The sequence below is a fragment of the Dermacentor albipictus genome, chromosome 1 (assembly GCF_038994185.2).
Source record: "Dermacentor albipictus isolate Rhodes 1998 colony chromosome 1, USDA_Dalb.pri_finalv2, whole genome shotgun sequence".
NCBI lineage: Eukaryota > Metazoa > Arthropoda > Arachnida > Ixodida > Ixodidae > Dermacentor > Dermacentor albipictus.
The window spans coordinates 86223749-86715511 of NC_091821.1; the positions used below are offsets into that span (position 1 = coordinate 86223749).

Below are 491763 nucleotides of genomic sequence, written 5' to 3' on the forward strand. Positions count from 1 at the left end.
GCGGAAGGTAATTCCTGGTGTCCTGTTCTACAAAACCCGCAGTGAAATAGAGGCTAGTAGAACAGAACACGTAATAATTCTAGAAATTATTTCGCATGGAGATCGCACGTCGGTTCGACTACTCTGCAGCTAAGTGGCGGAAGTGTATACGATGATTACTCAGACTTGAAAAGTTGTTGCTGCATGAGGTCAGGAAACGATGTGCATACATAGACTCGTTAACTTTTTCCTAACACGCCCAAATAATATGCTGTTCGAATTCCTTGCGCCATACCGCACTATTCAGACATAATAATGTAAATGACAAATCAATCTAACTGACAACGTATCCCTTTACAATTCCAATAACACTAGGTTTGCTTTGAATAACAACAGTATGCTACCAAAAGTGTGCAGTAACTATGAATGACACAAAGCCTAATTTGCAACAGTAGCATTATGGAATAACGGGCTAAACGATATAAAATATCGTGCATCCTTTGATGCAATAAAGAAAGAAAACTAATCCCGTTTCTAATAGATGGTCCTCACACTACCGTTTTCTGAATAAAGAAAAAATCAGACATCCACCCGTACGTAGCAATTGCTACAAAGGAAACCCATACGAGTTCCTCGAAAGAAACGCTTCATAGTTGAAGAAAATTCGCCCTGGTCAGGGACTCGAACCCGGGACCACCGCCTTTCCGGGGCAGCCGCTCTACCATCTGAGCTAACCAGGCGGCTAGCAGATGGCAGGGCGAAGTCGAATTTGTCGACAACACGAAGCAAAGGCAAGTGTTTGACGTAGTAGTTCAGCGGAAACCTGCAAGGTGGAGAGAAGTAATGAATAAAGGGAAAATCAGATATCCACCCGTACGTTGCAATTGCTACAAAGGAAACCCATACGAGTTGCTCGAAAGAAACGCTTCATAGTTGGAGAAGTATCCTGTTCATAGTTTTCTGTTTTTTTGAATTATGTTTAATAGTTGTTATAAAGTATAATCACTGTTGGTTGCTCACTTCTCTTTATGCATCTCGAAACAGGAGGTTCCCTTGCAGGCTTGAGTTATCGGACCTCCTTCTGTATGTTCTGCCCAACACCTTTGTAAGCAATAGACGTTCTTTGATTGACTGATTAAAACACCGCCCGGTCAACAGAATAAAGGTAGACGTTCTTAAAGGTTTCACGCAATCGAATACGAGTAAACTATGATTTCAGATGAATTTAGAGTCAGTCCGTTTAACTGGCACCTTTCAGAGAAAAATAGGACGGACTGCAGAGCGAGGCAGCCCTCAGTAGTGTGAATGTCCTTAACTAGCTTGATGTCGTCAGCGTAAAAAAGAAATAAAGGCTGCTGTGTTGTAGCGAAAACGCCATTGATGGTGTTCTTTATACCATCAATGGTGTAAACCATTAAACCGAGAGGCCATTACACAATTAAACAAGAGAAGTGGACTTAACGCGGAACCTTGGGGCAAACCAGTGGACACTGTACAGACAAAGGCAGGTAGTTCATTGACCATCACGCACAGCTGGGTAGTAGAGCTACAATAGCAACTAATAATAATAATAATAATAATAATAATAATAATAATAATAATAATAATAATAATAATAATAATAATAATAATAATAATGATAATAATAGCACAAAGAAACACGAAGTACAATAAACGGGCCCGTCAAAACCACCAGTGCCTTGAGGCGCTTGGCCCGGTAAAATCACCAATTCAACGTCCAGTATTTACGTTAGCATCGACATATAACAAGATAATGCAGGAGGACTAACATTTAGGAAGCTTAAAACGAACATGGAACAAATTGCGGACTAATAATAATATTAATAATAATAATAATAACAGCATAAGCTTCACTTCCCCTACCATATCAGGGCACCATTTAAGATTTGCTCCTTCAGAGCAAAATGCTAAAGCGCAAGAGGTACGAAAGCACAATAAAATTGTCCAAAATTGTCTACTTCAAACCATCGTTTATTCATCTGAATCTCATTGACCAAGTCAGTGAGAAGTGAAGAGAGAATAATAAAATAAACATTCAATCTACGCCACGCATATACCTTAGATTCCTAACACACTAAACTGCTGACGCGACAATAAAAGAATTTGCAGATTCCTGCGAAGAAAGCCGCAATAACAACGACAGCTATCTCATTATTACGCGCTTTATTACCCCCAAATTGGTTGCACACTATGAGTTGCTAAAGGCATCCGAAGTGACGCGCCAATCTAATAAAAGAACCCAATATTTTGTGTGTGTGTGTCTTTTTTTCTCAGTTTCTGATGTCTGTCTTGGCTTATGGCTTACGTATGTCTCACGCAAAGGTCTGACCCCACCGCGTCTCACCAGCACCGTCGATGTTGATGCTCCACATACGCATAGGGTCACGTCAGAGATTGCATATGCTCTTTTTTGTTCGTTAGTTTGTGCGCGTGTTCCTTTTCGTTTTTTTATCATTTGGTAATACAAAAATTTTATTACTCTTCAATAAACAAGCATACACTTAACAAATTTTACACGCACACCATGCAAAACACACAGTAAGCAGTTTGCGAAGCCATTTATTTTTCTTTACTTCACAGCCGAACACGCGCCATTCCACGATGAGAAAGAAGCGCTCTCGCATGTCCTCGTGAATATGATGCTCGTCCATCGAATCGCCATTTTCGAGCGTCAGCAATCGTTCGAGACGGTCAAGAAGTGCTTCCTGTTTCTCTGTGCTCGCACACCAACACATCGAGGGAAACCAAGATTGCCATGGCCAGAGGATCGCCAACGCCTGAACATCGCCGTATGACAAGACGCGCCGACGTTGCCGGAGCTTCTGCACAGATGTACCAGGAACGAGGATGTACGACGCACCTTCGTGTCAAGCTGGGACCACACGGAGCTTCTAGGCTGGGTCCTATCCCGCAACTACCTCTGCAGAAACACCAAAGGCTACCTAGGCGTTCACAGCTACGAATAACATCCGCGTTAGCGCATCAACATCGCGCTGATGCAGCGCAGTTAGCTACCGGAATCCCGTTCACCCATTTCATCGACGCCGCTGCACGTGAGGGTGACCGGCTACGGCAGCTGCGAATCCAGCTTCTCAAGCCGAAGGAGCGGCGGCTTCCTCGACAGCCAAAACGCTCACCGCATCACCACAGCACTGAGGCACCGAACATCGTCCTGGACACGCTGCAGCTTTGGGAACATGCTGAGCCATCCGGCGAATCGCCGCCCCACTTACAACAGGCTGTGTGCTCGGCTTGGTTCACTACGACTTGCATCAACCAGTTGCTTCTTGTAAGCTTCTCCGCTCCCGGATGCTGAAATCACGTGACTAGTTGCCGTTCGCTGTCCCCCATGCACGGTCGCCTTTCAAGCAGCGCGAACGCACATGGGTTCGTGCCGCTGCTGAGCTGCTCACCTGCGTTTAAGCCAAGACCGCCTGGCAGGTCAATGCCCACCAAGCCTCCAGCGCGACTGCTTTCCTGCCGCACATCTGCGCCTCCTGCTTTTCCTGCTGCCGACACCAAGTCCTCCGTCCATTCCGACAACACCTGCGCGGGCGTCGCGCTGGTCCGTGCTGCAGCAGTTGCGCGCCTCCAGGATGACGTAGAGGCTGCGCAGGCGAGGATTGGCGACGCTGTTTAGGCTCTCCCAGTGATTGCACTTCTGGCCCAGGAGATCAGCGAGCGTCGTGAACATCTGCTGCTGGCCCTGGGTCTGGATTTGCTCGACCATGGCTTTCAACTGGGATATCTTTCCGTCTACCGCCTCGGGACAACCATCTAGCCATAGAGGCATCCGCAAGAACTTCTTGGCCGCACACGAACTTGCGGCGCCGTTCACTATGGACAGCCTCGAGCGTTTCCTTTACAGTATCGCACAACATAGGGAGCAGGATGAAGGTAAAAGCTAAATGCAGTAACACAACTGTACGCCTCAGACCTCCACCAGGATAAATAGGACAGCCTGAACGTAGTCCCGCAGTCATTCAACGGCCAAGTTGAGGAAAATTACACGGCGGTGCGGGCTCCCACGAAACCAGAAGAGAGACACCGGCGCCCTATGTGGGGTCCGAAGTAGTTGCCCCGCTGTTCACTCGAGGACTCACGACAGTGGACAGCGCGGACAGTGCGTGGACCCCACGACAGCCGGGTCTTTCTCCGGAGGCTGGCGCAGCTGCTGGCATCGCCTGTGATTGGACGAGGCGACGTTAAGAGGACCTGAACATTTCCCATTAGCTGCCGATGTCTGAACGTGTAGAATAGTCTTCGTGATAGGCATTTCGTCTGGTTATAAGCAAGAGCCCGCGAGGGTCACTGGTGTATTAGTGTACTGGCCTCATAAAATATATAGCATATTATTGGATGTATTCGACGCACTAAAGAAACTATCGAATTGGACGCACCGGTCTCTGGGATGTCTCTTTATGCCGAGCGCTTAACGCCCAGTAACCATGATGCGCTAACCCGATATGCTGTGGCTTCCATATGGTGTTTCGCTGCTAAGCAAGAGGTCGCGAGATCGAATTCCGACCGAGGCGGCCGCATTTCGATGGGGGCGAAATGCAAAAACGCCGGTGTCCCGTGCATGGGGGGCACGTTATAGATCACCTGGTGGTAAAAATTAATACTGAATCGCCCACTACCGCGTGCCTCATAACGAAATCGTGGTTTTCGTACGTACAACCGTAGAATTCAATTCAACACCCAAACGTATGAATCAAACCATCATCGTTGTCTGCCTTCCGCACCACCCCCGCTCGATCACTTGCGCGCATTGAAGAGCACATATCCAAGCCATTGATCAATATGTCAAAACAAATAATAAATAAAAAACTCGATTTCTCCAAGTTTTACTTTGACCACTTCATTGTTTTCTGCAAATATCTGTGCGTGTTATCCCGCGATTCCTGACACATCCTTCACAGTGCGTACGTGCCATATTTTGAAGGTTCATCTTTATGAAAGTTTAATCACCATCATCATCAACGGGATGAATGGCTGTGCGCTTAACGAACACGCCTTAATATTGTGTACGATACCAATAGAAAACCGCCATACTAATAATATATCTAAGATTGTTGTCTCCTTATATGATTATGCCGACAATGATTATCGGCAACACTAAGAAGAAATGCACCAATTTCGCAGCGAAGCTCTTAGTGGGACTAAAAGCATTCGAAAACACTATATGGGTGTTCTCATCTTGTCATGAAAAAAAAACACACCTAGATCATTCCACCAGTTTATATCTAAGGGAAACGGGGATATATTAGGGGTGCATTGCAGCCTCAGGTTGAAGTGTGCTGATTAGCTGAATACGAAGTGAAAATCGCTAAACCCTCGTTTTCGGCATGCTGAGATACGTTATATGAAATGCTTACAATTTTTTCCCAGCGCCCTGCACGAACCAAAGGCGGATGCAGTGTTATACTTGGACAAAATCGGGGCCATGCTATGAGTAATCCGGAGGGAAAACTTGCACTGCGAAGTATATAAACAGGATTGCGACAAATCACTTACTCGAGCTTTGCAAAGCTCTACAAGGTTATTATACGAAATTTTTTATTTGCTTCCCTAATCGGCTGAAAAGCCTTAAGGTGCCTCATGGTTGACATGTTAATGTAAGAAGGAATCCTTATGAAGGATGTGTGGACGGAATTGCAAGAAAATCAGCTAATGATGAGTTTTGCAAAAAGTTCCTACACATCAAGTCCTCGGAAGTGTCTTGCAGCCGATATCCCCAATATTCTTTTAGTCCCAGGAGAACTGTACGTGAAACTGTGTTTATACCCGTTGGAAATAGAGGTGATGCTGGTGCCTATGTTTGGATAAAGGTTAATGTTTTTGGCATCACAACATTGTTGCAGATATTTGCAGAATACCAGTTTTGTGCCAAATTTTATCCGCTCTACGAGGTCAACAGAAGCTTTTCCCGGAGCCTTCGGTGAACTACTAAGACACGTTGTATATGTTTTCTGGAAATAAGAGGCAGGCACTGGGTGATTTGTAACCGAAGATGATATCTGTGGAATAAAAGCGTTCTTCGCAGTAAATGTATGTAATTAATCGCTGCAAATCATTATCAGTGCGTTCTCAACGGCGCAGAATTCCCCCTACTTTCCTAGAAGAACCGCACATAGCAGCCATCAACACAAAAGTTAAGAAAAAGAAAAAAATTGAGAGAAGGCAATGACTGAAGTGCATGTGCAGTTAGTTTTCTGTGTATAAAACAGAGCCTTTGTCCAGAAAATTCCTGCGCGAACTGTTCGAAAGCGTTATACGGCCGTTATCCGCTATGCTTCACAGCATCCCTAAAGAACACTACGTCAAATTAAATTTACATTTGGGGGAAAAATTATTCTGTGTTAAGTTTAATGCTGGGCGAAATGTTTCTCGTTTAATTGTGAGCTTTGCAAGTAATAAAAACACTCTGCTTACCTTTCTATTTTCGCCCATTATAAGAGGTTCGTAGCACGTTTCCGCTTTTCGGACGTGTCACCTTTTTTCACGTCGTTTAAGTATTGTGGAAATATAAGCAAGTTTAATGGGTGATTAATCAACACTGTTCATGGTGTGTGGGATAACTATGGCGTTTTCAGTAAATTACTCATGCACTGTTCCTGGTCGTTACAAGTGTGGTTAATGAACAGCGTATGATTTGCCTTAAGTCTACTATAAGTACAAGGACCGCCACCGATATAAGGTTTAGTTTAAAGGAAGGTAGGAGGGCAATACGGGCTCATTTTGATGAGAAGTTAAAAGTGTGTTGGTGATGTAGGGCCGTTGCTAAACATTTCTTTATTAAGTGTTCAAATGCGTTCTAAGCGAGACACGTTTCATATTAGGGAGTCAGATGCGAGGAACTTTTGAAATTTTCTGATTTATATTTGAGGCTACCGATAATCGTAATAAAGCCGCTCGAAACAAACAGCTTCGCTGCAAGTTGGGTAGTACTTCTACAAAGTCACAGAAGTGTGCCGAGGTCCTTTTTTTTTCTTTCAGAGCGATAACGCTACGCACCATCCATATACGCCCGAACACAGGTGCTGTGACCTTCTGGTGATAGGCGCATGTATCCATTATTTATCTTTGCTTCCGCATTTTGTTTTTTCAGATGACAAATGAAGTCGTAAACTCCCCCCCCCCCCCGCCGTGCGAGTGAAGCCGTAAATAAATCTAGTATTTTAACCGAAAGCGACTAAAAGGCATACATTTTGGGGACTAAGTGCGTTTTTCTGCGATGTACATAAGATCTCCGTAGGTTTGCACAGTACGAAGAGACACCATATTAGAACATCGATATCAAAGATTTAGGTGCTTAATTCACTCCACAATGTATGTTGAAGTCACATGGATACCTGCAGCGTTCCCTAAGCTACTGCTGCTAAAAATACTTCATGCAACCCTTGCGTCGTCTGTTGCAGGCGTCATCATCTTGCCTATAACCATCATGAATACTTGTAAAATAGTAAGAAATAGCTAGAAAACTCGGTGCTGGACCCCAGCGTGGATCGAATCTCAGGTCGGTGAAGTGTAATCCGTGAAGCTGCCATCGGTGTTATCATTGTCGTGCCTTCATCGACTTCCTTGGTTTTGACGTCGCGCTTATCGTTGTAGAAGTGGCTATGTCGTTGGGATGCCGCCGCTGTTGTACTGACGTCATTGGCCTCCCTTCATAACATGAATTCTGTTTCAGGTGCCAAATCCACAATTTTACTATAAGCCACGCCCTAGTGTCGGATTCCGCATTGATTTTGACCACTACGGGAATCTTTAACGTGCTACAATGCACAGGACACTGGCGTTTTTTGCATTTCGCCTCCTTCGAAATGCAGCCGCGGCGGCAGGTATTCGATCCCGCGATCTCGTGCTTAGCAGCTCAACACCATAGCCGCTTAGCCACTGCGGCGGGTGGCCTCCCTCCATCGCCGCCGTCGGTATTCGTCGTTGTAGCTTTTCTTGTCCTCTCTTTCCTTTTTCCTTTTTCTTTATTTTTTTAACACTATGACAATTTCTTTTCAAATTTTGTAATTGTTCGGTCGTTTTTTTTTTTTAACTCTGCAACGCTCACTGTAGTCGTCACAGTTAGGTATTTTTTGTAGTAAGTTATCGCTCGAAAATGCAGAACATGGCTGTGCCACCGGCTCTACTTTCTTGCTCAAGATCACGTGTTGCATAAGACGGAGCATTCGATGGCATATATTTTTAAGAATGGCACTTGTAGCCAAGCAAATTTAGGGTAGCTGAAATTAACCAAAATCCGATAACTCGCGCATTTGGCAGTGTTTGTTTCTGCATCATCGCTACGAAGTGACAATATCTTCGACGCGTAACAGAAGTCTTGGTTATTTACATAGTGCTATTGCTGAGTGCTATATTTTCACTTTTTACTATCGGAGTACCTGGATTTACACAACACTGTCTTTTGGAAGCGACCTAACTTTGCCTCATAAAAGAGCTTCTGGGCAAGTTGGCTTCGATGTTGAGGCTGGGTTTGGTTTCTTCAAATGGAAGCCCGACCTTCTGGTGTCTTCAACGCAACATCTCCTACAACTTTTAAAGGCAGAAGTACTAACGGACATCGCAAAGGTAGGGGAAGATTTCATCATAGCCGTTGAGTTGACATAAAAGGAGCCTTACATAGCAACAGTCAGAAAGGAATACTTGAAGGGCTGGAGGAAACAAACTGTGGACAGAAAATATTTCAATACGTCCAGAGTTTCCCTAATCAGAGAACTGCAATAATGAACGAGGGGGATTGCGAATCAGACACCGTTCGACCACCAAAGAAAGGAAAACCACATAGGGCGGAAATTTCACCCGCACGTTTCAACGTTGCCATGATAGGCCTTGAAAGATCGAAACGCAAAGAAATCGGCGGTCTAAAACAGACGATATATGCAGACGACATAACCGTATGGACAACTACACGCAGCCTAGCGGAGAAAGATGATGGACTGCAACAGGCAGCTAGTACCATAGAAGAGTACACGAGACTACGGGGACTCTAATGCTCAGCAGAAAAGTCGGAACTTATCCGCTTTACCAAGAGAAAAGCATAAAGGACGGACCCGAGTCTAAAGCTGGAAGTCAAGCTAGACGGAAAAATCATTTCAGAGAAAGATACCATAAGAATACTGGGTATGTGGCTGCAAGCTAATCAAAGATGCCTACACACTGAATAAAAAAAAAACAGCAGTATAACGGAAATCACGCATCATCGTCCGCATAACAAACAACCGCATACGGGAATGAGAGAAAAAGCCTCCTACAGATAAAAAGTCTCGTCATCAGTCACATCACATTTTCACTCCCCTATCATATTATCAACAAGGAAGAGAAAGAAAAGCAAACTAAATAAGAAGAATGACCTCTAAGATGACCCTAAGATTACTTCGGAATACTTCAAACGACAAGCTACTTGCGCTTGGTCTTCATAACAGGATTGAAGAAGTAACCGAAGCACATATACGAACACAAGAAAATCGCCTGCTCCAGACTCCAGGAGGCAAAGAAGCCTTAAGCAAGTTAGGGCCCGATGCACTAATACACAAACATCAAGAAACTATAGAGAGGCACCCAACGCACTTACAGAATGGTGCACAGTGTTACGGCTGCCACCAATTGTTACGAACTGGTACCTCCAGTTTTTACGGGGACGGAGTTTCGGCCACTTCCAACAGCGTCCGTTTAGAGCTCGAACCAGACTGACCATAGAAGAGGACTTGGCAGGGAAGATGAGGTGATGAAAAAACAATTAAAACTTCGCCTTATCACCAAAGGCTGTGGGTTCCAGTGCCTGAATGAACTCTACATTAATTATCTTTGCCTCTTTTTTTTGGCACGATGGACGGCATCAGACGACGACGAACGCGCGAGCTGTGGCACGAGCGCATGCCTGCGCGAGGCGAGCTCACAAGACTTTCGGTACTGCACGCCGCGTTTTCCAGACCATCGGGCGTTTGAACCACGTAAGGCTTTCAGACAACGATTTCCGTTTACAAAGTACCTCGCATCGGCACAGCGCCAGGCAAGCACATATTGACGCTCCAGTATAGGCACCATAGGGTCACGTCAGAGATGGCACATGGTCTTTTTCTTTGAAAGCTTGTTTGCACGTTGCTTTGCTCGGTTGTTTCTTTTCTTATCACGTGGTCACATAAAAACTTTATTAGTCTTCAAGAAACTAGTACAAAATTAACAAATGCTAATAGTTATGCAGAACTTCATAAAAATAACGAACTAACCAATTTGCGAAACCTTTTCGTTGTCATTACATCCACTTCCGAATACCCTTTAGAAATCAGCAGATCGCCAGTGAACGGGTCGAGTGTCCCTTGAAGAAATGAGTGAGTGAGTGAGTGAGTGAGTGAGTGAGTGAGTGAGTGAGTGAGTGAGTGAGTGAGTGAGTGAGTGAGTGAGTGAGTGAGTGAGTGAGTGAGTGAGTGAGTGAGTGAGTGAGTGAGTGAGTGAGTGAGTGAGTGAGTGAGTGAGTGAGTGAGTGAGTGAGTGAGTGAGTGAGTGAGTGAGTGAGTGAGTGAGTGAGTGAGTGAGTGAGTGAGTGAGTGAGTGAGTGAGTGAGTGAGTGAGTGAGTGAACTGTTATGATAAAACGCGGACCCGGCTAATCCCACGACGGGAATGCCAGGTCTAGCCTGCCGGACCTATCGCCGGCGCGTTGGTGTTCAAAGACGGGACTTCGCCGGAGCGCGTCCCACTCTTCCCTGGTGAACTTCATGAACCAAAAGTGCGGATGAAAATACTTGTAGACTAGTTCGCCAATCAACAGAATACCAATCCGCAGCCTGTACTCCCCATCATTCCCAGGATGGTTGAACGATCGCAGCGCCAGGGTTTCCTCTAGTTATAATAATATGAAACTCTATGGAGGGTACCGCTTGGGCCCCGCGGACTGACCGCGGTCTACGGCTCCGACGAGGCGATAAATTCAACGCGCGCGTGCGTACTACGAAGGTGGCTGAGCGACCACTGCTCCTTCGAGTGGAGCAGACGCTAGTAGAACTGAACACATAATAATTGCAGAAAATATGCTGCATGGACATCGGACGTCGGTTCGAATACGTAGGCAGCCAAGTCGGGGAAGAGTATAGGATGATTAATCAGACTTGAAAAGTTGGTGCAAGAGGTCAGAAAGCGATGTCTTTACGTACACTCATGAACTGCTTCCGGACAGGCTAAATAAATGTGCTATTCGAATTTCTTGTGCCATTCCACACCATTGAGGCATACTAATGTATATGGCAAATGAATGTAACTCACAACGTACTCCTTTACAATTCCCATAACACCAGGTTTGCCTTGAGTAACAACTGTTTGCTCCAAAAGTGTGCAGTAACTATGAACACACAGCCCACTTTGCAACCGTAGCATTTTGGAATAACCTGCTTAACGATATTAAAAAAACGTGTATCCTTTGTTACATTAAAGAAAAAAAAACTAATCCCGTTTCTAACAGAGGGTTTAGTAGATGGTCCTTACACTACCATTTTCTTTTTCTTAAAATTATATTTAATAGTTGTGCTCATTATTCGTTGATGATGTATAATCACTGTTGGTTACTCACTTCTCTTCATGCACGTCAAAACGAGAGGTTCCCTTGCAGCCTTGAGCTATGGGACCTCTTTCTGTATATTCTGCCCAATATGTACCACCTTTGTAAATAATAAACGTTCTTTGGTTGACTGATTGAAACACCACCCGGTGAACAGAATAAAGGTAGACGATTTTATAGGTTTCACGTGATCGAATACGACAAAATTCTCGTTCCAAATGATTTTAAAGTGAATCCGTTTAATTGGCACCTTTCAGAGAAAAATGAGTCGGACTGCAGAGCGAGGCAGCCCTCAGTAGTGTGAATATCTTTAATTAGTTTGATGTCGTCAGCGTAAAGAAGAAATAAATGCTGCTGGGTTGCTAAGGAAACGTCATTGATGAAAAATAACAAAAGAAATGGATCTAACGCGGAACCTTAGGGCACACCAATGAATACTGTATAGCAGGCACGTACGCAGAATTTTTTTTCGGGGGGGCCCAATCCAAGCTAACTTTTGTATGCAAATGAGGGGTAGGGTACTTTTACTAGCCCAAATGTGAATAATGCCCACCATTCGCCATAAGGACGCGTAAACCCGCAAAAGAGAATTGAAATAACGTGTATCTCACAGGTATACGCCTGTGAGATACACCTCTTCTTTACTTGGAAACAAAGAACCACATCAAATGGACTCACGCATAAAAGATGCGCAGGAAGAACCTTGCCAAGAACAAGTTAACCAGCAAAGTGCAAAATAAAGATTTCTAGTAGCGTTTTTCAATTTATCTCTGGAAGAATTATAGAGAAATGTATATTTGCGGAACAACCACAGTCCTTTTGGATCCCCCCTTTATACTGCTCTACCAAGTGCTAATAGCGACTCGTGTTTTTATTTGGGAAGTTGCGTAACTATGCGTGGTCACCAGTCCCGTACGATCGCGTAGAGTGCAGGACGCTGCGGTTCTAGACGTACTGCGCCCACCGCGGAAGGTTAAAAAAATACCCCTATTAGCACAGCTGGGAAATGGCTACGTCAGGCGGCTCGATTGATAACTGTGGATAGTCATTCAAAACACGCGGAATTATTCTCCACTTACGGCGGTGTTTTCTCTACTTCCTTCGTAAATAAAAAGACGTTGATCCAGAAATATTTTCACAAAGAATTTTCGCTTTTCCTCCCTGTTTGCCTGTTGCCTTGGCTTTCTCCCTCAGTAGGTCGCTTAATTTCTCATCTCCTTGCGACTCTTGTTTCCAGTTGCCAATTTTGCACGAAAAGTGCTGTACAATTAGTGAAGAACCAGACGAGTTAAAGGGTAACAATCATATCACTTAGGGGTTGAACGTGTATTGCAGGGTCTGGTGATGGACGCTGTTTTGCAATATTTTATTTTCCACCTTATATAACCCATATCGCAGATTTATGGTTCCGAGGATCTGCCAGCGTCGCGGCGAGCCACCACTTGAGGAAGTAATGAATCAAAAGGAAAAGTTAAAGGCAACTGGCGTTTTCTCCGGCCACAATTATTTCCGCGAGCATACAGACCAGTTGACTATAAACCGAGTCCCTTTCCTGGCCCCTGGATCAGTCTAAACAAAGAAGGTTGAACTAACGAAGCAACAGCGATGCGCGTGATCGTTGAAAATATGGTGACAAAAATTGTTGGGCATTATAAATAAAATAAAATATTGTAATTAAAACAATAAACTACGCCCTGCCTGCTGCAATAGACGGTGACAACAGAATCCATGCTGAGTTAATCGCACCGACACCGAATCGATGAGAAAACAGGCCTCCACACCCCAGGAGATGCCGATAACTACCGCCATCCCGAAGGAGGGAAAAACTTGACAACCATTCCACTCTGTAAACATGAATGGCAGTGAAAGCTGACGAGGGTCAAAGCGCTCAAAGGAAAAGCAAAGTGCTTCACCTCCGAAGCGCGTGGGCCTGAAGATAGTGCAATATCAGACCGACCAGCGGCGGAAGTGAAGCAGGCGTTAAGCACCCCCCATACGTGGGACGCTCACGAAAATAGTGCAACACTGGGCCCACACGCGCCGAAGGTGAAGCAAGCATTAAGCACTCCCCATACGTGGCTCCAACGCGAAGGTAGTGCAATGCCGGGCCGACCCGCGGAGGAGGTGAAGCAGGCGTTAAGCAGTATACCATACGTGGGCCCATCCCGAAGGTAGTGTAATGCCGGGCCGACCTCCGGCGGAGGTGAAGCAGCCCCTTACATGGGCCCATCCTGAAGATTCCGAAGGGCGCGTTATAGGTTCCCGAGTCCACAGGCGTATGTGCTATTGATCTTGGACCCTTTTTTCACAATCACCGGGATCGGCCCGCATGACGAGGTGGAAGACTAACTACGGAAGTTAGTCATACACTGCTTTCGCTGTAAAAGGCAGCAACATGTTGACCGCCGAGTAGATTGATTTATAGGCGCTTTAGGAATGGGTGTGAGGAGTGATGGCGTGGGTGGATGGGAGGGGTATGCCGCTTAAATTCCGGGGAGGAGGGGGGGGGAGGGCCGGGCCTCCCCGCCCCCCCCCCCCCCCCTCCGACAAAGACATAGGTAGGTAGTTCACTTATCATCACGCACAGCTGGATAGTGGAGCTACAATAACAGCTTCTAATAATAATAATAAGAAGAAGAAGAAGTAAAGAAGAAGAAGAAGTAGAAGAATTTTTGAAGAACAGCATCAGCTTGACTTCCTATGCCATATCAGCGCACCATATAAGATTTGCTCCTTCAAAGAAAAACGATAAAGCGGAAGGGGTACGAAAGCACTATAAAATTCTCCAAAGATATTCGACTTCAAATCATCGTTTACTCATGTGAACCTCGTTGACCAAGTAAGTGACAACTGAAGAGAGAATAATAAAACAAACATTCAATCTACGCTGCGCATATACCATAGACTCCTACCACACTAAACTGCTGACGCGACAATAAAAGAACTTGCAGACTCCCAAGAAGAGCGCAGCACTAACAGCGAGAGCTACCTCATTGCGACGCGCTTTATTACCACCAAATTGGTCGCACACTATCAGTTGCTAAAGGCGTTCCAAGTGACGCGGCAATCTAATAAATGAAGCCAATATTTTGTGTGTGTGTATATTTTCTGTTTCTGTTGTCCGTTTTGACATATGGCTTACGTCTATCTCACCAGCACCGTCGATGTTGACGCTGCACGTACGCATAAGGTCACGTAAGAGATTGCATAGGCTCTTTTTTGTTCATAAGTATGAATGCGTGTTTCTTTTCTTCTTTTTTTATCACGTGGTAAAACAAATCTTATTTTACTTTTCAATAAACAAGTACACACTTAAGAAATTTTACCAGGAAACCACGCAAAATACACAGTAGGCAGTGTGCGACGCCTCTTCTTTTTCTTTACTTCTTCAGAACCGAACATGCGGCGTTCCACAATGAGAAAGAAGTGCTTCCACGTGTCGTCGTGCAGCTCGTGCTCGTTCATCGAATCGCCATTTTCCAGCGGCAGCAATCGTTCGAGACGGACAAGTTGTTCTCCCAGATTCTCTGTGGTCGCATGCCAACGCATCGACGGAAACCAAGATTGCCATGGCCAGAGGATCCCCAACGCCTGAACAACGCCGAATGGTAAGACACGCCGACATTGGCGGAGCCTCTGCACAGATGCACCAGCATCGAGAACGCATGACGCGCCTTCATGTGAAGGTGGGAGAACCTGGAGCTTCTATTATTGGTCATATCCCGCATTTACCTGTGCAGAGCCACCGAAGGCCTCCTCGTCGTTCACGTCAACGAAAAACGTCCCCGTTAGCGCATCATCATCGCGCAGACGCAGCGCAATTAGCAACCGGAATCCAGTTCACCGCCTTCATCAAGGCCGCTGCACGTGAAGGTGACCGGCTACTGCAGCTGCGGATCCCGTTTCTCAAGCCGAATGAGCGGCGCCTTCCTCGACGGCCAGAACGCTCGCCGCATCACCAAAGCACTGAAGCACCGAACATCATCCTGGACACGCTGCAGCTTTGGGAACGTGCCGAGCCATCCGGTGAATTACCGCCCCACTTGGAACAGGCTGTGTGCTCGGCTTGGTTCACTACGACTTGTACCAACCCGCCGCTTGTTGTAAGCTTCCCTTCGTCCAGACGCCGAAATCACGTGACTAGTTGCTCTTCGCTGTCCCCGATGCACGGTCGCATTTCAAGCAGCGTGAACACACACTGCTCACCTCCGTTTAAGCCAAGACCGCCTGGGAGGTCAATGCCCACCAAGCCGCCAGCGCGACTGCTTTCCTTCCGAACACCTGCACCTGCTGCATTTCCTGCTGCCGACCCCAGGTCCTCTATCCATTCCGACGACAGCTGCGCGGGCGTCGCGCTGGTCCGTGCTGCAGCAGTTGCGCGCCTCAAGGATGACGTAGAGGCTGCGCAGGCGAGGAATGGCGACGCTGTTGAGGCTCTCCCAGTGGTTGCACTTCTCGCCCAGGAGATTGGCGAGCCTGGCAAACATCTGCTGCTGGCCCTGGGTCTGGATTTGCTCGACCATTGCCTTCGACAGGACTATCTTTGCAGCTACCTCCTCGGCGCAACCAACTAGCCATATAGGCCTCCGCAGGAGCGTGCTGGCCGCACACGAGCCTGCGCCACCGCTAAAAATGCCCAGCGCCCACCTTTTCCTTTACAGGATTTCACAATATACAGGCAGCAGGAATAAGGTAATAGGCTAAATGCAGTAACACAGCCGTACGCGGCAGACCTCAACCGTGATAAATAGGACAGCCTGAATGTAGTCACGCACTCATTCAACGGCAAAGTTGACGAAGATGACGCGGCGGACCCCTCCGTGCCCTCCCTCGCAACCGGAGGAAAGACACCGGCGCCACGTGCCGGGTCCGAAGTAGTTGCCCCGCCACTGAATGTGGAGTACCTCAGAACTCCGTGGTGCCATCTTTCGTATTGTGGCACTACCATGGTTGCGTTTCCTTCTGTGTAGGCTGGCGCAGTGGCTGGCACACCATGTCGGTGGACGAGCCGACTTCTAAAGAACATAAAGATTAGGCTTAAATTGACGTTGTTGGAATGTGTGAAGTAGTCTTTGTAGTAAACATTTCGACTGTTTGTTAACAAGAGCCCACTGAGATCATCGGTCTATAAGTGTACTGACCGCGTATATTCTTCCATATCGTACTTTACTGGACCTACTCGACGGAATAAAAAAAAAATAATAAAACTTGACGCGCCGGTCTCGGGGATGTCATTTTCTGCCTAAAGGGCAGCTCGGCGTAACTAGGACTCCCTAACTTATGGATGAGACCATCACCGTTGTCAGCCATGAGCACCACCGCCGCTCGATCACTTCCGCGTACTGAAGAGCACATATTCAACCAGTTGTGCAATATCGCCGAACAAATAATACCTCGATTGTTCGAAATTTTAGCTTTACCACGTCTTCATTATTTCCTGCAATTATCTGTACATACATTCACCGGGTTTCTGGCACGTCTCTCATAGTGGGTACGTGCCATATTCCGAAGGATCGTCCTTATCATAGCATAATCACCATCATCATCAACGGATGAATATGTATGTGCTTAACGAACACGCCTGAAGATTGTCTAGGCTACCGATAGAAAACCGCCGTAATAACAATATATCTAAAATAGTTGTCTGCTTATATAATTATGCATTCCATGATTCGTGGTGACACTACGAAGAAACGCGCCAGTTTCCCTGAAAGGTCTTATTGTGACCGGAAGTGCTCGAATACGTTATATGCGTGACTTCACGTTGACGTTAAAACCTAGATCATTCAGCCAGCTTATATCTGAGGGAAACGGGGATATATTAGGCGTGCATTGCAGTTACATATACAAATGTGTTGGTTAGTTAAGGTCTAAGTGATCATTGCTAAACCCTCGTTTTCCACATACAGAGAGGCGTTATATGAAATGCTTACAAATTTCCCCACTGCCCTGGAAGAACCAAGAGTGGAAGTTGTGTTATACTTGGGGAACGTCAACAGAACGTTATGTGTAATGTGCACGCAAAATATGAACTGCGTAGTTTAGAAATAGCCTTCGCGGCAAATTACTTACTCTAGTTTTTAAAGGTCCCACAAGCTTATTTTGCGAAATTCCTTCTGAGTTTCGCTAATCTCCTGAAAGAACTTAACTCGCCTTAATATTGACATGTTAAAGCAAGGAGGAATTCTTATCAAGGATGCGTGGGCGAAGAAGAGAGAGAGAAAGAAACGTTTATTATACGAAACAGTGTTCCGAGCGAGGCCCTGTATCACCCTACGGTGGGAAGACTCCTTAGTCCAGGAACCCTCTGGCTTCGAATGGCCTCTTGGCCCTGGCGACGAGTTTCCGTTGGTCTTCCATGTCCCCGAGGGTTGGCTTGGCCTCCCACGTTTCGAATAGGTGGTTTGTTTCTTGTGCTCGTTTTGCGTCCATTTCTAGTTGCATTTCGCTGCCTTCCTGCCACGGGCATTCCAGGAGCAAGTGTGCCAGAGTGTGGGGTACGTTGCAGAGTGGGCAGAGGTAGCTGTAGAGCGTCGGCTAGAGGCGATGCATTATCGCTCCGTGAGTGTACCTGTTACTTTGCAGGCGTCTAAGGAACATGGTTTCTTCTCTGCCGAATTTAGGGTGCGGTGGAAGGTAAACTCGACGATCGATCCTGTAGTGTTGTAATATGGCCGAATAGTTGGTGGGTACGGCCTCCGCCTCTTCTGTCACGGGTCGGAGAGCGCGTGGGGACACGGCAGCCCATCTGACGTGCTCTCGGGCAGCGGCGTGGGCCGCTTCGTTCCTCTCTAGTTTCTCGTGTCCGAGTACCCACGTTACGCAGGTGTACGGGAGCGGAGTGTTCCGTCTTTTTAGCATCTTGAGATCGTCTGCCGAGATGCGGCACCCTCGAGAAATTTCTACAGGAGGCCTGAGAATCGGTGAATATAACCGCCGCATCTCGCAAAAAAAATCTATGAAAGATAGGTTTTGCAAAAAGTTCCTAAATGAAGTCCCCGCAAGTGTTTTGCAGCCGATATCGGCAATATTTTTTTTATTGCCAGGAGAACTGTTCGTTGGAAATGGGGGTGACGCTGGTGCTGATGTGTGGATAAACTTGAACATTATCGGCATCACAAAATTGCAGCAAATATTTACAAGTACACCTGTTTTCTGCAAAATTTCATCCATTGTACGAGGTTGACAGCAGGTTTACGTGGAGTCTTCGGTAAACTAACAAGGCACGTGGTGTATACTTTCTTGAGATATGAAGCAAGCAGGCAATGGGCGACGTGTAGGCGAAGATCAAATCTGTGGAATAAATGCGGTATTCGCAGTAAATTTATGTAATCAAATGCTCCGGATCGTTATCAGTGTCTTCTCGATGGAGCAAAATTTGGCCCACTTTCCTAAAACCGCCGTATATACTTGTCACTAACACGAAATTTTAAAAAATAATAAATTGAGAGAACCCAATCACTCAACTGCATGCGCAGTTAGTTTTCTGTGTATACAAAATACAGCCTTTGTCAATACCATTCCTTCGCGAACTGTTTGCAAGCGTTACACCGCCCTTATCCGCTATGCCTCACAGCATCCCTAAAGAACGCTATGTCACATTAAATTTGCATTTGGTGAATTTGGGTTCCATCGTAAGTTTTATGCTCGGCGAAGCATTTCTCGTTTAATTGTGTGTTTTGCAAGTAATAACTGAATAATCTTATCTCCCTATTTTAACGCATTATAAGAGGTTCGTAGCAAGTTTCCGCTTGTCGGACAAGTCAGCCTGTTTAAATTTCGTGAAAATAGGGAGCAGGAATATTGGTTGATGCGTTACCACTGTTCAGAGTGTGTGGGTTAATTTAATCACGGCGTTTTCAGTAAATTGCATATGCACCTTTCCTGGGAGTTGCAAGGGTGTTTAGAGAACGGCGCTTATATACAGCAAACGGAGATAATTTTTGATATAAAATGGTGCGAGGGGGGGCAGTGCAGCTCACTTTTTTGAGATGTTAAAGGTGTGTTGTTCATGTAGGGCCGTTGCTATTCATTTGTTAATTCAGTGTTAGAACGCGTTGTTAGCTCGAAACGTTCCATGCGGGTGAACCAGATTCCAGTAACGCTTTAAAATTTGTTGTTTAATTACATGCTGCGAGCATATGTAATGCAAACGCTCGAAACAAACGGCTTCGATGCTAGTTGGGCTGTACCTCTACGAAGACATACAAGTGTGCCGTCGATTATTTTTTTTTTCTAGAGACACATGTCAAGACATGACAAGAACTTTATTTGAGTCCTGAGGGACTGAGATCATGGGGAGCCATCTAGAGACACAGCGCTTTTTTTTTACGAAGTATCCGTAGACGCCTGAAAAAGCTGATGTGACCTTCTGTGGATAGGCTCATGCACTTCGCTTAGCTCTTCTAGCGCATTCTTTTTTTCCGATGAGACATTAAGTCGTATACCTGTGAGTAAAGCCGTAAATAAATCGTGTGTCGTGATGAAATTGAGTGAAAGACATACATATTGGGCACTAAGTACAATCTACTGTTACGTAAAGGAGACGTCTGGAGGTTTTCACAGTGCGAAGTAACTCCATTGTAGCATTGGCATCAAAGCTTTAAGTGCTAATTTCACGTCAGATTGTATATTTGTATGCGTCACAGGGATATCTGCAGCTTTCTCAAAGGGACATCTGCTAAGAACACTTCATGCAATCTTCATGTCAAAAAACATCGCGAATTTTTGTTAAAAAAAGTAAGAAGTAGAAAGAAAACTCTGTACATGCCCCCAGAGTGGATCGGATCTCGGTCGGTGAAATGTAATCCGTCAAGCTGCCGTCTGTGCTATCATTGTAGTTGCTTGGAATACCTTATTCACTTCTATCTATCTATCTATCTATCTATCTATCTATCTATCTATCTATCTATCTATCTATCTATCTATCTATCTATCTATCTATCTATCTATCTATCTATCTATCTATCTATCTATCTATCTATCTATCTATCTATCTATCTATCTATCTATCTATCTATCTATCTATCTATCTATGTCCGTGCCTGTATCTAACAGTTTTCCCGCCCGGTGACCCAACTTGACTACTAGCGTGGACCACATACAATTCTCGGCATGCCGTCTTCGTAACATCGTCATCAGCCCAGAAACGTCATCCCATTTTCGTGGAGCCGTGGTCGACATACCGCCTTCGTCGTTCGCTCAACATCTTTCCTGTTTGGCATTACGTCTTTGTCATGCTGTGGTTATTGAAACATAATTATGCGCCTTTGTCATGTCATCGTCGTGATTGCATCGTCATCTACAGTCGTCATCATGCATTCGCTGTCATACTGTCGGAGTGATACCGTAGTATTTAGAGCTTAGCCATCCAATTCTCTGCATATCATCGTGGTCATGCAGTCGTCATACAGCCGTCGACATGCCATTGTCCCCATGCTATGCTCGTCTCGCTGTCGTCAATATACCGTAGTCAGCATTTCAGAATCGTCATCCCATTCTCTTCGTACCGCTGTGGTCATACTGTCTTCGTCATTCCATCGACGTCATTCCATCATCCTCATGGGGTCGTCGTCATGCATTCGTCGTAATGCCGTCGTGGTCATGGCCGACCCTTTGTCATGGCCAAGTTTGAGCGAGTGTTATTGCAAAGTGGGCCGACAGCTGATATAGTATATGCCCCCATACAGCGGAAAGGAATGCAAATGCCAGAATGACGAACCCCTACAGATTCTGACAAGATTCCAGCAGATCTCATCTCCTTGTGCCTGTCGACGTTTTTTTTATTAACGTTGAGTCACTGTAGCTATTCACCGTATTGCTGAAGACCCTTTTATTCAGAATCTGTACTGGTTGGTAATTCCGAGACTTCCATTGCTTCGCCTATATGCGACATACACTCTCGCCAGTATCGGCCAATTTGCTATGACACTTGTTTCTCAACGTCGGCCATGAGCATGATACCATCACGATGACTGTATGACGAGAGCGCAGTGACGACGATGGCGTACCGACGATGCTACGAAGATAACCGGATGACGAAGCTGTAATGATGACCACATGAACTGAATGAACTGAGGATGTGAGCTTCATGAGGACGATGTGGAACGACTACTACAGCATCTAGACCATGGTATGACAATGAATACATCAGAACACTGTGACGTTGACGGCGTGAAGACTACGGCACGATCAGAGTCGGATGACGAATATAGAATAACGGCCATGCAACGATCACGATGGCATCACGACCACGAGGCAATAACAAGTGGTCCAAGCTAGAAGACAACTTGGGTCACGCGGTCGGCATAAAAGGCTAGGTAGCTAGATAGATACGCTGAACGTGCCTAAAGTAGGCGTCTGTAGCTACATGGCTACAAAGGTTAGTAATATCTGTTGTCCTTTCAGTTTGTACATGACCACAAACAGTTTAAGGTGCAAAATAGCAATTACAAAAAAGTAGATACGGATATGCCTACGTTAATCCTTATCCGTTTCTAGATCAAAATCAAATGGCTTTAACACCCACAGCCATCGTGAGTTGGGTTCTGCCAAAATATTTTATCGTGCGGAGAACAAAAGAAATATTTTTTAGTCAGGAAGCAAAAGGTGCACCGTTGTTAAATTCCCGTAATTATCAGTACACCATACAACTTCGTAAACGAACAGCACGAAACGGACAACGAAAAGAGAATTTACTCAACTCAAACGCTGAATCACCATTTAATGTTAAATTACACTGACCATGTTATATACATATGCAAAATCACGTATTACGTGCTAGCTGCACGCCATAAAAGTAACAGACGAAGCATTTTACGAAAATTTGCGTTGTCTTTAATTCTTCAGAGCTGATCACGCTGTGTTCCAGGATGAAAAAGAAGTGCTCCTGCGTGTCCTCGTGCAGGAGATGCACGTTCATTGAATCGCCATCTTCAAGCAGCAGCAACCATTCCAGCCCGACCTGAAAGTCCTTCTGATTGCCTTGGATCGCACGCGGTCAAGTAGAAACCAACACCGCGACGGCCAGAGGATCCACAGCGCCTGAACATCGACCACTGGAAAGACGGGTGCGTGTCGGTGAAACAATTGCACAGATGCACGAGAAATGAGAACATTCAACGCGTCTTCGAGACAATCCCAAAGAAGCTGGAACTTCTGCGCAAGGATCTACAGTGCAACTACCTTTGCAGAGCGACTGTGGACGACCTTGGTGTTGTTGGCAGCGTAGGCACTCGCCGCCAGCGTATCGCCGACGAGCCGAGACAGTGCAACAAGCTACAGTAATACAATTGGTCGCATTCGTCGATGCCATTGCCAGTGACGGCGAGCAGCAGCTTCAGCTGTGCACGCTTCTTCTCAAGTCGGCTCAGCGGCACCTCCCGCAGCAACAAGCACGGCGACCAGCGTCAGCGTATCGCTGGCGTACTCAAGGACGCACTATCATGCTTCAGACTACGGAGTTTTCGACCCATCGAGTCCAGGGCCCAAGCTCTGGGGCCCTTACAAAACACTCTCTGCAAGGCTTCGCCCGCAGTGACATCCACCAACCAGCAGCTTGTGGTGAGCTCCACTGCGCCCGCATGCGGAAAAGGCATCACTGGTCGTCGTTCCCTTCCCTTCACGCACGGTCGCATTTCTATGGGCGCGAACCCCACAGGATTCGTGGCTTAGAGGCTGGACAAGTGAGCAATGGCGGCGTTGTTGCAGCCCTTACAACGGTTGCTGTTCTGGATCAGGAGATTCGCCATCTGGGTGCACGTATGCTGCAGAGTCTAGACCTCATGCTCCTTTACCAGCGGCTCCAAAGAAGCTACCTTTGCCTTCACAGCTTCCACGCAACCAGCCACGGAAGCTCGTGCAAGTTCCTGGCCGCACTCGTAGTTGTGCTGCCGCTCATTCTGCAAAGCATCGAGCTTTTTCTTGGCAGGATGGACGGATACAGGGTGCAGGATGAAAGCTTGAATGCAGTAACAAATCCGTATGCAGCAGACGTCAACCTGGATCAACAAGAAACATTTAACGCAGCAATACAGCCATATGAAGCAGACGTCAGCCAGGATGAACACGACAGGTTCAATGCAGTGACGCCACCCTTCAACGACGAAGCGGTGGAGTACGCGGAAGAAAACTGCGTGTATGCTCCCACGCGACCTGAGCAAACACACCGGTACCTCCTGTTGGGTGCGTCCGAGCTCAGCTTCGTCCTATGGGAGGAGTCCCAGCCGTGTTGCGACAACGATAGCGGCGACGGTGAAGACGACGACTTCTGCGTGCCGACAAAGAGGGATTTCCCTCCCCAGAAAGTTCACGCCTTGCTAAAGTACTGGAGAGAGAAGCGATCAGTGGCGGAAGAGAACAACAAAAGCCACAAGGCACCACCACTATCGCCAAAAAATTCAATAGACGAGACTGCACCGCGGGATATCTTTGAAACAAGCTTGGAGCCGCACGGAAGGCAATTCAGAAAAACACGGGCCTGCAAGCATCCTATCGTCGTCTCCAAATGTAGTAGGGCCAAATCTGGCTGATGATCTTTGCACGCACTCTGCACACATATATTCCGTGCTTCGTTGACATCATAGTCGGCCCTGCCATCGTGATCTGCAAACAAGGCTTATACGAAGAGGAACTGAAAACTCTCCATCTAACAGCAGCGGGTGGATCCTGCTTCTCAAGCCGGCGGTGTCGGAGCGCAACTGGCAGCCACTGCATTTTTTGCATGGCACATAGATTACTGCTGCGGAGGAAGGTGGGGCTGCCGCGACGACCAACTGGTGGACGAGACGGCGCAAAATGAGCTTGGTACGCTGCGCGTGCCTTGATGACGCCGTGAGATGTGCGAGCGGTCGCATAGATCCTAGACAATTTATCGATTTAATAGTATTAGCCCACAGGGACTATGGATACGTTTGTGAACTCGCCGCATTCAATAATCGCTTTTCTTTTCTATTGCCCTTATTCGATGCTAAAAAACAACTTTGAATTGACGCGCAGCGCTCGGGGATATCTTTTTACGCTGCCTGCGTAAATCGCAGAAACCATGACGCGATAACTTGTCGTTGATATCATCGTCGTCCGCCATAGGATCCACTGCTGCTCTATCACTTCCGCGCACTGAGGAACACGTTTTCATGCCATCTAAGAACATCTTCATGGCAACTACTACCAAACTATTATGCAGTGCAGATCGACTTTTAAAAATGTGTCATGGGGTTTTACTTTTCAAAACTGTGATCTCATTATGAGGCACGCCGTAGCAGGGAACTTCGGATTAATTTCGCCGTCCTGGCAATCTTTAATGTGCAACTAAATCTAAGTACACGGGTGTTTTTGCATTTCGCCCCTATCGAAATACGTATTCCGACGGATAAGTTGGAATTTTACCGAGGCGAAGTGTCCTTAAAGAGGTGAGCTGAATGCTATATAATATTATTTTAGGGAAGAGGTTAGGAGCTATACGTACCATGTACTTTAGGTCACATTGCTGTCCTACACGGGTGTTTTTGCATTTCTCCCCCATCGAAACGCGTGTTCTCACGGATAAGTTGGAATTTTAGCTAGGCGAAGGGCTCTTGTAGCGGTTAGATGAATGCCGTATATTATTATTTTAGAGAATACGTTAGGCCCTATACGTACCATGTACTTTAAGTCACATTGCTGACCCTTTTTCTCAATAGATGTAGAGAGAAAAATGAGAAAGAAATTCAGTTACAGAAAGGCAGAGAGGTCGCTAAGTAGATGCAGCTATTAAAATAAATATATCGTATCAATATTTTCAGCATTTGTTCTTTTTGTTGAAGTATATAGCTAACCTTATATCATTATGCTCGCTCTTTTCAACTTTTTTAATGTTTCTTTGCTCAGTTTTATGCATTGTTAAATTGTAAATCTGTTGTGAATGAATAATGCTTCAATAAACTACAATAATTATACTACAGTAGATTTCCTAGTTTGCGCACTAAATACTGAAAAAAATATCCTTTGCATTTGCGCTTGCTTAGATGATAGGAAAAATGTTGAACAAAATTTATGTTCCGAGACAATTGTTTTTAAAGGGAAAAGCATGTCTATTACACAACTAATATGGAAGAAATACGAATTTATGGACTCATTCAATAATCATCAGCAGGGCACTCGTCGAGATAAACACCTTTTTTCTTTTTCTCGTTTGTTTCCTTGCCTTTGGGGCCTCTTTTGTGTACTGCTGTGCAGCCCTTTCGGTGGGATAAGGTCAATGCTGGTCAATGCTATGTAACCCATCCACTGACTAGCGTCCTGGTGCAATTCTGAATGACTTCAGAACACTGCATCGGACAATGCTGTCATCATTAAATGTAACAGCGACAACCAGTGTAGCTGCATTCAGTATCTCAAGTGCAGGCGACACCTGAGCGCATTCTGATGTTTTCTAACGGCTGAACGTTCCCACCGCAGTTTTCGCACATAGTGCATAAAAGTTCGATGTCAAGCAATGCGTAGCCATGGTCACTAAAAGTCAGCATTTCCCAGTCCGCTCACGCTTCTAAATGCGTGAGTTTTGAAAACGACATGCACCTTGCGTTGGGGCCCCGCTGCCCGGCGTTTTGAGGCAAGAACAACATTTCTTACCATGACGGGCCAACGCATACCGATTTTCGCAGAGGCAGACGCTCTTACAAAACTCACTTTTGTTTGGTCATCTCTTCAGGTTTCAAAATGTAGGCGCCGAAGAAGAAACAAATCACTGTGTGCAAAGATATGACGCCGAACTAATCCACAAGTAAACAATGTGCTCCAGACATAATACTATAGCCAAAGTTTGGGACTCGACTTGCCTCTTGGAAAAGCTACTTGTTGTTGTTGTTTCAGATTTCGGAAAACCAAATCTACAAAAACAGCATTATTTCAGAAAAAAGAACACATTATAACACAGTTTGAAAAGAAACCTATAACGGTTCGACTGCTTGTTGATTATACAAATGTATCTGTTTCAGTTAACCAAAAGCTTTGAACAAAAAAGCTTAACCATTATGGCACACGGGGTCCCAAACAGGAACTAAGAAACTCTTGCCTATGCTATCGGCAACAAATCGTCGAAATATATAAACCAAGGTGTCAAGTTATGAAGGCAGTTTCCGGAGTTCGGCACAGGAGTATATTAGGTCATGTATTGTTTATTTTACATATATTTATGATTTGGTATACGTAATAATTGCAGTGCAAACCTTATTATACATGCCCATAACAACAGCAGTTTGATTACGGGTAATAACCTACATAACTTTTAATGCATATATAATGGAAATTGTAAAGTACAAGAATTAGGAGTATGATCGTTACTTAATGTCATAAAAATTAATCACATCAAAACAAATGCAATTATTTTGAGACCAAAGAACAAAGAAATCCTTTCACATGTAGATATTGTTTTAAATGGTCGTAGCATTTAACTTGTTTATCATTTTAAGTACCTAGGAGCGACCTTTTCTGCAAATATGTCGTAGGATAGTCATATAAGTCTGATCCAAAATATTGTTCGCAAAACAGGAATAGTTGGTCGCATCAAATACCTTCTCTCGGCGCCGGTGAAACTACTTATTCACAATTCCTTATGTGTACTGACTGGAGTATCACGACGTTGTCTAAGCTGGAAAAAATACGTGTAATGTCAGAACAGTTCATTCTGTATGCTTATAATGCCCCTTTTAGCACACCAGCTGCTGATCTAGTTATCAGTGCTTCCTGTCATTAGAATTCACCAGTGATAGCATTATATGCTAAGTATGCGACGGTCCGATTTCTCGGTATTCTTTGCGGTGTTCTTTGCATCTTAGCCCTGAAGCACCTCACCAGTGTTGCAAACATGCTGCCTCGAGTTCTTCTTGACCAGGCTGGAGCGGACGACGGTCTCTCCGTGCCAAATCTGGTTGTATTTGGTTGTATTTGGTTGTAAACTCTGTATCTCTTCTGTGCTGTTTCGACGTAGTGCTCCCTCCTACCGTGGTTGTTGGGTGTGGCCATCTCTGCACAAGGTGCCAGACCGGGAGCTGAGTACTCTGCATCCAACAGTGACCAGCAGCTAGAAAGTATGGATCCTGCTTCTCAAGACAGCGGGATCAGAGTGCAAAGCGTAGTCACGGTACTTTTTGTCTGTCGCATGACGTTCTGCTACGAAGGCTCGTGGAGCGTCCGAGACAGCCTGCGGTTAGACCAGTCGACGCTAGTGGTGGCCTCACACGTTGCGCATCCCTTCATCACGCCGTCTTATGCGCAAGGAGTCATGTTTGATCCTAAACTGTTTCTCTCTTTAACAGGACTCACCCACACCTCACATTCATATGTAAGTGCTGTCGTCGCATAGTATCTTCACAATAGTCATTCATAGCGCTTATTTGACACACTAAAGGAAGCTGGATTGGAAGCGCGAATCGCCGAGATACATTTTTAGGCTTTCCGCGTAACTCTCAGAAACCACGATGACATTAGCTTATCGCTGACGTCATTCTCATTATCATTATCGCTGACGTCATTATCGTTGACGCCACTCGATCACTTACGTGCCATAATGTATAGAGCATAACAAAATCTCAATAAAAAAAAGTGACGCACGTGGAATAGGAGCACGGTTAGAAAACATTGGAGGAGCGCCTATGGTAGCAATAGAAAATTGCCGTCGTTAATCATAATGTGTATTTGCCATCATACATGTTAGATGGGAGGGCGGAAAGAAGAAAGCTGTTCGCAGGCAGCTTGACGAGCCCACAACTCCTGGTCTGTTTATTTTGGCAAGCACACCAACACATCAAAAGTACGCAAACGAAACAAAGCAGCAGCCACTGCTGCTGCTGCTACTGAGTTAAATATAAGTATACAGGGTAATGATCGAACAGAAAAAGATTCTAATGACAATACAAACATTGGAATAACATGAATTCACTGCGAAAGGAAGTATCCAGAATCAAGCATTATACATAAGGCGAAGATTCTGGTAAGAACAAGAAATAAATCAAAGCCATCGAATTTGTAGGCGTTCAAAAGACAGGGTAACGTGTAGGATAAACGCTGTTGTCCGGTAGTAAGATGAGGAGTATTTACTGATCAACTTTCTGCATATCTAGTTGGGTAGTATGGTAATTTGTTTTGGAAATTAGCAAGAAGTCGTAAACTAGTGAGGTTATGTCTTATTTCTGTTTTGAACTTCACGCTCAGTCGGTACTTATATAAGTTGTGTATACTAATTCTTCTGAAATTGTGAGAAAGTTGAGCTGTGGGGGATGGGTACGGTGCATTATAAACATGACGAATGTATTTCTTCTGCAAAAGATGGATGCGTTGCAGGCTAGAGGGCGCTGAGGTTCCCCATACGAGTTGACAGTAGTTGAGGTGAGAAAGTGGCACCGTATCTGGAAGAGTCGTCTGATTAAGTGACGAGAAAAAAAATTCAGTAAAATTCTGTGGTCTTATGCGCCAAAAATAAGATCTGTTTATGAGACACGCCGTAGTTGGAGGTTCCGGATTTATTTGGCCAGTTGGGCTTTTTCACCGCACGCCTGAATCTAAGTACACGAGTGTCTCCTTTTTTTTTTCTTGCCCTTCGCCCCCTCAGATCGAACTACGGCCGCCGCGGCCGGGAACGAACGCACGGCCTAAAGCTTACCAGTGCAACACCATTAAACTAACGCGGTGGGAGGCAAAACAAAACAGAATACGGCAATTGTTACAGCGAAGGTCTACATGGCTAGCTTCTGGAAAAACTGAGTTCGTCTATCGAGCCGTGCAGATCGAGAATTTCTCTCCATACGTCGACCGATCGCGAAGACAGTGTATTACCGGGCCGACCCTCGGCGGGGGTGAAGCCGGCTTTAAGCACTCCGCCAACTTGCAAACATAAGTATGATATGTTATGTCCGAATATAACCTGTATCAGATATTAAGCTCATAGGAACAGATACTACACTTTGACGCGCGTCGGCTATGTCTACGTTGGTTTTCGAGTGACCTCACAACCACTACTGCACTGCGGGACGTCGACCAACGCACGATCGCCGAGACTACGGAGGAGAAGTGTGTGCCCTCGGAGAGCGGTGAGGTGCGTGTCTGTCCTAGGTGCCGGGATTCGTTAGCGAAAGTCGTCGTGCCGCGTTTTGCAAGAATACATGGGTATGTATACCCCCCGATGCCTGATTGTCTTCCGAGGCTCAACATTGTGGAGGAGGGACTAGTCGCACCTCGCCTTCCATTTGTGTGCATACCGCGTTTGAAGGCCGGCAATGGACAGTTCGCCATTAAAAATGCCCACATACACAGCTTCGCTGGTCATCCACCTTCACACAGTATAATGTTCAGCGGTGTATTATCAGTGTATTATACACAGTGTAATACCTCAGAGGCTGAGGTATTTTCTGCTGATGTTCTCACGCACCGTCTAAACACGAGAATGGCCGCGAAGCGGACGAATCACTGTAGAGCCATTTTCGCTGATCCTACAAACACTACAAGTGTGCCGGTGACCGGCTTTGTTCTATGCGAAATTGCGCAGAGAAATAAATATCCATAATTCAACAAATATCCCTCTTCAAGAGAATAATGATTTCAAATCAACGCTTTATTTTTCTAGCTCCTCGTGATTAGGCGTGTCGACGCCGTCTGCCTTCCCGAGTAGGGTCTGCTCGTTTGGAACCACTTCCCCCCGCGCTGCAGCCCGATTGGCATCGAACTCTTCTCTCTAATTGCCTAATATCACTTATTTCCGCTTCCCTCGAGCAATGAAGAGCTTACATACGCTTGGCGCATGAACAGTTTCCTACAGCAGCAATGGGGTCTAACGTCCCAAAACTACACAATGAGTTACGAGGGAAACCGTAGTGGTGAGAGCCGTAGCCTTTTAAATGCGTAAGCATTTCTATACCTACCCAGCGAGAAATTTGTCCGTAACGTAAGACAATGAATGGCTCATACCCCCGTAATAAAGCAAAAAATGCAATCGCTCATACCCCCTTAAGGCAGACGCTACAAGTGCTCAGCAAACTGAAGCGAACCGTGCATACATTATCTGATATTCCGTATAAAACACACAGAACACCGTACGTTTCAACAAAGAACAAGTTTAAAGCAAGCATCCGAACCATCTATAAATCATTACATAGCTCCCTCAGAAAATGTACAGCTGGTTTCGCAATAGCTTCGATAAATTCCCCTAAGTTCACCTTAATTACCACAAAAAGTAATAGCGTTGACTTGCACCAAAGGTAGCGCCTTGGACTGCGGTATTGAACTACATATTAAACCTGCGTTAACATGTTCGCTATGGAAAATGATAAGCGAACGATCGATGAGGGTTGATAAGGGGTTATACTAGTCGGATGAAGCTCTATAACATGACTAATGCACCGGGCTCCGTGGAAATACACAAGTGGCACAACGTTTACGTACACTCAGACAACAAAAGAAAACTTGAATTGAATTATGGGGTTTTACGTGCCAAAACCATTTTCTGATTATGAGGCACGCCGTAGTGGAGGACTCCGGAAATTTCGACCACCTGGGGCTCTTTAATGTGCACCAAAATCTAAGTACACGGCTGTTTTCGCCCCCATCGAAATGCGGCCGCCGTGGCCGGGATTCGATCCCGCGACCTCGTGCTCAGCAGCCCAACACCATAGCCACTGAGCAACCACGGCGGGTAAAAAAAGAAAACTTAAATTATGACTAAATTTCAATTTCACGTGGCAAAACCGCGATCTGATTATGAGGCACGTCGTAGTAGAGACCTTCGAAAATTTCCACCACCTGGGTTTCTTTAACGCGCACCTAAATCTAAGTACACGGGCGCTTTCGTATTTAGCCCCCTCGAAATGTGGCTGCCGTGGCCTGGATTCCATCCCGCGACCTCGTGCTTAGCAGCACATCATAGCCCCTGAGCATGTGTTGGTGGGCTAGTTGGTTAAGCATGATTACAAGGACGGCGCCGAATAAAACAACACACGAAGAAGGGGAACACGAGACAGCACGTAGGCGCACTAACAACTGAGTGTTTTATTTCTTGACATAGTAATATATAGCTGCTATCAAAGATCCAAACAATAAGAGGAAACAGGGCAGTAATTTGCATCGCACAAAGAAGCCAAAATACAGAATAACTTGTAAGTGTCGCTCTCAAGATACGCCAGTTCCTTTGTCGAAAGAGAAACTGAGGCTTCACTGATACAATCAACACCACGCTTTTTGATCTCAAGCGCTTCCAATATCTCCCTTCTCAGTTCATGATCAGCTCTGTTCAGAAGACTGGTTCTATCAATATCTGGGATGCACTTGTGAGCCTTACAATGCGCACTTATATGACCGGAGAGCTGGTTTTCCATCTTATATCTATGCTCGTGCAATCTGTCATTCAGACATCTGCCCGTTTGGCCTGCATATGATGAACCACACGACAAGGGAACCGAATAAACTACTTTCTTTACACATCCGACATGTTTCTGCCCATGTTTTTTTTTTGCGCACACCTGTTTGTTTGCCCGATTTCCTGCGTTCACTTTGGCACACATAAAACCAAGACGTTTCGGAGCGGAAAATATAACACGAACATCACTTATCAACGCACATCATAGCCACTAACCAACCACGGTGGGTCTAACACAAAAATTCCATGCGTGAATTTTCGTTTACTTCTTCACAGCCGAGCACGAGATGTGGCACGATGAGAAAGAAGTGGACCCGCGCATCCGCGTGCAGTTGATGCTCGCTCATCGAATCGCCATTTTCCAGAAGTAACTTAAGCTCCTGTCCAACAAGAAGGTCATCCTGATTCACTGTTGCCGCACGCGATCAATAGCGACAGAAGGCAGCATCGCGACGAACAGAGGATCCGCAGCGCCTGAACATCGCCGCATGTCAAGAGGTATCTGCGTTGCCGGAGCCGCTGCACAGATACAGGAGAAACGTAAAGTTCAACACCTCTTCGTGACAAGCCGCGAGACACCGGAGCTTTGGCGCTTGGTCCTGCTATGCATCTACCTCTCCCGAGCCACCGAGCACTACTTCAGCGTTCTCGGAAGAGAAAACGATCTCCTTCAGCGCGTTGTTATCGTGCTTGCGCAGCGCAACTTCCAATGGGAATACCGTTTACGACGTTCCTCGAAGTCATTGCCATTGACGGTGACGAGCAGCTGCATCGGTCAGTTCTGCTCCCGAAGTCGTCTGAGTTGCACATTCCTCGGCAACAAAAGCAACGTCCTTCAGCGCATCACCAACCCTCTGACACAGGTCATCTAGCTACAGGAATCCTGTACGCTTCTATCTTCGAGGCCGCTTCTAGTGACGGCAACCACCACCAGCAGCTGTGGATTCTGCTTCTCACGACGTCTCAGCGGTACCTTCCTTGGCAGCAACAACGATCTGCGTCTGTGCATCACCAATGTGCTGTCACACGGACAAGCATGCTTGACGCACCGAAGCTATCGGAAAGCACCAAGCCATGCGGCCAAGCGCTGCTGCGGCCCATACAACGGGCCGTGTGCACGACGTGGGCCGCCGCTAGTTACATCCACGCGCAGCTTGTTGTGAGCTTCTCGGCGCCCAGATGCCAAAATGACGTGACTGGTTGCCGTTGGCCACCCCCGACGCACGGTCGCCTCTCGCTGAGCGCGAAGACTCCAGCATTCACAGAACTGCTGTCCAGCTCACCTCCGCCTACGTCAAGACCACTTGTAAGATCATTCCACAGCAAGCCGCCGGAGCGGAATCTATCCTGCGGCGCGCCTCAACATTTTGCCTTTCCTGCTGCAGCCACCGACGCCTCTCGCCTTTTTGACAACAGTTGCGTGGATGTCACGCAAGTCCATGCCGCAGCAGCTGCGCGCCTCCAGGATGTCGTAGAGGCTGCGAAAATGCAGAATGGCGACACTTCTCAGGCCCTCGCAGTGGTTGCACTTCTGGCGCTCGAGGCAGGCGAGCTGAGCGAACGTCTGCTGCTGTCACTGGGTCTCGACCATTTCCACCATCGGTTTCAACGTAACTATCTCTGCATCCCCCGCCTCCACGAAGCCAGCCACAGATGCCTCTGCAAGAACTTCGTGGCCGCAATGGAGCTTTCGCCGCCGCTCATTAGGGAGAGCCTCGAGCTTTTCCTTGGCAAAATGGCAGAATACACGGAGCAAGGATACGATCAGAGGTTGAACGCAGTAACACAGCCATATGCAGCAGACGTCGACCAGGATAAGCACGACAGGCTGAATGGCGTCACACAGTCAATCAATGACGAAGCTGCCGAAGACAACGTGGTGGAAGACTTAGTGTGCGCTCCCACGCAGCCAGACGAAAGACACCGGCACCTCGCGTCGGATCCATCAGAGCTCAGCTTCGTGCTGTGGAAAGCGTTCCAGCCGTGTTACAACAACGATGCCGGTGACGGGTGCAGCTAGGAGTTGTGCGCGCCGACCCAGATGGACAATTCTCCACCCCCGAAAGCGCAATACTTGCTGAAATACAGTGGATAGAGAGGGGTTCTATGGCGGAAGAGGGCAAGATCGACGAGGAGACACCGCCACTGTCGCCAAAAACTACAACCAAGGAGACTCCGCCACCTTCCCCTGGCTTTGCTTCAGAGAGCGATTCTGAAGACGATGTTGACGACACGATCACGGTCACCGCCCGGCACTCGCCTTCACGTCTCGATACGACCGGTGTGAGTGTCTACGAAGACTATATAACACCTGGCGAGGCTATTCGTTCGCTCATCTTCGGAAGTGTCGGAAAGAGGTCAGAACCCAAATGAAATAGATCAGCTAACACACTGCTATATAACATATGCTCACGCACCGCAAATAGTTATGGAATCCCTTTTCGCGGTGTACGTCGAGGCCCCTGGCTGCACTGCCAATCAGCTGGGGAGATGTGGATTCTGCTTCTCAAGATGGCAGGCTTGCAGTGGAACGTACATCTATTGCATTCTTGTTCGTGACGTGGGTTCCTGCTGCGGGGGCTCGTGGAGCGATCTCGACGACTGTGGTTGCATGAGTGGACGCAATGTGCGCCTCGCACTTTGCACATGCCTTCATGACGGTGTGAAGTTTGCGAACAGTCTGGTTGATCATAACGATTTTGTCTCTTTAAAAGTATTATTGCACACGAACCGTTGTAATTATTAATGTACAACTGTCACGTAGCAGCTTTTATATGATCTTCATATGTCCTATCACGCAAAATAAAGGAAATTGAACTCGACGTGAAGCCTTCCGAGACATTTTTTTTTAGCTGTAGCCGTAAGTCGCAGTAAGCACTTATCATTAGCTTATCGTAGATAGGATCACTGCTGTCCGTCATGCACACCGTCGCAGGTCCATCACTTCACTTGTGTGCACTAAAGAGCATATTTTCGAGCCATTTAGCAATATCTCGATATCAATTGAAATGAATGAATGTCCATAAGAAAGTGACGCACAGGAAGAACAGTTGTACAGTTAGGAAATGCATGAGCAGCGTCCACGGCTGCAACAGAGAAGCGCCTAATGGCAAGGTATCTAAAAGGAGATCCTTTACCGCCGCAGTAAAAAAGAAACGCACCGATCTTAGAGACATAATTTTGTAAAGTATGCGCAAACGTCTGAACGAGACAGGGGCAATCTGTTTCGAATGTGCTGTAGTGTATTGCTCCGCTGTTGTCTATAGGCTTCATATTATCCTTCCCACAGGCCGTATCATACCGACTTTACGCAACATCTATGAAACCACCCGTCGTCTTCAGTAGTCTGCATATAACTGCGAAAAAAGAAGTTAGACATTCTGGCCACCTGAATAGGGCATGGTATATCAGAGACGATGGTGTCAAATAGCCTTGCGCACGCAGGTTTATCGTGCCACACGGAGCCCATTCGGAGTGAACGACTGTCAGAAGCGACGCATCAACAGTCGTGCTCATTTATCGCATCTAGCACGCCACCAACTACGATAGAAATTATACATTGCATGCACATGATTCCGAATGCATCGTCTTATGTGGCCCTTTGAACCAAGTGCCACCGCAGAGAAAAATTAAGCTGTCAGGTTTATCTCTCTGCCAGCGGAAATGCGGAAATGCCATGTGTATTTTTTTTCTTTAGTTCGAACAGACGTTTTGGAAATCGCGAGGAGCGTGTAAAGCAACTGGGCTTCTTCGAGTCTATTAGTATAAGGGGCGGATGCTATGAGCACGTTGCTTTGTGGGGCACGTTGCCTGGCTAGTTGGTTTAGATTCACGACAGACACGGAGCAGCGCAATACGACAAGGACCAAGAATAAGAAAGACTCGAACACAGCGCGTACACATACACCGAGATACAAGTTAGCTGTGTGTGTGGGTCTTTCTTATTCTGGTCCCTGTCGTATTGCCCTGCTCCGCGTCTATCAGGCATCGTGGAGTTATTTTGAGCACCTTAACGACTCAGAGAAGCGCTGCACTTTTGTATTTACCGATCGATCTTCCATAAATTATCGTGCGATGTTCCATGTGTTTTTCTTTAAATTGGCGCCATTAAATAAACATATTATAGTACTAGTACAATTACACAGGTGGCTATCAATATCGTCGTCAGAAAGAGAAATTTGCTTCTTGACTCGTAAGTAATATAGATAGGACGCGTCAAGTGTCTGTGCAGTGATGTGTATATCTGAACACCGGAAGTTTCCGAAAACGTCAGTTGCTAGAGCACTCCCGTATGTAATCTATGTACCATACTGTGTTGTTCTGTTCATAGCGCACCCCAGCACAACTAAAATCATAAAGTTACAAGATGAAAAGAAAAATGGAAGACCTGAAATAGCCGGATAGAGTGCCACATAATAAGCAACAATCCTGTAATAACCCATTACTGAGAGACAGAGCGCATCTACGGACGAAGGCAGAAACTATGAGAAGACAGAACAGGAGCACAGCTAGAAAGAAGACTGAAGAAAAAGTAGGAAGCTCGGAAGTAAAGGAAGACAACACGTTTTGAAAGATATCAATATGGAGAAAACGACAGTGCATTCTGTGGAGAGGTGAGTGCCTGCTGAAATAGGCAGCAACGCGGAAGGTAGTTCCTGGTGTCCTGTTCTACAAAACCCGCAGTGAAACAGTGGCTAGTAGAACAGAACACGTAATAATTCTAGAAATTATTTCGCATGGAGATTGCACGTCGGTTCGACTTCTCTGCAGCTAAGTGGCGGAAGTGTATACGATGATTACTCAGACTTGAAAAGTTGTTGCTCCATGAGGTCAGGAAACGATGTGCATACATAGACTCGTTAACTTTTTCCTAACACGCCCAAATAATATGCTGTTCGAATTCCTTGCGCCATACCGCACTATTCAGACATAATAATGTAAATGACAAATCAATCTAACTGACAACGTATCCCTTTATAATTCCAATAACACTAGGTTTGCTTTGAATAACAACAGTATGCTACCAAAAGTGTGCAGTAACTATGAATGACACAAAGCCTAATTTGCAACAGTAGCATTATGGAATAACGGGCTAAACGATATAAAATATCGTGCATCCTTTGAGGCAATAAAGAAAGAAAACTAATCCCGTTTCTAATAGAGGGTCCTCACACTACCGTTTTCTGAATAAAGAAAAAATCAGACATCCACCCGTACGTAGCAATTGCTACAAAGGAAACCCATACGAGTTCCTCGAAAGAAACGCTTCATAGTTGAAGAAAATTCGTCCTGGTCCGGGACTCGAACCCGGGACCACCGCCTTTCCGGGGCAGCCGCTCTACCATCTGAGCTAACCAGGCGGCTAGAAGATGGCAGGGCGAAGTCGAATTTGTCGACAACACGAAGCAAAGGCAAGTGTTTGACGTAGTAGTTCAGCGGAAACCTGCAAGGTGGAGAGAAGTAATGAATAAAGGAAAAATCAGACATCCACCCGTACGTTGCAATTGCTACAAAGGAAACCCATACGAGTTCCTCGAAAGAAACGCTTCATAGTTGAAGAAGTTTTCTGTTCATAGTTTTCTGTTTTTTTAATTATGTTTAATAGTTGTTATAAAGTATAATCACTGTTGGTTGCTCACTTCTCTTCATGCATCTCGAAACAGGAGGCTCCCTTGCAGGCTTGCGTTATCGGACCTCCTTCTGTATGTTCTGCCCAACACCTTTGTAAGCAATAGACGTTCTTTGATTGACTGATTAAAACACCGCCCGGTCAACAGAATAAAGGTAGACGATCTTAAAGGTTTCACGCGATCGAATACGAGTAAACTATGGTTTCAGATGAATTTAGAGTCAGTCCGTTTAACTGGCACCTTTCAGAGAAAAATAGGACGGACTGCAGAGCGAGGCAGCCCTCAGTAGTGTGAATGTCCTTAACTAGCTTGATGTCGTCAGCGTAAAAAAGAAATAAAGGGTGCTGTGTTGTAGCGAAAACGCCATTGATGGTGTTCTTTATACCATCAATGGTGTAAACCATTAAACCGAGAGGCCATTACACAATTAAACAAGAGAAGTGGACTTAACGCGGAACCTTGGGGCAAACCAGTGGACACTGTACAGACAAAGGCAGGTAGTTCATTGACCATCACGCACAGCTGGGTATTAGAGCTACAATAGCAACTTCTAATAATAATAATAATAATAATAATAATAATAATAATAATAATAATAATAGTATTTATTGTTGCCATCTTACAATAATCGTACATCAGAAGGCAGGCCCGTCAAAGCCAACGAAGTGGCTTGCGTGACTTGGCCCGGCATGTCGGCAAACAAAGTCAAAATGGCAACATGTACAGAAATGACAAGCTCGTGAAGTTCATCACACAAAATGAAACAGAAAATCAGCTGAAATCAGTGACAAAAGAAATACAAGAAAAGAGAAATGCAGTATTATACATATCTTACAGTGCCTTCAACATTTTTTTCAAGTTTCGTTTCGAAGTTGCAGTAAATATATGATCAGGAAGATCATTGAATATTCTTGGGACATAAGCATACCTACTAGCCTTACCAAATCTTGTGTTGCAGTGCGGTACTACAAAACGCAATGTTTTCCGCAGTGCACGGGGAGCAACATATTCTTGTTTGAAATCAGGGTTCCAAAAATGTCTCACCACAACCGTTTGAGTGAACAAAGTTTGAAATGACGGAAGACCCAGATGTATAAATAAGTTCACATTGTCGGCCGAGGAAGAGTTATAAACAATGGACTTCAACATATTTTTTAGAATACTGTCAATTCGACAAAGCCATCGAGATGAGCAAAACCCGAACAATGTAATGCCATAACGTAACACACTGTATGCTAAGGCGTGCATGATAGTGATTTTTACAGGCATCGGAACAATGGATTTAATATTAAAAAGCAGCGAGGAAACACTTCTGAGCCTGCCGCAAAGATACGTCATGTGATCATTCCATGAGAGGTCACTGTCAAAGAAAACACCAAGGTATTTAATGGAGTTAACATATTCTACAGGGGCACACTGACACGATTGGCAAGTACGACAGTGTAGAAACAAGGGTAAATTTGTAACCGTTGCTTTAAGTGGATTTCTAAAACATAATAATAATAATAATAATAATAATAATAATAATAATAATAATAATAATAATAATAATAATAATAATAATATAAAATAATAATAATAATAATAATAATAATAATAATAATAATAATAATAATAATAATAATAATAATAATAATAATAATAATAATAATAATAATAATAATAATAATAATAATAATAGCACAAAGAAACACGAAGTACAATAAACGGGCCTGTCAAAACCACCAGTGCCTTGAGGCGCTTGGCCCGGTAAAATCACCAATTCAGCGTCCAGTATTTACGTTAGCATCGACATATAACAAGATAATGCAGGAGGACTAACATTTAGGAAGCTTAAGACGAACATGGAACAAATTGCGGACTAATAATAATAATAATAATAATAATAATAATAATAATAACAGCATAAGCTTCACTTCCCCTACCATATCAGGGCACCATTTAAGATTTGCTCCTTCAGAGCAAAATGCTAAAGCGTAAGAGGTACGAAAGCACAATAAAATTGTCCAAAATTGTCTGCTTCAAACCATCGTTTATTCATCTGAATCTCATTGACCAAGTCAGTGAGAAGTGAAGAGAGAATAATAAAATAAACATTCAATCTACGCCACGCATATACCTTAGATTCCTAACACACTAAACTGCTGACGCGACAATAAAAGAATTTGCAGATTCCTGCGAAGAAAGCCGCAATAACAACGACAGCTATCTCATTATTACGCGCTTTATTACCCCCAAATTGGTTGCACACTATGAGTTGCTAAAGGCATCCGAAGTGACGCGCCAATCTAATAAAAGAACCCAATATTTTGTGTGTGTGTGTCTTCTTTTCTCAGTTTCTGATGTCTGTCTTGGCTTATGGCTTACGTATGTCTCACGCAAAGGTCTGACCCCACCGCGTCTCACCAGCACCGTCGATGTTGATGCTCCACATACGCATAGGGTCACGTCAGAGATTGGATATGCTCTTTTTTGTTCGTTAGTTTGTGCGCGTGTTCCTTTTCTTTTTTTTATCATTTGGTAATACAAAAATTTTATTACTCTTCAATAAACAAGCATGCACTTAACAAATTTTACACGCACACCATGCAAAACACACAGTAAACAGTTTGCGAAGCCACTTCTTTTTCTTTACTTCACAGCCGAACACGCGCCATTCCACGATGAGAAAGAAGCGCTCTCGCGTGTCCTCGTGAATATCATGCTCGTTCATTGAATGGCCATTTTCGAGCGTCAGCAATCGTTCGAGACGGTCAAGAAGTGCTTCCTGTTTCTCTGTGCTCGCACACCAACACATCGAGGGAAACCAAGATTGCCATGCCCAGAGGATCGCCAACGCCTGAACATCGCCGTATGACAAGACGCGCCGACGTTGCCGGAGTTTCTGCACAGATGTACCAGGAACGAGGATGTACGACGCACCTTCGTGTCAAGCTGGGACCACACGGAGCTTCTAGGCTGGGTCCTATCCCGCAACTACCTGTGCAGAAACACCAAAGGCTACCTAGGCTTTCACAGCTACGAATAACATCCGCGTTAGCGCATCAACATCGCGCTAATGCAGCGCAGTTAGCTACCGGAATCCCGTTCACCCATTTCATCGACGCCGCTGCACGTGAGGGTGACCGGCTACGGCAGCTGCGAATCCAGCTTCTCAAGGCGAATGAGCGGCGGCTTCCTCGACAGCCAAAACGCTCACCGCATCACCACAGCACTGAAGCACCGAACATCATCCTGGACACGCTGCAGGTTTGGGAACGTGCTGAGCCATCCCGCGAATCGCCGCCCCACTTACAACAGGCTGTGTGCTCGGCTTGGTTCACTGCGACTTGCATCAACCCGTCGCTTGTTGTAAGCTTCTCCGTTCCCGGATGCCGAAATCACGTGACTAGTTGCCGTTCGCTGTCCTCGATGCACGGTCGCCTTTCAAGCAGCGCGAACGCACATGGGTTCGTGGCGCTGCTGAGCTGCTCACCTCCGTTTAAGCCAAGACCGCCTGGGAGGTCAATGCCCACCAAGCCGCCAGCGCGACTGCTTTCCTGGCGCACACCTGGACCTCCTGCCTTTCCTGCTGCCGACACCAAGTCCTCCGTCCATTCCGACATGATCTGCGTGGGCGTCGCGCTGGTCCGTGCTGCAGCAGTTGCGCGCCTCCAGGATGACGTAGAGGCTGCGCAGGCGAGGATTGGCGACGCTGTTTAGGCTCTCCCAGTGGTTGGACTTCTGACCCAGGAGATCGGCGAGCGTCGTGAACATCTGCTGCTGGCCCTGGGTCTGGATTTGTTCGATCATCGCTTTCAAATAAACTATCTGTGCATCTACCGCCTCGGGACAACCAACTAGGCATAAAGGCATCCGCAAGAACGTCTTGGCCGCACACGAACTTGCGGTGCCGTTCACTATTGACAGCCTCGAGCGTTTCCTTTACAGTATCGCACAACATAGGGAGCAGGATGAAGGTAACAGCTAAATGCAGTAACGCAGCTGTACGCCTCAGACCTCCACAAGGATAAATGGGACAGCCAGAATGTAGTCCCGCAGTCATTCAACGGCAAAGTTGAGGAAAATTACACGGCGGTGTGGGCTCCCACGAAACCAGAAGAGAGACACCGGCGCCCTATGCGGGGTCCGAAGTAGTTGCCCCGCTGTTCACTCGAGGACTCACGACAGTGGACAGTGTGGATAGTGCGTGGACCCCACGACAGTCGTGTTTTTCTCCGGAGGCTGGTGCGGCTGCTGGCATCGCCTGTGATTGGACGAGGCGACGTTAAGAGGACCTGAACATTTCCCATTAGCTGACGATGTCTGAACGTGTCGAATAGTCTTCGTGCTAAGCATTTCGTCTGATTATAGGCAAGAGCCCGCGAGGGCCACTAGTGTATTAGTGTACTGGCCCCATAAAATATATAGCATATTATTGGACCTATTCGACGCAATAAAGAAACTATTGAATTGGACGCACTGGTCTCAGGGATGTTTCTTTATGCCGAACGCTTAACGCCCAGTAACCGTAACGCGCTAACCCGCTGCGGTAGCTTGCATATGGTGTTGCGCTGCTAAGCAAGAGGTCGCGAGATGAAATTCCGACCGCGGCGGCCGCATTTCGATGGGGGCGAAATGCAAAAATGCCGGTGTCCCGTGCATGGGGGGCACGTTATAGATCACCTGGTGGTAAAAATTAATACTGAATCGCCCACTACCGCGTGCCTCATAACGAAATCGTGGTTTTCGTACATACAACCGCAGAATTCAATTCAACACCCAAACGTATGAATCAAACCATCATCGTTGTCGGCCGTCAGCACCACCCCTGCTCGATCACTTGCGCGCACTGATGAGCACATTTTCAAGCCATCGAGCAATATGTCAAAACAAATAATAAATAAAAAGAACTCGATTTCTCCAAGTTTTATATTCACCACTTCATTATTTTCTGCTATTATCTGTGCGTCTTATCCCCCGATTCTTGACAAATCCCTCACAGTGCGTACGTGCCATATTTTATGCGAAGCATATTACGAGGGCTCAACCCAGCTCCTCAGGCGCGGCGGTGACCATGAAATCACGTGACACCGTGACGTCACGACAGAGGAGAAGTGGCTTTGGCTCAACTCTTGCAAGACGGGCTGGGTGGGAATCGAACCAGGGTCTCCGGAGTGTGGGACGGAGACGCTACCACTGAGCCACGAGTACAACGCTTCAAAGCGGTACAAAAGCGCCTCTAGTGAATGCGGTGTTGCCTTAGAAACGCGCTGTTTCTAAGGCGTGCGTCTCTTGCTCAGGCGCACATTTCGTTGCCGCGCCGAACGCTGCTTTGCTCGACGCTCACCGCGTCCAATGCGGGGCGCGTAGTCGCTGCCCTGTAGCCCATTGTCTTACACCCCTTGGCGGGTCGACGGGAACGCTGTCGCGTTCCACTCTTGAAGGCGAAGAAGTAATGCATGAGTTGTTTCTTCGTCTAGCCGAACCAAATATAGCCAAGCAACAGCAGTTCACCAGGCTAAACAGTGGTTCAACAACTAAAATAAAGGCTAGTATGCTTCGCATCCTGGGCTTAACCTTACCTAAGCCACAGCCATTTTTTTAAGGTTCACCTTTATGATAATATAATCACCATCATCATCAACGGGACGAATGGGTGTGCGCTTAACGAACAAGCCTTAATGTTGTTTACGATACCAATAGCAAACCGCCATACTAACAATATATCTAAGATTGTTGTCTCCTTATATAATTATGCCAACAATGATTATCGGCGACACTAAGAAGAAATGCACCAATTTCGCAGCCAAGCTCTTAGTGGGACTAAAAGCGCTCGAAAACACTATATGGGTGTTCTCATATAGTCATGAAACAAATAACATCTAGATCATTCAGCCAGTTTATATCTAAGGGAAACGGGGATATATTAGGGGTGCATTGCAGCCTCAGGTTGAAGTGTGCTGGTTAGCTGAATACGAAGTGAAAATCGCTAAACCCTCGTTTTCGGCATGCTGAGAGACGTTATATGAAATGCTTACAAATTTTTCCGAGCGCCCTGCACGAACCAAAGGCGGATGCAGTGTTATACATGGACAAAATCGGGGCCATGCTATGAGTAATCCGGAGGGAAAACTTGCACTGCTAAGTATATAAACAGGATTGCGACAAATCACTTACTCGAGCTTTGCAATGATCTACAAGGTTATTATACGAAATTCCTTATTTACTTCCCTAATCGGCTGAAAAGCCTTAAGGTGCCTCATGGTTGACATCTTAATATAAGAAGGAATCCTTATGAAGGGTGTGTGGACGGAACTGCAAGAAAATCAGCTAAAGATAGGTTTTGCAAAAAGTTTCTACATCAAGTCCTCGGAAGCGTCTTGCAGCCGATATCCCCAATATTCTTTTAGTCCCAGGAGAACTGTACGTGAAACTTTGTTTATATCCGTTGGAAATAGAGGTGATGCTGGTGCCTATGTTTGGATAAAGGTTAATGTTTTTGGCATCACAACATTGTTGCAGATATTTGCAGAATACCAGTTTTGTGCCAAATTTTATCCGCTCTACGATGTAAACAGAAGCTTTTCCCGGAGCCTTCGGTGAACTACTAAGACACGTTGTATATGTTCTCTGGAAATAAGAGGCGGGCACTGGGTGATTTGTAAGCGAAGATGATATCTGTGGAATAAATGCGTTCTTCGCAGTAAATGTATGTAATTAATCGCTCCGAATCATTATCAGTGCGTTCTCAATGGCACAGAATTTTTCCTACTTTCCCAGAAGAACTGCACATAGCAGCCATCAACACAAAATTTAAGAAAAAGAAAAAATACAGAGAAGGTAATGACTTAATTGCATGTGCAGTTAGTTTTCTGTGTATAAAATACAGCCTTTTCCAGAATATTCCTGCGCGAACTGTTCGAAAGCGTTATACGGCCGTTTTCCGCTATGCTTCACAGCATCCCTAAAGAACACTACGTCAAATTAAATTTACATTTGGGGGAAAAATTATTCTGTGTTAAGTTTAATGCTGGGCGAAATGTTTCTCGTTTAATTGTGAGCTTTGCAAGTAATAAAAACAATCTGCTTACATTCCTATTTTCGCGCATTATAAGAGGTTCGTAGCACATTTCCGCTTTTCGGACGTGTCACCTTTTTTCACGTTGTTTAAATATTGTGGAAATATGGGGCAGGTGTAATGGGTGATTAATCAACACTGTTCATGGTGTGTGGGATAACTATGGCGTTTTCAGTAAATTACTCATGCACTGTTCCTGGTCGTTACAAGTGTGGTTAATGAACAGCGTATGATTTGCCTTAAGTCTATTAAATACAAAGACAGCCATCGATATAAGGTTTGGTTTAAAGGAAGGTAGGAGGGCAATACGGGCTCATTTTGATGAGAAGTTAAAAGTGTGTTGGTGATGTAGGGCCGTTGCTAAACATTTCTTTGTTAAGTGTTCAAATGCGTTCTAAGCGAGACACGTTTCATATTAGGGAGTCAGATGCGAGGAACTTTTGAAATTTTCTTATTTATATTTGAGGCTACCGATAATCGCAATAAAGCCGCTCGAAACAAACAGCTTCGCTGCAAGTTGGGTAGTACTTCTACACAGTCACAGAAGTGTGCCGAGGTTCTTTTTTTGTTGTTGTTTTCTTTCAGAGCGATAACGCTACGCACCATCCATATACGCCCGAACACAAGTGCTGTGACCTTCTGGTGATAGGCTCATGTATCCATTATTTATCTTTGCTTGCGCATGTTTGTTCAGATGACTAATGAAGTCGTAAACTCCCCTCCCCCCCCCCCCCCCCCCCGTTCGAGTGAAGCCGTAAATAAATCTCGTATTCTAACCGAAAGCGACTAAAAGGCATACATTTTGGGGACTAAGTGCGTTTTTCTGTGATGTACATAAGATCTCCGTAGGTTTGCACAATACGAAGAGACACCATATTAGAACATCGATATCAAAGATTTAGGTGCTTAATTCACTCCACAATGTATGTTGACGTCACATGTATACCTGCAGCGTTCCCTAAGCTACTGCTGCTAAAAATACTTCATGCAAGCCTTGCGTCGTCTGTTGCAGGCGTCATCATCTTGCCTATAACCATCATGCATACTTGTAAAATAGTACGAAATAGCTAGAAAACTCGGTACTGGACCCCAGCGTGGATCGTATCTCAGGTCGGTGAAGTGTAATCCGTGAAGCTGCCATCGGTGTTATCATTGTCGTGCCTTCATCGACTTCCTTGGTTTTGACGTCGTGCTTATCGTTGTAGAAGTGGCTATGTCGTTGCGATGCCGCCTCTGTAGTACTGACGTCATTGACCACCCTCAATAAAATTAATTCTGTTTCAGGTGCCAAATCTACAACTTTTCTTTAAGGCACGCCCTAGTGTCGGATTCCGCATTGATTCTGACCACGACGGGAATCTTTAACGTACCCCAGGACACGGGCATTTTTGCACTTCGCCTCCACAGAACTGCGGCCGCGGCGGCAGGTATTCGATCCCGCGATCTCGTGCTTAGCAGCTCAACACCATAGCCGCTTAGCCACTGCGGCGGGTGGCCTCCCTCCATCGTCGCCGTCGGTATTCGTCGTTGTAGCTTTTCTTGTCCTCTCTTTCCTTTTTCCTTTTTCTTTATTTTTTTTAACACTATGACAATTTCTTTTCAAATTTTGTAATTGTTCCATCGTTTTTTTTTTTTTAACTCTGCAACGCTCACTGTAGTCGTCACAGTTAGGTATTTTTTGTAGTAAGTTATCGCTCGAAAATGCAGAACATGGCTGCGCCACCGGCTCTACTTTCTTGCTCAAGGTCACGTGTTGTATAAGCCGGAGCATTCGATGGCATATGTTTTTAAGAATGGTACTTGTAGCCAAACAAATTTAGGGTAGCTGCAATTAACCAAAATCCGATAACTCGCGTATTTGGCAGTGTTTGGTTCTGCATCGTCGCTACGAAGTGACAATATCTTCGACGCGTAACAGAAGTCTTGGTTATTTACATAGTGCTATTGCTGAGTGCTATATTTTCACTTTTTACTATCGGAGTACCTGAATTTACACAACACTGTGTTTCGGAAGCGACCTAACTTTGCCTCATAAAAGAGCTTCTGGGCAAGTTGGCTTCGATGTTGAGGCTGGGTTTGGTTTCTTCAAATGGAAGCCCGACCTTCTGGTGTCTTCAACGCAACATCTCCTACAACTTTTAAAGGCAGAAGTACTAACGGACATCGCAAAGGTAGGGGAAGATTTCATCATAGCCGTTGAGTTGACATAAAAGGAGCCTTACATAGCAACAGTCAGAAAGGAATACTTGAAGGGCTGGAGTAAACAAACTGTGGACAGAAAATATTTCAATACGTCCAGAGTTTCCCTAATCAGAGAACTGCAATAATGAACGAGGGGGATTGCGAATCAGACACCGTTCGACCACCAAAGAAAGGAAAACCACATAGGGCGGAAATTTCACCCGCACGTTTCAACGTTGCCACGATAGGCCTTGAAAGATCGAAACGCAAAGAAATCGCGGTCTAAAACAGACGATATATGCAGACGACATAACCGTATGGAGAACTACATGCAGCCTAGCGGAGAAAGATGATGGACTGCAACAGGCAGCTAGTACCATAGAAGAGTACACGAGACTACGGGGACTCTAATGCTCAGCGGAAAATTCCGAACTTATCCGCTTTACAAAGAGAAAAGCACAAACGACGGACCCGGGTCTAAAGCTGGAAGTCAAGCTAGAAGGAAAAATTATTACAGAGAAAGATACCATAAGAACACTAGGTATGTGGCTCCAAGCTAATCAGAGGTGCCTACGCACTAAATGCATTCAAAACAGCTGTATAACGGAATTCACGCATGATCATCGCTATAACAAACAACCGCATACGGGAATGAGAGAACAAGATACCCTCCTACAGGTAAAAACTCTCATCACCAGTAGCATCACATACTCACTCCCCTATCATATTATGAACAAGGAAGAGAAAGAAAAAGCAAACCAAATAAGAAGAATGACATCTCAGACGACCATAAGATTACCTCGGAATACTTCAAACAACAAGCTACTGGCGCTTGGTTTGCACAACAGGATTCAAGAAGTAACCGAAGCACAGCTACGGACACGAAAAAATCGCCTGCTCCAGACTCCAACAGGCAAAGAAGTCTTAAGCAAGTTAGGGCCCGATGCACGGTATCCCACTCTGATAGGGAGAGCGTCCGTACTGGAAAAGAATACTGTAGAGAACACAGAAAAATCTATCCACCTCCGCACGCCAAACTCAACGCGGCGCAGGCAACCGTGTTGCCAAGATTACAGACGAAAACCTGCATAAATCCGCGCACTCTACGCCTGATCTAGCCAACGGCATGTAGAGACATGTTCCCGTAGTGTGAAGCAACACTAACACCCTTGCACATCACGTGGGAGTGCGCAGAACACGGAGAAGAACGTGAAACAAACGGCACATAGGATGGATGGGGGGCTCTGCTGTCTAACCCGGCACTGGAACATCAGCTACGACTGATCCAACGAGCTGAGCGGATTTCCCGTGCCAGTGGGGCCTTGGAATGGGGGCATCGGCCTGCCGGACAAACTCCGTTTTTCAGCCCCCCCCCCCCTACCGCCCCTACCGCATCTGGGGGACTGGGGCAGGGGCCCTTCTGGTTTCTGTCTATAATAAAGTTTATGTACTACTACTACTACTACTACTACTACTACTGCTACTACTACTACTACTACTACTACTACTACTACTACTACTACTACTACTACTACTACTACTACTACTACTACTACTGCTGGTGCTGCTGCTGCTGCCGCTAGTACTGCTACTTCGTAAACTTGAATATTGAACCAAGTAGCCAAGCTACAGGTACTAATGAGTTCTATTTATTCAGTAGTAGGCCCTTTTATGTGTTCAATGTCCAGAGACTAGAGCCTGTCATGTCATTCACCCTCCACCCTTCGTCCATTTCCCCTATTTTTTAAGCTAGAATCATCTACAAGCTATCCCAGCAGCAAAAATAGTATTGCCAGTAAAGGTACAAAAAATCGGGTACTCTAATAAAGACTCACTTATCGGATACAAAGTGCATTCCACTATGAGGTAAACAATTCGCCCGAAGTTTTCCGCAGTACGAAGCGACATCAATAGAACATTGGCATCAATGTTTCAGGTACTAATTTCACTTCACATTGTATAGTGGGTGGCGTAACAAGCATCCGGGCAGGTTTCTTTACTATAAAAAAATGTAAGTAGAAATAAAACGCTGTATTTGTCTTCAGCGTGGATCGGATCTTGGGGCAGTGACATGTACTCCGTCAAGCTGCCTTTGCTGTTATCGCTGTTGTGCCGTCGTGGTCGTCCGTGTCGTAGTTGACGTGGCATTGTGGGGGTGCTGCCGCCGTCGTTGTGCTGGCGTCATTGGTATCCCTTCGCCGTTGCAGTGTTGTCCGTGCTTGTCTTTTTTTTGCTTTTTTTAATGCAACTTTCGTTTGATTGGCCCTACAAAATTACTTTGTGACACTGGTCGACCCCCCCCCCCCCCCCCTGCGTGCACGCCTGGAAGCACCCGAGGAGGAGGAGAAGGGACCAAGTTGGAGACAGACAGAGACAAAGCGTAACAGTGACTTTGCTTTTACGAGATTGCCTCACACCCAACCTCAATAACTGTAAAAAAAATATAACAAGAACAATAGGAACTGTCCCGACTACACTAAAGTGTTCGCTCGTCAGACCTGTGATGACCGAACATATCAGGTCTTATGATTGTGTCTTAAGCCATGCTGCCACAGTGAAGCTGTATATGGAAAGCCAATTCGTCCGCCCTTCCGTCCGTTCGTCCGTCGGTCACCTGTACGCCTAAAACCCCTCTGGTGTAACTCCATGCGCATGCGCAAAACAAAAAAAGAAACAGAGGCGCGCGATTAGCCAACACGACCTGGATAGCTCAAGGCCTGTTTATTGCGATCCATGACGTCACGCTACCTGGCCCGAAATTTCCATTGACATGAATGGCGTGATGAAAGCGGTGACGTCAGAATCACTGTTGCCTCCTCGGGAGCACCCCTATTAGAATCTATGGCAGTCGGGCCAGGTAACATGACATGATGAATCGGAGTGAAATGGCCTTGTGCTCTCTAGGTGGTGCGGCATTAGCTGCGCCACTAGTGACGTCATTGCTCTCCGTCGTAGGAGAGCGCCGCAGCAGATTCTCTCCGGCTCCGAAATGGGCAGGCCACGCGTCATACGTACTCCTAAGGAGAAGGCAGCTTTCGATAAGCAACGCCGACAGCAGAACCGGGAGCGAACTCGTCTACGCCGTGCGGACAGTGCAGCCTAGGCAGAAGAACAGCTTCGTGAAGCCGAGCACAAGCAGCAACTGCGTACTGAGGATCCAGCAACCTACCAAGCCGTCGTTTAATGAACCGTCTGGATAACCCAGTGATAAACACCGGGGTCGCAAGTTTAAGCTTCGCTGGTTAACCTTCGGTACGGAGTGCTTGTGCGGTGATTTTTCAAATATATTTTTTTCTCGTTGAACAGCTTCGCTGACGTTACCTGGCACGCATGGTTTAAACATATATGACCTTAAAGAATATTCTGCGGTATCTGTTGTGTACTTGGTGATCATACCTAGACTGCACCGAAGGACGGCTTGCAGAAGGAGACGGAAGCGCTCCCGTTGTAAGGCTGGACAAATCCATAATCAAAAAATGGGGAGAACGCAATAGCTAAATTCCATGTGCTTTTAGTTATCTCCGCACAAAACACAGACTTCGTCCACAATATTCCTTCGCGAACTGTTTGAAAGCGTTACACCGCCCTTATCCGTTGCGCCTCACAGCATCCCTAAAGAACACTAAGTCACATTAAATTTACATTTGATGAATTTGGGCTTCATGTTAAGTTTAATGCTGGGCTAAACGTTTCTCGTTCAATTGTGAATTTCGCAAGTAATGACTGAACAATCTCATCTCCCTATTTTAACTCATCATAAGAGGTTCGTAGCAGGTTTCCGCTTGTCGGGCGCGTCACCTTATTTAAATTTCGTGGCAATAGGGAGCAGGTTTTATGGTTCATGAGTAAACACTGGTCATGGTGTGTGGGTTAATTTAGTTACGGCGTTTCCGGTAAATTGCCTATGCAGCGTTTCTGTGCGTTGCAAGAGTGTTTAAGGAACGCCGTATAGTTAGTTACACCAAACGGAGATAAGGTTTGATGTAAAAGGGGGGGGGGGGGGGCAGTACGACTCACTTTTTTGAGATGTTAAAGGTGTGTTGGTGATGTAGGGCCATTGATCATCATTTGTTATTTCAGTGTTCGAATGCGTTGTTAGCGCGAAACTTTTCACGGGTGAACCAGATGTGAGTAACGTTTCAAAATGTGTTGTTTAATTACATGCTGCTAGCATTCGTAATGTAAACGCTCGAAAGAAACAGCTTCGCTGGTAGTTGGTCTGTGTTTCTACCAGGGCATACAAGTGTGCTGTCGTTTTGCTTTTTTTTTTTCTAGGGGCACAGCGATTTTTTCTTACGAAATATCCATATAAGCCTGAAGAAAGCTGATGTGACCTTCGGTGGATAGGCTCATGTACCTCGTTCAGCCTTTCTAGCGCACTCTTTTTTTCAGATGGGACATCAAATCGTACAACTGAGAGTAAAGCCGTAAATAAGTCGTGTATCGTCACGAAAATCGAGTAAAAGACATACATATTGGGGACTAAGTACAATCTACTGGTACGTAAAGGAGACGTCCGCAGGTTTAACAGTATACGAAGCACCATCATTGTAACATTGGCATCAAAGTTTTAAGTGCCTATTTGACGTCAGATTGTATAAGTGTATGCGTCACAAGGATACCTGCAGCTTTCTCCAAACGACATATGTTAAGACCACTCCATGCCATATTTGCGTCGTCTGTTGCTGGCATCATCATCTTGTTTAAAGGTAAGAAGTAGCCAAAAACCTCCGTACTTCTCCTCAGCGTGGATCGGATCTCGGTCGGTGACGTATAATCCGTCAAGCTGCCGTCGTGTTATCGTTGTCGTGCCTTAGAATACTTTATTCACTTCCCGATATCTATCTATCTATCTATCTATCTATCTATCTATCTATCTATCTATCTATCTATCTATCTATCTATCTATCTATCTATCTATCTATCTATCTATCTATCTATCTATCTATCTATCTATCTATCTATCTATCTATCTACGTCCGTGCTTGTATCTAACCGTTTTTCGTCTTCTCGATTTTCGTGGATCCGTGGCCAAGATACCGCCTTCGTCGTTCCCTCAACATCTTTCCTGCTTCGTCATTACGTCTTCATCATATTCTGACTATGGATGGAAACAACTTTATTCTGAATCCGGCAAATTTGACGACCCGGGCTCAGGTCTCCCATGAGGGGACTTCGAGGCCTTGCCTCGTCGCCGCCTCTCGGGCTTGCTGGACAGCCCACTCTTGTGTCTTGAGGTTGGAGCTGCGCAGAGCGGCGGCCCACTTCGACGCAAGAGCTTCCGGAGCTACTGCCATTGTAGCTGATGTAACCCGACACTCCCACAACATGTGTGACAGCGTCGCTCTAGTTGCCTGACATAATTTGCAAAGAGCAGTCGGGTATTGCGCGGGGAAAATGTGCTGCAATCGCACCGGACTGGGGAAGGTTTGTGTTTGCAATTGTCGCCAGATGACTGCCTGGCTACGTTTCAGCATGGGGTGAGGTGGGGGCAGCAACCGCCTGCCTAGCTGGTAGTGCTTGGTGATGTCATTGTACCTGACCAGGCGTTCTCGCGTGTTTTGAGCCAGCAGTTCTGAACTCGAAGAGGCGGTCTCCGATTCTGCGCGGCGGGTCAGTTCTCGCGCAGAGCGGTGTGCTACCTCATTCAAGTTAATGAGGCCCTCATCGGTGGGGGTGGCGACGTGCGCTGGAAACCATATGATGGCGGTGTTATCTAAGTGCTGTCGACCAGCTTTCCTTAGAATCTGGAGAGCTTCGGAGGAAATGCGCCCCCGCTCGTAGTTGCGAACTGCGGATTGTGAGTCGCTAAAAACTACCTCGCAGAGGGGGTCGGTAAGCGCAAGCGCAATTGCTACCTCTTCTGCTGTTTCGGGGTATTCTGTTGCGACACTACACGCGTGCGTAAGCCGGGAGCTAACGTCTACGACTACCGCCGTGAACCGGTGTTCTCGTGTGTATTCTGCGGCGTCTACAAAGCGCGTAGTCCTCTTTCCACCCAAGGAGCGCAGCAGTGCCTTGGCACGGGCCTGGCGTCGGCCCCGATTAAATTCGGGGTGCATGTTTCGAGGTATAGGGGCGACAATCAGCGTGTCGCTGAGGTCAGGTGGAATGACCTGTTTCTGACCGTGTTGGACGTGGTAGTTGAAGCCGAGTTTCTGCAGGATGTAGCGGCCCGTGGCTGTCAGAGACATGCGTTCGAGTTGAGAGGTTCTTTGCGCATCCACAATTTCCTCAAGCGTGTTGTATACCCCCAGCTGCAGCAGACGAGCAGTGCTTGTGGACTCCGGTAGGCCAAGGGCGATCTTGTAAGTCTTGCGTATAAGGGTGTTGATTTTTTCCCTTTCAGTGACATTCCAGTTGTGGAAGGCAGCCACATAAGTGATGTGACTGATTGCGAAAGAGTGTATGAGGCGCATGACACTGTCCTCCTTCATGCCCGTGTGCTTGTTTGTAATGCGTTTGATCAGGCGGGTAGCCGCTGTAACCTTGCCTTCGATTTTGCGAATAGCGTCTATGTTTGACCCGTTGGCTGTTATATGCATGCCTAGGATGCGTATCTTCGGGACTCGGGGAATGCAGGAGCCGTCTTGCGTATAGAGGATTATGTCGTCACATTGGCGCGATTCGGCTGTAGGCTTGGGCCGGCGGCGCGAGCGGTAGACGAGCAGCTCCGATTTCAGTGGAGATAGTCGGAGACCTGTGTCTTGGAGGTAGGTTTCGACTGCAGAGACCGCTGCTTGTAAGGTGCATTCTATCTGACCATCACAGCCCTTGTTGACCCACAGGGTGATGTCATCTGCGTACAAGGCGTGATGGAGGCCATCGATCTGGTCGAGGTAGGCCGGGAGACCCAGCATAACGATGTTGAAAAGGAGCGGGGATATGACCGATCCTTGAGGAGTGCCGGTGCTTCCTAGTGTATGTTCGTCGGATGTCATGCTGCCGACCGCGAGGGTGACTGTGCGGCGCGACAGGAAGTCTCTGACGTAGTTGTAGCTTCGCTCACCCAAGTTGAGCTTGTTTATGCGGCTCAGGATTGCTGCATGTGCTACATTGTCAAATGCCTTTTCCAAATCTAGACCGAGGATGGCCCGGTTGCCACTAGTTGGGTCATTGATAATCTGGTGGTGGAGCTGGAGCATGACGTCTTGAGTGGAGAGGTGTGACCGGAAGCCCACCATAGTGGGTGGGTAGGCTCCAGTGTCCTCGAGGTGGTGGTTGATGCGGGAGAGGAACGCGTGCTCCATCACCTTGCCAACGCAGGATGTGAGGGAAATGGGCCGCAAGTGATCGAGGCTGGACGGCTTGCCTGGCTTCGGTATCAGGACTGCTTTAGAGCGTTTCCACGCCTCTGGGATGCAACCTGCTCGCCAGCATTTGTTGATGTATGCCGTAAGAGCGGTTATCGAGGCATCATCGAGGTTTCTTAGAGTCTTGTTCGTAACCTTGTCGGGACCAGGTGCTGATTTGCCATTAAGGTCGTGGAGAGCTGCGCGGATCTCTGACTCGTGAAATTCTTCATCGAGTGTCACATTTGTCTCTCCAGTGTAATCTCCGTGTTGAACATCGGGCCGTTGAGGGAAGTACTTGGCTAGCAGGCGTGTCACGAGCTGGTGATCACTCGTGGTAGCCTGTTCCTTGTGCAAAAGGCGTTGCAGGTTTGCTTGCTGAGCAGACTTGCTCTGCGTTTCCCCCAAGAGGTGACGAAGGAGGCGCCACGTACTGCCATTGTGGAGCTGCCCATCGACCGCGTTGCAGATGTCATACCACTGTTGGCGGCTTAAGGTCCGGCAATGTTCTTCCAGCTGGCGATTGATATGTGCGATCTTCTTACGAAGCTTTCGGTTGTGCCTTTGCTTTTTCCATCTTGCGGTCAGTGACGTCTTGGCTTCCCAGAGGTGGGCTAGTCGGCTGTCGATCTTGTCAACCTGGACTTCGGGTGCGAGCGTCTGCGTCGCCTTGTTCATGTCGTCGTTGAGCGTCTCCATCCATGCCTCGATGTCATCGATGTTCTCCTCACCTCTCTGTTCAGCTCGCTGCTTTCGGAATTTGTCCCAGTCCGTCCATTTGAATAGCTTAGGAAAAGGGGGTGTACCCGCTTGAGGAATTCGTGTTTCTATGATCATGTGGTCACTACCGAGATCTTCAAAGGTATTGCGCCACATTGCTTGAGGTATGTTACGGACCGCCGTCAGGTCTGGTGTCGTGTCCCGTGCAGTAGAGGTGCCCGTGCGGGTCGGCGCCGTGGGATCGGTAATAAGAGTTAACTCGGCATCATGTAGGTCCTGCCACAGGCGTCGACCTTTGGCGGTAGTGTAGCCATAGCCCCAGGCCTCGTTCGGGGCGTTAAAATCTCCCCCGATCAGAAACGGGTTTGCGCCCGCCAAGGCAAGCGCCCCTCGGAACAGAGAGAGGAAACGAGCCCGTGAGTGAGCCGGATTACTATATACGTTGAGGAGAAATACACTATGGTTGCGTGTTCTATTGGGAAGGAGCTCTACAAGCATGTTTTCCGCATGTGTGCCGCTTACGCTGTGTTCTTGCGCTACTGTCCCTTTCCGAATTAAAATTGCAAGTCCGCGATCAACGGGAATCGGCGAGGCATGCGCAGTGTAACCTGGAAGCTTTGGTACGGTACCTACTGTTTCTTGTATCATTATGATGTCGGGTTTGGGTTGCGCGTGTCGGATGTATTGTTGCAGCAGTGGTTGCTTCTTATTGAAGCCCCGACAGTTCCACTGCCACACCACGAGCTCGTTAGTGGGGCTGGCCATCGTGGTGCTGTACTTGTGCGTTACCTGAAATAGGGCTAGGGTGAATGACTGTAGGGCCCATGGTGGGCATCATTTCCACGCCTGGGCGAAGGCCTATGTGAGTCTCGATCTTGTCTATATGGACTTCAACCCTGTCTGTTCGAGCAGTGAGGTTATTGACCGCAACGCCGATGTTGCGGATCCCGGTTTGAATTTCTGAAAGCAGCTTCCTCATTTCTTCTTGTTCTTTCCGCCAGTCATTTATCGTGACATGTGCTTTGCGCCAATCACTTACTGCTGATTCGAGGTTCTCGAGCTGTTGAGACTCGGAACTGGCCGCCGCGCGTTTCTTTGTGGGCGGCGCCGCACTGTCGTTACCGTTCGTGACGGGAGTCGGGACTAAAGGAGGTTTAGGTATAGATGGCTGCGCCATGGACTGTTTAATCTCTCGAATTTCTTGGGTTAATTGTAGCACGACCGTACGTAATTGTGCATTTTCGCGCTGCATTTCTTCTAATGCCACATCCCTGGGGTCCCTCTTATTATTGGGTTCTGAGGCAGTAGGCAGTATTGGAGTCGAGGCAGTAGCTCCCTGAGCCTTGCGTCTCAGCGAGCCCTTAACCGCATCTGCCCAGCTCACCTTGTCAGGTAGGTCCGAATCTTGCTGGCCGGCTTGCTTCGGACGCCGAGAGCTCGAACGGCTACGGCTCGCCCTGGGAGTTTTGCTGCGCGCCCGGCTCCGAGACCTGCTCTGCCGGCGGGATGGAGACCCCGCAACCGAGCGAGACCGGGCCCGGCCTCGAGAGCGGGAGCGGGAGGCAGGTGGGAAATGTTGGTCGTAGGTCTGTTGCTGTAGCTCGAGGGTGGCCTCCGCAGCTGCCCTCTGTCGGTCGCCGCGTCGTTTCCTAACAAGATAGGGGGTCTTGAATCGAGCCTTGCAGGCCTTGTCCGCAGTGGGATGCGCCCACAAAGGTGACACCTTGGCGTGCATGTGTGATTGGGGTCTGGGTTCGAGGCTCCGCAGCCTCTACACACACGGTCTTGGGGGTTCGGGCAGACGTCCATGCGATGGCCGACGCGTCCGCACTGGTGGCACATGTCAATCTGCTTTCTGTACAAGGTACACCTGAGCATAGCACCCCCGTAGTACACCCACGTTGGTACTCGGCCACCATCGAAGGCGATGATGACCGACGTGGTCTTGCTGAGTCTTTTGGCCGCTAAGGCACTCGGGTTCCTCTTGTTGACGATATTGAGGTGAATGTCTTTCGCGTCTTCTTCGAGAGGAATGCTTCGGACGACTCCCTTGACTGTATAGTCGGGCGCAGTTTCATATGCCCGTATCTCGAACTTGTGTCCGTCGACCTCAAAGCTGTCGAGTCGGCGGTACCGTTCTGCATTGGGAGAGTGAGGGGTACTCACAACGATGATATTTTGCTGAATATTTGGGCAGACAATGTCTTCCGTGGCGTCTTGTGGAGATACGTTTGCCGCCCTATATAGGGCCGAAGCGAGGCGGACGACCCCGACTTTTGCAACGTTCAAGCCGCCCCGTGGCCTCATAACTACTTTGTGGTGATCACGTGGAAGAGTGGGCATCTTCCCTGCCTTCAGAACTTGCTGCTTGTGAGCGCGCGGGCCTCGCTGCGCCTTGTTGGTGTCTCCAACGCCGGTTTGGGAGGCTGATGCAATGTTAGGGTTAGCGCGCTTGCCCCATGGAGAAAGTCGTTCACGCGGGCCAATGGTGCACCATCCTGCTTCTTCGGAAATCTCGGTGGGTGAGATGTCAGTTCCTGCAACTTGTAATTCCATGGCGGCTTGAAGAAAGTTGACGCGCAGCCGTAACTGCGGCTCACGTAGCGGCCGGAGCCCTAAGCTTAGCAGTAAGCTTAGCTCGGCGGTGCAGCGGCTCGGCAGAAATGGTCCAATAAAGCGGTGAAAATGCAGTTCCCACCTTGAAGACGAATATCGGTAGAGTCAGGATAACTTGCGGGAGATGATGGTGCAATATTACAGAGATATTTTGCATAAACACTGCGAAATCATTTACGAAAGACAGAGCCGGCGTGAAGTGCATCCGCTCCCTTCGGCTTCTTCTCTGACTATTCAAACGTGATTATGCGCCTTTGTCATGTCATCGTCGTGATTGCATAGTCATCTACAATCGTCATCACGCATTCGTTGTCACACTGTCGCCGTGATACCATCGCAATTTGAGCTTAGCCATCCGATTTGGAATGGAGGAAGCCTAAAAACAGTGAAGAAGAAACTAGGAATTGGCAAGAATCAGATGTATGCGTTAAGAGACAAAGCCGGCAATATCATTACGAATATGGATGAGATAGTTCAAGTGGCTGAGGAGTTCTATAGAGATTTATACAGTACCAGTGGCACCCACGACGATAATGGAAGAGAAAATAGTCTAGAGGAATTCGAAATCTCGAAGGTAACACCGGAAGAAGTAAAGAAAGCCTTAGGAGATATGCAAAGGGGGAAGGCAGCTGGGGAGGATCAGGTAACAGCACATTTGTTGAAGGATGGTGGACAGATTGTTCTAGAGAAACTGGCCACCCTGTATACGCAATGCCTCATGACCTCGAGCGTACCGGAATCATGGAAGAACGCTAACATAATCCTAATCCATAAGAAAGGGGACGCCAAAGACTTGAAAAATTATAGACCGATCAGCTTACTGTCCGTTGCCTACAAAGTATTTACTAAGGTAATTGCAAATAGAATCAGGAACACCTTAGACTTCTGTCAACCAAAGGACCAGGCAGGATTCCGTAAAGGCTACTCAACAATAGACCATATTCACACTATCAATCAAGTGATAGAGAATTGTGCAGAATATAACCAACCCTTATATATAGCTTTCATTGATTACGAGAAAGCGTTTGATTCAGTCGAAACCTCAGCAGTCATGGAGGCATTAAGGAATCAGGGTGCAGATGAGCCATATGTAAAAATACTGGAAGATATCTATAGCGGCTCCACAGCCACCGTAGTCCTCCATAAAGCAAGCAACAAAATCCCAATAAAGAAAGGCGTCAGGCAGGGAGATACGATATCTCCAATGCTATTCACAGCGTGTTTACATGAAGTATTCAGAGACCTGGATTGGGAAGAATTGGGGATAAAAGTTAATGGAGAATACCTTAGTAACTTGCGATTCGCTGATGATATTGCCTTGCTTAGTAACTCAGGGGACCAATTGCAATGCATGCTCACTGACCTGGAGAGGCAAAGCAGAAGAGTGGGTCTAAAAATTAATCTGCAGAAAACTAAAGTAATGCTTAACAGTCTCGGGAGAGAACAGCAATTTACAATAGGCAGCGAGGCACTGGAAGTCGTAAGGGAATACATCTACTTAGGGCAGGTAGTGACGGCGGATCCGGATCATGAGACGGAAATAATCAGAAGAATAAGAATGGGCTGGGGTGCGTTTGGCAGGCATTCCCAAATCATGAACAGCAGGTTGCCATTATCCCTCAAGAGAAAAGTATATAATAGCTGTGTCTTACCAGTACTCACCTACGGGGCAGAAACCTGGAGGCTTACGAAAAGGGTTCTACTCAAATTGAGGACGACACAACGAGCTATGGAAAGAAGAATGATAGGTGTAACGTTAAGGGATAAGAAAAGAGCAGATTGGGTGAGGGAACAAACGCGAGTTAATGACATCTTAGTTGAAATCAAGAAAAAGAAATGGGCATGGGCAGGACATGTAATGAGGAGGGAAGATAACCGATGGTCATTAAGGGTTACGGACTGGATCCCAAGGGAAGGGAAGCGTAGCAGGGGGCGGCAGAAAGTTAGGTGGGCGGATGAGATTAAGAAGTTTGCAGGCACGGCATGGCCACAATTAGTACATGACCGGGGTTGTTGGAGAAGCATGGGAGAGGCCTTTGCCCTGCAGTGGGCGCAACCAGGCTGATGATGATGATGATCCGATTCTCTTCATATCATCGTCGTCACGCCTTCGTCGTCATGCATTGGTCATACAGTCGTCGACATGCCATTGTCCCCTTGCCATGCTCGTCCCGCTATCGTCATTATAACCATAGTCAATTTCAGAATCGTCATCCCATTGTCTTCATAACGTCATCGTCTACTATCTTCCTCTTTCCATAGACGTCATTGCATCATCGTCATGGCGTCGTCGTCATACAGCCGTCGTAATGTCGTCGTGGTCATGGCCGACCCTTTGTCATGGCCAACTTTGAGCGAGTGTTATTGCAAAGTGGGCCGACAGCTGATGTAGTGTATGTCCCATACAGCGGAAAGAATGCAACCGCCAGAATGACAAACCACTACTGATTCTGACAAGGAGTGAACGACGACGAAGTTTCCCTGCTAAGGTGGCTGCTCACCGCTCCTGTGAAAAATCTCGCCTTCCGCGTAAATACGTTCCATACATCAAGAGATTGGACCCCAAGACATCTGAGGACGCCCCGGACGCTCATGCGCAGTCCGGTTTTTTGACATTCAGCGAATGTCACTCCATCGGCCCTGCAGCTGAGTTGTACACTGGGACTAGGCCTCCGGTGACGCGCTGACGGCGGTAGATTCGCCGGCGCCGCTCGTCACGACGGCGTTACCGGCCGCACAATTGACCCCTGAGCCTGGATCCCAGCTCCTGGTTCCTGCTGCAATTCCTTCGGCTACAGCCCACCCATCGCCTTCCCAAAATGCACATCAGACCGTGAGTTATCTGCCCTCAGTGCGGAGCCCGGTGATGGCTTCCCAGACACCGATCGGGAATGGGACTCCAGTTGTTGTGCATGCCGAAACGACTACTCCTATGGACATGTCTTCTGCGCTACCATCTGTGCCGTCGGCCCCCCGTGGTTCTCAGAAGCGTCCTTCGGAGCAATCTGCACCAGATTCGTGTTCGGCCAACAGCGGCTCCCAAGGCAAGCGTTCCTGTCTAACGACTGACCACCCAGTTGTGTCGACACCGGGCTCGGTTTGCTATAAAGCAACCATTAAAGCTCTGGCCCCCACAAGCCTCACGGAGATTCCGAACAGGATTATTCAGGCGAACCTAGACGCTTGTCTTGGCACCACAGGCTTCCGTGGCTTCACGGCCCGGAAGAAGTCAAATACCATCGCTGTGTGACTCCCGACATTGGCTGCTGTCGAGCGTTTGCAAACGCTTCAACGTCTCTCGATAACGAGTGAGGTCACCGTGCCGGTCCAGGTGTACCTGGTAGAGGGCTCGGATCTACAGCGCTGTGTCGTTTACAACGTTGACGTTGGCGAGGACCACACTGCTCTCCAGCGTGAGCTCTACTGTCCTACTCACCGTGTCATTCAAGCGCGTTACATGGGAAAGGGGCGCTCTTGCATCGTCACCTTGCAGGGCCCACCAACTATCCCAGCCCGCCTGTACTACTATGGCTGCATTCTACGACCTCGGCCATATAAACCCAGTGTCGTCTATTGTTACAAATGTTTCCGACCTGGCCACATGCGCCGATCCTGTCCATTTACAGCGCCAGATGAAGCTGTATTAGCTGGCGCAGTGTCTTATCGATGTGGACTCTGCAAGACCGACGACCACGAGATCACTTCTCCAACTTGTCCCACAAAGCAAAAGGCCACTCAGAAGGTTCGTCGCGGGATTCCTAAGCAATGGCCTCAGCATGCTGCAACACAACCAGTGCTGACATCTAACAGGTTTGCGGCGCTCCAGTGGGATGACGACGACTGGCCAGAGCTTTCCGAGCCCGAACCGCCTGCACCCCATTCCCAACAGACTTACAGTGACAAAGTTCGCAAAGACCGCCGTCGCCCGCTGGTTATACAGAAGCAAAGCGGGCCGGAACATCCGCGTGATGATATGGCAGCAGTTGACAATCAAATTGCCCGCCTTTTAGCGGAGGTAACCAAGCTCCGACAGCACCGTGAACTACTTGCGCGTCGGCGACGTGCAGTGGAATCTCACACCGCTACAAGTATCGATTCCGCTGCATCATCGTCTCTGTCACGCCCTGCTGTATCGGTCGCAGAGTCTACCAGATCTTCAGCTCCGTTGCCGGATAACTCTACAACATCCCTTTTGCGGTTCATGGTCAGCCAGTTATCCAACCTGACATCTGTGCTTTTGCAACGTCTGGACTCGTAATCAAAATGGCGGGCACAGGTGTTTGTGGCGTGCTTCAATGGAACTGTCGAGGGCTCTCCACGAAAGTGGGGGAGCTTAAATCCCGTCTACTTATGAACAAGCTGCAGGTGTGGGCCCTGTTACTACAGGAGACCAACGCCTTGCCTGCCATTCCGGGCTTCAGTGGATACGTGTCTCCTTCGATGAGTGACCGTCGCGTGCACACAGCTGCCCCTCCAGGAAAGGCGGCAGTGTATGTTGATACGCGCTATCCTCAGGTCTGCCTTTCTCTTGACAACTGGTGTAACTCATATCAGGAGGTAGTGGCAGTAGCTGTGAAGTTACCCAAGGCAACTGTTGTGGTAGTGTCATACTACGTAAGACCAGCCGGCGGCTCTTCAAGAATTAATCTGGGCTGGTTAGTGAATGTCCGTCGCCAATACCCAGCGTGTCCTATTTCAGTTGGTGGTGATTTCAACACCCCTCACCCAGATTGGGGGTACCCTACTTCTAGCCCTCGAGGTAGGCGTGTGCGGGACGCCTTCGCGGATGCGTTGTTTGTACTACTGAACCATCCCAATTCAGCAACGCGAGCTGTGCCTCAATCTCGACGTACAACATACGCACCGGATCTTACGTGGTGGTCGGGTCCCGGCACTCCCACTTGGCACCTGGAGCCCGACTGCTGGGGTAGTGACCACCACCCTATCATCATCGGCCTTCATCCGTCGCAGGCCCGCCGATTGCGCCGCAAGTGTTCTGTGGTCAACTGGGACAAATTTCGCACCGTTCTCCAAGATGCCTCTGTGGACTCGTCACCACTACTTGTTGACCGCATACAAAGCGCGCTCAATGAAGCTACAACCATCAGCTGGGTAGACGTCGATCGACCGGCACCGGATATCGGCCTGCTCAACTTGTGGGCTGCTCGCAGACAAGCTGAGCTGGCAGCATCCCGCGACCCCACTTCTGCACAAGCACGTACAAGACTGAATTTCCTTACTGCTAAGGCCCGCAGATATGAACGCGACCTCTCGCGGAGACACTGGCATACGTGGTGTGAGCGGTTTTCATCCAAGACATCGAATGCTTCTCTCTGGCGGACCTTCCGTGCCATGGAACACGGTGGCCGCCGTCCAGACGCGGCAGCCACAGCCTGCTTCGCTGCTGGCTTGTCGCCGGATGATTTCGCCAGAGAAGCAGCCCGGAAGTTTTTCCCGCAGTACGACGTGTTGCCTCAAACAGCCAATGGTGCTCCCTTGGCAGGCATTCCAACACATATCGACAGGTTACCATCTACAGCATACTCCGAGGGGATTGCAAGCTCTTTCACCATGCCTGAGTTGCTTGCAGCGATAGATGGTACCAGTCGCAAGACAGCACCAGGTCCAGACTCTGTTACTTATGAGGCCTACAAGAACCTGAGTTCCGCTGTGCTGCCTCAACTCCTCGACACCATTAACAAGGTATGGCTCGATGGCGTTGTCCCTCAAGGCTGGAAGTCAGCTATTGTGATCCCGATTCCGAAACCAAGCAAGCCGCCGACTGACCTTGGCAACTTCCGACCCATTTCCCTAACGTCAACGTTGTGCAAGCTTGCTGAGAAAATGCTAGCCACACGTATGTCGTGGTGGCTAGAGCACCATGGTTTCTACCACCCTGCTCAAATTGGCTTCCGTCCATCCATAGGTACTGAAGATGGGCTGGCTGTCTTGGCATCCTCGGTTTTATCGTCAACTCGTAGCCACAGTGTCCGTACTGTCCTCGCTATGGACGTCGAAAAGGCATATGATAACATCAGTCATGCTGCCATCTTGGCTTCAATTGACTTGCTGCATTTTCCCCCTAGAGTACGGAATTTTGTCAAATCTTTCCTCGAAGACCGCCATTTTGCAATTCGCCTCAGTGGTGACGCCGTCGGCTCATTTGTCCCTCTTCGTGGCGTACCCCAGGGATCTGTATTATCACCCACATTATTCAATATTGCTTTCATCCCGCTTGCATGGCGCTTGCACGATGTACCCGACATAAAGTTCTTGTTGTACGCTGATGACATCACGGTATGGAGCACTCATCATGACCTGCAGACTCAAGCCGCTGCCCTTCAATCAGCTTTAGATGTCACGGCGACTTATGCCTCTTCGGTCGGCCTTAGGCTTTCCGTCAGCAAATCTGCTTACATGTCAGTCGCCAATCGCTGGGGCCGGCGCAAACTCTCTGCAACACCCATTCGTCTTCATCTATCCGGAACCCCTCTTCAACAATGTTCAACTATAAAAATTCTGGGTCTGTTGGTACACGAGTCGGGAACCGGAACTGCTTAAGGCTCTCCAGCGCTAAAAAGCAGGCAATTCAGACGTTGGGTCTGATTAGGCGCATTGCTCCTAAAATGGGCGGCGCCCGCTCATATGTTGCGCGACAATTGGTGAAGGCGGTAGTGCAACCACGCCTTATTTATCAAGCCCAATTCCAGCGTTTGACAAGGGCACAATGGGATCGCCTTGAGGTTGTTAATCGCGAGGCAATGAGGGTCATCACTTGCCTTCCCCGCATCACCCCGATCGTGGCTCTCCAAGAAAATGCACAACTCAACACACTAGATGAGCTGGTGCAGCAGCGACGTGATGCTCGCAAGCTTAAGACCAGCCTTTCACACGCACCGTGTGCTCTCAGGGCTTACGCTTTCTCGAACTCGCTTCTACCACCACCATCGCCAGTTCTTCCTCCCTGGAGTTTTGTACAGCTGAGTGATAACAAGCCAACTGATATACATCGCCCGACATCAACTCACGCGGCGGCGTCGCTTCGTGACCGAATTGTAGCTCAAGATGCCCACCTGCCGCTTGGCTCCATCGTCCTTTACGTTGATGCAAGCATTCAGGGCTGTGAAACAACCACTGCAATTTATTGCCCATGCGCACCTGCCCTTAATAAGACGACCCGGTTTCAAGTCCAAGAACCTCCTTCCTCCTTTTGTGCTGAGCTCCTTGCTGTCCGAGAAGCGTTGTGCTCTGTGGCCGCCTTTCCCATGGTCCCCACGGCCCGCATCGTCATCCGCACTGATGCCCTCCAGGCGACGCGGCTTCTGCGTCGCGTCAGTCGCAGCCCTGACATATGCCAACGAATCCATCTTCTGGCGGCACGCATCCCGCAGCCAATATCTGTCGAGTGGATCCCACGCGACCTTCTAGGTTTCCAAAGCCGTGCGGATTCTGCGACCCGTCTAGCGCCCTCCCCATCGTCACTGCCTCAACTCTTTCACCTAGACGATGCCACCCTCCTTTTAACAAGAAAGGAGCACCTCCGGCGCCGCACACGTGCTCTCATACCTCCGTGTGCGGTAAACCTCCCCCGCGGTCTTACCCGTGCAGAGGAGGTTGCGCTTCGGAGGATCCGGGTCGGGGTAGCCCTCACTCCTGCCGTAACTAGGAAGTGGCCGCACTTTCGCCCGCTATATCCTCGTCCTGAGTGTCCACTCTGCAAGTCGCGAAATGTTGAAGCCGACATCCACCACCTGCTGTGGGTTTGCCCTGCACTGAAACCGACGAGGCTCCGGCACCTCGCAGCAGCGGGACTCTCGCCGCATAATCTGAGCCATTACTCTGCTTGGACGCAGGGACCGCATTATCGATCCCTCTTGGACTTCATTAAGTCAGCAAATCTTTTTTCATTCATTTAATCATCCTTATTCACCCCTATCCCATACCCTTGTATGCCCTGAGGCATTTATCCTCGCATTAAAAAAAAAAAAAGATTCTGACAAGATTCCAGCAGATCCCATCTCTCGGTGCTTGTCGATTCTTTTTATTAACATTCAAGCAATGTAGCTAACCACCGCATTGCTGAAGACACCTTTACTTAGGATCCGTACTCGTTGGTCATTCAGAGACTTCCATTCCTTAGGCTATGACCAATTTGCTTTAGGCGGCCAATAAGGCGGCCTTAGGCGGCCAATTTGCTATGACGCTTCTCAACGTCTAGCATTGACACGATGCCATGACGATGACTGCATGACGACGACGCAATGATGACGATTGAGTACCGAGGATGCTATGAAGATAACCGGACGATGAAGCTGTAATGGGGACGATATGAACTGAATGAACTGAACATACGATCAGAAAGAGGAAGATGTGGATCGACAACGACGGCATCCAGACCATGGTACAACAATTAATGCATGAGGACAGTGTGACGTTGACGGCGTGAGGTTGTGGGGCTTCGGGCTAACGTGCCCGGACCCGGCTAGCTAAGGTCTAAGGAGACACGTAGCTCGTCCCCACTCCGCAGCGCACGCAAAGGGGCGCCGCGGCGGGTTCGCTGACTCACCGGCAAGGCGTAGAGACGACTCCAGCCGTGGCACCAACGAATGGGGGTTTATTCCCTGCTTTGTACAATATGCGAGTACAATACAGGAATATGGCACTGGGGTGGCAGTCGCAGACTACGGGTGAAAGCCCCCGGGAAGTCTGCTCCGCCACGCTGGCTCTTCCGAGCAGGTTCGCCACACAAAAGGGGGCCGCCTTGCTCAGAGGGGCGCGGGACCAAGAGGGTCCGCACGTCCGACAGCCAAGAGCACCGAAAGTCAATCTGTCCGGGCGAAAGCGCCCGCGCACCTCCGATGCTGAAGGAGAGAGAAGCCGAAGAGAGGGCGAGAGGGGCCCGCTCCTCAGGCACTGTTCTTACGCGCGGCGCACGGCGTAACGTGAGCCGCGCGCGCAAGCAGCAGGCTCCGCGTCGCGCCGGCGCCCGCGGCCGCGGGGAATGTACGCTATCCAAAATAAGTCTTGGAACTGCGTGTCCCCAGCGATCGTGCGGCCGAATGGCCCAAGTCGCGCGTGAACAGGAGACAGGGGTCCCAAAAGGGGTCCCCACATCCCCCCCCTCCTGAAGACTCGGGCCGGCCCATGAGGGAGCCGACCGGAATCAATGGCAAAGCTGACGTCTGACCTGTTTTATTTTCTCAAGCGAAAATATCGAAGTCGAGAGTCTCGCTCGCAGGGTCGGTGCTTCCGGCTTCCGGAGAAAGGACGGAGTTGTGGAGGGGCACCAGTGCCGTCGCCTGCTGCACAGCTGCCGCGATGGTCGCCGCGAACACAGGGTCCGAAGCGAGAGCGCCGACAACGGAACGCAGCAGGGCCGGGTTGACGTCCGGGTCCGTGTTCTGCAGCACCTGTGGGGCTGGATCCGTCCCGGGCTCCTCGGCAGCTGGCTCCGTCCCCTTCACGTGAAGCTTGTGCACCGCGCTGGAGTCATGGGCAGCACACAGCCTCAGCACACCGCACACGCCGCAGTACACTGCCGAAGGGTCCGAGGCCATGACGGCTCCACCCGAGGCTTCGACCATGGCTGATAGCGTGCGGCCGCGGAAAATGCGTGGTATCTCTCGCCCGCTCATGTGGTTCTCCACCTTTCTTTGCTCCTTCCACCGTTTCGTCGACACGAAGCAAAGTGGTGCTTCGGAACCGGATTGGAAGGCCCAGGTAGCGACATGGCGGCGTGGAGGCAAGCGGGCAGCTGGCTGTGGAGACACCGGCAGCGACCGCCCCTGGAAGGATGCGGAGGTGGTAACAGCGCCAGCTTGCACCACGGGTCGTACTGTGGTCTCAGGAGCGAGTGCGACCGCAGTGGCCTCTCGAACGGCTTGCGACTGGAGGCGCCCGCGGCGGCGGCGACGGCTCCCGTGAGACCTGGGCGAGTCGGTCGTCGTCCTCGAGGCGTGTTGCGACGGCTTCATTGTTGGCGTCCGTCTGGCACCACACTGATAATCAACACTTCACACAACTAATCCGCACTCCGATTATAATAACACTACAAGCAAATCTCACCCTCGCTGACAATGTTCACACACAGATCGCGAAGCTCACACTGCATCCGTCAGCTTGCCAATCACGCATCGCTCTGGCGCATTCGCCTTTGCAGGCGGCTGCCAGAGGGAAGGAGGAGGCCCACGGAAAGCGGCATATTGGGCTTATGGTAGCCTCATGCATCCCTCCGGCCAGCGCTGAAACGCTAACCGTGCCTTTCATGGCACTCGAGCGCCGCTGGAGGATAAAGTTCACCAGGCGCGAGCAGTAAGGCAACGGCTAGGTCGGCTTTCACAGCTTACGCCGGCGGGCTCACGGATCACTTTGGTTCACCACGGCCCTCAGCAGAAGCTGCGCACTACGAAAAAGCGTCTTATTCGGCTAATGAGTGCCTTTTTTCCGCTTTAACGCGTGCATTCACGCTATAGTCACACCTCTCCGCTTGCCAGCTCGGCGGGGAATAAGGTCCCTCTGCCTGCCAGCGAGAAGCGGCGACTACGAGCGTTTTCGCAAGTTATACCGGCGAGTGCGCGGATTGAGATCCGCCGTCTTGCTCGGTTGCGCTTGCTGTGTCTCTTCCTCTTCCCAGTTGCTGCTTCTGGCAACGAAAGGTTTGAGGTCAGAAACGTTCACTGGACCGCCGGATGGTCTACCGTTTGAGTCCACCAGCTTACACACAAGAGGGGACATTTTGGTCTCCACTCGGTATGGGCCCGACCACTTGGCCGACAGAGAGGCTGAGATGCCCTTTGTTGCGTCACTCAGCACATGATTGCGCCTGAGGACAAGGTCACCTACTTGATAATGTACCTCTCTATGCGACCGGTCGTATTGGGCTTTTTGTCCAGCGCGTGCTTTCGCCAGGTTGGTGCGGGCATGCGAAAGGGCCTCGCTCATCCTAGCGCGCACTTGCACCGCGTAGTCGGAGAGACCCGACGCAACGGCGCTCGCCCCGCTGCCGGTTCGCAGAACGCGATCCATAGGGTTTGGCAGCTCTCTCCCGAAGTTGAGGAAAGCGGGCGTGTACCCAGTCGAACGGTTCACCGATGTGCGCAAAGAGAAACCTATCTCGCGGAGACAGGCGTCCCAGTCCCTGTGTTGCTGGGCAAAGGCCGCGAGCAAGGGCTTCACATTTCGGTTCATCCGCTCGGTGGGATTGGCCTGAGGGTGATAAGTCGTTGTTTTGCGGTGTTTTATGCCAAAGGCTGCACAGACATCGACGAACACCTTGGCCGTGAAATAGGACGCGTTGTCAGTGATCAACTCCGCCGGAAAGCCAAAGCGGGTGAATACCTCGAGCAACTTGTCCCATATGACGCGTGCCGTTAGCTTCCGAAGGGGAAAAAGTTCCACCCACTTCGTGAAATGATCTGTGACGGCCAGCAGGAATGTGTGACCTTGCCGGCTTCTTGGGAAAGGTCCCATAACGTCACAGGCCGCGATTTGCCAGGGTAGCTGGCTGTCGATCGGCTGCATGAGGCCGGGGGGTTTGCCCCCACGGGGCTTCACACTTTGACACACGCGGCACGAGCGAGAGTAATGAAGTACATCACGCTTCATGCCTGGCCAGGTTGCGGAGCGGCACAACTTAAAATAAGTCTTACGGCCACTCGCGTGTCCGGCCAACCGCGAGTCATGGAAATAGCTCAACGTGGCCCTCCGTAGACTGCGGGGGATCACCACCTTAAAGGACTCATTAGGAGCCTCTTCAGATGGGAGATAGCGCAGGAGCACTCCATCAGCATCCAGCAGATACGAATCCAACGTGCCTGCAGCAATACCAGCTGCGTCGCACCCGGCGCCAACAGCAATACCAGCTGTCAATTTGCGCCCATCGGCGTTGCCGCCTCGCTCCCTCTCGGAGCTGTGCTCTTTTTCGAGCTCGTCAGCGATTTGCTGACAAAATGGGTCTTTCCGCTGAGCTTCCAGCAGCTCCCGTCTGCTGTACGTGATACCCATGGACGTTACAGGGTCCAGCAGGTACGCACTTTCGCCCGGCGACGGCGGCTTATAGGCCGCACAGCCGCCTGAACTCGCTCCTTCTGTGCCATTGGAGACAAGGGCTCCGGCTTCGTTCAGAAGCGTTGTCGCGGAGGGGTGCCGGTAAAAGGTGTCCGGGTCTGAAACGGGGGCGCGCGACAAGGCGTCGGCCACCACGTTTGTGCTCCCCTTCCGATAGCGAACAACAAAGTTGTAGCGCTGTAACGTCAATGCCCAGCGCGCGAGGCGGCCTGAGGGCTCGCGCAAGCGCTTCAGCCAGGTGAGCGCCATGTGATCCGTTTCAACCACAAAAGGCACTCCGTCGACGTAGTGATCGAACTTACGCAGAGCGAACACTATCGCTAGACACTCACGTTCGGTCACGGAATAGTTACGCTCTGCGGGCGTCAACGACCGGCTGGCAAAGGCCACTGGCCGAAGAACGTCCTCATGTTCTTGGAGCAGCACCGCACCTATACCCAGGTCGCTCGCGTCAGCTTGGACTACGAACTCCCTGTTCAGGTCGGGCAGCTTCAGCTCGGCTGTGTCCACCAGAGCTTTAGAGAGAGCCCTGAAGGCATCATCTTGCTCCGGACCCCAGCTCCAGCTTGTAGACTTCCTCAACAACGAGGTCAAGGGAGCCTGTAGAGCGGCGCAGTTGGGCACAAATTGGCGGTAGTAATTCACCATGCCCAAAAAGCGTCTGAGGGCCTGTATGTTCGCCGGCGTTGGGTACTCGAGGATAGCTCGGACCTTGTCCTCGCTCGGCAAAACACGGCCTCGCTCTATTGTAAAGCCCAGCAGTGAGACACGGGTCTCTGCGATCTGAGCTTTCCTCGGGTTCAGAGTGATCCCGGCAGCGTGCAGCCTTCCGAGGATGTCCTCCAAGTGGCGGAGGTGTTCCTCAAAGGTGCGAGAGAAGAGGACAATATCGTCTAGGTAGGCTAGGGCGTATTGCCATTTTGCCCTTCCCAGAACTCTGTCCATCAATCTCTGGAAAGTCGCTGCAGCGCCCGAGCAGCCAAAGGGCATGCGAGTGAACTCGTACAAGCCTCTATGTGAGGTGAAAGCGGTTTTCTCCGCGTCCCTTGGCTCCATCTGCACTTGCAGGTAACCGCGGCTAGCATCTAGAGTGGTAAAATAATGTGCACCACCTAGGCTCGCCACGATTGAGTCAATGCTCGGCATAGGGTAAGCATCCTTCCGAGTGACTTCATTGAGTCGGCGGTAGTCCACGCAAAGACGAGGGGAGCCGTCTTTTTTCGGGACCAGCACTACCGGAGAACCCCACGGACTATTAGATCGGCGGATTACGCCAGTCTCGATCATTTCGTCCATTGCGAGGTCGATAGCTTTCCTTTTGGCCACACTCACGGGCCTAGGATTGCATTTCCACGGTAGCGCGTCGCCTGTGTCGATCCGGTGTCGCACAAGAGTGGTGCGTCCCGGCCGATCTGTAAACATCGCGTGAAATTGGTTCAGCAGCGATGACAGGCGCGCCTTCTCACGTTCCGACAAACTGCCAGGCAAAGGCGGCAGTGAGCGGTTCGTTTCGCCGCGCGCGCTTGCGATCGTAGGATTACATGAAATCCGATCCGCTAGCGCTGCGCTCGGCTCGGGAGAATGAGTCTCGCAACGAGCTCTGCCCGCTTCGCTGGCCGACGAGGGGCCGCGTACAGCGGGTTTTGTGACAGCCGGAGTCTGGGGGGTCAACGGGACTCGCCCCTCCTCCTGCCGTGGTGTCGCGCCTGGGGCTCTAGGTGCCACCGAAGCGACAGGGAAATGCGCAAAAGGTTTCAGGGGCGCACCAGGGCCCTCCCTGTATCCTTTGTTCGCAATGTCTATCACGATCCCAGTGCGGGCCAGAAAGTCTCGGCCTACTATCACGGGTACGGACAGACCAGGGAGGTACACGAACCTGTGACGGCGTACACGCTCCTCCCAGCGCACAACCAATCTCGCCGAGCCACACGAGGTAGCCGCACCACTCGCGAGATGGAAGGCGGTGTTGCAGGCTCGCAGCCGGACTGAGTGCCGGCGTAAGTGAGCCAAAACTTCCTCCCCGAACAGCGAGGCTGTGGCGCCGCTGTCCAGTAGCGCTGCAAACGTTCGACCAGCGATCGTGAGCGCAAGGAAGGGGGCTGGCGACGGGTCATCAATTCCGACCCTACACGCCATCGGGGCTAAGGAACCCCTTGTTTCAGGCACCGCCGGCGAAGGCAGAGTCACCGGCGGCGCACGCCGTTTCCCGTCGGGCGATTGTGCCCTTCGGTAGCGCGGCGGTTTGTGCACTCCCGGGCAATGTGGCCCGTCTCATTGCACTTGTAGCAGACGACGCTGCGTGCAGGCGGAGCTGCTCGCGGCGCGCTGCGCGCCGGCGGTGGTTTCTGTTGCGCCGCGTGGGCATTCGTATCAGTTTCCACCGCCGGGCCGCTTCAGCGGTCCCAGTTTCGTGCTCGGCCGGGCTGGGCGACTGTGTTCGCCCGCCTGGCATACGAGTACGGGTCAAGAGCGCGGTCAGAGAGCTCCCACGCGCCTCGCTCCGTGTCTCCGGGGGCTGCCGTTGCGTCGGTTAGCCGGAAAGGGGCGGGCGTAAGCACGTTGCCACCGTTCCAAGCGCACCGGGGTTCAAGGGACAACGACGCTGGCGGCGGCGGGCGGTAGGCCCGCGCGGCCAGAATGTCACCCTGAATACGCTTCGCTTCAGCGGCCAAATCGTCCAGGTCGTGGAACCGGCCGTTTCGAAGGTAAGCGGCAAAGGTTGGATGGGCTTGCCGAATCACCCGCTCCACCTTCTCAGAGTTCGACGCCGAGTGCTCTGCTAGGAGATAAAACTCCTGCATGGCTCTCACGTACTCGAGCAGAGATTCGTCCTTGTGTTGGGTTCGAAGCTCCAACTCGCGCCGCATGCGTCGCTCATAGTCAGGAGGGAGGAACTCATGGCTGAACAGCGTCCTAAACTCCTCCATGCTACGAGCGCGCTGTCCGACTAGGCGGTACCACCGCGCAGCTTGGGCGGTCAGCGAGACAGGCAGTATGGTGCCTATAATCACGCTGTCTTCCAGCCTCATCGCTTTCTGGTATTGGCATAGAGACTCCAGGTATTCCGTAGCGCTCATGCGGTCTGAGTAACCGCTGTACGTCGGAATATGTACCTTGAAGTTGCTCGGCAGGGCAGGCCTAGGGGGACTAGGGTCCACCACGGGAGGCCTGACGCTAGCCTGAGATTGCGCCATTTCCATCAGCGATGATAGCAACTGCGCGGCTGCGTTGTGCAGCGGCAATTGTTCCGGGCGAGGCTCACAGGGTGCCTGCCGGGATGCGCCCGCTCGTGGCCCTAAGGGACCGGCGAACGGCGGAGAAATGTCGTGCGGGCCTATGGGAGGCCGGCCGACGGTGCTGCGAAAAGGTTGCCCTCCAGGCCAACTGAGGCCGGATAGCGGATCGCAGTAGCCGGCGGAGCGGGATGGCTCCTGCTCGGCAGAACGCCGAAGCAGCTGAGCAGTTAAAGGGCTCACGCTGCTTGGACCGTACGGTGCCGCTGGGCGAACGGACCGACCAATGGGCGTCCCTAGGGGGTCGCACTTGGTATCTGATAGCATGGGGTTGCCACGAAGAGCATCCCTGAAGCTTACAGCATTGTCCGCTACCTCAAACGACAGAAGGTCCGCAACCAAGGAGTCAGGCTGCGACGGGGGCCGCAAAGGGGCCTGCTCCGACGCCATGCCGAAACCTAGTTGGGCGCCAGATATGTGGGGCTTCGGGCTAACGTGCCCGGACCCGGCTAGCTAAGGTCTAAGGAGACACGTAGCTCGTCCCCACTCCGCAGCGCACGCAAAGGGGCGCCGCGGCGGGTTCGCTGACTCACCGGCAAGGCGTAGAGACGACTCCAGCCGTGGCACCAACGAATGGGGGTTTATTCCCTGCTTTGTACAATATGCGAGTACAATACAGGAATATGGCACTGGGGTGGCAGTCGCAGACTACGGGTGAAAGCCCCCGGGAAGTCTGCTCCGCCACGCTGGCTCTTCCGAGCAGGTTCGCCACACAAAAGGGGGCCGCCTTGCTCAGAGGGGCGCGGGACCAAGAGGGTCCGCACGTCCGACAGCCAAGAGCACCGAAAGTCAATCTGTCCGGGCGAAAGCGCCCGCGCACCTCCGATGCTGAAGGAGAGAGAAGCCGAAGAGAGGGCGAGAGGGGCCCGCTCCTCAGGCACTGTTCTTACGCGCGGCGCACGGCGTAACGTGAGCCGCGCGCGCAAGCAGCAGGCTCCGCGTCGCGCCGGCGCCCGCGGCCGCGGGGAATGTACGCTATCCAAAATAAGTCTTGGAACTGCGTGTCCCCAGCGATCGTGCGGCCGAATGGCCCAAGTCGCGCGTGAACAGGAGACAGGGGTCCCAAAAGGGGTCCCCACAAGGTCTAAGACACGACCAGAGTCGGATGGCGAATCAAAAATGACGGCCATTCAACGATCACGATGGCATCACGACCACGAGGCAATACCAAGTTGTCCAAGCTAGCAGACAACTTGGGTCACGGGGTCGGCATAAAAGGCAAGGCAGCTAGATAGATACGCTGAACGTGCCTAAAGTAGGCATCTGTAGCTACACAGCTACAAAGCTTAGTAATATCTGTTGTCCTTTTAGTTTGTACACGACCACAAACAGTTTAAGGCGCAAAATAGCAATTACAAAAAAAGTAGATATGGATATGTCTGTGTTAATCCTTATTCGTTTCTAGATCAAAATCAAATGGCTTTACCACCCACAGCCATCGTGAGTTGGGTTCTGCCAAATATTTTATCGTGCGGAGAACAAAAGAAATATTTTATTAGTCAGGAAGAAACAGGTGCACCCTTGTGAAATTCCCATAGTTATCAGTACACTATAGAACTTCGTAAACGAACAGCACGAAACGGACAACGGAAAGAGAATTTACTCAACTCAAGCGCTGAATCGCCACTTAATGTTTTATTACACTGACCAGGTTATATACATATGCAAAGTCACGTAGTAAGTGCTAGCTGCATGCCATAAAAGTAACAGACAAAGCATTTTACGAAAATTTGTCGTTGTCTTTAATTCTTCAGAGCTAATCACGCTGTGTTCCTGGATGAGAAAGAAGTGCTCCTGCGTGTCCTCGTGCAGGTGATACACGTTCATTGAATCGCCATTTTCAAGCAGCAGCCATTCCAGTCCGACAAGAAAGTCTTTCTAATTGCCTTGGATCGCACGCGGTCAATACAAGTACAAACCAACACCGCGACGGCCAGAGGATCCACAGCGCCTGAACATCGACCACTCGGAAGACGGGTGCGTGTCGGTGAAACAATTGCACAGATGCACGAGGAACGAGAACATTGGACGCGTCTTTGAGACAATCCCAAAGAAGCTGGAACTTCTGTGCAAGGATCTACAGTGCAACTACCTTTGCCGAGCGACTGTCGACGACCTCGGCGTTGTTGGCAGCGTGGGCACTCCCCGCCAGCGTATCGCCGACGAGCCGAGACGGTGCAACAAGCTACAGTAATGCAGTTGGTCGCATTCGTCGATTGCATTGCCAGTGACGGCGAGCAGCAGCTTCCGCTGTGCACACTTCTTCTCAAGTCGGCTCAGCGGCACCTCCCGCAGCAACAAGCACGGCGACCAGCGTCAGCGTACCGCCGGCGTACTCAAGGGCGCACTATCATGCTTCAGACTACGGAGTTTTCGACCCATCGAGTCCAGGGCCCAAGCTCTGGGGCCCTTACAAAACACTCTCTGCAAGGCTTCGCCCGCAGTGACTTCCACCAACCAGCAGCTTGTGGTGAGCTCCACTGCGCCCACATGCGGAAAAGGCATCACTGGTCGTCGTTCCCTTCCCTTCACGCACGGTCGCATTTCGATGGGCGCGAACCCCACAGGATTCGAGCCTTAGAGGCTGGACAAGTGAGCAATGGCGGCGTTGTTGCAGCCCTTTCAACGGTTGCTGTCCTGGATCAGGAGATTCGCGATCTGGGTGCACGTATGCTGCAGAGTCTAGACCTCATGCTCCTTTACCAGCGGTTCCAACGAAGCTACCTTTGCCTTCACAGCTTCCACGCAACCAGCCACGGAAGCTCGTGCAAGTTCCTGGCCGCACTCGTAGTTGTGCTGCCGCTCATTCTGCAAAGCATCGAGCTTTTTCTTCGCAGGATGGCAGGATACAGGGTGCGGGATGAAAGCTTCAATGTAGTAACACATCCGTATGCAGCAGACGTCAACCTGGATCAACGAGAAACATTTAACGCAGCAATACAGCCATATGAAGCAGCCGTCAGCCAGGATGAACACGACAGGTTCAATGCAGTGACGCCACCCTTCAACGACGAAGCGGTGGAGTACGCGGAAGAAAACTGCGTGTATGCTCCCACGCGACCTGAGCAAACACACCGGTACCTCCTGTTGGGTGCGTCCGAGCTCAGCTTCGTCCTATGGGAGGAGTCCCAGCCGTGTTGCGAAAACGATAGCGGCGACGGTGAAGACGACGACTTCTGCGTGCCGACAAAGAGGGATTTCCCTCCCCAGAAAGTTCACGCCTTGCTCAAGTACTGGAGAGAGAAGCGATCAGTGGCGGAAGAGAACTACAAAAGCCACAAGACACCACAACTATCGCCAAAAAATTCAATAGACGAGACTCCACCGCGGGGATATCTTGGAAACAAGCTTGGAGCCGCAAGGAAGGCAATTCAGAAAAAAACGGGCCTGCAGGCATCCTATCGTCGTCTCCAAATGGAGTAGGGCCAAATCTGGCTGATGATCTTTGCACGCACTCTGCACGTGTATATTCTGTGCTTCGTTGACATCATAGTCGGTCCTGCCATCGTGATCTGCAAACTAGGCTTACAAACAGGAACTGAATACTCTGCATCCAACAGCAGCGGGTGGATCCTGCTTCTCAAGCCGACGGTGTCGGAGCGCAACTGGCAGCCACTGCATTTTTGCATGGCACATGGATTACTCCTGCGGAGGAAGGTGGGGCTACCGCGACGACCAACTGGTGGACGAGACGACGCAAAATGAGCTTAGAACGCTGCGCGTGCCTTGATGACGCCGTGAGATGTGCGAGCGGTCGGATAGATCGTAGACATTTTATTGATTTAATAGTATTAGCGCACAGGGACTATTGATACGTTTGTGAACTCGCCGCATTCAATAATCGCTTTTGTTTTGTATTGCCCTTATTCGATGCTATAAAACAACTTTGAATTGACGCGCAGGTCTCGGGAATATCTTTTTACGCTGCCTGCGTTAATCGCAAAAAGCATGACACTGTAACCTTTCGTTGATATCATCGTCGTCCGCCATAGGATCCACTGCAGCTATATAACTTCCGCGCACTGAGGAACATGTTTTCATCACGTCTAAGAACATCTTCATGCCAACTACTACTATTATGCAGTGCAGACCGACTTTTTAAAATGTCTCATGGGGTTTTACTTTTCAAAACTGCGATCTCACTATGAGGCACGCCGTACCGGGGAACTCTGGATTAATTTCGCCCTCCTGGCAATCTTTAATGTGCGACTAAATCTAAGTACACGGGTGTCTTTGCATTTCTCCCCCATAGCGTGTTCCGCGTGTTCCCATAGCTTATCCGCGTGTTCTCACGGATAAGTCGGAATTTTAACTAGGCGAAGGGTTCTTGTAGCGGTTAGATGAATGCTGTATATGATTATTTTAGAGAAGTGGTTAGGCCCTATACGTACCATGTACTTTAAGTCACATTGCTGACCCTTTTCTCAATAGATGTAGAGAGAAAAAGGAGGAAGAAATTTAGTTACAGAAAGGCAGAGAGGTCGCTCAGTAGATGCAGCTATTAAAATAAATATATTGTATCAATATACTCAGCATTTGTTCTTCTTTTTGCTGAAGTATATAGCTAACGTTATATCATTATGCTCGCTTTTTTTCAATTTTTATAGTGCTTTGCTCAGTTTTATGCATTGTTAAATAGTAAATGTTTTGTGAAAGAAGAATGCTTCAATACACTACAATAATTATACTGCAGTAGATTTCCTAGTTTGCGCACTAAATACTGAAAAAATAATCTTTGTATTTTCGCTTGCTTAGATTATGGAAAAAATGTTGAACATAATTTATATTCCGAGACAATTGTTTTTAAAATGAAAACATGTCTATTACACAACTAATATGGAAGAAATACGAATTTATGGACTCAATCAATAATCATCAGCAGGGCACTTTCCTTGCCTTTGGGGTCTCCTTCGTGTACTGCTGTGTAGCCCTTTCGATGGGATAAGGTCAATGCTGGTCAATGCTATGTAACCCATCCACTGACTAGCGTCCTGGTGCAACTGAATGACTTCAGGACATTGCATCGGACAATGCTGTCATCATTAAATGTGATAGCGACATCCACTGTAGCTGTTTTCACTATCTCAAGTGCAGGCGACACCTGAGCGCATTCTGATGTTTCCTAACAGCTGAACGTTTCCACCGCAGTTTTCGCACATAGTGCATTAAAGCTCAATGTCAAGCAATGCGTACCCATGGTCGCTAACAGTCAGCATTTCCCAGTCCACTCACGCTTCTGAATGCGCGAGTTCTGAAAACGACGTGCGCCTTGCGTTGGACCCCGCCTGCCCGGCGTTTTGAGGCAAGAACATTTCTTACCATGACGGGCCAACGCATACCGATTTTCGGAGAGGCAGACGCTCTTACAAAACTCACTTTTGTTTGGTCATCTCTTCAGGTTTCAAAATGTAGGCGCCGAAGAAGAAACAAATCACTGTGTGCAAAGATATGACGCCGAACTAATCCACAAGTAAACAATGTGCTCCAGACATAATACTATAGCCAAAGTTTCGGACTCGACCTGGCTCTTGGAAAAGCTACTTCTTGTTGTAGATTTTGCAAAACTAAATCAACAAAAACAGCATTATTTCAGTAAAAAGAATACATTATAACACAGTTTGAAAATAAACCTATAACGGTTCGACTGTTTGTTCTTTATACAAATGTATTTGTTTTAGTTAACCAAAAGCTTTGAAGAAAAAAGCTTAATTATTATGGCACAAGGGGTCTCAAACAGGAACTAACAAAATCTTGCCTATGCTATCGGCAACAAATCGTCGAAATAAATAAACCAAGCTGTTAAGTTATGAAGGCAGTTTCCGGAGTTCGGCACAGGAGTATATTAAGTCATGTATTGTTTATTTTACATATATATGATTTGGTATACGTAATAATTGCAGTGCAAACCTTATTATACATGCCCATAACACCAGCATTTTGATTACTGGTAATAACCTACATAACCTTTAATACATATATAATGGCAATTGTAAAGTACAAGAATTATGAGTATGATCGTTATTTAGTGTCATAAAAATTAATTACATCAATACAAATGCAATTATTTTGAGACCGTCTCAAAATAATTGCATTTGTTTTGATGTAATTAATTTTACAATTAACATTACTGGAGAGTTCATAGTATGAACTCTCCAGTAATGTTCGCGTTTGCAACTGCTTAAGTGTTCATTTAGTAATTTTTAATGCCCAGTGTGTATATAAAATATTTAGTACTTTTACTGTGTGCAACCACTGAAGGAGGCCTGCAGAAAGTGGAGTAGCTTCCGTCATGGCTAAGATACCTCTGAACTTTCCAGCAAATATTGCATTTATGTGCCTGCGACCGTTGAAGTCAGCCAGCCCACAGTAGCCCTCCTACTAACTTCCTTTGTACCCCCCCCCCCCCCACCCTTGCATAGGGCTTTTAAAGTTCTTTTACAGGCCGAGGTGCGTCTGCGAATTATCAGCGCAACTGAAATGGTCTTGTCACTGCACACGAAAGTGTCGACGTTTGCTCTGGGGACCTTTGCCTGAACTTGTTGTGGATGCACAGCGCATTTGCTCTACACCCTAAGAACAGTTGCACCCTTTGGGGTGTAAATTTGCCACAGAACAATAATCGTCATCTGCATGTCTTGCTTGCGTTTCCTTTCTTGAAAACCCTGCGCTCGTTACTTTCCTGTCGAGAATGCTCTGTCATGCTGATAATGCCCATGCCGTTCGTGACATGGAAGTACCAGGCTTGCAGCGTTAAAGAAAGGAAATGCGGGCAAGATCGACAGATGACAATTATCGTTTTGTGGCAGATATACACCCCAAAGGGTGCAACTGTTTTAGAGTGTTAATGGATGATCATACAACAGCTGTTTGTCATATGACCACTAAACTAGTCTCGAGTAATATTGTTAGTGCCTAATGTAGTTGTGACATCTTAATTTAGCATAACTCGTGTTCGTGTATGTAAATACTGAATATGGACTAGGGCAAGGCTCTGGCAACTTAAAGTGGGTAACATATCAAAACTTTTCAGCAAATTTTGCATTGATGTGCCTGCGACCACGGAAGTGAGCCCACAGCAAGCCTCGTGATAAGTTCCATAGTGGCTCCATTGCGCATTCTTAAATTTTCTTGCTACCAAAGTGCATTTGTAAAGAGTTTGATTAATGTGCACTTTTACTAACCATGGTGCAGTATAAATAACTCCTAATAGCTGAGCTTGTATGGTGAAATTATTGAGTTTTATTTGTTTGCATTAATAGGTTTTACTGAAAACTGCTGATTGCATTTTAGAGTTCAACGAGTGATCTTCCTGCAACTGTTTTATTGAAATAAATGCTGTATATTTATTGAGATTGTCAAATGATTCAGCAGCCTATAGAACTTAGTTCTGTAGCTTCGTCCTTCTTAGCACAAAAGGTATAGGTTGCATGTCTATGTTTTGAATGAATGCATTTTTATCAAGTTGTATGTAATGTATTTGCTTAGCGTAGCAGGGAACCATGTGCACAATGCTTAGTTGCACTGCAGCCTTCGTTTAACGTACTTTGAGATGCAGTGGGCTGCATTCCTGGCTTGTCTCCTGGTACTTCAGCTTTTGCATGACAAAAATATTTGGTCGCCTTATTGGACCGCTGGGATGGATCTTCAAGAACCATGCAGTTCCTTTTCATCATTGCCCACAAGTCATCACAAAACCAGGCCTAGCTTACTTTGTTAATGGTATGTAAATTGCAGCAGGCTTGCACTGTAGGGCCCATTCTGAGGAACGTCCCAATTATGGTAATTTATAATCAATATGGACGCCCTGTGGATATCCTGAATCCCCAACCAAATGTCCCACAAATGTCCTTTGGGCGATTGGTAAAATGTCCCAGAAGCGTCCTACATCCTGACAAAAATGTCCTTAGGATGTATTCGGGGTTATGCAATAAGAATAATCCGTATTTAAACATCTCTTGGACGTCCGAATATCCCATTATGAGGTTCGGGGGACGTTTCTATGAACGTCAATCCCAGGGACGTCCGAATATCCCGTTTTTGATCTCTGCTGGGGATCTGTAGGACGCTGGTGCTTCAATGGGTTATCTTCAAAGGTCCTGCGGACCTTTGTTCTATGGTTCTTCAAAGTTGTGCGACTTCTGCATATCAGGAGCTTCCCCGAAGACGTCGTCCTCTGGAATGGAGGACGGAGGACCTCCGCGCCCTCATGGCAAGGCGAGTCCCGCGGCGGTAGCCCTGTCCGTGGGAAACCGCGACATCACCGACTATTGGCCTCGAGCTCCACCACTGGAAAAGCTGGCGCCACTGTCGGCGTGACGTGCTAGGAGGGATCACGTTGACACAGCGGCCGCGTCGGCTGCTTCGGGAACGCCGAAGCGAGCTGAAAACGAGTTTAAATTCCCTCGTACGCTGCGGTCCTCATTTAGTGGCGAGATTTTCCCGCTTCGCGTCTCTCCTTTACAACGCTTGAAAGCACTACAGTAGGTAGTGGCTGTCTTTGAAGGCGCGCAACATGGTAGGCTACTGCTCGGTGCCGCAATGCCGGACGTATGTAACGGAGGCCGGTGTCAGCCTTATTCACACGTAGCCGCAGGACAAGAAGCTGCGTGAAGCTTGGCTCGCGAAACATAAAACCGGCAAACAGTCATCGGCTACAACTCGGGTATGCAGCAAGCACAGACGCGAGGAAGATTTCTGCTACGGCGCCGGGTCTGTGATGTTTGGAAACGCGCACTGAGACGCTCGCCAGAGACCGCTGCCCGAGCAATGTCATGACGGTATGGTCTATGAACTTGCCGATGCTATAGATACTGGCAAGTTCAGTGGAGTGGTAAGAAGCACATTAAAAAAAAAAAAGCATGGCATATGGTCATGTTTGTGTTATGAATTAATGCACTGGATTACAAAAAAGGAGCAGCTGGAAATCGCACGCTGAGAACAGCGATAAACATACAGTGCGACGCAAAATAATATTGAAAGGTAAAAGAATTTAGAAGAAAAAAAAAGATTGAACCGTCGCGACGGCACATCACAGTCCCCGTAGGCGTCGAAATCTCTACAATGAAATTATTTTTTTAACACCTCTGATAGCGCCCACGCAACAATGGTTGCTTGTATACTGTCAAACGCTCATATTCTGCGGCCTAAAGCTCAAGGCACGGTGCGAAAACGGGAACGTGGCGAAAGCGAAACAGTGGGCGGACAAGCATGCAGACGCGCAGTCGGTCGCTGCGAGTCTATGCGATCGCTGAATCGAGGCTTCATTCTATTACGCGCCATTTAGTTATACAAACACTATAAGAACATATTTCACATAGTTTGCTCTCAGCGTTTAGCTACATTTCACGCAAGAAGCCGGTTCGGGAGATTCCATCGCGGCGACCGCGCGCAGTGGCGTTCACTGTACGTATTCGGTAAAGAGATAGCGTCTGTAAACGATTGTGCGCTTTCAGTTTGCCCAAGATTGTTATTTAGACAGTAAAAAACTTCTGTCGTTTCGAAAATACTTACAGAAATGTCCGGAAGAGCTCGCGCGTGGTGTTTTCAGTGAGCGCTGACAGCAAAACCTATGAGAAGCGCGCCGCGTGATCCCTCACGCTACGCCAGCGAGGCGCGCTTCCGATAGATCGCGACTCCGTAACTCCTCGCCGCCAATAGGCTTCCCGATTCACCTGACAGCTCAACAGCGGCAGAGATGGAATCGGACAGTGATTACACGCTAGTCCAATCGCGCCACTTGAAGCGCAAGCTTCGCCGGACGTCAGCAGGCAGTGATTCTACTGATAAAAGCAGATGTGACGAACGGGTCTTCTCCGTGGGCTACACCCCAACTACAGAAGGTACGAATATGAATTCGTTGAACAGACAATCGCTGACCAAATACTTCGATCGAATAGCCTCAGGACATGTGAGAGAGATCCGCATTAATGCTCGGAAGAACATTCTGACGGTGGACGTGAATTCTCAGGCAGTATTGGAGGCTTTGAAAGGCATTCAAGTGGTTGGCAACATCCCAGTTCTCTCATTTCTAGCATACGGCAAAGATACCTGCACTGGTGTGATATCAGATGTGGACATTGACATAAAGGATGAAGACTTGCGATCTCTTTTATCGTCGACAGTGCGAATCCTCGACATCCACCGATTCGGCCGCTCCCGGTGCATCAAGTTGGTGTTCGAGTCAGACTCTTTACCAGCATCGGTCAAAGTAGGTTATGTGAGGCACTCAGTGCGTCCATATGTACCACGACCGTTACAGTGTCACAACTGTTTCAAACTGGGCCACGTGAGTGCTGTGTGTAAGAATCCTACGTCGTGCCGAAGATGTGGTGGTGCTCATCAGGTAGACTCCTGTGAGACTGACGCCATGAAATGTGCAAATTGCTCCGGAGCCCATGAAGCGACATCCAAGGACTGCCCCAAAATGGCAGAGGAGAGGCAAATTCTGAAAAAAATGGTGAGAGAGAACTCCACGCACAAGGAGGCTGCCGATTCCGTCCGCAAGAAAAGGCGCCGGTTGCGGCAAAGGCGTCGCCGCTCCCAGAGCAAGCCCCGGGGGAAAGAGGCACTTCCTTTGAGTACTTGGATGTAAAACGTGCCAAAGAGAGAGCAAGGCCGGCACACACAAGATGCGCCTCCCCCAGTACCTCCGCGCCCGTCAAGGAATGAGGCGTCATCCTACGTGCGTCCAACCTCTTCGGCTATTGAGTGGCCTTCGCTACCACTAAGGGCTTCCGGAGGAGATGCTCCTTCGGCGCTCCCCAAGTGCCGGGAGGGTAATGAAAGGCTTGGAAATGAAAAGGTGATAGACATGCTTAAACAGCTAGTAAACACTATATGCATATATTATACTCTCCGGATTGGCAACGCCAACTGCACTATCGGTCGTGAAGGCGTTAGATGCTACGGAGCCGCTATTAGCGGCTCTAAAATAAGGGTGTTAATCATGGCTCTCACGATAAAACACTGGACATGGGAACAGAAGATGCATCATTCTGTTTTAATGCAATGGAATGCTCGAGGTCTGCGCGGCCGCATGTCTGACTTTAGGCAACGAGTCTTCAAATACCGCTTCCCAGTCATCGTGATATGCGAGCCAAATCTCACGTCGGAATTTCGCCTTTCCTGATACGTTAAGCTCTGTTCACGTGAAGATGGACCCAAGAGCAAAGTGTTGTGGACACAAGGACACAAAGCAATGTGTATACGCAGTGACATGACGTTTGTGCGGAACACGATCACTCCACATGACAGCAATGAATATGTGTGTGTGACACTAAAACATAAACTACATCTGTTTTCGGTCATCGGCGCCTACATACCTCCTAGACAAAGACTTAACTCTCTTATCTATCCACTGTGTTACAAAGTTCCCCAGGCCCTCATGTTGTTATTGGAGACTTCAACGCTCATCTTCCTTACTGGCGAAGTGCCGCAATGAACTGTCGAGGTAGGAACTTGGACTTCATAGACACTGAAGGTCTGGCTGTCATCAACGATGGATCTCCAACTTACATCCGCAGCACTACCTACGGAAGTTGCTTAGACCTCACTATTGTATCTCAGAGCCTCCTGCCCTTATTCAACTGGTGCTTGGACATAGAAACGCATGGGAGCGATCATATACCAACATATGTGCAGATGTAGTGGTTTGTGCAATCAACTGCATCTGCTCTACGCTGCACTGATTGGTCCACATTCTCTACATCTGTCGAAGAGTGCTGCGGAGACATCACTTCACCATCTGATATAGAAGACATTATTGTATCATCAGTGCAGAAGACAACTAAGTTCATCAGTGCACCTACATCCAGAACGGCGATTGATATTGAATATGAACGGCTCCGAGCGATCCGTCGTAGAGCGGAAAGGAAGGTTAGGCGAACTCAATCATCACCAGACCTTGCCTTATGTCGACGAGCTCAACGAAACATAAGGCGTCACCTTCAAAAAATGGCAAAACAACGGTGGAGGACCTTCTGTTCGTCTCTGGATCCTCAAAAGTCACTTTCTAGGATCTGGGAGATAGTACGAAGCCTTCGTGCCCCTCCTCAGCAAAAACATCCTTTCCGTGCTCTTGCACTTCACCAATCTCTGACGGAAGTGCAGGTTGCCGAAGACTTCTGTAAGAGAGTCACCCACACCGATGTTCAGCATGTCCAACATTGGATCGGCCCGTACTACCTCCTAAAGATGATCGTCTTGACCTTCCTTTCATGATGCCGGAATTGGAAGCTACACTTGTCGCGTCGAGACGATCTTCTGCCCCTGGACCTTACGGTATTTCATATACTGCTCCGTGCCACCTTGGGATGGAAGGTCGGAAAGTCCTGCTGTCATACTATAACGCCACGTGGTCATCCAGTACAGTCCCGAAGCAGTGGAAAACCAGCCGTTTGGTGGCCCTCTTAAAGCCAGGAAAATCGCCTTACGAAATGTCATCTTACCGGCCAGTAGCTTTAGCTAACTGTGTCGGTAAGGTGATGGAACGGATGGTGCTCACTAGATTAGAATGGTTCATGGAAAAGAATGAGCTTTATCCTGAAATGATGACCGGATTTAGACGTGGCTGGTCTGTAAAAGATGGGGTCATTGATCTCGTGTCCACAATCGAACACGAAAAGAAGCGACACCTACTTGTAGGAGCAGTTTTCTTAGACATAAAAGGAGCTTATGACAATGTACTGCACGAAGCCATTCTTGATGCCCTCAGTAATTTAGGCATCGGCGGCCGTCTCTACATGTGGATTGAAAATTACCTAGATGGTAGTACAGTCTTCATGTCCACGAATGATGGCGAAACGACAAGACACGCTGTGGTCCGTGGAGTGCCTCAAGGAGGACTTCTCAGCCCGAATCTTTTCAATGTTGCCCTTATTGGCCTTGCGGAAATAATTCCTGATGCAGTACGCATCAGTACACCTACGCAGACGACGTATGCATATGGGCATCCGCAGTCACGCGACCGCAAATTCGTGCCAGATTGCAGCGAGCTGTTTCTTTAACGTCTCAGTACCTGCAGGGCCAAGGACTACAACTTGCCCCAGACAAGTGCACTGCGATAGCGTACACACGGAAGCTTACGTGTTGGTATCCAATTATGATCAATGGAAATGCCATCCCATATGTCACCAACCACAAATACCTCGGCGTTGTCATTGACCGCGGCGTTTCATGGTCGAAACATGTGGCAATGTTAAAGAAAAAAATAACTGGGCTTGCTCAAGTTTTTTGCTTTCTGGCCAGTAAGAAGTGGGGTCCATCTGAGCATTCGCTACTCCGGCTGTACCAGGCTCTGTACGTCGGACACATTCGGTATAGCCTGCCAGTTTTATCAAGTATGAGCCCATCATGTTTACGTACGCTGGAAAGTGCCCAGGCACAGATGCTGAAAACATGTCTCGGTGTTCCACGTTGCACCTCAACCCACGGAACAATCGAGGAGGCTCGCGTCACCCCTTTACCTGTCTATCTGCGATGCGAACCTCTTATAGTATTCCTGCGACTGCTTTGCCGTCATGGACACCATCCCTTATCGACATTACCCGATATACAGCCGGACTCCACTTTTTCAAGAGCCGTTAAATGCCAAGAATCTGCCATACCAGCATACTTTGCCCCGGCTGACCTTCCACATATGCCCCCATGGGTAATGTCCAAAATACCGGTACGTCTATTTGTTCCGGGGATTTCTAAAAAATCGCGAATTCCTACCGTCGGCCTCAGACATTTAACACTTGAATATATATCGAAAGAATATGACTCCTCGGTGAGCGTGTATACAGACGGATCGGTCTCGTCGTATGCGTCTGGTGCGGCTTTCGTCGTGCCTGCGCATCAAGTCATTCGACGGTTTCGTCAGCATAGCAAGACGACTACAACATCTATGGAACTAGTGGCAATCAGAGAGGCTGTTCAGTATATTTCGCGACAGCCTCCTCAAATATGGACAGTCTTCAGTGATGCAAAATCGGCTCTTCAACTACTTAGAGTGGTGTTGAAAGAAAGCGCTTACAGAGTGTTGCCTCTTCAAACTGCCGAGCTCTACACTTTAGCACAAGAAAACGGCCACCACATCACATTTCAGTGGATTCCCAGTCACTGTGGTATACAGGGCAACGAACTGGCCGACGCCGAAACGAAGAAAACACTCGAAGAACAAGAGTCACTGCTTTCAATTCCTTTTTCAAGAGCGGACGCCAACCGTCTCCTCTCCAGTGTCATCCGAAAATTGACAGCAAAGCAGTGGGACAATCCGGATAATCGGCACAGACGACTCCAGAGATTGGACCCTACCATGAATTTTAGGCTACCACCGAAAATTCAACGAAGTTGTGCCAGTCTTCTGCACAGGCTAAGGCTGGGGCTACGTAGCGTTTACGCGCGGTACGTGCACTTCATGCGACGCACCGAGTCTCCACACTGTGAGGTGTGCAATGTGCCTGAGACTATAGGTCATGTGCTTTGTGACTGCCCTAAGTACGTGGAAGAGCGTGAAAGGTTGGACAACGACCTTACGCGTCTCGACAGCGCACTGTTGTCGGAGGACGTTATTTTAGGCCCTTGGCCAGATGCTCAATCGAGTTTCAAGGCCATCCAGGCATTGCATAACTTTTTAAAAATTACGGGCCTGGATTGCAGACATTGAGCATGCCAAATTGCTTGCCATATGTTCTACATCTTCCTTTTATCGTCATCGTCACCCATCATGCACCTCTTCCCTCTTTCTTTCCCTCTTCCCCTTCCCCCAATGCCGAGTAGCTGGCCAGGGGAATATACCTCAGGCCGACCTCTCAGCATTTCGTATCATTAAACTTCCAGTATCGTCCTTTGGACATTCACTGGAGATATGTGGTCCAATGGGATGGTTCATAGAGCGTTACGCAGAATATGTGCATTTTGCTGCCCTCGGCATCGTGCGCCTGCCAGCCGACGCTTCATCCTGGAAGATTGGAAATAAGCGGCTGCTTTGACTTAAGGAACGAATACTCCATACCGCAGGGGTATCCTATCTATGCGCGCGAGAAGCGCAGGGAAGTGAAGGTTAGCGCATTCGCTGCAAGAGTCGGCAATGCCCCACAGAACGTACACCTGCGAACACATCAAACGGCTGTTCCATGGTCGTATGTAGGCCAGTTCTACGCGCGTACTGTTCTGCACCGTGCGCCGGCTATCGCAAAACTCTGGTTCCGTGATGCTTCACTTACCGTGGTAAGAAGGCACCTCGGGCAGCAGTCAATGAATCTAAACGCGGAGTCAGAGATGACATTCTGCCTCCTCGCCGGCGCGCTGTCGTAGTGATGCGCGGCCACCCGAATTTCGTTCAATAAAGCACGACGATTCCTCAAGCGAGAATGTGTTTGTGCTCATAAACTCCATATGGATCGCAAACGGGTCGGTGTGTCGTACGTGTCTCCAGTGCTCAAGCAGAGAAAAGCAAGTATACTATAGAAGGCAGCGATAGGCGACCTTTTTTTTTAACATAAACACGCATGAACTGAGCAACGGCTGGTACCTGCGGTAGATGAGGACAGTTCACTTGGCTGGCCTTATAAGGCATGCTTATTTTCATAAACGCTGGCAGAAGCAGCCGATTCGACCTCACGGCCGAATTTGCAAAGTTCATGAACTTCATTCAACATGACTTCGGCAACGGCAATGCAATGAGACATTGCGATTTTTTAGTACTGCTGAGGAGCACGCGCGTCCAAGCAGCCCGGTTGCACGCAGCGCGGCGTGGTTTCGCGAGAAATGTAAACAAGAGAGGAGACCTGGCCCGATAGGCGGAGCAATGCCATGAGCAACGCCAACTTCCGGCTTCCCTTAAGCTTCACAAAGAGTGACGTCAGGGCCTCTCCCCAGTTTCCTTCCTCCATGGTGGGTTTAATGTTGTTATAAACATTTGACGCCAAAGGTGCATTGACTTTTCTAAAGTCGTACATCGGACCATACAACGAGACAAGCCAAATCAACACACTATATCAGACAAGTTGACTAGAGTGTACCACATTCTTGGTACTACTCTAAAGTTGACAAAGCACGTGCGCAGTGAGGTCTGATGAGACGAAGTTACGAAGTGTTGTGGTGGTTCATTTGTGCCGTTATGTCACAGAAAAGAATATCAACATTTTTTTCACCTGCGCCAAAGCATCCATGTGAAGACACTAAAGCCAGCATAGGTAACTACTTTTTATTTATTAAGGCGAAAGCCTTTCTAGGCTCATCGTGTAGTTAGTGCCAGCAGAACTGACCGCCGGAGTGTCCACCGAAGTGTAATCACGCCATATGAACACAGATTAAAGAATAAAAAATGATTGATAATGACAGTTAGTGAATGATGTTATAACAGAGATTGGTAGAGATTAGTGACTAGTAATGACTAATAATGACTCCAAAACGACCAATATGTCTAACAACGGCTTGTAACGGCCACAATTGATTAGAAATGTCTAGTAATTACTAATGACTTGTAATGACTATGAAATGACCAATATGTCTAACGATAGCTTGTAATGACCACAATTGATTACAAATGACTAAAAATGCTTACTAGTGAGCACTGATGACTAATAATGACCGAAATGACTTGTAACGACTAACGACAACTTGCAATGACGATTAGAAATGACTAAAAATGCTTAGTAATGACTGAAATGACCAATATGTCTAACAACTTGTAACAACTACAATTGATTAGAAATGACTAAAATGATTAGTAATGACTGAAATGACAACTGCCGACTATAATATGACTAACATGTCTAACGACAGCTTGTAATGATCACAATTGATTACAGAGGACTAAAAATGCTTAGTAATCAGCAGTGATGACTGATAATGACTTGTAATGACTACAATATGACCAATATGTCTAACAACTTGTAACGACTACAATTGAGAAATGGCTAACTATGTTTAGTAATGACTTAAATGACTTGTAATGGCTACTACTGACTATGATGACCAACATGTCTAACGACGGCTTGTAATGACCACAATTGATTACAAATGACTAAAAATGCTTAGTAGTGAGCATTAATGACTGAAATGACTTGTAACAACTAGTAATGACTATGAAATAACGAATATGTCTAACGACAACTTGTAACGACCACAATTCATTACAAATGACTAAAAATGCTTAGTAATAACCAATAATGAATGAAATGACTTCTGACTACTAATACGAAATGACCAATATGTCTATGACAAATGATTACAAATGACTAAAAATGCTTACTAATGAGAAGAGGCGAATGATAAGAGGAGAAAAGAGTGGGCTTTCATCGCTCACCTTTAAAAGAGATCTTAAGAGACCCTCTAATTTTTTTTTCTACTTTTGACTTTTATTCGTGAGGACACATTGAGCCTCCTCAATTTTCTTGTTCTTGCTACCCACGGGCTGCGAGAGCCAGCCAGTGCGCATGCATTTTGCCCCGAGCACCGCGCGGCGCACTTTGGCACGAATTTATTTTTCTCTGGCCGAGTGGATTTTCGCCTAACAGAGTTTTGGACACTTTCTGGCTAGCAGACGAGAAAAAGACACAATGTTTGCTCGTCGCCATCAGTAAAAGGGGACTCAATGGATTGCAGTGCATTCGCTTGAGTGCAACTTCTCCGGAAACTCTTGTCGCGCCGGTGTAGTATACCGATCAGTATGCGTATGGTTTTTTGTGGACTAAACGTGTCACGTTTTCTTCGGTATTCCTTCGGTAGGTGCCCAAAGTAGGCATTCGATTGTGGTCAACATGCTTTCCTTCGCGTTTTTTCATTTTGGTGGCATGACGCTTCAGTTGTCGGATACTCTTATTATATTATTGCGATAGCAATTATGTGGACTCTAGGTACATTCCTGCTGTCGCCATCTCTCTCATGTTTCGTATAAAGTCCAAGGGCGATAACATTGTGACCGTGCGCCGCATGCTGCATGTGCGAGTGAAAGCGTGGGGGGGAGGGTTGTGTAATGGGTGAGCCAACGATGGTGGCTAAGTCTTGTGTGCGCAAGGGAGAACAGCAGGGAGGAAGCGCGCTGCCTTCTGTCACGCCAGGGGGAGTGGAGGGAGGAATGGCAGGCCTTAGGTTTCTGTGATCTGTGATTTTGCAACATGTTTACTTGTCTTGTTTGACACATTATATACAGTGACTTTTTCTTGGGTACCTAGATTTATTGTAGACTTATACATATATAAAATTTTCTTGTTGGGAGGTTGTGTATATGTGCAGCGAACTTTGTTTCAAGCGACACTCTTTTGCCCTTTATCAAGCTGTATCTTCGCATTACTAATGTACAAGGGCGAGTGACGTGAAAGTGAGCGAACCAACCTTGCGCAATAATGGTTCAGTTCATTATCTATGTGGCATGCGCGTAGCACACAGGCATCTCTCATCTACAAAATAACACACAGGTGTGAGGATAGATGTTCTTTAATGCTCCCATACACTGGGTTGAACATGGTTGCATGGCATAATGGCCACTCCAAAAGTTTAACAGCATGGTGTTGCGAGGTTTTTGACAGCAGAAGGTGTTTCCCAAAAAGAAATTAATAGCCGTATGGCTGCCTTTAAAACTGAACATTGCATTTCATTGGCCGCTGTGAAGTGCTGGAGCAAACGGTTCAAAAAAGGACGTGAAGGTTGCAAAGACGATCCAAGACCAGGCCGAAGCTACCGTGCAATCACCCCCAACACAACTGCAAAGGTTGATGAGCTGATTAGACAAGAATGGAGGATAAGCATCGATGAACTGGCAGAGCGTGTGAACATCAGACACGGTTCGGTTCACGCTGTAATTCGTTAACATCCCTGTTATCGGCTTTTGTGTGTGCAATGGATGCCCAACATTTTGAACCGCCGCAAAAGACGGAGAGGTTTGGCGCTGCCTTGACTCATCTGACCCGGTATCACAATTAGGGTGACGACTTCTTGTCTGCAATTGTGACTGGGGACATATCATGGTGCCACTACTACGAGCCTGAAACACGATGGCAAAGCTTACAGTGGAAACATTCGAATTCACCACCCCCAAAAGAAAGTGAAGGCCATCATTTCTGCCAGAAAGGTGTTGCCGACTTTCTTTTCGATCGTCAGGGGCCATTACTGATTGAATTCACTAAACCTAGAGAGACTGTCAACAGTTTTCGGTATTGTGAAATGCCGGATCGGCTGCGTGTAGCAATCAAGAACAAACGACGTGGAAAATTGACAAATGTGGTGATCTTGCTCCACAACAATGCCCGTCCTCATGTCGCTGATGTGGTTACATAAAACTGGCAAAGTTCAAGTGGGAAACGCTGCAACATCCGCCATAGAGCCCAGACCTGTCGCCTTGGGACTTCCACATTATGGGGCAATTGAAAAAATAGCTTAAGGGAACCTGATTCGTGTTGTACGATGACGTGAAAGAGTCATTTACAGACTTTTTGAGCAAGCAACCTAAGGAGTTTTAAGAGGTGGAAATCGCGCTACTCGTTAGTCAGTGGGATAAATGTCTAAATGCTCATAGAGACTACTTAAGTACTCCGTCAGTCATATATTTGCATTGGCTCACTTTCATTTAACTTGCCCTCTTATATTTTGCAGAACTTCTGCTTTTTAAGTGTGCTTTCTGTTGCCACTATAATTTCGGTGCAGTTACTCAATACATGATCGGTGACAGCTGCTCCTATGCAATACATTGGAACAAAGGACAGCGTCATTGAAATTTTTCCCTGGCCATCGCATATATACAAAAATGTAAACAAAGCTTTTGAATGACAAAGTTTCATTAAAAAATTTGTCCTCAACTTGTTCATTTCATGGCCTTTACATTTTTCATATGAGCAGCATGCACTGCTTTGCTGGTTTCGAACTGATATATTTCATAAGTTCGCGTGATATTTTCTTTACTTATTAAATAGACAAAAAAAAACATGGAAGCATTGATTTTAGTCATTTTGGGCACAATTTTTGGGACATACGAGTATATTCTTTTATAAAAAAAGATACATATTTTACTTGTCTTGACAGTGCATAGCGTTCAAGAATTCGTTTGGAGCATCTTTGGCAATGGCAATACAGTTATTCACGTAACTGATCCCTTGACAAATACTACAAGGAGGAGGCCGAGCTGCAAAGTGAGCCCCCCCCCCCCAAACGAAATTTCTGGCTATGCCACTGCTAATTACCCGCCGCAGTAGTTCAGTGGCAATGGCACTGCACTGCTGAGCTTTTTGCTTGTTTGCTTAGATATAGGTGCACATTAAATAAACCCAGGGGGTCAAAATTAATCCAGAGCCCTCCACTACAGCATGCCTCAAAATCCAATGTCTTGCAGTGATGGGAATGGCCAAGAGTATTTTGGAGCAGGTTTAGCAGCAACAAAAATGACAATTCGGAGCAGATTTTTGTCCCAGTCAACAATGATAATTCTGAATGACTGTGGGCCAGACACTATTCCTGCAAGTCAAAAACGGTTTGGGAGTACTGGCACACATCATTGTGAATGTTGTCAAGAAAGATAATCTGCGTATGCAACCACTCACAAACAAATTACAACCATCATGTGGCTACACTGAGTCAACCTGCATGCTCAAAAAAGAAAATACTGCGCATCCTTAGCAGTAAAGCAAGCCACCCAAAGGCCAAAAAAAAAAATGACAGCAATACAGTCACATGATATGCAGGATGGTCATTCGAGAAATTTTATTTTAGGCCTAAAGTAGTCTAGCTAGTAAAATGGCAGAGCTACAAATCTGCTGCGTTGCAAGCGCACACAGATAATCACGATAGAGAAGCTAATAAACATGAAATGGGGCAAGTTTTAGTTTTCTGAGCGCCATGACACAGCAACCATGGCGAATGTATGAAGTCTGCGCTGTCGGTTGGGGAACACTTCTCCCACTAAGGCTGCACTGGTGGTACAAAGTGCAAATGCAACAGAACCTCATCCCAAACTATGCAACATCCGCGAATATGGCACACAGAGTTTCCTAATGGCAGACCACAAACATGCACGTGCGTGCACTAGATTAGCTCAGTGACCCTTTCACCCATTAAGCTTTATGAATGACAGGAGATGAGAGGGAACTCTCTGCATAAGGTGGTGACAACCACCACCTGGCATCAAGCACAACTCCTCTTCCTTTTTGCAGTGGCCTCCGAGATTGCATGGCATGTCTCGTCTTGGAGCAGCTTTGGAGCAGTTTCTCTCATTTGTAGCATGGATGTAGCAGCTTTAAGGGAATGCAGCAGATTGGAGCACTTGTAGCAGCATTGCCACCACTGGTTTTGGTACACAAAACCTCAGCATTTAATTGCTATTTAAACTAAGTACCCCTAATCGAGACTCGAATTTAAGCTACCGTAGAAATAAATCACTTCTTGCAAGAGGGTGTACAGTAGTGGCATATCTGCACAGCAGCCGACAAAATTAAAATAGTTTCCAACCAGCATGACTACAAAGTGGAGAAACATTAATAAGTGTAAATGGCCAAGAATCCTTTCACTAGATTTCCAAATCCTTCTACTAAATTTCAAACCAGCAAACTACTATCCATTAATAAAGAGGACCATAAGCTTGGTCAAAGAAGATACCTTGAAACCGTATTTTATTCACTTCCAATTCACAACATCAGCATCTTCTCCATTGACATATTACAAGGCCATAACAAAAAAATATAGGAAATCACCATATCGTAACTAGCCTTGGACTCTGAGATCCACTGTTAGAGGAAACATGAGAGCATGGCATCAGCTGCATACTCCTGTTGAATGCCACCACTACAGAGCAAAGGCCATATGCTTCATGTTCCCCATGACAATAGATCGCTGTGTACATTTACGCACTCTCTCAACCACACAATTGCAGGAGCAAGGCAATGTGCAGACATCATGGGCTAACATTAAATGCTTTGTCCTGTATTCAGAACACCAACTTGTCTGGCAGAGGCACGTAAGTTGTTAGCAAATCTAGTTTCTACTCTAGATATTATGCAAGGCCTTTTATCGCCATAATACAATTAAAGTGTCACAAATACATGCCAGCATGACCAACTATGGAAGATTTCAGCGCAAATCATACTGTTATCTGATATTTGGTATTGGTACTGATATTGATGTCTCTTTCTTTAAGACCTTGAGTGTCTGGTAAATGCAACTCCCTGGCAGCTTGCATCACCAATGCCTCGAGTACAGTAATAGAGGTTTATGAAGGAAAAAAAAGCATACAGAAAAGAGCTTGGACAACGATCCTGTCGGGCACAGTTAAGTTCCATTATTACACCGGAATGAGTGAGCGAGAGATGTCAACATACAAAAAGCTGCCGACATTAACAACAATGTACAATGCTCATGTAGATGCACATAAGAATCGCGCATACATTTTAGGAAATGATAGGAGAGATAAGAGTTGCAGTACATTCCACCATGTTACATTCAGTCATGCTGCAGTTTCATCACACAAAACAATTCTCAGTGTGAGTGCTGAAAAATTCAAGAATAGCCAATCTTCTGCACCACCTTGGTTAAATTTACTGTATAATATATATTATCACATTTTTACTAGTATCATAAAAAAAAGAGAGAAAAAAGGACGGTACAGCACACAACTGGGCTAGTTGGCTCATAGCTATCAATATATAAAGGCGCAACACAAGACACAAGATAAGGCAGGCACTCCCCCAAAAAGTTAATTGAAATGACTGTGGATGTTTACACTCAACACACAATGCACAGAAGGCTACGTAAAAAACTATTCCAGGCCTTATAGCATGCAAGTCTCCTACATCATAAATAATAACAGTACACATCATTAACACTTTGATCCTGCTTCACAGTGGTAAATGCTACCAGAGTTCTCATTAATTGCAACAATATATTTATATGAATAAGAAATCACAAAATAATATATGAGAAAACGTCCTGTATAGCTTTCTGTGCCTATTGTACTGACCGTAAATAACTAGTTATTTTAACAAACCTTACTGTCAATAAGGTGCCATTCTGCCTCTTTTTTGTGTGTGTACATCACTTGCACCATTCATTTGATAAAGTATATGACATTGTGCCATGTTCAAATGAACTTGTCACCAGTTCCCCATGACCAACTGTCCCAGCCCGCCTGCATCGAACGAAATGCTCAGAATTCTTATACAATGCCATTGAATAAATAATGTGTACGATTATTGTAAATAAAGTAAGCTTAAGACCAATGCATTACACTTGTGCAACAGAAGTGATTCTAACTGTAACATTAGGGAACGTAACACAGTTCACGTGCAACAGTGGCTCCCTCCCATCCCAACACCTATCCAAACAAAATGTAACATCCAACCATGTGACAGAATTCTTTTGTGCACTTTGGTTTTTCCCTTCAGCTATGATTTACTCAAACTGGGTGAGTAGCGCCATCATGGACACACCAAGCAGCAGTGCAAATATCTCTTTGACTGACTGCCACAGTCGTGTGTTCTCCAGCAGCTCAGGAATGACTGAGACGGTGGCAATGTAGATAAACCCACCAGCAGTGAAGGGCAGCACCCATAGATTGGCGCTGCTGCTAACCCCATCGGCAATAAGGCTGCACAGTGTGCCACTAAGGCAGCCCACTGCTGTCACCAGCTGCATGCACATTGCCTGCAAAATAGGAGGCAACATAGTTAGGGCACACACACTAATTCTACAAATCTAGTAAAGTGCCATAAATCTTACAACAATGTACTTCAACTTTAGTGAACTGGAAGATTTAGGTTTGGTGTACTCATTAGGGGAGGCAAATCACCGAGTGTGCAAAAGAATACAAAAAGGTCTACAAAAGAACACAAGCGGGACATGGGGCATTGGGCATGTAAAGATGCTAGGGTGCACTATTTCTGAAACTCCCTAATACTTTCATAGGAAAAGGAACATGAGATAAAAAAACAGACAGACATTGGGCAGCTTATCGAAGTGTTCTGTGTTGCCGCACCATTGAACAGTTTGGACTTTTAAAGCAAAGCTCTCTTTGCCTCTTCCTTTGTCTTTCCCACTGCTACTGTGGCTGCTGCTGTTTGGCACACCCCGGAGTCGGGGGGTGGTTCAGAGCGTGTGTATACATTACAGGAGCGAGACAGAGAGGAAAGGTGACATGAGGAACTAATTTAGACCCCACCGCATTGAATGTGCACAATACCCTTTGGAGCTCCCTGGACATCGCCACATTAGCCTCTTGACAGCTGTAATTATCCCTGACCCCCCTCAAAAGCATTACAGTAACTGCAGTGCTTCCCATTCTACTAATGTGCGAGTCCACAAAGGTCGTAGACAGAACTGTAGAGAGGAGGAGCAGAAGAGGCAGTTCCTATACAAGGGGGGTGATGTGAGAAGGCAAGGGAACCCTACTAGTATACGACAGCGGTTTCAGAGAAACTGGATAAGCTTCAGTTCAAGGTATGGTACAGTACGTTCCTGCTATTTCTGAAAAATAAACACCATGCAAATATGTCAAGTAGACAAATTACGCAGGGCATGCTGAAGAGAGCCACATTAATGAAAGCACACAGCAGGGTCCAGGCGACACTAGGGAAGCTGTTGACCATCAAATCGATACTTCTGTGCCCTGCCTCGGTAGCTTTGCGGCTATGGCATCGCTAGAGGTCGCGGATTTGATCTCGACCATGGCAGCCTCATTTCAACAAGGGCAAAATAGAACACGCATGTGTACTTAGATTTTGGGACACGTTAAAGAACATCACGGTGTCAAAATTAATCTGGAGACCACCACTATGGCATGCCTCATAATCCAATTGTGGTTTTGGCACTCACAGCCCTATAATCCAATTCAAGTTTAATACTTATGCCACAATTTGATGAGCCAGGTGAGGTAATGACAATGCTCAACCCTCTCAGAAGTTACGAAATATGGCGCACAACAACACCTCAAGCAAACATCTCTCCCTGTGTGTTCTGTGTACTACGCAGACAAAGAGCAGTGGTACACGCAAGGTAACGTTTAACATCAACCGACCACTCTCGTGTTAGACTAAAGGTTGAAGAAATTAAGCTTTCGATGTCAACATCACCACTAATTGTCGCCAATCAAAGCAACCCGCACAGAAACCTTCACTTACATCGATTCCCACAGTGCGCGAGATCTGCATAATTTTTTTACAAAGTGAGTATTGATCATTACATTATAGGCATTACTATTTAGTGCGTGAATAATTATTTATTAGCTGGTGAGAGCTCTTACCAGCCAAGTCATAAGATTACCTCGACTGGAACTTACAGAAATGTTTTTTAAATTGAGGAGAGCAGCTCAAAGCTTGCTGAAGGTTTCAGTCTCAATGGTGGAATTCTTATAATGTACTGTCTATTCAAACTAAATGTTGGCAAGACTTTAACAATAATGGAAGGCTTTATGTGAATGGCAGTCACTGTGTTAATGGCTGCTGTTCATGCTAGTCATGAGTATTTTTTTTCTTCATTTTGTGGGCTATTTAATTACTAAGTTTTTAATTAATTTACCTAAATGATAAGGCATCAATGCAAAAATTGTGGGGTATGTCAAGACATTACCGCTAATACCGTTTTATAGAATCAAGGTCTTGCATGGTCCTTTTTTCCATAAAAGAAAGGAGGGGGGGGGAAAGAAACCCACTGAATTTTTGAAATACAATGTGAAAATATTTCTGCACGCTAGGATTTGCAGCACTTTCAAACAAACCTCGTAAAATACAGACACAGCCTATTACACTGCGTATAATATGTGCAGTGCACTAGATGACGAGATTTACATTTCAGACTGCTGCTAAATGGCGCGCAAGTGCATTGTCGGGTGGCATTCAGAAAATTTTGTTGGCTTTTTTTTTTCGTTGTTGCTGTTGTAAAAAAGGACCACACAAGGCCTAGGTTACCTTAAATGCTGTTATCAGTCATCTTTCAACCCTTTCCACAAGTTTTGCACTGATGCCTTCTCAAAAAGGTAAATTAATTAAAGTTATCTAATTAACCTTACATATTTAGCAAAATAAGAAAAATACAGATGACTAGCATGAATAATAACCAGCAGCATACAGTGATCGCCATTGACATAAAGCAAAACATTATTTTTAATTCTTGGCAACCCTTAATTGGGGCAGTAGGTGTGCATTTGTGTGCATGTGTATTTGTGCGTGTGTGTGTGCATGTCGTCTTAAGACTTCAAGACAGCTCAGGAACATAATTGCTTTCCGAATCAGTTTTTATTACTGACTGGAAGAGCAATTTTTTTGTTTGCGCGTCACTGTTGGATGCCAGAAGCAGTATCCCCATGTACACGGACAAAGTAACCATCTCCTCACGGTGGCCGCATTTCGATGGGGGCGAAATGCGAAAACACCCGTGTATTAGATTTAGGTGCACGTTAAAGAACCCCAGGTGGTCGAAAGTTCCGGAGCCCTCCACTACGGCGTGCCTCATAATCAGAAAGTGGTTTTGGCACATAAAACCCCATAATTTTTTTTAATGTTTGATACAGTAAAGACGGTTTTTCTTTATAGAAATAAAGAGGGCAATGCAACCTTGTGTTGTTGCTTACCACGTTGACACTGCATCCTGGATTTTTATGTAATTTCACAATATTCGAAGCACACTTCACGGTTCTTTTTCAGCATCTGTGATGACACAACAGCCTATATAATTTTTCTCTAGGGCTGTCCGCAAGCATATAACTAAACCACTTTCACATAGCTCCGCATGCATCTGGCATCAATACAGGGTGGAAATGTTATGTAATTGATTCACAGACACTTTTGAGAAGGATTGAAGGCAAAGTGCAATGTATTGCACAAGCAGCCTCAAGAGCATGCATGCGTGCAAACACAAAGGTTTTTTTAGACTGAGCATAATTTTGAAAAATTGCCTGTGCTGATAGCACAATTCCAATCTTACAAACTGGATTGCTCGCGGAGCCAGACATTTTTCCCCCCAATAAACCGAAATGCATAAGTGACTAATTAAAAATTTTCACTGAAATAACGAAGCCAGTAAAACCGGCGCCTTACTACATTATATCGAAATTTCATTACTTTCAAATTAGACCTTTTATGCAAATAAGCAGTTGCCAACCAATTCTTATTACATGAAAGGGGCCTAAAATTTTCCCAATTATTGGGCAATTGAAAAAAAAAAAGCATTCCAATGAGAAAGAAAATAATTTTGTTGAATTTGAGAGTCAGAGATCACAGATATGGTTTCGTGCTGTTTTGACAATATCTTCACATTGGCGGTATGAAGCAAAGTCAGCAAAGCTTTTGCGGCTACTCCGCCGCTGCCGCAGATAGTGTCGCCCACAGTGAGACGACGCATCATGTGAGAAGCGCAGGAAGAGGGGAGCGAATGCTTTGTCTGCCTCTCGTTTCAAAACGTCTCTGAAACTGAAAATTACACGACCTCCAGCACTAACGCGTGGGAAGAAAGCACACATGAAGGCAATGGCCATCTCGGCTCGCTAATCTTTGCACCCACCGCAGGTTACCTCCAAGACAGGGCACACAGGCTGTGTATGTGCTCAGCCGTGGTGAAAATTTGTTTGTTTATTGAGTCATGTCGTGTCAAAGTCATGTGAAGTATTGCCGGGCTAGAGGAGATGCATGCCCACCTGCTCCCCAAGTCCCCCCCTAGTGCTTGCTTATTCCCCTCTGCCTCATCCCCGTGGGAAAACAGCACGCGCCTCAAGACACTGTCCTTTTCGGCTCACCCTTGCACGCTGCCCTTGCACCCATAGCATAAAGCGCACAGGGCCACAATAGGATCTTACCACATTTGGACTTCATACAGAACATAATGGCAAGAGGATCTTGCTGCTATGCCGCTGTGCTTCGGCAACTGTTTTGTCACACGATTTGAGAGGCGCGTTCACAAACAACCGCAGTTTCCAATGATTAACTCGATATTCCTTTGTGACAGCGGTGAAATTTTATTATGCTGAAATAGTGCGTAAACATGCTTCGTTATACTGAGGTTCAAAATCGCACATCGCAGATTGCCTTCAAGATACGGGAGCCGCACCGTAAGCAGCAGCCACCGAAGCAGAACCCTCTCTCTCTCGCGCCTCCACCCCCTCACCCCTGTGCCTCGCGCGCAAAAGAAGACAGCGCGTTTCCGCACCCCACCTTCCTCCCTCAAGCGCCGCATTCGTCGGGTGACCCTCGTAAGTCAGTTTTCAGCCCATGTTGACACGGCAAAAGTATGTTTTATATGCCCAATTTTGAAAAAAAAAATTGCCGCTAATTTTGTCCGCTGTAGCCGATAGTCCGCTGTAGCGCGGGCCGTTCAAACGAACTTCGTTTCATTAATAAAATAGGTAGAATAAACTAAGGCTGAAATATGGTCCATTATATCCGAAAGTCTATTGTATGCGGATCAGTTGTAACGAGCGTAGACATTAGTCGATAAAATCGGCAACTTGCTTCATTATATCGAAATTTTGTTATATTGAAATTCGACCTTTTGTGCAAATAAGCACAGTTGTTGAAAAATTTTTGTTATGCAGAAGAAGCCAAAAGATTTCTGAATATTGGGCAATTGGAAAAAGCAAGTTTGAATAAGAAAAAAGTTAGGTTTTGTTGAATTTGAGAGTCGGCAACGAAACGTATAGTTTCATGCCATGTCGACGATATCTTCACATCAGCAGCACAAAGCAAAGCCAGCCAGGCTTTCGTATTCGCTCTGCCCACAGAGCTGATAGTGTCGCTCGCAGTGGGACGACGCTATCATGAAAAGCGCCAGCAGTGGGGCGCAAATACTTCATCTGCCCCTCGATTCAATGCATCTCCATAACTCGAGATTACGTAACCTGCACTACTAAACGCGTGAGAAAGCAGTGCACATGCAATGCCACTTTGTGTAGAGATGCAATGCCATCTCTACACACCCACTCTTCGCACAAAGGGCAGATTACCTCTAAAACAGGGCATGCAGGCTGGGTGTGCACTCAGCCATGCTCACAGCCATGCTCACAGCCATGCGCAGCTAAGGCGCGCAACCTTACCCCTCGTTGCGCATGTTTGATCGCGTTACCGGGAGCTCACTCCACTAGCTCACGCGGGAAGACAGTGCTCATCAAACCGCCATTCATCTTGGCTTACCCTCATATGCTATAACTCATACCCAAAGCATACAGTGCGCAGGGCATGATAGGATCTTATTGCAGTTGGACTTTGTACAGAACATGACGCTGTTCCACTTTAGCAGACGCTCTTGGTCACATGACACACAATTTGGGAGGTGCGGTTGCAAGCAGCTGCTTGAATTTAACCATTTGACCATCTGCCTCCAAGAAAGCTTGTATTTATTGTCTCGTATTCCTCTGCGGCAACAATGAAATTTCGTTACATATTGAACTTGTGTGTAACGACACTTCATTATATTGAGGTTCTAAACGCATGATGTTCTATGGACAAGTTATAAAAGGTTATTTGCTTTGTTATATAGAGAATTTCGTAATATTGAAGTTTTTTATATTGCGGTTTAACAGTAATTTACAGCATATATTGCGATTTGCTAATTGCAGCTGTTGAGTTTGCAAGGAACATCCACTCGAAATTACGAGAGGATGACACCAGTTTCAGAACATGTATCAGGTGTCTATAAGCATGATGCACATGCCTATGTTTGAACAATGTTTTGAGCATACTTCTGCCCCCATAATGTGCAAAGATGTTACCGTTCATTTGCACAAGGAGCTAAAGTAGAAACAGAAGGCTTCTTTTCTGCTAATTTCCCTGTCATCAATGCAAAGCAAATTGCATCTCTACATAGAGATGTCATGATTGGAGGGGTTAATTATGTTCCTTGGGGTCATCATCTTGTGTTGTAAGCATGACAGCAAGCTGAAGGGAAAATGGCTGAAATTTGACATGAATCCCTTAGTGTCACCATGGTTCAAGCAGCATTGTGAATGAGTTAAAGCTTCAAAAACAAACATGGAGCCAAACAAAATCTGCTCTACAGCTTTGTGCAAAAATTTTAGGGACATGGTCAACAGAACAGTCAGTGAGAAAAAAAAATGCAACTAATTCATTGTTGTATACTGAAAGGTTGCATGCTCCTCACCAATAGTGAACTACACAATAAATATTTTCCTTACTTTGCGTTTGCTGTAGCCTGACTGCACCAGGATTGCGAAATCTCCAATTTCATGTGGGACCTCGTGCAGGAGGATTGTCACTGTAGATATAAAGCCTGCTGTGTTGCCAGCAATGTACGATGCACCTATGGCCAGGCCATCGGTGAAATTGTGAGTAAAATCAGCAGCCAAGTTCAGGTAGGCAGCCACTTTGATGTCTGATGGCCGTTTTTCTGGAGAGAACAAATGCAGCAGTCAGTTACATAGCACATTTATAAATGCTGAACCAGTATCCCATTAAACCCCTAACATGATATGAACAATACTTCCCCTAAACATCTGTAAAGCTTGGAAGACACATTTCATGCCCATAACGATTCCATAATGCAATGAGACTATCTACAGCAAAGTGCACTCATGAGCTAGTTGGTGACTTAATCATGGTAAAAAACCAGCACGAAGATGGGACAATGGCAACAAACAGCAGCACTTGCACCTTGCATCCTTGAGCTGTTGCCTTGTATTTGCATTATTTCTTATATTAGTTCTAACATGGCCACCATAACTGACACAAACACATGCTAGAAACAGTAATGACTATAAGACTTTTTGATGCCTTAATGTTATGCATTGTTATACAATTATGATTGTGGACATTCATGACAAAAAGGTAGTCTTAAAGGGACATTAAAGAGAAAAATGATTTCTTCTGCATCAGTAAATTACCTCTCTAGGACACCCAAAACACCACTCTTACCACGATAAGATGCTTGGTAAGCCAGAAAAAGCGCAAGAACGAAACATGGATGCCAAGCTTGAACTTCCCGCACCTGGTCGCTGTGACATCATGGATTCTGATGGCATCTTCTAGGGCCTACATAATTATATAGCAGTACAGATTGACTACATTGTGTTCTAAAGGAACCAAATATTAAACATGGCAAGTTTTGGAAACCTTTACTCAGCCAACGCGGCCCAAATGCAAAAACGTACTTTGGAATCCCTGACGTCACACTGACGTACCGGCGTCGGGGTTTAGGCGCGAAATTCAAATTCTGATACTTCGACCTTCATTTTCTCATCTAATAACCAAACTATTATTTTGAAATGCCTGCCTGCAGTGTTCTCAAACAATGCTTTATTAGTCTACACTGATTTGTTGTTTCGCTTTAGTGTCCCTTTAAGTTCATGATCACACGTTCACTGCAAACCTAAGACAGGTACGTACACCTACCTTACAAATATAACTTCTCTGTCATTACATTCATTACATGATGGCACTCAAGTACAATTTGTTCACAACAAATTCTACCAAGCAGGTAAGTGGCACAAGCTGTCTTACCAGCAGTTTCATACATGTCAGCCGAACACATCAAACTCAAAATTTATTTCATCAACCCTTTCGTTACCCATAGTAACAACTTTTTTAGCGTAGAACAAAGAACACAGGACTGAAAGCAACCCTTATTTATTATCCCCCTAGCTACATCATAAGTTTCAATGATGCATAAAAATTACCCTGATACATCTACTCACAAAAACCTATGATACATTAAGCTGGATTCACACAATGGGACAAATCACCTAATCAGTCCACAGACGAGTGTGACAATGCTGAGCTGCAATGAATCATGCTGCAAACAGCATGTCAGCAACTTCCTTTTCTGTGTCGCCATTCGGCGGCAATGAGCCCTGCCATGCCTGTCGTCTGCATACTGAACCGGCGATCCACCACATTGTGTGAATCTAGCTTTAAGTCACTGTTTCAGTGCTCTCAATGTCACATATCTATGATGGTGTGAAAGTTATTGTCTGCAGTTTCTAATGGTTTCTTCATTCTGCATCGTTTCAGCCACAAATTCATCTTTACAGCTTTGAGAACATCCTTTAATGTTCTGTAAGGCAAACAGACTTCAATCTGTAATTTCCCATTTCTTAAGCAAGTTGACTGTTATTTGCAGTTATTGTACTTACTGCCTGGTTCCCTTCTGTAATCATGTCTACACAGCAAAGCAGGACATGGCTGAGAGAAGAGGAAAGAGGAATATGAGCCTGCCATAAAGGTCTGTTATTCAGGCCTTTGACAATTTTAGCAGGTCATTTCCAAATTAACATAACTGGACAGTGTTAGCTTCAATAGGCTGTTAAAATATGTCCCATGCATCTACCTCCTTGGTTCACCCTCATTTTAAACCGTTTAAACCTGCCTTCTAAGATGGCTGTAGACGACTTAAATATATTTCTACTTCCTTGCCTAATCCTTTTTATATAAAAAAAAACAAAACAAAAAAGAACATGGAGGGTAATAATACCAGTGTAACTTCATGCATCTTAATACCATTTGCTATCTGTTGCATTTCTTCCTTCTATATTGATGGCATGAGTTGCAAGTACAGCATTATATTAATTAATAGCTTATCTGATTGCACAAATGCAATGTGCTGTCAAGTGGCCCCTGCTCATTTTAGCATGTTCTCTTGGTCAATGAAAATCTAGGATGTCAATGATAAAACTATGACATGATTATGAGGCACATTGTAAGGGGGACTCCAGATTAATTTTGGCCACCTGAGGTTCTTTAACATGCACCCAATGCATAGGGTACGAACTTTTTTGCATTTTGTCTGTCAAAATTTGATACCGTGCCCTCGGTCTTAGCTCAGCAACGCCAAAGCCACTATGCCACCACAGCGGGTATGTCAATGATTCTAGGTAAAAGTATGATCAGAAGATCATTATACTTATGGGCCAGTATTTTTTTATCTCTTTTGCACCATCTGTCTAGTGAAACAGTACATCACAAAAGTTTTACTTGCCAGTGGCACTTTTCAACATAACAGGAATTGCAAGTACAATCTAGTGCAGTACAGTGCTTCCCCTGCGTTTTAACAGACCAATGACTAAATCATCTCCCTCTTTGCTAGTGTCCCTTCAATGTTTAGATTAGTTATGCTGGAAAGTTTTGTGTCCTTGCCAGTGTTTCTCACATGCGATACCTTCTGGCTTAGCATAGGCACTGTGCAATGTTTGTATGAAATACATGGCCTCCCTTCTCACACAATAAATGTTTAATCCAACTCATCTAGCAGATCGTCTATTGCATTATAGCGACAGGTAAGAAGTTTAGTGCCAACATTCCTTATAGGGAACATGTATACACGCACTAGCGAACAGTCCTGTCCGATTCCCATTCCTATCCACATCCCTGTCTTCGCCTTGCTCAGGCACTGCCACAGCATGGACCTCCACACTCCATTAAGAGAAGGGGTTGCTCTTGGCTGTGACACACAGCTAACCGTTAACACTCCCCCAACGGGATAGCAAGACGTTTTTTTGAACATGAGGTCAGGTTAATCACTCCCCTAATCTTTTTTTTTGTCCTCTGTATTACTGCATGTGTATGGTTATGCTATGAGCTGTCATTGTCATTCCAGCATTTGCGATGCTTGCCATTTGCTGACCTTGACATCTTATTTAGAAAAGGCCACCCATGCTTGCATTGAAACTCTCTGATAGCCAAATTACACTATGTTATTATGTTGTTGCGTTTACCCTTCAGTGTGCAATGAAATGTAAATTTAGATTGTCAGGCCACAGTCTAAAACTCTTTAAAGGTTTTAAAATAGCATTGAATAGCCATACTAAAGATCAACACTCTCGAGCAAAGTAGTAAATGCAAGCAATATTCAAAGCTACAGTGTGTGACAAGAACAGAAGGCGTAAAAGCGGCAAAGTAACGCTCTCGCTCCCACTGAAGCACATGAGTTTAATTATTCCAGCCGTGCATCTTGCCAAGAATATGGCACAAGCACGGGAGTGGGACACTCACCACCATCGGTAGCACTCTTTTTATCCATCGCTGTGCTCTCTAGTTTGGCTTTCTTTCTGTGCACCAGAGCTGCAGTCGACTCGTTCTTGGCGTCCTCCGCACCGCTGGACTCTCCGTCACATTTTCCAGTGGGCCTTGTGTCAGCTTCGCCTGTTCCCGACGGAACCCGGTCGTCGGCACGATGCTCCTCGTGAACATGCTCGTGAAGCTGGTCATGACTATGACTGTGACCACCCTTGATCATGCGCACAAATTTTTCAACCATGAGGAAAGCTAGAATACCGGCGAGCACCCACAGGCCGACGCTCATGTCATGAGGCCCGTGAGAATGGTCGTGACTGTGAGAATGGCTGTGGGCATGACTGCCGTGGCTATGGCCGTGACCTGTGTGTGCAGTGCCTGAGACCTCTTCACTGCTGTGCGGCATAAGTGCGTGTGGAATGAGGTGGAGGAACGCATCGCCAAGCAGGCCCCCCGAGGCGAAGCTGAGGAGAACCTTGAGCAGCGACTCATGGCCAGAGCGCGAGTCAATGGGAATGAAAAATAGGATCAGAAACGGTGCGACACTAATCAGCAGTGTGGAACCGAGAGCACGGCCCCAAAGAAAGGCAGTCTCTTCGAATGATCGGATCGGTTTCTTCTTGGGAGCGGCCGATGCATGAGAATGAGAAGACGATGCTACGTGTCCATGGGAATGATGGTGGGCCTCGCTGCCAGCTGCAGCAGCTGCGACGTGCGGCTCGTTGGCTACGCGTGAGTACTTGAACGCTGCGGGTTCGGGTTCGTGGCCGTGTTCGTGATCATGGTCATGATCGTGGTCATGATCGTGTTCACTGTGGTAGTGGGCCCCTACTAGCTGGAGTTCGGCACTGACTAGCGCGACAAGCGTTACTAACAATGCTCTGTTACTTCGAAACATGCCTCTAGTTTGTGGAGGCGTCTTCACTAAAGAAACTTGGGGAGCGCGCCCACTACAAGAGCATGGTATCTAAACTAGTTTACAAAAGGGAGACTTCTCGTCACTCCTCGGCTAGGCGGGCATCGACAACTCTTTGCCGACGTGTTTTTAAATGAAGGCAACGACCATCGGCCCCCTGGCGGCTTTGTAAAATGCACCAAAATAAGGAAAATCATTATTATAATTTGTTTTGATATTCGGAACTCATTTTGCTAATATGTAAATGTCTAACTCCGTTACTACATTTACCCGTTTTATTCATTATATGAATTGTTTATTCAGAAAATTTAAATTGTAAACGTCAGTAAAAGCACGACCTGAGAAAAAAGGAAAAGAAAGAAATATTGTGAATGTTTCGTGTACAGTCACGGTGCGTACGTGTACGGTGTCAGCTCTCCACCGCTTTGTCGGCACGCCACTGCACGTTCCGGTATCAGCGGCCGACCGCAGCCCACAAACTTAAAGAAAAAAAAAAAACAGTTGGCACATGGACCACGCGGCGTTGTGTTACTCCGCTAGCCAATCACAGAAGCAAACAAAGTCGTCGTCATTCGACGTTTTCAAAATGGCATCATGCTTGATACCGACGTTTTCTTGATACCTCCGCAGCGTCTGCTGTTCTTGAAGGGTCTTTTCATCGGCGGAAGCGATGAGGTGTGCAACACACATGGACAAAGTGTATGGAATCTGAGCATTTCACTCTTCGAAGGTCCTCGGTACAGTTCATTTTCTTGCTGTGCCCATTTTACTCGTAAAACTTCACTGCCAACTGAAGTGAAATTTGTCAGTAAATAGTTGCAGTGAAGCAAGCGTTTTATTTCAGTTCAGTAAACAATGAGGCTTTCGCGGTTCCACTATAATAGACGAGTGGAAACATATAAAATTAGGAGCTTATAACTTTATTTTTCTGGTTACCGCCTTATTTAGGTAACAGGAAAAGTTTGAGTACGAACTATTTGCAGCCTTGCGGAGGAACAGTGGCTGGTGGTTGTGAGGGCGTGGGTGGGGCTTCACTGCAGACTTTAGTTGTATCCGACTTGAATAGTTCACTATAATTAATGTGAAAGCAATACAGGGTCCTTAATATTTCGCTGCGCATGTTCGAAAAAAGATTTTGCACTGACCGCTGTACTGTTCTTGCTCAAACTTTGGAGGACGATCACATTTTAGCGTCGACGTATAAAACTTGGCACAGTTAACTGCCTGGATTTTAGAAAAAAATTGCAAGTTTGCCTGCACTTATGGGGTTGCGAGCTGCTGCCACAACGGTGCAAGCATAAACTTGTATTGCCGTCTGCCGTCAACTGCAAAAAGCAGCGTTTCAGGGAGAGCTATATATGGCGATATATATATATATATATTGCAAATTACTATTACAGTAAGTGAAATAGCCTGGGAATGCTTCTGTCAGCATATTTAAAAGATGCAGACCTATCTATCAATCACAAATATGGTGAACCACGGGGGCCCGAAAAGTGATCTGAATTTGCATTTATCTCTTGCAACTATATAAAATCTCAAGCTGATTCAAGGACAAAAGGCAATGAGTGCTCCATAGTGGTCCCGGATCCCGCCTAGTAGCAGCACCACAGCGCACATAAAAATGCACATTTGCTACAAAGAATTTGAATTGAACAAATAATTGTACTAGCTGTTTAAGTCTACAGTATAAATGCATTGCTAGTTTAGGTAATGGTATTGTCGAGGTTACACATAACGACATGCAATCAACATAAATTACTTGCTATATGCACAAAAAAAAAAAAGTTGACTGGCCATCCCAGCCCTGCGACAGTGGATGTCCGGCGAATCTATTGAAAACCACCACTATAACTGCTGAGGGGAGTATGCAATGCTTTATTGCTTTATAACCCCCCCCCCCCCTACTCAATTTCCACTAGATTTGATATCTGTCGAATTCACAGCTCTTCCAGGGTAAGGGGATGAATTCTTTGCTTGCAAAACAGATTCATAAATCTTCAGGTAGCTTACATGCGTAATTTATTACGAATGTCATAATTAGTGCCCTATTTATAATGTTTACCTACAAATTGCCCATAATGCGCCATTTATTTTCGCTAAATATAAATGAAATATCTTGTTTAGTTCGCTGAAGACATCGCTGAAACCAAGACGGAACATGTTATGACGCCTGAAAATAGAGAAAGAAGAACGACGGCTCATTTGCTGCGTTTCTAACCAGACCAGGAAAGTAAAAATTTTGTTGCACATTGCAGTTGCCATTTCCCCCCTCCCCTTTCCACAAAATATAAAACTGTTGTAAACTGCAGCTATGTCTGAACACTAGGAAGCATAGCTGATAGTGGCCATATCACACGCTCTAACACCTGAATAAGAAATTGTTTACAAAGGCTGTGTTTGATCAAATCGCATTTAAATTCGCACAAAGAGTTTCCACAGTGTACCACCAATTTTCGCTAAATTTGGTTTTGGCAGCTTTTATAGTTCTGCCAGGGTAGCGGGCTCTATTCTTCCCCGCTGGTTAGACACGCTCAAACACTCTAGAGTACTTGCATACGTAATTTATTGTGAAAGCCCAATTACCCATCTATTTCAACGACACCTCCACATCAACCATTAACTTGTCCTTACAGTAACCAGACATAACGAAGCTGCCTTCTAAATTTAGTTCAGTGAGGACACCAGATGAACCTGATATATCACGCATGAAAAAGTAAGAAAAAAGATGAGGTTTCAATAATGATTCGTAGCGCTTGATTGGACAGTTTATCCTTCAGCGCTCGGTACCATCATAGCTAGAAAACTTATTAACCAATTTAGTATTGTAAAACGAGAGAAAAAAAAAATTAGAGCCTTTTATTATGTGAAGATGGAAGACCAGTGAAGCTGTATTGCTCAATAGCTATATTAGGTTCTACAGTTGAACCCGGCTATATCGAACTCGCAAAAAAACGCCTATCAGTTCGATATAGAGCATAATTCGATATAAGCCTGCTAAATAATTGGATGCCATAAAAGCACATACCATTTATGAAATCACTTTATTGATGAAACTAGCTTCGTTTCGCACGAAATAGACCTGCATTTTCTTCTGCTTGGGCAATTTCGCTGCGTGCGAGGCAAGCACTTCCCCACGTTGTCTAAGGAGTCGGAGCAGCTGAGGCCGCAACATTCCGCCTTCGCGCAGAAGCACCGGACTAGTGCGAGCGCACCAATCGCTTCGGAGGATGTGGGCCAAAGACGGTCGTTGCTTTCCTCGTTGTGCTTATTTTCACTTGTGCTCGGCACGATGCCGGCAATGTAGTCTTTGTTTCCGGGCTCTACTGTGGTCGCAACACCATCATTTGCGCTCACAAACTCGTCCACCGTTGATTTGTCAACAGCTACCGGAAATTCTGACACCTCGCTCCAAACTTCGGCAACAACGACAACGGCTTCATCGCATTAATCAGAATTTACAGTCATCACTGAGCACGCGGAAGTCGGTACGGCTTAAGCAATTTCGGATGAACCACTCGTACACGGCCGCGCGTACACGTTGGGCGCCACAGGCACCGGGTCGTGAGTTCAGCCGCTTTAGCCCTAATCTCCCCCTTATTCTTCAAGATCGTGCTGAGAGTGCTCCTCGAAATCTTGCACGCTGCGGGGACATCCGACTTGTCACCGCGTTCGACCCGGTTTATGATTTCGAGCTTCACGATGAAAGGCGAATTCTGCCGCCTCATCACGCCAACACTGCGGGAGAACGCGCACACAATGAATCAGATAAGCAGCGAGACAACTAGCACTTTCGCCACCTTGCACGACGAGGGCACAAGAGCCTCTGATTGGCTGTCGGAGCAAGCGCTGCGGGCGGGCGGGCCAGGATCATTTTTTTGTAGGGTGGTGTCGGCGGCTCCGAGGTAGCGCAGTCACGTAGGGAGAGTGGTTGGATGGAGCCGCGCCGCCGGGTTTTCCCTTCACCGCGAGGGAAAGCCAACTTCCGGGGGCACTTTTCGCCGCTTGACGTTCGATATATAGGGAGTCGCTACTAGTTTTGTTCGATGTATGCGTAATTTTTGCTATATATACTCATTGTAACTATACCGTGTCCAGAAATTGTTCGATATATGGAATAATTCGATGTAAACGGGTTCGATATAGTCGGGTTCGACTGTATATGGTGGTGATGCTATATTGGTTAATAAAGGCACTAACACATAACTTCGCTGTTTGTTTCGTATTTTTTTAAATTTTTTTTACTTTATACATATGCACTGACGTTCAGATAGGCATAGTCACAGGCTAGCGTTTGCTCCGATGCATTGTTTTTGTCAACATTATAAGTTCGTTGTTTGTTTTCTCTTTCTTTGATTATCATCATTTATTTATTATTTGATTGTTAATATTTATATTTTTAAAAATATTTTTCGTCTTTTTTTTAAGGGTGCGCTACGAGTCCCCAAGCCCACAAGGGTATGCACCATTGAGTTTGGACCTTTTCTGCACTAACACCAGTGCCTGCCCACATGGTGATGTTTTTCTCAACATCTCGGACACATCTTTTTCCAGATCCCAGCCACAGACAGCTTCACTGTAAAAAAAGAAAGAGATAAAGAAAACAGGATTTCTGCACTCACCCGAGAACCACTGTCCACGCACACTAAGGGAACACAGCTAGCAGCCTGGTTTCGCTTGCGGCAACAGGCACCGTAGAAGCCTTTTTTTCAGCTGATGCAATGTGCACCTGAACAGCGTGCTGCACATGGGGCCGAGCTGCAGAAATCCCTTCTGTAGCGAACTAAAAATTCTGCGCGAATTATTAGCTGGAGAAAAAGTGCCTGTCAACTGATCAATTACAGACGCGACGTGTACTGCAGGCATGGGGTTGCAAGTGATTGGGAGTGTTGGAAGTGATTAAAGAACAAGTTATACACCAAATCTGGGAAAGATCTATCGATCAGAAGTGCTAAGTTGTGATTAATTTATACCATAAAGAAGTGGAAAGCTATACCTGAGCGCTCTTTATTGTCATATGTAGGACAGTATTGTTTATCTGGCTCGGAAGCGAGCACTATTTTCCTGTCTCTGGCCACGTCGAGGGGCGCTATTGCGCCTATTGAACATAGCAGAAGCATTAGTAGTCTTATTTCAAAATTCATGCTTTGGAGCAGGCTTACAGAGCCCAGGTAGTTTGGAACAGGATGGCACAATTGGCACATCACTTCCCTTCCATTGTTGAAAGTTTTGCAGCACTTACTGATCAGCATACTTATGACACATGCCATTTTGAAATGTGTCTGTGCAGTAACCAGTGATGAAAAAATTTCCTGTAAAACAGTGACCTCCATTCAACTGTCAACATTCCAGATTTTATTTCAACGTAGATCTAATATACAAAAAGCTTATTGCACACAAATGATGCAATTATAAATTTAGCAAAACACCACTAGCCTGCATGTTACAAAAGCATACTGTACAGTTCAAACATTAAAAAAAAATGCTTACACAGGGTGCTGGTTTATATTGTTTACAAAACAAGGTATTCACAACAAGATAGACACACAATACCTTCAAAAACATTCCTAAAAACAGAAACACTGACTTCTATACACATTAACATGTTGCTGTAAGAGAAACCACACTTTGAAATCAGTTCTTACATGCTTAAAAAAATCAGACGAAGCTAAGATGTAAGGAGTACTCATTTTGCAGCCTATACATGACAATAGGCGTTTTCAAATAGTTATATTCAGCACACACTTGTTAAGGCAGGCGGGGTCTCGCATGACTAGAGACAGGATGTTTTAAGCAAAATGTACCTTTCTTGAAGTTACATTTAGATGCGAAGTTGGAAATTGGAAGACTGAAGCAAATATTGCTTGCTAAACTTGGTACTTAACAGTATAAACTGCAGTTTCACCGAGCCTATATTTGTTTCCTTAGCTGCACAGTCTGCATGTGCAGAAGGCCCTGCCAAACAACAGAATGCTATGCAAATAGCTGCACTCTGTTGCAGGCCATGAGGTGAAACCCCACAGACATAACAATGATTGATCTGAACATGTTTTAATTTCCTAATAATTCACAAAACTTTGAGTAATATAAAAGGCTCTGAGATAGCATCAATGTTCTCTCAGGCAAGCCTCAAGTGGGCACCACATTAGCACAATTCTCAGGCTTATACATCAATGTCTGAAAAAACATGCACATAAGGACCACATGAAAAAATAAAATAATTCAAGTATCAGAATCAGTGCCAACACAGTATGGCAGGTTCACTGTTGCATGAGCCCTAGTTGATGCTAAAGATTGAACGTCTTCCAGTAATATGAAACTGCTTGTCAGTTACAGCATATTCTTCTGCTAACAACCTTCCAATGTGAAAATGGCTGCATCAATCTCTTGCTTCACTCATTCACACCATGCTTTATCTGACACAGCAACAGTTTGGCAAGTGCAAACAACTCAAGCAGATTTCAGGACACTGAGAGTGCTGCACATACAAATAGCTTCTCCCACAGCAACTGGAGGTTGAATTCATGCATAAATCAGGACATTCAAACAGTAGCAACGGTGTTAAAAAAGTGACTATTAATTGTCAATGTTTAACACTGACAATGCACACTCTCTTGTGCACTACATCACAAGCTCCCAACACCATGTGTGGCTACTATCACATTATAGGTGTCCAGTGAGTTACCTCCAGTAAAAGGAGCCCCAGAAAAATGTAATGTAAATTTATGGTTGTGAGTAAAGCAAAGGTTAGAAGTGAGTATGCCATTTGAGTGTTCCAATTCAGTTTCGTTAAGACTATTTGAACCTAATATGCTTTCCATACCCTGAGAAATATGTATTTTCAAGATTCTATTGTAGATGCCTGCAGTGGAACAAGCATATATGTTTCTCTTTATATTTCATTCCTTGCTTATTTTTTTATGCTTCTAGCACTAATATGTTAATGTGCCTCTATAAAAAAATTGCAAATCATGAGCACGTATACTGAACTAAGATACACCTCAAAATCAACTTGGCATGAAAGTTACGATAACATCTCGACAACATCAGCCATAACGTCAAGCTTATGTGACATACATAAGCCTACTTCTGAATTAAGTGAATTGAGTACTTTAATAAGAACTTAACAGGCCCTTTTTCAAAAGTGTCAATGTGATAAGCACATGTATATTATGGTGGCTGATGACAAGCTCGTCAACATTGAGAGCATGTCTTGCACAATAAGATAAGAACAGAAAAGATCAAAACTGCTGCAGAACATACTTGCAGAAGTCATACAACATCATAAAGGTAAGAAAGCTAATGGCACTAACATATTTTCCAATTCCTCCTTTTTGTTTCTACTTATGCACGTGCAATCAGCTGCTTCTCATTCACCACCCTCAGAAACAATAGCAAACACAGTCATATGGAAGTCGTGGATTTATTTTTCTTGCCTTCTTTATATTAACATGCTACTCCTTTATATTCACAATCTTCCTTCATATACATAATCGTACAACTCATCCTGCATCTCCATCATGTTCATAATTTGCCCAGATAATTGGATCTTAAAAAGCAACAGCACACATGATGACACCCTAAAATGAAGTACTCGGAGCAATAGCCTGCCTTGCAGATTATTGATATTTTTTTTACTGAAATTACGAGGATGCATGTTTGACATTAACAGCATACCTAGATGGGCAATCACAAGCACCAGGCTTGAACTAATGCACTGGTCTCACATGGATATTTCAGGCCTGTGACACCAGTATTGAGAAATTGCACTTGCATAAAATATATGCTTTCATGAAGCCAAATACTGGCCCAAAGACAAGAGTGCTTCTGCTTAGCATGAACACAGAACTTGATGCATGAGCTGTGGCTCCAGCTAGCATTTGTGCTAAATTAAAGCATGTGTGGAGAAGGCTGATGGTGAACAACTCATGTTTATGTAGTGGCTGAAGTTTGTGGAACCAGCGGTGAGATCTGAGCAGCACACACCATGCCTGCAGTGGACCTTACACACGAAGTATCTGTCATCCATGTGACTGATGGCTATCTTCAAATGTAGGCATTGCGCCGGTGGAGACATCATAAACTGAAGTCAGCAATAACGTCATGCGGTGCAGACGCTATGCACTCACTCGGGAGTCAAAAGCATAGCTTGTGCTGACAGAAAAAAAAAAGCCTACATGTCAGACTACTTTGATATTAGGCACAGAAAGCAAGTGCAATTCCTGAATACTGGATAAAAGGCGAAGAAATGAGAAGTTCCAACTCATATCTTTTCAGAGAAGCCCAAGTGCTGAGCCACTTTTTGGTGAATTTTCTTGCACCCTGTAGAAGAGTATAGTGAATATTCTGCTGGTATGTAGTCAAGTTCATTGGCAATGTCTTCTACAAGTTTGTCACTAGCTGTGCGGCTGCGGCGCTTGAACTCGTCTCGGATGCAGGCCATGATTTGTTTCCTTTCAAGTGGCAGGAATGGCACAAACACATCAATCAAGTTCTTCTGCACAATGTCAGCACGATAGAGGCCTCCTGCACAGATCAGATTATCGATGACAATATGAAAAAAAAAAGAACGAACAGAAAATCATTCGTTCTAATAGCAAAGATGTTCAAAATGACAATACGCTTGACTTAGAACTCATATAAAAAAAGTTTGTGTAGAAGCATGCTAGAAGACTGCAAAAAGGCAAGAATTGGCAATGACCTATGGAGAGCTGGTGTAGCCAGCGTAGGCCAAACTGAAGACAGAAAATCTATAAAGCACTTCACTGTTCAACCAAGTAAAAATAAACCAAACAGAAAAGAAGGTAAAATAGTAAAAAGCTCCCTTCATCAATCACCTCATTTCAGAAGAATCTTATAAAACTCCTAAACCTTGAGCATACGGTTAAGTAGCATTGTGTTTTCTGTTCAGCTCCATTCTGCTCACACATGCAGACTTCTACTGAAAGCAATTCGAATTGAATGCAGTCAAACAATTCTAGCTAAGCTCTTCACTTGAAACTCACAATAGCCCACAGCAGCATACCTTCTGTTCTTACTAACATGAAAATGCCTTTGCCACAGCGTCAATATTTTCTTTTCTTTCCATATTTATATTATTTTTTCTCTTGTGTGTTTAACATACTGCTTAGTTACCTGTGAAGTTCCAAACTGTATTTACACTAACTGCTTTTCTTCCAGAGTTATAACTGTATTTGGACATATTTATACCTTCCCCCCTTTGTTCCCTAAGTAATGCTCACAGGCATTTAAGGCGGAATAAACGAATGAATAAAAGAGTTATCAGCTCATCCGTAGAAACATGGATGCCAGAAGCACAACTAGTGCAACCTAACAAACAAGTGCTACATGCAGACTGTGTAGCCAGATGGGGAGTACAAAGTGGTCTCAGCCACCTGCAGCTCCTTCATGCGCACTGGTGCACCTATACATCATGGTCAGGAATGAAATGAGCAATATCACAATCAGTCATGGTGAACCAATGCATCAGCTGGTCCAGAGATACAAAATTCTATTTAGAATTAAATTTAATTCTCGGGTTTTGCATGCCAAAACCACGGTACAATTATGAGGCACGCCGTAGTGGGGGACTCAGGATTCTGATCACCTGGGGTTCTTTACCATGCACCCAATGCACGGAAACTGGGTAGTTTTTGCATTTCGCCCCCATCAAAATACTGCCACAGCAGCCAGGATTTCCATTTAGAATTGCCATCTGGCTTTCTCCAATGTCAGCCTGCCTCACCTTTTTCGTTGAAGCTCCCCAGCTCAATGACTTTTTCCATGTCATTCAGCCGGACCTTGCTGCGATCTATACCATCCTTCCAGGCATCCAGTGTGGCACGTGCAATTACATCCCCAGCAGTGTTACTGAAAATCATAAAAGGCACGTGACAACGCACACATCAGTAATCAACACCAGACAGCCTATGATGGTGTCTGAAAACCAATGTCTATGATGTATTTCCTGCTTCCAAAATTGCTTCCACCGCATCAGCAAGCAAAAGCATAGCCGTTAAGATCTACATTTAAAATACAGAGAGTGCCACCCTATGAGACTTGGATTTGGACACCATCTATTCTTCTGCAAGGGTGCCTGTGTACACCTTGTACCTTCGGCAGTGTTGCAAGTTACTTGTGAGATAGAGTATAGGTAGCTGCACTTTTCTAATGAAGCATTATAAGTTTAAAATTAGCTGTACACATTTAGGAACACCAGGGGTCACTTAAGAAAAATAATTGGACACCTGCACTGGCAAAAAGACTAAGGGCAGGTTTGCTATTGAGAAATCTAAAACAATGTTTAATAGCACGGCAAGGAAACAGGCATTCATAAGCTGCCTTTCGTAGTCACAGGGGACCTAAATGATGAGAAAGAAATTTTGACAAGAAAAGAAGAAGGGAAGCACATATGAGACATACTCCGAAGTCATGACTGGTGGCTTAACATTATCCCTGAAAAGCAGAGGCAGATCCAGGTGCCTACATTGGGGGGGGGGGGGGGATTGCGCAACTAATCACACGTCTGTAACCAAATGGTCATGATTTGTTCTCAGTTGCATGTCTCAGTGCCTTTTTCATCAACAACATCTTGCAGACAACGATGTGACCAGTTTATAAACAAATTGACACCAGTAGGCATGGTCAAACCTTATAATAGCACTAAAAACTAAAAACTGTAAGGAAACAAAAAAAGGGAGGTACAAATCGCACTTAACCTCTTCGCTACTGAAAAAATGTAGGCAAGAGGAACATTTTCAACATTTCATTTGAAATGGTTCCAGAAGTACTGAAAAAAAAGTTGTGAAAAAAATTTTCATTTTCAAATGGTACAAATGAGTGTCCACGAACATTAGTTGGTAGTGTGGTAAAAATAAAAGAAATAATTTTACCTTTGCAGACACAAGAAAACATTGCATTTCATGCACCAAACTCTCGACTTTGCTTTGCAATCTTTACACATTGCACATTGCATTTTCAATTTTATGAAATTCTGGCAAATGGCCAAACCATTTTCTCATGTCAGGTCTGGTCTCTGGAGCTGCTGGTCTACTTTCGTACCTTTATTCTCTGGCACCAGTTCGATTTTGGTTAGATCTGGTTAATGTTTCGGCTACATCCTGCTTGAAATACAGGAGAAGACGGTACCTCTTTTTGTTGTAGATGCAAAGCTGTTGTGTCACGACATTATTCTACCCATGCATTGCAGACAGCAATGCTATGAAAATGTGTGAGCATCCTAATGGCACATTTCCGAGATTTGACCTTCGTCCTAGCATATAAAATATACCTGTTGATGAGGTCTGCTCCCCTCATCAATTGTTTATATTTCAATACATTTCCCAGGTGCGGTACTGATTTTTTTCCGCTTCGTCATTCGATCAGCACTTCCATGAAGGCATAGGGTCTATTCCGACAGCACTGGAAAAGGAATGTACGCCTTTGTTATCCTTCCATTTGTCCAGGCACACATTTCTTTTCTCACACATGAGGAAGGTCGATTCTCCATGGCTTACTTTGCTGTCATTGGGAACGTTTACAGCAGCTTCCTCAGTGCAATTTGGATTTACTCTTCCAGACGTGAACTTTTTCTCTTGAAGCAATCAAAAATCATCAATACAGTAAAATATTGATTCATGAAAATATGACTACTGCGCAGTTGTCTCTACAAGCTGCATTAACACTGCTCCGCCTAGGCCACTGGCTTTCATGTCATCAGAGAGGACTGTATGTACCTTTCCCAGTGTATATGAAAAAAATCACGCACTAACCCATCTGGGGAGGTTAAACCAAAATCTGTGAGATAATGGGCTGCATAACATGGAAAAATAGATACCAAATCTCCACACCCACAACTTATGTTCACAAACGGGGCACTAAGTGCTCTACTTTCAGAACTTCTGTCCACAAACGTGGACATGCTTTCAACACGACTGATAAATGTGAATTTTGGCATTCAGAGCATTAAAACTTTGTTAAGTGATTCACAAAAAACATTGTCATAAATTTTACATGCTGTATTCCATATACAAGAAATATTAATTGTGAAAAGTCGAAAACTTATGCCGCGGTCGCTGCGCGAGTCTGTTGACACCAATTTGTTTTATATCAGCCATTGAAGGTGACTTGTGCTGCCCTCTTTTGGAACATGAGTAAAGCACTTAATAAAGCACTTAAAATAAACCATGCTATGAATGGCACGAGTTTGAATGATACTGAATGGTTTTCACATCTATTCACACTAAAAGGTGACTCATAACAGTACGGACTCCTAGCATAGCAGTGCCGAGCAAGGGAGCATGTGTCTCTGAATATGAAGGCTATCTCCTTGCTGCCACACTGATGGCCTTGCTTAGTTAAACAACCTTCTATTCTTTGAAGAAGGCAAAACTGGGGGTGGAGAGGAAGCAATTAGCTTGCTTCCACCAAGGCAGCGGTTGCATAAGCCAGTTTCGCGCCTAACAAAAAAGTAGAAGTGAGGGGTGCTTTGCCTGCCATGGACAGCGATGGTCGCCGAAGTGGCCTAAAAAATTTCATGTGCAGAAAAGTCGGCTGTCGAGGGGGGTGGATTAGTTAGTGGCTTTGGGGTGGATCCAGAGTAGTGAATCCAAGGAGGGGAGGCGATCGCACTCCCCCTCCCACCTGGATTCACCACTGCTGAAAAGAAGAGTGGACAACCATTGCATTCTACCGATACTAGCCTAAGGGTGGAAACTCGGAGGCTAACGAAGAAGCTTAAAGGGACCCTCACCAGGTCTGGCCATGTTGAGCTGACAGTGCAGTGCATAAAATGCGCACTCGCAATCATGTGTGCTCAGAATTACATCGCTATGCACCACGGAAAGAGCTCAAACTTCAAACTAAAAACCGATTGCCTTTCTCCTTGTGGGTGCCACGCTCCACACGGGGGGATGACATACATCAGCAAGTGTGCCTACATACATGTACAGTCGCCGACCGTTTATTTGGACCTCATGGGGACTGCGGAAATGTCTGAATAAACAGGTGTCCGAAAAAGCAGATTAACCCTTTCGCTGTCACGGACGTACCGGTACGTCATCGCGCTTCCCCCCCATAGTGTCACTGACGTACCGGTACGTTCTCTATCGTGCGTTCAAAATTTCGCGCCAGAGCGCAAAGCTGGCGCTCCTGGATTGGCCACGCTATCTGTTGACTCTTTCTACAAGTTCGTATATTCGCCCTGACCTGTGTTACTCCATGTATTGAAGAGTACCGCGCGCGACCTCCACTCCCCACTTTCTCTTTGCTGAGTGGCGCGGTGGCTCCGTGTTCGCTGTATCATGCGTCCCGCGCGTGTGGTTATGGGTTCAAGGGTTGTTCTGCCATCTCCGCTGGTTTGAAGGTTTTTATTTTTTCTTCTGTTGGTGTGCCTGCTACGGCGCGCGTCAAGTTCAGGCGCACGTGCTGTTGCCTCTCCGAAAAGAGTGACTCGTTGCTGCTTTCGCTCTCTCGCCGCACCCTCGCTTTCGACTTGCAGCAGTAAACGTAAAGCCCTTCGAACTTTGTTTAGCCTTTTTCCATCTCTCTCTGTGATCTTGATCACGCAACGTCCCATTTATCTCCGTTGTGCCGGCGACTGAAAGCGCATCCTCCCTGCGCGCGGTTACTTTCGGATGGCTCAGTGCGCGGGACCTTCGTCTGCTCATTGGAGCGGTGGCTCAATTCCGATTCAGAATACGAGCCGAGCTCGGATTCGGACTCGCACAGAGTCGCATGCGAGGAAGAGGGTTCCGCATCGTCAGATTCGGATGTTGAAGGGATTTATAAGTCAAGCTGATGATGATGATGATGTTTACTAACAACAGCTGCAGAACACTGAAATGTGTATATTGCATTGACTATGTTATTTGTATACCAATCATAATCAAAAATAAATTGCTATGTTCATTCCCTGTTATGCTCGTTCCCTGAAACCAAGCCGACACTGGGGGTGCGTCACGGTCAGAAAGGTCCGACAGCGAAAGGGTTAAGAAAAAAAAAAGAAATCCTTTATTTCCACGCACTTATTCAGGCTCGGCAGTAGGCTTGAAGAAATCATGAATGCCCCATTGCATGCTGTTCCATTTACGCGCAATCAGATAAGCCTGAAACTCGGAGAGGGCCGTACGGTCAATATAGGCGGCTGAAAGAACAGTCACTGCTTGCGTACGCTCCGCATGCGATGGCAGCGTAGCACATGGTGCGTCATCTTCCAACTCAGAGTCATCGTCCGGCGGTGCAGCAGAAACCTGACGAATGATCTCGCTGTCATCGAGTTCTGCGCATGTCAGTACAGCAGCGTGAGCACCTGTGAAACTGTCAAATGAGACGGTGTCCGGAACCACTGCACAGGTCTTGGCAGAACACTTTCGGCGTCAGTAGGGTGCACACCGGAACGCGACAAATCCTAGGCTCCCGGCACCCGCTAGCCGGTATTCCCCAGCGCAGTCTGCGCGGGCACTGTTGGTGCCATTAGACACTTGACGCTATGTTTCCTTATGCCACGTTGCATCACCGCAGCCTCGACACAGCCAACAAAGCAAACATCACCACGCCGTCACGCCGATACCAGTCGCACAAACTAAAAACGTGGCCTACTCGCAACATCGTGCACGAAGAAACAAACAAATCAGCTGCTGGATTGTCTTGACATGGCTTACTAAGCTGAGACTGGAACTGCTGTAGCCACGAACCAGGCATAAACGATGATGATAAGCGGGGATTTGCAGTAGCGCCACTTCGTGGGGCAGCAAGGAGGCTCCGTTTAAAACAAAAATGGCGTTCAGCAAGTTGAACAATGCACCCATCAGAGTCGGTGCATGGTGCTTTCAATCGAGTTGGCTCAAGGAGTGTCCGAAAAATCAGACAAGAGGTTGCAAGGTGTCCGAACTTTCGGCAGTTGTTATACATTATGGTCTATGGGGAGAATGGCGGTGCAGCGATGCAGACCGAATAATTGAGCATGTCCGAATTTTTGGAGTCCGAAAAATCAGTCAGCGACTGTATATGCTGTGACATCACTTATAGTGACCCATGGCACTTCGAGAATTATTCAATGCAACATCTGTTATTTGTGTAATCTGTTGCTTCAATAGACAAATTAAAGTTCAGAGAAATAATAAAACACACAAACTGAATGTCTGCATGCTTTTGTTTTACTTTGCACTGCAGCAAGAGAGATGTACTTCCATTTCACCTGCTTGTTCCCACGTCGAGCAGTTGCGTTACTGAGAGCCAATTTATGTCAGTTTTTACGATGTTCCAGCGCGCAATCATGCTCTGCGATCTGCCTGCATCTTCCTCAATGTTTGCGTAGCACTGACTTATACCACTAGTCAGGTGTTCTCATGCACAATGTGCGAAAGTGCGCGCTGCACGAAACAAGACAAACGCAACAGCTTGCGCAAGAAAAAAGAAAGCAGGGCCTGTGACATATGTGTCGCGCAATCATCCAGCTCTGGTATGGGAGAACGCAGGGAAGGAAGGAATTCTGCTTGGAGAGGCTAGACGGGGCAAGTGGAGAGAGTGTCGTTGTTGGCAGTTACGCTCGCCTCCTGAAATCATGGGTTCATGGCACTGAAATATTTATATCTCGGCTATTAAGGAACCAATCTGAAAAATTTTTGCGTTAGGACGCTTTGAAGAGGGCACATAACTTCTAATGTATAAACAAAATTTGCTATTTGGCCTGGTGAGGGGCCCTTTAAAGGACCATGAAATGAACGATAGAATGAAAAATTCAATTTTTATTGTACTTATTTGCATAAAAGAGTGAATTTTAATCTAACAAATTTACATAATGAAACAAATTACTAATTTTAGTGACTTCACAATACTGAGGTTTAACTGTAGTACATTGCCTCTATCCTTCTATGGTCAGACACATAGCATACTATCTGTTGGTTGTGCATATAAGCAGTACAGAGTGATGAGTAAAGATCTATAAATACAAGGCTTTTATATTGCTACGGGATAGTATTTCCAATGACAAAGAGCCAAGCAGTAAGAAGACGACGACGACGATTAGAAGCTAGCGCGGGCTGTTGCCTCTTGGCCAAGCGCAGCATATTTTCTTGTAAATATACTTGTACATAGCTTTTCGTCTGCGCCTTCCTACGTAACATATCTGGTGGAGGTGGACGTTCCCTGTACCTCGTCACGGAGCTTCACAGTGGACGGTACGTCGAGCCTTCCTTCATGGCTCCCGGCGACGACAACCCGACTCCGCCGGCTCTGACACCTGCTGCCACCTCGATGACCTACATCACTCTCCCCGCTCCCCGTGATCCTGGCGTATTCTTGGGCAAAGATGGGGAAGACGTCGATGACTGGATCAGCCTGTATGAACACGTCAGCCGCAATAACCGGTGGGACCCTACTATTATGCTCGCCAACGTAGTCTTTTACCTCGGTGGCACACCTAGAGTTTGGTATCGCATGCACGAAGATGAGCTCACCAGTTGGGATTCACTTAAGGCACAGCTTCGAGACTTGTTCGGCAACCCCTACGGTCACCAACTTGCCGCGCAGAAGGCGCTTTCTGGTCGTGTGCAGACGTCAACAGAGCCCTATGTCACGTACATTCAGAACGTCTTGGCTCTGTGCCGCAAAGTTGACACCCACATGACTGAGTCTGACAAGGTTGCCCACATCCTCAAAGGCATTGCTGATGACGCCTTCAACTTGCTCGTTTGCAACAACGTAGCGACGGTGGATGCTGTTATAAAAGAGTGCCGCCGCCTGGAACTCGCTAAAAGCCGTTGTATTGACCAGCATTTTGCCCGTCTACCCAACACCCCAACGACATCTTCCTGTGCCGACACTCCTCGTCCCAACAACACTGCCGCTGTTACCAGGATCGTCCGGCGTGAGATCGAGGCCGCCTATCCAGCTGCCTTCCACTCCAGTCCCACCAACACATCTGCAGTCATGGTCTCACTGATCCAGGCAGTTGTCTGCCAAAAGTTCAAAAACATGGGTCTTCATACCATCTACTCGGCCCATCGTCCTGATACCCGCCCGGCTTCTTCGATTCCGCCCCGTCCCGCATCTTCTTACCCACCACATTCCCGCAACCCATCTGAATGGCGCACTGCTGACGACAAGCCCATTTGTTTCCACTGCCATCGAATCGGGCACATTTCTCGGCACTGTCGCAGTCGCTGGAGTTCCCCGAACCGGCCTACTTATACTGCCTACTCTCGCCCCCCAGGTGGCCCTTCTCGTCCTTATGCCGCACGCTCCGATAACGCCGCCGCTGGTTCTCGTTCCGATAACCGCTCCTATTCTCGTTCGCCTTCGCCCCAATGATGACAATCTCGCTCTCGCCAGCCCCGTCGCTCCTATTCGCCGACTCCCTTCGGACGCCGCTCCCAGCCAGAAAACTAGACAATGCAGCGCCTCAAGGTGACGCTGCATTGCTCCCTACGCCGCCAAATCGTCTACTGACGTTGCTCACTCATCTGAACCTTCTTGACGTGCAAGTCAACGGTGTTTCTGTGTCTGCACTCATAGACACTGGGGCGCATTTGTCCGTAATGAGCGCTGACCTTCGTAACCGGCTCAAGAAAATTATCACGCCCGCCACGGCGCCTGTTGTCCGTGTCGCCGATGGCGGAAGAGCCCTCGTAATTGGTATGTGTACCACCCGCGTCTCCTTCGCTGATCGCTCAACAATCGTGCTATTCACAGTCATCGCCCACTGTCCCCACGACATCATCCTTGGCTTAGACTTCCTCTCAGCACATTCTGCTCTCATCGATTGCTCCGCCAGTACTCTCCGCCTCGACCTGCCTGTTCTGGATCCCGCTGAACAACACCCTACTCGCCTCAGTTCCGTCGACTTCATTCGCTTGCCACCTTCGGCACTGACTTACGTTGACTTCGTGTCATCCCCACCAGTCCCCGACGGTCACTACATCGCGGCTCCTATGCAAGCATCCCCCTTACACACGGGATCACAGTACCTCACACACTTTTATCTATTACGGCAAATTGCGTCTACCTGCCAGTGGTCAATTTTGGCTTGACGACACAAGTGCTGCCACGTGGGATGTCTCTGGCCCAACTTTGCTCATTCGAGGATCACTCTGTAGCATTGATTTCAGTAGACGACAATTCAGCCGATCCTCCTCTACCGTCGCAGTTGGCAACTTGTACCATCGCCAACTTACAAAAAATGATTGCACCCGACATGCCTTCCGAGCACGCTCATGCGCTCTACCGCGTTCCGATTTCCTACCAAGATATTTTTTACTTTAACGATCGTCCTTTGGCCGAAACAACAGCTGTTAAACATCGCATTAATACCAGTGATGCCCCTCCTATTCATCGCCGCCCGTATCGAGTATCACCGGCTGAGCGTCAAGTTATTCACACCAAAGTTCGCAAAATGCTTGCCAAGACCATTATTGAACCGTCACGTAGTCCATCGGCGTCACCTGTTGTGCTGGTAAAAAAGAAGGATGGCTCATGGCGCTTTTGCGTGGATTATCGGCACCTTAACAGAGTTACCAAAAAGGACGTGTATCCCCTACCTCGGATTGATGACGCCCTTGACTGCCTCCACGGTGCTCACTATTTCTCCTCTATTGACCTTCGCTCTGGCTATTGGCAGATTGCCGTGGACGATCTCGACCGCGAGAAGACTGCCTTTGTAACACCCGACGGTCTTTATCAATTCAAAGTGATGCCGTTCGGTCTATGTAACGCTCCTGCCACTTTTGAACGCATGATGGACTCCCTTCTTCACGGTTTCAAATGGTCCACGTGCCTGTGCTACTTGGACGACGTTATAGTATTCACCCCAACATTCGCTACGCACCTCGAGCGCCTCTCAGCAGTCCTGGACGTTTTTCGGCGAGCCGGTCTGCAACTCAACGCATCGAAGTGCCAATTCGGCCGTCGCCAGATTACCGTCCTTGGACATCTCGTTGATGTGAACGGAGTGCAACCGGACCCAGGCAAGATTCATGCTGTTACGCACTTCCCTGTTCCAAAGTGTGTCAAGGATGTGCGCAGCTTCATCGGCCTTTGCTCGTACTTCTGCCATTTCGTGAAAAATTTCGCAGCCATAGCACGACCACTAACCGAGCGTTTGAAAAAAAGACGCCCCTTTCCAGTGGGGCGATAACGAGGCCTCTGCATTCTTGCTTCTAATCGACCTTCTCACAACGCCTCCCGTTCTGGCCCATTTCGATCCTTCTGCGCCTACCGAAGTCCGTACTGATGCCAGTGGTTACGGAATTGGCGCAGTACTGGCACAACACCAGCGTGGCCACGACCGTGTTATCGCTTACGCCAGCAGGCTCCTCTCGCCCGTGGAGCGCAACTATTCCATCACTGAGCATGAGTGTCTGGCCCTAGTTTGGGCGGTTGCGAAGTTCCGCCCATACTTATATGGTTGACCCTTTTGCGTTGTCACAGACCATCACGCGCTTTGCTGGTTAAACTCAAAAATAACGTACAGCGCGAAGGACAAGGACAGCGATAGACGACATACACAGCGCTGTGTATGTCGTCTATCGCTGTCCTTGTCCTTTGCGCTGTACGTTATTTTTGATCATGAATTACCAACTAGCCCAAGCAACCACCCTGGTTATACTCATTGAAAGACCCTACAGGAAGACTTGGTCGCTGGGCCTTACGCCTCCAAGAATATTCGTTCTCTGTCACCTACAAATCTGGCCGACTACACAAGGACGCTGACTGCCTGTCTCGCTACTTGGTAGACGAGTCTGACGACGCCGACAGTAGTACCGCCGACGGCATTTTCTCTGTGTTTGCCTTCGCTATCGCTGATAAGAAATACCGAGACCTATCGCTGCGAGTACTCATCGAGCATCTGCACTCTACACCTACCGACGCATCCGTTCGCCGATATGTCCTCCAGGGTGGCATTCTCTACCGAAGGAGCTTCCTCCTTGATGGCCCTGATCTTCTTCTTGTCGTGCCAAAACATCTACGACAGACTGTGCTCTTTGAGATGCATGACGCACCCACTGCAGGACATCTTGGGGTAACCCGCACGTACGACCGCGTCCGCCACCGCTTCTATTGGCCTGGTCTCGCTCGCTCCGTCCGACGCTATGTTGCTGCCTGTGATCCCTGCCAGCATTGGAAAACACCTCAGGTGCTACCTTCCGGTCATCTCCAGCCGATCACCGTCCCTGTGGAACCGTTCTTTCGTGTTGGATTAAACCTCCTCAGTCCCTTTCCCACGTCATCCTCTGGGAACAAATGGGTAGCCGTCGCAACTGATTACGCCACCCGATACGCTATCATGCGGGCTCTCCCTACCAGTTGCGCCACTGACGTCGCGGACTTTCTCTTGCGTGACATTATCTTAGTGCATGGCGCCCCGCGACAGCTGCTTACTGACCGTGGTCGTAACTTCCTCTCGAAAGTTATCACCGACATTGTGCGTTCCTGCTCTATTCAACACAAGCTGACTACTTCATACCATCCTCAAACCAATGGCCTGACAGAGCGGTTCAACCGTACTCTTACCGATATGCTGTCCAAGTACGTTTCGAAGGACCACCACGACTGGGACGTTGCCCTTCCTTACGTCACATTTGCTTATAATTCTTCCCGGCACGACACCGCCGGATTTTCTCCATTTTATCTACTCTACGGTCGCGAACCGACCTTGCCCCTTGACACGGTACTTCCTTCTGTTGCGATCTCAACAACCGAGTATGCGCACGACGCCATCACCCTCGCCGACCATGCATGCCAGCTTGCCCGTGCTCGACTGACGGACTCGCAAACCACGCAGCAGCGTCAGTACAACGCCCGCCACCGTGATGTACAGTTTCCGCCTGGTGCACTCGTGCTCCTGTGGTCGCCCTCTCGTCACGTCGGACTTTCAGAAAAGCTCCTTTCGCGATACAAAGGGCCCTACCGCGTGCTGCGCCAGGTGACGCCTGTGACGTACGAAATTGCTCCTGTGAGCTCAACCTCATCATCTACTCTGGCATCTAGTGAGGTCGTGCACGTCAGTAGACTCAAGACCTACTACACTGCTTCAGACTCCGGCCTTTAGTCGCTCAGGGACGGCGCTTTTGCCGCCGGGGGTAGTGCTACAGGATAGTATTTCCAATGACGAAGAGCTGAGCAGTAAGAAGACGACAACGACGATTAGAAGCTAGCACGGGCTGTTGCCTCTTGGCCAAGCGCAGCGTTTTTTTCTTGTAAATATACTTGTACATAGCTTTTCGTCTGCGTCTTCCTACGTAACAATATTTTCAATAGTATTTTAGAGCCATGAAAACACTTAAGGAGTTTGACGAGCTCATAGGTTTTGTTTGCTGGCATAATTCATAGCGCGCGGTATTGCATGTACCTCTGCAGTGAAGACACTTGTTTGTGGAGTTGAACCATTGGTGTTAAGACTGGTAGCCTGAGAGATGCATAAGAACACAATTCTGAACACAATTCTGAAGTATTGTTGTAGGACTACAGGCAAGAATACTTTGTAGTTCCAGAAGGTGTATGGATATATGTGCCTCCGAGGCAAGCTTTGCATATTCTACAAATGACAGGTCACACTCAATACAATGCCATTGCCAATGTTGCAGTTGATCAGTGACAACAGTTGCAATCATGCATGCATCATTTTCCTCTGTAGTGGCTCTAGGAGGTCAGTGCACGGGGCACATCACGGATGCCACCACCATGTTTAAATGGCTGCACATTCTAGTCACAGTCTTCAAAGTCCTGTTGACTAAACAGTCGATATATCACTGGGAGTAGCCTTTCAATAAAAGGTTGGGAGCTCTAGTCATGACATTATGCATCAGCTAACTAAATGTCTTCTGAATAATACTTGGTTTTATGTACCAGTGGCAGTGAATATGGGGCAAGAATGATGAAACTGCGTATGGACCAGCGAAAATACAAGCAGATGCCCACAATGTTTCGGACATCGCTGGAATGGTTCATAATGAGAAAGTTCTTGACCCTGTGAAATGTTTTGGGATAGGGATATACACCAAAAAGAACTGACGAGGCATCCAAGCGTGGTAGGCTGCTGGCAAGTGAAGTGACATTGTGACAAATCGAGCTGTAGTCCTGCTTGGCAGAGAACAAGAAACTGCCAAAAGATACTTGAGGTACGATCGCATTCAATATGAGCTGCCATGTGAGAGCCATGGCTGCAGTGACGCTATTGAGAAAAAAGTGTAGGGAGTGTGACCATTTGAGCAGTGTGCACTCCCCCTGCTTTCAGAATATGCTTTCTTCGCAGAGCGATAATACACAGGTCCACCAATCAGCTAGCGCTCCATTGCAAATTAAATAGGTAAAACAAAAGAGAAAAACAACAAAACAAACAACAAGAAAAGTTACAAAGCTAGGGCAGCATATGCCATGACGAAGCACGCTGTGCTAAGAGCTAAGAACTTATGGGCTGCTTTATGGGCCATTGTATTATCATTTCGCAAAGAAAGCACACAGCATAACGCATGGGGGTATGCACATTTCTGGAATGGCAAAACCCTCTCCACTTCTTTTCTTGAGAGCATAGCTGTGGCAACGGCTCGCATGTTGCAGCTCATATTCAATGTCATAGTACCTGGCAGATGTCAACAAAATGACAATGACAGCATTAAGATAGCACAGGCAGATCAATTACTTGAAATGATGAAACAAAGCATCCATCATACATTCAAAGTCAAGGCATTGCATAATCTACAGGGCCTCATTTTGGGTAGTAGCCTTCAGTGTGACAAAGGCAGTTTTTTTACAATTTAACTGCAATCTGCCAGTACGCAGAGTAAAGGTCTATTGAAGAAAAATATTTTGCACCATGTAGGAAAATCCAGGGAATCTATATGTGGCAGTGTGAATTCATTTTTGGGATTTTTTGTAAGATGCCTATAGTGCAAACAGCACCGGCAGTTATCTGTCATACTGATTAGCACGATGGGGGAACCCCGAGGGCTACAGCAAGGTTAAATGATGCTTTGAGCAAGCATCTTTCTACATCCCTTCGCATGACTTGGTGCTGAGTAGTGAAGATGCCATAGAGTTGTCAGTGTATCAGGCTGGCATAGCTGGCGTGTATTCAATGCTTCACAACAGATGTTTGACCAAGGGTGTGGTTACTCAGTATGGTGCAAGACGGCAACAGAATGTGCCCATATGCTTGAGCAGAGGGTCATCAGTGATAATTACCATCAAGGTATCTGACATTGGAGTTGTAGGGAACAAATCAAGAGTGGCAGGTGATGGTGTCGCCAGTTAAGTTGGAAGTTTGGTAGTCATCAGCTGTGGTATGGATTGCAAGGGATATACCCCAGAGGAGCAAAGGCATACTCCAAAATTCTCCATAAAAGAGCGGTTGCATTTTATTTGATTAACAACATGTAGGGAGGCAACATTGTGCACAAGCAGGACAATACTCTTCGGAGACTGTGGGGACACTCAGCTCTCTTATGCTTCCTTATGCTGTTTTTCCTGCGTGGCTCTCGCATCTCCTGTAACCCAGCTTGACCACGTAGCTGTCAGTGTAGTTGTAGAATAGTACCAGAAACAGCATGAGTGTTGTGCTGCTAACACCACCTAATGGCAGGGTTACTTGGGTGCAAAATGTATTAGCACCTTTCTTTGTCTTGGGGTTCGGTGGCGCGCGCGCGGTCTTCTCGCATGCCCGCCGGCATGTTTCACAGGCCCGTCCTGAGAAAGGCTTTGGACTGGGACACAGGGATGGACAAATACGACTGTTTTAATGCACCACCTTTCGCATGACCATACATGCGAATGATTAGGCATTTCTGTCCAGCATGGGGGTGAACATATTCGCTCGATATCCTGTCATTGTAAGCCAGACTTCCTTGATTTGTCAGCGTCCATTGGTATGTTTCTATTGGTAGTAATTCGGATAGCTGGCATAGCTGTATGAAAGGTGCAACAAATGCCCTTGTGATTGTTTGCACTACTGTGTTGTCATTCCTTTGTCCCAAGGGCATGTTTGAAACTTCACAAGACACAATGTATAGTTGCCATCCACAACTGATGGATCAGGTGAACTGGCAATATAAGTCATGGGGACGTGAGGCAGGTGAACATGATCAGTTGAAGACAGCTGTCTTGGCATAGGTTTAAGAGGGTCACATTACATGGTAGGAAGTATTGCACAACCCCCACAAACTATCAATAAGAGATGAATGTGCTGATAAAAAATAAAGGCCTAAGATGACACTGTGAGAGCAGGGGTCCAGAACATAAAACAGAAGTATGTGTCTGGCAACAGCAGCACAAGTTACAGGCATTCTAATAACACCTGCAGTTCCGCCGTCCATGAAAAAGATCACAGGTAGCAAGATAGAAATCAAGATATTCTTCAGTCTCGCACAAATATTAGAGTTCATGGCCAATAGTATATGTTCACCGGTGTTAAACAGGACAGTTATGGGTGTACCACCTACTGCCACATTGATGAGGTCATAATGCATAGGAAGGGTCAACAGAGGAATTTCAGGGCAAGTTATCATGGCAACATCACCTCTAGGAGCTGTGCACATTAATTTTTTGAAGGACAGCGCCGGGAGTAGGTGGGAGACAGGGAGCAACAAGATAGGGGCGAGCAGGTAACGTGCTGGTGCAGCTAAGATGAGCAACTGGATTGAATGGGCGGAGATGTCACAACAGTGTTTTTTGTTTTCCATTTGCACAAGAGAGTGGCAACTCCCTTACAAGCAATGAGTGGTTAGAAAGCTGAGCCAAGGCTGTGAATTCCAAGACTGCAGTAATAGTTGGAAATGCATCTGATGTGTCCACAAGTGAAGCCGACAGGCCTGTCAGTGGGAGTGCACCATTCTGTTGGCTTGTGATACCAATGATGAGTGTGCAGGCTTCAGGTTTGAACTTGCACACCAAGCAAGGTAATCAGGTCTGCTGATGAAGCAAAGTGAGATGAGTTCGACATTGGCCAATTCTTGATGGGCAATGGTCCGGGTTAAAGGGAACGTTGCATAGGCATCATCCGGGTCATGAAACTGGGGAAGAACTGGAGCGGCAGTGTCAACCTAGTGGTCAATGATACACACAACACTGACACATTGGGAACGTGAGGGAGATGGAGGTCTTCACAGGTAGCAGCCATGTGGGGAAGGTGAGAAAAAGTAGTGAGTGATGCAATGGCTCTTTGCTTCTTCGAAGTGATGGTGTTCAGAAATTATGCCCTGTACTGTTGGAGAATTCTTAAACACAAGGTGGTTAAATGCATTGTACACTATTCCCTTGTGACCTTTTTGTCAGCTTTGCAGCAAACAGCAAGCACATCCTGGATGTATGTCAGGCAGGGCTCTCTGCAGTCTGAATGCAGGATGCAAGGTCTTAATGTGCTGCACACTGGTGGCCAAACAACTCTTGAAGCTTTTGTTAACACAAGGTCCAGGTGGGGAGTTCTTCCTCAGGGGTCCCAAACCAGACCTGGGTTGTGCCCTTCGACGTACGAGGGCGAATCAAAAAGTCCTTGCACCTACATTATTTTAGCCAAATTACGACTGTAAATCCGAAGTCAACATATCCATTACCAGCGGTGCCGGTAGCTTTGCGGCATGCCGCTGTTGTCAGTTGAAGATGGCGGCTGTTGTGCTTCACACGTCCACGGCGTACGAGCAAAAAAGTGTGGTTTGATTCGCCCTTGTATAATATCATGTTCGCCAGCACAACAGTAAGGTCCGAAGGGTTGTACAAGTTCACCTATTCATGTATCTGAAGCCATTATCCAACATCGGTTCAGTGGTGCCGAAAAAGGTGTTCATGTATTATGGTTGTGCCAGGATGGCAAAATGCGAGCAGCAGAAGTACCAGAAGCATTTTACACCTTGAATGGGCATAGCAGAGGTATTCAAAGAGAGACTGCTGCGTTTACTCCATCTTGCATGCAGAAGAGCTCGTACGTCCACCAAGATGTTACAGGCAGAAGAGAGAGATGAAATGTATTTACAGGCTATTTACAACAGGTTCAGAGGTATACAAGATTGTGGGCAGTGTATGTGAATCAGTCCGCATCACTGTCTTTGGCACTGTTCTCAGTCTCTTCTTCGGCAGTGCACTGTGACAATATTTCAAGTCGCATAGCTTAGTTTCTGTTACAAATGTGATAGTTATAGTTACTTGCTAAATTTCACACAGTTTTTGCAAGCCTTTATTTAGTGCATGGGTAGGTCAAAGATGGCACACTTACCTGAGAAAAATGAAGATGGATTTTCTGTAGTCGACTTCATCCAGCTTCTCGTGAAAATCAAGGTAGGGCTTAATGATGTCAATAAGCCCATTTGGCATTTTGTCGATCTCATCAAAGATGAACAATGATCGACCACACTCCTTGACTTTCGCCTCAATCTCCTTCTGCAATGTTTTCTGCACAGTCCATGCATAAGGAATCAAAAACGCCATCAGAGATGAATGCAAACATTTTAACTGTTGCATAGCAATGAGGATAAGTTGGTAAAATGCACTTATAAATTATAAACAAACTGTGTACATCAGCATACCTTAACCATTTGGGTGTTGGGTCTTTTCCCAGTTTGCAACAAATTGAATTTCAGTCTAAGTACCACATTAGCAGACCTGAAATTCAACTGCTATTTAATGACGAAATGTTGCTGAAAGTTACAAATCTTTTAAATTAATAGTTCAAAGAAAAATTTGGACTGTGCTACACTTAATCATTTTGGTTAGGATTACTAGTGTTCCACAGGCAATATAGCCTCTTTGTCACTGTCAATGTCCCTTTGAAGACACCTCATAATCAAAACTGAAGTGCATTAAAAAAGACTTCAAAGAGCTTCTTCAATTTCTGCATTGTTGAAAAAATTAGAGCAAGATCGACAGTCAATAAGCTTTGTCGTGCCACCTATCATACAATAACAAAACCTGCCATAAAATTTTAGCATAACCAACTTCCGAGTAGATGGCACAAGTAGTCTATGAATGTTTTACATCTATGAATTACCTCAGTCGCAGCCAGGGGTGTGCATTGACAGCACGAGCACGCTCAGGCATGGCACTTAGAGGGCTAAGTGGCAGCTCCTAGCCTAAACATATGATACTTGTTTAATCTTTACTCAACAAATGAATCAATTTCATCCCATTATGCTTAGTAACAGAGTACGCAGAGATTTTCCCAACTAATTGCAATGTGGGAGATAAGATGCATTCCATTATGCAAGTTTCAAAGGTTCATTTACATTACACCCTTCATACAAGACACACCAAAGAGAATTTGTATTTCTAATGTGTCCTGCAGATCAGCTAATTTCTACAGCCAGAGTAGATGTAACCACTTTAAAACATATACACCATGACATCAACCACACAGCACCCTAATTGTTTAGTTCTAATATCACACACATATTTAGTAAAATGTGAAAGTTATGACATGATACCAGTTGAGCAAACTAATAGAAAAAAGTACTGTGCAGCAGTATAAGCCTCCTTGTCAATACTTCACAAGAACTTTAACATGACTGCTCTTCAAACTGGCAAGCCAATACGTTAACAATATACATTTTTCAGTCAGTTTTGCACAATAGCTGAAAATACACAATATCCGAACATTGGGCACCAAATTGCTAAGAACACACCATGTGGGTGGTATTATTTATTTATTTATTTATTTCAAATACTGAGCCCTTCCAGGCTATTACAGGGTGGGAAGGATACATTAAATCAATACAGCACAGTACCAACTCTTTTTCAAAAATTTCTAGTAAACAAGCATTATCGAATATGCGTCGGTCAAGGTTATTCCATTCTATAATTGTTTTTTAAAAAATTTACGTTTTACGTGCCGAAACCACTTTCTGATTATGAGGCACGCCATAGTGGGGGACTCCGGAAATTTCGACCGCCTGGGGTTCTTTAACGTGCACCTAAATCTAAGTACACGGGTGTTTTCGCATTTCACCCCCATCGAAATGCGGCCGCCGCGGTCGGGATTCGATCCCGCGACCTCGTGCTCAGCAGCCCAACACCATAGCCACTGAGCAACCACGGCGGGTATTATAATTGTTTTAAGCAGAAATGAATATTTATAGACGTCAACTCTCGGCTTCTAGAACATAACTGCAAAGGGATGGTTAGTATGTGATGATCGTCTACCGGGTGGCTGCAAGAACAAGCTGGAATCCAAACTGAATCGATTGTGACGGAGCTGGTAAAGAAACTTATGCCTAGCAATTTTTCTGCGAACAGCCAAAGCTTGTAGCTCTGCATGTGCAAGAAACAGGACCCACATGTATGCACCAGCATCAGCTTGCCTCTGATCATGGAAAACGCGACTAAAAGCTTCTGCAACTGAGCCACATTGTACAATAACTCTCTTGCCCTCTCTTCTCTGTTGACATGTTTCGCACAGGGAGATGCGAGAGTGGCGCACAGGTCTGTACCTGCCAGATATCAGTGCGCTCACCTGGGAGGGTGGGGGAGGCAAAGGCAAGTTGTATGCAGATTTCAAAAATGCCTCCCCACTGGTTGGTGAACAAAAGCGGAGAGCCTGAAAATTCAGGAGCCTCACTCTATCCCAATAATTTACTTTCCCTTTTGGTTGCGTCTTTCTTCTGGCCATTGCTCAGGTCTCAGCCGTTGCAGTGGCCTGCAGGATTCTCCCTTTCTTCCTCGCAACAGCCACAAGAATAGTCACTTTTTTTCACAACCAGGTGCCAACTGACACTGACACCCCGGTGCTTCACATGGTTCCCACTTTAGTCATCCTCTCCTGTCACCTTTGAATGGTACCTTTGAACCATAACAGAAAGCTAAAATGTGCCACAACTGCATAGTGGCAATCACTTCATCAGGGTCTGGCATTAATATATCAGCTCAGTGCTCCCCTGTAACAATTTAAGGCAATATGACTTGGCCAGATGTAATGCAGCTCACCATGTAAATGACTTCAAATGTAACAAAATATCGATTTTTATGGTGACCACTGCACTCAAATCCAGGTCCTGCAGGTGACAAATGCAATGTCTTGACCACTGACCAGGTCAGCATGTATTTTGGCCCGTTGGCACTAGGTCATTATATTTCATGTAGCAAAAGTGGCCATAGTGCCTCATCAACTCTAACAAATGTTAGAAGCAATCATTTATTAGCAAAAAAGTTGGATTTTCAACAGGTCATGTGGAAGGATTACTTCTGGATAACAAAAAAGGAAACAAGTGCAGTGACGAGAAACCTAAATAGGAATAGCGAAAAAGTCTACGGGTGTACCAACGCCTGAATACGTAAATATAAATCAAACAGTGAGTGCTCAAACAATTTGACTCAGAAATCAAACATACTATTTGGCTTCTCAAATATTTGGCATATTCAATGTAATATCCATGGTCAGTGCCTTGCTACACGCACAGTTTCCATGGCATACAGATGCTGTCGGTACAAGGTTTATACAGGTTGACAAAGCACACCACAAAGCCTGAAAGCATGTCACGAAAAATATTGATACAGCACTTCACAGCACATGCTTGCCAGATGCGCCATATCAGTAGGTGTATGCAAATAGTGATTTTTGAGACTAAATCGAATACGAATTGAATAGTGCCAAATGTGAATTAAATCTAATCAAATATCGAATAGTTTTTGAATAATGAACAGCTGTTATCACAATGTAAAACAATGTTCACATGCTAGTATTCTTAAAGTTAGCAAGTTTCTGCCATAACATAGTACGTTATAAAGCGTTGTTCATTAAAAGCATGAATGGAGCATTAGGGGTAAACAATTAGCTTCTTCACATGCACAGGACTCTTCAGAGAGTACGAGTGAACTCTGTGTAGCCTGTAAAGTATGGTTACGTAAGCTACGTAGCTTGCTCCACTATGCAAGTTCTCATGTTTTGTGTCTGTACTATGCCCATGGGGGTGAAAATTTAGCAGACATTTACTCCAATTTTATGTTTAATTGGTCGCAATTGACATTCTCAAATATCGAAAAAGTATTCTAAGAATATTTGCATTTACAGATAGTGACTATTTCATTCGAGGACTGAATCAAATAGGACACTATTCAATTCGTTATTTGAAAGTTACGAATATTCGCACACCTCTACTTATCAGTGTCTGCCACGACCTTCAGTTTCAAACTTCATCACGCTTATAATCACATGGCGTTTCCATCTCATATTATAGCAGGGCTGCTTGTTCAGTGCTCCCAGTATGCTGTTTCCATATTACCTGGACTGAGCATTGGAATTCAATTATGAATATCTCGAATGAGGTGCGATTTTAAAAGTTTTTAAAAAATGGGGGGGTACCAAAATGTGACTGCCTCCAAATTTGCCATATAAAGAACTGACCTCAAGGTTCTAATAAAAAAGTGAATTTATAAATTTTTGTATCTTCTAAAACTTACATTATTTGCAGCAAAGTATGTCTGCTTCACCTAGCAACTCCTCAGCAAGAACACTATGTTTGCTATGCTCATAGCCTTTTTATAAATTATCTGTACAGTCCTAAAAAACTGTAAATATATACGTATATAGCCACATGGAGTATTTGGTTGCATGTAGGAGAACTAGAGTCAAAGACATTAAAGGAATAAGTGAACACGCTCCTGTTCAGGACCCAGAAGTAATCACCTTCTCAATAAAGCTGTGTTTTCGAAAAGCTGTGTTTCTAAAGCATTCTTTCACAATGTAATTTCTACTATACTATAAAGTGAGGCAAGTGTGTCACATGTGCATGTCACAAAGTCATTGGCTTAGATCAAATGCAGAGCACTTAGGAGCAATGCTAAGAATTTATCTAAGCAGGAACTTACAGCACCTTTCTTAACTCCACAAGCATTTCTCCTCTGCATTAGATTGCAGGCTAACTACTAGAGGCATGTGAATATTAGAAATTTTGACTATGAATCAAATAGTCCTTACTATTTGATTCATATTTAATTCAAGAATGAATTCACTATTTGGAGTTATTAAATATTCGAAACTGCAAACAACACTGCATAATCTTGAGAAAGAGAGACCGATAAGAGTGACGACTATTTCGATTGATCTTTCTGCAGGAGAGCTAACATTATTGCACAAAGGCATTGATTCGTGAGCAAATGCACGGGGCATACAATTTCTGCTTCTAAACTTCTGCTTCTGTAAACGAGAAGCAGTCGCTTTTCGTTTACAAGCTCCTTATTGACTGCACATCCAGTTATGAACCTAATTACATGGATATATCAAATAAATACCTAAATAATCCTCTCTGCTTTTTTTCTTTCTTTTACCCTCCTTTTTTTTGCGATGGACATTTTGAAAACTTTATATTTCACATTATTTTGAAATGAGAAACTATTCTACATACCATTCTACATTTGGATGTTGTTTTTCTCTAATATTCACATTCAATTTGGAAATTTCACTGCTATTAGAACACTCCTAACAGTTACACAAAACATAGGTGCTGCGAAAACATGACACTAGGAAGTTTTGAAAGGGCAATTAGCTTTCCAAGTGAAACACTAAAGTGTGCACGTAAGTATGAAATATTTTCCTATTCAAGTATATATCATCATCACCAGCTTATTTTATGTCTACTGTAGCCTGAAAGCCTCTCCCTGCGATCTCCAATTACCCCTGTCCTGCGCCAACCGATTCTAACTAGCACCCGCAAATTTCCTAATTTCATCGCACCACCTAGTCTTCTGCCTTCCTCTACTGCGCTTCCCTCCTCTTGGTACCCATTCTGTAATCCTAATGGTCGAACGGTTATCAAACCTGCACATTACATGACCTGCCCAGCTCCATTTTTTTTCTCTTAATGTGCATTAGAATATCGGCTATCCCTGTTTGCTCTCTGATCCACACTGCTCTCTTCCTGTCTCTTAATGTTATGCCTAACATTCTTTGTTCCATCGCTCTTTGCGTGGTCCTTAACTTTTTTTTGAGCTTCTTTGTCAGTCTCCAAGTTTCTGTCCCATATGTCAGCACCGGTAGAATGCATTGATTGTACACCTTTCTCTTTAATGATAATGGTAAGCTTCCAGTCAGGATCTGACAATGTCTGCCGAATGTGCTCCAACCCATTTTTATTCTTCTGCGACTTTCCTTCTCATAATCGGGGTCCCCTGTGAGTAGTAATTGACCTAGGTATATGTAATCCTTCATAGACTCCAGAGGCTGACTGGCAATCCAGAACTCTTGTTCCCTTGTCTGGCTATTGATCATTATCTTTGTCTTTTGCATATTGATCTTCAACCCCACTCTTATACTCTCTCTGTTAAGGTCCTCAATCATTTGTTGTATCTCATCCCCTGTGTTGCTGAACAGGACAAGGCCATCTTCAAATCTAAGGTTGCCGAGATATTCGCCGTTGATCCTTACTCCTAAGCCTTCCTGGTTTAATAGCTTGAATACTTCTTCCAAGCACGCAGTGAATAGCATTGGAGAGATTGCGTCTCCTTGCCTAACCCCTTTCTCTACAGGTATCTTTCTATTTTTCTTGTGGAGAATCAAGGTAGCTGTGGAATCTTTGTAGATATTTTTGAAGATATTCACGTATGCCTCATGTACTCCTTGATTATGTAATGCGTCTACGACTGCTGGTATTTCTACTGAATCAAATGCCTTTTCATAATCTATGAACGCCATATAGAGAGGTTGATTGTACTCAGCAGATTTCTCGATTACCTGATTGATGACATGGATGTGATCCATTGTAGAGTATCCCTTCCTGAAGCCTGCCTGTTCCCTTGGCGGACTAAAGTCCAGAGTTGATCTTATTCTATTGGAGATTATCTTGGTGAATATTTTACATAATATTGGAAGTAAGCTAATGGGCCTATAATTTCCAATTTTTTAATGTCTCCCTTTTTGTAGATTAGTATAATGTTGGCATTCTTCCAGTTCTCTGGGATCCTTGAAGTCAATAGGCAGTTTGTATAAAGGGCCACTAGTTTTTCAAGCATTACGTCTCCACCATCTTTGATTAAATCGACTGGTAGTCCATCTTCTCCTGCCGCTTTTCCCCATTTCATGTCTTGCAAGGCCCTTCTAACTTCATTGCTAGTTATAGAAGTAGCCTCTGTAACCTGTTCATTACTACTCTGAATGGAGGTATCGTGGCTGCTTTGGGTACTGTACAGGTAAGTATAGAATTCTTGTTCTGCTTTTACAATATCTCCGAGATTGCTGATGATATTACCTTGTCTATGTTTTAGTGCATACATCTTGGTTTGTCCTGTCAAGTTTCCTTCTCACTGTTTTCAGGCTGCGTCCATTTTTTACTGCTTCCTCAGTCTTTCTGACGTTATATAATTTCGAATATCCCTTATTTTCTCCTCGTTGATTAGTTGACAGTTCTGCGAACTCTATCTGATCTCTTGAGTTGGACACTTTCATTCTCTGTCCTTTCTTTATTAGGTCCTTTGTTAGTTGGGAGAGCTTACTAACAGGTTGCCTTGGTGCCTTACCTCCCACTTCAATTGCTGCTGTTCAAGATATTAATTTTCAATGTGTGCAAAGAAATAAATGAGTGTTCCAATGCATCAAACAGCGGTTTGTCAAAAAAGTAAGTGGAACAATAGTGCATTTTATAGCAAGTTTGATGGTACTAGTGCCATTCACAGAATTCCTTCCAATTGCCTATCCCCTGCATACTTGCGCTCGTAACAGTTTATAAATTCCAATGTGTGCTGTAAAGTAATTAAGAACTAAATTAATAAGTATTGTCAGTCACTTATGCATTTTGATTTCTCGAGCAAGTAATGTCTGCCACTTCGAGTAATCCAGTTCAAGGACAACAATGATGCCATCTGTCACAGGCAAAATTTTAAAATTCGGCAGATTCTAAAAATATGAATGAATGAATGAATGAATGAATGAATGAATGAATGAATAAATAAATAAATAAATAAATAAAGAAAGAAAAACATCCTGTAGAAAACACCTGTGTTTCTAAGGGTATGTAAACATTACTGACATTTTTAACAACCTGTACAAGCCTTGCATGCTCACTAGCATTCCAAGACTAAACACAGTGAAGTTCTTGCAGCACAGCAGCTGACAACATGCAGATATTTTCACCCACTATAAAGGTGTTTCCGTTTAAGGCATAAATTCTCAGAATTTTGTTTTTTATTTGTAAATTTGGCACACCCTTTTCTTTTTGTTTCTGTGTTACATAAAGTATGTAAAAACAACAATAACTTTCACTTTTCTTTCACATTAACATTACAATCAAAATTGCCATTCACTATATTTATAATGGAGCCAATGCAATGACTAGCACATTTGCCTGCCAGATGAAACAAGCACACACAAGAAGAAATATGAAAACAATGGCTTCTGAATGTCTTGTGTGTTGATGACCCTCCTGCAATTTTTTTTTCCTTTGCCTTCAGCTCACTGAACTATGGTTAACCAGTTAGTCCAAGCAGTTTTTGTGGAACATGCGTTTCTCCAAACACTCTTTACTGTTCTTTTTATTTTGCAGCTCTTAGTTATAATAGTGTCCACTTGACATTTAGGCTTAGAACAGCCAAGCTATTGAAGTGTTATTTGAGAGATCCTGTCACAAAGCATACTTTACAGCAACCACACTTCCACAAGAAAATCCTGAGCAACAGTGTCACACCTGCCATGACATGATGGCGTACTCACTCTGTATTTGGGTACCTCATCCTGGTGAGGAAAGTGCTTCGTGGAGACATAAAGGCTGACATATTTGCTGTTCATGCCCTCTTTGTAAAGTGCCTCTGCAATCATGGAGCTGGCATAATTTTTTCCACCACCTGTCCAGCCATGAAATGACAGTACCAGGGCTTTTTTGGGTGCTGGGTTCTGGAAGTGGTCCTTGAGAGCCCGCACAATGGCACGATGCACTAGTGGCTGTCCATGCAGCCGAAATTTGAGCAGGTTGTCTAAACCTGCAGTAGAAGAAAAATTCTGGATTTCAGGTGATGGCTACAAGTTTACAAGCTTTCATATTCCACTTTTCCAAAAGTGCACCATTATTTTCCTAACCACTACACAAAGGTTACTGTCCTGGATCTGAAACACTCTCAGTTCAGTCAAAGCTGGGGATGGATCTATTCTGGTTCCCAGTTTTGTACATTCCCAGGACCACAAAACAGCAGGCTGCAAAAACAACAGCAAGAAGCCACAAAAACAATATGTATCATGAATTTAGCAACTAACTTGCTAAAATTAAAATTAGATTCTGGGGTATGACATGCCAACACAACATGATCATGAGGCACACCTTAGTGGGTGACTCCAGTTTAATTTTGACCCCCTGGGGTTCTTTAATATGCACCCAATGCATGGTACACAGGTGTTTTTGCATTTTGCCCCCACAGAAATGCAGCTGCAGTGGCTGGGATTTGATCCTGCACACTCAGGCTTAGCAGCACAACGCTGAAGCCGCTACACCACCAAAACAGGCAACTAACTAGCCTGTCTAACAGCATAAGCTAAAGGAGGTCTAGTGAATGCTGATATAAACAAACAGACAAGGCCACTAAGTTTGCCTATGGTTCAAGAGAACTAGAAAATACAGACACATGTGGGGTAGTTTTTTAGATGACAGAAGCAGGTGGCCAATATCATAAATTGGCAGACGTACCTTAAATGAGTTATAAAACAAGCTTTTTTTTAATTACCTGTATGGGTAGTAGCATTTGGGAAATTTGTTTACTAAGAATAGCAGGGAACATTGTGTCAACACAGATGTCAAAGAGCTGTCTCATGAAGGACTAGAATATATTAATAAAACATTTGCCTTCACATATGCACTACGAACACATAGCCTATGGAACAAATAGCCACACCTGCTTACAAAAAGGCATTAATATACAGAATCCCTTAACTGCTAAAATTAATGGAAGGTATGAATGGCCGCACATAACTATTACACCCGAGTTCCCAATAATCTAATTTTCTATATCATGGTAATGACCTGTTTGAAGAGACAAATCACCACAATGACTCTAGCTGCAAAGTTAAACTTGTAATAACTGCTACTACAACATGCAACATTTTGTCAGTCAGTATTGTGTCAGTATTGTCAGATTGTGTCAGTCAGCATTCAAGCAAGTCAAAAGTCTGTAGTGTGTCAGATCAGAAAATTGCATGCCTACAAGAAACAGTGTGTTGCTACACAAACAGGTTTTGGCAAATAATGTCAATATGCAATTATCCTGACACATTGCCCAGAATAAAATTAATCAGTACAAACTAAACAGCTGTTATTGCGCTATCTTCACCACTCAATTATTACCCTTAAGTGGATTTTTGTGATATAACAAGAGGCACTTGCTAACATACTGTACACCATGAAGCCGTGCTGCTTGTGGCACATAATTTGAAGTAATTGCATTAAAGAGAATATAATTCACAATTTCTTCTGTATTACAAAAATTCTGCCCCCCATATTGTCACAGAGTTGGCAGCTATGTAAAGAATCAAAAGCAATATACAAAAGTTTTGTGCGAGTACCACTGTGCATGAATAGCTGGATCATACATGAATGCGCTGATCTAGTAGAGGAAGTCCTTGGGAATGCCCATAGCCAAGTTTAAATGCTACACATTAACTCTGTTTTATACAAAAAATGTTCAAGATTTCATATCTCTTGTCAATCAAAGTGACACTCCCCTAATCCATATTATGTACTATGAGTGGGTGATGTCATTCATACAAATGACTTCCTTGGCTTCCTGCATGAAATTTCTGCAATACATTCAACATAGATATGCACAAATGCTCTCAATAACATTGTAATACGTTGTCATTTGATGATTCTCCAAAGCAATGGTGCAGTTCTGCTTGAGAATGGCAATCTGCTTATGTGTGCACATATGTATTTCAGTGCTCATGTGTGTGTAAGAAAAACGAGCAGCTGTTGGCCAAGATAAATAAAGTGGAGGGAATTAGATAAGTAACAAAGGTAAAGATTAGCAGTGTGGTGGTGCTCGCCCACGGAGTACAGAGGGGCTTCTCTCATAACTTGTGGTTCAGTACTTAAGAAAACAAATGGGTTAAACAATTTCATAACAATGCAAAACCTCCATGTCTACTTGCCATTTGTCATGCTATGGCTTGCCAACACAGCATTTTATCTTTCCCCTAAGGAGACTGATAAATTAGCCCATGCATGATTCTTGAGTAAGTGTGTGGAAGAGAAAATAATGTGACATAACATGCAAACACTGCACCCAGACTTATCCCCAAGGTTGCTACCACCTCATTAATGGCAATGACAAATACCTAAGGTAGCAAGAAACATAGTAGCACAGTTGTTCAAATTGACTAGGAATAGACAACACTCATGCTACAGATGACATAGCGCCTATAGAATGTAGGCACAGACTTGAAGAATGAGAGTTGAAGATGACTGCCATGACTTGCTAGGAAGGCAAACTTTAATAACATGTACCTCCTCTATACATAACTCTGCAATAAAATTTTTGGAAGAGAGCTTTATTAGATGGGGATGTATCCAACAGGTCCCAGTCATTCTTTTGTGTTCACTAGAAATTATTTCAGGATATCTTTAAGGAATGCTGATGTTCACAGCGTCTAAAACAGGCAGCCCCCTCTGTTCACCGCATTTTCCCTACACTGGCCATGTATACCTGCTTTAGACATGCTTTCGCTGTAGCCCACTCAAACGTAAATAATATTCGGCATGTTAGTTATGGTGTCACAGTAGGACATGTCCTCATCCACCCACCCTTTAACAAGCACTACAGTTGAGCGCCTCTACAAAGAAACAACCTGCATATTGAAGGAATAATTCTGTTCCGAATCTATTGCGAGATGTGCAGAGCACGACATTTGCAATGAAGTGACCTGTATAATGAATGATTTTGGAGGCCCCAAGCACTTCATTATAGAAGCATCCGACTGTAATATGAAACTGACTGACATGTGCACACATAAGTGCAACTACAAGGTTTGCCAATGACTCAAGCACACATCCCCTAAGCACCCCATATAGAATGAAGAGTGGGCATGGTGATGTATTACTTGACCTTGAATGAAGCTAGCATGCAAAACCTTGTACCCAGAATCTACAAGTGACATAGCATGTGCACATATACATGCTCCTTCAATGTATATAGTACACCGAATGTTGAACTAATTCAATAAATTTCTGGCCTAACTTCTAATGGTGACAGAATTTAAACAACTGTGTCACTTTTTAATATAAGCGCCCTTCACTTCAACACATTTTCCACACCTCTGAACTAACATTTCTATACCCTTCAAAAAATAGGCTGGACTTTGCCTTCAGAATGCCCATGGACTGCATTCTTCACTTCATCATCAGCAGCTAATTTCTGCCACAAAAACCTTTCTTCAGCTTTGAGAAGAGATGGTAGTCGCTGGGCACCAGGTCTGGGCTATAGGGCAGGTGCTCAATTTTCTTGAAGCCACAGTCCTTTGCTGCAGCCTTCACAACGCTTGCCGTGTGAACTGGAGCATTGTCGTGAAGCAGGCGGATGCCATGATAGAAAATCCCTTGCCTCTTCTCGTTCATTGCATCATGCAGTTCATGAAGAAGTGAGGCGGAATACTGTGCGTTCATGGTGTTATTCCTTTCCTTGAAGCAGATCAGGGAAGTCCCACAGCAATCCCAAAAGATTGTTGCGATGATCTTCTTGCCGAGTCACCTTGGCTTTTCTTGGTGGCACTTCTGGTTTGCACCATTCCACGGATTCCCTTTTGGAAAGGGGATCATAGTAAAGGACCATGGTTTCATCCTTGGTGACAACAGACTCCAGCACTTTTCTCTCACTCCCACAGCAAAGCTCTAAGAACTTCAGCAAACAGGTCACACGATGCTCCTTCTGCACAGAAGAAAGGATTCGGGGCACCTACTTGCACTGACTTTTGTCATGTGAAGTTTTTCATGAATTATTCAGGACACGGCCATTACAAAGATTTCCACACGTGTCACGACTTCTTTCAATTTCAGCCTCCTGTTGGTCAGCACTTCCTCACTGAGAGAGACAATTCCTTCCATCATCTCCATGGGCTAATCACTGTGGGACTCATCCTCAATGCTCTCTCTTCCTAAGCAAAACTGTTTAGCCCACTCTTTCCCGGTGAATACGAAGGGGAAGCTTCCATGTAGATGCCATACAAACATTGTTTAATATGTGGAGAAACCCCTTCTTTGGTGAGGAACTTAAGAAATGGCTCGGTATTCAATCTTTGACATTATCACCACTTAGGTTGCCTTCTATTTATCAAGCGAGCACCTGCTATTGACATACACGTGTGCCGAGTTGAAACTCGTACACTGGCCTCCTATACATGGCACTGTGTGCCTGAGGTGGCCATATTGAAATTGTTGCAAGTTCTAGATTCCAGGCCGAAAACTTATAGAATTACACTCGCATTCTTTGCTGTCATATGTGTACATTATCCAAAAGATCACCATCTCTGAGTAATCTATGGCCCTGCCCAAGTGAAATTTCTTTTCTGGGCCCAGTTGGTAACAAATCTGGCTTTAGTTGGACTAGTTAAAAGTCATATGGTGCACAATGACAGTTAACTGGAACCAGTTGACTGTTAAGGATATGTCATGGACATATTAGCAAACAATGTTGCATTGACAACCAGATGTGCTTGTGACTGCGACTGTAATGAAGCCAGTCGAGTTCAGTACACCTTGTTTTGCCACACACTGCGTGGACATGGCTTGGATGCTTAGACAGTAGTGGAGTGGTAGAACTGGTGGAGTGGTACTTACAGTGCTGCACTAGTGACAAAGAATCGCCCTCTAAATATGCCAGCAGTACTCCACTGAACCAGGAACCAGTTGTCTTGCTCAGGTTGCAAATTGTGTACGCAAACAGGAGCGATGTTCTTCCGAAATTCCTTCTGTCCTGCCATTTCAGTGCCACACTAAAGACCTGCTGTATAAGAACCGTTGAAATGAGCTTTCGTGTACCCGTGAATAAAAGGAAAATTGAATTGTGGTGGGATAGTGCACCATTTGTGACTGGTTCCACTTCGCAACCAGAACCAGTTAACCATATACAGCTGGGGCCAGTAGCCATGTCTCAAATGGAACCAGCAAGTGAGACCCTATAAGTGTTGCACAAAATGTAGTGCCTATGACATGTTTCCAGCTCCCACAATCACTTCCGCCACATGCAACATGGAAAAGCACAGCCTTCAAGATCTGTGTTACCCAGAGAGAGGCGGTGCTGGGGCATGGATTTGTGCGCCACGCCACTTACTGGGATCATATACAACTGGCTTCAGCAACAAAAAAAAAATGTGTTTTAGAAACAATTAACATTGGAACCAGATGGCATCAGTAGGAATACCTGTTGAAAACTTTTACTAGAGCTGCTAGACCACAGCACACAGCAATGCACAATCTGGGCTTTCGAGAACTCCCTAAATGTCACAAGGATTGTGGACTTGTAATTGTGCAGACTTATATTGAAAGACACCGAAATTACACAGCATAATTTATGTGTCAACGTAAATATCAGTTACTCACTAAATACATAAGATGCATACAAGAATAGGTGGGGGCACAAACTGCTTTTGACTGAAGTAACAAATATATTGTTATGTGGAAGCACAGTAGCAAAACTATTTACAGAGCATATTTACAGGGGTAGTAAGCATTGGCCAAGATAGAAGCCAGCCAGCTGACATGAAGCAAGACACGTCATCGTCATCAGATCACGCAGTGGCAGCTTATTGGCATGTCTCACTAAATCCAAGGGTCCACATCGTCACCTTCGAGTAGCACGTAGCAATATGAATGAGCACATGTGTTTGTACATACACATATTTGCATATGGTTTCATATAGGAACAACACATGTTATTATTTGCTGCAAGAAACAGCTCTGTGGATGGATATTGAGCTAAAGGATGCACTTCATTCGTTTCCGTTTCTTTCGTTAACCCTACCTTTTTTGTGCATGTGGAGTAGTCAGATTCATTTCCCAAGATCACAAACTGTCCTCTCCCTTCTGGTGCAAATAAACCGTTCTCTCTTCAACTTTATCCGCTTCTTTTTTCTTTATCATGAATATGAACAATATAAGATGACTGTTCTCCTGCAATTAACACTTCCAATTGCCCTTTGCTTTTTTGGTTTTAAAGACTTATGCTCACTTCACGGTCATGATTTACAGTCACTATTTAGTGACAACAGTTGATTCTTTTCCTGATGTCTTGATGGCTCTTCAATCCACCTGCAGGCAATGTCATGTTCATAACAATACAAGTATCTAGTCTAATCATTAGTGAAAGGGTATGCAATTGAACGTCACTGTCCTTCCATTAATGCATTTGCAAAACTTGTGTGCCGCTACAGTGGCTGAAAGTCCTTCTTTGTACAAGTGGATATATTTCTATTCTGATGGCTCGAAGGCCCTCTATGGATTTGGGGCAAGTCTACAGCTCTATGCACTTGCGGTAAGTATACACCAGTTACAAGCAGTAGCCCAGAGAGCTGCTGCTTGTGATGTCAGCAGTGACAGAGTGCTAGTAGCAACATCTTAGGACAATGTGTTCAACTCAAGACTGCCTCCAGAGGAGTGTGCCAGTCAACCCCCTGATATTAAAAATAGCAAAGCAATGTCACCAAGGTTCACGAACTATTTCCATAATCCAAGCAATTTTCACAGTACAGTAAGTGCCAAATAAAATGGTACAGTCTATTGATCTTTCTTGGAGCAGTTGCCTTAGATACACCTTTTTACAGAGTCCACCATAAACTACCTCATAGTTCATGCACACATCTTACCCTTGTCCACTCCTTGTCAAGATATAGTAAACGAAGCATAAAATTAGCAGGACAGAATAAATAGTATTGTATTAGCATACTAATGTACATACGCACAGGGGGCTTCGGAAGTAGATGGGGGTGGGGGGTGGGCAGGAGGGGCTTGAGCCCCTACCAGTGCTCGGGAGCGAGGCCAGAATCATCCCCCATATTCCTCAACTTTCAGCTTCCATTATGCTTATGCAGGACAGATTGAATATCCACGCCAACTGTGTGATCACTGCACAAAGGATCGTTGCCCGCTTAAACTGAGCATAAAAATCTGCGTAGTAACCTTGTATGCACTGCCTCCTTTCCTAGAAGCCGACCACGTGTCAGTCATCCAATGCATGGAACCACTACACGTCGCATAGAAGCAACTTAATTGAATTTTCGCAAGACTCTGCATAAAACAGAGCACACCACAGCGCCCCAACCCTCAGCAGGGGTCTAAACCAGCCCCCTCCCCACTTGAAGAACACTTCCGAAGCTCCTGCACATGCATGTTGAGCAGGAACGTACTATGTAGAACCTGCAGGCCACATGAAATCCTTAAGACATTCTCTAAAGAGCTACAACCCAGAGCAACATGTGCAAGTGTGGTCATTAAAACTGTGCAACACACAAGAAATAAAGAAAAGGAAAATGATATAATGGAATGCCAAGTCAGCATTCAATATCTTTAATCATGAAGGTTCCCACTCTTTTGGCAGTGAGCATGTAAGCACAGTGCATCTGCTGAAAAAAAAAAAAGTTCCTGTGGAGAACTAAACCATCAGGTGTGAATGCTGCCCTTAACATGAGGATTATTGAACCCTGCATGGAATGCCAATGCAAAGCTGACACAAAGAGGCAGCGTCTATGTATTACATTCTTCAGCGCACTCACATCTTGCAGAAACGTTCAAGTGTTAGGACTGGTCTTCAACGACATACATCTCACTGCAAGATGCAATTAAAGTGCCAATAAGTTCAATGAAGCTAGACATCAAAAGTCACTTACAGTCAAAAGGTTTGATGCTTACTAGCTGCAGCATGCCAAACTAATTCAGTCTGTCATTTTTGAGTTATGCAAACTTTGTCTTATTAGTCTGCTAGCTACAAAAGGTCCCTTTCTTCCATTTCGTCTTTTCTGACTTTTTTTTTCTCCAAGCATATTTGCTTGCTTAACTACTTATTCCGTGCCTACGTGCAAGCATCATGCAACCTGCATTATGTGCGCAAGCCCCTGTGGCACAGGTTGCATGTCCTGTGGCTTTCATGCCATACCATGAATGAATTTATCATTATGACAATTGCGAAGGAATAACTTATAACTAGCCAATAATCTTAATCATTACACTGTGTTTTAGTGCAAACACATTTTTCGCACTAATGCTTTTCATGTTTAATAGATATTACTGATATAACCGAAGCAACATACTGAATGTGTGATGACATTAATCAAGCTTCAGAGCCAATAGTGCACTTAAAAATAAAACTGCTGAACACTTTGCTATAACAACCGTCTTAACCAGCAATGCAATTGCTATATATAAACAAGGAGCCGTGCTTACTACAACAAAAGAAGAAAATCAAAAGGGGGAGTTGACTTTAACACTATCTGTACTTCATAGCGTGCAGATTCTAATACGAAAAGCAAGTTTCGAGCTTCCAGCGTTATATCAGTTAGCGATCGGTGTCGTGAGATAAGCGCCAACTCAAAATGCTTTGTCCATTTAAAACGTGTCATTATGAGTGGATGCAGAGAGGTGTGTCCGACTGCCAATTTAGTACGTGTGCAGAACAAGAAAAGCTATAACGACGACACAGTACTCATGCTCCAGCCGCGTGCACTTCGCCGAACACTCGAGTAAACATACCTATAATAGCTTGGATCAATTCAACAAGACAACGAAATTCAGCAGATGAGTGTCTCGGACAGTTCAGACATATACGAATCATTTGACGAGCACTGCTTAAATTTCGAATAATGGCAGTGCCAGGAAGCAAGCTTCCTTAAATAGAACCTCAATAATCCTGTGCCAGCTATGCATGCATCTCACTGGAACTACATTATTAACGTGGCTGAGTGTGATGTTAACCCCAGGAGAAAACAGTAAGACAGTGATCACAAACAGCCATACCCTTGACGTTGTCAGTCACCCAAGGAGCCGCGCAGCACTCAGAACTTTTGCATTTAAGAGCGTTCCACCCGGCGTACATCACTGAAACGCCTAAACCAGCACCTACTGCAATTACCGTAGACACTGTGACGGGTTCAAGTCCTTCACATCGCCATCCTAAACTAAGCCAAATACACACAAGTGACACGCACACAATAGGTTCACGATAAAATTTCATTACGACTATCGTTTTGTAAAAACTCCACACGCCGGTAAAATGGACGTTCTATTCAACCTTAACGCCGTCCGCAAACTAGGAAGCAGCCATGTTGAAAAACGAAACTTGATAACAGAGCAGCGTTGCCAACAAGTTGTTTGCATGATCTATGGAAGCCGACGCCGGCAGGAGAAAGAAAACGATTTATGGCTGCGCTGGTTAGAGCTAGCTGTTCTTTATTGAAGTTAAAATTTTAGAAATGTTGGTTTAATACGGATTGTTGGCGAGTGACAGAAAAAGAAAAGAACGTGTAATAGTTTCAGTTTTTTTTTTTTTTTTCAGATCCACACTTCAGCGATGGCTGGGCCAGCGCCTCCTCTTATCTTATCCCTGAAAAAAACAGGAGGCATTGGCTGGGCAAAGGCATAGAGTTTCCTACAAAAAATTGTAGGAAACTCTATGGGCAAAGGAACGAGCGTTCGTTTGAGGGATCGCCAATCGTTTTTGCGCAGGTGCGAGTAAGAGCGGGCGCGAGAGAGAAAATTTGGGGGCTTTTGCTCCTTGAATATATATTATGACTTCTGTGATATGACCCTGCCTAGGTACTGCCTACTACCATAGAATAGCGTTGTAGGCGTGTCCCCCTAGGCGTGCCGGCATTGCGGAGTGGAGTCGAGTTTGTTTACCCTCAGCACGACCATTTTTTTTTTTTTTAATAAAGCCGGTCGTTACCCTCAGACACTGGCTGCCGGCGCGGTGGAGTAGGTGAAACAAAGGGCTAAGTTGCGGCGGATCGTAGCTTTCTCGCGCGCTCCGGCGATGTACCTTGTAAATAACATGACAGCTGTTTCTGAGGGAGCAGTAACGACCGTAGTGGAGCCCGGGCCGCATATATTGAAAATCTAGAAGGCAGAGCGCCTTAGCAACCACGGTTGAACGCAAGTGGCTGAAAGGCCGCCGGTGACAATGACTGACCCAGTACCAGCGCCGCAGGCGCGAGAAAGTCTGTGTGACGTACGTACCTTCAGAGGAAAAGTTCTGACTGGTGTTGCAGAAGTCGCGGGGGGTGGTAGTGCTGAACTTAGCGTCACAAGATGGCGGCTGGACGTAATTATATTTATTCAATCGTGTTTTTTTCAATAATTAGAACAACGTGTCATTTTTTCGCATTATTGGCGGCGCCTCCAGGAAACCAAAGCGGCAGCGGGGACACCAAAGCTAGAACCCGAACTGGTCCGTGGTTTAGGGCTCGCCGAGGCCTGCGCGTGCCAGGCGTGAATAAGATCGGCTGTGCGCTCTCGCGGACAGGCAATTTTTTACGCGAACACCCCCTGACACGCTTCGGCCTTTGCGGCCCCAGCCCATGTGCCGCCCTGCTTCCAGCTTTGATCCCCCCGCTATCACTTGGGGTGCCCTGGAGATCCTGCGCCGCCTGCTTTACTATAATCGCAGGTGCTCTCCTGAGGCCTCCGTTTGCCAGTTGCATGTGCCCTCCTGGAGCAGTGCTTGTAAAAAATCCAATCTATCGTCACGAAGAAAAAAGCGACCCGCGACTTGTACAACACCGGTCAGAAACTTGCCCCTTCAGACAGCGATCGCCAAATGGGGTGTCCGTGCCCACTGCCTCACCGCGCGGCCAGCCAGGGGCGCAGCGCAAACAAACTCCACCGTACTCCCATGCAATCCCGGCATGTCTAGGAAACAAACGCATGCAACACGCGCTACGAAACCTCTTCCGTAGGAGCAATAGCCCCCAGATTTTCTCTCTCAAGCCCGCTCTTATTTGCGCCTGCGCACAAACGACTGGCGATCCCTCAAATGAAGGTCTCGTTCGCAAAGGGACGAAACATATAGATCCGATCCAATCCATTGTAGTAGCTGACAGAGAGGCAAACTGCAAAGGTAGCGCAGGAGCGGACGCGCACGTGCGGCACTTCAACATGGGAGCGAAAAAACGAAAAGCAAGTTAATATGTCCACATTTGGTCTTTGAAACAGGCGATTTTTGTAGGGCGTTTTCTACAGTATTTACTTTTAATCATTTGTGCATGCTGTGGGATGGATTGATAATGTTGTCCGAGGCAGATCCTGGCCTTGTTACCGCGGCACTTGCCTTTTGAATGCAGCAGCTGCACGCAGAAGGATGGTTGAGCATGGAGCACAGGATAAATATTGTCGATGTTCTGCCTAATTCCTTGTACGTATTTTAACGCAGGGACGCGCCGTGAAAGCTGCTAAGAAAGGCAGTGCATCGGTGGAACCAGAAGAGGTCTCAAAGGCGCCTCACACTTTCGTTATATCGCGCGGCACTCTGGGCAAGAATGCGTCAGAGCTGATGACAAATTTCAGGAAAGTTATGGAGCCCTATACTGCCTCAAGACTGCAGGTAAGTGTTCCGTTTTGATTCAATCGGTAACAGACGTATACGTTTCCATTCGGAGCCTGCTGGAATTCAGCAATTTTAAAGCATGCCAGCACGCTGGAATGCTTTAAAATCGCGTTCTGCTACTTCCCTGCTTCGAATTTTGATGCAAAACATTTGTGGATAGAGTGCTTGCGCACGCCAAGATGATGGCGTGACACCTCCTGCGCGTGTGCTTGTAATCCGTGATTACTGAAGGCATCTACAAACCTTGTTTTAAGGCAAAGCAGGTGCGTCCGACGTATTTTTAGCTTTTGGGATTCGGGTACACTTCGATATATATATGTGCAACTGACGGTGGTATGTTCCGGACCACCGCCAGTTGTACTTGGCACCTCCAAGAGGCAGGGTGTGTATTAGATGAGGTTCTGAACAATACTTTGCAGTGCGGTGAACGCGGTTTAAATCATGGATCCGGGACCTCAAAGTGGTTCGATGCAATGCTCACGCATTTATCTTGCTTTTACCGCTAAATCGCCGTTGTATTTTTCGTCGTTGGGTTCTGTTTGGTAAGGTAGTGCTGTAATTTCCAGTTCATCACACCAAGTTTGATTCATGGTGTCCCTTGAGGCAAGTTTGGTCCTATGGGTATTCGTATGTGCAAGTTCAGAGAGTAGTGTTTGCGAGATGTAGATCATGTGACGTTATCAGGATTAAAAAAAAAAAAAAGTTGTCGGATCATGTGAAATTATGCTGAACATAAATTTGGACTAATGATCAAGTCAGAAAGCCACCTTTTGATGTTTCCTGTTTCACACGGGACCAATGTTCAGGTGAAGAGGCAACACATCAAACTAGGAGTTCCCGTGATGACCAGTTGTTCGTGTTGAACATGTGATAAGATGACCAGCAACACAAAAGAGTTCCATGTGTTGTTGGTACTATTTTTTATCAAGGGATCTGCATTGAATCTGAAACATAGACAAATTTTTTTAACTGGCTTTATTTTCTGTTTCTGATAAAAAATCTCCAATAAACTGCTTTATGACCTTTCTAGGTAGATTACATATCTGACGCCTCATAACTAAATATGTCACAGCACACCGATCTGTATTAAGCCGGAATACATCTTGCTCTTGTCTACTGTGTGGTATCATTGAGGCTGTGGTCATTTATCTTCTGTGTTTATGCAAACAACCAGTTACTGTACAATATCAGCAGTATTATGAGGGGAGTAGCTTGCCATATGTCTTTCGTGATATGAAAATCCTGGTGCATATATTAAAGGGAAACCAAAGAGCAATGTAAAGTTTAGCTGTATTAGCAAATTAAGTATTGGCAATAGCAGAGCAGTCACTCTTATCATGAGAGGAAAGACATGAAAATGAAAGGTGTGAGGTGCAGCCACCTAGATGTTCCTGTACTAGCTTGCTCTGATGTCGGGAATTTTAACAGGATTTACTAGTTATTTATTACCTGCCGTGGTTGCTCAGTGGCTATGGTGTTGGGCTGCTGAGCACGAGGTCGCGGGATCAAATCCCGGCCGCGGCGGCCGCATTTCGATGGCGGCGAAATGCGAAAACACCCGTGTACTTAGATTTAGGTGCACGTTAAAGAACCTCAGGTGGTCCAAAATTTACGGAGTCCTCCACTACAACGTGCCTCATAATCAGAAAGTGGTTTTGGCACGGTAAACCCTATAATCTAATATTTTTTTTTAGTTATTTATTGGCATAGAAGGACTACATCGCATTCTAATGTAACAATAGGCTCAGCCCAGCATACTTAAAAACTTTTCACAAGCTAAAATGGCCAACATACTGTGAAATATGTCGCATTGACATATTTCATAATATGTCGACTTAGGTTTTGGTGCAAACATCAACACAGCAAAGTTTAACCTCTACTTTATTCACTAGTAAGCAGACCTTCACCACCATATAGAGTACACTAGACTCTTTAATGAATACTGTACAATTATAAACTGCTGTACTGTTGCTATTTAGCCCCGCAGGGGCGTCTGCGTCAGCAGGCATTTGGTGTGTTACAACACCACGTACCCGAGCACATGAGGGTTGGACCCTCCCGCGTGTAGCCGTGTGCAGCTTAGCCGTGTCTGGGGAAAGGGGGGTTCTGGGGGTTGAGCTGATGCTGGGTGTTTGGACCTTTAAGGACCCCCGGCGGAGGCAACACACCTCTTTGGCCTCTGCTTCACATAGACGGCACCTCTAGACTGACCCACCTAGAGGAAATCGCAGTCGCCTTTTCCTGTCCCCCTCTTCAATCTTTTGCTTTCTCTCTCCCAGTTTCTTCTTTCCTGTCTCCTTATCACTTCTTCTCACTTCCGTATTCTGGGCAGCAAGGGTTAACCTGGTGTAATTATCCAACCTTGGGCATTTTATATTAGGTTATAGCGGCGATGCATGGCTGGCTTCTGCAGGTATTCTCCTGACCTTGTAGCGTCCCCTTGTTGGGCTCAGTGGTGGGATGCCACCATTGCTGCCGAATTTTCAAAGTTTGCATGGCAAGCGCTTTTCCCCCACTGCCTGATAGCTCCCTCAAGACCTCAAGGCACTGATGAACTATTCAGCTTTATTATGAAACCGAAATACCATGTTGTTCACAGTCAACTCGAAATTAAGACATGACATGACAAGAACTTTATTTGAGTCATGAGGGACTGAGATCTCGAGGAGCCAAAACCGAAGGCTCCCGTAGATCAAGTCGGTGACGCCGCCCACGATGGGACCGGGAGATGAAGTTCCGCCACAATGCCGTGGGCCCTCTGGACAGCCTGGAGTTGAATGTGGAGATTGCTGCACTTGAGAAATTCCTGCAATTGTTCTTTTGTGTTGTGTGGAGAGGCGTTAAGGGCTGGGCATAGCCAGAGCATGTGTTCAAAAGAGCATGAGTCATGACCACATTTGGTGCACGACTTTGAGTGGGCAGGATCTATCCTGTTAAGAGACCGAGGAGTGGGATACGAACGGGTTTCCAGAAGTCTGAGTGTGCTAGCCTGAGGTTTGTTCAATTTAGGGTGAGGGAGTGGAAATGTCCTCCTGCCCAGTCGATAATGGGAAACAATTTCGTGGAAAGTACCTAATGGATCTTTGTGGATGTTGACCTCGTTACAAGCCTGGCTACCCGCGACAGCACGGTGCGTGAAATCGCGCGCTCTCTGGTGGGCCTGCTCATTAGGATTACATCCAAGCAGGTTAATTGAGTTATCTAGATGGGCTGGGAACCACGAGATGTGGTATCCTCCTTCGCTGCTGTCCCTAGTCCTTTGAAGTGCTTTAATCAAAGTACTGTTCGCCTGTTCCGATACGAGAGCGGATGAGAAGGATCTAACCGCCGTGCGCGAGTCCGAAAAGATGATAGCGGGAACTTTTGAGCTGTGAAAAGCCAGAGCGATCGCCGCTTCCTCCGCCACATGGGCAAACTTCGTATAAACACAGGCTGCATGTCCGAATGATATCACCGTTTCTTGTAGCCAAATCTCTGACTAAAGCAATAGGCCCAGTTTATAAAGTAAAAAAGATGGGAAGTGGTGATCTTCTCGAAGTTCGTGACAAGCCACAATACGACTGACTTGAAACTTGTAGCATTTGTAGCATTTCCCATCTCAGTAGACCCACACAGGATGATAAATACAGTGCGCGGGGTCATCTCAGAAGATGACCTTCTTGAACTTAGTGAAAGTGAATTACTAGAAGGATGCCAAGAACAGAACGTTGTCAAGGTGCAAAGGATTAAAATAAGACGAGATGACAAAGAAATAACCACTAGGCATATCATCATTACTTTTGGAACCAGCATTCTTCCTGAATCAATTGAGACAGGTTACTGGAAACTACGTGTCAGACCGTACATTGCAAACCCGCGTCAGTGTTTTAAGTGCCAGCGTTTTGGGCATGGGTCACAAACCTGCAAAGGGCGCGCTATTTGTGGTAAGTGTAGCTCCATCGAACACTCTTCTGACGGTTGCACTACAGCACCCCACTGTGCCAACTGTGAAGGAGACCACCCAGCTTACTTGTGATCCTGCCCATCGTGGAAAAAAGAAAAACAAATAATAGAGCTCAAGGTCAAACTAAATCTGTCGTTCCCAGAGGCACGTAAGCGTTTCTCACTCCACAATCAGTCCAGTCCTTCCTACACCGATGTGGCATGCCGGGGGGCAGCCCTACATCATGCAGCGGCCGCCCAAGTCACACAGAGTGTGATGGCGGTCACGCCATCAGCCCCCCCACCCCTTGGATGGAACAACCAGCGCTGTTCCAGCCCCCACAAAGGAGGGCCAGCAGACCCTCGGGTCTGTTGGACCCAGGGCCATTGCCCATGCAGATCGGCCCAACAAACCCGCGAAAGTGCCCGCTGCACGGGCAGTATCCAGTGCCTCAGACGAGGTGATGGATACGAGCACAACTTCGGCATTTCAGACGCCCAAGGAACAGCGCAGCTCCCTCAAGCGTGCTGTGAAGAAAGAAAAATCCCGTATCATGGGGCCTGGAAAGGTCTTGTGAGATAATCTAATCTAAATCTCTTAGACACACAGCACAAAACACATATATTATGGATACACAGATAATACAATGGAATGTCAGGGGTTTACTCCACAACCTAGACGAAATTAAGGCACTCCTAAATAAGTACAATCCAAAAGTGCTGTGTGTCCAAGAAACGCATCTTAATCCTTTACGCACAAACTTTCTCCGACAATATGCCATTTACCGAAATGACCACAACGACGCCCTTGCCTTGTCTGGTGGTGTGGCAATAATTGTAGATAAGGGTGCTTACCAGCAATTGCAGCTTAAAACGCCCCTAGAGGCAGTTGCAGTCCATGCGATACTATTTAATAAACTGGTAACAACTGGTAACCTGGACGAAATTAAGGCACTCCTAAATAAGTACAATCCAAAAGTGCTGTGTGTCCAAGAAACGCATCTTAATCCTTTACGCACAAACTTTCTCCGACAATATGCCATTCACCGAAAAGACCACAACGACGCCCTTGCCTTGTCTGGTGGTGGGGCAATAATTGTAGATAAGGGTGCTTACCAGCAATTGCTTGCCAGCAATTGCAGCTTAAAACGCCCCTAGAGGCAGTTGCAGTCCATGCAATACTATTTAATAAACTGGTAACAACTGGTAACCTGGACGAAATTAAGGCACTCCTAAATAAGTACAATCCAAAAGTGCTGTGTGTCCAAGAAACGCATCTTAATCCTTTACGCACAAACTTTCTCCGACAATATGCCATTCACCGAAAAGACCACAACAACGCCCTTGCCTTGTCTGGTGGTGTGGCAATAATTGTAGATAAGGGTGCTTACCAGCAATTGCAGCTTAAAACGCCCCTAGAGGCAGTTGCAGTCCATGCAATACTATTTAATAAACTGGTAACAACTGGTAACCTGGACGAAATTAAGGCACTCCTAAATAAGTACAATCCAAAAGTGCTGTGTGTCCAAGAAACGCATCTTAATCCTTTACGCACAAACTTTCTCCGACAATATGCCAATTACCGAAAGGGCCACAACGACGCCCTTGCCTCGTCTAGTGGTGTGGCAATAATTGTAGATAAGGGTGCTTACCAGCAATTGCTTGCCAGCAATTGCAGCTTAAAACGCCCCTAGAGGCAGTTGCAGTCCATGCGATACTATTTAATAAACTGGTAACAATTTCCTCACTATACACCCCCCCCCCCCCCCAACTACCATCTTTCAAAAACGGAATTTCAAAGCTTTATTAATGAACTGCCTGAACCTTATATTGTTGTGGGAGATTTTAATGCACACAACACCCTTTGGGGAGGTTGTCGTTGTGATGCCAGAGGACGCTTAGTGGAAAGCTTCCTCTTCACTGCAGATGCATGTGTACTTAATAATAAAGAGCCTACATTCTATAATGTGGCAAACAAAACATTTTCCTCAATTGATTTAAGCATTGCATCTGGTACACTCGTACCGTATCTAGAGTGGAACGTGCTTAAAAATCCATATGGAAGCAGCCATTTTCCGATCATCATAAAATCAACAAAACGTGATGAATGCTCTCCATGCATCCCCCACTGGAAAATCAAGTCAGCCGACTGGAAACGTTAAGAACTCACCCGCCTGACCTGGGAAGACATCTCTACACTTCCTATTGATGATGCAGTGGCATATCTGACAGCATTCATTGTTGGTGCGGCGTCATTATGTATCCCTGAATCAAATGGATCGCCCTCAAAACATGTTCCCTGGTGGAATGCGGAGTGCAAGGAAGCTTGTATAAATCAAAATAAGGGTTGGAGTCACCTTCGCGAATCTCCAACTGCCAAGAACCTGATCAATTTCAAGAAAATAAAGTCGCTAGGTAGAAGAGCAAAACGGTGGGGTAAACATGAAAGTTGGCAAAAATGCATCAGTAGCATCAATTCATATACAGTACAGACGAACGGAAAGCCTGGAATGGGGGGAATAAAATAAAAGGCCACGAAACTCATCCTCTACCTTTAGTAGACTCAAGGAGACTCTATTGAGGACCAAGCTGATTCTCTAGGGGCGCATTTTCAGTACATTTTGAGTTCATCCCATTACTCAGATACATTCCTAAGATATCAGCGACAAGCGGAACAACAGCCTCTGGATCAAAAAGGAAATAAAAATGAACCTTTCAACCAACCATTTAACATGGCGGAATTTCAGGCTGCTCTGAACTGTTGCAATAAATTGGCCTCTGGAGATGATCGAATACCTACATGCCAAAACACACAAAACACTACTATCACTTTTTAACGCCATATTCTCTGCCAGTTATGTTCCATCTGCCTGGAAGCAAGCAGTCGTAATTCCTATTCTCAAAGAGGGCAAGGATCTGACTTCGGCCAGCAGCTACAGGCCTATAGCCCTGACAAGCTGCCTATGCAAACTCTTTGAAAAAATGGTAAACAGATGCCTAATTCATTATCTTGAAAGCATAAAATACTAGACCCCCTGCAGTGTGGTTTTAGGGAGGGTAGATCTACAACAGAACCCCTTGTCCGCATGGAGGCGAATATCCGAGATGCCTTCATGCACAAGCAGTTTTTATTAGTGGTGTTTTGAGATATGGAGAAGGCATACGACACAACTTGGCGTTTTGGAATTCTTCATGATCTGACTGGTATGGGTGTCAGAGGCAACCTCTTCAACGTGATTCAAAGCTACCTCTCCAATCGTACGTTCCGTGTCAGGGTTGGTAATGTGTTATCTCGTCGATTTATGCAGGAAACGGGTGTGCCACAAGGTGGTGTGCTGAGCTGCACCCTATTCAGAATCACAATCAGTTTTTATTCATGACAAAATGAGGATAATTACAACATATGTATATACAGAAGGAGGTCCTGTAGTTGGAAACTGAAATGGGACCTCCTGTGCATGATGACTAGAATTAATAATACATACAACAATGGCAACATGAAAAATTTACAAACAAAGGTTTTAAGAGACAAGGCATAAATGAACAGAAAAGCAGCATATGTAAGTATTAAGCAAAAAACAAGGCTTCGACTTAGTCAACGAAAGGTGAAAAAAATAGCTAAAAGAAAGAAAGTGAAATAATATATATATACACATATATATATGCCGGAAGGAAATCAAGAGACAAAGAGAAAGTTAATAATACAACTCATACTATACTCAAATGGGAAAGTCAGAGGAAGTTAAAAGAAAATGCTTAAGTTCTGTACGAAATCTGTGAGCTTTGAACAATTTTAAAGGGAATGGTAATGTATTCCACAGAGATAATGCTGAAAAGTGTAGTGATTGCTTACCATAGTTGGTGCGAACTAAGGGCAAAATGAAGTTAATATCTTTAGCAAATCTAGTATTATTAGTATTAGTAAGGGATGTCTTCGGTATGATGGTTACTGGAATATCATTGTTTAATGCCCTAAAAATAAATATGGCCAGGTTATATTTAACCAAGTCAGTCACATTCAAAATATAATGTGCATGTAACAGCCGAGTTGCGCTAATGCTACGAGGTGAAAATGTTATTAGCCGAATAGCTCGATTCTGAATGACTTGCAATGAAGTTAGGTGACTGTTATAAGTGTTTCCCCATGATTCAATGTTATAGTTAATATGAGAATGAACAAAAGCATAATAAAGCGACATGAGAGTAGAAAATGAGAAATATGGTCGTGCTTTGATTAAAACGCGTATCCCGTATGCCATTTTCTTTTTAACATTAGCAATGTGAAGGTGAAATTTGAGATGGCGGTCAAATTCCACACCTAAATAGGTGCAATGATCAACTGCATTGATTAGGTGATTGTTGATTGAAATAGACTGAAAGAGCTCAGGCGATCGCTGATGTGAGGCAAAAACGACAAAATTGGTCTTATTATGGTTAATCTGTAGCTTGTTAAGTTCACACCATGTGGAAATTTTCACGAGATCTTCATTGAGCTCGCGTGTTAGTGTTGATATACAATTGTTAGAGCTAAATATAGTAGTATCATCTGCGTACAGAATACACTTCGATGAGGAGAGGCAACTGGGCAGATCATTAATATAAATTAGGAAAAGTAGAGGACCTAATATGGACCCCTGTGGTACTCCAATGTTAGTAGTAGCTTCTTTAGAGTAGTACCCAGAAGTATTAACGACTTGTTTTCTATCTTGTAAGTAACTGCGGATTAGAAGTAGAGGCGGACCAGTTATTCCGATGGCTTCAAGTTTAGCACAAAGAATTGTGTGATTAATTGAGTCAAAGGCCTTGGATAGGTCAACGAATATAGAGGCTGCAAATTTACCTTCATCAATTGCTTTTTTGAGATAATCAGTAAGAGATATAAGTGCCAGATTAGTTGAAAAGCCTGAACGAAAGCCGAACTGAAAAGGGGAAAGAATACTAAATTTGTCTAAATATTTTGTTAAACGTTTTTCGAAAAGTTTTTCAATAACTTTATTAAAAAATGGAAGAATGCAAATGGGTCTATAATTCCGTGTAAGCATGCGATCACCTTTTTTGAAAATGGGAATGACTCGACCACGTTTGAGTTCACGTGGAAAAACACCGGTTTTAAAAATCAGGTTAATGATAGCTGAGAGGACGTTAGCGATATGTTCCGCGATCATTTTAATGTGGTAAGCATTAATATTATCTAGGCCAGCACTAGTGGCTTTAAGGGTTTTAATTACTAAGATTACTTCATCAGGTGTTGTTGGAAAAAGGAAAAATGAGTGAGGTAAGCGCTTAAAGGACATGTTGCAGCATGAATCAGAATCAGAAGTGCTATTGAAGAAAGCATCACAAAATGCATTTGCAATATCAAGCGGATTAATGTATTCCATGTCATTGTGAATGATGCTCGAAATGACTTTCTGAGAGTTATGGTTTAAAAAGGTGTTGACTATTTCCCACTTTTTCCTAGTGTTATTACCACATTCTATAATTTTTTGTTCGTTATAATTCCTCTTCGCATTTCTAAGCTTAGCAGAAAGAGAGTTTGAAAATTTTTTGTAACGGGCAAGTAGTTTAGTATTGAAAGGTTGCTTCTTTGTTTTTTTATATAAATTTTCACGAGACCGCATAGCTTTCAGAAGGCTATCTGTAAGCCATGGATTTTGTGGCAATGATACCTTTTTTCTGCATTTTATTTTATGACAGTGGGAGTTGAAATGCGATGAAAGTGTGGTTAAAAATTGCGAAAAACATTTTTGAGGTTCATTAGACGACATAACTTCTGACCAGTCAGTTTCACTTACGCTTGCAAGGAACATCTCTTTGTCAAGTACAACTTTGTAGAATGACGTGTTAGATAAGGCTGAGTGATTGCGCAGGCGTAGAACGATAGGATAGTGATCGGTAATATCGATGGTAACAATTCCAGCCTCAGGTGGATTTGTTAAGTTCGATAATGCATGATCAATTAAGGTACCATCAGCAACGTTAGGACAACGAGTAGGGAGGGAAATTAAACATTCATATCCAAAACTGTGGAAGATGCTTGAATAACTAGAAGAATTAGATGAATTGGTATCTAAGAGGTTAATGTTGATATCGCCCATGATTATTGCATTACAATTAGCGTATGATATTTTTTCCATGGTTAGATCAAGCGCACTACAGAAGTGAGTAACTAAAGAAGAAGGTGAGCGATAAATGCAGCCAAACACTAAGTTCTTGTTGCCTATACTGAAGACGGGGGAATCAAATTCAACAAACACAGATTCACAGTTAGTAATATTCAACTCCAAATCTGGCCGTCGTTTATATGGAATGTTAGATGAGACAAATATAGCTGAACCACCGTGATTACTAATTTCTCTGTGAGAATACTCAGAAGTGTATGAGTTAAAGCAGAATAGGTCCTTGTCATCATGACTAAGCCAGGTTTCAGACACACATATTATTGAAAAGGTATTGTTAAGTGTCGAAAACAGGTTCTCAAAATCATCAAAATGCTTGCGGAGACTTCTAGCATTGAGCATTCTAGCATTCTAGCATTCTAGCATTCTTCTAGCATTCTAGCATTCATAGTAAAAATGAATTCCCTATGTAGGGTCATACCATGAACAATGTTTTATTCAGTGTATGTGGATGACATACTGATAGGATTTAAATCATGCAATATTTCTATCTGTGAGCGACGTGTACAGCTTGGCCTAAACAAAATATCTAAGTGGGATGATGAAAAGCATGTTCTATTCTCTAAAAAGAGGTATATTACCTGACCCTGCTGTACATCTTAATGGACAGCGGCTATCTGTCAGCCACAAACATAAATTTTTAGGAATCATCTTAGACTCAAAACTAACATTTGTCCCTCACCTTATGTATCTGAGGGTGAGATGTCTGAAGACAATGAATTTTCTGAAGCTCTTGTCCCGCACATCTTGGGGAAGTGACAGGAGATGTCTTTTCAGCCTTTACAAAAGCCTTATACGGCCCCGCCTCGACTATCGAGCTATAGTATATAGCTCTGCAGCGCCTACTGCTTTTAAGTTGCTAGATCCCATTCACCACTTGGGTATACGCCTGGCTACAGGCGCTTTTAGGACAAGTCCTGTAGAAAGTCTGTATGTGGAATGTAATGAATGGTCATTACATCTCCAAAGGACATATTTAACTTTTGCCTATGCTCTCAAGGTTAAATCAGACATGCAGCGTCCATGTAACTCATAAGTGACGTGTCTACTGCCAGGCTTTTTCGTAACCACCCAGCTATTAGGGAGGGCTGTGTTGAACCTTCATTTGATAGCACTGGCAGAAGAAACAGGTGTCTTAGTCCCAGAGAATGAGAATGTCCTAATGGCACCCAATCACCTGCTCCCACCATGGGAATGGCAGACTAGTGAATGTGACATCTCCTTTGTAGAAATATCTAAGAGGGCGCCAGAAGCACATATACAATTCCATTTTCGTGAACTTCAGAAGTACTCCTGTACAGAATATACAGACGCTTCCAAGTCCTCTAAAGGAGTTTCCTACGCAGCTCTGTGACCTTCATTTTCAATATCCGGGGCACTAAATCCACACACAAGTATCTTTACCAGTGTGTCTACCAACCGGGAACTCTCAGGGATTTTGAGTAGTCTGGAAAAACTCAGGGAAACCTCAGGGAATATGTGCTTCTATCAGGGAAAATTAGCTGTAATTTTATTGAAAGGGTCGAAAATCGAGGTAATGCTGGCTCGAGTAACAGCAGGAATCGTAATGAATCTACTTTGACGCCCTGTCATTGGCTGGAGGAGTTTCCAGTGTGCAGTCAACGACTGACTTTCCGGATTCGCGATAATTTTGACGTCTTCGTGGCACCACCACGTACCCCATAGTGACAATCTATCAGGACGTCTTAAATTTCGGACGTAAGAACTCTTTGCCGTCCGATTTTTCGGAGGTTTTGCCCTGACCACAGGTCCGAAACGGCATTAATCAAAGCCACCACCACTGTCATTTTGATTACCTTGCCGCCTGGAACCGGCGCTCTCGCACGCAGATCCGCTGGCAGCCGTAGCCACCACGTTGGCAACGCTAGGCCTAGCTGCTTCGACGTTCGCTATGAAGCTTCTTGGCATTGGTTGTCGTGTTTTTTATTGAAAGAATTGGCTGCTGTCAGCAACGGCACGGACTCCGCCTTTGTGGTCCTCGCGGTTGGCTTAGAAGCTTGGAAAGCAGGGTGTGTTGCCTAATGTTGGTTCCCGAAAGTCAGCTTCGCCTCCGTACATAAATGTTACTTGGTGAAGCATACGCAAAGGTATTGCAGTGAAGCATAACAAGCGTGTGAAGGGGCTATTGCTAGGGGACACAGTATGTATTCCTTAATTACACACGCGTGCACCCGGTATTTCATGTCACAGTACGAGCACTGATATGCCTAATACGTGCACTGGCAGGCCTTCAGAGCGTTTTGGAATGTACCTGTGGCGGTTTGAGCCTTTAAGGGCATTAAATGACGCAATAATTTTTTCCAACTGGCCAATTTTTCTGACGTTTTCGCGGCCCCAGGGGGTTCGAAAAATCAGACGTGGACTGTGCAACTGACCAAGAAGATGCTTCAAGTGGTCTGTGGGGCGAACGAGTAGCGGAAGGAGGACAAGAACAGAAAGGACCTACGCATTGAGGAATGAACGGGAAAGGAAGCGTGCTGCCGCCGTTTTGAAGGAGCTTGAGCTCAATAAAGGAAGTGTTGGCTGATGCCGAGATGCAGGTGTCTCTCAACCAAACCAAAATAAACCCTTTAAAGCAGTGATACAAAACACTGAGGCGTCGTGCGTGGGCTGAGAGTATGTCAGGACAGTTGAGGTTCACTTAGAGCTGTTGAGAGAGAATCTCAATTGTGACAGCGTTCGGGCCTTATACCACTGACCTTGCTATCAGTTTATAGAAGTAGCACATATTCGAAAATATTTGCTTGTGTATGCATCTCCTTTTTATTTGTATTTGAGAATGTTTGACTCGATTTGCAATTTTTTTCAAAAACATCTTATTTGCTCTGCATTTTACTAAACCCTCCTTTCTATTCTCCTTTTGAATAACATTAACTCTACTCTTTAGTATTCAAATTGGACTAAGTCGTTTTTCTTTTAGTTCTTTTGTATGTTTACTAGAGGGTGACAGCATCAGGCGATATGGTTTCAGCCCATCTTGACATAAAACATAGTTCTGCATCACTTAGGGAATTTTGCAAAGGTGCTCAGGGAAAACCTGGAAAACTCAGGGAATTTAGAAATGTCAACTTGGTAGACACCCTGTTTACAGCGGAAGCCTATGCTATACTATCGGCTGTTCAAAACATAAGGCTCACAAACCTTGCTAGGGCTATTGTGTTTACACATTGAGTGTAGTCAGAGCCCTACATAGTCCAAAAAAATTTAAGTACTCAGTTTTTAGTGAGGTGTACAGTCTGTTGTGCTCCCTATATACATGTATGTGCAATCAAGTGATTGTCATATGCTGGGTACCTGGTCACAAAGGTATAGAAGGCAACGAAGCTGCTGGCGAAAGCGCTACGTCAGTAACTTCTAACTACACAGATGGAAACATCTCCATCCTTGCCACAGACCTAAAGCCTTTTCTACTTCGTAAATTGAGGAATCATTGGCAAGGCGAGTGGGATACACAAGCAATGAATAAGCTTCACATAATAAAACCAAAACTGGGGAACTGGATAAGTGGGAAAGCAGCACAGTACAAGGAAGTAGTACTTCTTTGCCGATTAAGGATAGGCCACATATAGGGTGCTCACTCTTATCTCTTGATTGGGGGCGATCCTCCAACTTGTGTGGCAATAGTCTCACAGTCCTTCATGTTCTTATTCAGTGCCCTGCAATAGAAACAGAGAGGAAAAAGTATTTCCCCTCTGCATATTGCCAAAATATACCTCTTCATCCTGCATTTTTTTCCTGCATTCCTGCATTCCTGCACCGTTTTTTAATCTGTAAATAGTTTGATTTCTTAGCTGAAACCGACACCCTGAAAATCATTTGGCCGGGCAACTTTTAGCACATGACTAACAGCCCTGCCTTCAAGGGCTCTCTTGAAACTCTGGTGTCAGTGTTATGTTCTATTGCATCATGCTTTAATGAAAGGCCATTACTATAGCCCACATCACTACCTAGTCAGCGTCATTATTTTAGCACCTTTATATTCTACGCCACTTACAGCGACAGTTTTTAGGCCCTTTTACAGCCATATCAGATCTACCATGAGGAATTCATTGTGCACGTCATCCATAATACATCGTTAACAATACCACTTGTCATGGTGCTTTCATGGCCTGGCCCTTGCTCCATAAAACACCACACATCATCTGTTGCTATTTAGTGTTGCTTCAAACTAAGTTTGGATTTCTAATTGGCCAGTGCAGAAGGAAACACAAGGACTGGAAGATGGAAGAATAGGTGCATTGTCCACTCTTTCTGATTTTGAGTTTGTGTTTCCATGTGTGATAGTTGGCTGTGATGAATCGCTATCTTGGTCAAGTATTCATTTTATAAGTTTAGATAACTGCTGTGTAGCACATTTCTGAGGTTTGCAATGTGCAGGAATAATTGTCCAGAAGTGAAATTAAATTATTCTTGAAAAAAAGATTCATGAGCTATTCCATGCTGTGAAGGTGAATGACCAGCGAAGCTGTTTAGCGCATGACACAGAGGTGACCCAGAATATTGAAAATAATAATATATTTATTGTCCTAATCTGTGGTCATAGTGGTAATATAGGTATGCACACACATTCGCGTATCACCTGTTATTAAATGTGTCCGTCGCATAAGACAATGAATGGCTCATACCCCCTTAAGCAATGGCTCATACCGCCGTAAACACGACCTCCCCATTACAACAGAAGAGAAGTAAAATGCTACGCTGGAATGATGAGCGGCTACGGAGCCAGCTGTGGAAAACAAGGCCACTCGAACCATTGCTGGTTGATGATAGTTTTTTTTTTGCACAACGGAGCCAGCTGTGGAAAAAGGTGACGACGACAAACACACGAGCAGTGGCAGTAGTGCCTTTGCGTGGTTGGCACCAAGAATTTTTTAACAGTCCTTTTTGAAAAAAGTTGTACAAAACATTTTTTGAAAAACATCTGTTCATGCCCTTGTGCCTGGGACTTCTTTGGGTCCCACGTGTGACAAGGGTAATTCAAGGACACATTACAGGTCCCCGAGCTCACAGGGGTATGTGCCATTGAGCTTGGATCCTTTCTGCACTATCGCCAGCATTGGCCCCTATGATTTGTTTTTGGCAACACCTCGAGCTCATTTTTTCAAGATCTTTGCCTTCGACAGCTGCGCTGTAAAAATTGCTGGCTCTCCCGTAAGTGAGAGTAGATGTAAGCATGAAATGGCAACCGGTAAAGCAGATTGGTTGATGATACTAGCCACAATCTTAAAATGGGTGTAGTGCATGTTTGCCGTGGCACACCACACCATGCCATACTGTGCACTGGTCCATATGGAAGCTGCCCAGCTAGAAGAAGAAAACCGGCTGAAGACGGCATGAGAGGCAGCAAAAGACGCCAGGGAGTCAGAGCGCACTGTCCAGCTAGAAGAAAAGTGCCTGAAGGAGGCATCAAGCAGCATGGTGCCATCTCTTGAGGCGACGCATTTGTGCCAGAGAACTCGTGGACCGTTGTTGTTCAAAAGAGCACAGGCAACCCTGCCTTAGTGCCAAAAGATGCAATGAAGTGTATGGTGCCCTGTATCGGCCTTTTAAACGTTGCTATTGGAAATGACAAATAAAACTACAGCATACTAGAAGTTACAGCTTGAGGGGTATTGTGAACAAACATCAAGAAGAACTCGGAGGCAATATTTTTTGTAACTTGTTTAGGCAGCAACTAGCATATGGCGGTCCTGTACAAGGGGTCGGGGGCTGGAGACTGCATTTTTTTTAGTTGTGACTGGTTGCTCAGGTGTTCTCATTTGGGTGCTTGGATAATGGCTCTTGCTTCTGGCTCAAGGCCACGTGAAGTTCACCAACCACGAAAACTAAAAACATTTCATGCTTAAAATAACCCAGTGTTGAATTGTGTTCCATTCCTTATGCACTAATGCTTTGAGAGTTGACTACTTGGGAAAAGAGACATGCGATTTTGTCATTCATGAGTACCTGCCTGTAAACAAAGCTATTGCATATCAATGAAAGAATCATGCACGTGAGCATCTTGCTGTAGCTTCAAAACGAAATTAGCTGTTAGTTTTGCAATGTCCGTAATCAGAAATGGCAAGCGCAACGATACCGGATCTGATTGAGCATGAGAATGCAGCGTTCTGCAAGGCAGTGCATGAATACTCCTGGCCACCATTGCACAAAGCAATTAAAGAGTTGTGCTGACAGCAATTCTTTACAGCTCCTTGCTAAAAAGGTACGCATTCTTCCAAACGTGCATGTACTATTGGCATAAATTGGAATGCAAACAGGAAAAAAACTGATTGCACCACTTGTTACGGGTAATTATATGGGACACGAGGGTTGCAATGTGGGCTTGTTGGTAATGCACCTCGAATAGGTGTACGGTAGTGCGATTAAACAACAGGGCAAACGACACACAGGGACACACACAGCAATGTGTGACACACACATCACACTACCGTACACCTATTATATGGGAGTGTGATGTGCAAGTACTCTGTAGCCAGTTTCTAAGCACGATGTAGTCCTGATTGTATGTTCGGGAGCTTGATTTGAAGAAGTGTATGAAATGCAGGCAAACATGGAAACTGTCTTTCTGACTGTTCGCATTTGAATTTGTACTGATGGTACACCGGTGACCATACGGCACTTGTTCCAGCCATCACACATGTGTGATGTGTGCCGGTGACCTTCATAGAGTTAAGGCTCCCCTTAAAAACCGAAAATTGGCCCAAAAATAACATTTCATGTTTTGTCATTTTTGTGTCTCCAAAACCCTTAATTCTAATAACATTCATTTTGTAAGACTTTATAGGTTATGTTCCAATAAAGATGCTTCGAAATGTTTTTTCTTGGTTTCTCAAAATAATTTTGACACATTTGCGATTTTGGAGAGAAAATAGGTAAATTTCTATTTTAGCTATCGTAATAATTCTTTCTTTACTGTAAAGATAAATGCATGAAGTGTGCGCTAAGCCCAAATTTTAAGGTTTTTGATCAGAAAAATTTTGAATTACTCATATGTTTCACATGTCGAGATCACATTTTTTCAGGCAACTTTGATAGGCCCCAACCCTAGTTCCATTTGACCTACGATATTACCTTAGTGCACACCTTAGACATTCTAGATTATTCCTGTATCCTAACCACTGTGTTTGGTTTCGTCTAGATGCTAATTTTCTCCAAACAAAATAACCCCATTCCTGTGATATATCGGGTACTAAGTGTCCTACAACAAAAATATTTACATTTTTGGAATCCACACAGAAAAATACTCAGTGTGCAAATTTGGCAAAGATTTATCCTAAAATAACGTAGTTTGCTTTTAGGTACAGTGTCCCCCGTGTTTCCAAGGTAGGCTGGGATAAGAAAAATTATGTGGACAAGAATGATGTAAGAAATATGTAAAAATAATTTTATCATCTACTAAAGATGCACATCATGCCCAACCTTTTGCATAGATAAACACAATAGCATTTAACTGAGCTCGGGACTTCAACAAAGTTGTTTAATTCATGGAATACTAACACCTACACAGGAATTCCTTGCACATAATATGGGACACCAGCCAGGCGGTATATAACAGGTTCAGCCAGTCACAAACTAGCAATGTAATAACATTCTCTGTCATTTGTTGGGACAGAAGTTTGGAATGACATACCCTGTTTCGTTAGTAACATTCTAAACATTATATCATATTTAAAAAACATGTATGCATGCATATAAGAACCGTTGTTGTTACCAAATATTTTATTTTGTGTCTGTTTTTGTGATGGATCTAAAGTTAGCCATGTAGGCTAAGGATTGAGATGATTCATTCAGTTCTATTTTACTGTGCTGGATAAACTGTTCTTAAAAAAAAATGATTCTTGTGTTGCCACACAGGTGCGGAGGAAGAATGTGGTCAAGGACTTTGTGTCAGTGGCTGGACTGCTACATGTGACACACCTGGTGGTCTTCACCAAGACTGAGAAAGCCATTTACATGCGACTAGCAAGGCTACCTCGTGGGCCCACGCTTACCTTTCGTGTGGAAAACTATGCCCTGGCTCGTGACATCATTTCAAGTTTGAAGAAGCCTGTCACCTACACACATCAGTTCAGTTCTCATCCACTGCTTGTGCTGAATAACTTCAGCGGGGAAGGCATGCACTTCAAACTAATGGCCTCCATGTTCCAGAACATGTTTCCATCCATTAACATACACACGGTAAGCAAGAAATTTATGCATTGTCCCCTTGTCTTGCTGCCATTGCTTGAGCTGGGCAAGCAGCCTGGAAGTTCATTGCAATCCCGATTTTCAACTTATGCAGCTGCATATCATTGGGAATGAAGTACCAGAGTGCTTGCACTAAGCATTTCAGGCAAATTTAAGCACGCCCCAGTGCTTAATGGCATTGAAGCTATCCATTGCGGTGTTTGAGCACAATGTCACAGGTTCGATCCTTCGCTGCTGCAGTTACATTTCGATAGAGGTGGAATACAGAAAGGTTCTTGTACCATGCTTTGCTTGCACATAAATAAGTCCAGGTGATCAAAATTGTCTATATGTTCCTGTCAGTGATTTTGCTTGTTCGAGTAAGACCTTTCTTTATCCAAAAGGATACCATTACCTGTGTTAGTTGTTTATGAATGTTACTAAAAAAAGCCCAACCTTTTGGCTGCCAGACAACAAAAATCTGAATTCTTCCCGGTGGTTTTCCTCTTTGAAAATAACACTCGATCTTTACCAATTTAAGAAATATAATACCCAAAAATGAAGGACTCTGCATATTAGCAGCCTTTAAATGGAACAAGCATACCTGTGCACCTGGTGGTTGCCTGGTATTATGCAAGTCCTAGCACGTTGCTTCCATTGAGCACGCCATGGGTAGTGCCCAATACGAAGATGCTGAGGAGCCATGCATTTTGAGTTGTCTCGCTGTCAGGTAGTGGAGATGGAGCTTTTCCTTTATTTTTTCTTCCTGTCCCCCTTTTTTCTTTTTTTAAAATCAAAAGTGACATTTGTTAGCCTTTTGTGACACATCCACTTGTATTTCCAAAAGAGAAATTTGCATAGAGGCTACTTTACATCTGCATTATCTGAAATCAGGCTTTTTTACATGACCTATAATCCATTGCAATTGGCTTTTAAGCCCTATCAGTCAACCAGTTGCCAATATTGAAGCCTGTTGCTTTGCGGTCTTTCTTAGGCTTCAGCTTTTTTAAGGTATGGTCTCAAAAGAGTTCAGAAGACATCACCAACTTCACTTTGCATGTATCGTATTTACTTGCATAATGATCGCACTTTCTTGTCAGAAAAATTGACGCGAATTCAGGAGTGCGATCATTATGCTGGTTAAATTTCCCGCGAAAATAAAAAAAAAAAATCATTCCGCGTTTGCTGCGGGATGTAGATGTCCCATATGGGTGTCCCGCATTTGTGCGGGACACCAAAACAAAAATGGCGGCCGGTGGAGCAAGCCCACGACCTACTGTACACAGTAGGTCGTGAGCAAGCCGAACGCAATTTTTTTTCTTCTCGTGAGTACATTGAGTGCATTGAAACAGTTTCTTCTGTATCGGTAATGAATAATATTGTTAATATCGGCAAGATTGCGGCAATAATAACGTAGCCATGTCCACTTTGAGGGGACAGAAATGGAGATGGGCGCGCTTAGCTGCCAGTGACATAGAAACACATGGCTGGCATGCTGTGGAAACTGCGGCATCTGTCTTTACTGCTATCCTAATACGGCACGTCTCCGATAAGGGTGGGCGAATATCTTAGCTGTGTTATAAGCGTCAGCGTATGAATAGGGTACACTTCCAACGTATCAGTGTAAACGTAGCTACTATCGTTGCCGCTCGCGATTTGTTGCATGCCCATGAGTGCAGACAAGAAGAATCGAAAGGCGCCCTTTATGTTGTTGACCAAAACCATAATGAAGCCTACAAATAACAAAGGCAAGTTTGGATGTACCTGTTTTTGTCATGAAAGTGCGGAAAGTAATGAAGTGAGGCATCTACTCAAGAATGTTTGGTGCATGCAGATCGCTTGGTTTGTCTTGGAAGAGTCATTCGCGTAGTATTCGACAGATGGTGCATGATCATTATTAGCTAGACTTGGCACACGACATATCGCTGCGGCATATTCGGGGTGCGATCATTATGCGAGTAAATACGGTAATTACTTCTGGACAGGAGGCTATAAGCTCCTTTATAACTGCAGTAGTGAAGAACCATATTTAAGTTAGTCTAATTAGGTAGTTTTGTTTAGAAATAGCAGAGTGACTGGTCATACCATGTTAAAGGGACACTAAAGAGCAACGCTAGATCAATTTATACTAGCAAAATATTTGTTCGAAACCCTAGATGTGGGTGCAGCTCCTACCTGGGGCAAGCTTTTTTGTCCGCTTTCATTTCCATTTTTCTTATTTCTACATTTCAGTTAAAAAAAAATACTTTCCCGTAGGCTTTCTCTGGTTTCATTTTCTTTGCTTCATGTGTAACTAATAAAAACTTGGGGCCGTTGTCCTTATTTTTCTGGTTTATTCATGAATTCGGCAGACAAGGGTTGATCACGACTGAAGAAAATGCAGGCGAAAATTTCCTTCAATTACGCACTGAAACATAAGCATCAGTGTGACATTACAAATTTTGATGTATCTTCTCATATTTGGACCAATTTGGCACATGTTTTAAAAACTTGTGATGTTGATTCTTTGGCTTAAGTGCGGTGTAATCCTTCTTTAACAGTAAACAACCTACCAGACCCAAGCAGACACTGTCAAAATTCGTAATGTAAGAGCACGCTGGTGCAGGAACTTGAGGGTGGCATTGCCACCTGCCTTTCCGTTGTCTTCGAATTCTTTCTGGGTTGCCAAGCCTCCTCTCGTGGCAAGAGTGGCTGTTTTGTGATAGTATGAGCATAATTTATTAATGCAGCTTGACTTGCTGTGCCTCTTTAGTGTTCCTTTAAAGAGCTAAGTTTTTGTAGGCATGTTTGGAAGTAATTATGAAATGGAATGCTTTCAGAAGGTCATTCCCCTATTTATAATGTACCTTATAAGCTGATTTTTCACAGGGCGCTTTTCTCGTGTATTCTGCTGGTGAAGGGATGTTACAATGAGGCACTGATCAATCCAAAAGCAGAGAAAACAATCCATGATTAGACTAATTTGAATGAAGCCTGTTGCAAGGTAAAGAGAATAAAATTGACACAAGAATATTAAATTTCTATCCTTTCTTTTTTTTTTCAGGTAAAACTGAACACGATTAGGAGATGCCTCCTCCTGAACTATGACTCAACAGATCAGACTATTGATTTTCGCCACTAGTAAGTCTGACATTCGTTTTTCGTGTATAACCTACGCTGACATAAGGTGCATTTGAGTGTGTGCTCTCTCATCTGCTAATAATTGGTAGTGCGCTTTTAATAATTTTGCGATATTCAGTTTCCCACTACTTGACAATGTAGACTATAGTGGGTGTACTTTAGCTTTAATGATGTTGACATCATTACGATTTAAGATTATGGTTATTTGAAATTGGAGGAACAGTGTTTCTTTTGTGATTTCGTTGAACCAGAGAGGATCAGATTTAATAGATACTAACAGATTTTAGTCATACGTGGGTGAGGAAACTCAAAGGGGATGGCCATTCCTTTTCATCTGCTTTTAACTTTTGTACATTGAATAACTATCAACTTTGTTATTCGTTTTGCATTCAACTCAAGATTTACAGGGAATCCTTTGAAGTGAAATAATTTACAGTGAAAATAATCTTGCATAATCCTTTTAGTTAGTGGCCTGAGCATGACGCGTAAGAGTAATGCCCCTCCATACACATTTTCGTTAAATAATTTAGGTAGCACCAAGCTCCCCTCCTTCTCAACGCTTTTCTGTCGCTTGCTCCTTCAACTTCGTGTGTTGAAACTTATCACCAGCTGCTGGTTTCCACTGGAAGCTGCTGCTTCATTGGAAGGTGCAAGTGTGGGCACGAACATGTGACATCGAACAGCAGCAAGATGGAAATGGTGTTAACAATGAATCAGGGAATGGCGGCACACATCCAAGTCTGGTAATACTTTGCAAAAGGCAGTAATCGCGTGCCCATGGAGGGGCTTTACATAGGCGCATGGTGCTCTAGTTCTGTCCATCATAGCTATGCGGGTGCATTAGATTTTGTTAGCAAAAGTGGGAGGTAATGCAAGGCTAGTGTGCTGGAGGATAAAGAGGCGTGCATCCAGGTTGCGAATGGGGAGGAAATTTTGCTGTGATTTCTTTTTTTCTCGGTAAGGTTCATGTGCATCGTCTTTGCTTTCGTAGCAATATTGTTTGTATACATGGTGTGCCTGTGTGCTTCTTGAATGTGGACTTCTTTAACCCTTTGAGTATTTTTGCCACGCCGATCTTATGTTTGATATTTTGCACGTACAGTGAAACCTCGTTAAACCGTAGTTGGCAGGAGCTCGGAAAAAGTACATACTAAATGGTAGTGCTGCTTAACCAGGGTGTCTACCAACCGGGAAAACCAGGAATTCTCAGGGATGTTGAGTAGTCTGGAAAAACTCAGGGAAAACTCAGGAAATTTGTGCCTCTATCAGGGAAAATGATCTGTAATTTAATTGAAAGGGTCCAAAGTTGCGGTAATGCTGGCTTGAGTAACAGACAGGAATCCTAATGAATCGTCTTTGAATGAATCGACACACTTTCGTCGGCTGGAGGAGTTGCCAGTGTGCATTCAACAACCGACTTTCCGGATTCCCGATAATTTGGACTGCTTCCCGGCACCGCCACATACCCCATAGAGTCAATATATCGGAACGCCTGAAATTTCGGACCCAAGAACTCTTCGCCGTCCGATTTTGCTGACATTTTGCCCTGACCGCAGGTCCAAAACGGCATTAATCAAAGCCGCCACCGCTGCCATTTTTATTACCTCGCCGCCTCGAACCGGGGTTCTCGCACACAGATCCACTGGCAGCCGTAGCCACCACTGTGGCAATGCTAGGCCTAGCTGCTTCGACGTTCGCTATGAAGCTTCTTGCCATTGGGTGCCACGTTTTTTATCGAAAGAATTCGCTGTTGTCAGCAATGGCACGGACTCCGCCTTTGTGGTCCTTGCGATTGGCTTAGAAGCTTGGAAAGCACTATGCGCTGCATAATGCCGGTTCCCGAAAGTCAGCTTCGCCTCTGTACAGAAATGCTACTTGAAGCATACGCAAAAGTATTGCAGTGAAGCATAACACGTGTGGGAAGGGGCTATTTTCACGAGACACAGTATGTATTCCTTAATTATACATGCATGCACCCTGTATTTCCTGTCACAGTATGAAGACCAATATGCCTAATACCTGTACCGACAGGCCTTAAGAGCGTTTTCGATTGTGCCTGTGGTGCTTCGAGCCCCTAAGGGCAGTAAATGACACGCATTTATTTTTTCCAACTGGCTGATTTTTCGGACGTTTCCGTGACCCCTAGGGAGTTAGAAAAATCGCATGTGGACTGTGCAACTGACCAAGAAGATGCTACAAATGGTCCGTGGGGCAAACGAGTTGCGGAAGGAGGACTAGAGTAGAAAGGACCTACCGCATTGGGAAATGAACGGGAAAGGAAGCGTGCTGCTGCCATTTTGGGCTCAAAAAACAGTGTTTGTAGTGTTTTCACGGGTTGCAAACCGCAGCCGAAAGAAGAGGAGTAAGCAGAACCAAACGTGGTTTATTCCATGACGGCTCGTAGTGGAAAGCGGTCCGGTGGCCGCATGACTGGGCTACTATAGCAAGCTGTCGCGATAGTTGCGCCGCCGCTATCGCTCAAGCGGCGATGATAACACAACACTCTTCCCTCTTTATTTTAGAGGGTGCACTTGTATCCTTATACAATAGTTAAAGAACGGCTTAGTATTGCTCAGGTGGACGGTGTTGTCTTGACGGGTAGCGCCTGTGCGGAGCCGATGTCTCTGATGGAGGAGTGGGAGCTGGAGGGACGGACTCCCCGAACATCGGCTCTTCTGACGTTGGCTGGTCACCAGTCTGACCTTCAGGGAAGACCAGGAACCCCTCCGAGAAATCGGAGTCAGATGCCCTTGGTGTCGCCATAGGGCCTGCGCCAGCCAGCAGCTGGTCGAGATGTCGACGCCAGATGAACTTGCCTCGGGGGGTGGTTACCAGGACTTTGTACGAGACTGGTCCAGTCTTCTTCAGAACGGTTCCATAAACCCACTTCGTTGGGCCTCTGTAATTGCGAACTAGAACACTTTCACTAACACAAAAACAGTCCCTGTTGCTCCTGCGCTGCTGCATTTGGGTGAACTGACTGTGCATCACCTTCCCCTCCACTGTAGGCTTCATTGCATCCAGCCTGGTGTGCAATCTTCTACCCATCAACAGGTTAGCTGGAGCTTCTCCAGTCGTAGGGTGAGGCGTATTTCTGTACGCCAATAAGAAGTTGTGAAGTGTTTCTTCGATAGACTCACCGGGAGATTACTTGCGTAGAGCAGACTTCAACGTTTACACGAAACGCTCCGCCAGACCATTTGTGCTTGGGTGATAAGGAGTGCTCACGACATGTCTGGCCCCGACGTTCCGCATAAATGCCTTGAACTCTTCGTACACCAGTTGTGGTCCATTGTCGGACACCACCGTCTCCGGCACTCTGAATCTGCAGAAAAGTTCACGCAAGGAGGCAACAATACGCTCGGACGTTGTGCTTCGCATAACAAACACTTCCGGCCACTTCGAGTGAGCATCTACGACGACTAAAAACATAGTTCCTCGGAAAGGTCCTGCGAAGTCCAAGTGAATTCGCCTCCACGGTGCGGTCGGCCATGACCAGGGATGCAGAGGTGCCTTAACTGGATCATTCCGTTGTTTGTGGCAGCCTTGGCAACTTCGTACCTTTGTCTCTAAGTCTGCATCAATTAACAGCCACCACACATAGCTGCGAGCCAGCTCCTTGCTCCGCACAATGCCGGGATGACCAAGGTGCAGTTCGTCGAGCACGGCTTCCCTAAGAGGGAACGGAATAACAACCCTCAGGCCATACATGAGGCACCCTTGATGCACGCTGATCTGCAAACATCTGTCAAAGAATGGTTTTAAGCTCGCATCTCACAAATGCAATGGCCAGCCTATGCTTGTAAGCTGGAGCACTTTACTGAGCACCGGATCACGTGCTGTAGTGAGCGCAATCTGTTTAGTGGACACCTGCATAGAGTCCAGACGCAAAGCATAAAACGATTCCTCGCCTTCAGACGTACCGTCTTCAGGACCCTGGAGCGGGAACCTTGAAAAAAAATCTGCTTCTGCGTTGTCACTGGACTTTTTGTACACAACCGAGTACTTGTAAGTGGACAACGTGACAGCCCATCGCTGTAAGCGTGCCGCTGCAATTGGTGGAATGCCCGTTTTTTGCCCCAGAATTGTTTGCAATGGCTTGTGGTCCATAATCAACGTGAAACATCTCCCATAGATGTAGAAATGAAACTTTTTGACGGCAAAGATAATGGCCAGCGCTTCTTTTTCTAGCTGACTGTACTTCTTTTCAGCCTCGGTTAATGTGCGCGACGCGTAAAACACAGGCTGAGAGCTTCCATCTTCAGTTACATGAGAAAGTACTGCGCCCACGCCGTATTGGGAAGCGTCACGGGCCACTTGCAAAGGTTTATCTGGGTCGTAATGTGCCAGGATTGAGGATGACGTCAACGCATTCTTGATTTCCTCGAATGCCCTTTGACACGATTCATCCCAGAGCCATGGCTGGTCGCGACGCAGCAGTTTGTAAAGTGGACTCGCCAGAGTAGACACTCGAGGAACAAACTTCCCGTAGTAATTTACAATGCCCAGAAATGATTGTAGTTGCTGCTTGCCTATGGGTGCGGACGCTTTCATCAGTGCTTCTATCTTGTCTGGCGTTGTGCTAACACCTGCTGCACTGATAACATGACCCAGATACCGTAATTCCGTTTGGAAAAATGAGCACTTTTCTTTCTTTACTCGAACGCCACGCTCCGTTAACCGCTTCAGAACCGCTTTGAGATTTGCAAAATGCTCGTCTGACGTCTTGCCAGTGACGAGAACGTAATCCAAATAGCAGCTGACGCCTTTCAGGCCTTTCAACATTGTGTCCATAATTCTTTGGAAAATAGAAAGTGCCGAAGAAACCCCGAACGGCAGCCTGTTTACGGAAAAAAGTCCTTTATGAGTATTTAGTGTCAAATACTTTCTTGACGATTCTGACATTACTACCTGCTGATTTCTGGTGAATTCTTGGCCCCCTGCGAGCGCTGTGAACAACTCGTCGATTCTCGGGAGTGGATAGCGATCAGTTTCAAGACAAGGGTTTAGCGTGGTCTTATAATCGCCGCATAGTCTTATGCCACCGTCCTTCTTTACTACTGGCACAACCGGTGTGGTGTAGTCACTTGTCTCGACTGGCGAAATGACTCCCATGTCTTCCAACTTTTTAAGTTCAGCCTCGACTGCTGGTTGCATTGCAAAGGGCACACTTCTTGCCTTCATAAATTTTGGCACGCTACCTTCTTTCAGGGACAATGTCGCTCTTTCTTCTGTAATTGTCCCCAGTTCGTCCTGAAACAAACTCTGGTACTTGTCTAGAAAAGCGCACAGTCTGGAACAGGCAGAATCGTCCCACCTGGGAATAGCGTTGAGCTTGAAAATACGGCTCCAGTGGAGTCGGATGGCTTGCAACCATTGTCGACCTAGCAGAGGTGGTCCCTTTTCTCTCGTGATGTAAAAAGGCAGCTGGGCCCTCTGCTCTCCGTACTGCACGGCAACATGAGCAACTCCGACAGGCTGGATGACGGCTCCGTCGAACGTCCGCAGCTTCAGCGTCGTTGGCACGACCTTGATGGAGGGAAACGTGACGAAACTGACCCAAAGACATTACGGACACAGTAGCCCCTGTATCCAGTTCCATTTCCAAGGGTACGTCTTGTACTTGCACTGAAATTTTTATCGGCTCCATACCAGGCGAAACAATTCCCTTCACGCTAACAGAAGCTTGAACGGGACTCAACCCCGTCATCGCGTTTCGACGCGCTCCCTTCATCGTTCTCTTCTTGTTAGCTTGGCACATTCTTTGAATGTGCCCATTCTTATCACATTTGAAGCAGATGGCCGCAACGTGCGGGCACAGTCTGCTTGCATGTTTCGCCAATCCGCAGCGGTAGCAATTTCCCTGCGTCATATCCGTTTTCCCAACCGCTCTGACTTTGTGAACGTCTGATATGCTTGATTCCGAAGCACGCACTTCTGCAACGCTCTTTATCGTCGCTTCCATGGCTAGCGCTCGTTCTACGGCCTTCTGAAGGTTAGCTTGTTATCCTCCGTGAACAACACGCGCTGTATATCTTCCCGGCACAGACCGCAGACAAAACGGTCCCGCAATGGCTGATCAAGAGCGGATTCAAATTCGCATGTCTGTGCCAATTTCCACAACTGCGCAACATATTCCGAAATTGATTCAGTCTCAAGTTGTGCTCTTCTGTGAAATTTTGCGCGTTCACCTATTACCAACGGCTTCGGTGACAAATGGTCACCAAGAAGTCTCTTTAAAAACTCGAAACCTTTAGCTGACAGCAATTCCGGCGCGGTCAACGACTTGAAAAGACTGTAAGTCTTTGGGCCTATGAGACTCAAAAAAGCGTGTACCTTGTCGTCCTCGGGGATATGGTTGACCTGAAGAAACGACGACAAGCGTTCCTCGTACGACGGCCAGTCGCTTGTGGACTCGTCAAAGGGCTCGATGTGTCCCAGTCGACCCATGATTTGCACCACTGCACCCGCCGCTGCCGGTCCTTCCGTTGCCATGTCAGCTTGCCGCAGAATTGCTCAGCATCCCATCCTCGTCACCAAGTAGTGTTTTCACGGGGTGTAAACCGCAGCCGAAGGAAGAGGCGTAAGCAGAACCAAACGTGGTTTATTCCGTGACGGCTCGTAGTGGAAAGCGGTCCGGTGGCCGCATGACTGGGCTAATATAGCAAGCTGTCGCGATAGTCGCGCCGCCGCTATCGCTCAAGCGGCGATGATAACACAACAGTGTTGGCTGATGTCGAGATGCAGGTGTCCCTCATCCAAACCAAAATAAACACTTTAAAGCAGTAAAACACAAAACTGAGGCGTCGTCCGCGAGCTGAGAGTATGTCAGGACAGTTGAGGTTGACTTACGAGCTGTTGAGAGAGAATCTCGATTGGGACAAAGTTCGAGCCTCATACCACTGAGCTTGCTATCAGTTGATAGAAATAGCTCATATTTGAAAATATTTGCTTCTGTATGCATCTCCTTTTTATTTGTATTTGAGAATGTCTGACTCAATATGCAATTTTTTTTAATACATTTTATTTGCTTTGCATTTTACTAACCCCTCCCTTCTATTCTCTTCTTGAATAACATAAACTCTACTCTTTAGTATTCAAATTGGACTAAGTCGTTTTTCTTTTAATTCTTTTGTATGCTTACTAGAGGGTGACAGCATCGGGCGATATAGTTTCAGCCCATCTTGACATAAAACATAGTTCTGCATCACTCAGGGAATTTTGCAATGGTCTCAGGGAAAACCTGGAAAACTCAGGGAATTTGGAAATGTCAACTAGATAGACACCCTGTTAACCGAAATAGCATGTCATCGCCCACTTACCTGTCAAAAACGGAACTCGGAGAAAGTGCGATGAAAGGGGGAAAAGCATGCAGTATTTATTTACTTCGCGCGACAAATGTGTTATTTTCGTTTGATGCCGCTGCGGCCTAGCAGGGACGACAGCAGCCTCAAACTTGCTGAAGCTGTGAGCCAGCTTTTCAGCCAGCCCGCTCTTCTCGGCAAATACTTGCATGGCAGATTCCTCGTTGGCATTGCATATTCTCTGTGCACAGGCGCGTTAGCACTGCAGAAGTCGCAGGGCACCTTTTCATTGCGGGGTGCTGTTCTTGTCGCGACGATTGCATTCATGAGGCTTACGTACAGCTTCTGCCATTATCGGGCCTGAATCGCCCGTGCTGTCGCTTTCCGTGTCATCCTTATCACCGTTGCTAGGCAACACTTTGGCAACAACAGAGGCAACAATGGCGAAAAGTCGAACCTCATAGCCGACATCTCTTCACGGTCGCAGCAGTGCTGCCGAGCAACTTCGCATTCCAAAGGCCACACACCGTAGTCAACAGTAGACCCATGTCGCGTGCCAGCGCTGACTTTTCGTGTCACATTCGATAGCACGAACAATGTCTAATTTTTCTTCTATGCTAAGCGCCCGGCGTCTTTTTTATCCGAGTTTCGGCATGACATGAGTTCTCGCTTGCACAACGCCACAATACTCTCTGGCACGGCAATGAATTGACGTTGATGTGGCTTCACATGCAAATGCACAGGTCGCTTGGAGGCCATTGTGCTGATCTCTGAGGCTTGTTGTTCTGCCGGGCCGCCCGATGGAGACGACGCACCGCTGTGTTTGCGCAACGAAAAATGTAAACACTACGTGTTAATCGATACGTACGCAATAAGCTGGTACGGTTTATGCGGATACAAAACACATTATGTTCAATGGCTGCTGAGTCGAGGATTTGACTTTACTACTTTTAAAGCGAAAGTACTGTTTAAGCGGGTAGGTACGGTTTAACCAGGTTTTACTGTATTCGACCCCGCTGGTTGTTGAGAGGTGGTGCCATCTTTATCGAGTTGTGCAGACTCATTTGTAGTTGCCTTTCCACTCACCAGGGCACACCATTCGACTTGTTTTCCCCCGGGTCACGCGTCCCATCAGCTACCTTTAATGCGTGCATGGAAGCGATGCTATCGTCTTTTACGGCTGCCGCTATAGTGTTTCCGGTAGCTTAGATATAGCCTTGCGCGGCAGAAGTTCAGATATAATGATAAGTTTTCTTTTTCTTTGCCCTCGGTTGCGGCTACCCATTCTGTTGCAGTTCACATATTCCCATACACTGGCATGCCTGCAGTTGTGGTTTTGGTATGACCATGTTGTGGTCATACCGACACCCAAGTTACCGAAGTTGCTGGCAAAGACATGCATTGACAAGGTGCACACACCCGCTGGCACATGCCCAGTGATATACTGTAAAACCCGCGTATAACACGAGTTTCTTTTCCTATTTTTAGTGTCCCAAATTTCCGCCTCGTACTACATGCGGATCCAAACGAAAATTTCAGTCAGAAATTTGGGCTAGAAGTTTTGGTTTCGTTATTACTGGGTGGCTACGGCTTGGCTTCCTTATTGCTGCATGACTACAGCATAGTTTATTGTTGAGCACGCACCTTGGCAGCACACATGCAAACCACGCTTCGCGAAGTGCATCTTTTTTATTCTCCATTGAAGGACCAAGATGACCAGACCACAGAAACAATACTCGGCTGCTTTTAAGAGAAAGGTTATTTTAGCCGCACAGGACATCGGCAACAGTGCGGCCAGGAGGCAGTTTGGCGTCAACAAGGGAAGCATTCGCGGATGGCGTCGACATAAGGAAGCCCTTTTCGCATGCAGCGGAACGCGAAGAAGCTTTTGCGGCCCTAAGAGTGGGACATTCCCGGAAATCGTACTTGCCCTGACGGAGTTCGTACCCTGACAGCGAGCCATGCATCTAGCAGTGAGCGTGGAGCTTATGCAGGCAAGAGCTAAGGAGCTTGCAAGAGAAAAAGGGCTACCGACTCCACCTTCAAAGCGAGCAGGTACTAGATTTATCGCTATATGTGCCGTGCTGGTTTTTCCTTATGCCGCCGAACTTCGATTTCGCAAAAGCTGCCCGAATCGTTCGAAGAGCTCCTTCTGGCTTTCCAGCGCCACGTTATTTCGCTGCGCAAGTTCAAGAACTTCCAGCTAGGGCAAATCATCAATGCTGACCAAACGTCGGTTTATCTGGACATGCCATCGTCCGTCACCGTGCACGAAAAGGGCTCTAAACAAGTTTATGTCCGGTCCACCGGCAACGAGAAAACGCGAGCTACCATCATGTTGTCGTGCACAGCAGACCGACGCAAGCTTCTGCCCTATGTCTTCAAACGCAAGACGGTGCCTAAAGGTGAGGAGCTGCCAAAAAATGTGGTCGTGAGATGCCATGAGAAAGGCTGGATGAATGAGAATCTTGTGCTCGACTGGATAATGTCTGTCTGGTGCAGGCGGCCCAGCGCAATGTTGTCGTTCCCATCCATCCTTGTGCTGGACACATTTCGTTGCCATTTGGCCAACTCAGTGAAGAGGCTGTTGCGTGAATTTGCACTGAACTCGTCGTTATCTCAGGTGGGATGATGTCTCAGCTGCAGCCGTTAAATGTTTGCTTGAACAAGCCCTTCAAGGACGCGGTCAAGTGGTGCTACGCAGATTGGATGTGCCCAGTTGAGCCTGCAGTGACGCCGACTGAGCGCCTGAAGCGGGCTTCACCAGCCACTCTATGCAAGTGCATTGTGGTGGATGCATGGGCCAGCATACCAGAGGACCTTGTGCGTCGTGCATTCAAGAAGTGCGGCATCCTGAAAGCGCTCGATGGCACAGAGGATGAGTACCTCTGGGAAGATATGTCTGACGAAGAACTATCCGAAGAGAGAGAGAGAAACAACTTTACTGCTCCATTATGAACTGAAACGCGTTAAGCGTCTGATGGGGTGGCTCCCTCTTCGCGGGCTCCATATGCTTCCAGGGCCGCCTGGCCCCTGTGGATCAGTCGGAGCTGGTCTTCCAGGGCGGGGCTGGACAGCATGATCTCCCATCGCTCGGAAAGAGTGGGGATAGCAGGGGGGTTAGTTATGGGTATAGGTGGGGGGTGGTCTATGGAAAAATTGCACTCTCCTATGACGTGCCGAAGGATGCCTAATGCATTGCAGTGAGGACATGTGTTCTTATATCTCTCTGGGTACATTTTGTTCTGGAGGCAGGGGTGGGGAAAGGATCCTGCCTGGATTTGCCTGTATATTGTTTGTTCGGCTCTGGTCAAGGAGTGGTGGGGGTGCGGGAATGTCTTCCTGCCGTCCCTGTAATATTTGACTATATCTCTGTAATTTGTGATGGGTTGCCATCCCCTTGCCTCCTCCTCGTTGGCCCGGGAGTTTAGCGCTCGGGCCTGTTGATGAGCATATTCATTGCCCTCAACTAAGGAGTGAGCCGGGACCCAAACTAATTCGATTGCTTGTTTAGGAGGCGTAGCTTTACCAAGAATTTTTAGTGCCCCAAGGGACACCCAGCCAGATCTGTAGTTCTTGTATGCAGCTTGTGAGTCCGTGACAATCTTGGTGACGTTTGGTTGCAGGAGTGCGAGAGCTATCGCTGCTTCTTCTGCTTCCTCCGAAGACGGAGTGTAGATTGATGCGCAGGTGACCAGCTTTTCCAGCCCGGTGACCACGACTGTTGCCCTCGTGGAGCGTTTCGATAGAGAGGCGTCTGTATATAAAACAGTGTCGTCTTCATCCAGGGTCCTGGAGATGGCTCTTGCGCGGGCGTCGCGTCGTCCGGCATGCCTTGTGGGGTTCATGTTGCGTGGTAGTGGTTTGCATTCCAACTTCTCACTCAACTTTTCGGGTAATTGGTCGTGGCGCGTGTCATCCTAGCTTGCGGAGGACGCTTCTGCCCGCCTTGGTCTGGCTAAGGCGTACCCTTTGATTGGATAGGTGGGCTTCTACGAGCTCGGCTACTGTGTTGTGGACTCCCATTTGAAGTAATTTTGTTGTGGATGAATTTATGGGAATACCCAGGGCCTGCTTCGTGGCTTTCCTGATTATTGCGTCAAGTAGTAAGACGTCCTTCTTGAGGAGCTGCAGGTACGGCGCCGCGTAGACGATTCGTGATATAACAAAGGCCTCAACGAGGCGCAAGGTGTCCGATTCCTTCAGACCCCTCCGCCTGTTGGCCACTCGTCTGATCATGTTCAAGATTTGGTCTGACATGAGCTTCATTTTTCTAATCATGGCTGTTGCCTTGCCGTCTGCCTGGATCAGGAGGCCCAGGATCCTGAGTTGTGGTACCGGGAGGATCCGGTTCCCTTCCAAAGTGATTTCTATATTTTCTGCTTGTGTACTTGATGCACGTGGTCTGACAATGGTCAACTCCGATTTTTGAGGCGAACAGCAAAGGCCACATGTCTTCACATAGCTGTTGATCGTGTCAGCCGCTTTTTGGAGTGTGTTTTCCATCCAGCCATCCGACCCTGCCCTCGCAGTCCAGAGGGTGATGTCATCGGCATATAATGCATGGCCCAGACCATCTATTGATTCGAGAAGCTTGGGCAACGGCAGGAGAGCCATGTTAAATAAGAGCGCAGCTGAGGAAGACAGTGATTGAAATGCGGAGTGCAATTTAAATTAATGTTTCCCTCAAGTTTTCATAACTGGTGTTATACGCAGATAAAACTTTTTTTTCTATTTCGCGTCCCAAAAATTTCACCTCGTACTATATGCGGGTTCGTATTATACGCGGGTTTTTATGATAAGTTGCCATTGAAGAGGTTGATTGAGGACCAGCACAGATTGAATGGCACATACCTAGCGGTACCTACCTACCCAGTCCCACATCTACAGTGACTCATGTTGACGTGGAAAAGCTTCGTTGAAGAGAAGCACGTATGTGCACCTTGGTACGCATTGAGTGACCCAAGTAGATCAGATAGTTGATTTTGAACCCTTTTATCTCAGCACAGCAGCCTGATGTGCGAACCATTTGACCACAGTCTACTCAATGACCCAGGTAGGCAGTAGAATGGTTAGATACAAAAGTAGATACATAGCCCCTGGAAAGTGCGTGAAGTACCCTAAAATATTAACCTATTCAAAAAGTTTTCACGCAAAGTGTGTACACAGTCTTGCTGTCAGTAGCTGTACTTTTCAGGCAGCATGGGAGCCACGAAAACTTGCTGCACAAATATAAGCATGAAATGCGAAAAGCTTTGGGACAAAGTGCACACTTTAACCCATACTTTGCTATTAGTAGATGGTCTTAGTATGTTCAGCTATAAGGAATGTGCCCCATACGTTGATCTCATGTATGTAGCTTTGTTGTTATACTTATCACTAAATTTCAACACGGAAGCATGCGCTGTATTCAAAAAGCTGCACGGGTGGAAAGTGCAACAGGATGGGCCATTGAGTGCCATAAAAAGAATTTTGTTATTCACAAATTAGCAAAGAAGACGGATAGCGTCATCAGTCTAATCAGGCGGGTAGCTAACAGAAGGAGAGGCCTGAGCGAAGAGAATCTGTTAAGGCTAGTCCACGCTTTCTTGTTGGGCCAATTTACGTACGTAGCGGCCATGCACGTCTGGAAGAGGGCCGAGCGAGACAAGCTAAATGCCATGATAAGGAGGGGGCTCAAGAGCGCGCTCGGACGACCAAACTACACACGCACCGACCGACTGCTGCAGTTGGGTATTCATAATACCCTGGAAGAGATTGCAGAAGCACAAGAAAGGGCACAGATTCTCGGGCTCTCCGGCACCAGGGCGGGCAGACGACTCCTAACTGAGGTGGGCGTCCCCCCGGCCACTGTCGAAGACGCCTACCAGGGTCTTCCGAAAGAGCAGAAAGATAAGATCATCATATCGCCCGCCCCGCGCAATATGCATCCCCAACGCAACGTAGAAAAAAGGAAGGCCAGAGCGGTGGCGCTCCTACGCCGCGCAACAGAACTCCCTGGCGGCAGCTGCTTCATTGACATGGCCCAGTATGGCAACAGCAACAATTTCACGGTAGTGTCAATCAACCGCAGGGGTTCGACCATTAACGCCCCTTCGGTGCGAAGCACGTCGTCGCGTGCGGCAGAGCAAGTGGCCATTGCCTTGGCCCTCCTGGATGACGGACATGCCAATATCTTTAGCGACTCCAGGGCAGCCATCCGCGCCTTCAGCGTTGGCGCCGTGTGTAAGGAAGCCTGTCGCATCCTCGACGGCAAAAGCATCGCAACCCACACTCTCACGTGGTTCCCCGCTCACATGGGATCCATCATGGGAGGCCCCACAAACCTCAACGAGCTGGCCCACTCCAAGGCGCGAGGTCTCACTTTCCGCGACCATGGAGAACCCCAACGCCGGCCCGCAGTGGTGGAGAACAGAGATCAACCGACCACATACAACGAAATTGCGCAGCACTTTTATCTCGGCAGGAGAGACTTTCCCCTTCCACACAAGAAGTTAAATAGTGCTCAGGCATTGACCCTCAGATTATTGCAAACAAGCTCATATCCCAACCTGACTTTATTCCACAAAATTTATCCCGACACCTATGCCACTAGTTCTTGCAGGCACTGCAATGACATCGCTAGCCTAGACCATATGCTCTGGCATTGCCCCTCGTTACGAGGCACAGAACAAATCAACGAGGACAAGTGGCTCTCCGCTATCAAGAGCCCCGATGCCGGGGCGCAACTATGGGCTGTCCAGAGGGCCCACGATGCGGCGGTTGGGCAAGGCCTGACTGTCCCAACGCGGGAGCAGCCCGCAGCGCGCTGAGTCGCGTACCTCAGGACCTTATTATAGTTTTGCATCCATCCATCCATCCATGCCAACCACACTAATTCGACAGCGGACTGTGAAAGCTGAAAAGGAGACTGATCCACCTTACGCAGCTCGTCAAGGTAGCGGAGCTTGCACTGTGCTGTCACAGCTGATGAGGCGTGCGCTTGGGACAGGGTAGTGCATCCCATGCATGGAAGATTTTCTTAATTTTTTTAAATATTTAGGTTCAAGTTTAGGTTTATGGCGGCCCCTATTCAAGGATGTACAGTATCTTGTATGTGTTTTAAAATCTGAAAGGTCATGTTGCATTGTGCAGTACCATCAAGGTGGCTCCATGCGGTATCAATCGAGCTGTGAAGAAACTTGTGCAAAGCAAGGTACCAGACTTGGGACACCTGCGAGACATCAGCGAGTACATTGACCAGGGAGGCCTGTCTGAGAGTGAAGCCGAGCTGGATGGTGCTTCTAATCAAGTTGTCCTGCCTCAGAAGATCTGCAGCAGGGGTAATGTGCTTAACCAGCAGAGCTCTGTGCGGTGAGTGTATTCCTGTTATCAGACATCTTGTATCACATTAAAAAAATGGGGAGAAAAAGTGCACTGGCACTTCTGAAGTTCTTGCCAAACTAGGTTCTACTTCGTTCTAAGCTTGCTGTTTTGCTTAAATTGTCTTGTTCATAAACAGTCATAGGTGTACAGGATTAGCATCCTATTCTGGTAGTGCAGGTTTCATCATAGAGATGGACTAAAGTGCTGTTGTTTGTTAGCACAGCTGTCACTTGTTCAAACCTTGTTGTCTCTTTCTTCACTTGCTCTGCCTCGTATATGAAAATATACTATATTTTTCTCTGTAGAACCTGCACCCACAATTACAACAGCCCCCCCCCCCCCCCCCCCAAACATAACACGTATAACCCGCAAAAATAACTGCATGCAACAACACTCATATCTTTGCTCTAACAGTCTCCATTCGCGGGTGCACGACTAGTCCACATTCTATATTCAGCTTGCTGCTCTGTTCCCCCCTCTTTGATGAAAGCTGGATTCACACAGCGGACGTGATAGCGGAATCAGTCACGTGACATGCGACATGAATCAAATCACTTCGCACTTGGCATTCACACGACAGAGGATGACAATACAGACGGGCAGCCCTCGCATGGGCAACGGTGATGGAGCAAATGTGACCGAGCCGAAATTCCCAACAGTGATTTGGCTCTCCACCCGTATTGCAAAGCACTAACCAAGGGAGCGCTGCATGAATGGGTGACATATGATCATGTGACGCACAAGCTCAAATCGCTATTTGTTCCGATGCCACGTGCACTATTGGCCAACTCTTAAAGGCAAAATGGCAGCCCGTAAAAAGGAGGATGGGTGACCATGAAAGAGTGGAGAAGGAGGTGTCAACATGCAGGGGTGGGGAGCGGGTTGGATGAGATAATGAGTTTGAGGGGTGAAGTACCTTGCCTTGAGATGTGTCTTCATAGAAGCATGCATCCTGCTGCCATGAAGCCACACCTCAAGGCGAAATTCATGCATATAATCAGCACCCCAACTTTACTATTAAAATTTTAGAATTTTTGGTGTAGGTTATACGTACAAAACCCCACAGGGGCATCTGTATCAGTGAACATTTGGTGTGTTGCGACACCACGGATCCGAGCACATGGAGGTTGGGCCCTCCCGTGTCAAACCGTGCATGGCTTAGCCATGTCCGGGGAAAGGGGGATTCTGTAGATTGAGCCGATGTTGGATGTTTGGACCTTTAAGGTCCCTCGGCAGAGGCAAGACACCTCTTTGGCCTCCGCTTCACATAAGACGGCACCCTCGGACTGACCCGTCCGAGAACAGTGGGTCGTTGCCTTTTCCTATCCTCCTCTTAAATCTTCGACTTTCTCTTTTATTTGAAGCCTTTCTGATCCTCTCTTTATCTCCGTTTACTTCCGTTTTCTCGGGCAGCAAGGGTTAACCTTGTGTGGATAGCCAACCTTGGGTATACCACGTTTTGTTATAGTAGTTTTGTACAGCCAGTGTACGCAGGACCTGTCCTTTTATGGTCCTGCAACGTCCTCTTGTTGAGCTCCATAGTGGGTAGCCGGTGCTGCTGCTGAAAATGCTGTGTGCCGTATTTAATCAATTCTAATTGTGGAGATGGGTTTGCTCAAGGCTCACCCTACGAGCGACGGTCAGAAATGGGCACGACGCTCCTCCACTCACCAACGCACAATGGCACTACAGCAGTGTTCGTCGACACTCCGAAATGGTGCAGAGAAAGCTCCAGAGTTAGGTGGTCAACAAGTGCGGGTTTATTCACCCAAGATACAGCACAGTGCGATTGTCACGGGGCTTACGAGCAAAAGGCTCAAAGTTGCCGCAAAATCTAGCCCGATTTCACAATGTTCGTGCTAAAGTGTCTTTTCGAGTGTGAAAAGGACATTCTAGACAAAATTGAGCATAATCGAATCCCATAAGACCCCCCCCCGGCTACGCCCCTGCTGTAGAGCATGTACTATCGGCCAAAAAAGTAAACGGACCACGGCACAGCTGGCCGGAGCGGCTGCGGGGCCGCACCGGGACGCTGCTATCTCGCTCCGTGCGCTGACGGCGAGAGTGCCGCGAGTGACGCCAGACTTCGCCCTCTCTCTCGCGCGGATCCTTGTGACGCTTGATAAATTTCTAGTGCGCCGTTCGGTTGCTCTGCTGCTGACGGTCGCGACGAAGGGGACTGTGGTGCATCGCCGGTAGTTTAGAACATGGCGCTGTCGAACAGTAGTGGACGGCCACGGGGAGTCAAACCGCGCCACTGAGAAGGAACGAAGACTCGTTCTTAATGTTGTTTTGCTTATATTCACCATACCTCTCATATTAGTGCATTTCGCTGGCGTCCACCCAGGCACGTACCCAGGGGGGGGCCCCGGGGGGCCCGGGCCCCCCCCGAAATCAAGTGGCATACCCCCTCCCTCCCCACGCCACCACTCCTCACACATTCCTAAAGCGCCGCCAGATCAATGTTGAGACTTCGCAGCTGTTCATCGGTCAGCATTATGCTTCCTTTTTCACTCCTTTTAGATGGCGGTAGTTATCGGCATCTCTTGTAATGTGAAGGACAGTTTTCTCGTAGATTTCGCACCCGCGCGATTAACTCGAGATGCGTTCAGTTGTCACCATCTATTCAACCATCACGCGCATAGCTGTTGCTTTTGTTAGTTCAACCTTCTTTGTTTAGGCTGATCCTGGGACTAGGGGAGGGATGCGGTTGTTACTCAGCTGGTCTGTACTCTTATGGAACGAGTTGCGGCCAGAGAAAACGCCAATTGCATTTAACTTATCCCTTTGCTTCATTGTTTCCTTGAGTTACGGCTCGCCGCGACGCTGGCAGATGCCCGGAACCATATACACGTGATATGGGTCAGATAAGGTGGGAAATAAAATAGTGTGAAAGAGCGTCCATCATGGAACCCTGCAATAACCCTTAAACCCATAAGCAAGATGACTGTCGCCCGTTACCTCGTCTGTTTTTCCCTAACTGTATAGCGCTTTTCGTGCAAAATTGGCAACTGGAAACAAAAATCGCAAGGAGTTGAGTAATTAAGCGATCTACTAAGGGAGAGAGCTAAGGCAACAACGAAACAGCAAGCAAAAGCGAATAATAAAAAAAGTTAACCGTTGTTTATGAGAATATTTATGGATCAACATCTTTTTATTTAAAAAATAAGTAGAGAAAACGCCGCCGGAAGTGGAGAACAATTACTTGTTTTGAATGACGCTTCTACAGTTATCGGTCGAACCGCCTCACGTAGCCACTTCTCTGCTGTGCTTATGTGGGTGTTTTTCTAACCTTCCGCAGCGAGCGCAGTACGTCTTGAATAGCAGAGACCTGTGCTCTACGTGGTTGTATGGGACTGGCGGCCGCACAGCGTTACGCAATTCGTGGGAACTGTCAAAACTGATCAAGGCGAAAATAACTGGTATTCGAAACTATAACATGAGAAAGACTGAAGAAGCCGTCAAAAATGAACGCAGCCTGAAATCAGTAAAAAAAGAAACCTGGTATAGGACAAACCATGATGTATGCACTAAAAGATAAGAAGGATAATATCATCAGCAATATTGAAGATATAGTAAAAGCAGCGGAAAAATTCTAAGCTGACCTGTATACAGTACCCAGAGGAGTCACGATAGTTCACTTAGAAACAGTAATGAACAGGATACAGAAACTCTCCTATAACTAGCGATGAGGTCAGAAGGGCCCTGCAAGACATGAAACGATGAAGAGCGGGAGAATAAGGTGGAATAACAGTCGATTTAAACAACGATGGAGGAGACATATTGCTTGGAAAACTGGCGGCCCCTTATACGAAGTGTCTATCGACTGCAAGGGTCCCAGAAAACTGGAAGAATGCAGACATTATACTAATCCACAAAAAAAAGGAGACGTTAAAGAATTGAACAATTATGGGACCATTAGCTTGCTCCCAGTATTATATAAAATATTTACCAAAATAATCTCCAATAGAATAAGGTTAACACTGGATTTTGTCAACCAAGGGAACAGGCTGGCTTCAGGAAGAGATACTTTACCATGGATCACATCCATGTCATCAATCAGGTTATCGCGAAATCTGCAGAGTACAATAAGCCTCTCCATGTGGCTTATATAGACTACGAAAAAGCATTTGATTCAGTAGAGATACCAGCAATCGTAGAGGCACTACGTAATCAAGGAGTACAGAACGCTTACGTAAAAAGCTTGGAAAATATTGCTACATGCGTAAGGTATTTGTTTGTTTGAACGAGGCACGTAGGCGCCATCACTCCAGAAAAGAGGAGGAAGAACGAACAGGGCTCGCGCTGTGAATCTAACTGGTCAGCGCTGCAACCGTTGTAAATATAATCTGTAAATAGTTTCTCGTCTTACTGACTCGTCTTTCGCGTTAGAATATCTACAGAGGTTCTACAGCTACCTTAATTCTACACAAGAAAAGCAGGGAGACACCTGTAGAGAAATGGGTCAGACAGGGAGACACAATTTCTCCAAAGCTATTTTCTGCGTGCTTAGAAGAATTCAAGCTATTAAACTAGGAAGGCTTAGGAGTAAAGATCGACGGCAAATATCCCATCAACCTTCGGTTTGCCGATGACATTGTTCTATTCAACTACAATGCAGACGAGTTACAACCAATGATTGGAGACCTTAACAGAGAGAGTGTAAGAGTGGGGTTGAATATTATTATGCAGAAGATGAAAATAATGATAAATAGCCGGGCAAAGGAACAAGAGATCAGGATGGCCAGTCGGCCACTAGAGACTGTGAAGGAGTACGTTTACCTAGGTCAATTAATCAGAGCGAATCCTGATATGAGAAGAAAATCCACAGAAGAATAAAAATAGGTTGGATCGTATACGGCAGACATTGCCAGCTCCTGACTGGAAGCTTACCACTATTATTGAAAAGTAAGGTGTGGAGTCAGTGCATTTTGCCAGTGCAATATGTCCAGTGCCAATGCATTTGCCAGTGCATTTCCCAGTGCATTTTGCCAGTGCATATGGGGCAGAGACTTGAGAGCAAGTTAAGGACCACGCGAAGAGCGATCGAACGAAGATTGCTAGGCATAACGTTAAGAGAGAAAGAGAGTGGTTTGGATCAGAGAGCGAACGGGTATAGACGATATTCTAATTGACATCAAGAGGAAAAAATGTAGCTGGGCAGGTCATGTAATGCTCCGGTTATATAACCGTTGGACCATTAGGGTTACAGAATGGGTACCAAGAGAAAGGAAATGCAATCGAGGACGACAAAACACTAGGTGGAGCGATGAACTCAGGAAATTTGCGAGCGCTAGTTGGAATCGGTTGGCGCAGGACAAGGGTAATTGGAGATCGCAGGGAGAGGCCTTCGTCCTGCAGTGGACATAAAACAGGATGATGATGATGATGATGATGATGATGATGATGTAGGTGGTGGGCCCCCCCCCCCCCCCCCCCGAAAAAAAATCCTGGGTACGTGCCTGCGTCCACCGCTGCTCGATTTTAGGCAACACTACGAAAGCAGCCGCAACGGCGGCTACGGTGACGCGCGCTTGCAGGTGCCAAGCTTTACTGCCGGCGCGGGTTCTCTGTCGATATTACTTTTCCGGCATTGTCTCCAGCAGTGGGTTTATTAACTATAGCAGTGCGCCTCTCCACACTGTTTTAATTCGCTACTACAATACACAGTCCGTTATTTTCTGATACACAGTCCGTAATTTCTGATGCTCAGCGCAGTGGGCGGCCAAGGCTTACAACGTTGGAAGAGGTCCAATGTTGTAAGCCTTGGCCGCCCACTGCGCTGAGCATCAGAAATTATGGACTGTGTATCAGAAAATAACGGACTGTGTATTGTAGTAGCGAATTAAAGCAGTGTGGAGAGGCGGAAGAGGACCAACGTTGTAAGCCTTGGCCGCCCACTGCGCTGAGCATCAGCAATTCTACCGTATTCATCCCTATAGGCTTGAATAATGCGGTTCACCGATGTTCTGCTCCTCCTGGTGCGGCGGCAGATTTCACGCTGAGGGACATCTTCTATGCTAAGCCGCACGATGCGCCTTCTCTCCTCAATCGGCACCCGAGATGGCATTTTCGCTACGAAACGAATGCGACCGTTCTCGTTCTTAAAAATTTCCTAGTCTTCCAGTGTCCGATGGCTGGACAGAATCATATCTGGATAGCAGCGCGCACTACAAAGCGCGTCGCCGACACCGTTCCAGAGAATAAAAAGGAAATATTGAACGCCGGTGTGCTATTGGCACCTTTGCTGTGGCACCGCGGATCAGCTTTGGCATGCCGTGAAAAAAGAGTGGGAAGCGCTGCGCAGACGACCGCATCTAGTAGCAGCGCTCTATGACTCGATGCCAAGGCGAGTAGGCCAAGTAATCGCGGTCGACGGCGAATTTTCATCCCATTGAGGACCTCTTCCACGCATGGAACCCCATTTTTTATTTTCTTCCGTGAATAAACTTTCACGAGCGACTTGTTTTTCCGATTGATTCTTTCCAATCATCTCTTTCTGACGGTACTTTTGTAAAGAAAGTTTCATAACGGTCTGTGTATTGTAGTAGCGAATTAAAGCAGTGTGGGGAGGCGCACTGCTATAGTTAATAAACCCACTGCTGGAGACAATGCCGGAAAAGTAATATCGACAGAGAACCCGCGCCGGCAGTAAAGCTTGGCACCTGCAAGCGCGCGTCACCGTAGCCGCCGTTGCGGCTGCTTTCGTAGTGTTGCCTAAAATCGAGCAGCGGTGGACGCCAGCGAAATGCACTAATATGAGAGGTATGGTGAATATAAGCAAAACAACATTAAGAACGAGTCTTCGTTCCTTCTCAGTGGCGCGGTTTGACTCCCCGTGGCCGTCCACTACTGTTCGACAGCGCCATGTTCTAAACTACCGGCGATGCACCACAGTCCCCTTCGTCGCGACCGTCAGCAGCAGAGCAACCGAACGGTGCACTAGAAATTTATCAAGCGTGACAAGGATCCGCGCGAGAGAGAGGGCGAAGTCTGGCGTCACTCGGGGCACTCTCGCCGTCAGCGCACGGAGCGAGATAGCAGCGCCCCGGTGCAGCCCCGCAGCCGCTCCGGCCAGCTGCGCCGTGGTCCGTTTACTTTTTTGGCCGATAGTACATGCCTCCAGGCCTTTGCATGCAAGAGCTCTGTTGAGGCACTAGTGGTACTGTGTCCCATACGTCTCGCTTAGTCATAGTTGCAAAGATTTTATGATCATAGCACACGTCACTAATCATTGCCATTATTTTAGTATATTTATCTTTAAGAAATATACAGACCTTTTTTAGACCCCTTTACAGCCATGTTTCATTCTTTGTTACCATCATTCTTATATCTTGCATTTAGTGCTCTTTGGCCAGAACTGGCCCTTGTGCCTTTAAGATCCATTAATCAATTCACTGTAATCGTGTTTTTAGCTAAAATATGTTAATTTTTGTTGCTTTTCTTATATGTTCGACCTGTAATACTGTAGCTGTAAAGTGTAAATATGCGTATTCATGTTAAATACTTGTATCTGGTACACACATTAATAATTTGGTTTAACCTTATTATATAGTTAGTTTTGTTACTGTTCCATTGGAATTGCAACTGCTGCTCAAGCACGGGTCCAACCAGTTCTGGAATCTTGGTCTGCGTTATGTCTGCAAAACAAAGAATTGAATTCGAAATATACCTTGTCTGGATATAATATGAACCGATGTCCTGCTGAGTTCATATTTTGTCCAGACAAGGTGGGATATCTTATCTTAAAGGGGCACTGAATATCTTATACTTTGATTGCTTCCAGAAATTTGATACCAGACTCTTGGGTTCTGTGCTTGTATAAGTGCAAGTTTCTTGAAAAACAGATTGGGAAAAAAAAATTTATGTACATCCTGTGCTTCTAGTTATGTGATGTAAGCCAGTCATGAGCGAGGTGCTGGTAATATTCAGTACGGTAGGTGCTGTCTAGCAACACAATGTCTGCGATTTGACTTCCCTATGTTGGTTGGACTAGCTAATGTTGCCCAAAATTGAGTTAAACTATAGGACGTAGGCATGTTAATCACTCAACACATGGCACTTGAGTAAAGTGCCAAGTCAGTTCATGATGACACTGCCGTGGTGCAGTTCATGTCACTGTCATTGGAGCCACCAGCTGTCGCCTCTGCTCTCGAATTTTATGGTAGAAATCTGGACCCCAGCAGAATGGTGTATATTAGTTATTTGTATGACATGGTCTACATAATATACAACCAAAATTCAAGTGTGCTTCAGGGTCCCTAAAATTGAACTTCATTGTACTCATAGTGCATAGGGAAAAATTTGCCACCATTTTCATTTCACTGCAATTGTTTCTCAGGATGGTAGAGCTGGGCCCACGAATGAAACTCAAATTGGTGAAGATTGAAGAAGGCCTAATGACTGGGGAAGTTATGTACCATGCGTTTGTTCAAAGAACACCCGAGGAGATGAAAGCACTTCGTGAGCGACGTCTGGAACTAAAGTAAGTATGCAGCAAAGTGGGGTATAATCAGGTTTCATGATGTATTGAGTGAATACTTAGTATTTCAGCATTTTATGCAGCGAGAGTGGAGTTCATTTGTGTGTTCAGGTTATTTTCTCGTTTGTGCCAATATGAATTCTTCCATGTAACAACTTTTAGCTTCTGGCATTTTATAGAGAGTGCCGATTTTGTTACATCAGGTTAGGTGGCTATTTGTCGATGCCCCGTTTCAAAGGGAATGCCAATAAATCGTCATCATCAAAATAAAATGTAGCTGTAGAGCTCTTCCTCTGTGTTATAAGTAGTACTATGATGCAGATAACTTGTGATCTGGTGCTCAGACTGTATTTATAGTTCATGTATGTACCTGTTGCCCTCCACCCTATCTGCTCCTCCTAAGCTTAAAGGGAAGCTGAAACGGTTTTCAAATTCCATGAATTGCTGGGGTTGGGAAGAACAGACCTAATAATTTACGGTTCTGAAATTTTTTTATTCGTTTTGTTAATATAAGGGGCGGAAATTGCTTTCTAAATCCCCCCCGCGGACACGCCCCCGTCGCTTCCCGGAGTGCCGGGTGAGGAGGCAGCTGGAGGAGAGAACTGGTGAGAGTGACGTCATTCCCGGGCAGCGTGCCGGCGGACCGGCATGCTGGCATGTGCTGGCATGTTTCTTTCCGTCCTGCGCTTTACTAAATGATGCTACGAGTGATCTGCCGCCGCTGACGTTTGCTTTCTTTTGCGATTTTCGTGAACTGTGCTTCCTTTCCGTGCTGCGCAAGTGCCTACAGCCAAGGGCGCCCAACATGCCCTCGTTCTGTGCAGCATTCGGCTGTGCGAACACAGGTGGGCGAGACGATGTGGTGTTTCACATGCTCCCAAAGGACAAGAAGCTTGCAGCGCAGTGGGTTCGTGCGGTGAGGAGAGAGAATTTCGTGCCGACGAAATCAACTGTGCTGTGCTAGGACCATTTCCACGACAGTGATTATCATCGGAGCTTGACAACGATGCGGGCAATCGGTATTCCAACTCCGGTGTTCCGGTGCCCACATTGATGCACCTGAGAAATGCTAACATTTGCAGCCATGAACATCTGGTAACAGCTTTAGCGTAGCTGGATAGCCTTACGACCAATGTGGAAACACGTTGTTGCTAGCGTTGCTAGGCTTGCCTAGTGACATTCGACCTACGGTTGCAGTTACCATAAAGTTACCGTGTTTACTACACAGCGGTGCTAAAACTGCCTAACATGTCAACACTAGCATGCAGCACGCATACCGATTCTTAGTCGAGCCACAATCGCAAACTCGTCGAATCATAGTCTGAATATTGTACATATAATCCCCCTGGCCATCTCGATCTGGATGTGTATGATAAGCAACTTCCAGCACTGTATGTGCGCGCTTTAAAACGTGGTACTTATGTTTGCGATGGTATATCAACATGCTAAAAACCACCGAAATTAAGACAAGCAACGCCAAGATGCTTGACATCGCGGAAATGCACCCGTGCTTAGAATCTAATGAGAAGTTAGTCATTCGACATTCTTCCAGCAGCAAGTTCCAAGTGACACTTTAGCGCATTTTTTCTCCTGTCATTGCAACGTGCAGCTACATGAAAAAACACACGTAGCAGCTAATATTTCCAATGCGCGAGAAGCTGCACACATCGTTCTCGCTGTTGGCACACTCAACATCGTCGTTGCCGCCATCGTTTTCTGTATCGGCTGTCGGTTCGAACATGTAAGGCGAAAATACAAGCTGTCCGAGATAGCGAGAACATTCCATAATGCTTACAACTCATCTGTGAAGCCAGACCAGAACAGCGTGCTATGTTCTGAAACAGCGGCACCGACCCGTGATCCCCGTGAATGACGTCTCAGCGGTCCCGACCAATCACGGACAACAGTGGCGTTCGCGCGATGCCCTGAGGCGCTGGTGCTCGTTTTCTTGCAAAAAACAGCCGCTTGCGTTTGTTTCCGCCCTTTTTAAACTAGATATTCGTGTTCAATGGACTAAAAACTGTAAAATGCTGCAGGGAACTCATTTTTTTCGAAAAGTGTTTCAGCTTCCCTTTAAGTGAAAGACATTCCCTTGGGCCTTTTAATTGTCAACATACGCCATTATTCTTTTTGTCATCCTGCTGTTAGTAATGGCACATTTATATTTGTAGCTATAAGATAGAGCACTGTACAATTTATGTGCTGCATGATATGACATTACATAAATATCGTCAAGTGTATCCTTCACAGCAAAGATATCCTGTACTGTAACTTAGCACTTTTGCACATAACTTGTATGGCTACCTGCATGCACTATGAAATTGCACTTTTCTTTCGAGGAACCCGTATGGGTCACCTTTGTAGCAATCGCTACGATTGGGTGGATGTCTCATTTTTCCTTTACTAACTATGAAATCTAGTGCAGATATTTTTTCTTACCTAAAGAAACTTCGCAGATGACAGATAACACTTGATATTAGTTGACCTGTCTTATTTGACAACAATGAAGTGCGAAACATGGGACCAAAAGAGAAACAAGGAGCGGGGCAAGTGCTTGTCCCGCTCATCTCATCTTCATTTTAGGCCATCATGTGTTTTGCTTTGCGACGTATTGTTAGTGTTAGTTATTGTTAGAACTTTCAAATAAGTTTTACCAACTGTCCCCCAAAAATACTCTTCTAAAATTGACCTGCCATCATTTCTGCTGCTTGTGCTACTCCTACTCCACAACAAACATTCCAAAAACCACATCAGAAATGTGCCATGAAAGCATTCTTCCCATGAAAACTTGCCACTGTCAGCATTCTCCAGCCAACGAGTGACAGTGAATGACACTGCATATGTGCTAATTTGTATCCATCCGTCGTGACAAACAGTGTTGTGGATGGTTAAGCTCAGTGTTTGCTTGCGCCATCATCTGCATACATGCTCCATGAAGCAGGCGGCACAGGGTACAATAGATATATTGCAGACTGACACTATCTACATGTTGGCTTCTCTGATTGGCTGATGTGAATCATGGCTCTGACCTACACTGCAAATAAAATGTGAGACGAACTCAAGGTTGCATTAAATAGTTCAACAAGGGATGTTTTGGCCTGGAGCCAACGTTTTGACTAGGAGACTTGTCTTCATTCAAGGCAACAACTGCTGTAGTTGTGAGAAGTCTCCTTGTTGGAACATTGGCACCAGCTTGAGACATCCCTTTTTTAACCACTGTTGTTCACTTAGTCTCAGTCTTCCTGTGAACTTCTTTGTGGGTCGCATTGTACCATAATTTATTGCCTATGCACTACTTGCAGCAGAAAGGTTCAGGGGAAGGTAGTGTTCGTAATGATTTTGATAGCTGCGAACGATTTGCTTAGGCTTGTCATTTGAGTTAGTAAGCTACCATAAATTAGCATAATGAGGCTGAAAGAGTTGTGGATCCAACTCCCATTGCGAGATTATGATAGAGACTGGATGCAAAAATGCCTGTGCACTGAACTGTTCACTACCCAGGTTGTGAAAAATAAGCAGGATCCTTCCTCTGGCTGCATGTAATATTGGTATATAAAAACACATTAGCTATACCAACAATTTAGTCCAACATGATGCAGTGGTATCCTTCATTGCAGGAAGCTAAAGGAGAAGCGCAAACAGGAGCAGGAAGAGAACAAGCGAAGAAAGGAAGCTTTGCTCGAGGGTGAGCAGGACATGAATCAAGGGAGTGATGCAGATGCAGAAATGGAGAGTGAGGATGATGATGAGCAAAACTGGTACCGTCGGGAAGTGGATGAAGATCCTGATGAGGATGGTGAGATTTTAATGCTTGTTTGTTGTGATGTTGCGTCTTTGGCCATGATAAGCCCCCATATTGAATGTGTATCTTGAAATGACAAATGTTTGAACTTTGCAGTTAAATTTAATTTTCAAATACTTGCTGAACATGTCTGTAATGACCTACCTGTTATTACATCAGCAAGGTGCATATGTGAGCTTATTAGAGACTTTCTGTGGGGAAGAAACAGCATAAAGACAGGAAAATAGCTGTGTCCTTAAGCTATTGTCTAGGGGTGTGCGAATACTGGAATAGTCAATTTCAAATCGAGTAAGTAACGTTCGGATAATTTGATTCATGAATTGAATATCTAATATTCAATTTTTCGAATATTCAGTATATTTGATGAATGACCTGGCCGTGGTTGGTGCCTTGATGCATGCATCGTTGCCATGTCGTGCAATCTCTATTGGTACAAGGTTCGACCAGGTGGATTGGACTGATAGAAAAGATTAACGCTCCATGAACAGAAGGAACAACAAAAGCAGCACATGTGAAAAAGCACGGAAGCATGTGTGAAGATCAGGCCGATTAGCCACTGGGAGCAGGCCCACATTGCATGAACTTGCCGTGGGCCTCCCGATCTGAGAACTCTATCGTCGGCCTTTACGGAGCGGCTAACTCAGAAGCGCTCCACGCTGTCATCGGAGCTGCGCAGGTAGGCACCGATGACCATGGGGAGGGATGCACATTCCCTGCTTTTGTCTGTCGCACAGATGGTATTAACAAGCTGAGAATAACCAGCAGAAACCACCATAAAGATGGAAAAGCGCTCCTGTTTTCTGGAAGAAAACTGGAAAGTAACAATTTTAAGCAAAACTTTTTAAGCAATAGAAGACTGCCATTAAGCACTGTATGGACCACTAGTAAACTGAAAACCGTATTGGTATTTAGGACAGCTTTGCTATTTCTCCAGCTTCATCGAGGGAAAAGCAGTTGGTCCTTTTCAATGGACATTCTGTTGACAAAAAATATTTTCCATACCTTTGTATGTGAACTGAGTTATCAGAGCTGGCATACTAATTTGGTGTTTCCTTTTATAAGAGTAGAGCATACTGCACATCTTGATTTCTAGGTACACTGGTGAGCCAAAGTATACAGACCACAGGGTCGTCAAAAAAACAGAATTTCATTGTAATTAACACGCATAAACAGAAACTGACAAGTGCACTAGACAAATCGTAATGCCAAGTTTAGACTGCAGTCTTTAATTTCAGTTGCATTCGCAAACAGAGGAAAAATTGAGATTTATCGTGCAATACCTGGTCCGTATACTTTTGCTTACGGGTGTACCTAAGTTACCAATAGCAACATTCTTGTTGCATAATTTGAGTAATCTGAGCATGTGCAGCACCGTGTTATTATTATTATTTTTTTTGTACGCATAAAGGTTTGTTAAATGTTCTGATATTTGATAGTTGATTCAATATATATATATTTTTTTCTTGATTTGATACAAAATTTAGTGTTTGGTTTCACACACCTCTGCTATTGTCCCATTTTTGTGCTGTTTCTTTGCATGGTATCATGTCACCCTCTAACTCGAAGGTCTCAAAGGCAGGCATTGGGCAGCACGCATAGCGTAATGGTCTCTGTGATCTGTACTGTGACATTTTGGTTGGAGAAGTGTAAAAAGGCTTCATCAACTTGTAAAGCAAAGGAGGTGATGTGTCAGGTTGGTGTACGTTACGGCTATGGCTGCGCATGATTGTCTACGTGGTTGAAAGCATGCAACCTACATGCCTTGTTTTAGAGGTAATCTACTGCGTGGGAAAAGACTGGACGAGCTTGGAGGGCATGGCATTGTGCACTGTCTTCCCACGTGTTTAGTGCTCGACGTTGCATAATCTTGAGTTTCGAAGGCACGTTGAAGCGAAAGGCAGATGAAGCATTTTGCCGGTGCTTTTCATGATTGCATCATTCCACCGCAGGTGACATTATCAGCTGCGGGGGGTAGGAGTGGACTTCACTTCGTACCACCGATGTGAATATATTATCGACTCGGCATGAAACTATCTTTTGTCGCTGACTCAAATTTAAAAAAAAAGAATTCTCATACAGATTTGCCTTTTCTAATTGCCCGATAATTTCGACAATTTTGCAGCCCCTACTGTGTAAGAAAAACTCATCGGCGACTGTACTTATTTCCATAAAAGATAAATTTTCACTATAACGAATGAAATTTCCAATTTTACTGACTTCGTTATATGTAGGTTTAACCATATCTTCAAAATTGAGTTTGTAAGAGTATGGTGCAAGTTTTCTTTTTTTGGACGTACACTTGCCCGCGACCTGGGGTGCTATTCTGCGTACTGTGTAATTCCCCCATATTGTCAAACTTTCCAATGCTACCAGTTTGAGGAAGTGACAAGATGGCGAAATCAACAATGTGGCAGAATTTGGCAATGTCCAGAATACCACTCCTAGTCAGTTCATATCTCAACCATTGTCATGCTGTGTCTACAGGCACACAAAACTTCAGTCAGCGCATGCACAAAATATTTATTCCCTGGCCACATCGCAGAAGTTGACCACGCTGCATTAGCTGAATAATCACTTTTCTTCACAACGGTCATTGTTCCAGTGCTTCCCTCACTGAATTGACGCCTCCACCAGTGCACACATAGAGGGTTGAGTTGGCACCATTTGAAGCTGCTTGAAAAAGTCGCTCGGGACCAGGTTGCTGTTTAACATATAACTATGCTGCTGTAGCGTAAATGAACAAACATTGGACACACAGAACTTGCACGAGAAATCACTAATGCAAATTTTATAACTTAATGTTTTGGCTTGCTGTGCCCTGCATTTTGGGAGCAGTCAACAACTAGGCTTTGCTATCATTTTCGAGGAGGTGCTGGCAACGTGGTCAACCATGCTGGTGATGTATCAAAACAAGATCATTGCTCTTAAACTGCCCAAGACAGTGCCCGCATGCGGTTGTGTGTGCAAAGTCCTAAGTGAGGTGTCCAAGATTTTGGTCGTGATATACATTGTCTTTGGGGCCATTGGCAGTACTGTGCAGCTGTCCGAATTATCCGTTGGCAACTATATGCCCAGACAAACCTAACTTTTTTGAAGAAGCACGTAGTTGCGATTTTATGAGTGAAAGTTGTATCATATATGATACACTGTGCAGTTATGGGTATACAGTCAACATCCGATTTTCCGGACTCCCTAGGTGCCACAAAAACATTAGAAAAAAAAATTAGTGCTTTTTTTTTTTGCTCCCAAGGTCTCGAATTGCCACAGGCACGTCCTAAATAGCTCTGAGGGTCTGCCAGTACACTTAAAAGATGTATTGGTGCTTGTATTGTGACAAGAGGCGGTGAATGCACGTGTGTATAATTCAGGAATGCATACTGTGCCCCTTGACAGTGGCCCCTTTCTCTGCTTGGTATGTTTGACCATGTAACACCGTTTTAGTGCGGCGAAGCTGACTTTTGAGAACTAACATTGTGCAATGCTTGACCCATGCTGTGTACTTTCTATGCTTTGAAGCAGTCCGTGAGGATGACAATGGTGGAACCAGCATCATTGCTGACAGCAGTGAAATATTTCAATGAAAAACATGGTACTGAACAGCATGAAGCTTCGTGGTGAACGTCAAAGTAGCTAGGCCTAGCCACGCTGCTGTGGCTGCCAGCAGATGGTGTGCAAGAGCGCTGGTTTGATGCTACAAGATAATCAAAATGGCAGCAGTGGTGGCTTTGTTTATTGCTGTTTCAGACCTTCAGTCGCAGCAAAAAGTCCGGAAAATCGGATGGTGAAGGGTTGCACCATCCGAAATTTCAGACGTCCTTCAGAAGAATGCCTTCTTCCTCTTGCTCAGAGTACTCTTTGTTACAGCGGTTGTCTTTGGCTCTGAGAACACAGCAGGCACCGTGGTGTATGTATTGTAAACAATAGGGGCATTTTCACTCTGTGTGGTATATTTATCGCAATAACAGTGCTAAGAAATAGTATACTAAGCTGTATATTTTGCCACCAAATATGTTCCCTCACAAGGACACCAGCTTCTGCTCTCCTAGAGAAAACGCATAACTGCACGCTGTATCATAAATGATACAGCAGTTAATACTTGCCTTACAGAAGCACCCAAATGTCTTTCTTGTTCAAAGCAGCACAGTAGGCTGATTAACAGTAATCAAACACCCTAGCAATGGGAGCGAAATGCAAGAATGCTCATTTACTTATACTTCGGTGCTCATCAAAGAGTTACGGGTATTCAAAATTAATTCAGAGCCCTCCTCTACAGCATCTGTCATAGCTTCAGAGTTGCTTTAACCCCATGAATCAATGAATCACTCGAACACCTTGTTTGTTTGTTTTTTATGTGTTAATTTCTAGTGTAAAATTTGTAGGGGGAAAAAGGCTGTTTTTTTGCAGACTTTTTGCATGTTGTGTGATGAGCTTCAACACAAAATTGTTTCATTACATTTGGGCAAATGTTTACAAAAATGTGCAAGTCGAGATTATAAACTGAAGCAGAATAGATTGTGCCTCAATTCCTTTCTTTAGTCTTGAAATCAGAGCCAACCATATGACGTTTTGGCACTGTATACACTAAAGGTGTGTTTTTGCAAGTTCTTGACAGAGTGAACATCTGAGTTTGGTACTTTTTTAACCTTTTCGGCCTCGCATTTTACCCAGGGGTCCCACACCGTGTAGGCATATTCTAGTATGTACATGTATACCAAAGTAAAGTTCCTTCATTTTTAAAAGGCAATACCTTCACATTGTGATGCAGTAAACTCGGAACCATGCAAGTCTTGCATATAGTGTAACAGTTAGGGCAATCTTAAGACAATGTTGGTGTTAAAATCATGCAGAGTTGTTTACCGTACTTACTTTCTAATGCACCCATGATTGCAATGTGCACCAAGTTTTCACGGCCAGATATGATAAATCCAATTCTCTTATTCACTCGTGAGTTTTTCATGGTAAGAGAGAGAGAGCTAATTTGTTCTCACTTGGAAAAAGAACTTAAGTATTTTATCCGAATTACAATAGACCAGACTCAGGGCATATGATCTTTTGAACTATGTATCACATTTTAGATATATTTTTTATACATCTTCTATACCATGTATAATGCTAGCATACTATCCACTCATGCCTGGAGGGAAAGGCAACAGGACAGAAGGAGAAGACAAAAATGCCCACTTCTGGTAGCTGGACAGCTGCATGGTTTTGTCCTTTGTCCTGGTGTTCATATCGCTTGTTTTCTACAGAACAACTAAAATCCTGTATTTACTTTATTCAATTTTGTGCACCATGTACACATCTTGTCAACATATACAGGGTGTCTACCAACCGGGAAAACCGGGAATTCTCAGGGATATTGAGTAGTCTGGAAAAACTCAGGAAAAACTCGGGGTATTTGTGCCTCTATCAGGGAAAATTAGCTGCAAGTTTATTGAAAGGGTTGAAAGTCGCGGTAACGCTGGCTTGAGTAACAGACAGGAATCGTAATGAATAGTCTTTGACGCCCTGTTGCCAGTGTACAGTCAACAACCGACTTTCCGGATTCCCAATAATTTGGACGGCTTCACGTCACCACCACGTACCCCATAGAGTCAATATATCAGAACGTCTGAAATTTCGTACGAAAGAACTCTTTGCCGTCTGATTTTCCTGATGTTTTGCCGTGACCGCAGGTCCAAAACGGCATTATTCAAAGCTACCACCGCTGCCATTTTGATTACCTCACCGCCTCAAACCGCCGCTCTCACACGATGATCCGCTGGCAGCCGTAGCCACCACTGCGGCAACGCTAGGCCTAGCTTCTTTGACATTCGCTATGAAGCTTCTTGCTGTTGAGTGCAGCGTTTCTTATTGAAAGAATTTGCTGCTGTCAGCAATGGGACGGACTCCGCCTTTGCGGTCCTCGCAATTGGCTTAGAAACTTGGAAAGCACGATGCGTTGCATAATGCCACTTACCGAAAGTCAGCTTCGCCTCTGTACAGAAATGTTACTTGGTGAAGCATACGCAAAAGTATTGCAGTGAAGCATAACAAGCGTGGGAAGGGGCTGTTGCCACGGGACACAGTATGTATTCCTTAATTATACACACGTGCACCCGGTATTTCCTGTCCACTACAAGCACCAATATGCCTAATACGTGTACTGACAGGCCTGCAGAGCGTTTTCGAATGTGCCTGTGGCAGATTGAGCCCTTAAGGGCAGTAAATGACATGCATTTATTTTTCCAACCGGCCGATTTTCGGACGTTTTCGTGGCCCCTGGGGAGTTCGAAAAATCGGACGTGGACTTTGAAACTGACCAAGAAGATGCTTCAAAAGGTCTGTGGGGCGAACGAGTGGGGGAAGGCGGACAAGAACAGAAAGGACCTATGCATTGGGGAATGAACGGGAAAGGAAGTGTGCTGCCACCGTTTTGAGCTCAAAAAACAGTGTTGGCTGATGCCGAGATGCAGGTGTCCCTCATCCAAACCAAAATAAACTCATTAAAGCAGTGGAACACAACACTGAGGCATCGTTTGCGGGCTGAGAGTGTGTCAGGACAGTTGTGGTTGACTTACAAGCTGTTGAGAGAGAATCTCAATTGTGACAAAGTTCGGGCCTCATACCACTGAGCTTGCCATCAGTTGATAGAAATAGCTCATATTTGACAATATTTGCTTCTGTATGCATCTCCTTTTTATTTGTATTTGAGAATGTCCAACTCAATTTGCAATTTTTTTCAAAGGCGTTTTATTTGCTGTGCATTTGACTAACCCCTCTCTTCTATTCTTCTTTTGAATAGCGTAAACACTACTCCTTAGTATTCAAATTTCATTAAGTTGTCTCTTTTTTAATTTTTTTCATATGCTTCCTAGAGAGTGACAGCATCAAGCGATATGGTTTCAGCCCGTCTTGACATAAAACATAGTTCAGCATCACTCAGGGAATTTTGCAAAGGAACTCAGGGAAAACCTGGAAAACTCAGGGAATTTGGAAATGTCAACTTGGTAGACACCCTGCATATAGGTTATATGCTGGGTGCCTGGGCATAGAGGCATCAACGGTAATTTAATATGCTTGTCAATCATATTGCCACATCTATCACAACAAAGTTGAGCAACTCTACCATAGCTGTCCCTGCCACAGATTTGAAGCCTTTACTACAATAGAAACTGTGGAGCTATTGTAAACAAATGTGGGACACTGCAACACTTAATAAACCGTATGTTATTAGAGAGCTTTAGCGTGTCTGGTATTTTAGTATACACAAAGGCATTTGCATAACAGTATTGGATATCGTATACTAGTAGCAATGCCTTGTGACACATTGCCTTAGACATGTTTTTGTGTTCCTTTAGTTTTCCATCGAAACAAGATTTACGGAGGCAACATGTTCATGATTATGCCACTTCCAAAGTTTACATCAGCAGTGAAGTGAAATACACTTGGTAACTGTAATAATAGCTCTGTGTTTGTCTGGTTGAACCCTGTGCCACCAGGTGGTGTCACCAATCTGGCTGCTCATGTTTACCCTCTGCTAACCAGGTAATCCGTAAACGATACAAGTATACCAGACATGCTAAAACTCTGTTAGGCCAGACTTTGGAAATTGGGCACCTATAACAAAAGTAAAAAACAGGTTATTTTCTGTCCTTATAGAATAGGCCATGCGTATGGCACACACTTCTACCTGTTTACCAGATCTTTTACTCTGAGGCAGTGAATACAGAAACCTCTCATTCCTATCCCATGCACTGTCACTTCCAAAACAAGGCAGTACCAATTGCCAATAAAGTGATGGCTGAGCACTGAGCACAAGGCTAGATCTGCCTGTGCCTAGTGCCATCCTCCTCCTCTTCTCTCAGCACTGTTTAACCTTCATTGCCAAAGTGCTTCGTGAATATTAAAAACTTTGCTGTCAGTTGCCTCTATATGCTACTGCAACATACACCAAAAGCTCTCCCTGCATGCATTGTGGCAAAGTAGCAACAACGAAAGAGGCCACGTGGAAGAGCATACACAGCTGTTGCCTGTACATTGTGCAGGTTATAGCAATAAAAGCCTGAATATTCCTTGTTTATGTTTCAGATGCACCACCAAAAGCTAAAAGAGCTAATAAGAAGGGAAGTGGCATTGTAGCTGGGAAGCCTTACATGCTGAAGAGACACCACAACCAGCGAAGTGGTCAATCAAAAAAGGGGCCAGCAGCACTGAAGGACAAGGGTGATGGAGAGGAACAGCAGGGGGATAAGAAGGCAAAGAAGCACAAACTGTCAGACTTTGAGGTGATGATGCAGCGGCGCAAGAAGCGCAAGAAGTTGAAAGAAAAGGTTAAGGAGAAGCGGTTGCGCTCACAGAAGGTGGCCAAGCTTCGGGCTCAACAGAAGCAGGATGTGCCTTTTAAGAAGGCGAAACATAAAAGAAGCCGTTAAAGGACAAGAATGTATTCCAAGAGTGGCTGTACATTACACTGATGGAAATGTATAGGAAAATAAAATTGCAGGCCAGTCCTGATTAAATTTGGGAGGGACAGTAAGAGTGGCTTTTGATCAGTGAAGTGACGTCTGACTTTCTGAATTGAATTAAAGTTTATTGCAGACTGCTTACAGGAAGGGGGGGAGCAGAGGCTAAAGGCTACATAGCCTGACAAATAGTTCATTAACATCCTATTGAGCAGTGCCAAAGAGTGTGCTGTGGAACTTCGGCATTTGGACGGCATATTACCTTTGTCTCTTTGGTGCTTAGACTAGTAGTTTCTTTATCTAGGGCATGCAAAAGTAAGTTTTGAATTTCATTTGATTATAAATGTTAGCGAGCTTGCAATGCAACCTCCCAGTGACAAAGCAATGGTAAGAAAAGTTAGACCAGTCCATCCTTGAAATAAATTGGCTTTGATGCGAGTGTAAAAAATGCATTTTGTTAAGCAGCAACTTTTTTGGTGCACCTTCACAAATAAAAATCTGTAGACATGAAGTCTTCTACACAAGCTACTCCTTACAGCCAAAGTTGTGTGCATGATTTTTCTGTGATGCAGTGTTCCTGTTCGATAGGCACATTAAAGAACCCCAGCTGGTCAAAATTAATCCAAAGTCGCCCACTGCGGCATGCCTCATAAATCATATGGTGGTTTTGCCACGTAAAATCTCAGAATTAAATTATTTGAGGTGCTGTCAGTCATGTGCAGTCACTCTCGTTCAAACTCTTTTCCGCTAGCAAATACCAGCTCCCACTCACGTTCATTCTTGTGTTTCCTCATTCTCACTGGCACTCGCTTCGGTATGTACTAACATCCACCCACTCCCTTCATTATTCAGTCATACTCGCACTCATGATTGTGAAATGAATAGGAGTGAACACTCATGTGAGCATGCAGATTTTGGTCACATGGAAATTTATTAACTATACTAACCTACAGACTTGACTGTATTTGTGGATTTTGGTCAGCAAAGTTATGTGGTGGCACAGTGGCGATGGCATTCTGCATCATGCCATCGCTCATCATCGCTGCATCATGCCATCGCTGCATCATGCCATCACTGCATCATGCTCATGAAGTTGTTGGTTCAACTCCCAGCCATCATGGCCACATTCTAAAGGAGGTGCAATATAAAAACGCTCGTGTTTTTGGTTAAGGTCATATAACCCCAGGTTGTAAAAATTAATACAGAGGCCCCCCCCACACACACCACAGTGTCTCAGCTGTGTGTTGCTTTGGGATGTTAAGCCCCATAATCTGAAGCACAAACCTCACAAATTGATAACTCTGCACCAAAGACAGATACTGTAGCACTGTACACTGCATCTGTTGGACCAGCTGAAGCGGACAAATGGAAAATGCAAATTTAACATTGCAAAATTCCCCGAAAGCTGGGAGCCTTTGAGCATTTATTAAGATAACTTGATCGCCATATTTGATGTCTCTTTTCTATCTTCCTCTTCCTTACCCGCAGTGGTTGCTCAGTGGCTATGGTGTTGGGCTGCTGAGCACGAGGTAGCGGGATCGAATCCCGGCCATGGCGGCCGCATTTCGATGGGGGCGAAATGCGAAAACACCCGTGTACTTAGATTTAGGTGCACGTTGAAGAACCCCAGGCGGTCGAAATTTCCGGAGTCCCCCACTACGGCATGCCTCATAATCAGATATTAGTTTTGGCATGTAAAACCCCATAATTTAATTTTTTTTAATCTTCCTCTTCCCTTGACCGCCTTGTTATCCGTCTTGATCTGCTTCCATTCCTGACCATAGAATCTTATATCCTCCCCGTCTTCTGTCTTCATCCCTCCATGGATGGTACTGAATAATGTTTGGGATGGAAGCTTCTTATTTCTTTCCTCACGGCCCTTTGTAATAAACAGTTTTCAGAAACTTTTCTTGCATGGCTGTTTTGGTAACAAGATATGGGCCTGAGAATGATGTCCGAATCAAAGCCCTTTTACACCAAAATTACATCTCCAAGAGTTACATCCGGTATCTTGGACTGAGGCTGTTCATCTTCAAGTTCCTTTTCAAAGCATGGTGGTATCTTCGTTGTTTCTCTGTAGACAGAGGCATCTGCCGGTGTGTGACCTTGTCTATAATCCCTATTTCCTTATCGGCTTCAAGCCACACAGATATTCCAAAAGTGGCGAAATGGGAGCTGCATACAAGGAACAGTTATGATGTCAAACAGCCACTTCTAACGTACACTTCCAGCTGCCTTTAAAGTCAGGGTAGAGAGTCGAGAATGTCTTCAGGTTACGTATGACTCTCTCTGCAAGAGCATTGGCATCTGGATGGTATGGGGTGGGAAAACATTTGATTTGACAATTCACTCTTCAAAGTTGTCAGATATTCCTTCTGTTTGAATATGATAAGGGACTGTAAGAACTGCTGTTAGTCACATGTGTGTCTGTTTTATTTATTCTGTCCTTTGTGTGAACAGTACAGCGCAATAAACAGAACGATGTCTACAGGGAAAGAGTGATGCAAACTTAATAATAATATTTGGGGTTTTACGTGCCAAAACCACTTTCTGATTATGAGGCACGCCGTAGCGGAGGACTCCGGAAATTTTGACCACCTGGGGTTCTTTAACGTGCACCTAAATCTAAGCACACGGGTGTTTTCGCATTTCGCCCCCATCGAAATGCGGCCGCCGTGGCCGGGATTCGATCCCGCGACCTCGTGCTCAGCAGCCCAACACCATAGCCACTGAGCAACCACGGCGGGTCTGATGCAAACTTGTCTGAATGTCCTGGTGTAGACGATCCAGTTCCTGAACCAACACATGGAGGAGGTCACTTATCCACAATATTTTCCAACTTGAATATAAGCACATCTTGACTTCAGCAGCCTACAAATTTGCCATCTCTATTTAGACAAAGCAATTTATTATTTGGCCAATCTCAACCTATTTGGATTCCTTCAAAACTATGCATGATGCTGTAGTGTTGCCCTGTACTCCTTCGAGAAGCACTGCACTCTACTACATGCATGTGGGATTGTGCTGTGAATTTTTTTTTTTATTATTGTCATTGTCATCGTGTACCAGATATGATCATACTTTCCTTTGTTTTTCATTTACCAACTTCTCAGTTGACCTTAAATCTATTTAACTGCATTACATGTCTCAATGTATAAACAAGTCTTTTGTTGCTGAACAGATTCCTCGGAACTTTCCGTTTCACTTTTTCAGAAATTGGGAATGTTCTATATTCAAAGGTTGTTTTCTTGAATATTCGTATTTCCTTAGAAAATTTTGCTACTTAAGCAGCCTTAGTCTTAACCCCTTTAAGGGACTGGTAACAGATTTTTAAGGACCCAGTTTATTATGGTGCAACAAAGCGCTTGTCCTCCTAAGTGTTTATACCTGCAGCAGTTACTTCCAAAAGCACATAGCAATTTTGTAAGCAGAGTGTTTTGATCTTAACAATCTCTAAAAAAAACAATATAAGTCTCGACGCCAACAACACTGAGAAGTAAGAGCAACGCCTATAGCCCACCTCAGAAATTCAGAGAGCATAACGGTAGGTGGCTTTCACAAGAGTGAATGCAACTTTAATTAACCATCTGCATTTTTACTTTTTCACCCCATCCGAAAATAAAATGCTGCTGTAATAAGTTCCTGCATCTGTAGCTGCTATAAATCCTAGCACCTAGCTAGTGACAATGTAGTGCCCTCTTTTGGAAATGGGCGAAAGTTCTCGCAGAGCCACCATGGCCTCTGAGAATGGGCTACAGCACGCGCTGCCCAATCTTGGAGGCTATGGTGCCACTAGGCTACTCCTAACAAGCGAAGATTTAGCTGCACAGTGTAAGTTACAGAAAAAACTTAGTAAAAAAAAAATGTATTGCATTTCAATATTTCAAAAAGGCCAAGGGGCTGTGTGCACATGATGGGACACGCCATTTTTTGTCATGCTATTGCTGAGTGAAGGTGCCAAATGTCATTTTTCACAATTTGTTGGGAAGAATTAAATATATAAACCCTAATTTAAAGGGACACCAAAGGCAAATACTAAGTCGACGTGGACTGTTTAAAATTCCAGAAACCTCGCAGCGCTTGTTTCATGCTAAGAAAAGACTTAGTTTACGAGAAAATTGCATCTAAAGGGTCCGAATATTTTTTTCGAAATTCAAATCTTCCGCCACCCAACCGGGGGAGTGGTGACGTTGCATACGCCATTACCACCCTTTGCTGCCATCTATGAGTAAAACAGACGACGGTACCGAGCCAAGTCAGAGCGGTGGATATGCCGCTGCAGCTGCTGTTTGGTCAAGTGACCTAGATCGTTCGGGCATCTCGCGACATCACATGAAAGTTTATTATGCGAAGCATATTACGAGAGCTCAACCCAGCTCCTCAGGCGCGGCGGTGTCGCCATGAAACCACGTGACACCGTGACGTCACGACAGAGGAGAAGTGGCTTTGGCTCAACTCTTGCAAGACGGGCTGGGTGGGAATCGAACCAGGGTCTCCGGAGTGTGGGACGGAGACGCTACCACTGAGCCACGAGTACGATGCTTCAAAGCGGTACAAAAGCGCCTCTAGTGAATGCGGTGTTGCCTTAGAAACGAGCTGTTTCTAAGGCGTGCGTCTCTTGCTCAGGCGCACATTTCGTTGCCGCGCCGAACGCTGCTTTGCTCGACGCTCACCGCGTCCAATGCAGGGCGCGTAGTCGCTGCCCTGTAGCCCATTGTCTTACACCCCTTGGCGGGTCGACGGGAACGCTGTCGCGTTCCACTCTTGAAGGCGAAGCAGTAATGCATGAGTTGTTTCTTCGTCTAGCCGAACCAAATATAGCCAAGCAACAGCAGTTCACCAGGCTAAACAGTGGTTCAACAACTAAAATAAAGGCTAGTATGCTTCGCATCCTGGGCTTAACCTTACCTAAGCCACAGCCATTTTTTTCTGCCACTTGCAGTTTGTGCAAGTTTCGCAAGCCAGCAAAACCAGCGCAGCAGTACGCGATAACAACTTTACTGAAACGCGAAAGCACGAGTGGCACAGAGTCGAGCGAAAACGAAACCTTTTGACCGCCCGCGTTGTTGTCAAGGGTAATTTCAATGAGTTCTGTTTTCTAAAAACGAAATAAAACTGGGCAAGTAGCACTTTATTTCATCTTATTATACAATACAAGGATGTCTTTTGCAACAAGTGGTTGAGTACTAGTGACAGAACTTAGATGAGGAGTGCTTTTGTCATCGGGCAAGTACTTGAATGTCCTGGTGGAGTCTCTAATCATGTCCTGCATTTACCTCAATTTCTCGATTATTAAGGCTCTGTTCGCGATAATATTGACGCCTTAGAAATTCTCAAGCACTAACGATCACTTTAGCTTGACTTAGTATTTGGCTATGATGTCCCTTTAAGTGCAACAAACCGTAATAGAGTCGGTGCAGTGGTTGCCTGTAAAAGCTATTTCTCCATTCCCAGGTATTTTGGTAGGAGCTCCTAAGGTAAATAAGAAAGTAAGCAGAGGAAAGGCAGGGAGGTTAACAAGAGGAGCCTCTTAATGGCTACCATCTGAGGAGGTGGCGTAAGGGGATTTCATGTGCTTTGAGCAATGGACCAGGATGCGGGTTAATTGTATAGTGCTTATACTGCTTGTGCTGTGCATTTCAAGACAAGGTGGAAGATGTTGACTTGTGCCCTACGGCTTCATTTTATCCTGTTATGCTCCCCTATTGCACATGTGCAACAACAAAATTGTTTTGCAAAGCTTCCAAGTGTTCGTTTCTGATACTGGTGCATTGTTCACAGATTTTCAATGTTAAAAATTTCTTTGGTTCATGTTTTGTTACTTCAAGCACAATATCCAACCACGAATAATGATTGAAACATGAAGCAGTATAGCCATGATCTTAGGTAAAACCAGTGCTGAATTTAATTATCATAAACCCTTGTGCTTAAAGGGAAATGATTCTGATGGTTGTGCGGGAACACATTATTGGGTAGCGGAGGTGCTTATGAACATTCAGGGCCAACTTTAAATGCTCTATGCAAACCTTGTGACGTCTCTAGAGATTTTAAAGACCTTGCATTTTTTACTGATCAAAGCAACACACCTCTGGGTGTTATATGTCAGCCCTGCACATTCTACATACATAGAATGGCTGAGTGATGTCACACAAGCCAGCAATCTCATTGGTTTCCCATCTGATGTAATTGCTGATGACGTAATTACGAATACTTCAAGCCTTTGACTCCCCTAATCATTTTAAGAGTATAAACATCACAATTTGTTTACCTGTAAAAATTAAAAAGGAAATGCAGGAAGCGTAGGCATTGTTTCAAGCTGATGGTGTGCTCTCGCTTGAGCACATGAACAGTTTGTGCAGCTATTGCACATTTGTGTGAAGAAAGGAGTGGAATAGAGAGCTTCTTCCAAAACACTGGGCCTTCTGGTAGACATGTAAGGCAACACACAAGAAAGTTAACAATGGTGCAAAGACGACTGCTGCTGGAGGGCATTATCTCTTATGAACATGTGGTCTGGGCCTGAAAGTGATGTCTTATTACAGGAGGAACATGAATGGTGCCAGTGCTGGACTCATAATTAATGCAGAAAGTTGGGCTGGTTGGTGTTGATGCTGTTGCTGTGACATAGTTACTAGCGTGAACAAGACTAACGGAAAAAAGGTGGGACAGGACAGAGTGCTAGACTCCAACTGACAAGCTTTATTCAGAAAAACATGCAAAGAGGCCACCATATGTTCACATAAATGCGCAGACAGACGCATAAACGAATGTGCCACGTAGGAGACAACCAAATGTGGAATGAAGCCGATAAGTGCCTATAGCAAGCCATTACAAAGCATTCACCAGGTTCTTCTCAAGGTACAACACTTTGTCAGTGAATGCCAGTGATGGAGTGCTTACGCATTCATCAGCAGCTTTTGAAATGCAAAATGCCTCAAACATTTCCCTATCCAACTAACTGCTTGGCGAACTGTCTGACCACTTGCTTGTTATGAAAACACGGGGAGCATTTACGAGTACATCTTCGGCAGTGGTCAGCCAAGCGACCAGTGCCTGCTAGAGCGTCTACAGCATTCCAGTGCTCCCTAAGCTGGTCATTCAGGCACCTGCCTGTTCGTCCAATATAGCTCTTTCCACAGGGAAGTGGAATCTTGTATACCACCCCCACATTGCAGTTAACAAAAGCGGGTTACATGTTCCTTAGTGCACGTATCTTGACTCCTGTAGTTGTTTACCAACCTGCACATTCTTGTGAGCGTTAGTGGTGCTGAAAAAAACAACACCTACACTGCACTTGTTAGCCGCCTTTTTTTAGGCGGTGGGACACCCCATGTATATATGGCACAGCCACAGGGTGCCCACTGGGATGTGCGTTGTTTCACCGAGCAGCTGCCGGGTCAGCTTTTACCTCTTTGCTGAGGCTCTTAGTGACTGACACCAAGGTGTCAGTGGGATACCCAGCCCTGCATAAACGGCTCGCTCGTTGCTGAATGCTGCAGGAAGCCTGGTGCACACAAGATCTGATTAAGTCACACTCGGTTTAAATAAACCGGAAATAGGCAACACCCTTGCATTGTTGCACGATGTTGTACCCAAGGAGGTGGGGCATAGCCATGGATGCAAAAAACTTGAGAGGGGAGTACTGTGGCTTGAGATGCAGGTAGCTTTTAACCACTTGTAGCTCTTTTAATATAGTGTGCTCTAATAAAATTAATGTGCAGAAGTATTCCATGAGGGAAACTATGTCTATGTGGTACTCTTGGATATGGCAAAAATCATTTTAGGGACCCTTTAAGACTTAAAACTGCTGAATGAATTGAGAAAACATGGCATGTGCAGAGTTCCATTAAGTATAGGACAAATTCAGAACAGTTTCATTTGTGGGTTGGTATTGGCTTTACATACGTGCCACTCTGGACACCAAAGGCTGTCAATCTATGTGTTGCATAAATCCTGGAGTCAAAGTGGAAAGCTGACTATAAACTGAAGTGCCATGATAGAAATACTCACTGTATCATGTTGTGTGCATAGACATTGGAGAACATGTTGGCAAATTTTCTTGTAGGGCAAATGAAAGAGCAACAAGAGATTTATGCTCAGAACATAAACAATGAATGTGCATCGCTTGGAGATGTCTGCACCTGTTCGAAAAACCTAAGGTCATACCCATATGGAGTATATGTGGGGAGTAGTGAGGTTTATGTGTGGGCAAAGCTGCTAGTCTTTGAGTTAATTAGGTGTGATGGAAATAATCAATTTTGTTAATTGCTTGACCCGGTCATTTTGAGGCTTCAATGAAGCAGAACGTTATAACTACTATATTAGGAGAAGTGGGTTGAGACTTTGTACAAATAGAGCATGTGCTTTAGAGAACATGCAGACAAATTTGGAAGTTCTAGGGTCAGTGTGGGAGCCACAAGAATTTCAACTTTTACTAGTTTGGGTGAGCTTCAAGGCTTGGCAGGGGACTAAAAGGCTTGCCATAAACTGCTAGGTGTACCGGATTGAAATACTGCAGTATTCAATGTGTAGCAAAAACATGCTTGTGAAATTTTTAAGTCGGGAAATTAGTGATGTCGGGTAAATTAAAGCCATGGGAGCCAAAAAGGCATTATACACCTTTTTGGGTGACAAAATAATTTTGAAATTTTTGCTCTAAGGGAACATGTAGTTCAGACTCCCTAATTCAGACTCTATTGAGGCATGCATTAAAAGTTTCAGAGTGCTGTAATGTTAATTTTAATGTTAGTTGCAAGGAGGTTTGCTTTCACGGTTGCTGGCACTGGAGAAACGCCTGTGGTACATAGAGAGGATATTGTCACCTGCTGCTGTTGCCAGAGCTGTGGCAGTGGTCTTTGCATCAGTGTTTATAAAAGCAGTAGAAAAATCTATGTAGAAAATTATATGAGTGCTAACATCATGCTCCTCTAAAAATATGGAACAGTATAGTATAGGGGCGGAAAATTAATGTGCACCTAGGGTAGCTTGTGTTCCACACAATGGGTTTCGGAGGCGGGGGGAGACTAGTCATATTAAGAGATTTGTTAAAAATTGTGCAATTGCGATTTTACACTAGTCGCACGGGATTGCTAGATATTTTCTTTCAGTGGATGCACGCATATATTAATATTGACTCGGTATGACAGTTGCTTTTTATGCAGCAAGTTGCCTATTCTTTTTTAGGGTGCCCGCTTTCCGTGTTGCCACCCAATCTGCTCCCAGAGCACTGTTGAAACATTTTTTCTTTGGGAAGTCATTTGAACAGGGACAACACAAATACCAATGAAGCTTGTGACAAAAGCAATGAAAAGTCGACCGTTAGCAGTGTGCTCAATGGGGCTGGTTGGTTCATCTTCAGAATAAAAACAGGAACAGCACAACACAGGACAAGCGAGTAAAGAGCACAGGACAGAGCGCTCTGTCCTGTGCTCTTTATTCGCTTGTCCTGTGTTGCGCTGTACCTGTTTTTATTCTGAAAAGCCGACCCTTTAGCGCGTAAGTACTGAAGCCTGAGAAACTGTCTGATAATGGTGATGAATGCATGGTATTATGTCTCAACACCACCAAGGGTGTTAATTAAGAGTATGCCATGTGTCAAACCACCGCACCTCTAACCAGACGTCAGCGCCGCATGGACAACGACTAAAAGCGCTCACCCCCCCCCCGTTCACCTGGTAGCCGGAGAAAAGGATGAACGAGAGGGAATCCCTTCAACAACCGGATAAACGCAGTTAATTAGACCAGTCAAATCACCACCCATCCCTCGGCACTTATCCAGCCATCGAGACAGCGTGTAAACTGGCTGTTGCAGGATTCCACGAAAGGACCTCAGCCCATGCTTCACCTTGCAGACTGAACGAAGGACGGGGTGGGCAACGACGAATGAACCAGGTGTCGCCGGATGATTTCTTTCTTCCACAAATTTCAAACCAGTTTCTTTGAGGCGGAGTTACTGCGGGTTATGGGTAACATGGGCGTGGTATCCCGACGGAGTCGATGATGGTGATTTGCTGCTGGACAGTCTTAAGATTCCCTAATCAACTCGCCTAGGGAAGACAACGGGATTAAAAGCGGATACTTTGGAGAGTGAGGACAGAGGGTCCTGACGTGAACTGGGACATTTAATTTGCTCCTGCATGGACTGAGCTTCCGTAGTGGAGCTGCATAACTAAGCTTAATAAACCCTTTTCCTTCATTTTCTACAACCTGACGTAGTACTCGATGGGCTTGGTGGATTCCATGCCCTGAACGCCACCCTAGCCACAATGGCCATATGCAGTGCTTGAGACAGAGACCTATGGTCAAACTACTATTGTGCAGAGGATGTGTAACTTAACGAAGACCATATTTTGACACTCTCCCATTTTCACGTATAAAATTAAGCCTATATCTGCTCGATATCACTTCGACAGGTTTGTCCATTTTGTTACACATAAATACGTTGTGGCTTAGATTAACTAGTCTTTTAAAAAAAAGGAAAGGAGATGTAAATGCAAGAACTGCATCAGTCCACATGACCTCTCAAAACACACAAACTTTGTGCAAATATTAGGGAGGAAGTCAGTCTGAGCTTGTTGAAGCTATATGTTAGAGGAAGAGAAAATGTGAAGTGATTTATGCATCATGCATAAAAGAAAGCAGCTGCTGTATGATGAGGAAATGACTGACTTACTTCCAAACTTAAGCAGTGAGTGTTCCTAGAGAAGAAAGAACATGGCAACAGAAAATGGCAACAACCATGGCTAAGACCGCCACTGAGCCTAAGTGTATGTTGAACATAGAGCTTCAGGTTTGTGCTGGAAAATGTATAGATTAATTCGAGTATGACAGACGCCCAGAAATAGGCATACATATGGCTTACAGAATGATAACTGGGCTTGCACTATATTTTGTAGTACTGCAGCCATGCACAAATCCGTGATCTTAAATGAGTGTATGTTGCAGGGAGCATGCTTAAGGGGACACTAAAGAGAAATAGTAAATCAGTTGAGGCTGATAAAGTATTCTTTCAAAACTATATTTGGGAATTCTGTGCTAATAGGTTGGTTACTAGAAGAGAAATTGAAGGTCAATGTTCCATTTCTTGAATCTTGTGCCAGAAACTTAGCGCCAGTATGTCATTGCAACGTCATAAATTTTGATGTGTGTTTTCACCTTTGAGGCTTAGTAAAAGTTCTTGAAACCAATAAAACAAACTAAGCTTGACCAGATGCCATCAAAATTATGACATCACAGCAAGCTTGTGCGAGAATTTCAAGGTAGCGTTGCCACAGGTCTTTTGTTTCTGCATCTTTTCTCGCTTATGAAGCCTCTTCTCATGGTAACAGTGGCTTCTTTGGTATTGTAGAAGAGTAATTTAGTAATACAGCTATAATAATTTTTCTGGTTAGTGTTCCTTTTAGCAGTGTAATGGAAATAGTGGGGTGACGAAGCAAAAAAGGTGATTGAGCTCTCTTTCTGCACAGAGTAACTTGGTGGATGTGACTCGGAGCATTGCCTCTTCAGTACCCTGCAAACCCATAAGTTTTTACGCCAAGGTAAGTTCTATTGTGTAAAAGTGATATGGGTACGCAAGTGAATCGGGCTGTGTATTCATTAGCTTGGAATTTTCTGAGAAACAATATGCCAATCAGTTTGGCAGATGCATCAATTGCAAACTGAGCATAGCAAGCTGCAGTAATATTGCATTGCACTGTCAACAGTGCAGACATATCCTGCATTTCATTGACGTTGAATGTTGCACAAATAGTGTGATGAACTTATCAGAGCAATAATGCAGCCATTAGGAATTGGCCATTTAACATGACTGCATCAGCAGCTCTTTTCTCAACTTATCCGTAAGAACATTTGAGTTTATTTTTGCTGCAGCTTTGTGGCTATACAGTGAGATGAGAATGTCTTAACACTTTCTTGAACCCTTTTTGGTGGAGCGCAATAAATACATGGAGGCAGGGAAATACATCTTTTTGTCCATCTATATAATGCACTCTACCGAGAAGCCTTCAAGATGAAGTACCAAGTCCAAACCTCCACACTGGTCGACTTAAAGCTTTCTTTTGTGTGTGTGTGTTTTTTTCCTACATAAAGATGCACTGCATTATAATAAATTTACTGAACTGTTATCACAGTGTTCCTGTGCTCCTTCCAGTCTTACCTCATCTGTTAGGGCTGCTTCCCTTCTGCCTCATTTGCATATGGCAACCAGCCTTCTGGTCATTTATATTTACACACAGTGCCATTTTGATGATGGCTAAGGCACACATTTGAAGCAGTGGCAGGATTAGATTGTGCCAGGACTCGTGGTGAAGTTCAGACAACCCATTCTGCCCAACTAGGTTGAAATTACTCTCTGTGCATTGTCAATGAAAAATCACAATTGAATTTAATTGTTGGTAAAATATGCTGTCTGAACTACAGGATATGGAAAGTAGGTGCTGGCAAGAAGTGTCAGTCATACCACTAATGGTTCAGAGGCATACCACAGACATTATCTAAGTAGTGCCTTGTCATGCTTTCTGAGGTACCAAGACAGATGCCAGATGGACAGTAAATGAAATCCCTCTGATAAACATAAGACCCGAGCGGACGTGTTGACACCACCTTGCTGTCAGATGGTTGCACAGTGATGCATTTTACTGCATACTACGCATCATCCACTAACTTCTGTTTCCTTCCATATTGGTAGTGTTTGGAGCACTGTTGCAGTCGTGGATGCTGTCACTTTTAATAAAGACAAAGAAACATCTGGAAAAACTTTTTATGGGAAGCCCTCGGGCCCTTCACATTTCAATAAAAGCCTGCCATGATGAAAGTACATTTTGTGCTATAAAAATTAACTAAGTAGCTTCGTAAAGCTATTCTGGGTTGTCCCTTAAGTCCATTTTGCCTTGGTGTAGTTGTAATGAGTACTGATGTAGAAAAGCTTGCATAGTCCTTCATGGTAACAACTTGTGCTGTGCACTAATAGTATTGCAAACTAAGCCACTAATAGGCTCTCTTTAGTAGAATTATACAATGCCATCATGCAGCACTAGAACTATGGACTGACATGAGCATACATACATGCACAATAAGTGTTGTTTATATATGTTAAAGGGCACATTAAACAAGGTGTGATGTGTGAAGTACTGTAGCTTGTGACTCAATAATTGGCAGAACTATCATTCTTGCTACCCTAGCAACTGGCTGGGGCAAATGAAAGCTGTGCATGTTTCAAATATTGTAGTGCAGAGTATCAGGGTGTAAAATAAAAAAAAACATGGCCTCAAATACAAGAAGACATGCAATAACCCTTTATTTGTAACCATGACTCTTGTGATGCAATGGAAGTGGAAATATGCATTAGTGGGGCATCGGTAACTGCATGGCCTTACAATTTTCCTTTTATCTCAATAAAATGTGCACCATTTGAGTAACAATGTTTCACTGTTGAACTATGCCTTACAGAAAAATGATGTTATCCTTGCTTGATCCTTGCAGACAAACTTGCTTGACGCCCTTTGTTTTTTGCTCACACTATTTATGTCGCTGAGTATGTTGCGCTTAGGTGCTTTCCTTGGAGCAGAAGGCTTTGCTTGCGATGCGAGCTCCTTCTTCCTGGCTTTCATTTGTGGCATATTTGGTTCTTCCTTGTGAGCTAGTAGGCTTGAAGAAGCTTCATCTGGCAGTTTGTGAATACTGCTCTCCTTCTTGTTGTCTGAAACAGCACGAAGGACAGCTGTTAATTGTGGTGCTCCTTCACGTTCAAATTTCTCTGAGAGGCGCTTGGTCAGGGGTACATCATACTCGTCATCCTCGCTTTCAGGCTCTGGTGTCTTGAAATATTCTAGCAGGTGTGGTATATTTAGTGGTGTACTGTTCGTATTGAGGTTGTAGATCACAGACACTGGACTGCATGTGACGCGGCGTGTTGACAGGAAGTCGGAAAGGCGTCGCAGGACGCACAGTGTGTCAATGCCCAGCGTTCCATCGTTAGCGCCATCCATATTTTCTGTGCCTTGTTCCTGAAACATCTGTGCTAGCTGCACCAGCTCAGCCTTGCAACGAACCACCGTCTCCCAGACGAGCCCGTGTCCACTTGCTGTTCTTATACGACGTGCTAGAGTGCTTAAGATGTTGGCAATGGCAACGTCTGTCGGATCTTCTTCGACCGCGGTTTGTAGCTTGTGCAAGACGTCAACGAATGCCGCCAACTTGCATATGTAGGGTTTAAGCGGACAGTCCTCCGGAGCCGCGTAGCTGTCACCGCCCAGCCTTGCTCGTACCACATAGGAGACTGCCGTCTGACACATTGGCGACTTCTTCTCAAGCGAGAGACGTTTAAGCTCCGTGAATGCGTCGTGCGGCAGCTGAATGACGGGAGAGGCCATGGCTGTAGCAAGCGCCAGTTCGTCGCGGCTATTCACAAGGATGCGAAGGAAGGCATTCACAATGCGGACGGTGTATTCGGCGGTGTTCGAGTCCAACTTTTCGACTGTTGAAGCGTCCGGCTCGGGCACATCGGAAACTTCCGCCTTGACGCTAACATCTTTGACGTCGTAGTCTTCGTTGACACTGATATCGAGCGGCGCCTCGGTGACAATACGTCTCACCTTCCTGCCCTGAAAGAGCACCTCGATACATTCTTTGGTAAAGGCCGTCGTGATAGGTCCGTGCACCAAGTAAACTGATTTGGCAGCTTGCACTGCAAGGGTGCTGTCCTTTTCGAGGGCGTCTCTGAACGCTTTCAAGACTTGCCAGTTGTTCAACGTGTTACTGTGCGCGAGAAAGTCGAGGTACTCTTGCACATATTCTGATTCAACGGGTATGTGTTGGTTTGAAAGGTGCTTTTTGTAGAGGATGTCTGCGTACATCACTTCGCTTGCGAGGGCATCAAACTTTCCTGACCTCTGTTTTGCACGCGCTGTGCACAAATGAAGAGCCTGGTAGTGTTCCGGTATGGTCAAAACGGTCGTACGCCAATTAGGAAATGCCTTGCACTTACGAAGAGCACTGACGAGAAATCCAAAAAGGGTACGGGTGCATAGCTCGTCGGAAAGCGACTCTGTTCTCAAGATATGTACTTGACTATTAGGTCCTGCTTCTGCTTTAACGTATTCAAAGACTGCATCTTGAACACACGGATCATATGCTGTCCATAGGAAGTAAGGGCCGATTTTCTCGTCCTCGACCATTGTGATAAATACAGCGATACTACTAAACAAGGAACCACTGATGTTATGGTTATGTCCTTGCTTGAAACTGCTAACCGCTCTTCGCGCCAATTATTGAGCAACTGACTTGGATCTGGCTGTGGCTTCAACTTAATGTTCGTAGTGTGTTGGCCGTTGGAAAGGCCAGTGTGTTGTTAGAAAGTTGTGAAATCCGTATTTTGCTAGCTTTTACAATCGCTAGGCATGAAACTTCTTCATAAAATGTTACGACTTTGTTTAACATTTTTTTGGATATAAGCTAGATATTTCTAAAGCTTTAATTTGACCTGGCCCATAACCATTGTGCCTAAGGGTGGTAAGTGGCGCCATCTCTTCTAGAAAGAGTGCAGCCGAGTTGCGACCTCGTTTCTCCTTTTTCTCACGCCGATCCTGTCATACATTCCTTCCGTGGACGTCAGCAAGCGCAGGCACAATCCAACATTTGACAGATTTCGTCTAGTCCTGCTCTTTTCACCTCATTGAGACTAGGTAAGCGAATTTTTGAAATCGCTGTTCACCGCTGTTCGGCTTGGAGAGCTTCGTCTGACAGGCGCTCCGATCCGTTCGGCGCACCCAGCATCCGTGCGGCAGCTGAAAGCGGAAGGTCTAAAGCACGCACGATCGCAGATCTGCAGTCAGTGGTCCCGTGTGTGCCTTGATCAGCTGTTCTGCTACCCCTCAAGCAATCTCTTGTTGATGCGTTCTTTTCTCCTTTACATCGTGACGCGGTCGACGAATGAACTCGTTAGAATACGGGGCCGAGATTTTTTTTTTTTTCCCCCAACAGACTTTGTGCCTCACGACTCTGAATCGATGCTCGTCCAGGCAGCGCGTTGCTCGAAGCCGCTACGGGTGCTCTAATTGAGTCGTCACCTGGAACACACTAACCATTGAAAGCCGCCTCAAAATTATTCTACTGCGGGCGAACTCGCCAGCGCCGTTCGTGAAGTAGTATGACCGAAACGAGATCCGTACTGTGTACGTCCTACTTTATCACTGTGCACTTGACAGATGTCTTATTTTTCCGTGCCACGAGGAGCCTTATGTCGTTATGCGTGCATGTTGAGCTCTATTTCTGACATTGTATTCTGTGGAATACGACTTATTTTGTATGGTAATGTAAAATGTGCGTTATTTATGTCGTTGGTGCAAGTTGACTTAAATGCGCGAGCGTAAAGTTTGGTTTGAACGACAATTTTTAAAACGAACAGTTTAGAGGCTTCCGTGATGCTCTGCAATTAATTCTTGTGGAAATATTATCTCCGCTTCACTCGTTCTACTGACGCGGTCATGAATTTTATATCTGCCGTCCTGCCTTTCAAACATTTCGTGTCAATGAACAGCGCAAGCGTACGACCATCAGCGACCGCATCGTTGAAGCTCTCATTTTTTCGTGGGGAACTTGTACAGTATATTTTATACTTACCTGGTGCCGAAATTACCATACAGTATATTTAAATGCAGCCTGAGCGAAAGCAGCAGTTACGCGACGGCTATACTTTTGCCTGTCGGGCCAACTCGCAAAGTTCATTGATTCCTTTTTCCCTATATAATATTTTAGCCGTTTCGTTGTGCTGTTTTCGGAAGGTAGAAAGTATGTGTGGATAAAGTTGATTTCGCCATTTATGAGTTTTTTTTTTTTATGCCTTACCGGTGCGGGGATACTTTGCCTGTCGCAAGGGCCGACCTCTCTGTCTTTCCTATACCACCTTCAATTTTACTTAGTCCTTGCTGTCATAACATCAAGAGCAGATTCGGGCATTTAGATTTTTCTGAAGGGTGAACCCTGGAGCAAACTGGGAAAAAAGCCAATTGAGATTTCTCTCGCTCTCTATTTTTCTGGGGGGGGGGAGGGGGTGGCGAGGACTTCCGCGCAGGCTCAATATCGTTAGCCACACACACGCGCATATTATGTGTAGTGGCGCTTTGATGTTAACGCGAACAGCGAGCGTGAACACACAGGTGCTCTTTGCTATCTTGCAACCGCGCCGCCTAGGTACGCTGACTCCCCCCCCCCCCTTTCCCATTTCGTGTTTTGGCTAACCCTGTCTCTGCTGACTTCAGGTGTTGCAAATAATAATAATAATAATAATAATAATAATAATAATAATAAACTCGAATATACGTCGGTCGTCCGGAGGGACATTTCTATATCTAACAGTGACATAGATCGGGCCCAGAAAATGTTTCTAAGCATATATCATCACCGCTTTGCTAACACGAATGCTGGGCCTTCTAGCACTGTTGAATTATTGTCATTGCCCTTACTTCACTGCCGACGTAATAGCGCTGACCTGTTGCTTTTCGAAGTCCTTCACGGTATCCTCACCTGCCCCGAACTCCTCAGTTGTATCATGCTTCGTATTCTGCGCGAGATCACCAGAGAACATATATATTTCCATGTTCCCGCCTGTCATCACCAACACTAAACCGTCCGCAGCATACAGTCTTTATAACGCTTATTTTTATTATATTGATATTTTTCATGACTCAGTGTCATTGTTCTTTTCCGAGCTTTGCGTTGTTGTGACATAGTTTCACATATTCTTCAACTGCCTTTCTCCTCCTTCTTCTTTTGTATTCACCTTGCGCCTTTGCTGTACTTATTTTTTCAATATCATCAATCGCCTCTTCACAGAAAAAGTTCTAGGACACTGGTCCAGACGGGTTTCGGCACTGAGCTCAAGTTTTAAGGTCTTGTGAATTGTGCGACCGTCTTTGAATGTTGTAGCGCGTAGCATCGCGTAATTGTGTGAATTTTTCTAAATTTTTTTCCTTCTTTCTCCTTTTATTCCCTTTACCCCATTACCCAGCACAGGGTATACAGTCGGTACTTACACTGCATGGCTAACCTCCTCGTCATCCCCCCCCCCTCTCTCTCTCTCTCCCTCTCCTTTTCAATATTATTCTTTGTATTAATTGTTCTTTTATTTTACATATATTCCCGTGCTGTGCTTTTGGCCACGGTAAATAATTGATTGATTGATTGATTGATTGATTTTGTCTTACGGACATTTTAATCTCAGGCAGGTGGATCAGTTGTGCATTTGATTCAATACAAGAAGCAGCAAAACATGAGTGATAAATTAATATAGAAGTAAAAAAAAGACCCAAGTATGAAAATTGGCTGAACAAGATCAAGAAAGAAAAAGCCTGGTCAACACCTTGAACTACATAAGAGTGGTAATTAAAGTTATAACAGAGAAACCCATGTGCCGACATGATATACATACTGGAATGAACCATAATATAATTAGTAAAAATAAAATCGTGTAGAACAGTTCATGATCTGGTGTTTAAACTTCCAATACAGGTAATTAATGCATATATTGCAGCACCTATACCGTCTGTCGCAGCTAACGTTAGCCAAGCTGTCCAAAGAAAAAAAGATTTAAAAATTCACGGTGCAAGATACGATTCTAAGACCAGTGGTGTTCGGGAACCGAACACCACTGGTCTGAGAACCGAACACCGTATACACTGGTCTGAGAACCGAACACCGTATATATCTCGAAATTGCATTTTGCGCCGTGTTTTGTGTGTTTTTTTTTTCTTTTTTTTTCTTTTGATAGCTTGGCTAATCTGCTTGCTGGCCTCGAGCTGCCAGTCGTGCGCAAATTTTTCGTGTATTTCCGGGCTTCTCTCATGTTAGGAAAAACACTTTTATGTAGCACGTATTGAGCAAAAGAAAGCTGTATCGGGAGTTTCTGATGTTGCTCTACAATTTACCATCGACATTTGTCACCTACCTTTAATATTTGAGAAGCTAATTAATTAATTAGGACTAATTATGTAATTAGGCAGGATGCAAAAGATAATCTGAGTATCTCCAAGAGACAGCAAACAACAATACTTTCATTCTGTCCAGCTACGTGGCATTTGCATGTTTTTTATGTTTGACTGAAGTTACGTGGGACACCCTATATACCGGTTGACCAAAGCTTCGCTTCACGTACATACATTTCAACATTTGCGCCAAATCGGCATATTTTTTTATGCGAAGCATACTAGCCGCTCAACCACGCTCTTCCTTGCTGCGCCGCGCGCGGCCGCGTAGCTACCATATGACGTCATAACAGCTGCAAAAGCGAAGGCTCAACTCGTGCGCTCGCTAGCTACATAGCTGGGTCTCAGCTCGTGCGCTCGCCTGCATGAGTTGTTTCTTCGTCTAGCCGAACCAAATATAGCCAAGCAACAGCAGTTCACCAGGCTAAACAGTGGTTCAACAACTAAAATAAAGGCTAGTATGCTTCGCATCCTGGGCTTAACCTTAGCTAAGCCAGAGCCATTTTTTTTACTTGTTTAAACTTCATTTGTTACCTTAAAAAAGCAAAAATAGAACTATACAACTCGGGCACTCTTATGTTGCACATAAAGTACTTTCGGTTTCACGGACACCGGGTGGAGCTACAACTTTGGTTACATCGTTTCAATGAAACTACACAGACGCATATTTTTTCTTCGAAATGGTCTCCGAATTATTACACGTCTGCAAAAAAATAATAATAATAATAATAAAATGTTTGCGAGAAGAAAAAGGAGCGGAGAGGGGGGAGGGGGTCTTGAGCCTCATGCCTTAACGCTATAATCGATTCACTTTGCAGCATCTGAGTTTCCTTCCACTATTTCCTCTAGGCTTCTTTATATACCCTGAGTAAAATGTTGGAGCTAGCGTTGATGCTTATTTTCTTTATATGTGGCGTGCTTCTAGTCAGGTGCACGTTGAAAGGACACCATGTGGTCAGAAGTAATCTGTAGCCCTACACTATACGGCGGGCTCCCCTATAGCCGCGTGTTCGTAGACCATATGTTGCCTTGAGACGTTAAAAGCGTATCAGTCAAATCAATTAGGAGCTGCATTTTGTAACTGTTCATATTTCAGTCTTTTTTGCGCATTACCGTTGGCTTGCATTGCCGCGATCGGTCGCTCGGCGGTGTGGCTGATCAAACATGAATATAAGGAATCCGTGCGAAATACAGCTTTGTCCGGTTGCATTGTAAACAGGACGGAAATACCTTACTCTGAGCGTGTTCGTAGCTTCGTGCATGTGAAGTTCGCGCTCACCTGTCGCCGAGTCTGCGACAGCGATCTCGATGCGCTTTGTCGCGCGAATCGAACGCCATGCGCTCGTGTGTTTAGCGCGGGCCGCTTCTGGTACGCGCTGGGGGCAGGGAGCGATGTTTTAATTTCTGGCATATAAGGAAGCTTGCTAATGAAAGGTAAACATTCGGCAGAGATCTGCCTGGTTGGGAACAATAACTGAATTAAAGGCTGAGAAAACTCCAACCAAAATAAATTTTGGTTCAAGTTTTTTTTTCCAGTCCTTACTTCACCGAATCGTGATGTATCATCAGGAGGACACTAGGATCGCTTACACAAATAAGGCAAGAGTGCGCTGAGCCGGCTTGTCGGCGCGAAATTTGCCTATATGTCCGTGTAAAGAAAAACAGAGAATAATATGTTTAAATGACGTCTCGATGCCTATTTGCGGACGTGAGTTGGAGTAATCGTCACAATTTGCGGACGTGAGTTAGAGTAATCGTCACATGCGAAGCTCCGCAGTGAGTGTAGTTTCTGTTTAACGTTAGCACGTGGCGTGGTCCACTCCTGCGCTGTAGTAAATTCGATGCTTGTGTTCAGCGCACCCTGCGCCAGGTCGGTCGCGTGTATACTCTGTTGTCAACCGTCGTTTCACTTTTTGTTGTCTGCTAGCTCTTGAAGAACATTTCTAGAGGCGTTTGATGCCGTTCCCAAGAAACGAAGTACTGTTAGATATGGAGCTGTTTCCTGCGATTACTTCGAGTTCCCCAGACCACATCGGATTGCAGCACAGCTAATTGAGGAATGCAGAAGCAGGAAAGTGCATTCCAGAGAAGCGGCCGAGCAAACAAGTTTAAGGCAACAAGTTCACGTGCCAACAAGTTCGTGCGTCGCCGGGATTAGAAGGGGGCCTCGTACAATGGAGCTCAATCGTCCCCCTTCGGCTTTGAAGAAGGCATCTGCTACCGCTGCGGAGCCGAGCCACCGGGTGCAGGTGGGCCCTTGTGCAATGAAGCATGAGCGCCCCCCCTCCTTCTCCAGCCTAGAAGAAGTGGATTGCCAGTCTGCGAGGCAAGACCGCAGAGAGCCGCCAGGTGCGACACCGCGACACGGGCGCCTACCATTGGCTGAAAGTGGCGTCATCGGAGCGGACTCTCCCATTGGTGAAACATGACGTGACTTACAGTGCTCGAAGGGTTTATAAGAAGCCTTCCAGAGAGACCTGAGGATTCTGGGACATGCCCTGATTCCCTGATTCACCTCTCTCGAACTTCTTGTCGCGGGCCGCAGCGTCCGAGTTGCTGCCGGCCCGTAATGTCTGTACGAATGTTACTTGTCGCTCACCTCTCTGTACATAATGTAGAATAAATCCTTCCCAAGTTTGTGGTTTCCATCCCGAAGTCCGTCCTCCAACCCCTACAGTACTCGCTACCATGCATTATTGCTGTGTTCTAGCAGCGTTGCAACAAAATCTGGCAGTAGTTGTAAAACGTAGCGCCGAAATTAAGTTCTGGGATTTTATGACCCGCCGTAGTTGCTTAGTGGCTGTGGTGTTGGGCTGCTAAGCACGAGGTCGCGGGATTGAATACCGGCCACGGCGACCGCATTTCGACGGGGGCGAAATGCGAAAACACCCGTGTACTTCGATTAAGATGGACGGTAAAGAACCCCAAGTGTTACAAATTTCCGGAGTCCCCCACTACGGCGTGCCTCATAATCAGAAAGTGGTTTTGGCACGTAAAACCTTTAAATAAATATAATAAAAACGTTGTGCGAAAAAAATGGAGGACGCTTAAGCTTCGCCTTCAAGAGTGGAACGCGATAGCGTCATCGCATCCCGTTCGCACCGCCTACTCAAACGCGCTACGCCAGCCAAACGTCGCGATCGGCAGAGATAACCCGTAAAACCCCATCATATTTTTTTTTCTGGGGGGGGGGGGATTTTATGAGCCAAAACCATGATCTGATTATGAGGCCCGCCGTAGTCAGTGACTCTGGATTAATTTTGACTAGTAAGGGTTCCTTACCGTGCCCCCAATGCACGGTATATGGGAGCTTTTCTTTTATTTCGCCCCCATCAAAATGCGGCGTGGCCGGGATTCGATCCCGGGACCTCATGCTTTGCAGCGCAACGCCATGGCCACTAAGCAAACTGCGGCGGGTCTCAAATGTAACGTAGGTATCGGAACAGCAGTGTTAAATGGACATGCATGATGCAAGCCGAGTGTGCTAAGAAAAAAAAAACTGAAGATATTTTTAGCTGAGTGCCAGGTCTGAGTCCTGTTAGATATGGAGCTGTTTCCTGCGATTACTTCGAGTTCCCCAGACCACATCGGATCGCAGCACAGCTAATTGAGGAATGCCGAAGCAGGAAAGCACATTCCAGAGGAGCGGCCGAGCAAACAAGTTTAAGGCAACAAGTTCACGTGCCAACAAGTTCGTGCGCCGCCGGGATTAGCAGGTGGGCATCCGACAATGGAGCATGAGCAGCCCTCCCCTTCTCCTCGTTAGAAGTGCATTGCCAGTCTGCGAGGCAAGACCGCAGAGAGCCGCCAGGTGTGACACCGCGACACGGGCGCCTACCATTGGCTGAAAGTGGCGTCATCGGTGCGGACTCTCCCATTGGTCAAACATGACGTGACTTACGAAGGGTTTATAAGAAGCCTTCCAGAGAGACCTGAGCATTCTGGGACATGCCCTGATTCCCTGATTCATCTCTCTCGAACTTCTTGCCGCGGGCCGCAGCGTCCGAGTTGCTGCCGGCCCGTAATGACTGTACGACTGTTAATTGACGCTCACCATCCCTGTATATAATGTAGAATAAATCCTCCCAAGTTGTGGTTTTCATCCCGGAGTCCGTCCTCCAACCCCTACATCTGGTTGGCAGCGGTAGGATCGCCTCCGAATACATCAGCTGGTGGCAGCGCTACGGATAAACCTTCGTCGAGAGAGATCCTAAAGAACCGGGAAGAGCGACGAAGAGAGAGCCTTCGTCGAAAGAGGTCCGAAGAAACTGGGAGTAGCGAAGAAGGAGCGAGCCTTCGACCCAGGAAGTCCGGAGGAACCGGGAACAGCGGACGAACGAACCGGATGGCAGAGTGCTGCAACCGTAAGTGAGCGCGTGGTTTTTTTCCTTATGATTCGCCAGACTCAAAGGTTGTGTGTTCAATTTTGATAGTTCTGGGAATCGGGAGTTTGATGCATTGTGTGTTTGCACAAATTAATTAAGGAAAACAGTTTTAACCACCTGTCGGGGCAGCTGCCATGGATCTTAGAAGGTTGACGAGGTTAGACTTGTTGTTGGTGTGCGACGATTTGGGAGTTGAGGCGGACGAACGGATGAAAACGCCAGCTATCATAAAGGCGATTAATGATAGTGGCAATGATGACAAAAGCATTGGGCTTGCTTGGGAGGTGATACAGGAGCCACGGCAGCGTGAGCGTCGTGTACGTTTGCGAGAGCGTCGTGAATTTAGGAGTAAGCATAAGCGTGAAGAACGCGAGAATGAACGGAAGCATGAGCTTCAAGAACTTACTCTTAGGTGTGAGCGTCACGGACGTGAGAATGAACGCGAACGTGAGCGAGAGGAAAAGTATGAGAGAGAGAAGGCAGCACTGATCAAAGAGATACAGTATTGTGATCAGTTATTGGCACAGAGACAACGGCTGTCTGAGAATTGTGTACGTAGTACAGAGCGAAAGAATGAGGCAGCATCGAGCGGATTTTCGCCAGAAGCCGACGAGAAGAGTAGTGCCTGTGAGATTAGCTGCAGATTCATAAGTAAAGGGAAAAGGCTAGCTGCTAACGATGCCTTAGTGGCAATAGAGGCCGTTAAAGGCCAGAGTGAGAGCGACGAGGTGCTGTGCCAACAGATGACTGTAGAGACAGCTAGGCCAGCTGCGAACAAACTGGCACAGTTACCGAGTGTGCGCGTCGCTGGTGATGTTAGCGAAGTTGCTAGCGAAGAAAAGGGTACTTCTGACCCGACAGAAGCGAGCACCCATGTAGAGCCAGATCTGCGTGCAGGAGTGAAGTGTGAGCTGAGCGGTGCAGTTGAGGGTAATTCTCAGGATTGCGAGCTGCGTAGCTCAAGAGAATACAACTGCATTGTTCAGGGATCGGTGCGGCTCTCCGCCAGTCTAGATAGCCTAGATAGGGATGATTCAGTTAATCATTCGGACTGTGCGCGTGAGACAGCGATCGATGCCGACGGGCTGTGTGCCGATGCACAGCATGAGCTGGGCAATGCAGTAGAGGGCAGTTCGCTAGAGTGCGAGTTGTCTAACTCGAGTAAAGCCTACTGCATTGTGCCAGAGTTGGTTGAGCTGTCCGCCAGTCGAGGCAGAGCGAGTGTTGATTTAAGTGAGAATCACTCAGACTGTGCGGGTAAGAGACCGATCCGGGCCGACGAAATGTGTACCGGCCAGCACGAGGCACGAGAAGGCGACATGAAGGCGAGTGCAAAGAGAAAGCGCCGTAAAAAGAAGCGCGGTAAAGACCGAAAGTCGGTAATTAATGTAGCGCCGCCAAAGATGGCAAGAACCCCAAATGGGCAGGGCGCGAGGAGAAGAAAGGTGCGGTCGTCACTGACGATGTTGACGCATCCAAAACGTTCGAGCCACCGGTCCAAAGGCGACCGCGAAGCATGTTCTGCACGGACGCGGACAAAGGGCACGGGGCAGGTAAACTCCTCGTCGTTCCGTAGTTCTTTTCATAGCTCAGCGTGCAGTTCGAAGAAACGCAAGGTGGTAGGACGAGACCAGGTGGGGAGTAGCGACGCGGTCAATCGAGTTTGTGTTGAAAGCGGGGCGCGAGGACGCAAATTGGCAGGAGACAGTAACGTCTTGGGGGAGCTGATAGTGAATCAGCCCTTTTGTTGTCTCTCGGCAGCCAGAGTAGCTTTGAGACCACGCCCACCGCGGGTCAGGCTGAAAGTATGAGTCAGTCGTAAGCAATCGGGAACAGGAAGCCAAGAGAGCTTCCGTAGAAGTAAAACGTGTTATTTTGTTTTATTTTTGAACATCGGAAAGTTTTCGCGAATTGAGACTGGGTTTTCTTTCAATATGTAAAGGTATGAGCTTTGTTTGTGTTTTCGTTTGAGAAGCTCGATATTTGAAAGATGCGTTTTAAGTAAACATGTAGTCTCGCGAGATGTTCATTAATAAGTAGATAGGCTTTTTTTGTGTGTGTGAGTAACCTGAGGGTCAAGGTTATCGTTCAGAGGCCTATGGTAAAGCGCGTGTGTTATTTAACCTTCTTTCTTTTTAAGCGTTTTTGAATTTTCTAAGGTTAAGCGCGTACATTTTCAGTGAGTGCATGATTTGCACTGAGAAGCGTTCTTAGTTCCATTAGCGCATGTCCTGTGTGGACGGAAGGAAGCAGATTTATGACTGGGTTGCTCGTGTGTGTTAGGGCAGCCGTATTCTGACTTCTCTGATAAGTATGCCTGGAACTAGTTATTCGAAGACGCATTATTTTAAGAGTTCTGCGGAGTGTGTAAGTCCCGCGAGTTTAATTGTTCGTTTACGTCACGTGTCCTGTAGGACTTTCAGGGAAGAAACGTTAGTAAGCGTAAATGAAAAGTTTGCCTACAACGCAAGTACGCGTTCTGTTTAGTGACCACAAGGCTAGTGCGCTTGTGATTACGTACTTGTGAGGTTGACCAGATTGTTCAGTGGCACCAATACGTGCGATAAGTACGCCACTGCGATAGATTGGAAACATGCTGTTCGTGTAGTCAGGCCACTTAAGTATGTTCGGCTGTTTTCATTTGTTGTTTGCATCGTCAACGACCCTTTTGTTTTGCAACAACAATAGTACTCTGGTCTTGTGGGCAATCGAGGAGAAATGGATAGCTATTTGGAAGGGTGGTTGGAACTGTTTTGTCAAAATTGGGGAAATAAAAGATCAGGGTTGATTTTGACTCAGTAATAGCCTGGCGAGTCAGGGGTGAAGACCCTGCGCTTACGCGTGGTGCGGCGCTGTGTTGTTTGGTTTGTTTAACGTATGTTCTCCAGGGCCCAGGATCCCGAGGGTTGTCAAACGAGGCTCGACCCCAGTACCCTGCAGCTTCTTTCAGCGTTCCTCATGGCCAGCGAATTGAGTTCACCGGCCATTCAAAACAACCGGGGCGAGGACGAGCTGTTAGATATGGAGCTGTTTCCTGCGATTACTTCGAGTTCCCCAGACCACATCGGATCGCAGCACAGCTAATTGAGGAATGCCGAAGCAGGAAAGCACATTCCAGAGGAGCGGCCGAGCAAACAAGTTTAAGGCAACAAGTTCACGTGCCAACAAGTTCGTGCGCCGCCGGGATTAGCAGGTGGGCATCCGACAATGGAGCATGAGCAGCCCTCCCCTTCTCCTCGTTAGAAGTGCATTGCCAGTCTGCGAGGCAAGACCGCAGAGAGCCGCCAGGTGTGACACCGCGACACGGGCGCCTACCATTGGCTGAAAGTGGCGTCATCGGTGCGGACTCTCCCATTGGTCAAACATGACGTGACTTACGAAGGGTTTATAAGAAGCCTTCCAGAGAGACCTGAGCATTCTGGGACATGCCCTGATTCCCTGATTCATCTCTCTCGAACTTCTTGCCGCGGGCCGCAGCGTCCGAGTTGCTGCCGGCCCGTAATGACTGTACGACTGTTAATTGACGCTCACCATCCCTGTATATAATGTAGAATAAATCCTCCCAAGTTGTGGTTTTCATCCCGAAGTCCCCTCCCTCCAGCCCCTACAGTCCGGCGCAGTTATAGTGCCCTCTCTGTTCCCTTCTCCCTTCTTTTTCTCTTTTCACCCCTTTGTCCCCTTCCCCCAGTACAGGGTAGCAAACCGGCAAGCGTTGACGTTGACAAAATCCTTGTTGACAACGAGGACAAGCAAGTGGACAAGCAAAGATACGCTAGTACATTATTGTGCGTGTCGGCTCGCTTGTCCTCTTTGTCAATGCGCCTAAAAAATCTTAAGTATAACAAACCGGACGTGCGTCTGATTCTCCTCCCTGCCTTTCCTTGCCCCCCCCCCCCCCTCTCTCTCTCTCTTCCACGTCACTGTGAAGATTATCCGTTTTTCCTTATAACAAGGGACGTTTTTGGAGATATCATTCCCCTTCCATCAGAGAATTTTAATACCAGAAAATTGACCGACCCACAGCGGAGCGCTTTCGTTTACATTTCGATGTGTGTCGCCGACCTCTCGTTGACAGGCCTTCGGAGGTTATCATATGTTTGGAACCAATAGCAGAACGGCGCTCAAAAAATAGTCACTAAGTTACAAAGTCGATAAAGTTACGTTGTGTACCACAGTACATGCTGACATGCCTAGGAAAATTTAACTTAATTACATTATGCCACTAGCCATAGGAGCCATCTGTCACGAAGGACTCTGCTTAGCCCCTGCACGTTAGTGGATTCGGCGTCCGTCGTAGACACAAGAAATACAGTGAACACTGGAACTTTTGTGGCAGATTCCTTTCTTTTCTTCTGCAACAGGGTAAAAACCTGTGCCTGCTGCAGAGAAAAATTCGGCGGCGACTCATGGAAGGCGAAAAAAATTCACCCAGCCAGAAGCGTAGTGACCGCCCACCTCCCAGGGGCTCCGTGGTTCAAAGCTGATGGGAGCATTAACTATTGAGAAGTCGAGATAAGTAAAATACGTTTAGAGTATTGGTGGAAAAACAAGTTTAGAAGGGACGGGGGTAGGATCGTTACAGACATAGGTAGCATTACAAAATAAAGCAGATAGGCAGAGTGTTAGATTAGAATATCGACTGCGTATTGTATAAAGAGGTTAAAAGCTACAGGGACCAAATTGAGCTGAACGTTGCCCTGAATGAAGTAGTAAGTTGGTGCTCTAACTGGAAAATGGTGATTAATTCAGATAAAACAGTTGTGATGTCAATAACAAAAAAGAAAACAAGCTTAGCATTTACTTATGGTTTTAATAACGTCACGCTCCGAAACGTAAGCCAGTACAAATATCTTGGTGTAATAACTTCTGATCTCAGTTGGACAGTTCACACGGAAGCTATAACCACGAAAGCCATGAAAAAATTTGTTTTCCTTAAGCGGACGCTGCGGCAGGCTGACCGTGACACTAAGCTTTTAGCATACACCACACTTCTCCGACCGATTCTAGAATATTCCAAAATAATCTGGTTCCCTTTCACAAGTAGCGGTATCAGCATGCTTGAAAATGTGCAGCGCAAAGCGATTAGATTTATTTTAAACCGCTATCGACGCGTTGATTCCCCGAACCCGCCGTGGTTGTTCAGTGGTTATGGTGTTGGGTTGCTCAGAACGAGGTTGCAGGATCGAATCCCGGCCACGGCGGCCGCATTTCGATGGGGGCGAAATGCGAAAATACCCGTGTACTTAGATTTAAGTGCACGTTAAAGAACCCCAGGTGGTCGAAATTTCCGGAGTCCTCCACTACGACGTGCCTCATAATGAGAATGTGGTTTTGGCACGTAAAACCCCATAAAAAAAAAAAAAAGATTCCCCGACAGAATTGCTACGCCGTGCAGGTTTACCCTCACTCCAAAGTCGAGCTTAAATTCACCGTCGAAAGTTCTTATATACGCTATTGCACAGATATCTTAAGATAGACCACACAAGATACGTCGAAACTAAGAAAACAAGGCCACTACTTCATACACATGATCTCACACTCCAAGAATATTCGTGCAACAATATTCTACTATTCTTTTCTTCCTAGATGCATTCGGGAAGGGAACAATCTTGACCGACTTGTGGTCGAACAGCGAAGAATTGATGATTTCATTGAACTGTTGCATAACTAACTTAATACGTACTCATCAGCCTGATGTCATAGTATTTGTTTGTACTCTCCATATGATTATTTCCTTTTTCTATTGGCATGCTTATCAATATTCGTATTCATACTTACTGTTGTACGTATAATTCTGTCTTCTTATTTTGTACTTGTTTAGCAAATTTGCCCCTGGCAATTACTATTATTGTAACTGCTTATGTGTAAACTTCTTTCTGTACGCCACTCCTCTAATAACCCCGTCAAAGGGTTTATAGTATGTTGAAATAAATAAATAAATAAATAAATAAATAAATAAATATGATACCACTTAAGCATATGTGGTGTCCCAACTAGCCAAGCTGTTTAACGAAAAAAAAATATTTAAAGAAAAAAACCCGGTGCAAGACAGATTTTCAGACCTATGCTGTTTGGTCGTTAGAAGTCTGACGACCGCACACCATAGGTTTTATAATTGCAACAATAAAATTCAAACAGCGCTAGGCGACAGGACCAGAAAGAGGAGGAGACAAACACGGCGCCGTGTTTGTCTCCTCTTTCTGGTCCTGTCGCCTAGCGCTGTTTGAATTTTATTGTTACCATGGGACACCAACTCGCCCAATCCGCTGCCCTCCTGCAGTTTGTAATTGCATCTTGCACCGTGTTTTCTTAATCTTTTTATTTTTGGTTGAATAGCTTGCTTGACTAAAGTTAGCTGGGACACCCTGTATAGCTCACAAAGGCGAGGTGACTATTTGTCGCCACTGCAATTGAAAGGGGATGCCGATAAAAATCGTCATCATCATCGTTTGTGGGGCGCGCCTGACTATTGACGTCACGAGAAGCGGCTCTCTGTGTGGCCGGCCCATTTTCGGTTTTGGTTCGGTGTTTTCGGTTTAATTAAACTAAAAATTTTAACGATATTATGCGTTAAAGGAGGCGCACGGAAATCCAAAAGAGCCACTTCCTTCACATCCGAGTTCTTTTAGTTAAAGCAGCAATAATTAGATAAACTACTGAGTCAATTGCAATGTGCGTTGTTGGGCAACTTGGTACATATTTAGGAGGTGGGAACGAACACAAAATTGACAGGGACAGGGCACAGGACTGCACCCGTCTTCTGTCCTCCCTCGTCCATGGCATTTTTTTTTTTTGTGCGTGTGTGTGTGCTCGTTCCCACCCTCCGCTAGGTTTTGTAAACCAACATACGAAACAGAAAAGCAAATCACTGCTATATTTATATTGCATTCTCCACTCTATGGCAGTTCGTGTCGACGGGTCTTTGAACTTACACGGTTTACGGCGTCACAGTTTGCAAGAGCGAGAAGGGGGGGGGGGGGGGGGTATAGACGCGATAAGAGCCATAAGCGCAAGTTATACGAGAACAACTCTGTGCCTCGTTCTGCCTCTGTAAGGAGTACTTTCGTTTATAAGTCGTGTACATTACTGCGCACTAAAATTGCTTTCCAAGGGGCTGATCTTAGCGAAGAGAGAATTCGTGGCACTGGCTGTATGCAAAGCATTGGAGGAAAGCGCCATACTTCATATTATTTGTTTCGTAGGGATGACCGCGTGGCGTAAAATGAACACGAAATGTTTGCTTTTCTTTTAATCTTTAGTGTACCTGATCATAAACTCGCTGAAACGCTCTTCTCCCCCTTATGCCGCGTGATTTTGTGTGCTGAGGGACGAGCTAGCCAAGGTTAACGGCGGGGAAAAGGCTGCTGTTGTAATGAGTCCCTCTTACAAATAATATACATGTATCTTTTTTTTTTTTAGCAGCTGGGATTATATTCATTTTCACGCAGAGCTCTCGCGAAAAAAGAAACTGACTTAAAATCATTTTCTGCAGCGCAACCTTACACATCCGCTTGCTTCGTTCGCACGCAGAACAGAGGGACAGAAGGTGAGAAAACGCAGATTATTCGTTGCCGTCAGTGAGCAGATACAACGTCTCACCCACTCCGTGCAGTGCAGCTAAGGCTAGGACTCGTGTCAGCCAATCAGTTACGAGAGTCGGCGGTGCGTTCTGTAAAGGGAGTGCGGCTCGCCTGTGATATACTTGCGCCACGGATCCTGTCGTGAAACTTCTGTTCAGTCGGCGTCGCGCAGAGGGCGATCGGCGGCGGACAGTGGGTACAGTGGGCCTTTCTTCTGGGCCGCTATAACATAAAACTATTCTAAACTTTTCTATTCCAATTCTGCAATCAGTCCTCCGCTCTTGGTCAAAAACTTTTTTGGACCACCCCCACTTCACCTGTCTGTCACGCGACGTCACAAAAACCGTGATAGCTCCCTATCTGATATGACGTGTACACACTGATTATGCATGATTTGACCGAACAAAAGAAAAATAGTTATTTCTGATTCGACCCCCTTTCGCCATTAGCCCTCGGCTATTGGTCAAAAGTTTTTGGGCTGCACCCACTTCACCTGCCCACGCGACGTCACAAAACCGCAAAATCTTACCTCGTCAAAGTGACGTGTACACCGTTAAAGATGCAATAATATGCCGAACAAAACTGAATTTTCTTCTGAATAGCCGCAGGATGCCCCGTTCCGAAAGGAATAAAAGATGGCTGCCGCCGATCGCTCAGGCACTGGCGACTCGCATTTGCCGGAAAGCATGAGTTTATTTGCGTATAATAAAACTTTTTGCGTGGCCGTGTAACGTTTTCGAGCACTTTCAACACCTTTACGACCTCGTTCTGCCAACTCTTCTTTGCTGAGGATCCGTTTCAGCGTCAATCTTAAGCTTTCGTTGCATGCCGCCGCGATTTTCGATCAGCCACCGCAAGCTAAGTAAGGGAAAGCGGACCAATCCCTGACGCCGGCACCGAATCCCTCTCCACTTGAGCGTGCTCCACACCTCTTGTCAACCAATTAGATAAGACAAGCCGCTCAGTGTAGGTAATTTTATTCGTTTTTAAAGCAAACAAAAGTGACCTCCTATGAACGAGGACAGCGTTTGATTGGTCTGTTCAGACAACCCTGCGGGTGACCGACCGATGCTTGCGTCGGTGGTTACGCAAATTTGACGCCAGGAAATTGGAATAAAAACATATTAGAATAGTTTTACGTTATAGGGCCCCTGGTTAGCTGACGCGACCCATAGCATTCTTTCTTTCTCAAGTGATGATAAATTGCCTAATTAGTATGCTTCCTGCTCGGGAATAAAGTCCTTCTACTCGGAATGTGTGCTCGAGTGGATCAGCAGACGAACGCGTTTCGTGTCACTTTCACGTCTCCAAGCGTAGTTCAGATTGTTAAGACGAAGGCACCTGCTCCTCGCGGCCTGTATTTGCTGCGGTATTCGAAAATTTACTTACCTGTGTCGTGGGTAAGTGTGTCGAGGCCTGTACCTGCGTCTGTGCTATCGTCGGTCGGCGCTATTCCGCTTGCTGTGGCCGTGCTGGCGCTGTTTAATAGAGGACCAGCGCGCAAATGCGCCGACACCATCGTTTTTCCATGTTTTGTGGATGTATTTTCACACCTCACACCGAAATGAAATGCGAACACGAGAAAACGAACTATTTGGCGCATTTTTTTTACGCATCTACCAATGTGTGTAACACTGCGACGCATCCACGGACGCCTATTTTTGGAGCTATTGAACGCAATAAGCACCCGGATTGGCCACGGTCGCTTATCGAACTCGCATGTAACTGAGAAGCGTTTCTACTTTGCTTCTTACCGTTCGCGTTACATTCCTGCGTAGTAGTACGTAAAAGGTATAACATAGTCATTACTGAGAGAAAGATAAATAAATGCAGGGATATAACTAGATTGCACCTTGTTTGCTACCCTACACTAGGGGAGGGGGAAGAAATATAGTTTCGTCCGAAAGGTGATCGCATTGATAGAACAATATCAGATAATAACACGGAGTAAGTTTCGTAGTTATACGAACCGTATAACTTGCCCATAACATTCGCTTACTAACTGAACAAGGGTGGTGTTACGCGCCCAAGGAAAAACATGAACACTCGATGAGCGCGAGCACTCGCTCTCACAACGCAGGCGTGGTAAGGAGCGCCGGCAGCGGGGAGCACGCAAGCTTGTTCCAAAGCAAACGTTTCGTGCTGCTGCTCGCTTGGCCTGTTCAACTGTGCCGCGTCTCCAAAGCTTGAATCACGTAACCTACGCTTGGCGCGCGGGGCGCACATTGTCAAGAACGGCGAGCTGCGAAACAAGATTGCCACACAGTTACGACAGGGCGACACGACGCGCACCTCTCCCTCTCCGTCGCTGCAGCTGGGAGGCGTTCAAAGAAGCGGCCTTTGCGCTGGAATCCGCCGCCTTCCACCCGCCCCATCGACATTGTGACGGAACTAGTTCGGCGTGTGTGAACAATGATTCCGGAGTTCCCCAACGCGGAGCTGATTTGACACGCATGGACAAGCTGCCGTGGGGACAACGTATTTTTGTGCTTCTCACGCCTCGGAGTGGCGCAGAACAACGAGCGACCCTCGATCGGCTCCGATAGTTCCCGGAACGGCACCCCGCGCGGTTGCCTCTGTGTACAGAGCGCGGTTGCCTTTGTGTACGTAAACTGATCTGCAGTGCAGCGGCGAGTTGGTGATGAGTAAACGAACAGTCGCCGCGTCGTAGGACCGGCGGATCGAGTGTATAAAAACTGTGGTTGTGCGAATGCTGAGACACTTCTCTTGAGCAGTCATGTTAGACTGAGTCACTTCTCTCATGCAGTCATGTTGGACTGTTACTCTTTTTCTCAAGCAGTCATGTTAGACTGATTTAATTTCTGTAAATAAACCCTTTTTTCCTCGTTCTCGATGAGAAACAGTTCTTCACTTCATCAACGATCTCAGCGTAAATAAGTTGGACGACGGCATGGGCCAGCTACCTTCGAATTCATGCCGTACTCCAATCTTGGCAAAGGACCACGGACGATGGGATTGAGCCCCCAATCCTGACAACTGGCTGACAGCGGTGAGATGGACTTTGCGACATGGTGCTGTATCTGCGGTGAGTGCTTGGTTTTTGCTTTGACTCTCTAGGCTTCATTTTGTGGTTGTTCTGTTTAGAACAGTAGGGAAGCTAGATTGTTGTGTGTTAGCTAGGTTGTGTTTTCCTAGCTAGATTTAGAGAGCAGAATCAAGGCAGTAAAGCAGCAGTCATGGAGTTAAGGACACTGCTGAGAGACGAGTTGTTGATTGTTGGTGAGGAACTGGGCCTAGATGTACGCAAGGAAATGCTCAAATCGGAATTATTGGAGCTAATTTCCAATCAGGCCAGTGAGCAAGATATTGAAATGGGATTGGAACTTCTCAAAAAGAGAGAGAAACGGGAAAGAGAAAGAGAAGAACGGGACAGAGAAAAACGAGAGAGAGAGGAACGGGATAGAGAGAGAGAGGAACGCGATAAAGATCGCGAGTTAAGAAAAATGCAACTTGAACTTGAAAACAGACGTTTGGAGTTGTCTCAAGGAAGTGAAGGCGCTCTGGGACGATCAAGTGAGGCAGAATCGTACCGCATGGACAGGCTATTAAAGCCATTTGAGGTCGGGACCGACATAGGCTTGTTCCTAAGCAATTTTGAAAGGACTTGCGAAAAGATGAACTTCGGCCCGAGTACACGGCCACAGCGGTTGCTGTCTATGTTGCCGTGTGAGGCAGCGGAAGTAATCGCCAGACTGAGTGTGCAGGATGCATATGATTATGCAAAAGTTAAGGCTAGTCTCCTGAAGAAATACCGCCTTTCAGCCGAAGCTTTTCGGCAAAGGTTTAGGAGCACAGGCAAGAAAGATAGCGAGGGCTATCCGGAGTTTGCGTATAGCTTAAAGGCCAACCTAGTCGAGTGGCTTAAAAGCGCGGAAGCGTACGACAGCAGAGACATGATCATTGAATGCATGTGTCTAGAGCAGTTTTACAAAACCATCCCCCAAGCTGTGAAACTGTGGGTGCAAGACAGAGGTAATGTAAACACTGTGGAAAGGGCGGCTGAATTAGCCGAAGAGTACGCAACCCGTAGAAAATTGAACGCCGAGGAGGGAAACTGGGACGGTCGAAATGGACCGCGGAAACCATTTCCGTTCAAAAAGGGTGCGCAAACTAGACGAACCGAGCCTGTAGACATGGCGGAAAAGCCCGCAGAAAAGAGCGAGGAGAAACTTAACGGAGAAACCGCACAAAAAGAACAGAAAAGAAAATTCGAATCTGTTAGACCAATCCGCTGTTACAAATGCCACAAACTGGGACATATAGCTGTAAACTACGAGAAGTCTAGCGTAGTTTTTTCCTACGTGGAGGAAAAAGATGAGAATATGGAACTTTTAAGTCCATATCTCCACGACCTGCAAGTTAATGGAAAACCATGCCGAGTGCTAAGAGACAGTGCCGCCACGCTGGACATTGTCCATCCGTCTTACGTGATGGTAGATGACTTCACCGGAGAAGTAGCATGGATAAAACAGGTTGTAGAAGAACACAGCGTGTGTCTGCCCATGGCCAAAGTCAAAATCAGTGGACCATTCGGGGAGCTAGAGACTGAGGCTGCAGTTTCCAAATTTTTGTCACTGCAGTATCCCTACATCTTTTCGAATCGCTCGAATCAGTTACTGCGTGACAGAGGGCTCAAACTGGGAGAGGGCATAGTACAGGCATTGACCCGAGGCCAAGCTCGTAAGATCGCGGCGCTTTCGGCTGAAAATGCTCAAGCTCCTCCAGCTGAAGCAGAAAAGGGGATAGCTTCAATACCCGAATCCGAGCTAGGCCCGAGGGACAAAAGAACAGTTGAGGAGAGCCTGCCAGTTGACCAGCTCAATGAGAGCGTAGCACTAGAGTGTCAGAGTTCTAGCCTGCAGGAAGAGCAAGCAGACGCGCTCACAAGCGAGACAGGGTCGTTATTATCACCGGCCTCAAAGAACTTCGATCAACTCTTACGCGTGGATAGAGAGTCACTGGCAGCTGAGCAAAAGAATGATGAGAGCTTAGCTAAATTACGTGACACAGCTAAAGAAGGCATTGCTAGGCGCAACGTAACGATACATGAGAGAGGAGGATTGTTGTATCGGCATTACAGAGATCGAAAGGGTAGGATTTTAGATCAGTTAGTCATACCTACTAAGTATAGGGAGGACCTTTTGAGTCTTTGTCATGGAAATGGGTGGTCCGGCCACCTAGGCATAAACAAATCAAACGAAAGATTGCTTATGGAATACTACTGGCCTGGCTGTTTCAAAGATGTAGAAAACTTTGTAAGATCATGCGACGCCTGCCAGCGTTCTGGTAAACCAGGAGAGACATGGAAAGCTCCACTGAAGGTAGTCCCCTTAATAACAGAGCCTTTCAGACGACTTGTAATAGACACGGTAGGGCCTCTTCCAAAAACAAAATCAGGCTACAGGTACTTGTTTACCATGCTGTGTCCGACTACCAAGTTTCCAGAAGCAATCCCTTTGAAAGAGCTCAGCTCCACCGAAGTAGTAGACGCGCTTTTGACAGTGTTTGCACGAGTTAGGTTTCCAGCCGAAATTCAGGCAGATCAAGGGTCAGTATTCACGAGCGCACTGACTTCCACATTCTTGCAAAAGTGCGGGGTAAAGTTAATACACAGTTCTGTCTATCACCCTCAGTCAAACAGTGTAGAGAGGTGGCATTCGGTGCTTAAGCGAGTTTTGCGTGCGCTCTGTTACGCGCACAAGGAGGACTGGGAGAACTGTCTGCCGGCAACTTTGTTTGCTTTGCGAACGGTTCCACATGAGGCGACAGGGTTCTCACCAGCAGAACTAGTGTATGGGAGGACACTCCGGTCTCCACTGAGAATGTTAAGAGAGATGTGGGAGGAAAGAGGGGACAGTCCAACCGTGGTTGAATACGTGCTAAATTTACTGGAACGGCTAAGCGCAACCCAAGAACTAGTCGGAAAGAACATGGCACTAGCTCAAAAGAACGCCAAATTCTATTTCGACAGAAATGCGAGGCTTCGTACGTTTAAAGTCGACTTAACGATGAAAGCGGAAAAGTGTAGGTTTGGTTGTTCGCAGGTTACTTATCTGGGCCATGTTGTCGGTCAGGACATGAGACGGCCGGCTGAGCTGAAAATAGCTACGATTGGAGAATTTTCTCAGCCGCGCCCGAAAACGGACCTTCGTTCATTTTTGGGACTTGTGGGGTACTATCAACGGTACATTCCGAATTACTCGCAATTGGCAAGTCCATTAACAGACGCCCTCCGAAAGGGAGCACCGAGTAACGTACACTGGGATAAGGACAAAGAGAACGCTTTCCAAAGTTTGAAAACGCTATTGGTTTCTCGCCCTGTGCTTCGCGCGCCAGACTACACAAAGGAATTCATAGTTCAATGCGACGCAAGCGACAGAGGTATGGGCGTGGTACTTAGTCAAGTCGGCGACGATAACGAGGAGCATCCTATCCTCTACGCCAGCCGTAAACTAAATGTAAGAAAGGAAGCCTACAGCGCTTCAGAGAAGGAATGCGCTTGTTTGGTTTGGGCCGCCCAGAAGTTGTCGTGTTACTTGTACGGAGCGAAGTTCATCTTCGAGACCGACCACTGTCCTCTGGCGTGGCTCAATCAAATGTCACACAAAAACAGCCGCTTGCTCCGATGGAGCCTCACTCTCCAAGAGTACAACTTCTCCGTTAGATATAAGAAGGGAAAGTTGCATAGCAATGCGGATGGTTTGAGCAGGCTAATTTGAATTCTGCGTTTGAGGGTCCCGCCTAAATTTTAGGGTTACTAGTGTTAGCTTTTCTTTAGGCGAAGAAAATCCCCTCTCATTCAGCAGAATTCCCTCCATTAATTGCTGAATTTGTCAGCAGGAATTTGCTTCAGAAATTGGCATAGTGAAATGTAGCATTTTTTTTTGTTTCTGCACTTATGTTGTTGTTTTTTTTTTGAAGCCTAGCGAGTCTAAAGTGAGAGCCAATGCGCGTCATCTCGGCGCAGAGCCGTGTTGTGGGGTTCATTTTGCAGTTGCCTGTCCTTGTTGGATGTTTTGGGGCGGTGACATCAATGCACAAGTGGTCGCTGCGAGCCAAGACATCAATCCCCCCCTGACCAGCAGCCGTTCTCTTCCTGCCTAGCGGTTGTCAGCGCTAGACAGTCGAGACTTTCCGGGCCAGGGAGGCGCTGTCAAGAACGGCGAGCTGCGAAACAAGATTGCCACACAGTTACGACAGGGCGACACGACGCGCACCTCTCCCTCTCCGTCGCTGCAGCTGGGAGGCGTTCAAAGAAGCGGCCTTTGCGCTGGAATCCGCCGCCTTCCACCCGCCCCATCGACATTGTGACGGAACTAGTTCGGCGTGTGTGAACAATGATTCCGGAGTTCCCCAACGCGGAGCTGATTTGACACGCATGGACAAGCTGCCGTGGGGACAACGTATTTTTGTGCTTCTCACGCCTCGGAGTGGCGCAGAACAACGAGCGACCCTCGATCGGCTCCGATAGTTCCCGGAACGGCACCCCGCGCGGTTGCCTCTGTGTACAGAGCGCGGTTGCCTTTGTGTACGTAAACTGATCTGCAGTGCAGCGGCGAGTTGGTGATGAGTAAACGAACAGTCGCCGCGTCGTAGGACCGGCGGATCGAGTGTATAAAAACTGTGGTTGTGCGAATGCTGAGACACTTCTCTTGAGCAGTCATGTTAGACTGAGTCACTTCTCTCATGCAGTCATGTTGGACTGTTACTCTTTTTCTCAAGCAGTCATGTTAGACTGATTTAATTTCTGTAAATAAACCCTTTTTTCCTCGTTCTCGATGAGAAACAGTTCTTCACTTCATCAACGATCTCAGCGTAAATAAGTTGGACGACGGCATGGGCCAGCTACCTTCGAATTCATGCCGTACTCCAATCTTGGCAAAGGACCACGGACGATGGGATTGAGCCCCCAATCCTGACAACATACAGTCAGCAGCCTCTCGGCTCATCTTGAATGTTCTCCCTTTATTGTAACCTGGCAATCGTAGCAGATTACCTTCAACCATGCCTTCGACATACGGCGTAGGGGTTACGCTCGGCCGCGTGGGCAGCCACGGCCGGGCTAGAGGAGAGGCGCGTTGCCCGGCCGTGGGGCAACGCCATCGGCAGCGCCATGGAGAAAGAACTGGCAACGAGATGAAATTGGGGCCATTTTCCTTATTTGAATGCTGAGCGCTTCGACGACTGTGTGAGCAGGCACTGCATGGTCCTGGGCAATGACTATCTATTATCCTAGGAGTACAATCCTCGGGAATAAACGCGACGTTTCTGCCAGCACTTAGTGGGCTCTGTGCTTGGCTGCTGTTCACGAGCGAAGCGGCCATCTCAGTCGCTCACGACAGACTGGCTGCACTCGTTTTGCTGTTTTGTCTCGCTAAGCTCACCGCCCCTGTTCCGTGGCTGCTGAAAAGGTGCTACTGGTGATCGCCTGCGTCCGAGTTTCGGCAAAGACCAGAAAGGCGGAGATATTTGGCCCGTGGCCAACGCGGAGGCGTGCAGGCACTATTTTCCTCCAAACGGAGTGGCTCCCCGCCCGATCCACGCTGTGACCGCGGAGAGGGCGTCGTCGATCAGCGGCGCCAGCGGTGCCTCAGCGTCTGTTGTCCCTGCTGCCCGTGGCCGCTGGCGGCGACGGGTACAAATGGTGGTGCCGTGCGCGGCTCCCGTTCCTTTCGTCCGTGCCACACGGTTGTCGCCCGGTGGACCGCGCCGTAATGATTCGCCGCCTTCCTCGGTGCGCAGTGTACTGCGCTGTTGCGTCTCCAGTATTTGTTCTCTGTGTAATTCTCGTGAGTTCTCTCTTTTCTGTAGCAATATGTTCGCTGTTCTTTTGTTTCAGCACTTTCTTCTCCCATCTTCCCTCAACGTCTTCTTTCAGTGCACAGAAAGTCTTCCTCGGCCGCTATGCTATTTCCTGTTCTGGTCAATTCTTCCCCCGTGGTTCTGGTCCCCAAATTACACGCACAGACGACGTCACTCTCAAGAGTCTCTACACAAAACTCTGCCCAAATTGCCGCGCTCTGCAGCCTCATGCTAGTCCGGCTTCCGACTGCACGTTACCTCAGGGAAGGAGTTCAATCCCCGGCTGTGCGTTTTTTTTTTTTTTTTTCATTTGCCATGTAAGGAGAATAGAGGTGAGGATGAGGAGGTGGGCTGATGACGACAGGATAACGGCGACGACTTGACGATAGCGGGAAGGACGGTCACAGCAAACCCATGCATGTTCCAAGCATTAACTGCTGTCGCAGTAAAATTGAGGTAAAATCTCAGGGCAGCGTACTTATTAGCTAAGGATGTATCACGACCGTGTTGAAGGTCCTTGTCCTGCACGTCAGCCGCCATATTCAAATGCGCCAACAAGGAACTCCGCCTTTTTCCAACTGCGCGCGTTTCAGCAGCATCGAAATTTGAGTCCCCCTTGCCGTATTTAAGCGGCATGCGGCCTTTCGATTACAGCTTGTCTCTCCTTTCTTTCTTTATTGTACAAATGGGAAAAAATTTTCAGCTGAGTGTATTCTTCGCAGTTCGCTTCGCTTGCAGATTGTCATTGCGGTGTGCCGTTACGTACGTAAAGAAATAGCGTCGTCCTCACTGCGAATGCTCGGAACGTTATTGGGTTTCCGCGGTTTACGCGCGCTATGGTAACGTACGTTATTTGGCGAGTTTAACGTCCGTAATGTTTACGGACGCTACGAAATGGCGTTGTCGAACATGGCGACACCCATGGCTCCCACTTCAGCGTTAATTCTCGTGATGGCTACGCTCTCACTCGCGTTGATCGCCAGTAACTATTGTAATGATCTTTCGCTTTCTCTAAACTCGCCTGAAAGGTTAGTTATGAGCGCATTGCACGTCCATTTTCTGAGATCGTTCGGCAATTCTGGCGCCCGTACGCTTAACGAGACGCGTCGACATAGCAACAGCAGGATGGTTGATAATGGACCGTCTTGGCTTCGATACGTTTGGCACGAGGCACCAGACGGTGCCCTGTTTTATAAAGCTTTCTTTACACTCTTAAAAAACATTACACCCTGTGGGGCTTATCTTGTCCCACAACGATAATCGTCATCTGTCTTGCACGCGTTTCCTTTCTTTAACGCTGCGAGCCCGGTACTTCCCAGTCACGAACGGCTTGCGAATTATCAGTGTGACACAGCATTCTCGACAGAAAAGTAGCTAGCGCCAAGTTTTCAAGAAAGGAAACGAAAGCAAAGCAGATGACGATTATCGTTGTGGGACAAATGTACACCCCAAAGGGTGCAACCGTTTTAAATGTGTATATTTGTGTTTCCGTGAGGTAAACTACAAGACTTGAAAGGACACGCACAGTAACGTCCCGCAAAGGTGCTTACATTTAACGTACGCAAGGCGACAAACGCTATTCTAAAACTGTCTAATGCTTCAGTTGTTTCTGCTGACAAACCATGCGCGAATCGTGAAAATTGGACGTCAGCGGTGTGTCGTCATCTGCGCACTCAAGAAACTCGCCTACAAAGCTCGTCCACGAGTATCGCCTACGAGATAGCGCGCTGTGTGCGTCCTCATTTGGGTTTCTTTAGGGACGTGGAATATAATATTAAACCATCAGAAAAGAGATGTTAAATAATTGAATTATAAGTCGATTAGTTTGCTGTGTTCTGCAAAATATATACAAAAGTAATTTCGATTAAAATCATACCAGCACGCTTTAACGAGCCCAGAGAAAAAGCTGGCTTTAAGGTATATTCAACAATGGATCACATCCATGCTATCAGTCAGGTAATTAAAAAAACAAAAAAAACACGGAATGTAACCAGCCCGTCTACATCACATTCAAAGATTACGAAAATGCGTTCTATTCAGTAGGTGGAGATACCATCAGTCAGAGAGGCATTGCGTGCTCAAGGAGTAGAGGAAGCTTGCGTGAATAAGGAAACACCTAACGTGATTCAGCAGCTACCATAATTCTTCGCAGGAAAACGGGAGAACACCTGTTAAGAAGGGCGTCGGGCAAGGAAACAGAATTTCCGCTATTCACAGCATGCTTGGAAGAAATACGTATTACGTAGTACGTCGTAAGTTTATGCGCTTATGCCTCTTTCATAAGAATTACTACACTAATCCAGTTCTTAAAGAGGAGTTGTTCCTTCACCCATCCTACATTTCACCTCGCATCGATCACCAAATGAAGGTGGGGGTACCACCATGCAACTCCAACTCTTACTCTCAATCATTTACATCACGCACTGCAGCCGACGGCTGGAACCACCTTCCCGCCTCCATCGCTGCCATCTGTGACACCACTAATTTCAAGAAGATTGCGAACGACTACATATGTACTCGCCACTACTCACTGTAATGCCCTCGGGCCTTGAGAGTATGTAAATAAATAAATAAGTTCCAAATTTTAAATTGGGAAGAATAAATTTGTTAAGATCAACCGGGGATATATTAGAAACCTGCCGCTGGCAAGTAACATTGTCCTGTTCTGCGACGCTATGTATAAATATGTGACTTGCAAGAAATTACTGAGGACTTGTGTCGTTGATGCATAAGGGTAGGTTTGAGCACTACTGTGCAAAATACGAAGGCAATGTTCAATAGCCTGGCAAAGTAACGATAGTTCGTGATATGAAGTGAGCCTCTTGAAGCTGCGAAGATACAGAAGGAAATAGAGAAAAAGCAATTGGTAGGCACCTTTAAATCCTGAACGGCATCTCACCGTTGTCTTTGACACTGCTTCGTGACTTTGCAAACGGATTGTTTTCAAGGAAGTACTACATTTTCAGTAATTTAATGAACATTATTAAAGTTGTCAGACTGGCAGGATACGAACACAGGACCTCCAGCATAGCAGCCTGATATTGAAACCATTACGCCATGGACGCATGACAAGCGGGGCCAATGCAATTAGCAGCGATTATTCGTGTTCGCAGAGTTCTATTGCATTCTGCATTTAATATATATATATATATATATATATATATATATATATATATATATATATATATGAAGGCAGATAAAGCGTAATAAGCGAAGCCACAAGAATGTCTGAAGCCACAATTCACGAAATATATGTACTAACCATTACTTCATGCTGAACGATCGCACCGCCAGAGTCCCCTCTAGTAATTACAGGGAACTCCATGCTTTCCATGTCGGCGTTCCAACGCATACGGCATGCAAAGTTGTACTGTACACGTATATATATAATACAGAACGTGGAAACGCTTGCCTCAAGATGAACACTGGCCATAGAGCATCGTGAACGCGCAACTTTCCCTACAAGATGCGATTCCTCCGTTCGCTATAGCTATGTGCACATGATCTCGCACTGCTGTCATTATGAAAAGCTTGAGCGTATGTGCCTATAGGGACCGCGCAACGAACGATGGGACCAAAAAATGATTGGTGTACCGGCAAAAAACGGGATGACGCAGTGTAGATTTTCAAAGCAAACGAGTGTAGCTGATAATCTACGTAATTGAAATTAGGAGGAATAAATGGAGTTGAGCAGGTCATGCAATGCGCTGAGCAGATAACCTGTTGTCTGTTAGGGTAACAGATTGAATGCGAAGGCAAGGGAGGCGAAATCAAAGACGGCAGGAGAGTGGATCGCGTGACGATATTCAGCAATTTACAAACATCGGATACCTAGTCGGTTGGCGCATGAAAGATATATGGGAGGGGCTTTCGCCCTGCAGTGGATATAAAATAGGCTTATGACGACGGTATACTCTTTAGGTACATTCTCGTCCTCTCGCCACATCAAATATATCTGGTATAATTTGTTATGAACCAACTTATATGGCTACTTATAAATCCAAGTTCATTTCTCTCCTTCTACGTGTGGAGATGCCTTGATAGGCTGTTTGCCCCCCCTACCTGTGTTTTATTTCACCCTTACGTAGCTTATTGCCTCTTGTGATACGTGTGCATTCATTGGTATCTATACCTGTCTCGTGCACTCTTATGTGTCCGTCCGTGTGCACTCTGCCGAGCCGCTGACATCCTCGTCGTCGGCGTGCCTGCAGTGACGTATTGCCGACTAACGGCGTCATCTACTTTCTTCGTGCAGCATTCTTCACGCTGTCCCCCTCGCCCCGCCCCCTCAACGATTAGGGCTCTATATCCTCCGCTCTTCAGCGTCCCAATTTCGCCTCATATTGCGCGGAGGATTGGCCCACACATTCCTCATTGGCCTCTTTAGCTGTCGGAGCTGGGCCGCTCGTAAGCTCGATGGGCCATCCTCTATAGCCATTTGGCGCACCCCGTTGTATGTTTCAGCTGTCAGGCCATAACGTCACTGTCTATATCTCTCAGTGCTGCTTTCGGTTTGCTGGAACCTCGCAGTACTTTATATCTTTGTCGCTGTTCTTGCTTTTCTTTTCTTTTTTCCCCCCCCCCCTCGTTTTCGTGTGGCATAGTTATAAATTCGACAGGATGCGAGGCGGCCCAACATATCCGGGCTCTTATTCGGCTTATTTAGGCATAGCTTCGGCTTAGCGCTTCTCTCCTGTCAGTATTTTCGGCATGAACGCATCGTGCAAGGATGCAACGGGCGCGCGAACGAGGCACTGGATATCGCATAAAGAAATAGGGGGGGGGGGGGCATGTTTGACAGGGGGATTTACGCAGCCGGGGCTACACTCTTACGTGCTGCCCACGATAATACCTTTAGCTGCTGCAGTGCACGGGTGTGTGTGCTTGTTCGAATGACTGGGAGTGAAAACCTTTCTTTCGACTTTTCAACACTCGCAGTAATAATAATAAAAAAAGAAACTGCACAGAGAAGAAGAAGAAGAAGAAGAGGAGGAGGAGGAGGAGGAGGAGGAGGAGGAGGAGGAGGGTTGCTTGCTTGCTTGCTGCAGGCAGGCCTGGCCTTGCAAAAGTTGCCAACAATTGCTCCGCCCGAAGGCCACCTATCAACCGCGATACTTTCCGCTTTCCGAACCACGACGACCCACATTGCTCACTATTCACTTCCCAACCCTGTGTCACGGAGGAACTTCAGGAGGAGCCGAAGCAACTCCCTCGTAAACATCCGGTGTCTTCGCAGGAACAAAATGTCGCTTGCATTTGAGTGTGGTGCCGTCTTGCGCTTAAGTCCATCCATTAATTTCTTGCTTCATATTCAGAACACTTTAGTATGTAATGTTCATGCCACCAAGAGTTTGACAATGCACACACGGCGATGAAGGACCAAGTTCTAGCTGTCTTGCTCCGCCGAGCTGGAGTTTGCGCTGACTCTGTGCGGATGCGATAAAGGAGAGCGGTATCAGCTCTGTTAAGTCCTTTAATCACACAAAGTTGATGCGGTGGAAACTTCAACGAATGGAAATGGCTTAAGCCGGCCTTCTTCATGTCTCCTTTTCTTTGCGTCCTTGGGAGCCTTCTTCGTGGGCTTGAACTGCAGCGCTTTGCGCGCCAGACGGTGAGCGCGGCCTCGTTGCCTGCTACGCCGATATGGCAAGGTACCCATTGGAACACAATGATAAGTCCGACTTTCTGTCATTCTTTAACAGCATGTAATGCACGCTGAATGCACTCGTTAAGGGGAAACCCGCACAGTATCTTTTTGCATCGCAGTCGTGCTGTCTGAAAAGCGAACAATAGGCTGTGGCTGATAGGAATTCAGTTTGTGATAGGCTGCTTCAATGGCGAAATTTTCACATGCCGCAGAAGACACGACGCCGTCAAGTCTGGCAGCCCATGTGACATTGAGGGTCGGTATCACGTATGCCGCTGGCTCCATTCTCTTTGTCAACAGAGCTGTCGGTGTACAACTTCAGTTGTCCGTCATACGTTCTATCAAGGCGTTCTACCACCAAACATTTTTGCTCTGCTACAGATGTAAATCCCTACCTGTCATCGGTAGGATTACCCATCTCAAAAAACAAGTCCCGTTTTATTCGGTTCCCCGAGTCGCGGCGAAGAATAGCGCGGATGAAGTTATCCCCGGAAGCACATCAATTCATCAAGCAAACCACATATGATTTTTTGGCGTAGTACATGATTCCAGGATATACTGGAAACGTGCAGTAGAAACAATCGTTTCGTCGCTCGAACCGCACTTTAATGCGGTGCGAATGATGGCCAGTGCACGCTGGGGCAGTCATCCTTCGATGTTGAAATTACACTCGGCACTAGTGGTGTTGGAACCTCAGTGCTGACACCCGTTGTTGCAATCGGACCGCTGGCGCCCGTTGTTGCAAATGGGTCGCAAGCCCCAAGGGTAGCGTTGGCCTGGCGGCCTGGGGCACACTGGAAGCATCCGAAGGTCCCGGCAAAGCATGAGTCGACTGCTAACAGAACAACTTGTTTATTTTAGCATCGCAAAGAGCGGGCGGTCAGGTCGACCGAAGTGGAGAGACGGGAGAGCACGTTACTCGACAGAAGAAATCGGAGCCTCTCTCTCGGCGTCCGGGGGCAGCTGCTTTTATTGGCGGCGAGGAGTTACGGAGTCGCCATCTGTCGGAAGCGCCTCGCTGGCGTAGTGTGAGGGATCACGCGGCGCGCTCCTCATAGGTTTTGCTGTCAGCGCTCACTGAAAACACCACGCGCGAGCTCTCCCGGACATTTCTGTAAGTACTTTCGAAACGAGAGAATTTTCTTACTGTCTAAATAATAATCTTGGGCAAACTGAAAGCACACAATCGTTTACAGACGCTATCTCTTTACCGAATACGTACAGTGAACGCCACTGCGTGCGGTCGAAGCGATGGAGTCTCTCGAACCGGCTTCTTGCGTCCAAGGTAGGCAAACGCTGAGAGCAAACTATGTGAAATATGTTGTTATAGTGTTTGTATAACTTAATGGAGCGTAATAGAACGAAGCCTCAATGCAGCGATCGCGCAGATTCGGAGCGACCGACTGCGCGTCTGCATGCTTGTCCGCGCACTGTTTCGCTTTCTCCGCGCGCGCGTTTTCGCACCATGCCATGAGCTTTAGGCCGCAGAATATGATCATTTGACAGTAAACAAGCAACCATTGTTGCGTGGGCACTATCAGAGCTGTTCAAAAATAATTTCATTGTAGAGACTTCGACGCCGATATGCCGTCACGATGATTCAATCTTTCTTTTTCTTCTAAATTCTTTGACCTTTCAATATTATTTCTCGAGTTGCGTCGCACTGTATGTTTATCGGTGTTCTCAGCGTGCAATTTCCCGCTGCTCCTTTTTTGTAATCCAGTGCATTAGTTCATAACACAAACATGACCATATGCCATGCTTTTTTTTTAAATGTGCTTCTTACCGCTGCCTTTCCACTCCACTGAACTTGATAGTATCTATAGCATCGACAAGTTCATAGACCAAACTGTCATGACATTAGTCGGGCAGCGGACTCGGGCGAGCGTCTCAGTACGCGTTTTCAGAACATCGCAGACCGGGCGCCGTAGCAGAAATCTTCCTCGCGTCTGTGCTTGCTGCATACCCGAGTTGAAGCCGATCACTGTTTGCCGGTTTTATGTTTCGCGAGCCAAGCTTCACGCAGCTTCTTGTCATGCGGCTGCGTGTGAATAAGGCTGACACCGACCTCCGTTACGTGCGTCCAGCCCTGCGGCACCGAGCAGTAGCCTACCATGTTGCGCGCCTTCAAAGGCACCCACTACCTATTGTACTGCTTTCAAGCGTTGTAAAGTAGACACTCGAAGCGGGAAAATCTCGTCACTAAATGAGGACCGCAGCGTACGAGGGAATTTAAGCTCGTTTTCAGCTCGCTTCGGCGCGCCCGAAGCAGCCGACGTGATCCCTCCTAGCACGTCACGCCGACGGTGGCGCCAGCTTTTCCAGTGGTGGAGCTCGAGGCCAATACTCTTGGCGTCGCGGGCAAGAAGGAAGGTCACGGGATGACACCACGTGACAGCGAGGCACGGACGAGCTGAGAGACATGTAGAGACGAGTGTAGTGACGCATCAGCCGGGCCGGCGCCTGTCACACCTCCTCGCTTCACATTTGGGGAGCTCCTCTCCCCGGCTGCCGCGCTTTGACAAGCGTGGGCACACACACACACACGCACACACAAAGACACGTGGCACTGAACATACCGGGACGCGCTCGGCGGGGATGCGTCGCGGCCGCTCCGAACGGGCCAAAATGTCCGCCGCTTTGAACGAAGCGTCGGCGTCCGTTGCATCCGCGCCGGCTACACCGCGCGTCGTAGGCGAAACGTAACAGTGGTGAATCATTCGTGATTTTCCCATTGCCGTTGATATCGTCATCAAAGCCCCAGTAAGATCGACTGCAGTCTCTACATCAGAAAGGTCTCAGGACAGCTCTTGGTGTGCCAAAGATAGCTGCTAGCAACACGGTTTTGCACAAGTCAGAGTCATCCTCTCTCCACCTCCTTGCATCTCAACGTCTGCTCTTGCAACTGTGCTGCCTCAGTGAGACTGAGGCAGGAATAGCGCTCCTCCAGAGCCATCGAAGGCGGACGGAATCTGACGTCTTTGTGGCACTCAACACACTTCGTGTTCTTGGCCTGAAACTTGCTAAAAAATTTGACCGTCAGAAATCACCGTGGGCATATATTAGACTGTGGGATGCCATCTTGCCATTTCGCATACTGTGGAATGCCAACTTGCCATTCCGCATATTCGCACCAAGCGACTTACTGCACAGCGAGCCTATACGTCAAAAAAATGGACGTGCATGATGTGAGAGGTGCTTCCTCTTGCAGTGGTGTGCGTCTAGAATTAAGGCATAAACTGATTGGTGACGTTATCATTTTCAGGAACCGAAGTACACAGCAGGTGCCACTTTTTTCCGTGCCATGTCATCCCTAAACTGGAGTTCCTAAAAAGATCAAAACACAGAGGGTGCTTCAACATAATAGACTTCGAATTACTGTGAAACTTTTGTTTCTTCCGCAGTTTATTGCAATTCGCGAAAGGATCAAGGGAAATGAGGCACTAAACTGAGTGCAGACGAAGCCAACAGTTGCTTATGGGTGAACTATAACGTCAATTCGATGAGGTGAACGGGAAGGTGGGGAAGAGGGGTGGGGGTGAGAATGGGAGAGACGAGGACTTTTTTAAACCGTCACCTAACCAGTTAATGCGACTTGGCTCACATTACTCAAGTAAACTTCTTTCTGCGTATTTGTATGGAATGTATACATCCTCGAAAATGCTGAGTACATCTGCCGTATTTCAGGAGCCCTATTTTTGCTTTGGTGTAAATATGCGCTTTATCAAATCTTCATTTATCTTCTGCCATCCTTACAAAACCTAAAATCCAATGATTTCCATTAGTATACTGCAGTTTCTTCATTGTTATTTGTCTTATACGCGTTCCTCACATTGAGTTTGCCTGGAAGCACGCAACAATATAAAGTGCGATTCTTTACGCTCCAAAGAACGGTTACGACAGGCACATGGGGATAACGCTAAGGAAAAAATTGAAACACATGAGTCATTGAAAAGGACGGTTCATGATGCATGGTTCATGCCGAAGAAGACAGCACAAATTGTTGAGAGAAGAATGCCATGCATGATTACGCAATCAAGCCACGCATGATTGCGTAACTTCCCAAATAATGAAAGTTGGTTTTGACACATGGTAGATCAGTAAACGGATGATCCAAAAGAACTGTGATTGTTCCGCAAATATATATTTCTCTATAATTTTTCCAGAGCTAATTCAAAGAAACGCTACTAGAAATCTTTATTTCGCACTTCCGCTTGTTTACTTGTTTTTTACAGTGTTCTTCCTGCGCTTCTTTACTGCGCGAGTCGATTTGATGTGGTTCCTTGTTTGTCAAATAAGGAGCGGTGTTTGGATTGGCGGTGTCTGTCGAACATATGACAAAGCAGCAGTAGTGGTTCATGCACCGCAAATGAGAAGCCTTGAAGATGCACACATCACCTCTGAACTTAGCCTGTTCACAAATCAAAATGAGCATGACGTTATTCTGAGCAAACTTTTGCATCACCCAATGCAACGTTTTACCATGCGGACGATTCTTTCTTTTGATAGACATAGCGGTGAGGCAGCGAGCAGTCTGACGAGAACGCGTTCTCAATTCGTCGCTGGCTCGTTGGCCGACCCAAGGGTAGCGAGAAGAACAGACTCTATATATAATCACCGGCTATCGTGATTGAGGCACGAAACTCTTGCAGGCAACAGGAGACTTGAACGCTTTAAGCGGTGACGTCACGCGGAAAGGTGAGAGACCATTTGCGCACACTTCGTGCACATTCGACCATTTTTTACAGTTAAGATATGATATGAAGTCTTGAAGACTATTTTTTGTGGGCAGATCGGCTGTCTAACTCAACATATCAGCCACTTATTTTCGACAAGTGTGAATAAACGTTGCAGTGACGCATTTTACTATCTCGCAGGTATGTCTCACAGGTGTACCTATGAGATATACCTTATTGAAGCTCTCTTTTGCGGGTTTATGCGTCTTTATGGCGAATGGTGGGCATTTTTCACATTTGTAGTAGTAAAGGTACCCCTCCCCTCACTTGCACAGAAAACTTACCTGAATTGCCCCCCCCCCCCCTCGAAAAAATATCCTCTGCGCACGTGCCTGCCTCCTCCTATATGAGACGTTGCTTTCTGGGGGCCGAATTAAAGGGGATACCGAAGTATTTAAGGTATCTCGCAATGGTACATGCATAGAAAGAGTGGCGTCTCGGGAGTGGCCATTTTCGACTTGAGCTATAGAACTTTGCGCATTGCAACTATTCGTACCCGTTCACTGGCTTCGTCCGCCTCGTTGGCTCATAATGCCTACGGTATAAGGTTTGGCTCAGCACGAGGTCAGGAGTTCTATTCCCGACCGTGGTGGTTGCAGAATTAAGTGCACTTGCGATGAACCCTGCAATACGGAAAATTAACCGAGCTCTGCTCTACGGCGTCTCTCAGACCAGGCGTTACTCTTGTACTTTAACACCAACCAATCAACCATGCACTACTTTGTGAGCCGGGCTGTTGTATCCGTGCTTCTTTGTAATATGAAATAAACCTGACGTTATGCTATAGAGCTGAAGAAAACAGTATGCAGCATGTGTACGGGACCCGCCTCATCCGGCAAGAGTTATAGCGTATATGGCGCTGTCACCTGTGACCAAAACAACGCGGCAGAGAGATGGTAACAGTGCGATTACAAGGATATTCGCCAGGTGTTGCTGGTGTGACAGGTGGCGTAGGTGCAACTATTCGCACTCAGTTCTCCGAACTTTCATGATACAGTAGCGAATGCCTAGTTTTTATGTGTGTCTATATTTGCGAGGAATCGACGAGCGAGTCACTGCTTTTCATGCGCGTTTACGTTTGAGGGTAGGCCAACATTTGTGGACTAACCTGTAGCTTTATCTTTAGCGCACATCTGTATTTGAGCGATGAATTTGCCGGTTTCTTTTTTATTTATTATTATTATTATTATTATTATTATTATTATTATTATTATTATTATTTTCTATTTTTTTTTTTTTAAGAGAAGGTTGTCTTTGGCAACTGCAGATCGATTCGGGGTTCGGTGAGGTCTGGGTCTCTGTCTCGCCAAATTAGACGAATTGAGACATTCTAGGGCACGTAGGAGAACAAATAAATCGTCAGAATTAAATTTGGGACGTAAAAGACGCACCATGTTAGGCTAGAGCTATGTACGGAGCAGTAATAATGGTAATCAGCCAAAAAGGCCGAAATAACACCCCCATGCGCTCGTTCAAACTGCGCGTGCCTAGAACCGGAAGTCACCCGCCGCGGTTGCTTAGTGGCTACGGTGTTGCGATACTAAGCATGAGGTCGCGGGATCGAATCCCGTCCACGGCGGCCGCATTTCTATGGGGGCGAAATGCGGAAACACCTGTGTACTTAGATTTAGGTACACGTTAAAGAATCCCAGGTGGTCCAAATTATTTCGGAGTCCCCCCACTACGGCGTGCCTCATAATCAGATCGTGGTTTTGGCACGTAAATCCCCATAATCTAATCTAGAACCGGAAGTGTGGTATTACTCTACGAAAAGTATGGGCCGATACCGAGGGTAGTGCAGTCTAAACAGTAAAGCACATGTGGCTCACTAATCCGCCCAAAAGGCCCTTGTCTATCGTCTATGTTAACCGCTGTTAACTCGCCTTTTTAGATAAGTGACAAGGTCACTTTCGTGACGAAAGCTCGCCAACCGTCGCCTACCCTCCCCCCCCCATCTGCGTCACGTGATTGCTTTGTCACTGTTCCAATGTTCTAGCCACTTTCTTATAACCACTCCTCGAGCCGTGTTTTGACAACCGACTTTTGTCACCGACATATTGTGAAGCGTCGGCTGTATTACATAAAAGAATTAAATTCTCGGGTTTTACGTGCCAAAACACTGATCACGAGGTACGCCGTAGTGGGGGACTCCGGATTAATGTTGACCACTTGAGTTTCTTTAACGTGCACCCAATGCACGTGGTACACCTCGCCCCGCCATGATGGATCCACTTCCTTGGGGCGGAAACTTTTTATTGTTACTTTAATAAACGTTTGAACAACAACAACGGGAGTTTTTGCATTTCGGCGCCATCGAAATGCGGCCGCCGCGGCCGGATTTGATCCCGCGCCCTCGGGTTTAACCGCCCAACACCAAAGCCACTATACTGCGGGCGCTTTACTACGTATAACGCTGTAGCGAGGCAGAGTGATATGCGCGAAAGAAGACGCGTAATACCAACATCAGGCAACGCATCGCGTGGCCCCTTTGTTTGTTCGGTAGAGTTGTCCAGGTGAGCTGCATTCCCTTCCAGCCCTTCGCTGGGGCGACACCGAACGACACGGCCTTCCTCTCAATTGCCGCGCCGCTTTATAGTGTGTATACCGCGGCACGCATTCAGGCACTCTGCAGTCGATAAGGTGGCGAAATCTCCGCTGATGTAAAAACATTCGCCTGCGTCATCCCCGTATACTGCGCAGGCAGCGCACCGGTCGACCAGAGCTGAAGGTCGTTCCTCTCGGGGTTCTCGTCAGAAGTACGCCGCATGAGGCGCGCGCGGAACGCCGTGAATACCCGCCCAAGCGCTCCTATCTTGTATGGGCCACTTTCATTATTTTCCCTTCTTGAACTCTTCGGCGTGTATATGCAAGTGCGTAAATTTGTGCATGTTCAAACGTGCCGCCTCAGAATAACGTGCACATAACCCGCCGCGGTGGCTCAGTGGCTCGTCGCGCTGCTGAGCGCACGAGGTCGCGGGTTCGATTCCCGTCCGCGGCGGCCGCAACACGGTGGGGGCGGAATGCAAAAAGAAAGAAAGAAAAGAATTCAGGGGCACGTTGGAGAATTCCAAATTAATCCAAATTCCAGGTCCAAATTAATCGGGAGCCTTTCAATGCGGCGTCCCTCATCGCCCACTGTGCCCCCCCCCCCAGATTCAGAAAATTAAACGTCACAGTTCAGTTTAAAAGCGCATAGGCGTTAAACCTAGTTTAGCGCATCAGATTCAGTAACAATAATGATCTTTTTTTACTGCGCTTAACAGTGTAATCGCCACAGGAAACCGAATTCGAGCATCCGTAACGTCGTGCTGTAGTGTAATGCTCGAAGTGCACACTTTAGATCTGTCTTGTGGGCAGGCTAGAGAAATACGATGGTAAGATTCGGCATGGAAAGTCTGTACTGAAGATGAGATTTGCAAATATTAAAGGTTATCGGGTAATGAGCGCAAGCTGGAATATTTGCTAAAATTGACCTTTTGTATTGACATGATAAAATTCAGATGCAGTGGCGGTCGAATGCAGCACCAGCTACTCCTTTTCTCGTGAAGGATCAAATCCCAGCCACGGCGGCCATACTTCGATGGGGTCGAAATGCGGAAACACCCGTGTACTTAGATTTAGGTGCACGTTAAAGAACCCCAGGTGGTCCAAATTGTTCCGGAGTCCCCCACTACGGCGTGTATCATTATCAGATCGTCGTTTTGGCACGTAAATCCCCATAATTTAATTTTAATTTAATTTCCTTTTCTCACGAAGAGTTCATTCGCTGCGATGCTGTCAGCTCAGCAGTCATTCTCAGCGTCTCTCTCACAAAGACAGATGTCACTCAAGGAAGTGTCACGCTGTTTTCGTCGTCATCGTGTCGTTAACTATTTTTCGCGCAGTGAGTGGCTGAAGTATTTCAGGAGTGCCGAAGTACGCTACCTTTCAAAGCCAAGCTTTCTTTGCGAATCCTCCCGGACTTCCTGACCGTGGCTTCTGAGTGCTGCTGCTGTCTTGCCGAACAGCTAATAAATAAAATAAATAAATAAATAAAATACGGGCTCGAAGCCGAAGATGCCGCTCGAGTCCAAGGACTTCGAGCCGTCACCTGAGGCCACCACAGCAAGAACTGCCGGACTATTCTTTTATAAAGTTTCTTCTCCACGATGGTGAGATTGAGCCTCAGTCTCCCAGACAACTATAGTTGTTCGAGATGATCTCCGCGCGTGTCACCTTGCGTAGAACGGGTGCGCGAGAGGACATGCGCGTATGCCGGTTTCCTTTGCGCCAAAGCTGCAGGAAATAAATGCGTAAATTTAGAGCATTTGAGTAACCGCTTCACGAAAGCTTCGCTTCACATAGATGCCAAGATGTGCGTTGGATGTGCATAATTTTTGTTGTGTCCTTTTTTCTTGTTCTCTCTTATTTTTTTTTCAGATATTTCAGCGCATTCTAAATATAATAATATTCTTGTGGGGCTGCTTATCCGAGAACAAATCATAGGACTAGGCAAGTTCTTTTTTTTTACCCCTTGCCCGCCGTAATGGCCTAGTGGCTTTGGCGTTGCGCTGCTAAGCCCGAGGACGAGCGCGGGATCAAACCCCAGCCGCGGTGCTCGTATTTCAATAGAGGTGTAATGCAAAAGTGGCTGTGTACTGTGCATTGGGCGCACGTTAAAGAACCCCAAGTAGTCAAAATTATTCCGGTTGCACTGCGGCGTGCATTCTCATCATACCGTGGCTTTGGCACTTAAGGTTACCCGCAATATATATATCTTATTTTTAGCCCTTGCTCCACGCATGACGGTAGTCAAGGCTGGTTGTTCGAACCTAAAGAGAAAAAGAAAAGTCGCGGGTTCACCCGAAAGGCAAATCATCGATTGCGATAGCAAATTAGTAGACAGATTTACGAAGTAATGGCAGTAGTTTTATCGACTGTATAAACTTGTAAACATTCGCTTGCTAACTAAACTAACAAGTATGATGTCACGCGCGCACAAGCAAACGTGAACACATCTCACTCGGTGACCGCGCACACTCGCGGGCAAAACGCTGACGTGAGAAAGCGCGGCAGCAGCATCGAGCGAATCGACCCTCGTGGTGCCGCTCGCATCAGCGTGAACTAAGCCTCCAAAACACAGTGCACACGAAGCTATCAGCACTCGGCGCACTGTTCCCATCGCATATCGCTTTCAAGATAGAGCCCGCGCGGCCGCACCATAGCCAGCTGCCGCCGGAGTAGAACGCCCCCCTCCGTCCCCTCCCGCCGGTGCCTTGCGAGCGGCGGAAGACGGCGCGAAGCTTCCTCCCTGCTTTCCTCGCTTGCGCCCTCGAGATTGAGCAAACCTTCGTCGTCTGCTCACCCTGGAACGCTTTCACTCGCACATTCAGCATTCGGCGCGCGGCGACAATGTTATCGTTCTTGGGCTTTATACGGAACATCGCGGTGACGACGGCAGAAATGCGCCTGGAGTGTTCGTATATTGCTATCGCGATAATAAAAGCATTTCAGAACAACAACAAACTTGGTTGTAATGGTAAAGCTAGTACGGTCATTGACTTGCGTAGCGTAGCTTGATAAGAAGTACCAGGTACGAGTACGCAACAGGATGTCGCGCCCTACTGCTTCCTGTGTCGTGGAAAAGAGAAGTGTTGTATTGCGCCGGAAAACCGTGATTTGTTTGCGCCCATCCCTATATCATCCGTGCCTATGCATGCAGTGCGCGCTGGCCTGGAATGCCCTGTATTCGCATCTGCCGCGGCCAGATTTCGTCAGATTACGTAACGGTGAATTGTACCCCGTCGGTGCTCACTCGATATAAAGTTACCGGTAGAAGAAGGAAAAAAAAAAAGAAATGCTTAAGAATGAAGCTGACCGTACGATCTTTAAAAAAAAATTATTTTTTATTTTCTCAGGTATAGTGGCAAGAAACTGCAGTCACTGAGCCGTACCAATCTCACCAGCTCCGTGCAGTGCAGGGCTTGCGTTCCAGACTCGCGCGGAGGGCGATCAGAGGCGGACGGTGGAGGACCCCGTGTTCCGGTTGGCCGAGGCGACCCGTGCCTTTCGCTGCTCTGCATGGTGTTCTCAGCCAACAGGCGCATCTTTAGCACATATGAACGACCGAACCAGTGCATTGAGTTTGACGATTGATCGCCAAGAAGGAGAGGTAGGGGAATAAGGCCCTTTAATCAAAAGCAAAGAATACTGTCGGCGTTAACACAACCGCCTGGCAAAATGAGGAAGGCGGGAAAGGATGACAAAAAAAAGGGGGCAAGAGAAAAGATGATTATGTATAGGTAACACAGAAATAGAGGTGCGGATGAATATATTGTAGTTGTAAATAAGCTAATGTCCCGAAGGGATGAGAGTAGAAAATGTAGAGCTTGCTGTTACATTAAACGACAATTCAAGATAGTATTCTTACTAGGTGTAGTTTTACAAATTGAGGCCCTTCTAATAAAACAACAAGTCTTATCGTATCTGAAAGCTGGACATTCAATTTGCGTTTATCCTGTTTCTAACGTATCACAGTGAGCATTGATGGCTATAGACTCAAGATGGTGGCGTTCATATGAAACCAATGATATCAAGCTCAAGCTGACGGGGATGCTGACGTCGAACTGTTGAAATTAAGATGGGATCAAAGGATTGGTGAGATGATTGATCGTTAAGCTCCTTACATTGTCACTTCACATCTACACCTCCTATTCTTCTTCTTCATCTTCTTTGTGCAGTATGTGTGTGTTTGCGTGTGTGTCCTCTTCTTGGCCAGTGAGCAATTTGTCAACCATGTAAGGTTGGAAAAAAAAAAAACAGGCTGTCTCTGCATTGCTTAAGTCTACAGGCAACGACAGGCACGTCTCGCCCTTCGCTTTTAGTGTATAATAGTCCCCATCAGCAAGCCTTCTCTGAAGACATCTCTCTCTCTCTCTCTCTCTCTCTCTCTCTCTCTCTCTCTCTCTGCGTTTCCCACGGCGTGCTGAGAAGCACGTTCGTCGTGCGCGGCCTGTTCTGCGGTACGCCCGTTTTTTCACTTATGTCAAGGGCAATGGAGTCAGTCCGGAAAACGTGCGAGAAGTGGTTCGGTGTGTGCAATTGATTGGTTGTCTCTGGCCTACAGCGCTATCGAAACCCTAAAATGACACCGAGACGTATTGAAGTCAGCAGCAGCCTACTGTGACGTGTTGGAACGTGACGCCTCCCACCGTGAAATGTAAATTAGTGCCTTACTCTCGCGATGCCGTCGACATTGCATTCGTTCATTCCAGCAGAGCCTCAGTTGTCGCTCGACGTTCTCTCTTTCGGGGCGTGTGCTGTTGCGTAAAAAGCCTCCAAGCACCGTGAAAGCGTTGCCGCCATCGTGTGCCGATAATTTACGTTATCACCGGTGGGCGCTGCATTGCGTATTTTCCCATGCGCGCGCGCGCGCCGCTACGCACACGCCTCGAGAGCCGCCGCTCGAGTCGCTAAGCTGCGCCGGCATTCCTGTTCCGGTCACGTTCCGTTGACCAAGGTGACTCACGCCGGCGCTGACTGCGGATACGCGGCTGCTTGATGAGAAAGGAAGCTGACATAACCTTGTGTGTGCCGTGGCTGCCCTTGGGCAGAGGCGGTCGCCTTGGCCGATGCTGACTCAACTGTGCCGCGCCTGGCGCGCGCGCGAGTGGCGCTCGACCTGTCCGGCAGCTGCAGTGCTGACGTGCTTCAAGTTTCGCACTTGCAATGCTATAACAAGTCACTCCAGCCATCCCTCACTCGCCGCGGCCATGTTGGAAAACAGCGGCGGTTTTAGATGACTCGACCATGAACTTGGTATCGTCGGTATAAACTGAATTGCGGAGAGGTACCCGTGTTTGCGATTGCTTCCACGCCACTTTTGCTGCCAGCGCGGGCGACTTTCGCAGGATTCATCGTCGGACGTATAGTATAGCTGCCATTTGGAGGCTGGGAAACATGCTGTGATCGCCATGAAGCAAATAAATTTTTAACGATAATAATTTTTTGGCTAGTTCTAGGCACCTTGCGGTATAGGTAGGTAGGTTCCTTTCTCGCATCGTTCGGCCCTCTTCAAAACTCACCACTGCATTTCGCGTGCGTCACGTTGTATAGAAACTAGTTGCTTAAAAAAGCCCAAGAAGGTGCTCGTTTTTTCCAATCTTCGCTCGTGACAGCTAGCCCTTCGAGTTGGCCCACATTCCTCAGTCGTATACCATCGTATATGTGACAGCTAACGATGCGCAGACGCTGTGCGACATTGTGCCGTTTTGTGGAACGGCTCTGGTCGCAACAACAAAACAGTTTACAATGTTTATTCGCCGGACTACAATCAATATATACATATATAAGTCGCCAAGTGGTCGTCTAGCTGTTGCAGCCACGCACGCTCTCGCGTCACACACACGCAATTGCTAGCCTTACACCAGCACATTGGTTCATCTGGTAACGCTCTGCAAAGCGCCAAACGAAGATTCTTCATGTACAACCGTGAGCAGAAGTATACGGACCACAGAGTCCCCGAAAAAACAGTATTTCTTCGTAATTAACACGCATAAGCGTAAACTGACGAGTGCACTGGAAAATTCGTAGTGCCAAGTTTGGACTGCATTGCTATACTTTCAAAATGAATTCAATGACACATGGAAAAATTAGTTTTATCGCGCAATCCCTGGTCCGTATACTTTTGCTCACGGGTGTACCTCAAGGTAATGAAAAGGACATTGCTTTGGCATGGAACAAGGCGTAGTTAAGACATTGGAAGCGATGTTTAAGTAGGTGTCAAAAGATGGCTTCACTAATGTTTTTCAGGCTTGGTAGAAACGGTGGGAGGCACCCGGCCGTGGTGGATTAGTGGCTATGGCGTTGCGCTGCTAAGCACGAAGTCACGGGATAAAATCCCGCCTACGGCGGCTGCATTTAGATGAGGGCGAAATGCAAGAACGTCTGTGTACGATGCATTGGGAGCACGTTAAGAACCCCCAGGTGGTTAAAATTAATCGGCTGGTCAAAGTTAGTCAACATTAACTACGGCGTGCCTCGTAATGAAATCGTAGTTTTGGCACGTAAGACGCCTGAATTTATAATTTTCATTTAACTGTGGCACGCACGCTTTTCGCATACTGGAGACCACGTAGTAAATGATAAGAGCGCCGAAATCTTTGTTTTCAGAAATAGGGATTTGAGAGCATCAGTCTTAATTTTCATTGGACAACCCTCATATACCCTGTGTCCCAGCTAACATTAGCCAAGCAAGCTGTTTTAAAAATATATATATGTTAAGAAGTCACAGTGCAAAGTGCGATTATGAGACTTGTGGTGTTAAGTTTTCAGATGTCTGACGACCGAACACCGTAGGTTTTGAAGTCGTATCTTGCACTATGTTTCTTACATCATTGTTGTTCTTTTTTTTTTTTGTTCTTTCGACAGCTTGGCTGGCGTTATCTGGGACATTCCGTATAAGGCATTCGCTTTCTGTGCATGTCCACAATGCACGTTGTCAGCCGGCACTTCGGTGTCGGTGAGGTACATTATCTTTGTCTCCGTAAAGGAGAGGGGGGGGCGCACTGTCGCGGTGGGTATTTAACTTTCTATAGTGTTTATTTTTTTCTTTTTACGCAGCAGCAGTTTTATTTACAGGTGCAGAGTTATGACCATGTTGAACTACGTTTTCCTGTGAGCATGATAATGTTCTCGACGTAAAACTGGATGGAAGATTCATGGAAGATTCACTTGGGAGTCGTTCCTTTTCCTTTCTTTCTTTGTTGCCTGTTAATAAAAATTTTATTCACAAATCTGTTTTCATTTATTTAGACAATGCGCATAACTTATTTTCTTGCAGTTCAAAAGTGCGGATTATTATTATTATTATTATTATTATTATTATTATTATTATTATTATTATTATCTTGTAGTGGCTAGAACGTCCCATTTATGACAAGTTCAATACGTTACATGCAGCGATGCCATGCCACACATTTTCCTTCTGCGAGTCATCATGCTGCATTTGAGTCCATGCGTGGCGAACAGAGTTGCGGAGTAGGGCCCTCCATTCCGGAGTGTGGAAATTCCTGTAATTCCACTCCTTTTAGCTCCTCAGAGTGGCGAATGATATATTATTCCCACTCCAGGAATGGCTGACTTGATCCATTCCATTTCTTCAGTTTCAGTAAATTAAACGCTTTTTTTTACAATTGTTTGTTTCTTGCGCCCCTCCCTTGCGTGCCTAGTAAATAAAAACATATTTTCGAAGTCTCAACAACATTACAATTATAGTTACGTGCAATTTTATTACATGAGAACAAACACGCTTTGTGATCGGTTATCTCTGCAGCACATTTTTTTTCTGTTAATAAATTCTGGAATAACTGCTGTTTTAAAAAGAAGGCTCTTATCAATTTTGATTGCGGCAAAAATCTCAGCCTATGCGCGGTGAAAACTTTATCATTATAGCCCTGAAATGAAGCTTTGCGCGATCACTCGGATGGTATAGAACACATGCCTGTTGTTTGTAGAGCACAAGCCTGGTCAGTGCAATACCCATACTTTAAGAACTTTGTTTTATACATGGGTTCACAAGACAGTAAAGCGTGCTATATGACTAGGCAAAGAAATACGTAAAACTGAACGCGGATTAAACACAGGTAAACCATTTCTACGAATGAGGTCAACGATACAAGAGACGTGAAATGTCTAATAACTTCTATGTATTATTTTCATTATTACTATTGCATTGCATTATTACTATTGCTTTGCATAGAATTATTTAGAAGACATTACAGCATGTATTCAAGGATCCATTACAACATCCGCGCACAAATTAGAAGCTGTAATTGATGCATACAGTAAAAGGACCATAAGGTGTTGGTAAACGAGAAGAAAGGGGGTTAACCGAGAGGCCCGATTTTTATTAGTCATATCATACGAAGCCAACAAACACTGACACCAAGGACAACACAGGGGAAATTACTTGTGCTTAATAAATGAAATAAAGACACGATAAATTAATGGAAATGAAAGTGGATGAAAAAACAACTTGCCGCAGGTGGGGAACGATCCCACAAGCTTCGCATTTCGCGTGCGATGCTCTACCAATTGAGCTACCGCGGCGCCGTTTCCCCATCTACTTTATTGGGTTTTTATGTTTCCTAGTAGAACCCTGCAAGTGTTAGCCAGCGCCACCACTCAGACGTTGGCGGCGGATGTAGAACATCCTTTCTGCCGCAGGCGTGTGGGTTTATTGACCGGTTGCCTTCACCCAAAAAGATCACGTTCTCGTGACGCCTGCGACAGAAAGGATGTTCTACATCCGCCGCCAAGGTCTGAGTGGTGGCGCTGGCTAACACTCCCAGGGTTCTACTAGCAAATATAAAAACCCAAGAAAGTGGATGGGGAAACGCGCCGCGGTAGCTCAATTGGTAGAGCACCGCACGCGAAACGCGAAGGTTGTGGGATCGTTCCCCACCTGCGGCAAGTTGTTTTTTCATCCACTTTCATTTCCATTAATTTATCGTGTCTTTATTTCATGTATTAAGCACAAGTAATTTCCCCTGTGTTGTCCTTGGTGTCAGTGTTTGTTGGCTTCGTATGATATGAATAAGGTGTTGGTGTGTGTAGTACCGCAATTTATTAAAACTTAAAAGCAAATGTTTTATAGCATTTCTAGTAGAAATAGGATAGTATGAAATTCTAACTGTTGCGCTTTAGCATGCTCTTGCTAAATGTAATCTTTCTTTGCAGCTAAACGTTGCTGTCTTTCAGTGAACTTCAACCTTGCAGCGCGGATCTGCAAATGTGTAGAATGTGTAGAATACTGCGTTGTTTATCATTACCGCAGCAGAGATAGTAGGTGTTTACCGAAAGAGCCGGCACTGAGTTGAAATTCGTGTTTGTAATTATTTGATGAAGTCTAGTGCGTTATAATTAGCAAATTTACCCTTTGGTAGTGTCGCCTAAAATCAAGATTTAATTCTCCTGGGACCAGTACTGTGTGTTCATTCTATTCCAACACCATTCCGGAATATTGGGTTCCCATTCCATTGTCCATTCCACCTGTCCGACTGGTGCCATCATTCTATTGCCATTCCATTCCCGTTATACGAAAATGTGGAATGATTCCGGAATCGTTCTAACTCCGGAGTTGCCACTCCGCAATTCTGGCGGCAGAAAATATGCTATGTGAATGAAGGCGAAGAGGTTGGAAGATGCTGAGGACGTGACATGTTGTATGTTAAAACAACAGCAACAATCGGTGGTACGGAGCATGCTTACCACACTATTGGTCCAAGCATCACTAGACGTGGGCATAGTGGTCTTTGGTATTCAAATCTTAATATCTGTTGTCTTCATATAATATTTCACCCCTGCAACTTTACAATGCTGTATTCGTAGCTTGTGTGTTGTTGTATAGAGTATTTTACAAAATGAACTCACCTCGAATAATAGCAGGCTTGAAATGCTGCAATAACGTGTGCTTTTAACTCAGTGCTTAGAGGGTTAGCGTAAATTTGCTCATTCGCTAATTGATCCGTGTAATTTCTTGTATAAGTTGTGTCCACTTCTCCGTATAACCTAGCTGCAACGAGGAATTGCGACATCTGCCGTAGGTGACTTGCGAAAAAAAAAATAATAAGACGCTCGCATAAAAAAGGGGGTGGTTTAACATTGAGTTTAAAATAAATTATTGATTTAAAATATTTTATTCTCTCATGTATAGTATCTCGCTCGTGGATAGCTGGTTTAATAACGAAAAATTCCATTAGTGAAAATCAACTGGCCCGCTTTTGTGGAGAATAAAGAGTGCGGTTAGTTATTTCGCTCCCCTTGCGAGCAAGGTGTTGTATCCTGCGTTAGCGTAGTGATCGAGAGCCTTCGCTTTCTTACTGCGAACACTTTGAAAATGGTCGGCGAAAACCCTGTCTAAGAGTCCGTTGTCCGTTCTTGTTCCGGTCCTATCCAGCGGGCGCACGGAATGCGCGCCGTTTCGAAAGTTTCTGGTGGCACGCGGGTTCGTGTTGTCCAAGTCCGACTGGTTCCTCGCTGTGCGCGCAGACTCGCTCGAGTCGAGGACGGTTGCCTTTCGAAACGGGCGTGTGGGCTCGAGCGCGTAGCCTTTGCAGCCGTCCGCGCTTTCATGCGTGCCTCAGAAAAAAAAAAAAATAAAGAGTCGCTGGAAAACGAGGGCCACTCGGCGAGTCGTTAGGGCGTCACGGTCGGCTGGCCTTTCCGTCCTGTCGACGAGCATGCTCGGGAAAGAACACCACCAGTGAGAAGGATATTAAGCGAGAAAAAGAAATCTCTGCAAAGAAGTAAAGAGCGGGGAATTTGCCCTCCTCTCTGGTTTGTTGGATTCCTGCCCTACTGTACAGGTGGCGCAAAACGTGCGTGGCCGCACATCGGCGTCGCGCAGTGCGGTGGAAGACGATCGACTACATTGGATGTGCTACCGTAGCTGTGGCGCGTGCGTACTTTAACGCGAGGTGCTTCGCGAGAAAACTGGCGCGAGAACGGGCGGTGGGAAACAAAGGCTGCGCACTTGCGCGTCCCGTTTGTGGCTGGCACGAGCTCTGCAAGTGTCGACGTGTCTCCGAGAAACGTGTATTTTGGGCGCCGGCCTCCGGTGCACGATTGCCGCAGTGAGTTCACTGTTTCGTCGATGAATCTGCGCTTGACTAGTTGTGCGGGAGCGAAAGGGAGAAGGGATGCTCACATTATTGTCAGGTGGTGGCGTCCCTCGTATCCCCTGACACGCAAAGCCCCGCTCTATATCGTTCCGGCTCTTCTCCGTGTAGCTGATCTACGAAGCGGGATTGGAATGGGCTCTTATTCGCGGAAAATGGAGCGGCACGCTAATGGCTCCAGAAATGGGAGGGTCGACTTGCTTCTAGTTTGTCGTGGTCGGTGCAATGACTTGCGACCAGGTATAAGTTCTTTTCACCTACACCTGACCCGTTTATACAGAAATGGAGGCAGCAAGACGAAGAACAGTTGGATGTAAGCGTGAGATGATCCTCGCCAACTGAAGGGACAGAATCAAGGTGGTAAATTTCATTTATTTATTGTCTTAGAAAGAGCAGACGCAGTGGTATCATTCCACGGTCTTTCAATTTCTTTGAAATGTGTTCAACTAAAACAGCGAGGTGTTTGAAGCCTGATGTTACCGTTATCCTATTATACCGATACCGTGCGGTAAGAACGGCGCAGGTAGCGAAATATTGTTACTGTTTGCTAATCGAGAATGCATTAAAAACGTTCTAGCGTGGCATTGTCCTTCTCTCAAGAGAAACAAGAAAGCACTGAGAACATCCTTCTGAATTCTGCCGTCACTGCGGACGGCTTTCCTCTATCAAGTGCCTAAAAAGAGTCCTGCAGGAATTCCGCTCCTTTTGTGGTAACACGGCGTCGCTGTCCCCGCGAATACTGCTTTTGTCGTATTCATCTTCGTCATCATGCGTATTGTTACTGGCATTTCTTATCTTGCTGTTTAAGAACCATGCAGTTGTGACAGGTTCTGTACCCACACCGAAAGGCTCAAAACTTATTCTCGCTGAATGTAGAGAGAGCAGCGTAAAGGCAGAGAGGTTGTCCGGGAGAGAAACATCCGGTTTGAAAGCAAAAGAGAGGGCGAAACAACGAGATTATAAAGAAATGGCGAAACGGATGCATTGGCAATATGTGGGAAGTTCGATGTAGACGGCGCAAGAAGGCGTCATTAGATGGAGGTGTACCTGTAGCTCTGTCTGGTGGAGCCCTCCACAGTCGTGCCGCGCACAAAAATATAGAGAACTGCCGAGGAATGCACACATGAAGAGGCGGCAGGCTATTGTACCATTCCGACCATGGAAAATGCAGTCGAGTCCAGAGATGCTCATGGCAGTATGGCGGCAAGGCTGTCGAGAACTGACGTCGTAGATATAGCGAGTCTCAGCCGAACATGCGGACAGGTGTCCTGGTGGGTTGTTCCCTTTGTGGTAGAGCTGCACGGCTATGCTAATTGGCTCGTGTCGATGTGGTAGACAGTTCAACGTACCGAATTGAGCGATGCTTCGGGTTTCGCTGACGAAAGCTTTGCGCGGCTAACTAGTGCGTTCAAGCGTAGCCAAGGAACTGTAAACTGCGATTTTCACACATCTGTATGCATGCCTTCGGTTGCCCGTAGGACCAACGCTGAGAGCCGTTTCGCTCAGGATACGACCTCGTTATCATAGCAGCGTAAATCTGGGCGGTGTTCATCAGTATGCCGGAAGCCAAGCATGCGTTTTCCTCTGAAGGGTGATCTTTACGGTAACGGTAACAAGCGTATGTTATGGTGACTACTTAGTGACTTTCCTGTATGTCCCTTCGTCTCTGTTAAATAATACTGCATGTACGCACGTGCTGAAGGTATGTCGCACAGAAAGCAGGCGGAACCGTGGTACCGCCAGGGTTTCATGCAAACCACCCTGTTAAGCCAGTATGATTCCGCAGACGATTCGCAAGAGGTCGGATTTGCTGAAGAAAGTCGCACTTTCAACCGAAAGGCGAAGCATCGATTGCGATAGCAAATTAGTAAACAGCTAGCTACACGAAGTAAGGATATTAGTTTTACCGGCCGTATAAACTTGTAATCATAGGCATACTAACTAAATTAACAAGCATGATGTCACGCGCGCACTAGCAAACATGAACACATATCTCATTCGATGACCGCGGAAACTCGCTGTCAAAACGCTGCAGTGAGGAAAGATGGCAGCAGCAGCGAGCGAATTGACCTTCGTGCCGCCGCTTGCATCAACGCGAACTAAACCGCGAAAACACAGCGCATCGTGGACTCGGTACCTGTCGCATATGGCTTTCAAGATACAGCGGCCCGGCGCGCGCGGCCGCCCGGAGTAGACTTCCCCCGCCTCTCTCGCGGAAGCGTTGCCTGCGACGGAAGACACGCGTGCGCCCTCTGCGCTTTCCTCCGTTGCGTGCGCGAGATTGAACCGCGATCGCCGGCTGGCCTTCGCACGCTCTCACTCGCACATACAAGATACGGCGGTGCGCGGCGACGATTTTATAGCCCTTGGACTTTATATGGAACCTCACGGCGACGCCGACGCTGACGGCAGAAATGCGCCTGGAGTTTCCATATAATTCTAAAATTTCGTAGTTGCGCTGCGTCTGGCCAATGCCAGCACGGAAGCAGAGTGTGCAATGCATCGACGTGCCAGCGGTGCCAGCTTGAAGCCGAAGCTTGTGAAGCAATCCTTTCGCGAGAGCCGCGCGGTGTCGTCTGTTGGAGCGTTTCGTGTCTCGGACTGGCGACATGTGAAACAGGCTTGTTCGTTATACGGTCACTGTCCGCGCGCGGGTGGAAACGTGCTTCCCTGAGATGTGCGGCAAGTGGTCCGTGTGCTCGGCGCCCCTAGGCCGTTTCCCGCAGATGCCACCGGAATGGCCGTTCAAACCATCATGTGATTAGTGACGGTTTGAAAACGCTCGGAGCAGGAGTCATCCAAGCTTTGTTTGCGAAAATTCTTGCATGAACGTCATGTTTATTCTTAGCAACGAGTGTGTTCTTGTTGCTGTTTTTTATTTGTACACTTGGTGCATTTTCACACTTCGAGAAGATTATTTTTTTATTTTGGTTATTAGATTCGTAAAGCTGGCGACCCACTGCTTTCTTAGCTTTGTTATAGCGTCATTCTGGGGCCTTATTGTATTCTTTCTTTCTCTCTTTAATACTTTCTTTAAACATGTACTATATTTAAAACAGTATTCATTCTCGCATAACTACTACTAAATCTGCTTCGAAACCAACGACATAACCGTACGAATACGTTGTTTTCCCCTTAGCAGATGCATCCAGATCGGTGCATTTTTGTTGAGGGTAGCGTACTCTGTTGCATGTTGTGGTCCGAACGCTGTCTTGAGGGTTTACTGGGGTCTTGGGAGGCGCAATATACGCGTGTATGGAATCTCGGCTCCTGAGTGTTGCTGACAACGAGGGCATTGTCCCTGTGACGTTTTATCTCGTGTGCGCAGGCGGCTTCACTGCTACGCAGGCCATGCGGGCGAGCCATTTACACAGACGCTGTGGTAGTACGTGTCGAACCGAACCGAACCTGAACCGAAAATCGGAGTTGAACTATAATTAAGGCGTAAGCCTTAAGTGGCTCATACCCCCGATTGTTTGGAAAACGTGACGTGCGGTACAGAAAGTCATGTGAGCTCGCCTCACGCAGACTCGCGTTCGTGCCACTGGTCGCGCGTTCGTCGTCGTCGTCTTCCACAGCTGGCTACGATGCCGTTCTTCATGCCAGCTTTGGCTTGGTTTGGTGCCTGCGGATATGGCTGAACCCACTACGGGGGATCGGCCATGAATCGGGCAGCAGTAGGTAAGAAGGGAAGAATACTTCAATAGAATTTTGTAATTTAAAAATGATATTAAATTATTACTAATCGTTAATGCCAATTTTTCAGGTTATATTACGTGTTTTAAAATTTGAAGTTAATATTTTTGCGTTCATATTGAGGAAAGTTAAACGATAAAATTAACATGGCAGCCTCTTTGTTTCACTTACAAAATTAAGTGTGGCATCACATGCGTTCCTATTACAGTGTCCTAGTGCCGTCGCCCCAAGAGACAGTGTCACAGCAAGCGTAATGACCAATCCAAGTTAGCGAAGGGGACCTTCTTGGAGTCGTTTTCTGTGCACGTCGAATCTACGACATTCTATAAAGAAATTTTCCAGCGTCCCCATACTGCACCTCGCGTTCGTCGTCGTCTTCTTCCACAGCTGGCTCCGATGCCGCTCATCGTGCCAAAAATAAATAAATAAATAAATAAATATAAAGGCATATTTAATTAAGTTAGAGTTAATTCAGGCACTCTAACCAACGACCTTAGGTGGGGTCCCAACCCTCGAGCTTATGCAGAAGTCGAACCCACGAACTTTGGTGTTAAGGCGAACTTAATTAAGGCACTCCAACCCACGGCCTTTGGTGGGAGAAAACAAGTAATAAGAATTAACGACGCATTCGAATGAGAAGGTCAAGTAATTTACTGAATGTCGGTCGAGCCCTCTTTGACGTATGCTGAAGTGACTGTCGATTTTTTTCAGCCGAACCGGAATCGAACCGAACCGTTATTTTCCCGCCATCTTGGAACCGAATCAGAGCTTATTGAAGGAACGTTCCGAACCGGTTCAGCAAACGGTTGAGAAGGCACTGTGCACCTTCTGCTAGGGCACACGCGGCAACTCGCAGTCTGGAGAACCGATCCGTCGCATAAGTGCGCATATGCCGACGTGTAAAAAACGCCAGTTCCCGGCATGCTGAAGACCGGTTCTGCTGCGCTTGATGTTGGGTGATAGCTCAAATGACGCTAGAGGGCCCAGTATTTTGAGGCGGTTGTGGCGTCATTAACGGGTGGTGCCAGTGCTTTTTTAGTTGACTGGCGTTCATGCTTGATAGTTAATTGAGCAGTTGCTCTGAAACATCGCGGTATAAAGTTTGAACGGGAAAGTCTCGCTTAGGTATATACAAGCTTGACATTATGCTTCCAACGGCCTAGCCAGAAATATTTTTCGAGGGGGGAGAGGAGGAGGGGGTCAGGGCGCACGCGCCTATTGTGCCACCCCCTGGCTACGCCACTGCTCGCTTCTACAGGGGTATGTGATGAGGGACGAATATAAAGTGAGAGAAAACACTCTAGCAGGCACGTGCGAAATGCACTCTACTTTGTTCGTAGAGTTTGATCAATGCCTATATTCTGCGGGAGTGCTTTTAAAGGGTTCACGAAGAGACAACACACCACTATGTTTCAAGGACGCCCCGCAGTTGAATGTGCGTGTCTTGACGCATGCTGAGAGTTTTCTTGAAAACAGTCCTAGTGATTGATGAATCGTCGAGAAGCTCTTCGCTTCGGCATATGTAAGCATGTTTATTGTGTAGACAAAATTAACCGGGCATCAGTTAATATATTTGTTGATTGTTGATATGAAACGCTCGTGTGCTTAGAAGTGTGTAGTTTAGGAAATACAGGTTATCAAAGTTATTTTTTAACTTTACACTACGGCGTCTATCGTAGCTCGTTGTGCCATCTTTGAGGGTTGACGCCCATCATTTTATGAAGTCAGGCCGCATACCACACGAAAGCATGCGTCTGAGTAAGCCTGTTGCACTCTCGACACTGCTAATCGCATGGCGCGCTTATATTCCTCCTATACTATGCCCTTTTGTGGGCGCCCTGGAATGATTAATGCCATTTAGTGTACAGGTGGCTCGTCCGCATCGCTTTCTCGGCAGTGAAGTTGATTTCAGTTTTTTTTTTTATGCACGCTGGAGAAGCGATACATCGGCGGGAACCGCGCGCGGATTTGTTCGGCTTTTTTGTTTAAATCTTATTGGCGATAGCAATTATATGGACATTCCAGGCGCATTTCTGCTGTCACCGTCAGGTTCCGTATAAAATCCAAGGGCGATGAAGTCGTCGCCACGCGCCTTATGTTGTATGTGCGAATGCAAGCGCGCGAAGGTGAGCCGGCGACCGCGGCTCAATTTCGCGCACGCAAGGAAGGAAAGCGGGGCGCAAGCGCGTCTTCTTCCGTCGCTTCCGTCGCGCGCAGTGCTCCGGGGGGAGGGGAGGGAGAGGGAGGGGGCGCGCACCCGCCAGGGCCACCTGCGACGGAGACACAGTCCGCTGTGCGCTGTTTTCGCGGCTCAGTTCGTGCTGATGCGAGCGGCAGCGCGACGGTCAATTCGCTCGCTGCTGCTGCCTCCAACGCTTCCTCGTTCCAGTGTTTTGACAGCCAGTTTTCGTGGTCATCGAGTGCGATGTGTTAACGCTCGCATGTGTGCACGTGACACTACGCTTGTTCATTTAGTTAGCATGCCTATGTTTACAAGTTTATGCGGCCGGTAAAACTTCTGTTCTTACATCGTATAGCTTTCCGCTAATTTGCTATCGCAATCGATGCTTCGCCTTTCGGGCGAAACTGCGATTTTTTCTTCGTTTCTTTAGAGAACTAGATACAAACATAAATACCTATGTACGTTCGTCGTTACTATACGACTTGCAACTTCCGGGAATGCTACTGAGAGTACCTCATTACGGAACTGTAGAACAATAGTGCAAAACAGACACCGACGTAGGAGGCGAGACACACAAGCTATCCTCCCTCTGTGTTTACGCTATTGTTCTACGGTTATGTACCAACAAGCCCAGACTGCTCCTTTCAGTAGGGAGTTTTAGAACCCAAACGACACGCATGCTTGTGTGCGTGCTGTTTTTTTTTTCTTTTTTTGTAAGCCTTTTGCTTTTTTTCTGCCTCTTTGCATTCCTTTGTAAACACGGTGGCTTGCTTCCTCAAAGTTTATGTGCACAAAATGTTAAACTCACTAGTCGCATAGCAGGGAGAATGCTACCGTACCCGACTCCCTCCCCAACACCCGCTATATCTCACTTATCTATCCCCGCTGCCGAGCTGACCCATGCAAGCGGCCTCGAAGAGCGAAGGTTCCCTGCGGCATTGATCAGCGCAGCGCTGATCAATGCCTCGGCCTTGATCACACCACCACAATTGACAGGTCAACAAAGTTTTCTCTTTCTTTCATCTGGACGCAAGTAATCGAACAGCGCGCTTTTCGTGCATTCCCAGTACGCTGTCTTTTCTTCCTTTTTTCCCCTCCCACTATACTTACGTAGTTCGCTGGCGCGCGCTTTACTCCACAGCATGTGAGAGGCATCGAATGTGTTCCTTGGTGCACGTATAACGTCAACAGTATCGTGGACCCGCGCGGCGCTATCCGTTGTACGCACACGTCCGCGCTGTATTCGCTCTCGTTTCAGCTTCCTGGTGCTTACGGCCATGGGCGAAGGGGCTGTGCGACTGCCCGCGCACGAGAGATCGCACCGAAAGCGCAGACGATCGCGCGCTTTCAGCGGGAAACGCTTGGACCGGAACAGAAACGTTTTTCGCCGCTCACACCGGAGCGACCGGTTGGTGGTGGTTCTGCGGCGCCCTTCCGTGTTGCGCTCGATGTCACCGCGGCTGTAGCTCCTTATTACAGGACGGAGGTATGCGAGAATCTTAGTTGGCGAGGGCCTGCGGATTTATCTTTGACCGAGTGGGATTATTTAACGTGCACCGGGGCATCTCAGTATACGTGTGTATTTGCGCTGCGCTCCCTTTCGAAGAACAGTCCCTTCGTCCGGAAATCGAAGTCGCTGCTTTGTGCTAAGCCACTCAAACACCGCGGCTTCTAGACGATGAGGCTAACGAGGATCACGCTCCTTTGGCCATCCTTCATAGGCATACGTTTTAAAGGGGTCGGAAAATATGAGAAAAATATGCAAATCTGCGAAGGTGAATGCTCGTATACATGCGCGTGGGCGCGCTTCTCTATACGCAGTTGTTAGACGTGGTCACAATTTCCATTTGTGGTCAAGGCGTGAACTTGAAGCCGCGAGTGGCGAGGATTCTGCACGTGTTCGCGTGCATATTGCTAACTACAGCTGAGCGCAGTACTTGACGCAGAAATATGCGTGTAAACAAGTGCGTCTGATACTGATCTGCTTAATTAGCATACTGTGGTGGTACAGATGCGGGCAGTATCGTACACGCCAACTCAATAACAAATATGCACAACTGAGCCTTTTTATTTCACTCGCCGCGGTATCTATAGTGGATATGGCGTTGCGCTGCTGAGCTCGAGGTCGCGGTTTTGATCCTGGTCGTGGAGGCCCATTCCGACGGAGGCGGAATGCAAAAACGCTCGTGTAACGTGAGTTAGGTTCACGCTAAAGAACCCCAGGTATGGTATGGTAAAATTTTATTGAGGTCCTGCAGATCGTGAGTCATAACGAAACGGTGCGCGCTCCCACGTGGGAACCGGAAGTCCAAGCCTCTCGGCCGTATCGTGGGCCTGCTGGACAGCCCAGAGTTGGTCAGCCAGAAGAGGGCTGAGGAGAATCGCCTCCCATCTGGCCGAACTGTTATCGTTGATAGAGTGTGACCGGGCAATCTCTCGGAAATCGCGGCACGTACCATCGGTGTAGGTATCCGCATAGATTGTATGTGAGAGCTCTTACATACAATCTACAATCGCTAGCGACCGACTGGGATACGTAATCGTTTGTAGTAGATGGGGTGTTAGTGGTCGAGCTCTATATTGAGCGCCGGATGAGGAACGAAGCAGGTTCTACGGCTGAAATAATAGTGTTTAGTAATCTCGTTGTCGTTGGAGGGCATGTCCCTGTTCTTTGGGAAGTTGTCTTCCGATTGGTCGGGAGTATCGCGGTGGGCAAGTTCGTGCGCAGACCCGTGAACCTCAGGTGGTCAAAATTAATCCGGAGTTCCTCACTACGGCGTTCCTCATAATTAGATCGTTGTTTTGGCACGTAATACCCAGGCCCGTATTCACCAAATACTCTTACGGTTTGTTTGTAAGAGTGTCTTCGTAATTTGTTTTTCAAACAAACCTGAACTGCAGTTATGTTTCACAGGTTGAAAAAATAACAGTGGTGTGTCTCATACCGTCATTTTTTCTGCATGGAATAAGCGATTCGCTGCAGATAGGCACATGCAGCAGAGTGCGGTTTGCGACCTCACTCTAAAGTGCCCGAGGAGCATGCACACCCACGGATTGGATGTCACTTTCTTGCCGTAGCTATAACTTTTTTTTTTGACGGCGGCATAATTGAAACCGCGTGAACACGGCCAGCTGATAAAACATGCGGAAACGTTGTCCCTTCAAGTCTGCACTGTGCCATATGAGAATGGAGGTGCCTGCGGCGGCAGCTCTTGTCTCCCGACTTCGCTGGGAGAAGTGTATACACGATGCGTAGCAGCGCTTGAGGTTTTGTTCCACGTGGGACAGTTCTCACCGTCGCGGTTATGTGGACCGGAACGCCCGCTCGGGTGACGCAACCCTGCCCTGCCGTGTGCACAAGCCGCAGCAGCGACTGGCGCAAGCTAATCCCCTTGTTGCGCTATAGCGTCGACAACGTTTAGCCCTCTGTGGCAAAGCGTGTGCTAAAAGGTTCCTGCGCGCTGCTCTGATTCCACTGTTCCCTCCGCACGCAGATGGCCCTACACTGGGTCTAATTTGCTTTTTTGCTGAATAACACACCGCGGGGGCTCAGTGGCTTCGCTGCCGAGCACGATGTCGCGGGTTTTGTTCCTCGCCCTGAATCTTCATGGGTTGCTTGCCTGGAGAATACTTGAGGGGTAAAATAATGGCATCGGTGGTCATGTTTTACAATGAGCCTAACTCACTCGATCCTTCTCGCCGAGCGAATGTCGAGTGCTATTTGCAGCTTCCAAGAAAAAAGGTGGCGAGAGGGAGGCTTTCACTGTTGGAACACGCCCGCGCTGAAGCCACAACATGTACCGAACGACTGTGACATTTCCATACGTTTGCCAATTCAGCGCGTTCGGCTCCCCCGACAGTGCTGCGCGGCGAGATGGCGGACGTGCAGTGGTGTGAACGCGGAAGATTGCGCGACTCCTCTCCATCTTTCCCAGCCCCCTCTCACTTCGCGCGTTTGGCGTCATGATTTCGTTTATGCGTATGCGCACCGTTGGTTTCTCTGCATGCCGCCGACCAGATAGCTCTGCATATCGATCTGCGGCGCTTTCCGCAGCCAACGCATTTTTGACGGCTTGACGCCTACCTCGTTACTGGAAGCGTTCGCCTCGATTCGTGGGGACGTGCACGCGTGGAGGAGACGCGTGCAGCACGGCCGCCGTTTTAGCAACTCTCCCGCCTCTTGTGATGCACCATACGTTAGCTCCCAGCTTGGCCTGGCGGGATCAATGCGGATTGCCTCCGGCGTTGCGATGTGAGTGCGCCTCAATTAATTCGCCTAGTGAAACGTAACCTTTTTTTAGTGAAAATAATTATAATAAAGAGGGGTAGATGTAGCAACTGCATAGGCTGACGTTGTCTATGATTCAGCTGCTGGCAGTGGCCGCCACTTGAAGAGAGAAGGTGTTACTTTTTCTTCTTCTAAGCTGCCTAAACTATATAGTTTCCCAACTTTGACAACACGTCGAATTGAAGACAATGAAGTCAACTGTGCAGTGGCGTAGCAACAGGGGGGGGGGGGGGAGAGAGGCGTGGGCCCCAGGTGCAAGGGGCCAATGGGGGGGGGGGGGGGGGAGAGGAGAGGTGATCACAGAAGACCTATGGGCCCCGGGTGCCAGACGACCTAGCTACGCCACTGCAACTGTGTATATCCTCGTTGATTTTATTTAATAGAGCATTGTCGGAGGGTGCAGTAGGATGACATAATGTAGGAGGAGGAGGAAGCACGAATAGACGGAAAGACGGGGGGGGGGGGGTTAGCCAGTTCTCAGACCGGCTGGCTTCCCTGTGCTGGGGGTAAGAGGAATAAAAGATGATAGAAAAGAGAGATTATAAAAAAGGAAAGAAGAGCAAAAAAGAAAGGAGAATACGGCACTACTAAAAGTCTGTCTCTAAGGCCATGCAGTTCTCTGCAAAAAGTGCAACAACGCTTTCAAAGCCTTCTGTGCTGAGGACGGTCTCGGCCAGTGTCCCAGGAATCTTTCCTCCGACAAAGGGCGCTTGTCAAGACAATCTAACACTGTTGAGAGTTCTTTCCTGGACGCACTGAAGCGGAGATACTCACATCGAAGATGGGCCAGTGTTTCCTCGCACCTACAGTTATCGCATGTAGGGCTGTTCCGATCCGAAAGGAGTAAGCATTCGTGAAAGCCACGCCAAGCCACAAGCTGCACAAAAGCGCCAACCATGGCATTTCTGCATACATGTAGAATTGCCATGTTTATAGTGGGGAAGGGGAGAGGGGGTGCATAGACAGCACTGTGGCTAATGGCATACTGAAAGTCACTAAGCAGATCGTTCTTCCTGCAGAGTGGACGATATGTCATTTCTGGCGACCGTGCGTACCCTAAATTTCGTGAACTCTTTCACTCCCGTTCAGACTCGGTTGCATTTTTACAATTGCTGGTAGGTACAGTGGGGAGTGGCGTTTCTCGCTGCGCTCGGCGTTTCTGCGCAAGCGCGAGTAAGAGCGGGTGCGAGAGACAAAATCTGGGAGCATTTGCTCCTTGAATATGTGACTCTGCCTAGGCACTACGGAGGAGGTTTCTTAGCGCGTGTTGTATGCGTTTGTATCCTAGACATGCCGGCATTGCGGAGTGTGGTCTAGTTTGTTTACGCTCCGCCGCTGGCGGCTCGCGCGGTGAGGCAGTGGGCACGGATGCCCCATTTGGTGATCGCTGTGTCTGAATGGGCAAGGTTCTGACTGGTGTTGTATAAGTCGCGGGTCGCTTTTTTGGTCGCGACGATAGATCGCATTTTTTACAAGCACTGCTCCAGGAGGGCACATGCAACCGGCAAACGGAGGCCTCAGGAGGGCACCTGAGGTTATAATAAAGCAGGTGGCGCAGGATCTCCAGGGCACCCAAGGGCTAGCGGAGGGATCAAAGCTGGAAGCAGGGCGGCCCGTGGGTTGGGACCGCGGAGGCCGAAGCGTGCCAGAGGGTGTTCGCATAAAAAAGTGGCTGTCCGCTATCGCGGACAGCCGATTTTATACTCCCCTGGCACGCGCAGACCTCGGCGAACCTCAACCCACGGACCAGCCCATGTTCTAGATTTGGTATACCCGTTGCCGTTTTGATGTCCTGGAGGCGCCGCCAATAATGCGAAATAATGACACGTTGTTTCAATTAGTAAAAAAAGCACGATTGAATAAATATAATTACGTCCAGCCGCCACCTTGCGACGCGGAGTTCAGCGCTACCGCGCCCCGCGACTTCTGCCGGCACGCTTAGGGACAAATGCATACAACCCGCGCTAATAAACTCCTCCGTAGTGCCTAGGCATCATATATTCAAGGAACAAAAGACCCCCCATTTCGTCTCTCGCACCTGCTTTTACTCGCGCATGCGCGCAAACATCCGGCGTCTCCGCAAGTGCCACGCCCCGCTGTGCCTACTAGCAATTGTCCCGGTCCTGGGCGTGTGCCGAACGAAGCGGAACGGCGTTTTTGCTATTCTTCCAGCCGATAGATGAACTGACAAGAGTGCCAGCTAATGTTGTGAGTATAGAAATCATACATTTCTTTCTCAGTCATATATAGTTCAAGACTTCAACAGGAGGGGTGAACCTTCCCGTAAGAACAGCTTTTATTATGCAAAAGGTTTCAGACCGGCAACTGGCTCGGTGGATTCCGATAGGGCCATTCTGGACTCACTCTTGGCTTTCGCCAAGGACGCGCAGCTTCTAGGACGGCTCTGAGTACGCCTCCCCCCTCCCCTTCCTATTCCCCATTATAGGCCTTCGCGCCATCCCTTAATAAATACATTTTGTCATCATCATCATGCAAAAGGTGGTCCTTGACGCGTGAGCTACATTTAGGCGTTACAGTATACCACAGGAGGAGATCATGTTCCCCAAAATTGAGAGCTCCAAAGAAAGCTTAGGACGCAATCCGCAATAATTTTCGGGCGCTCCACACAACTCCGCATCAAGTTTGTGTGGTCTAAGAACTTACTCGCGAAGAGGATATATACACTGTTGTCGCATTAGAACCAACTCCGCTACACCTAGGCCTGTATGTTTAAGACTGGACGATCTGCTTCCCCGCTTTGTGCTAAATGTGGTGAGATCGGTGATGTGGAACACTTTATCTTGTTATGTCCGCAGTTTGACGTAGAAAAAAAATTCATTGCTTCACAGTTCGCAAAAGAAAGTTCTTACACACGCAAGCTGTGAAGATGTGGGGCTCCCTGAAGGTTCCGCAGTAATCAGGAAGAGAGTGCTGTAGTATACGACTGCTGCTTTCCTTTAATTCTCCGACACGCGAAGTTGGGCATCGTTCGGTGCCGCACCCTTGCTATGAACATATGAAACGCTCAGAGGGAAACAATTGCCGCGAAGCATGCCAGGCAAACGCCGCCTGCTGCTGCGCTACCATCACCACCAAGGCCACCGCCACCAACACTCATAGATATGCAGTATTATCCGGATTGTTGTGGCGATAGTAGCAGTGTCTGTGATTCGGAGTAGTTTAGTACTGAAAATCACTGCCTTGTATACATGTGCCATAGTTGGTTCTGCGGCAGTGATTTTCATCATCTTTTTTCACCATCGTCATATTTGAGTCCGGCGAGTACGACCCCGCGGCCTCCACTTCGCTTCCAGCGGTCAAGCACCGCGGTAAATGTCGCACCGCGATTTCAAGCGTGCTGCGGTCCGCTTCAGGTGAGCCGATTGTGCAGCGTATGCGTACAGGTTACAACAAAGCGACAGCCCATGGTACACACCCTGCTGACACACAGATGCTGAATTTTGAAGTGCGATATATTCGTCAAAATCAGCGCTGGGGCGTCGTCGCCGCCGGAACACGCGTGAAGAGCGCCGTTTTACGTCGGTGGCAAAATTACCTCTGAAGAAAAGTATACGGAGCACGAATTGCGCAATAAAACTAATTTTCTCCTCTGTCTGCGAATGCAACTTGAAATGAAAGACTGCAATCCAAACTTGGCATTATGAATTTTCTATTGTAATCGTCAGCTTCCGTTTATGCGTCTTATTACGAAGAAATTCAGTTTTTTTCGGTGACCCTGTGGTCCGTATACTTTTTCTCACGGGTGTACGTGCTATGAATCGAGCGAAAGATAAAGGCGCCGTAAGCCGTCAGCTTGGTTTAAATTCTCAACACACACGTTTCTCGATTACACATCACCGGCTCCGAGTGGGTGTTAAATGTCTCGACTGCGTATATCTTAAGAGATCATTCTTTGTGGGTGATCTGGGCGCCTCCTGTGGCATGCGAGAACGTAGAGAGCGACCCTCTGTTTATTCTCGTTCAGGCGGAAGACGCGGCCTCCTCTGTCGGTATTCCATCCGTGCTGAGAACATCTCTTTCTTTGGGTTTTGCTCATTCGCTGGGCTAGTGCACTTTCGATGGCAAATTAAGTTCCCCGAGGCGGCTGTCGACAAATTGGATCAGAGAGCAAATGGAGCCGGGTGGTTGCTCTTATTCTGCCTGTCGGCTCCGAGCACCGCGCCTTTGGGGCTGCCTGTCAAATACCCGCAGCGACTCCGAACGCTGGGACTGTGTTGCGCAATCGTCTCTCGCTGAGCGGTATACGGATCGCGATCAAATTACGTCTTGAGCAAGTTCTTACTGTACGACTTTGTTTCTTTCTTTCTGCAAGACGTAAATCCTGTACAGGCGAACTCGCGTCCGCGTTTTCGCACAGTGCCGAAGGCGATCACGCGTGCTGCGAACACCGTCCGCTCTGCGGAGCACTGAGCCAAGAGCGCACGCGGCCGCGCAACTCCTGCCGTCTTTCGACAGCCGATTTCACTGTTCCCGTGTCGGGGCATCTGCTTCTCCGCTCTCTCAAAGCGTTTGTGTGTGTGTGTGTGGATGCAGAACTTCGGAAGGTTTCAGCGAAAGCGCTCTTTTATGCCTAGTTTTTTTTTTTTTTTTTTTTTACGCCGTCTTCGAGCCTGCTTTGCCCGTTGCCCGCATTCGTGACGCGTTTCACACTATATGCATTGCGCGGGCAAACGGCGCGTTTACAATTTCTGTCCGCGTCGCCACACACTGTAGGGAGGAGGGCAGTGGACGGTTCTTTCTCCGCGCGCAGTGTGAGCGCAAAGTGCAGATGGATGTCAGTCGGACGGACAGCTCGAGCCTTCCGCCCACTCGTGCAGTTGTACGCGTTTAAAAGCAGAGTATGCGCACCGCATCCCTTTTCAGTGTTTGTATACGTACCCCGGTCGATTTTGTGCGCTACGTTGGATGCTCACGGCAGCGGGCTGGCTCGGAGCTTGCGCGGTGTTGGAGGAATGCCGCGAGAGCGAACGCGCCGTTGTTTGCATAGACAGAGAAGACGCGCGTTGACCGCCGTGCGACAGCGCGACACGAATGTGCACTCTGGGCGCTGATGAGAGGGCGACGTATACCACTGCGTCGCCGTATACACTGCATTGTCTCCGCGTCGTCTTTTACTCGTCTTCATTTTTCATAGTCAGGTTATATATATCCTTCGTGGCGCGATGGGGCAAACTTTGGGAGCAATCTGTAGGCAAACCTACAGATGGCAGCACAAATTGCGCTGAAAAACAAGTGACGAAAAAAAAAAAAACGTGTTCGCGACCAATTGCGCTGACCACCCGGGGACCCATCCTGCCGCCTGTATGTTCACATATTCGCCTATGCAGTTCTAAAGTTCCCAGTATAAAGGTACTGAAGTTGATTATTCGGGGCTGTGCATGAGTCGTGCATTGTTCTCGCCCGGCATGCGCTGGAGGTGCCGCATACAAGGGTCCCTAGTGAACTGTTATGGTGCCTTTGTTGGTGCATGGAGCGAGCCAGTGTTCAAGGAACTTGAGCAGGGGTGGACTGGTGTAGTGCAACTCCACAACCACCTCGCAGCAAAAATGGTAATCACGGTCCTATAAATTATATCGAATCCGCTTCAAGCGTGCAGAGTTGATGTATTACGTACGGCTTTAAGCAATGCCACCATTCGGCGAACGTCACTATAGCAAGACTGACGTATCCAGGTAGCAAACAGGTAGCAATCCAGGTAGCTCAGCTTGCGCAAGAGCAATATTTGCCTTTGTTGTGGAGTTATGGAATTGCAAACTTGCAAGGTATTCGCTTCTTTTTTAAAGCTCTTTGTCGAATTGTTAACGTTTTATAATTTTTTTAGGGCTTAAAGCAAAACTTTAAGACCGTCAATCGCTATAATATAGAATTTTGTTTTGAATGAATCAAAGTTAACTCAAGTCGGTTAAGCAGTTGTCTAATGCGAGGATTTCTTTGTCTTACGTGCAATTTATATGCCGAGTAATCATTGTTTTACAGAATATTAAAAAAAAATCACCTGTGGCAGAAAGCATAATTCTAGTCCTTTAGCTGGTTTATTCAAGGAGGCGGACATGTACGAGAAGCCGAAACGCGTATTCCGCTAATTAACAAAGAAGCACTAAATAACTTCGTAATTAATTACTTTGTGGCACATATTGCAATTTACGAATTGTTGCCGGTGAGCTTGCAAGGCATAACCACTTACAACGAATTTTGAACATTCCTTCCGTATTTGAATGGCCGACAGCCCCACGTGCGACACAGGCAGCAGCGATGAGACGCTCGCACACATTACCTGCAGTGTCTGCCCGCGCGGTACTGCCGAGAGGCAAGTGACGTGCAGAGTGCTGAACCGATTGGACAATCGTCCACTTCTAGAACTGAAAGCTCTGGGCCAGTGCTCCCAAATAACATCCCCGCAAAAGACCTTATTCGTGCTACCAAGATTCCTGCAGTCTACGGGACTTCGCGATAGCTTTAGCTCGGGCCCAACTCCGACGCGGCCTATTCAAACACATGTAAAACGCAAAAACGTTTACTGAGATAACCCCTGGACCGACTTTAATGAAATTTGTTGCATGTGAAAGAGAAAGTTAAATTCTAGTGACGGTTAGAAGCGGAATTTCTATTTACGGCCTGAATTTTGTTAAACGGATTTTCAAAAATTCGAAAGTTTGGATAAATTAGAAGCACGAAGTTTACAAATTAGTAGCTCTGCATCAAGAACAGACATCGCGGTTCTGCAAACAGCATCCACTAGATCATTGAAAGCGGAAAAATTTAGTATGTCATTTTATATCTTGCGTGAATTTGTTACGTTGTGTACAAGGGTTCTGAAAAAGCTGCATTTCCATATTACATGTTTTTTTTTTTAGATTCATGTGTAACATATAAATTTTGTTCGCCTTAGATGTACTATTATATGCAGTTCACATAGTTGTGATATCATTTTTCATTGCTGAGTTATAGAGCTGTAAATTTTCGATTTTAGCCACTTTTTAATAAAAATTGACTATCTCAATCATAATTCGAATACCAGCACTAGATTTTTAATTTTTCTTTTAAATGCAGCAAACCTCGCCACATTTGGTGCAGTGGTTGCCGAGAAAAACGAATTCACCTTTTACATGTATTTAGATAGGAGCACCCGAGCTAAAGCCCACTATTGCTCTGTAGTGTGCGCTGTTTGTTAGTGCTCGTCTCTCTCTCTCTCTCTCTCTCTCTCTCTCTCTCTCTCTCTCTCTCTCTCTCTCTCTCTCTCTCTCTCTCTCTCTCTTCCACTGTCTTTCTCTTTTTATCCTCCTACTCATTCCCCCCGTGCAGGGTAGCCGATCGGAACTACCTCTGATTAACCTCCCTGCCTTTCTTTGCATCGTCTCTCTCTCTCTCTCTCTCTCTCTCTCTCTCTCTCTCTGTCTCTTGAAGATGTCATGGGTTTCGAGAAATGCGCCATTAAAGCAGCCGTAAAACTGCACTGTTGTGGCACTTAATTTTTAAAAAAAACGCTCTTTTATGGATTGAAGCACAAAAGTAACTGGAACACTCATGTATTCATCGCATACTTTGGCAATGAATGTCTCGAAACTAGTACCATTCTGGACGTTTATTCCCAAGTGTATGCGCCTTGCAAACTCAGCGGCTACAATTCGTAAATTGCAATATGTGCCGCGAAGTAATTAGTGAATAGGTTAATTAGTTAATTTTCATCAAATAATTGATTATGTGTTTCGATTTATCGTGCAAGTAATGTCCACCTCTTTGAATAATCCAGCTCAAGGACTAGAAATAAACTGCCACAAGCGGTTTTTAACAATTCTGTAAAACTTACAAATGTTAGCCTCGTGTAGGAAGGTTTGTGGGATAAAGAATTGTAGGTAGAAAGGGCAAGTTCTAGTCGAGATTTGGCACGCGGTACTGCCTTATTGTTTTTTAATTCGCACTGCAAATACATTCAATGTGTGGCTAAAATTTATAAAAAGGGGAACTCATTCTATTATTTCCTCATAGAAAATTCTATTCACTTTCATAATCCTTCTCCGTTTTTGTACTCTCAGCCTTGCCACAGCTACGTGATAGTTCCAGGAATAGGCGAAGCAGGAAGGGTCTGATTACCTCGTGGTGCTTTCCGCGTTCACCCTTTTCCGTGGAATACTTTTGTATGCTCCATGTTTACGTCGAATACGCTTTATGCGCGTCTTCTGTTTTGATTTTGTCGTTCCAGTTTTCTCATTTCGTTTACACTCGCTGCAGCCTGTCAGCGCTATACTACGCTCTCTTCTAATAATAATTCCAGACAGTTGACCGGGACTATTGCGCGGCAGTGCCCGTCTGTCCAGATGCGTCGGCGTCCATCGATGGAACCTGGCTGCACCGCGTTTAAATATTGAATGCGGCGCAGCAACTGTCTACCGCGACGTTTGTTGTGGGCCAAACGTGCCGTCGCCGGTACGTAAAAAGAATGCGCGCCTTATATTATTAGTGGCCCCGCAAGTTGGGTCGGACATTTCGCTCCTTCCGGCTGCGCGCGCCGTCCCTAATGAGCGTCCATCACGCGCTCCCCGGGGCCGCGTATATCGAGCGAGAGGCCGCGACGACCCGTGGCCCAGACGCGCTGTCTGCCAGAGTCGGCAGCAGTTGGCAGCAGCAGCAGCCCGACTATTAAAAAGACATCGTCCGTACGCGCGCGCAACAGCGCCCCGGGAAACCTGGCTCGTCCATCAGTAACACGCAGCCCCCGCCTTCGATCTCTGCCGCGCGGTCACTGCGGACGGCCAGACGGATGGCCTCGGGGGAAGGCGCTGTCACTGCGCACCTCCCACCTGAAGCGGCAGGCAGTGCATGGCCGCCGGACTGTGTATAGCGTCATGGAAAGCCGCCGCTCTACATGTTTTATGCACGGAGCATCTTAGACGATAGTCCGAACAGACGTTGTCGTTTTCACGTTTGTTCACTCCCATTGCCTCTTGCTCGTACAAATTTATGTGCGGTGGGAAACACGTTTTAAACCTTGTATATTTTCTTCGTGTTCAATGCGTTCATAACTCGGTAAGCACCTTCGAATGTGCGCGAAACTGTTCTCTTTCTCTCCTCTCTCTTTTCATCTCTATATCGCCTCTCCACCCCCGACCCCTCAGTGCATGGTACCAAACAGGACGTAACGTCTAGTTAACCTCCCTGCATTTCCCCTCTTCTGTTTCTCTCGGTGCTCTCCAATCGCCACTTTGCACCTTTTTCTTCGTGTTGCTGGCTAAAAGTGATCCGACGAAAGGGGCGCCACGGCGTGACCGCCAGACCAACCTTCTGTTTCTGCTGATGGAACAGCTTGGTGGTGGCCGCGTGGACGCGCATGCCTCGACATGTCTGCGCATATCCTCTTACATAAAGCCTGTCGTCATCGTTTGACAATTCGCTGGCAGGTAGCTTGAGTCGTATGGAGGACACTTAAATTAGCAAGTGTCCTATAAAGCACCCTCAGCGTGGGGCCAATTTTGCCACGCGTTCCAGCCGCGCTCGAGCTCGCTGGAGTGACATGACTTGGTAACAGATCGTCTACGTTTGCCGTGCCGCAGGCATGACTTTAGTAACCTTCGCAAGTAAAACTATTACGTCGAGCTTGTATTCTTGAGCTGAATGAATACGAGAGTTGGGCGTACTACAGTTCGTCATGGCTTTCGCTTGAAAATACGCGTCCGCACTGTTCCGCTTGCGCAGAGTCGAGCCCCTATACGTACTCTGCAAGGACGAAAACATCTATACCTTTCACGTAACTGACACGGCGTTTGTGTCACCCCAGATTCTGTCCACATACTTTGTGCTCGCGTTGTTGCCTCCGAGATCGACGCGTGTACATGCGAACGAGAGCCATGCAGCCGCTCCGCCAGTGAGCCGCCGTCATAACCTACCTGTACCTACCGTGTTGGCAACACGTTTATAATCTGACGTAAGCTACCATCCTCTTTTTCTGTCGTGTAAGCTGTGCGCACTTTGTCATACACGCCCATCTTTATCGCCGACGACTACCCGCCTCGGCCCCTCCCCTAATTTGCGCGCCCACGTGCTGTCTCTGTCTTGTTACTTTTTGTGTCGATGTGCCCTCTGCCTGGGCCTCATTTTCTCGGGTTCTCGCGCTCCGCTTCATGTTCTTTCTCGGCAGCGACAGACTCGGCGCGTATCTTCTCGCGCACATGCGCCTGTGGCGGCGACCTTGCGATGTCATCAGTCATGCGGCAGCCTTTATTCAGTCTGTGTAGTTAGGCTAATGTGTTCGCCGGGTAAAGGAGGGAGCGTGTGCGTGGCTTTGGCTTTAATCAATTCTCTTTTATTTATTGTTACCTCTGGCGCGCTCCCCGTTGAATAAGCCGGCAGGGATAACGCCTGTCGGCGATTCGGCTCCTGGGGTCCGATGAAGACATCAGTGCGCTACTGTTGCATGTTGTCTGCAGATGGAACGAAACAACTTCCACAGAAGTAGTGGAAGTTTCTCCACTGCCAATATTCAGGCTGGCTGTTTTGACTGACTCGCGTGTAGCGACTGCTCCAGCTCTGACTGGCTACTATACTGACCGACTCACTACTGGCGAAGTCTTCGTATCGTGGCACCGTCGGACAGTTCAGCCTTTAAACGCCGCACGACGGCGGGAAGGGGGGGGGGAGGAGGGGGGGGGGGGCACGGAGACGCATATAAATCACGTGCAAATGCCAGCGCTGTCTGCTGTTCCGTGCAGTTATGTTCAGTGCACTAGCGGCCTGTTCTGGAAGTCTCGACATGCGTGAGTCACAAGGATGCGACTGCTATCCTGCCGTCAGCTTCAGATGCACCAGAGCGCCGTACACTGTTTTACACAGATCCCGCATTGGTGTACAATGGCCTTGGCGTAGGTGCGACTTATCGCCGCAAGATCGCAAGCCTTCTGTTCTCGGCAGGTATAGTGTTCCATCAACACCGGCCGCGGCGCCCGCATGCCGTTAGCGTGGGGGGCACGTGAATATAAATATCGTGCGCCTAGGTTTCGGTGTACGGTAATAAAATCTGTAGGTGGTCACAACTAAACCGGAGCCCTCTATTTGGCATCCCTCGTTGGCTTTGGGCGTAATCAGTCGATCGATCGATCGTCATCGTGGACCAGGATGGACATTTCTCTCAAATTATGGGAGGCTGTGTGGCGGGCGTTCTCTATGATAACGGTGTCCCGGAGAATACAATAACATAACCAGAAAAAGGCAGAATGCACGGAAAATTTCCGTGAAACCGCCTATACGCATACGTAAGGGAACTGGAGCCACCGCTTCCCAACTTCTTGGCTAAGATCATCCGTATAGTTGTGAATGTGAATAAATTCATATAACTCGTTAGAACAACTAGTTAGTTTGCTTCTTTTTTTGCTTCTGATAATCAGCCATGCAGAAATTAACAAACACAAAGCGGCAAATTAATGACTGCATACACGTTTCTTATTCAGAAGAACACGTAGTTGGGGAGCCACGCTGTGTGGCCGTTGCATTTATGTGATTACATCTGGAAACACGTTTATTTTATTCACAAGGGCGTGGAGTCAGATACGGAGAGGCACAGAGGCGTTTAGTACACGTTCTGCCCACGCGCACCAGTGGAATTTAGCTTCCGTTTCAACAGCCGTGGTACATTCCTGCTGCCTCCAGTGAACTTGATATCCCGTAAAAACTTCTCCTCTAATCCTTGAAGGGGTTCTGACACAATCATTGCAGTCTGAGGTCGGAGGACAGCGCAGCCGGGTTTTTCCCAGCCATAACGAATACCACCAGTGTTTTCGCACGCCGCTCCACTTGTTCCTTTCCGTGCTTCCTTGTACATCGACCATAAGCTCATGAAGGCACAGTTGTCGGAGCTAAGGTTGCCAACCGTCCCTAATTTAGCCGGACAGTCCCTACTTTTGAGTAAAAGTCCCGAGTCTCGAATTGATCCAGTCGGGACGGCCAAATGTGCCGACTTTTGTTTTATTTTCTACCATATAACAATCAATAACCAACATTTCCTTTTTATATAGTGCTTGACATCTAGCTCGATTGCGGATTCTTGTCTTTCGTCTTGTGTTGCATTGTCATCAACATAACGACGTTTTTGTTTTTGTTGTGGTTCTAGTTCTGCTGTATAAGCCTTAAGCGTTCACAATATACCTTTATTTGTATTGGTAGCCATATTAGTCAGACAACGACAGCTACTTTCTTGTTTTAAATCACGTCATTATAGGACTAAAAAAATTACTAATAGAACGTACGAACTGGCGGCTGCTTGCGCTGACAGAGTCGGTCGTGTGTCTGGCGTGGTTCCAATAACTTGGAACCACCCCGGGAACGAATACTTTCTCACGGCACAAATTGTCCTCTGGGAACCCAACACCAGGCTTAAAAAAAAAAAAAGTCATTCGATGAGGTGAAAGCAACGTCACATAATCTATATAGATGCACAGAGGCGCAGAAGTTAAGATCTGCATGATACCACTGAGAGACGAAAATTCAGGTGAAAATTCGATGGCAGCTACTAGGGTTGCAGTTCAGAGTATTTTGCTCTCGTACGTAAGACGCCTGCCCACCAAACTGACGTCGCATTATGCGCGCTATGAAGTTGTAGATATTTTAAAAGGACAAGCGTGTTTCAGATATAGCTCCTACGCTATATGTCGAAAACAACCGCGGAAGATCGCAACAAGTGCTCTTCGTAATGCGAACTCTGCCATGTTTTATCTGATATAGCATGACGCAATGGACATGGAAGAAACATGTGGTCGGCGCACACGCATTTGACTGATCAACGCTGTGCAAGCAACTTGTTGAACATTGCAAAGGGCAAAGTCAACGTTTCGTTCAAGTAGGCGAAGCTCCGCTGTGCATAATGACCGACAAGCGTGCTGTGAAGGAATGACCAGGCAGCTTTTGCCGGCCCGGGATGGTGTCCGGCAACGTCGACATGACCAAGCCACTAACGTTCGCCGCCAACGATTTGCCCTGTCCTCCGCACGCGCACATAATTGTGTTTGTTTCTTAAAGCTTCTCTTATATAAATCATTAATTACATCGAAGCCTGAATATGCTGCGTCAATTCGGGATCCACTTCAGGAAAATTGATCGCATTTGATTGAAATGGTTCAGGACAATGCCGCTCGTTTTATTCTATTGGAATACAGCCGTACCGCCAATATGACAGCTATGAAATTAATTCTACATCTACCGTTTCTCGCAAACCGTCGCAAAATACATTGTTCAGTCCTTTTTTTTTTCATAAGCAATATTACCATCCACACCTGCGTAATCAACTAATTTTTGCTCCCTTGTACGTTTCAAACCGACTGGACCACATTCTTAATGTTGGCATTCGGTCGTGCAGAACTCATACTTTCTTGCACTCGTATATACCACGTACATCGAAAGCGTGGATTTGTCTTCCCTACCAAACGGCTCAAAATAAAGACCGAGTTGTTTACGAGTGCAATAACTGCAATGTTTTAAATCCTCATGTGCTTAATGTATCATTTACTGTACCACGTTTCCCATTTCTTTTGACGTCGTATTGTGTAATGCATTAATACTGTTTTCTTACTTGTTGACGATAGTATTGTAACAGTTAATAGTGTACTAACAAGAATGGCATTGTTTTGTAACTTAGGCCTTGCAGCTGTGACTACCCCCCTCTGTAATGTCTTTTCTGACCCTGAGGGTAAATAAATAAATAGATAAATAATGTATCGCCACATAATAAAATAGCACAAATTTCTGCGGCAGATAGTGTGATTTCGCTTTTCCAGCTGTGTGCTTGAAGAGGTAGACATGAAGTGAACTAGAAAACAATATGCGATTGGCGAGTTAACGAAAAAATCATTAATTAACTTAATTAATGACTTTGGGGAGCATGTCGCGGTTGCGGGATTGAAACCGATCGATACTCAAGCCGTGTCCATTTTTCAGCGCCAGTCCTGTAGCGGTGTGTTTACTTTACTTGCCCTCGCTTTTAATTAAGCGAGTACCTTGGTAAATGCTCTGGTTATCAAAGCGAATGCATCCGAGCTGGATTAAATTTCTTTTTTGTTCGCATCAATCGAAACCGTTGAAACTATCACGCCCTATTTCTTTTATTGTTTTATTTAAATACTTGAGGAGAAATGAACGCTTGCTGCGACTTGATATCCGGTAAAAACTTTTCCTCTAATCATTGAAGGGGTTCTGACACAGTCATTGCGTCTCATTTTTTTATTTATTTATTTAAGAGGAAGCTTTAGCTCGGGGACTCCTATTTAAATACATGCGAGAGGAGAAATCGTTTTTCTCGGCAAGCGATTCACCAAATCTGATGAGGTTTGTTGCATTTAAAAGAAGAAGTTAAAATCTAGTCACTGATGATAGCGAAATTTTTATTGAGGCCGTCAATACTTTTATGAAAATTGTTGAAAATCCCAAGTTTTTAGAAAACAGAACTATTAAGTTTACGACGCTGCAACTCATCGATGCAAAACGATGTCACAATTCTGTTAATTGTATATAATAGTACATCTAAAGCGGACAAAATTAATACATTATTATGATCCTGAAATAAATCAGTAAAATGTGAGTAGGATTTTTGCGAAACCCTTGGGAACAATGTAACAAATTCACGTATAGGTGTAAATTGATAAATCAAATTTGTCCGCTTGGGGTGCTCCAACGGATGCAGTTCACAGAACTGCGACATTTGTTCTTAGTGCAGAGCTACGAATTTGTAAACATTGTGCTTCCGTTTTTTTCAAACTTACCAATTTTTGAAGGCTGCTCTTAAAAAGTTCAGGCCTTAAATGAAAATTCATCTTTCAACAGACATTAGAATTTAACATTCTCTCTCAAATACAACAAATTTCATTAGAGTCGACTCAGTGGTTATCTCAGAAATGCGTTTATGCGTTTTACTTGCATTCGAATAGGCGGCATCGGACATGGGCCCGAGCTAAAGCTTCCTCTTAATGGAGAACTGTCTACTCATTAATTGCCGTATGAAGGCCCCATTTATTGACAGCGCAAGAAATAATTAATTACTCCATACTTTCGTGCGATCAATTCAAAACACGCACCGACGGAAACGTCAGGCTTGGAGTAACGAGACAAGAAGTATCGTTGCGTCATAGAAATGAGGAATAGGGATCACTTGGTATCACAACGCACTGACTCGCCGGTCAGTCAGCCAGGCGCAGTGGTCGCGAGCTGCTGTAGTTCATAGATATTTATGTAAATCAATGCGCGTGTTGGGCAGCTGTCGGGGCGCAGTCTGCGCGACTGGCGCTTCGACGCAACACACCTTTCTCTCTAATCGCTCACTTATTTTACGCGGGCATTGCGTTTTGAATTTCAGGCATTGTACGGCGACTCACAGTGCCAGTCGAAGAGTGACATCTATTACCCACCCCGAACCAATAAATTAGTTATGGACACGGCTATACCGTGCATAAATGATTTCTGGTTTGTGTTTGCACTGCCAAGCGTTAATGAAGCGGGCGTGAAATACAAGGACGTTTTCCAAGTAGAGAACGAGGGCTGCGCGTGTAGGCTGAGAACAGCTTTTTCTGATATGGGACAACATTTTGGGTATTTTGTCACATGTGGTCAAATACACAATGAAGAGCAGATAAAGCTGGAAGAGCTTAGTAATAATAACAATTAGGCGTGTTACTTCGGACGAGAATTTAAAATATAATCTTCACGTTCATTCACTAATGCGGAAATTTTCTTTTTGGCATTCATGTAATGATTAAATCCCGTAACTATTTGCAGAGACGCACTATTCTTTCACTATATTACTCCTACATTCATGGCCATCTCTCTTACTATATCTTCGTCTTGAGGTAACACATATTACGGTCACCTACACGCCCTTGAACATCTTCAAAATCAAGCGCTCCGACTAATTACCTTTAATAATATTGTTACGCACTCTAAGCCTCTGTACCAAAGCCTGAATATTCTGCCACTAACAGAATTGTTGAAACAAAGGCTATCACTGTTTATCTTCAAGCTTAAACGTTATGACACCTTAACCTCGGCTTTTCCAAATTATTTTCTCAAGAATACCAACATTACCAGGTTTTCTGCAAACGATAATTTACTACTTCCCCGCGTTCGGACAAACTACGGAAAATTAACTGCTGTCTTCTCTGGGACATCATTTTGGAATTCTATATCATACGAAATTAAATCATTATCATCGGTACGTATGTTTCTATACCTACGCAAGAAATATTTATTAGACAAGTTATATGAAGAATTGCACTAATTATTCATTCCGACATTCTTGTTTTATTTATATTACCTGTTGCTTCCGTATAAATGTGTAAATCGTGTAAAATTTATGTGTATCTACTGTTCCTGGAAGCACCAATTTTGCTTTCACTTATTGCGGCACTGCTTTGTACAGTGATGTTGTTCTTTGGTTTTTGAAATCATTATTTTAAATAATTTCATGGTCGGCGCTATTTTTCAGTTGCATATGTTCTCCAGCTTACACTAATTGTTGCGTATTGTCAAAAATTATATGTTATGTTTTCATTTCATTTGTTTGCTCTTTCTTTTGTACTATTGCGTTTCCCCTAGCTTTTCTGTTAATATTTATTGCTCACGCATCCCTTTTATAGCATGCTGCAATCGATACTTGATATGTATAGTATTAAGTGGTCCCCCTGACAGTTTCATAACTATGAAACCGCCAAATGTAATAACATCACTAATGCTCTTATCATGTACGCAATATAAATAAATCGATTACGTTTAAAAGTCATGTCATACCTTGCACAGCGCATTCATTAAACCGAGATGTATGATGAAACGGAGCGCGAACGTTGAAAGAGAAGGGCAGCAAGTAAGACACCAGAAGGCTCTGAGCTGCTGCCTTCCTTTCTATACGTGCCATCATGTCAGTAGCCCAGCTAGCCCAGCAGTGCATCTTGCTCGAACCACGAGGTGTCATGCTCACGTTTTGACACTTTTGTGTAACCGTCGCCCCCCCCCCCCTCCCCCCAGACACACACACACACACACACACACACACGCACCCCACTTTCTTTTTTTCTTTTTCCTTACGCAATGATCTTCCACGAGCAGGAGGGAACCTGCTGAGAATGACGACCGCGAGCACCGACAGGCGTCTTGGAACGGCCCGCCTCATCATCCTAAGAGAAACTTTCGTTATCGATCGGGCCACAGTTAGGCGTTCACGAGCCGACAAACCCGGCCCCTCTGCGCGAGGCGTCACGGAGCGGCCGGCTGGCTTGATTAAGGAGAGCGCTCTAATTACGCCGCGTCAGCGAGGATCCCCGATCTCGCTCACTGTCCGCAAGCGCACGAGCGATCGAGCAACGGGATTGCGGACGAGGAGCCTCGCACGGCATCCAAGTCCCGCAGCTTCGTTCGCCCGGCGGTGAGGCACGCTGGAGCGCAGCTGGCACCCACGCTCGGGAAGAGCGCTGGACGCCGCACGCCGCACTGTTGTAAGCGCAAGCGCAATATTTAACAGAGGCGACGTGCCGGGGAAAGGCGGCTACAGTCCTTCTCGCGCCTTTCTCTCCTGTCCAATGGCTCCGCCTCGGGAACGCATGTCACGACGACGTTGATCAGCTCGCGCCGTCGTGAGAGTGGACGGACGTGCGGACGCATATTAAAAACCCTGGCACCGAGTCGAGGGGGCTTCCTCTGTCGTGCCTGTTGGCTTCCACCACTGATATATCGTCGCAGACGTCGCTAAAATGAATAAATTATTATTATTATTATTATTATTATTATTATTATTATTAGTAGTAGTAGTAGTAGTAGTAGTAGTAGTAGTAGTAGTAGTAGTAGTAGTAGTAGTAGTAGTAGTAGTGTTCCCGTTTCCCTGTAACAGTGCTGCGACAAGGACGATGTGCATATTGAACGAACCAGACCGGCCGGGCATCCTTACAGTTGCGACATCGACGCCATACAGTTACCGACGAAAGTCAGGAAAAAAATATGGTTTTAAGCAGCCCACTACTGTAAAATAAATAAATAAATAAATAAATAATATAAAGGGTCACTGACGCAGAACCTAGATGCCACCTTAAACAACAGGAACTGTTCCCCCTCATTGCTTTTGCAGCTTGCTTCTATATATAAAGCTCATTGTCGCTATGATAACCTTAAGTTACTACTGTAACATTACGCATAGGCCAAAGCCAAGCGTGGCACAGCCTGCAGTGCATTCTGAAGGGGGGCACCGAGCTTGTTAACGGGGGTAATGGTGTTATGCATCGGTGGCCATTTATAACCGTTTCGTTTTTTCGTTCTCTTCTTTCTCTTCTATTTATTTATTTATTTATTTATTTTCGAACTGGTTTTAAGTAATGTGTATACGTATTATAGTTCGGGCCCTACCAACCGTGGTGGCTTAGTGGCTTTGTCGTTGCGCTGCTAAGCACGAGGTCGCGGAGACAAATCTCGACCTTTTTGTTAATATTCTTACTGTATTTTTGTTTTGGTTTCTGGACCCTACTCCTTTCTGTAACGCTGTCGGGCCTTGAGTGTGTGTGAAATAAATAAATAAATAAATAAATAAATAAATAAATAAATAAATAAATAAATAAATTTAACAGCAGTATAATGTGGGCTTAAGTCAGCTTTCGATTAAAATGCGTAAATGGAAATTGTCATGTCTAAATAGTCATCTTTCACGAGTGCCCACGCGTGTCAGTGATTGAAGGGCTAACGCTGCCTTTCCTGGTTTTTGTGTCCTCCTTCTTTCCGTCACTACATGTGCGACCTTTCGATCACTTGACGTAGTTGGCGTTTGTCTTCTTCTCGTTCTGCTCCTGTCCGTGTTTCCTCGCCTAGATCCTCTCCGTAGCATGAGGCTGAAATCAAGTGGTGCAGCTTATACTTGCTCCTGTTTGACCAATGTAATGCATCGACGCAGTTTCGCGTTGCGCGGCTGTCCTAGAGGAAATTTTAATCTTTTGATGATGCCGTGGTCTCTAGACTTTTTATCCCTACTGTATATACGCAGGAGCAGCAGCAGGGTTCTCGCCGAAAAGATAGAATAGAGGAAGAAAGAAGGAATCCGGTAGGTTGGGTTTAAACCTTGTTAAGCGTGTCTTTAACTAGCGTAGTTCTTCGTCCTAAGTTGCCAGAACCCGACAAACTGCAATGGGGGCGAAGAGCCAAAGAAAGTTATTGCTTTAAATAAAAAAGAAAGAAAGAAGGAGGGGGTAAGAGTGGACAGCCATATAGAAGTCTCCAATACGATAGCGCACGAGCGCAGTCACATGGATTTATTTCATATTTCGCGGACTTTCTTTAAACACTGAAAAAAAAAAAGCACCACGCAGTGCATGTGTACGCGGCCACAATATGGATCGGTCGTTTCTGAACCCCCTCTACAACGTAACGGAAAGCACTCAGCCCTAAAGTGAATATTAAAAATTTTGAAAAATTGATCTCATTTAATTAACTAATTAAGGGGAATACAAGATGTATTTTGATGAGCGAACAATGACGGCAAGCCATATGTCGTTGATTTCACCCAGCTGCCGTTAACCACTTTTTTTTTTTGTAGTTCTTGGTTCAAATTACGTGAAACACTCTGTATATTCGATCGTTGTAGTAATAGTTCCGCTCACTTCGAACTCGGCATCACAAGATTTTGCCACCGGCGACTGCAGTTGGTCTCATCTGCGTCTCCTGTATTGAGTAAACGGTGCACAACTTATACGGCCGGGCGAAAATCTCTGCGTGTAAGTGTGCTGTGTTGCTCAAGAACTATTCTGCGCCATAAAAGAGCCATGAGCACGCGGAGTTCTGGGGCGGTCTCCCTCCCTGTGACCGGCCGATCCATGCAGTGCTGCTCGGCTGCTTCGGTGACACGACCAGAATTAGTGCATGCAGCATGACATGGACAATGGCCCCCTGACGCGCCCATGCGTCAAAGGAAGGAATCGCAAAATCTAAATGCTTGTAATCAGTGAAAACGCTTCTCAAATCTCTTGGCGCTCTTTCTTTGTGCCGTGGCCGGCTTCGTGCTCCTGATGTTTTCGGATACGCGTGCATCTGTTGCGCAAGGTGTGTGTAAAAGAAAAAAGGAGAAATCGCAAATCTTTCGGAACCATGAATACGTTAACATTCTTTTTTTTTTGTAACTGGAATACATGACGCTATTGGAATGCATCATGTAACCGCACAAAAACAAGGGACCAAGAAGGAACACACAAGACAGGTGCGGAATTCACCGCGCCTGTCTTGTGTGTTCCTTCTTTGCCCCTTGTTTTTGTGCGGTTACATGATGCATTCCAATATCGACCACCAACTAGCCCGCCTATCCCTGTTAAATACATGAAGCGTCACCTTACTAATGACTATATATGGTCGTGTAAATGTCGGTGATGATCGCGTGTAAGGACGCTGTCGTCCCTTCTCGCGCCGGTGTATACGTGTGCGCGGGCATGTGGGAACCGCGCGCGCGATGTGGGTTCGCAACACAGGCGCTACGGCCACGGGGCGTGTAGTCGATCGCGTCTATGGCTGATGAGAGATAGAGGGAGAGGCGTCTAGTGTAACCTGCGCAGTGTGCGGTTCCCGACTTGGCCTGCTCACTTACGAGGGCATCAAGCGAGAGAGAGAGAGAGGCAAAGGAAAGACAGGGGTTAACCAGATATTATCTCCGGTTGGCTACCCTGCACTGGGCGAGGGGCGAAAGGATTCGATAATGAACTGCACTGAAGGCCCGTAATTCTGAAGAATAGTTCACTATTATAAGGCTCATACGGACAAATTTACCGGCAGTGGTAGCTTAGTGGCTATATGGTGATTGATCTGCTGAGTACGAGATCGCGAGTGCGATTCCGGGGTTGTCGAAATTGATACGGAGCCTTATGCGATATTGCCTTCTGTCCGGTGTTGCCATCAAGCGTTATCTTACGGAGAAACTCACTTGCCAAACTTGGTTGATATGATTTGTCGACACTGTGACAGCTTCTGCAGTTTAGTGTAGGTGCGAGTAATTCTAATGCTCTCCTAGTAAATGAACCCATTCAATACTTCCGCCTGCGTAGGCTTGAGAGTCGCAAAAGATATCACGCCAGCTGATTTTCGTTCAAGCGTGCGTTGGTTTGGTTACGCGCATGGGCATTTTTCATGGTTCAGAAACCACGCGTGTTTCGCTCTCTCTGCCATTCGCTTCGTTCGTTGTGGGCCCTGTGCCTTCCATATTGTTTGGTCACCAACGTTGAATTGGCCCAGATCTGTGTGGCGTTTCTAAAGTTTCTAGAGATTCTAAAGTTTCTACGCTATTATACATGAAAGAGAGAGACAGATTAAATTTATTTAAAGAGCAGACGAAGGTGGTCGTCCCAACGTAGGCGGCGTCCTCAGTCCTGGACGCCGTAGTCTCTCGCCGCCCGTCGCGCTCTGTCCAACAGTCGAAGCACGTACTCGGGGCACGAGCTGGTCAGTAGGTCCTCCCACTTTTTTTTTCCTTTCTACACCTACTCCGCTTTTGCTTTATTTCGGAAGAATGCCGGTGCCGCGAAGAAAGAGGTGCTGGGCGGCGCAACACTTGATAGCATAATTTACGCGCTGTAACACGCACACGTGTAATGGGGATCGCATGCGGTGGCCACCAGCGGGAGGCCGAAGACAATGGGACGGGCAGCGCGGCGGGCACGCGTTCTCCATCGGCGGCTCCTCTGAGGAGCCATTGTCTGCTAATGAACGCCACCTCCATCGCGTGTCTAGATTCTCCTCCTCTTTCCCCCTTCTCTCCGCTCCTGCTGCTTCGGCAACGAAGAATCTAACTCCGCTGGTGGCACTGACGCTCTTCTTCCTCTGGCAGCGTAGTGCGGTGGGCCCCCACTTCCGGTGGCTGTGTGCATCTCTATAGATGTGAGAATTCAAAGAAACACCAGTGTGTGTGTGCGCCCCGCGATGTTGCGCACGCGTTTAGGGAACCCCCGCTGTGCTCTTGCGAAGGCTGGAATCCGCGAAGCGCCTCTCGAAATACTTCCGGACGCATGGCACCGTGTTTGTATAGTGCTTGTTCAACATTGGATTCGCAGTAATCGAGCCGTCTACAACGAATTGCGTTAACGAAGCATTGTGGTCACTTTCGAAGGCTACCGCCCTACAAGGCGTAGTTAAGGGGTAGGGTTGGAAAGAATAAAGATTTAGTCCTTGTGATGAGTATGTACAGGGATAAATTATTAGTCCTACAAAACGAGCTGTTAGTCTGAGGGGGAGCATCTGGAAGGATGAACATTTAGTCCTTTGTGAGAGCATGTGCAAAGAGCATCCGTTAGTCCCCTTGGGAGTAACTGCTAGAGGAGGAACAGTTGGTCCTTTTGCAGTTAGTCTCGAAGGGACGAATGCTTCATCCTTGAGGGACTAATGGTTGCGGCAATGCACTTGCTCCCCAAAGAGAGTAACCCCCTGCCCTTTTTAGTCCTTTTTGGCTTAGAGTGTATCGTTTTAAACAAGACTTTGATATTAGTTTGGCGGGTCATTGTGTTTCAGTGTCGAAGTCGCGTGCTAAAGGAGTTGCTTAACGGGAACTTGTTGCCTGTGTGCATTGGAGATGGCGTGCGGGGGATATCAAGTAAACACGAAAAGAAGAAAGCAATATACAAGTATATTTACAAGGAAATACGCTGCACTGGGCCAAGGGGCAACAGCCCGCGCTAACTTCTAATCGTCGTCGTCGTATTCACACTGCTCGCCTCTTCGTGATCGCAAATACTGTTCCGTAGCACTATTAATCATCCGCAGTTGGGTTAGTAATTAAATATGTGTAATAATAAACATTCAGTCACTAGCGCCGCTCGGTTTCATTTCTGCTTGCACAGGTCTCACTGGTCTCACAATAAACTTCACTGAAAATTATGCGGATCCCACACACTTGGGAGTCGTTTTGAGCGAGGCTTTTCTTAGTATTTGCAGTGAACGCTGTTCTTGTTCAGGGACATTCTTCCGTAATTATTTTTTTTTATTCATATGCTTAGACCACGCGACGAAGGTAGACTCATTTTCACTGGGAAACGCCTCGCTCAATGTAAGCTTGTGGCGCTCCAGCACCGCCGCACAAGTACACCCGACAGATATCAGTCTATCGCACCCACTGCACACTGAGCCGAATTCTTCCTGCGCGAAGTGTTTCTCAATGTGTACTTGTTTGCAACCGTGCTCTACACGTTCCTGATCCACTGCTGTCTCATCACTGCGTATCGACGCCGCCCGGCTTCGTGTTTATGAGCAAGTGTGCACTCGCGTATCGACGCTGATCCGCGTCGCGTTTCTGGACGTAATGTTCACCGCGCTCTTCAGTGCTCATGATCACACCGCTCGATGCTGTTCCGCTTCGCGTAGCCAGCACGCGCTTCGCTGCGTATTGACGGTGTTGCTGCTGCGCTCGGCGCCTCTTCCGAGGTTCCATCTCCTCCCGACTCAGTGCCCGCTTCGGCCCCATTTTGTTTGTCTTGGCGTTCCCCTATGCGCTCGGTATGTCTTGGCGTTCCCCTATGCGCCCCGAGCCGAGTCGGCTTGCACGATCTCCGGGACCGGTATATCGTGCAGGGCAGCTGCCAGTGGCCACAAAGCTGGAGCAAGAGACAAAGAAAGCTTCGCTTTAAATGGGGTACTGTGTTGAACCAAGCGTATAGAGCCAACCACCACTTGGCCAGCGAGGACAGTTCGAGCCTTAATACTTTGTTTTTATTGTTTGTTTCACGGATTCTCTCCGTGTAGGGGGCAGAGGTAAAGGCAAAATGCCTGACAAAGCCTCTGCGCCCCTACAGTTCAAGGCAGCATGACATATTATTCACATACATATTTGCCAAACATGTCTTTAACACACAGCACACAGCAATGAAAAATTCAATTAATCAGAACGCATGTCTCCAGATCATTACTTTTACTTCAACGTGATAGATTTTGAAAAAGCAGAAGATACATAAACAATAAGTATTATATAACAATAAAATTGGCTTACATCAGAAGTCAACAAAGAAAAGAAAACCATAGAATCACTGGCCCGAAAATAAATAGCATATACAGGAAATAGATCAGTACATAGAAACATTTCAGAAAAGAACGAAGGTTTAGACTGATGTACAATGTAAATGCCGAAACAATGGCAAATATAATTTACAAGCGCTGAGAAAAATCTGTAAAATAACTGAGGTTACATGTGTTATCAGGAATGAGCACAATCAAGTTACTCAAAATGAAAATGCAATGTCACTGCCCACTGATAGGTTTTTACAGTCATTTTTGAAGTTGTGGAAGGATTGTGTGTATTGTACGTTAAAGTGATCACTGTTAATATATTAATCGTTTGATAATTCAATGTTTGCCTTCTGTAATTAGTTCTTGTGGCGGGCTTTAGATGGTGTGGTCTACGTATTGGGTATGAGGTGCAACTGTCGACAGGTATTGTGTGCAGCCTATTTTTATGAATCCACTGGAGTAGTTTGAAATAATAAACTTGATCTGCTTTAAGCATGCTATATTTAATGAAGAGCGATTTTGTTCGGAGTCCTCGTTTGTCACCCACATAGTTTTCACACATTCTCAATATTTTCTTTTGTACAATGGTTAGTTTGTTGTAGTTCGAAGCTGTCGTAGTTCCCCATACTAAAATGTCGTAACTTAGTTTTGAATAGAAAAGTGAGTAGTATAAAGTTTGTTTCAACCAGGTGGGTAGTATATTTTGTATTTTATACATGCAGCCAGTAACTCGATATAGCTCACTTTTTAATTTGTTAACGTGAGTATTCCATGTAATGTCCTCTCTAAACCATAAGCCCAAGAACTTTTGCTCTGTAACTTGTTCCAGTAACGTGTCCTCAAAGTTCAGGTGCACACAGTAGGGGTCTCTTTTATTTGGTGACTTAAAAATTATATATTTGGTTTACTTCATATATATTTGGTATACTTCATGGCACATCGTGCAGGACCCTCAAAGTTTGGGGAACAGGCAACGAAAACATTGCCTTAAATAGATGCTTGAAAAATGGGGGAAATGGGAGCAGGGAGCGACATATTGAGTCGTGCTCGCTTCGCATCTGGTATGTACGTGCGACGAGGAGTCGCCACAAGGTTATGGCAGACCCCCGCGGGTGGAGCGGTCCAGCCCTCACAGGGCTTGAAGGTGGAAACGGTCCAGCGTGTGGATTCATGAATGTGATTTCGGGCAGCACTATATGATATGTATGAGAGCCGTCGGGGTCCTGTCCAAATACCTGGCGTATTAGGTGTTCTGGGGCAGTAATCTCGGACGATAACTTTCGGGGATACTTTCACTTTCCAGCTAGTTGCGCGAAATCTCGTGAAAGTATCGCCGGAAGTGATCGTTCGAGAATCGGCCCCTGTTCTCCGTACTATGTGGTGTTGTACAGCGTCATTCGCTAATTTAAGTGTTTATGCCTGGCGAATGATTGACGCATCTGCACGTGGATGAGAATGATAGGGAGAAGGGACGATGGTGCGGGAGTCCTTGTTTACGGCACACAACCTGGAGCTTCTGTGGCCGGTGGGCCTCTGGCCACTGTGTGGGAGTGCTCGACATATGTTCTCAGCGAGCTGAGCACGCTCATTGCTTTCGATCCTTTGTTGACCGGGTATACCCACTCTTAGACGACTTGGAGTGGTCTTGCATATGTGTGTTAAGTGCGGCAAGAATGTTGTCAGGGCGAATATTGAGCTCAAGAAGCTCGCAACACATCCTGATTGTAAATGCGGATGGCGACAATTAATTCATGGTTGACAGTCGTCTGAACCTCTGCAACGGTGGCTTAGAGTATTACGACGTAGTGGCGGGAGGTCGGTGGGACATAGGGCCGACTACTGTAGTGACGTCCTCTCGCTGGTGCCCGGGCTCTATCTACTCAATGGTTGTCGCGATGAGGTAACTGAAAAGGTCTTATAGCCGGTAACGATTAACGGAGAGCGTATGTAAACGAAATAGACATGATTTCGCTCTTCTCAGCTTTCAAATTGTAATGTTTCGTGATAACACGCTTCGCTGTTTCCTACATGTCCGTGTTTCTGTTTTTTTATGCTCGCGTCGATTGTGCATGCGCGCAGAAATCTACAAGAAAAAGTAATGTACTTTCTTCTACCTGATTTTGACGCCGCATTGTCGGCATTCATGTACTCTCTTGCCTTCGCGTCGCAGTTGCGGCTCACGTAATCTTCAGTCTCCTGTTCTTCTGCCTTCTTTATACAGCGTGCAGGGGTACCCCGCCCTCCTGAACGTGAGCGGCCTCCTATGCAGCTGTGTGGCGCCGCTGGGCCGAGATGACGGCGCTCGGCCCCTAGGCTGCTGTCGACCCCTCCGGTTCTGCGTTCACGTCTCTGCGAGCCGCCAGGAAGCACCGTGAGTAGCGTGCGTCTGTGTTCCTCGCGCGCTTTCGTTCCAGGCGCGCCGGGGATGCGTACGCACCTATGGCTGCAGGCTGTTCGCGTCCACTATGCCTACAACGGCCGACAAAACGACGGCGGCGCGGTCTGCGGATAGCAATTTGTGCAACTGCTGGCTGGCCTTTCCTTGCTTTCTTTCTTTTTGTTATACTGCCGGGAGGTTCTATTTGTTTTTGTTTTAGCTTTTCTTTATTATCGCGTACGATTGGCACCTGTATGCATAAACTAGCTTCTTTTAGGTTATGCTGAGCACGATAGCTTACGGATTTACTCGTGTTGCATAAACCACGACGTCATACTTAGCCTTTAATTATTATTATTATTATTATTATTATTATTATTATTATTATTATTATTATTATTATTATTATTATTATTATTATTATTATTATTATTGCGCCATCTGAGCTGAGCCTCTGTTTCAGCAGCTTCATTTCGTTGTCGAGAAAATTGGGCACGGAACGCCCACCAGCGCTTGTCGTCTCTTGTGATATAAACCTTCATTAGACCGCTGTTATTTTTTCTAGGAAAGCAAATGTGATGCCGATGAGTGTGCTAGCTTTTAGTCGAAGTTTGTTGAAAGACGAACAAAAACATACGAATAAACACAAACAAACAAACAAGCATAAAGCCTGTTAAGGTCACGACTGACAATCATGCGCTTTCATCAAGCATGCGTAGGCGAAGAGTTTTCATTTTTCCGGGGGTGTGCTGGGAGGGGTGGTGCTCAGCCCCTACCGGAAAACTCCGGAGAGGGCTCAGGCCCCGGAGCCCCCCCCCCGTAGTCGCCGCCTATGCAAGCATGTATCTTCGGCGCTGCTTCTCTTACTGATGCTCTGACTTTTCTTTTTAATCTTATTTTTAGACATTTATTCGAGCCTTACAAACGAGAATCACTGCCTCGGAGGTCTCCACAAAGTCAATAAAGAAAGAGTCGACTAGGTTCATAGTGACAACCAGGCTGTTGTCTCAGAACTTGATGCACAACTTGCCCGAGCGAAGAGATCTGCACCATTCGCGCGCAGGTCTTGCTCGTCGAGTTAGTAGTCCCTTTTAGGACGTCAGCTCCCGCCTCTTTAGATATACTGTTTACGCATGACGGGCGGCTCAGCGTTTTCGCCTATGCTGCGTGCATGCGGTGCATATGGGAAAGGCGCGCAAGTTCGTGAACGAACTCGCAGCGAAAACAGTCATACAAAACATCGCTATAGGGTGGTATTCATATATAGTTAGTGTCTCAAGAAGCTGCAGGTCCAGACAATTGGTTTGAACGTACTACGTCATTCCTAAAAAAAAGACGCATCAGACATTGGTTTGTTCGATCGAATGGCAACAGTTGCCTTACAATGTTATTCGATAGCTACGCAATAGCTCGCGTCTTATGTGGGTGCTGACTGGGATAATTGCTCTACGATACCTCTCAGCTGTAGGATAATGAACGATGCCTCAACTTCTAGTGAAAGTTCGCAAGACTATCTTCTCTACGGCACTGTGCCTTCGTCTGAACTTGCTTAAGATATTTTCAGTATCCACAAAAGCCTTTCCCTCACACTTTTTTTCGTTGAGTAAAAGGCCTCGTATATATATACGAAGTTTACGACGGTATAGCGGATTTTGGCCTTATTTGACTGCTGATCTACAGTGAAATGCCACCAAGGTATTGTGACTGCTCGTACGTGACCGCGATTCGCCCCGGCCTTCTGGACGCAACGGCAAGACTTAGTTCCGTCTCGGGCAGACGTTTCATCTTCGGAGTCATGCGCTTGACCATGCACTATTCGTACTTACACCGTCACTGCTCGTGTGGATTGTGATTTGCTTCGTGGCCTCATCTTAGTAAACGTGAAAAAAGCAAGCTGTCCGTTTCAGGTTGACCAGAGTGCAATCGTTGCCATTCCTTGGGCTTTGCGTAAGCTCGTCGTTAGACGGCGTCATCTTTCGCTCCCTGTGATGCGTATGTTTGTGCGCGCAGAGCTCGTGTTTACGCGTGACGTCCGCTTTGCCGGTGAGCGCGCCGACCGCAGTGCGTGCGTGCGTGCGCCTATATACTGGCCCCGTCGCACGAAGGCGGCGGCCCTGCGTGCCGCAGAGAGATTGAAGACGCGCGCGGCTTTCCCGCCAGCGCGATTGCGCTTGCTTGCTTTTTTCTGGCGTATAGTTTTTCTGTTGTAGCTATCCTGTTCCCGTTTTGGCAAGACGGTAGCCTTGTTATCTTTCCTTCGAAACGACGTTGCGAGGAAGGAGCTTCCTGGAAAAAGACGAGTTAATCATCGCCACCTGTTTCCCGCTGCCGCAGCGCTTATTACGCAGAACAAGATGGCGCGCACGCGGTGCATCGCATGTTAGCGCCGGGAAGACGACGCTCTTTTGGGAGCAGTCGTGCGGAGAGAATCATGGCTGCACCGCCCACTTCGGCCCTTCTCTTTGTTTCTCCTCCGGTGCGAGATTCGCTCGCAGTATTTGAAAACGCGGAGGTCGCACCGTAACATATGAAGCCGGCTGTTCGTATGTGGATTGGGGGCGCAGTAGTTTTATTCTTTCTGGAGCTCATGGGAAAAGATAAGGGCGAGCGAGAGAGAGAGAGAGAGAGAGAGAGAGAGAGGGGCGGCTAGAAGGCGTTCGTGAGGAGTTGCATGAAGCTGCGATCAGAACCACTTCCTCGAACCTTCGCTTGCATGATCTTGAGCGTTTCGAGCGATGTTTGGCCTACTGGCGTGTTACATTTCATCCCTAGGCGGCACTGCAAGCGCGATTTCGTGTGTGTGTTTTTGTATTTGATGATGCATTTGGTGTTTTTGTTTGGTAGGACACTCTCTCTCTCTCTCTCTCCACACACACACACACTTTTTCCTTTTTTTTTTCTGCTGTAAAATGTTTGCTCTGTTTGTGCTTTTGGTGACTTTCGATCCTTTGTCGCAGACTGCGCGAAATGTACTCCTTTTTGTATTGTGGGATGTTTTTTTTTTGGGCGTCTGTGTGGTTTTGCGGGAGAAAGAACTGCATTAATTGCCGTGAGGCCTCATTTAATCTCAATTCATCTTATGTCCTCTTTTCATTTATGCGACGATATAACGTGAAGAGGCCGGCGATATACTTGTTGGCAAAATTTACATATTCATGCTATGATCTTGTTGGGAGAAAGAGGGAGGTTAACCAGAACAGCGAAACCAGTTTGCTACCCTACACTGGTGAAAGTGGGAAGGTGAGGTAGACAAATTAATTAACTAATTAATTTATTAATTAATTAGACAGACATGTATACTTATTGATTGATTGATTGATTGATTGAGTGATTGATTGATTGATTGATTGATTGATTGATTGATTGATTGATTGATTGATTGATTGATTGATTGATTGCCCTACACTGGGGAAGTGAGAAGGTGAGGTATAACAAAAAGATAGAGAGAAAACACAGACACACGATCGCTGCAGACAATCACAGCACAGAATCACTTGTACGACAACAAACACTAATTCAGGCTAGAGCTGCTTGTGGTGTTCTGTTGTCCTTCAAAACTTAAGCAGTGCTTTCGTCGCCCTCAGCTGCGATGTCGCGCATGAGGTCGGCATTCCAAAATGGTTTGCTCTGATAATGTTCTTTGATCAAAGCGCACTAGCACCATTGCGAGCGATGGTGTCTGCACAGCGAGGACAGTCACACAGAACACGCTGAAGCGCCTCCTCGCGAACACAGTCGTATCACACGAGGCGTTGTCGGCCATTCCAATGCGAAAAGTAAAAAACTTCTTAAAATCCACTCCTAGCCATAACCGACAAGGCAGAGTGGCCTTGCGTCGGGAGAGTCCACTTCGGATGCGAAGTTGGAGCGAAGAGTCCAAATGGTGCAGCCGATTGTTTTGAAAACTTGGAGTGTTCCGGGAACATGGAGAAAGTGGTATCTCGTGCGATCACTCGAAGTTTGCTAGCGGCAACCGTATATCGCTGGCCTCTCTACAACGTTATATTCTAGCAGGAATGAAAATATGACTTCGGATGAAATGAGTTCTTTGCGGTAATTATGCAGTTCATAAGCGGCGTTTACTGGAATGCGACGATGGCGCGTCGCTTCGAATTTCCAGCACGTCGCATCCATGTAAACGGCGTTAGTGCACTAGAAAGGCGAATCACATTAATGCGTCAGGCGATGATATGTTGAGATGGTTGAGTCGTCTCACGTGTTGCATGTAAACGCTGGCGCATCGTATCGAGGGAGAGAAAAGCGAGACGGCTCCTGGTGTCTGCTCTCCTCGACTTACCGGAGAGGCGCGCACCTCCCGGGAACAGGTCCCGGCTTGTTTCATCGAGCGAAGAGTAATGCGCCACGTGTAAATGCGGTCGCAGTTATGCGGTAAGAAATTTGATACACTACTGCCGCATTTATGTAAGCGCTGCTATAAACATAAAAAAAAAGCGAATTGAGTAGGGAACCAGACGACGGCTGTCAAAGTCAAGCGCTGATTTTTGGGCACAGGGCTGCTGAGATATGCTGCTGCATGCACTTGTTGGTTAGCTCTATTGTTCAGTGTGATGAGAGGTGTGGGATAGGTCCAGTTTATTCGGTCAGACAACCGCCCATGCGAAGAGCGTGAAAGAGCTTCGCTTTTCATGGCTCTTCAAGAAGTGCCAAACGGACGTGCGTGTAGTTAACCTCCCTGCCTTTTCTCTATTCTGTTTCTCTCGCTCTGAAGAACTGCCGAAGGAAGTATCGGTATACCGTGGAAACTCTTGGCGAACTTCACTAAGGTTTCAAAATTTGCTTGCGCATTGATGTATAATTGAAAATTCTTAACCACGTTCGCTCTTACCGCATCCTCTCTTCCCCAATTTCTTAAATATTGCTCACCGTAAAGTCACGTGCTCGCGAAGCTATTTGAAGTAAGCGCATATGCTCGTTAGAATCAAATGAAGCAATATAGAGCGTGACGCTACGTGTGTACTAAACGCGGGCAAAATAACGTATTCTCATTCCATTGATAAAAGAGACGCCAGGCACTGAGCGTGATCTACCGTGCTGTGCTATTTTCAGTTAAGCGCAGTTTCGTGGTGCGTGAGAAGTAACCGTGTTTCGGCTCGCGTGCTTATCACCTGAGTACAGTTATTTTGCCATGCCGGATTCGGTGCCGGAAAAACGAGCGAACTGACACGCCCCCTATAGAGTATATATGCATATGTCACTTCTCGTATTTAATTTCATGGTGCGCACACGCTTGCGAGTGTCTTGTTCCGCACGACTCCACTCTTCGATCGGAGTCTTGCGCTGACACGTTTCACCCTCTCACAGACTGTCGTGGATCGGGCTCGCAGCCGGACGTGAAATGGATGAAATCGCCCGGAAGTGTCAACAAGCGATCGCCGAGAGGCAGTTGATCGACCCAGGCAGTACGATGGCTGCTTCATATATGCTGCCACGTTCTGCCGGAGGTTGGCACGCTTGTTATACCAAAAGCGTATACTTGTGACAACTAACTCTCTTAGAGAACAGCTTTCAAGTCCTGCCGCCAGCGGTATGTCGCTCCCTTTTCTCATGATTCAGACATAAGACGCTGGTACAGGTCTATGACTTTCTTTGAATACCTAAAGTGGCGCACGTACGAGATTGAAAGCCAGGTCTGCCGCTCATGTGCGCATCAGAGCTGCGTAGTAACGTATACTATAATGTCATCAGTAATTGTGCAGGCTGTGACGCTCGTCATTTTCGACACAGATGAGGTCTGGCACATCTGGAATTTTGATATTGTTATTTGTTTAACGCGAGACTTTCTTCGTTCGGTTTACTAGTGTGCTGGTTTGTGCATAAAAGAACAAGAAAAACGACAAGAACGAACAACTGCGCAGTTGCTTGTCGTCATCTGCTTTCTTGTCTTTTTGTGCAGAAACCAGCGCAGTAAACCCAATGGCGTCGTGCACAAAGAGCCCCAGTTAATGGAAGCCTTGTTGAAGCTTCGATCCTTCAATTTGTCGGGTCACTCTGCTTTCGCTTGAGACGACCTGTTTAACGCTGCCCAAATGTTTGCTCTACAAGAGCCACGGGGGGCGTTCGTTGCTATGTGGAAGGTTTTTCTTGTCGGCCGCGTGGCCTCGAACTGCCACAGCGCCGACGCGCTCTGGTTACGTGCGCACCCGGGGTGAGAACACGTTGCCGGGGGCAGCCTCTCTTGTCTCCAGACGACTCCGTCTTTTTTTCTCTCGCTTCGTTCGCGACGCAGTTCCAGTGCTTGCCGCTTCTGCCAGCTGCATATAACCCGATCAACTGGCCAGGCGCACTTCTGCTCCGAGCGGCGGTTCGCACACTCGCTTCTCAATTTGGTAACACTTTCCGTGACCGCTCTTGAAGTTTGGACATCGTCCACCTGTTACGCGACGCAGTGCCGCCATGGAGGAACCCGAACGATTCACTTCATCTTTCCGATCGAGATTTGTGGAATGGGCATAATTATGGGCGCGAGTTCGTTTTCGTATATACATGTTCTCGGCCGACATTGTGTTCACGGAAGGCGCGAGTCGAACAGATGTGCACGGTGATCAGCAGAAATAAAATATATACACGTTGCAGTGGGTGTGGCATGCAGCTGCGCAAGTTCGGGGTGGACACGCACTTGTTGGCGGCGTACATGATTATCAGCTGCCGACAGCGGAGGCTGTGAGCTCCTTCCGAACGAAAAAAAAAAAAGTTATAAATTGAGAACGGCACTCGTGGGTTAAAATTCTGCCTCGCGTGTGACTTTATTACGTCGTAACATGCAACCGTGGTTGCCTCTTGGCGGTTTCAAGCAGCTGCGTACACAATGAGACGTTCTGCCGTTGGCTTGGAGGCCGTCTGTTCGGTCTGCTGTGTCGCCGCTGTAGAATTTCTGTGGGAGCGAGTGCAGAGATGACATTGTCGCATACAAAGGGGCCGGATATGGTGTGGTCAACAGATTCATTGGAATTTTACATCCCATTGAAACGTATGCGAGCTCTTTTACCCAATCCGGACGTTTCGGAGCTCCGCGGTCTCGAGTTAACCCAAAATTGGCGACTCAATTTATGAGCTTGAAGCTCATAAATTGCACCACCGGCAGCGACCGCCGTGTTGATATGCGATATATGGCGTTAAAAATCGCGACCCGCTAGCGCGTGTTACGTCTCCCAATACACGGACTCTCTGGCTACACTGACCTGCTGACACTGCAGGTTAATAATTATAATAATTTGGTACTGTTGCCGAGTCTTCCTAGCTGCTGCCCATTGCGGCCGTGCTCGCGCATGTGTGCCCGCAGTCTCAGTTTCATACTGAAAATACTAGAAGGAAATCTGGCGCTATTATAATTCGCCGCTGCTTCATCCATCATATGAATGATGGGTATCCAGGGCATGTATTTGTCCAAACTTGGTTCCTTTGACTTCAAACAATTTACCTTCTTGTTCTCTCTTTACCTCAACATTGCCATCTCAAATCTGCTGCACCACAGTGATTGGCCGCATTTACCCTACCATTTATACAATCATATCCCTTTCAGAACATTGCAAATAAAGAACTGTTTACTATATCTCAAAGTAGTCACCCATGATGAGCGCCAGAGTGTCATTGCAAAAAGCCATTCAAGTATATATCGACACGCGCACTCAGATGTGTATGGGTGCGTGCGTGTGTGTGTGTATGTGGTGAGAGAGAGAGAGAGACTAAGGAAAGACAGGGAGTAAAGTTTATCTCCCGTTGGCTGCCCTGTATTGGGGAAGGGAATAGATCCGTCTATGCTATCGAGCCTGCTTAAGGAAATCAAGTAGGTGTCAACGTAAAATACTCCACTACTCTGAAGCAATGTTGCGCGACTTTATAATAGCGCGCAACACAGCTGAACCGCAAGAAGCAGTTCGGTTCCTCAATTAAGCCATATGCAAAGTTGCAGAAAGATCCCCATCATTTTCATGGTAGTTGACCGTCTGCCAGCGCCATTTTAGTAGGAAACTTACAGTCGCTCTGCAGAGCGCAGCACTGTCGCTGACACACACACACACACACACACACACACACACACACACACACACACACACACACACACACACACACACACACACACACACACACACACACACACACACACACACACACACACACACACACACACACACACACACACACACGCGCGCGCACACGCACACGCACACACACACACACACGAACAGGGACGTGGGAGGCTTATTTATAGGTGGGTATGGTTAAGTAGACCCCTATACTGGAGAGGTTGGAAGCAGTGCGTCCCCGGCTATTCCATTTCACTTAGATGGGAGGCTTATTTGTACCTACTGAGCGGCAGATTGATTTCATAAGGGATAGCTCATGCTTATACTGGACGAGTATTCTAATCGCTCCTCGTCTGTTATATTTTGGTTGTATATTTCTTTCTTAGCGGTTTCACGCGTGCATATGTGTGTTGCCACTCAAACTGATCTCAGTTGGTAGCGAATTGCGGATTTTGTTTTCGTTTGATCCTTTCTTCGCCATACCTTTTTTCCCCTCTAGTAATTTGTGCAGCGCAACCTCCACTGTGACATGAAAAGCAGATCTGAAACTGTATCGCGCATAGCGAACATTTAATATTACATAAGTTACAAATTGGTACTGCTAGCGACAGAAACAATAAACGGCGCAAAAGCAGTATGATGTGTGCCACGCATAGTTGTATACAATAGAAGGAGAAAGGAGCATCGCATGTGATTCGAGTGGGAAAAGAAAGAAAAAAAAACAAGTAGAGAATTCTTACTCCCGTGTACGGGTTCATCCAATTGCTATAGCTTCTCGATTGCACCCCTGCCAATCCATAAAAATGCATTTGTGCACGCCACTTGATCGAGCGGCCGTGAGACGACGCATATACTGCTAAAGAGGCAAAAGGTACACGGAACGGTACACGTGCGAATACACGTATACAGATGCACACAGGCACACGGAAAGCGAGAAACAAGAAGACCGGTGCCGGTTTTCCCCAATTTTCTCAGTCAATTTGCGACGGTCGTGGCGCCGTATATATAGTCGCAGTCGTTTCTATGTTCAAGAAAGAAGTAACGTAACATTTTCAATTGCGACGATGGCGGCTGTTCATTTTCCGCTATTGCGCTCTCGCGTATTTTTTTTCTTATTATCGTTTATTATTCACGCTTATCAATCGTTCTGCGCCGGGCGTTATCGCGTCTCAATTGATTTACCGCTGCCCTGCCGGTGTGGGCTCCCCCGCGCCTTGATATGGCTTCCCGGGGAGAGCCGGGGACGCGTTCATTTCAACATCGCGCCCACTCCTCGACTCGTGAACGCGGGCGAGAACGTTGCTCTTCCGCCCCGGTCGTCACTGTACGCTCTGTACTCGTGATACACTCGGCGTTCACTTACTCCTTCGCTCTCTCGCCTTCGCTGTGCAGAGGCCACGTTGTCGGGGGCTGTCTAGGCGGGATTCGCTTTATCGCATTCGAGCCGCGCGCGTGACGGGCGGGCCGTTTAGTCGCGGGATAATGACGCGAGCGCGTGCACCTTCGCCGAGCGAGAGTGCCGGCCGGTAATGGAATGGGCCGTCGTAAGGGTGCATGATACTCGCAGGTGACGCGAGAGCTTATTATATATTCGGAAGCAGTGTCGGCGCCTCGCATTCATTAGCGTATCTCCCTATCCGTTTTAAATGACGTCCGAGCGACTGAACGTTCCCAATGATCAGCGTTGCGAGCACCTGAGGTGCCCTTCGCGGACTCCTTAGAAGAGGAAAAAAAGGCAGAAAATAAGAACAAACAGGGATCTTGACTTTGCCTCCTGTGAAGAGCTTGGCTCTGCCACTTTATTTTCTTTCTCTCTTTTTCCGATGTGCCTTAATGAATTCACATTCCCTGATCATCGGATGAGAAGCAAGATGGAAAAAAAAAATGCTGCACATATATAAAAAGAAGCTGCGCATGATACCGCACGGTCACTAGTAGCGCACGCTTAGTGAGGAATGGCCCGCAGAGAGAACGGTTGAGAAAATTCACTGAAACTGATCGAAACGAGGAAACGTTTGTCCAATATAGTGTTTCGCCATCCATATATACAGTGTGCTTCTTTGGGAAGATTGTTTGGCAAGTGACCACTGTGTCTTACAGATACGCATCCAATTACGTAAACGAAGAGCTCGAACAGTCAACGTTAATCAGATTCGCATCGTTGACCTGCCTGAAGCCCGCAATGAACTAGTGGATTGCGAGCATGCTATCGATTACCCAACAAACTGAGTCAGGCTAATCTATAGTACAGTTCATAAACATGCCAAGACAATATAAAGTACTAATCAGCATCATCATGTTGACTACCATCTTCTGACTATCTGAACGAAACGACGACGCCTAGCCCAGCGTTCACAGAAGAAGCAACGAAATCAAGAATTACAGTGAAGAATATACCAAGTTATCCTGGAAAGCCAACTTAATGCAGGTAATTTAGCATCACAACGTTGGACCGAAATATGTGGTGAGATGAGTGCACCGCTACGCATTGCAAGGGTGTGGCATCTCTTTCGAACCCTGATTGGGATAACAAAAACCAAGACCTGCTTTACAACGCTACCAGCTAAAAGAAGATGGTACGACAGAGGACTTAATTGACTATATCCGAAATGCGCACTACCCAGCCTTTGACCCACAGCCCATAGATATCGCATTTGAAGCAGATGCACATGACATGGGTATCAATTCACCATTTGCTCTGGCAGAACTAAAAATTGCTCCGCTCTTACTGCGGCTGGATTCTACCCCAGGACCTGACATAATTACCTATGATATTATGCGGAATCTACCAGTTAACCAAAAAGGAAGAACTCTTAAATATCATCAGTAATGAATGGGAGACAGGTGTAATCCCGAGTGGAAGGAAGCATACGTAAGCACGAAGCTCAAGCATGCAATGCCTCTTAATAGTTCAGAAAACATGCGCCCCATCACTATGACGTCCCGTGTAGGCAAACTAATTAAAAGATGGTCTTAGCAAGATTGGTATGGCACCTGGGAAACACTTACCAGCTATATAATCTTATCTGCTTTCGAAAGCATGTCGGCACTCAGCCGCATGTCAGCCTCGTGAAATGTGAAGTTTATGATGCACCTATAGTGCATTGCAGCTTCGAACGATCGTTGGAGTAGACATCAAGAAAGCCTTCGACAATGCTCCTACCTGCACATCGCCATCCTGCAAAACCTGGCCGAGACGGCCCCCGGTTGTCGAATGCTCCAATATATGAATAGTTTCCTCACTCACTGATAGTGTTTTCCGCATCCTGGGACCTGACGGCCAGCCATCCAAATTGCTCCCCGTACGCAAAGGGACTCCCCAAGGTGCGATCCTCTCACTGATGTTTTTGTGTTTGTTATTTATTTATTGGGGGCATGAAAAAAATTCTCCCTTAAACTCGAACAGATTCCAAACTTGCGTCATGCAATCTATGCGGGTGACATCGCTCTTTGGTGTACCAAGTGCCACGCCGGGGAACAAGAGTCGACTATAGAGGAAGGCCTAAACATCATAGATGCACACGAGGTTGAGACATATATTGCGACTACTTTAGACATATATTGCAGTTTTGTAATTGTAGCCGGTGAGTTCGCAAGGGGTATCCGCTTGGAACGAATTCTCAGGATGACACTATAGTTTCGAAATGTTAATTCCCGAAGTGTACGACGAAGTACTCTGGCGGTCCAGTTACTTTAGTGGTGCAATGCATAAAACGGTGTTTTGCTAAAAAGTAGTTAAATGAACAACAGCGCATTTTTACCGTAAATTAGACGGCGCATGCATATCTTAAAATTAAATTGAATTATGGGGTTTTACGTGCCAAAACCACTTTCTGATTATGAGGCACGCCGTAGTGGGGGACTCCGGAAGTTTGGACCACCTGGGGTTCTTTAACGTGCACCTAAATCTAAGTACACGGGTGTTTTCGCATTTCGCCCCATCGAAATGCGACCGCTGTGGCCGGGATTCGATCCTGCGAGGCACATATCTTGAAACCCGTGCTATCTTTAGAATTCGTTCCCACCGGATAAGCCTTGCAAACTCACCGTCAACAATTCGTAAATTGCTTTATGTGCCGTAAAGGAATTACTTTGAAACTTCATTAGCGAATTTTTTTTAGTAAGTTAATTATAGATATATATTTATTGTACATGTAATATCCTCCTCTTCCAACAATGGAGTTCAAGAATTGTGCTATCTGCCACAGGCAATTAAAAAAAAAAGTAACCTATACAGGAATGAGATTGGAGAAGGCGGTCTTGCAGCAGCCTTGAAGTTTGTGAGCAAAGATGTTCAGTAACAGAAAAAAGGCTGCAAAACGTTGTGCGTGACCTAGCTGTAGGTATGAAATGTGGTGGACAGGAAGCTGGGAAATGTAACTCCAATGAACCCGTAAAGCAACGACGAAGATGTACAGTGCCCAGCGATTGAAACGCGATGTTCAGAGCGCGTGGGGTAAGCTGTGACAGCCGCCACTGGTGGGCGCTGGGGACACCGAGCTGATGCATTTTATGTCACTTGAAAGAAAGAGTCTTTATGACGTAGTGGGACTTCATTCGGGGGCTACTCAGCCATCACCCAGCGATCACGTACCAGTCGTGCAAAAAGCGTCGGTCGCCACGCGGTCCGAGTATCGCGTTTCAATCACTGAGCACTGTATACATATGGCTATCATGGGTGGTCACATTCGATGGCGATAATTGCCGCTGTGGACACACGCAGCGGAAGGCCAAGGCACGCCATGAATGAGAGCTTGAGTTTGCACGCATTGCGATGCACAAAGATAGGTCTTGCGCGCATTGATCGAAATAAGGAAGCTGCACCGGAGGAAGCCCATAAAAGCGCGTTTGATAGCCGAAGAACTGCTCTCTCTGATACAGGCCACATTTTATCTTTGTGGAAAGTCGATTACGTGTGAAATTCCAATCGGTCTCTTTTTCGTGTGCTTGATATTTGAGGGTACCAGGGTTCAATTCAGCCCTTTCGGTCAGTGATGATCACGAGGAAGCGCTAGTTTATCTCGTATTTACATGTGATGATGGTTATTGATGCTTGCCAAGTAGGATGTCATTTCTTTCTGGTGAACAGTACCAATGAACATTACTCAATAAAAACTTCCAAGTCTCGCTTACAAAGTAAAACGATGTTAGCATTGCCGCCTTCTGTAGCCTTGCGGACACGTCACGCTCACGACACTCATGTCATGAGCATATATTAAGAGCTAAACAGAGCTCCGCAAGGACTCAACAAGGCCATCGTGCACTATGTTGAAAAGTGTTGGCATTGGACCGTGGACGAGGTGCGAGATGGAGGCGTTTTGCCGTCTTCGATCGTTGCAGTGATCTGTTGATCAACTACAGTTGCATATCCACCTAAGGGCATGGCATCCTATTCCAACTGCCTCTAAGACATCAGGAATAGCTTGATGGGTAACGTTGACATTGGCGCCCTTCTCGTACAGCAACATCGCAACGATCAACCGCCTCACGCATTTTTTTTTTTTTCGGCACAGAAGTCAGTAACGCTCTCGGTAGACGAACGACCACACCGGATGTTAGCCATAACGGACGCAGTCTTAAGGGTTGAAATAAGCAGCATTACTTCTATCACAATGAACCACACATTGCATTTCGGCCGAATTCTTTCCTGGATCCCTCATTGCACCTCAGACATGGGGAATCTCTTGCGACTCTGAGGCACCACTTCAGAGTCTGCATTTTGCCCTATATCGCAGGACTCACGAGCAGCTGACATACGAGATAAGACCACCATCGACCTATGGCTAAACGGCATGAAATTATATTTCAGTGACTACCTGGACATACCAGCATTGCTGGTAATGACCTCGCCGATGAAGCCGCCCTGTCTGCTCATCTGGAAGCCCGACCAGTTTCAATCCATTTATCCAGAACCGACACTGCAAGAAAGCTTCACATCGTTGCTAAAACTATGACGCTCAACTACTGGGCTTCTGCCGACGTCCCGAAATCTCATCTCCATAGACTTGATTCATCCCTAAAGCTACAAGTGCCATCAAAAGTTTCCCGCTCTGAGGCGACAGTATTGTGCCGCCACTGGCTAGGGGCGGCATTTACAAAGGCCTGCTCGTTCCGCATTGGAATAGGGGATACGCCCATGTGTGACTCTTGTTGAGCTATACAAACGATTGGACAAATCCTATGTCTCTCTCCCCAGTACGAAGTTGAGCGTGAAGCTCTGCGGACGCCATTGAACCGGCTGGACTCTTGACCATTCTCGCAAATGAAGATCCTTGGACAATGGCCGTATGCGCGTCGATGTCACAGAATGCCAGGAAAGCGTTGTTGCAGTTCCTCAAGTCGACAGGGCTTGGCGACCGTGTGTACACTCGGTGCGAACCTTGAAATGTGCGCGAAGCTGTGCTCTCTCTCTCTCTCTTTTCATCCCTATGCCCCTTCCCCCAGTGCCAGGTAGCAAATGGGACGTGCGTCTAGTTAACCTCCCTGCATTTCCTCTCTTCTATTTCTCTTTCTCTCTCACCCTCAAGGCTGGCCTCTTCGAAGTTCGCGGCTATTCTTACCGTCGAACGAACTGTGTATGTCACGCCTTGTTCTAGAGAGTTGCCGTTCACGCACGCACGCACGCGCGCGCGCAGGTGTGTTTCTTTGCGAGTCCATGTGCATTGTTCTCGGTTTTTAGTGACAAAGCAGCGGTAGACGAACGGCTACCCTCTCTCTCTTTGCAATCCATCTTATGTATCCGCACGCTATAAGGTATACGCTAATGCTTGTGCAGCTTTCCCCAACTCCCCCGCCTCTTCCTTCTATGTTTGTCGAGGTGCGAGAACCATTTTCTTCTCCTTTGAATTCTTGTTTTCTGCGTTCAGATATTTTCTTTCATTCCTTGCCGATGTAATGCATTTTTCTTCCTGAGCCTGCAGCGATGCCGTCCGAGATTGCGCCCGTGGCAGGCTTCGCCTCTTGAGTGCTTCGGAAACTGTGAGAAGGGCCGGTAAGGCGAGGAATGGGGACGAGGAGGAGAAACGCAAGTATAACGGCCTCAGCCTGCATAATGCCTCCGTCTGAAAAGTTCTGCTCAGTGCCCGAGAAACCTGAGCTGCATGTAGCTCCCAGTCGGTAAAGACAGGCTGCGGTATCGAACGCGTCCGCGGGCCTCGCGTCGTCTTATTAGCTGCTCGCCCTTAGCGTTTTCCTGTAGTCCTGATCCCTTAATTGTCCCTCTCGTCGGTCCGTGCCGAACCACTGTAGAGGCAGAATGGTTTCGAATCTCACGTTTCATTAGTCTCGTGCGAAGGATCAACGTCGCGTACACGTATAGTATATGGCGCTGCTGCTTCGCCGCGTATCGCTCATTGTGCAGGCTGCACGGAATTAGTGAAGCGGTGCGAATACCTCTCGCGAATACAAACGCGCACTTTCAGAAAAGAAAGCCATTCGTCTCGCAAAAGCTCATTTCTCACGCCTGCGAGATAGTGGAAAAAATATAAAGGAAAGCAGCGATTCTGCACCCTGTCCTATAGCTGTGTGTGTGTATGTGTGTGTGTGCGCGCGCGCCAGGACAGGACTCGTACATTGCGTGTGCTATATTCCCGGCGTCTCTCCCGTTTTTCCTCCTCTCACCCATGACTGATCTACTTTTCTGCTTATTTTTTTTGTTATTATTATAATAATTTTCTTCTTCACTTCTTTTGCACTTTCAAAATCGTGAGTCATCAGTCTGACTCCCGCGCTCCTTGTGTTTGCATAGCCTTACCGAAGCATGATTGTCAAGCGGGAATTATGATGGTAGCATGCGGCTGCGGGAATTGTGCGACGAGGTGCTTTTTATTTTTATTTTATTATATTTCTCCGCGTGTACGCGCACCCTTGATTTACAATTTTATGGATATGAACTTCTGTTGCTGCCTGCATAATCATTCTTTGGGATAATCTTTACACTTTCTGGTCACTTCAGTTTTAGGTGCCCAGTTACGCGTCAATTTCGAGGGGTAAAAATGGTTCCCCTATAGCGTCAACGCTCACAACGCTGCCATTATAGCACTTTCACGTTGGTTCTGTTCGTCAGTTATGCTGGTACTTTTTTCTCCTGAGAGTTTTCACTTGCGGAGGCGCGAAGAAACGCGTGCGGTCGGGTGGTTTCTGTGTCGGCACAGGGTGCACGAGGGAACCATTCTTCTACGTCGCATAGTGGCTACTGCTCGTGCTCATCAATAACCGCGCACTGGACGTGACCAGCTTTTCCTTGTATGAGAACAGCTGAAATAAGAGCATCTGCGTATGCACGTAGACAAGCGCCATGCACACTTTAGTGGCCGGTAAAGGAAGATGTGTTCGTTAATGCAAATAAAGTCGCAAGTTTCGTTTTCCTTGCGGAGCCAAACGATAGAAATAATTACTGTGGTTTGTAAGGGGGCATCCACTTTCTTCATAATAACTTACCTTCTTCGTCGTCACTTCTGCCGCGCAGCGAGTGTGAGTCCTTGCCTAGCGCTCTCGCTGGCTGCTGTAGCTTGCGCGAAAGCCTTTTCGAACCTATAATCGAAAATACTGATTACGCTGTATGAAATACATACATGCGGTCGCGAAAAGACCGACGACCATCTTTTCTGCCATGGTCTCGGACTTATCGTAAATACGAGGACAATCGGTGTCTGTCGCTTTTTAACAGTGAAATGACTGGGCACTGTGCACTCAACCACTTGCAGGAGTCCTTGTACCGGCGCATTGTTCATATTGTTCAAAAGAACATGAATGGTGTCCATTATGGGATGTAGAATTGCGATGATATCTTGACGTCCTGAATTTCATCACATGCGATTCCTTCATATGTACCAAAGAGATTACTTGCCTCTCGCGGAGCTTTAATTTGCAGGAAAGGTCCTACAACTTTCTCCACTCGGTAGAGCTCCCAGTTTTGCTGCATGCGCGCATAGCCTGGCTTTACTTCCGTGTTTCCTTGTAGATGTTCCTGCGGTGGACGAATGTAGGCCTGGAGGACCCGTGGACCGTCACCATGCAATCCAACGCCGCAACGCCGGATGTGGCGTCTCCCAGATTTTGCAGGAAAATCACGCAGAAAGACAGAATAAGCGGGTACGACAACGTTTTATAGAAAAGAAGCACTTCTTCCAAAGTGAACATTCTTCTCACACCATGTATTCTTATGAGCACCACAGTTGCGCGCACACGTGAAAGTGCGCACTAAGTATATAAACAGTCGCAGAGACCTGTCGACCTGCGGTACTGCGTCGCTGGCGCAGAAAGTAACGACGCTATTCCAGGAGCTTCCATGCCACTGTTGCTCCCTCCAGAGCGCGCAGCTTGAAGTGGCTGCCGTTCGCCCAGTGGAAAACGTATAAGGCTCGAAAGTCAGCCTCGGTTTACTTTGCTGGCCAGCTTGTCCTGGTCTGCATTCCGCTCTTCTTGCCTGCCAAAGATGCAGTATAGAAAAAGTCCCCGAATGAACGACCATTCAGTGGTTGCGCAGCGAGGGACAAAATCCGGGTTCTGCGCGCTCGCATGTATCTTCCCCAACCATGTCCACGCCCCGCGAGGGTGCCTCAAAGCGAACTGCTGTGGCTGCTACTACTGCTAGCGGGTCCGCCCCCGCAGTGCAAGAGGAGAAGCCTTTCTTCGCGGCGCACTTATCCGGGATTGGGGCAGCTCGGCCGGCATCGCTTTCTCCGAGCCAAGGCCCTACCCGAGCCGCGCGCCTGATCGAGCGCGTCCGATTAAGATGGGAGACCCGGCGATCGTTGCATCTTCGTGCTGTTGCTCGCTTTCACCTCTTGTTTTGTTCTCTTTTTGGCGTTCCGGACGGCTCCACGTCCACCTCGATTCTAGCTTCGTTGTCGCTCTGCAGGTTAGTTCTTCGACGGCCACTTGTTTATAGCATCCCCAGAGATCCTTTCTCTTTTCGGGTGGCGATGCAGACAAAGCGTCGCCGCAAATAAATGCCTTCTTCGACTTCTTTTTCTTCTTCTTCTTCGTTGCAGCGCACACGCCTCTAGGGGGGCGGTGGTACCTTCCATTCGGTGGCTTGCGCAACGGCTTCCTAGCTTTTCCGCGCGGCTGTGCCCGCATTCGAATTTTGTTCACCGGAGCCTCAGCCGAAATTGGCTGCATACGTATCCTCCCGTGAAGAGTTCCCTATAAGTGTATGCCGGGGGTAACACGACACGGCTGTAAATGCAGCCTTGTGTCGCACCGGGCCATGTAGAATATCGCCTTCTCGCAGAATTTGAAACCAGCAACCTATACGTCTCTTGCTTGGATAATTTTTAATAATGCTGTATGCGTGAATCAATGTGCTATGCTGCATATTGTGATACGCGAACATTTAATATTCGAGCACCGACTTAACGTTAGGCTCGCATCCACGTGATGTAAACGTAAAAGGCACCAATGGTTTGGTGAAGTTACGAGGCTTCGTGGCGCCAAAAATATTGGAATTCCTTGCTTGCAGTCCAAGTGCATAGTCCGTAGTCCCGTCCGCAGTCGTCAATAAGCTAAGCGTGGATAAATATATCTGTACTGCTTATACTATACTCTTAGCTTGTTATTTAGCGCGTACGCAGATTACTTTTGGGCGGGTCGGCCGTCCGAAACAAATGAAGATCGGAACTCGCATATGTCTAATGGGTGGCGAAGATGAAAGAAAGAAGTGCTTGTCTCATTTTATGTCGCTGGAGTCACTGTCATTCGGGGCCGCAGAGTCTCTGAAAGTACTAGTCCTTCTGTTCAGAAGAAGGTCTCGAACCATGCAAATGGCGAAGAGTTTACTGAATGGTCATTATAAAGCGGAAATTTTTTTTCTTAATGTCATAGCACTTTCCTACGTACAGACTAAAACCTATAAGGGTGTTTCCTGTTGTTTATATTTGACACCATTGTAGCCGTAAAAAGGAGTGTTTTAGTGGAGTAACACACCCATTAATGTTTGTTTTGTTAGAATTACGTTGTTTCCTCTTTTCAACGGAAAATCAACGGAATAGTGGCAAGTTTGCCCAAAATGTACTACATAGATGAGTTTCAATTAAGCATTCTATAACCCATCTTTTCAGTTAAAAGTAGGTGAAGCGGAAACTCCTTTTTTTATGTGCACCCATGAACAATTCAATGCCTCCGCATGCTATGTGGTTCACAATAAACTTCAGCGCGAACAGGACGACAGATTTATTATGAATACGCACCAACTGTATAGCCTACCAATGCATTCTACCTGTCTGTGGTTATCGGGCTCTAATAATACGTGCCTCTAAGTAAAACTTTTTGTTGGGCTAGTTGGTGCATTACTGAAGTACTATAGCGCCACACAGACGACACAAGATGAAGAGACACGGACGAGCGCTTACTAACAACTGATGCTTTAATGACGGAAACACACAATATATATGCACAAATTTGGCGGCGCAACTCGCGCATTGTCAAAACATCACATGGTAAATGGGCAAAAGGCGATAGAACGATTGTGAATGTGACGTTCGTGAAGATGACACGTGGTGTACAGGGCCAAATGACTATAAATGATAATGGTTACGCGATACACAAACACCGCCGTAAGGGAGTACCCCCTAAAAAACTAAAAGATTAGGAATGTTTACCAGGCGCGGGCGGCGCAGCAACATGCTCAGATTTAACTATGGGCTTCTAAAAATGACATCTCACTTTTATAGAGAATTTTCGATGGTTCGCTTACGCATTCAATGCCCTTCCTTTCAATGTGGAAGACTTCCTTCAGCTCGCGGGCCACGCTGTCTCGACTTCTGTCCAGAATGATAGTCTCTCTTAGGCGAGGCTTGCACCCGCACTCTTTGCAGTGGATGGCCATATTGGAACCTGTTCCTTTCTCCTGTAACCTCTCGTGTTCTTTCAGCCTTTCATTTAGACACTGCCCCGTTTGTCCTATGTAAACTTTTTTGCATGAGAGCGGAATTTGATATACTACCCCTTCTTTGCAACTGACAAGTGGATTGGTATGCTGGGTTCCGCAAGTGACGCGTTCTGTTTTCTGGTTGTTAACGCGGGCGCACAATGTAGCAAGTTTTGAAGGGGCTGAGAAAACAACCGGGATCTTGAAGTAAGCGCTCGTCCGTGTCTCTTCATCTTGTGTCGTCTGTTTGGCGCTATAGTACTTCAGTGCCTCTAAGTGTTTGTAATAAAATGATGAGGCAATGCGTGAAAGAATATAGCCTGTACACCATGCACACGAAGCAGCCGGATGACACCCGTAGCCTGAGTGCGTGACGTGTACAAACTGTAGGAGTTGAGGACGGAAGACGTGTCATGTTCGGCCAATGGGAGAGTCCGCTCAGATGACGCCATTTTCGACCAATGGTAGGCGCCCGTGCGGCGGTGTCACACCCGGCGGCTCCCTGCGGTCTTGCCTTGCTGACTTGCAATGCGCTCTTCAAAGGCGGACGGGGGGGACGTTGGGCCCCAATTGTCCGAGGGCCCCCTACTCCCGGCGGTACGGCCCCGCTGGCTTGCAAATGCCCTCTTCAAAGGCGGCTGGTGCGTCGCTACCAGGCCTTCCCGGTACATCACAGCCGTCTGGCTTCGGGACTCACGTTACCTGGAACAGTGCCGGGCTATCCCCTCGCTTTCTGGAAGAGTCAAGCATTGAATAGCTCCACCGGCGGCGTACAAAGTGGGGGCCTTCAACTTGTTTGCACGTGCGCTCCTCTGGAATGTGCTTTCCGTGTTTCTGCGCTTCTCAATTAGCTGTGCTGCGATTCCATGTGGTCTGGGGAACTCGAAGTAGGCACAGGAAACAGCCCCATTTCTAACAAAACATTGACTTGGAGCAAAGAGCCGGGAATAGGGCTCGCACGGTTGTGAAGCGAATAGCTTTCTTTGCCTCTTTCACCCATACTCGTGGTTGGCGGTCGGGGTGCGAACTGACCGCCGATGCAAAGGTGCCGATGCAAAGGGCTCGTGCTCTCGCGCAACCGAGTGACCGAGGCGCAGGGCGCGTTCTCCGCCGAACGCCCGAAACTGGAGCGGTCGGGGCACAATTATCCCCGTCTCCCGCCAGCCCCTCCCCATGTGGCTGCCGCAAGAGAGGGCTCTGCAAGCAGGAGAGGAGGACTGGCAATTGTCTTCCACTCGCGCCTCTGGAGGCAACACGCATATGACGAATCGGCTTATATGTAAAGCCACCTGTACTACCGGTACGGATGTGCTGGTTCACGTCCCTGCTGTCTACGGCATTACGTAATGGAACAACGAGTGCTACCAAAATAGCCTTACTGTACCTACCGGATATGCCATCAAGAGCATCGTTCTTTTAATAAATCGAATAGCCTTGTAGAAGCGCTCGGCTATTCCCTTACATTGACTGCGAACGTCGATAGCTTTCCGCACATTTTTTTTTTACTTGCTTGAAATGCAAGAGCAACCCTGAAAGAACTGCTCTTGTATGTCTTCTCAGATAATTAGAAGAACTTATGGTCATTTTCAGAGGCTTCTTGGGCTCATGTGGGGAACTTTGTGCTCATGCTGTCTGACTTTAATCAGCGTTTCTCGCAGCATCTCGTGGCTTCATTTTGTTTGCCAAGCGACAAGGAGTAGCCGGTGCCACCTAAAGCCGCTAGTCTATCCTATTATGTCATGTCATCTCTATAATAAAAGAAAAACACCCCTTAACTCCGTAAAGTGTATACTTCGCACTTAACATTCCTTTAGCACTGTGAAGTAATGCAAAGGCATGCAGTAAGAATGCATTAAGGCTGTTCTGCTAACGAATATATCCATTGCCAAAAATTGCAAATAAAAATAAATAAACAAGGATGCACAAAGGATGCTTCGATAGCCTACACACCTACAAAGGCAGGTTTAATTTAGCGACAAAAAAAAAAGGGGGGGGGGAGGCGGGTATATTAAGCCGGCGCAGAAACAGGTACTATGGGAGCTGCAGCATACTTGAGCACTCTGTACGGGGTCCCACCATATTTCGCTTAACGTGTTCGAAAAAAAGATCTTGCGCTTACCGCAGCACTGTTCCTGCAGAAATTTTGCAGAAGGCTCGCATTTTCGACTCTACGTCGTTTGGTTTAACACTTGCGACAGTTAATTGCCTGGTTTTTAAGTAAAAGTGCAAATTTCCCTTCACTTATCGCGATGCACAACCTAACGGCTGAGCAAGAAACAGCTTTGTTCGCTCCGAGACGCCATGAGGAGCGGAGGCATCTGCAGGCTCGCGCGCTGTGCTCTGAAAGACGCAGAGCAGCACACATTCGGAGAGATGGTCTCTCGTATATACACGAACTGCGGTTGCTAAACCGCTGGGCAAACGATGTCTGTTTTTTTGCACCCTTTCTACTCGCAGGTCGCATTGCGCGCGCTGTGTGCAAAGGTTTTTCACTTTGATTCTTAGATGAAAGAGTTCTGTTGGACATTGTAAGTGCCGTGGGCGGTATAGCGTATATAGCCCAAGCGCAGTTCGTGAAGGGATGGCATCCTCGCCGGAGCTGCCTGCGGCCCTTTGGTGCAATAGCCTTGCGCAGCCGATCCACGTGTTCCGCGCACAGGCTCCGCCGCAGAACCCGTCTTCGGGACGCGGCTGCAGCGGGCGGCCGCGTTTCCGCGCCCGCGTGCAGTGAACCCCCGGCGGGGTTACGCCGCGGGTCACCAGCAGCCGTAATGGTCTGCGCCGCTGCGCACCTTTTTTTCCGGAACCGGGGAAAGCACAGTCAGTCTGCCCCGCAGATTACCAGCATTACTGCAGCAGTGCGCTGCTTCCTCGTGGCGCGCGGGTCCAGGGACATTCACGCACCGGTGGTTGAGGATTCGGATTCACTGCTGCGGCGGGCCAGGCTGGCAGGAAAGTTTTTCGGCACGGTATACGTGTATATGTTGATACGGAGCATTTTGTGCTCTGTCGCGCTGCAGCTGCGAACAGGGCGCTACGCGGCTTTGCGAGGGTTGGCGTCGAATGGCGGTGCAGAGGCGAGTGCCTTCTTTTCTTCATGTGAGCGTGTATACCTTCCAGGTGTTTTCCGTTTTGCACGGCTGTATGCGGGGTACCGCATTGCAACAAGGGCGAGAAGGGGTATTAACCGTACGCTATATGCGCTTGAGCGCGCTCTGTCTGTATATAGCCTTTAAATATAGGACCGTTCGTGCGCGACGGTTGTAAGCCGTTTCGCGTCAAAAAAGTATATTTTTGTATATTGGCGAACAGATAGTGACGTGCTCAATAACTTAGCCAAGTTAGGGCTGGAAGTCCGGTAATAAGTTCTGAAACGTCTAACGGGGCACATAATACTATTGTTCGTGGAAAAGTCTTTTTTTTTTTTGCGTACACCCAAGGTGCGTGAAAATCAGATACGTAATGGCTAGGCTCTACTTGCTATATGACTTACGATGGAAGCTTGATTGATAGGGCTTGACGCCCACAAGCAACACCGGTGCTACGAGAAGTGCCGTAGTGGACGGTTGTAGATTTATTTTGACCGCGACGGGCGATGTTGGTGAGGGGGCGGGGTGGTAACGTGTGCGTGAAGCGCGGTACCCGAGTGTTTTTGTATTGCACGCGCACCTATCGAAATGTGCCTACCGCGGCCAGGTATCGAACTTGTGACCTGAGCAATAGAACACCAAATCTAATGCGGCGGGTGCGATGGGAGCATTCTAAGACGATTGGAGTGCGTATTAAGCGCACTACCGGCAGGATGTTATTCTTCCGTGGATAATAACCGTGACATCTTTTTGGAAAGTCTGCCACTAAGTGTTTAGGTTGACGTCATACAAGTGTATATAGTTTAGGATTTCAGATATAATCGGCTAGGCTGTTCGCAATCCACGCTAATTAACGGTTTGTCTAATTCTATAAGGCAGAAAATACCCCACACCTTAACAAGACGACGTGCAGCAACACAATTTATTCACACGAGGCTGGTGTTCTCTTTCTATCTTTTTATTTTTTCTCCCACTCTCTTATCTTGCTTTTTTTTCACATTTTGCTTGGAGTGGGAAACCCGTCTATCATCCCCTTGCTTAATCAAAGCTAGAAGCATGCTCATCATCCTCTTCCTTTAAGTGCATGCCGTAACCGCACGCCGCTTGCGCTGCGCTTCCGGTACACAGTGTTGGGACCTGTATGGGTCTGCTTCGGGGCTTTCCTCCGCTCGCGTGCATGCGTGTAGCGCACACGCGCGCACTGCGGAAGGGGACATCGTTGCGTGCCGCGGCAGCCTTTGCAACCGCGTCGGCCATCGCTGTCCCAGATGGAGCAGGAGTCCGTGCTGCCTGCAGCTTATGACCATCATTACGATGGTCGCGACACGCGCATGCAGGGTGTATACCTAACGAGTGGCCGCCTCCTGCTGAAGCGCAACACTGCTTCTGGCTACCTCAAAAGGGAGCGTGCTGCTGCCGCAAAGCCATTTATAGCCTCTTGCTGGCTAAGGCTGCGCTGCTTCTGTTTACTTCTGCACGTTGATCTTTCTCTCTTTCTTTTCGCATCTACTACACTTAAGGGATCTGCGATGGTGTGAGCGTGCGAACTAGGCGGTAATTTGCAGAACGAGGAACGGCGCCAATACGCTTGCTTACTGACGCCGCAAGCTGGCGACGGCGAGTCGGTTCCTCGGCACCCGCGCTGCCGCGTGGCCGAGATCCCGGGGGCCGCCGAGGAAGTTTGTGTGCGCCGATTGCGGCGGGTGATATCGAGGAAAGATGGCTCAGTCTTGCACGTCAAGTGATATGATTTATTGTATATGTACGTAGCGAGGGGGGGGGGTGAAGGATATGGGGTTAAGACGGTGGCGGCGGGGGTTGCGAGTGCGAGGTCGCCAGAAATGAAAGGAAGTGTTTCAGTCAGGCTCGCCGAGAACTTCGCCACTTCACCTCCCCCCCACATCCTTTGGAGTTTGCTTAGAACACAGCCCGGAGTGGCCCTGATGAAGCGCCGGACTGGCGGCACGAGCCGCTGTCACTGTCGGTTGCGGCGAGGGGTGAAGCCTTCTTTCTGTACTCGCAACGATTTCCGATGAGCGCGAGTCTTCTTCTGAAGAGTGAAGAAGATTGAGTACAGTAAAAATAGCAGCGCCTTGTGGTAGATTGTTTGTAGAAGCGCGAATTGTTCACTCCATCACTTATTGAAGAATGGATCGAGAGATGTAAATGGCACAGTCAAAAACTTTTTTCAGCAAAACTCGCAGTGCGCACGATGTGCCGGGCCATCGGTTCATTGAAGATTTTTCTGTTTGGCCCTCATAAATAATTGAAATAAAAAAATAAATAAATAAATCATGAGAAGCCAACAAACAAAGAAACCAAGGGCAACATAGGGGAAATTACTTGTAGTTGCTAATTGAATTAAAGAAATAATAAATTAATGGGAATGAAAGTGGTTGAAAAAAAAAACATCTTGACGCAGGTGGGATAGGAACCCACGTCTCCGCATTACGCCTGCGATGCTCTTACCGTGATTTAGCTACCTTGGCGCAGTTTTTCCATTCACTGTCTGGGGTATTTATGTTATTTTACTACTAGATCTAACTAACCCTGGGAGTGTTAGCCAGCGCTACCACTCATAATTACCCTAGAAAGTACCGAATAAAGTAGATGGGAAAACGGCACCGCGGTAGGACAATTGGTAAAAGTATCGCACCTGTAATGCGAATACGTGGGATCGTTCCCCACCTGCGGCAAGTTGTTTTTTCATCGATTTTGATTTTCATTAATTTATCATTTTTTTAATCCAATTAGTAAGTAAAAGTAACTTCCTCTATGTTTTCCTTGGCGTCTTTGTTGGCTTCTTATGATAAAATTAATAGAAATCCGGCCCCTCGGTTAACCCCCCTTTCTTCTCATTCATTACATAACGAGGGTCTCGAATCTGGCAACATTGATGCCTCCAGGTAGCATGCGTGGGTTTATTGACCAGTTGCCTTCACCCAAAAAGATCACGTACTCGTGAAGCGTGCGGCAGATAGGATGTTCCACATCCGCCGCCAAGGTTTGTGATTGGTGGCACTGGCTAACACTCCCAGGGTTAGTTCTAGTAGCAAAATGTAAATACCCAAGAAAGTAGATAGGAAAACGGCGCCGCAGTAGCTCACTTGGTAAGAGCTTCGCACGCGTAATGCGAAGACATGGGATCGTTCCCCACCGTAAGTTCAAGCAATTTACCCTATGTTGACCTTGGTGTCGGTTTGTCGACTTGTTATATATATATATATATATATATATATATATATATATATATATAGTCGTTGCACATTACGAACCATATTTGCGCGATTTATGAGGTTGTACAGATTGTTAAGAACGGCCAGCTACAGTGCAAGTTTTGCCGGCCAGTTGCAACAGTGGCCGCAACTTTCCTGGAGCGCCGCCGCCAACCTCTAGCCACGGCGTGACTAAGTCGACTTTGTGTCGGGACAATACGCGCGTCCTCCACTCTCCGTCGCTTCAGCTAGGATGCGTTTGACGAAGCAGGCTTTGTGCTGAAACCGCCACCGTTACGCTCTAGCCTCGTCGCCGTTGTGACTGAATGAGTTCGGCGGGCCAGCTGTTGTTGCAGAACTCCCCAACGCGGACCTGATCTGCTATGAGCGGGGGAGTTACCGCGGGAACGTCGTTGGACACCCCTTCCCACGCGCCGACCAAGACGCAAGACAAAAGCTACCCGGGCGCACTGCGCGGGTCGGCTCCGAGTTCTACGAAGCCCCTCTGACGTCGGCTCCGGACCATTCACCTGTGTGTGTGTGAGCCGTCCCGGGGAGAAGCGGCGTGTTTACAATGACTGGACGAACGTTTCCGCCACCTTGGAATCGGGGGAGGACCGAGTGTTTATAAACGACTGTTGTGCGGATGCTCGATACACTTTCTTAAGCAGTCATGTTAGACTGGCACTCTCTCTCAATCAGTCATGTTAGACTAATATAAATACTGTAAATAAACCCATATTCCTCGTTCTCGATGTGAAGCAGTCCTTCCCTTCATCAACGTCCTCAGCGTGGATAAGTTGGACGACGGCATGGGCCAGCTACCTTCTAATTCATGCCCGACTCCAATCTTGACAACGGATCACGAGTGATGGGTTTTAACCCCCAATCATAACAAGATATGATCAATGCGGTCTTTTCGATATCTTCAGCAAGTTTCTTGATGGCGACCTCATCAGCGTGTGCCTATCCACTGTCATTAATCACATCATTGCACACTCAGTACACCACGTCTTGGCGCTCTTTGGCCACAACTGGCCCTTGCGCCACAAAACAAAATATATAATCACCATCATCGTCGTCGTCGTCGTTGTCGTCGTCGTCGTCATCATCATCATCATCATCATCATCATCATCACCGCCACCAGTGTGTGCTCTTTGCACACAGTCCGCGCACAGGCAGAAATGAAGGGAGGGGGCAGGTACATCAGCTCTGGAGGAATGATTTATGTGCACTAGTCGATACACTGAACGCGCCCGTTTTTCTTTGAATTTCTTGAATCTATGAGCGGATGTAAACGCCTTCGTTATTTTCGGACATCGGCTTTAAGCCTTCGAGCTGCACCACCTCGGCTGGTGATGCGGCAGTCTTTTAATAAAGTGTGGCATCGGCGCATCAAGACCGGAGCTCTGGCTCAGTGGACTCCGTGAAAGGTCACAAACAGATTGAATGAGTTGCTAGAAGGGAATGAGGTAATAAGGAAAAGTAAATTGCATAGCCTACCGTACTATTTTTGTTTTAAATCAAAGCACCTTCCCCCACTTGTTCATCGTGTAGGTAAAGAGAGAGTTGCGTTTTCAGGAATGGAGGGAGAAGATAGTCAGGTGGGTGCCGTCCGCGTATTCGACAAAACGGTTCACCTCGCCTTTGACGAAAAAGAGTGACATGGCCTCATTGTGCACTTCTCACGAAAGCTACTCTGTTGGCAGCGACATGCGTCAGAATATCGATCGTATTGAGAAGCTGCTCATTAGTGACACCATATAGTCGGCGGGCGCTCTTTCGAGCTGTATTTGTCTGCACCCAATCAAGCAAACTATTACGGCCGTGCTGTTGTGCCATTTCTGGGAAAACAAAAAATCTGGGCCTCATCGGTTTGACTCACGAGACCAAAGGCTGCACTGAAAGTAAAACGCAGATGTGCGGTTGTTCTTCCAGTCAAGCAGGGGCGTCCCGTGCAGTCTAGCAGAGACGTCCCACTGTTTGGCGAACACTTTCCTCTGGAGTTGTCGCTTTCGCGTTCCACTGAGAAAAATAAACGCTTCATTTGTATTCTGTTTTGTCTTGCTTTTCCTTCTCGACGTGGTATCGCCGTCTGTAGTGCCACAGGAAGCGTAATGTTTGCTGTTATTGTCTTTTCTCTGACTTCCCGCCTCGTGCGTCGCACTTCCTTTGATCTGCTCGTAACTGCGCTCTCTGACTTGGAAACAGTGCTGTTGTTCCTTGGTTTCTACAAAAAGACGATACTCGAAACGGGGGTTTCAGTCAGACGTATTGAGCGCAAACACACACACACACACACACACACACACGCACACACCAACGAGATAACTTCTCAATAGCGAAGTGGGAGGGTAACTCGAGAACAATAGGCTTTGATCCCCCTTGCTCTCTTTCTCTGACACTTCTGGCGTCCGCCACCAGAGGCCGGGACAATCGGTTGCGCGAATGGAGAGGGCTAGAGGCCACGTGACCTCGAACTGGGTCGTGTTGCGTTTAGGGCTGCGTTTTTTTTTGTGTTTTTCTTTTCTCTCGCTCCCTTCCGCTCCGTTGGCGGTGGCGGCGCCGACAAACTCTCAGCAATGGGAAAAACTTCGCGGGCCGCTGGACGGGACACATCGCTGAGCGCACCTTTCGTCCTTTCGGCCGGCGCCGCTGCGTTCGTGGCGTGGCGCGTTCGTCTTGGTAGCGTACACGTACTACGTGCACCGCTATGCGGCGGAACGCGTTTGATCAGCGACGCTAGCAGAATTCGGCGGCCGCAGGGAGGCGTCATCTGCTGCTGCGCCTAGCACCCGTGTCCGTCCCGGCCCAGCTTCTAGTTCCGCGCCGCAACTACGTGCTTTCCGCACGATGTGAACGCTGTATGTACTGTTCTTCGCGTCATTGGTGACTGTGAAAAGGGCTTCAGCGCAACTTTGCACTCGTGACTTGCGTGTATGCGATTCTTGGATACGTACTCTGGGCTGACAGCGACGGAGCCGAGCGGCCAACGATCGGCGCTGAAAGGTGGGGATAACGTAGCCTCTTCCGCGCCGCCCGTCAGGAAACGTGTTTGGTTCTCAACCGCGCTGTCAGTCATGGGTCTCAGCGACACCGATGGAAGGTGAGCTTGGCAGCCTCTCGTGTTCCTATTTGCTCTTTGATGTCTGGCTGAAAGCAGGCTCACGATGTAGTTGCTCGTGATAGCCTTAACTTCCTGACACAGTACCTCCGGGCATACAGTTCGCGCAAAGGCCGAGTTCGACCTTCTGCGCGTGCTGAATGCCCCCAGTACTTTCGCATGAACTTATGCATATGAGAGTCGCATATGAGTGACTGATTCGCAGTGACAACTGTGCATCTTCGTCGCCTCTTCATCCGCGACACTAAATGTTTGTAAATGCTGCCATCGTGACTTGAGAACAGCGATCACTTCTTTGGCTCACATGGCTTAGTGAATCGTGCGTTTGCTATATTGACCATTGGATTGACCATCTGACTGCGTCGCGATGCTTCTGTGACCTACGATTCGTGGCCGAGGAAGCGGATACCGCTTCGAGGGGGCGTAATATCCATTGCCTCTTGTATTAAGAGGGGGTAGAAGTTAACAAACGTGCAGACCCGCGTTGCGCTGCTGAGCTCGAGGATTCGATCCCGGCGGTTTGCCTAGATTTAGGTGCACGTTAAAGAATCTCCCAGGTCGTCAAAGTTAATCTGGAGCCCTCACCCCACAAAGGCGTGCCTTGTAATCAGGTCGTGGTTCTGGCGCGTGAGACGCCATACTTTGAACAAACGTGGAGATAGGAAGATAGCGGTGTCCTTTGTGTCATCATGTTAGTATATACATGCAGTGAATGGATCGGCCATGATTTTCTTCGCATGCTTAGTGAGATACAGCTAATTCTTTTTATCATTGGCATGTTGCTGCTGATGCTGCCTCGTGCTAGCGCCACCCTTTCGGTCTCGTTCGCTTTGTCTGGACAGGCTACTGAAATATATAGAACGATGTTATATGCAGTACGAGACGGCGGTTGAGATTACAGCCGCCAATACGCAGCCGTAAAGGTAAGGCGGCAGTTTTTGTCGTGAGTGTTTGGTCCGTGTCACTACGGCGCACGTTACGGTTCATCACTACTGCCGTGCCAGTCGGCGGCGGTGGCCCAGCCATGAACATGAACTTCAGTGTAACCTGCAAATGTGTGTTTTACAATAAAACGAATTCACAGTAACAACATATTATTAGGTGGTCTGCGGCCACAAGAACGGCATCTATACCTGAGCTCGACTCCCTACTCACCGTTAAAGAAAAAAATACGAGGAATGTGACGGTCTCATCCCGCTGCATTCTGCTTCTCATCTGTGTAAGCGCGGGCGTGCGTGCGGCGGCCGGGAAACTATCGTTGCGAGAACACGTACAGACGCGTTGCGCGCCCTCCTACCGGATTTGTGTGTAAAGACGAAACCAAATGGCTCCGCGAAGCTGCTTTCACCGCGTTACAAGCCGCGCGCATGCCTTCGCGCAGTGAACGTGAGTGGTTTGGCAACCGTTCGTTTCTCGTTGAAATGGCAACCTGAATGGAGTATGCCGAATGAGCAGTAAATGCGACGCTTCTTGATCAAGATACGCTGTCTGTTCTCGTCTTTGTGGGCCAACGGAGCAGCACTCAACTGAAATGAGAACATCGCCGCGGCGATTGCATCTGGCTGCGTTTTTGGGGTGCTCGAAAGTATGTGATTGGGTTTCCTGTTAATGGGTGGAAAATGCGAATGGCGCGCCATTTGCCGATGAGAGAGAGCGCTTCAGTAATCGAACCCGCTGAGGGGCAATCTTCATGCGCCAGCAAGTCTGCAGTGAAAGTTAGCGCCCGCGTTCCCGGAATGGCGATCTTGTGCGTAAAAAAATATGAAAGTCATGCGCATCTCGCGCGCGCCATTGATGTGCTGGCGTTCTCACAAAATTGAGCGGCGGCTGTTCAATACTGCGTGTATTTAGTCGAGCATTTGTGTGTGTGTGTGTGTGTGTGTGTGTGTGTGTGTGTGTGCGTGTGCGTGCGTGTGCGTGCATGCGTGCGCGAATTTCGATCCGCGCACGTTTAATGAAGCCCGTAGTTGCATTTTTATCGTTTGGGAAACTGTTGTCATACCTACCCTAAAGAAAAAAAGCACCCGCTTACGCCCACTTCCAGCCGTTACGTATAATGTCGGAGATAGCAGATCGAAGTCCTTGGGAACGATTCTTTGTGCACACGCGACATGCGGGCTCGGGGTTTCGCATATTTTTCCTCCTCAACCCTGCTCTACTTTGTGAGTCGTCTTTCTCTCCGCCGTGAAAGGGCGGGCATTCTCTGAAAGCTATTTTCTCGTCAGCTCTTGTCAACTGCAGCTATAGCTGAAATTCAGGTATGACGTCTGTCATCGATTGGTCGACTGGAACTCATGACAACCGCGCGCGTCACTCTGTATATAGCTACCTATTGGCCAACGAGCTCATTCGTTTTTTTTCGCCATCGGCATTGGGTGGAGAAAAAAGAAAGGGGTAAGGAGGATGTCCCGCTTAGTCCTTCTAGTCTTCCATAATTACTGACTTGGCGCGAATCTGCTGTCCTTTACGTGCATATCCGAATTTTGAGTGCTATAAACTCCTCGATGTGCTCTTCATGAGTGCAGATTAATCATCATCCTCGAAGCCTGCTCGTAAAAGAAAAGAAAAAGAAACAATGACATACTGCAGTCAAAGCGAAACGTTTCGAAAAGCGCGAGTTGTGCAGCCTTCAGAGATCCTCCAAGGTTCACTTATTTTACCACGCTTTCTTTCACATAGTACAGCGACGCTTATTGACGGCAATGTCTGCGCAGGTAAAACTGCTTGGGCTGACCTCTCTGCTTTTCTCTGTAAATAGTTCTCTCTCTCTCTCTCTTTCTCTCTGTCTCTCTCTGACTGGCATGTCCTTTCCATGAAGTCCTTGTTTAATTACCCTTCTCCTCGCGGCATCTCCAGTACGCCCAATGTGCTGCCTCTTATATGGCTCTCATGCAGCTGGAACCGCATGCGTGTCTAGTAGTGTGGCCCACTCTGTGAACGCGAAATACTTGACGTGCAACATGGACAATCTCGCTTAACTCAGTATACGCCAAACTATGTGCTAAGGAGTCGCGCACAGGTTGACACGACTGCTATTCCTATAGTCGTTCGGGAATCCCACCCCGGCCTAGCTGCCCTGGTCAGTCTGATCACTGAGAAGTGGAAGGCAAAGGAGAGCAGGATGACCTAGCGCCCCTACGCACTTACTGCTTTTCTTGTGCGTCCTTCTCTCGGACGTTGCACCTTTTATGAATTAGCGCCCCCTGGCCAATGGAAAATACCAAATGTCGCGAATTCTTTCCTCAATAGCGCACCGGTCACTTCATTGCAAACTCTATATGTCTGTAGAGGTAAGTTCCATATCGGTTGTTTTAACGCGCCTGCGTTCGTTATCACAGACGGAGCCTGCCTGCCTTTGTACGATTTTACGGCTGATTTAAACGGTTCCTGACATACCTGTCAAACCGGATACACACTGGACTCTAGTGAATTATGGGGTTTTGCGTGCCAAAACCACGATCTGATTATGCGGCACGCCGTAGTGGGAGACTCCGGATTAATTTTGACCACCAGGGAATCATTAACGTGCTCCCGATGCACGGGACACGGGCGTCTTTGCGTTTCGCCCCCATCGAAATGCGGCCGCCGCGGCCGGCATTTGATCCCGCGACCTCGTGCTTAGGCAGCGCCACACTATAGCCGCTAAACCACCGCAGCGGGTGGAGTCTATATATAGCTTCATCGCCGGGCGAATGGGGACAGTTTGAACCGTTCGATGTCGTTAAACTGACCTTGCGTAATACATTGGTGCTGTTATGCAAATCTTTGTTTCACCCACAGACGCGTGGACTGCGAGAGGTTGCCGTATAAATTACACCGTGGATCAGCTGTAGAACCAGTCTTCTGTGCACATGTACGGGTCCCCTGTATCGTTATAAACGAAACAAATGCGAAAAAAAAAAACTGGAAATCAACGTCTCACAGCGGTGTGGCCGTACAGCGCGCTATCATTAAAGTTTTTCGGTCTGTCTGTCTCAAGATGAGAAAGGGAAGAGGGTGTCTCGTTTTATTTTTTCCCGCCCGGTTGCGTAACAGGATAAAACTGGTCGCCTCGTACGAATGGAACTCCGCCGTACATCGTGCCCCACTTGATGTTAGAAACAACCCTTGGTGCACGGTTCTATGCAGTGAAAAGAACCCGTAAAGTGTCTTACAATATTACCCATTGAGAGAAATCTGGCGCCATTGTCTATGGGAGTTCCCTAGCGGTCGCTGTGCAAGGGAATGAATGCCGCGATGTGTGTTCGCGAGGCTTGTCTTGAACGTGGCTTGGCATGAAATTAGGGTCATTTACGCACAAATAAATATCTATTAGAATTAAATCAATACCAAGTTTGTTTGCCCGTAATACATCTTTATTTATTGTTTACTCACATTTAAGTGGAAAACGACAACAACGTTGTGGTGGCCGTTGACAAAAGAATGGCGCGCATGAGTGGAAGGCAAACAGACATAAAAAAAAGCAATACAAGGCATATAGGCTGTCGAATGCACAGAATTACACGAGATGGGGGCAAAGTCGACAGTCGCGCACAAAATTTATAGTTTTCAGGACAAAAACAAAATTAAATTCTAACCTTCATAAAAGCTGAAACGAAAAAACGGGATATGAGAAAATACGGGATCACCCCATGAAGGAACACTGGCGATGCCATGCTATTTTATGTATGGGAACATTGTCCCCATCTCGTGTAATTCTGTGCATTCGGCAGCCTATATGCCTTGCTTTAGCTGTCTGAGCGCCACTGGCGAGCACCACTGACCGGAACAAAAGCCGAACACAGGACTGTGTATATATCAACTGTACGTTTCAGCTGCTGCCCTTTATTTACATTAAAGTGCATCTTTTTAATAGATGCTGTGCCTTGCGATGGGTCCTGAATTTAATTGAATCATGTAGTTTTACGTGCCAAAACCACGATTTGATTATGAGGCACGCCGTAGTGGGGAACTACGGATGGATTTTGACCACCAGATTTCTTACGTGCCCCAAAAGCACGGGACAGGGCGTTTTTGCATTTCGCCCCCATCGAAATCATGATAAATCGTGATCAAATCCCAGCCTCCATCGGCCGATATTTGATCACGTTACCACGCGTGCTTGGCAACGCAACACCATAGCTGCTAAGCCACCGCGGCGTCTACGCGACAGGTCCTCTTGACGTTCTTTCTGATGGACAGAATTTCGTATGGCAACACGGATGACATAGTAGACAAACTGGGCGAGTTTGGAACATATCCATTGTTTCCAGCCCTGTATAGCACGACGAATGTGAGGGGTGAGGAACGAACACGCGGTGCCGTTCATCGGTCCTTTCCTTCGTTTCGGTCGCATGCAGTAGACTTCGCTGTCTGAAACTAGACTGCTAGACTTAGCTCGCCCGCCGGCTGCGCTGCCTCGCGAGGCATTAACGTCGATATAGGCCGCGCGCTTGTTTCGTAGAAGGTGAAGGGCTATTTTTCGCAAGTAATTGTACTCTGCTTCCTTTCTTTCTTCGCAATATTCATTCTCTTAAAGAACTAAGCGTATATACAGTGAATCGCGAACTGCGTCAGAACTTTCTACTTTGCCGCCCGAAGTTTTGTAAAGTGCGCTTTTGCCACCGGTACCTTTTCTCGCGCGAATGGTGCTTGCGATTGGGCGATGACTGTTTGCCTTCCACTCGTGCGCGCCATTCTTTTGCCAACGGCCTCCGCGGTGTTCTTGCACTCGCGTCCACACCTTTTCTCTTTCTTCTCGCTGCGCCGCTTGTGGGTTAACGACTCGGCCTCCCACGGTGGGCGGCCCGCGCGTCAGATGCCACCACTCGCGCGCTTTGCATGCTGGGGCACATGCGCATTACGAGCGCGTCAATTTGCTGTGCTTGCATTGAGCAATGTTGTTTGTGAGTCTTCCACTTTCTTTCTTTTCTTTATGTCCATTGTCAGCTGGGCATCGTGTTCAGAGTAGAAGTGCATCCCTATTGCTGAACATGTTTGCCCGTTTTCTCCGCCCGATGCGGCCTGCCTTTCAGCGAAAGGTGACATGCGGTCATGCGGGGTTAAACCTTGTAAACAGCGTCTCGAGCTGAACGTACCTGACGACTCGACGCTGCGCAGCGGCATTTGCATTGAAGCAGAGACAGCGAGTATGCCTACTCCGCACGCTCCTTCTCTTCGAGACCCGCTCATCGGGTTCACCGAACCAGCGGAAGCGCCTCCTCCTCTTTCACGGGACGAAAAGTTCGCGGCGCAGAGCTCCGCTTGCGCACACCTTGCATCCTCGAGTGACGCGAAGGCGGTGCGCGCTGGGAGCGAAAGCGAAAGAGTGGCCCGGCTGTGAAAGCGAGCCGCCTTTTGTCGTTGCGATGGCTGCGTGGACGGCCGTTGCTCGCGACGCGCAATGGCCCATTGTCATTTGTCCCCGCCGCAGCAGCCACCGCGTGGGTTGCCTCCGGAGACGAAAGAAAGCTTCGCGCTTGTTTTTGTGGGTGTTTACCTTTGGTGTACAGGTGGCGCGCGGAGTTAGATGGCGCTGTCTGTCCGTCCATCAAAGCCGGACGGTCTGCGTGTAGCGGCTCATCATTCGGGCCAATCTCATTATCCAGACTTGCGGAGGGGTCAATGATGCCTTGAGCACTGTCAACGCGGCTAGGTAGATTTGCGTGTGGTGAGGAGGGTGTAAAGAAAGAGGATTATGGGCGTCGTTGGTTCACGGCATATGTAACAAAGTAAATGTGAAGCTTCCAGACGTGATACTGCGCATAAGCTTGAGTACTCACAGACTTCTCACGCCCCCCTTATTTTTTGAGCACGACAGTCAGCGTTGTGTCGCCAACGGGGTTGCCTATGCCATTCTCGATTTCAATTTCTTTCTCCCTATTTTTTTTTTATTGCTTTCTTGTCGTTCTTTGTAAAGGAAGGCGAAATAGGCCCGAAAGAGTGCTGATAGTCTGCTAACTTCGGTCTATTCTAAATGTTGTTCTCCAAATTAATGTACGAAAGAGCTAAGTGGGTGTCTGTTGTTTCTGTGTTCGTGGCCAGCAATAGGACGTTCTTGTGTGTGTGTGTGTGTGTGTGCGTGTGTGTGTGTGTGTGTGTGTGTGTGTGCGTGTGCGCGCGCGTGTGTGTGTGTGTGTGTGTGTGTGTGTGTGTGTGTGTGTGTGTGTGTGTGTGTAAGCAGGACCAGCTAAAGCGCCGTACAAGAGCGTTCTTGCGTCCGCCCCCATCGGGATGCAGTCGGGAATCGAGCCCGCAACCTCTTGCTTAGCAGCAGAACACCATATATCCCGTGAGCCACCGGCGGCGAGTCAGCCAGCAGCACTATCTGGCAGCTTGAATGCGATTTCACTCGCTTGCGCTTGTGAAATGTAAAGAGGCAGCCTGGAGAGAAAGGGTGCCCATTGGCGAAGTGGCTGCGTAATAATAGCGGCCGAATTCTTCAGGGCAGATTGCCCACGCGAGTCACTGGCGAGAAACACTGCCGTCTGTGCGGTCAGGGAAGCGCCTGTGACGTGCCGTCCGTAAAACGGCCACCGGCAACCACGCAGTTGGCGCCGAGCGCCCCTGACTAAAAGGCATTAGTCACGGCGGCGCGTGAGTAGTGCCCGTACGTCGCCGGACCGTGGACGTCGCGCTGTATATCTCCGTTGTCCTTCACTTCTGTGACCACTGCGGACACAGCGTCTATCCTGGACTGCCTCCGCTATCGCGCTCATGGCGATATGGTTTGTGTGCGTATCTTTGGAGCGTTGCGCAAATATAGCCGGTCAGGATCGAGGGAGGGCATGCGCGTTCACACGTGTGTGTACACGCCCACTCTTCGAGACCTGCGGCCGTATATTAACGGCGATAAACCCGGGACTTTTCCACCTTTCCCATCAATGTCTCTGGCTGTGCCGCAACTAGTGCTCATGACGTTCATAATTTGGTAGTTTTCCTTATTTTTTTTCGTGACATCGAATAATACCCCTGTCACACGCGAAGATTTAATGTAATTCGAATAAAATGGCATTCGCATGTAGTACCACTAATCGTGATTTACACGGGAAAATTTAATGTCATTCGGATGGAATGACATTTGCCATCGAATGAGAACTCATTCGCATTCGATTTCGAACCGAATGTATACTCTTGAACCCAGATAGACAACAGCGACACGCTGCGCGAAAAAATAATGCGTGCATCAGCAAAGTCAGAAGGCATATTTTTAGACTTATCATCACAGCAAAAATAATTATTCCTTTTTATATTTTCCCCACGGGCTGTGCTCAAGCGCCATTACTCTTTGCATCAGGAGTCTGTAGCGGCGGTCGGCCATATTGGATGTGTTGTTCGAAGTGCTTTTAGCTGTAATTGGCGTGAAAATGTTTTCGTCCGTTTTAAAAGTACTCGCAAAAGTTCTTAAACGCGTTTATTAGGCACAAAATTTCTTTGAATTCCACAAATGTTGTTCCAGATCGTCATTGTTATCATTTGCGAATGCCATTATATTTTACTGTGTAGCACCGCAAGAGACCGAATGGCATTCGATGCATCGAATGCGATTAGATTCGAATGACATTAAGTATTCCCGTGTGACAGGGATATAAGTCGTTCCTCTTTGTCTGTGCTTCGCGGAAGAAAAAAAAAGTTTATCTGGCAGGTGGCGTTCCCCCATCTCCACTGTAGGGCAGCAAACCGGAGGCTGCTGTCTGGTTAACCTCAATGCCTTTCCTCTTCATCTCTCTCTCTCTCTCTCTCTCTCTCTCTCTCTCTCTCTCTCTCTCTCTCTACAATGCGCTAGCGTCAGCCAGAGAAAAAAAAAATTATTCAGCCGTGAAATCGGGTGCATAGCATCATAACGAAGCCCTGAAGGCAAAATTGTTTATTGTTGATCGTCAAGGCAAATTGTCCTTTTCCTCTTTTTAAGGGGGCGGGGAAGGTTCAACTTCAGACGCTGTTGAAAATGAGCATTCCCTTGAAACAAAAAAAAAAATCTTGACTGATCGCATTTGTGTGTTGAGCGTACTATGTTTTGCTACAGGTCGCTATATTCTCTCCGGGCCGCATGCAGTGCACTGTATAAGATGTGGAACCCGTACGTCGATGTTGCTGTGTCTTCGAAAACGCCTTATTTGAAAGCGAACCTAATAATGATGCGGCGTCGCGAGTCTGTATGTTAGGAATTTTGAGATATGCCATTGCCAGGCTTTTAGAGTCGCGCACTTATAGTGATGCTAATGATCTCGATAAAACAACTAACGTCAGAAGAGAGCAGCTCCACTTTGCTTTTCTTGCGCATGCACGTTGTTTATACCATGGGTACTGCAATCTGGCCAAACTCCCAATCCCACAGGCGCGCAGAAATAATTACACTGCTGCCTGATAAGTGCATCCACGTGATACCCAGTGCACAAAATTAAAGGTCGCGTTCCTGGTTTCGCGTAACCCGCACCGCTGTGCTTCGCCTGCTATTTTTTGAAATCGTAATAGGTACTCGATTTTGCGCGGGCATTGGTTGTAAATGTTGTATTTGGATCGCTATGAGGAGACCGCCGACGTGTGGAGTTGAGGTACCACCTGCTGTTTGTTAAAAAAAAACAAGCCATGAAGCCGGACTTTGGTTCATTTCTTAAACAGGATAGTCGCGAGATGCGGCTCTGATAGCATAGCGTGATATAGGCCGGATACTTCAGGTCCCGAGCCGCCTACTTTACTAAAAGTCACGAGTTTTAGACAAAGGAAACAAAGGATTCCCGAAAGAAAAAAAAAAACTGAAATGCTTACGAAGGTTAGATAACCGCGCTGGTGAGTTGAAACTAGCATCCGTATATCTCTGTTCCATTGTTTCAGGATTTCGCCACTGACGTGCTGTTTGATAGGGTATACGACCACCACGAAAGAACCTCTCTGCCCGAAGCTTGATAAAATGACCTAGGAATTACTGGCGGGCGTGCGTCCGTGACATGCTGATTACCCCTCCGGCGATCGTGCGTTATCAATCGGAGCTTTTGTTCTTCCGTTTAAATTAATTTCGCTGACAACTTGCTATCGGTCGCTTTCTGGAATCAACGCGTTTTGCCGGTGGGATAAGCACTTAATTTGCTCGTTTCTGATAGGATATAGCGCTAGTGCAGCTTTGCTATGCAGGCGGCCGTTGGTATATCCTTGTGTTTGTTGGAAATTTTCGCAGCATTGTCTTACAGCGAAGAATTATATGGCTAGCCGATTCGTCCGTCCGTCCGTCCGTCGGTCTCCTGTACGCTGAACTCCTCCAGCGCAACCCCATGCGCATGCGCGAAAAGGAAAGAGAGAAAGAGGCGTGCTAATAGTCAACACCGCCTAGATAGCACAAAGCCTGTTTACTCCGATCCACGCCGTCACGCTACCTGGTCCAAAATTTCCGCTTACAAGGCTGGCGTGATGAAAGCGGTGACGTCAAAATCACTGTTGCCTACTCGGGATCATCTCCATTAGATTCTATGGTATTCAGGCCAGGTAACATGACGTCATCGATGGGAGTGAAAAGGCCTTGCACTATCTAGGTGGTGTTGGATTAGCTACCCCAGTAGTGACGTCGTTGCTCTCCGTTACAGCTGAGCGCACGCGCAGCAGTTTCTTTCCGGCTCCGAAATGGGTAGGCCACCTGTCATACCTACTCCTGAGGAGCAGGCAGCTTTCGATCAGCAACGCCGCGAGCAGAACTGGGAACGAGCTCGTCTACACCGTGCTGATGCTGCAGCCCGGCCACAAGAATGGGCTCGCGCAGCCGAGTGCAAGCAGCAACTGCGTACCGATGATCCGGCAGCCTATCAAGCAGTCGCTTAATGAACCGTCGGGATTAACCTAGTGATAAACGCCGGAGCCGCACGTTTCAGCTTCGCTGGTTAACCGTCTGTACGGAGTGCTTGGGCGGTGATTCTTTTCGTTATAATATGGCGTTCGATGATTCTGTCCATTGTTCCCGGCTGGACGATAACAATGGTACGTCGTAAAGGTATACAATACTGCCGTTTGGTGCACACAGTCAGAATGTGGTCAGCCGTGCAGGGAATTCAATTGATTTTTACCACGGTGGCGGAAATTTCTCTGCAGGTGGGCCTGTTCAAGGGTCAGGCTTTAGTGGCATATTCAACTGGCTGTTCAGATCGAGTGCTCTGGCAGGGCTGCGAAAATCGTTAAGAGGCAGCTTTAATTGTCGTACAATGTGGCTTCGTTATCGCCGTTAGAGCCCGCTTATGATCGCAGTAATATTTTAAAGCTTATTAATTACTATCTTGCATTAAGCTGTAATGCTACCGCAGCGCTCTGATATGACCGAGCGAAGTTGACCTATATGAAACAGCTAGCCAGCGTGCAGAAAAGGCTGAACATATGTAGAGTGAATACCTAATAATAGGAAAGCGTTTCTTCCCTTCGCTTCTATTTTTTTTTTCAGCCTATATAGCTGGGAACGCGTCACCGAGCTTAGTTGGGGAGGGTCGATGGTTCCAGCGGTCAAAACTGTCACCACACGGTGCTCCTCTGCGGTGACGCAAAGTATATGCGGAGGCAAGAAGAAAAAGCGCCCACGTGTGAGCCACAAAGTCGGCCCGCGGGCCTCTTCGGTGAGACAATAACCGTACAAGTGTCGTCGCTGACGTGATGAAGCCGTGCGTAACCGACTTCCTTTGATCTGTGAAGTGAGAGCGCGATGCGGCGTCATTGTGTTGGAGAAGCCCTGTCGTCACTCATCCCGGTCGCACACGCGGTGGATCGTGTGTTCGAACTTCCGCGGGAGTCATTGGCACGAGGTATCGACGGTCACCATTGTGTCGCTCTGTCGGATCGACGATCGCGCCGCTTGTGTGCGCGTTCATTCGTGGCCTCGACTCGCGTCGCGTGAACATCCGCATTGGGCGCCGTGCCTCGCGCCTCCCATTCATGTTTTGCAGCATGAATGTCAGTTTTGCTCATACCTCCGTAGCCCCATATTTCCTTTTCTTTCCTCTCTCTCTCTCTCTATTTCTGACTGCTGACTACATAGGTGCTTGCGTATATTTGTTATGCCGTTCTTAGCGAACATGCCTGGCTGCGTAATTTTGTCGCACGAGGAGACGCGAACGTGCGCGATATAACCAGTCAGAGGGTATTGCGCTCGTACTCTTCTGCAACCTCCGGTGATCGCCCGAGCGGGGTTGGTTTTGTGCGCATAATTGGTCGGCGTAAGGAAGGCGTGGAGATTATATGCTGGTCGATTTCGCGGTTTACTAGCGCACACGCTTTTTGTGCCATCCGCAGTTCAATTGACGCTATCGGGACATGGCAACTGAAATGAAACTCGATCAGTGGACGATGTGGTCAATCGACTGAGTTCTTTGACGAGCACTTCGCTTTAAAGGCGCGCGTGAAACGTCTGAACAGTTTTGCGGTGAGAAATTCTGCGTAATGCAGGTGAATCTGGCGCGTCAACCCTCGTGCTTTGCTTTCACAGGTTAAGAAAGTACTCGCGGCGACAGCAGAGTGTCGCGGGAAATCACGATTTTATTTGCTTTCTTAATTGTGAAGCTGTCTGGCTGAAAGTTGCGAGCTTTCACCCACCATTGATTGCTAAATTTATTTATTTATTTATTTATCATACCTTATAGACCCTTGAGGGGGGGCACTGAGTAAAACGGGATTTTATATATATATATATATATATATATATATATATATATATATATATATATATATATATATATATATATATATATATATATATATCATTTTTAATAAGTACTTAGTTGCATAGGAAGCATGTGAAGAATTAAACGAAGCAGCAGCATAAATGCATATAGTACACTATTTACACTTTCACAGAGTACACAGCGGATCCGAAACACGTCTTAGTGCACCGAGTACGTCTGAACAGTTTTGCGGTGAGAAATTCTGCGCAATGCATGTGAATCGGGTGTGTCAAACCTCGTGCTTTGCTTTCACAAGTTAAGAAAGTACTCGCGGTGAAGCGAAGCGAGTACTGTTTGTTTGCGAAGCGTCGTACTTTGACGCTTCGCAAAAGTGACCACTTCTTTGACCACGTGGGCGGCACTTGGTAAGCCGCTCGTGCGTACACTCTACGCATTGAGCGCGATGTTTGTGCCCGAGCGTTTCCAAATACGGCTCTTGGACCAGCGCTCGCGTCGCCAGCCTTGCGTGGAGCCTCCTCCGCTCGATAGCAAATGGCCCGCGCATTGTGTCGGCGCTCGAGCGCAGTGTCCCGCGTTGTGTAGGCCTACACGATGAGCGCGCGCGTACACATGCAGAGACTCCGGTTGAGGGACCCACATACGAACAAGTGGTCCTTTGCGTCCGATCCTCGACCGCAGCAGACGTTGTGTGCTTTTGCTTTGTCTCTCGGCCGGTCGAAGCTCCGCCGGCGTGTTCTGCTCGCACAATGGTACGTCTTTGTATAACACTACGTTCCTCTGTTTGTCTTTCGCGAGTCTGCGGCCTCCGGATCGTTCCAGGAAAGGACCTTATACCAAAATTAGTGCGAAGGTCTTGAATGCACAAAGCGTCTTTCATTCAGAATACGCGTGTGTTTGGTGGCGGACCATTCACTCTTGAATAGTGGCTTGCGGCGAAAGTAAATGTCCTTGCAAGACTGTTCCAGTTTCTGGCTGAACTTCAAGCTTGCAGCCAGACTGGATTTTGGGCACCATTACTGCAGCTGTCGTGCAGGGTGCAGCAGCGTTCTTTGCGTCGTGCCTCAGTCGGGGCGGTTCTGTCGGAAGTGGTCTTCGTACATCAGCTCGAATTCCTCCCGTCGAAGTTTGGCTCTGATCTGCGGGGCCTTTCCGAGCACACACAGCGTCTGGCGCGCTTTCTTTCTCTCTGCAGTGCGTGCCAGCCGCCTGCTCTCGGCCGCAGCCGAAGCGCGCGACGTGCACGCGACTCGTGCAGTGGCAGTACGCAGATCCGTGCTAAACTTGTGCCTTTATGCGCGCATTAAAGTAAAGCAAGCGAACGAAATGCATTAATTTGCGGTGCATTTCCTGTTCAAATATCACACTTTTTTCTAGAGTGCGACAGGGAATCACGAGGCCTTCAGCTGCAGTCTTAAAATGGGAACTACAAACCAGTGAGAACGCGACTCTAACAGTTTCATGCATCCGTGCCAGGAAAGTAGGTAACAAGTGCTTGACTGCATTTTAATGTCCTTCCACCCCGCTCGCGCGGTATACCGTTACCCGGGTTAATTCCGTCACGTACAGCGCACACGACACTAATCAAGACATTGTTGTTGATGTTGCCCGTTAAATTTATTTTTATGAAAGGTAAAGAAAAATGGTAAGATACACCTATTTAGTGTCGACTGCCCGGCAATCCCAAATACTATACTGGCGGCACGTATGTTCACTGAGACGGTTGTTGCGCCTTCTGTCCTTCTCATACATAAAGCCAAAACACATCAAGGCCCTGGCTGCTATAAGGTAACCACGCTTTTGGTGATCGTCTTTGTCGTCATCGTGGTCATCATCACCTTCTTTGCCGCGCCCGACTTGGCATTACCCCAATTAATCAACCTTGGAATGTGCTTGGCGTATGTATAGCGAACGGGAGACTGCAGCGCTGCACGTGCTGCGTAGTATAAAAGGAAGCACGGCACGCGCTGCCTGCAGAATGTTGTCGCTTTGGTGAGGGAGCGCACTCGGGGCTCAAAACAATGGCGACTGCGTGGGCACTTAGCGAGAGGAAGCGGCGGATATTGCGCTCCAGGGAAGCGAACAATGCGGGGACGACGACCATGTGTGTGCGCGCGCGCAGTTTTGGTGCGGGGAGAGCCGAGCGGGGAGAGCCATGTCTGTGTGCGGCTTCGCAGTCAAAGAGCTCGCGGAATAACGGGCTCGCGGGATGCGGCCATTTCCAGCTGCGGGCACGTACGCGCGTCCTGTGCATGCATGCGCCGCCCACAACGTGGCGGCGGGCGGGGAAGTGCCGGCGGGCCGTTATGGCTTCGGTGTTAGTGGAACGTTTGATAAGTCGCTACAGAAAGGCTGCAACTTTCTCCATGTGGAAAATAGGAATTTCGAAGGGACACGGCGTGCTACTGTTATTTCAAAAACGTTGATACTGCATACGTTGGCTATTGCGTTGAAATAGTGGTATATACCGCCTGTGTAGTATATGTTACGCTTATTCAGGAGGCGGGTTGGTTATTTACAGTATTCCTTATTTAAATTAGAGCCAAGCCCACCTTAACTTCTTCGACATCGCTGCTGTCGCTTATTAAGGAGATTTATCGCTGTCGCGCTTCCTTGTAAAGCGCTCGATACTAATACGGTGATCCTCCGACTTGCACCGTATACGTTTTGCCCGACGGACACATTTATCGCACGGCTAGGTGCCTTCGCGTACGGCAAGTAGGCCTGAAACTCCCTCATTCAATCAGATCAACTGAAAACATACTGCCTGTCGAAAAAAGAAAGTACTTAAAGCTAAAGCTTCCATTGCCGAACACGTCCTTTGCTAGCCTTTGTCGTTTGGGATAGGTCGTATACATCTTTGTTTAAATTTGAATACTGAATCTAGGAGCACTGCTTTGTGCTGTGCAACGAAATTCGAACCACTCTGAGAAATCGGCTTCGCAGCAGTACTTATATATCGGTGGAATGAATCTCTGCCCATATTTGGAATACAATGCAGTTCATCTTTACCGATAAAAGAAACGGAAAAAAAGGGAGAGGGGGTAAGGAAGCCCGAGCAGATGTCAAAATCATTGACGTCACGGTGAGCTGGCCTGTGGGAACTTCACGATGGCATTGTTCTTGCATCATTTGTGGCCTATATGAAGCCTTTCTCACAGTAATTGGCGGCGACATTTTTTACAGCTAAGATGTATACCTCTACAGACCAAGGAAATGTTCGTGTCGTTGGGGTGGTAAGCAAAAAACTCCCCATACGTGGGCCTATCCCGGAGATAGTGAAATGCCAGCCCGACCCGCGGCGGAGATAAAGCAGGCGTTAAGCACTCCTAATACGTGGGCCGATCCCTAAGATGGTGCAATGCCGGGCCGACCCGCGGCGGAGATAAAGCAGGCGTTAAGCACTCCTAATACGTGGACCGATCCCGAAGACAGTGCAATGCCGGGCCGACCCGCGGCGGAGGTGCAGTTCGCCATTAAGGGGCCCACATACACAGCTTCGCTGGTCATCCTTCTTCACAGAGTGGAAGGGCACTGAGTTTTTTTAGATTGCATAATGGTAATTTACTGATACAGCTCAAATTGTTCTTCTCTTGAGGGACCCTTTAATTGCAGAAAACCGAGCGATGGCGCATCTACTGTCAGTAGTTGCGAACTCTCGACGAGTGAGCTGTGAAATCTGTGAAATTTTTGCTGATGCAGGTAAATCTGACACCTACCTCCTCACTTTCTTGAGCTTCGCAGCGCCAGGAGAAGAAATCCGCGACCCTAAACCAAACCCAAACACTGCGGCAATGCGGGCATTGTCCAGATCGCAGCATTTGGCAGCAAGCTAAACATTCCGCCATAGAGATTCTGCGTAGGAAGAAGAAAATGAAGCAGCAGGGAAAATATCGAATTGAATGAGGTTGAGAGCGCGAAGGGCAAATTTTTATCCATTTCGTGGAGCTTCATATGCGTAGTTTAAGCTGCCTGAAGCGTCTTTTGCGTAATTATATTTCGGACAATTCTTTTCGGACACACGCAGTTTTGGCAAGAGATGCCTCGGTGGCCATTTAACAATTGAGGCAACTAGAATGCATGCAGACAGCAGAAGGACACGCTTACGTGGGCAGGGCCTGTGTGTTCGAAGTGTTTGTTCCATACGCGCATGCCCATCTATATATGTCACGAGTTTTCTTCGTACCCGTTCATTTAACATAATATCTTATCTCCTGTTACATTTTCTACGCTCTGTTTGGCTTTCCCTCCCCTTTCCTGGCTGCGGGTCAGTTCAGGGGTCTATGCCGCGAGGTGACACGGCCTTATTCTTTCCTGCCCTTGTTTCCCACAATCATGCACAAGAGCGCCGCGTGTTCTTCCACGTACTGCGCTGTGGGCCGTGAATAGTACCGGAAGCGGACTCTTCGACCTTTACCGCATCGACGCCGTTTCGTCGATTAGTACGCGGCGTATACGTTGTAAGCACGCGCCGGCCACCGGAGCTCGGCTCGTGTCGTGCGTGGGTTGCCAATCGACGCTTTCCGCGCACTCGCTACGACGGGAATGAAAGCGGGTGGGAGCGTATATACACTGTATATACGTCATCCCGCGGTGGCCACGGCTCGCTGCCTTGCATACAAGTGTTTGCGCACCTCCTTTCTTTGTGTTCTTTTTTTCGTGGCGCATTGTTTTCCCGCACTACAAGCGAGGATATACTCACTCGTCATAGCGGTGCCATGGTGGCAATGATTATGCGAGTATTGGTGTCGAGATAGTGTATCGTTGCATTTGATGGCGACAGAAACGAAATTCTCGAAGAGTGTGAAGTATTATATATACGGCCCCGCTTCGAGCTTCTTTCGACCAATGTGCGTCGCGCGGAACGAGTGAACACCATTGTCCGGTATATGTCGTGTGTTGTATATTGGTCGAACTTAACTAGGGTATCATACCATACGTCGTAGTACCCGTTGTGTTATTTGCATTGAATGTTTCGTTGGGGTCTTGCGTAGTTCGCGATTTTTATTATAAAATGCTTGGGAGACGCTATTCGCGAGTTTTTCTGTGCTCATCCCACTCGGACGTGCACGCTGCGGAAACTAAAAGGCATGCCGAACGCTGTAGTGACGAGTGGCTGCTCGTATAAGCTTCTGTTGTCTTAACCAGGTGCGAGGTGTGTAAGGTGATTTCATACTCGTATGCGTTGCCGTGTGTGGGAGATTGACTAAAGTGAAACCATCTGATCGTCGTCACGTGGGCACATATATCCAACTGGAATTTTCTCCAGTATAGGCACCGTGTCGCATCGTATGTAAAGGTCATGTCACGCAAATAATGCTCGTGTAAGCAGTCATTTTCATTGTGTAATGCGTTCGTCTTTTTTTTTTTTTACATACGTGTATTTCTAATGATGATGTCAGCTACAAATGTTTTAACTTCGTACCGTAAGGCCGCGATAGCATATAGATCGGTCGTCACGTCACTGCTATAACCGAGGTCATTTCGTGGCCGTCAGCACTGGGCATTGTGGGGCTTCGCGTAATGGCACGGTATACATACGGTCTGCCGCTCGGTAATCGCGAAGACGGAGAGAGAAAGAGTGAGGGGGCCACACCTGCTCGAGGGCCTCCTGGCCCTCAGCCCCGCAGTGTCGACTCCATATACGAATCCCACGTCACTCGGAAAAGGGAACGTATAGTGCATGAGTACAGGAGCTTATCTTGCGGAGTGTGCATGAACTGACCTTGTATATATTGTCGCCAATCCGCCTAGTATTCTCTGGTATTGAAACCGAGTCCGTATATGGAGCGTCGGCTAGCGCAGGACTACTCTTCTTTCGTTCTAGCATTCTCTCCCGCTCATCGAAAACACGGCTCAGGCGCTGGAAAAATCGCTGCGAGAAAGCTGGCGGGTCCCTGTGTGCGCCGTGAAAGGAAACCTTTCATAACTTCATACGCGTGTAGCCTTCGTCATTAATCAGTGGCTGCGCCCTTCTGCTGCGGAGCACAAGGTTGCAACCTCGATTTCATCGAGTGTCGGGCGCACTCGTGTTGAAGGGAACGCGAGCATGCCTGTGGCATGGAGATTTTCATGTTCGTTAAAAAAAATCTAATCTGGTCAAACATAAATGAATTCCTCCACTACTGAGGAGTGGGAAGGTGGGGGGGGGGGGGATTTAGGAGCTAGGCGTCTCTTGTAGAGACCATGGGGTGGCTTACACGAACATTTAGTAACCAAAATAATAACGAATTTAAGAACGCGTTCTTACGCGGACTAGGCGTTGTCAATGGAACATCTAAGAACGCGTTCTTAAATTCGTTATTATTTTGGTTATTAAATGTTCGTGTAAGCCGCCCCTGACCTTTCGTGCCTCCGTACGTCAAAATCAGTAACTGAAAACGTCGCACAATGACTTCGTCCATCTTTTCATGAACAGCGTTCTTTCTTGGGCTGGATGCATTAACTGGTTCCTTCGTGCACCGATGCACGTGTAGCGGCGCGGCGATGGAGCTGCGCACCACCCCCGCAGCCATAAACAACTCCGCGGGGCGTCCCGCGGGCCTCCCGTAAGCGGACCTTCGCGAGTGTTGACACCAGGCACACGGACACATGATCCGACTCATTGTGCCGAACGTCGTGCGCGAGCTCCCTTTTCTTGTTACTGTGTTTACTGCCTTCCTTTCGCACTAGGTCCGTGCACCGCACTTCTCTATGCTCCTTTTCCCTCTTTTCTCCTCTCGTTCTCTAAAGCCCTCGCCACTTCGGGCGCGCTGCGCGCGCCCGCTCAATTCTCTCTTTTGACAGAATAAAACTAGACCTTGTTACCGAAAAGACGTGTGTCCGTCTCGTTTACCACGGCTCTACAAAGTGGTGACCCGTAGTTTTCTTCGCGGCACTGCCGAAGTTTTTGTGGAGCCATGCACAGCAACGAGATGCAACCAGACACTGAACCTACGGGCACGACCGAGCAACAAGACGTCTCCGCGGTTTCCATCCGACTCCCACCATACTGGGACCGCAACCCTGCAGTTTGGTTTCTGCAAGCGGAATCGCAATTTATTCTCTCTGGCGTTCGCACGGAACAACGCAAGTACCACCTAGTTGTTTCGGCACTGTCGCCTACTGCTGCAGAAGAAGTTGCCGACCTGCTTTCTGGACCGCCTTCCGTCACTCCATACAGCGATCTTAAGGCTGCACTTCTCGAGCGCACAACAACATCGCAGCGAGCCCGCATGCAACAGTTGCTCTCCGCTGAGGACTTGGGAGACCGTCGGCCAAGCCAGCTCCTTCGCCGTATGCGACAGCTCATGAGCGACAACACAACAGTAAGCGATGACCGCCTCCTGCGGGAACTGTTCATGCAGCGCCTTCCAGTAAACGTTCAGATGGTACTCGCTACAGCCACGGTGATGGACCTCAACAGCCTGGCCAGCTTGGCGGACAAAGTCATGGAGGTGGTGACGCCAGCGGTGTGCAACGTAACATCATCAAGCACCACTGCGAGTTCAGCCCCGCAAAAATCATCCTCCGCCGATTCTCCCATCGACGTGCTCTGCAATCGCCTTGATCAATTAGTTTGTGCTGCGGAGCGTCATCGCACTTCACCCCGTCACGGAATGTACCGCAGCTCGAGTAGATCACGGCGTCCAAGAGAAGAACGCTCCCGGTCTCAAACGCCACCACGGGTATGCTTTTATCACCGCCGCTTCGGGCAGGAGGCGCGCCACTGCCTCCGTCCTTGTGCATGGCAGGGAAACCAGCCGGCCGACCTTTAATGGCGACAACCGGTCAGGGCCAAAGCAAAAGTCGCCTATTTCATGTCATGGACAGAACCACAGGCCAGCAATACCTGGTGGACACCGGGGCGGAGGTCAGCATTATTCCCGCGCAACGTTCCGACCGAACTACACCGCCGACCTCCTATCTTCAAGCTGTCAACGGTAGCAGGATACCTGTTTACAAGTCGCGGTCCCTCACCCTGAATCTTGGCCTGCGCCGCGTGTTCCGTTGGGTTTTCCTCGTCGCTGATGTTCGCCGTGCTCTTATTGGCGCTGATTTCCTGGACCACCACGGACTGCTCGTCGATGTGAAACGCCAACGCCTGCTGGACACTGCTACCTTGCTGTCTGTTCATGGCGTCGTTTCCTCTGACTCGCCTATAGTCGCCCCAACCTCAACAATTGCTGGTGATCCTTTTGCTTGCCTCCTTCAACAGTTCCCCAACCTCACGCGACCACCAGACTGGACAAAGCCCGTACAACATGATGTACGTCATCACATCATAACAACTGGTCCACCTGTATTTGCTCGCCCACGACGACTCGCCCCGGACAAACTCAAAATTGCCAAAGCAGAGTTCGAACACATGTTAGAACTTGGAATCGTACGACCATCGTCCAGCAGCTGGGCGTCTCCGCTCCATTTGGTCCCCAAGAAATCAGGTGACTGGAGGCCGTGTGGGGACTACCGATCCCTGAACGCAAAAACCATTCCGGATCGGTACCCACTGCCTAACATCCAAGATTTCACGTCGGCACTGGATGGCACTACAGTGTTTTCCAAAGTTGACCTGGTGCGAGCCTTTCACCAAATTCCTGTCGCACAAGAAGACATCCCAAAAACAGCAATTACTACCCCATTTGGCCTCTTCGAATTTTTGAGAATGCCTTTCGGTCTCCGAAATGCTGCACAGACATCACAGCGGTTCATCGACACAGTCACACGTGGTCTGCCGTTCGTTTTCGCCTACGTTGACGACTTGCTTGTGGCAAGCTCATCCCACGAAGAGCACCTCCAACATCTCCATCAGCTCTTTGAGCGCCTATCAGCAAATGGTATCGTCGTCAACACTGCCAAGAGCGAGTTCGGTGTACCATCACTTGATTTTCTCGGCCATCGCTTGGATAACAACGGCATCCGCCCTCTTCCCCACAAAGTGCAAGCCATCATGGAGTTCCCCAAGCCAGCTTCAATCACTAAGCTGCGCCAGTTTCTAGGCCTGGTAAACTTTTACCGCCGATTCATTAGAAACTGTGCTATGCTGCTGGAACCCCTCGAGCGTTTGCTCTGCGGCAAACAATCGTCAACCGCACTGCCCTGGGACAGCACAACAGATGAAGCTTTCAATTCTATCAAGCACGCTTTGGCCGATGCCACACTGCTAGCTCATCCCAACCCCAACTATCCTTTATCGCTCATGACGGATGCCTCCAGTTCTGCGGTCGGAGCGGTACTGCAACAAAAAGTAAACGGTGGGTGGCAGCCCCTTGCCTTTTTCTCAAAACGCATGACCCCCGCACAAACACGCTACAGTGTTTTCGGCCGTGAGTTGCTCGCCATGTTTCTCGCCGTGAGGCATTTCCAACACCTACTTGAAGGCCGCTCTTTCACAATCTTCACTGACCACAAGCCTCTCACCTACTCAATCGGCCGCTCTGAATCATTATACACTCCACGTGAGGTGCGCCAGCTCGCTTTCATCTCAGAGTTTTCAACTGACATACGCCACGTCAGCGGCGTTGACAACTCACCAGCTGACGCCCTCAGTCGCGTGGATGCTATCACACGCAGTCGCTCCAAGAGCTCTATCTCAACATCATTTCCTTTCAACCTCCGAGAATTGGCTACAGAACAAGCTAGTGATTCTGAGCTCCGTCACCTACGTGACGCGTCAACATCTCTTCAGCTTGAATTAGTTACCTTTGAAGATGTGCCAATTGTTTGCGACACCTCGACGGGCACACCTCGGCCTTACCTAACCACCTCTTTCCGCAAGCAAATATTTGACTCATATCACACTCTTGCACACCCAGGCATTCGCGCATCTCAAAAGCTTATCTCATCACGCTTCGTCTGGCCGGGCATGAACGCAAATATCAGAGACTGGGTCCGCTCGTGCGCACCTTGTCAGCGCGCGAAAGTTCAGCGGTACCCTGTCCCCCCCACAAAGCCTTTCTTGCAACCCGACGAACGTTTCTCCGTTGTGCACGTCGACATTGTCGGCCCGCTACCCCCATGCCAAGGCTATCGCTATCTTCTGTCATGTGTCGACCGCTTTACACGCTGGCCCGAAGCGACGCCTATCCCCGACATGTCTGCAGCTACTGTCGCCGCAGCTTTTGTTTCCGTTTGGGTATCCCGATTTGGCTGTCCAACGAAAGTTGTCACTGATCGAGGCCGGCAATTCGAATCGTCCCTTTTCGCGGAGCTACTTCAACTTCTCGGAACAGCACGCTTGCGAACTGCCTCCTACCACCCTCAAACAAATGGCCTCGTCGAGAGATTTCATCGCCATCTCAAGGCAGCACTCACAGCGCACGGCTGCCCAAACAAGTGGGTTGACAGACTTCCGCTCACGCTTCTCGGAATTCGATCTGCCTTCAAAGAGGACCTCTCCTGCGCTACTGCGGAGCTTTTTTACGGCACCTCGCTTCGCCTGCCAGCCGACTTCTTCGAAGAAAACACCCTCACCTCCTCTCTAACAGCAAGCGAGTACGTCGACCAGCTTCGCGATGTGTTCCGAAACCTCCGCCCGCAGCCTACGCGTTTTAACAAACCCCGTGCAGTGTACATCACTTCGGACTTGCAGACAGCCACACATGTTTTTGTGCGTTACGGCCCTGTGCGCGGCTCGCTGCAGCCCCACTACCTCGGGCCATTCCCCGTTTTAGAACGTTTTCCTTCTAACTTCGTCGTCGACGTAAATGGGAAACGAGATACAATCGCGCTTGAGCGACTCAAGCCAGCATTCAGCGAGGCACCCGCGCTTAATTATCTCGCCTCCCCGGAACATGCGGACTCCGCCTTGCAAGTGCGCGGTTCGTCACCTCTTCGTCGCGTTCACTGGGCTGCCACTTGTGCATTGTGAGCATCGTTCGTCGCTTCAGCTTCCTCTCTAAGGGGGGAGCAATCTGTAGCGGCGCGGCGATGGAGCTGCGCACCACCCCCGCAGCCATAAACAACTCCGCGGGGCGTCCCGCGGGCCTCCCGTAAGCGGACCTTCGCGAGTGTTGACACCAGGCACACGGACACATGATCCGACTCATTGTGCCGAACGTCGTGCGCGAGCTCCCTTTTCTTGTTACTGTGTTTACTGCCTTCCTTTCGCACTAGGTCCGTGCACCGCACTTCTCTATGCTCCTTTTCCCTCTTTTCTCCTCTCGTTCTCTAAAGCCCTCGCCACTTCGGGCGCGCTGCGCGCGCCCGCTCAATTCTCTCTTTTGACAGAATAAAACTAGACCTTGTTACCGAAAAGACGTGTGTCCGTCTCGTTTACCACGGCTCTACACACGTATATAGCGGTACATGCTGCACTCACTATCATGACGTGGACTTATCGTGCCTTGCTGTTAAGCGCCGAACGCACCGCGCATACAGTATAGCCCATCGGTTTCCTGCAGCACACAACCTTGGCATTATATCTATGTGCCATATGTGAGGAGCTGACTTGTTTCTGCATGGCTGGATCGTCATGCGCGGCGACGTATGTCGCAACCGTGGAAGACTCCATATTGGTAGCGGTAGCGCCTGGACGACGTCGGGCGCTGTAAAGAACGGCGGGTTGCACAACAAGATTGTCACCTTGCCACCCGATTACGACAAGGGGTGCAAGACGCGCACCTCCCGCTCTCCGCCGCTGCAGCTGCGAGGCGTTCAAAGAAGCGACCTTTGCGCTGGAATCCGCCGCCTTCCTCCAGCCCGCTTCGACATTGTGACGGGACGAGTTTGGTGTGGGGACAATGATTCCAGAGTTCCTCAACGCGGAGCTGATCCGACACGCCTGAAGAAGCTACCGCGGGAACGTCTTAGTTTTGCGCTCTCACGGTTCCGCATGTTGCAAAACAACGAGCGTCCCTCGAGCGGCGTCGATTTTCCGGAACGGCACCACCTTCAACGCCGTCGCTTGGGCTTCGGAATGTGTGTGCCTTTGTGTCTGTAAACTGGTCTTCAGAGCAGCTGCGAGTTGGTGATGTGTAAACGAACAGCCGCCGCGTCGTAGGACCAGCGGATCGAGTGTATAAAAACTGTGGTTGTGCGATTGTTGGACACACTTCTCTTGAGCAGTCATGTTAGACTGGTTCACTTCTCTCATGCAGTCCTGTTGGACTAATACTATTTTTCTCAAACAGTCATGTTAGACTGAGTTAATTTTCTGTAAATAAACCCCTTTTTCCTCGTTCTCGATGAGAAGCAGTTCTTCACTTCATCAACGATCTCAGCGTAAATAAGTTGGACGACGGCATGGGCCAGCTACCTTCGAATTCATGCCGTACTCCAATCTTGGCAAAGGACCACGGACGAAGGGATTGAGCCCCCAATCCTGACAACTGGCTGACAGCGGTGAGATGGACTTTGCGACATGGTGCTGTATCTGTGGTGAGTGCTTGGTTTTTGCTTTGACTCTCTAGGCTTCATTTTGTGGTTGTTCTGTTTAGAACAGTAGGGAAGCTAGATTGTTGTGTGTTAGCTAGGTTGTGTTTTCCTAGCTAGATTTAGAGAGCAGAATCAAGGCAGTAAAGCAGCAGTCATGGAGTTAAGGACACTGCTGAGAGACGAGTTGTTGATTGTTGGTGAGGAACTGGGCCTAGATGTACGCAAGGAAATGCTCAAATCGGAATTATTGGAGCTAATTTCCAATCAGGCCAGTGAGCAAGATATTGAAATTGGATTGGAACTTCTCAAAAAGAGAGAGAAACGGGAAAAAGAAAGAGAAAAACGAGAGAGAGAGGAACGCGATAAAGAAAGGGAGGAACGCGATAAAGATCGCGAGTTAAGAAAAATGCAACTGGAACTTGAAAGCAAACGTTTGGAGATGTCTCAAGGAAGTGAAGGCGCTCTGGGACGATCAAGTGAGGCAGAATCGTACCGCATGGACAGGCTATTAAAGCCATTTGAGGTCGGGACCGACATAGGATTGTTCCTAAGCAATTTTGAAAGGACTTGCGAAAAGATGAACTTCGGCCCGAGTACATGGCCACAGCGGTTGCTGTCTATGTTGCCGTGTGAGGCGGCGGAAGTAATCGCCAGATTGAGTGTGCAGGATGCATATGATTATGCAAAAGTTAAGGCTAGTCTCCTGAAGAAATACCGCCTTTCAGCCGAAGCTTTTCGGCAAAGGTTTAGGAGCACAGGCAAGAAAGATAGCGAGGGCTATCCGGAGTTTGCATATAGCTTAAAGGCCAACCTAGTCGAGTGGCTTAAAAGCGCGGAAGCGTACGACAGCAGAGACATGATCATTGAATGCATGTGTCTAGAGCAGTTTTACAAAACCATCCCCCAAGCTGTGAAACTGTGGGTGCAAGATAGAGGTAATGTAAACACTGTGGAAAGGGCGGCTGAATTAGCCGAAGAGTACGCAACCCGTAGAAAGTTGAACGCCGAGGAGGGAAACTGGGACGGTCGAAATGGACCGCGGAAGCCATTTCCGTTCAAAAAGGGTGCGCAAACTAGACGATCCGAGCCTGTAGACATGGCGGAAAAGCCCGCAGAAAAGAGCGAGGAGAAACTTAACGGAGAAACCACACAAAAAGAACAGAAAAGAAAATTCGAATCTGTTAGACCAATTCGCTGTTACAAATGCCACAAACTGGGACATATAGCTGTAAACTGCGAGAAGCCTAGCGTAGTTTTTTCCTACGTGGAGGAAAAGGATGAGAATATGGAACTTTTAAGTCCATATCTCCACGACCTGCAAGTTAATGGAAAACCATGCCGAGTGCTAAGAGACAGTGCCGCCACGCTGGACATTGTCCATCCGTCTTACGTGATGGTAGAGGACTTCACCGGAGAAGTAGCATGGATAAAACAGGTTGTAGAAGAACACAGCGTATGTCTGCCCATGGCCAAAGTCAAAATCAGTGGACCATTCGGGGAGCTAGAGACTGAGGCTGCAGTTTCCAAATTTTTGTCACTGCAGTATCCCTACATCTTTTCGAATCGTTCGAATCAGTTACTGCGTGACAGAGGGCTCAAACTGGGAGAGGGCATAGTACAGGCATTGACCAGAGGCCAAGCTCGTAAGATCGCGGCGCTTTCGGCTGAAAATGCTCAAGCTCCTCCAGCTGAAGCAGAAAAGGGGATAGCTTCAATACCCGAATCCGAGCTAGGCCCGACGGACAAAAGAACAGTTGAGGAGAGCCTGCCAGTTGACCAGCTCAATGAGAGCGTAGCACTAGAGTGTCAGAGTTCTAGCCTGCAGGAAGAGCACGCAGACGCGCTCCCAAGCGAGACAGGGTCGTTATTATCACCGGCCTCAAAGAACTTTGATCAACTCTTACGCGTGGATAGAGAGTCACTGGCAGCTGAGCAAAAGAATGATGAGAGCTTAGCTAAATTACGGGACACAGCTAAAGAAGGCATTGCTAGGCGCAACGTAACGATACATGAGAAAGGAGGATTGTTGTATCGGCATTACAGAGATCGAAAGGGTAGGATTTTAGATCAGTTAGTCATACCTACTAAGTATAGGGAGGACCTTTTGAGTCTTTGTCATGGAAATGGGTGGTCCGGCCACCTAGGCATAAACAAATCAAAGGAAAGATTGCTTATGGAATACTACTGGCCTGGCTGTTTCAAAGATGTAGAAAACTTTGTAAGATCATGCGACGCCTGCCAGCGTTCTGGTAAACCAGGAGAGACTTGGAAAGCTCCACTGAAGGTAGTGCCCTTAATAACAGAGCCTTTCAGACGGCTTGTAATAGACACGGTAGGGCCTCTTCCAAAAACAAAATCAGGCTACAGGTACTTGTTTACCATGCTGTGTCCGGCTACCAAGTTTCCAGAAGCAATCCCTTTGAAAGAGCTCAGCTCCACTGAAGTAGTAGACGCGCTTTTGACAGTGTTTGCACGAGTTGGGTTTCCAGCCGAAATTCAGGCAGATCAAGGGTCAGTATTCACGAGCGCACTGACTTCCACATTCTTGCAAAAGTGCGGGGTAAAGTTAATACACAGTTCTGTCTATCACCCTCAGTCAAACAGTGTAGAGAGGTGGCATTCGGTGCTTAAGCGAGTTTTGCGTGCGCTCTGTTACGAGCACAAGGAGGACTGGGAGAACTGTCTGCCGGCAACTTTGTTTGCTTTGCGAACGGTTCCACATGAAGCGACAGGGTTCTCACCAGCAGAACTAGTGTATGGGAGGACACTCCGTTCTCCACTGAGAATGTTAAGAGAGATGTGGGAGGAAAGAGGGGAGAGTCCAACCGTGGTTGAATACGTGCTAAATTTACTGGAACGGCTAAGCGCAAACCAAGAAATAGACGGAAAGAACATGGAAATAGCTCAAAGGAACGCCAAATTCTATTACGACAAGAATGCGAGGCTTCGTACGTTTAAAGTCGACTTAACGTTGAAAGCAGAAAAGTGTAGGTTTGGTTGTTCGCAGGTTACTTATCTGGGCCATGTTGTCGGTCAGGACATGAGACGGCCGGCTGAGCTGAAAATAGCTACGATTGGAGAATTTTCTCAGCCGCGCCCGAAAACGGACCTTCGTTCATTTTTGGGACTTGTGGGGTACTATCAACGGTACATTCCGAATTACTCGCAATTGGCAAGTCCATTAACAGACGCCCTCCGAAAGGGAGCACCGAGTAACGTACACTGGGATAAGGACAAAGAGAACGCTTTTCAAAGTTTGAAAACGCTATTGGTTTCTCGCCCTGTGCTTCGCGCGCCAGACTACTCAAAGGAATTCATAGTTCAATGCGACGCAAGCGACAGAGGTATGGGCGTGGTACTTAGTCAAGTCGGCGACGATAACGAGGAGCATCCTATCCTCTACGCCAGCCGTAAACTAAATGTAAGAGAGGAAGCCTACAGCGCTTCAGAGAAGGAATGCGCTTGTTTGGTTTGGGCCGCCCAGAAGTTGTCGTGTTATTTGTACGGAGCGAAGTTCATCTTCGAGACCGACCACTGTCCTCTGACGTGGCTCAATCAAATGTCACACAAAAACGGCCGCTTGCTCCGATGGAGCCTCACTCTCCAAGAGTACAACTTCTCCGTTAGATATAAGAAGGGAAAGTTGCATAGCAATGCGGATGGTTTGAGCAGGCTAATTTGAATTCTGCGTTTGAGGGTCCCGCCTAAATTTTAGGGTTACTAGTGTTAATTTTATTAAGCGAAGAAGATCCCCTCTCATTTAGCAGGATTCCCTCCATGATTGCTGAATTTGTCAGCAGGAATTTGCTTCAGAAATTGGCATAGTGAAATGCAGCATTTTTTTTGTTTCTGCACTTATGTTGTTGTTGTTTTTTTTGAAGCCTAGCGAGTCTAAAGTGAGAGCCAATGCACGTCATCTCGGCGCAGAGCCGTGTTGTGGGGTTCATTTTGCAGTTGCCTGTCCTTGTTGGATGTTTTGGGGCGGTGACATCAATGCACAAGTGGTCGCTGCGAGCCAAGACATCAATCCCCCCCTGACCAGCAGCCGTTCTCTTCCTGCCTAGCGGTTGTCAGCGCTAGACAGTCGAGACTTTTGGGGCCATGGAGGCGCTGTAAAGAACGGCGGGTTGCACAACAAGATTGTCACCTTGCCACCCGATTACGACAAGGGGTGCAAGACGCGCACCTCCCGCTCTCCGCCGCTGCAGCTGCGAGGCGTTCAAAGAAGCGACCTTTGCGCTGGAATCCGCCGCCTTCCTCCAGCCCGCTTCGACATTGTGACGGGACGAGTTTGGTGTGGGGACAATGATTCCAGAGTTCCTCAACGCGGAGCTGATCCGACACGCCTGAAGAAGCTACCGCGGTGACGTCTTAGTTTTGCGCTCTCACGGTTCCGCATGTTGCAAAACAACGAGCGTCCCTCGAGCGGCGTCGATTTTCCGGAACGGCACCACCTTCAACGCCGTCGCTTGGGCTTCGGAATGTGTGTGCCTTTGTGTCTGTAAACTGGTCTTCAGAGCAGCTGCGAGTTGGTGATGTGTAAACGAACAGCCGCCGCGTCGTAGGACCAGCGGATCGAGTGTATAAAAACTGTGGTTGTGCGATTGTTGGACACACTTCTCTTGAGCAGTCATGTTAGACTGGTTCACTTCTCTCATGCAGTCCTGTTGGACTAATACTATTTTTCTCAAACAGTCATGTTAGACTGAGTTAATTTTCTGTAAATAAACCCCTTTTTCCTCGTTCTCGATGAGAAGCAGTTCTTCACTTCATCAACGATCTCAGCGTAAATAAGTTGGACGACGGCATGGGCCAGCTACCTTCGAATTCATGCCGTACTCCAATCTTGGCAAAGGACCACGGACGAAGGGATTGAGCCCCCAATCCTGACAGCGCCCATTGCATAATGCATGGTTGGCCGGTCCGGGTATACGGCCGGGTGTCATCCTTGGGTGGCAGCGCGAGACTGCCTGCCGCCGGTTGACCTGTTTGTTCCAGCAGGAGACCTTTTCTGCCCTCGGCGCGCGAACCGTGCGTGTCGCCTTTGCGTACAATCTGTAGCTCTTGTTTTTAAGCGTCAATATACTCTAGTTGGCCCCCCAGAGTCCGTGAAGTGGATCTCGCCTCCTTGCGTCCGCGTTCACTTCTCTAGACACGTACGGCCCCATTCGTATACGTACATACAGAGGGCACACAGCAGCGCTGATGTGTACCAGGCGCACAATGTTGCTATAGAGTCGTACTTGCAGTACGGTTCGTCAGAAGGCACTTCAGTGCGCCACGCATTTTCTGTCTCGTTTTTTTTTTAATTTCATTGCTTTTAACAAGCTTCAAGCCCTGCAGAGCATCTTTGCACTTAAAAAAGCGAAGCATAACTCCATCAGCAGCAGTAACACTTTCGCTCGAAGCATATAACCAGTTCTCAAAATCGACGCCACTGTGCGCCTTGGCAACAACGCGTCGGTCTTTCTCTGTCCGTTATGTCGTTGAGATTCTCGGCTTTAGAAAAGGTGACAGGGTGAGGATGACAGGGTGAGAATCACCGTCCAAAAGAGAGCTGCATGCTGTTCTTTGCCGCAGAGTCAAAGATAGCGGAATGAGGAGCTGCTCGGGGGTTGTCTTCGCTGCGTGAGCTGAATCCGAATGGCGATTGCTACTATTTGTCTTGTGTGATGCGCTTTATTGAGATGCGATTGATGCGTCTTCGTGTCGTTTAATTGGGCGAAATGGCGAGACGGCCCAGGCCAGCAGCAGGTGACTATAGAGATTCGCGGCCGCGCACGATGCTCGCAAGTGCACCGAGCTTGCCGTGCATGCAATGGTTCTACACTTGAATGTGAACCACGGGGTGATCCACCTTAAGCGTGACCACACAAGCGAGTGGCTCGCCCTGCGGCTACATGTGCCGGCGTCGATCCGCTGCGCAGGCACGGACTTTGAAACCAGCGCTTCCGACGCGTTGCCTTGGTCTACCGCATAATCGGGCGCCCAATAGTCACTCCATGTGCTGTTTGTTTTACGGAACTTGAACCGATCATTATGTTAATAAATGAATCAGCAGACTTCAGTGATTTCTTCAGCCTTGAACTCATTTACCGCGACAGCAGCTGGTTCTCACAGCAGACGCCGTCATCTTCTTTTGAACAACTTGCTGGCGAATTAAGACAATTATGCAAATATATATATATATATATATATATATATATATATATATATATATATATATAGTCACATCATAAGCCAACGAACATGCGCTAGGACAACAAGGACACCAAGGACAACATAGGGTTAATTACTTGTACTTGCCAATTGAATTAACGAAATTATAAATTAATGAAAATGAAAATATGAAAGAACACCTGCGGCCAGTTGTCTTTTCATACGCTTTAATTTCCATTCATTTATGATGTCTTTACTTCAATTAGTAAGTACAAGTAGTTTCCCCTATTTTGTCCTTGGTTTCTTTGTTGCTTCTTGTGACGTGATGAATAACAATCGACCTATCGCATCCCTTTCTTCTCGTATATATATATATATATAATATGGACCACCGTGTTTATTAGCGAAGTTGTAGAAACCTTTTACGTTTCTTTTTTCAGGTGTGAAGAAAACCCGCAGAATATAAAGGGCCCATGTCACTATGTATGCGCTCGCGCTCATAGACTGCAGCGTTCTAAAATGGTTTTTCAGCGAACGACACCATGCGTGGTGGCTGCCACCAACGTTCGTTCAGCTAGCATGGGTATCATGGGTAATAAGTGAACGTTTCTTATTTGGCACGTTCTGGCTGAGCAAACGTTTTGGCTGATCTCATAGCTCGAGGATACGCCAGCCGAGAGAGATAAGAGGCCAGGCGTACAGTAGCGGTATACCCATACCTATTTTGAGGAACACCTCTGATTTTGGAGCGTCTCCGGGGAAATAGAAGGCGATATATCCTCCGCCCCGCAAGACATCAGACAGGGAGCAGTCGGTGTTCTGGCGGCAGCTACAAATTCATATCCATGTCTGTTTATTTACAATAAGATACATCCAACCGTTTGCAGAGGTATTTGTCCCTAGTGTAGTGAGAAACCCATACAACATGGGGGTGCCAGAATATAAAGGCAGTACCCATTATGCACAATGCCACGCCGGAACAGCGGGAGGCTGCGCTGTCCAGCTGGGAGCCGGACGACCAGATTTGGCTGGTTGAACTCGCTAGACGGGCAGCTAAGACCGCAGGAGTCCTGGACTAAGTCCAAGTTTTAGAATAAGATTTGGCAGCAACAGATCTGATATATTGCTGCCTCGTGTCGCATTTTTGACAAGCTGATTGAGGTGATACATACTCAACATATGTAGCAATCTGGAACACTCGGAGCGAGGAAGTGGCTGACCTTGTAGCCCAGGTAATGCCGGAGCAATTAGTCACCGCCCAAGATGAGGATGCATTTTGGATATGTTTTAAATATTCCGTCAAGTGGCTGTTGTAAATGATCAGTAAAATCAGAAGAGCGTCTCGCAGGGCGGTACAATGCACCCAGGACGTATGTGAAGCCCTTAAGTGGCATCATCACCCATATATCAGCTCCAGTGGGGTGTCAGGTGAAACCAAAGATGGCTGATAGTCACTTCTAATGGCAACCATCACCTCCTCTACCCTTGTTCATATCTTTACAAAATATTGCGAAGTTGTTAGGCAGAGATGGCTCGCTGTTTTCAACATCTGCCTAAAGCCATGTTTCAGTTCCAGTGATGATATCCGCAAACACATTTACCATTGCGTTTACCATATCAATTGCTGGGAGTGCGCTGCGGAAGTTGGCGAGGATAACAGATAGCTGTCTAACGCTTTTTATTTCTACTGTGCGCTGAATTTTCTGTCACTGATCATGACGCCCTCTCTCTGCAACTATCTGTTCTACACTTTGTGAAAGCGCATCATATGTATCGGTCTTACCGTGAAGTTGTAGCTTGTTGTATCGAAGTGTAAAATGTTCGTTGTTCACGCGGTTGTTTTTCGCAAACTCTCTTAGTTTTTTACGTTCTAGTTGAATTCTTGGTGAGAAATCTTCCTCTGGCCACACTTTTGGTAGCACTTTCCTTAGTTTGGATGCATTCCTCAAAATTTGAACCTTCATTTTGTAATTGAGAAATTTTATAATAGTAGGTCACCTGGAGTCGGTCCAGTGAGGTCAAATTAAGTTAGTAATTATCAAGAACTTTTTTCTCAATTGTCGCATAGTCCTTGCCTTCTGGATCAGGCAAGCCCTGTAAAAGCAGGCTATTTCGTCTTGACAGGTCGTCAGCCATGCCACTGAGTTCCCTGTTCGTGTTCGACACGCCTGATTTAACCTCATTTACTGAACGCCTAACAGAACACACATCGCTGTTTAGTTCAGAAACACCATTAATGTCTTGCTCAGCAAAGCCAACCTGGGCCTTTATTTTGTCAACATCCTGTTTGATGTTCAGAATGTCAAAAGTAATGCTCCATTTTTCTTCATTAACAGCCATGAACTTTTAGAGGGACTATAACATCTTGTTTTAGGCCCAGGGTTTGCCTCTATATCACCAGCGTGAAGAAGTAACAAGGCAAATTAAGCACGCGGCTGAGAGCAGAAAGCAGATGTCTCGGCAGTAGCAAACTAACGAGCGCGGCGGCTACATTACACGGACTGATTCCAGTGCCTTTACCGCACCGCCAAGAAAAGAAAGACCCAATTCCGGCTCAACATGTACTGACATCGGCACCCATAGGGCGCTTTGTCTTGACAGAAACCATAAATCATCTATAAACAGAAACTATAAGCTCTGTATGTTGGGGAGGGGGGGGGGGGTGGTTATGTGTTCGCACGCTCATTGTTCAGTAGAACTGCGAACGATATGGGTGACAGGCATGTATGTAGACTGTAAGGTAACGTTGACATTGGCCCTGCTTGTGAAAGCACCGAAGCATGAAGTTTTCTGGGCTTACTGGTATAGCTGATCCTATTTTCTGGGCCGCGTGCGCGCTTTTTCTACTTCTCTCTAATGCAGGCACTACTTACTGGCAACGGGCGAAAATTGAGCGACGAGGTGTGATATGCCTTATGAGCATCTGAAGCGCACTTCAGGAAGCGTGTAGAAGTGGTTTGGCGTGCAGCGAAGACAGGTGTATACGGCCGAGGCGATCAATCGCGCGCAAGGTAGGCGTCCGAACGCCGCGCGAGCCACGTGCTCCGCGTGGTCGTCCTCTCCTGTTGTGCCGCGCCGTTAAGCGTGAGGTTTAACCTAAAATTGGTTACCTTGGAGCTCTTGTGTAACGGCGGTTGCTTGATTTCGTTTTCCTTGAAAGCCTCATCACACCCCTCTTAGGAAGAAAAGATCGTTTTGCGCCTCCATTAGTAGCTACGGTTGCGAGAGCCCCCATGTTGGCGCTTCCTTCTGTCTTTTCCGCAGGAAGCGGGCCAAGGTTGTTGCCTTCGAGCGCAGTTTCACTGTGGCGTATACCGCTAGAAAACAGCCGACGGGGCTCCCAAACCTTAGCGTGCCCCCCACCGTCCCCGTCGTCGTCGTTCTACAGCCCCTGTGTACATGCAGTGCTGAGTCACGCGCGTGGAAACGGCTCCTTCCGCCTCCCACTCGGCTCTTATGACAGCGGCCGCGCGTGCTCCGAGCATTGCTCGCGCGCGGACAATGGAGGATTCCGGACGGGCTATCCTTGCATGCCGTCACGATTGCGACCGAGCAGCGCGATGGCACCGGCTCTGATTGCGCGAAACCGCTTGCCTTTCTGGCTGAACAATAGTTTGAGAATTCAGAGAAACATAATAAAAAACAGCAAGAAAAAAAATGGGGGGGGGGGGGTGCTTACGCGATCGAGCGTGCAAAACAAGGAGAGAAGTGCTGGAATGAGACGGAGAAGGTGCGTGAGAGAATTTGTTTACGTGTGATCACGTGCGCGCGCGCACACGACGCGCTTCTGTGCTCGTGTACAGTACTCGGTGTGCACACGCTGAGCGGCTGGGGAGAAGGCGGCGGAAAGCAACCTGAGTCGGGATGATGTAACCAAATCTGTTCCAATTCTGTTCCTTTTCGCACTTCGTCGGTGGTACGAGCGCCGCTCCGCCCGTGTTATCACGAGGATCGGCTGGTCGTGAACGGTGGATAAGAAATCAGTCGCTATACGTATACATTATGCTACGTGCATAACGCCGAACGTGCCCGTATTTAACTTGTGGGAAAGGGGAGAGGAGTGGATGTCTACGCGTGAGCCGAGCAATAACTTCAAGGCATTCTGTCAGGGTTTCTAGTGCACTACCTGGGCCGGTGTAATAATGTGCGGATTGCTGTCGCTGTATTCTATTCCTTTCTTGCCACCCACCGTTCACGTACGGCCAGCTGATCCCGCTGATAACGCATACAGAGCGCCGCTCGGGCCACTTACAAAGTGCGAAAGGGAATAGCATTGGAATAGAATCGTCAAGTTGTACTGGTCCTATGCTCTGAAACGTATTGATGCATGCGCCGAAGTCGTCTACTAAACGCTGGATTTGTGGGCGGCACAAGCCCCGCTGCTATCCTCCGTTCCATCCGATTTCTTTACGGAGCGAGTTTTTTTTTAATAGCGTTTGTCGCCTTACGTACATTAAACGTAAGCACATTTGCGGGACGTTTTGGTGTGCGTCCCTTCAAGTCCTTTAGTTTGATGTACGGGAACGCAAACGCAAGGAAGCTTTATTGAGCGTGATGCTAAAAACTAATTTCGCTCAAAGAGAAAATGCAGCAGCCGTGGAGCCTTCCACTTCCAGATCCAGTGACCGAGCATGATGCAACACGTACGCGATGGCACGCTCCGCAAGCGCCGGCACAGAAGTCTTGACATCGTAATTTGTGCAGGGTTGATTCGCAGCTTGTTGCTCTGATCTCTCCGAGGGTTTGCGGTCATATAGTCAAACAAGTTTAAAGCGCGAATGAAGACGGGAGACAGTCGCTTACTTCCGACTGTGTTTTACCACATAAGTACACTGATATATACAACGTGGAGGGATGGCAGGATAAAAGCTGCATAACGGCAGCTTGACTAGTCCTACCTCCCCATGAACAACAGGCAGCAACATGGCAAGATATTCATAGTACATTCTTGTGGCAAGGTCAATATATAGATGCGTGATGCGGAAAACCGGCTTGTGTGTGTTTCTTGTTTGTTTCTTGTCTTCCCATCGTCGTTCGCGCTTTATAAGCTTATTGGGCCATGGAATGCCAACTATAGACCAAACTGCCACCCTTGCGGTCATAATCACGTTGTGTGACCACAGTCCCCAAAAAATGTTCTCTTATTTTCTGGGGCATCATGCATGTTATAGACATAAGCAAAAGTACCATATTTCCGCATCATTGGTAAACATTTCTTAGTCCACAACATGGGTGAAGTCGCGCTTGAGGAACTGTTCATAAAAGCGTCCTGCTCCCACAAGTGGTGTCCGCTGCTGCTCTTGTCGGCGCTGAGAACAGTGCTGCTTTGGGTCCCCGTGATTTATAGTTCATAGCGAAGAAATAAGCGTTCTTGTTGATCTTCTCTGAAGCAGAAATACCGCCACTATTTGGTGCGAACTCCGCTTATTCGCGATCGGAGATGAGCGTCCGCTAACCATGCTGCTCACCTTTTCGTCGTAGAAGCTTCAACGTATCTTAGCAACTTGCAAACACGCAACAGAGATCTGTATCTCATCATTGCACAGACCGACGGCTACAGATGAGTTTTTCACTCTGCGTGCTTTATTTGTTGCATGCCGTCTGCCACAAGTACCAGACGACACTGAGGACCGTTGTACTGAGCGCATGCAGTGCCGCTTTTGCGTCGTAATGCGAAGTGGCGAACTATGCTCCAGACGGGTCGGTCGACACACCTGCTCCTCTAGCCACCATAATCGTGTTGTTGCTATGCCGACGCGTCTCGTTAGGCATACAGGTGCCAGAATCGCAGAACTATCTCGCAAATTGGACGCGCTATGCGCTCATAACTATTCAGGTGAATTTAGAGAAAGCGAAAGCTCATATTTCAATAGTTCTTGGTGATCAGCGCGGGTGATAACGTAGCCATGACGAGAATTCACGCTGAAGCGGGAGCCATGGGTACCGCCCTGTTGGACAAAGCTATTTATTATTGCGTGCGTAAGCATAGCTATCTGTGCTCTCGCCGCGCTTCGACACGTGCGATCTCTCCTGCACCATCCGCGCATGCGTGAGGCGCGTGGGCGCGTGCGCTTTCGCGCGCCGGCACGCGTATACGTGTAGTTTGGCCTTTGGGTTCGTTTCGTGTTGGTAGTATATATAGCTAATACGTAAGTCAATTGGGTAGTGTCAACCCGCGCTGATTGCTGTGCTAATCTGTGACCGGAGTTTTGTTTAAAAGGGAATATATTCACATGGTGTGCCAGCTAACTTTAGCCAAGCTGTTCAAAGAAAGAAGTATTAAAAAAACACGGTGCAGGACACGATTTTAGGACCTACGGTGTTCGGTCGTCAGACCTCTGGCGACCGAACACCGTAGTATATGTTACACCTGGTATATGGATGGCCTTGCCTATTAATATGCCTGAAGCAGCAACAGTATGCATGGTGGGAACAGCGCTAACAAGACGACGACGGAGTGAAAGGACACAGGACGAGCGCTGCCTGTGTCCTTTCACTCTGTCGTCGTCTTGTCCGCGCTGTTCCCATTATGAATGTATACCAACTCGCCCAACTTTCCACTTTAATACAGTATGCATGGTAATTTGATCTCGCCGTTGCGTGCGGGAGTTGGCCGACGTTGAGGTGCACTTTAAGAATGGAAGGTTTATTTACATCATGTACAGGGATAGAACAAAGCAAAGTAACGGTAAAAAATCATCGACGGCCGGCAGCAAATCAGACGCTGCTGCCCGCGGTAAGAAGAACGTCTTTCTTGACTTATAACCCATTCAGTCCGTCGGGGTCACGTCATTTCAGCCAATCATGGAGCCCATGCAGGTGTCATTTTCATCCAATCGTAGGGCTCGTGCATGCAGCGTCATGTTCGACCATTGGGGACACTCCATGGGCTCTATTCTCCGATGGCTGCCTCCCTCCGGCGTAGTCTGCTCGCCTTGAAGGCGCTCAGTTGGAGGAAACGGGTCGTCTTGAACGACAGTCCAGTGCTGCAAGCACCATTTTCCAATACTAGGGTTAACTTCCTCGAACTGTGCCGGCTTCCAGTTGCACTTTCTGGAAGCGTCACGAAGGGGAGACACGAAAGCTCCACGCGCGGCACACAAGGGCGGATTAGCCAACCTGTTTGACGGGTCCAATAGCATGGTCGACGCGCACCTGCGCACTGTAGCTAGAAGCGTACGGTGAGGGGCTAGTTGGTATGACATTATGAGAACAAAGAAGTAAATACAGAATATCAAAAAAGAAGAGATATCACCTTTGAAGCTCTTTCAAAAATGGCGCCCGTGTCGTGTGGTTCTTTCTCTGTCTTGTTCTTTTTTGCGCAGTTTTTCTTTGTTCTCACACTGTAGCTGCCGTGCAACAACGAGTGGTTGTGTTGAAAAAACTTGCGTTCAAAAAACTCTAACAATGGGCAGCTGTAATCTTGCAATTACCACTGTTCCACGCTAGTTTTTTTCGGCAAGTTTTACATGTCTGAGCAATATTGTCAGCCTATCGACTGACGGTACGACCGGGTGCTTCGCACCGGCATTTCCAGTGCACGCCGACCGCACGCGCGATATGTTATAGTGCAAACGAGAACGCATTAGCGTGTGCTTTCGCTTATGTGCTTGTCTAGTCAGACTGAAGCGCCTTAATTGATCCCGTAGAGAGTATTCACGTGCCCTACATTTGCATCCACTTTCGTGCACTTGACGTTCGCTACCTGTATCGGGGCGCGACATACGGCCTTTCCAAAAATTGCAGTGTTTGTGCGATTGCAATCGGCAGCCCTTTTGCTGCGCCCCTCCCTCCCAGCTATTCGTTTTCCGCTTCATATAGCGTGCCTTGTTCAGCACGAGCAGATTCTTTTTCCCGAAGTGTTCCGACACACCGACACATCTGTGTCACTGAATAACGCCTTTTCCTTTCGTCAGGTGCGTCGGCCGACGTACCATAGAGTAGCAGCTTCGGTGCAAGCGTGACACATGCTTCTCCGCGAGCGCGTACATGTTTGTTTCCGTTAAAAGGATCGGCGTTCGTGCGGAAACCGGGATTCCCCTTGTGCTACGTCAATATTTCCTATGTTCGGTAAGCGTTCTCTTAGTGTCCTTTTGGTTGGTTTCTACGTCCCGAAAGATACGTAGGCTGAAACGGGCGCATGTACTAGTGAACGATTCCGAATGAACTTTTTTTTTTCCGCTCAGGGCTTTTCTTCTTCTTTTGGCGTAGCCCGTGACTGCGCGGGCGTTTTCGCATTCCGCCCCCGTCGGAGTGCAGCCGGGAATGGAAGTATACAACGTTTCTCAGCAACAAAGCCAGTGGAACGAGCGCAGGAATGGCATGTTTTGATGCCGAAGCTCGTTGTTTCGGTGGTATTTTCGTCGAGTTCGTCATTTTCGCGGTTGCGCTCGAGAGCACGCAGATTGGCATCCTGCTGCTTACAGGTGGTATGTCTGTTAACAACGACATACAGGCGGTTTCATCCGCGCGGATGAAGTCGCCCTTATTGTTTTTTTTTTCCTTCTTCTAACTTGGTGCATGTTATAGCTGGGACACCCTGCATATGGGCAGGCTTGGTCGGCCGCATCGCTGTGCGCCGTCCCGCCTGTCGGAACGAGTCCTTGTGTTGCTCTCGCACGACTCGACGGCGCTTCTTATCGCATCCTTTCACGTGTGGGATACGCAAGTACGGGGAAGCGGGGCGAGCATAATTGGTTTGGTGAACGAGCTTTCGACATCGCACCACTCTGTTCCGTTAGTGCTTCCTCTCTCTGCCTCCTCTTCCATTCTCTCCGAAATTTGCTGCTATCGACCGGAAACTTCAGCTTTGTGGAATTAGACAAAGGGGCGACGTCGCACGCGGTCTTTATTTCCCCGAGATGACGTGCGCATTCAATCCCGAGCGCTGCCGCAAAGACGGCAGACTTGCGCCTAATGACAAAGCCGCGCTGTCTTCGCATTTTCAGAAGCTGCATGCCACACGCGCGTTCCTTTCTTGAAAAGTTTTCTTCCTCCGTAGTGATTATGCGGTTTAATTCACACGAATTGAATACGCCTTGTGGTACAAGGCCGGATAGCCCATGGACACCGTTATCGCTAGGTTGCCGATTAAAGACTTGAAACAGTATTTAAATATAAGCACGCTTTAATTGTTTAAGTTCTACGATTATCTTCTGCTACATGGGCGCCTTTCGTGTTCCGTGTCACTTAGTTCCACTGTGACACCTTAGAACCACCAACTAATTAAAAAAAAGAATGTTAATTCAATGGCTCCTTCCTGTTAAATATTTTTATTGGAAATTATTTATTTTTCATTGTTTTGCGTATGTGAACAAAAAAAAAAGGAAAAGTGACTTTAGAAGAAAACGAGCACAGTTTTTTGCAATATATCGAAACATTTTATACAGTTTTTGGTGTAGTCACTGGCCAGTAATAGTTGAAGTATTTCTGCTTGATTTTTTTGTAGAGTTGTTGCTGCTATTCTGAGCCGCGCGTATATTGCGACTGCGATTTGCCTTTTATGTAAATGCAGAAGGCTACTCCAGGTATACGAAGAGTTACGTCTTGCAAAGTAGTGCCATGCATGTTTTTCGCGCAACTTAGCCATTCTTACAAGCCGACGAAAGTTGGTTCTGCGGCCAAGCATGTAGTTCTTTACGTTGTTCTGCTCGAGTATAGTGGTATATTATACAGCTTAGGAATAGCGTTTGCAAGCAAACGTAAACGCATCACGTAAGTAGCGTCGTCCTCACTGCGCATGCTCCGAACGTTATTGGGTTTCTGTGGTTTACGTGCGCTTTGGTAACGTACGCTGTTTGGAGAGTTTAACGTTCGTAATGTTTACGCACGCTATAATAAATAGCGTTGTCGAACGTGGGAGCACCCATGACTTCCGCTTCAACGTGAATTCTCGTGATGGCTGCGCTCTCACTCTCTTTGATCGCCAGTAACTATTGGAATGAGCGTTCGTTTCCTCTAAGCTCACCTTAAACATGAGCGCATAGCACGTCTAATTTCTGAGATCGTTCGGAGGCCTAACGAGACGCGTCCGCATAGCACGAGACGTTCATTTGAGGGATCGCCAGCTGTTTGTGCGCAGGCACTATAGTGAGAGCGGGTGCGAGACAGGAAATCTGGGTACTTTTGCGCTTTGAATGTATGACTCTGCCTGGGCACTATACGGAGCAGGTTTCTTAGCGCCATGGTGTATGCGTTTGTCCCATCGGCATGCCGACGTTGCGGAGTGCGGTCGACTTTGTTTACGCCCCGACGCTGGCTGCCCGCGCGGTGAGGCAGTGGGTCTGAAGGTACGTCGGACAGACTTTCTACAACAGGATGGTTGCTAATGGATTGTCTTGGCTTGGACACGTTGGGCACAAGGTATTTTAACGCCTTCCTTACGTTTGCGTCCCCATACGATAGACTGAGTCTTGAAAGGGCGCGCACCGTAACGTCCCTCAAAGTTGCTTGCGTTTAACGTACGTTAGGCGACAAACGCTATTCTACAACTGTCTGTTGTCATATTTACATTATTCGTAAGTATAAAGATTGCACAAAATAATACTAGCTTTCAATTGTGGCAACTGTATTTCGCTTTATTAGATGTACGACCTGTGCAAAGCTCCAAAACAACATATTTTAGGCGACCGTCTCAACAAATGAAAAAAGAAAGAAATGCGGCGCAGAGGCATAACGTTAGCGAATTGGAACGTGTGTTGACATTTACGAAATCTTGTGGAGAAACGTTCTGTTGCTCTAACTTCATATATATAATTTGCGAAGAAATAGTTGTTGATGCGCACAGTGCGGCTAGTCTTTTCTCCCTATACCTAGCTCTTTTCACTTCCTATTGAATATGAAATTCGTTGCATAACATTGATTTCTACAGAAATCGTTGGACCGGACGGGTTTAAGAACGCGCTTTCGCGTCGCTATGGCGAGTTGGCGGTCCGCTTGGCAGAAGGTGAAAGCTCCCTGGCGTCTATCCATGCATGCTGCAGCCTGCGCGTGATACATAACGACACACTTGTCGCCACCGCCCACCGCGGCGACCGCCTGCGCAATCTCGGTTTCTCCACGGTTCTCCTCCTCCATCGCCTCATTAAAATTGTCGGCGCGTTTTGCGCTACCGCTGCATATGTTGCGCCGTGCGCTAGCTCGAAGTGGACGCCGCCACTGTTCGTGGGTGCACCGGAAACCTTTGCGCGCTCTCCCTGTCCCATTAATGCGAGCTTTTTGCGCGTAAGGCGTTTTGTTTGTGCCTATCGATAAAGCAGTTGGCTGTAATGGAAAAGAATCCAGGATGTGGCAAGGTGGTGTTGGTGGCTCGTGTTCCGAGGCGGCCAGTCTCCTATAGTTTGCTCTATAGTCTCCCTTGGCTACAGGCCGGGGTCGCTCGATTCACATACGCCGTTGTCGGCCTTGTGAGTTAGCATTCGGAAACATTGTGGTGCATTCATGATGGACTCTCTCTCTCTCTCTCTCTCTCTCTCTCTCTCTCTCTCTCTGTGCGTAGCTGTGTGTCCCGAGAAAAGTACTGGGCGCCAAGGTGCAAAAGTTGTGCAACCTTGATTAGTGATGACGTTCTGTGCACTTGTTATAACTTATGACGCATTTAGACGGTTTTAGGCTACCTTTTCCTGAAACATAGCGCTGTATGTTTCAGTTGACAGCGTTTCGCTTATACCTTCGCATTGAGCACTCGTTTGTCATTTTCCATGTAATTGTTTTCCTTTATTGTCTATACTCGGATATATTTTTCACTCTCTCTATTCCGTTTTTTACGTTGCGATCGACCGACTGGCCAGAGGTATCATTAAACACCATGAAGCATGATTTCTTTCCAGTGAATCGAAAACCTAGCTGTTCGACCTATACTGTGCGCATATATATATGCCCAAGATGAAATGTCTGTCTGACTATCCGCTGACAGCGCGATGTCACCTTACTGCATTAAGTCCTGAGGACGTCGCACCAGCACCACGTCTTGGTTGTACAAGAGAATAAAGCCTATAGCTTACATGCCTCTGTTGTCCTTTCCACGTCTATCACGTGTTACACATCATAAAGAGCAGCAGCGGTGATAACGGGGAACCCTGGCACAAGCCTTTCAGAATTCTTAGTCTCTCGCCGCTAGTTGGCCCTTCCTACACTATGTAAGCTTTATTGTTTTGGTATATACTGTTTCCTTCAGAACCATTATGCTGTCTTCATCTCTGACAACATTCAACAAAAATTCCATGATTACGCACCGCTAATGTCCGGCAAGGTTACGCGGCCGCCACCTGCAAAAAGAGCGCGTTTATACGAGGACTTCTTTATTGCGAATGGTGTCGCACGTTACGAACTACGTTTTTCATAAGAAAGTATACTTTCTCCTCACTGCGCCGACACGTCAAGCACATAGCTAGCTGTGATCTTCTCGACCAAATTTATGTTTCCAACCACGTTTCAAGTTCATGGGTTCGCTGAAGTTGCCACAGTTTGCAGGTATACATTCGTACGATGGTGGAATGCAAAAAAAGGTCGCGCTTTGGGGGCATGTTACAGAACCCCAGGTTGTCAGAATTCGGAGATATCCGCTATACCGTTCTTTCCACTCGCCTAAAAATTAAAAAAAAAATCAGAGCAATGTATATGGGATTGTTGACGTCACGGAGCTGTGGCGTGAGCAACTACAATGTTTGCGAACCGTTCCCTTTGCGCACGATCTAATTTACTCTTGATTACACTGACTTATTCATACGTAGGTGCGCGCACAGCGCTCATGCGCAAGCGATAACGGAGAAATCGAAGCGGATTTGACCTTGGACGCGCCTGCTTCTCGGCTGTCGCTTTCAGTAGTCGCGGTGTCAGCAGCGCTCAAAGAAAGAGGTGGTGGGACGCCGAGGTGCCTGACCGCCCACGGCGCCTCATTCCCGCCGCTGGTTGCACGTCGTAGGTGTCGTCGACGTACGGTCATTTAACCTCGAAAGCGTGGCGCTGGACGCCGCGCTGCTGCTGGCCGAGGGCATTATATTCAAGGACCAGTCGGGTAACTCACCCCTCCGTCCGTTAGCTGGGAGGTGGAGGGGCCCTCGCGTGGGCTCACTGTGCTACGAGGCCTCGTTTCCCGAAGGCATGTGAGGGTGTGTGTGCACACGGCACTTATAACGTGGAGGCCATGGAGGTGAAGGCACTTCGAGGTTGTGTAGGTACCTTCATTCTGTTGCTCTTCTTTTTGGCAGACGGTCTCTCTTGCTTAGATTGCCGTTGCCACGCCTGTGGCAACGTGCGGTGCGGTTGAAGTAGTGGAGGAAAGAAACTGCACCTCACCACTGTGGAACTTCCTTTTGTTGTACGAATTTGTCTGGTTTGGTTTGCCATCGTAGCAGCGCACCAACACCTCGACAGCGAGGGCGATGGCGACGTTGAGCTACCACAGTTGCATCAACACCCCCTTTCTCTCTCATCTTGAGAAGAAAAAGAAAACATATGGGGTCAGCAGCACGCGCAGTAAGTCTGTGGGAACAGGTGTCTGCGAAATGCGTTCATTTATTAACGCTGTCATGGCCACTACGCGTTTGCAGCAGCCCTCCACCGACGGCAGGCATTCCCCTGTACTTATACCGTGACGTGACGCAGCGCGGCTGCCGGCGTTATTGCACGCTATACGGCACTGCCAAAGTGCGGTGCAGTGCCATATCCGGCGACGAGTATGCGTGTCTGCGTTGAGCGACACCTATCTTCGATAGTGGCAGCGTTGCCGTCAGCGGTTCATCGGCTGCACCAATATGCTGACTAGCAGACCTGTCTCGGGCGGGACCGGATGGGAGGCATTTTCTGTGGAAATTCCGGACCTTATGAGACTATGCGAATGGATGTGCTTGCACCTACATGTAGCCAGTGTGCAGCCGGCTGCATTCGAAATATATCGAGCATGCACTTCTTAATTCAGGATAGAGCGCCGTTAGAGGCAGTGCGCACGTGATAAGAGGACATGTCTTTACCGAGATCTATATTTACGTGCTCTGGCACCTTTGGGATTAAAGAAGACGAACGAGTGAGCAGTTGGCTGGAGTCCTCTGTACCCGCGTGCTTTGCATGCTAATACATCAAGTTACATGCAAGGGAACCGTCTATACAAGGGAGTTAACGGGAGGTGAGTCAATTTCCCGACAAGCGATTGAGTCTGCCAAAACAGTGAAATGAGAATGCGCCTGCCTTAAACGTCAACTGTACAAGGAACGCATTTACGTAGTATTTTTGGCTTGGCGTTTCCCGGCGTCGCAACGTCCATTTTTCCCTGAGAAATTAGCGCTCGGCCAACCAGTATCCAATGTGGTTACCGACTACAACGGCAATACCATAATACGTTATATGGCCATAAAAATTGCGCGGTTATCGCGAGACACGCGAAATGGACGAATACATCTGAAAAGCATTCCACATGGTTATCGCTTAATACGTGCTTGGCAGGTTCTCCATTCGCCAATGTACCCGGCACTGAGTTAACGCTAGCATCTATTATGTATCTTGAGAGACCGGGACGTTGGAGAGGGGTCGCTGCATTATAGACTCCATTCTACCGCTAAATGTTAGGGCGAATGATCCGGCCAGGGCATGCTGGCAAGATGCTGTTTCTCGTCAGATCACTGCAGCTGAGCTGCATTTTGTTTGGTCGGTACTTGAAAGGGATAGCACCCTGCAACGCCGAGACACACTGGCTCCCTTTTGCGCATCTTTTATGTTCTCGGCAGGAGACGCCCTTCTCTCTCTTCAGCAGGCAGTCTCTTTGTGTGTGTGTGTGTGTGTGTGTGTGTGTGTGTGTGTGTGTGTGTGTGTGTGTGTGTGTGTGTGTGTGTGTGTGTGTGTGTGTGTGTGTGTGTGTGTGTGTGTGTGTGTGTGTGTGTGTGTGTGTGTGTGTGTGTGTGTGTGTGTGTGTGTGTGTGTGTGTGTGTGTGTGTGTGTGTGTGTGTGTGTGTGTGTGTGTGTGTGTGTGTGTGTGTGTGTGTGTGTGTGTGTGTGTGTGTGTGTGTGTGTGTGTGTGTGTGTGTGTGTGTGTGTGTGTGTGTGTGTGTGTGTGTGTGTGTGTGTTGTTTAACGTTTCCTGTCATCGGCGTGTACCACAGTTCTTTGTGGAACCGCTGTTCGTTTTGGGCCATGTGTAATAACAAAATATGCACCATCTAAGCCGGCAGTATAGGAAATCAAGGAGCGCTGTTTGGTCGTAACCTACATGACCTGCTTTGGTACTCGTCTTATCCCCCTTATATTACCAGCCTTTGCTCGATGTCCTGCAGACATGTGACATGAACCGCTAGTTCGATCGGCGCCCCGTTTTGCCCGTCGTATCGTTCCTGTTCACAGCTGTCGCCGATTTCGAATCTTAAGCCTCGTGAGGAGCGCGAGCGGGTGGAGGCTTCTTTACGGAGCCCTGCGTGGCCCGGGATGGCCTGCAGAAAGGCGAGGAGTGTATACACTTGCATTTTCTTACCGCGCCATATCCGTGCCGCAAGGCGCGCCTTTTGCACTCACCCCCCTGTCGGCTCCCATCGCCTCGGCTTCGCACGCATGCTCGTATTCGCACAGCGGGTGCGCGCAGTATACGTATACGTGCGTGTGCGTTGTAAGAACGCTTTCGCCGCACATAAAACAATGTGAATTGTCATCAGTGTGCGCGCGTCTCTCGGAGAGGTAGTCTGATTCTGAAAAGAAAATATGGTGCGCTGAGCTTACTTTGTTCGTGGCACTGTTATAGTGTCGCTTGGAAGCGGTTTGTGCCGACAGTCGCTGTGCGAGGGGGCTGCACAATAAACTGCCTTGCTCTGATGCGGCGAAGCCAATGTCTTGCCACTATGACATCTGTAGCATGCAACGATTTATATTGCCGCTCTACCTGTCCCCTTCTCGCTCTTGCCAGCCTCCATCAATGCGTGTAGCTAGCACGTAGTTGAACATTTTATAGCATTATATTGGTCTACGAAAACGTTTTACTTCTTTATCTTCGCCGCTCCCATCACGCTTACTTCGCGCGTACGTACTTCTACTTCTGTGGGCACGCTCTTATAACATATTTCTTTCCGAAGGAGACCATACAATCCAGACACATGTAGCTGTCGACTCTCTCAGAGCGCACATTCGCCATCTGTCAAGGATCCCCGACCACCATTTGGCCTCCCTACCAGCCGAGAGACCTCAAACGACCTTTTCACGAGTGATTAACGCTCATCAAGAGTACATACCAGCAAGTTTTACACCGGCGGCGAAGCCTTCCTCCCCCCTGTGGTGCCTGCGACAGCCTCAAGTGAATTTTGATATTCCTGGAATTACAAAAAAGTCCAATCATCCATCGCCGGCTCTGAAGCAACTTACACTCCTATTACTGCACCAGACGTATCATGACCGCATACACATATATACCGATGGTTCAACCTCACCTACCAGCTCAACTGCCGCATTCGTCGTTCCAGCCAAGAACGTTACAGTTAAATTCAAACTGTCGCACACGACTACATCTACATCGGCAGAACTTGCAGCTCTCCATGCCGCTATGATGTACATCACCGAAGATTTAACAGAGAAGTGGGTCGTATTTTGTGACTCTAAGGCAGCCCTTCATAGCATCAAGTCCGCGTTACGTCACAGAACTTACGAGCAAATGACATCTGAAATCAGGGAACTGCACCACCATGCTCTGGAAAGAGGACACCACATTGTATTTCAGTGGATTCCTGCTCACTGTGGCATCGTCGGCAACAACCTAGCTGACAAGGCTGCCCGGTGTGCCCACGACTGCACGTGTAATTTGGGACCCTTTTACTAAAACTGACATTAACAAGATAGAAATGGTGCAAAGAATAGCATGCTCGTTTCATTTATAACAGCTTCGGACGCACTTCACTGACAGACCTCTTAACAAAAGCAGACCTACCACCGTTAACGCAAGTAAGCTGTGTATCACGACTAAAATTCCTTTTTCAACTTATTAACGGTCGCTATACGATATCACGGGAATCTTTTAATCTGGCTATGCTACTGGGCAAAGACATAGTCGAACAATATCCCCATTTAGCACGCGTAATAATTGTTATAAGTATTCATTATTTCCACGAACAGAAGTTGAATGGAATCATCCAACCAATGAGCAAGTTTTAAAATCATCACTTTCCGCGTTTGTTTCAAGTATTGAGTAAAAATTTGTTGTCTTTCTGTGCCACTCTTATGTACGTTCACGCTCTGTTGACCTCATTTGTATTGTGTTCGTTACCTATGCTATAGTGTTCTTTACATATGTTTTGTATCCCACCCTGCTAAAATCCCCAGTGGGGATCGCAGTATTCATAAATAAAAAAATTATGACGTGAACTTTGAAGGTGTACATGATACGTACGACGCTGTCATCGGCACCTACGGACGCGATTTCTAAGTGCCAGAACATCTACACCAAATTAAGATAGATTCAGAAAGCATCTCTTAGTGTTTGTTCCTTTCGTGGTGTGTGCTTCGCTTCGCGCTTGTTACCGCTCCACCAGACCTTCGCTCCATGACGTTACTATATGTACTTATGTGGCGTGCTTTATGGACGCGGGCTGCCGGGATTGCTGTCATGGCGTTTCCACGTTTTGCTACCTGGCAAGTATCGCAGCAGCGGACTCTGCGCGCATGGAATGCAGCCCACCGACGACGTCACCGCGACGCCGAGCAACCGAATCGCCCACTTCGCGACTCTGTATGGGGCCGCGTGTGCACTCGGGTGCGACCCGGATTTGGCGGCGGCGGCGTCGAGGACAATGGCCGCACGCGCGCCGGCGCCGAACGGCTCCGGCTCCCATCCCTGACCTCCGCGCTCTTCGCCGAGGCTTGCAGCAGGTTTGCTTGGTGTCTCCCTGGGAATGCAATGAGTGCTTACAGCTGGCGCCTTCTGTGTGCGAGCCTCCGTCCAATGTGCAGATGCCCATTCATTCGCTTCACCCATTCAGTGTTTCGCACTTCTTAAGTATAAACCCCATGCAAGCGATCTTGCACGCGACAGCGACAAGCGACGCGATGGAGATGGCTGTCGCGTTCGCTCGTCGCCTACAAGTTGCACCCCATGCGAGCGACGACTTCGAGCGACGTCTCCCCAGTGTTGCCGGTATGAGGGCAGCAATATAGGCGCCGAAACTAGCGTGACGCGTGCTTTATTAACTTAAGTTGATGTATTTTACTGTAAAAAGCAGCATAAAATATTTCTGAAAGTCTTGCAGTAGGTTCTTATCCTTGCACCTATAAGAATTCAATCGTTTGCTCGTTCCGTGCGACAATCGGAAGTACTGGGGTTTTGTACATCCAGTTCCGGCTTTTCGCTATTGGCTAGTCGCTCATAGCACTTCCGGGCGACGAGCGACGAATTCTAGATTTGCAAAACCGAGCGATCGCGCGACAAGACCGAGCGATCTGTTCAAGCGACGGCCCGATCCGTCGCGCGAACCCGTCGCTCGTCGCTGTCGCGCACAAAATCGCGCTAATGGGGTTTAGCCTTTAACGGCGCTTTCACGTGATAGTGTCCTGCGTGGTCGAAGTAGCGACCGTGAGAAAAATGAGCGGGAATAAGTGATGGCTAGGCGTAGCCCTCCATTTTCGGTTACAAGTTATATTTTGTATAACTTTTACGAGCAACCCCTGCATCAAAGACAGCGAAGCTGTATAATTAAAGGAATCCTCACACCCTTTGTAATGCTTTGTCCTCACACCTAATGCTTGGCAACGCTTCACTACATCCGGTCCACTTTCTTCGCTATGTCCGTGTTTTTCGATACGCTTCACTATGTCCGAGCTTAGTACCTTTTTACTTTCCCTTATATCCGACGCATGTACCTTGATGCTGCGCCTCTCTGCCGACTCCGGCGTCCGGCTACGCGTTCTCACCGACACCCTGGTCACACGGCCGCTTCGGAGCTCCGACGCAGGCTGCTGGCTGTGCTGTCGTCTGTCGGAGAATCGACACCCACCCGCCGCCGCGCGAGAACCGTCGTGTAACTCACCTGAAAAGCTTCGCTGCGAAGAGGCCGTCTGACCAAGCAAGAGGTTCAAGCTCTCGCGTAAATAAATTCGCTGTTCACCATAAGAGTAGTCTAGGGGCCCTCTTCAACAGGGCCTACGTGCCCACCTTCGTGCACGTGTCGCATGCGAACATTGTCTCACGCGTAAGTTCTTCATCACAGGGAAGCGTCGGCTCCGGTGCTTCGTGAGGGCGCGCGGCAGGGGCCAACGGCGCCCCATCGGCGGCGCTCTTGGCCCGCTGGCCCAGTTGAGAGAGGCATGCGAGCGCGCCCTTTGTGCGCTCGTCGGTAGAGGCCACCGCGGTTCTTTTTCCGGGCCGCCCATGCTGGTGTGAGGGGAAGGACTCCCGCGGTCGCAGCTGTTGCCGGCGGAGTCCCGTAGCGCGCTCGTGTGCCGCCAGCGGTGCATAACAGTGCGGCTTCTTGGCGCCCACTCGAGCCGGCATCAAGCTGGGAATTACGCCCGCGCCGGCCCTTCCGCAGGTTCACGGGCACTTGACTCCCGCGGAAGAAGAACGCGTGGTATTTCTGCGCGGCGGCATTGTGTGCGCTCACCGCACTGGTGCTTCGCGCGCCGCTTGCGCCCGGCAATTTTGTATTCCCCGCTATCCCCATCTCTCTCCCTCTCTCTCTTTCTTTTTCTAAGTTTTATTTTCGTCTTCACTGGGCCCCTGTCTCTATATCACATGTATACACAGGTGCATACGTGCATGATGCCAAATGGGCACCACTAGTGACCTTGTGCCGGCGACGACCTGCGATGCCAAATTTGTCTTTCTTTTTTTTTTTCTACTTCACATTTGATCCCATTGTTGCTGCCGTTGGTGTTAGCTGCGGCGGTCGCTGCACGCTCGGTGAGCCGCTTCGCTCTGGGCATTCTCACTGGCTTTGAGCTTTCAGTGTCAGGGGAAGAGAGGTGGGTCACCTGAGTTTGGCACTTCCGGTGCGTGGAGACTAATATAGGCCTGGACCGCCTCGCGCTCACACAAAAGGCGATTTATCTAATCGCAATACCTTCCTTGTTTCGTTTACATTTTTCTTTTTGGGCATTTCCCGCTCACTTACAGTGTGTTGACCACAGTACTCCCTGTTAGGAAGAAAGATGTTGCGGCTGCCACCAGTTGTTACGAGCTGGTACCAGTTGTTACCGAGACGGCGTTTCTACGACCTTCAACAGCGTCTGCTTGGAGCTCGAACCAGGCTAACCATCGGAGAGGGTTCGGCAGGGAAGACGAGGTGATGTAAAAATAACAGGAGTTTAATACATCATTGCGGGTGAGCGGGGCGCTCCAAGTGAAAAAGTACAACTATCGGCGTGCGTGCTCTCCTGCACGCAAGGGCAGGGAAGATTTCTTGGTGGAGTCTCGCTCGCCTCCTTATACCCTACACCACCGGGGCAACCACATTCTCTCCTGCTCCCTGGTAGAGGTCAACACACTGGTACACACACACACTGAAATTCGGATAAAAAAGCACTCCCTGGCGTAGAACCCATAGCGCTTGCTTAGTCGCTACGGTGTTCGGCTGCTAAGCACGAGGTCGCGGGATTGAATCCCGGCCACAGCGGCTGCATTTCTATGGGCGCGAAATGCGAAAACACCGTGTACTCAGGTTTAGGTGCACGTTAAAGAACCCCAGGTGGTCCAAATTTCCGGAGTTCCCCTCTACGGCGCGCGTCATAATCAGAAAGTGGTTTTGGCACTTAAAACCCCGTATTTTTTTCCCCTGGCGTAGAGGGGGTGAACGTAGGACAAAGGAGAGTAGGATTTGCGCAGGCGCGTAACCGTCGCACACACCCGACGGACAAGTGTTTTCATGTTGACGTGCGTGATGGTTATAGGCACGTATAGTCTCAGGCGCTTGGCATTCGTTTCCTTCATCGCCGCACACAGTGAACCGTAACAATATGAACGAGAGCAATTTTAGCTGAATGGATTCATATATCATTGCAGGCCGCGCAAGCACTTGCCCTGCGAACTTCGCACGTACGCGCCCGTGCTGCGCACGTATCGCGCACTAATGCTGCATTAGTACCTGCATACGCGTACCTTGCTGAAATGAGAATGTATGCTTCATTCGTGCATGTCTCTGGCTATGTCTCCACGCATGGTACACGGTGTTTAGAAGAGGAATGTGTTGGTGAAAGAGAGACGGGTGGAAAGTTGTGTTGTAATTTGAATTAGCTGATGCGCACGTCCGCCTGTGCAGTGTAAAAATGCTGCAGATGCATTTGTGTACAAAAACAAAATATGCATGCTTGGTACACACCTCCTTCGAAACTTTAGCGTCTAATCGGAACCTTTCTGGCTTTCTTCTTTTTTTTTTTTGCCTTGCATGCAGCTGGACACAAGGATTTAGCCAAATTGCTGTGTCGTGTAAATTTACCATTTCTCACTCTCTTCTATTCTCCTCGTCATTCTCACTCCCATCTCACCACTGCAGAGTAGAGCATGCCAGCTCAGGCCGACCACCGAGCATGCATGTTCTCTGGAGAGCACATCCTAAAAAACGACAACCTAGCAGCGCACAGAGATCTGCCGAACATATTTCTGTAGAAATATGTTTCTAGAAATGTAGCACTGGGGCAGACAGAAGCCCCTTCCGCGACGAATTTATTCGAACGGGCCTTCTGTCGCTCCAAAATGCTCTCCACTCCGCTGCATTGTCATCAACACGCTCAAAATATGCGCCGATGCGTTTTCGCGGTATTGCCTACGCAATAACCATGCAAGGCTGCCCACTCGTGCAGTTTTAAGCATGTGCGAGGAAGTACACTTGGTATCAAGCCTTTCCTCCTCTCTCAACTGGCAGTGTTTTCTGGCCTCTCGTCGGACTTGAAGCTGAAGTCGTTATCATCGACTTCGCGTTCAGCCTCTAAGATCCTTGTACTAATGTGGTTTGCCTACACATGTCGGTTACGATGTAACGCGAACGTAAGGACGTACCATCATTAACTGTGTAACTATCAATTTATGCCAACATCGCGCCTGCACCTATCTTTCGTGTCCCCTGAAGTGCGATTATGTGCCCGTTCTGTAACGTGTGCTTCGGTTAGCGGCAGCATGCTGTGTTCTATCAGCATATATTGAAACGCGCGCGAATGGGAAATAACTGATCACACGCCTGTTACACGTCATCACATGGGAGTGCGATTTCTAATATCGCTCCGTAGCCAGTTTCTAATTAGCGTGCAGTAGTCCCAAGTGCACGCTTTGAATTATGAATTAGGCCACTGTTACATAAAGGTAGAAAGATGAGTGCGTTGGGATGCACCAGCTGTTACAAATGCAAGTGAACCTGGGAATGGAACAATGCATTGGGAGTAGTTTCGGGACTGTCCGCGTTTGAATATTTGCTGATAGTACATTTCGTAGTTGTGTCATCTTGCTTGCTCCGATAGGCTCAGACTGGAAGACGTGGCGGAATTTGATATGGTTGGGATTAGCAGGAAATACAATGTCGTGTGTCGTCTGACTGTGTGTTATGCAGTCTTCGGGAGTCGCGGAAAGCCTGTTGCCCCGGCTTCTTTACATATACTCCTGTATACGATGTCTTTCTCACTGTGGCGTATTGAGAAGGATTTGACTTCTGTGTCCGACAAGAGGTAGGATGCGTGTGAGACGTCTTCGCTTGAAGCCTGCAGCAAGCAGCGTGATGTTTCGACATAATTCGTCACGTGCACTGGCGTCGTAGTTTGTTCATTAATTGTACTTTGTAGTCCGAGGCAGGTATACTTTTTTTTTTATTGCGATGAAGGCTTGCCCTTAAGGCATAATTGTTGGAGCGTATATGTGTATTATATGTGTGCTCTGAGGCCTGTGTTGTGTATGAATTGAAGCAGTGTTTTGTGAAATCTGTTATCATGTATCCAGCGGTCATAGCTGGTTGTCACACTGTAGCGGAGGCCGGCTTGCAGTGGGAGACGCGAGCGTTCCGATTGTAAACCCGTACATGTCCATATTAGGTGGTATGCATCTGATTCCACCACAGGAACGGAGCAGTATGGACACGTAGCACCCAGTGGTAAATGCGACCAGTTCCACCTTGAGACAACAGCCGGTGTAAGGGCCACCCCGGCCCGAAGCCTCCTAAGCACAACTTCCTCCGCCCTAGTAAGGTGAAGGGGGAGGGAGCAGACACACGGTGGGATAAGAGCGCGTGTGTCCTGCCGGAGAACATTTTTACGGGCTCGCAGCGAGTTACGGGGTAGGGGTGGGAGGGGAATAGGTGGAGGATCAGGATTAGGAGGGCAGTGTGCCTGCTGGTCAGCAGCAATGTTGTGAGGGTTCGCTGAATGGCCTTGAATCCAGTGTACCTTGACGCAAGTAGCTTGCTCAGCTTTATCTTTAGGCCTGATGCGAAGAGCCACAGAGCCCTCCCACTGATTTTTCTATATTGTCAAGGAGGCGAAAGCAGCGAGGCCTATGCCGCGAGGTAACATTCCGTGGCGCTTTTGCGCGAGCCCAGTTCAGCGTGGCACCGTGAATAAGAGCGTAGTGCACGTGAGCACTTCCTAGTTGCTGGCCGTCTTCGTCGCGCATTTTTTTCTCCGTCGCCTGCGCCTCTTTCGCGTGACGGTTTGCGTCTGGCCGCCCTGCTCGCTCCTCTGGTTTCCGGATCGCGTCGCCTTCGCTGCATTCCTTCTTGCGAGTATTCCCTTTTGCACTGTCCCGGCCTTTGTGGCGGCTGTTACGCCAATTCGGCGCGCGGCCTTATTCTCCGGGACGGAGTGACGCGGAAGGCCCCTCCCACGCGATGCCCGTCGGAGACGTCTCACCTCGCGCGCCTGCCGACCCCGATCGGACCGCTGCTTCCGCCCTGCCTGTGTGCCGTGCACGCATGCATGCGCCGAGCGTTTGCTTCGCTTTCTTTGCTTATTTCTGCTCCTTCCGTCAACGGAGGGTCGGCCTGTGACTCCGTGAGCGTACGTAGCCTGTTTCATTATTGAGCTCTACGTGCAAAAGTACCCAAGTGAGACGAATGACCGTACTCGGTGAATTACACCCGAGTGCCCGGTCTAAGCATGCCAGGCTTCACCTTTCTTGTTTCTCTACGTCTGTATCCGCCTTGCTCATCCTTCCATATAATTACGCCTTTTCTCACGCTCTTATCACCGTCATTAATTACATGACGTTTTGTCTGCTTGTCTGTGCCAGTCGTACGTCGCTCTCGAAAGCTAGGCATGAAGCTGGTTCCGCTATAGTGCACTATACCTGCTTTGTTAGATGTTCTTGGTTGCGTGCGGATATGCGAAAAATCGGAAAGAGCGATCACTTCGAGTAATGCGACAGTGCTTCGCCTGGCTCTATGTGCCACGCCCACGAAAGGACTTCGAACTGCTCGAATGAATTAGCCATTTTATACATAAAGAATGCAAGGGGACTTGTCGATTACTTTCGTAACTGCATAGATATTCTCATTTGCCGAAGCTGTCTGTGTGCGCCTTCGTTGCTGGCTTTGCGATTGGTTCGCATTGCTCCGGATTCCTAGTCCCTTATACCTCACTGTATGTTACGCATGTGTGTGCACTGTGTCGAAGATTCCATACTATAGGCGAAAACCACGCGGTCATGTTGCGTTTAAAAGAGGCTCCAGGGGAAGGTGAGCCCACCACTAAATTGTGGCTTGTCAGGATTGGGGGCTCAATCCCATCGTCCGTGGTCCTTTGCCAAGATTGGAGTACGGCATGAATTCGAAGGTAGCTGGCCCATGCCGTCGTCCAACTTATTTACGCTGAGATCGTTGATGAAGTGAAGAACTGTTTCTCATCGAGAACGAGGAAAAGGGTTTATTTACAGAAATTAAATCAGTCTAACATGACTGCTTGAGAAAAGAGTATCAGTCCAACATGACTGCATGAGAGAAGTGACTCAGTCTAACATGACTGCTCAAGAGAAGTGTCCTCAGCATTCGCACAACCACAGTTTTTATACACTCGATCCGCCGGTCCTACGACGCGGCGACTGTTCGTTTACTCATCACCAACTCGCCGCTGCTCTGCAGATCAGTTTACGTACACAAAGGCAACCGCGCTCTGATGCCCGACGACGGCGTTGGCGGGGTGCCGAAGCGTGAGACGCACCAAAATACGTTGTCCCCACGGCAGCTTGTCCATGCGTGTCAAATCAGCTCCGCGTTGGGGAACTCCGGAATCATTGTTCACACACGCCGAACTAGTTCCGTCACAATGTCGAGGGGGCGGGTGGAAGGCGGCGGATTCCAGCGCAAAGGCCGCTTCTTTGAACGCCTCCCAGCTGCAGCGACGGAGATGGAGAGGTGCGCGTCGTGTCGCCCTGTCGTAACTGTGTGGCAATCTTGTTTCGCCGCTCGCCATTCTTGACAGCGCCTCCATGGCCCGGAAAGTCTCGACTGTCTAGCGCTGACAACCGCTAGGCAGGAAGAGAACGGCTGCTGGTCAGGGGGGGGGGGGGGGGGGATTGATGTCTTGGCTCGCAGCGACCACTTGTGCATTGATGTCACCGCCCCAAAACATCCAACAAGGACAGGCAACTGCAAAATGAACCCCACAACACGGCTCTGCGCCGAGATGACGTGCATTGGCTCTCACTTTAGACTCGCTAGGCTTCAAAAAAAAAAAACAACAACATAAGTGCAGAAACAAAAAAAAATGCTACATTTCACTATGCCAATTTCTGAAGCAAATTCCTGCTGACAAATTCAGCAATTAATGGAGGGAATTCTGCTGAATGAGAGGAGATTTTCTTCGCCTAAAGAAAAGCTAACACTAGTAACCCTAAAATTTAGGCGGGACCCTCAAACGCAGAATTCAAATTAGCCTGCTCAAACCATCCGCATTGCTATGCAACTTTCCCTTCTTATATCTAACGGAGAAGTTGTACTCTTGGAGAGTGAGGCTCCATCGGAGCAAGCGGCCGTTTTTGTGTGACATTTGATTGAGCCACGTCAGAGGACAGTGGTCGGTCTCGAAGATGAACTTCGCTCCGTACAAGTAACACGACAACTTCTGGGCGTCCCAAACCAAACAAGCGCATTCCTTCTCTGAAGCGCTGTAGGCTTCCTCTCTTACATTTAGTTTACGGCTGGCGTAGAGGATAGGATGCTCCTCGTTATCGTCGCCGACCTGACTAAGTACCACGCCCATACCTTTGTCGCTTGCGTCGCATTGAACTATGAATTTCTTTGTGTAGTCTGGCGCGCGAAGCACAGGGCGAGAAACCAATAGCGTTTTCAAACTTTGGAAAGCGTTCTCTTTGTCCTTATCCCAGTGTACGTTACTCGGTGCTCCCTTTCGGAGGGCGTCTGTTAATGGACTTGCCAATTGCGAGTAATTCGGAATGTACCGTTGATAGTACCCCACAAGTCCCAAAAATGAACGAAGGTCCGTTTTCGGGCGCGGCTGAGAAAATTCTCCAATCGTAGCTATTTTCAGCTCAGCCGGCCGTCTCATGCCCTGACCGACAACATGGCCCAGATAAGTAACCTGTGAACAACCGAACCTACACTTTTCCGCTTTCATCGTTAAGCCGGCTTCAAACGTACGAAGCCTCGCATTCTTGTCGTAATAAACTTTGGCGTTCTTTTGAGCTATTGCCATGTTCTTTCCGACTAGTTCTTGGTTTGCGCTTAGCCGTTCCAGTAAATTTAGCACGTATTCAACCACGGTTGGACTCTCCCCTCTTTCCTCCCACATCTCTCTTAACATTCTCAGTGGAGACCGGAGTGTCCTCCCATACACTAGTTCTGCTGGCGAGAACCCTGTCGCCTCATGTGGAACCGTTCGCAAAGCAAACAAAGTTGCCGGCAGACAGTTCTCCCAGTCCTCCTTGTGCTCGTAACAGAGCGCACGCAAAACTCGCTTAAGCACCGAATGCCACCTCTCTACACTGTTTGACTGAGGGTGATAGACAGAACTGTGTATTAACTTTACCCCGCATTTTTGCAAGAATGTGGAAGTCAGTGCGCTCGTGAATACTGACCCTTGATCTGCCTGAATTTCGGCTGGAAACCCAACTCGTGCAAACACTGTCAAAAGCGCGTCTACTACTTCGGTGGAGCTGAGCTCTTTCAAAGGGATTGCTTCTGGAAACTTGGTAGCCGGACACAGCATGGTAAACAAGTACCTGTAGCCTGATTTTGTTTTTGGAAGAGGCCCTACCGTGTCTATTACAAGTCGTCTGAAAGGCTCTGTTATTAAGGGGACTACCTTCAGTGGAGCTTTCCATGTCTCTCCTGGTTTACCAGAACGCTGGCAGGCGTCGCATGATCTTACAAAGTTTTCTACATCTTTGAAACAGCCAGGCCAGTAGTATTCCATAAGCAATCTTTCCTTTGATTTGTTTATGCCTAGGTGGCCGGACCACCCATTTCCATGACAAAGACTCAAAAGGTCCTCCCTATACTTAGTAGGTATGACTAACTGATCTAAAATCCTACCCTTTCGATCTCTGTAATGCCGATACAACAATCCTCCTCTCTCATGTATCGTTACGTTGCGCCTAGCAATGCCTTCTTTAGCTGTGTCACGTAATTTAGCTAAGCTCTCATCATTCTTTTGCTCAGCTGCCAGTGACTCTCTATCCACGCGTAAGAGTTGATCAAAGTTCTTTGAGGCCGGTGATAATAACGACCCTGTCTCGCTTGTGAGCGCGTCTGCTTGCTCTTCCTGCAGGCTAGAACTCTGACACTCTAGTGCTACGCTCTCATTGAGCTGGTCAACTGGCAGGCTCTCCTCAACTGTTCTTTTGTCCCTCGGGCCTAGCTCGGATTCGGGTATTGAAGCTATCCCCTTTTCTGCTTCAGCTGGAGGAGCTTGAGCATTTTCAGCCGAAAGCGCCGCGATCTTACGAGCTTGGCCTCGGGTCAATGCCTGTACTATGCCCTCTCCCAGTTTGAGCCCTCTGTCACGCAGTAACTGATTCGAACGATTCGAAAAGATGTAGGGATAATGCAGTGACAAAAATTTGGAAACTGCAGCCTCAGTCTCTAGCTCCCCGAATGGTCCACTGATTTTGACTTTGGCCATGGGCAGACACACGCTGTGTTCTTCTACAACCTGTTTTATCCATGCTACTTCTCCGGTGAAGTCATCTACCATCACGTAAGACGGATGGACAATGTCCAGCGTGGCGGCACTGTCTCTTAGCACTCGGCATGGTTTTCCATTAACTTGCAGGTCGTGGAGATATGGACTTAAAAGTTCCATATTCTCATCTTTTTCCTCCACGTAGGAAAAAACTACGCTAGACTTCTCGCAGTTTACAGCTATATGTCCCAGTTTGTGGCATTTGTAACAGCGAATTGGTCTAACAGATTCGAATTTTCTTTTCTGTTCTTTTTGTGCGGTTTCTCCGTTAAGTTTCTCCTCGCTCTTTTCTGCGGGCTTTTCCGCCATGTCTACAGGCTCGGATCGTCTAGTTTGCGCACCCTTTTTGAACGGAAATGGTTTCCGCGGTCCATTTCGACCGTCCCAGTTTCCCTCCTCGGCGTTCAACTTTCTACGGGTTGCGTACTCTTCGGCTAATTCAGCCGCCCTTTCCACAGTGTTTACATTACCTCTGTCTTGCACCCACAGTTTCACAGCTTGGGGGATGGTTTTGTAAAACTGCTCTAGACACATGCATTCAATGATCATGTCTCTGCTGTCGTACGCTTCCGCGCTTTTAAGCCACTCGACTAGGTTGGCCTTTAAGTTATATGCAAACTCCGGATAGCCCTCGCTATCTTTCTTGCCTGTGCTCCTAAACCTTTGCCGAAAAGCTTCGGCTGAAAGGCGGTATTTCTTCAGGAGACTAGCCTTAACTTTTGCATAATCATATGCATCCTGCACACTCAGTCTGGCGATTACTTCCGCGCCTCACACGGCAACATAGACAGCAACCGCTGTGGCCATGTACTCGGGCCGAAGTTCATCTTCTCGCAAGTCCTTTCAAAATTGCTTAGGAACAAGCCTATGTCGGTCCCGACCTCAAATGGCTTTAATAGCCTGTCCATGCGGTACGATTCTGCCTCACTTGATCGACCCAGAGCGCTTTCACTTCCTTGAGACAACTCCAAACGTCTGTTTTCAAGTTCAAATTGCATTTTTTTTCTTTTTCTTTATCGCGTTCCTCTCTCTCTCATTTTTCTCTGTCCCGTTCTTCTCTTTCTCTTTCCCGTTTCTCTCTCTTTTTGAGAAGTTCCAATCCCATTTCAATATCTTGCTCACTGGCCTGATTGGAAATTAGCTCCAATAATTCCGATTTGAGCATTTCCTTGCGTACATTTAGGCCCAGTTCCTCACCAACAATCAACAACTCGTCTCTCAGCAGTGTCCTTAACTCCATGACTGCTGCTTTACTGCCTTGATTCTGCTCTCTAAATCTAGCTAGGAAAACACAACCTAGCTAACACACAACAATCTAGCTTCCCTACTGTTCTAAACAGAACAACCACAAAATGAAGCCTAGAGAGTCAAAGCAAAAACCAAGCACTCACCGCAGATACAGCACCATGTCGCAAAGTCCATCTCACCGCTGTCAGCCAGTTGTCAGGATTGGGGATTGGGATTGGCGTCCGTGGTCCTTTGCCAAGATTGGAGTACGGCATGAATTCGAAGGTAGCTGGCCCATGCCGTCGTCCAACTTATTTACGCTGAGATCGTTGATGAAGTGAAGAACTGTTTCTCATCGAGAACGAGGAAAAGGGTTTATTTACAGAAATTAAATCAGTCTAACATGACTGCTTGAGAAAAGAGTATCAGTCCAACATGACTGCATGAGAGAAGTGACTCAGTCTAACATGACTGCTCAAGAGAAGTGTCCTCAGCATTCGCACAACCACAGTTTTTATACACTCGATCCGCCGGTCCTACGACGCGGCGACTGTTCGTTTACTCATCACCAACTCGCCGCTGCTCTGCAGATCAGTTTACGTACACAAAGGCAACCGCGCTCTGATGCCCGACGACGGCGTTGGCGGGGTGCCGAAGCGTGAGACGCACCAAAATACGTTGTCCCCACGGCAGCTTGTCCATGCGTGTCAAATCAGCTCCGCGTTGGGGAACTCCGGAATCATTGTTCACACACGCCGAACTAGTTCCGTCACAATGTCGAGGGGGCGGGTGGAAGGCGGCGGATTCCAGCGCAAAGGCCGCTTCTTTGAACGCCTCCCAGCTGCAGCGACGGAGATGGAGAGGTGCGCGTCGTGTCGCCCTGTCGTAACTGTGTGGCAATCTTGTTTCGCCGCTCGCCATTCTTGACAGCGCCTCCATGGCCCGGAAAGTCTCGACTGTCTAGCGCTGACAACCGCTAGGCAGGAAGAGAACGGCTGCTGGTCAGGGGGGGGGGGGGGGGGATTGATGTCTTGGCTCGCAGCGACCACTTGTGCATTGATGTCACCGCCCCAAAACATCCAACAAGGACAGGCAACTGCAAAATGAACCCCACAACACGGCTCTGCGCCGAGATGACGTGCATTGGCTCTCACTTTAGACTCGCTAGGCTTCAAAAAAAAAACAACAACATAAGTGCAGAAACAAAAAAAAATGCTACATTTCACTATGCCAATTTCTGAAGCAAATTCCTGCTGACAAATTCAGCAATTAATGGAGGGAATTCTGCTGAATGAGAGGAGATTTTCTTCGCCTAAAGAAAAGCTAACACTAGTAACCCTAAAATTTAGGCGGGACCCTCAAACGCAGAATTCAAATTAGCCTGCTCAAACCATCCGCATTGCTATGCAACTTTCCCTTCTTATATCTAACGGAGAAGTTGTACTCTTGGAGAGTGAGGCTCCATCGGAGCAAGCGGCCGTTTTTGTGTGACATTTGATTGAGCCACGTCAGAGGACAGTGGTCGGTCTCGAAGATGAACTTCGCTCCGTACAAGTAACACGACAACTTCTGGGCGTCCCAAACCAAACAAGCGCATTCCTTCTCTGAAGCGCTGTAGGCTTCCTCTCTTACATTTAGTTTACGGCTGGCGTAGAGGATAGGATGCTCCTCGTTATCGTCGCCGACCTGACTAAGTACCACGCCCATACCTTTGTCGCTTGCGTCGCATTGAACTATGAATTTCTTTGTGTAGTCTGGCGCGCGAAGCACAGGGCGAGAAACCAATAGCGTTTTCAAACTTTGGAAAGCGTTCTCTTTGTCCTTATCCCAGTGTACGTTACTCGGTGCTCCCTTTCGGAGGGCGTCTGTTAATGGACTTGCCAATTGCGAGTAATTCGGAATGTACCGTTGATAGTACCCCACAAGTCCCAAAAATGAACGAAGGTCCGTTTTCGGGCGCGGCTGAGAAAATTCTCCAATCGTAGCTATTTTCAGCTCAGCCGGCCGTCTCATGCCCTGACCGACAACATGGCCCAGATAAGTAACCTGTGAACAACCGAACCTACACTTTTCCGCTTTCATCGTTAAGCCGGCTTCAAACGTACGAAGCCTCGCATTCTTGTCGTAATAAACTTTGGCGTTCTTTTGAGCTATTGCCATGTTCTTTCCGACTAGTTCTTGGTTTGCGCTTAGCCGTTCCAGTAAATTTAGCACGTATTCAACCACGGTTGGACTCTCCCCTCTTTCCTCCCACATCTCTCTTAACATTCTCAGTGGAGACCGGAGTGTCCTCCCATACACTAGTTCTGCTGGCGAGAACCCTGTCGCCTCATGTGGAACCGTTCGCAAAGCAAACAAAGTTGCCGGCAGACAGTTCTCCCAGTCCTCCTTGTGCTCGTAACAGAGCGCACGCAAAACTCGCTTAAGCACCGAATGCCACCTCTCTACACTGTTTGACTGAGGGTGATAGACAGAACTGTGTATTAACTTTACCCCGCATTTTTGCAAGAATGTGGAAGTCAGTGCGCTCGTGAATACTGACCCTTGATCTGCCTGAATTTCGGCTGGAAACCCAACTCGTGCAAACACTGTCAAAAGCGCGTCTACTACTTCGGTGGAGCTGAGCTCTTTCAAAGGGATTGCTTCTGGAAACTTGGTAGCCGGACACAGCATGGTAAACAAGTACCTGTAGCCTGATTTTGTTTTTGGAAGAGGCCCTACCGTGTCTATTACAAGTCGTCTGAAAGGCTCTGTTATTAAGGGGACTACCTTCAGTGGAGCTTTCCATGTCTCTCCTGGTTTACCAGAACGCTGGCAGGCGTCGCATGATCTTACAAAGTTTTCTACATCTTTGAAACAGCCAGGCCAGTAGTATTCCATAAGCAATCTTTCCTTTGATTTGTTTATGCCTAGGTGGCCGGACCACCCATTTCCATGACAAAGACTCAAAAGGTCCTCCCTATACTTAGTAGGTATGACTAACTGATCTAAAATCCTACCCTTTCGATCTCTGTAATGCCGATACAACAATCCTCCTCTCTCATGTATCGTTACGTTGCGCCTAGCAATGCCTTCTTTAGCTGTGTCACGTAATTTAGCTAAGCTCTCATCATTCTTTTGCTCAGCTGCCAGTGACTCTCTATCCACGCGTAAGAGTTGATCAAAGTTCTTTGAGGCCGGTGATAATAACGACCCTGTCTCGCTTGTGAGCGCGTCTGCTTGCTCTTCCTGCAGGCTAGAACTCTGACACTCTAGTGCTACGCTCTCATTGAGCTGGTCAACTGGCAGGCTCTCCTCAACTGTTCTTTTGTCCCTCGGGCCTAGCTCGGATTCGGGTATTGAAGCTATCCCCTTTTCTGCTTCAGCTGGAGGAGCTTGAGCATTTTCAGCCGAAAGCGCCGCGATCTTACGAGCTTGGCCTCGGGTCAATGCCTGTACTATGCCCTCTCCCAGTTTGAGCCCTCTGTCACGCAGTAACTGATTCGAACGATTCGAAAAGATGTAGGGATAATGCAGTGACAAAAATTTGGAAACTGCAGCCTCAGTCTCTAGCTCCCCGAATGGTCCACTGATTTTGACTTTGGCCATGGGCAGACACACGCTGTGTTCTTCTACAACCTGTTTTATCCATGCTATTTCTCCGGTGAAGTCATCTACCATCACGTAAGACGGATGGACAATGTCCAGCGTGGCGGCACTGTCTCTTAGCACTCGGCATGGTTTTCCATTAACTTGCAGGTCGTGGAGATATGGACTTAAAAGTTCCATATTCTCATCTTTTTCCTCCACGTAGGAAAAAACTACGCTAGACTTCTCGCAGTTTACAGCTATATGTCCCAGTTTGTGGCATTTGTAACAGCGAATTGGTCTAACAGATTCGAATTTTCTTTTCTGTTCTTTTTGTGCGGTTTCTCCGTTAAGTTTCTCCTCGCTCTTTTCTGCGGGCTTTTCCGCCATGTCTACAGGCTCGGATCGTCTAGTTTGCGCACCCTTTTTGAACGGAAATGGTTTCCGCGGTCCATTTCGACCGTCCCAGTTTCCCTCCTCGGCGTTCAACTTTCTACGGGTTGCGTACTCTTCGGCTAATTCAGCCGCCCTTTCCACAGTGTTTACATTACCTCTGTCTTGCACCCACAGTTTCACAGCTTGGGGGATGGTTTTGTAAAACTGCTCTAGACACATGCATTCAATGATCATGTCTCTGCTGTCGTACGCTTCCGCGCTTTTAAGCCACTCGACTAGGTTGGCCTTTAAGTTATATGCAAACTCCGGATAGCCCTCGCTATCTTTCTTGCCTGTGCTCCTAAACCTTTGCCGAAAAGCTTCGGCTGAAAGGCGGTATTTCTTCAGGAGACTAGCCTTAACTTTTGCATAATCATATGCATCCTGCACACTCAGTCTGGCGATTACTTCCGCGCCTCACACGGCAACATAGACAGCAACCGCTGTGGCCATGTACTCGGGCCGAAGTTCATCTTCTCGCAAGTCCTTTCAAAATTGCTTAGGAACAAGCCTATGTCGGTCCCGACCTCAAATGGCTTTAATAGCCTGTCCATGCGGTACGATTCTGCCTCACTTGATCGACCCAGAGCGCCTTCACTTCCTTGAGACAACTCCAAACGTCTGTTTTCAAGTTCAAATTGCATTTTTTTCTTTTTCTTTATCGCGTTCCTCTCTCTCTCGTTTTTCTCTGTCCCGTTCTTCTCTTTCTCTTTCCCGTTTCTCTCTCTTTTTGAGAAGTTCCAATCCCATTTCAATATCTTGCTCACTGGCCTGATTGGAAATTAGCTCCAATAATTCCGATTTGAGCATTTCCTTGCGTACATTTAGGCCCAGTTCCTCACCAACAATCAACAACTCGTCTCTCAGCAGTGTCCTTAACTCCATGACTGCTGCTTTACTTCCTTGATTCTGCTCTCTAAATCTAGCTAGGAAAACACAACCTAGCTAACACACAACAATCTAGCTTCCCTACTGTTCTAAACAGAACAACCACAAAATGAAGCCTAGAGAGTCAAAGCAAAAACCAAGCACTCACCGCAGATACAGCACCATGTCGCAAAGTCCATCTCACCGCTGTCAGCCAGTTGTCAGGATTGGGGATTGGGATTGGCGTCCGTGGTCCTTTGCCAAGATTGGAGTACGGCATGAATTCGAAGGTAGCTGGCCCATGCCGTCGTCCAACTTATTTACGGTGAGATCGTTGATGAAGTGAAGAACTGTTTCTCATCGAGAACGAGGAAAAGGGTTTATTTACAGAAATTAAATCAGTCTAACATGACTGCTTGAGAAAAGAGTATCAGTCCAACATGACTGCATGAGAGAAGTGACTCAGTCTAACATGACTGCTCAAGAGAAGTGTCCTCAGCATTCGCACAACCACAGTTTTTATACACTCGATCCGCCGGTCCTACGACGCGGCGACTGTTCGTTTACTCATCACCAACTCGCCGCTGCTCTGCAGATCAGTTTACGTACACAAAGGCAACCGCGCTCTGATGCCCGACGATGGCGTTGGCGGGGTGCCGAAGCGTGAGACGCACCAAAATACGTTGTCCCCACGGCAGCTTGTCCATGCGTGTCAAATCAGCTCCGCGTTGGGGAACTCCGGAATCATTGTTCACACACGCCGAACTAGTTCCGTCACAATGTCGAGGGGGCGGGTGGAAGGCGGCGGATTCCAGCGCAAAGGCCGCTTCTTTGAACGCCTCCCAGCTGCAGCGACGGAGAGGGAGAGGTGCGCGTCGTGTCGCCCTGTCGTAACTGTGTGGCAATCTTGTTTCGCCGCTCGCCATTCTTGACAGGCTGTGGTTCTTTGGGTTTCCTGTTTACATTTTCGGGAGGGAGCCGTGAAGGCGTCGAGCTGCTGTCGGCGGTAGTGGATGGATGGATGGATGGATGGATGGATGGATGGATGGATGGATGGATGGATGGATGGATGGATGGATGGATGGATGGATGGATGGATGTCATGAGCGTCCCCTTTGGAACGGGGCGGTGGGTTGCGCCACCAAGCTCTAGCTATTATACTGCCTAATGTCCTACCTAGGTTAAACAATAAAAAAAATTGGCTGTAGGCTTAGCTTCGTTAAGCCTGGAAGATTGCGAAAGCAATACCCTTGGCTGTGCCTTGGTTCGGCTGATGGTGTAGACATGGTAGCCCTTTGTTAAACTTATGGCTATACATCATCCGACATAGCGCAAGGCAGCCCGCCGACCACTGCGAGGAGCCGAGCTGTAGCGCCATTTATCCTCCTAGCGTGACGTCACACCAGCGAGCGCCCTCTCTCGGTAGCGCCGCAGCAGCGGCGCGCAAGGCTTCGCCTCCACCATCGATGCCGCGAGCTGGGGCCCCGTCGCTCGGTCTGGCGTGACGTCACATGGTCACGTGACGCGCAGCTGTGTAAGGAGGCGCCACGACCACCGATGGGCCGAAAGTGCGAGCAGTATTGCTTTCGCAATAAAAAAATAAATGCTATGAACTCCCACAACCAAATTTTCTAATCCCCTATTGCGAGCTGTGCTTTTGTACGTCTCCGTAGTCAGTGGACTGCGCCAGCGTCGCCTAGCGGTAGCTGCTGTGTTCCGTATATTTTGTTTACGTGTAGATGGAGCGCGCATGCAGCATGCATGACCATTCTCGTGGCCTTACTTAGGCATGTATGAACTTTCCGCTTTCGCAAGCGATGGCGACCAGATTGGCCGCTTGACCACTCTGGACAAGTTTTATTACGCTGCGAGTGCTGTGTGGTGTGTGTTCTCATTTCCAGGCATGCTTAAATGGGCCGATAGCGGGGCGGTACGGTATTCTAGTTGGCCTTTGTTATTAGTCAGTTATTTGGCTAGCAGGTACACTTAACGGAATATCAGAAACATACGTCTCCGTATACCTGTTAATGCAAAGCATTATTTGAATCATTCTTCGCACTTTGCGAAAGATAGGCGGTTTCCCATCTCGCCTCGCTTTGAGAAAAATATAGTGCTGTCTGACCGAATCAAGCCTCTGCAGCACATCAGCCCGGTGCTCTAACCATTAGGCCAATAGCACTTTCTTTTTCTCTTTTCTTTTCTTTATCAAACAATATGTATACAACACTATGGTTTTCTGCGTTAATAAACGCCAGCCCACCCGACGTTTACATTCTAAGTGTTTCATGTGTAAGAGGAGCTCTACACGAGCTATCCCGTCTCGAACACTTGGAACAAGTTTTTGTTCTGCAACAAAACGAGTAAACGTGTCGCACTCTCTTTGAAGTATTATGCGCCGAACGGGAATCCACATCGGCTTGCCGAATGCCATCCTGCAGCTCCATGTGTTCTGTTGAAAGTTAGCGCTTGTGTGTGTCCCTTCCTGTGTCCGCGTGAAAAAGTTTCTGCGCTAAAACACTATATCAAAGATGTCGCACCAACAAGGCCAGAAGTCAATCGTTGTTAAACTTATGGAGCACAATGAACATTATTAGGTCAAACGGTGTCCCCTTTGGACACAATCGCAGGCATGCTTCTCTCGTTCCAAAGCCAGCCAGCTCTTAGAAACACACGGCGCGTGCCACTTTGTCGTCTCCTTTCCTTGTGACAGCTCGCGCTTCGAAACACCGTCTTAAATTGCGCTATCTCCAGGATCAGCCCACTTTGCCCAGTACTTTCCTCGTAGCAGCGTACGTTACGTAGAAACTGTGCGACGTTCTACCGAATTCAGGATAGCCCAAGTTATTCACTTTTTAGCATTTCTTCACCGAAGTGTATATGACGTCGTCGTTTTAACATAAGCCACATGAAATAGTCATATGTACGTACGATTGTATTAGTCGCTGATGACGTCGGAATCCGTGGTTCTCTCACTTCCGCTCGTTCACTACGTATGTAGAAGTCAACAATCGCCATGTCATATGCTTGTGTCGAGCGGCCGCCGCAGAACTCATGCCATTGCTGTCATACAAGTACGATCGTCTACAGCGTGTTTGTCGTGCTGCTGTCGTCACATACATGTGCGTTCGCGACCCACACACGCACACACAACCATTCATTTTACAGGAACACGTTGGTACACCTTGTGTTGTTTTGCGGAACCCCAAACAATTCTGGATAGCCTGGCGTCTGCAAAAAATGCTCCGCATATCATGGATTCCCACAGAGCGTGGAATATCTGCACAATTCTTTTTTTTTTTCTTCTTTCGGCAAGGTGCGTTCCTCGTCCTTGATTCTGAATGTTTGTGCGTGTGGTGCGTGACTGCGGTGTGCTCATTGTTGCTGAACTAGAACGCGTCCTCTTCGTGCTGGTGGCATCTGGAAAGAAACTCGTATCTTCAGCGCGAATAGACCAATGGCAGGCGCACCATACATTTTGGCAGGGTCCTCAAATGTACCTTGTTTTCCACCTCTTGTAACTGCCCATAGGTCCCTTATTCTCTGTATATCATTAATGACATATGATAGTCCGGATTGCCGTGCACTGCCGGATGGCACGCGTATTGGCTTTCTCTGACCGGACTTTAACGTACTTTGGCAGGCTTGTTAAACAAGACTGTCTGCCCCGCATCCGGGAGTATATATGTGCAAGCACGAAAAGCTTCAGATAAAATCGCCGGTCGCCTCACGCTTTGCCGGCTTTCGATTGTTTTTTTGTCTCCGACCACAGACATGGGCCGCGTGATTCTGGAATCTTCTTCCAGCGCAGAGCTGATACCGATGAGCTCATGGTTTAGTCGGCACAATTTCGCTTTAGGAATTGAGTCGCCGAGAGCTTGATTCCCTGTTTATACACTTTGCGGAACTTTCTTCTTTGTTTTTTTGTTTTTTTGTAATTATACGCTGCTACGGTGACCAGCAGTGCGTATTTGGCGAAACTTGCGAGGCCCTCCCTTGAGAGCTTTTGACGAAGCGTGATGGACGCCGCCTATAAGCTTTCCGATCTTAGGTCTGCATTTCAGCGCTCCGTAGATGCTTTCGCATTGCACTGTCACGTCACCGCATCGCCTACCGTGTCGAAGGGTGAATGCCAGTGGGTGGACGTTATCTATGCTTGAACCGCAGCTGTAAGCGCTGCTCGTTCCGTCTGATAACATAAGGTAAAACACTTCCCACGAACGTTGAAAATGGCCTTATCATAAAAAAAAATATCAAGTTGCCCTCCATGGGTGCCTCGTGAGGGCAAAGAAAAAAGGACCAAATAAACGTAGAAAATACGTGTACGGTAAAGCGCTTGCCGAAAGCAGGAAGTGAGGACGTCGTTGGGTGGAGAGCGAAGTGGGCCTTTGAGCCCCTTCTGTCGAGCTATTCTGTGTGTTAACCAGGAGCATGTATACCGCCATCTCTATCATAGTGTATTTCTTTTTATCATATCTAATTGCATTTACCCCAGCAATAGGTTGCCAGCCGGTCTATACTAACCTTCCCATATTTCCTTCCTTCTTTCACTCTTTCACACGGACGCTCCAAAACAGGAGATGTAAAAAACGCTCTTTCTCCGGACGCGAATGGTGGTTGTCCTGTGGCGTAACCTGTCATATGCCCAAAATTCTTAGCTCCGCTTTTTGGTTTTAGCGCAGGTCATGAGTGGGCTTGTCGGTTTTATTTAAGACTCAACGTTAGCTTTAGCAGAATAAGACACCCTTCTTCCGTGTCTTTCTTCTTTTTTTTTTTTTGCGAGCTCTGCCGCGTGCCTATAGTCCTCAGAAGAACTGGCGCCATTGCCAATTTCGAAGTGCGGACATTGCGCTGCCCTGTGTTCTTCCCGCGCGCATCTCTGCAGTGCTTGCCCTGCGCGAACCGCCTTACAGATATTTATTTAAGGGTCGCTGGCCGAGTATATAATTGGGTACTTCGAATGGCACGCGCAATTATACGTTAGCCGCGCTGCAGTTCCAATTTATTTTTGTCGGTAACTTTCGTTTTTTAATTCGGAACTTTACGATAAAATCTAAGTTTACAGAAGCGTTGGTTTTGTACTCGTAATAGATACATAGCTTGTTATACGCCTGGTTCGTGCGGTTCGTGAATTTGAACCAACTCTGGTATTGATGTGGAAGAGCCTGGTTCTAAGTTCCCTTCGGTGACTGATATCAAAGCAGTGAATATAAAGAGGACAACGTTGGACATACATACCCGGGAGGGGGGAGGGGGGGAACCGAAAACATATGGCGTGTATGTTCGTCTAATGCAGCACAAGCCCTGCGCTGCCACGTGGTTTGAGAGAGTGCGGGTCCGCGACATCCAAGTCGCCGACTCCAGCATTTGTGCGCCGTACGGGAAAGGCTGTGTGCGGGTCATTTGCCGTAATGGAGGCTAGCGGGGGTAAAGCCGCATAGCCGACCAGCTGTGTTGGAGGCAGCGGCATGCCACAGCTTGCGGAAGAAGGCGCACAACAGGGAAGATGCTTTCTCTTTCTTATCGGTATTCCTTCTTTTGGCGACCAGCGCCTTCGTTGTCTTTTCGTGGTGTCTTGCCGATGGCATGGTTCTTGAAAACGATAGGCCCGACGAATTCTTTTCCCAGGGGCCGTTGATCCCATTCACTAACCCGGATGTAAAAGAAAGGTCGCTCGGTTCATTTTGAGTATACGCGTTCCACTCCTACGGTTATAAGCCTCTTTTGGTGTCGCGTAAAGCGACTGGAAAGCAGAGAAAGGCAACGCAACCTCCCACAGGCAACGTTTCCTCATTCTCAGACGCCGTATACGATTTTGACAAGCTGGGGAGGTGTTCTGTAAAACTAGTGGACTTGTTCATTTCGTCTACTTCTGAAGTGCTGATTAGCTGTGGGCCTGGTTGCTGCGGATGCGCACCCCCTCCCAGCCAATCAGAACTTCAACAGCAGACGAAATAGACATGTCCACTAGGTGGACTCTTGCAGAATACCTCCCTAGCTGCAGTAGGAACCATACGTTTTTTTTTTTTCGTTTTAACCGTGCGCGTGCTCTTGTGTGCGCGTAGGTTTTAAGTTTTATGGAATTTTTAAAGATCGCCTGTTGCAGATAGCATAATTCTTGTCCTTGAGCTGGATTATTCGAAGACGCATACATTACTAGCACTAGAAATCTAAACACATATTCAACTAATGAACGAAAATTCACCAATTAACTTCTTAATTATTTACTTCACGGCACATATTGCAATTTGCGAATTGTAGCCGGTGAAAGCTTGCAAGACGCGTCCACTTGAAATTAATTTTCAGGATGACACCAGTTTCGAGATATTATTGTACCAAATATTGTACCGCACTATTGTACCAAGTAAAAATAAAGAATATAATTCCATGTGACTTTGAATGTTGATCCCTAGGTACTCCTAGAAAAAAAGTTCATTACATAAAAAAAAAAAAGCTGTAGATCCCACGCACTGTGGGAAATCTGTAATGCGGAGCGTTGTGCAGATCTGGCTGTCCATCATTTTTGGGGGTTCCGCTAAACGATGTGAGGGTACCAACGTGTTAATGTAAAATGTGCAGTTGTGTGTGCGGGTCGCGTGTGCACCCGTGTGTGACGACTACAGCACAACAACCACGCTGTATAGACGCTCGTATAACGGCAACGGCATTAGTTCTACGCCGGCCGCTTACCGCGTGCCCGCGACAGGCCGATTGTTGGGTTCTTTGTGCATAGGTAGTGGTGAACGATCGTAAGTGAGAGAAGCACGGATTGCGACGTCATCAGCGACTACGTGTATGCGATCTTGCGTACCTTTGGTTATGTCGTGTGGTGTATGTTAAAATGACGATGGCATTTGAACTCCGGCGAACAAATGTTAAAACGTGTGTAACTTGGGCGATATTGCTACAACGTCGCACAGTTTATACGTAGTGTACGCTGCTACGAGGAAAGTATGGGAAAAGTGAGCCAGTCCCTGAGATAGTGCAGTCTAACATGTGGCCTCAAAGCTCGGGTTGTCACAAGCATGCAGAGGAGGCGACATAGTGGCACGCACCCTGTGTTTCGTAGAGCTGGGTGGCTTTGCAACGAGAGAAGCATGCCTGTGATAGGGGCCGTAATGCCTTTATTGGACGCTTGCGCGTGCTTGCCTGACTTTTGAATGTGTTTTCAGCCACTTTAAATTTCTTTAGTGTTTGTTTTTCTTATTGTGCTGAAGATTCTGCTTCCACGTAATAAATAAATAAAAAAATTAAGAAAACTGCGATCGTGGCCATAATGGTTCGAGCACCGGGCTGCTGTGCTTGAGGGCAGTGGTTCGATTCAATGCAATATTTTATTTTCCTCAAAGCGAGGCGAGACCTACCAGACGTACGCTGTCCGCAGTCACTTCGAGCAGGACATGCCCGGTTGGCGAGCTTACCGCGAAGTGGCCTTTAACCCGCCGTGGTTGCGTAGTAGCTATGGTGTTGGGTTGCTAAACACGAGGTCGTGGGATCGAATCCCGGCCACGGCGGCCTCATTTCGATGGGGGCGAAATCCGAAAACACCCGTGTGCTTAGATTTAGGTGCACGTTAAACAACCCCAGGTGGTCCAAATTTCCGGAGTCCCCCACTAAGGCGTGCCTCGTAATCAGAAAGTGGTTTTGGCTCGTAAAACCCCATAATTTAATTTTTAAGCGGCCTTTATACTGGTATTGCCTTCGCTAGTCTGGCAGACTGCACGCGCAGCGAGATGTGAACGCCGGTGAATCGACGCGCCAACGTGGCACGCAACCGCGTATCGATCGACTCTGTGCAGGCGCTGCGATATACACGAGATCGAGAACCAGGTTTGATGAGCGCGACGTCGGCGTTTTTCAGCACCCGCGAGAGTACTCGCAAAGCAGCCGCTACGTATTAGAATGCTGGCCTTGAAATCGTTCGTTCAGTCCCAAGTTGGATATCTCCTTTTGCATGTCTTAACCAAAGATGAACGAGCGAACGCGGTCGGTCAAGTTCAGAACTCGTAACTGCTGTTCGCAGTTACACTGAATCATTCCTTTTTAGGCTGGATTCACTCGAGTGGCACGGTCTTTATGGTGGCTGAATTGCAACAAATCGTGCAGCTAGTAGCATAGTCTGTGGCGTCTTCGTGTGCGGAGTGATTGGGCGGCACTGAGACGCGTCACAAGTCTGTCCGTCTCTGAATATTTTCTCTTTGAGCGGCTCGAGGGCATGGTGCAACGATGTGCAGTACATACAGAGAGGAATGCATATCTCTGTAGTGTCGCTATCAGATAATACTTATTGGCGCGCAGCGAAGCAAGAACAAGTCTTTTCAGCGTCTCAAATCATCACTGGTTATCGCGCGCATATTTGTGTGTGTCGTCTAATCCGTAATGAATGGGACGCATGGACGCAGATTTCACGCGCCTTTCTCCCGCTCCGCGCGTTCCGATGGAGGCCAGCGCAGCGGTAACAACCGCACGTGGGGAAGCACTGCTGCTCCGTCGCCAAAAATGTGTGACAAACGCCGTACAGATATCTTGGTGCGCTGGCGCTATTTTACTTCTTGCACGTCAAAATAGTGTCGCAGCCGTGCAATGAACTGCGTACGTATACATGGATTGTAGATATATACAGGACATCGCCCTACATATGTGCACTTCGTATCTACGCCTATACAGTGTAACGGTTAACGTGCACACCGCGACTGTCCGATGGAGCAACTTGCGCTTCTGTCCATCTGCTGGCAATCTTGTCGAATTCGGCTTCGCACTCCGACGTGCAGCTCTTGCGGTTAAAGTTTTTGCTTTACTGCCACGCCATAAAACCGGTCTGAAGTGGGGGGCGTCGTTTGAATTGCGGCCTCTTATATTCGTCGTCGATTTTCTGGCTCTTTCCATTTTTATTATATGTTAGCTTCGGCCACGATCGCGTGGCTTGATCGGATGAGCTGTGCTATCGCTCCTGCACGGCGTTCGTGTACGTCTGACGCTCGAGGTATGGAACAGCGCTGCTTTGGAGCACACTTTGTTGCAGAAGTGCGCAGCCCCTTGCTGAACTGGCTGTGTCGTTTTCGAATTGTATGAAACAGCATCAGATGTGCGCATCAGGTTTGTTGGCGCCCGTGCGTTCTCATTATTAAAATTATGATTATTACAGCGGAGCCCGTTTATACGATAGGTTTTGGCGGTTTGTGTGCGTAGGCAAAACTGATGGCGGGCCACCCGAGAGCTAGAAGAGCTCAATCAAAAAGCAAAAGCGTATCGCAGGGTATGCCCCAACTGCATTTAATCTCGAGTAGTGTCAAAACGTATTGGGATTTTAAAAAATCGTAATAAAAAGGTGAAACCGGAATAGACACTGTTTGGTATGGGTTGCGGTTTAATGTCACGGGCTCTATAAGCAAACCACGTAACCTCATCTCAGTTTCCTTCCACCCGTGCGATGGGTAGTCCGCGTGCGGTAAGGACTGCGGAAGAACAGCGCGCCTACGAAGAACACCATGGTGAACAGAAGCTGTAATGTGCGCGGCGACGGCGGGCGGCACGTAATACGGACGAAGATCGTGCCGCAGACGCCAAGCACCTTTGGTTGGATCACCCCTACCGACTGAACTCCCATCGTAATTGTGGGTGACGTCAGCATAGACGTGTCTCGGCCAGACGGAAAGCGGTCCGTCGCGTTTCTCTTGGAAAGTTTCGGCATTCTGTGTTACACCAACATCACTGTGCCCCCGACTCGTCATCGGTCGTGTATAGACCTCACATTGGCCAAGAACTTTTCCAGTGTCGCCACAGAGCCGCTGGCCGTATATCATAGCGATCATAAAGCGATAGTCACCTTAGTGACCAAGTAGTAAATCCAAAAAAAAGCAAACGAAAGAAGGTTAAAATAAAAAAAAGCATCCAGTGTGCAATTTAGTAAAACAACAACAAAAATTGTGAGAAAACTAAATTCATTGTGGTATGTGTCTTTCATTTTCAATCGACGTATTTATTATCAACATATTTATCGCCACATGTACAGCTCCGCTGGACATCCACCTTCGCAGGGTGAAATGGCTCTGAATTTTCTTTCTCTCTTTTTTTAAAAGTAAATTGGTGCTGCACGATGCGGGGCCTAACGCACCAAGCGTCTGAAAGCAGCGAATTCCACGAGGGGTATTCGTAAGTAAGCTTTATTCCAGTTTTTATACATGCAAAACATCGGGTATTTGGGCTGGGGGACTTGTTTGGAAACCAACCATCGGACATTATAATATAGTGCACGCAAGTCGATAGCGGTCAGAAATGGAAACCTAAGTGCGGGAAAGAGGCTCAAGCTTTTCTTTAAGGGAATGAGGGCAGTTGCACTTGTAGCAAATGTGACAGACTAAATGGGCGCCTTATATACGGTGCCACAGCCTAAGGAGGTAAGAATCTGTAAATCTGGTTTAAAACGGGAAAAATAGCCGCCAGGAATGTTTTATTGAACTCGCTGGTCAACGGACGCGACCCGAATATTTTCGCTTTCGTGGACTGTTTGAGGTACGTAAATGTCGTGTGCAAGTCGTCCTCGTATGCATTGAAATCGTGACGTCTATACTTTTTTTTTCTTGAGGTTTTCGAACATTTGGAGAAAACGCAGTAAAACGTAGTTCGTGCATCAAACAGGGCAAGATCAAGGAACGACCGGAATTATGGAAATAGGGTCAGCGCGAGACGGCGTGGGGAAAAAAGAAGCAAGCGATCGAAACCGGTGGCAGGAGGAACGCGGGCTGGCCACGCGTGTTCGCTCGCAACCCTTTCTTGCCTTGCGGTGACCTAGAGCGGTGGACGACGCACGCACCCGACACAAATTCGCCACTGTTCTCTCCCTTGGACTCGCAGATCGAACAGCCGGCACGGATAGCGGCGGCGCTAAACGCGATTGATTAGGGAACTGCGACAGCTGCGCCATTCGCTGTCAGCCAGGCTTGCGTCCTCTCTCTCTCTCTCTCTCTCTCTCTCTCTCTCTCTCCAGGCCCTGCCGAAAGTTTGGTGCATCTTGAGCCGGCCTCACTTGAGGGACTTTAGGCCTCACTCCCCTCCTCCGTTTCTTCCTTTTTTTTTTTCCTCTTTTTCTGGGTCGACGAGCGTGACCGTTGCCCGTCTGCATGGTATATATACCGCCCTCGAGCTGTATAGCGGCGGCGATCGGCCGGGTAACGAGCGGTGTCGCAAAGGCCTTACCGAATGCTCAGATAAGAGTGGTCGCTGGCCGACAGTGGCGAAAGGGATGGGCTATGAATAGCGGAGTACTGGCGCAGGTTCCCTGAGGGCCCGCAGCGGGTATGGTATAATCGAGCGGTGGTCGTCGCCACTGACATCGCCGTGGCCGCTGTGTATATACATACCCTAGATTTCTTCGTTCTCGTGTGACAGCCGACACAACGCGCGGCGCTTCAGTGCATGGTGGTTGTTGACGCTCCCTCATAGCCGGGCCGTTTGCCCGATGATTCCCAGGCCTCCCGCTCCGTTTTCCTTCCCGCAGGATTGTTTTGCGCGTGTGAGCAGGGGGGCTTCCACCCACTTAGGTTGTATACGTATCGGAACATGCTCAAAATCCTTACTGCAAGGTATTCTTCGCGGATTGACTGCATATGCTCTGTCGGCATGCTTATGCACGATTGAGAGATACCGTGAATAATTGCTGTCCTGCGTAAAACGGTCCACTTGCCTGACGTGCTCCGCTTTCGTTGAGGGATGAGTTTACTTTGTTTACAGAAACATCCCTGATAAATTTGTTGTTACTCCGACTGTTTTTTGGCATGTTTTTACCCTTTGCCGTCGGCCATTTTTGGTACCATCCTTCGGCCACGGCGCCGACTATAACGCCAGATTTTCGCGTAATGGGTGATATAATGCGTTCGCATTTAAAAAGTTGCCCGCATCGGGTGTCGTGGCAAGCCGACAGCTTAAAAGGACGAGAGCAGCATGCACATAAACTGACACATCTTAATTCATTAATGAGCTCACATTTTAGCCAGCCGCTTGGCTGATCGCATGACCGATCATTCACTATGTCATTCATAGTTTTTAGAGTAATCAATTGATACGCCGATTGATGTGTTAGTCGATAGAGAGAGAGAAGGGAGTCGATCGGAGGAGAATGCCTCTGTCCTGTTACTCCACGGTAGGGCGGAAGAGAAAGGGTATATAAAATAGCAGCTGTTTAGGGAACGACGATTTTATATAGATAGTGCAGTGAGCTAAGTTCTTGCTGTATAATGTAACATAAAGCGTTCGTGCTTTGCTAAAACATATATCGCCTCGTCAGCTTACCAGCTATTAAAGCACGCCAAGTGCACGCTCAGCGTGCGCAAACTAACTTTGCGCGGCTTATAGTTAGCAGGCGCAAAAGGAATAAGCTGGTGCCCGAGGTGATAGGAGTAACATTAGAGTGGTATAGCGCTATTTTAAAGCGCTTCGCGGTAACGATAAAAAATATATCACATGTATTACACGTCATCTTCACTAAAACAGGCAAGTGTTTGCTAACATTGAACGGCCTTTAGCAAGTTCTGTAGTCCCAGTCATCGAGCTTTCCATCTGTGGTGCATGTGGGTCACATGCACCAAGGGCAGACGCACTGCGAAAAAGGCATCAGTCCGAAAGAGTACGTTTGTAAGAGCGTGAGGGAGGAAAAAAGAAGAAAAAAAAGCGCAGGGGATCGGCGGTCGTCAGAACAGCATTTTCGCGGACGCAACGTGCAAGAGTTCGGGGAGGGCAGAGAACCGCGAATGTAGGTTGACTTTCGATGCTCCCGATTTCTCCTTCGGGGAGCGACGCCCGTCGCTAACGTTGCTGGCGCGTCAGGTCGCCTTGGCCGGCGGGGACGAGGTGGTATAAATGAATAAAGAAAGAAAAGATCGAACGCCCGTGCTGCCCGCATGCATGCATGCATACGTGCATGTGCTTTCTTTGCTGTCACCCCCAGCCGTGTCGCTACTTCGTTTTACCGGTCCGTCCACCTTGATAGCCGGTACTGACATAGCCTATACCTTCCCATGCTTGTGCAACTAAAAGAAAAGAAATATTTGCCGCGCTGGGGCCACAGGCGCGAGGAAATATTGAGCAACTGCCCTCGCCGTTAGCTATAGTCACGTGGATCGGTTGCTTGCTCTTCGCCTCTTATAACTGGTCGGCGCGCGACTCTCGTGATGGCACGTGTTCGTGGAGCCTCTCACTTGAATGCTTGCCGCGGTTCGCGTTCTCCTAATTCCACCTTGCGTTGTATACGCTGGCGGCCCCTTTGTATGCGGGGCGTGTCCGGTGTTTCGCAGCAGCAAGCGTGTACCCCTGTGCGAGAGGGACCGCAACGAGAGGCTCTTCGTGTGTCGAGAAGGCGCGCCTGTACAAACACGGAGCGGTTCCGCAGCGGATAGTGCAAACAGTTCTGATGCTGATGTGACACCCCGTGCCATAAACGCGCCCAGCACCTGCCTTGACGCTGCGCGGTTCGTCCTCATGCGACGCTTTTGGTGCGGGGGACTACCCAAGCGCTTCACTTGCCGCTCGCGTGAAAGAGCGGGTTGAGGAGTCGAAATATGTAACAACCGTTATGCGTGCGCGGTTCTTGTAGTTTTCGACGCAAAGCTGCACACTGTCGCCCACGACAGGAGCTGTTACCCTCTCTAAACGTCTCACTGAGTTGCGATATATTGTACCTGTACCCTATGTAGCAGGCGTACTTGCTTCCGCTTGCTGGCCACCTGACGCTCAAGATTCAGCGCACTCCCGGAAAACCTATCCTCTCAATAACTATTGTCAACACAGCAGTGTGAGCATTTACATATACGCCGAGCGGATTCCGGTGCTCTGTATACATATAGCTTTGTGTCCGCAGTGTTGGTTTTTCGAACTATCATACTACGGAGTGGATGTCTTGCTGATAAGCAAGTGTCAAACATTGATAATCCATGGCTTATCAATGTACCATAGTTCCAATGTACCATGGAGGATACCAATGTACCAAGGAGGATAGTCAACTGAGCAAGTTGGTGCCGATTAGATAGTGAAGTCGCTCTTTTGGATCTTTGATACCCACAGGGAGTGCGTGTTTTCGCTGCGTGACTATCGTAGTGCAAGTTATTATTATTCCAATTTGTGCCCTTTGTCTTTCTCCCTCCCTCCCCTTTTTTACGCTTCCCTCTTTTTTATGTATTCGTGAATGGTGCTGTTTGCACGATCTCTATGTAAAGCTAGGTTGCTTCGATAAATTTCCGTCACTTGATAGTCGGTGCTTTGTACGGTCGTTCTGTTTCTTTTTTCTTTCGTCATGTGCAGGTTTTCGCGCTGCTTTTTAAACATGATTCATATTTCGCGCGGCTCCCGTCGGAACGGTGCAGATCACCGATGCACATGTCTGTAGCAGTGACCGGTCCATGCAGTTCACTCATGTAACTCTACCTTGCGGTGCTTAGTGGGTTTTCGCCGAACGCAAGTAATACGATGGCATGACCATGCTAGTTAGTTATGTATGGTTTAATGGCGCAAATGAACTGAGGCTATGATACCACAGACAGAATCATGCAGACACTCATACACACACTTTGACAGAACTCTGCAAAGTGTGTACATGAGTCATTTTTACAGCGAAGCTGCATATATGGCTAGCCGATTCTATATGGGTTACTATATATATTATATGGCTAGCCGAGCAAGTTTCTCGCCGCTCCGATCGTCCCGGTGCCTTTCTTTTTTTTTTCTCTCCCTTGGCGTCACGCTGACCTCTTTCGCCGCTGACGGCTGCACAAAAATCGGCTAAAATTTGTTTCTGGCACGAAATAACTCATATAGTGACCTCGGAAGTATGCATGTTATAAAATGTTGCGCGATATAGTAAATCGTTGGCGTGATTTCGACTGGCAAGCGGTCAGCGCAGCCGCTGCTGCAATCGCCTCTGCGAAGCGGCTCGACCGGCTAACGTGTTTTCTCATCGCTCCCAACGGCGACGGGAAAAGTATTTGTATTGCCGCTTATGAGCGACATAAATGGGCAGATGTTGATTGTGTTGACGCATATAGATGCTTTATTACCAGCTGCGGACGGGTCGCAAGGGCCGTCGGCCTCGGATTCGACGCCCAGCGAGCTAGGCCTATAAACCGTTTCCCAGCGAACGCCAGCTCGCCTGGATTGATTGTTGGCTATACCGTCGCCGTCGGTAAGCGGCAGAAGTGGTCCGTTCGTGCGCGCCACTGGACGCTTAGAATTGACCCCGTTGAAGAGCAGCCAGATTTGCTCGTTTCATTTCGAGCATGCCTGGTATAAACAAAACCGGCCGAGCTTGGAGCAGTCCGACTATCTTCCGCCAAGGCTATACGTACCGTTAGGAGCGGCTTGTAGAGGTGCCGACATGCAAAGTTTTCTCAGCCAGCTGCAGCTGCGAGCGTGGCGAGCTTCCCCGAAGCGACCATGGAAGCCTTCGCCACCTGCCGCGGTGACTCGTTTCGTAGGGAAGACGATGAGCCGCGCCAACACTCCCACGGCGCCGCTATGACTAAACGCGGTCGGCGGACCAAGCATTGTTCGTGGATTCGCCGTGCCCGCTGTTTGAAGCAGGGGATGCCCTGGAAGATATTTTGCGCGGCCGTCTCACAGGGCTTAGAAGTCATGGTCGGACGCGGTGGCCATTGTCTGCGGGGTCAACACTGGGATGAAGAGGCGCCTGCCCGGGCCAAGCCCCGTGTCTCCAGGAACCCACTCACTTCGGCGTGGTCAGTAAAACCTGTGTGGAAGAAATGTGTAACCCTCCCCCGAAAAGGCGGGTTGACTGCGATGACGTTGGACGCTACGAATTGGCGGTGAACTGCCGTTTTTTCCTCACCTAGGGATCTAGGGAGGACAGCGTGTTTATAAGCAGCTGTTGAGCGGCTGCTGAGTGTGCGTTCTCTCGCAGTCATGCTAGACTGATGAACTGCAACGTCCTTATGTAGATACTGTAAATAAACCCATATTCCTCGTTCTCGATGAGAAGCAGTCCTTCCCTTCAACAACGTCCTCAGCGTGGATAAGTTGGGCGACGGCATGGGCCAGCTACCATCTATTTCATGCCCGACTCCAAACGTTACAACTGGTTGCCAGTGGTGGGATTGACCTCCCTAACTTTACAGTACCCCCAAGCCTGATGCTGTGCCGACTTTTACCTCGCCTTGTGTTCTGCTCCGGAATATGCTTCATTCCCAAAGCGCCCGCGACGAATGGCTCGTACTACTTGTAGCAGTGCGTACGCATATTGATATAGCTGTCGCTAGCCGCACTTTCCGACTTGCTGCTTTGTAGTGGATCCTGTCAAATGTGGTTGGCCACGTCCGATTCGGCGGCGACTACAGCAAGCAGGAAATAGTCACTGCTGGACGACGGTGATGGCGAGGACATCGCAAGACACGCGTAGGCGTAGCAGACGAACTAGCAACACGAAGCTCGCGCGCCGGCGAATGCGCTGGCGTGCGCACGTCACAGTTTTGTGCGATTACGGCAGCCACCCTAATTACGTGTCCAGCTGCGTTTACATTCCTTCTTCGGCCCATCTCGTTGCTCTCTCAAACCGAAACTTGAACTGGTCGCTAAAAACAAGACTCCAAATAATTACCTGTCGCGTTCTGAAGCCAATGACGTTTCGTGCCGTGATTACTGGGTCATTAGCTACTTATTGCAGCAGAAAGAACAAGGTAGAAAATTTTTTTGGCAGTACTCCTTTAAGGCCTTCTGGCTGTATCCTCTCCCCTTGAGCTACGTCACGCAAAAGAGGCCCATATAGAAATTCCGTGCAGCGTGCAGCGAAGCTGCGAGCGGCGCACCTGTGCTGAAAAATTAGGCGCGGAAGACCGAGTGGGCGACGACGGCGATAACAATTCGATTAGTTCCGGGAACTTCGTCTAGCTTCCTTAGATAGCTTCGGGGTTAAAAAAGTCCTGGCATGCTGCGACATGCTTCCGAGGCATTGGCGTACTGTGCTGCGTACGCCAATGCGTGCGGCGTCATTCGCGCAGATTCTGATGCCCTTGTAGTGTCGGTATCGAAGTTTCTCTTGCGTGGTGCTTTGTCACGAAGTCTGAAGAATGCAAGAATGGGGTTGCCTTGCGTCTAGCACTGCTTTCACACATCAACGATTTGAAGATCTCGTGGATGTAAGTTTGACTGTTGGGAACCAAAGTGTCGCTGCTTCCGGGAGACTTGTGCATAAGGCGGCTATTTTGTGTACGTGACTGTTGCTCGCAAGCACCAAAAGCAATTTTTTTGGACTACGTTACATGCTTAAACGGCAATACGTTTGCAGACAAGGTAAAGCACCACACCAGTATTTGCGCCATCATGCAGAGGCTTCTGATTGACGTTCTTGTAATTAGATGGTGGCCTGCTAGCTGGTCGGCAAGCAGAGCAGCGACTCCCATCAATTACAAAAGCGACAAGCAAAAACCGCTTACAGCGCAGCGTATAAAGAGCTTTCATGTTAAGCAGCTTAAACAGCCCCAGTAAATTGTTTCGGAATAAAAAATATTATACTTTGAACAAGAAAGGCAAACATTTTGAGATGCTAACAGATGTTTAATGAAACAAGGTTGGCCAGAGTTAAAAAATTTCCAAGCAAACAGTTTTGTGCATATGCGTTTGCTGCTGCATTATATAGATCTATAATAAAAAAATTGTGAACGTATTGAAAGTATCGTATCGGATATAATCCGATACGATACGTCTCCTAGGGCTGCGCAAGCCTGGCGTCTCGGAGCGGGCTGAGGACCTCGCACTCCCACAGGATATGTTTGATGCTGTGCCTGACGGCAGCAGCAGTAGTAGTAGTAGCAGTGTATATGGTAATGAAGCATACAATGAATCGAGGGGGGGGGGGGGGATGACCAAGAATTGTATAGCACAAATGTAATAAATTAGAGTATATTCTATTAAGCAAATGAAACAGAAGTTGAGATGGTACGTGTTTATGAAAAGAAAGAGAATGTGGGGTGTATTGATTAATGAAAATGACGGAAATGAAAACACAAAAATTAAACATTAAGTCGGACGAAATAGTTATGACAAGTCGGACGCATTTAGTAATCTAGTCGGACGAATTTAGGAATAAATAAGTAAATAAATAAATAATACGGTTTGTATATTTATTAAAAGCGAAAACTCTTGCAGCCAAGGTTAAGGTCTCTATTTCGCATGGGACCTAAATGTCCGGGAGGTCGGCTCTTATTATTTTCCCCTCAACTGAGAGGTCGGTGTTGTTGCTTTCAGCTTATGGCGCGTACCTACGAAAAAGGATTGGCCTGTTGCAGCAGTGTCTTCTTCATCTTCGTCGGGACACTCGGCCACGTTAACATCGGAGCGCCTTTTTCTTTTTTTCCCCCCATTTTGTTCAGGGCCGCTCCGGAGCGGGCCTTACGTATATGAGTAACTTTTCTGCCTCCTTGGGCAAAGACAGGATGGCCGGGTTGTTTCGTTGCAAGGAATCTTCTCTCGTTGGACCTTTCTTCTTTCCAGTTTCTCCTATACAAGAGGCTCCCTGGGTCGATGTCGATCATAAAAGCTGCGCACAAACCGAGGAGCAGTGACATACACCCACTGCGGCGGGATATCGGCCGAGAATCGGAGCGCATTGTGCAAAGTTATTTCCTCATTCCGCCCGTTTTCTTCCACTTCACACTAGAGACTTTGTGGCTGCTGTGCGTGGTACCTGTACGATTACCATGGAGTCGTGTGCACGATTACGGCTGAATTTACACTGCAGCCAGTCGACGTCTGTTGGTTATTTGAAGCGTGCTTATATGAGTTTCAAATCAGAAAACGCGCACTGACAGTTTTGGTGTTAGCCGGTCCGAGCGTGTCGAAAATAAGTTTAAAGCCGTTACTCGAGATACGTGCGTACGTCATCGCATTTCCTGTTGGTGGAAAAAGAAAAATCTTGTTTATCAGAGCATCGACCTCGACCTGGCGCGTGTGTGAAGGCGGAATGCGCTTTTATTTTCCAGGCAATACGTCGTAATTAATATAAAACGGCAGCAAAATTTCGCCAACACGATCTACGCGCGTTTGGCACCTTGGTGAATCCAGCTATGCGAAGGAAAGAATTGGGGCTCATTAGGGCAATTAGGACTAACGTGCCTTAGTCGGAGGTGGCAAAACAAGTAAGATGTTTTGCATTGTCAGCCGGTAGCTGCGGACGACTCGAGCCCGTTCGCCGCCGTTTCGCTGACTTGGCGGCTCAAAGGATCCCATTTCATGACGTTCCATGTCCCCCACCGATCCAGCGCGGCCTTGTGGAAGCTTTCACACCTGCTTGGAGGCTGCAGTAGCGTGTTAACGTGCTGTACGTCTAGCTACTGTGGCCAAGAGATACCGTGTACGCCTTCGAGAATACGTGGCTTCGACCAACGATACACGCGCCTTTCTCAGTAGCCGGAAGACGAGCACAGCTACGAGACATGCAAAGCAGCAGCTGCGAAAATGCATGCGACTCGACTGACCGAACCGGAATATCTACGGGGCTGCAGAAGTTTCGGTTAACGTCATTTAGGGCCATCAGACTTGTTGCCAAGACGGTTGAGTTGCTGCAGGAGCAACGGCTATGTCGCGAGCAGTCTGCAGAAGCAAGCGCGTTTTCCGTGGCGCCTGCTGGTGCAGGCGCCGTCGTCATGGCGGCCGGTCAAGCAGGTCCTGGAGCCTCGACCGGATCTGCAACGAGCGACGCCGATCTACAGCGGCGACGTTTCTGCAGACAGCGGCCGATTATCGTGGGCTGTGGTCAACACAGTGTGTCTCCAGAAGTGTTTGGCAGGCTGCACGTGCTACGCGCCGCTAATGGGTGAGCGTGGCACTTATGAGCCCTAATTGGCGCAGGAAGTGCTGTTGATGACGCCATGTGGCCATCACCTTCAAGTTCCACTCGCATACTGTCTGGTGCTTCACATGCACGTGGCCTTGAATGCCAAGCATAACACTCACAAAAAAAAAAAGAACCACATGTGAACAGCTGCCACTTGCAGGTAGCCTCATATCATATAGAGGACATGCTGTGTTTGTCAACGACACATCTCAGTAGGTTGTTTGATGGTGCCAGAAATAAGCATCTACATGTGCTTGAAAGATGTGTGTCTGCTAGCTGTACTTTGTCATGAACTAGAACTTGAATGTTCTTTGCATTTACTAAAGTCAAACCTATTTGCAGGAGCAAGGATCAGGTACTGCACTTTTAGTGGGTGATAATCTAGTAATGACTTGGTGTGTAGAGAATTAAGATGGAATATTTGTATATGCTTATTCAAACATAACCATTTCTTGAGGTTGTTGTTGTTAACCTTCTTCAGGCTTACTGTTCATGTCCTTTGTTGGTTTTGTCTCTCCCATGAAGAGATGTTTTCTAATGCATTATGTATTGCACCTTGTCACTTTTGAGCAGCCTGAACAACTAAAATGTGGCTGCAATCTAATGTGCCTCCGAATTCCTTACAATTATAGGGAGCCCATCCTGAGTGTGGATGGATCGAGCCACCCTGAGGGGCCTATGAGTGAGGCTGAGGTGAAGCCCTGCTCTCCGCAAGGGGGTGACGCCAACCACAACCACCCCACCACTCTCAACTTTGCTGCCGCCACAACCAACGGGAACAGCACTGGCAGCCTTTCACCACAAGCACTCCCTGGCCATCCCTCAGTGACCAGTGCAACACCAGTGGACGCACCCACCCCAGTTGCATCCACACCTGTTAGCAAGGCTGACATGGAGCTGCTTGCACGCCTTGAAGAGCAGAATAGGTACAGGTGCTATGGCCTAGGTCATGTCCTTGCATTACCTTTGACACATCTGCTTTTATCGTGTGGAGATAAATGTGCCTCCTGTGTGTCTTCTGCATCACTCATTAAGAACACGGTAAAGAATGGGGCTGTTATAGATGTGCTGTGAACCAGTTCCTGAGTTCCCTAATGCTGTATGCAAAACATTGAATAAGCATAACTTATTATTCACATAAAAATTTTAGTTCTGCATCAGTGCTGTGGGCACAGGGATTCTTCCTTAGTTACATTGGTTGTCTATTGTTTTAAATAATTCCTAAAGGTTTAATATGCTCTTGCAAAAAATGCAAAGAGTGTAATACTTGTTTGCATTATTGCTCCTCTTTTTCGACTTTTACTTTCTGCAGCGTAATGTGGGCTACACGCGCATATGCGCGCACACACACACGCGCACACAAAATGAACCGAAAAACATGAAAATATTAATTTTTCTTTCAACGTTTCCACCAGGATCCACCCTTCGTCAATGTATTCCCTGATGAAGGCGGGACCCAAGCCGAAACTACTGAAGAAAAATGTTTTTGCACATGCTTTAGTTCACCCATTCCTTTTGAGTGCCTTTAACCACTGGATCTGCAGATACATTCGCTTGGTTTATATATATATATATGTTGCCCCAGCTTACTTTAGCCACAGTTTAAAAGCATGTGAATGCCACATAGCTGAACAGAGACAAAGTAGTGTTGTTTGCCATCACTTGGAGGTACTCCAATTATTTTTTCGTTCTGCCTAGTTAGATAATGAGTCTTAATTAATTAATCAACTTCTCAAATATTATAATTAGATGAGAAGTGCCAATGAGAAAATTGCACAGTGGCATTAAAAACTCCCAATACAGCTTCCTGTTGCTCAATACGTGCTACATAAAAGTGTTTTTCCGAGCATGAAAGAAGCCCATGAATACACGCAAAGTGCTTTGAGCGGCCAGTTGCGTGGCAATTTTGCATGCATTTGTTACAAGTAACTTTCATTTTCTCAGACTACTTTTATAAAAGTATTCTGAGAAAATGGTTTCCTGTGGCGTGACATTACAAAGACCCTGTAGTTCGTGTCCCAACAAAAACTTTGCCGACTACTGTCTATCTGGCCCAAAGTAGCTGGAAGAATAGTAAAGACATCACAGAAGTAGTGAAATATACTCAATAAAGCTCCCTATCAACAATATTCACCGAATAATTGGCCTGTTTTCACTGGTTTCATGGTGGCTGAACGTGTGTCTTTCAAGTGATGCACATATATCCTGAAGTTACTATCCTATAACAGGATATATATATATATATATATTGTAATGAAGCAGACGCGCCCCTGTGTATGTGCCGTCTGAAGAGGAAGACGAAGGGCCGTGCCGTGATCTCGAGCGACCCCGTGCTTCGGACAGCCCTTGCAGTGCCTTGTTTTGCCTAGCGTTCCACAACGTCGTGAACGAGAATAAACCTCATCGCATTTGGTGGAGGTTGCCGAGATCCTTCGCCTCGTCCTGGAGCTCCGCACTCGAACCCTGCCAACAAGATCGCCTTGCACTATGCCTGATCCCGCCACCTCGTTGCCCGCCCCACCGGCTGCCACTGTCATCTGCGCCGGCGTCCCTCGTCAGCGCGACCCACCCATTTTCAGTGGGACCGCCGAACACGACGTGGAAGACTGGCTCTCATCGTACGAACGTGTAAGTGCCCATAACCGATGGGATGACCAGTCTAAGCTGACCAACGTGCCGTTCTACCTCGCCGACGTAGCCAAACTTTGGTTCTTCAACCACGAATCAGACTTTACAAGCTGGTCCGCCTTTAAGACTCTGTTTGCACTAGTGTTTGATCGCCCAGCTGTGCGTACGCTACGCGCTGAACAGCGTCTACGCCAGCGCGCACAGCAGCCTGGAGAAACATTCCCCAGCTACATCGAGGATGTTCTCAATTTGTGCAAGCGGGTCAATCCCAGCATGTCAGAGGATGACAAGATCAAACACATCCTCAAGGGCATCGAGGACAGCGCATTCCAGATGTTGCTGGCCAAAGGCCCAACTAGCGTATCCGTCCTCATTAACCTCTGCCAGAGCTTTGACGAGCTGCGCCGCCAACGTTCCATCGCCCGCCAGAACATCCAGCACGCCGATTCCGTCTCCAGCATCGCGGTTTCTACCGAATTCACCAACTCGACCCTCTCGCAGCATATCAAAGATTTTATCCGTGAAGAGGTGGCCAGGCAGCTCTCGCTGCTGCCTCACAGTGACGCACCTACGGCAGCTTTGCCTCCAACGCTGCAGGAAGCCATCCGAAATCACATATCTGAAGCGCTTCCTGCAGCTCCTACAACCCCCCCACCCAACCCTATGAGTGTGCTGCTGGCCCATACCAACTTTGCCAACCACCCTAAGTCGCTGCCGCTCAGTTATGCAGCCGTGGTTGCACGGCCACCTGCGCAGACCGCTTCCTTTCCATCGCCCATGAATCCGGCTTCATTTCAAGTTGCCCGACCGTCACCACACTTTTTTCGTCCCACCGAGACGTGGCGCACTCAAGACAACCGGCCTATCTGCTTCGCCTGCGGCATTGCTGGCCATGTGGCACGCTTCTGTCGCCGCCGCGCCTCAACTGCGTGTACCAGCTTTGACAGGCCCCGCTACGCACCACAATACGCCGCCACGCCTCCATTATCACCGCGACGTCTCGACACTGATCGCCGGTTGGAAACTCGGCGTTCCCCTTCCCCTCGTCGGCGTTCGATTTCGCCCCTGCGTCGTCGAGTTCCCACTGAAGAGGGAAACTGACTGCTGCAGTTCCTGAGGCAAGAACTGCAAATACGTCGATTTTCTCAAGACCTCAATCTTCGCCGCAAAATGTAATTACCGTTTTTGTAGAGGGAGTACCAGCAGTGGCACTAGTCGATACCGGAGCAGCCGTTTCCGTCATTCACGAGGGCCTTTGCCGCAAGCTACGAAAAGTGACTACAGCTCGCTCTGGCCTGGTGCTCGCCACTGCCAGCGCGCAGCGAATCCACCCTTCAGCTGTATGCACGGCCCGTGTCGTCATCAACGACGTTCTGTACATAATCGAGTGTTTCGTGCTACCATCGTGCTCTCACGACCTCATCATTGGTTGGGATTTCCTCTCACGTCATCATGCTGTCATTGACTGTTCACGTGCAGAAGTGTCGCTTTTACCACTATGTGAATCACTGCCGACCAGCCCTCCTCACTTTGCCGACAAACTCACTGTTGATGCCGACACAACCGTACCTCCTGAGTCGTCGATGGCTGTTGTCTTGTCGTCTGATTCCGCATCTGACGCCACCGTAGTGTTCACGCCGTCCGATGTGTTTGCTCAACGCAAGGGCATTGTTCTTCCGTTTGCCGTGCTTACTGTAACCTCTGGCTCAACTGTGATGCTGGTCACCAACTACTACCAGTACCCGATCAGCCTACTGCGTGGAGAGACGGTAGGATACTTTCAAGCGGTCGACTACGTCGACGACTTCGATGTTCCTGCCGCCTCCCTCCGTCACCTTGACGCCATCGCTTCGGTCTCCGGCTCATCACCTTCAGTGGGTTTTGACAAGGCCATCGACCCTGCACTTTCCCCATCTCATCGCCGCCAACTTCTCGCTCTCCTTCACAAGTTTGTCTCTTCTTTCGACTGTCATCAGACGTCACTGGGCCGTGCCACCGGTGTTTCTCACATCATCGACACTGGTTCCCACTCCCCCTTGCGACAGCGCCCGTATCGTGTCTCTGCCGAAGAGCGCCGAATCATCACGGAGCACGTGGACGACATGCTCCAACGTAAAGTCATCCGTCCCTCTCAAAGTCCTTGGTCTTCACCTGTCGTATTGGTGAGGAAAAAAGATGGCTCCATTCGCTTTTGTGTCGACTACAGACGCCTAAACAAGATAACGAGGAAAGACGTTTATCCTCTGCCTCGAATCGATGACGCTCTCGACTGTTTACAAGGCGCGGAATACTTCAGTTCCTTGGATCTGCGCTCCGGGTACTGGCAAGTTCCCATGGCCAAGCCTGACCGTCCGAAAACCGCATTCGTTACACCCGATGGCCTCTACGAATTTAACGTCATGCCCTTCGGGTTGTGCAACGCGCCTGCTACTTTTGAGCGCATGATCGACACCATCCTTCGTGGCCACAAATGGAAGACCTGTTTATGTTACCTCGACGACATCGTCGTCTTCTCAACCGATTTTCCGACGCACCTCGCTCGCCTGCATGACATTCTGACCTGTCTCGCCTCTGCCGGTCTACAGCTTAACCTCAAAAAGTGCCGCTTTGCTGCAAGCAAGCTAACCATATTGGGTCACGTTATCTCAAAAGACGGCGTCCTCCCGGATCCAGACAAGCTCCGCGCTGTTGCAGAGTTCCCAAGGCCCACGTCTATCAAAACCCTCCGAAGTTTTATTGGCTTATGTTCTTATTTTCGTCGCTTCGTACGCAATTTCGCATCCATCATGGCGCCTTTGACAAGTTTACTTTCCGCCAGTAACGGCATAGCAGCATGGTCACCTGAATGTGATGCAGCATTTCAGCAATTGCGCCACTTGTTGACCTCACCACCGATTCTTCGCCACTACGACCCTGATGCTCCCACGGAAGTCCATACTGACGCCAGCGGAGTTGGCCTTGGTGCGGTCTTAGCGCAACGGAAAGCTGGCTATGATGAATACGTCGTCGCTTATGCGAGCCGTACTCTAAAGAAAGCAGAATTAAATTACTCCGTCACAGAAAAGGAGTGTCTAGCGATCATCTGGGCATTAAGCAAGTTTCGCCCATACCTTTACGGCCGTTCTTTCGCCGTTGTTACTGACCACCATGCCCTTTGTTGGCTTTCTTCCTTGAAAGACCCGTCTGGACGCTTGGGACGTTGGGCGCTTCGCTTGCAAGAGTACGACATCCGCGTCATGTACCGCTATGGTCGCAAGCACTCCGACGCTGATGCGCTCTCTCGCTCCCCACTGACGCCTGATTTGGCGTCGTTGTCAGCTTCCTCGTCCACCCTGACACCGTTCACCATCCCTGACATGCTCACAGAGCAGCGCAAGGACCCATCCCTTGCAATGTTACTCGACTACCTTGCTGCTCCGTCTGATGTCCCTTCGACACGAGCACTGCGTCGCCAAGCAACCCACTTGTCAGTGCGGGACAACATTCTATATCGCCGAAACTACATGCCCGACGGACGCAAATGGCTCCTCGCTATACCTCGTCATATGCGCTCTGACGTCTGCGCGTCTTTTCACGCTGACCCCCTAAGCGCTCATGCCGGCGTCCTCAAAACTTACACAAGGTTGCGTCAGCGCTATTATTGGAGAGGCATGTACAACTTTGTGCAAAAGTACATTCAGTCTTGCACTACATGCCAACAAAGCAAAACACCTACACAGCGTTTCACAGGACCGTTGCAGCCGCTGCCATGCCCGTCTCGTCCGTTCGACCGCGTCGGCATCGACCTCTACGGCCCGTTTCCATGCAGCGGGCGTGGAAATCGGTGGATTATTGTCGGCGTAGATCACCTTACTCGCTACGCTGAGACTGCAGCACTGCCAGCAGCGACCGCCCGTGACGTTGGTTTTTTCATCCTTCGCAATTTTGTCCTTCGCCACGGTGCTCCCCGAGAATTACTGAGTGATAGGGGCCGTGTCTTCCTGTCGGAGGGCATCCAAGCCCTCCTCGCTGAGTGCAGGATAATTCATCGCAAATCGACCGCGTACCATCCCCAAACCAACGGTCTTACCGAGCGCTTCAATCGCACACTTGGCGACATGTTGCGGATGTATATTTCATCCGACCACTCCAACTGGGACACCGTACTCCCCTTTGTTACGTTCGCGTACAACACCGCGACGCAAGCGACCACCGGCTTTTCCCCCTTTTTCCTTGTGTATGGCCGTGAGCCATCATGCCCTTTGGACACCATACTGCCGTACCAACCTGACGCTACAGAGTATACTCCGCTTTCCGAAGTCGCCAAATATGCTGAAGATTGCCGTCAGCTGGCACGTGCCCTGACTAGTGAGACTCAAGAACGTCAAAAGACAAGACATGACCGTACTCATCAACCACCGCCCAACTTTGTTCCTGGTTCACTTGTGTGGCTTTGGATACCAGCCAACATTCCTGGCCTTTCTTCCAAACTCCTGGCGCGTTATCACGGTCCATACCGTATAATCGAGGCCACTTCACCGGTCAACTACATCGTCGAGCCGCTCACCGTGTCACCAGACCTGCGTCGTCGTGGGCGAGAGACAGTACATGTCAACCGCCTGAAACCGTACTACGACCCGCTCATCTTCTCCGCGCCCTGAGTCGCCAGGATGGCTACGCTTAGCTCCCGGGGCATTGTAATGAAGCAGACGCGCCCCTGTGTATGTGCCGTCTGAAGAGGAAGACGAAGGGCCGTGCCGTGATCTCGAGCGACCCCGTGCTTCGGACAGCCCTTGCAGTGCCTTGTTTTGCCTAGCGTTCCACAACGTCGTGAACGAGAATAAACCTCATCGCAATATATATATATATCCTGCTACTATCCTTGTTTCTTGCTTTACTCATGATTTGTTTTGGAGATGTGGAGTCTAACCCTGGTCCCAAGATTGATGACATTCCCTCCCTAGTCAACGAATGGCACGCTGAAACTATAGAAATTCTAAAGAAAATTCAAAAAGACATCAGTGGCATTGAAACTAGGGTAACAGCCATTGAGGGCACATTGGGTGCTATAGCTCAAATTGAAACTAACTGCGAAGGCATGGGTGAATCAGTAAAAGGAGTCAAGTATGGCCAGGGCAAATGAAGAACTCCATGATGTATTAAATGACATGAATAATAGAATGCGAAAAAACAACCTGCATACAAAGGCCTTTCTAATTCCTAAAACTGAACATGAAAACTACAATAAAACAGAGGACATGGTCAAAGAATTCATCTCGACTCACCTTAAGCTAACTCTTGGAGGCATAGAAGGTACCCATAGGATTGGCCAACCCAAGTCTGGTTTCAATTGCCCCATTATTTCTCAACGACAAATAAAAAACAGAAGCATTGCGCAATGCTTTGAAACTAAAGAATCTGGTCCCACCTAAAGTATGGCTGGAAGAAGACTTTTCACCTAAGATCCAGCTGGCACGTGAAAAGCTTCGAGACTTTGCCAAGGGAATCCGCAAGAAAAACAAGCGTATTAAGCTCCGTTTTAACACACTGCACATGCAAGATGTCATCTATCGGTACGGCTCATTGTCTAATTCTGTTGATCTAGTGACTAAGACAAGCCAACCCTTGCATAAATGACCAGCCACAGTGGTTCACTATAACCCAACTGGGCATAAAGTTTCATTGCTCCTTGCAAACTTCTGAAGCTTACTTAACAAGGTTGGTATCTTAAAAACACTGATACACGCGTGTGATGCTGAGATCATCATCGGTACAGAAACGTCACTCTCCGAGCATATTGCTGATAATGAACTATCATTGCTGCAGTCATTTGTTGTTTTTTGCAGAGACCGAAAAGTGTCACGGGTAGGTCGCGTGATAATTACTGTCAAAAAGGAATTTCAGATGCTTTTATGCCTGTTAACTCGCTGCTTGGAATGATTTGAATTGCTTGGCGTCATTGTCATGTGCACTCTGTTATTGGTTCATGCTACCTACCTCCCGATAGCCAGCCCGATTTTGTGGATCTTTTCAACGATGCTATTGAAGAGGTCAAAAATAAGTTCCCAAATTCCACACTTGATTTGGCTGGTGATTTTACTTATCCAGCAATAGACTGGTTGACTCCTTCTCTTCTAGGTAACAATAATCACCAAGAATACCTTCACTTTCTGCATACTGTACACCTTCATAACCTTTCCTAATGGGTAAAAATCCCTACACGAGGCGAAAATATTCTAGATCTGATATTTACTATCCTGAATACGAAAACGCTTTTGTTTTTGAAGAAATAAGTGACCGCAGGGCCGTTCACTGCACTATGGAGGTATCACGGCCAAAGAAAACAAAAGAAATGAAAACAATACTTGACTATGCTCACGTAGATATTGCCAAAATGAACCGCATGTTCACGGCTTTTGCGGCCGAATTCCAGCATAATTTCGCAAGCCGATCAGTTAACAAGAACTGGTCTTCATATAGAGACAACCTTAAAAGAAATGGAAGATTGCTGTCCCGTTCAAAGCAGATGATTCTTGGTTCACACGTGATGTGAAGAGAACTATTAACAAGAAAAAAAATGGGTGTTTAGAAAATTTTCGACATCAAATACCGACATAGCCTGGGAAAACTACAAAAAGCTGTCAAGGTTTACAGAGACCTCATTCAATAAAGCTAAAAACAAATACTTTAACTGTACTTTGCCCAATCTGATGAATACCGACCCTGGAAAATTTTGGTGGGTAATAAACCCAAAAGAAAAGCTAATGAGTGTACAACTCAAATGTGAAAATGGTGACCTATTGTCGGTAGAAGAATCTGCTGAAAATTTCAGTCAGCATTTCGCTTCGGTCTTCTCAGACGAGCTGCTGCTACAATCTGCGATGCTTCAAGCACAGTTTCGCGCGAGTTTCCTCCTATCTCGATAACAGAAACAGGCAGAAACAGGCAGAAACAGGCAAACAGGCAGGCATGCAATAGAAAGGCTTCCATGCAAAACTTGCCCTGGGCCGGAATGTATCGGCACAAAACTTTTGAAGCTAACATCAGATAATTCATCTTACCTTTTATCACTAATCTTTCAACAGTCATTAGGCACTGGGCTTCTTCCACTTGACTGGAAGATTACGCATGTAATTCCTTGCTTTCCATCTGGAGACAAACACTTTGCTAAAAAATTACCGTCCCATTTCTCTTACATCTATTTGCTGCAAACTACTTGAGCATATCATATGCATTGACATGTCTAACATTGAATCTAATAAAATACTTTTTGGAAACTAACACGGCTTTCACAAAAACCGATCCTGTGACACCCAGTGGCTTGAGCTAGTAACCAATTTACACAACTCCATCAATGGGTCATTTTTCATCAATGCAATTGTTATTGACTTCTCTAAAGCATTCGATCGTGTCCCTCACCAACGTCTACTAACAAAACTACACAGCCTATAGCTAGATGACAAAACATTTATCTGAATTAAGGGCTTTCTAACCAACAGACTTTAGCGTGTTAAAATCGATCACTACGTATCTCACCACATGCATGTCAAGTCGGGAGTCCCACAAGGACCAGTTTTGGGACTGCTGTTTTATTTTAATCTACATAAACGATATATCGACTAACATGCAGTCTTCTATATATCTTTATGCAGATGACTGTGTAATATATAAAGAAATAGCAAACCAGAACGACACTTTAACCCTGCAATTCGACTTAATGACTCTTTCAGAATGGTGTAGCAAATGGCAGATGAAAATTAACATCGACAAAACTAAACACATTAAACTAGGTCGCAGTTTCAATTTATTGCCTAATGAGTACCTAATTAACAATTCTACAGTTTAAACAGCTTCGTCGATTAAATACTTAGGAGTCCTGTTCACTTATAATCTAAAATGTAATGATTATGTAGAACTATAATCACTAGCAAAGCTTTTAGGAAGCTTGGCATTCTAAAACGTTGCCCATGCATTGCTAATTCCGACACCAAACTTCAGGCATTTAATTAACTAATTAAACCATCATTAGAGTATGCTTCTAACATATGGCATCCACATCAAGCTTACCTTACTGACATGCTGGACTCAATTCAAAGCAAAGCCATTAGATTAATCTCGTCTTCATATTCTCGTTATCATAGTGTGTCATCTATAAAAAGATCACTTGGCATTTTACCTCTTGTAATACACAGAAAATATTCACGATTATCTTTTTTTCACAGTGTTTATTACCATGACAGTGCCTTTTCACGCAAATTCATTCATCCAGCAGCCCACATCTCCGCCCGTATTGACCACAAACTCGAGGTATAGCCATCTTTTGCACGGACTAAAAAATATTTACACTCACCTTTAGTCTTATGAATAAATGAGTAGAACGCTCTTCCGCAATTCATTCTCAACATTAAGGAATTATCTTCTTTCCAATCAGCTTTGTGAAACTACCTTAATGAGCAAACTTGCCATGCCAGCTGATCTTTTCTAAACAACCATGTTATCCTACTTGAGTGCCTTACTACCTCTGGTCACTGTCATGTATTTGTTGCATTAGTCTAATACTGTTGTTCGATCTTGTGTTATTGCATTATATAATTATTATGTCATGCTACTACTAGATGCACTGTATCTCCTTAATGCTGAAAACAGTTCTGTTCTTTATTTTGTGTTTTGATCTTCCTGCTTGCAGGCTCTTGGAATCAGACTCCAAGTCTTTGAACTCACTGACTTCAACACACTCCAGAAAGTCTTCAGACACCAGCCAGGTGTCAGTGGCATCAGGTGCGAGCCAGCAGAGTGCTGCCATGGATGATGACTCGGAAGATACCTGGGTACTGTGGGGAAGGATGGTAAATGAGTGGGACACCTACATCAAGAAGAAGAATGCCTATGTCAAGGTTTGTTTAACCTGTTCAGTGATGTCTTTCAGTATCACTGGATCACTGTGATGTCACTTTAACCTATGAAGCCACACTGTAATTGGTGTATGCTTTGAAGTTATCATATTAAAAGTGTTTTCAGTTTATTATTTGCTGCGTGCTGAAACAGTTGAGATTTCATGCCATAATTGCCAGGTTAAAGCTGCATATTAAGAAAAAAGTTAACGCAGCAAAAATGTTGTTTCAGTACTGCTTTAAATTGCGATACAACGTAAAGAAGCACATTCAGTACAGAGTAGGGCAGTAATGTGCTGTAAGGTAACCTCATGTGCTCGTGTGCTTAGATTTAGGTGCACTATAATAGAACCTCAAGTGGTCAGAATTATTCCAGAGCCCTCCCATGCAGCATCTCTCATAGCCCCAGAGTTGCTTTGGGACGGTGAACCTCGTGAATCAATCAGTAATGTTTTTTTATTGAATGAGCTGATTAACCAAAGATTTTAAGGCTTAGAGCTGCTGTGTTTCAAAGATATGTATTGATTCAGTGGCTTATTTGTTTCTGCAGTCGGCTTCTGTCAATTTGCATTGGTTGATTCCACTTTTGATTTAACCAGTTGGTGTTCAAAAGATTTAATGGGCACCCATCCAAGGATGTGCAAGCCAAACTTGTTAGATTAACTCAATCAAGAGAGATCCAGGGGTTTGTTGCATGCTAGCAGATTGATCACACTGAATTTACTGTCTTTTAGTTTTGAAATTACATCAAAGGCACAGTGGCAATGTAGGGTATGGTGTGCTTGTATGCAGGGCAAGTCTTCAGGCACCAAAGCCCTAGTAACTGCTCTGTATGAATTCATGAGCAGCTACACCTTATTGTCTCTACTCTCACTTCTTCAAACTAGGCTTTTATGAATATCAGTTTTTTTGGTTTAAAGCAAAGTCTAAGCGAATAGCAATAAATGGACACAGGTTCCACAAGTTGACAACTCTAAAAAAAATGGTTCTTGCAAAGAATGAAGCAGTTTCATTCATGGAATCATTTTGGCTTTAAAGTACTGATATTCAAATACGTCTTTTCATGCAGAAATGCAAGTCCAACGCTCTTTTACAAACCAACTGTATGGAAAATTAAGTTACATGGTTTTGCTCAGTATTGTTCTTCAGTCTACTTGAAGTTTCACGATGGTCAGACCGTGGGAGCATTTCACAATGGCATGAAATGGGATCTTGAGTGCGTGACGCCGGCAGTTTAAGCTGTGTGGCACAAATTCAGGGGCGGCATTTTCTGGCAATTACCTTCACCTTTGTGAGATTTCACAGGACTGAGCATCGGCCAACAGCATTCCTGCCACTGTGTGCAGCTAGTGATCTTGACACAACGGCAAAAACATGTACGGTGCCAAGTCGTGTAAAACGTTGCCGTAGTCAAAGTATCTCCAAAAGTGATCGCTGAAGAATACCATTCCAGCTCTGTGCTTTCAGTCTACACGTGAAATTAACCTGTTTCATACACTAAACGTGCAGCTAAACTTGCTAGGCATGCTTGCCGATGATCACACTAGTCCGTGCGCATGATCTCGGGCCTGATCACTGATGAGTGCCAAGCTTCCCGCAACAGTTCAGCCATAGCCTCCTATAGACCTTGTGCGCTGGTGTAATGGTGCTGCTGCTCCACGACAAGCAGTGCCTGCTGTGCCGTATTTCAGCACATTTTGGTTGGGGCCCTCCAAGCATGCAGATGAAGTGGCAGCAAAGAGGGAACATCTGCTTCTTTAACGTCATTGTGTGTTGCAACATAACCTTCTGAACATTGATTGTGAGTGCTGCCTGAACAATGTAATGGCATCCACGATGAGAAAAAGTAAATGCACCATGTCGCATGTATATTGTATATAACTGAAAAATATGCGGTGGTTATGAATAGTAGATAAATGCACCATGTCACATGTATATTGCATATAACCGGAAAATACACAGTGCATACGAATAGTGAATATGCGCTTATGAGCAAAAACTGTTCCTACTTCATTTATTATTCCAAATGCATACTTTCTAATCCTTAGTTATTTCTTATTATCATTGCAAGAAAAAATATACTAGGCATAGTGCAAGCTCCAAACAGAATTGCAGAATGTCGCACATCGCACAAATGGGCCGCAGCAACACCAGTTAGGCAGAACCGGCCCATTTTCAGGAGAGAGAGTCACCACCAGCTGCCCTGTCAGTCTGGTGCAGTCTGGCCGCTACTTGTACGCTATTTTCTGCTACATCCTCAACCCTGAGTCGCAACAATATCCAACAGTACGCAGCTGTGATTTCTTTTTAACTGGGAAGAATTCAGTTTTTAATCATGGTGCTCCACACTAAACCGCTATGTGAGGATATGTTGGCTCCAACCGATTTTCACCTCTATTGTCGACGGGTGGTGCAGGATGTTTGAATGAAAAGTGCGAAAGCATGAGGCCTATAGGGTTTGGCACCCACTGCCACGCCTACCTCAGCCGTTAGGCCTAACCAGTGCTGTTTTGCCGGGTGTGGGTGACTAAAGTTACGGTTTCGTACTGAGTTGCCGCAAATCTACTTGCAGCGGGCATGCGCAAGAGTTATGTGTAAAAAAACCCGCCGTGGTTGCTCAGTAGCTATGGTGTTAGGCTGCGGAGCACGAGGTCGCGGGATCGAATCCCGGCCATGGCGGCCGCATTTCGACGGAGGCGAAATGCGAAAACACCCGTATACTTAGATTTAGGTGCACGTTAAAGATCCCCAGGTGGTCGAAATTTCCGGAGTCCTCCACTACGGCATGCCTCATAATCAGAAAGTAGTTTTGGCACGTAAAACCCCATAATTTAGTTATGTGTAAAAACTGAACCAGACAACTTTCGGCACCCATAGCTTGGGTCACTGTCATACACTAGTTCAAGAGAGAAGGGGATTATGCCGCGAGATCGATCATAGAGTACATAATCAAGCAGTTGCTAAAGTCAGTTGGCGACTGCAAACGAATTTCGTCCTTGGCTTGCCTTGGCTTGGAGCCATGTTATGGCAATGAAACTTGCTTATAGAAACTGAAACTGTTGATTATACATGCTTTTAAAATGCATATTCGTTTCGAATATTTCAAAGTAGTCTTGATGCTAGAGCCAGGAGTGGCGCAATTCAACCTTCGTACGCCACAATAAAGCATGAATAAGCAAATAAAAAAAATAAAAAATCGTCAACTCTTTTTTTTTTTCTTTTTGTAATTAGCAGGCTGTTTACAAGGAATTTGTTCCTCAGATGAAATAATGAATCAGTCTCTCTGTGGTCTTTGAAAATACGTGCTTCGCATGCAGCCAGCAATAAGCTGACACTTGGATGCTGCACCATCAGAATGCCCGATGTCGCACAGCACTTACCTGCCGTGGTTGCTTAGTGTATATGGTGTTGGGCTGCTAAGCACGAGGTCGCGGTATTGAATCCCAGCCACGGCGGCCGCATTTCGATATGATCAAAATGTGAAAACACCCGTGTAGTTCGATTTAGGTGCACTTTAAGGATTCCCAGGTGGTCCAAATTTCCGGGGTCCCCCCATTATGCCTTGCCTCATAATCAGATCATGGTTTTGGCATGTAAAACCCCATAATTTTTTTTTCTCACAGCACTGTTAAGTGCAGTTTCTGACAGCAAAAGGAATTACTTTGAGTGGTCAGTGTAGCGCAGCTAGTACAGTGATACAGAGAAAAAAATGGAAAGAGAAAGTTTAGTTCGTGTTTAGTTACTTGATCTTTGCCACTTGCCTGTCCTTTGCCTCCTGTTTACCTTTGCTTGCTTCTCGTATTTTGTGTCTCATCTGCATGAACTGAGCATGCCTTTTTTTCCGAGCAACCCATTTAATGTGTGCAGGAACAAGTTCGCAAGGGTATACCACAGCACTTCCGGGCCATTGCATGGCAGCTATTGTGCAATGCGCCCACATGTGCAGCCCGTGAGCAGTACGCAGAGTACCTCAAGGCAAGCTCACCTTGTGAGAAGGTGATCCGCCGTGACATTGCGCGTACCTACCCTGAGCATGAGTTCTTCCGTGACAAAGATGGTCCTGGTCAAGAGGGCCTTTTCAACGTCATGAAGGCTTACTCACTGCATGATCGAGAGGTTGGCTACTGTCAGGGTAGTGCCTTCATCGTTGGCCTATTGCTTCTACAGGTTCGTTCATTTGCTATCTAGTCATGAGCTTACCTTTTTGTCTGCTTCTTTTGGAACTATGGCCATGTTAACAAGTTCACAGAGAGTATCAATGTAACGAAATTGCACTCGCAATGAAAAAGTTCATCAAATTGTAAATTTTACTCAATTGAGCTTTACGTTTGTTTAGCAGTCTGAATGATTTTACATGTTATCCTTACATTTTGTTCTGTAACATGCTTTGATTGAGCATATCTTTAAAGTCAGCTTCATTAAAAGTTCGGGCAACATTTATACAAATGAAATGTTATGCTTACTCTGATTAGCCTTGCAAGTTTGAGTAGCATATCCGTAGCAGTGTAGCCATGACATAAGTGTGAGGCTTCCAATGTTCACGTGCATGTAGCTATCACTTTAAACAAAGAAAAGCATGATAATACTGAATGGCACGGAGCATTTTTTCTCTGAGAGCTATTAAGAGCTCAAAACAGGCTTTTATCTGTCTGTCTGTTTATTCAGTTACACTGTGGCATGGACATTGTGCCATGACCCATGCATTTGCAACATCTTACTGTGATGTCACTTTTGAAACAGGGTTTGAAACAGACCTCTGTCTCATCTGTTACATTGTAGCATGCTTCGTCATTGTCACCATGTCACAGGCAAAACACATTAACAGGTGTTGCTTCCCCATTTTCTTAGAAGATATAGAAAGGTGTGCATGTGGTGCACAAGCTTTTGCTTACAAAAATAATTATGGTCCTAAACAAATGCTCTATGACTGACGTCTATGGGCCATCGCACCTTTTGGGACATTGTTGCTTGTTGCATAGGACAGAAAAAAAGCATCGTTTTCGAAAGTTATAGGAGAGAGCAAGCAATCTGGTATGTGAGGTTGTACATTCTCTGATGCATGCAGTGAAGTAACACTGAATACTGAGGGGGGCAGCACACAAAGACAGAACACAAAGAAGAAGAAGACTATACAAATGCTGCACTCACAACTAATTTTTGTTTTGCAAAACTTAGTATTGAATAGATTTACCTGTGCATTCCACCACAGTTGTCTTCAGTATGAACGCATACTAATGTAGTTTACTTATTGGCTTTAGGGAAGTAATAATTTGGTAAGCATGTTCATGGCAGCACTGTCAGCAGATCAGAGATGTTTTTTACCACGGTAAAAAGTTTTTGCAATGCCCTTTCATTAAGTATGCGAAAGCTTTCCAGATTGTTCTCTTTTTTTTTTTTTCTTAAATGGCTGTTTGTTGTTCGCTTCTTTGCTTCAACTGACAGTTAATATAGATTGCAAACTGGTTATCTGTGTTCCAGTCACTTGTAAATCTTGAGTGCAGTGTCTTGGAAACATAAAACCATGAATGATATTACCTATACAAGCATTTAAAGGTGTGTGCTTGATGTTTATCTGCTTTATGAGCAGTCTGAAGATGAGAGAGCTGACAGTGTAATCTATAGACAAATTGGGTGAAATACATGGAAATATGCTAAGTACATGAATAATTGTCATGTTAGAAGGTACACACTTTGTTGAACACATTTTGAGTTTCAAATAATACGGGTTGTTGAAATTTTTAGAAGTACACACACACACACACACTTGTGTGGATAAAAGCTTGCCCGTTATCTTTTCACCTTTGGCACATGCATACTTGCACCATTTTACAAATATCTTTGCTTTAGATTAATAGAAATTCCTTAGGTTTGATGTAAAACTCTTCGCCTTTACCTTGCCATGTGATGTTGGAAAGACAGTTCTTTTGTTTTGCTCTATCACCAGCAATATTTTGCAAAAACTTGTGAGAATAGGCCAAAGAAGCTCTTCAGGCTCAAAACTTGTGTATGGCCAAGGTACATGCGACATCAATGTACAATAGACTGATCTTGAGAGTTTCACTATACCACCGCAAGGGAGGCTTATAGTGGTAATTCTTATTAGACTGAAGGGAAACTATGGTATGGTACAAAGCACACAGTGTTTCTTTTACTTTCTTTTAACTGCTAAAAACTGGGTTAATAGTTTTTGATATTTGATATATTTGAGGATTAAATACTTCTACAGTTGGAGCAGGATTTAAAAAAATGTACAATGCATACAGCTTGGGCATCTTGCTTAATGTTGCCTTGAACTCAAGTATACAGCCTAAAGGTAGTGAGGAATGCTGCCATCATAACACAGGGTAATGCGCCTGTGCATTAGTGGTGAAATTGGTCTATTGAGACAGCAGTTAGTGAGAAGTATACAGCTTAGTTGGCCTTACAATCAGTACTAATTGTTACCTGAGGGAAATATTCATTAACTTATTTAAATAAAAGGAGTATTCTGCACTTGGTGTTGATCCCTGCTATTGAGCTTCCCCACATTAGAAACCAAGCAATAGGATTTGATGCTATGTCATCTTCCCAAAGTTAGTTCTTGCTTTGCTCATGAAGTGCAGCTTATTGCATGACTTGTTTTAAACCATTGGACAGATGCCTGAGGAAGAGACATTCACAGTGCTGGTGCGAATGATGCAAGACTATCGTCTGCGGGAAATATACAAGCCCAGCATGGCTGAACTGGGACTCTGCATGTACCAGCTGGAGTGCCTTGTACAGGTACTGTAGGGTTTTTGCATTTTTCTTACTCCACTTGCTAATCATTTTGCCTTCCTGGTATGTATGTGTATGTGTACATGTATGTGTATGCATTTTGTCTAATCCATAATAAGAGAATGGAACATATGCATGTAGGCATGCCAAAATTTTCATGTCTTTCTTCTGTTTTGTGCCACATCATATCCGTCACCTCTTGGAATCACCTTCTTATGAGGCAGTATTTATTCAGGCTATGCCGCTGAGTCTGTTGCTTTTGTGTGTACACAATCACTGGCATTTGTCAGCACTTTTGTGAGTTACAAGTCTAGACATGCTGCCCCATCCTCAAAATGGTCGTGACGAGCGTGGCTCATTTAAGCTCACTATTTTTCCATCTGAACATCTTCCACAAGACAAGCTTGTTCAAGGCTTTTGATTGTGCTTCTGACAGAGATGACAGCACAGAATTTTTTAAACTCATCGATGTGCAACTCTTTCTTCAGGAGAAAAAGTTGGGTTAATATATATTCCCATAAAACAATATTCAAAAATATATTTTAGGTAAAAAAGTTCTCTATATAAGTAAAATACCAACATGTTTATAACACTTGTCCGCATGACCATTCTTTCTGTGTATGGTCTCGTTTCGTAAAGTTCTTCTATCATTGGATCCTGTGCTTACAGAGTTTATATTGAATAAAAATGGAAATGGTATACTTTGAAAATTTATGGTTGGTGGAAAAGTTTGAATGTTTTGAAACTGAAGCTTTCAAGGAAATTTATGGCATGCAGGACTTTAAAAAAATTTTGATCTTTCTACTGTCACTGTTCTTTAAACTATAATATTATCTTTGTGAAGGCAGAAATAAGAATTTATGAATGCAGATCCCATGAACTGTGGAATTCGCTATACGTGAAGCTTTCATGAGCCAGCAAGGCAAAAGGTCGCATTACGACAATAAATGCACTGCAGATTTCAGTGACGAATTCATCCTTTAGCTACCATGGTGGATCTTTAAGAGCAAGATGTTTTTTTTTCTTTTTCGGCATTAAAACATGTTGAATCGTAAGATATGACATGCTTGACCTTGTAGAAACTTGCCAGAATGCCACAATGCTATGAGAAATGCACAGCGAATTTTGGCGACCAATACATCCAGTAACTTCTATCTTCATCATCAGCTAGAAGATGCGTGTGCTCACTTTTTATAAGTAAAATGGTCGCTGTGCAATGCGGCTAGCGCGCCAAGCGTCTCAACACACCGGCTTGCAGTAGGGAAATGCGCAAGGATGTTTTATTCTATCTTTTTAGCTATATATCTGTGGCTTGATAGTTAGAGAATCAAGCTTCTGTGCTGGGGGAACCGGGTTTGAAACCAACCATTGGACATGCAATTTCTTCTTTTATTGAGTGATGGGTTCCACTCGGCATCAATGTGCACATATGGGTTGCACTCGCAGCAAGTAAAAAGTGGTTAAAAATGGATGCCAAAGTGACGTAAAGAGGCTAAGAAAGCTTTGCTTCTAAAGGCAGAATGGGAACTTAAAGTCTTCATTGTGCGCTTTCTGTATATGGTTGTAACAAAATTGCAGATAGCTCTTTTAAAAGAATACAGCAAAGTTGTTGAGCATGCTTTCTCTAGAACAGCACAGGCTCTACAATTTTCATTGTGGAAAGGGTGCTGTAAATAATGGCATTACTTGCATAAAAGCACATCTGTTGTTAGGTGAATAATTCTTTATTTTGTTGTCTTCTCAGGTATCTCAAAAGCAATAGAATGTTTCTTCTTCATGTTTAAGACATCTACTGTACATCTGCCTCATTGACTCAGCAGTTATGTTATTACGCTGTTCAGCATTGGGTTACAGATTCAAAATTTAGCTGTGCAGCTCTCTAACTTTGCATTGTTTGAATTATGGCTGCTGCCCACAAAATCATGGCTGTGACATGATTTGCTTTAAGAAATTATATGCAAAGGAATTGGGTGCCATTGTGATTACTAGATGTTGGATATACTAGATGCTGTTGTGATTGTGCAGCCAACTGAGGGGCAGGAGAAACCTCTTGGTGGCATAGATGTTACTGGTAGGCTGCTCCTACAGATTGCACCGCGTTGTGTGCATTGCGACAGCACCTGTGTTTCGGTTGACATGTCGCCTATCATCCTTGTCCATATCTTCTACAGTGACACTAGTTACTGTATCGGTTGAATGGTAAGGCCTTCCACATCCTTGACCATGTGGGTTCATATATCAGGCTAAGACAGCACGATATTAGTGAGCACCTCCTCATTGGTCTCATAGTAAAGCCATGCTGAGTAGTCGCATCCCTGAAGGATGTTCTTGCTTGTTTGCAGGCCTTTTACTGGCATGGTAATGGTCGTGTTGGGCACCAGTTTTAATAGTATATTAAAACCCACAGCCATTGTGCTTTGTTTGGGCTTGATAGTGTTTGTCACTAACTTGATTTTGAGTTAAGTAAGATGGAACTTTCTTTTAGGTCAGCTGCACTGAAAGTAGATATAGATGCCAGACTTCGTGATTTATTTACTTAAAGTGGACAGCTGGACTAGTTGGAATATAGACATCTCATGCATTTCCAGTGCTTTAAGGAAATAGGAAAAATTGAGAGAAGGAGAAAGATTGAAAAAAAAAAAGACATTTCTTTGTTTTTTGTTTGTTTGTGGTATATGAAAAAACAAATATGTCAAATGTTGGTTAAAAAAGCTGAAGGAGTAATTATTGCTGCTACATGAGATAGAGAACGTGCACAAATGTGCATGTCCTTTGGCTGTAGCATATTTATTTATTTATTTACTTATTTATTTATTCATTTATTTATTTATTGTAATGGTGGATCATATCTTTGTCACATGATGTAAAGTGCACGGAAAAATGTTCTTTCAATGTATCTTTCAGTGTATCACTGTTTTAACTGCGAGCCTTTTCTATTTAGCTGTTGTGGTTGCATTATTTCATCTGAATCACATGTCTTTTCACATGCAGGAGCTGGTGCCCGAGATCCACATGCACTTCCAAGCTCAGAGTTTCCACACGTCTATGTATGCCTCATCATGGTTTCTCACTCTGTTCACTTCCTGCTTGCCGCACACCCTAGCATGCCGGGTCATGGACCTTTTTCTCTCTGAGGTTGGTCACTTGTTTTGATTGGCTATTTATTTTGTTGCCACTTGTTACTTGAGTTGAGTTGAGTTGAGTTTAGTGGCACATAAGCAGCTGAGGCTATCATGCGCCAAACACTAGGCATAGATTCTTTTTAAAAAATTGGGACACCTCAGTGAGTCCTTGTCTGGGCAAGAGCCCGGAGACTTGTTACTTGAGATTGTGTAAAGCAGCGCAGCTTCAAGTAACATTAGCTCTTTGGCAGTTACTGTTTTATATTGTAGAGCTTATGGGAAGTTTTAAGTAATGGTTAAAATCACTTCTTGTTGGGCTAGGTTGTAGCTGTTCATTATAAAATATGAAGATGCCAAATAAACGGACACACACAAGAGAAGAGAACGGGACAGGGAAAGTAATGGCACGGAGAAAACTTGTTAGTGTGTTTCTGAGATTGCATTTCTAGAAATGCTTGTCTGTATTGATTTTTGCAGCCCACTGTACAGCTTGGTGTGGTATCCAAGTAATAGCATAGCTTTTATTAGGTTGTTAGTGACAAGATTGGTTCTTGGTCTTTACTATGCTTGTGTGGGGTATATATGAATGTGAGCAATATATTTTTGGGAAATAGAAGTTATGGTTTGTGCTGGTAAAGTGAATACCTGAGGAAACAATGCACTCTGCTAGTTTTGTGTCTTCTTCTACCTGTCAAACAGCACTGCTGTGTCCTGCACTTTTGTTGTTCATTATAGTCATTGTCTGCTAGTACTGGGCACCCAAAATATCGATACTTAGGTCGCTCATTATGTATTGATCGATGTGAATTTTGTTCATCCTACAGGGAATGGAGATGATATTCAGGATAGCCATAGCTATTCTCCAATTTTGCAAGGAAGACATACTGCAGCTGGACATGGAAGGCATGCTAAGGGTGAGATACTGGGTTATAATATACCTGCATTAGCATTCTAAGCTTACTAAACATATATTAAGCAGGCTTTCAGAGTATATTTTGGTGCTTGCCCTACATTATTTCCCATGATATGTGCAAGGTACACAGTTGACGCCTGTTATAACAGATCCGCATACAACATACTTCTGGATATAACAGACCTTCCTTTTGATTTACTTTAGTCTGTCTATATTATCAATGCAACAAATTCCACTTTTAACTCCTTTGCTTCCGGCTAGTTGGTGCTCTGCTGTGCCTGGTGTTCTGTGGTACATTTTCCTGCTTTGTTCAGCATGTTCCATGCTGTAAGAAAATCGCTCTCAAGTCTGCTACAGACATAACATTTACAAAATGCCTGATTTATTTTGTTCACAAAAGGGCTTCCGTATCAGATGCGGTAAAATAAATATAAAGTGAGTATAAAAAGTTGAAAACGTGCAGGAACGGGAAATACAGCTTCGCATTTTTCGCACTCGGAACACCTCTTGGACTTTCTGACATGGTCCTTGAAAACTAAGCCACACCTCAAAGGGTTCTGCTACCCGGTGTTCGGTGGTATGTGCTGAAAAAAAATGAGCCCACTTGAAAGCCTGTACTCTGGTTTCAACGGCTATAACAACAGAGCGGAGTCTGTCTAGCAGGAAGCTTTCCATTGTTTTACTGTCAACTACTGCTGAAAGTGTGGACAAATATGTCCGTCTAGTGTACGAAACCCAAAATAATAAGAAAATAGCTTGCAGTGTGGTGCCATCTATGAAAAGCTTCTCAGAACATGCGCTCTAAGGGTGGCCAGTGCACTGCCGACCACCTGCACTGTGGTTCTTCTGGCCTGGCTGGCTCAGTGCCGGCCTTGGAAGTGAATGAGTTAAGAGACCTGTCTTTGATGGCTATAACGGACAAAGTTTTTTTGCAAATTTTGTCTAGATGGTACATACAGTTGAACCCACTTACAACAATATTCAAGTGCCACGAAAATTACATTGTTATAACTGATAATTGTTATAACCGGATTGCATGAAAAAAATCAAAACAGGTGGATGATGAACTAGAAGGAGAGGGGAGAGTGGGAAGGCAGAGCTGATGAGAGAAAACTATAATGGTGGGGAGGCCAGTGCCCCTCCCCACTACCTTCCTCCATCCGGCTGCTGATTGTGTTCACTTGTTTAACTGATTCCTGGGCACTCCGATTGCGTGTAACAAGCCGCAGCTGTCGGCATTAAAGAATGGCTCTGCTATAACAACTGCAAAGAGGGGTCATGGGTGACAAGCGATACGCAAGCTCCGCTAAGGTGGCCCCAAAAGGGGCCTTTTAAAGAATGCGAGAAGGTTGCTACTGCATCTTGTCTGCTCGAGAAATCCAGAAGAAACGCCGAGGCAAGATCGCCACAAGCATCTCGTCACATAATTCTCGCTGGCTTGCATAAGAAAACCCTATGTCCGTCAGTCTTGCATGCTTTACACAAAGCTTGCCGACATCCTTCTCCAAGGCATCCACATAGTGCAGCGGAAGGTTCCTCACGAAAACAAAACCCCGGAGGGACTGAATCATCTGCCCGTGTGAGGTCAGCGGTGAGGCAGCCTGCCCTACCGCATCATTGCTGCCGTCATTGTCATTGGTATCTGATGCAAGCACGTTCACTACGATCGCCTCATCGGTTAGAAGCACTTAGTTTCCAAATCTATAGCCGTGCGCTGTATTTTTATCAGCAACATCGTGCATTGCCGATGATCAGTGGGCACATCGGCTGTCTTCCGTTTTGGCGGCGAGTCAAACCAACTGTTGGTCAAACGAGGCTGAGAAACCGCGTGGCCAGGAACGATTTCGACGCCACCAACAAAGACAACGCTTGCAATTAAGCTGTTTGCAGAACTTCACTGAATGAGGGGCCAGCAAGCAGCATGCGAGCAATCCGTGAGCACCGCATTTTGCGCGGTCCATTAGTGTTTCGGAGGGTGGGGTAGCTTAGAACTACGGGCGTAGCCCTTTCATGTTCGGACGGATGGAAGGGCGACGGGAGAGAGGCGTGTGGAGTTGGCTGGAAAATGAGTGCGGGGTGGCTGTTGAAACAGTGGCCCATTGTGCAGCGGCTCGAATTTCTCGTTTTCTTTTTTTTTTTCTTTTCAAAAAGTTCGCAATTCACTACCTTTTGGCACGGACATCCAGCAGCCAGACTTCATCGTTATAAGCAATAATGCGGCATTGGGGCATTGTAGTAAGTGGGTTATTTCACCATGAAAAACATACAAAAGTTCACAGTGCAGGAGTTTCTCATTGTTATAACCGATATAACCAATATATTGTTAAAACCGGTATCGTTATAAGTGGGTTCGACTGTATACAACGAACTTTGCTGCTGTGATGCATGCATGCGGCAGTGCTCTGCAATCAACTATTTCAATCCACTTGCGCAATGTGCAAAAATGAACTCTTTCTTCATGACTGAAAATACTATCGGCAAGCGTCCTGCAGTAACGTTCTGCGCAATGGCCCGTGCCGAGGGAGCTGCTATAGGCCTAAACTGCTTTGCTTCATAGCTGTAGCTGTAGCTGCTTCAAAAATAACTGCTGATGAATGCAATATGTATTGCTTTGAGAACACTTTATTTCTCATTGCAGCAATTCACACAAGAAAGAAAATAGGCTGTTCTTAGCAGCCAGCATCCAGACTGCAAAGGTTGGGATGCAGTCAAGCCATTTCGCATGCAGTGCAGCTGTGGCTGCATGCGAGCTCCAAGCTAAACTTGCTTCGTATTGCAGCCCTTGTTCACGCTACAACTTTGACAGTGGTCTTCGCTCACTACAAAAGATAAAATTAAGATGTCAGTTTATTCTATCGATAATTGTTTCATGTTAAAAACAACCTTAGCTTATGTTTGTGTCATCGGCAGTAGCGACTCGCTTGTGGGCCAGTCGGTTGGCATGGCAGGGAACTGGCGGCAACGACAGAAATATCACTTGTACCCATGCTTTTGCTAGCAGGAAAGTCTTGTCATTGTGCAGTGTAGAGTTCCAGAAAGCAAGACGCCATGCTACTAAGCATGGCTGTGTGTTTATCGTGTACGTTTATTTATTTATTTATATTAATTTAGTTATTTCATAATTTTTTTTCCAGCTGCCTGAGAGTTCTAATAATCAAACTCTAGATGGGGGTACATGCTAAGTTCCGCCATTTCACAACATACTGTGGCCCTAATTTTGACTGGAACAGATTTTGGATATAACAGACCTGTCTCGCTGAAGTATTACGGTCAGTTGTAATGAGCATTGACTGTACTTCATGTTTAATTATGCTTGTGCTGGGCTCTCCTGGAAATTTTATTGGTGACCATAGTCACTTCGCATATTCTTTTATGCAGTACTTCCAAAAGGAAATGCCAAGCAAGTGTGAAACAGATCCAGATTATCTTATAAACCTGGCTCTGCAAGTGAAGTACAACAGCAAGAAAATAAAGAAGTGAGTGTGTTGATCTTGGCTTGTACTCTGTTTTGCTCATCTTTATGTACGTATGCAGTTTACATGATCTCTGTATCCTGTCGATCTGCTGGTTGTTTGGATCGTTGCTCTTGTGCATGATGTTATGTGGTAACATTTTATGACATGAGAAATGTATTGCAATATTGTAATAACTGCTATATTTTGAACTTGTGGATTAAAGTTTGGAAAAGACAGGCCTGATATTTAAAGGGACCCTGAAATGATTTTGACAACTGTTTGCTAACATACTAAGTCAGTAGGGCAAGTCTGTGTGGTCATTAAGAGACAGATTTAATCGCTCTGTGTGTAAAGCATCTGATTTATTATAAGGCTTTAAAAATGTTCTCAGCAGCCCCTCCCCGTGCTACTTAGGGTGGGTGAGTGATGTCGCTCAAGCAAGTGATCCGATTGGCTGCCCTCGCAACATCATCGGCAATGCTAGAAACATGTCGCTTCATTAGGGTATTTTTAATGCCATATGTGCGCATAGTAACTTGTGTAACCTTAAAAATAAATAATGCTCGCAGCAGTGCGACGAACGCCTCTGGAGGCATCCGTCTCTTTTTTGCTTCGTGTAGTGCAAGCCAACAAACATTATAGGTCATGCCAACGCGTCCTCATTTGTTGTGCGAAGTTTGTCTTTAAATTTTACTCCATGTAGACCAGGCTTAATGAGAAAAACTGTATACGAAAAATATGCGGGAGCACACTCGCTTAAAATCAACCAAAAGTAGACAATAATTGCGCCACTGCACGAAAAAGGTGGGAACTAGCGATGGCTGTCTGGGGTAAAAGTTGAGGTGGTGCACCATAGCTTGGGAGGAGGGTAATGTTTAATCATTTGCGCCTCTTTTATTATAGCACGCTCACTCGAAATTCTTGCGTGAAAGCATTCCTTGAGAGGTGCACTCTGTGTCTAGTGTTGTGGCTAGGGTGGCGTTCAGGGCATGGAATCCACCAAGCCCATCGACTACGATGTCAAGTTGTGTAAAATGAAGGAAAAAGGTTTTTTTTCGCTTAGTTACACGGCTCCAGTGCGGAAGCCCACTCTATGCAGGAGCAAGTAAACACGTCAGTTCACGTCAGGACCCTCTGTCCTCATTCTCCAAAGTATCTGCTTTCAATCCCTTCGTCTTCCCTAGGCGAGTCAACTAGGGAATCTGAAGACTGTCCAGCAGCAAATCACCATCGTCGACTCCGTTGCAATACCACGCCCATGCTATCCATAACCCGCAGTAACTCCGCCTCAAAGAAACTGGTTCGGAATTTGTGGAAGAAAGAAATCATCCGGTGACACCTGGTTTATTCGTCGTTGCCCACTCTGTGCTTCATTCAGACTGCAAGGTGAAGCGCAGGCTGAGGGCCTTTTGTGGAATCCTGCAACAGCCGGTTTACAGGCTGTCTCGACGGCTGGATAAGTGTTGAGGGATAGGTGGCAATTTGACTCGTCTAATTAACTGCGCTTATCTATTCGTTGATGGGGTTATCTCCCATTCATCCTTTTCTCTGGTTTCCAGGTAATGGGGGGATGTTGCACTCTCTAGGGTAGCGTACCTCACCGCTGCCGACCAGTTGCTGCAACGCCTGTTTCTTGAAGCCCGACCGGCATTACTATTGGGTAGCGTGGCGTTGTCGGTGGGCTGCAGGCATCTGGTAGACCATGGCGATCAGGCAGGGACGAGATGACTTCTAGTGCGATACTTGCACGGTTTATTCAATGGTTGGTGAAAGAGGGTAATGAAGTGAAAAGGTGCATTGCGGGGCCCTTTAAATAGGCCCACTAAAACTGTAGGCGGAATCTTGCTCACGTCAACATCACGTGATATGCACCGAGTCCCACGGTGCTTGGCGGCGGCACCCACTCACCCGGCGACCTTTCACAAGCCTGCCTCTGTAGGGGCAACCCACAGAGTCTTGATCGGGGATAGGCGGCGGATCACTTCTCTTTCGTGCGTTGCTAGTTCACCGTAAGGGCGTCTGGTTATGGATAGGTGGCTGATCCATTGTCCCAGCTGACATCAGTTCTCGTCGTGGCTTAATCCTTTCTTCTAGGCGACATTGGTTCGCGGAAGTTCTCCTGTAGAGCTTGACAGTTCAAGGAAAGGGTCCCTCTAAAGTCGCACGCACACAAAGGGGCCTGTAAGCACTGCGGGGTGCCAGCCAGACTGGCAACCCCTCGAGACAACCACAACAAATTGGGAATTCACCCTTCGTTTTGATGAGGCATAGTGGTCGAGCATCCTTTTTGCACGGGGTGCTACACGCCAACCGTAACAGCATCTCCGGCAGGGGAGGAAGATCCCGACGCATAGGGGCCAGCAGCCACTGGGTGAGGGATTGGCGTTTCAGTAGCAGAATTTCCCTCAGTGGTGACGAACTCCTGGTTCATAGCTGGTATATTCCTGGGAGTCGTTCATCAGTCCTCGTGGCGCTCTTGTGTTTTTTGTCCCTGGTCGGGTCCGATGAAACTAGACTTGCAAACAGGTCTCGCAACTTTTCGTCTCCTGTTTGGGCAAGCAATCACTCCAGAACAGTGCCGGATCCACAACCATAAAGCGAGCAAGCACAAGGCCACCCTCCTCCAAGATACACCAGGTTAAAAAAAAAAAGAAAGAAAATCTGCTACTGCTTTCCCATTCCTCTTGCGTCCTACCCCTCCCCCCCCCCCCGCGAACACTAAAAACAGCCATTTCTCGAAAGCGTTAAGACATGGTTGCTAAAATCAGCTAACAATCGACTACAACTTCGTGATAATAAAAATAAAACGTATGAAAAAAAATACAAACGTAAAAATGCCACGGAAATCCGAGTGAGCATGAGGCTTTCGTTACTCTAGGGGCACAACTCAGACCGTCGGCATTGCCGTTAAGCATACCCTTTTTGTAGCGAATATCAAAGGTGTACTGTTGAAGAGCCAAGCTCCAGTGCAACAGACGACCGTTTTTAGTGGTCAGTCTTTATAGTGAACCTTGAACCAGTGATATAGCAAGCTAGCTTCTGTACTGCCCGTACTACGCAGGCGCATTCCTTCTCTGATGCACTGTATGCTTCCTCACAAACTGAAAGCTTTCTACTGGCATACAGTACAGGGTGTTCGTTTTCGTCGTCTCTCTCTTGACAAAGCAGCGCCCCCATACCCCTGTCGCTGGCATCACACTGAAGAATGAATGGCTTAGAGTAGTCGGGCGCATTCAACACTGGCTGACTCGTTAGTGCTTTCTTCAGCATACTAAAAGCCTTTTCTTTTGCGTCATCCCACTTTACCGTTTGCGGTTCTGTGTTTCTGAGAGCATCTGTTAAAGAACTTGCAATCTCGGAATAATGTGGGATATATCTTTGGTAATAACCTGCCAAGCCAAGGAATGACGTGATGTCTCGCTTGGTGCGTGGTTGTGGGAAGTTGTCCATTGCGATCAGTTTAACCTCGGAAGGCTGACGATGGCCTTGCCTTATTACATGACCTAGATAAGCTACCTCCACATGCCCCAATTGACATTTTGGAGCCTTGACAGTTAAATTTGCCTCTCGTAGACGACACAACACGGTTCGCAGGCGTTCCATATGGTCCACCCATGATGAAGAAAAGATTGCTATGTCATCAAGATACGGAAGTGCAAAGTCCTCCATTCCCCGTAGCACCTGGTGCATAAGACTAGAGAAGCAAAAGGAAGCAATCTTCAATCCAAAGCTCGGGACTTTCAGCCGAAAGGTTCCCATCGGGGAAATAAATGCCGCAATCCTGCTTGCCCTCTCGGTCAATGGAACCTGCCAGTACCCTCTGACTAAATGAATGAATGAATGAATGAATGAATGAATGAATGAATGAATGAATGAGTTTATTTCTCCTGTTTACAACAGAAAGGAAGCAGAAGCTAAAGGCCATGTGGCCTGACAAAGGCTTCTGCTCCCGAGCGTGAAGATGAAATTAGCACTGCTAACTTCCTGAAGCCTTTCCTCGATATGCGGTATTGGGTAGGTCTTGTCCTTCGTGATTAAGTTGAGCCTGCAGTAGTCTATGCATGGTTGCGGCTCCTTTCCTGGGACCTCAACCAAGATAAGAGGTGAGGTATAATCACTCTCTCTCCTGGCTTGATTACACCTACCTCTAACATCTTGTTTATTTCAGCGGCCATGACTTGACGTTGACGAGGTGAAATGCGATAAGCTTTCAAACGAACTGGGTCCGACGAGGTTGACTAGGTGTTGTGAATGATCGCAGTGGTCCTTTCAGGTGTGTCTGAAAATATGTCTTTAAATTCAAACACGAGTTCCCTCAGTTTAGCCCTTTGATTGGAATTCAACTCCGCCTGCTCTACTAGCTTGTCAATGGTCTCGTGAATGTCTTTTGCCCCCGTTACTTCTGTTAACTCCGTAAAGTCGACAGGCATCTCCTCAGGTTGGTTAAGGGACATGTTCACAATGGCCTCCCTCTCTCGGTAGGGTTTAAGTAGATTACTGTGGTACACTTGTGGTGTCCTTCGTTTTCCTGGTACCGTGATTACATAGCTTGTTTCAGGTAATTTCGGAATTATGTCAACTGGTCCTTCCCATTGAACCTGTAGTTTGTTTTTCAATGAGGGTTTCAGGAACTTTTTCAGGAACCTTTCCCCAACTTCAAAGTGTCGCGTTCAAGCCGTCCTGTCATAGTATAGTGCTTAGCATTGCTTTATGCCTCATGCATTTCCTGCCCTGATAATTCTTGAGAAGTGTGCAGTCAGTCTAACAGCTCTATCACGCATGCCACAACCGAAGGGTCGCCCGCCCGGCCTTCCCAGGCTTCTCAAACAATGCAAAGAGGGGACTGAAGGCAGCGACCGTGCCACCTGCAGCGTTTTCATTGATTTGCTCCATTCTCTATGATAGTACACTGATCACTATTATGTAAAATTATTTTTTCAATGATTTCATGTGTCAGAATTGATGAAGTTGAGTCATTTCGAGATAATCTGTTTCTCAGAGGTAGCATCTGCTGGCAGAGGGACCTTAGTTGCACTGAGCAATTAATAGGCAAATGAGCAAGCATGGTGCATAGATCACGTGGTGGTGATCATGTCTGTGAGATATTGTACTAACCTACACTGTGAACAGCTTTCATTAATATTGCATTATATTTCTGCAAATAACGCAAAAAAAAAATTTTTTTTTGTGCTCAAAGGAACCATGTTGCACTGTATCATGCTAACCTGTTAGGTCTTTCAGAATATTGCATATTGTGTAAATTGTGTATAAATTTCTTTGTATATAGATATCTGTACTTTTTGCACATGTGTGCTTTTCTATATAGGTATGAGTGATTTCATTATCCATTTCATATTATCCTGGCAGGAGCTGTTGTCAAGGTGCTGAGATGGCAACCTTTTGCTCCTGTCATGACATTTGTCCTGAATTTCATGTAAATAATAAATATTGAATAAAACACTGTGAATGGGAGCTTTGCATTGAAGACTTCGTGGCTTTCTGGTTTCACTGTAATGTAGCTATAAGAGTTGTGTGTGTTGTGAGAGTGGGAAGTTAATGAGGGCAATCAGAATGTGTAGGTGTATGCTCATTAATCACATTTTCCTCTGCTTTATTTCTAGGCTAGAAAAAGAGTACACAGCACTTAAGGTTAAAGAACATGAAGAAATGATTGAGCTGAGGGTAAGTGTACAAGGAAAACTTCTACCATAGCAAAAAATCTGTTAGAAAGGCTTTAAGCTTCATCGAGCCAAAAACGCTTGCTGCCAAATGTAACCTGTAAAATGCAACCTGAGAAATGTTCTGTGTAAAGAAAGATTTCAAGGGATCAGTTTGGATCATGTCTCGCGATTATGGCATGGATGGAAAAATTGTGTTGCGGAATAATAGAAACAGGCATGGCATAATCCCCCTAGTATAGAATTACGTATTTAATTCAGTGCAAGTGGTCGCAAATGGAATATGATATAAGTCGAAACACAGCAGTGAAACATAGTAACAATAGGTTCTCATACCATGTGATGATGTGCCATTGCTTAAGTACGCATGCCTTAGGTGCTGCCAAATATGCTGTGGTTTTCATTAGAAGTTATTTCTTTCCTAATGCAGGGCCTTTTGTGCCTTTAGGTTCTTGTGCATGCGTGTGTGTGGGAAGGCGGGCAACTATGGGAAGTGTCGCTGTTTTCACCACGTCACCTGTCAACACTCGACATACTACACACAGCCTTGTGCCCTTCAAGTGTCTGCCCAACACTTGAAGCTGGTTGCTCCTTGGAAGGGTTTGGCAAGGAGTCCCTCATAAGCAGGAAAGGGGAGTACAAGAAACAATAGGGTTTAATAAACTTAACATAAACTACACAACTTCAGAGAACAAATCTAGAAGTGGAAAATGAGCCAAAGAACAAAAATGGTGCATCAGTGATATGCACTCTCAATGCTTACAGGCTATTCCTGGCCCCGGCAGGACACACGTCATGCACACATGCACTTCCTGCAGTAGTATGAAGCAGATTCCCCCCTGAGCTGTTCCGCTGCTTGCTTGTAGAACGTTGACCAAAGTGCCTTTGTTGCAGTGTCTATAATGTCACATGAGTGATCCTTCGACAAGCATACAGCCGTTGGAAAGCACATGCTTGTTGGCATTGCAGGCATATTGCCATACAGTAGTGTCAGCAGTCCCAACACATTTTAGCTTGCACTTTTCCTATGTCCTTGGTCTCCTTTCCCACTTCTGGCTCCCACAAAATGTCAGTCGCATCCTACTGCACTTCCTAAAATTTCACAAGTGGCTGATACACATTTGAATGTCCAGTAAAGAAGAAAAACATCTGCACATATATGTTTTGTGTTTCATTTTCTGCAGACGTTTTAGTAAAAGTATCTTTAATTGGATTATTGATAATTTAGAAAACCTTTGCTGTGAAACCACTTCTTTGAAGTTGCATTTTTTCTGCATGCTATCACCTACAGTGTACTAGATTAGGGGTAGTGGGCCATGGGAAGGCTCTGTGGTGAAGCAGTTTTCCCAGAAACACGCAGGTGGTGCTGCTGCGCCTTTCACCTGGGCCCTTCATGCATACGTGTCTGATGTTCCTTCACCCGGCTGGAAAAACCCATTTCAATACGCTCCACCGCATTCTCTAATATACAGAAGAGAGATAAAGAGGGCAAAAAAAACGAGTTCTTGCTATTTTTTTCTTGCGAGGACACAAGTTCAAAAAGTTTCATTGGTACATGTGAGTCTAAGCACGTGCTGGTGGCACGACAGGCTTATCGGAACCTGCACTGAAAACATTCAGCGTACACACAGGTTTAGTTCTGCAGAGAGCGCTTCATTTACACATAATAAAGTGAGCTCCAATTCATGCTGTAAAGATGGTTGGACAGCGAAGCTGTAAACGACAGCTAGAACGATTACTCATTGCGATGTAGGTTGAAATTATTCGCGTGGCGACATTCACATGCACTTTACCTAGTTATTTCGACGGCCTGCGACTTGGCTTGCGCCGCTACTTCGTGCACCTACAAAGAGTGAGCCAGAGGGAAGAGAAATTTGCCGCGCCTCCTATGCATGCTGCTCTTCAGGAGTCCTCATTATATGTGCGTGTCACAAAACAAATCGGTTGCTAGGCGGGTTCTTCTTGCACATGCAAAAGTATAGTTACATCATTCCATGCTTTATGTGCAACAGTCAAGCAGTTGTCGCCACAACAGTTTGTGCCACGGTGATCTTTACCAACTGAGAAACGTATACGGGGAGCGCTACGTGCTTCGCATTACATGTATCATAGGAGCGTCTTATCAATTATGCACGTGGTTCGGATGCTTGTTTTAAGCTTGTTGTTTACTGAAACATATGCCGTTCTGTATGTTGCATGCGTGATTCCAGAGAATGTATGCACTGTTCGCTTCACTTTGCTGAGTGCTTGTACCTCTGCCTTACAGAAGTATGAGCCATAGATGATTATAGTTTTCTGTCGACGTTACGCCACGAAGAAATCCCGGCATCTTAGCCATAGACAGCTTCGCTGTAAAACAAGACGAAAAGAGTGATGCAGCACCTGTTTCACTTCTTACATGGTGTGCGAGAGGGGTTCTGATGTAAACATACGGCAAACATACGTCCGGCAGACAACGTCACGTTGTGTACTTCCGAAGTTCATGAAGACTGTCTTTTCGATCATGACGGCGCGAGACTGACTGTTAAAAGGAACTTTAGCTGGGAAGAAGTTCGGGTGTGTTGGTAGTTCAATTGTAAGCTGGGATACATAGTGTAAGAATGACACAAGGACGAAGCAGGAATACGGGACGAGTGGTAAAGAGTAACCAAAGAACAAAGATCAAGAGGAACAGCATAGAAAAGGCCCAAGAACTAGAAATGCACTTTAGTAGGGAAGAAGTTCGGGCGTGTTGGTAGTTCAATTGTAAGCTGGGATACATAGTGTAAGAGTGACACAAGGACAAGGACACAAGCAGGAACATGGGACGAGCACTAACCAGTAAGCAAAGAACAAAGATCAGGAGGAACAGTATAGGAAAGGCCCTCGTTACTCGTTAGCGCTCGTCCCGTGTTCCTGCTTCGTCCTTGTGTCGTTCTTGCGCTATGTATCCCAGTTTACGATGTTAAAAGGGGCATGAACATAAGAAGCACCACCATAGTTGGGAAATTTGTGAGCAGCCCACTGCTCTGTCGATTGAGGCGCATTCAACAAGTCAAACGGCATGTACTGCACGTTGATTGCCGGCGCATCCATTTGAAGCTCATCAACTTGCAAGCAAGTTCTCATTGACTGCAGCTTCTGCGCACACCTTTTTTCTTGGAGGTCTTTCACATGCTGGCACCTTCGACAGGTACTTGGGAACATTCGGCAGAATGGTTGGTACTGTGTCCGGTGAGAGCAGGGGCTTTTCACATAGTATCCGCACTGCTTTTCCATCAATGACATGAACATAGTCTCGAAATACGTATTTTTTTTTTTGAACTGCAGCTCATACACAGCATCAGTCAGCTCCAGGGGCTTATCAGCACGGGGAATGTTCCGATTGCAAACACAGCGCCTTTCATCGTTCTCGGGGACACCAAACAACATCAGCACATTCTTCATGCCGCTATACCCACTTCAGCAACCGGGAGCGAAGCAGTAGTTCTTCCGACAAGGCTTCATCATGTCACCTCATCAGTTAGAGAAAAAAACTGCACATGAAATTACAAATGTGCGCACATGACACAGAACAACACAAATACGTGGACGAATGCAGGTGACAGCCAATGAGCGAGCATGGCAGTGGCACGGCGGGCTCCAGGTGAAAGGCTCCATAACGCCGCCTCGTGGCCGCAAAGATTTTCCGGATTTTCTGCTTCACGCGCATGCATTGCCCACACCTCTCCCTCGGCCCACTACCCCTAGTCTAGTACACTATACTATCACCGTTTTTCTGAGTTTTCAGTTTTGCCAGCATCTGTACACTTATAATCAAGGGAACTTGCAGACCTAAATATTCTACTAAACAATTTTCATTATGTTTTCCAATGTTTCACATGAGTATAAACACTTTCAATGATAAGGTCCCAATTGCATCACAACAGTGTGTGGGTCCTTGGATATCGGTAAGTGGTCCCTTTAGTACCTCTTGAATATCATTTCATTACTCGGCTAGCAATATATTATTAGCAACTTGGCATCTCGTAACGTTTTTCTTCATGCAATGTATTAGTAGTGCTGGAGGAAGTTTAGCGTGTATGTGTGTTCGTCAATCCTTGCCATAATCTTTATGCTCTTGAAAGTTCATTCAGTAGAACTGCTTTATATCCAAATTACTGCTGGCTGAGATTAAAGGTTTCTTGACTCAACCTGGCATTCTCTCTTTTTGCTCTTCAGAGGCTTCGTACAGAGAACAGGCTTCTAAGACAAAGGATAGAACACCTTGAGCAGGTAAGACCTACAAACAGGTTTTTTTGCATTACATCATCATGCTAAATAGTGGGTAGCAAAGGTTTGGCGTTGTTTTTTTAACTGATATTGTCTTGGGACAATGGAAATTCGCTGTTGTTCTACAAGGAAGCATGTGCCATGTCTGGCTTGCTATAAAAAAAAACTTAATGTTAACACTGGTACATGATCTAAGTGAGTGTGCTGCTGCCATTAATCTCTCAAGTTGCCACCTGTAAAATACCTGAGCAGACTGACAACCATTTTCTTGTGCCTAGCTGTGATTGGTACATGTTGTTACGGAAATAGTTGCAGTCAATTTCATGTAACAATACCTCCCTAGGATATGGCCATATTTTGCAGGGTGGCAGCATAAAGTGCTCATGTTGCTTTCTGTGCCCGACTCTTCAGGTATTATTGAAGCATTCCAGATATAATTGTGGTCTACCTACCTCAGCAGCAATAGGTGAAAGGTTGGTGGAGCTCTCTTGTAGAGTGTGAGATGTAGGCCTGACCCAGCAGCTGGAGTGGGAAGTAGTTTTTTTTTTTTTCTGCCAATTTCTCTGGGCAGCTTCCCTCTCAGCCCATGTTGCTATCTGCTGATTAGTGTATGGAGACTTGCTGTATTCTAAATGATGTATTGGTGACAAATGCACTGGTGCATAGCCCATTGTTATAGCTGCATAAACCTGGGAGGTGCTAGAGGATATAATTTCATTGCCTTGGTGAAACCCAGAATGATATGTCAGTGAATTTTATAAGTTAACTTTGGCATCTACTTAAAGTGTATGGTGTGGATGCCTCTTAAGTAATGCTCATTTTATTCTAAAAACAAGCAATAAAAAAAATAAAATACGTGGTAACTTATTGGTTTGCAGCTTCTAACACTTTCTGGTGTTGTCTCACATTTAACACTCGAAGACATTGGAACAAGACAGTCACTACTGTATTTTTTCTTCCTTTCTGTGTCTACATCACTAAGTACACTGTTACGACAAGATGGACGTGATTAGCCTGCTGAGTTGAATCCACTACAATGATCAAGTGTACCTGGACACTCCTGCCAAAATTAGGCATGGTGTTTTGTTGTGCAGGAGAGCTCTGCACTGGCTGACCGTCTGATCCAAGGCCAGGTGGTGCGGGCTCAGGAAGCAGAAGACAACTACATCATCAAGCGGGAACTTGCTGCGCTTCGCCAGCAAGAGCTCACTGTACAGCAGGAGCTGCAGAAAGCGAACAACCAAATCAAGGAGCTGCACCAGGTATGTAGTTGCCATTGATCTGTTTCTTTAATTTCAGTTTTTTCCTTCATTATTTTCTTTCATGATCAAGATACTCTTTGCCTACTCTTCCAGTCTAGATAAAAAAGAAACTGCCCTCCCTCTGTGTTCATATTACAGCAAAGCTGTATATGGCTAGCTGATTCATCCGTACATCCATCTTTCGCCTGTATGCTGAAAACTCCTCCAGCACAACCCCATGTGCATGTTGAAAAAGAAATAGAGGGATGCAATTGGCTGCTCCAGTAGTGGCATCGTTGCTCTCTGTCGCAGCCGAGCGTGTATGCAGCAGTTTCTCTTCGGCTCCGAAATGGGTAGGCCATGCGTCATGCGTACTCCTGAGGAGCAGGCAGCTTTTGATCAGCAACATCATGAGGAGAACTGGAAATGAGCTCGTCTGCACTGTGCCAATGCTGCAGCCTGGGCACAAGAACAGTCCTGTGCAGCTGAGCACAAGTAGCAACTGCGTACCGAGGATCTGGCAGCCTACCAAGCCGTTGTTTAATGAAGAACCGTCGGGATTTACCCTGTGATAAATACCAGGGCCACACGTTTCAGCTTCGCTGGTTAACCATCTGTACAGAGTGCTTGAGTGGGGATATATATATATATATATATATATATATATATATATATATATATATATATATATATATATATATATATATATATATATATATATTCTTGGGGGGCGGGGGGGGGGAATGTTGAAGATGCTGGGTACAAATGCAAGGAAGTGAAACAGTGATGTGCTGCTATTTTGTTATAACACGTCAGGTTCCAGCAAGTGCAGGTTTTACTCACTCTTTTCCTACCATCTCATTGGTCAGCTTCTTGCTAATTGTAAATGTGACAAGAAAGGAAAATAGTTAACCACAGCCTTTCTTTTCTAGTGCCACAGAGCATTTGTTTGAAGCGCTTGCCTTGTTGCCCTGCTGAAATTTCTCTCGCAAGGCTGTGCGATCAATGTTGCATGAAATGAGACCGTCCACTCAAGAGAAAATTGTTTAGCCATGGTGAAAGCTGTACAGTTTTCTTACTCTGTGAAGATCATGAAAATGTTCACAAATTAATCTGTTTCAAAAGTGGTGTATGTCATTAGGTGAACATTTCGAGGCACTTTGGGAATCGTGAAAGAATGTGCTTCAGGATCTTCTTCTCTTTAAGCAGTATGTGTACATTCTGAGAAACTTGGCTTATCTTTTCCTGCCCTTTGGGGCCCTAACACAATAAGTTGTTCAAAGATACCGAAATAGCTTATGAAAAGATATTCAGTCACAGTAACTGAAGGTGCACCAGGTAGGGTCAGGCTGCAATGAAATGTGAACGCTGTCTGTTAAATCTTGGTTTTTTAATGTGAAGTTCATGTGTTAACCAAATGCTGAACATGCATTACGCAGGTCTCACCAATTCCAAACGTGAGCCATTCCACTTTCTTGCACAAGTGAATGTAAAAACATGGCTTAGTGTGCACTGTGCTCCGTATAAATTGTCTGGATCTCATAGCCAGGCTTAGCATGACTTGGCACTTCTTTTATTGCAGGCGCAGACGCAGCCATCATCACTGGACAGCCAGACAGAGGATCTCCTCAAGTCACTGCAAGATGAACTGGTGGCTGTCAAGCTGCGTGAAGCCGAAGGCCAAGAGACTATGCGTGGCCTTCGCCAGAGGATACATGAGCTTGAAGAGGTATTCTGTTACTCTACCGCTCTTGATGACCAGTGACATGGTGCATAAGTAGACAGCCATTGTACTCTTCAGAAAGCTGCTGTCCATCTTGGTGATACATACATGCTGCTGTCTAGCATACACACTGCAGGCATTGGTCCATATTTATACTTACAGAAGGCTGATTAGTTGTAACTTGCTGTTTGATTGATGGGCTAAATTGGATTACCATGCACACTGCTTCTGTTCATGTAGCAGTAATCTAATAATGCTAAGTTAATGTGGACATCTTCATGCTTACTGCTGTTGGTAAGGTACTATTCTGGAGAGGGTGCAGAGCTACTCAAGCATAGTGAGCAAGTGCATGTTCTGTGTATGCATGTGTGTGTTGTATGTAAGCTGCTGGTGGCAGACCCATGGAGTTCATGAAATTGCAATTGCATGCCTAATCACAGATTGCACTTGGTGGCTTGTTCCTGATGGTTATAGCTAATGTTGGCATTGTTTGATTAGTGTAACTTTACTGTTGAGAGCTCATTTCATATATTAGTTAAATCAAATATATCTTTCTTTTTTTTTTAGACTGCACTTTGGCATTCAGTAGATGGTAAAAAAATGTTCATATATGCCATATTTTTGTATAGAGTCTGTGTAAAAACTCACTAATGCTAAACCAGCAGGTCACTATAGACAATGTAATGTTTTATGTGGTATCTTTGAGTTGATTATACTGTATTAAAAGAATACTGGCCTTGAATATTGATCTCAACACCAAATGTTTTAGAGTGCAGAATTAAACACCCATTCCTGTGGCAAGCGTCAGCGTAAGATGAGAGCGAATGTGGAGCGCAGCAGGGGATGAAAAAGCAGTGAGAGCAAAGAGAGCACGAGGAGGAAAGCGGAGGAAGAGGGTATGGCGAAAGCTTGAGAAAAAAAGTGAAGTGCTGCGTAAGACAGGCTTTACGGTGACAATGGCTATGAGATGGCGCCAGAGTAGCACGCATTGTCTGTATGGAAACAAAGCACTGCATGAGCGGAGGTCTGTATGCAGTGGCTGCTGTGAATTGCGCCCACATGTCACCCATACGCGACCTCTCGCGATCTCACGATTAGCGAAGCGGTCGTACCACATTTTGCTCCATTTGCAACGTGCCGCATGAGACAGATTGTCCGCACCAGCCGATATATCACGAAATGAAAACACATACAGCTGCGCTCATGCATGAGGCAGTATTGTAATCATCGGTGAACTTTTTCTCTTTCTTAAATAAAATATTCAGGTTGTTAAAGAGACTGTAGGAACCACAAGAAACCAACAGACCATTAAACCTAGAAAAGCACAGAGAAAACTAGAAGCTTCTTTATTGTTCAATTATATTGTATAGTTCACTGTATTTTCGTTATTCATTCTTTGTTGGCTTCTTCTTCTTCTTTTAACAGTTGTTACTAAAGATTTAGCCCCTCACTCCCCCTATTTTTCTTACTAAACCAGTGTAGGAAATAAAGCTGCCCTGAACTGGGCAGCATTGACGTGAGCAACCAGTGAAAAGTTACCAGAATGTGTAAAATCATGATTACTACAACAATAAAACAGGAAAACTCAACACAGCTAACTAAATTCACGTTCAAAGTATGGCTGGCTATACACTGATGCACGGTTAAATATATCCCCTAAGTGATTGAGCAATGCAATTTTAAAGTAATGCTACAAACAGCAGTCATCCAGTTATGATCAGTTCCTTGAAAGACTCAAATGCTGTTTTCCTTGTAGGTGAAATAAATGGAGAACAAAGGATTATCTTTATAGGGGCATGGTGGAGGAGTTCTCGGTGGTTCACTCTGTGTAGTAGAATCCTCTGTCACTGCAGTTCAAGGAATCTGGTCTCAAGCAAAGTTAATTTTTAGTTCAGGACAATGGAAAAACATGAGATTTAATGACATTTTTAACAAAATGGTTTCATTATATGTGCTTATTCTAATATATCTGCTGATACCTCAAAATGACATTGTTCTTAGATCATTGTGGAAATTTCTCACTCAGAGTAGAGCTTGCAGTAAATAAGTATATTTGATTGATATATAGCAGGTGCTTGAAGCTTGCAGCAGAAAGCCACCATTTACATGGACTTTTGGTTTACGCATGCTAGTCGCTCTGGTGTGCTTGTATATTCAATCGTGAGTGGGAAAATACAGAATATGTTTCATATTCTCAAATTAAATATAAATCTAATAACAGATTTTCACTTTTTCTTCCAAATACGAATGTTCACATGTGTGTAGTATTTTCTACTATGTTTTGCCATTCTTTTGGTACAATGAAATATATTCTGTTGAGCAGTTAATATTTTAATATGGTTATTTGCCTGTTATGTCACTCTTTCTAGGAAAATAAGCGGCTAAGGGAAGCAACACCAGATGACAGCGTGGCAAATCTACAGGAAGAACTGATAGCAGTGAAATTGCGTGAAGCTGAAGCTAATTTGTCCATGAAAGAACTTCGACAAAAAGTGGCTGACTTGCAAGCTGCCTGGGAGGTATGTGTGGCGTTAGCTGCTGTCACTGTTTGAGGCGCCTTTGTACATTGTTCTTTAATAAATAGGGTAGAGAGGCAAATATTTCAATCAAGTCACTTGTAGCAACTGTGAAAGTGCTTGCAAAGGTTGCATTTCTAACCTACCTGCCTATTATGTGCTACGTGAACACCTTGAATACTTGCAACATTGTATAAATTCTAGATTGTTCAGTTCTTTCGTACTGCTCTCTGTGAATTGATTGATGGTGTCTAGTAGTGTAGGAATTAATCATCATTTGATATACTTAAAATATAGAACTGATCGTTGTGTTTAATCAACCATATGTAATAGCTGAAAATATTTCAGTGTGCAGGCTATGTTACTTATTGCAACAGTGGGCTAGGTGTGTGTGAGTGTGAGCCAACTGTTGTCTTTTCTCTATGTAGAAGCACCGCTCTGAGAACCCCCATCAGTTGGACAACCAGTCAACGCCATCGCGATGGAGTGGAAATAAGTCGCAGGTGAACCAGCTTCAGGAAGAACTGATGACTGCTCGGCTCAAGGAAGCTGATGCTACTGCTGAGCTGCGAGAACTGCGTCAAAGAGTCATGGAGCTGGAAACTCAAGTGAGTTTGATGTGTATGCTTAATAATGAGTGAATTTATAAGCAGTGCATATTTTGATGATGCCGCAGATTGATTTTGTGTTGGCATTGGTGTGTACTACTTGTAGTTCTTCCGTAATGATGACAGTGAGGCACTGCCAAAAAGCATCTTTCCTTGAGAAAAGTTGAATGATAAGTAGAGTTGCTAAGAATTTACCAGCTTTCATTAGCCAAGGTCCTTTTTTTGCTCACTCCTGCTGTGCATGAATAGTGCCTTTCACTGGTCCATCGTGGTGCACATAGCCACAGTGTAAACACAAATCCTTTCAACTGCCATCCATATGTGTAACAGCACTTTGTTATTGGCAGTGCCCATAATTTTCTCTTAGGTGCACCATCTGAATCTGCTGGATTACTGTTGCCGCTACATGAGTCATTTAGATGCAAAAGCTGTGTCTTTTCTGAGCAAAGCAGTAGTGTCCTAGGGAACCATGTTTAAGTGTCGCTCTCAGTGCATATTGTCATCGGCAGGCTATGAGAGATACGGAGGTAAAATTTGGCGTAGAGTTGAACTGAAGATGAAATTTGTGAAATTTCAGGATGGTTAGATAACTAGCATAGTCATAATTATATGCTTAAAAAATGGGCATTTATAACACTGTAGAGTAACACTCAATGTGCACAATTTACATTTTTAACCTGGACAAGCTAAAAGCAATGAGGAAGTATTTGATATGAAGAGATTCAAGGAATTCGAGATGAGATTTGCCGAACTTCAAAGTTGTAGGGTTATTGTCGCAGTAACTATTAATTGCTGTAAAATACACAGCTTTAGTATTCATTGTTGAAAGGAGTGTTTGTTTGAAGCAGGAACTACTAGAAAACATGGCCACATTTAGCATTTCTGTTATTGTGTTTGTTGCCATTGCTGCAGAACCAGGTCAGCCTGAACCAAATCCGCCGTCAAGCGGATGAAATTGTTAAGTATCAGCAAATGTCTGACAAGGTTTCAGAAAAGGAACGTGAGTTGCACTCTCTTGTCCAGGATGAGGCACGCAAAATCACAAACTTGGAATCACAGGTGAGTTCTTTTGTCTTTTACTTGTTCAGAATCAGAATTGGTTTTTATTGAGATAATTAGAAAGATTACAAGATGTTAATATACAGAAGGAGTTCCCGAAGTCAAAGACTGCAGTGGGACCTCCTTTACAAAGTAAACGTAATAAAACAAAAATTACAGCAGTTTCAACAAATCGTCAACATGGAAGAATTACAGGTTTTAGTATGAATAGCATGATTGAAGAATTACATGTGGATAAATGTCATGAAAAAAAAGCACTGTAACATAATCTCGTTCGCAACTAATAAAGTAACAGCATAGGTGACGTGACGAACACAGTATAATTTGCAAACTCGAATGTATAAGTAAGGCAGAAACAGAAACCTAATGGTATGGCAATGAAAATGAAATGAAGGCACCCTGAAAAAATGGTTGTGAGTACGAACTAGGCATCAGTATTTGGCAGAATGTAATCTTTTAGTTGTTTCTTGAATTCGTGAATTTTAAGTGTTTCTCTAATGGTAATGTGTTCCAGAATGCGATAGATGAAAAATGGATGCTCTGCTTGCCATAATTAGTATGTATTTTGGGTAAAATGAAGTTCCTGTCTATTGCAAACCTGGTAATATTAGTATTTATTAGAGAAGGTTGTGGTATCAAGCTATTGCATCGTGTGTAATTGATTTGACAGAACAAAAAGGTACCTAGATTATATTTAACGAGCTGTGTGACTGAAAGAAAGTGATTAACCTGTAAAAGATATGAGGCATTGTTGTTATATTTGCTAAATGTAATTATCTTAATAGCCTGATTATGTAGGATTTGCAATGAGCTTAAATGGGTTATGTAAGTTTTTCCCTAGCAAGTAACGCAGTAGTTAATGCGGAAATGAATAAATGAAAAGTATAATGATAGTAATATTTGATGCTAAAATATGTTTCATGTTTTTAGAAGTACCCTAATCTCGTAGGTAATCTTCTGTTTTATTTTGGTTAAGTGTTCAATAAATTAAACATTTCTGTGTACTTCTATGCCAAGATAGTTACATGAAAAACTTGCAGGGATAGGACTTGCGCCCAGAAAAATAGGAAGAATGGAGTGAAGTGTTCGTTGGTGGGAAGTGAATAGAACAAATTTTGTCTTCGACAGGTTTATCTGTAGTTGGTTAGTATGGCACCACCCCAGCAGGCTGTGTAAATCGCTATTAAGGTTAGATACTAAGGTTGTAAGACATTTATCGGAGTTAATGATTGTGTCATCATCTGCATAAAGTATACGTTTCGAAAAAAAGAGGCAGTTAGGCAGATCATTGATGTATAATAAAGCTTGTTGAAACCTCTTCAAAGAATTATCTGTAAGAAACAAAAGTGTAGGAAAGTGCGCAAGATTAAATAATTTCTCATGTCACACCCGGAAAAGATGCTGGTCATGGTTTTTGCATTTTATATATATATTTTTTTTCTGCTTGATGTAGATGAAGGAAGAGAGGATGAACGCTCGGATTCGGGAAGTGGAACACACCCAAATCATTGCCGAGATGAAGCAGAAAATTTCTTCTCTTGAGATCAAGGTGCTTGTTTGTATCACTTGCTTCGTTTGTTTCTGTTGGCCAGCAACAGTATTGCTAACTGGGGAAAATAAAAAGAAAAACCATAGACATGCAATCTTTAGAAACTGCTAAACCTGCTGAGTTCACATTTAGCATGTAAATTTTATTATATCTGAATATTGGTATGTAGTAAAATAATAAGTGAAAAAAGTGCATTTTTTGAATGGAAAATAGTAAAATTATTAAATATAGAAAAATGAATATCGGCAAGTGTTTTTTCGGAGCGACCATAAATTGCAGATGTATACTACCCCATATTTTCTAAAAAGTCTTGCTTTGCAACAAGTGTCTTCATCTAAGACCAATAGGCAACAAGGTACCATTCAACTATGTTTGCGACTTGTGGCTCACAGCAGCTCACACCAGTGCCGATAGAGTCACCATCCTTCTGCCTCACAGTTTTGAATCGTAAAGCAAAAAGCATGCAAAGGCTTGTCATAGTAGTTGTTGTGCTCTGCAGCAGCTTGTCTGCGCTATGCACCATAATTTTTGCACGTATAGTTTGCACCATATTTTTGCACCATAGCTATTGCGCCAAAATTTTAAAAAATTTAACAGTAAAGTAGGGGTGCAGGTTAATGCAAATTTTGCCTTAAAGTGTGGCTTCACGGCAATGCGCGCCGCGCTGCCGTGAAGCCACATCTCAAAGCAAAGTTCTCCACCATTCAGTTTCATTATCTCCAGGGAACCCCACCTCCTCTCCACCTCTACGTGTTGAAGCACCCTTCTCCCCTCTTTCATGGTCGCCCTTTCCCCTCCTCTTTACGAGTCGCGATTTTGCCTTTAGTAGTTAGTGAATAGCACACGCGCCAATGGCGACCTCGTATGTCACCCATTCCTACGGCACTGCCTTGGCTTGGACGATAAGGCATTTTTTTTTCTTCTTCTTTATTTTCCCCAGGCTGTTGTAATTGAAGGTGCGGTTTATGCATGGTGGCGAGTTATATGCATAAAAATATAGTAACTTCTTCTCAGGTGCCAGTCTATTGGTTAGACATGTGATATGAAGCAATAGCACAAATAAACGCCTGAAAAATCACTGCAGCCACAGCAACTTCTAGAACATGCCTTGCTATGCAGCCACTGGTCAGTGTAGCTGTTCAGGCTTTCTCTGACTGTTAGTACCTTCGGTGAAAGCAGCAGCCCAAAGGGCTGTCTTACCCTCACCCACACATTTTGACATGGCATAACAGGCTTTACCTTGTTCACTCCGATCAAGTGACTACACTAGATCGCATTAGAGAGCAGTCAACTTCATTTTTTTAAAAAGAAAGAAAAAACGGAAAAATACATGTATACAGATAAGGCTCCCAGAGTACTGTTTGTTGTGCATTATTTTTGTGCTTACATCACACAGTCTGATATATTTATTTATTTATTTATTTATTTATTTATTTATTTATTTATTTATAACGACATACATATATACGTATATACTTTATATGCATGTCCTCAAGAATCAAGAGCTGCTTACGGCTGGTCAGCTTAGGGGCAGCACTGAGTCTGAAGAAGTGAAAGAGCTCCAGGATAAGGTGTCGGACTTGAAGGCTGAGGTGAGCTCTTTCTTGGTCACGCACTTGGTCTTTGTAACACCACAGATGCCTCTTAAATACAGTAGGAATTCATTAAGGTGAATCCTCTGCTGATTCTCTAAGAATAATAATCGTGTCCATAATAATTAATATTGTTTAATAAATAAACATTTTTGTCTCACAGTTTTTCTTGTAGTTCCTTGATATTCAGTGCACCATTGGAAAGCTCAACTTCTGGTAAGACTTAAAAACAGGTCTTCAGAGTTTGTTCATATTTGTTTTAAGAATAATCTGTTGTTTAAGTAGCTAATAAACAAGAGATGGCCTATATTTAAAGATTGCCATTACTTGCCATGTTATCTTACCTCCTGGGTATCGCTTTTGGGAGTCCTCATTGTGCATCTAAAAAGAAGTGCAGACATCACTTCTGTGTACGTTGCATTACGTAGATACTGAAGCCCTTACTGTGTCTAACTGTTTTTAGTAAACCACATTTAAAAATTAAAAATAAGGGATGTGACACTCTCGAGATCTGCTGCTTTGAGTTGTGCAGATGATCAGAGCTTTAACCAGCCTACAAATTTGGTTTTTATGCAATATTAAAGTAGTGCTGTTTCTATGCTCTCTCATGACTGCAAGAATAGTGTGTGTGGTAGAATTTGGAGTGTGCAAGTATTCTAAATACGATGAATGTTTCCTTTTGCCGACACGGCATTTCCACAACTTTTTCTTTTGGGTAATTTATTTGGGTATATTTTCAATCATTTTATGAAATATTTTTTTAAACAATTTGTTGAAAAGGCAGTATAGTCCTTGTATAGTCTTCATATTATGTGCATAGTGCTGCTTGCGGTGATATTTAAGTGTTAACTGAGTTGGTCTGTGAATATCACTCACATTACATTATGCCAGTAAAACCTTGTTGGCCCACAACTCCGATATCTTGAAATATGAGTTAGAGGGACACTAAAGGCAAATATTAAGTCAAGCTAAAGTTATAAGTGCTCAAGGATGTCTAAGGCATAAATGTTATCACGAAAAGAGCTTCAGTAATAGAGAAATTGAGGTGAATGCAGGACACAATTAAAGACTCCCCCATGACATTCAAGTACTAGCGCGATGACAAAGGCACTCATTATAATATTGTAACTAGTACTCAGCCACTCGTAATAAAAAGATAATTGTATTGCTTGATAAGATAAAAGAAAATGGTACTTGTCCAGTTGTTTCTGATCATTAAAAAAAAAGAACTCATTGACATTGCCCTTGACAACCACGTGGGCGTTCGAAAGGTTTTGTTTTCTCCACTCTGCGCCACCCATGCTTTTGCATTTCAGTAGTTTCATTATTGCGTAGTGCTGCCCTGGTTTTGCTGGCTCGTGAAAATCCCACAAACTGCAAGCAGCACAGAATGCCATGTCCATGTGATGTCGTGGGATTCCCGAATGGTCCACACCACTTGACCAAGACAGGGTGGCTAGAACTGAGAGGTGTGAAAACAGGGTGCTCCAAGCTTGCCGGGATGTCCGATCCTGCCGCAGGGGCGCTGTCATCGGGGGCGTCGGGAGTGGTAGCTTCTTGCAGCATCTGGCATTGCACTCACGCTGCATGTTGCTTGCTTTTTGTAGGTGTAAGTTATGTTAGTGTTCAACAACATTGCCCTTTCACAATATACCCCTGTAGCACTGAAGAACCTCCTACTGAGGCATCAGCATGAACCTCCTTACACCAGCAAAATAATTCAGCCATAGTGCAGCCATTTTTCGATAAAGCATATTTTGAAGGCCCTGCATTTTGATTGCAGTTGTTGCTAATGCAAAATTATCTCTATACATTTTTATATGATTTATGGACTTAGTTAAGGAGAGTAGCCTGATGTTGTACTTTTATTGCAAATGATCGTGTCCATTTATGTATTCTCTTTTTCTCTATGCACCTTTGAGTGACACCTAAGGTCTTGCAATCGTGAGGCCAGTATATATGCTCAATTTTAGAACGACAGAAAGCTGAGCTAGTTGATAAGGATTCATTATGCAAAAAAGAGGTGAGGCGTGCAGACAGGACACAAAGTGTTGTCCACTTCTCTACTCTTGTGTCCTGTCTGCACACCTCACCTCTTTTTTGCATAATATATGCTCAATGTTGCAGATAAATTGAGGCTCAACTTTGTGTAATGACTTTAAAACATATAACTTTATCAGCAACAGTAGCCGTGACTCTGTGGTGCATGGTGCCTTAAACTATACAAAAGGCTTCAGCCTCTTTATATTTTTTTTTTTCACTTACTGCCTGGATAAGCCCCTTTAAAAGGAAATTAATCCTTGTGGTAAAAAAAAAAAATCTAACATCTAATCTGGTTAATTCTGTGCAACGCTTGGCAGCCTGTTTGTGGCACGCTGCTGCATGCAGCACTTAGGCTTCTTACAATTTTTGAATCCATACACATTTTGCTAAACATATATTAGCCTGCTTAATTCGGCAGCATTAAGGTGGTGGGCCACATTCAACAGTCGATTTCTTTTCCCAAAATCGATTTTTTTTTTCTTTACATTTCGTGTATGTCCAAACATTCAGCAACGTGTTGCGAAAAAGAAAAAAAAATTATCTTCCTATCATCATAAGTTTGGGAGTTACAGTGAGCTTTCCAACCCATCCCTCCTATTGTGAAACCGAAAATCAGTACTACTATTTCTTTTATTTAAATATTATTCTAAGTAATTTTTTCATTTTATGTTGTCGCTAAGCAGCCAAATGAACAAAAGGAGACACTAGCGCATCTCATGGGGGCAGTTATAAAGCTGGTGCATTTCCGGCCTCTCTCTAGTTTTTGGCATCTGTACCATGGTTTGAAGATTTGTTTACATTTTCCTCAAAACAAGACTTTGCTCCTCCTCATGCTACACAAACTTTGATTACTTTTTTTTAATTATCATTTTGGTATCAAATTTTGCACGCTCATTCCTGACATAGAGACGTCTACAACGAACTAGAACAAAAGCAATTGATGCAATATTTTCGCATTTACAACTTATTTTGCAAATAAATTTAGCCCAAATTGGCAATCTTTTTCACTTTGCTTAGTTGTTTTAACATTACTTTCTTAATATTTATTACATTGCATTTATCCTAGTTCATTGCACAGGTACCCCACTTAGCTACATAAGTTCCAAAGCTTTACTCAATTCAGCAATGCATTAGTCACTGCTTCCATGACTAGCACTTTTACCACATTTTATGACAAAAATTATCTGCCACTAAATAAAAGGAACCAATTTCAGCACTTTAAATAGTTGAATAAGCTAAATAAGACATGCTTATTCAGTGAAAAAGGTTCTTTGAATCCTGGCTACCAAATAAGAAAAATTTTTTTTTTGTGGCCTACCACCTTAGTCAAGTTGTACAATGACTCTAACAACTACAGAAGACAGAAGCCCTCCAAAATCCTATTCCTTGGATACATCAGTAGATACTTCCCCTACAGCACTGTCTGTCCCTTGGCACATCGTAGGCATCCCTGCTTATGGGAGAACCTGCTTTCTTGTGACGTTTCCTGCAATATCGTATGCAAGGTGAGCATCACTGTGTTGCTCTGTGTAGTTGACATGTGTTCCATGGCCACTTATGCTGCCTCCATGAGAACTGTAGCGTTAGACCTTCCTGTAAAGCCTCATTTCGCTGCAGAACCTTGTCTGCTGTGGAATTACTTTACAGAGGAGTTCTGCTGTAGAGCTGTGTCAGCCCCGGATAGACTGCTCGCAACTCGCAAATTACCCTTTGCATGCTGCCGCACAGAAAAGGGACACTTTTTCCAGCAATGATTTGTACCCTGAATTGCATTGAGGCACAAAACATCATTGCCGAGATTTTTTTTTTCCTTTTCTCTCTCTCTCACTTTTTCCTTTTCACATTTCACGGCATCCTTAATATTTAAGACACGCTATCATGAGGCAGCTTTACAAAAAACACATGGAACAGTAACCTATGAATGTAATGACTCCGGTTCTGTCAACCTCTTCCTGGCTTTCTTTATTCAAATACTCATACGCCTCTTGTGCATCTTGACAGCTGACCAGTCCCCATGCCCCCGACCACAGGGCCTTATCTTTACCTAGCGGAGTGTCACACAAGGCGATGCTTTCGTGCAAGGGAAATGCCCTACGCTCTTCATATCTCCCAGTTCTAGCCACCCTAACCAAGAGCAGCTGCAGTGCCGAATCCAATGCTCTGTCTTGGTTTGGTTTCTCAATGACCGCATCTTTGCGTTTTGCACAGAAAAGAGCAGTGCCGCCTGTCGGGCGCCTTTACTGCCACTGATGGCAGTAAAGGGAGGTGGTGGCATATTCAGCGTCGCCACTCCTCGCTCGGGGGCAGTTGATCTGAATTTTGCTAAAGGTATGCGGACCCTTCAGATGCAATTTTCTTGTAAAGTGGGTCTTTTCATTGCACAAAACAAGTGCAGCAAAGTTTCTGGAATGTATTTTAGCAGTCCACATTGACTTATTATTTGCCCTTAGTGCCTCTTTAAAGGGCAACTATGGCAGTATTCAGACCATGTCAAGGTAATGGAATATTAAGGTTCCCGAGACCTCCCTGTCACGCGTCTGATAGTAAAATTGTTCGGCAAATTCCAAAGTAATTTTTAGCAATGAAGAAAGTGTGACAACGAAAATGAAACCTGACCGAGCAGCTGAGTGAACCTCGTCATGTGACAACACGAGAGGCACATAGCAGGGAAGACATGCCAGGCATGCCGGTCTCGCCAGGGCGAACGAAACTGGCCAAGAGCAGACACTCAGCTGATTTGTGGCCACGCCTTCTGACCTTCGAACGACAACGTCAGCTGCACCAGCTCTTTAAGTTTGTCAAATAGTGACAGCTACGATTCCGACAAATTCAATAGCCACAAATCGCCGTTTGGCTTTTGTTTGACCCGCCATCACAAGAGCCAGTGCCCATGCGCGACATATCGTGCCACAGCATGAAGACCAGGGGTAGCCCTAACCATTGATTTTATATGTGCTGCTTGCTATTTCTGGTCTTTCACCATTTCTCAGGGAAGCGCTTCACATACTTGCTATAAGATATGGAGCACAACTTTCCGCCTTTGTATCCCGCAAGGACACTGCTGACAGCCCAAAGCGTACAGGTACAGCAACTGCTTGTCATTTACTTGAGATATAAGGCTAGCTGCCCACCAATGACACAAATTAATGTCAGAACATAGCAAAACATGCAGATTTTGTGCATGTAAGCACCTCTGAATCACTCTGGCAGATTTTGTGCATGTAAGCACCTCTGCATCACTCTGTGTCGCGCTGATATGAGCGACCAAGCACTTTCGAAAACAGCGAGTGGAAGACCGTAGTATGGGACCGTTGTTATGCTGCCTACTTATCATTCTTCGTATTATTTTCATGCACACAATTAGTGTGCTCCGTAAAGTAGACATAGGTTAGGACATTTTGCATGTAATCAAAAACTGCGAATGAATGCGCAGTTTTCTCACAGAAACGCTGATGCGAGTATTGACACCGTTGGCAGCTGAATGAGGTGATTGTTTACATTGCTGTATCGAATTCAAATCCTTATGATCAAAACTTAACTACAGAAGCAGTTTTCTTCATCCTAATGGTTTAATTAGCTTCAGGTCAGTCGCTCAAGACGGCCAGCAGTAGACACACCAACTTGGCAACTGTGATAGTTAAACTCGGCTGAATGCACTCTACATCGGCTCAAACTGTGTGTGCGGATGACGAGGGCTGACGATTGTGCAGCCAACAATGCAACGTCACTTGCCTCCCATCTCTTGCCCGTTCACACAGAACGTAACTTTCTGCGACAGCAACTTCTCACACCAAACACTAGCTCACTATCACTAGCTCGCTCCTCGGCTACTGTGGATACCTCGGTCCCGTTGTCTGCCATTCACTCCCAGCATGCTCTGCATATGCCTGTTATGTCTTAACGCAGGGTGGCCAGTAGCTGAGAAGCAGGCAAGGCAGGTGTTTCAAGGGAATAAACGAAATTTATTTGTAAAAAATCAGCACAACTCTCAAGCCTTATGTTTCCCAGAAATGACTGAAGCATGAAGAACGCACTCAGCAAATTTCATTCAGATCCGTTGACCTCAAGAAATCACCGGAACTGCCCTTTTAGTTAAAATTTGTTTTCCAGCCGTGGTGTCAACCCGTGTGTTGTTCACCCCATTATCTTGGAAAGTTCTTGCACTGGGCTCCGGATACCTAGAAATCTTGACTTTGAAAATACCAGGGCAAGGACGACGAGGCAGTGTTGACCTCGTTTTTTCTTCTAGTCCAGCCGCGGCTGTGCATGGCATGGCCATGCGCTCCCTATCTTTTCTTGGAGGGTGCAAAGTGTAGGTGAGCCGAGATGACTGATGGTTTCATGTGCGCTGTGTTATTGCGCGCCTAGTTTGCGTTGAAGCAAGAAGCAGCACAAAGGAAAATTCGCCCTGGTTAGGCTTAGATGACTGGCTTCAAATATTGCATTAGGATCAATAGTCTTCACCCTGTGCCAAGCACGCTGTCTTGGCACAGTGCCTGTAACACCATTGTCCTTAGGCGCCGACTTGTGCGGTGCCAATGCACGTGAAAGTGACGCGAGAATGTTACTAGTGACATATGGTAAAGGTTCCATGTGGTCTATGCACGGCCAGCATGCGTCTAGTTTATTGATTTCACTTATCTCGAAACTCAGCTTGAAATTTTTTCTGATTTTTACAGCTTCGAGTTAACAGGGGGTTTACTGTACTTGATTTTCATAATGCTTGTGATCTTTGTCCAAAGACTATACAACCATAGTGAATTGCTTTGGCACACTTCACATATTGGACAGCTTACAAGCATTTGGACAGGTTACTTAATCAACTGTTTTCGGTTGTTGAACAAAGATCATGGTGGATGTCAAGGAAGCAGAAGTGTAAGTTAAGTGTATTGGTGCCAATATGTGGTTACTAGTAGTGTCATTTACTATCAAATGGGCCACAACTTTGGTCGACAAACTTGATGCTCCTTCATTTATTATTTTGTATACTCACTAAATCAACCCCATGGTGGCCATGTTATGGGACTTTAATGTGCACTGAGTATTTTACTAGGTAGGTTTGGCATTCTTGACATTCACTGCTTTATAATGTAGAGATAGAAACGTGGTGCTGATATGTGCAGCTTTTGCAATATTTGCAGTTATGGTTCTGCAGAACTGTCATTTATAATGGTACAGTGCAGACTCTGATGCAATTTATATCAAACCTATGTGTGTAAACTTCTTGCATTTCCTTGGTTTAGCAATGTTGCTAGCATTTATCGCATTGAAACAGGTGCGAAGCTCGGGCATGCCTGTCATCACCATGTTCAGTGAAGGCTTTACAAAATTTTGTTCAGTTGTATTGTGTAGTTCTTTCAAGTTTGGCTCAGAGACTTGCAATATACACAATTAAAAACATTTTCTAATTATTCAATTGCATCATTGTACTTTCTGCAGGCACCCTGGCAGATTGTTGTGCTGTTAACCTCTTAGCACACCCTTTCCATCTGATATAGTGTACAAATGCACGTTTGAGTTGCAACAGAATGTAAAAGGCTTTCAACAAAACAACTTCTTTGCCAGAAGGGTGCTTCAAGTATTTTAAATTGCAATACGCAAAAGTAGAAGTTATGCACGTATTTTCTTTTCTTGAATAGTAAAAAAATAATGCTGAAAAGAACCTTTGTTTCTTTCGTCTGTCTTACAAATCTTTTGTTACTGAAACAAGCTGTCAATTCCTAAAATTTGAAGTGTTTGCACTTCATTGTATGAAGCTGATGAGATGCAGCAAAAGGGCTTACGGTATCCATGCTATCCATTGGTAAATGAAGGGAATGCAGCACTAATGCTGCCACATTTTGTAGCCTTAGCCACAGCTAATTTGCAAATGGTCCCATATGTGTGTGTCCCCATCCATTTTTGCAGAAGTTCCGCTTAGAGCTGCCCTCCCCGATCTTGCCAAGCTTGTTGCACCCGTCGCCGCTCACCCCCATGGGGTGGGACTCTGGGCTGGGACTTGAGCAACTCTAGATCGCGCTGCCTCTCACTCTCACACTGCTCTCTCTCTCTCTGCCACGCAAGTAAAAGGTGATCTCTGCTTGCTCATACTAATGCTCTAAGGAAACCTGCTTGCTAGCAAATGACCGGCCCTGCTTTTGCTTCGCCTGCGTGTTTATTTGTGTGCACTCAAAACCACTGAGATGTCTTTGGCTTTGGGGCTGTGTCACCACTGCATGACCCCCTCTTTTTATGCTTGCAGTGCACTAACCTTTCTTTTTTGCTGCTACCTTGTGTTTTCACCAGTCCAACGAAGCTCTTCTTGAAGTTGAGCAATATCAAAATTTATACTTCAGTATGTACAAAAGCTATACATATTATATGTTAGGCACGTGGCATTACAAATGCACATGCCTCATTTGTGCACTTGAGAGGTGCAATAAGCTTTTAAAAGCTTACAAATGAGTAAACAGTTTTTCTCTCATCGTGGTATCTCTGACTGCCACATTACATTAAGGGTGGGGGTAGGGGCGTGGGATGGGGGGGGGATGGGGGGGGTAGCAAGCGTGAGTAGGAAGTCTGAATGAACAAATACCTATTGGTTCTGGTCTTTATTATTTTAACTGATATTCAGAGTCTACTACTCGACCATGTTTTGTGTTGTGTGAACATGTGTTGAACATAAAGAGTGTGATCCCAGACGTAAATCACATGATGTGTACCATCCTAGGGTAAAGAAGGCAAACTTAGCTGTATTTTCCTTTTTTTGAGGTGCCAGGTAAAATAGGTAGTTTATTGAACAAGTATGAAATATGCATAACTGACAATTTCATATGAGACAGTCGCTTAGGTTATCTAAAATGCTGCAGCAACAAGGAAAATTTTATCACTGTGCTATGCACATGAAAGAGTACTTAAAAAGCAAAATAATGATGTCTTCTGACCTTCTTAATGGCAAGAATGAGTCTGACTCATCCAGGAATCATGCCACAACTGCCAGCGACCAATCTGTATTATCCTCTTAATCTTATGTCCATGGGGAATGCCTGTAATGAGGGTGGCTAACCCATTGCATTTATCACATCCAGCTGTTCCTCCTTGCACTGTTAGGGGACGTATGAGGCAATACATGCTAAATTAGTCAGCTTTGTGCCCTTTGCGTTTGCTTGGGAAACGTCAATCTCTGGTGATGTGGTGCCTTGCTTCTATGTTTTATAGAGGTCCCATAGAGGCAGCCACCTAGTTCTCCACATCCATGTTGATGAATAGTTGTAGGTTATCTGCGATTTCAGTAGTTACATAGCTCTTAATTTCGGTGTATTTTGTTGATGGGGCAGAGTGTCTACCTTTGAATATAGTAAGTGAAAGTACAATTAAACCTTGTAATGAAGTTGAAGGAGCTCTGTAATTTCTTCATGACCATTACCTGGTTATAGCCATTCATGGTCTTAACAACAACTGTTGTGCCACAGTTACTGTGTTCTAAAAAAAATTAACCAAGGTGCTGTGAATGGAAACGGTTATCTATTTCAAGGTCTTTGTGCACTTATTTGCATATTGTAATGGACACAGAACATGAAATAACTTGGATGGGTGTTGAAATGAACACTATCAGCACCCCTCCAGGATATTTCATGTTGTGTGTTTGTTTTTGGCACTAAGTGTTGCATAAGGCAAGTAATAAACTAGCCCAGTTTTCTGCTTTTGTTCTTGTGCACATTCTACAACTCCCCCATGAAGTCATGTGGTTAAGTACAAGCTCTTTCCGCATGCTTAAACAGTGTCTCAAATACGATGGCAGAAGTACAGGGGTTGTGAGTTACCACTGGGCAAGCAGAAGCTGATGCTAAAGCCTGCAGTGCACTGCCAAAGGACCGTAAAAGGTTGTTTTCTGCTGCGTATTTATCAGTGAGATTATATGCTTTCTCTATTGCACTTGTGAATGCTATAATCCATATTTACTGATGTCATGTGTGCACTAGTAGTGGTGCAACAGGTCCTATCAGTGTTTTACGAGTGTGCCAGCAAAGCACTTTGGGCATCTGATTTCATACAATGCTCATCATGGTAGAGCAGACATTTCTGAATCAAGATAAAAAATTCATTGTGCTGGCGGCAAGTGTTGCATCAAAAACCAAAGGCTTGCAGTGCTCCACCAACACTGCAAGCCTTTGGTCTTAGACTAATGTCTTACTCTGACTGGAACTGATGTTTTATTGGTCCTTTTGCTTGCTGCAGCAGTGAATAAAGCATGCAGTACATTCTTCTTCAAAGTACAGTGGGCATCCAAAAAGCAAATTATGATTTGCTAATAAAATAAACAAGTAGCTTTTTAAAAAAATTTCTTGGTTTCACATACCCTAGTTTACATATCTAAATGATAAGGCATTTGATGTAACATGACGCAAGTTTTTACATATCTAAATGATAAGGCATTTGATGTAACATGACGCAAGTTTTTTCAGGCCCTACCATCTAACAGCGCTGCCTGTGACGAATGTCTATGTCTTCAGTGAAGCACCAGATACTACAAAACCTTTTCACATGCAGGAGTGATGAGAATGAGCAGTGAGTTATAAAAGGTTGAGTTGTCAGAGGTTTGCAAGCTTTTTCTGTGACCACGTTAGCCAAGTTTTCATTGACAAAATGTGGTCACCTGCTTAAATCCTTATTGTAAGTATTAGTTTCCTTTCTTCCCATTCTTTCCATTTGCTTACCAACCATCTTTGTACACCATACAAAATTCCATTGGATTCCATTGGATTTCTTTGGGAAAGGGATCACAAGGTGAACTTCAAAGGCATTAATAGAGTGCTGTATAACGTTGAACATGGTGAATATAGTGAAAATTGTGTGTGCACATTCTTTCTTGGAATGCTGTTTATAACTCGCTGCTGGATGGATAAACTTGTGTAAGGTCTTTGTTTCCTGTAGGAACAGCAGGCAATTTTTTGTGTTATTTTTTGTTCAAAAGACACCTGACAGCAGTGTTGGGTCTATCCATTGCATGGCATATTATTTAATAAACTTGACATTAAACAGATTACTTGTTGTCTCTTAGAGAAAACTTGGCGAGACCTGAAACACAGAGCGAAAATGATTAAATTGAGCCTTCTTGTTCTTGTCAGTAGTTAGTGCGGAACATTCACCCTTTTGTGGATGCTCAGATAAGTGAATTTACACATGCCCGATGCCCCTTGCACTCCTTTATGCAGGTTATGCAGCTGCAGATAATGAACAAGCGCTTGAGCTCTGCGCTAGCAGTGGCTCGACTGCGGCAACCAGATGCACAGAAGGCTGGAGCAGCAGTGGCAGCAGCAGCATCTGGTCCACTGAGCAGTTCGCCGCCACTTACTCTGGTGGGAGGGCTTAGCCGCAGCACAAACCTCATGGAAGATAGCGTTACCGAGCAGCTGCTTCAGCTTGGACTCGAACTCTCGGTCAGCCAGCACCCAGCCAAGCAGCCCAAGCTTGCCAATGGGGAGCTCTAGTGTTACCAAGTTTATCTGTCTGTTTCACCCCGAGGTCAGGGGTCACTTGTGATATACGTAATGGAGCTTGGAAGCTTATTGTTGATTGCTTGGGATGATATCATGTACTGAGAGTGATCTGTTTGCTGCTGAAGGCCTGTCTTGACTTTGCTTGCGAAGGAGAGGTTTTTATTCACTGTATCTTGTGTTCTATGCCAGTGAATGCTTTAACAGATTAAGAGTAAGACTTGCTCGGAGTCCTGTTGCCCATTTAAATTGTGACAGAGCAAATGGGGGCACAGCGGAGATAAGTACTCATTGTTATAGACTGCTTCAGCATTTGAAATCAAATAATGTTATTTATGAAGGTCTGTCCTGATGCTACTCAACACGAGAGTGTAAAGATGTCTGTTTAGTACATGCATAATGTTATGATATATTCTTGCACCAAATTTAGTGACAGAGATAACAGCTAAAGAATTTTTAATCAACCACTGTGAATGAAGGGCAGACTGCTGATTTGTTGGGTAGCAGGGAAGTTCTAACAAATGTGTTATGTGTTTTGTCATGGCTTAACATGTGAACAGTCACATGCGAACAGTGCTGCCAGCTTGTGATTTGTTCACTGAGGTTTTGAACTCATCAAGGGGAGTCCCAGGGCCTAGTGATGCTGCCATGCTTTACCTTAATAAATGATGCCACTTTGCTTCATTTTTATTAGTTGGGACTCCATTTAAACATGCTTGTTGGGTTTCAAGCAAAGCTGTTTATTGCAACCAATAGCTATGAGGTTGAACTAAATATTTCTATTTTTGTTGTAAATCTGTATCTATCATCGCACCTATAAACTATAGGTACATTTTTTTTTTACAGATGAAATGTAAAAGTACATTTGGATTATTTTGGTTTGGAATGTAATGGCTAATGCATTTTGCTTTTGTGTAGTAAAAGTACACATTATTAGTCTTATTTGACTGATGATTTTTATTAAAGTGTGAAAGCCTTTTTTTTTTCTTTACAGAAAGTTCTATTAGCAGATATGCTGTAATGTTGCTCATTCCATTGACATAAAGCCTGTAGCATTCTCTTTGACTATGCATGGACTTAAAAGCTTAGCTTCGTATATCCAGGGAAAACACAGGGAATGCGAGAGATGGAAATTCAAGACAATGAGCAAGACGAGAACAAGATGAAAGCAGGATCCAACGTTTCGACAAGTAGACTTGTCACAAAAACCTTGAAAAAGACAAGCCCACTTATTGAAACGTTGGCTTCTACTTTCATCTTGTTCTCGTTTTGCTCATAAGCGTCCTATCTGCAGCTTATTCTCTACCATGCTGACAGGCCCTTTGCTCGTTTACAGAGACCAAGCATGAGTCTTGTGTAGACAGCAGCAGTAGTTATGGGCATATAATCATGTTTTTCATAGCTCTCATTCCTGATGTGATGCCTGCTTAAGTGACATGCTGTGCGCCATTGCACATGGAGAGCCATTGTTTGTGGAAAAATGGCCACTTGCCAGAGGGCTTGCACTATGTTTTTCTTTTGCAGTGCTGGCAATGTAGTAGTGGAGTGTTCTTTTACTGGGATATGTGGCTTTATATAATGCCTCCTGGCCATTATTTGGTAATGCTTGCAATGCTACAAGTTCATATAATGTACCAGCCTAGAATGGGCACAAGAGTTTGAGATCCTTGTGCAGTGTCAGGTGTTTGCATGTACAGCTTGAGTAACACATTGTTGTAGACAGTGCAGGAGATAATTCCTTTAACGCACTGTCCATTGTGGCAGTTGGAATGGAACCAATGGGGAAGCAGGAGCAGTGAGTTTGTAAGTAGTATCTGTCAAATTTTTTTTAGTCTACAAAAAATTCTTAGCTGCCAGGTATGAATATGTCACCTTTGACGCACCCATGCTAGCTATCCTTTGTGACAAGGTAAACAGCGCCCACCTTCACAGTAGGCCAGTGTGTTTGAAACATACCCTTGCACTCTTTGCAGCTGTGTGGCTCTTCTGCCACAAAACATGTCTGACAATGGATGAAGCATAAGCCTACGTGTGCGTGTTCTCCCCTAGCATGATACTGCATGTTAGCTTCCTTTTATATGGACAGCAATTAGTGCTCTTGCTCTGCATACCTAGTTAAAGTGATTGTATAATGTGGTAGATAACGTAATGCTTATATGTTGTGCTTTTGATAACCTTGTTTATGGAAATCATAGCTAGCTAATAATGTTCATTGTCAATTATGTCACAAACATTTATTTAACAGAATAAACTTGAACATGTATACATTGCTCAATCGACACTAAGGATAAAGCGATTTTCATTTGCATAATTGCCACTAAATGCATATAGCTAAAATGAGCTACTTGCATTATTGACTTCATTATGATTTATATGTTGGCGTAAAATTCCAGTGAGTATTTGCAGCACTGGTAAGGCTATGATTTCTATTAGCATTGTAAATTTCAAGTGCGTTGCAGTTGCCTTACAGGCTGTCTGTGGCTTTGCGGTCGTGCGCAACACTTCAGCTGTCTTGAAGCCATTCACAGAAATGCATTCCATATGTTGGGCAAGTGACACAAGTTTATGGCTTCAGATGCAAGAATTTGCATTTCTTGTCATCCTTGCACTAAACAGGTTACATGCTTCATCTTTGTGTGTCAGTGACTGTGTTAGCAGCACTGTAAAGATCTTGTAGAGACCTCTGAGAATTTATGGTGCTAGGAATATCATCAACTGCATAATCGGGGGTTCATGGTCTCCTGAGCTGTTGTATATTCATGTATGGGCCATTCTTCTGTCAAAAGCACCATTAAACTGTTCAAGCTCATTCAGCACAGGCTTTAATGAAAGACCTCTGGACACTTTAACTGTGGTACTCAGCTTTTACTCACGTCCCATCCCAGCTGTGCCAGAGGTATGTTTCGACTGCTTCATGCATATCTTTTTGTACTTGAAAGGATTGTCATCTTAATACCACCCAAGCACGTAAAATAATGACTTTTTACACCTACTGGCCACATACAAATGTAAGCTGTCGAAACATGGAATTGAGTAGTGACCAAAGAATTTTGGTTAAGTGCTACCATCTGGGACGTTGTTGTTAGTGCAAAAAAAGAAAGATCATTTTGACCTGGTACACCAAGTGGATCTGTTGCTTCCCTCCATATGTGCTTCTGCCTATTTTGGTGGAATTGTGTTGGTGGAATGCCTTGTAAAGTGCAAGTTTAGCAAGCAAAGTGTGAATTCTGGAGTAATATTTGTGTTTAGTATGTAGGAGCACACTTCTAGTGAAATACCAGATGCTGAAGGCCCTCAATATATCTTCTTTTTCTAGAAACATTGCTTAGGCATTGTAGAAACCTGCTTTAGGCATTGTGGTAGCAGCTTAGACACTGTACTGAACTTGGCTTCAAAGCTGAAGCAGGGCTTTTACAGGAAACTAGGTTTCTGTGGCTATATATATATATATATATATATATATATATATATATATATATATATTTATATATTTATATATATATATAAAAGAAAAAGAGTGCATGGATTTGCACCCTTTCCTGCCCTTTGTTTTACCATCAGTGCTGTTTTACAAGCAATAGAAGTGCAGCAGTACATCAAGCACGCTTCAGGGTTTTCTGTAAATGTCGTCCTCCATGGAAACTGAGGCACCTGCTCGTTTGTCCATTACGTTTTGGTGATGTGATACATGGCTGGCTGCTGTAGTTCTTCCTGTGCAGCATTTTTATGTTTCTTTTATTAAACAAAACATGAATTTGCTTCCCATATAGCCATGTTGATATCTGTGAACTGTTTGTTTCCAAGCATGCGTTTTGCATCTTGGGTATAGTATGACATCTTGAGATGCAGCCTATGTTTAGGTAATAATTTAGGAATATTTCATTTAGTTAAGGTGCTTTTCATATTTGTAAAATTTATTTGTTAAACTAACCACAGATGCAACTTGATGTATCAACTTTGAGCTGTATAGCTTGATTTCGATCACAAATGCAGAGCTATTTCTGATGGCTTTTTCTATGTGAGCAAGCCCTAATTTCTTGAATTTTTTAGCAGTCCATCATGCCACAAGGTTTTCGTCCAGTTCGTCTGCAGTGTGCAAATGTGTGAAAGGTACGAGCTTAACTGTTACACACTTAGCACAATCAAAGTCTGACAATGATGCATGACAAATAGGATGTATTACTTTGCACAGATACCACTTTGGAGCACAAAAATGCCCCAGTGCTGATTAAATGTTGCAAACTATGAGGCTGTAAAAGTGTGGTTGAATTATATGACACATGAATCATATTTTGATTTTGAGGCTCAGCTCCTTCACTAAATTGTAACTCAAGTTTTGTTTTGAAAAAGATACTCTCTGAGGTCAGTTTTTCACAGAAAGTCTTTTGTGATATCAGGAAATACATACTTAATGTTTTTGTACATGTTGTAAGATAAATGTAAATCAAGCAGATTTCACTACTTTATTCAGATTGTGCACTTATGCGCTTATTTTATGAACACAGCAACACTCGTGCATCCATTGATGGAGCATACCTTTTTGCAAGACAGGCAATATTTCTTGTAAATAACTTTGTGGGCTCTTTATTATTATTTTCTCTGTCACCTGAAATATTAAGGTATTAAAATAGACTACTTAATACACATAATGTACAATAAATGTGCTGATTTTGCAACAGTTATACACTCATTTTAAATTGTGGTAAGAATGATGTATTGTAGATTTTTATGCTTGCTGTGTATTAGCATGCTATATATACTTGCATTCAAAATGGACAGGTATGCATTCTTCAAATGTTTTAAATTTCGATCTTTTGTAGCTTCTGTAATAAACGTAAAGTTATTCGGTACAGGTTATTTCAACGATTGCATATACTGATCTGTGTTAACATTTGTTTGTATATTTTTGTAAATAAAGAGAGACATTTATGATAGTTATTATTTATTCTATGTTTTGTAGGGTGCTTTAAGGGGCTAGGTCTTGCAGTGTGCTGCATCTTTTGTGATCTTATTTCAAGGTGAAACATTGCAACATAATGATTAAGTGAGGTGTACGGTGCTGTCCTGCAGTGTGAATGAGAGAATGTGATGCTGATATACTCTTGGGAATGACTGGCACATGATTGTTTCAGGCTCTGGCACTATACAAGTTGCACATATGACAGTATGCTTCCTAGTATGTCTAGTATTCGAGTTTGGGAGGCACTTGATGCAAAAGACCTCTTCTTTTATGTACAAGTTGATGTTGCATTCCCCTCAATTGTACGTAGAATTAAGTAGAAAGTAATAGTGTGCTGGTGACAACCCCATCTTCCTGCTCCTCAAGGAAAAGAAAATTGTGCATGTTGTCATTTGATCTTGTTTCCTGCCATGTTTAGAGTCTCTTTCGTGCCTGTTTACCCTGGCTTCTGTTAAAAAAGAAAATAAAGCACTGCTGCAAGAAATTGGTCTCTTCTTTGTTTACTACGTTTAAACTGAAGCACAGTGTTTTCAGAATTCTGTAATTAACCCTTTCAGGCAATGTGTACACAGTTGTGTATGCCAAGATAGTGTATCAACAGTAAAAGCATTGATGAAAATACCTAATGATATTTAAAATGTGTTGCATACATCTTGAAACACTTCTGATTGGAATTGTGTTGCAAGTTCGAATGACGTGTGAAATGTTTTAGTAAAATGAGTGAGAAGGTAGACAGTTGCATATTCTTGCTCAATGCAAGTATATCGTTGTATGTAGCAGGGTGATGTCTTTCATTGTTTTTCACAATGTATTGCACCAGGCATAATTTTCAAAAGCCTACTAGACATGGAATAGCTAGTTGATATTCTCATATCTGACGTTTTTGTAGCGAGTTTTCGCATGGAGTTCACATTATGTAAACTTGACAAAACTCGTTAAAGTATTGAAAACGCAATCTATTCTGTAGTTGTACGCTTTTTATGGTGTAAGAAATGCGATAAAAGTACATTTTCAAGCAACAGAATTGACGCCTAAAAGGGATAAGCTTCTTTACAGTGCATTAAAGGGAAAAAAAGTGCTTCTGGAGAACTGATTTGCTATATTCAGTGTCCCAGTGTCCCAAGTTAATTCGCCCTCGCTCTGCGATCGGCTATCCTCCTAGTTAGCTTAGATGGTAGAGCGACCGCCCTGGAAAGGAGTTGGTCCCGGGTTCAAGTCCTAGACCAAGACGAATTTTTCAACTACGAGGCTTTCTTTATGAGAAACCCTTATGTGTTTCCTTTGTATCTTCGTGTTACAATTTGGGTGGATGCCAATTTTTACCTTTCATGTACTTTCCTCCACCTTGCAGGCTTCCGCAGAACTGATTTGCCATATTCAGTGTCCCAGTGTCTTGAGTTGTTGATTAATTCGCCCTCGTTCTGCTGTCGGCTAGCTTCCTGGCCAGCTCAGGTGGTAGAGCAACCACCCCAAATAGGCATTGGTCCTTGGTTCAAGTCCTGGACCAAAGCGAATTTTCTTCAACTACGAGGCTTTCTTTCTGAGAAACCCATATAGGTTTCCTTTATAGCTTTGTGCTACAATTCGGGTGGATGCCAATTTTTCCCTTTCATGTACTTTCCTGCACCTTGCGAGCTTCCGCTGAACTGATTTGCCATATTCAGTGTCCCAGTGTCTTGAGTTGTTGATTAATTTGCCCTCGTTCTGCTGTCGGCTAGCTTCCTGGCCAGCTCAGGTGGTAGAGCAACCACCCCAAATAGGCATTGGTCCTTGGTTCAAGTCCCGGACCAAAGCGAATTTTCTTCAACTACGAGGCTTTCTTTCTGAGAAACCCATATAGGTTTCCTTTGTAGCTTTGTGCTACAATTCGGGTGGATGCCAATTTTTCCCTTTCATGTACTTTCCTGCACCTTGCGGGCTTCCGCTGAACTGATTTGCCATATTCAGTGTCCCAGTGTATCGAGTTGTCGATTAATTCGCCTTCGCTCTGCGATCGGCTAGCCTCTTGGTTAGCTCAGATGGTAGAGCGGCTGGCCCGGAAAGGCATTGGTCCCAGATTCGAGTCCTGGACCAGGACTAATTTTTCTTCAACTGCGAGGCTTTCTTTCTGAGAAACCTGTATGAGTTTCCTTCGTAGCTTCATGCTACGATTCAGGTGGATGCCAATTTTATGTACCTTCCTCCACCTTGCAGGCCTCTGCAGAATCGATTTGCCATTTACAGTGCATTGTACTACAAGCACAATGGCGTTCCTAGATCTGTGGAACTTGGCAAGACATAGTTCCTCCATGGCACTATAATGCGCAGTAATTCTAGCTAATGCTTTATTATGCATCACCTATGGGCAAGTGAGACTAGGTTACAATGTGAAGTTCGGCAGAGTTTATCAAAATTTGTCACAATTCTGCAAAAATACTGCACTTCTGACTGCTTTGGTTACTTAACATGACAGTTTCTACTTTTAATTTTTCACTTTGAACGGATGTCCTTAACCTCAAAGCTGTAGAAATATACTGGCAAGCCTCAGAGCACCGTAAATAATTTACTGTAAAGCTTTTCTACAAACCACTTATGGTTTCACATGTCAGCAGGCGTACCTGCCACGACGCAAATGGTGGTGACGTGGGAGCATAACATTGTGATGTTTTGGCACTTGTTCTGGCTCGCTTGATCTTCTGCCGTGCTGCTACATCGGGCTGCGCAGTGAGTTACAGCATAGCAGGCTACCAAGCAAGCCGAAGCAAATGTCAAAACGTCAGAATTTTCTCACACGTGGCCACCATCCACATCATGACACATACAGTCAAACCCACTTTTAACAATACCGGTTCTTAACGATATATCGGATATAGCAATGTGCAGCCGATGCACCATCAACTTTTGTCTGTGTTCTATAGTAAAATAAACCATTTACTCCATACCATACCATACCACGTTATCGGTTATAATTAAATCTAGCTACTGTGTGTGTGCACTGAAAGGAAAAAACGTAAAATCCTAAACGTAAAAAAATGTAAAAGCTAAGGGCCCCGGGTGCCAGATGACCTAGGTACGCTACTGCGCGTACGTATGATGAACCGACAGTGGCTGAATGCAATAAAGTGAAAAAAACTGACGAGCCTCCTTTTAAAACGGCAGGTATAGGGTGAGCGTCCTGGAAACTGTGGCCAAACATTCCGGCCGAATCACGGCAGGCGGGGAAACCACCTCCGTAATTCCGTGCTTTAGATCCCGAAATGGGGTGTAGGGGGCTTGCGATGTTGTGAGGGTAGACACCATAAGATAGAGTTTTCATTTTTTTTTTCCTCCATATGGCGATCCACCTTCCTGAAACACTACGTGTAGCGGCTCTGAATGTACGATGTCTTGGAGCAAGAAGGCGACAGTGTCAACTTAGTCACCTTCTCTTGCAACAATCTACACGTAGTGGTAATCCAAGAAACCAAAATTGATATCTAGGAAGCGACTGATCGAGTGGTGTCCACATTCCGTCTGCATTATGATGTTTGTATTTGTCATTCTGTCGGTGCCTCAGCTGGTGGCTTTTCATCCACAATGGTGTTGGTATAACTGCAGTGCAGTCGCTCCTTTCGTGCCATAGTCGC

General features: G+C 46.5%; 8 protein-coding genes, 1 long non-coding RNA gene and 1 pseudogene across 15 annotated transcripts; 6 read left to right on the top strand and 4 right to left on the bottom strand.

Moving 5' to 3' along the window:
* Window positions 1-15021: 15021 nt before the first annotated feature.
* On the top strand, window positions 15022-16780 carry LOC135896231 (uncharacterized). Its single transcript, XM_065424593.1, has 2 exons — window positions 15022-15176; window positions 15309-16780. The coding sequence occupies exons 1-2, from the start codon at window positions 15138-15140 to the stop codon at window positions 16140-16142; spliced, it is 873 nt and encodes a 290-aa protein (XP_065280665.1). The 5' UTR covers window positions 15022-15137; the 3' UTR covers window positions 16143-16780.
* Window positions 16781-22487: 5707 nt separating this feature from the next.
* LOC135896223 (uncharacterized) lies at window positions 22488-27976 on the top strand. Its single transcript, XM_065424587.1, has 2 exons — window positions 22488-24372; window positions 27536-27976. The coding sequence occupies exon 1, from the start codon at window positions 23013-23015 to the stop codon at window positions 24096-24098; it is 1086 nt and encodes a 361-aa protein (XP_065280659.1). The 5' UTR covers window positions 22488-23012; the 3' UTR covers window positions 24099-24372; window positions 27536-27976.
* Window positions 27977-29345: 1369 nt separating this feature from the next.
* LOC135896244 (U2 spliceosomal RNA) lies at window positions 29346-29525 on the bottom strand (annotated as a pseudogene).
* A 32370-nt stretch (window positions 29526-61895) lies between these two features.
* LOC135896227 (uncharacterized) lies at window positions 61896-76704 on the top strand. 3 transcript variants are annotated; one of them, XM_070532899.1, is made up of 2 exons: window positions 61896-61940; window positions 74564-76704. In XM_070532899.1, the coding sequence occupies exon 2, from the start codon at window positions 75003-75005 to the stop codon at window positions 76230-76232; it is 1230 nt and encodes a 409-aa protein (XP_070389000.1). In that variant the 5' UTR covers window positions 61896-61940; window positions 74564-75002; the 3' UTR covers window positions 76233-76704. The 3 variants fall into 3 exon arrangements, with proteins under 3 accessions (XP_070389000.1, XP_070389003.1, XP_065280660.1); XM_070532902.1 differs by having other exon boundaries at window positions 61917-61940; window positions 74622-76704; XM_065424588.2 differs by lacking the exon at window positions 61896-61940 and adding an exon at window positions 71936-72221 and having other exon boundaries at window positions 74622-76704.
* Window positions 76705-94376: 17672 nt separating this feature from the next.
* Window positions 94377-107767, bottom strand: LOC135896236 (zinc transporter Slc39a7-like). Its single transcript, XM_065424597.1, has 3 exons — window positions 106700-107767; window positions 102892-103103; window positions 94377-96419 (listed from the first exon to the last, which is right to left on the bottom strand). Exons 1-3 carry the CDS (start codon window positions 107616-107618, stop codon window positions 96168-96170), a joined length of 1383 nt encoding a protein of 460 aa, XP_065280669.1. The 5' UTR covers window positions 107619-107767; the 3' UTR covers window positions 94377-96167.
* Window positions 107768-107868: 101 nt separating this feature from the next.
* LOC135896239 (uncharacterized) lies at window positions 107869-112871 on the top strand. Its single transcript, XR_010562638.1, has 2 exons — window positions 107869-108373; window positions 112065-112871. It is a non-coding gene; the product is annotated as an uncharacterized lncRNA (long non-coding RNA).
* Window positions 112872-112968: 97 nt separating this feature from the next.
* On the bottom strand, window positions 112969-151846 carry LOC135896238 (torsin-1A-like). Its single transcript, XM_065424598.1, has 5 exons — window positions 151514-151846; window positions 142246-142511; window positions 133834-134009; window positions 117382-117506; window positions 112969-116162 (listed from the first exon to the last, which is right to left on the bottom strand). The coding sequence occupies exons 1-5, from the start codon at window positions 151728-151730 to the stop codon at window positions 115900-115902; spliced, it is 1047 nt and encodes a 348-aa protein (XP_065280670.1). The 5' UTR covers window positions 151731-151846; the 3' UTR covers window positions 112969-115899.
* A 1708-nt stretch (window positions 151847-153554) lies between these two features.
* ppan (Brix domain-containing protein peter pan) lies at window positions 153555-210996 on the top strand. Of its 2 annotated transcripts, none has more exons than XM_065424583.1 (8): window positions 153555-153670; window positions 153924-154094; window positions 172073-172396; window positions 175428-175504; window positions 189943-190161; window positions 198515-198658; window positions 202273-202451; window positions 210528-210996. In XM_065424583.1, exons 1-8 carry the CDS (start codon window positions 153650-153652, stop codon window positions 210869-210871), a joined length of 1479 nt encoding a protein of 492 aa, XP_065280655.1. In that variant the 5' UTR covers window positions 153555-153649; the 3' UTR covers window positions 210872-210996. The 2 variants fall into 2 exon arrangements, with proteins under 2 accessions (XP_065280655.1, XP_065280656.1); XM_065424584.1 differs by having other exon boundaries at window positions 153595-153674.
* A 13174-nt stretch (window positions 210997-224170) lies between these two features.
* On the bottom strand, window positions 224171-226194 carry LOC135896235 (PCNA-interacting partner-like). Its single transcript, XM_065424596.1, has one exon. The coding sequence runs from the start codon at window positions 226072-226074 to the stop codon at window positions 224335-224337; it is 1740 nt and encodes a 579-aa protein (XP_065280668.1). The 5' UTR covers window positions 226075-226194; the 3' UTR covers window positions 224171-224334.
* A 237-nt stretch (window positions 226195-226431) lies between these two features.
* On the top strand, window positions 226432-486963 carry LOC135896242 (ecotropic viral integration site 5 ortholog-like). Of its 4 annotated transcripts, none has more exons than XM_065424603.2 (19): window positions 226432-226581; window positions 311086-311235; window positions 426351-426644; window positions 437012-437219; window positions 441084-441383; window positions 443853-443978; window positions 446964-447107; window positions 447919-448008; window positions 451386-451483; window positions 457084-457144; window positions 461341-461394; window positions 462486-462653; window positions 464215-464361; window positions 466725-466874; window positions 467300-467479; window positions 468392-468538; window positions 469992-470087; window positions 471584-471679; window positions 482917-486963. In XM_065424603.2, exons 3-19 carry the CDS (start codon window positions 426397-426399, stop codon window positions 483190-483192), a joined length of 2589 nt encoding a protein of 862 aa, XP_065280675.1. In that variant the 5' UTR covers window positions 226432-226581; window positions 311086-311235; window positions 426351-426396; the 3' UTR covers window positions 483193-486963. The 4 variants fall into 4 exon arrangements, 3 of the variants coding, with proteins under 3 accessions (XP_065280675.1, XP_065280674.1, XP_065280673.1); XR_010562642.2 differs by lacking the exons at window positions 226432-226581; window positions 311086-311235 and adding exons at window positions 424797-425697; window positions 479630-479791 and having other exon boundaries at window positions 482917-483003; XM_065424602.1 differs by lacking the exons at window positions 226432-226581; window positions 311086-311235 and adding an exon at window positions 339975-340569.
* The last annotated feature ends 4800 nt before the right edge of the window (window positions 486964-491763 follow it).

Bases quoted from the DNA above. Each gene is read 5' to 3' on its own strand.
- ppan (XM_065424583.1), top strand. From the start codon at position 153,650: ATGGGAGCGAAAAAACGAAAA. The intron at 154,095-172,072 runs GTAAGTGTTCCG...GTTGCCACACAG, and splicing joins ATACTGCCTCAAGACTGCAG to GTGCGGAGGAAGAATGTGGT. The intron at 198,659-202,272 runs GTAAGTATGCAG...CCTTCATTGCAG, and splicing joins GAGCGACGTCTGGAACTAAA to GAAGCTAAAGGAGAAGCGCA.
- LOC135896238 (XM_065424598.1), bottom strand. From the start codon at position 151,730: ATGAAATTTTATCGTGAACCTATTGTGTGCGTGTCACTTGTGTGTATT. The intron at 142,512-151,513 runs GTATGGCTGTTT...CTTCTACTGCAG, and splicing joins GGTGACTGACAACGTCAAGG to GTTTAGACAACCTGCTCAAA. The intron at 116,163-117,381 runs GTGAGGCAGGCT...TGATCTGTGCAG, and splicing joins GGGGAGCTTCAACGAAAAAG to GAGGCCTCTATCGTGCTGAC.
- LOC135896223 (XM_065424587.1), top strand. From the start codon at position 23,013: ATGCTTCAGACTACGGAGTTTTCGACCCATCGAGTCCAGGGCCCAAGC.
- LOC135896231 (XM_065424593.1), top strand. From the start codon at position 15,138: ATGGCCAGAGGATCCCCAACGCCTGAACAACGCCGAATG. The intron at 15,177-15,308 runs GTAAGACACGCC...TTACCTGTGCAG, and splicing joins CGCCTGAACAACGCCGAATG to AGCCACCGAAGGCCTCCTCG.
- LOC135896242 (XM_065424601.1), top strand. From the start codon at position 425,318: ATGCAAAGCAGCAGCTGCGAAAATGCATGCGACTCGACTGACCGAACC. The intron at 466,875-467,299 runs GTATGTGTGGCG...TTCTCTATGTAG, and splicing joins ACTTGCAAGCTGCCTGGGAG to AAGCACCGCTCTGAGAACCC. The intron at 470,088-471,583 runs GTGCTTGTTTGT...CATGTCCTCAAG, and splicing joins TTTCTTCTCTTGAGATCAAG to AATCAAGAGCTGCTTACGGC.
- LOC135896235 (XM_065424596.1), bottom strand. From the start codon at position 226,074: ATGGTCGAGGACGAGAAAATCGGCCCTTACTTCCTATGGACAGCATAT.
- LOC135896227 (XM_070532899.1), top strand. From the start codon at position 75,003: ATGCAGTTGGTCGCATTCGTCGATTGCATTGCCAGTGACGGCGAGCAG.
- LOC135896236 (XM_065424597.1), bottom strand. From the start codon at position 107,618: ATGTTTCGAAGTAACAGAGCATTGTTAGTAACGCTTGTCGCGCTAGTC. The intron at 103,104-106,699 runs GTGAGTGTCCCA...TGTTCTCTCCAG, and splicing joins AAAGAGTGCTACCGATGGTG to AAAAACGGCCATCAGACATC. The intron at 96,420-102,891 runs GTAAGGAAAATA...CCTATTTTGCAG, and splicing joins CAGGCTACAGCAAACGCAAA to GCAATGTGCATGCAGCTGGT.